The following is a 535,562-nucleotide window of genomic DNA, read 5'->3' as shown; positions in this document are numbered from 1 at the left end:
ATGTTTGGTGTGTGCTGCGTCATTGTAGCAAATGAGGTGAATCCTGTGACTCAGTGTTTGTGTGACGATTTGATGTGATCTCTCCCGGTAGCCATGCAGCAGGGCTCCGCTCTTTCATATTGGCATGCTGCTCTGTATTCTTTCAAGCAAACATCTTTGGCATCTTGTTTTTATTCCTGTTCTTTGCCTTCGCTTCTATTCTTTGACTGAGTAGGCAAAGACATGTGGGCTAAGGTATTTAATTCCTTGTTGAAACAAAATGCTAACTAAACTCCAGATGCTACGTTTTAAATCTCCCAACTTTGAATCTTGAATAAACTCAGTTATGTAGTAAGCATTTCCTTAGCATCTACTAGATTCCAGGATTTGTCCTCTACTTGGTGATATAGAGAAAGAAAGGAATATCCCCAATTCACAAGCTGATGGGAGTTAGAGACAAGAAAATAGGTCAGCATATGGTGAAGTCCAATCCAAGGCCCTGCCAAAGTCCAGCAGAGAGGCCCATTGATCATGCAAAGCTGGGTTTACTGGACTTGCTAAACTAGGGAGAGCACTACCTTGATTGACTCTCAATGATGTCTAAGAAGAGGATGTTGAGAAACATTCTTACTGAGATGGGGGTGGTGGGACGGAGGGTATGAAGGCTTGGATTTGTCATAAGGTGGTTTTAAGGCAGAAAGTGAGATCTGGTAGAGATTGTTCAAAGTTTTCAAACTAGGTGAGTTGCTGGACCACTGGTCTTAAATTTTAGAAATCACATGATACAGGTGATCAGTCAGCATCTTGCTAGGCTGATGGCTTTCACAGCTTGTGTGTTTGTGAAGCTCTTGATTTTCAAAGCTCACACAGAACTGAGGAGAGGAGTAAGGAGCTACTGTTTGCTCTTCTTACTGAGATTCAGCCATTTTTCTTGAAAAAAAGTTCCTTGGAGCTTTTGCAGGTCTTGGGTTAATTTACAGAGCTCTAAAGAAGTTGCCTTTGATCATTTTTGCTGTATTCTTGTTGTTTTTATGGAGGAACCAATTTTTAGAGTGGAATTCCATTTTGATAATGTTTCTTTCAGACTTTTAATCAGTTTATCTGGGATCTTCTTACATAAAATATGAATCTGAATGAGCGGTTGTTAAAGCGTTTGCAGCCTTGTTTGTTTTGAAATTTTGTTTTGGTACAGATCATCTGTTCTGTGAGTCATAGTACATTTTGAAAGTTGTGATCTGTTTCCTTTCTGAGTGACCAGGTGAACTGCTCTGGATGGAGAGGTAATGAACTGAGGCTGGGTTTGGAAGGAGGTGAATGTGAAAAGGTCAGAAAAGGCATCCTGAAGGAAGTGATATTGAAGAAGTGGAAGAATGAGCCTACAGAAGTGTTAGTGATGTACTGGGGATGTGGCGCAATCACCCGGTACATATTGAGCTGCTGCTGATGTGCTAGGCTCTGGTATAGGCCCTGAAGATACAGCAGTGAATAAAAAAATCCCTGGTTTCGGGGAGTTTATACTCTGATGCTGGAAGGCAGGTGGGGGACAGAAAACAAATAGATATGATAGTTGGTTAAAGGTGCTATGAAGAAAATAATCTGGCAGGTGATGGAGACTGATTGGGGTGCCATTTTTCACAGAAAAATCAGGAAATTCCTTTCTGATAAGAAGACAGTAGAGCAGACCCGAATGAAGTGAGGAAGTACTGTGACTTTCTCGGGGCAGAGTGTTTTGAACATAAGCACTGGTGAGTGCAAAGGCCTGGGGTGGGATCAAAGGAGTGAATGACCCTGTGTTTAGAGAAGTAGACAAATTGGGGTGTCAGGATTTGGGGGAGAGGAGAAAATCTTGAGGAAAAAAGCTGAGGCTGTCAAGTCATGGAGGAGAGAGGAGATGAGCATGGTCAGAGTAGCAGGGGCTCGGAGTTAAGTAGAGTTTCTTAGAGGGGCTGGTAATGCTGTATTTAGGATGGACTCAGAAAGACAAGAGTGAGAAACAGTGGCATCAATTGTTGCAAGATTTCTGGCTCTGAGGTTGTTAGACAGGTGGGTGACACCTGAAGGAAGGACTGGAGGTCTGAACACTGTAGTTAGTTGTTGCCATTGGCTTTGTAACTGCTGCTGTAAAAACCTTGCTCTGCCTTCCTGAAACAGATACACATCAAAGGATCAGACTGACCAGAATGGCCATCACTGAATACTACACAAATGATAAATGATAAATGTTGAAGGGGATGTATAGAAAAGGGAACTCTCCTACACTACCTCTGAGTGTTCACAGCAGCACTATTTACTAACAGTCAAGACATGGAAGCAACCTAAATGTCCATCAACAGATGACTGGATAAAGAAGTTGTGGTATATTTATACAATGGAATACTACTTAGCTATAAAAAAAGAATAAAATAATGCCATTTGCAGCAACATAGGAGGACCTGGAGATTATCATACTACGTGAAGTAAGCCAGAAAGAGAAAGAAAAATACCATGATATCACTTATATGTGGAATTTTAAAAAATGATACAAATGAACTTATTTACAAAACAGAAAGAGACTGACAGATACAGAAAACAAACTTACGGTTACCAGCAGGGAAAGGAGTTGGGGTGGAGGAATAAATTGGGAATATAGGATTTGCAGATACAAACCATGATATAAAATAGATAAACAACAAGGTCCTACTGTATAGCACAGGAAACTATCTATATTCAATACCTTGCATTAGCCTATAATGAAAAAGAATATGAAAGGAATTTATTTATATATGTATATATAACTGAATCACTATGCTGTACACCAGAAATCAGCACAATGTTGTAAACCAGCTATACTTCAATTAAAAAAAGGATCAGACTGTCTGGTCCTATTTAGATTTCCTAATCCTAAAAAAGCCCCCCTGCTTGGTTTAAGAGCATTCTACTGCCCCAGGAAAGAGACCCCTGGTGATGCTTGTGCCTCAATAAACTGTACTCTGAACAGGTAATCAAAACAGCTACATGGATATATTGTCATTCTGGCGTCTTTTCCAGTGAGACAATGTCTAAGCTTTTGCACATTTTCTTAGCAAGACCCACCATTCTTGGAACTGTAAATAAACAATATGCATTGCCAGCTTCTTATTTGAACTAATTTGAGTCATTGTGATGTTTTACTAGAAATCTATCATTTGTTGTTTATTCCCTGCTGTACCCTCATTGTTTGAATAATAGGGACTCAAATAGAATTTGTTGAATTAATTAAAAAGTCTGTTAGAAGTGACTTAAAAAATCTCTTCCTTTCTAAAGGCTCCTTGGGTTCAGCCTATGTGTATGCTTGTATCTGTCCGTCCTCAAAACAAAATGTCTTCCTGCAATTCTGACTCCCTCTGGCTACTCCGTATCTCTGTTCCTCATTCCTTTGTATTATTCACTCCTGAAGCCACTGCAGTCTTACTTCCACATCTGTAATCCCAGATTCCATTAGACTATGTTTCATTACCGAAACTATCTGATGACTCTGGAGCCACGTTTCACCTAGTATATACAACTCTTTTCCTTTACATATTTATCTCTACTATAGAAAAATAGATAAACAACAAGGTCCTACTGTACAGCACAGGGAACTATAGTCAATATCTTGTAATAACTTATAATGAAAAAGAATCTGAAAAGAAATATATATATATATATATATATAACTGAAACACTATGCTGTATACCAGAAGTTAACACATTGTAAACCAACTATTTCAATTAAAAAGTTAAACAAACTATCTTCTTAACTTTCATGATGCATTTCTCTTCTAGTTTGTCTATCTCTCTCTGAACAACTCTCTTCCTCTGCTCACTGCTTCACTTTTGGTCTTCCTCAGAGTTTTTGTTTGTTTTGGTATTTTGAGGAGGGTGGGAGGTAATTAAGTTTATTTATTATTTATTTATGGAGATTCTGGGGATCAAACCCAGGACCTCCTGCATGCTAAGCATGCACTCTACCACTTGAGCTATACCCTCTCCCTTCCTCAGAGGTTTGTCCTCACCCATTCTTCTCTTCTCCTTCTCCATTCCTACAGAAAGATGCTTGGTCTAAGGCAGCACCTGACCTGAACTCGAAACACAGACTCAAACAGCCTCAAATTTAACCGTCCACAAACTTGAATTTATTATCTTTGCTCATTCCTCTCCTGGAAATATCGTTGCTGTTCTCTTCTCTTTTTTTCTTTTCTGTCTCCTCCTCCATAATTTTTAAGACCCTTCTTCCTGTACTATCACATCCAGTCTGTCCCTAGGAGCTGCCAGTTCTGCCTGCTGCACGTGTCTCGAATCCACCTCCTCTTTATTCCCTCTCTGTCTACCCTGATTCAGGATTTCGTTGGCTCTAGTCTGTGTTACCTAGTTAATCTCCTCTCTTCTGTTCTCTTTGTGTCTCTTCCAATAAGATGTGAGAGGGTTATGTGGGAAAGATCAGGTTGACATCTATTATATTATTTAAAAAAAATCACTTTCCTACTGATCCATTACAGACTGTTAAGAGGCAGCAATCCTCCTTATTATACTGAATTTGTGAAGCATATCCTTCTTAGATAAGTAGCAAATTTGAGCAGTATCCAATTTTATAATAATGGATCATTGATCTAGCTAATTCTTTTAAAATAATGCATTATTATGATGATTTGGAGACCTTTCCTGTGTAGCAATTTTGGTTCCCTCTCAAAAGCCATTCCTTCACTTCTTTGCTAATAGCACCCATTTTCACACAGCGCTGTTATGTCAGGGGAATCTGGCCATGTCTCCAGGGCCAAGGCATGAGTCCGTAATTGAACTAGGTCAACCCTGGTGGTCCTTTTTGACTTTCATTTGATTGGTGTGGACAAAGGCATAGGTAAAAATTCTGAGACTTGAGTGGACATCTGCTGGGAATTGTACTTTTCTTGCTGGTACAAGACATACAAAATAAGGAAAACATAGATCCTTTTTTTTTTCCTGCTGCACATTGTCCTGAGGATGTGGTTTCTAGAGCTGTGGCCGCCATCTGGTCAGCATGAGGAGAGCTGGATGGAGGACAGGCCCATGCACTGAAGGTGACAGGGTGGCAGAATGTAAAGAACTTGGGTCTTGGAGAACAGTTTTTAGTGTCACAACCTCTGAAAATCTTCCAGTGAGAGAGTAAACGTTTCCTTATTAATACATTGCATTGAGGATTTCTGTTTCTTGAGGTCAAACTCATCCTAACCAGTATCCCAAGACACTGCTGTGGTGGCATCTGCTTGGTGACTGACTGAAGGTCTCACTTCTCAGTGTAGGAGTCTCGTCTCAGGAATGTTTTTTTCTCATTTAATTTATTTTTTTCCAGATGAGAATCATGTAAGGGCTAAAAGTAAATTTAGAAATCTTCCAGTACAACTTCTATCAACCTCAGTTCCTTTTCTGGAGCTTGTGAGGCATGAAACATAACTACATCAATACTAATAGTTTAACTTCTTTATCTTTACACGTTAAAAAATTGGAGCCCAAAGAGTGTAATGAGTTGCTAACGATCTCACCACACTAACAAACCTGGAATGAAAATCTGGGTTTCTTCTTCATTCTCTGCTGTTGTGTCCACTTGGTTTCGTCCATACTTTTGTATGCTGAGTCATCCTGTGATTAATCCTGTTTTCACTCAGGAAGGGTCCACTTGTGCAGTGACCCAATTCTGCACTGTCTTACATGCCTGCAGATGGCCACTGTCAGTCTCCATGTATCCTCAATACATGTGTAAATGTATTTGACCCCACACAAAGCCTTTTGGATTTTTGAAAAGTGACAGCTGAATCACTTTGAGTGAAGGTCAAGTGCTGAAACCTCAGAGTTCAAGAAGATTGCTGGATCTACTTTTGGTTAGTGTATACTGACTGGTAAGTGACTAGGAAATACAGGCAATTATCCAAATAATTTAAGCCAAGAAAATGCACTTGGCTTTCATGTTTTTGATACTAGAGACCTGGGATTTTGTTTGTTTTTGTCTCCAGTATCGTGTGTTACTGTAGTTCGGGATCTAGTGGTATGCTCAAATCTGCCTGGAGGACACCTTATTCGGGTCCTTCAAAAATGAATAGAACGAAAGTAGTCTGGTGACATGAACCAAGGGTGGGCTGAGTAAATGGCAAAGGAAGCAGGGTCCAACAGTGAGATCCCTAAACTCCAGACATAACTTCTGACTTGGAGCTTTTCAGTTTCACTCTGATACTCCACTGGTTCAGGTTTCACGGAGGTTCCAGCCAGTCCTTAAACAAGCAGCTGTTGCTGCATTCAGAAAGCAAAGAGCTCTTGCTTCTGAACTCCTCTGATCTTTCCCTCTGATGTGCTGACTCAATGCTCCAACTACAAACCCACATAGCATTCCATCATTACCTCATTTGCCTAGGGCTTTTTTTTTTTTTTTTTTATTCTCTTTCCTTTTGAGAAGGGAGTGGAGTGACAAAAAGTTATGGGAACAATGCTGGTGTGAGCAATTGAGTTGTACACATATTTCACATTGAGATCCTGGAGCAATCTAATTTAAGCTTTCATTTGTTCAAGTGGCTAAGATGTTCATTAAGTTTCAAGAGGTACTTTGCATTTCACTGGAGGTTCAATTTCCTTATCTAGAAATGTCTACATTGAACACCAACTGGCCAACTATTGTGACAGCTTGATGACCAAAACTAACGTGTGGAGGGCTTGAGCAGGAGTTGGGGTACAACATAGTGGTTCTGTCCTCTGAGATGTTGCCACTCGTAAAGTATTTATAGCCAAGGATAGCAAGTTTCTTCCACAAAATAATCATTTAATAGTTTGTAATTGAACATATTATCATGTTATTGGCTTGAAGCAGAGCTTAATAATTTGAGTTTGTTTCTGTGTGAGGTAAAAAAATGTTCTTTGATTTTTATTGTTAATCGTTTTTCCCTTTCTTTCCTAGTCTCATGGCAAGGACATAGGTAGGCAAGAAGATGTCGTGTGTTAATATTTCTTTCCTTTTCCCTAAAATAAACGTTGCTATTATTTTATTTGTAGCTATAAATGGCAGATTGGTTTGTCTTCAAGAATTAAATCTTCAGATTTTTTTCTTTCTTGCTTTCCTGTGCACAACCATTGCTGGTCTCTACAGTTATGCAAATACTGATTTAGAGAAATATAAGATACAAATCTAAGAGTTTTTGCTCTCTTTTTAGTTTTAATAGGTTTTACTCTGCAGATTCTGATACCAAGGGATATGGTGGTGGAGAGTGTTCAGCCTGTATCAAGTCTAAATCTTGTCCTGTTCTGATTAAACACTGTCTTTAAGGAAGATGAGGGGAAATGATTGCGAGTTGGGAGGAAAAAATAAGAACTATATGGGTGTCATATTCATGAGTGGGGTCTGAGGAGAGAGGGAGGATTAAGATGCCTGCTGAATACTGTTACATAGGAGAAGCCCTATCCCTGAGATGTAACCAGGCATGTCAGAACATTCTAGCACCTTACATACGCCAGGCCAGTTTCAACCAAAAAGTTTCTTATTGTCTTCTCATCATGTGCCTGATCATTTCTTCTCCAAGGAGAAAACTCATGCCCTATCTCCTTAGGTGAGCATCATTTTGGGTGCAGCTGTCCTCCCTGTGCCCACTGTTCCTATACTTAGGAGCCATCAGTTCTTTTAGGGAACTAGACACCATCTGATGCATTACTACAAATGGGTTTGTTGTTTCCTTTCTTCCTCCTTTCCTTCTCTTCCTTCCCGCCCTCCTTCTCATTCATTCATTGATTGACTCATTCATTCATAATGAGTATTTCCTATTTGCAAGACATTGGGCAAAGTGCCACCAGGGATAATAAAGATATTAAGGGTAAATAAGACACTAAAGAAGCCCACAGTCTGCCAAGGAAGGTAACATTTGTAATCATATAATTAGAATGCAAGGTGGAAAGTGATACAGGCCATGGGAGGGGTGTGAGGGCCAGCAGGAATTGAGAGGATGGAGAGGCCTTTTCCAGTGGAAAAATTCAGGAAAGTCTTTGTATCTTTGCTTAGAAGTCTAAAAGTTGTGTGGTATAGAAGAAAGAAAATTGATTTGAATGAGAAACACATCAGAGGCTGGAATTTGGTATCCTAATAGCCTGAGATAATTTGTCCTCCTCCTCCTATTTGAATTCATAAAGGGATTTTTTTTTTACTTTTTGTTCTGTTATTCAGACCAAACCATTCTTACTAAAGTTAATCTTCCTAAATAAAGATTTGCTTTACTACCCTCTTCTTTACCATAGATACTTGCGTGGTATTTGTGCAGTCAGTTCTAGGAATTCTAGTAGAGAAACACATTTTAAGAATTTTCTTAGAAGCTTTGGACTTTCTCCTAACTAGGTCAAAGAATCTTAGAGCCACAGGGATCTTCAGAGATTATCGGTTTGGTTAACTAACTGTCCCCACTTCATAGACGAAGAGAGGCACAGTGACCTGCATCTCTTATAAATGACCAAGGTAGAAGTGGAACGTAGATTAAAACCAAGTTTCCCTGCTTGCCCTTCACATGTGACCACGTTTGCTCTCTTTTTATAGGTGTTTGGAATTTGGATCAAGTCAGCATGAATAACATATATGAAAAGAACTGGGGGAAAAGGTCGCTGCGGGAAGATGATTTAGAATTTCTTTCGCAGCAGAATGGGTAGACAGCTTTTGTGGACGTAGCTTCCTTTTTTATCTCTTCTTTTGCTTGTGCACATCCTTCCACACTGCTGCCACAGCTTGTGAAATGAAGGCTTCTCCTATCATCTCAATGATACCCAACTAGACAAACTTGCTTCTGGTATCCTAGGGTGTTCCCTACGCTCCTCCTTCTCATTGTACCCAAGGTCTAAATGTGGATTTGGTTTACCTTTTTATTCCATCTTCAGTGCTCTTCCTTTCTTTATGTGGGTCCCAGTTTCTAAACTGTACCATTTTCCTTCTCTCTAAAGAACTGCTTTTAACATTCCTTGCAAGGCAGGTTTACTGGCAACAGATGCTCTCGATTTTCATTTGTGCAAGAAAGTGTATATTTCTCCTTCACTTTTGACAGATAATTTCACAGGGTACAGAATTCTAGGGTAGTTTCTTTCTTTCAACAATTTAATTATTTCACTTCAGTCTCTTCACCCTTGCTGAAAAGTCAGATGTAATTCTTACCTTTGTTCCTCTGTGGATAAGATGTTTTCCCTCTGGTTTCTTTCAGGAATTTTTCTTTGTCTTTGATTTTCTGTGGTTTGAAAATGATATCCCTTGGTGTCTTTTTTTTTTGGAAATTTATCCTGCTGGATATTCTCTGAGCTTCCTGGATCTTTGGTTTGCTTTTTCACATTCATTTGGGAAAATTCTCAGTTACTATTGTTTCAGACATTTCTTCTGTTTCCTTTTCCCTTTCTTCTCTTGCTGGTGTTCCCATTATGCCTATGTTACTCCTTCTGCAGTTGTTCCACAATCCTTGGGTATTATGTTCTGCTTTTTTTTTTTCAGTCTTTGATCTTTTTGCTTTTCAGTGTTTGAGGATTCTTTTGCCATATCCTCTAGCTCAGGGATTCTTTCCTCTGTTGTATTCAGTCTACTGATAAGCCCATCAAGGGCACTCTTCATTTCTGTTACTGTGTGTTTGATCTCTAGCAATTCTTTTTAACTCTTTCTTGAGTTCCATCTCTGATTACACTATGCATCTTTTTTCTTAAATGCTGTCTGCTTTATCCATTAGAGTACTTGCACTGTTGTTTTAAAATTCCTGATCTGATAATTCCAACATCCCTGTCATGTTTGGTTCTGATGCTAGCATTGTCTTTTCAGATTGTGTTTTTTGCCTTTTGGGATGCCTTGCCATTGTTTTTTTGTTGTTGCTGTTGTTGATAGCCAGACATTAGGTAACAGGTTAAAGAAATGCTATAAATAGGCTTTTAGTAATGTGGTGGTAAGATGTCAGGGATGGGGAAACATTCTAAAGTCCTAATATTGTCTCAGTCTTTTAGTGAGCCTGTACCTCTGGACTGTGAACTTCACAAATGTTTCTTAGGTTTTTTCCTCTTTCCTTAGGTGGGACAGAGTGGCTAAAGGGGGCTGCAGTTGGATAATTCCCTTCCCCAGGTCAGTTAGACTCTCATAGTACCCTAGCAGGTTAGGCTCCGGTTAACTAGCTTTCTCTGAGGTCAAGCCTTGTTGAGAACAGAGTGCTCCGGCATGTTTCATAATGATTCCTTTTCTCCTCGCCCTGCCAGAAGCCTGAGGAGATTTTTCCTTGATATTTACTGTAAGAACCTGGTTGAGCTGCTGGAGGTGAATCTTACAATATTGTGGGCCTCCCCACTTCCATGACAAGGTCCCCCAAAGTTTTAAATTCTCAGTTATCCTCCCTGAGCCTCCAACAATTCATCAGTTACAGTTCAGGTTTTCCTACCCTGGAACTGGTTCCCATCGTAGTCTCTGCTCATGAGTCTGTGCTCTGATAAGCCGTGATGCTCTCTCCATTTGCCTGTCTGTGTCTCCCCTCTTGGGGGCAGTGATTTGTCCCATGTCCTCTCCTCTCTTAAGTATTTAAGAAGAGTTGTTGATTGTCCAGTCTGTTCAGTTTTTTACTTATTGTTAGGGCAGAGTGGCAACCTCCCAGCTCCTGACACTCAGAACGAGGAACCCGAAGTTTGATTTTAGTATGGATTTTAGAAGTTTCTTCTTTATGGTTTATTTCATTAGACTCAAAGGAGTTAGATCCAGAAGAGGCACAATCTGTCCTCCCTGCCCATATATAAATAAATGTGTATGTGTATGTCTATAATGTGTATGTGTTTTTAATTAGAAATTCCGAGAGCATACTCACTTTATTCCACCCCAAAGTTAATGATCAATACCGTTACTCAGAAGTGTATTTGCATTCACCAGCACACACTGAATTAAGTGTCATGCTATAGCTAGGTGATGCAGCTGTGAAACATCTAGGCAGAGCAAGGAATGGGGGTGAAGTAGGCATAAAGCTTGGAATATGTATTCTTATGTGAGAAATAATTCTTGTTTCTGCTGATCTGAAAAGTCTCTGACACTGCTTTGAGAATGCTTCGAGTAATTTGGTCCACTCTCATGATACTTAAAGAAGGCCTGGCCTGGGGGAAGTATTTAGCATTTAGCTCAAAAGATTTAGTAAAATGTGGTAGAGTCATTCTGGGACTGAAACCACACCGACTAAGCATAATGACTGCACGGCACTGTTTGTAAGCACTGTGGTCATTTTGCTAACTACAGAGAAATAAATGCTTCCTCAAGAATACAGATGTCTGTATCTAGTGGAGAAAAGAATATCAAACCAAGCTCTGACTTTTGGAAAACGTTAGCAAGCTGCAGTGGTACCCAGCTCTTAGTAAGTTCTTGGCTTGCCACTAATTGATAAAAATCTACTCTTCACTGGACTGTTGGACCTTTTATTGCTTGTAGTCAGCAATCCGGGCTTCAGCCCAGATTGTCCACTCCAATCAGTGATTTCTGAAGACTCTCAGATCCTGAGCCTTTTCTTTTGTCTGTAGTCTGTGGTGACTGCTTGGGGCTAAGGTTTTCCATCTATTGAGGGTTGTTTTTACCCCTGCTAGTCACCAGCTTACCTTGTATGCTATTTCTGGCCTAACCTGTTAACCCCTGTCTTAATTTACTCAACACACAGCTCTTCCAGACATCCCTCCTGTGCCCCTGCCTGAGAACTCCATCATGTCTCGCTGACCAAGCCCTATCTCTTCTGTCATTTGTGAGTTTCTTTAGAGCCTACTTCCTCCACAAAGTTCGCTTTTTTTCCCACACATGTCTTCCTCTATTTGTTCCTGAGCACATGATACGTGCCTATAAAATAAACTGAAAGCACTATTTAGTTTTTGTCTTTATAGCTGATTGTTACTATAGCTCTTCCTCTATATTTTTATGTATTTCTTATGGTAAAATGGGTAGGGACAAGATTTAATATTTTGAAAGTTGCATCTACGTGGAGAGGTGGAGGAGAGTAAATCATTTGCAAAGCAGTTGGCCTGAATCAGGATACACAGGAAAGACCTCTGTCTAGTATAAAATGCCTTAAGTAATAAGGCCTGGATCAAACCCCATTTCAGAAGGGTACATGTAATTCTAAGGACAAAATTCATTCTCGTAGTAATTAGTGACCCCATTTGTAGCCAAACTCTCAACTAAATGAGCAAACATAATACTTATTTTAGTGTATTCTGGATTAAAACATTTTCTCACTACAATTTATAAATAACTTGACCAGTGCAGCAATACATATAAGGTGTTAAAATTTCTTCCATGTTGTAACTGTTTTTCACAATCTTGGAATTTTAAAAGGCAGAACCCGTAATTCAAAATTTTGATCAATTTTACTGACATGAAGTTTAACTTGGTATGTAGTTTCCCAGTAGAGTATTGCATGAAGGCAAAATCCTACCAGAGTTACCAAAATTAGAATTCTCATTGGGCTGTTCCCTTTTATACTCAGGCTTAGATCACCATTCTTAAAAGTGCTTACAGTAAAAAGTTATACGCTCCCATTCAAGGGAATGTTTCGCACATGGGGCTTTCCTTATTCTTGAACCATAGTGAGCACCAGGAACGCCATATGCCTGTTATTAGAGGTGGGAAACAGACAGGGATAAAAGGTAGCCTCGCTTTCCAGGTGTCCTTGGATCCTATTTTTGCTTCTGGTTTTCAGGATGTCCTGAAACCCCATATCCTCAGAGTACTCTAATTCTGGTTTGATTTTCTGTAAGATTTTTTAAGATTTATTACCTCAAATGTAAATTCTTTTCCCATGATAGCTTTTTGATTTCCTTCAGTCTTTTCTATTTTTCATTCTTTTCTCAATATTTATCTTTTCCCCTTTCTTTCCTTCCTTGCCTCCTTTTTACTTCCTTCTTTCTTGTTTTTCTTCCTTGGTTACAGAAGGTTGAGTCAATCAGCTCTCAGATCATTACTCATCACCTTCATTGGTCCATGAAAATCCTTCTGTATTCATTCTCCACTCTCATTTGTCCCTTGTACCTTATAGGCATCACCTTTCTGTGTTTTGTGCATATCTTTTATTTGTATAAATGATTATAAAATAAATACTGTTATTTTGTGTGCATGTATGAGTGCTTATAGCTCTCAAACTGCTTTACTTTTTTCATGTCATTGTGACTGTTTATGATCCATCCATTTTACTATATGTCCATCTACTTTGTCACTTCTAATTGCTGAATAGTACTTCTGCAGAATGCCTTTGCATAGTTTATTTATCCACTTCCCTGAGATGCATACCCGTATTTTGTCCAACTACTTAGGAGAAAGTGATGGGAATAGGCCAAGTTAAAATGCCCCTAACATTGCCATTCTTACTGAGGTTTTGCAGGGTTTTTTAAAAAAATAAATTGCTTCTCAGATTATTATAAGCCTTCAGTTAACTTCCACAGTTCCCAAAAAGTTGATTTTGTCAAATTTGCATGTATTTTTATTGATTTTATGGAAAAGCAGATTTATGGAGGTCCTTGTTCCATCATTCCAGAAGTTCCAGCTCTTGCATTTTTTAAAATCTTAACTACAAATCACTTCTTAGGACTTCTATGGCTTCATCAAGTCCATGTTTCCAACATGTCAGTAATTATGGATCCGAATCAGGGATCAGGTGGGTGACACATATGAGAGTGAGCTTGTGTGAGGATCTAGGGAGAGATAGTGGGTCCCCTAAGCCCATCTTAGGGAGCGACTGTTTCTCAGGTCCAATCCATTGTTCTGCAGTTGGGAATAGGGACCAAATATTACCAAATTTAGTAAACTGGTAAAATTTCCCAGTTTACCAAAAGAAGCAAGAAACCCATATTTTAAAAAAAGAAAGATCTTTATTTTACATATATTACATAGAGTATTTCATGAAGCCAAATAGCACACTCCTGTGGACCAGATTTTACCAGCAGGTCCCAGACTTGTGTCCCTTGTTAAAGATTAGTGATGGTATGATCTAGGCATTGTCCTCGTGTATTTTTTTCCTTAGAGATAATAATAGTAGGCCAAGTGCTTTTCTTCATGGTAATTGTCCTCTTTTGTTATGTGGGGGAACTTTTTATGAGCCCCATATTAGAAGTTTTGTTTCTAGTTCATTTTGCATAACGGGAGGCCTGTCCTTCTGGGGTTTTCTGACAGGAGGCATGGGTTGCTTTTTTTTAAAAATATATTTTTATTGAACTATAGTCAGTTTACAATGTTGTGTCAATTTCTGGTGTACAGCACAAAACTTCAGCCATATAGGAACATACATATATTCATTTTCATATTCTTTTTCACCGTAAGTTACTACAAGATACTGACTGTAGTTCCCTGTGCTATATAGTATGAACTTGTTGTCTATCTATTTCATATATAGTAGTTAGCATCTTCAAATCTTTCTTTCTACACCCCTACCTACAGGTCTGTCAGTATGGTCTGTATAGACCTGGGCAAGATTTTGTGTGCCTTCATCAACAAAATAGTTACATGATGTCAGTCTGGACAGGGTCAGCAAATGAAAGATTATGATTTGATTCTTATAGGATCTTGCTTGTGAGTTTTTTTGGTAGTTCTTTGCCATACCAGCCAAAGCTCTCCCCTCTTGAAATACTCAAGTGTTCAACTACAAAGAAAAGTATAATTGGCAGGGAGGGTCAGCTTTCTTTGTCTTCAAGCAGGAAGTCATTTAAACTATCTCAGACCTGACAGAGATGTTTTCTGAGCTTTACTCACTTATCCTAGGGAATGATAAACATTGTGCTTTGGATACCTAACTCTGAAATATGGCAGTTTGCCCTGAAACCTTGTAGAGTATTTAGTAAAGAAAAGCAGTTAATTTTCATGCTAGGCAAACTAACATGAGGTAATCTTCCCTCCTACCTTGCCCGGGCTAGGGAATCCCTGAGTTAATCTTTCTTTATTGATTGTGTTGTTCCTTCCTGTGGTCTTTGCCATTGCTCTTTGTCAAACCTTCTCTAATACTCTGATGAGGCTTGGTGAAATAAGGATTATTCTCAGTTCTCTTCTTTATCAGAGACATATACTCTTCTCTCTGAAACCTATAGCTTTAAAGCTAAAGTGATACTTCTTTGTGGCTGTCCCAGTAATAAACCCTAAGTATGTATCTTGCCATAAAGTCAAATATAGCTGGACAGCTTGAGGTGACCTACCCCTTCTGAAAGAATAGACAGAAATTCCCTTTCCAAAAGAGTTCTTCCCTCCCAGTTCTCACTGGCAAAAATCAATTTACTGCTGATCTTTGGCAAAGGTAGTTTGGATGTTAAAACCCATCAATTTTGAAATGGGTAGGAAAGGAGAACATAAAATAGTTGAACAAATAAAAAGTTTGAGGAGTAAAAGTCTAATAAAACTGCTTTGTGAACAGGATACCTATACGTTGGATAATGGTGCTGCTTTTCTGAATGTGGAGGAGTCAGAAAATATTATTTCTGTGATTATAAGTTGTGTATCTGCAGCATAACTTGGAGACAGACTGCCAAAAAATATCCTGTTCTCCCAAGTAACTGCCTTTTTCTATGAGAAGTGAAACTCAGTGTGTCAAGAGATTAAGAAGGCAAACTGTAGATTAGGAGAAAATATTTGCAGAAGACATATCTGTTGAGACTGTTACCCAAAATAAACAAAGAATGCTTAAAACTCAACAGTAAGAAAATGAATCCAATTAAAAACATGGGCAAAAGTCCTGAAGAGAGACATCACCAAGAAGATACATAATTGACAGATTAGCATGTGAAAATGTAATTAGGGAATTGCAAATTATTAACAAGATACACCTACATAACTATTTGGAATGGCCTAAATTCAAAAATACTGACAACACCAAATAGTGGTGAGGGTGTGGAGCAACAGGAACTCTCATAGATTGCTGGTGGGAATGCAAAATGGTATAGCCACTTTAGAAGATAGTTTGGCTATTTCTTTAAAAATTAAACATACTCTTACTATAGGATCTAGCAGTCACACTCCTTGATATTTACCCAATGGAGTTGAAAACTTACATCCACACAAAAACATGCAAATGGATGTTTATAACAGCTTTATTCATAATTGCCAGAAGTTGGAAGCATCCTGGATGTCCTTCAGTTAGTGAACAGATAAATAAACTGTTGTACATCTAGATGATAGAATATTATTCAGTGCTAAAAAGAAATGAGCTGTCAAGCTATGAAAAGACATGGAGGAACCTTAAATGATCTTAGCAAGTGAAAGAAGTCAATCTGAAAAGGCTACATACCATATGATTCCAACTATATGACATTCTAGAAAAGGCAAAACTATGGAGACAGTAAAAAAGATCAGTGGTTATGAGAGGGTGGGGGAGGGGAGAGATGAATAAGTGGAATACAGGGTTTTTAAGGCAGTGAAACTGCTCTGTATGGTATTATTGTGGATACATGTCATTTTACATTTGTCTAAACCCAAAGAATATGCAATACAAAGAGTGAACTCTAATGTAAACAGTGGGCAATGGGTGATAGTGATGTGTCAATGTAGAGTCATCAGTTATAACAAATAAACTACTCTGATGTGGTATGTTGATAAAGGGGGATGTTGTGCATATTTAAGGACAGGGGTTATATGGGAGCTCTCTGTACTTGCTACGCAATTTTGCTATGAACCTAAAATTGATTAAAAAATAAAGTCTATTACAGTAGCCAAGACATGGAAACAACCTGAATGTCCATCGACAGATGATTGGGTAAAGAGTATGTGTCATTCATATATATATATGTGTATGTGTATATATGTACACACACATACATACATAAACACACACACACACACACACACACACACGATGGTGTTCTACTCAGCCATAAAAAAGGATAAAATAATGCAATTTGACTTGGAGATTGTCATTCTAAGTGAAGTAAACCAGAAAGGGAAAGAAAAATATCATATGATATCGTTTATATGTGGAATATTAAAAAAATGACACGAACTCATTTACAAAACAGAAACAGACTCACAGACATAGAAAACAAACTTATGGTTGCCAGGGAGAAAGGGGATGGGAAGGGATAAATTGGGAATTCGAGATTTTCAGATATTAACTACTATGTATAGAATAGATAAACAGCAGGTTTCTTCTGTATAGCACAGGTAACTATATTCAGTATATTGTAGCAACCTATAATGGAAAAGAATATGAAAAGGAATGTGTGTGTGTGTGTGTGTGTGTGTGTGTGTATATATATATATATATATATATATCTCTGAAACATTATGCTGTACACCAGAAATTGATACAATGTTATAAACTGACTATACTTCAATTTAAAAAAAATTTTTTAAGTCAAAAAAATAACATAAAATGGAAAAAAAAAACCCAAAATGTAGCATGGGGTTATATTGTTATGTTTGATTCAGAAAATGGAAAAAGGCAATTATTGGGGTTGCAACAAATCATCCAAAAGCTTATTTGCATCTTTATCCCGGGTAGCTTTGTGTTAAGATTCAATGAAAGCTAAAATAGTAAACATAGTTGAGCAAATGGGCAGCAAACACGGTGAGCACCTTCTGAGGGGGAAATTCTAAGTTCTTCTCCCATGTGGTATTTGAAAAGGTTTCTCTTTTCTCCTTTCCATCTTTAAATGTGAGTACATTCATCACTCTCATTTATTTATTCACATTTTTCCACCCATGTATTTTTTATAAAGGTGGTAATGCCAAGAACAAAAGCATTAACCTATTGGTAGCCTGATGTGGGACAATTAATTAAAGCTTTTAAGTTAGAATCAGTTTTTCAAAACTCCACACTCAGTGATGGGCTCTTTATTTCCCTAGTGTTTCCAAGGCTGGAATCTGCCCATTTAAAAAGGAAGAAAACATATCCCTCTTCTGGCTATAAGTTGCTGCTGTGACATGGAGGAATAACAGTTCTCAGTGATTACATGCAAAACTACTTTGTGAATGCCCCATTTTCCTCTTTTGGTTGATCAGAAGTCTGCTGGTAAATTTTTTTTTTTTTTATAACTCAGAGGCAGCAGTATTGTATGAAGTTCTTAAGACCCCCTGAACTGATGATAACTGAAGTTAGCATCTTCCCAGAGTGGTCTCTGCTATCCCCCAAATGAAATGCACTTGCTGCTCCTCTCAGACCATGTCTTCTGGCCACTCTAGTTAGACTGAAGCGCATTCCTGGTACATTCAGAGTTAGCTAGACTGTCAAAAAAGATTGGACCCACTCCAGCATTGAGATACCCAGGACAGGACTTAAATTCCTTGATGTATTTTTTTTCTCCAGCATAAAGGAGATACAGCAGTCTTGGGCAAGGTCTGGCCACTAGAGCTTTACAACAGATTATCAACAAATTGGGAAGGGAACATCCGTTTCTTGATGGCTCTAGACTGGACCATTCTTGGATGATTCAAAATGAGATATTTAAAGACAACTTCATAAAATTTAAGCTCTGGCTAGAGATTTGCTTTGTAATTTGGTCAGCCTTTTGGTTCAATCATAGTTGAGGTCTTGGTTTTACTTGTCTCTCCCGTAGGCATTTTTTCTCCACTTCCCAGTCAAGAGTTAAGAGCACAAGTCGTCAATGGTCACCATTCAGATACTGCTGCTCTCCCTAAGAGTTTTGTGCTCTAATTCCTGAAACAGCACACAATTTTACAATTAGTAAATTTATGGCCAAAGTCTGCTTATCAAAATAACTCTACAGAAATTCTTGAGCCTATGGCATGTTGAGCGTCTCTGTACATTTATGACTTGATATATACAGTTTCTGATGATCACCAGTGGAATGAATGAGCACTTAGAAAAACATATGGATGCATTTATATAGTTCACAAAAAGAAAATGTGGCTAGATATTTACTAGGTATAAAGTACATTAAGCTTCACATTTTCCTGGCAACTCAATCTTGCACTGTTATTTAAAAGACTTGTAAAATAATAAAAATTATCAATAATTTAGTAAAGTATTTTAAAAATTTAAATATAGTATTATCCAGTGACCAGACAGGGGGTTGTATGGGGTTATATGGGGAGGAAGACACATTCCTATCTTTTTCAGTATTTTATCTCTAGAACTTGTAAAACTGATACAAATAATTCTTCTTTTGTAAATATATATTTTTATTGAAGTATATTCAGTTCGCAATCTTGTCAGTTTCTGCTGTACAGCATAATGCTTCAGTCATATATGAACATACATATATTCATTTTCATATTTTTTCACCATGTTATTACAAGATATTGAATATAGTTCCCTGTGCTATACAGTATGAACTTGTTTATCTAGTTTATATATATATTAGTTAGTATCTGCAAATCTCGAATGCCCAATTTATCCCTTCCCACTCCCTTCCCCCACCACCCTGGGTAACCATAAATTTGTTTTCTATGTCTGCGAGTCTGTTTCTGTTTTGTAAATAAGTTCATTTGTGTCTTTTATTTATTTATTTTTTTAGATTCCACATGTGAGTGATATCACATGGTATTTTTCTTTCTCTTTCTGGCTTACTTCACACTTAGAGTGACACTCTTTTAATTTCTTCACCAAATCATCCTACATTTTGAATTCTACACTTGAGTACCTTGAAGAACAGTGATGTAGACACACAGCCCTCTCTCCTTCCCCAACCCTCAGTATTTTCCCCCGATTGCTGGTAGGATTCTTGGGCACTGTGACTGAAATCCAGGGCAGAATCCATGCCGTTCTGCCCAAAAGTATTTGCCATTGGAAGTCTTAGATATGGTTGAGTCCACCCAAGGCAAATCCTCCCCTTTCTTCTTCTTGATGATATATGAGCTGTTGAACAAAAGAAATGTAAGATTATGTGTTAGGATTGGAACCATATTTTAAAAATATTCTTGAGTGGAAAAGCATAAGGAAAATGTGAAAAACTTTTATTTTTTTAGTTTTTGAGCTGTGGACAGGCTTGATGCTCTAAAAATGTTTCATTTGGATGATGCTAGGGAAAAATTATATTGTACATTTCAAGTAGTACTCTTGTTCTCTCCCTCCTTGCTTTCACACAATATTTCTGTAAGCACAATAGATTTCTTTATTCTCAGCCAACTTTTAAGAATAGAGGTCATTTGCATAATACTGAAGTGTGGTTACAGTTTCTTCTCAGCAGAGGCACAAAGTTCTCATCTGGCGAACTTCTGCTTTCCCTTTCTCTCCTGCCAGCTGCCCAGTCATTCCCAGAGAGGACAATCTTTATACTGTAAATCTGGGGGATCTTCATGGTGTAGCTCCCTAAGAGAGTGTCTGGGGCTCGCTCTTTATATTGAAGAAAATCACTTTCTCATGAAGGGATGGTACCTCCCTGCCACATTTACCCCATCTCTACCTGACAGCCCTCTTCAAGGACCCTCCAGTGCTCTGGCCTGGATCTACGAGATACTCACCATTCCTTCCTATTCAGGTAGAAGTATATTAAAATTGAAAAAGTTGGTCCAGCTCAACTGTCATCTCTTCAGGAAAGCATTTTCCGAGCCTGGGCCCACCTAGACCCTGGAATATATCTGTGCCTTAGACACTCACCATTGTATTGAAATGGTCTCATGGTGCATCTGTTATCTTATGTATCTCTGTACCCTCAGTTCCTAGGATACTGTACACTTTGGGCACTTCCCAACTCCAGGGTAACCATTCGTATTTACAGTCATCTTAGATCTGTATATTTCTTATGACAGCGTTAGGTAGACGGCAGTAAAGCATCTTGAGAAAAAGGTGGCACTCTGTAGTTCTTAAAATGGTGGCACTGCACTGGTGACAGGGCTGGATTTTTCATTGCTTTATCCTTACTGTACGGAACTGGGCACAGTACTATGGAATTTGAACAAAACATTTGTAAGCAACAGGTGAATGAATGTATTATGCACTCAGTAAGCACTTTGCAAACCAAATTAAGGTATCTAGTTTTTTTTAATTAAAATACAATGTTATGCAACATTGTACACTGTAAAGCATAATGTTTCAGTCATACATACATATACATATATTCATTTTCATTATAGGTTACTGCAATATATTGAATATAATTCTGTGCACTGTATGGTAAAAACTTGTTTATCTATTTTATATATAGTAGTTAGTATCTGAAGATCTCAAACTCCCAGTTTATCCCTTCCTATCCCCTTCCCTCCCCTGGTAACCATAGTTTGTTTTCTATGTATGTGAGTCTGTTTCTGTTTTCTAAATAAGTTCATTTGTGTCTTTTTATTTTAAATTCCACATTCAAGTGATATCATATGGTATTTGTCTTTCTTTTGCTGACTTACTTCACTTAGAATGACAGTCTCCAGGTCCATCCATGTTGCAGCGAATGGCATTGTTCTATTTTTTATGGCTGCGTAGTATTCCATTATGTATGTGTGTGTGTGTGTGTGTGTGTATGTATGTATGTATGTATGTGTATGTGTACACCCCCCCCACAACTTCTTTATCCAGTTATCTGTCAGTGGACATGTAGGTTGCTTCCATGTCTTGGTTGTCGTAAATAGTGCTGCTATAGGTATCCAGTTTTTTGTTGCCTTCCAAATCTATGTTCTCTTTCTAAATATTTTTTTTCTAAGTGGCTGTCTGTTTACATTTAGAGTTATAATTTCCTGCACTTCTGAGTGTGAGTAAGTGGAGTGATACCTTTTCAAACATTGGCTCTTTTTCATGATGTTCATTTATTATATTCTCATACCAATCACTCATCCACAAAGAAAAGCCCTAAACTGAACTGGCTTCCGGCATTGTTAAAAACTGATCCAGTTTGGACTAGAGTTTCCCTTTTAAAATGCTGGTTTGTTAGGAGAACATGAATTAAGGTCCCTTTAGACCCATTAAAGCTACTGATGTTTTAATAGGTTCAGTCAACAGGATTGATCAGAAGTCAATGAGAGCAGCTTGGTGAGGTCGCAGTACATTTTGCTGTCTTTCCAGACTGTGTTGTGAACCTAGTATAAAACTGCATTTGTTTGAAGGTTTTGTCACCCTTTATGATAAACCTATAAATCGTGGCATTTAATAAAATCAACCCATGTATAAAAGGAACAGAGTAAATATTAAATAGGCATGCATATATGATTACCAGAAAATAAACTTTCCTAATTACATAAAATTATTTTTTAATAGCAAATAAAAAAAAGTAAAAGGTAAACCCTAAAAATAACTAGGCTATTTCTTTCTACTGGAAAAAAATTATTTTTAATGTCAGTTTTTTAATTTAAAAATATATGGTTATTATGACAACTAAAATAATATAAAATGTATGAAGAATTAAATAATTTTTTCTCCTTTGTCTTCACTAAGGTAACTTAGTGTGTACCTTTACTGTTATTTTTACTCATTCAAAACAAATCCAGGTATAAAGTTGTTTATAAAAATGACAGCCTATTGTACATGTTTTTCTACTGTTTGCAGTTTTCATTTATCCATGTATGATAGAGAGCCTTCAGGAGAGTAGATAGAGATCTAAGTTGTTTTTCTCCATGTCTGCATTATTTGTTATAGAATGGATGTAACACAATTTCTGCAACCATTTTCTTAGTATTGGATATTCAGATTTCCCACTCTGGACAATGATTCAATAAATATCCTTAGTCTTTACATATGGCACTTGTTTTTTTTTTTTTTTGCCTCTAAGATCTTCTAAAGTGGAATGTCTGGGTCAAAAAAATATATATTTAAAAATTTTTAAACATTCTTCTGACATAATTATAAAATTATAAAAATTTAAATGACCTGTTCAAAGACCAGAATAGCCGGCAGTTTTCAGACTAAGCCCTTTCTTAAATTCCTAAGATAAGTCTAGATTACTTGAAGAGATTACCACTTTAAAAAGTTGTTTTTCAAAGAAATACAAAGAAACACAAAATATAAACCTAACTTCCATGATATTGTTTCCTACAAATCTATATTTACTGTTGTTTTTCAAAATAAGGAACTGACCTATCTAGAAATGTTGAAATTTAAGTTCTATAATCATGAGTTAGAATATTAAGCTTTACCTGGAAATTTGCAAAAAAAATAAGGTTCAGGATTCATCAAATTCAGCAAATCAATACAAATTAGTAAACGCTGCACCTGATTCCAAAACATTATTATACATCACATTCATATATACTATTAGCAGGTAGACGGCATCATGCTAAGGAATGCACTGGACATACTTCTGAGGGTTAAATTCTCTCTGGAAGGGAACTCTGTCACCTCACAGGGATGGGTCTGCTCCATGACATCGAGGGGAGAACGCATTGGTGGACTGCATAAGGAGCAAGTTAATTACATTAAATTGGCGTTTCTGAAAGTGTGGTACATTCACCTCTGCTAGTATGCAAAATCAATTTCGTTGTAAGAATAGATTCTTAACTTTAATTGTACTAGAATTTTATTTATTTAAATATAAATTAGAAGAAACGTAACCAAAATAGCAAACCCATGATTTCATACATATGTTTATATATAAACATCTATTTTTACACTTATTCTCACATATATGTATATGTATATATAAACATAATATATATTTTGCTCAATAAAATATTAAAATAGGTATTTATGTTCAAAAAGTGAACCTACTGAAATAAAAATGTTAAGTACAGGTGATATGTATATATTCTTTTTTTTTTTTTTTCATTTAACAAAAAAACTATCGAGTACTTGCCATGAGTGAGATGTTCCAAGTGCTGAGGATAAAAATGGTTACTTCTATCCAGCAAAAATGGTGCAGCTGGTATAAAAAAGATTAAAGTTTGGGAAAATCTTTGAAAATACACATAGCCATAATCTCATTTTTAACTGGAATGATTTTTTTTAACATTTTTTATTGATTTATAATCATTTTACAATGTTGTGTCAAATTCCAGTAACTGGAATGATTAAATCCAGTTTGTATAAACTTGTTTAAACATCAACTCTCTGTGGGTAGCAGTCTATCTAATTTTACTTTCACTTACTAGTTAGAATATGGTAACTGATCTGATAGTCCACAAAATGTCCATTGTCCAAACACAGTGGAAGTTTATTTGTCTCTGTTGTAATAGGAATGAGCAGGTGAGTAAGTTGGCAGGCCACCTTCCTCCATGCAGTCTTCCAGGGTGGTAGCTTGTTGAGGGTCTGCCATTTTCCATCTGTAGCTTCAAGCCAGCCCTGGGAGTTGTCTTTATTCCTGGCAGGTGGCAGAGGGAAAGAGCATGGTAGGTTTTTGACATCCAAGCCTGATTCTGACACTTAACTCTTACCTGCATACTCCTTTGGCAAGAACTCACTCAGGAGGCCCAGCTAACTTCAAAAAAGACTGCCATGAGTAAGGTGGCTATGGTCATGAGAAAAAAAAGAGAGCAGCCAGCCATCTCTGCCTCTGTGGGTACCTAAATGTTAAGACAGTCATCACATCCTGTCTCTCATTTCCCAATCCTGGAATAATTGTAAAGGTACCCTCTGGGTTATGTATATAAGAAATAATATAATACACATGTATTATTATTCTGTGGCGAGGATCTGTGGAAATATTTATAAGTACAAAATCTAATTCCAAGATGACTTGGGACCAGTCTCTTCTCTCCACAGCCAGCTATGTCAGATGACTAAGTTCTTCGGTGCCTCTCCCTCCTCTTCCTCTGTACTCCCCATTTAACCTTTACAAACTGTTTTCTATTTTCTGCTTGGCTGTAGCTTGACTCTCAAAGTTCATGTGGATTTTTCTCACCATCAAATCCATTGAATTCCTCTCATCACTCATTCTTCTTTTTTCTTTTTATATTATTGACTGCTCATCCTCTAATTAGTTATGTAGGAAATTATAATACCAATGTTCCTGTAATACCAACAGCATCAAAGACAATATAAAGCACTTACCATTTGCCAAGAAGTATTCTATGTAGTGTACAATTATTAACTTTCTCAATCTTCATAAAAACTTTATGGGGTGAATCTGTTATTGATCCCCTTTGTAAATGAAGACTGAGGCATAGAGATGTGACTAGTTCAAGGTCACACAACTAATAGGGGGATAGGACTGAGATTTGCAATCATTCAGCCGGTCTTCAGATTCTGTGCTCTCATCCTCCATGTTACATTGATTCTTTGTTTCATTTCTGTTTGACCCAAATTCTGCCAAATCATGGAAACTTAATCAAAGCTAAGTTATGATAAATTCATTTAATTCACATTCTCTCGGTCAAATCAGAGCTCTTCCCCATCTCCTTCTCCTCTAGATTTCAGGTTTCATGAAGTCCTACATAAAGTCAGGGCACAAGGAAGTGATGAGCACTTGGTTGTCATTATCTATGAGTTGACACTGGTGTTGGATATCAACCTTGATGTTCGTGGTCACAGTTATCCATTCACACTGCTATCTGCACTGCATCCTGGCTCCCTGGACTTGGCGCTTCTCAGTATTTTGTCAAAGGAATACATTCTACTGAGGCTCAGAGATCTCTATGCTTTTCTTTCAGGTCCATCTCTCTGGATCCACTTCTATTTGCAGACCTTGAAACCCTACAGGACCACCTACCTTCCAGACCCCTAAAAGGAACTGCCATACAACTTCCCTCCATTCTGGAATTTTTGAACATAACTGGTAGCATGTTGATTTTCCCATGGCTCAGAACATGGCAGAAGAGGCGAACATTGCCTCTCAGAGACCCCATGGCATCTAACTCTTGGTTGTTTTCCCCTTTTGTTTTTATCTGCCTTTTGGAAAACTCCTCCTCTGACCTTTGAAAGCTGTTCCTCTTTTGCCTTCTTTGCCAGCTTGTCCTCCCTACCCTGGTCTTCTGTGTTGCTGGTAGATTCCTTCTGTTCTCCTTGATTCCTTTTACTCTTCCTCTCTCTAAATTACAGACCTTCTCTGATGTTTAGTTCTCAGTTCTATTTTATTTTTCTGTGTCACAAATCCTTCATCTTCTCTCTTATTATTTCAACTTTCATTTCTTTGTGGCTCCAATATCTGAATTTCCATTCTTTATCTTTCTCCAGTCTCTTAAGTATATAAGACATCTTCACCTGGATACTATGGTTCATCCTAAATTAAACTAGAATTATCTCAAAACAAACTGACCATCCTGTTTCAAAACTTGAGAAGCAAGTTCTAGTTTGTTCTTGTTCACTGGTGCTCTTCCAGGATTAGTAGAGCCTTCTAGTAACATGCACTCAATATTTGTTAAATGAATGGATGAGTGCTTCCTGAGGGTCTCATGCCTTCTGTCTTTCCACTACATTCACATCCTCATGGTTACCTCCTTATCATCCACTTCTCCTTCACCCCTGAAATTCAACATTATAAAATAATAAAATAATAAATCAGTCTATTTTTGTTTGACAGATTTGCTGATACTATTTCTATTTTACTGATTTTTTATTGCTCATTTAGCCTGTTAGCTGAATTAGTTTTTGTTTATTTGTTGGAGATTGTATCACTTGTTTTCAGATGCTTTTCCTCTGGTTTCTTTTTTCTGTGGGATTAGAGGTCCAGGTGCTTCAGAGCTCTGTGGTTTCCCCTGACCCAGGGCTCAGGACCATATCCTCCTCTGGATGGTGATTCTGACAGATGTCCAGAAACTGTGTGAGTGTATTAGTGTTCACCAGAGAAACAGAACTAATAGGTTTTGTGTGTGTGTGTGTGTGTGTGTGTGTGCGCGTGCACATGCACGTGTAAAGAGATTTATTATAAGGAAGTGACTCGCGTGCTTGTGGAGGCTTAGAAGTCCCAAGATCTGCAGTTGGCAACGTGGAGACCCAGGAGAGCCAATGGTTAAGTTCCAGTCTAAGTCTGAAGGCCTGAGAATCCAGACAGCCAATGGTGTAAATTCTGAGTTAGAATTTGAAGACAGGAGAAGACCTATGTACCAGCTAGAAGACAGGCCAAAGTAGAGAACAGATTCTCCCACAGATTGGGTGAGCCCCACCTATTTTGGGGAGGGTAATCTGCTTTACTCAGCCTACCAATTCATATTGTTAACCGTATCCAGAAACTCACTCACAGACATACCCAGAATTACATTCAATCCAGTGTCTGGGCACCTCATGGCTCAGTCAGATGGATACATAAAATTAACCATCACAATAAGTAAACCCATGAATGTGTGGTAATGTTAGGAAATAGTCCCAAATGCCATCAGTTTGTTTTAATGTGGTAGGCTGCATTTGGTTCATACTTATTTTTACATTTTTCCCGTGTAATGAATGTACTTCAGTTTATTTCTTCATTCTACTATCAATGTACATCTGGTTAGTTCCATAATTTTTTCAATTGAAATATAGTCAGTTTACAATGTTGTATTAGTTTCTGATGTCCAGCAAATTGAGTCAGTTATATATACACACAGTTTTATATATAGTAGTTAGTAGTTAGTATCTGTAAATCCCAAACTCTCATTTTATCCCTCCCCACCCACTTTCCCCACTGGTAACTGTAAGTTTGTTTTCCACGTCTGTGAGTCTGTTTCTGATTTGTAAATAAGTTCATTTAGTCATTTTTTAAAGATTCTATATATATGTTAAATCATATGGTATTTTTCTTTCTCTTTCTGGCTTCACTTAGAATGACAACCTTCAGTTCTGTCCATGTTGCTGCAAATGGCATTATTTTATTCTTTTTATGGCAGAGTAGTATTCCATTGTATATATAGACCACAACTTCTTTATCCAGTCATCTGGTAATAGACATTTAGGTTGCTTCAATGTCTTGGCTATTGTATATAGTTCTGCTGTGAACATTGGGGTGTATGTATCTTTTCAAAATAGAATTCCCTCCAGATATATGCCCATGAGTGGGATTGCTGGATTATGTGGTAAGTCTATTCATTATTTTTCACAACTGTGAACAGTGCTGCCACGTACCTCGCTAATACTAACACTATCCTCTAGTTAATACTTTATTTCTTCCTGTTTGAACTTCCCAAAGCATCACAATTTGAATAGTTATGTCCACAGCACATGGTAAGCAGAGCTGCTAAGCTTCATACTCCCCTATAAAGATTTTTTTATGTGGAGAGGCCCTGCCATGTGCCCTTAAATAGAAGTGTGCACTCTTCTGTCCTGGCAGAGTAGAGCCTGAGGAAAGAGAACTTCTTTAAAAAGTAAGCACAGCAAAGTACAGTGTCCAATGGGAACATAATGCTGCTTGCAAATCTAGTCCAGAAAAAAAGAGTGAGTTGGTAGTGTCATGAAAAGAACCAGATTTAACTGAACATGGGCTCTGCTGCTTAACAGTTCAGTAAACAGGAAAATTTTCTTTCCTTCTCTGAATGTGTCTCCTCATCTGTAAAGTGGGACAATATTGATTGCCTACCAGGATTGTTCGAGGAATTAGAATAATAATTTTGTATTATTATGTATAAGAATATTCACCAAAATAGTCCATTTTCCTTGCTCTTGAGCCTGTTTCCAGAAAAAGGTAAATTATGTTAAAACAATTTAGATGATGGCAGAAATGTTCTCTATATGTATGGTCATATATTAATAAAAATAAGTTTTGAGCAAAATTATAGCCAGGCACTTAGTATCTCTTTAAGCACTTTCCTGGAGATGCCTCTCTCTTTTTTTTTGTTTTTTTTTTTGCCAGAATTCATAACCAGAGAGTTTCCAGAGTGTTCACCATTATGTCAGGGCCAGTGAGTGAATGCATGGCTTTTCAAAGAGATGAATTATCAAAAGTTGAGGAAGTTATCAATAACTCTTCTTTAAAAACTGTCACTGTCAAAATGGTTCCAGAATAGGGGAGCCAGGGCCACATTAAGCACCTAGAAAGAGACTGTCAGAGTTAAATAAGCCACTGGCACTCAATCCTGTGTCTTTCTGTGACTGACCTCACTCTGATGGTGGGCATCATATTTAATGGCTTAAATAAGATTGTTTTTCCTTCCAGTCTGACTGGAAAAGAGAAAAGCATGGAGTTAATACTATGTTATGCCAAAGGGGAACATGAATCAGGAAAATGGACCCTTTGAACTTTAAAACTGTGATTTTCATAGGTGAACAAGATTATACTGTATAGCACAGGGAAAAATATACAAGATCTTGTGGTAGCTCGTAGCGAACAAAAATGTGACAGTGAATACATACATGTTCATGTATGACTGAAAAATTGTGCTCTACACTAGAATTTGACACAACATTGTAAAATAACTATTACTCAATAAAAACAAACAAACAAAAAAACTGATTTTCAAGCTTTTCATATCATTTGGTGAATGTGATTCCCCAGCCTAGAATTTTGGCAATAATTTGCTCACTCAGAGGTCAAGATGTTATGTCAAAACTGAAAAAGTATTGGAATTGTGTTTTCTCAGGGTGGTTCCCCCGAAATCGGTAAAATTCTATTGCTAATTTATGATGGTGGTGATTTATTTTCAGTGTTGTTATATCCTTTGACCTCTTTTGAGAATAAAGGTAGCATTCCTGTAAGATCTTGAATGCCTAGTAGTATTTTAACAGCAGGATCATGATTTGGGTCATAGAATACTGGCCTGAATCTTAAGGACCAAGGATGAAAGCATACTCACTAAATACTTATCATGTGCCAGCCCGTGTGCTGGAGGCGAGAGGCTTGATGGTTAAGTGAGATATCCTTGCCCTGTCAGTTGTCAAAACTGGAAAGGTAACAATATAAAGGAAATAATCATATGAATCAAAAATTATAGTCTGTAATAAAAGCAATAAAGGAAAAACACATATAAATACACACACATACATACATACAAACAAACAAAATGTTGTACAATGTGGTGGAAGTGACAAACTATTTAACATTAGTTAATTCAAATCTGAACTCTCTTATTGGCTAAATCACCTTGGATGCATCAAGATGTGTGATTAACTAGTGATTATTTTCTGTTACAATGAGAGTTGTGAAAAATTTTAAATCCAATGGTACGTAAAGTGCTTGGTACTATACATGGCATAAATAAGCACTTGATAAATTGAAATTAATGATACTTTGAAATTACTAAGGAAGTACTCAGTCATATTAACTATTTACAAAGTTGTCACTCACTTCATGTAACAGAGAAAGGCCTGAAATTTTGGACTAAAGCAAGTTCTTTCCCTGTGCATGGGTGTGTGTAAACTGGGTATCATTTTCTTATTGATTGAGACTGTCATTGTAGAGATTTTTTATCTTTTTTAATTTATTGAATAATATTTGGCTTTTCTCTAATGCACCCTAATTTTTGCCCTCTCCTGTTCCATATGGTGCTAACTTATCTACTGCACAGAGATACTTCAGTGATGTTAGGATGTTTTCTTTTAGAGTGTAGAATATTGATATACTGCAAACCAACACCTATATCCGCACAACTACTTAAAGCAGGACACACCATCGTGTTTCGCAAAGTAATGTTTCACTTACTCTGGCTTGTGCTTAAAGCTATGACATCAAACATGAGTATATTTAATGTATTTCTTGCAGTTTTTCTCAGCATGGTATCATTCACATAAGCAACATAAAGTTTTGCTTTTTTCTCTTAAGATGTGATTTTTCCTTGAAAGATTTTACAAGTTACTATTAAAATCTGGAGTAGGGAGTACACCTGGAAGTAGTTAAGTGCATTTTTTTTTTCTGAGTAAAGTTCAGTAATCAAATTATCTGATCGCTCCCCATGTGCAATGTCAAGAAGACAGGTTTCCAGATATCAGAAAAAAAAAAAACATTAAAAAGTTGGGGGAAATATATATACAGGTTAGAAAACAGTTTTATCTAAAATGTTCTTTATTTTTTGTTCTACACGGAAAATAACATGTGACTGAACTGGCTGCTTAGGGAATACAGATTTTTGGTTAATGTAGTTTTATTAGCACAGTAATCATTTGTTTTATTAATAACAAGAAATCCTCTATGTTTATCTTTTTAGGAAAATCTTTTTTTTAATATGCATAATCCATCTTCTGGTCATAGGGGATGGTCAAAGCAGCTAAATTCTTAGGTGTGAGATTTCTAGTTTAAAGGCTAGGAGTAGCTTTATAATTTTTTATAGTGTAGCATCTGTACAATTGTAATAAGATCTAGAAGCAAAATGTTAAATCTCTCTTGGCCTTGGACCTTTTTCTGCAGAAGTAAGATGCTGGGAATGAAAGCATTGTATCTCTATCATAGGATGTTGGGGAATAAAATAATTGGTGTCAAAGACTTTGTGAAGCATAACTCAGATTCTGTGCAGTTAGCTTTGCCATTCCTTGGACCTCCGTGACCTTTGTATGAATCTTTATAACAGCACGTGTGTCACCGCTATAGATGAGTGGTCATTATTTGTGAAGTGATCTGCCTATTGGATTCTGCACTCTTGAAATGCTTTTCTCTTTCTCTTTATTTGTCTTTCTCAATCTTTATCCACTGCCTAACCCATAAATGTTTGGATGAATAGTGAATAATGTTCAAGTCTGGGATAGAGGATTTTAGCACATCGTTCTTGTTTCTGTCAGTGTTCATTTATCCGTTCATTGTTTTATATTTTCCAATCTCCTAAAGGAATTGTGTGAGTGAAGATGGGCTGGTATTTTGACCCTAGTGACAGGAAACAAGTTTCTAATTGGAGGATTATGGGATTTGTTTAGAAAATTAATTAATGTAAACAGAGTGAGAAGGAAGAAAATTTTCCTTCTGAGAAATATTCGTACCTCTCTCCTTGTCCAGGATAATGTAACAGCTGGGTATTTATTTCCCAGTGACTTTAGAGCATCCACATTTGGCGCTCTGTGATGAGTGTATCATTGACTCCATAAACTCAAAGATGCCTGGAAGGAATCATGAAAGCTGTTTAGTACACACTAGTAAAGATGAGGAAATGGAGGCCTGGTGACCTCATGTCTCACATTAAGTTAATAGTAGAACTTAGCTTAATTACTTACCTGCCAGTTCCAGTGCTCCAACTGTTCCATCTCATTTGACCTGATAGGTTCTGGATAATTGCTTCTGTCTGTTAAGCTAGAATGATCAGCTTTGAGAGCCAGTATGTACCTAATTTTTCATAGTCTTGGAAATTGATACCTTCTTGGATGTACACACACCCTTTCATCTTTCCCAGGGATAGGAAATAGGAAGAGGAGAAAAGATGGTAGCTCTTGCCAAGAAGTTCCTCCCTATTGGACAGTCCCCCACTTGAGGGACTAAATAAGAATCATACATCAGGTGGGCAAAAGGAGACTATATCAGCCCAGCTCCTTATGCTGGGATGGAGAGTACAGGGGCCTGACGGATTGTTGCTGGTCTCTGGTACATTTCAGTGAAGGGAACATGAAATTTTCCCCAGTTATCTATGGAACATGGTTCATGCAGCTGAAGAGAAGTCCATCAATTCCGTCCAATTCTGGTTTGTTTTTTTTGTTTGTTTGTTTTGTTTTGTTTTGTTTTGTTTTTTCATGGATAAGTGTTGTTTTGTTTTGTTTTGTTTTGTTTTGTTTTGTTTTGTTTTTGGTACCTCGGGCTGGGCTTGGGGAGAGCACTTCTGCCTCTGATTCTGTTGCTTGTCAGGAAGGCTAAGGGGGAAATGGTGCCATGTAACAGGCCTCAGGAGAAAAGCTGGGCTTGCACACAGTTCAGGGGCTTCTCAGTCCTGCTCACAGAGCTAGAGACAAGGCTCTAAGAGAGAACATCACACATCTACCACTGTCACTGTTACCTTTTGAGCTTAAAGGCTTTGTAAAAATCAGATAGCTTCAGTTTGTGATAAGGTTCCTCGTAGTTCTAGGAAAGACACTGGATTATAATACGACAAGTGCCAAGTGACAAGCTTGCAGTCTACGAGGTCTCATTCAGGGACCTCGCAAATGTGGTGGTAATGACTGCAGTTATAAGGAACTGTAGTAGATCGCATCCTCCCTGTGTTTATGTTCTTTGCCATGTGACTTTGCAGCTCCTTCCAGAAAAGGTGGGATATATTTTTCTGCCCCTTAACATGGAATTCCTATGTGGTTTGCTTTAGTCAGTGGCATGTTATTGGGTATAACATGATCAAAAGCTTGGGAAGTATTATGAATTTGGTTTTGCCCTCTGCCATCACCATGAGAAGATGCCCATGTTAGCCACTGAGTCTGAGAAGGAGGATGAGTCATCCCAGCTAAAATGAGCAAACTACTAACCTACACACAAACTAGAGAGCTGAACAGAAACTTAACTATTGTACAGTGTTGACATTTTGTGATTATGTTAAACAGTATCATTGTGGCTATAGCTAACTGATACAAACAAGTTATTTAAGTAGAATAACCATATAAACTTCTGTCCAAACTGAGATTTTTTTTTTTAATGAAATAGACAGTAGTTACATGGACCAGTATACGTAAACTGGGACTATCCTCGGTAAACCTGGATGTCTGACTACCCTAAACCTAAAGGTCTCTAAGCTTTCATTAATCCTAGAAGAATTCTTGATATAGCAGAATTGAGTAAGTTAAAATAAATCAAGATACTCTATTTTCATTCATTTTACTTATTTTGTTAAAATTTATTCAGTGCTTTCTAGGAACCAAACTGATCTCAAATGGTTTACACTTGATTAGGGAAGATAAGAAATGGAAACATAATTATGATCATGTATGCAATTGTCATTTGGGGATTTTTATAACCAGTGTTTTGACTTGTTCAGGCAACAGTCCACAGCATGTAGAAATGTGAAATTCTGCAGGGGCATGGTTTAGAGTTGCTTAGACCTTTAGGTGGGTGTGCACAGACATTAACACTTAGTAAGTGGGTCTAGTCAGCCATCTTCTATCTCCTGCTCAACTCAGCCTACATGATCTTTTCTTTTTGAATCTCTCGTAACTTCCATGAGTTAAGAAAAATGTTTCCTTGTGGAAAACTCTGACCACCAAGTGACAAAAACTGTAACAAAAAAGCTGAAAATATAGCCAAGTTGTGGTGTGGGTGTAGACAGAGGAAACAAAATTCACAAAAGAAATAGAATTGGGGGAATTGGGGAGAAAGCCACCAACTATAGAAATATTTATTTACAATTGTAGGAGTTAGTCTCTCAGGAACAATAAAGATCTACTGCTCTAACAAGGGGAGATACACACACACACACACCCACACACACCCTGTGTATGTTTCTGTTTTCATCATGGTAATCAAAGAGCACTACATGCAAATGGAAAGCTTAAAGCTGGGACCTAAAGGCAGGTTAGTTTTCTTAAACTTTTTCATTGAGGTAAAAATACATACAGAAAAAAACACAAATGAATGGATCCTTGCTCTAAAAAAGGATCCAGATCAGGGAGTAACAGTAGCTTCATCACAGAGACTTCAGATACTCAGGTGCAGTTTCTGATGCCCCAAATCACCACACAGTTGCATTTTGATCACAAGCAAGTTTGACAAAGACTGACTGATGGATCATATCAGCACAGGAAAGCAACCAAGCCTGGGACATTTACCTTAAATGCGTTGCCAGCCAAGTCTCCCCATTCTTTTGTCCTTACAAGTCATACAGTGAACAGTCCTGACAGCCACGCACAACAGGGTAAAGAACGTTCACGTATCAGACTCAGCATATGGCAGGCCCTGAGAACCTTCTTCTAAGTTTCAGGATTGATGCTATAAAAAACAGAATATTATCAGTCCTCAGAAGCCTTCCTTGTTCTTCTTATTAATACACAGCTCCTCCTGGTAATCACTATCATGACTTCTACTCCCACAGATTATTTTTGAAGTTTAGCTGAAAAGAATAATTCGCTGCTTACAGTATTGTGTCTGGCATCTCCTGCTCATCAAGTTTTTGAGATTCATCAGCTTTATTAGATGTGGCTGTATTTTTTTATTTTGATAGCATCTCATTGTAAGGATATACTAGAATTTATCAAGCCTACTCTTAATTGACATTGGATTGTTTCTAGTTTATCACGAGAAGAAATAACGCTGCTATGCATTTTCTTGCAAAAGTCTTTTGGCTACACGTATGCATGCGTTTCTGTTGAATGTATGCTGAAGGACAGAATTGCTTGGTCCTAGGGCAACACTATGTTTAAGCAGAAACTGACAAAATGTTTTTTCCAAAGGGATTGTACCAATTTATATTTCTATTGATCCTAGGAAGTAGCACTGATCTATATATTCTGTAACATTTGATATTATCAATAATTTTTATTTCCAGTCTTCTGTGTATAGGTGTAATATTATTGCATTTTAAACTGTCAGTTCCATGTTAAATTATAAGGTTTAGGACTTTTTAAAGTATGTATTGTCCATTTGAATATCCTCTTTTGTGAAGTACCTTTTCATGTCTTCTTTATTTTTCTACTGGAATGTCAGTCTTTTTTTTTTTTTATTGGTAGGAAGTCTTTATAAATTCTGAAAATGAACCCTTTGCTGGTTATAGGTACAGGAAATACTATCTCCCCATTCTGTGGCTTGCCTTTTCGCCATCTTAATGATATCTTTTAATAAACAGAATTTGATCATTTTAATGTAGTTCAGTTTAGCAGTCTTTTCCTTTATAGATAGTACTTTCATTGTTCTGTTTATGAATTTTTTATAATTCAAATTATGAGATTGTTCTTCAGTATAATCTTCTATGTGTTCCATTGTTTCATTACTTTCAAAATTAAAACTTGATAGGATAAAAAAACTTGATAGGATAATCTCTTCTTATTCTTCTTCAGGAATGTCTTGAATATTCTTGGCCTTTTTAATCTTCATGTAAGCTTTAGAATTAGCTTCTCAATTCCCTCAAGCAATGCCTGGTTAAATTTTTTTTTTTTAAGATTGTTTTTAGTGTGTAGGTCATTCTGAAGAGAAATGAGTGGCAATGACCCTCAGGGTAATGGGTTATCCATTTCAAAAACATGATTATCTCTCCACTTAAGTAAGTCCTTTAAAAATCATTCTCAATAATAATGTTTTTTGTTTGTTTTTTTATAATTAGAGTTCTTACATATTTTTTATAGATTTATTTTAGGTCTTTGATATGCTTGATACTATTTTTAATGACACATATATTAAAATTCTATTTTCTGATTATTTATTGCTGAGGTAGAAATACAGTTAATTTTTAGATATTGGCCTTCTCAGCATTTGTATATATGTAATTGTGTCATTTAAAAATAAGAGTATTATTTCCTCCATTCTAATTCTTTTACCTTTTTTTCTGCTTTTTTTGCTTTATAACACTGAGCAGGACATCCAGTGCAATGTTTAATACAATGGTGATTTTAATCAGCAGTACTGTATAATTTCTGATGTCATAAAGAAACATTTTTAACATTTTAACTTAAGAAATTTGTCCCTGGCTTGCTAATAGTTATATTTTGAATGAATATGAATGGATGTTGAATTTTATCAAATGCTTTTTCTGTATCATTTAGATAGAATGTTTTTCCTCCTTTATTCTGTTAATGAGGTGAATTACATTGTTTCCAAATGTAGAATTATCTCTTCATTTCCAGAATAAGCCCAACTTCCTAATGATATATTATCCTTGTTACACGTTGCTGCATTTGACAATTTTTAAAAGTATTTTTCTCCTATTGTTTTTAAATCCTATACTTTTTCTTCATTTTAATATGATGACAGGTTTTGGCATCATGATTATGCCAATGTCATTAAAAGATCTGGAAAATTTTCCTCTTTTCTATTGTCTGGAAAAGGTTAAGTATGATTGGTGATAATTTTTCCTTCAGTGTTCAGTGAATTCATTGGTAAAGCCATCTTGGTTTGGATTTTCCTTTATGGATATGTTTTTAATTATACAATCAATTCCCTAGTAGTTTACAGGGTAGTCATTTTTTCTGTTATCTTCTCATGTCAGTTTAGGTAAAATATTTTTTCCAGGAATTTTTATTTCATCTGTATTTTAACGTGTACTGGCATAAAAATCTTCGTAATATCCTCTTACTATCTTTTCAGTGTCTGTAGTATTTGACCTTTAGCCTCTTTTTTTTCCTTCTCTAAATTGCTTGTTTTTCCTTTTTCTCATATTTCTTAAATCACTTTCACCAGGATTTTATCAGTTAAATTAATCTTTTCAAAAAACATCTTTTGACTGATTCTCTTCCTTGTAATTTTGGCTCCTTTCTTTCTGTCTTTCTGCTCTTTATTATGTCCTGCCTGCTATTATTCTTAAATTTGATTAGCATTTCGTTTGTCTAATTTCTTAAGATAGATAACTGTAGTGTTGATTTTTCAGTGTTTTTCATTTCTAGTAAGGACTTTTAATAGATGAAAACAATGTAAGGCTATAAATGATCAGCTGTAATTCCCTTCCTTAGATACCTTTACCTGCATCTTATAAATTTTGCTCTTTTTAATCATTCATTTCAAATATGTTTTATTTCCATTGTGATTTCTCCTTTGACTCATGGTTTGTTTAGCAGTATTTTGATTAACCTCCAAAGGTGTGGCAATTTTTAGTTACATTATAAAAAACCATAATTGTAGGTTAATTCCACTGTGGTCAGAGGGCATGCTCTGTATGATTTCACTCCTTTGACAATTTTGGAGACTCTTTTTGTGGGTAGTATAAGATCAATTTCTGTAAGTGTTTTGTGTATCCTTGCCAATAATACATGTTTTTTAGTAGTTTCCTAGACACTCAGTTGTGTCTGGCTTGCTATTGTGTTGGTCAAATCTTTTATAGTCTTGCTGTATTTGTTTTTTCCATTGGTCTGCTTGATCTCAGCAACAACTGAGAGCAGTGTGTCAAAAATCTGTAATTATAATTATAAAATTGTCTTTTCTTTCTTTTAATTATGCCAACTTTTATATCTTTCAATGTTCTGTTAATAAAAGGAGACATGTTTATTATTATTAAAACTTCCTTGTGACGTGATTTTGCTTTACCATTATAAAATGTTCCTCTTTAACTCTATTAATGCTTTCTCCGTATGGTGCCGATGGATGCAACCGGTGTTCCAGGTTCTTGTCCTGTCCCAGAAAGAATTCAGAGACGAGACTTAGAGGTTAAAAAAGGTAAAGTGAGCATTTATTAAAGGATGGATAGTACACTCTCAGGGGAGAGCGGGCAGGCTCAGGTGAGCGGCTGCCCTGAGTTTCTTTGGCAAGTTAGCTACATAGGGTGTAAAAATGAATGGGCGGAATATTCACTGGGGAGGGAAGGGTTTGGGGTCGTATTCCCTGATTATCATCCCAACTCCACCTTCCCGAAGGGAGGAGGGATTTTTGTCCTTATTTAGTCTGGATCGGAAGTGTCATGGCGTCGGTGCATGATGGGTACTTCTGATCTGCAAGGCTAATTTTATTGAAATGAGGGCATAATGAGCAAAAGGTCACATTCGACACTAGAAATTCCTGCCTTTTCACCTTTCTTTGTTCTTCTCCAGGCCACTTGTCATCCCAAAAAGCATGATCCCTTATCAGCCCCAAGGTTCCTGCTTTTCTTTCTCTGCCCAAGGATCCCTGCTGCTTACATGATGTGTGGTTTCCTGCATTTGGCCTGTGCCCCTCCTTTCTGCCCAATTCCTGCCATTTGGTCTGTGTCCCCCTTCCTCTGCTCATATCTAGCTGTCTGCCTGCTCTAACACATACAGTGCACTTTCTTCGGTTAATACAGCTACAGTAGCCATTTTTGGTTCAGTATTCTTTATGGTATCCTTTTTCATCCCTTTAATTTAAAATGTTCTGTATTCTTGTATTTTTGAGTTATCTCTTGAAGTAGCATATAATTGGGTTTAATATTTTTAAATATTTTGATGATTTGTAATAATGCAGATATTTAGTGTATTTAAATTTAACATAATTACTGATAAGTATGATTTTAAATCTACTTTGTCATTCTTTATAGTTAATGATTTTTTTCTCTTAACTTATGGATTAATTTTTGTATTATACCCTTTTATCCTCTATTAACTTGTCATTTGTACAGTTTTTAAATTTTTCTTTTAATAGTTTTCCTAGTGATCAGAATACCTAGTGATCAGAATATGTGTCCTTGACTTCTCAATGTTTATTATAAATTTGTACTTTTTTCCGTTTCCTGAGAATGTGAGAATCTTAACATTCTTTAATTCTCTTTATCCCCTTTCTTACTTAAACACTATTGTTTTGGAATGTATATTAATTAAGTATATATGTTTAAACCCCACAATACATTATTGTTAATATTTTCTGCCATCAGTGTTTATTTAAATTTCCCATGCATTAATTCTTTAGATTATTTTCATTTATTGTATCTATGAGCTTCTCTCCTTCTGTCTAAGGAAATCCTCATAGTATTCCTTTGAGAACAAAATTTGTCTTTATTTTTTAGGAAAAATAGTTTCTTCAACATTTACTTTTGAGAGAAAAAATTTGCTGGCTGTAGACTATTAGGTTGGCAGTTATCATTTCTTTGCTTCTGTCGAAATTAGCTGTCAATTCCTTTTTTGCTCCTTTGATGGTAACATCTTTTATTCCTCCAGATTAAAAAAAAAATCTTTTTTTTAAAAAAAAGTTTTACAGCTTTCTGTAATGTATGTTTGGGTTTCTAAAAAAGAATTTGTATTCATCAAGACTGGGGTTCATTAATATGTGACTTGATGTGTTTTCTCAGTTTTGAAGAATTCTCAGCCATTATATTTTAAAATACGGCTTCTGTTCCACTTTCCATTAACTCTTTATCTGGGACTCTAATTACATGTGTATTAGATATTTCCACTATATTCTGAAACAGTTTCAATTCCTAGTCCACCTCTGTGGATCAGATGTCACTCTCCATCTCTTCCTTTGTATGTCCTGAACTCTAATCTGTGTTACTCTTTTTTTTCTGTGATTGTCAAAAGCTCTGCTTAGCTTTTCAGTGTAGAAATGCAGAACTGCCAGATAAGGTGGGCGAGACCTGCCGCAAATATTTACTTTGATATTGACTTGTAATTCTTCACTTTTTAAAATTTATTTATTTCATTTTTAGCTCTGTGAGAGCTTCAAATGGATGTAAAAAATTTTTTTTCCAGCTGTAGTTTCAGTCAGAGGGTTGGTCTAATTTCCTTGTCTATCATTAATGGAAACAACTCCATGTTTAATAGGACTTTGACTATGAGAAAGGTTCATGGCCTGAACATGGCATGGAGGGAGTCAAGTTTGACGGTATCAGCAGAATTTGGCTGAATAACTTGTCTAAAAGAGAATCTTGTTTAGGGAGAACAGGGAGAACCAGTGTCCATTGGGACCAGATGGGTAGGTTTCATGTGCACAGACAGAAGTTAGGACTTTTCTCTGTTGGAGACTGTTAAGACAGTCAGGATTTTGGAGTGGAGGAAAGAAAAAATGTTAAGTGGCATTTTATAAGACTGAATTTAACTGCATTGAGTCCTGCATGCACTGATATCACAAAATATTGAATCTGATGCCAAGAAAAGACCTTAGTCTCACAGAAAGTACTCTATATTTTGAATCCCCTCATCAGTTTTTGTGTCAGTTCTTGCCCAAATCATACTTTCTATAGGGCATCTCTCACTTTAGACTTGGGAATCAGAAGTAATTCTGACAGGCTACTCCCAGTACTTAGATGATGTTAAAAGTCAAATAGCCACTGGGCAAAGAGGGTATTTACTCCTTTACACAGTGGAAATCTCAAGAGTCCTGAAAATTGATTTATGTTTAAGCTCTAGATCTGATTCTTGGACTCCTGCAGACATCCACAAAGGGTTTACTTTAATATCCTTTTAAACATTGAATCTTTACAACGCTTAGTGCTCCCCTCTCAAAGCAGATTTACATTGCACATATCCCTTCCTTCATCAGGGAAACTCCAGCGTTTTGGAATGAGGATTTGAGAATTTCAGAGCCATAAGGAACTTTAGAAATCATCTTAGTTCAACCTCCTTAATTTACAGGTCTGAAACTGAAGCCCAGATTGTTTGTGGAACTTATCCAAAGCCATACAGCTGGTTAATGACAGAGCTGGGAATATAACCAATATAATTTGGATGGTAGCCTTCTAGAGCATTTTTTAAATTCCAAATAAGATATTAAGAGACCTAACAGGTTAAATGCAACTATGAATATATAAATCAGAGGGTTAAAGAGCAGGTGATTAGTTTACAGACAGGAAGATATTAGTTCTTTAAAAATTCTATACAAAATTATTAAATTTTATTTTCTATATAAAATTATTAAAATTATTGTGTATACCAGAAATGGGCTTCAGGGTACCCCTAAAATAACATAAATAATACTGTATTATATGCATTTGTCTCTGGTAATTGCAAATAATACATTTTTTTCCAGTTTTCAAAGTAGTTCATGAATCCAAAAGATGAAGAACCACAACTATAACTTCTTAGATGGTTGGAGTTACAAGGTAGCATTCATTCACTCAGCAGTGTTAGTTTACAGCCTACTCAGTACCAGATACTTTGTTAGAGGCTGGGAATACTGAGATAAATGATGCCATTTCCTCCGTCAAGGGCCTCACATTCTGGTGGGGGAGATAGATATGATGTGACAAGAAAGTCATACAAACTACTGGTTTGGTGATCTGATTCTCAGTTCACTTCTTTATCTACCAGATCAAGATCACATTGTTAGAGCCTGAATGAAAAACTGGAGCAACTACAGAATTAACCTCATTCAGGTACATTTCACCAGAACTCTACAGAGACACGTGTCTGGATTCCTGCATAAGAGAACATGTCTTACCCATTTTTCAGTTTCACATTCAATACAATATCAAGCACATAGAAACTTCCTAATAAATGGTTGTTAACTTTTGCCCATATTTTCTAAAATCAGTGACCCATGAATTATGTCTTACTGCCTTACTGGAAGTTAGCAAATCAGTTGATTTTTCCTTAGAGATAGTTGAAAAAAATATTTTTCTCTAGATGGACTTTGTTAGCAATAAAAAAAGCTAATGACATGAATAGTTAATCACATCAGAATGGTCATTCAGCAAAATTAACATGCTTGGGTAATTTTTAACTACACCAAGTACATTTCTTAAATCTATAATGCCAGTAGCTGTGGCCTCATTTGGTCGCCAAAGTATCCTAGATTGCTTGTTTTATGACGGTAACAAAAATAACATTAAAACCCAAACAATTCTAAAGCTTTTCACTGTTGCTAAAGACTATGATGATGGAAGATATAGTAAATGTGGATTTAATAATCAGAGTCCGTGAAATTGCAAAGCATTTTCTCTGAAAAACAGTGACATTTTTCTTTACCCTTAAAGGTAAAAAGTACATAGCATAAAAAGTAGACTCTCCACTGCTGATTTTATAGAAAATAGTTTCTCCAAGAAGGGCATTGGACTCATGGTAGCATTCATTTACTTTGAATAGAATTGTCAGGAAACCTACTGGAGAACATGCACAATCTTATGGAGAGAAAACTTATCTTTGAACTACCAAACCCCATGGCATTTTGGAAAACTAAAAACCATTGCCCTAGTTCCCCATTTTTATACATGGTATGACATGAGGGTCAGTTTTACTTTTTAACATATGGATATCCAATTGTTTAGTCCCTCTTGTTGAAAAATTATCCTTTCCTTGTTTAATTATCCTAATTATTAATTATGCACATACATACGACATACATACATATATTACATACATTATCTCTGAGTATTTATAAACTTATTTGTAACTTTATGGACTCCGTTCTGTTTCTCTGGTTTATATGTTATGTCATTATGCCAATATCACACTGATTACAAATAAACCTTGTAATCAGGTAGTTTGATTCCTCAACTCTTTTCTTCTTTTTCAGTGTTGTTTTTGCTATATTAGGTCATTTGTATTTTCATTTACATTTTTTTAATCAGCTTGTCAATTTTTACAGAAATGTTTGCTGGGGATTTAGTGGGATAGCATTGGATCTATAGATCAATTCAAGGAGAAGTAATGCCTTAAAACAATATTGAGTACTTCAGTGTATGAACTAGTGTACTTGAAAAATTAGAGAACCAGAAAGCTTGGATGTCCTGGGCAGTCATAGAGTCAGCTGATGATGGTAGAAATGGAAGATGTTAAGCATGCTAGACAACTAGTACATTGCTGACTCATTCAAGACAGCATCCTTAAATTTGTGTATACCATACATGCCTTCAGCTGGCTTGCATCTGATTTGAATGTTTTGTCATCTCATAACTTTCAGAGCATTTCTTCTCACTACTTTGGTCCACATCTGAAACATCATTTCAATTATTAAAGTATTTTCTCTTTATGTAGTTGCCTGTGCTGTCTGATATCGTTAAGGAAGGAAAACCGTTACCAAATGAAAGGTTTCAAGAAATATGGGTATCAGAATGTCTCTTGTATGATCTTATGCCGATTCAAAAATGGATGGACTGGAGAAAGTTGTTGAAACAAACAGTAATGGTTCTATGCATTAGTGAAGAGTTTTGTTGTCTACATACGATTTTCAGGCATTGCTTCATTTGTTCCTACTTTTAAAAATATTTTTATTGGAGTGTGGTCAGTTTACAATGTTGTATCAATTTCTGGTGTACAGCACAGTACTTCAGTCATATAAGAACATACATACATTCATTTTCATATTCTTTTTCACCATAAGTTACTACAAGATATTGAATATAGTTTCCTGTGCTATACATATGAACTTGTTTATGTATTTTACATATGGTAGTTAGTATCTGCAAATCTCATACTCCCAATTTATCCTTTCCCATCCATTTCCCCCTGTGGTAACCATAAGTTTGTTTTCTGTGTCTGTGAGTTTGTTTCTGTTTTGTAAGTTTGTCTTTTTTTTTTTAGATTCCACATATAACTGATACCATATGGTATTTTTCTTTTTCTTTCTGGCTTACTTCACTTAGACTGACAATGTCCAGGTCCATCCATGTTTCTGCAAATGGCATTATTTTATTCTCTTTTATGGCCGAATAGTATTCCATTGTATAAATATACCACAGCTTCTTCATCCAGTCGTCTGTCGATGGACATTTAGGTTGTTTCCACGTCTTGGCTATTGTATATAGTGCTGCTATGAATATTAGGGTGCACGTGTCTTTTTGAATCAAGATTTCCTTTGGAAATACACCCATGAGTGAAATTGTTGAATCATACGGTAAGGCTTTTGAGCCGTCTAGCGCCCCGTCCTGCGGTCGCAGCTCCAGTCGCAGTCTCGGCGCCTGCGCTGTCGCCTCAGCTGCTGGGTTGGTGGGTCGGTCTTTCCTGCGCACGTGCACACGAGCTACAGCCTCGGGCAGCAGCCCTGCCGCCATCTTCCCCAGCCCTTCAGGCTCCCCTGGACTCCTAGCCCAGCCCGACCCAGCCGGTAAAGATGGTGGACCGCCAGCAACTGGTGCAGAAAGCCCGGCTGGCGGAGCAGGCGGAGCGCTACGCAGACACAGCCGCGGCCATGAGGGACGTGAGTTTCTCCTCCCCGGCCCCCGCCTCGCCTCAGCCCCTTTGCAGACGCGGGTCTTCGCAGGGTTGGCCATGCAAGTGGAACTAGTCGCCTATTGCGACTGCAGATTGGCCACCCTGAGGGGCTGGGGAGGGTCCCGATAGCGCTGAGGACCCTGGTGTGACGCGGCTTCTCCCCGTGCGTCTCCCAGGGCCGGCGGCGCTGCCACTTCGGTCCTCCCCGTGCTCAGCCTGGGGCAGGTTCTGCAGGGCTGGTCTCCAGAGCTGGGTCTCCGGTTGCCGCACCTCCAGGTCTGCCAGGGACCTGAGCGGGGGGTCCGTGCGCATCCTTAGTGCCCCACTTCCCCTCCTCCCACCCTGGGCGTGTGGGAGTGGGGGACTGCATGGGGGCGGGGGACTGCGTGGATGCGGTTCCTGATTCTCCCTGGTGTCTGGGCGGCGCCTTTCCCATTCACTCAACAGGTCTCCTGGGTTTCTAATATCTACTGCCCTCCACAAATCACCCCACTGCCTCTCTAGACAGATGCTTTAGAACCTCCCCAGAAAAAATGTAGGTTCTCCTGAAAATCTGGGCTCAGTGGTGCAAAATCGAAATGTCCTTGCTCACGTTTCTCTTAACCTAGGTCTCCTCTTTTTTCATTCCCCAAAGTAAGCCCTCTTGCTTTTAGGAAGGGGGAACGTTTGTCTTGCTAGCGTTTTCTTTGATTGTTCTCATTATGTCATCTCCATTTTTTTTATAATGTTTTTGTATTGAAAAGGGTAGGTAGTGTCTTGAAAATAAAGGTTGTGAATTTAAAAAGAAAAAGTATATTTTTAGTTTTTTGAGGAATCTCCATGCTGTTTTCCGGAAGGGCTGCACCAAACTACATTCCCACCAATGGTGTAGGAGGGTTCCCTTTTCTCCACACCCTCTCCAGCATTTGTCATTGGTGGACTTTTGAACTATAGCCATTCTGACTGGTGTGAGGTGATACCTCATTGTAGTTTTGATTTGCATTTCTCTGATAATTAGTGATACTGAGCATTTTTCATTTGCCAATTGGCATTTGTATGTCTTCATTGGAGAATTGCTTCTTTAGGTCTTCTGCCCAGTTTTGGATTGGGTTGTTTGGTTTTTTTTTGTTATTAAGTTGTATGAGCTGTGTGTATATATTCTGGAGAGTGAGCCTTTGTCAGTCTCATCTTTTGCAAATATTTTCTCCCATTCCATAGGTTGTCATTTTGTTTTGCTTATGGTTTCGTTTGCTGTGCAAAAGCTTATAAGTTTAATTAGGTCCCATTTGTTTATTTTTGCTTTTTATTTCTCTTGCCTGGGTAGACTGCCCTAGGAGAACATTGCTGAGATTTATGTTGATTAATATTTTGCCTGTTTTCTTCTAAGAGGTTTATAGTGTCTTGTGCCATGTTTAAGTCTTTAAGCCATTTTGAGTTTATTTTTGTGTGTGGTGTGAGGGAGTATTCTAACTTCATTGATTTACATGTGGCTGTCTAGTGTTCCCAACACCACTTGCTGAAGAGACTGTCTTTTCTCCATTGTATATTCTTGTTTCCTTTGTTGAAGATTAATTGACCATATGTCTGGGGGTTTATTTCTGAGCTTTCTGTTCTGTTAATACATATTTCTGTTTTTGTGCCAATACCATGGTGTTTTGATTACTGTAGTTCTGTAGTATTGTCTGAAGTCTGGGAGGGTTATTCCTCCAGCTTCATTACTTTTCTTCAGTGTTGCTTTGGCAGTTCTGGGTCTTTTGTGATTTCATATAAATTTTAGGATTATTTGTTCTAGTTCAGTGAAAAATGACCTGGGTAATTTGATAGGGATGGCTTTAAATCTGTATATTGCTTTGGGTAGTATGGCCATTTTAACAATATTAATTCTTCCAATCCAAGAACATGGGATATCTTTCCATTTTTTTAAGTTATCTTTAATTTCCTTAGTCAGTGTTTTGTAGTTCTCTGCATGTGTCTTTCACTTCCTTGGTCAGATTTATTCATAAGTTTGTTTTTTTTTTTTTGAATGCAATTTTAAAAGGGATTGTTTCTTTACTTTCCTTTTTTGATATTTCATTGTTAGTATAAAGAAGTGCCGTTGATTTCTGTATGTTAATCTTGTATCCTGCTACCTTGCCAAATTCTTTTACTAGCTCTAGTAGTTTTTGTTTGGAGCTTTTAGGGTTTTCTACTTATAGTATCATGTCATCTGCATATAATAAGTATTTTTCCTCTCCTCTTCCAATTTGGATCCCTTTTCTTTCTTTTTCTTGTCTAATTTCTATGGCTAGGACTTGCAATACTATATTGAATATAAGTAGTAAGAATGGGCATCCTTGTCTTGTTCCAGATTTTAGTGGGAAGGCTTTCAGCTTTTCACTGTTGAGTATACTGGCTGTAGGTTTGTCAAAAACAGCTTTTTATTATGTTGAGATATGTTCCCTCTATACCCACTTTGGTAAGAGTTTTTATCATAAATGGCTGTTGAATTTTGTCAAATGCCTTTTCTGCATCTATTGAGATGATCATGTGACTGTTGTCCTTTCTTTTGTTGATGTGGTGTATGGTGTTGATTGATTTGCATATGTTGAACCATCCTTGCATCCCTGAGATGAATCCATCTTCATCATGGTATATGACCTATTTTATGTGTTACTGGATTCTGTTTGCTAATATTTTGTAGAAGATTTTTGCATCTGTGTTCATCAGTGATTTTGGCCTACAGCTTTCTTTTTTTGTAGTGTCTTTGTTTGGCTTTGGTATCAGGGTGATGGTGGTTTTGTAGAATGAGTTTGGGAGTACTCCCTCCTCTTCAATTTTTTGGAAGAGTTTGAGAAGAATTGGTATGGACTCTTCTTTGTATGTTTGATAGACTTCTCCAGTGAAGCCATCTGGTCCTGGACTTTTGTTTGCAGGGAGGTTTTTTTTTTTTTTTTTTTTTTTATTGCTGAGTCTGTTTCCCTTCTAATGATTGGTCTGTTCAAATGATCTGTTTCTTCTTGATTGAGTTTTGGTGGACTGTATGTTTCTAAAAACTTGTCCATTTCTTCTAAGTTGTCCAATTTATTGCCATGTAGTTGTTCATAGTATTCTCTTAGGATTTTTTGTATTTCTGTGATGTTGGTTGTAATCTCTCCATTTTCATTTCTTATTTTGTTTATTTGTGTGCTCTATCTTTTCTTCTTGGTGAGCCTGGCCAGAGGTTTGTCAATTTTGTTTACTGTTTCAAAAATCCAGCTCTTTGTTTGATTTTTTTTCTATTGTTTTTGTAATCTCTATTTTATTTATTTCCTCCTGGATATTTATTATTTCTTTCTTTCTGCTGACTTTGGGTCTTGTTTGTTTTTCTTTTTCTAATTCTCTTTTTTTTTTTCTTTTTACATTTTTATTTGCAGAGGAGAGGTAACTAGGTCTACTTATTGATTATTTTTTTTTAATGGAGGTACTGGGGATTGAAGCTAGGACCTCATGCATGGTAAGCATGCGCTCTACCACTTCAGCTATATCCTCCGCCCCTCTTTTTCTAGTTCTTTTAGGTGTTAGGGTAGGTTGTTTGTTTGAGACTGTTCTTGTTTTTTGAGGAAGGCCTGTATCACTATGAACTTACCTCTTAGGACTGCTTTTGCTGCATCCTATAGATTTTGTGTGGTTGTGTTTTCATTGTCGTTTGTCTCGAGGTATTTTTAATTTCGTCTTTGATTTCATTGTTGACCCTTTGGTTTTTTAGTAACATGTTGTTTAGTGTCCATGCTGTCATTTTTTTCTCATTTGTTTTTCTGTGATTGATTTCTAGTTTCATGCTATTGTGGTCAGAGAAGATGCTGGGAATAATTCTATCCTCTTAAATCTGTTGAGGCTTCTTCTTTTGTGCCAAGTATGTGGTTCTAGCCTAAAAACTGTTCCATGAGCACTTGAAAAGAATGTATATTCTGTTTTGGGGGGATGTAATGTCCTAAAAATATCAACTGAGTCCAGCTGTCCTATTGTGTCCCTTAGTATCTCCATTGCCTTACTGATTATCTGTCTGGAAGACCTGTCCAATGATGATAGTGGAGTGTTAAAGTCTCGTACTATTATTATATTCCCATCAGTTTCTCCCTTTATATCTGTAGTATTTGTATTATAAATTTAGGTGCTCCTGTATTGGGTGCATATATACTAATGAGTGTAATATCTTTATATTGTATTGCTCCTTTGATCATTATGTAGTGTCCTTCATTATCTCTCTTTACGGCCTTTGTTTTAAAGTCTATTTTGTCCTATGTGAGTATTGCTACTCCTGCTTTCTTGTCATTTTCTTTTGCATGAAATATCTTTTTTCCATTCTGTCACTTTCAATTTATGTATGTCCTTCATTCTAAAGTGAATCTCTTGTAGGCAGCATATTGTAGGCTTTTGTTTTATTATCCAATCTGCCACTTTGTCTTTTGATTGATTTTGCTCCTACTTTAGATTGAGGAGTAGAGATGCAGGGGGATGATGAAACCTGGTTTACAAATCCCATTATATGGAAGAGCAACCTTCTTCATGGTTGAAAATTTTGATTTTCACTCAAAGATGTTTTTTCTTTAATTCACCTTACTTGTAATTTGTTTCTTAGCATCCTGAATGATCCTAGCCCTTCCATTTTATCTTCAGGCAGCCCTTACTCAGCATATGATTTTTTTTTTTAAATTTCTCCTCTGACTTTGGAAGAAGCTCAGCAAATCAAGTGGCTTCTCTGGACCACTGTTTTAATATCAAATAAGATGATTCTTAAGATTTTTTAAATGTAATACTAAAATTTATTCAATTAACCAAAAAGAAGGTATGAAAGGAGGAATAAAATTTAGATACAACAAACAGAGAAAACCCTGGGAAGGTATAGACGTACAGTCAACCACATCAGTGATTACATTAAACATCAATGGACCAGCCATTTCAATTAAAGGCAGAGATTATTAGCTTTAAAAATTAAAAAAAACAATTATTTGCTGTTTGTACAAGATTCACTTTAAATGAGTAAATAGAGAAGGTGAAAGGGAAAATATGGAAAAAGATACCCACACAAAGACTAATCGTAAGAAAGCTAGGGTAGCTCTTATGACTTCAAAGAAGACTTCAAGAGAAGTAGAATTGCTAGTGATGATTAGGGTCATTTCTTAATGATAAAAGGTCAGGTGCTCAAGAAGACCAAGTAAATCTGCCTTTGATGGTATCTGCATCACCTTCTACCTCTTTCCGACTTCATTCTTAAATTTGAACATGGAAGGTAAAGTAAATATTCTACCAAATGGTCCTGAGGCTTGATGCAGTTGCTCTGTGTAACACAGCACTGTGGCATATACCGGACAACAAATATGATTCCTTAGGCTTGGAGGATTCACAGAGATGTAAACAAGGAGGCCTTCTTCAGGGGAGTGGTGAAACAGAAAATTAAACAACTCCACATGCAGCAGAATTTCCTAAAAATTTTGTTGAGCCGTGCTGTTTACCAGGTCCCACACAACCCAGGAGCATCTATTCTTTCCCCTCTTGTCTTTTCACCTGTTCACTTCTGAATATTTTCTTCTCCATGTTCCTCCAGTTATTCTTTTAGAACCATTTGCCCCCTTCTCTGGGCTTGTTTCTTCATTTCTGCTTCATTCCATTTCCCTTGGAGGTAAACCAACACACCTATACCCAGACTCCTCCTTAGAAGGTGAGGGAAGGAGAACGATTGGGAATACTTATATTTTATTGCTAATGTCTCCACCACAAATGTCACATGGACTTAATGTTTTATCTGTGAGACTTCCATGATGTAAGGACCCAGCTATACACGGTGAAGAAGGTCAGGTAGAAAAAGGAATGGTGGTCCTTCTGCTTCTGAGGCTCTGAAAGTGTGGGAACGTGTGAAAAACCTGGTCTCAGCATTAGAAGATCAGGACTAAGGTGTTGCCCAACACAGGATCTGGGCCATTGAATACACTTAACCAGCTTGAGACCTGGTTTTGCCACCTGTAAAATGGTGATCATTGATGCAACACACCTTCCCACAGTCCAGCATTCTGCTACTCAGTGTGTATATAGAAAATTCTAAGATTGACTTCTTCTGAGGAAGCTGACAGTATGGTTGAGAAGAAGGGCATAGACATAATTGTATGCTAATTATAATAGTTACATCATTGCTCTTGTAGAGGAATGAGGAGAGTGGGAGGGAGCCCAGCAAATGCAGCAGCCCACCTTCCTGGGCACGCCGTGCTGTTTTAAATTGGTAGTGCTGCTTATTCGAGATCCTGAATCGTGGGGATTTAATTACGAGGAAGGAAATGCAGTTCCTGATCAAGAGGCATAAATTCCAATGCCTTCAAGGACCAAGCAAGTGATATAAATACACAAAGTGGATTGGGAGTAGGCAGGGATACCAAAGGAGCCCGTGGCAGACTCAAGAATGTTTGCTTCTTTGAAAGTTATTGAAGCTCAAAATAATTTTCTAAAAGCTCTACTGACCAAACTAACAAAAATCTGTGGGCAAATCGTGGTAATTCCATGCATAATGTGTGTGAAGAACACACTGTAGGATGCTTGGAGATTGGGGGGCAGGGGCAGCTACCAGTCAGAGAAAGTGCAAGGAACAAAGGGCATTGGGAAGTAGGTTCAGAGAGCCTAAGGAGTTTGGATTTTGTCTTGTAGATGGCAGGGAACCAATTGTATTCTTCCATTAGGAGGAATGATATAATAAGGTTGGTTTAGTAGGGTCGTTTACCGCCCCGGCTACCCCCTACCTACACAGAAGATGCTGACGTCTCAGAGACACACTGGACAAACCCGTGGGAATAGTGATGAGGTCTGGACCAAGGCGGTAACAATGAGAATGGCAAGAGGCTTAGTGAAAGGAGAGATTTCTGATGTAGAAGAAAGCCAGTCTTCTCTGAGTTCTTTCAAAAGGGTAACATGAGTGAAAGCAGTTTGTAACCAGCACAGTGTGGAGGGAATGGGAGGTGACGTAACCTCTTACATGGAATGTGGCTGAGGTCAGGGTTGGAGAGCCTGGCGTTCCCTTCATCCACTGTCATGGCCTCAAGGCTGACTTCTTTTCTGCAGAAAACAGGCCCCACCTTCGAGCACAACTTGGTCACTTCTCTTGGGCCCTGGTGCCCAGGATTTCCTGCTGCCCCGCAATGGGTGGCTGCTTCTGTGAGCCTTCAGTTTTCTTCACTAAGGGCAAAAGCTAAAGAGAGCAGACACTTAGATCTGCAGAAATGTTACTCCATATAAAAAAATAACAACACGGATACATCTTACAACTTCCAGCCAGAATCTGTTAGGCTGCTGCTATAGCAACCCCAACAGATAGGATTCAACAAACCCCCACCCGATCCCCTCCCGAATCCATATACCTGACAGTCACCCTCCTAGTGGGGCTGTCTCTCTTACATTACACCCACTAAGTGAAGATCCAAAGCAAAGAGACAGAAAATAACATCTTCCAACAATCTGCTTGTCATTTAGAAAAAGCTCCCTGTATAAATGTCATGGAAACAAGCTGTTCTTGCAGAAAGAAAAGAAGAAAGCCCTGCCTCACTTGCTTCCCTTTCAGTTTTAATCTTCCTAATAAAAGGGTAACACAAAGCAAATGTTAAGTGTTTGAAAGCCAGTATCCCTGGAGCCTGGCCGTGGCGGGATTTAGCCACGTTCAGCTTGCTGGCGGGCTCCAAGCAGCAGGATCCAGATCAAGCTCTAGGTGAAGATCAGATACTCTGAGAACACTAAGAACTCAGAACATGCTGATCAGAAACATTGAGTTGTTTTTTTTTCCCCCATAATCAAGACCGAGGAGCCTTGCTAAGATGCTGACTGTGAGGCCAACACGTTTCTGTTCAATTAACAAACAATTCAGGGGCACAGAGCACATACATTTCACTGCGCTTTGACTCTTTGAGGGATGCCTAGATAAACCCCTGTCTGCTCTCTGTTCATGGGTGACAGGTCTTGTAGGTCTCAGCTGCGGCAGGGAGAAGGGTGGGTTAAGCACACAAGGAGAATGTGGAACCTGTCTGAGTGCCTGGAGGAAGGAGCGTTTATTTTCAGCTGGGATGAGGAGGGAGAGTAACAGGGTAAGTAGCATTTGAACTGAGGCCCAGAGCAGAGGCAGGATTCTAATAATCTTTGTGCATTTATGTATGAATGCAGAGACACGTATGGTTTTGTGTGTTACGTAAGTGGGGTAATAATTAATTTATTTTCCAAGTTTAAAAAGAAAACTCTAATACTAGACTTTGGAGAACTTTCCATGCCTGTATATAGACCTATCCCATTGTCTTTATTTTCTGTAACTAATTCTTACATCTGCTACCTAACGATGGTCCTTTACTTTGGGGTAACAATTTACTTTTGATGTAATTTCAAACTTAAAGAAAAGTTGTAGGAATAATACATAGAGCTTTGATGCACACTTTAACTAAATTCACTAATTGCTAACTTTTTTTCATAGTGCTTTTAGTCTCCCTCCAACCCCCTCCCGTTTTCTGACTCATGACAGGGGACATTTTTCTCAACCATTTGGGAGTAAGTTGAAGACATTATGCTCTTTTATGTTAAATTCTTAAATGTGTATTATTTCTAAGAACAAAGACTTGTCTTTTATAACCACAATATAGTTAGCAAGAAAAGAAAATTTATGATTGATACAAAACTATTACCTTATCCACAGTCCGTGTTCCAGTTGTGCCATTTGTCCCAGTTGTCCTTGTAAATGTCCTTCATAATTTGTTTTTTCCTCCTGGTCCAGGGTCTAATTCAGAAAGATGACTTGGATTTAGTTCTGTCTATTCAGTCTCTCTTAATCTGGAATATTTCCTCAAGCTTTCATTGTCTTTTCTAAAATTGACATTTTCGAAGCATATAGGCTAGTTTTTAAAAAAAAAAAATCAGTTTGCATTTTTGGGGAGTCTGTGTCGTTAGACTGTCCGCTGGTTCCTCAGTACTAGATTAGGGCTACGTGCTTTTGGCAGGAATAAGACACAGCTGGTGTGTCCATACTGTGTCCTGTCAGGGAACGTGTGAGATTGGTCTGCGGGGGTGTTGACGATGTCACTTTATTTCCTTGGCTAAGGAAGTGGTCACTAGGCTTTTCTTTGCTTTTTTTTTTCAGCAGTAGAATTACCCTTAACCCTTTGTAGGATAACGTTTTGGGGGATATTTTGATACTGTGTACATATGCTTCCTGTTCTCCACAAACTTTCCACCGTTATAAGGAAGAGTTTTGCTTTTTTATTTATTAAGCATGGAGTCATGCTTTTTTTTAATTCAGTGAGTTATAAACTATCAATATCAGCATTTTTTTGATGCTCAAATTATCCCACATTTATGATTTCATGATGCATGCACGTTCAAACTGGCTTTTGTGCCCTTCATTTCCTCATGATCTCATGTAAATCTTACTCTGAGGCATAAGCTGTTCAGGCTTAACTGAAACATCCCTGCCCTACTCTTGGAATCTGCATTTCTACAAGGAGGATGGTATTCAGTGTTTAGTGGAGACTTATTTTAAGAATATAAGATTGAGGAGAGGGTGTAGCACAGTGGTAGAGTGTGTACTTAGCATGCACGAGGTGCTGGGTTCAATCCCCTGTACCTCCATTAAAAATAAATAAACCAAATTACCTGTCCCCCCAAAAGAAATAAAAAAAAAAATTAAATTGAAGCACTAGGTTTGGGTTTTTTGTTATTTGTTTTGTTTTGTTTTTGCTTCTAGCTGTTTTAGTAAACAGAATTAGGAAATAAAGACACAAATATATGTTTAAACATGTATCTGTATACATGAGTTCATATGGATGCCTCTAATTCCATTCCAGTACCGGGGTTGTTCCCACCCTATTCTGGATTGCTAATTCCCTTCTCCAACAATGAGAAACCTGGTCCTACTGTTCTCAATATATTGATTCACTTTTTTGCAACCTGCCAGGGTACAGAAAGTAGTTTCAGAAATGCTGACCCACACTGCTGTGAAAATCAAGCTTGAAACATTTATTTAGACTGAGGTTATTAAAGTAAGATCTGTAAATTAGTTCATATTGCACCAATGTTAATTTGTTTTTATAATTACACTGTGGTTATTTAAGATGTTAACATTAGGGGAAGTAAAGTAAAGAATATATGGAAACCCCAGTACTGTTTTCTGCAAATTTTTTTAAGTCCATGATTAGTGCAGAATAAAAAGTTATAAAATATTACTAGGGCTTTTTCCTCCACCAACACATGTATTTTGAAATGGTAATATTTTTCGTTTAAAGTGCATTGAGGTTTATTTTGTTTGTATTCTGTTTTAGGGTTTTTTTTCCCCTGTATTGGCATTGATAGAATTTTTGGATTCTCTTTTATTTTGGTTAAATTTTATTTTATTTAATCGACTTTTTAAACTTTTTTATTGAAGTATAATTGGTTTACAATGTGTTAATTTTTGGTATAGTCACAAGTTTTTGGTGTAATCACAGCATAGGGATTAAGTTTTATATATCTGTGTATATATATATATATATATATATATTCCTTTTCATATTCTTTTTCATTATAGGCTATTACAAGGTATTGAATATAATTCCCTGTGCTATACAGCAGGACCTTGTTGTTTATCTGTTTTATATAGTCGTTAGTATTTGCAAATCCTGAACTCCCAGTTTATCTCTCTACCCCCACAACCTCCACCCCTTTTCCCCTGGTAATCATAGGTTTGTTTTCTATGTAGGTTTCTTTCTGTCTTGTAAGTACATTCATTTGTGTCTTTTTTTCTCTCTTTTTTTTTTTTTTTTTTTTTTTAGATTCCACATATAAGTGATAGCATATGGTATTTTTCTTTATGTATCTGGCTCACTTTACCTAATATCATAATCTCCAGGTCTTCCCATGTTGCTGCAAATAGCATTATTTTAGTCTTTTTTATGGTTGAATAGTATTCCATTATTTAAATATACTACAGCATCTTTATCCAGTCATGTGTAGATGGACATTTAGGTTGTTCCCATGTCTTGGGAATTGCATATAGTACTGCTATGAACATTGGGGTGCAGGTGTCTTTTCAAATTAGAGTTCTCTCTGGATATATGCCTAGGAATGGGATTGCTGGATCATATGTAAGTCTATTTTTAGTTTTTTGATGAGTTTCCATACTGTTTTCCATAATGGCTGCACCGAACTACGTTCCCACCAAGAGTGGAGGAAGGTTCCCTTTCTCTACACCCTCTCCAGCATTTATCGTTTGTGAACATTTTAATAATGGCCATTCTGACTGGTGTGAGGTGACACATCATTGTAGTTTTGATTAGCGTTTCTCTGATAATTGATATTGAACACTTTTTCATTGGCCTACTGGTCATTTTTATGTCTTCATTGGAGAAATGTTTGTTTTGGTCTTCTGCCCATTTTTTTGTTTGGGTTTTGTTGTTGTTACTGGTTTGTGTAAGCTGTGTGTATTCTGGAAATTAAGCCCGTGTCAGTTGCATCGTTTGCAAATATTTTCTTCCATTCTGTAGGTTGTCTTTTCTTTTTGTTTAAAGTTTCTTTTGCTGTGCAAAGGTTTGTAAGTTTAATTAGGTCCTGTTTGTTTATTTTTGCTCTTACTTCTATTGCCTAGGTAGATTGCCCAAGGAGAACATTGTAAGATTTATGTCAGAAGATAATCTTACCTATGTTTTCTTCGAGGAGGTTTGTAGTGTCTTGTCTTATGTTTAAGTCATTAAGCCATTTTAAGTTTATTTTTGTATATGGTGTGAGAAATTGTTCTAACTTCATTGATTTACATGCTGCTATCCAGTTTTCCCAACACCACTTGCTTTGAAAAGACCATATTTTCTCCATTGTATATTCTTGCCTCCTTTTTCAAAGATTAATTGACCATAAGTCCGTGGGTTTATTTTTGGGCTCCCTACTGTTCCATTGATCCATATGTCTGTTTTTCTGCCAATATCATGCTGTTTTGATTACTATTGCTCTGTAGTCTTGTAGTTGCAAGCAGAGGTGAGTTCATGGTCCTACAACACCGCCATCTTGACTGGAAATCTGTTGCTTTGTAGGATTGTCTGAAGTCTGGAAGGGTTATTCCTTCAGCTTCGTTCTTTTTCTTCTGTATTGCTGTGGCAATTCTGGGTCTTTCGTGATTCTGTATAAATTTTAAGATTATTTTTTTCTAGTTCTGTGAAAAATATTTTGGGTCATTTGATAGGGATGGCATTAGATCTGTAGATTGCTTTGGGTAGTATGGCCATTTTAGCAATATTAATTTTTCAATCCAAGAGTGTGGGATATCCTTTTATTTCTTTAAATCATCTTTAATTTCCTTATCCAGTGTTTTATAGTTCTCTGCATATAAGTCTTTCACCTTCTTGGTCAGGTTTATTATTGAGGGTTTTTTTTGATGCAATTTTAAAGGTATCTTTTTTCTTTTCTTTTATGATATTTCATTGTTATACAGAACTTTTGAGCATAAAAATAACATAACTCAAGAAGTAAAAATTGTTATTAATCATATGTGCAGACAAACGTCAGCTACTCCTTCCTATCCCTTCCACCCTATTCCCACCTGTGTCCTGTAGGTATACAGTTTTATCAATGAATCCTGGAAATCATTCCCTATATGATTGCAAAGATCAGCCTCATTCTTTTATTCAGCTGCATAGTATTCCATTTGGAACAAAATTTTACAATGTCAGTGTTTACGCTATATTGGATGCTTTGCAGTTCCAAGCAATGCTGTAATTAATGCTCTTGTTTGTATATACTTTCATAATGTTGAAGTTACATTTTAGAGATAAAAACCTAAAAGAAATATTTCTGGGTCAAAAAGAAATCCATTGTAGGTTTCGTAGATATTGCCAAATTTCCTTCCACTGGATTGTACCCTTTTACCTTCCCATCTGCAAAGTATTGAAGTACTTATGTACCCACTTCACAAAAAACTAGTCTGTCAAACTTCCAGTGTTTTCCAATTTAATAGGTGAGGAGTTGTGTATCAGTGTTGTTTTAATTTGCATTTCTGTTATTATGAATGAAATGAACATCTCTGGATCTGTGTAAGAATTATTATATATCCTTTTTTGGGGGGAAAATCATCTGTCTTTTGCCCATTTTTCTACTTCCTATCAGGGTTTTAGAACTTCTCTCAATTCTTTAAGAATTCTTTCTCTATGCTAGAGATATTGGTCCTTTGTCTGTGATAAATGTTGCAAATGTTTCTTCCAGTTTATCAGTTTCTTTTAACTTTTTGCCATCTTTTCTTATGTGGCTATGCAATAGTTCTCTTACTTTTAGTAAGTCAAATTTATGAGTCTTTTATTGCCTCTGGATTCTAGAAGACCTTTCATTATACCTAGGTTTTAGAGAAATTCACCCACATTGTGTTCTAATACTTGTGTAATTTCGTTTTCACATTGAGCTTTTGTATGGAGTAAAATCTCTTTTTTTTAAATTGAAGTGTAGTTGATGTACAATGTTAGTTTCAGGGGTATAGCACAGTGATTCAGTTATACATATACATACATATGTATTTTTTTCTTTCTAGATTCTTTCCCATTATATGTTATTGCAAGAAATAGAATATAGTTCGCTGTGCTATACAAGTAGGTCCTTGTTGTTTGTCTATTTTATATACAGTAACATGTGTCTTTTAATCCCCAACCCCTAATTTATTCCCTCCCTGCCCTTTCTCCTTTGGTAACTGTAGTTTGTTTTCTGTGTCTGTGAGTCTGTTTTTGGTTTGGATCTAATACTATCTTTTGAAAAATGCCTGTCTTCTTCCTCCAGGTCATTTATTAAAAGGCACATCTTTCATGCGTCTATTAATTCTGGGGCCAGTTCTGATAATGTTTATTTTTCTTGATAAAGCATGACTCTTTTTGGTTTGTTGAATCTCTCCAGGCTGAAAGAGGTCTTAAAATCTCCCACAATGATTGTTTTTTCTTTTCTTTCTGGTAGCTGTGCTTAAATGCTTTGCTGTTTCAGTGCATATAGTTCATGTCAGCTGTCTCTTCAGTGATCAGTGTCACATGGCCATCCTTTTACCACTTCATACAGGTTCTCTTAAGTTCCATTAGTCTGAAGTGAATGTTGCCAACGTTGTTTTCATTTGTTTGCACTAGTTAAATTATCCCCTGGAATTTGGGTTTTAACTTTTTTTTCTATAATTTTGTGTCTTTTGTAAAAAGCACATGGATGCATTTTGTGTTTAACTCAATCTTATGGTCTATTCTTAAAGAGTGTAAATTAAACCATTCTACTTACTGTCAGGGTGTTATGTTTCATTTTACTTTGGATCCCTTGCTTTTTGCTTTCTCATTTTTACACTTTCTTGTTGGGGTTTTTTTCTTTTTCCAAAATCATTTTGATTTATGGTTTGTTTTCTAATTAGCAAAGTCAGGAATGAAAACACATGTTATTACCTTTACTTCTCTCCTTTTTATAAAGAAGTTTTCATTAAATACCTTTGCAAAAGGTTTTTCCTCTAAACATTTAATCTTTTAATTTAAAAGAAATGTTTTTTAAAAGCAGTATTTGGCTTTTTACTAGGTTTTCAGATCCTCTCTATTACTGATACAGAAAACATAGCCTCTTAATGTGACTTTCTAGAAAACAGAGGGGACAGGAATCTCATGAAGTACAAAGGATTCCACACTGGGGCTATTTCCCAATCACTAGAAAAATTTTATCTTTTTTTTTTTCCCACTGCAGCCTGATTTAAGAGCAAAAACACCTTTGTCAGTGCTCTCTGTTAAGTGAATTATAATCCTGTGTCTCTAAACATGTTTAGAACATTTAAGTAGTATAAAAATGAGGTTTCAAAGAAGGAAAGTAAAAAGTACCCCATTGCAGTCATATTTAAGGGATACCAATATTTCCTCCTAGTATGTATTTTTCTCTTACTAACTCAAAAATTAAAAAGTGGCTCACTTAAAGCCTTTTATCTATTCACTGTCACTTTTCTCTCTGAGGCACTGTAATTGTATCCAACAGAAAGGCTAATTTTGGACTTACATTCCCAAAGTCCACAAAAATAAAAATGTTTGACCTAACAGTTTCATTTAGAGGCAGTAGAACAAGTGAAGCTGGGGATCACTGACATGGAGGGACAGTGGGTCTGTGCGACTCAGAGCAACACATGATCACAGTAGATGCCTTAAAACTGAAGACAGTCTGCATCTCCTCTAGTTCCCCCTGAAGGGGTGGTAGGTGGCACAGTGAAAATTCTGGTCTTTGAGACAGAGTAATGTAGATTTAGAATGTTATGACCAGAAGGCGTTTGATTTTTGTTGTACGTTGTACCAAATGTCTTCTTGTTAAAGTGATTTTGAGCCTCCCTTTACAGCGTAGACACAGATATCTTTATTTTAGTGTCACATGCCACCGCTCGTCTACATCTGAGGCGGGCGGTGGCCACAGTGTCTGCAAGCGTGTGCGGTGCTGGCCTGCATGACTGAGGGCTCGTTACCTGCTGGCCTTCAGTGGAGGTGACAGGTGGCACTTCCTCTGCGTGTGGGTGGGAACACAGTTTGTTCTGTGACCTGTACAAGTCCCTTGTCAGACACATGTGTATTTTGCCTTTGAGTTAAACTCATTTAGGGTCCTCAGGTATTTTTATTCCTTTACCTTAGCTGAGGGCACTAGGTTTCACTGCCCCCAAATATGTTTTTTAAGTGACAGAATTGACTAACAAGAAATATCTTGTTCACAGCTTTTAATTTTTATTTTTGGCCAGAGTGGAAGACCTCAGGGACATTGATAACTAAATAGTAGGGCTATGTAGAGACAAGAGTTGTTTTTCTAAGCAGGAGTAGAGAAGAGGCTAGTTATTAAGCAAGTAGAAAGGCTGGAGAGAAAGTGTCCCTCTGTCCGGCTTTCTGCTTGGTCACAGTTTGTGGACCCCTGCCTCCCTCACACTCCACTTTTAGATCTGAACTTTCATAAATTTTTTTTTGTCTTTTATTATTAAAGTACAGTCAGTCACAATGTGTCAGTCTCTGGTGTACAACACAGTGTCCCAGTCATGCATGTACATGCATATATTTGTTTTCATATTCTTTTTCATCAAAGGCTATTACAAGATAATTGAATGTAGTTCCCTGTGCTATGTAGAAGAAATACGGTTTTTTAAATCTATTTATATATATATATATATATATATATATAAAAAAAAAATAGTTAATATTTGCAAATCTCAGAGATCTGAACTGTTAGATCCAACTTTTGGATCTGAACTTGAGCGAGCACCAATCCAGTGGTGCTAACACTGCCCCGGTGAGCAGTCCCGGTATCTTCTAATTACTCTTGTAGCTGCTCCCTCCCCTCCTCCCTGCACCAATGGAGGACTGAGAACACTGGGTCAGAGGAAAACCCATAACTAGAGAAAAGGGCATGACTGGAGAAAAAAATTCCAAGTATTTATAAAAATTTGAAATATGAAATAACTGTCACGTTATCTGTATTTTCTGTTTCTGGGTTCACTGACTTGTGACATATTTGACAGAAGTTTTAGAACGCATCATTGGCAGGGCTCTATTTTTGTTTGTTCCCTGGCCTAAGAAACTGAAAAAGAGCATGCCCATCAGGGCCTCTCACAACAGTGACAGTGAGATGGAGAGAAGTGCCTCATGTCATAGCCCTCCCTGCAGGGGCTGCAGGCACCACATCTTCTACGATTCTGTCAAACAACCAGTTTGATAATTTTTTCTGGATAGATGGACTTGATGGTTCGGCTGGAACTCACAAACTGTTAGGGAGGGTTCCATAGACTGGGAGAAGTCTGTGAAGGCTCATGGACTACAGGGGTGGATTTGGACAAGGAAGTGAGCCCTTTGGTCCAAGTGCTGGGTGACTGTATCAGCACGCCCCTCACCACATATCCCAAGTCCTAAGCGTACGGCATAAACGCCTTCATGTTTCTGGATCATGGTTATGAACAGAGTTTGTGGGATGGCACGGAGAGGAAGGAGGATGACAGAAGCACAAGGAACGTATATACGAGCTGATATTCTGGGATCACATTAAGCAAGAGCGGTGATAGGAGCAGGAGATGAATAAATCAATCCCGAGTCCTGTAACTTGCGTTAAGAGCTAGACAGGTGAAGGGGGAGGGCTTGCGGCCTCTGCCGCCACGTGTTGGAAGTTGTAATGAGACAGGCAGATAGCGGGGGTGTTTAATATTTGTTGCCTTTTACTGGAAATAGTATTAAAAATACCCACCATCATTTCGTTAAGTAGGTGCTAGGCTTTACAGAGCCTCACTGTTAGCTGTGCCTTTTTATACTCATTTTGTGGATGAGAAAAAGGAGGCTCAGGATTGTGGCTGTTCAGTACACAGAGCCTGCGAGTGGCGGAACTCAGTTCCGAACCCAATTCTGAATTTTAATCTCCTTTTCTTTCTACTTTGTCATTCTCCAGACTGGGCTAAGTTGAAAAACAGTAGGGCTGTGAAATTTTAATCCGTATCTAAAGATTTATATGAAACCTAACCAACAGGTTTTTCTCCCACTTCCCACCCTGTCCTCGAACATAATTATTTGATTATTGCAGATGCTTTGGTGGAGAGTCTGTTGGAAAACAGTTGCCAAGGGAGGTGAAATTAGGGAGAAAGCATATGAAATTTCCTAGATCTACTCCATGTTAAGACTTTGGTTCATCCTTTTTTATTTGAATAGCATGGACTCTTCTTTATAGTGGCCAATCCATGACACTGTGTGTCAGTAGGGGAAATGAAAATATTGAGGAAGGCGTCGTCATTGTAATTCAGAATGATTTGTGGTGGTCATACGTCCTTGTGCAGGCTGGAGAGAGAGAGGCTAGGATGTGGTAGGTTGAAATGTAAGAACAGACTCAGTTATCAAATTAGAAATTTTGGAAAACACAGTGTAAATTAGAGGAAGGCGTAGAGTTCACGAAAGAGCAGCTCTCCAAGGAGCCCTCAAAAGACGTTGCTTCATGTTCAAAGCCATGTTGGGGGAGGCTTGGAAATGTCAGGAAAAGTTGGTTTCATTCTGCAAATCGTTGACCACAATGTCTATGCGATAGATGGGTCCTTGACTCCTCTTCCAAATTGTGGTTATTTGATGTTGTTTAAAATATCAAAACAAAAGATCATACTGTCTTGTTGACTCATTACCAGGCCTCGTATACTTTGCATAAAGAAATAGGAAAAGGAAGATCAGTTTTTGGAGTAGAGAATTACACCCTACATGAGCTGCAGTTAACTGGGGATCGGAACAGGAGAGTGACGCAAGGCAGTGAAATCTACATAAAACTCACGTTCTCATCTCTTCCTCAGCAAGAGGAGCAATATATTATTCTAGCCCCAGTCTTCTAGTATTCTGGAGTGGTGGTGCTAATTGATCAGTAAGATGAAAATTAAACTTAATTATGCAAGAAGTAACTGCAACAATTGTAGGAACACATTAATCATCTTTTCAGTTTCTCACTCCTTACATCCATTGTTTAAACACCAGATACTTGATATGTTCTTGTGACCCAGAACGCATAAAAGAAAATTTTATCTACGAAGCCAAAATCTTGATGAAGTAGGATTCTAAAGTTTGTTTACCTCGCAGTGTGTTCCAGTAAGCAGTGCTCTAATCATTTTTCTTTCACTTATTTCCAGGCCTTGCCCTCGTCCTGTACAGACATATGTAAGATGTGTGAATCAGCTTTGTCTGAAGCCACTTCAGATGGGCCATAGTAAGTGGCAAGTGATTCTCATGCAGCCTAAAGGAGTCATATACTTACGTGTTTGATCTTGAATGCCAATGTTAGATTTTTGCATCAGTTATGGAGAATAGTTATGAAAGTGATTTTTATTCATTGAACTCTGTAAGGTGATGAAATATATAGCTCTAGTTTTGTGTTAAAGAAGAAAACTACTTGGTGTGCTAGCAACTTGCAGTGTCGTAAGGTAGACACCAAAGGGTGTGGTGCAGAATAAAGGGTTAGAGGGTCAAAGCAGACTTCTCTGAAAATGAAGGAGTCGTTTTTAGATCTAGGCCCAACCCAATAGGACTGGTTTAAGAGGTGTCCGAATGGAGCCTTATTTTTATGGCATTTGACCCTACCACTGTAGACCAGCTCTTACTGTAGACTCTAGAGACGACCACCATGTAAGGGAAGTGAAGTCCACAGTGCTGTTACCTCAGAACGGTTCTGCTAAACCCACTGGGTTCCTAGAGTAAATATGGGAAGAGATGTGTTAACAGCAGTAACTAGCCAGTTCCATTTCACAAAAGCTGACCTTAACTGCCCATGAAACAAGCACAATAAAACTTGTGAAATATACTGGATGCCGCTGACTTCCATGTACCACGTTTGGAAGTACAGACCACTTGCTTGGTGGCGTGTGTCATGGCCAGAGTGCTGCTCCTTTGTGTTGATCATGCTCTTCGGAGCTATGCAGCCACATGCACCTGTGAACATGCGTGTATGAGCCACACAGAGGGTGCGTCAGGGGCCCCTTAGAATAAATAAATGTATGAGAAGTGATGACATAGGTAGTTTAAATCTAAAATTCTGCAACATCAGTTCATAGACAGTGGTGTAACCCTGATACTTTCTTCAAGTAAATCTGCTGGTAAACTGGGAAAACAACAATTCTTGAAAACAACTGTGCCCCTACTTTATACACAAGCTTTGATGTTAAAGCCTCACTTCCCATATAATTTGGACACAAACAGAATTAGAAATGAGACATTGTGAAGTCACGGAGAACAGTCAGCTGGCTAGGTCAAATGGCTGTGTCTGTAATGTTTCATCACGAGATAAAGTCTCAGTGTATAGGGTATGGGTGGGGTAGTTGAAAGTCTTCTTCCAACTGCCCAAACTTTCAGAAATAAAAATGATTAGCATGCATTGGATGATGATCAATCATTTTACCCTGAAAAGCATGTGCGAAGTGAACCTTTAGAAATGTCAAATGACAGAACAAGTATGTGCAGAAATTAACTTTTTTATTACATATCATATAATGTAGCAGTAAAGTCTGCTTGAAGTGCGCAGATAAAAAGGTAGTGAAATCACAGGAGGAACAATCTATATAGCAATCATAGGTGCATTCCCTGTGCATCTGAAAGGAAAAAAAAAAAGAGTTTTCACTCATTTTGGCCTAAAACTTAGTGTTCAGGTTCCCAGGATTCTGACATCAGAACCCGGATAACGCTGATTAGAACCATAGGGGCTTTACAATAAAAGCTAAAATATTGACCATATGATGGCAAAAAGTCTTATTTTGTGGTTAACTGATTCTCTTCTAGCTACTCTCTGATGAAGTTGGTGGCGCCGTGGAGGAGGACCTCCGCCTCCTGGACGAGGACCGGGACCGCTCAGCGTCATAGGGGACGTGCTTGTCGTAGTTCTCCATCTGAGCCTCGAGGAAATCTCTCTGCTGCTGCCTGATGGTCTGGCTTATGAGCCCAGGCAGGGCGTGGATGCTGCCAATCAGCGTCTCTAATTTTGTTTCCAGGGTAACAATCCTCTTCTCAAAGTCTTCACTCCTTTCATTTAAGTCGGAAATCATGTCATACATGATGTTCTGGGTCTGGAAAACAGGCGTGAGAGGAAGAGAGAGACAAAGAGCGAAGGTTTAATTACACTTGCCCTGGAAGCAAACTGTCCACTCTCAGAGCAGCTTGAGGGCTGGTCTCATTTGGGTGATACACAGTGTGGTGGGGTGGGGTCAGCTAACTGAACACTCAGCCTGGCCAAGCAAATTCAGCGTCTGTTCAATGCCAGGATTTAGAAATACAAGAGCCCAGGCATTACTCTGATCCAGCTGCAGAAAGTGGTGTGCAGGTGCTGCTGGTGGTGCGGCCAGGGACGCTGGGTGGTGTACAGATGAACAGGTTTTGATTTCATATTTATGTATATATTTTAATGGCTGTTGGAAAAGTTAGCAGATCAACTTCATTTTGCCACATGTATATTAATTAGGACAAGGCTGCTTTTGAAAAACAAGCCGACTTAAAGAACAACGCGTAATAGTACAGATGGTATTGGGATGTAGCAGAAACTTTGAAGGTGGAATATGAATGAGGCTTAGGACAAACTGATTTGTTCAAGTCACTGAGTCACTTAAGCAATTTAAAAATTCCCAAGTTTCTTCACTGTCCTCTGTTCCAAATTATAGGCTCTCCGTTGGGTCAAATAACATTTTTACAGAAAATCATTGAGAGAATAAAGTTGGGGAGATACTCAAGTTAACGAATCCATTTTATGGGCTGCAGCTTAATCAGAACTAAGTGGTTTGAGATAGGAAAAGGCTTTTGGGATCCTGGCGAATTTGGTAATTGATTTTCTTGATCAGAGGGTATTCATAACTCTGACCCCCCAGTTACAGTTCTGGAAATAGCCAAGAGAGAAGGAAAGAGGACCTCAGGGCTGATCAGCTCAGAGCCAGAGAGGGAAGATGGTGGTCAAGAAGGGAAGGATGGAGACATGAACCCCTGTCCAGGGCAGCCTTTCCCAAGTCTCAGACTCCTTTGGTTAAACCTTCCCTCTTTCTATCTAATTTGCCTCTATAATATGTGCTCTTATCTTGCTTAACAACCTCTTAATGATGATAAATGAACTGATTAAATAAGGGAGTTATTATTCAGAACACAGTCACCTAGTTTGAGTTTGGCCATGAAGACAGAATACATTGACTTTTATTTTTACTACACAGTCTTGAGACTATGTAAGCAACATCCGTTCATTCAGAAAATACTGAACCCTGATGGCATAGCCAGTCCTAATAATAAGCATAGCACTGAAGAAATAATAGAAACAGCATCTTGCATCATAAATATATAATTTTACTTCAAGAGTGTATCTATTATATATAGTATGTATAACAGTAATATATACGATGTTACACATAGTAAAATGATGTATCTTACATATTATTTTCAAGCACTGCAAGTATGTTTTCTTTTTCATAATAACACCCAATGTCTTTTATCATTTGATCTAGGAGTGATGAAAGAATGCGCCCCATGTTTGTTCCTCATGTGTCCCTGTGGGAGCCATGTGTGAAAATACTGAGCACATCTTTGGTCCTCACATCCGTGTGCTGCCCAGCGTGAATGAATGATGCCCGCTCTCCCAGAGGTAAGTCGTTACATATTTCACTTGTGGTCTTCTACTTACAGGATATCAAATATTCATTTTCAACGTATTTATATAGCATGTCTTGTTGATATACATTAACATGAATATAATTAATTGTGCTATTTCATGGGGCTCAGACAAACAGGTGTAATTTTTATAGATTATACTGGAGGCTTTAAAAAGGACACAGCTGATACATCCGACAAGCAGTAGGACGTCCGGGTCCAACTGAGAGCTGCCTCTGGAAAAGCATTTGTGTTGAAAGGCTCAGAACGCTATTCTAATGCTTCCTTTGGAAGTAACGCAGGAAAAGGCAATGTTGTCACATTTTGAAAGTGGAGTTTACTTGAGAAGAACCATGTAAAAAATGGCATGGTTTTTGTATCATACAGAAACCACCATAAATTATAAAAAGTGATGACCCTTTTTTGAAAGACAGCTGTAAGCTCTAATTTCTTGTATGTCAAAAAAAAGTCTATGTTGGTTTAAAATACAGAAAATAATTCTCTTGAGCTCTGTGTAGCCCTGAGCCACATAGTGAAACCCAGGATGTGCATCTGCTTTCACAGGGATGAGACTGAGCTACGCAGAAAAACCGCAAAGGTGCTGCCTTGTAGTGCACTGGATTCTTACTGAGCTTGCAAAGCACTGGCAGTGGGAAAGCTTTTAGGGTGTTTAGGACGGGGCTGAACAACGCATGTAACGAAAGCACATATTAAGAGTTTTAGAAAAATTCTTACAGTTTAGGCCATCCTCTCAGCATGGTTCTTATAATTTAATTTGTTAAATAAGTTTGGGGTGGCCTCCCCTTGCAGCATTATTGGGTTTTGTGCAGTGGTTAGTTCCCAGAGATGTAATCACGAGGGCTGAGACCCATGCTTACCTTTGCCAGGTCCACCAACGTGTTTGCTTGGTCATTCAGTTTCCTCTGCTCCATTTTTACACTCCTTAATCTAAAAGACAAAATCTGAAGTCAGAAGGGCTCCTTTTTTGCTACGGCTATCATACGCCTTCCAAAGAGCATGCACAGAATTGACAAGAGCAAATAACTGCATGGATAATGCCTTGAATATTTGGGGTAAAGTCCAAACTGGTTATGTATCGGTACAATGAGAAGCATGCTTCCCCAACACCGCAAAAAAGGAAAATAGAGACTAAGAGATGAGGTGTCCTTAGGACAGCTATTTACCGGGTAGTTAAAGTTGAATTGGGAAAGGCTCATAAGGATTTAACCATATGAGAAAAGCCAAAACATTCCTTAAAGCCCCAGTATCGTGACAAATAGACATAGGAAGAAGTATGCAAAGCAGCTGGAATTTCATCAGTGTGGGAGCAGCGAGCACCTTCCTATGCCTACGTGACTGGATACGGGCGTCGGCCCTGTTTAGTCTGAGATGGGTTGGGTTAGGCATTTGAACCTGATGAAATACAGTGATAAGTGAGATTCTTCTTTGCAAAAAGAAAACTTTTATTCAACCAGCAGCAAGATAACTCAAAACACATAGTTCTCTTATTCTTCATTGTATTTCACTTGACTTTTATCTTAAACTGCCATTGAATTTGAAAGGAAGCCAGAGCATTTCTTGGTGAGAAGTTTTCTTAATTTTTATTGGAGATAAAAGTCACAGGACAATTAAAGTGTCCAACAGATGGGATCTGTCCTTGTATATAGTTACTTTTAGAAACTTTAAAAATATCATTGCATATATCTGATTGACAGTCAGAAAGCCACTGTTCTTTTAAGAAAATATTCTTTCTGACTGAGTACTTATCATTCCTTATTTACATAATATTTCAAGAAATATTTCCTCAGTGCTTGCTACGGTACCAAGAAACTAAGATTTTTCTAACAAGAGAGAGAAAAGTGGTTTGTTCTTTAAGCCAACCACTGGGAGCCATGCTCCAAAAGAGAAGCAGGTCTCTCTGAGCTACTTGGTGAGAGAATCCACGCTAATCTTGTTACTTCAATGGTGGGTCACTTTACAAAGTATAGTATTAATGTTGGAGAGAGCACTCTCTATTATTTCCCAATTTAAATGAAAGGTAATTAGCTAGAAGGGATAAAAAAAATTCACAGGGCAAGATTTTACTGCCAGGGAGATTTCTGTAACACATGTTCACGATGCTCAGTGATTTTGTTCTGAAATGTGGGTATCCAATATGTCACGAAATCTGCTCCACAGCGAAGAGACAGTTCCTTCTGCCAGTAAGAGTTTAACTGACACCTGCTTAAAACACGATCTTTAACCATCGAAAACAGCTTAAGGTTAGAACTTGTGATCCTAACTATGTGTTTCTCTATTAGAAGACTTGGAGCTCAGTTAAGTAGCTCCTTTTTAAGCTACTATAGAGACAGAATGTGTTTGAATCTAAAAGAAATTGACAAGCATATTTAAATCTAATATGTTGTCGAGATGTATTTCTCCAAGTACGTGCAAGGGTTACAATTCTGGATGTGTGCCTTTTAAGAACAAGCCCCCCCCCAGAAAAAAACCCCCAACTTTGAAAATGTGTGGGTCATTATAGAGAAATGTACTACAGAGCGTAACACTGTGACACGTGGATTCTTTCCTCCCTGGCCCCAACTTGACCTTAAGTTTCTGCATGTATGAAAAGAAGAGGGTTAGATTAGGACAGTGTTTCTGCAGTCCTGGATTTATACCAACAGAGGTGTTCTAGATGACTAAGTGGTACTCCAACAAGACACTAAACAAGGCTGAAACAGATGGAGAGACAGTTATTCCCTTTAATTCTCTCCCAATTCTTGATTATTATAAGAAAAATGTCTCAGGCTGGTCCTATCCTGTTTTTTATCTCCTAACACCTGCCAGGGCCTCCTTTTTAAAAAAAGAGGGAGCAGGATTGCAGCTCAGAGCTCTCTCCAGGCAATAGCCTATGGTTAGAATTCAGTAGCTGTGTTTCAATTATCAACTGATGTTATCTTCACCTCTCGTTGCTGGGAGTGATATATATTTTTATCCATTTAGAATAGGGATTTGTATCACGCTTTCTGTTCAGATTTAAGTAGGTCATAGTATAGTTGGCACACATGCCTGAAGTCTGGGGACACCAGATCAGAAGCCTCCAGCAACTTGTGAGGGCAGGAGAGCCCTGAGTTCTGCAAGCCCAGCGGAAGGGCCGGTGCTGGTCCCTTGCCTGAGGTGGGTCCTTCACAACAAGGGAGCCCCATTTACTCGTCTGGGATTTCTGCATTACGTTCATGACAGTAGAATTTTGCCCATTTTGTTTTCCGCTAATCTGGAAAGCTGGCGTAGATTAGCCCTATTTGATTGGAATACCTGTAGCTCCTTGAACTTAAATTATGTTGCCTCGTTGCTGTTTAGACTGCCTGGAACGTCGGAGAATGGGGAGAAGAAGCCTACTTAAGCTGCAGCTGCCAGAATAAAAGATAACATGCAGCTGTGTATTGTGCTTTTATCCCCCCCCCCCCAAAAAAAAGAAGAATAAGAAACATATGTTGATTTCTTCCTTGTGAACTTCACTTATCACAGGAAAATATCATGATTTTGGATCACATTTCCATAGCAGCAGTCAGACTACTAAAATTCACAAATCAGGGACCCGCTTGGGTGCATGCAGCCAGTAGAAAATTCTGCGAATGTCGAAGGGAGCGGCTCACACAACTTACTTCCGAGCTCTATTTTCATTTTGTTGAAATAAAGAGACAAAACAAAAGAAAAGAAACTGTAAAATATTCTGGAGCACAGTGATACAGTGTGGTGTTCAGTGGTGCACAGGGGGCTCGATTCGTTAACTGGAAGATCCTGTTAAGATTCTGCAGGGTTTGGCGTACTGATAAGAGAGAAGCACTATCCGATTATTGTCATCCTTAAAGTGCGTGGCTTCCTCCAGAACTGGAGTTCAGAAGGAAGAACTTGTATCAAGTCATCTTGGTCTCCTTGATACATGATGCTCACGTAAACAATAGGAAACATTTTGCCTAGTATGATAGGATATGGTTAAAAGGAGAATATTCTAAGTAATTCAGTTTTTGTTTTTTTTGTTTTTTTTGTTTTTTTTTTTTGCTAGATTACATCTTTTCCAACTCAGGGCTGTTGAGAAGCCTGGTTTTCTGAAAGGTGGGTAATCTCACACTCTCTGTTATAGAAATTAAGTTGATGGGATTTCTTGACTCAGAGACAAGTTCATGGATGGGTCTCTACTTGAGACAGAAGAATGAGAAACTTTGAAGGTAATACTGATAGTAGAAAAAGAGTTAAAAGTAACAGAAACAGAATGCTTCCTGGCACTAAGTGACGGTCCCCAAAGATAGATACAGTACTGAAAAGAGGACACCAGCCTGGAGGGTGAGGTGTCCGTCAGAGACTAGAGGTCATGTGTCTGGGAGGGAGGCTCTGAAGCTTGGAGAAGAAAAGGAAAGAGGAGGCTGGCAGAAGGAGGGAGAGCTACTGAAAAAGCTCTCAGGACAAATCAGAGAATAGGAGAGGCCAAGAGAGCTCTATGCAACGAATTTGTCAGTATTTCCTTAACCAACAAGGTCCAATTTCCCCTGGTGCAGACTGACAAGGTTGATGGTCTCACTGTGTCTGAACAGGGGGGTAGGGAAGTCCTGGCCCTTAGGAATCGAGCCCTGTGTGCTTTACTTTGACTTCACTCACTAAGATAAAATGAAAGATAAATATGAAAAATGAGAATAATCTAGCCACACCCAGCCCATATACTTCTCACAATGTAGAAGTACGTACCCTCCCCCCTCAAAGGACACCCAGTAGCCCCAAGACTAATTTACAAAACAATTCAGAGCACTTTTCACTTGCTTGCAGGTCATCTACTTTAGAAGGACACATTGCTACAGAAGAAACAGAAGGAGAAATGTCTGAAAGCAGCAGAAGAATCACAAGTGGTTTCCTCCATCACTTTATCTGAAAGCAGCATGTGCAGAGACCCAGGTAATCTGCGCCGTGGAGCCCTCAGCTCAGGTCTGTGCGCCTTGTGGCCATGTGCCCATCTGCCTAGGGACAGTTTTCAAACTTCATTTCCCCACAGAGTGTTTTTTCCTAACATTTTAGTCTTAAAATTATCTCACCTGCAGGAAAATTAGAAAAAATTTACCGAGCGGTCCCCCAAGATTTTCAGTGTGGATGTAGTCCTAACTTGAGTTCTATGACAATTTATATAAATACCCACCACTTACACATGGCTATAGAATTATATTACAAAAACTGTCAAAGCATTTTTTTTGTGGCTATATGAAACTATACCAATGACATCAACGGTAAGTCGTATTTCATTCCATATGGGCACAAGAAATCTTTCCACTGCTTTGTGTCATTTTGGTTTTCAGAATCTTGGTTAGGTATATTTCTGGGTATTTTGTTATTTTTGATGTAATGGAAATGTTTATTTTGAGGTGGAAAAAAAAAAGGTGAATGAAGGGCCACAAATGGCCATATACCCTTCTTTCTTAGGGGTGAGTTGTATTCCATCACAGACACAGATGCTACATCACTCTTGATGTACTGTTGGGTGCTTCCATGTCTTGGCAATTGTAAATAATGTTGCTGTTAATATTAGGATATATGTGTATCTTTTTGAATTAATTCTTATTTTATAGTTGGCTTTATTCCTTTGATAACTATGTAAGTTTAAAAAAGTAAGTAGAGTTCCAAATGGTCTTAGAAACAATGAATAGTACATATATGTAAATTAAAAAATATGTGCAAAAAAAAAAACACAAAGAAATGAGCTATCAAGGCATGGAAGACATTTAAAAGCTGTATTACTAAATGGAATAAGTCAGTCTGAAAAGGCTACAAACTGTACGATTCGAACCAAATGACATTGTGGAAAAGACACAGCTACAGAAACAATGAGAAACAATGGAAAGATGAATGACTAGATGGAGCACAAGGGATTTTTTAGGGCAATGAAATTATTCTGTATGATACCACAGTGGTGGCTACATGTCATCATGACTGAGGGAGTATATATTGTGTGGGTGCGGAGGGCTATGTGCAAAGTCTCTATCTTCTGCTGAAAGTGCTCTTAAAAAAATAAAAATTGGCGAAGCTCTGAGTACCTGCCTCTCTGAGGCAAGTGAGACAAGCTGGTGAATGAATACCTGGACACCCAAGCTTCAGCTCAACCATAAGCCGTTATCTTCAAGGTGGAGCTTCAGCCTATCAATCTTAGACCGACCACAAGAGGGCGCTGATATTTAAGAAGGACTTTGCAATAAAACGTTGAAATCCTGGCTGGGCAGTACGAGGGTCCTCCCTCCCCATACACAAACAAAACATCTTGAACTATATATAAAACTAAATGTGGAAATATAATACAGTTTTTAATCCAATTCTTGCTTCTATCTAAAAACACAAACTAAGGAGACAATGTATGTTACATGGCAACTCTCCCAATAGTGATGATTTACAATCATTAAATGAACTGACAGTTTAAGGATATCATATTTGGAATTATGAAAATGCCAACAACTGTCTTCTTGGAACAAACATGACACTGTTTTGTTTTTTCCATCCCTTATGAAAGAAGAGTTACCAAGTTTAAAACATTGAAACCCAGAGTCACTAGTGCGGGCTGAAAGTGAAGGCTGGTACTTACTGATGAATAGCTTGCAAAAATTTTCGTTGATGTTTTCTTACTTTTGCATGATCTATCTTTTTTACTAGCTTTGTATTTTTGTAAATTAGCCACGTTTCCCTGAGTACATTGGCAGCTGCATTTTTCACCTGTTAAGAAAACAAACACAGCAGTTGATAAGTTCCAGAGCAGAACCGTCTGAAACCTGGAGGTCAGTCATGTCCTTCTTCCCAAAGATCATGGTAAGCTCTAGCTTTATTTAGCAGCTATTTCTCAAAAACTGGTTTTCTTGACTCTGTGCCTTTTTAAAAGTACCTGTAGCTGTTTGGGAACACTTACCTTGAATGATTAGGGAGGGGCTGATCTCGTTTTTTAAAAAGAACCCAGTGATGCTGCTGTCTCCCTCTGCTGGTGCAGTGCTTCTCTCCCTGGTCTCTGTTTCCCCAGGGAGAGGCAAAACGCCAGGGCGCCAAGGTTAAGTGTGGCCTCTGCAAGCTTGGTGGCCGTGTTTCCATCACTGAATGTACAAGGAGACCTAGTCATCCGGCCTCCCGGAGTGACTCAGCACACTGCTTGCTTATTTAGCCCCCTTTATTTAATCAACTGACAGAAAAGTCTCTGTTGTTATGACTTTGTTGGTAATTTAAATATGCTTCGTTTCACATGGATGGCACCCAGGCCTTATATTACAAAATTTGTATTCATTCAGTAAATATTCACTGTACAACTACAGGCTGAAAATAAAAATTGACTCCTCATCTGAAAATGAAATCCCTACAGTTGCTTTTAAAAACAGAGAGATATATGCATTTATGGTGAAACATCCTCTTTTGAATTCCCGTTCAAACACAGGAGTGCATCTCCTAAAGCATCATATTTAAGTGCTATTTTTCAATACAACCACCACCACACAGTAGATCCAACAATAGAAAAACTTACCCTCTACTCATAATAGTAGGTTTTTCTTGTCCCTTGTAAGGTTGAAGGGAACAGAAGACGGTGGAAAACATACAGTGTTCTCCAGGTTTGAAGGATGGGGATTGTTACAGGGAAGTGACATGCAAACCCACAGGGAGTAGGTCTGTCGATGCATTTGGGACCACTGAAAGCTCCAGAAAGTAAATCCTATAGAATTTCTGTTCCCTTATTAAGAGATGAGTAGGACACAAATTACATAACTGCGCACTACTGTTCTGATTCTGGATCTTATTGAGAATTCTTAACAGGACTGAAAACATCCACAGTGGACATTAATATGTATCATTACCCTTCGTGGTACATCCGTGACTTTAAACATTACGTCTGGGTGCTTGCTGGCAAGTTTCTTTCTAAACTGAAAGTATCCACAGGACCAAACTCCAAGATTTCCTCTGGATTCAGACAGACCTGAATGAATAGTAATAATATATTTCCCAAAGCTATATAGCATGGTCAACACACTGCCACTGTACGGTGAAGAAGTGCCACAGGCCCACTACTCAGCGGGTGCTGTCTGACGAACCTACTGCCAAGTTACTGCTTTCATGCTTTCATTTTCAAACCGTTAGATTATTCTGCAAACATGGGTCTATTGGCCATTTTTGGATTGCAGACTGTCATGTGCATTTTACAATTATATAGGGCAAGCCTCCCTTAATGCCAGTACACAGTCCTACATAGAAGTGATTTCCAGATAAAACTGTTCCTCAAAATTTGTACCTGATGAGTAACTTTTTCAATAGAAATTGTTCACTTCAGTTAAAATACACAATGGAAGGCTCGGAAGGTGACACTTCCTCTAGGGAGCATCATCTGACATTCAGAATCATGTTCAGATTTCAGGTCTACCATCGTTACCCTTGGTGTGAACATCAGAAAACTTCCCTGTAGTGTTTAGGGGAGACTTACAATTTTTCTCTAGCTATAAGTAGCACCCTTGAAGTTACATTTTTAATCTCTCATCTCAATAACTATTAGGTCCTTGTTTACTCTTGGTTATTCCCTAGAATAATTCATAAATGATCATTATTTTAGATTTTAAAAAATTTTTAATTTTTAATTAAAAAAATTAAAATTATAAATGGGTCCACTTAAAAATTCCATAAATAACCAAATGGAATCAATTCCAACTGAATGACACCTAGTAATTGATGGCTTTGTATAAAATAATGCAGTGGGGACCACAAGAGGGCTACTATTTTCATATGTTGGATTGAGTATAATAATGGAATGGGTATGCTAAACCAGAAATTTCTGCTTGATTTCAATGCCATTTTAACATTTGTTCTTGTACTTAGTGACATTTTGCCTACAAAAACCGATCAATTGGCAAGCCTGCTTGAGTGTCTTTCTCAGACCTATGAGAGACATGATGCTCACAAGAAATACTGCAAAGTAGCTGCACTCTGAAGAAAGAAATGAGATAATAGAATTAATAAAGCATTATAAAAGCACAATGGAGCACGGGAATCCTGCAGCTAGAGCAGTTCTTACTGAAAAAGCTTTCTACCAACAGTCTGACTCATGCTTCAATATTATCCGCAGGGAGTTTGTCAACTGTATACAAAAACTCAAAGCAGAACAGCAGTAACATCAGAAAACTCGGTCAGTTTTGGGAAATGAGTTCTGTTCCTAAAAACCAAAAGAAAGTCGTCTAGATGCTGAATCCACAGTCCCTTCAAGGGGGCAGGAGCAACAGGAGCAAAAATGCACTTTTCTGCCAAGCAGGAAAAAACAGAACTTTCATCTGATTTGCTGAAGGAACACCACCATAAAAGCTTAAAATTCTCTCAGTCCTAGAATACATTTCAGCTCTTTCTCCTCAGCAGTTAACTCTCCCACTATATAGTATATTTTTGTTAAACAAACTTGATATCCTCAGGAAGGAGGAGATGACACTAAATGCAGTCTACTCAGAGAGGATCTGTTAAGAGGAACTGTCCCAGTCTCCTGATCTCTGGGGAAGAACGAGGTAAAGCAGGGGTTCTCACTGCGTGTGACTTTGTCCCTTTAGGAGAACACACAGCGATGTCTGGAGGCAGTTTTGGTTGTCACACATTGGGGGACGTGCTACTAGCATCTAAGGATACTGCTGAACATCCCACGAGGCACCAGAGTCCCGCATGACAAATATCCAGCCCAGAAGCTCAGTAGTGACGAGGTGGGTAGACCCTCAACCAGAGCGACTAAACTATAAAATCAACCTGGAGTATCTCCTGAATGAGACTGAGAGATCTCTGTAAATCTCACATAAAGCCTCGTCAAGGGCAGTATGTGGCCATATTACACTGTAGATTTTTAAGTGAAAGTTCTTGTATTTTCTAGCTCCTAAAATGTTTCAGTAATGATATAGAATATCAATATCCCAAAGTACATTTAAAGCAATTACGTATTTCCTTCTTGAAAAGCAATTACGTATTTCCTTCTTGAAATAAAACTAAATAGTTGCTTATAACAATAAGAACCAAATTTGGAGTATACGAGGGACTTTGTGGCAGGGTTCTTTGGGATTTTGTACAACTTCTGATTCTTAAACACAAACTGTATAGTATAGAATGCATCCAAACAAGCACATGAGATACCCAAAGCACATGCTACAGTTTTGGATACAATGTGGACTAATAACCTCCTGTGTCTGTGTTTTCCTCTCCTAGTCTACCCTTGACAGTGACCAGAACTGTGCCCCCCCCCCTCAGCTCACTTACCCCCTCCCTCCCCGCGTGGGAGGGCTTGTGTGTGTTCTTCTCTAACATTGAGAAATGTTCATCAGTTTGGAGAATGATTTCAGGAATTGAAGAAAATGAGAGAAAACTGTGAGCAGCAGAAGACATTCCACAGCGATAAATCCAGGCCGACAGGACAGTGGCAACCAAAATCAAGAGTGAGTGAAAAACACTACAATTAGAACTCTGCTTGGAATTTCCATTGATTCTCTCATGGGTTAAGTTACCAAATGACAGTGTATTTTGTTATGTCAGTGAGACCCTTACCGGACTCCACCCTGGGGAGTGGTCATACAGCAAGATGACTCGAACATAATCTTTAAGTATTTTTGACCTTGTTATTTTGGTGTCTCACATGACTAGGAAGAGAGGCTAACAATTTAGTTTAAAAAAAAATTTTTTTTTTCTTTTTACATAGTTTTGACCTGTGATACGATGACTTTGACCAAGTTCCCTAACCTCTGTGTCTTGGCTTACACAGTTGTAAACTGGGTATAATAATAGCATTTCCCTCAAAAACTTGTAAAGATGAAAATGGTGTGGCATCTGGATGGAAGAAAACTAATCACAGAGCATGCCACCAGTGTACACTTGTTTCAACATCTCTCTGCCCCTTCCCTGGGGTCCTTCAAGGCAGTGGCTAGTTTCTTATTGGTCTTTGCAACCCCAGTCTTTAGCATAGTGACTGTCTCCCAGAAGCTCAGGAAAATATTAAATGTTAAATGAAGTATGCCTATTTTAGATTTATGTGGTCTATTTTTATCCTTGAGTAAATAACCAGCTTGTCCAATTATTTCCTAACTGACCTAAAGTTAGAAAGACTCTATTCTCAAAATGCAAAAAAGTGGAATTGATTCTCCAAGGATGTCAAATTTAAACAATGTCCTTTCCGCTTCAGAGGCCCAAGAAAAAAAACCCTAATGCTATCCCCTTTGCAGACAGAGGGCTGGTGACTTACTCTCTTCGTCAGCTGAGTATCCATCATGAAGTTGTGCACGTGCTTCTCCGCTTTGGTAAGTTCTAGCTTCCTCGCCACCACAGCTACCACCAGGGCTGTGCAGCCTGCACCCTGAAACCAGGAGACAAGAGCACCACGCAGAGTTGGTGTTTTTGGTCTCAACCTCATTAATGTTTTGCACCAAGGACACAAGCATCACAGATAAAAAGCACTGTAGTGCCCGGTGTCTTCAATAAACATTACAGAAAACACATGGTGATGAACACAAGTAACATGCCTTTAGATTGTAGTTTAAAAACAAAAGTATGATATTTGTATCAAATACATTTTATTTATAAGAAATAAATGGTAAAAAAGCAGCTTGCTGGATTTTTGAATCCTTTTAACCCAATTTTAAATAGCATCCCCTTTATGTTAGCCGAGATGGTGGCGTGCTTACCAGACAGCCACCTAAGAGTCTGATTCCCACAAGGTAACCTGGTTTTACCTCGTTACCAAGTAGGTCTAAAAATCACTGGTTATGATAGCAACTCTGCACCTTAAAATGTGGTCTACATCTTAACTATATCCACAGTATATTGAATTTTTTTCTGTAATATTTAAGGACGATATACTTAAATAAGCAAGTTAGTTAGTAGCCTATATATGTAATTTGCCCCAATTTCATTTTTTAAAAAGTATTTGGAAAGGAAAGAAAGAAACCCAAGTGTGAAATGAACTTCTCTCTCAACGGATGGAATACTAGTAACTTACTTTGTTCTTTGTGCTTCCTTGCAATGAATACGTATTACTTACACAAACATATGCTTACACGTTTAAAAAGTGACAACAGTTTATAGTTAAAAGAAAACACCTAACCTAACCTTTCCATATCCTTATTAACCTTAAAAAAAATCCAACCTGGAAAAATGATCTTTCTTCATGAACATACTTTACTTGTTTTATAATTAATTATATAAAATCATCTTTATTTGAATTAATAAATGTAATTTAGCCATTCAAGTACTAACCAAAGAAGGAATTTCTGGTCTTCCTGAGTTGTTGCAACACATCTGGCAGGAGGGACAAGATTGTGAAGACAGGAGAAAATACATACGGACATGCATACTTGCCCTGTCTTGCCATGCCCTGATCGTTACAGTCATAGAGATGTGCCCTTATTAATGAGCCACTACTGTTTAAATATAGTATTTCCAGAGGGTTTAAATATCTCCTACCCAGCTCTATGAAGAAATCAGGATCCTCAGAAATGAAGTGATACTAATAATATGATCAGAGGAAGAAGCAAGAAGGCATGAGACTTACCTGGTTTAAACTTCTGGTTTTAGAAACAAGGCAACTAAGGCAGAGTAAGTGATTATTCACTTAGGAACTCTGACTAGCTCTGATCTATTTCCCACCCTTTACCTCATCTCATAATACTTTCATCTCTATTTAGGACCACCCATATGCTTATTCATGGTCCTTTCCACATCCGCAATACAATATGGAACACTGTATGTCAAAGCAAAACAAATTCAAATTCAGCTTATTTTATATGATTAACTCTTGAAGTATGAATGTTTAAAAATTGAGCAGTATGGTTAGTTACCAAAAGAAGGAAAGACATTATTCTTATTTTATTACTGGGGCAACTTTTAAATCAGTTGTTCTTAAACATGACTGTGACTAGAATCTTTTAAAGCTCTCCGTGTGATTCTAACAGAGCTAACTGCTTAAGTGAAGGAGGATATGACAGGAAAACGGCAAACTGCATCAACTACTTTCTGTTTTAAACACGAGATAAAACAAAGGTTCTTAGCAGAGTCATTTCACTTACGAATGAAGACATCCAGGAGACGATAAACAAGGAAAGCAAAGGCAGGCGACAGGGTCTGAAATGTCTGGACTGAGTGATCGCTATCCTGATATTTTGTTCTTTGTGCAGACAACGGAAGCAAGGTGATTTTGGAGCTGAGTACCAAAGAGAAGAGTGGCCTTTGAAGCATCTATACTTCTGTTGACTTTCAACCATCTACCACCAAATCTGAGTAAGCTGCAGTATTGTGATGAGAGACCAGCCTGAATCAGCACCTGCCCGCTGGACGGTAGCATCTGCTCGACAAGTTCGGCATCACCTGTTGCAGGTGTGCTCCCAGGCGCTCCTCAGTCGGGGAGCGTCAGGAGCAGCGATGGCTTTTTAATCAGCAGCAGGTACAAAACCTGAGGGGCTTCTACCACTGGAGAGTTATCTCTGAGTGGCAGTTGGCACTGGAAGCTGAATATTGCTCTCCCCTGGCTGGAGGCCGCTGCTGAGATTCTTCTGGAAAGAAATCAAAATCCCAACCGGAATGGAAAATCACTGGTATCAAAAGCTTATGGAATCTGATTTTTATTTGTGTTTATTCTTGAGCTCTATTTTTCCTTCCTGCTCCTGGCCCATTTCTTGCTGAGCGTCCTCTCACTCAGCCCAAAGTCTCATGCATTAAAATGAGTACTCCTGTTGCAACTGAGAAAAGCAAGTGAATCTGACAAATAATGATTGAAAATATTACCTGTGTCCCTCACTCCCTTATCTGAACTGTACCATTTAAATTGTACCCCAAGAGCCATTTAGAAACCTCTTTTTGTTCACCTGCAAAGTTTTTACTTGTTATTTGTAAGCCTGATTCCTCCCTAGGTTCCTAATAAATCATAAGAGGTTTTGATATGTACAGAATCAGGTTTTTAAAAATAACTTTTAGAGTTATGCACAATGAAGTTGGCTCACCTCTAAAAGCTTTCTAGGTTCAAGGTAAATTTCTGCCAACACATTAATGGTTACAGTAATTAAAGTAAGGACACGATGTCCCTTTTGTGTCTATTTCCTGGACCACTGTGTCTCATAAACTGAATAAGAATGAAAGTAAATATGCTTTTACAACATTGTCTCCAAATCCTGTCATGATCACAATGGATATAGAAACAGTGGGGACTAACATATGTTACTCTCTGAAATTAAGATTCCAGTATGCCTTTAACAAGATGAGTCAGAGTCTTTTCCCCAAAGTCAGAAAATGCTTCCTGGTTACTTTTCTATTTCATTTATGTTATTAAGAAAAAAGCCAAGCAAATAACTAACCTGCTACTTCAGGATGCTCAGACAACTAAAAACTAAATTGGAAAGAAACCCCACTGTTGATGAAGCCAATATATTAAAATCAAAGGTTTAAGTTCTCCTTGGCTAATTTGTCAGCTTTCCTTCTAACAAATGAGATGTTGCAAGAAAGGAAAAGCAGGGAGAGATGCCTTGTCGTAGCAAACGCAAGTATCAATGCGCACGACACCAGATTAAAGCGAACATACAAATGACAGAAAGTGTAAGCCATCCCAGCACCTGGAGAGTCTTAGATGCCGAATTAAAATACAGAACTTTTCTCCACTGTTTCCTTTTCTAATACAGCACACACACTGAAAGCCATGTTGGTCCCTGGAATGTAAAAGAAGTTCAGGTAGCTCATTTTCCCCAAGATCACTGATCACATGCTGATTGAAAAGTTCAAAGAAGTGACATTTTTACTTTAGATCACCTGGTGATGCTGATCCTACAAGTACTTATGAAAAACCTCTTTGGGCTCAAGCTTTAATAGCTTAACAGACAAGCCTATGGAAAAGGGGAATTCCTTTAACAGTATACTGAGAAAGGTTTTGATTTTTCCTTATTAAAAAGGCATCTGCCGAAGGGTCAAGATAGATAATAATAATGAAATTTATAAATTTGGGAGAAATTCCAGGTTACTTACCACCACGGAGAATGACGCTGCTAACCTGTGCTAATGTTCAAATTATTCCCCTGTTTAAGTATCCTCCTGAGTCTCACAATAGCTCCTAAAAGGTCAAAGTTCATTTTGAAAGCAGACAAAGACTACCATTAGTGAAAACTTCCTAAAGTACAGTTATTTTGAAAAACTCATGCTTTCTACCTCAAGTACAACCAAGTTAATAAAACAGCTAAAAGATTAATTTTCATCTAAAAATATTAACTTGTCCTCCAAAAGGAAGGTGAAGTGAGTACTTGAAAACACTGCCCCTTTTTCTGTCCCTGTGGTTGACTGACTCAGTGTCCTAGAATAATAAATATATTTTTAGTGCACTTGCCTGACGCAATTATTCTTTCATAAGAATACGTACAACAAGCATCTCTGGCAAAGAAAAGTCTATGAAACATTTAGCTTTAGTCTTATATCCCACTGGAGTTTTCCAAGATCTCTGTCATGAAAATAAACAAGATTCAAGATAATTTTGAAGACAGATTCCCTTTATCAAAATTCCCTGCCTCTGAGCATCTTCAGATCGAGTTGTCCCTTGAACAACGAGGGGGTCAGGGGGAGTCAGCCCTCCGGGCCCACGAATGCAGCCCACCACGGCCCTGCAGGACTGAGGCGTTTACTACTAAAACATCTGTGTGCAAGTGCAGCCACGCAGGTCAAAGCTGTGTTGTTCAAGGGTCAGCTACGTGGCTGACGGGAGGGTGCAGGTCAAGGTAAATGTCCTCGCCTTAAGGAAGGGGGCAGAAGGTATGTGTGTGGTCTTTTGAATTCAGTGACACAACGTGAGCTTAGGAGCCTCAAAGCTCCTTTAGGGTAATTTACTTGTTCAGCTCATTCTTGTGCTTTGGTGGCTGGAAAGAAGGAAGTGCTACATGAACCCGGCCATAGGCAGTGACTCATCCCTGGGTTTAAGTCTCCTTCTTAGCACCAGTGCCGGGGCGGGGGGGGGGGGGGGGGGGATAGGGGGGGAGGCGCAGATCCCAGACACGGGGACGGCAGCCCTGCCAGCTCAGAGTGCTGACAGCTCAGAAACCTGAGGTGGAATTGTAGAGTCAGTAGTCGAAGGCTAGAAGGTCACAGTAACGTCCAGCTACTTACTTGCCTGTACCTGAAGAAAGCAGCTATCATATTTCTTGAGAAATTTTTGTGGGGAGCAGTGAAGGTTCGCTTAGAGCATCAGTGGGGTACAATTTAGCCTTGGGGCCCATCATCCCCTCCGGCTGCTCTGCACAAAACAGAAACTCTTGTAAGAATTTAAAGATAAGCTCTCTTCACTGGGCTGTATTTGATGAGATAAAATAGTCACACCAGAAAGAACTGAAAATAAAAGTAACATAAAAACCTCTTAAAAATTATTATTTGATATTAAACACTTCATATCAAATGGTATAAGACACATAAAAGGATCCTGGGATTTTTTTTTTTTTTTTTTTTTTTTGGCTAATTCACACATGTACTACCAAGAAATGCCTTTAGTTTTTCAGGATCCCTATGTCTACTGGTAGGGGAAAAATTATCCTTAAATGCAAAGACAGAAAGTAGCAGAAATATAATCAGACTTTAGGTTGGGCCTTCTTTAATACCAGTCACTCTCTTTCTCTAAGCTCTGGCTAGTTTATGGCTGTGTTTTGGAATACCCTCTGATTATGTTAACAGTATAGTGTTAACTGCCCTTGAGGATAAAAACTATTGAACCCTTGACAGCTGACCGAGTCACCGTGTGACCTTAAGACTTCTTAACACCTGGTAAATTTGATGACAGAATTATTATGAAATGCTCTCATCCTGAGGTGGTTTAAAGAAATTTTTTTTTTTTGCTCCCTGAATAAAATTTTTAAAATTAACTGGTGTAATTTTTAAACTGTTATGAAGTAGAAAACCTTTATACATTGCTTTTTATACAGAATTATTGATGGGATGGAAGAAACCTAAATCACTCATATCTGGAGTAATCTCACTTTTGTCGAAGAATCCATGGGGGACTTTGTCAAAATCTAGGGGTTCATACATCACTATTAGTAGAGGATCACTTTTCAGATAGTAACCAGTGTCCCTAGGAATCGGCACATAATTGCTCCATATTTAAAAGTAATTATGCCCAAAATGCAGCCATTCATACTCTAAATAGTTAAAGAGTGGCCATAATTTTATAGAGAGAGAAATAAAAATGATAAATGAATGACTTTCATTTTAATATTAGACAAGATACGCTTGCCAATCAGGCTGTATTGTACTCTTGAAACAATCACATGTACTCAGAGGTGAGGAAAATGGTAGCCTTCAGCTTGTGTTGTATCTTTATGTAGAGACATAAACAGTGGTGGATAGGATAACCTTCTCTATTCTAAAGTTGGAGATACTGAGAAACAAGCTGGTACTGACAAATAGTGAAGACACCATGATATAACAGTATTATTTGCCTACCACCTTCAACCAAAAGAATAAAGCCATTTAGATTTCATCCCAGTAGTTATGAAATCCACAATAGTAAGTCCCTAGGTCCTTAGTATCTCTTCAAAAAGAGGAAGGATAGAATACGGAAAAAAGTAAGTAATTTCAACCTTAATGGTTTTCTCTTGAAGGCTAATGAATGACTTTGTCTATTAGGCAATCCTATGATCTTACGTTTTAAAAATAATATCCAGGGAGAGAAAGATTTTGTCTCTTAAGCTCTGTTACCAGTTAGGTCTGGTTAACCCCACAAAATCTGGCCTCCCATCCCAGCCTCACGTCACTTTCCCACTTTGTACACCCCTGGCCCACTGGGTGAGCCAGGCTCTTCCTTGCCTCCCTGTTTTCAGATAAACCACTTCCTCTTCCTGGGGGTTGCCCTTCTCTCCTTCCACTTTGCCTAGCTGCGTGCTTCCCACCTCAGTTTCAAAGTCAACTTTCCAGGGATTTATCTCTTTGGGTAGATCCCATTTCTCTCCCTCAGTCCCCAAATATGATCAGAAGCCTTACTTCCTCATGTACTTGTCACAAATGTATTTAACAATCATTAGTTAATCATTTTAAAAAGTGGGTATTCCCCTGTAAGATCCATGAAAACAGGACAGGGACAATTTCTTTTTTTTTTTTTTTTTTTCTGCTGTGTCCCCAGTCCCTAGGCCAGCGCTACAACAGGGACTCAACAAATATTTGTTAAAATGACAAATATTATCTAATTATGTAATTGAAAAAATGTAATTCTTCAACTGTTCAATACACTTCAATTTCTGTGTACAAAATCCACTTATTCTAGTATTTTCATAATCATCTATGTATAACATTGTAAACACAACCTGAAACATTTAAAAAGCTTTGCTTGATATGTTTTGGATTTATAATTTACATTTCAGGGGAGGAGAGGTTATTTTTTGATACGACCATTTGTTTCTCTCTTAGAAAATATTCTGGAAAACTCTCTCCTCACGGTCTGACAATATAGCTCTGCCCAGAGCATGGCAGATTAATTTTAATGTCCTTGGCTCCCAAAAATGTAACTTGTGACATAAATTAAGCTATTTAAAAAACTTAAATTACAGTTTGAGTTTTTACCAATGAAATGTGAATATTTGAGATGATTTCATGAAATAAGTCCTTGGTTTCGTTAGCTTTATGAAGCAAACACACAGTGCTTGCTTCTTCATGTCTACTTTTTGAAAATGGGAAAGCTTTGTAGCTGTTAACATTCAGATCAACTGTCTTTTACTTCAAAGTAGGAAAAAAACCAGAAAGGTATAAATTCTATCAAAATTTCATAACCACAAGAACAAGAAAATTCAAATATAAAAGAGCACAAAGAATCACAGTACTTCAGAGATAATACACAAGATGATTCAGGGATGACCCCGTGTTCTCCCAGAAGGGTTGTGAATTATATTTCTTTTCCACAATTTATGAAAGGCCAGAGAGATGACTCTTGAGAAATCTAACAATGTGCATTTTAGCTAAACGTGCATTTCAAAAGTCCGAGGGAGAATAGGCAGAAAGAAAGAACAAAAAAAAAGCCTTTAATAAAAACAAGTCTTATCGGGCTTGGATGATCCTGAAGTGACAAACTGGTAAACTTCTTGCGATCAAAGGCAAAACAATTTGTCTGACAAAATAGAAACATAGTGTATCTAAATAAAACTAACCTTTTAGATGGACTATGAAAAAAACCTTAACCTTTTAGAACACTATATCGTCAGCCACTCTCTGTACTAGCTTCCTGGTAGTATCAATACATAGGCTCTTGATCCCCAGGAAATTTACCTGGGACATAACCAGTTCCCAGAAGCCCGCCCTCAGAAGACTGCCCTGTGGCCTGACTCCGTGAGAACTTGCTGGGCCTAGGGACAGAGCCAATGCAACTCTACACAGTATTTCAACCAGGCTTACAAAGATCACTGAATTTCTCTATACGCAACTGAACAATTTTTGATTGGGTTAATTAAGAAATGCCTGTCCTTAAGAGGGAGATGGAGTGGAGCTCCTCGGCCTAAGAACAGAAGGACTGTTTCACCATGAGCTTAGAGGGCAGCAGTGACGTCACTGTAAATTTCACTGTGTTTAACATTTTTGTGTCCATACACACTAAAAGTGTCCTATATTAAAAAACAACAAAGTAAGATCACTAGTGAAACCTAAACAACAAAGTAGTTCAAGCAACTAAATAAAAGATTTCTGCTGTCAGGTGAGACTTTGAGAGAACTGTTCTTGAGCCATGAGGGACAAAGAAAAAAATAAAGGAGAGAGAAAAGTACAAGATCCAGGCAAGGTTAACCTCAAGCTTGGCTCCGAACCATGGCAAATGAAGCGGTTTGCACAAACCCTGAGTCATACCTGATTCAAGAATAAAAGGGGGAGTATCTTGCCAAAAAGCAACACCAAGGAAATTGTTTCTAAGAAGCAGAAGGGGAAAGATTCTACAATTACCAGTTCTGTTTTTCTAAACAGCATCATTCATGTCCCTTGTGGGCCTTTATGGGTCCTCCCACAATACATCCATGCAAATTCCATTTCCCAGAGTATCATACTATATAATGCCATCTTTTGAGGAAAAAGGAGGAAATGATCCCATAGTAAAACATACTGGACCATACCAATCGTAATGAAAAAAAATCTCTAAAATTCACAAAACTGTATGTTTCTCTTACTAGCAAACAATGTTGTGACCCCAAATTATCTCTTCCACATACAGTCATCCTGATGACCCTGAAAATGGCCCCCAGATTTTATTTTCACATCCCGCTGCCTTATCCCAGTTCAGTACTTCTCAGTGAGGAGAAGACTCCCCCTCTGTGTATGTCATGGGCACCGTGTCCTTCCAGCTAGTCCTGACTCTTGGAACAGTCTTCCCAGGCAGCTGCTCTGAAGACTCAGGCTGCGCTGGCCACCATTCAGAGGCCCTCGCAAGGAGAGCCTGCTTCTCTCCTGCCCACGTGGGGGTGGACACAGCGGAGGCGCCGGGCAGGGATGCCTCACTTCAGACACTCGGGGAATTTCCTGCCTAAGGAGCTTCCAGTCCTAGTTCACATCCTCACGTAGGCAGAAACCAAACACGCATGAGGATAATGCTCTTTGCTGTACCCAAACTATAAAAAGCAGATAAAGATAAAGTGAACCTAGGTCCCTGAAAGTGGGGCATCCATTTGCCGCTACCTCTGGCTTAGACATTTACAGATTCACACCACATTATAATAAGTTTTAGACAGCTTGCTAGCCTTCCATTTTCACACAACTAAGAGAAATACCACTCCTGGCCAAATTATAGTCTATAAGGGGCAAGGAACTTGTCAGTCTGCTAGGCGTCCCAGAGGAGCGGCCCAGCCCCACGGGCAGCAAACCTCTCTCAAGAGTGCTGTGAGATCTGGCCTCCCACCCCCGGCCGCACGCCACTTCCCCACTCTGTACGCCCCTGCCCAGGGGCCCTGCACTAGTGTACCAAGCTCCTCCTTGTCTATCTTCAAATAAACCATTTCCTCTCCCTGGAATGCCCTTCCCTCCTTCCACCTGACCTGACCACACCTTTCCCACCTCAGTTTCAGAGTCAGCTTTCCAGGGATTTATCTCTCTAGGTAGGTCCCATCCCTCCCCCTCAGTCCCCAAATACGATCAGAAGCCTTACTTCCTCATCACAAATGTATTTAACAATCACTTGTTAATCATTTTAAAAAGCAGGTTTTTCCCTGTAAGATCCACAAAGACAGGACAGGGACCGTTTCTGTGGCTTTTCTGCCGTGTGCCCAGTCCCTAGGCCAGCGCTGTAAGTGGCACTCCACAAGCATTTCTTAAAATGACAAATATTATCTAATTAGATAATTGAAAAAAATGGAATTCTTCAACCATTCAGCACACTCCAAAACAGTTACTACGGTCCACACTTTACAGATGAGGCAAGCACGTTTCTGAGAAGAGAGTTTTACTCAAGTTCACAAGTTCCTTTCCTCAAGTAGGAAGTGGCAGAGCCCAGACTTAGACAAAGAACTTTCTGACCTTGAAGCTAAAGCTCTGAGGTCAGATCTACTTATCAAACTAGCACACAGCCCCAGAGAACAACCCAGCAGCACTGTGTGCTCAGAGCTTTGTGACGAGGAGAGTTCACATGAAAACGGCTGGGGTTCTCTGCCAGCTGATTTACTCATGCTGCCTTCCTGCTGCTGGGAAGTTGAGTAGCTTATCATGACTTATGCACGTGTACGGAATGGTCTGAGTACCTTCTTGAGTGTTCATAAGAGTCGGAAAGTAAAAAGACACTTACCATGATTCCAGTGAGCAAGCAGACTCCTTTCCCACAGTATGTGTTAGGTACCATGTCACCGTAGCCAATGGAGAGAAAAGTTATTGATATCAACCACATCGCGCCCAGGAAGTTGCTAGTGACATCCTGTTGATCGTGGTACCTGAAAAATAGCAAACAAAGCCAGTCCTTTATAATTAAATATAGAGTAGAGCTGCCAAAGGCAGTTCAATTCAATCCCCCAAATTTACTAAGTAGCTTCTATAACCTGCTCTATTTACAACTCACTATTGTAAATAAAACTGAGGTTCCACCTAAGCAATCTGAAAGACATCAGTAATTGCTTCGACTTTGAAAAGAATCTGAAAGAGAAACGGTAAAATATGAAAACTGCTTTTCTCACTTGGTGTGAGCTGATTAATGCACATTTATCTTTGAATCCTGCTCCGGCAGTGCTCACATCACATCCTGCCCTGATGCCCAATCATGTACCCAGCTTGTGGGACAACATGCAGTCCCCCGATCTCCCTCCTCACCCTTGCACTGGGAGGAGCCGTACTGTTCCCTCTGCTACTTCTACTTCCTTAATGCGCCAACTCCTAGTCATCCTTCAAAGTCAATTCAAGCGGGAGCCTCGTCTGTCTACTCTTCTCCCAGCCCCTCCCTGGGGCTCCCCAGTATCCTGTGTACTTCTCCATCACAGGACTACACCGTATCTGTCTACCTGGAGGTCCTGCTCTAGCCATCGTCCTTGAAGATGGAAAACGAATCTTTGATTACACACTCCACACCCAGAACTGGAGCTTAACAGAATTTACTGCCTCACCAGTTACACACAGAGTTTCTGAGTCAAAAAGAGGGACAGGGATGTAGTTTATCCTGATCATTCTTTGAGGTATCAAGTTTTTCTAATGAGGAGGATTTTTATACCAGAAGCAGATATCCTATAATGTTTTGCTCAAGTTAGCACTGTTAAGCAGTAACTCTGGCCCAGGTGGGGCACGGCGATCCCCCAAGCAAACTATCGTGAGTCCACGCAAGTTGTCACCCTAGAGAAATTTGCCCTGGACGCACGCTCTGTGCAGTCATGGGAGACAGTGGCCCTCCTCTGGGGTCCAAAGCATCACACCCCAACTCTCTCTGGTCACTAGAGGCATTCCTTACTCTGCTATTAAGGACCACCATTTCTTCCTAGCTCTCAGATACCACTGGGGATGGTTCTCCTTCCCTTCTTTCTTGTTTTGCAAAGCATTCTCCTAATCCCCCGCCTTTCAACTTGGCTACCTGTCCGTGTAGCCAGAGCCGTGGAAGCGGGGAGGCTGCCCAGCGACCTGAGCCCCAGGATTGCTCCCATATACAACCTACAAGGGGCCACTGCATCTCCTGAACCTTTTTTTTTTTTCTTTTCGTTCTTTATCTCATGCCAAGTTTATCAAGTATAAGCTTTCCTCTGCAGTATCGTTCTTCGGACAGCGAAGATAGTGGACCCTACCTCTGTCTTTGGATACATGAAGTCTCATGCTTACCACTTTTATACCTTTTTTTTTTTCTTCCAAAGAAGAGAGAAGCTAAGAAATGGTATTCCCTGCTACTTTGGTCTAGGGAAAGAGAAACCTCTGGCTGGAACGAGTGGAACCCCAGAGCAAGGAATCAGGGCGTCATCATATCTTCTGAAAGGAAAGGGAAGGGCAGTTGCAGGGGCACCAGTCCTGGCTGAGAAGCATCCTGCCAGGCTCTGGTGCTGGGAGGGCAGAAACTCTGCCATTCTGCCCCAGGGAACTGCCACCAGGACCTAGACGTGGAGTCCACTCTTCCCAGGATGGCCTGGTGGGAGGTTGTCACTGCCAAAGGGAGTTGAAGATGTACTCCTAGCTTTTCAGGAAGACAGGGGCGTGCAATTCCCCTGGGAAACTCTTGTTAAATCACATGGACACAGGAGTAGGGTGATGCCCTCCAGGGTACACTTCCAGCTCTGGATTGACTTGGGGAGACTGCTAAGCCTGTGTGATGAGGCTTCTGTGGGAGAACGTGGCTTTTATTTTAAACCAGACCCTTAGAAGTACGCTTTGGATTATATCGTATTCATGATATTGGGGCTCTCTACAAACAGTCCTCATCAAGCAGTTACCTGAAACAGAATACATTACCCTGGCGTGAGTGTGGGCTGCACAAAAGAGGGGAGGCAGAAGCCTCAGGTCCTTTCAATTTTCAATTGTGAGATAACGTTCTTTCTTAACAAAGTATGATTTGCACAGAGATCTGATACATTTAAGAGCTGATAGCCCTAATTTGCTGATGCACATGAAATATCTGTTAAGCCCACGATGTGTTCAGCACTTCACTTGCATTTTCTCATGTGATGTTATGTTTTAAGCCACAGATATTTTGGGCTGAATCAGCTAGTATCTTTCACCCTCTCTATATCAACAGTGTCCTCAGTCACTATCCACTTGAAAAGTGTGATCATGTCTGAGTGATCCTTCAAGTCACTGCTGCATTATGAGTGACCAGAACACATCCGCTAGGCACATGCTGCTCCTTTGGTAGAGCAACTACAAAGACGAGTCTGAGATTTCATACCACAAACAAAGGTCTTTAAGGCACACTTTCATCACTGGTGCCCACAAGGCAATCTCCTCAGCTGTGGCAAGAGTGTCAAAGTCTTTCTAATCTGTTCTTCCTGAAAGCACTCTAGATTTGGTTTTCAATGTTTGGAGCAGTAAATGACGTTGAAAGTTACAATGGAAAGCATCTATTGGAACATGGAGGCAGGCTAACTCTTCTTTAATTGTTTACCATTAATAAACACACAAGTTTTAAATATAAAAATTTCTCCCATCCTCATTTGATTCTCTGCCAAATACTCTCAAGTATTACACCGTTATATCATCCAGGCAGTGCTTGTTATATGCTATGTCCAGTATATTCTGTCAGACGCGGTACTCCCGTACTGAAGGGCCTAATTAGGAGTAAGTATTTTTCCATGAGTTGGTATTTCAGGGCTTGGGCTTCGATGGTAAATTACACCTTTTTCACTTATTAAATAATGAACCTGCCTGGAAAATAGCTCAGAATGAAAACATAGCATTTTATACTACTGCTTATGTTACACTCCGACATACTTAGTTGTAAACAGTCAAGAAGAGGCAGGAAATTAGAGGCATATTAGCTACTATGAGAATAATCAAATTTCTTTCTCAGCAACTCAGAAATAAACATTAGACTTATCAACAGGATGATATTATCACTTAGAACACTTCCAGGTTTTGAATTATGCCAGGTTCACACCACTGTGAATGATAAATACATACATTTAAGTAGTTTAAAAATTTCAAAACATTCCCTACAGTCTATGCTCATTTCACAAACTTCCTCAGACAATTCCATCCTTCTTCTCCACAAGGACAACTATTCTGGGAAAGACATGAAGAAGTGACTCATGTGGCAAACTTCAAATGCTAATCAATATGAATCTTGTTTAATTAAAAACCTATTAAATAAGATTAAAATGAGCGCAAGCAATGCCTGATGATGTCAAGCTTTTAAAATAAAGACCTGAGGGTATGGAGAGAGGACTTACTGAACTGTTTTACAGCACTGCATGCTTCAGAGGCTTAAAGGTTATGAGATCAGCTTTAACATTTTAAAAGAAGTAAAATGTCCCTTTTCTTAGTTTCCTTTCATTTCTTCATTCATTCCTGACTGGGGTCCACCAATGTTTCTTAAATCACAAATATGACAGCTTTCCATAATATTTGTTTCAATTCAGCAGGGCTGTCTTTCCAAGTGAACTATTTAGTTCTGCTCTCTGAAAGAGGCAGCCTCTGCCCACCATGCCTCCCTCCCTCTCAGCACCTTCCATAAGCACCAGGAGCTCCGGCCATAGTGCCAGCTGGCAGTTACGCCATCATCCCTTTTCCCAGCTCTTTCGCTGCAGGTCCGTTTCTCTTCTGCCTAAAAATACCCTCCCACACTTTCCCAGCCCTGATGTGTACGTTAAGAATCTGCTCAGAGCCCTCCTTTGTCCAGACTACACAAAGACCTCGTCAGCGTGGCACTCCAGGCGGCACTGACCACAGGTCCTTCCTCTGTATCCCAGAGCCTCTCGCGGACACGTGGCTCATGCCATCAGCCAATGCTGGCGTGGGTCATAAGACGTATAATGTATACTTTGCTCATCAAACTTGCCCCTTACTCATGGTTTTATCTTCTCTTAGAAGAATGCAGCAGGGAATCGGTGTTTATTGTATTAATCAGTATGACAGTGTGAAATATTTTTCCTCTAACTGACTTGCTCTTGGCCACATGCTAGGCCCTCAGGATCACAAATATAAAGACAGAGAAAGGGGATAGAAATGAGTCTTGCCCATCGATCAGCATGAATCAGATTTGTCACATTAAGTTCCAAGATCTGCAACTTGTACAAGTTATTTTTACACTTGTAAATAGTAATTCAAAAATGTAGATTAAGAGCTGACAAGCTATGTTCATTAATCCTTTTCTATTAAACATACTGTTAATATTATGAATGGCAAAACTATCTCAGCTCTCAACTCTGATCTCAAATGTCAGCCTTAGTTATATAGTGAAAAGTATTATGGAGATTTAAATGCATGTGATCAGTCTACCATCAATTCTCTTTCCTGGATCCATCAGTCTCTTCTAAAATACCACTAAAATTATAGTAAGGCAATAAAAAAAAAGCGTATAAACCCACAAGAACAAAAAGAAAGGAAAAGAGAAATCAGAGAATGGAAAATAACATATTTTTATACAAACAAAAGTGCACGGGGAATTCTGCTTCAAGCCAAGATGGAACAACAAAGAACTGGATTTACGCTCCTTCCTGAAACAACTACAAAACCAGACAAAATATTTGAAATGGTAGTTAACGATATACAGATCACCTAGTAACAAAGAACAGTGATTCCTGAGAAATGGTAAACAGCCAAAGTGAGTCATACAGTTGCCCCAGTTTAATGCCTGAACAGAGTCTCTAGAATGTAGCTAAGGGATGGAAATCAGCAGAGCCCAGAGGTCTCCCCAAGTTGAAGACAGAGCTGGGAATACAGACAGGCCAGAGTCTACAGGGCCAAAAACAGAGAGGAGAGACTGCACAGAGAGAGATTCAGACATCTGGATAAAGAGGTCTCCTTGAATATTCAGCTGAGTACGAATTAGTGCAAGTAAAACTTTAAGGCTGGAGAAGTGAAAATGCCACACGTGAAGTAGCACAGCGTCGCCTGAAGGCAGACCTGACACAATGCCAGGTGAAGAGAAGACTGATGATTTAGTTACAGTACAGCTAAGTGTACAGTGCTGTAAACCCTCAAAAAACCCACTAAAACAATAATACATCAAAGAGTAATAACTGATAACCCAATAAAGGATGTAAGATAGAATAAAAAAAGATAAGCAATCCAAAATGAGGCAGAGATGGAAAAAAGGAACAAAGAACAGATGGGACAAATAGAAAACTGCCAGAGGACACATCCTACCCCCGATTCTGATATGACCAGCTAATACACTTATTATGAAAAAACTTTCTTCCCCTGACTCTAGCCTTATGTATATGACATGTCTCACTACCTATTTCAACAGCAAGCATTCCTCCCCAGACATAAGAAATATGTCTGACAAAAGAGTTACTTTGATAGAGTAAATAATAGAGGTTTAAACCCTCTTATTTCTAGAACTGCAGGAATTGAACCTACCCCTAAGAATTCAAAATTCTTCGTGCTACCACACTACACCATATTCTATAGTAAGGTCAGCTAAATAAGCTATCAGGACAGATTTACTCAAGCATATCTGTAACCACATTAAATACAAATGGTGTAAGTGCCCCCAGTTACAAGATCCAGATTATCAGAGAACCCATGGGAGGGTCGCTGCTTGGAGAAACCAGGCGTCATGCGCTGAGTGGGTAAGGTCCCAAGTCGAAAACAGGAGAAATGATGATGTCAAAGTGTGTGGAGTAACAGATGCCCTGCCTGGTGCTGCCGGAGACAGGAGACAGAGGTCTGTTCTCTGAGGAAAGGCTAGAGGATCGGATGCAGGGCCCAGCTAAGGTCCGGAAAGATGTTTGAGGCTGAAAACATGAGGATTAAATTCAAGTTTCCAAGCTGAACAACAACGTTCCTAGTTTCCTTTCTTCACTCTCTCTTTCTGACCCTATTTTAGAACTCACTAATACAGAGAAAGAATATTTCTCTCTGGAGAAACAGAAGAGTTTCAGTGAAAAGACATTCATGCACTAACAGCAAGGATTTTCTAATGAAAAATGCAGCTTTCCACTTACCCCCCCTATAGTGAACTCCAGCAGACAGTAAGCTCCTGTCCCCACACAGAGCCTCCAATTCCCACTCTTGAACGTGAAAGAATAGCAAATGATCAGCACACATTTGAAGTATGCTTTCTATAAAAAAGATACAGACAAAAAAAAAAATGACAGGAAAAGAAAGAAAAGAAGGGAGGGAAGGGAGTTGGGAGGGAACAAAAAAATCTCAACAAAATGTAGAGTAATGTGTAGGACTCCTGAACTTTCTAAGTTATACCATGCAAGAGCTAAAGTAAACATGACATCCATGAAAAGGAACAGGATGCTACCAAGAAGTGCAACTAAAGGATAAAAAAGAGGAACTTTAAAACAACTTAAGACTATGAGAACACTCACAATATGATTAGAATATAAATTGGCAGAAATCTCCCAGAAAGTAGAACAGAAAAACAGAAAGGGAACAAAAAAGATACATTCGCAGAGAACACAGAGGGTCTAACAACTATCCCAAAGAAGAACACAGAAGTGGAAAGAAAGAAAAGAGAACATTCTTCTATGTTTTTGGTTTTCCAGGAAGCCTGGAAGGCCGGCATTGCTAAAGGAAAATTCTACTGAGCATTTGCATACAGAAAAACAAAAGACCTGTGCCAAGGGGGACCACTGGAAATTTTTATACTAGGAGTAAAGAGAAGATCTTTAAAAGTTTCAGAGAGGGAAAGTAGATCACAGCTAAACAATAAATGGTTGTTGCCTCTAACATTTATTCTCACTTCTGTGTCCTTATGAGGTGGGGGGAGGGGAGGCAGTCTATTTCTCCCAGATTTGTGGAGGGGAGGGATGGAGAATCTGGGAGGAGGAACAGAACAGGAGTAGTTCCGGCCCCTTCTCTGCTCTGCCTGCCCACGAGAAGGCCTTCTTCGGTTCTCTAGGTGGTAAGCTGACCTGGGCAGGGTTGATCCCCCCAGGGTATGAAGGTACACCTATGATTCCATCTACTTCAGTGGTCAGTCATCAGAACACCAGGTCAGTGGTGGTGTGCCGCTCTGCTATATGCCGGTGATGAAGCTGGCATGTTGCCATCTGCCAGCTGATGACCCAGAGGAGCGAGAGGAATATGATAAATTACCTCCCTCCAAACCCAGATATGTGCATGTAGTTCTGACTTCAAGTAAAAGCAAATAAAAATAACTGATTCAGTTAACTAAAACATATACACATACAAAGAAGTCCAATGAAGGCACCTATTTAAGTCCAAAGGAGAAAAGTGCTGAGTGCTAGATGGGTCACAAAGGAGGGGTGACATGTATCTCTTATTTGTCACTGATCCACATCGGAGGTGCCCACCTGTAGCTGCATATTAGAATCGCCTAGGAAGCCTGAAAAATACCCATGCAAAAGTCCCATCCACAACCGAAGAAGCTCCCCACGTGGTTTTAATGTCAAGGCTGAGAGCTATCTGTTAGCTTCATTTCAGAAGCTTCTCATTCAATACCATGGTGAGAATCTATATTTATAAAGAAACTTCCGGAGGCACTGGGAACATGTAGATGAATAAAAAAGTAGTAAGCATTCATGAGAAGCTTACAATGTAGTAAGGGAGAAAATTGATTGCAAGGAATAATAAGGTAACAGGCAAGTCAGAGTAAATGTGAATATGAGAGGTAAAGACAGATCAAGAAAAAAATGTATATAACAGATTAGAAGTAATGACATGAGTGTCTAATAATATAACACTGACACCTAAAATTACAGTGTTAAATTCAAACAAAATGTAACATCTAGTAGGCCCAAGCCCTTTAGTAAAAACCTCTCTGAGTAAGGGTGCTCTAAAGTGAGAGCAGTGTAATGCTATGTGTGAAACTTCCCTTAAATAATTTAAAGACAGTCCCTCCTGGCCAGGTAATTTGAAATGCCCCCAAATCCATGGGACTTTCCTCATCTCCTCCTGATACTCCTATTTTTCCCCATCACTGAGTCATGAAAACACAGACATGGCTTTAGGACTTTGGGGATCCCAGTACAGACTTCCTTTACTACCGGCAAGGATCGGGAGAAAAGCAGCAGACAGGCAGGGTGGTGCTGCCTGGAAAGCCCAACTTTTCTTTAGGCATGAGCCAGATTCAGTTTTTATTCAGTGCATACGTCTTAACTAACTCTAGACACCAGAGTGAGCTTTCTACTTTGGTTTTTATTTTACTCCTTTAACCTTGCACTTTGGAATTTTCCCCTCTTCTGTTTATTTAGAAAAGTAAAACAAAATCTAAACACTTCTCTCTCTCCCCTTCCTTCTCCTCTTTTCTTCATTTTCCTTCCTCCATGCCGTGTGTGTGTGTGTGTGTGTGTGTGTGTGTGTGTGTGTGTGTGTGTGTGTCTATGTGTGTTTCTGTGAAATGTCCAATTTCTTTTGCTTACTGTGGCTGATGAGAATTTCACTGACATATGGACACAGAAGATTGGCCTTTGGGCAGAGACCATAGTTGGGTATGTTCTGTCTAAGAGCATAAGCTTTTAAGAAATAAAGCTCAGTGTCCCTGAAGAAAAAGAAACGGGTAACAGAACACAGAGGGATTTTCAAACTTGAAGAATTATATTCATCATGTTTCCCTGAAAAGATGACAAAAACGTTTTGTTGTCTGACTCTATTATTCGTTTACACATTTTCATTTATGTTAGAATAAGTAAGTTCAGAGATGACTTATCTGTCAATAGGTTAACAGTCTTAGGCTTCCCACCTCGATAAATAATTGTCAAATAATTACATATCTTACAAACTTATAGGAACATAGTGGTATCATGTGAACATGCCCTAAACAGACCTGAAAAGGCTTACCAGCATTCAGGTCTCTTTGATAAAGGGGCTTGCTGAAATACACAAGCTCTAAGAAAGAACTTTGAGGCCAGAGAGTCATAGCAGTAAGTCTGGTTTCTATAAGCGAAGACGGAGAAAGACCCCGGGATATAAGGCCCACCATGAGAGATTTCCCTGAACGGAGAATTCCATTTAAGCAGCGGTTCTCCATTCCAATGGACCTAATGCTCTTTTTTAAGATCTTGAATTATAATCCAGGTAATACAAGTTATCTATACACATGATTCATAAAGTAAAAAGCAATATAATATCCTAACTGTAATACAAAGATGTAAGACAGAAGTAGTTTACAATAAGTCACATATTTCAATATCTAAATACTCAGGCAAGGCTAACCTAGAAGACTTAAGAAGCGGTCAGTTGCTTGCACCTATCTGGAAAAGCACTTGAATGCAGTTCAGTCTGATGAACACATATGGTTTTGGCAATTCAAATGCCACAGGGGCACAGTCATGGCTAATGTGATCTTCTGAAATGTGAAAAACCTTTGGTCAAATTCCAGATAAAACCAATGACAACTTTCCCTCAATTCACAAACTAATGACATTATTTTAAAATTAAGTGCATGCTACAACTGAGTTATAATATTGACTGTTTATGTTTAAAATGAAGACATCTCTAAACTAAGAAAACTATAAATAGGTTTTAGGAACACAAAATGTTCAGCAGGTCAGCCCAAGGTCAAGTGGGATCAGTTCACTGTTGGGTGGGTATGTTCCATGCAAACAGAATACAGAGCATCCCTGGCTCCACCCAGTGACAGTGAGCAAACAAACAAGCAAGCAAACAAACCAAACCAGTCTTCTCCAAAATGGCCCCAGGGACACCGCCACCCTCAGTGAGAACCACTGGTCCAGAGTTTCAGGGCACCTGGGACTCTGCAACAGCTACCGGAAAATCTGGGGCTGCCTTCATTCCAACACATCCAGAGAGCAATGAAACTAGCAAACCATGGAATCCGGCACAAATTACATTCGCAGTGCCCGGCTACTCCCCAGGCAATCAAAGAAATGCCAAGTTCCAGAACAATATTACAACCATTGCTTGCATTTCTGACAAAGTCTCCCTTCCCTCGTTTCTTTGTTAACTTCCCAGCCAGGAGTTATTTTCATTTTTCTGGGGGCAGTCCCCAGTCCTTCAGCCCCTGCAATGTGCCAAGCACACGGTACACACTGTGAGCACCTCTAAGGGGAAGGTGGACACCTTGGAGACTGAGAAGGAGCCACGCTTGGTCAGGCCCAAGATTTCCTTACCAAAAAGGCAACTTTCAAACATTCCTCTATCGAAAAAACCTTAATACAGTCATGTCTGACACATGCCAGGCTCTGCTGATGGCAAACAGAGCATGTCTATGCTGGCCTGGCAGGCTGTGGTTCTAGAAGGCCCCCACCGTGATCTCCCACTGGAGTGACAGCCCGCACCCAGAATCACTTCCCTTCTGGGAGGCTGGGAAGAGCAGCAGGGCGGACAGTCACTAGGTGGCAGTGCCACACCAGTTTATCCCCACGGCTGCCTGGCTGAGTTTGGGCCAACCAGTGCCAGAGTCAGGGTTATGAGGCGACTTTGCTGGGAAATGCCTTCAAGTGAAAGCCCCTCTCCCAGGCATCCTGGTGGCATGGGTTGTTCAATTAAAAACAAAAACAAAAACAAAAACGGTGGTCACAAGTGATATACACACGGCCTGGCCACTCCTACATCTGGGAGCCCTCAGTTATTACCAAGTATCTTAGGGGCATCACTTGTGGTGAGAGAGTGTGTATGTGTGTGTCTGGACATGGATTCCATCCTAGATCCAATCTAATGAGCTCTGAAGTAGCAGCATATCTTCACATTTCACCCTTCTGAGATTGTCTACATCAAACACCAGACTATACCTCTTAAATGTGCAAGAAGAAAAAAAAAAATCCCTGTGAATTTTCCTAACCAGGCCATGTTGGAACTGAACAAGCATCTGAGGATACAGACGTCAAGGTCTGGTTTACTCACTCTGAGATCAAGTCCAGGAAGGGCTGCTCTGTATTCAGAGGTACTGACCACCACACCCCCGCTTGGCTGCCTTAACCAAAGTAGCTGAGTCTTAACAAGTCTGAGCCTCCCTTTCCTCCAGCATGAGACCCACACCACGCACCTCCCGGGTGGCTGTGAGCACTAAGATCATGAAGTACTTACCAAATGCTCCTTGATCAGTACATCAAGACTGACTCTGTGTTCTACTTGACCAAATCCTCTATTTGTGGAAAAGCAGACACAAAGAAAAGTCACTGCTTTTGCAAGTGTACCTTCTTGCACGCAGGTGAGGTGGCAAACACTGGGGCTTTCCCCAGCACAGGCAGCTTTTGGTTTTCCCCCCTTCCAGTCTCACCCACGTTCTGTTGTCACTGTCAGTGAGCACAGTGACTAGTACCACTGAGATGGCAAAGAAGAGGAATGGAGAAAGGAGGAAGGGGAGGAAGCGGTAAGTCAGGAGGTGAGGGGAGGTTAGTCCATAAAACAAGGAGAATAAGGCAGAGGGATGTTCAGCAACAAGCAGTCTGAATGAGAAAAAAGAAAAAAAAAACTCTGAACCTTTCTATGTCGTCCTGTTCTCCTACTCCTCAGGTGCCCGTCCTCCCACCTACACTAATAATTCCATCCTCTGGGGGGAAAGGGGGAGGAGGAAGGTACATTTTTGTGTCTAGTATCTGTCATGTGTCCCTGAGGGATTTTTGACTTCTGTGTAGGCTCTCCGTCAACTGAAAAAGAATCTACCCTAGTGACCCCAATCAACCCAGCTCTGAGAGGCCACGTCAACAGTACGCAATTATCAAGTGACTCTAAAGCTTAAGTTTTCAAAATATAGCAAGTGAAAATTCCTACTTAGAACACAGGACAATAAGAAGTTCTAGCCTCCAGCACTTCACCGTCCCAGGCTATGCTTCTAGGGAAGAAGAACATTCCCAAATGTGGTTTTATTCCACAGAGAAAGAGGAGAAGCAGAGAGTCAGAAAACTGAGCCACCAAACCAAGACAAGAGCAGAGGGAGCTCTCAGGGACACTGAGCTGAAGTGACTCCAGTGAAGCTGAGGAGAAGGACAGTATATTTTCTAAGAAGGGCATCTGCAAGGTTTTCCAGTTAAAATTTCCCACTTCAATTCTAAAAATTTGTCTTTGAGTGCCTGCTAACTGCATGCACCTTGCTTGACTGCGCATGATCAGCTAAAATATAGACCTTAACCCCCAAAGCATCACAAACTGAATTAAAACTCAGGTCTAGGTTCATAAAGGAGGAACACATGTGGGAAACAGACCTTCTTCAAACCCAATCCACTGTCACCAAAGACCTATCAATCCTCCACTAAGTGAAGCCCTCAGAGGTCTGCAATGAAAACGGTATGTCTTGTTAAGCCTAGAGAAAATGTTTTTATACAAGCATAAATTAAAAGAGGAAAGAGATGAAGGGGAGAGAAAAAGAGGGGTAAAGCAAAAGAGGCTGAAAGTGAGAAAAGAAATGGTGGAAGTTATTTTGAGTACAGTGCTGGGGAAATGTACATAAATGACTGGAGAAAAAAGACTACATAAACCATGAAAACTCACAAACATTAGACTCAAGTCAGTCTACGACTCACTTACACAAGTTAAGAATCAGCCTCATTTTCTAACATTACACATAAACAGATCTCAGTCTTCACTATTTTCTACTATTGTTTCCAATTACTCCAGAAAAAGAAAAATTAGAAAAAACTCAAAAGTTGTTCATTTTCCTTCAATTTTTAGTACTTTCAGAATTTAAAATGGTAGTCAAAAACATTCCTAGCTGAATGTGTATCGCCTGCAGAAGCAAACATGGGGAGAGTGTGCACTTAGGAAAGCAAGCTACACCAACTACACTGGAGGTGATCGTTGATGCCACATGTGACAGACTTCCCCCCAGGGAATCACAATTCAGCCTGCAAAATCAGTGAGATTTTTTCACAGAGAATTCGGGAATCAATAAAAAGAAATACTGCAAATGGAAACCTGGGTGGAAAATGACCTCTGCACTTGGGCTGTTTGCAAGTAACCAGAAGCCATCGAGGATCAGGATCACGACACTCCAACCAAACCAGGAGCTTAAGCCTAGTTGTGCAACGCTTGTCAGTCATTTCTTCATCTCTTCAGTACAACGACCATCGCAATGATGTGATCTTCTTAAAATCTACTCCTGTTAAACTGTACTAACGAAATGTGAACCCACCGAGCCAGAAACATTCCCTTTTGTGAAAATGACAAAACTGGGTTTAGAGCAGCCAATGCAACAGCTAGATCTAAAAACACACAGTCCTCCGTGTGATGAACTGAGATGATGAAGGGCTAGCTATGCAGGCAGAAGTCAATCCGTGCACACTGGCCTTCTCCTTCACCTTACCAAACCAGTTTAAGACTTACTATGTGGATAGCTTGGTAAACCACAAAGTGCCCCAGCGGATAAAGTATCTGCATGGGTTCAGCACAGGCTGTAAGGCAGCTTACAGGAAAGATCTAATCTGAAAACAGACAAATTAGAATGGGAACTATGAACTACATTACTGCCCTGTTTAAAAAAAAACTTTCCATAAATTTATGAAAACATTCAATATCTATGCTGTCCAATTCAGTGGCCACTACTGAGCACCTGAAAGGTGGCTACTACAAACGAGGAATTGAGTATTTAATCTTACTTCATTTTAAACAATTTAAAATTAAAATAAAATGTACATGTGGGATGACTGGCCACTATACTGGAAAATGAGGACAAAAGGGCCACGCTGTGGCATGGGAGCCACAGAACACACATAATCACACCTTAATAACATAGCTATTTTAATTCAGGCATAATATTCACACTGAACTTTCTATCCACCGAAATGAAATGGGACAAAGACATACAATACACTCCTGGACTTCCAGGACAGGAAATTACATATACATTTACATGATATTCCATGCTCCACTGTTACTTGTTAACTTATTCTGTTGTTATGCTTCTTGGGTAAAGAAAAGAAGTATTTTAAAGAAAGAAAGTGAATTCTGATTACCTTGTGTGTATTCACTCATGCAGGCACGCAGTGCTCCCCTAGTTCATGGAGCCTGCACCAGGTACTGGGGCCAGCAGGGAGGCAAAGTACCCTAATCCGAAATCCACACTGAATGAACGATTACCTTAGTCTGCACAGTCAGGCAAAGCCCCCACTGTTCTTCCTATTGGGTCTCCTTTAGTCAGTTTCCACAATCCTGCCCATACATACTATGGGACATAGCTGGTGCCCAAGGAGGAATTCACAGAAACCTGATAGCCAGGTAGGTGCCTTTTAGGTTGACTCATTTCCAAATCAAACAACCTGAACACCCGAGTGTTTCTCTCATTGTCAGTATTCAAACTCTGCTCACTTGGCATCCTACTAAAAAAGTCACAGAAGCAGCCTCCCTTCATATATTTACAAGATTATTTTGACTACTGTTCTGTGGTATGTATACTGATAGCAACCTATAGAAAAAAAAAAGTCATGGGAATGGGTGCGTAGATGATCTCTTTTTACTCTGCATCTTTTGGTATCTGTCAAAGTTGTTTCAAAACAGATGTTTCTCTAGTGGGAACATTTCATTTAGACAGCTACTTAGCTTCCACAGAAACAGTTCTGAACCAGTGTGAAGAATAATGCAGCCCACAATGGCTTTCTTCGGCTCCATTTGACTTAATAAATATTTATTTCTTAACATGTATATTTTCCTTAAGAATAACCTTTTCAAACAGGGTAACCACAAATCAAAAGCATACAATAGAGTCACAAAAACCAAAAAGAAACCAAGATAATACAAAAGAAAATTATCAAACCAAAAAAAGGAAAAAGAAAGAGGAACTACCAAATCAACTGGAAAACTAAGTTCAAAATGGCAATAAATACACATCTATCAATAATTATGATAAATGTCAACAGACTAAATGCTCCAATCAAAGGACATAGAGTGGCAGATTGGATAATAAAACAAGAACCTACAATATGCTGCATACAAGAGACCCACTTTAGGATAAAGGACACGTACAGATTGAAAGTGAGAGGATGGAAAAAGATATTTCATGCAAATGGAAATGACAAGAAAGGAGATGTAGCAATACTGATTTCAGACAAAACAGACATTCAAACAAAGGCCATAAAGAAAGATATAGAAGGACACTATATAATGATTAAAGCAGCAATACAAGATGAAGATTTTACACTCATTAACATATATATACTCAATATAGGAGCACCTATAAATACTAACAGATACTAACAAATATGAAACAAATATTAGCAGACGTAAAGAGAGAAATTCATGAGAACACAATCATAGTAGGGGACTTTAACACCCCATTAACATCATTGGACAGATCTTCCAGACAGAAAATCAATAATGGAGATATTAAATGATACAACAGAACAGTTGGACTCAGTTGATATTTTTAGGACATGACATCCCCCCAAAACAGAATATACATTCTTTTCAAGTGCACATGGAACATTCTCTGGGATAGATCATATACTCTAGTCACAAAAGAAGCCTCAACAAATTTAAGAGGACAGAAATTACTTCAAGCATCTTTTCTGACCACAATGCCGTGAAACTAGAAATCAGCCACAGAAAACCAATGGAGAAAAAAACAACAGTATGGAGATTAAACAAAATGATACTAAAAAACCAGCAGGTCAACAATAAAATCAAAGAAATTAAAAAATACTTTGAAACAAATGAGTGAAAACACAACCACACAAAATCTATGAGCTGCAGCAAAATCAGTCCTAAGAGAGACATTCATAGCAATATAGGCCTTCCCAAAAACCAAGAACAATCTCAAGTAAATAACCTAACCTATTACCTAAAAGAATTAAGAAAAAAAGAGCAAACAAAACTTAAAATCAGCAGAAGGAAGGAAATAACAAAGATCAGGGAGGAAATAACTAAAACAGAGATTTTTAAAAAACGAAAGAAAAGCAATCAAATCAAGAGGTGGTTTTTTGAACGAGTAAACAAAATTGACAAACCTCTGGGCAGCCTTACCAAGAAGAAAAGAGAGAAAACACAAACAAAGTAAGAAAGGAAAACTGAGAAATTATAACCAATATCACAAAAATACAAAAAACCATAAGAGAATACTATGAACAACTATATGGAAACAAACTGGACAACCTAGAAGAAATGGACAAGTTTCTGGAAACATACAGTCCACCAAGATTGAACCAAGAAGAAATAGACCACCTGAACAGACCAATCACTAGAAATGAAACTAGAATCAGCAATTAAAAAAAAAAAAAAAAAAACTCCCTACAAACCAAAGTCCAGGACGAGATTGCTTCTCTGGAGAATTCTACCAGCATACAAAGAAGAACACATACCGATCCTTCTCAAACTCTTCCAAAAGACTGAAAAGGAAGGAGTACTCCCAAACTAATTTTATGAAGCCATCATCACCCTGATACCAAAACTACACAAAGAAACTACCAGAAAAGAAACCTACAGGCCAATATTGCTAATGAACATAGATACAAAAATCCTCAACAAAATATTAGCAAACAGAGTCCAACAGCACATAAAAAAGATCATACACCATAATCAAGTTGGAGTCATCCCAGGGACACAAGGATGGTTCAACATACACAAATCAATAAATGTGACACACCACGTCAAGAAAAGAAAGGAGAAAAACCACATGATCATCTCCAATAGATACAGAAAAAGCACTTGATAAAATTCAACACCCATTTATGATTAAAAAAACTCTTACCAAAGTGGGTATAGAGGGAACATACCTCAACATAATAAAAGCTATTCATGACAAACCCACAGCCAGCATTAATACTGAATGGTGAAAAACCAAAAGCCTTCCCACTAAAATCTGGAACAAGACAAGGATGTCCACTCTCACCATTTCTATTCAACATAGTCTTGGAAGCCCTAGCCACAGCAATCAGGAAAGAAAAAGAAATAAAAGGGATCCAAATTGGAAGAGAAGAGGTAAAATTGTCACCATATGAGGATGACATGATATTATATATAGAAAACTCTAAAAGCTCCACACAAAAATTACTACAGCTAATAAAATAATTCAGCAAGGTAACAGGATATAAGGCTAACAAACAAAAATCAGTTACATTTCTTTACACTAACAGTGAATTAGCAGAAGTAAAGAAACAATCGCTTTTAAAATCACATCCAAAACAATAAAATACTTGGGAATAAACCTGACCAAGGAGGTGAAAGACTCATACATGGAGAACTACAAAACACTGATTAAGGAAATTAAAGATGACTTGAAGAAATGGAAAGATATCCTATACTCTTGGGTTGGAAAAGTCAAAATCGTTAAAATGGCCAAACTGCCCAAGGCAATCTATAGATTTAATGCCATCCCTATCAAATTACATTTTCAAAGAACTAGAACAAACAATCCTAAAATTTATATAGAATCACAAAAGATCCAGAATTGTGAAAGCAACACTGAAGTAAAAGAACAAAGAAGCAAAAGGAGGAATAACCCTCCCAGACTTTAGACAACACTACAGAGCTACAGTCATCAAAAGAGCATGGTATTAGCATAAAAACAGACATATGGATCAATGGAACAGAATAGACAGCCCAGAAATAAACCCACAGACCTACGGTCAATTAATGTTCGACAAAGGAGGAAAGAATTATATGATGGAGAAAAGTGGCATTGGGAAAACTGGAACAGCTGCATGTAAATCAATGAAGTTACACCATACACAAAAATAAACTCAAAATGGCTTAAAGACTTAGATAATTAAGACAAGACATGATAAAGAAGAAAACAAAGGCAAAACATTATCTGACATAAATCTTAGCAACGTTCTCCTAGGGCAGTCTACCCAAGGCAATAAAAATAAAAGCAAAAATAAACAAATGGGACCTAATTAAACTTACAAGCTTTGGCACAGCAAACGAAACCATAAGCAAAACAAAATGACAACCTGTGGACTGGGAGAAAATATTTGCAAATGATGTGACCAAAAAACGTTTAATTTCCAGAATATATAAACAGCTCATACAACTTAATAACAAAAAACCAAATAACCCAATCCAAAAATGGGCAGAAGACCTAAACAAGCAATTTTCCAATGAAGACATACAAATAGCCAATAAACACATGAAAAAAATGCTCAATATCACTAATTATCAGAGAAAGGCAAATCAAAACTATAATGAGGTATCACCTCACACCAGTCAGAATGGCCATCATTCAAAAGTCCATGAACGATCAATGCTGGAGAGGGTGTGGAGAAAAGGGAACCCTCCTACACTGTTGGTGGGAATGTAGTTTGGTGCAGCCATTATGGAAAACAATATGGAGATTCCGCAAAAGACTAAAAATAGACTTGCCTATGATCCAGCAATTCCACTGCTGGGCGTATATCCAGAGGGAACCTTAATTCGAAAAGATACATGCACCCCAGTGTCCATAGCAGCACTGTTTACAATAGGCAAGACATGGAAACAACCTAAATGTCCATCGACAGATGACTGGATGAAGAAGTTGTGGTATATTTATACAATAGAATACTACTCAGCCATAAAAAAGAATAAAGTAATGCCACTTGCAGCAACATGGATGGACCTAGAGATCGTTATTCTAAGTGAGGTAAGCCAGAAAGAGAAGTAAAAATACCATGTGAGATCGCTCATTTATGGAATCTAAAGAAACAAAAAAAGGACACTAAAGAACTCATCTACAAAACAGAAAGACTTGCAGACTTAGTAAACAATCTTATGGTTACTGGGGGAAAGGGTGTGGGAAGGGATAAATTTGGAATTTTGAGATTTGCAAACGTTGGCCACTATATATAATAATAGATTAAAAAAACAAACTTCTTCTGTATACCACAGGGAAGTATATTCAATACCTGTAATGAAAAAGAATATGAAAACGAATATATGTATGTATATGCATGCCTGGGACATTGTGCTGTACAACAGAGACTGACACATTATAAGCAATTATAATTCAATTTAAAAAAAAAAAATAACCTTTTCACAAAGTCTCTCCTGATGGAAAGTTGGCTGAACATTTTACACAAGGGTTGCCTTCTAAAATTAAAGAGGAAAATCAGTAATAACTGTCACACCTTTATTTTTCCCCCAGTCACGAAATGGAGATAAGGTATATGTGGGACATTTTTGTTTCTCTACTAAGGATTTAATGATTTTCAGTTTATACACACACACAAGTGCATTACAAATATAAGGGGTGCTTATCCTGCAATCACTTGGCAGGTGTCACTTCATGTATTTTCCAGGGCATATCTTTCAAACCCACAAACCCATTTCTATACATAGAAGCTATGTTGCTACTGCATCGAGAATTGTGATCTCCATCATATATAACTCAGGGGCCATCTGAACTTTGAATTGGAGAATGGCTGGCTTGGACACATGGCGGCCTCAGAACAGAACAGATGATAAAGCCACATACTGTGCTTGGTGCAGTGTGGGGTGCAAGGAGCAAAAGGATCTTAGGGGCTATTTTGGGGCTGGTGGAGAGAAGCAGCAGGCGTCCTGCAGGTCTGTGTCCTAACCCCTGGCTCCAGGGAGAGACAAGAAGTTCAGTGTTCAGCACGACAGGTGGGGTGCACCCTGGCCTCTGGGGACACTCAGGCCAGTCAGCAGTGAGACATATAAATAGCACGGCTTCCAATCTGTGCCATCTCTGCAGCAAACTGCTGTCCCTCCTCCATAGCCCTCTCCTCCATCAAGTAGTCTCCAGACACCATACTGCCTGCCCCAAATCAGGCAAGGGGTACAGGGGGTTATTTCACTAAGTCTCATCCCTACAATCAAGGAGCCGAAACGGAGCCATTTCTTCTCGGCCTGGCCTCTGCTGGCCTCTCCAGTCTTGCTAGTCTCACACTTGGATTTGAAGCTCCAGCTGAAGAATCCATTCACAGGGTATACAATGTTCTCACCCTTCCACACATGCTGTCCTTTCCTCTTATACCTTAATCCCCCTTCTAGCCTGGCATCTAGTCCTTCGCATCCCATCTCCAAAGTCACTCTTACGCCCCTCTTCCTCCTAAGAGTGGGTCAGGCAGCCCCTTCAGTACAGTCTCCTGCACTGCTCTCTCTTACCACCACTGTCCTGACAGGTGCACACTGTTTCTGGTTTAAAGACACAGGCCAAGCGGTACTTAGGACCACGGTAGATTCCAAACCATAGATTTTTAGTGAATGAACAAGTGAAAAGAATCCTCATTTAAACCAACATATTGTAGGGCCGAGATGATGGAGGATTCGTCAATTACAACAGACACTGTCCCAGCCCCCTTGTCTCCTGACTATCTCCCCACATCCTCCTCCTCTCTGGTCCCTTAGTTATGTTTCTAAAACATAAATCTAACTATGCTACTTTGTCTCATAACCTTGGATGGCTCCCCTCTGTTCAAAAAGGAAAGTCCCACCTTCTTAGCATAGTATCCAAGGCCATTTACAACTTGGTCCAACCCACCATCCTTGCCATTTCTTCCCATCACCAGCCACAAGCCAAACTCTGCTGCTCTTGGTCCCTGGCTCCTAATTGTCCTTAACACACTTCTCCATCTTCAACACCTATCCTATCTGAGAAGTGTTCCCTACTTCCTTGAGGCACAAGTCCTCAAGGATGGCACAGCATTGGTGTTAAAACTGTAATTTTACTTTGTAATTTGTCTCTTCCACTGGTCATTAAGAACCCGAAGGGGGAATGTCTCTTACATCCTATTGACTAGCTCAATATTTGGTTTCTGATAGAAGTTCATTAAATTTCTGTATGCTGAATTGTAAGAAGTTTAAATCCTACATGTTTAATCACTAAATAAATTGCAATTTTGGAAGTTATTTGCTTAAATAGAACCACAAAGTCAGGATAAATCAAACTTAATACAGTCGTGTTTTTGTCGTGTAGCCAAACAGTAAGATAAATATATTACCTAGACTATGAATGCCCACACTCTTATAGTTTTCATTGTTTTGTGTTGTTATATGTTGCAATTTGCTGACTGCGTGTGTCTCAACTTTAACAAATTGACAAAATTTAGTGAATGTATAGAAAACCTGGAGTTTTATTAGTGTTGGTTCAATAATTCTAAACCTATCAAGTTAATTAAAATTATTATTAACCCCTTTTCCCAAGATTAAAGATGAATTCCTCAATGTGTAGGATACCATGTATTTCAGGCATTTGTTAATTTTGATTCTTTTGTTTTTGTCCTTTTTAAAAAACTCTTCAGTTTGATTCTGACTCTAGAAGAAAAACAGTCCTTATGTATCCCAATGAAGCAGAACCTAATGATTCTAAAATTCTTTCCGTATGTGAACAGTGAAGATTAAGTGACAAAGTGCTGGAAACAGCCTACAAGATTATACACTGCAACAGAAACAACTGCAAAACAACTGTTATTACTGTATTAAAAACCCCAGTTATTACCATGTACATGTGTCACACATAAATAGAAATATACCTTAGTTCCAAAGGGTCTAATGATTACAAAATCCCCAGGACAAAAGGTAACAGAGGTCTTGGCAGAAAGCGAAGAAGTTGATAAGGCTGGGAAATAACCCAGTCACCTGATTTTAAATGGCAATCAACATACACCGAAACTAACAACACTGCAAATCAACAATACTTCAGTTAAAAAGTTATTTTTAAAAAGGCAATCAACAAAACAACTTACAAATAAAACAGGATGTACCCCTAAGATGGAGGAAAAACTTGAGGCCTAAAATTAATCCCGTTTCTGTCATTCAGTTTAGAGGAAGAAAGTGAGAATGAACTAATGACTAAAACTTAAATTTCTTCTCTCTGTAGTTTTTTCTCTGCCTATTTATTATCTTCCTTTCCTACACTCATGAACTGATAAATCTTAGAAGCCATCCAGTTCAACCTCATTAAATAGCTAAAGAAACAGGCGTAGAAATGGGAACTGACTGTCCCAAGTGGGACCACAAGTCCTCAGCAGACACGGGTCAGAACCCCGGTCTTCTGACTTCTAACCACTCACTCAAGCTTTCCCTCCTTAGCAAAGCCGAGGTTTGCTAACTGGCGTAGAGGCTTCAATACTTGCTACCCACGGACCTATTTCATGGGCCTTCACAGACTATTTTTACTATAAAAATTTTAAAAGCTTCTATAATCAGTATCCTTCATTAAACTGCTTTCCCGAGAGCCCTGGAGGGCAGAAAAATAATTTTAGTAAAATCCACTTATTCATAAGAAATTAAATATTTTATGCAATGGATAATTTGAGATCCTTGTGTTCTTGTTCTTTTTTAACTCTTCAATCCGATTTAGGCTCGGGAAGCAAGACATCCCTTACATAATCCCAACGAAGCAGCTCCTAATGATTCTAAAGTTCTTTCTACACGAGAACAATGAACAGTATGTGACCAAATGCTGAAAATAACCTATGAGACTTCCACTGAAGCAGAAAGAAATTTAAATCAACTGTTAGTACTGTATTAAAGACCCCCATGTCTTCAGGCATTTAAATAATCAGTCATTCTCTTAAAGAAAACACTTGAAAAATCTCTCAGGCTGGCATTCAGGGCTCCCTAAATGAGACTTCCATCTGCCCTCCTAACCTTAGCTTGACACACTCTGTTCTCAAACAGAACAACGAACTTGTGTGTTCTCTCTCCCATCTGTCCCACCTCTCTCCCTCGATTCACAACTGTTGCATATTCTTAGGGTCTGGTACAAGTGACACTTCCTTCATACAGCATTCTCTCTCCCTCTCCTGGGCACGTAACCCTTTCCAACTTGCACCCCTGTTGCTGGTGCACATCTTCTCACTTTCCTCCTGGGCTGTGAACCCTGGAGGCAGGTCCATGGTCCCAGGCTTCTATAATTGCGTCCGTCAGCCATGACAGCACCTGTTAGAGCAGGCACTCAAAGAGGATGTGCTGAATGAGGGCAGGAAGGAGGCACATCTGCCCCAGTTCAGAAGCACAGAAGCAGCACGTGAATCCCAGGAAGCAGAACTGCAGGTTGGCGAGGGGTTGTGCCAAGGTTTACCCATATAAGTGAATTTCTTATCACTGAACCTCAAACATCTGCCTAACTTTCTGCATCCAACCATTTTCACTTCTCATATATTCTTCCTAAAATTCAGTACTTAAATGTTCCTGCCCTCCTGGCTTCACTACACAGAACAGACGTTTCTTTATTCTTCATAACAAGAACTCTCTCTCTCTCTCTCTCTCTAGTTGACTTGAGGCATTTGTTCTGCTGTGACTGGGGAAGGACGTTTGTCCCCAGGTGAAAAGGCACTAGACTGTGGTGTCTAATGTAGTAGCTTTCTTACCATTTTGTTTGTCCTAGTCCCTTGCAGACAGGTTGTCACTAACTGTTGTTATCCCCACGTCAGCAATGTCCTGTTTCTAATGTGTGGCTGTTGGAGAAATGGGATTCTGAGCTACACTAAGATAGTGTCTAATGAAAGGCAGAAAGCGCTCGTTGAGACTGCCAATTATTTTTTCTGTGAACAAAGCCCACTGCAGCTTTAAAACCTATATTTTTGGCGACTCATTGACAGTCTTCATTCTTTCGCAGTTGAATTCTGGAAGGACAGGCTGCAGAGACCAGATCATGGGAGCAAAGAGTCTACCCAAGGTCATGTGCCTCTTTTACGAAGCTCTCGTTTGAGATAGAAAGTTGTATCAGTCAGCTGTAACAGAAGAACATCTGCAGGTACTACCACGTAGCCGGCTGAGTTAAAAGACACACAGGATGACGTAATCATAAGAATTATCCATTAAAAATGTCTATATTGATGTACAGTCTGGAAGGATACAAATTTATTATTACCATGGAGTTTTTGCGAGGGAAATAGCAGTTATTGCTAAGGAGCAGGAAGGCAAAAGGGGGATGTTTTTATTTTAAATTTAGTTACTTTTGGGGTTTTGATTTCTAACTTCTCTGAATTATTGTCCAAGAACACAGACTGTACATTGATGCTAATTCTATAAAAATCTACTAAGACATATATTTCATGGATCACATATGGTCAATTACTGAAAATGTCTATGAAAACTAGAAAGAACATACATTCACTAACTGCTGGCTATAGAATTCAATATATGTTATGATCAAGGTTACTGTTATTCAAATCATCTTTAAGTCATTTATATTCTTACTAACTTTTGGTCTGCATGACCTATTAAATGCTGAGCTGTACTAATCTTCCTCTATGATGGTGCGTGTGTAAATTTCCCCTTATAATTTGCTCATTGTCTTATTTTATTTATTTTTGAAGCTACATAATTAGACATACACAGACAAGTTTAGAATTATTAAATCTTCCTGATGAATGGTACCTTTACATTATGTAATGATCTTTTTCACTCTTAATAAAGTTTTTACTTTAAAGACTATTTTTCTTTGATATTAACAAAGCTATTTTGGGGATTTGGTCAAGATGGTGGAGTAGCAGGACCATGAGTTTGCCTGTCTTCGCGGCTACAACAAAACCACAAATGAGTACTAAACAACCATCGAAAAAAAAGACTGGAGACTAGCAAAAAAGATCTTCAACTGGAAACATGAAGTGGGAACCACAGTGGGACGAGGTGAGCAGCAATGACAAAGTGATATCGCACCCCCCATCTCTGGACGTCCATGAGGGATGAAGCGCAACGCTCAACTGCAGCTACAAAGTGACTAACTTTCAAAGCCTGCACTGGTATAAGCAGCAAGAGAAAGCTCTCAGATTTCTGTTTGAGCTGATTTCAACTGGGATTGAGAAATCAGGAAGATTAAGAGGCACATTAGGTAAGAAAGAACTTCTCGGGACTCGGCACATCACAGCCACCGAGCCCAAAGACTCAGCCACCTACTTTTGTGTGGTGGAGGCACCGTCACCTGTACCCAATGCTGCAGCTGAGGCTCCTGCAACTGACAGATGGGTTACTTGGTAAATTGGGCATGCTCTCAAAAACAAGCTGTAAGAAAAAGCAACTATCGGTCAAGATCTCCGTGCCCATGTTGACAATTATTTATGTGGCTTACTGAGTCCCAGCTCACACTGAGTCACATCACTGCATTCACTGCCTTCTCTGCGCTTTTCTATGGGAGTCAGCATTGCTAGTATTTTTAGAGGATCACTCATGTAAAACCAACTCCATTACCACACCACTATGCCCTGTGATAGAAAGAAAGCCCTTTTCCCAAGACTGCACCCGCAACTAGCATGTGTACCACCATCACGGACTCTACCTGACAGCACAGATGGATGAAAAGTTTGGTTTATTTTTGCTTTTCTATTTCCACCTAAAATAAGACACATTTATAGGTAGGGTTTTTGTCTGCAACTTTTTTTTTTTTTTTTTTTTTTGCTGGGCCTATTAGCAAAGAACAAAAAGTGGGAAGCAGAAAGCACCACTGCTTGACTCAAACAGAAGTTTTTCTTCCCCACTTGCAGGAGTCTTACTCCCTTGATTTGGGGGCTGTTGCTTATACTAGGTGCTTCATGAAAGTGATGTAGCAGACTTTTTCTCAAGATGTTTCACATTAGTTTGAACGCTTAGTACCTTAAGCAGTCTCCCAAAAGAAAGGGGTTAGCCAAACTAAGTTATGCAAAACTAACAAAAACTTAGTTACATTATGGTATATTCTTTTGATGAAATGTTATATAATCATCTATACTGTATTTACAAAGAGTTTGCAATGGAAACAGATGTTTATTGAGAGTAAATGCTGCGTGCCTTGTTAAAAAAAAAAAGACTTTTTCTTTAATATTAACAAAGCTACCCCAATCTTTTTTGATTCATTTACTCCTGATACATCTTTTCCCCATCTTTTATTTTCAACCTGTTTGTGCACTTATATGTATACAAAGATATATCTCTTGTAAACTTTAAGTAGAATCTGAAAGAAAATTAATGATCTCATTTACTGTGATTTCTAGTATCTGTGGGTTTTTTTCTATCCTGCTATTTTGAATTTCTAGTTGCCCAGTTGTTCTGTGCTTCTCCCATACCACACATTTTACGGTCCTCTATTTGCATGGGTGTTATGCATTCTCATTTTATTTTACTGGTTATCATTACAACTTTCAACAAGACCCTTAAAGTTCAATAACCCTCTTCCGCTGAGTGGTACACGGCCCGGAGAACTTTAATCTTTCTGAAGGACATCCTTTAGAAGTCACTTTAGGGAGGATCTGTCAGCAGTAAATACCCTTACTTTTTGATTATCCAATATCTTTATTTTGATCTTGTTTTTAAATAAAATTTAGGTAGGTGTGGAATTCTAGATTGACAGTTATTTTTTTTGCAGCACTTTGAATATATGTCCCTGTATTCCAGCTTGGTTTTTGGTTTTGTAGTTTTTTTGAAGTTTGTCTACCTAAATAGGAATAGCAATCACTTGTGACAAGTGTCTTTTCCTTTTCTGATCCCTTTAAAGAACTATTACTTGATGTTCTGTAATTTGCTAAGACATGTCTGCATATTTCTTTTTCTTTACCCTGCTTCTGATTTATTTGGCTTCCTGAATCTGAGGATTCACACGTCTTCAACTGAAAAAAATTCCAAGTCCCATCCCCATTTCCGTGATTTTCTTTTCCTGGAAGAATTTGAGGCACTTAAGCCTTCTCATTGTACCCACGTGTCTCCATTTCTTTTGTATTTTCCATCTACTTCTAGAGCTGAGGAGTGTGCACTATTCTGAGACGTATCTCTTCTGCTCTGTCTTCTGGTAATTCTCTGTGAGATAGCTGTGTCTAATCTGATACTTACCCACCGAGATTCCTGTTTGCTACTTTCAAAGTTTCCCTCGGGCTTTTTGACAGCATACTTCTGGCTTTACGCCTTTCATTTATCTTTCTTCAATCAGTTTAGGCACATTTCTTTCTTATTCTGCATATCTGAAGTTCTGAGGGGCCGGTGTTCCATCTTTTTGTTTGTTATTTGTGCTTTTTCTCTTAGTGGCTTGTATCCTCATGCATTTTGCAGCCTTGGATGGCTGAGGATGGGGTGGGAGGAGCTGTATGTCTTATGTCAGGAAAGAACTCCTGCTGGACCTGGCTTGAGGTGTGTCCCTCTGGAGAGATTTGCATCTGCTTCTGCCAGGTGACTCAGGGTCTTACCTACCAGGGATTTCCATGCTGATCTCTCAACACGTAGTAGTGTAAATTCAAAAGCACACGTGATGAGGCCTGTGGTTACATATTCTTCTGGGGAGCCCACTTCTCACCCCAACCCCAAGCATACACACCACCCAGGCTGGGAGACAGGTATGTTTTCTGTTTGGTTTCTTTCTGTGGTGGGAGATTCTTATATTTAGTCTCCTCTTTCATTAAAGGTACTTTCCCTTAGAGCAAGGTTTTTCAAACTGCTGTCAAGTCCCATTAGTAGAAAGTGAAATCAATTCAGTGCAGTGGTTCTCCACCTTGGCTCTGCATTAGAATCACCCAGGGAGTTTTTACAACCCTGATTCCCAGGCCACAACCCAAGGCCAATTAAATCAGAATCACAGAGGGTGGGAGCCAGCAACATATATTTTTATAGCTCCCAGGTGACCTGAATGAACAGCCAAGAGTGAGAACCACCATCATCACTAGCCTTTTATAATAAAACAGAATCAAATACAATAGAACCAAGAGTACATTAGCATTGATCCTCAGTGAGAACTCTGCACACTGCTACAGGATCTCCTGCTCAGTGGCGTGTGTGTGACTATGTATCGTGCTCTAATATAAGTTCTATTTTTTACTGCAGTTTTCCCTTTAAAAAAAAGAACCTTAAAAGGTTAAGCCTCTTGGGTACCAAGATTAGAAGCTATCTGCAGAGTAGCTGAAGAATGAGAGCCAGTTTCTTTCTTTTTCTTGGACCAATTCTGTCTTCTTCATTTTTTCTTTAAATTTAAGTATAATTGGTTTACAATATTGTGTTAATTTCGGATGTACAGCATAATGATTCAGTTATACATATATATTCCTTTTCACATTCTTTTTCATTATAGGCTAATACAAGGTATTGAATATAGTTCCCTGTGCTATACAGTAGGACCTTGTTGTTTATCTATTTTATATACAGTAGTTAGTATCTGCAAATCCCGAACTCCCAATTTATCCTTCACCTCCCCACTTTCCCCCTGGTAACCATAGTTTGTTTTCTATCTCTGTGAGTCTGTTTCTGTTTTGTAAATAAGTTATTTTGTGTCATTTTGTTAGATTCCACATATAAGTGCTATCATATGTTATTTTTCTTTCTGTTTCTGGTTTACTTCACTAAGTATGATGATCTCCAGGTCCATCCATGTTGCTGCAGATGACATTGTTTTATTCCTTTTTATTGCTGAGTAGTATTCCTGTGTGTGTGTGTGTGTGTGTGTGTGTGTGTGTGTGTGTGTGTGTGTGTGTGTACACCACATCTTTTTTATGAAAGTCAGTTTCTGACCTGCATTCCTACTGCCATTTTTCCCCTGGCACATGGACATTCTCCTAACTTTCTTGCTTTCTTGGCCATTCCACCATATGTTTCTATCTCACCCAGCCCCTCTGGGTGTTTTGTGAAGGGTTATCGGGATTATCAGATCTACCCTATTGCTGAAGACGGAATTCCAGATTTTTTTATACACTTCTGCTCTCTTTGAAGTTTATTCAAAAACACACACTATCATGTCTAAGTTAATTTTACACCTAAAATGTGCTGTAATTATGCTCTATTGATACTAATGTATTCTACAAAGACATCACAGCAAGTGATGAAGGGTGCCTTTCTAACACACCCACTGCAGCACCAAGCCTGTCACAGATACATCTGCAGAAAGAGATTCTTTCAGATCAGGGCTCTGAAGTTCTTGCTGCCCACTTCTCAAGAGCTACAGGAGTTTTCAAATGGGGAAATAAGAGAAAACAGCCAGAAATCAAAAGGAACAACCAGGGCTGAATTTCTTGTTGACCAAGTGCTAAGGTACGATGATCACCAGTGGGCAGAGACCACATGCTACAGGCACGTCTGAAGCATGGAAATGTTACCGCTTCTCCCAGTAAACAAGGACAGGAGGAGGCACCACAGTGACCGTGTTTGTTGCTGCTGCCACTGTTGGCATGGCTAAGCTGGCCACTGGGAACATTCGGGCACCTTCCCAAAGCTCTTTGGACAACTTTTTTTTTTTTAAGTGAAGTGTGAGATTAGGAATTCAAACTGTTAAGCCCTTTGACTATCCTGTCCCCAACACATCAAAAGATGCAACACAAAATATTTTTCTAATACTGCCATGTCCCATCTCTGGAATTCAACACTTTCTCCTATCTTAATCCTTCCAAATGCCACTGGCCTGGCCACAATTCCATCTAGCCACACGGAGTGATAGGAATTAGTTTATAGTACAGTTTGTCCAAACCCAGATAAGCATCTCATTATCTAAAACTTTCACCCTCCCTATATGTTACGATTGTGGCACTCCTACATGTTAAAGTGTAAGTACACTAAGTATGTTCTCCTATAATCATTATGTACACAACTGTCACACCCAGACCACAGCACTGAAATCTGGCAGATTGCAGGCAATCTGTTTTCTCTCTCCAAGGAAGTAAACAGCTGCACAGTTGCTTTAGAAACACTAAGAAGGAGATAAAGGTGAAATGAAATATATTAACAGATTGACTGAGGTAAGATGGAGCTTTGTGTTTTATTTTGGTTTCACTGGTCAAAACATTTAAAAATGTTACTAGGCCCATAAAATTTGGGATAGATAAAAAGCAAGACAAATGTAACTAGAGAAAAAGGAATGTTTAAGAAAAAAAAGAGAGAAAGCAAGCCTCAGAGAGAAAAAAAAAATTACTGCCCACCCCAAGTCTCACTCCTTATGTTCCACTCCTCTCCCCCAGAATCACAATTTGCTACCTTCCCACAAAGGTGGAGATTCCCTTACACCGGACAGTCTAACAAGAATCTTGGTTCTTTAATTTCAGAATATATTATAGGACCACAAAGAGTTGGAAAAACCCAAATGCATCATAAAGGATTTGAATTATGTAACACTTTCAGTAGTGTCCAAATCAGTAAATTAAACACTTTTTATTTTCTACTTTTAGTTCTTGCCATCTAAAATCTCAAAGAAAGTTAACTGCTATGAAGGAATAAGCAGATTTTGCAGCACATTGTTTATTTACCTTGAACTCATAAATCTTCACTATAGAAAGCAGATTAAATTAGGGTTTTCCCCTCCTACCGTATTAAAGAGCCAGCACAGTAATAATACCTCGCCTAGTAATTCTAAAATTTCAACAAGTCTTACATTCATCCACACCCCCCCTCCCCCCACCCCACCAGCCCACCCTCTTTCCCCTTTTTCTAGCAGACACTTTTCAATTCCTAGACTGCTCTTCCATTGTTCTGGGAATAAGTCCATTTAATCTGTGTACCAAACTTACTATGCTTTAAATTATCTCTTGGACAATTCTTTCAGATTCTATATATAAACAATTTTACAGTTTTTGTGCCAGGTTTTCTTGCAGATAGCTTTCTCTGGATGAAAGGCTCGTCCTTAAACTTTTCTTATAATACATGCGTGCGCGCACGCGCACACACACTCAATTTTGTAGATATTAAAAAAACAAAACAAAACACAACAACAAAGTCCAAATCTGTCCTGCCCAATATGGTAGCCACCAGACAAAAGTGCCTACTTAAATTTAATTAAGATTAATAAAGATTTAAAATCTGTACCTTAATAATCTTAACTGCATTTCAGAGGCAATAGCTAGTGCCCTTGAATAGTGCATAAGAACAGTGACATCACGGCAGAAAGCACTGTTTAAAAATACCTACAGAATTTGAAACTAACACTGGAAAGCTGAAATATATGATTCATTGATTTTTTTCCTTTCATGTTCTTATATTCCTTCGACTTAATGAAAAATCCAGAGATGCCTTTCGTTAAATGCCAATGTTAGATACAGACCAAAAGACAGAGAAATAAAGGATTGTAAAAAATAAATAACCCCCAGGTATGTGTGTCCTGGTGTAGTCTAAGAATAAACATCAAAGCCAAACCTCAGGACTTTCAATGCTGACTCCACGGGGGTTGATTTTCTAAGGCCTTATCCACCTAACCACACGCATACAAGTAAGACCAAGACTGTTCATTTTAAGGGATTCTCTGCCTTTCTAGTTTTACAATACTCAATGGTTCCGTAAGGGGAAAGAAGAGAATCACTATACATTCAAGGTTGATAAAAAAAAAAAAAATTCTAACTCTATTACACCAATGAAACATTTAAAACCTGAAAAATACTACAAAAAACAATATAAAGTGTTGGGCTGCACCCCACAGGCCTGCAAGCCTTGTAGTTGCCCAGCTTCGAGACTGAAGACAGGGCCTGGAAACAGAGGCATTAATGGTTTGTTGGAAGGGGGATCTTACACATAGGGTCCTGGAGTGACAGCCCCCCGTGCACAATAGACGTCAGGCAGGACACTGCAGGGTCTTCACTCCTCAGGGGAGAAGGAGGCTACCGTGTATAGAGGGGACTGACAGTCAGGCGGGCTCATGGTTACCAGGAACGAATTAAGCCCTAAAATTAAGGGGACTGGACAGTCATGTGAGTGAAGCAGGGAACGTACAGCGGGCAAGAGAACAGCCATCCTGAGTGGCCTGACCACACACAAGTGCCATCACCACTTTGCTGTTCATACACTACAGCCAGCAGAGCCTTCTCTTAAGGGTGATCCCTTATTTTTAAGTTGGAGAAGGGTGAGCTGCAGAGTCTCATTTCATATTTCACCTATGACAACATGACCTTGACTACTGCCTGAGGGCAGGAACAGTGAAAAGCAGCTTTTCAGAGAACATGCAAGCAGATTAAAACAAGCTGCTCGACTGCTACTCAGCCCCACGCTTTCAGCGATAAGGACCCCCACCTGGGGACCAGCAGAATCTAAGGCAATCCTTCCTAAGAAGCTTAATAACTATGAGTAAAACGAAAGTTCAACTGCTCATTAATTTATCTAGTTAATGAACTATGCCCTTTGGAAGACAGACCAAAATAGTTTCCTTACAGAAGGAATGACTAAATTTTGCTATTATATTCATGTAAAAATTTAAAATTAAAAGACTCCAAAATGATTACTATCTATACTTCATATTTAGCCCTAAAGGTGTGGAAGGGAAGGCTTAGTGAGAAGAATTTAAAAAGACTAACTGAATAAAATTACAAGCATGTAAAATAAAATGGATTCCCGGGATAAAAAAGCAAAAAATACTGTGATGTTTATACTTAGGTCTTTGACAAAATTAAAAGATCTTTGCTTCTGTCAAAAGAAAATTTTGTCAAGAGTTAAACATATATCCACATGATGAAACACTATTTAGTCATTAAAAATAATGTTTTTAGAGTTTGAGGTTCTGGTCTGACATCTAAGAAGCTCAGAAGTTGTCACTTCCACTCACACAAGAAAAAGGCTGAAAATTTTTTCAAGGTTTAAAGACTGAAATTCAACAACTCCTCTTAGATCCAGGAGAGATTTGAGGTCACAGGACAAAAAAACCACCATGAAAAAACTACAGACACAAGCAGACACAGAAAACCAAAGCTTACCTGGCAAAGAAACTTCTCAGGAAGCCTGTCTGAAGCCAGGATCTGGGAGGAATACTTCAAGGGTAACTGACTAACCGCTGGAGACTGAGCGTGAACTAGCTTGAGCGGTAACTCCTGGAGGCCTGAGTGTGGGGTGGGAGCGGCGTAACACTTCTGCGAGTTTCATCTCCAGAAGCCCCAGGATCTTAAGGGTAAAGATCTTAGAAAAATTCCACTGTGCTTCCAGAAAAGAGAGGGTGGAAACCACCATCTTATAATAAGCCCAGAGCAACTTATTTCCTTAAAAAAACCTGATCTCAAAACTATTTTACCAGGGTCTAATCAAGCAGGAAAAGGGAAATACCAGCTCTCCCCCGAAGTCTGACACCCAACTCCAGCCCCTTCTAGCCTTCCCGGCCTACCTAGAGGCGGGAAATAAGCCTGAGAAGCACTTGTGAAGATTCAAGCCCAGGGGCCTGGGCTCAGGAAAAGGCTGAGACCTAATCATAGTACACAGAATGCTTCCACTCCCCACACATTAGCGCCACATCAAGAGGAGAGCTTCTGGGTAATAGGGGATTACAACGGACCAGTTTATCTCAGTTCCTTTTAACCAATATTTCATGTCTGGCTTTCAAAAAAAAAAAAAAAAAAAGGCATGTAAAAAGTGAAGAAAAAAATCTTTCTGAGGAGATGAAGCAAGTATCAACTAGGGTTAGATATGGTAGAGATCTTGGAGTTCTCAGACCAGTATTTAAAATAATTATGATTAATATACTAAGGGATCTGGTGGAAAAAATATGCAACATGCAAAACAAGGGACTAGTATAAGGAGAGAGAGAAGTTGTAATAAAGAAGCAAACAGAAATGCCAGAGATTAAAAACAAAACACTATAAGACTGGACAAGGCTGAAGCATGAAGATATGTCAATAGACACTTCCAAGACATTAGAGGGAAGAGAAAAAACACACACACAAAAGCCAAGATATTCAAGAACTATGGGACAACTTGAATGGTGTAACATACATGTAATTGGAATACCAGAAGGAGAAGAGGGAAAGGAAGAGAAGAAATATCTGAAGCAATAATGGCTGAGAACTTCCCCTAAATTAATGTCAGACACTGATCAACAGATCCAGAAAGCTCAGAGAACATTCAGTGGGATTAGTGCCACAAAATTTACACCTTGAGATACCACATCAAACTATGAAAGTCAAAGAAAAGAAAAGAAAAGAAAAAGCCTGAAAAAAGGTAGAGAAAAAAATTACCTATAGAGAGTCAAGAAAAAGAAGTAAATCAGATCTCTCAAAAATCATGTAAGCAAGAAGAGAGAATTGAAATATTTCAAGTCTTGAGAGATAACCCCCCCCACCAACCGAGAATTCTGTATCCAAAGACACCATCTTTCAAGAGTGAAGGAGAAATACTTTCCCAGGCCAAGAAAAACTGTAGGAATTTGTTATCAGCACATCTTGCAAGAAATGTTAAAAGTTCTTCAGAGAAAAGGAAAATGATACAGGTTCAAATGCACGTAAAGAAAATAAAAAGCATTAGAGAAGGAATAATGAAGGTAAAATTTTTAAAATAGATTTTTTTCCCCTTAAACTTAATTGATCTAACAGATAACAGTTTGGATAAATAATAACAGCAACAATGTACTTGGTGATTATGGATAAAAGAAATGGATGACAGCAATGATATGAGAGATGGGAGGAGAGAATTAAAAATACTTTGTTATAAGATACTTGCACTAACCAGGGAAGCAAATACAGACACATACCCAAGAGGTATGGTGGGTTCAGTTCCAGATCACTGCCATAAAGAGAATATGGAAAAAAGTCAAGTCAACTGAACTTTTTGGTTTCCCAGTGCATATAAGCATTATGTTTACACTACACTATATTCTACTAAGTGTGCGATAGCATTATGTTTATAAAACCATGTACATGCCTTAACTTAAAGATACTTTATTGCTAAAAAATGCTAACCATCAGCTGAGACTTTAGTTGGTCATTACAGAACATCAAAGATCACCGAGCACAGATCACCATAACAAATGCAATAATAATGAAAAAGTATGAAATATTGTGAGAATTATCATAATGTGAGACACAAACATAAAATAAGCAAATGCTGGAAAAAGGGAGCCGATATACTTGCTCTACAAAGAGTTGCCACAAATCTTCAATTTGCAAAAAATACAGTATCTGTAAAGTACACTCAGGTGAAGCACAATTAAACAAGGTATGCATGTAGTGTTATTTGAAAGTGGACTAGGATTATCTGTAAATGTCTACTGGAAACTCTAGGACAACCACTGGGGAAAAAGTATAACTGATATGCTAAGAAAGGAAAGAAAGTGAAATCATATAAAAGGCTCAGTTAAAACCACAGAAGTCAAAAAGAGTGAAAAAAAAAAGAAGAAATAAGAGCAATGAATAAAAACAACACATGTTAGCTATTAATCCAACTATGTTAATAATCATTTTAAATGTCAATAGTCTAAACACACCAATTAAAAGAGACTGTCAGAATGGATCAAAAACCAAGACCAAACAATATGCTGTCCACAAGAAACCCACTTTAAAAATAAAGACACATGAATTAAAAGTAAGAAAATGGAGAAAGATGTATCATGGTGACACTAATCAAAAGAAAGCTGGAGTATCTCTATTAATTTCAGAGTTCAGCAAGGAAAATTTATCAGGGATAATAAGGGGGTTATTACATGACAATAAAAGAGTCAATTTTCAAAGAAAACATAAAAATCCTTAATGTGTATTGGTCTAAGAATGGAGCATCAAGCCCTGTGAATCAAAACCTAGTAAAAATGCAAGGAGAAATAGATAAACCCACTATTATAGCTGGAGACTTCAACATTTAGCTATTAGTAACTGAAAGATCCAACAGGAAGAAATTACTAAGGACACAGTTGAACTGAACAGCATGATCAATCAACTGTATTTAATCCACATTTATAGAATGCACAGTAACAGCCAAATACACATTCTTCTCAAGATCTACATAGAATGTTCACTAAGACTACATCCTGGGCCATTAAACATACCTTAAAAATATAGAAGAATAAAAAGTACATGATATGCTTTCACAGCACAGTGTAATTAAACTAGAAATCAATAATAGAAAGAGACATTAAAAATACTTTGAACTAAATGCAAATGAAAACACAACTTACCAAAATTCATAGGATGAAGTGTTTAGAGGGAAATTTATAGCACTGAATGTTTGTATTTAAAAAGAAGACCCCACCCCAGGGAATTAGAAAAAGAAGGGCAAATTAAGTTCAAAGTAAGCAGAAAGAAAGAAATAATAAAAATGATAGAAATTAATAAACTGAAAATAGGAACTCAACAGACAAAAACCAACAAAACCAAAAGCCTATTCTTTGAAGAGATTTATGAAATTGATAAATTTTAAGCCAGGCCAATGAAAAAGAGAGAGAAGACAAAAGTTACTAATATCAGAAGTGAAAGAGCGGTCACCACTACTGATCCCATGAGCATTAAAAAGATGATACAGGAAATGACAAACAACGCTATGCCCAGAAATTTGATAACCTAGATGAATTCGTTAAAAGATATAATCTGCCAAAACTCACACAAGGGAAAAAAAAAAGCTAATACAAAAAGGCTTATTATCTATCTAATTAAATGGAATAAATAAGCAATAACTTTCAAAATAGAGAACACCAGGTCCAGATGGGTTTGCTGGTGAATTCTACCAAACATTTAAGGAAGAAATTAATCCCATTTTCTACAATCTTATCTAGAGATAGAAGCAGAGGAAAGAATTTCTAACTCATTCTGTGAAGCCAGAACTACCCTAATACCAAAACCAAAGACATTCTCAAGAAAGTAAAACTACAGACCAATATCTCTCAAGAATGTGGATGCAGAAATTCTCAACAAAATGTTAGCATACCAAATTCAACAGTGTATAAAAAGAAGAACAGACCACAACTGAATGAGATTAATTTCAGGTGTGCAAGGCTGGGTCAACATTTGAAAATCAATTAAAGTAATCCCTCATATCAACAAGCTAAAGAAGAAAAATTAAATGATATTATAAATAGAAGAAAAAACACTTGTAAAAATCCCAAACTCATTCATGATTAAAAAAAACTCTTAGGAAACTAGGAAAAGAGGGGAATTTCTTCAATTTAATAAAGAAAACCTACTACAGCCCTATAGCTGACATCACACACTGGTGAGAAATTAGGCACTTTCCTACTAAGATCAGGAACCGGGCAAGGATGTCTCTTCTTACCACTCCTATTCGGTACTGCACTAGAAATTTTAGCTCATGTAATAACATAAGAAAAAGAAACAAATGGTGTGCAGATTGAGAAGGAAGACATAAAACCATCTTTGTTCATAGATGACATGATTTTGTATGTAGGAAACCTCAAAGAACAAAGAAAACTCATGACACCAGTAAGTGATTACAGCAAGATTGCAGGATACAGGGTTAACATCCACTCCTGGATGTTGACAGTGGGGAAGGCTGTGTGTGGGGAGGGAGCTGGGGGGGGGGGTACTTAGGAATTCTCTCTATTTTCTTCTCGATTTTGCTGTGAATCTAAAAATACTCTAAAAGTAAAGTCTATTAAATGTTTTTAAGTGCTTCTCTATCACAACTGTAATATTATAATGTTAAAAAGGTATAATACTATATGTAGTATGATCTCAGTTGAATGAAAGGCTTTATGTTAAGCAGTAAGAAAGAGTGACAAACAGAACAGATTACAGTCCCTACAGCCAAAGAGCGCATAGCCTGGTGGGAAAGACAATCATCAAAATAAAGGGTCATGCAAATAAATATATAAGTGCAAACAGTAACAAACATTTTCAAGAAATTTCCCAGGAGCCCACCATGGGGCCTAATTTAGGTAGGAAACGGGAGTAGTGTGGTGCCAAAGGCCAGGCAATTGGACTTTGAGGAAGTGACATTAAGACTGGGGGCTAAATAAGGAGTAGGGATTAACCTTGTGAAGAGATAGATAAAAAGAACATGTTCAAGGATGTTTATTCCCAGCATGGGAAGGGGCCCGTCACTGGGGGAAGGATGAGTATGGTAAACACATGCAATGGAGTACTACACAGCACTAAAATGAGTAAGGTGGGATTGCAAAGAGCGACATAGATGGACCTCAGAACAGGGCTGGGAAGGAAAAAAAAAATGAGTGAGATTTATTACACAGTACCATCAATGAAACTTAAAAACACATGCACTCACAGAAAACACAATTTATCAAAACAGACATATCTCTAAACACATAATTAATAAAATGGAATGGTTACTTTTGGGAAAGGGTAAGGGGAGAGTAGGCATGGGATCTGAAGATAAAAAATTATTAAATAAAATGAATAAAGATGGACTGAACTAGAGAGGATGACAAACTCAATTCTGCCACTGAAGTACAAAAAAAGAAAAGACGACATTAGAAGGGGAATATGCTGGTGGAGGAAACATCATACTCCAAGGCATTGAGACAAGGAAAGTCTTGACTTTCTGAGGCGCCCAAACAGAAGACTTGCATGGTATCTGGTGCAGTGAGATGGGGAAGGGAGGGGAGAGTGGCTAACGACGAAGCTAACGACGAAGCTGAGAGGGTAGCACAGGTCAGACTAGAGTGTCTGCAAGACTTTACCGGAGGCTTTGGATTCCATCCTGGTTACAGAGTCTTGAGAAGTAAATAGCCAACAAAGAGAAAGAAATTTTAAAAACTATTAGCAAAGATAGAACTATTAACATTGATTATATCTGGATGAAATTATATTAGGTGATCTTATAAAAATTCTACCTGTGTTTTAAAAACACTTTTTTAAAATAAATAGGTACTACTTTTATAGATAGAAAAGTAGGTTATATTAAAAATGTGTCTTTCTAAAGTGTTCAAAACTAATATTTTTGTAGGTAAGAAGAAGAGAATTAGAATTATACTTTAGGAAATGTTAACTATTCCATGGTATATTAATATATTGCAAATATGTCTGAAAGAAATAATATTTCCCTTTAAGGGTGTAGTGGATTCATTGAATGCTTGCCCCTTTAAAGCATTTATTACTTTTTATATTTGTTATTCAAACATTCTTTCATTAGTCTAACGAGAAAATCCCCATAAAACAGAGAGTGAAATGAAAAACCACAGCCTAACAAAATTACTTTGTAAAATTGAGAATGAACAGATAAAAGAGCTATCATCTTTTCACTGAATAAATACGAAAGCTATCAACGAAACAGAAGAAGAGGGAATAATCATCGAGCAGCGCTTACACGCACTGAAATAAATAAGGTATATTGCTATCTTGTGACAGAATTAGGTGTTTGGCATTACATTTGTGCTTCCGTATCTTTTCATGCATATATGGCCTTTTCATCATAGCAAATGCCCATTAAGATGCCTTCCAATTCCACAAGAGACAAAGGCACATGAAATTAAGTCTGAAATAGCTCTTTTAAATTAATGCTACAAATTTATTTATACATGTCTATGACAGATTCGCTCTGTTTTGATGCAACGCTAAGTAGGGCAAAAGGTATCATTTAAAAATTGAAGCAAATAAAACACTTTAAGCATCCAAATGCCTATAGATCATTTGGTTTATTCCCCACCTTACTAATAAGGCTAGCCATCAGCATCCAAGCCAATCTGCAAAACTTCTTCAAGAAAGAGACTTTCTTCACCTGGGAAAGACCTATTTACTGAAAACTGTGAGAAAACATTCCACGAGAAATCAGCACACAAGAGGAATATTCTATAGATACAGTGCATTTATCACCAGTTGGAGTAAAACAGCTTCAGAGCGTAGTATCTATACACCCTGAGAATAAGATTAACATTATTCAGGTTTTAAGAAACAAGAGTGGTATGAGTTTGATGGGAATGTGTAAGCCAGAAAAATACCCGCATAGCCTCTCGAGCTGCCGCCGTGCTCGGTAACCCACCGCCCGCACCTATTGGACACCTCTCACGCTGGCTAATCCCACGCCTCCTCCACCTGGGCCCTATTTAACGGTGCTTCCTTTTCTTCCTCTCCTGCAGCCTGAGCGCTCCCATCACTCCCACATGTCAGAATTTTTCAGTATTGTTAACTGGAAGATTTCCAAGAAATGGCAAGATTTCTCAAGTACCTGGTGGGCAGAAAGGAGAGAAGTTGGTGAGCAAGAAGTCAGAGAAGTTCCAGAACAAGTTTGCTCTGGGGAAAGAAAGAGGGTGAGAAGGGAACAAGCGAGGAAAACAGGTGTGTGCAGCGGCAGGGCAGAGATGACTTTAGGATCTTTAAGGTGACAGGCAGCAGGTATGTTCCCAATTGGTTTATTTAGAAGGAACCATTAAACTGTTTCTTGTAGTCTGTGAGATGTGAATCTGCCCTTTTCTTTAAGAGTCTTCATGGAAAGATTCAGAACTTAATTTTTATGTACTTCCATTAGAAAATTGGCCTAAAAACTGAGGCAAAAGATTAGAAAGGTAAAACTATCACCTTAAAAGGCACCTACCAGGCATGATGTGAAATGAACAGTCCAGGTGATTTTCCTCCCTTCCTGATAAGAAACCATTCAATACACAAGACTAAAAAAATTCTCATTTGGGTGCTATTCTTCATCCCACAGCAGCAAATAAAGAGTGCTATCATGTTTTAGAAACCTACTTCAAATAACCACTGACATTGTAGATATTCACAATTTGGCAGAAATCTTAAGAATAAGCAAGGTGGGGACAGAAAGTCAGAGGAGAGGCCAAAAAAATAAATAAATAAAACAAAAACCCCAATAAATTCTTTCCAATATTTGAAGAATTAATACCAGTTCTCATAAACACTCTCCCCCCACAAAAAAAGAGGGAGAGAGAGACAAAGACAGAGAAGAGAACATTTTACAACTCATTCTATTTACCTAGTATTTACCTGATACTAAAACCAAAGACATCACAAGGAAAAAACTATAGAACAATATCTCTTATGAATAGAGATGCAAAAATTCCAAAAACAGTACTGGCAAACCAAATCTAGCAATATATACAAAGAATTACACAACATGACCAAGTGGGATTTATCTCAGGAAGACAAGATTGGTTTAACATCCAAAAATCAATTAATGTACCATACTGACAGAATAAAAAACAAAATTATCTGAGCATCTCAATAGACACAGAGAAAGTATTTGACAAAATCCAACACCTTTTCATGATAAAAACACTCACCAAACTAAGAATGTCATGGAACTTTCTCAATCTGAAAAAAGCCATCTGTGAAAAACCTACAGCTAACATCACTCTTACTAGTAAAACACTGGGATACCTTCCCTCTAAGATCAGGAACAAGAAGAGGATGTCCACTCTCACCACTTCTATTCAACACTGTACTAGACATTCTAGCACAGCAGTTAGTCGAAAAATTAAATAAAAGGCATTCATACTGGAAAGGAAGAAGTGAATCTCTCTCTATTCATAGTTGCCATGATTCTGTATATTGACAGTCCTAAGGAACCCACAAGAAATACTAGGACTAATAAACAAAATCACCAAGGTGACAGTATGCAAATGAACATACACAAATCAGTGGTATAGTTGTAATGAGCAATCCGAAAATGAAATTAAGAACATAATTCCATTTAAAATAGCATCAGAAAATAAACTATTTAGGAATAAATTTAAGAAAAGTGTGAAACATATACTCTAAAAAGTATGAAACACTGCTGAAAGAAATTAAAAATTTAAACAAATAGAAAGACATATAATGTTTGTGGGACAGAAGACTTCATCTTCTTAAGACAGGAAACACTCCCTAAAGTGATGCACCAATTCAATGCAATTGCTATTGGAACTCCAGCTGGCTTCTCTGTAGACACTGACAAACTGAGCCTACAATTCATATGGGAGTTCAAGGGGCTCAAAATAGCCAAAACACTCTTGAAAATGAGGAAAAAGCTGTGCAAAGTAGTTGCAGTCAAGACTAAAAGTTGAAAAAATAAATTGTAAAAGAAGCAGGTAAGGAAAGGACATAAAAGTGAGACTTGGGGGTGAGAATCAATTCTATCCAAGGAAGGTGGCCTCAGAGTCTGCTCTTTTCAAAACAACTAGAACAAAAGGGCTAGTATGTCCCCCTCCAGCTTGGGGAGACCTACTGATCAGAGGAGCGGCATCTCTTGTGTCCTGTGTGTGACCTCAGGGAACAACAGGTGGGTCAGTACTTCAGATGTCTGAGACTCAGTACTTCAGACTGCCTGGGAGGGAGGGACTCTCCCGAAAGCAGACTAAATGTTTGAATACTGACTACGCTTAAAATTGAACAAAACTAATGCCATTTATCAACCCTTATCTATTAGTTATTTTTAAAGTTAAGTTTAGGAAGAATTCATTTTTACCAGAGTTGTGATTTTATGCTATGAGATGTTAAATCATTTGATTAAGTTTATAAAACAGTGTTGGAATGTTTAGGTGAATCTGATTTGCTGTAAGCTTTAATTTATTAGGTTAATAAGAATAAGGGTTTGAGAAGTTTGGCTTGTTCGTTTTGGAAATGTTTCTTGTCAGGCATTTGAAATGCTTACAAAGAAAAATGAATACATTAAATTGTGACAGAACTTAAGACAGGGAAGGCAATTTACTTAATCAAGTCTGTAAATGAGAACAACTGTTTAAGAATTTAGTCTTATCAACTTGAATTAATCAACCCTTAATAAAAGAAACAGTAAAGCTGCCTGTTTTTTTATTTTACTATATTTATCAATAGTATAGTAAGATTTGTAAGTTGAGCTAAAATTCTTCAGGGAAACTAGGTTTGAAGTACATAATGTTAAGCAGCTTTATTAAAAATTTACAACCTAAAGAACATACTCTTCTTATGTAAAAAAGGCCCCAGACTTTTGTGAAAATACTAATATTTACATAAATTTCTTTAGCTAACCAAACAATGCTTTTAAACACAGAGAATGAAACCAGTAGAACTCATTCATTCAGTAAATGCTCTGAAGTGCCTACTACATGCTAAGCAGGGTGCTAAGTGCTGGGGATACTACAGAAACTAGAAATCAAGTCCTGGCCCTCACTGAGCTTACACTCCAGTGGAAGAGATAAGTAATAACAAATACATGTTTATGTATTAGATAATATTTCTAAAACTGTATATTACACGTAAGAGTGGAGGCAGAATGACTCAGAACATGGATTCTGAAGTCAGCCAGCCAAACTCAAACACAGGCTCCATTAGGTAATAGCTGTATGACCTCATAAGTGACTTAACCCCTTGGTGCCTCAGTTTCCTCATTTCTAAATGGGGGGGGGGGGTAATAATAGAGCTACCCCACAGGGTTATCAAGAAGTTCAACGGATTAGTATTTGTAAAGCACTTAGAACATCAGTGAGTACACAGCAAGTACTATGGGGAACTATTTTGTTACAGAAAATGTCAGGCAATAAATGCTATGAAGTAAAATAAAGCAGAGTAAGGGGACAGACAGTGATGTGTTTGGGGAGAGATCATTTTAAATTGTGTTGTGAGAAAGAGACTGTGCAAAACTGCGGAGGGCGTTCAGGGCAGAGGGACATGCAAAGGCCCTGATGAGGGCCCAGGTTTGAGGAGTGTGAGGAAGAGGAGGAGGAGGAGGTCAAGAGGAGAAGTGGCCAAAAGGAAAGGCCTTTGGATTTGTTCAAAGTGTCATGGAAAGTCCCAGGAGGGTTTTAAGAAAGTTAGATGATCTTGTTTGCATTTTAAAGGATCTCTGGCTGCTGGGGGGGGATGTGACATAGGGGCAGGGGGACCACAGGGACCAGGTAGAAGGCAATTATGGGAGTCTTTCTTCACAACCTATTTTCCCTTAAGGATGAGAAATAGAGGTGACTTGGACTAGAGTGGCAGCGGGGAGGGGCTGGAAAGAGGACAGACTTGGGAAAACAGCAGCGTCAACAGGATTTGCAGGTGAGATGCTTTTGACAGTTGAGAGCCTTCTGACTCAAACTGTGGTCTGTGGACCAGCAGCACCAGTATCACCCGGGTGCCTGTAAGAGATGTAGAATCTCAGGCCCCAGGCCAGTCCTACAGAACCTAACTTGCATTTTAACAAGATCCCCAAGCAACTTCTCTGCCCAGAGAAGCACTAGTCTAAGGCAGGGCCATAGGGGTGTGTAGATGAGGCAGCACAGAGGACAAGGACAGGAAGCTCAAGGACCTGGGAGTCCTGGGGCATGGATGTGCTGTCCAGGCGGGTACTGAAAGCATTGAGAATGACTGCCGTGTGGTGGTCAGAGCATCTTCAGCCTGCACGATGGTGTAGCCAGGAGGAAAGGAGAGAGAATGGCAACCAGGAAGAGCGTTTAAAGCAGATGTTGCCAAAGTGCTGGGGTCTTTTAAGGAGTAAGGAGAGAGGAACACTGGTCTGGGAGAAGGACCCCAGCAGCTCCTTCAGGGAGAAGGTAACTGACGTATGTGAGTGAAAACAGCCACCATCTGAGAAAGCGTCCAGAAAAGCAGGGTCCTCAGAGGCAGCCTGTTTAGGTTACCAAATGTAACCCTAACACACCATCTGACCCACAGCTGTCAAGTCACCAAAAGCATCAAAGTGGGGCCGGTTTTGTTTCTTTGGGTTCTCCTGACAATTCAAACATACCATGCAAATATCTGCATCTCTAAACATGAAATGCTTTAAAAGTGTGTGTAAATAATTTGCTTGTGGATATGAGTCAGTGATATAGGCACACAACTTCAAAAGCACTGATAAGAGTCTTTTCACATTTCTTAAATGAAGAGACAAAGTGTTTTAAAGATTTTGTTTTAATAAACCCTTATAGAATATTTGAAAACATTAACTGATTGAATCCTCCTAACACCTGTATGAAGTGGGTACCATTTAACCCCCACTTTACAGATGAGTAAGCTGAGGTCTAGAGACATTCAGGTAAGTTCCACAAGATCCCACAGCTGCAGACCACAGAGCTGGGATTCAGAGCCAGGCCATGCAGCTCCGGGGTCTGTGCCACAACCGCTGTGCTGCTTCTCCTCAACTCAACACGTAAAAGTTTCTTAGGAAAAAAAAAAAACAGAAACTCACTGGACATAAGAAACCTTCAGCAAACTGTGTTCATATTATCAAGGTAGTCTTATTCCAACTTAATTCCAGACGGATAAGAAATCTATTCTATATTTAGGGAGCCTTTGAGAGGCCATGCCAGCACTTCCCTTGAAAACTGATTCCAGTGTCGAATGCCTCTGAGTGCCTGGGCATCGGAATCTTCCTCCACTTCACCTCAAACACTGCTGTTGCTATATAAGCAGATTCCCCCTTTGCAGTTCTCTGAAGACTCGCCTGCTAGGCTTGGAAATTTTAAATCCATTTCATATCAGGGCCACCTCCCTCTTGCCCTTTTTCTCCTTTCACATGCTAGAAGTTTCCCGTGCTGAAGCGTGACATTCATTAGACTAAGTCCAAAATGCATTAACTGTGATTCCCTTGCTAATCGGCTCTTAACTTGGAGCTTTGAAGCCAGGAACATCAAAGGTGTTGTGACCGAGCGTCCTTATGTGACTTGAGTGGAAATCACCTCCGTAGGGAGACTTTGAGGACAAGCACGTGTCACCAAAGAGAGGTGCTGCTCTTGGGTCTCACTCTCAGTAAACACAACCCAGGGCTCTGGCCAAACAGACAGGGAGGACAAAACTGCAGTGCTGTTCTTACAAATCACCTCCACCTGCGTCATGAACAAGCGACTTCCAGAGTAGCGGTTATCACAAGAATTCAGCGAGAATTCAGTGGCTCCTATATTCCGTTGCATTAAGTGCCTCCGGTGCTGAGAACTAATGAACGACCAGAAAAAAACAAATGTGTGCAATGATGTGGATTTGACCTATGCCAATGACACAGACGGAAAGCCTGTACTTAAATTTACAATGCCGTATCTTTTAGAATCCCAGAAATGCCTTTTGAAAATCCACCCTGGCTATCAGAGAAAACAAGGAAAGTGAATTCAGCACTTGCACCATTGCACCACACTCATGTGCACACGGCAACGACCTGCTTACAAACACTGGGAACATCCCCTCCCTGCTTCCCCTGTGTCTGCAACAACACTTGGCTGAACTTTATGAACATAACAGAATGACCCAGAGTCCCAAAAGCCTGCACTGCTGACCTCTCCCAGCCAGCTAGCAAGTTCTCAAGGCACACTGGTTTTCGAGATCAGTCAGGTGGGTTCCAGGGCCAGCTGAGTCACTTGCCTGCCCGGTAACCAAAGTCAGAACACCTTAACTTTCTGAGTGACAGACTATTCCGCTAAAACTTTAGGATAATCTGCATTTCTCAGCCTTTTTTTCATACCCCCTCCCAATAGACCAAGAAGCCTTTTTTAACCTAAACATGTGCATGATACTGTAATACCACAGGCTACTATAGATCTGATTTTGTGCTTTATGTGTATTTAAATTTTATATATAAAGAGAAAAATTTGTTCAACCCCCAACAACCAACATTCGCCCCCACGAAGGTGCCATCACCCCTACTGAGGGTATGCGGGGTAACGACGGCTCTTTTCCAAGGTAGCTCAGCAGAGTTAGTGAGTGTGACCGGATGGCAGGCAGTCAAGCTGCTTCCCCTATGGAGCTGGGACCTTGGTGGTTTAGCTGTGCACACTCCCGCCCCTCTGATAACACAGCAACTGCTATTCTTTCTCGTAGTGCACCCCTGTCCTACACGCTCCTGGACTGGGCTAAACAATGTCAACAGAACAACAAAACTTGATCACTGCACTGAAGCCCCATCTCTAGAGCACCTACTGACAGCCTCCACACCATCACAGCACGAAGCACAGAGTCGGAGCTGGGGGTACTGAACTGGTTAGCCCAGCTCCTCCACTTTGCCAATGAGTAAATCAGATCTATTTTCCATGTGTATTTTTTTTTTCTCCAACCTCAGTTCTAAGGAAGGAGGCCCTCAATGGAGGTACAAATATATTTACGTATTGAGAGGCAGCAAGTCCAGCTAAAGTCCCTATACAAGTATTTACATCCTTTTGAATTTGTAAAACTGTAATAAAGGAAAGTTAAAACATATCATCCAACTATGCCTTAACATAATTCAAGATTAATTTTTTAAAATCTCCTTTGTGTTAATTATTTAATGCAAAAGAGACTGCTATACATTAAGAAGTGTCTACAAAACAAGCTTTATTCATTTTTCCATGTCTTCCACTATCTGACCCTTTCAATGAAGTTATGGCATCAAATCACAGAACCTCTTTTGAAGAGACTACAGTTTACACAGAATCATATATAATCACTTCCTGGCATAATTGAAGGGATGTTACCCTCAATTTCTTTCCCCTATATATCAAAGTTCAGGGTTGGTTCTTCTTGACTGAGTATAGTAAGAAAGTCCTTGTTTTCTAGTTATTTTTAGGAAAAAAAACATTATTTGCCAATTTTTACAGAGGCTGAATGAGTAGACTGAAGACTCATTCTCAGAGCTTCACAAGTCCCTTCCTGCCTGTGTGAAATGAAGCAAAGCTACAGGCCAAGGAGCTGAGAGACGGAACCACTGCTACGAGGACAATGAAGAGTGAAGGGGTGTGGGGAGGAAAGGGACTCTGTGACAGGGCTGAAGCGGCTGCTGCTGTTAGAAGACCATCTAACCCTGGAATTTGTCTCTCTGAGCTGCCAGCGGTGCGCAAGCAGCAGGGGTAGAAAGGGACTGACGAGCCTTCCGGGACTGTGACAGGTGGCCCAGTGGCACTCGTGGACCAGCTTCCCCCAGAGCTCTCAAGGAGACTGTGCACCCTGCACTTAGCCACACTTGGTGCCCCTGGTTCAGCCGTCTCTTCAAACTTTTTAAAAAAGAAGCCTGTTTACCAATTTTTCTTCTCTGTAGCCTCAGCCGTGCTGCAAGTCGAGGGGACCTCAAGCAGAAATCATGTGCTCATCAGGCAGAAAAGAGGTAGAACTTGAGAGGGCTGCCAACTTGTGGAGAGGATGGAGGGCAGTGGAGACCAGCATCTGCTCCTTAACCCTCCTTCCTTCCCCATCTCCTCATCTCCGTAGCACTCAAATGTCCCCGAGGCTAGGTCCCGGGCACAACTTTTTGCTTTTCAAGGCATGCCAAACTTGACAGTCTGTGAGGTTTGAGATATGAGCTAGGGCTGTGGCATCACCTCCCCCTTCTTCCCCAGAAGAGCTTATCATCCTCCAACCCGCTCTCTGACACAGTCCACTGATTTGCCACCTATTTATGGAGCAGTTACAATGCGCCCAGCATTGGGTGATGCCCACTGACTCATCCACAAAGGAGACAGTAGAATGTTAAGTCACCTGTCACCGTTCTCAACCTGGCCCAACACAGGCAGTTGCATGTGGTGGACGGGTGGATAACTGAAGCAATGCACGGAAGAGAAATGACTGCTTACAGACCCTGTGGTTTGGCAGGTCCAACATGAGTAGCCATAGTAGTGTAACCCCAGGTAGAAAACGAGGAGATGCTTAAGAAGGTTAGTGATGAGAGAGTTTTAGAAGCTTTGAAAAGAAAAACGCAATAATACCTGTATTCAAATGGCATTTCACTATAAATATTTAATTAAAATACTCCAAACATCAGCAAATAGAAGCAACCCCGTATTGTTATCAAGTAAACTCTGCTGCCATTAACCAAGGTGTCAGCATGAGTCTTACTTCTTGTTCTAGTGAGATCCAGCAGGACAGGGATGGGGGGGAAGTTGAGACCAAGAAACTCAGGATTAGCCAGTCAGCAAAGGCACTACAACTGTATCAAATTTGGGAGTATCTAAAAATAAAGTAAGTTGGTCCAAGGAGGTTTTTTCAGGAGTTGGAAAGGACATCCTTTGAGGTTCCAAGTATGGCTTGGATGACATTTTGTTTGGTTGACAGGATTCAAGAATGAAGTTAATAGTTGGCAAGATAACCCTGAAAGTCCCTCCCATCTCTGAACTTCCAAAACCCCATGACTCTGACATATAGATGTGTGCATTTTAGGATCGTTGGTATAGGTCACACAGAAGCAGAAAGTGGGACCTTTCAGACACATGCAGGAAGCAGACCACATTAGTTCCTAGATGAATTTCCTAAGTGGCTGTCATCTGAATCTCAAGTTGCAGAATTTTAAGAGTTACGCAGAGTCTGTAACGTTTAAAAGCATGACAGTTAAGTTCCTTATTCGTACTAAGGTCCTGGGTAGAACAGAGTGTAGTATCATTCATTTACTGAATTTAGATTATTGTCATTTCTTCACTGAACTTGCTTTCCATAAATAGCTGTAACTTCCATTTCACAGAGACCAAAGGTCACCTAATGAGAATTCCCTTAATTTCCCTTTCTTTGAGCCTTAACCTCCTTTCCCCTCCTCCTTGCTTCCCATATCTTTAGATGAAGACCAGGCTGGTCTTAACCACCGTATTCTCTCCTTTCAACATCTTTTTGGCATCTCCGTAATAAACCTATTCACTGCCCCCTCTTCAACTCTCTCCTCCTGTGTTTAGTGTATCTTTAAATCCCCAGTCACCACTTCACACACATTAGAATCTAAGATCACTCTCCAAAGCCTTCTCCCTGATTTCCGTACATCACTGGGTACCACTCTCTCAGGAACCGACACATGGAAGGTACACTCTGCTAGTCCTGCCCTCCCCTCTGGCCTAGATCCTGGGAGAACCTCTCAGCTGGTTTTCCTGCTCCCAGCTGCCCTTTGCAACAAGGCTGCCATGGTCTTCCTTCTAAAGGATGGGCAGCATTTATATTACTCACATACCTAAACCCTGTCAGGCCCTTTCCAGTGTCTCCAATGGAGTTTCTGAAAGTGTAGGGTGTAGGCAGTGACACAGGCCAAAGTTTTAGGAGGCATGTGAGAAGAATTTCACTAGCACCGAGACTCGGGATTTAAAAAAGTATCATTTTAATCATTTATTTTCACCTTCTTTTGATCCTTACAGTATGTGTTAAAAACAAAAGCATCAGTTAGTGTCAACGGGTCAGGATCGGGCCTTAGACGCCTGCTGATCTCTTTTTAAGAAGCCTACAGCCGTAGTAAAGGAAAAGTGTCAAATGAGAATTTACTATGAGTGTTGGGTTTTCTGGATTTATTTAAAGCAAGTATTATAGGTTTACTATTTACTGTAGTGATTGTAAGTTTCCTTTTAAAGTAAAGGTAGTCAAGAAAAATAATGTCAATTTAATAATAGTTCTTATAAAAAATAATACAGGCGACACAAACGTCCCAAAGGAGGTGTAAGAGGAAGGAACAGAGCTACAGACTCAAATTCAGACTCCTTATTCTCCCAGGCATCAGCCCCAGCTGAGCATAACCTCCCACCACAGCCCTTCTTCATCAATTCTTTGCTGTGGCCGCAGAGGACTCCACCCCGTGACCTTGCCCTGCTCTGTCCTCTTATACACGCTGCTCTCTCTGTCTGCACTAGCCTTCTTCACTTTTTGGCCTTTCAAATTCTACCATTTTCAAGTCCCAAATCAAATGTTCTCTTCTCTGGGAAGTCTTCCCCTCAGTGTTTAAAGTCTGATTGAATGATCTGTGGGCTTGTCCCTGGACGATGGTGCTTATTTTATTCTCTCTCAAATTAGAGTTTGTTCACACACTTACCCGGCTCTACTGTAAATTCCGGGAGGGCAAAGATGATGCCGTTTTTACATTTATCCTCCCAATATAGGTATCGAGAGTGCCAATATATGTATCTGTACATGAGATATGTATTTGTACGTGGGACTTTTCCATCTCATCTCATTGTCTCGCCAGGACCCATTTACGTTGTATTTTTTTCCTCTTAATAAATAAGTACCTTTAGAAATAGGTCTTAATAGAAAGAAGAGCAGCTCTAGCTTACGGAGTGGAAAACAGCTTATGAAACACCTTCCCTTGAGAGGGTAGATTTTTATTAGTCTCCTCATTTAAACTTGTATGATTCTGGTTTTTTGCCTGTGTGTGAGAGTGTGTGTGTGTGTGTGTAGTTTTCTATTTTGCTTGTTTATTTATTTGTAGGGATGAGTAGGTGGGGGAGCTGTGGTCCAAATTAAGTCTGAGGATTTGAGAAAAGCTCCTTAAAAATTCGAATTACCCACTGATTATTTTACCCAACAACTATTTATTGATGGCTGGCTTGGTCTCGGGTTTTATGTGTGGTGCCAGGCACACAGAAAATCAAAGCCACCCTTCTGCACTGAGGAGCCAAGCTAGGAATCAGCTACACAGCCTTCCATGAAAATGGGGACATCAGCCTTGCTGCTCTGCTTCAGGTGATGCTCAGCTGAGAGTTAATGAACTTATGGGACATCAGCTTCGTGCCAGGTCCTGTGCTGGGTCCTGGGAATACGTGCACTTCTCTGTTTTAACTGAATTTGCCACAGTGTATGATGTGTGACTTTCACCTCCTAAGACAGTATCTGGCCAGTCAATAATCATGAGCTCCATTATTACTAAATTAATGGACTCGTAGAACTATGGCCTCTAACGTTTAGAAAAGTGCTAATCATTTGCCTGGCAAGATGCCAACTGGCCTTGGTAGAACTTGCTTTCTGAACCACTCCAGTCACCTATGAGTCTCTGACGATGGTCTGTCCCACGAGGCCCATGATGGCTCAGAGAGAACATCCTATACCTGTGCCCAAAGCAAACTCCAGGGACCACATAGTCAGACATACCGACTTGGCTTCATCACCACAGGGGCCATGATGACAAGAGGGACTGACCACACAACTGACCCAAGGAGTACTGAGAAGACATATAATTGTACATCTTATAGATGTGTTATACATGTGTATGTATTATAAATTATTATAAATATGTATAATTTTATATATTATTAGTATTATTTTCAGAATGCCCAGCCATTTTCTAGTCTTTAAGAGACTTGCACACACACAGCCTGTTTCTCTGTCTTATGGAAGACAAGACTCAACTAAACAAACACCTTAATATGGAGATGCCACCAGCAGCAGTAGCATCTTTCCTTGTGATTGAGTCATGCTTCTCCTTAATGCATAGTGATTTCAGAAAAGGCTAATTAGCAGAATGGAAGGGTTTTAGTTGAATACCAGTGACTAAATACTGATGATGAAAAACTGGGAAACATAAGTGGCTCAAATGCTGCACTTCCTTTTAAAACATACCAAGAAAATTAATTTCAATTTGATTAAAAGTGGGTAAATTACAGATACATTCTTTTAAAATGTAATCTACTTTAACAAGGTTTAACATACATGTTAGCTTCTCTTCTTCTCGTTTTTTTTTTTTTTCTTTTCTTACAATTTCACCTAAATTTGCTGGTTCACTACTAACCATAACTCAGGATTTCTTCCTTTCCAACAAAGACAATCTATAAAAAGGGAATGTAATATATGCTTAAATCAAGAACATCCAAGGCTATGTGCAAAATAGATTGGAAAGTGCTGAAGGCTGTATTGCAAAGGTACAAAAATCTGCAGCATTCAAAAAATAAACTTGTTTTGAGAAAGAAGTGTGTTGCAATTTTTAGTCACATCCCACCTACCTGTCTTAAGCACGAAAAACGTGTCCATCAAAAACAATGGATAAGGAAGAGGAACATTATTATCTAGCTTGAAAACTGCTATGAAACAGTAGTCCCCTGGGGCCAGAGCAGGTGCAGCCAAGATGAGACAGAACTATAGCCACTCTGCAGGGTCACATGGAATGAGGTGGGGAGGGGGGAAGCTGTGATGTGCTACTAACATGAAATTCTCACCAGTCTAAAACATCATTAAAGCTCTGGATCTCCTATACAATATGTTCTGTGAATGCTTTAATTTTTTTTATTGAAGTGTAGTAGATTTATCTTGTACTAGTCTTGGGTGTATAGCAAAGTAATTCAATTATACATTAATATATATATTTTTTCAATTCTTTTCTGTTACAGGTTATTATAAGATACTGAATGTAGTTCCCAGTAAGTCCTTGTTGTTTATCTATTTTATATATAATAGTGTGTATATGTTAATCCCATACTCCTAATTTATCTCTCCCTCAACCTCTTTCCCTTTTGGTAACCACAGTTTGTTTTCTATGTCCGTGAGTCTATTTCTGGTTTGTAAAGAAGTTCATTTGTGTCATTTTTTAAAGAGTCCACATATAAGAGAGATCATATGATATTTGCTTTCTTAATTTAATAGAAAATGTTAGCACAACCATGATATTGTCCCAGGTATCTGGTATCTTGGCCAAATTATAGCTTCTTCCTTTATATTCTTCTGAGGAATGCACATTATGTTTATGGAGAAGGCAGTTACACTTAAGAGAAATAGCAAGCAAACCTCATGAGAGGGCTCAGGAGAGACTCGTATAAGAAAGTCAAACGGGAAGACATAGGCTAAGTAACATGAAGCTGACTTGATAGAAACAGCCCTGCACTCGGAAGCAGAGACCACAGGACAAAGGCAACCACAGGACCTCACGTAGTTGCTCCATTACATGACAGCAGTAAAGACTGTTTTACCCTTAAAAATGCCAACGTGGAGCCAGGGCTTGACTCACAGCTCAGTTTACACACTGTGGAGAAAAGTATTACAAGAAGACTTTATCCTCCTGGGCAAAGGAAAGTCATTCCTGCCAATGTTCAATGACCACATTTTGAGGTTTCTAAATGCATCTCAAGATCTGTTCCTCCACAACTTCCAGATGAGATGTCTTAATGAGTCAGTGTTTCTACTGATGTAACGCAAGGTCAGTGACGTCAAAGCCCAGGAGACTAGACCCCCCCGACAGATCAGAGAACTTCCTTCAGGTCATACTGCGTTACCTTAAGGTAGACAGAGGAGGTAGTTTTTTTCTTTTAATCTATATCAAAAATGACCTGCATCAGCATTTCGTTGCTACTAGTCAGTCACAGCTCAGACTGCCTGACATCGGACACTTGTGCCCATCACTTAAGCTAGTGCCAATGTTTGATCCTTGGTCACCAAAAGTAGTTTATATTTAGTTGTGAATATATTATAAAGATTAAGTTGTGAAATATAGAAATTCATTGTCTGAAACTCAAAGTAAAATTAGAAAAAAGCCTTTGTAATTTATAATATCATACTGTGCTGGAAACAAACTTGACATAAATGATGTTACTTTAAGATTGGGAGTCAGTCGACCTGTTCCATAAAATGCTAGACAGTAAATATTTTAGGCTTTGTAGACCACATATGGTCTCTGTCACATAGTCCTCTCCTCCCCTAAATGATTTTAAAAGGTAAAAACTGTTCTCAGCTTTTGGTCTGTCCGAAAACAAGTGGTAGGTTAAATCTGACTCACAGGCCACTGTTTACAAAGCACTGCTTTAGCTAGCTCAGCACCCTGGAAAGATTTTCATTTCCTCAATTCATCCTGATTATTTGTCTCTACAAAAACTGATCAATGAGAAGCAACAATTAAGACAAAGACTAAACCAGACAGGATCTCTAATAAAAAGTAAAACTGGATAAAGGGCTATGAAAAAAAATCTCATGTTACCTTTCAAAGAGCCCACTTGCACTCCTTCGGTGCTGTGCTTACTTAAAGAAATGATTGTATGAGGAAGGGAATCCTGGCGGTTTACTGCTCATGAGGCTTTCTTCCCAGATGGCTGAGGTCGGGATTCTAGAAAGTTCTGCAGCCCACGGGGAGCAGCACCTGCCGTGTGTGTGTGTGTGTGTGTGTGTGTGTGTCAAAGCGCTAGGTTGTCTATTACAGTTAATGAGGCTCTCAGAAGTACCTGTGACATTAAACACACTGCAGGACCCACGCTGAGTGGCAGAGGGGAGTGATCTTAGAACAAGGGAAGGCCTGTGAAAGGAAGGATGGAATGCTGATTCCGGGGCATGTGCTCCGCCCCTCTGTCTCTCCGCCCCGCCGAGCTCTCTCTGTGTCACCTTGGGGTGGGGTTCTCTCTGCCTTCTCTTTGCAAACCCCAGTCAGTGACGGGGCCACACAGAAGCTGAGAGCCCAGAAAGCAACACTCAAGATAAGAGACCCAGAATCTCTGTCAGAAGTCTGTGTGCTCCAGCAGAGTCAATAAAAATACTTCCAGACTGAACACTGAGAAGGGTTTCCAGCAGGGTGTACCATGCCTGTCACGTTTCCATGAGGCCTTCTGCCTGTGGGTCCAACACAGAAGGAAGGTTTCAGATTTCCAAGACCAATGTGCCTGCAGTCTTCAAATGTTCAGTGAGCGCTATTTTTGCCCTTGCTTCAAAGAAATTTTAAATGAACACAGAGCTCCTCATTAACCTTTGTTAACTTACTAAATCGTAAAACTCTAATTACGAACCAGTTTCTGGAAGATGATAAAATAAAGACATGAGGGTTTTTTCCCCACATATAATTATTCCTATTAGTAGAATTCTTCAGAATGACTCCTGTAGGGTTCAATTCCAATATATGAAGTCACTCCTGAAGTGTGACTAATCAGCCTTCTATTGTTCTGACTGATGGGTGCACATTTGTATGGAAACATTTATGTTGTAAATTCTCGTGGTGCGGTGGTATCACTCTTGACCTGACAGAATTCGGTGACTTGTAAGGCCTCATCTGACCCAGACATTAAAGGGCTCTGGGCTGTGGGCCTAAATTGGCACTAGATATGGTCTCTACCCTTGAATTTAGTTCAGATGGGGCTCCTGAACAAATGAGCACAGACTGCCACCAGCACTCAAATAATACCTTTAAACTGCAGCGAGCACTTAACCCCTAATCTAACCAGGATCAGGTAAAAGTCTGGAGCATATTATGCCAGCAACAAATGACTAGAGTAGCCTTCCTGGTTCTTCCTCAAGACCACATCAAACCTGCCTACCACGGCGCCTTCATCCCCTTACCATCAACTACTCATCATCACAGCCCTCCCCCAAACGCCTGCCCCCTCGTGATAAACGTCAGCGATCTTAGTAGGGCAGAAAAAACAGGGATCCAGATGATGCAGTAGGGGTACGGTGAATGAGAAGAGGAACAAAAGCTCTGAGTATTTCAGAAATGGAGACTCTTCACACAGGAATACATCGCCCAACAGAGTGGCTGGCCTCTCACTGCACACTGACACCCCTGAGTGTCTTAGAACCTGTTAAAGAATAAAACGGCTTAGTAACCACTAGAAAGCGTGGTGGGCAGACTACCATAACGAGTAGTAAACCTGAGAATCCTCATCCCTTTCCAGACATAGCGCAAACCAGGAATTCCAAAGGCTGGCCGCTAAACCAGGTCAAAGTTACTGCCCAAAGCTGATCTTTCTGTCCTGGATGCTTCATTGGGTAACCTGTGCCTTTGGGGACAAAAGCATAAAATGACCTCAAAATAATAAGTGGAGATTCAGCATGATTCCCCAGAAATACCTAGCCTAGCCCCAGTTTTGTCCAAAAACAGAGAGCTGAAGATCACTAATATGCCTAATCCCATAAAATATTGGGAACCATTTCTTTAAATCAAGGAAGGTACTAAATTTAAGTTTCTACTATGATTATTGGCAAAAGTTATCTTCTGCCAATCCAACTCAGTCCAAATCCATTGTGGCTTTCATATTTACAGGCTATCATTCTTATATGAAGTTGCATAAGAGGTTCTAAAGCCACAGCATTAGATATCAAATTCTGCAAAAACTCATTTTTAAATTGCATCTTCTTCTGTTACACTATTTAATGCCATGCAATAAACTAAAGGAGTATATTTTATGTAACAGAAAGCTTTTAGAACACTAAATCTATGAGAAGAAACCTGAACACAAAGATATTAGGCACTAGTCACTCAAAAATCTTTTGCCCCTGAGCCACCGTGGAAACCTGAGTGTCGAATATCAATCGCCATGTCCCTGTGATGTTTACTCTGATATCCTGTCACTGTGATATAAAGCACGCTATGAAGAATAGTCAAGCCAGGGTCATCTGGTCAGGCAGCTCCTGGCGAGAGCATCACTCTTCCAAAGTCCTAACTGTGAACTGTCCTAAAGTCTGGTGAGGCCACACCAAGAAGAAGGGGAGCCTGATTTTTAACAATCTTTAACTGCATCCCTAAAACAGGGTCACACATGTCACAGGTGTTTGCCCTTGGTCATGAAGAAAGCTGTACATCAATTAAAAAAATATATATTGCCTTAACTAGAGGGGAAAAGAATCTTAAGTATCTTCATGGGAGGCAAGTCAGAAACATCTTTACCCTAAGTATAAAAATGACATATTCTCTGGACTTCATTTTTCAGAGCTACAACAATCATCAAAGCAATGCTCAAGAATTAGAAAGGTGTTTTTTAAGTTGAGCTGAAAAAAAATAATCTCCCTTGCTCCTTCCTTTCTTTCTTGTTACTAGAAAACAGTGGTTACTAGAAAAGCAGGACTTCAGGGCAGAAAAAGGGCAGGAAGGAGAAGCATTATGAAGCAGCAAACTTAACAAGAAAGTCAAATCTCTTCAAAGAGTTCACATCCCCTCGGGTGTGTGTAGGTGGCTTTCTTCTTCTGTGGCTTTAGGACATCAGGCAAGAGTGATTTAGAGCTCCAGGCAAGAATGCACGCCTTCAGTGTATTCAAAAACACAAGAAGGAAAATGAAAAGACAAGCCACAGAAAATATTTGCAAATCATGCATTTGATAAAGAACTGGTAACCAGAATATATTAAGAACTCTTGCAATTTACTTAGACTAATAACCCAATTTAAATATGGGCAAATGATTTAAACAGACATTTTGCCAACAAAGAGATACAAATGGTGAATGACCACATGAAAAGATGTTCATCATTATTAGTCATTAGAAAACAGCAAATTACAACTACACTAAACCCACTTTCTACTCACTGGAATGCTTATATGATTATATACTTAAGAATATATATATGTGACTGATGACATGATGTATCTATGACTGACAATGTTGCCAAGGATGTGAGGAAACCAGGACCCTCAAGTATTGCTGATTGCTGGTAAAAATGTACAATGGTGTCTGCCTAAGAAAAATCATTCTTAGGTGTCTACCTAAGAAAAACCAAAACATATGTTCATACAGAGACTTCTGTGCAAAAGATCACAGTAATCTTACTCATAACAGCCCCAAACAGGGAATCTTCTAAATGTGTATCAATTGGTGACGTATGAACAAAATGTGGCTTCTCCTTAGAGCAGAATACTACTCATCAGTAAAAAGGCACAAACTATAACATGGCTGAATGTCAAAATCTTTAAGCTAAGTAAAAGAAGCCAGATGCAAAAAAAAAAACAAAAACAAAAAACCCCACAAAACAACTATGTATTACCTGATTCCATTTCTATGTAGCACTCAGAAAAGCATATCTATGGAGACAGCCAGCATACTAGTGGTCTCCTGGGACTGGAGGGAGCAGGGACTTACTGTAAATGGGAACCAGGGATTTTGTGTGGGTGGGGGAGGGGAATGAGAGAACTGTTTCCAAACTCCATAGTGGTGATAGTTGCAAAACTCTAAACGGACTAAAAACTACTGAATTGTACAATTAAAATATGTATATAAATTCTACTTCAATAAGTTGTTAAAAAAGAAACCCACAAAAATGTCAAGAATCTTTTCTTTTTACACTTTAGCCAAAAATTATGGAACTCTCTGTGAAGTTTTTTTTTTTAAATTCCTTAATTTATTCACCAAACCTTTATTGAATAATGACCCTGTACTCAAAATGGCTTTGACTTTGCCACCATGCTACGTTTTAGTATCTGATGACTGGGCCTTTTCCAATATGCCCAGGAATTTGGCGGTGATCATACTATTTATGGATCCGTAAGATTCTGAATCAGGGACAAAACAGGGCTGGAACTGGCAGAGAGGGAGAGTTCAAGGGTTGACACACCCTCCATGGAGTTGCAGTAAGCATCAATAGGCCAGATTCTGCTCGACCAGGTTGCCAAGCTGGGTGGCCATAGATCATCCAGTCCCTCTCAAGGAAGTCAAGCCAAACAGCCCTCCTATATATAGGAGGTGCTCTGGGCCACAACACCAGCTCTGGGATACGATTCTAAAGCCCATCTTATTCCCTAAGTGAATTCTCACCAGAGGAAGCATGCCCATTAATATGTACTAAAGGTTACAAAAGTTTAACACTGTAATAGAGGGAAATTTGTCCAAACTCTGTAACTGTTCAAAAGTTGTACATTTTATTGAATATAAAGGCACTTCTAAAATCTTGAATTTCTTGTGTTATTTTAGTGCTATTCTGCAATACAGTAATGTTAAAAATAACAGATCTAAACTTGAAAAAGAAATAGAACGTAGAAAATTCTGCAGGCAAGTAGGGAATGCTTCAGTTTTGTCCCATCAAGCCCCACAGATGGCTAAGAAATATACTAATTTTCTTAAAGACAAAATAGCTGGAATGTCAGGACATCTACATTGCGACTCTGTGTTCTTTCTATCTGTCACGGAGGTTCTAAAGCTGGAGAGAAGGACGCTGCCCAGGGATGCACATACACACTGCATAATGGATGAAGCAAGGGGTTTTCCAAAGTGGGAAGACACTCAGAACCCATTCTGCATAAAATCTCGACATCGGAGGGATGTCAGGATGGGAGGACTGTGATGAACTGACTAGGAGATCATGAGGTTGGATTTCTCAGCTATCCAGCTTCTCCTTTTTTCTGCTTGAACATAATCATTCCTGGTATATTTGAACTGCACTCATCAGACCAGGATCTCAAAGCGCCCTGCCAACAAATACCAATGCTTATTGTTGTCTCAGGAGGTAGACCAAAAACCAAATCCTACCTACGCAGGAATGAAGAGAAAATCAAGCTTGAGAGAGCACTGGCTTTCTTTCTGTAAAATTTTCATGACCAATTTATTTGGCAAACATCATCCTGAGCCGTGATGCTCTGCAAGGCACAGATGCCTGATGAATGCTTTCAAACTGCCAGCTCTTATAACTTGAAAGGGCCCATTTTAAAATTGTGACTCATTTATGAGCCTGAAAATGCTATATCTGTAGGTATGAATCAGACCTGGAAGTATAAGTTTACAAAGTATTACATTACCATCAACCACAAATTACACACCCATTGATGAAATGCCTACAATTTACTTAGCAACAGCTGAAACCCAAAGTGGTGAGAAATAATCTAATTACTGGGGACACAGTAATAAATCAAGGATGCAGCAGGAGGTCTCCCCTGCCCTGCCATGGACATTTTATGACGACTTTTACAACTATTGAAGACACCTGATCACAAGTAACATGTTTCTAATTTAAGTAAATCAACAGGAAATAAGGCATCTCTGGGGGTCAGGGCTTGAATGAGGGCAGGTCTCTGAGTGAGCCTCCTGAAAATGTAAAATAAAATCATAGACAGCGGATCAAGAAAACAAGTTCATGTTCTAAAATGCAGCTTCTCATTTCACATTTGGCTCCATTTGATCCTATATAAGTAATACAAAATAAATAAACAGAACAAATAAGATTTTCAGATCCCATCCATCTCTCCTTGAAAAACTGGCTTATATAAGAGAAAACTAAAGCCAACAAAAACTTTCTTGAAAGAAAAAACTTGAAAATTAGAATCCAGGTCATTTACGCATTCTAAATAGTTTATCACATGTTGAAACTTAAAGTTCAGTTTTATGTAAAACTTCCTCTATATAGAGGAAGTCATAAATGTTCATTACCTTACAGTAACAGGTTCACACCTAGTTACAAAAAGGTAACCACCACAATGCTGAATTAATTTCCTAGGTGTAAACAACTACCATTCTATATTTGGTTTTACTGGTTCTCAAGAATAAGTGTATTCTTTTTACCTTAGTATGTACAAAATGGAGTTGAAATTCTGGGCCCATATTCAATAGAAAGTAGAAGCCCAAATCAGATGTCTTCTATGAATTGGTGTTAAAAGAATGAAAACCTGTTTGGTTTAGTTACAAAAGAAGATATTCTCATCCTACAAAGACTTTCCTGAGCAACTCCATAATACTGATGTCTGAAGACAGAGTCAATCCTTGTGCCAAAAAACAGCTATTTTATATGAAATGTATGTTATATAAAGTTTTATTATGGGGTATGATTTGGCTGTAATATTCCACAGTATAATAAAGTAACTTTCAACTACAGTTCAGAAAACATCTTTCAGGCAATTAAAAAAAAATGCAATGTGGCTATTAGGGACAGAGTTAAAAAAAAGTTTTTTTTGATTAATGAAAGAAATGAAACATACTTTTCAGACACTGAATGGTAGATTCAAAACCTTAATTAAATTCCATCCCTCAGGTTGTCTTGGATAATTTAAAAAATAAATACCAAACAGATTTTCATCTGTTTTTAGTGATGGAAAGAATTTATTCATAATCCATCTAAAATGCAGTTTAGATTATTAGGAACTATTCAAAATAAGTTTCATTGTTTGCTTCTCCAATTTTCCCACTTCGAAAAAAAAAGCAAACCATTCTCAAGTCATTTCTAAAAACCTGTCTCTAACTAATGCTTATGAGTTACTGCATACTTAAATGCTCTTAGATAAAATGAGATGAATAAAAACAGTAAGTTTAATTGGCTACTAATGTCTTAACTAAATGAATCTTTTCCAGTGACAGAAACAGTGCCCAGCATCTCTGGCTTATTACAGATTTCTTCAGTGTCTGCTTTTCTACTTGCAACATTGCCACCAAAGTTCCCAGCTCGCCTTTCCTTTCTCCTTCTTCCTCTCCATCCCAAAGTGGGCCCACTCCCACATTATAAAACTTGTAGTAGACAGAAAAATAATGTACTGAACAAAGAAACATTTTTAAAAATTCCCAAACTGTGCCAAAACTTACAATCCCTTCCCACCTCCTTCTGAAATATCAGTATTAAGATATGCCAATCGTTCTGGCTGAAGAAAATGTTCCTTTCCTGTCTTGGATATTCTCAATGCACATTCACAAAGCAAAATGGTTTTTTCTGTGTAACACAGTACTGGCCCACGGTATCCACTCGTACCCTTACAAAACAGCTACTGACTTTCCTCAGAAATCGCACAACACACTTCAGGTTGAACACTCACCTATGCTACTTTCACAAGGCCAGTGAAGGCTCAAAAGATGTAAGTCGGGATAGGATAGTTCCCAATTTTCAGCACTCCAAGCTCTTGGAGTCACAGTCCCAAGATACAAATGTTCCTGAAGCTTCCCCTGATACATTTGATTAAATGCCTTGGCCAAGGTCCCCGTGAACAGCAGCAGGCCATACTTCCCAGGCTGCTTCAGAAGAGAGTGTTCTTTCCAGGCCTGATGTCACCAAAACACGAGGTCAGACCAGAACCAAAGATAGAAAGGATGCTGTGATCTGGTCTGGGGTAGCCTCCTCCTGACAAATGTAGGCCCCAGAAATAATGCCGATCTGCCTCCTCTTATTCTCAAAGACAGTAAAAGGAAAGAAAGAAAAAAGGAATGAAGGAACGAATAGAAAAGAAGAGTCCTTCTTACTTATAGGTGAATCAGAGGTACCTGATCTGCCAGGGAAAGTAATCCATCAGGAACAGATGCCTCCTATAGGACACCCTCCTCATTAATGGAGAACATTTTCCAGAAACCTCTAGATGTGTTGTGCTCGGAGAAAGGAGATGGATAGGTTTGTAAAATTGCTCCAGAAAGCCGTCTGCCTCTCTCTCTCTCAAAAACTCTCTCCTTTAAAAAACATTCTTAGAGTTACTCTCGTTTACTAAGAGGATAACTTAGTTATCGGGTGTGAATCCTCCTTTATATGGAAGGAATGTTTGGATGAACCAAGGATGGGCCTAGTGGAGCTCATTCAAATCCAAATTCCAAACCAAAAAACAGGAGAGTTGTGTGTTATATTGAAGTATTACAAATTTCACAAAAGAAAGGAAGGAAGGAAAGCAGGAAAGACGGATGGAAGAACAGCCAGAAAGTAAACATCTAAGGAAGTGTAAGATGCAGGCTATATCATATTCAAAATGAACTCTGTAAAAAACAAACCAAAAAAATTTTTTTATATCTTTGTATCTTACAAATCATAGTCTAGGGATTTTGTGCAGCAAAACGGGAAGTTTAATGAAGAATGAAATGTGGAAAATCTTCCACTGTCACCATGCTGGTTAATGATTTTTCTCTTCTTCGACACATGTGTACAATTATAAAATGTTACCTTTGGAAGAGAAAAGCTGATCGATCCACGGAGTTTGTAAGGAAGAAACCAAGGCAAAAAGAAGCGAGCTGGTTGGCCTGAGCTGACTCAGCCCCTAAATTACACAACAGGGACTAAATCCTCGTTTTCCAGCCCTGGTCTGGGCTCCCTCCCTTCCTCAGACCATGGATGTGTTCCTTTTAGGTAACTGCTGGCTACAGACTCATTCTTGATGTGAAACAGATAACTGTCCCTTTTTCACACCTCTTTATATGAAAACAGGGAGGGTCCTTCATCTGACAATCTCAGCATGTTAAAAAACACACTAACTTTTAGGCTTCGAAGAAGATCTGGCATCGCTTGCCTCAGGCTTTCTGTATTTAAGTGACAATGGGTTCAAACAGCTAGGATGAGCCATTTTGAAAAGACAATGAATGGCTTGCACATTTTTGTTATTTAATTGGCCCTTGGGAAGCAGATGCAATAGGGACCACCCACATGGATGCAGGTATTGTTCAACTCTGCTTTTATCCCCTGGTTATGTTGTTATGCACAACTTTCAACCAAGAGTCATTTTCATAAACTAAATAGGTTTATCAACTAAGGTTTTCCATATTTATTCTTCAAACTTCATAGGTACATCTGCTCCAGAAAATATCATAAGCCTCTAAATACCATGACAGCTAGGAAATAAAGCATTACCATGAGGAGTCTATCTTTTTTTAAAAGGAAAAACTTTAATCCCTCAAATGCTGTATTTATGTAGAGACACTCTAAAAAAAAGATTCAGATCCATAGTATTAAAAACTTGTCACTATAGAATTTCTCATAAAAACAGGTGGATTCCACAAACATGCTGGCCTCAGCTCCCTTCCCAGACCCCCTTAAAATGACTATAAAACAAACCAAAAAAAGCATCAACCCATAAGGACAAGAAGAAAGAGGTTTGAAAGCCAACTGACAAGTGAAAACTCACTTACCTGACTGGGGAAAGGAGAATTCTAGCCCAGCAGTGGCGAAAAATCAGGAAGCAACCCTATTTGCACTGAAAACCAGCAACCTCGCCCTCCCTCCACACACACAACCAAAGACTCAGGGATCCTGGGCACCAGTACTTCTGAGAGAGAAGATAATGGCAGAGCTTTAAGTGTGAGGACAGGTTCAGATACTGCATACAAGCACTTCGACACCTAGGCTCCCTCTTCCACCCTGTGTGACTGGTAACGCCTCTGCCAACCCGGAAAGGTAAAAGGCAAGGTCTCTGGGCTGACTGACTGCAGGGTATCTCCTCTGCAACTAGGAGGGTAAGTCGATGTTCACATAGTGACTGTTGAGACCTCTTCTTTGCCCCGTCTTTCAATTCCCAGTATGCTGTTATCCAGGCATCTACCTTCATGGCAGGACAAAGACTTCCCATGAGCCAGTAGGACTGTTCAGAGAGAAATAAAAATATGTACAGATACTGAAATCAGTGTTTCATGCCCCCATCCAAATCACCCTGTAGTGAAGCCCACAGCCGACACTTTCCAGGTTTGTACAGAAAGCTTCTAATCAGGTCTTTAGCCTCAGTCTTAAGTACGAGTGGACAGCCAAGGTTACCAAACACTTAAGGAAACCTTATAAAACAGACAGAAGCCAAAAGGAAACAAAACAAAGAGAACTAAATCATAATCATCTTTGGGGAAACCAAAAAAATATATGTACAAATAGAAAAAATTCCAAAAATTACCATTAACTTCTCTAGAGAAATAAAACAGTACATCTATGGGGGAAAAAGCATGACACTATCTTCAAAAAATGGGCATTCGGGGATCAAATACGAGACACTGTGAATTAATACATAATAAAGAAACAAAATTCCAAAAGAAAGAATCTGAAAGCTAAATTGAGGTTCTCTTCCATACAAAAAGCAAAAACAGAGATGGAAAAGAATACAGAAAGAAAATGAGAAAATTAAGAACATAGGAGGGCCAATATCCACACAACAAAAGAATAGGAACAAAAATCATTAATTTAAGAAAATTTCCAGGAACTGAAGATTAATTTCAAGACTGAACAGGCCCACTGGATTAAAACAGAATCACATCAAGATATACCCTCCTTGTGCCATTTTAGATCCATGATCCTCAAAAGCTTCTAGGAAAAAAAAAGGGAGGGGGGTAAAAAATGAGAACAGCATCAGACTGCTGGACCCTGAAAGCTGGAGGAAAATGAAGTTGTCGACTGAAATAAATGCACTGCCTATAAGCTGAGAGTTATGTTTTGTTTGGTGGACATTTCTAAGGACTCCGAGCCTGGGATGACAGCCTCTCAGATCTCTCTGAGGGGCTGCTCCAAAGAGGCAGGGGAGGATCCAGGATATATAGGAGTCTTACAACAAAAACGAGGTAGTTGGAGCATTAAAGATTACTGTTAAAGAAAACTGGACATCTCAAGTTAAAGAATTTAGTGCTTTTCTATGTATGGGAGGGAGCAAACGTTTGGGCTCAATGAAATCATTTCTTTGACAAGCAACTAGCTATCTAGGGCCAGTACCCTGCCCTTTCTTATTCTGAGTCCCCTCAGGTGCACTATCGTGGGTGGCTGCAGAGGCCAGGCTGTCTTCACTGCGGGGGCGGCAGTGGCGGCTGATGACTTGACTTCAGCATTCCTTGTTTATTGATGTGGCTTGTGGTATTTTTCATTCACAAAGTCTTCAATATTCTGAGAAAATAATTTTCAATCCAGAGTTTTCTATTCTGCCCAGTTATCAATTAAGCAGAAGACAAGAATGAAGACTGCTATACCTGTCAGGTCTCAAAAACTCTCTCTCACCCACTACCTTTTCTGAGAAGCTACTGGAAAACAAATTCAGCCAAAATGAGGGAACCAACGAAGAAAGAGGGAGAAACAAGGTTCAAGAAAAAGTGAAAGAAAACTAAAACCTCAACTTCCATAAAAATCTAGACAGAAAATCTAGATGTAGCAACATAAGCAATACCACTTAGAAATATGGAAAGTAATTACCACAGAAAGGGCTAAATGAATTTAAAGTGACTGCTTCTGGAAAACAGAAATGGGGGAGGGGTGCCCTGGCTTTGCTAATTTTGCAAAAATTCTCATACAGACATTTTTCGTTGTTAAACTATTTGTGTGTGTGTACGATTTTGATTTTCAAAGCTAAATTTGAAAATACCTAGCTACCACAAACACCAATCTCCTAATATTTAAGTTCTATAAACATTTAAATCATTTCTAAATGTCTATAGCTGATTTCAACTGGAATTTTCTTCACTGAGGTCACAAGATGTTTCCCATCTCATTATGATAGTGTTCCTCCTATTTACGTAACAAATCTATTTCTGTTTGTCTGTTAAATGGCAAGGTTATCATCACTGATGCTCTAACTGATTAACTCAGACTCACTGAGCAGCTCCCGAGTTCTGACTGTCTAGCACCACACCACCAGAGCTCTTCAGACAAGAAAACAAATGTAAACGGCCCCTTTTCACTAACTGTTGAGAGTTCAATAAAACCAAATACATTACAAGGAATATACAGTAATCACGTGACCACTAGTATAAATAGGCACTACAATCAACAGACCACTTTGAGATGTTCCCTAAAGTTCAGACAACTTGCATCACCACTTTTCGCCTGGATTTCTATCTCAACAACAATCAACACTGTAACCAAAGAGGCACCAAAATGATTCAGTATTACCATTAAACAAACATTTCTGATCGAAGTCTCCCATACGATTTGGAGGTCTCCAAGTTTTAGACATGGGTTAAAAAGGCAGCCCTCGGCTGAAAACTGATCAAATTTGAAAAAACAAAAAACAGAAAACAAAAAAACACCTAACCATCAAGATACTCCTGTAGGCAAACATCTTAAGAAAAGTTGTGTCGCACCCATTTAAAAGAAGCCCAGTCGAGAACCTCAAATTTTCAAGAGTGCATAAACTACACGCCTCTAGTCAAAACTGTTTTCTTTCTCCAACTTTCAAGAACACCGTACAGCAAATTACGTTCTCAGGAAAAGAAACAAACTTACCTTTCACAAGCTCGGACAGTCCACGCGGCAATTATCCATAATGAGATACTAAAAACCAAGAGCACAGTTCCTGGGCATATAGTCATTAAAGTCTTCATAACAAAACGCGTATTGAAGTTTATCTTATTAAGTGCTCCAATGCTTCTAGAGGAGGCATCAGTGAAAAGTTTGCTATGTAAAAGCATGACTCTGGCAATCAGATAGAGTCTTAAGAACATTGGTATAGATAAAATAATATCCACATCAGCGGTGGTGGTGGATGGGGCATAGGAGAAGGCAAGCCGGGCCGTCCATGTGAACGTATAATTCCCAGGTATGGGATGGATAGCACACACCAGTATTTCCAAGCAGATGAAGAAAATACGCTCATAAGTCATGGCTATTCTCCAGTCATCTGCTCCATTGTCCACCATGAACAACTGAAAAAATAAAGTAGAAAATCAGCTTCAGTATGGCATGAATGGTCCACAAGTGTTAGCGCAGATTTTTAAAATACATCACAGGTGACTTTTAGCAATTGTGGCAAGCTAGAGGTCATAACTTCTAAATGCTAGCCAGGTACACTATTTTTCGAAAATGGCAGAAAAGGAGAATTCTGTTTTACACAAATTAAAATTCAAAACGTTCTCTACGGGAGCTGAAAGTATTTCGGAGTCTGTGCTTCTGGACAATCATGTAAGAAACATCATTTTAAAATAAGGGGCTCAGGTCTCCCAGGAATATACCTCTCCCTAGGTGAAGCCACATGGATGTGCCTTCTAACAAGTGGCTCTCGTCTTTGAGGGTCTGCAGCTAAAGCTAGCACAGCTTGAGCCCTCTTCTCAGTGAAATCTATTCACGGTGTCTCTGCAATCATTCATACTCTATAATGCAACAATACACGAGTATTCTTACAGGAAATCTTATTCTTGGCTTCAGAGGGAAAAATCACAAGGGACCAGGACAAATGTGACAAAATCATTTCTTCCAGCTTCTTCACTACTGCTCTATTTTTTAAATCTCTTTTCTTTTGCTCTCCCTTAGCCTTGCCTTGGATTATTAATTTGTTTTTGACCTTCCTTTTTTTTTTTAATAGAGGTTCCTTTTTCTTATTTCCATCATTCCTCACTCCACAATGAAAGAAAACAAAAAGAAAATAAAGGAGAGAGAGAGATAGAAAGACAGACAGACAGACAGACAGACAGACACAGTAAGAGGAACAGAGAAGAATGTTTCCTGTCTTCCCTGACTGTTCAGTAAACAAGTCCACCAGGCTCCAGTCCATAAACAACCAGAGCATCTGGAAATGTGTGATGACACTTCTGACTGCCACAGTGACTTGTGAAGGCTACTGGCATTTACAGCCAGGAAGCCAGGGGTGCCAAGCATGCTGCAATTCTGAGAGTCCCACGCACAGAAAGGACCTGTCTGCCCAGAATGCCAACAGTGCTCCCCCACTGAGAAAGATGACATATCCTTTGCCTCATGGTAAGTAGCCAACTTAGGTAGAAAAGTGTGGAATGAAAGCAACCCATGTGAGAACAGTGTGTCCTCAGGTGAGCTGCAAAGGAAATTGGCTGAGCAGATCTCCACCATGACTCCGCTCCTCTGGAGTCAGGAAAGTCAATTTCCCACCACTTAGATGGTTACAAATCCCCATTCTACGTTAATTATCCTGTGGGTCACAGCTACTTCTTACGCTATTATTCAAACCCTGCTATGAGTGCTGCTTTGCAAAGACAGGAATTTGAGGACAAAAAGTATTACTTCTTTCTGGTACCTCAAAAAGTGGGAGAACCAGCAGAATCTCTCATAAACACAACAAAATTGTAACAAATTAAGCTCTGGCTATATAATGGCTTTAGGTATGCCTTTATCGTAACTTTTCATCCAGGGACCTCAAAGGATTTGATAAATGCTACTAGACAGTTAAAAAAAAAACTCCAGTTCCCAATAAACAGATCATAAATAAAGCAGCCAAGTTGGCTACAGAAATATTTCTGTTCACTTCCCCACTTTCAATACCACGGTGGCAACAAGGATTTCAATAATAAAGATATACAAAAGATTGTATAGATGTCCTGGTAGAAGCCTTCTAAACTTTCTAGCAATGAGTACTTCCTGGGTACTGTATAACCATAAAGGAATGTGACCCTAAAATCTATTAAGCCATTTATACCCGAAAGAATGTATCCTTCCAACTAGTTACTCTGAGAGGCTCTGTACTCCCGGAGATGATGGAACTGCTCTCTTTGGAAATTGCTATCAGGGCCTATTACAGGTCATGTAAGAAAAACAGCATTGTTATTTAAATCTACATTTCCATTTCTACTGAAAATGGGATTCCCCAGTTTGTCTACTTTCTTCACTGAACATGGCTCTGAATGACTTGGCAAAAAATCAAATCCAGCCCTAAAAGGAGTAAGAAGCATCAAGCCTCCGGAGAGTCAAAAGCCGTGCTGCAGATCCCGAGCACAGTCGCAAGACAGGCGCTCCCCACACCACTCCTGCAACAGCAGCAGAAAGGCAGAGTAAGTATCTTCCCAGGCAACTGGTAAAGAAATGCCAATTTTGATGTATAGCGATGCTACCTCCAGTGTTCAATCTTTCCCGGCCTGGCCCTCCTCTCATCACTCACTTGTTCCTCTGATCTCATTCTATACTCTTTCCAGGCCCCTTGTGATGGCTCCCTCTGCTCACTTCCCTGACAAGGCTGGTTCTCTGTTATTCCCATAACTTTAACACTGTGCCACTGGTGTTCTCAGAAGCCTTCCCCTTTACCTTCCGATGGACCTGCCCAAGTAGGTCCTTGACCATTCTGTCCTATGGACTGGAAAGTCTTTCCACCTAGCAAATTCTTACTCAAGACCAAACTCCACGGTCACCTCCTTTAGAACACTGTCCATGCCCTAGACAAATCTGAAAACTCCCTCCTTTGTTCTACCACGATCCCTGTATGTGCATCTTACTGATGCAGCCACAGAGGACGATAAGGATGTCTTTGTAGGACTGCCACCCCTACTTGTCCGTGAGGCTCCGTAAGGACAGGCTCCACATCCACCTAGTAGAGAATAATCAATGCTTGTAAATGAACTACCTTGCTATTCCTCAGTTACTGTTGACCATCCTAATCACTGGACCGGTCCTAATGCTAATTAAGTATGCTCACAGGATATGAGAAGCCTGAAGCAAAAAACAAGTAAAATAAATCTATGACATTTTCCAAATCTGTAGAGAACTCATCCCATTAAATGCTAAGTCATTGCAGCAGCAGCATTTTGCAATTCCAGAGCAAGTCCAGTAACGTCCCCAGAGAAATCTTCTATCTCGTAGTTGCTTTTTACTATCAAGATTTAACCAACACCTAAAATGACTTTATTCTTGGTTTTGTTTGATCACAGTACATATTACAATGCTAAAATTAAGAAAGAAATATTTTCTTCTATTCTTCACATAATCCCACCCTTAATTGCTGCTTATTCCTTTCTTTATTCATTTACTTATAAGATATCCAGGGTACTGAATACTCACTATGTGTCAGGCACTATGCTACATACTAGCCACCCCAGAGGGTTTATAGCAGACCGAGGGTCTGCCCCACAAAACTAACTTTCATCAGGAAAGACAGACCTATAGCAATTTGATAAATATGTCTGTGGACACTGCCATTAAGGAAACAAAGAGATGAGATAGAGAACAATATATTGGAGGTGACAGCAGATGTGGTCATCAGGAAAGACATCTCAAGAAGAACCATTTAGGGCTACACCTGGACAAAGAGAAGAGCCAGTCACATAAACAGCCAGGAGAAGAACATTCTAGGCAAAGGTAACAGCACACGTAAAAGCCATGGGCTATAAAAAGCTTAGCATGCTTAAGGAAATGAAAGAACCCCAGAGTGGTTGAAACTTAATGATCAAGGGGCAGAGTGAAAGGAGATGAGTTTGAAGAGACAAAGAGGCACCAGACATGTAGAACCTTGCTGATCATGGTGTTGAGACAGGAGGGAAGGGGGCAGGGCCTAACTATTAAAAGAAAGACACAGCAATTAGCACCAAGATGGTGGAAGATTCAACTCCCAGTAGACCTTGAGCTTCATTATATGCTCATTGTAATACAACAGCGTGCTAAATGGTACTCCCACAGGCGCCACGACAGTTTCAAGCCTAACCATGAAAGGTCAAAAAGTAGGTTAGGACCCAATTCCTGGGAATCCCAGCCCCTTTCCCAAAGTAGTTGGAATAATCCTTGCACTTGTTAGCATATGAAGTTACTGGCCTATAAAAACTCACAACCCTGCACCTCGTGCGTGGCCTTTCTCCTGCCTTTTGAGATGGCCTGCATTCTGTCTATGGAGTCTGTATCTATTTTAATGTAAACTGAATACCCACCCACATGCCTCGTAGCCTCTCTGGCCTTCTGAGACGGCCTACATTAGGTCTATGGAGTGTGCACCTCTCTGAATAAATCTACCTTTGTTCAAGTATGGTTCACTCTTGAATTCTTTCCTGAATGAAGCCAAGGACCCTCACTTGGTGGGGCACGTCCCAGTGACTCGCCTGGGTCCTGGGACATGGCCATCCTCTCGTGCCCCATTTTTCCTGCATGAGTGTCAAGACTGGATTTCATTCCAAGCGCAGTGGGAACCCACTAAAAGGTATTAGGCAGAGGAATGACATGATGTGATTTACAGATTAAAGGGCTCATCCTACTGCTGTGGGAAAACCAGCGTATACAAGGGAAGACACAAGTTAGGAAGCACTACTGCATCTGACTGGCTGTTGTTAGTATCCCCCTGACCTGGACCATGGTGAGTCGGGGTTGGCGTGGGAATGAAGATAGTGGGTGCACTAGAAATACAGTTTGGAGATCTTGCTAGAACTTGCTGATTGGCTCAATGTGGGAGTGATTTAAAAAAAAAAAAAAAAAGAGTCACAGACGGCTGAGTTTCTACTCTGACACAGTGGATGGCTGTGCCACTTCCTGAGTACAATAGGGCTGGACGCAGGGAGGGAAGAGGTTTCACTTTGGCCATTGTCATCTAAGTATAGATGCCAAGTACACAGAGGAAATGCAAGTCACTCAGAGGAGAAGTCTGCACTATTGAAATAAATTTGGAAGACGTCAGTATTTAGGTAGTTTTATGAGATCAAAGGGAAAAATAGAGAAAATAAAAAGGACAGGACACAGGCCAAGTCCTGAGGAACCCACACGCGGAGGGCAGCTGAAAGGTCAAGCCCGTCTATGAAGCAGGAAGAAAAGAAAGTGTTATTTTTGGAGCCAGGGGTGAGGGCTGTCAATTACAAACTGTAAAGTGACATTTACTTTAGAAGTATGTTAATGTACTCAATATTCTATAGAGTGAAAACATTCTAAATGTCACATTTTTCAATAACTGATTCCATGTCAAGAATTAAGTTCAACTGTAAAAATAATTCCATTACATTCCATATGATCCATATAATATATATAATCTGTTTCAAGTTAACCTGTGTGGGGTGTGGGGACATTAGTTATCAAAATGACAGATAGTAACACACTGCTATATTCACTTTTCATTTTGACGTTGATAAGAGAAGATTTTTAGGGCAAAAGCAGGACAATTTCATCTACTTTAACTCTAGAGCTGTGGTTAATGGTCTTCACCAGAGTAAAGTAACTTGCAGGTATAACACGGGATATGTCCTTCGAGTACATCCCATCACAAGCTTGAACTTTCCAGTGTAACTGCTTTATATTTGCTTAGATACTCCAAATATAATATACTTCAAGCTCACTGCCCACAATGAACTGGGAGTGAGAGTCATCAGCAGGAAGAGGGTGGGAGAGGCCTGCCCCATCATCAGGTCACGTGGTCGTGTGGGGACCTCTCCTCAGCCCTCAGCCTCCTTGACATGTGCTTTTCCTCCTCAATGAGACTGAAAGCTCTGTGGTCTGATCTGGGACAGTGCCTTATACACCCTGGGTTTCCTTCCTAGTAGAGAATTCAGGGCAGTGCTCAGCATAAAAGTGAGCTCTTAAAAAATACAGACTAAATAAAATCATTTTAGGTATGTATTTGTTAAGAACATTAAGTACAGGTAGAATAGCCAGGAAAACGCTGAAAAGGAAAAGTAATAAGGGAGACGCAGCCTTGATAGATTTAAACACATTAATAACTAAAACCATGTGGTAGTGGCACATAAAATATCTGGGAGGTCAACAGGACAGAAGAGAAAGTCCAAAATTGACCCAACACTCTCGGAATTTCAGAATATTATAAAGGCAGACAATCAAATCAGTGGGAAAAACACAGTTTACTGAAAATTGATTTGGGGACAACTAAATAGCCATCCGGAGAAACATAAAGCTTAACTGTTGGCTCATGCCAAATATATCAAGAAAAATTCCAGGCAGATGAAAGATTTGGATGTACAAAAATGAAACTACCACCATATTAGAAGAAATCATGTATTTTTGTAAGCTCACCAAAAGGAAGGTCTTTTAAATCTGACAAAAACACCAGAGCCTTAAAAGAAAATATTGATATACTTTTTGACTTGGTTACGTGAAGCTTTTGTTTTCTAAGCCTGGCAAAACTACAAAAAAGAGAGTACAAAAGTCAAACACCAAAACCAGAGGAAACGTTTTACAATTGTTATCACAAAAAACTAATTTCCCTAGTTGTATAAAAATTCCTATAAATCCTTAAAAAGAGACGGGAGCAGCCTCACAGAAAAATGAACAAAGGAAACAAACATCAGGTCATGAAAAAGGAAATAAAAATGGCTCTTAAACCTATTATAAAAAAGATGCTCAACTTCACTCGTAAGAGGAAAATGTGATACCATGTTTTTGATCTGTCATATTGAAAAAGATCTAAAAGTTTTATAACATACCATACTAGTGAAGGTGTGGGGAAACAGGAATCATAGATTGCAGGTGCAAGTGTAAACCAGCACAACCTCTGAGAGGGCAATTTATCAGGTCATAAATGCACATATTCTTTGACCACAAAATTCTATTTCCTTAGATGAAACCTGTCCTATCAACATATTTACACGGGTCAGAGTGAACACATATGATCATTTGTTACAGCACTGACTGTATTAGCAAAAGACTAGAAATAATCTAAATATCCACTAATAGGGAAAGGGGTTAAACAAACAGATGTCTGCAAAATGGAATAAACAGTATTTAGAATAAGTAAATAAATAGTATGGAATTAATAAAATGAGAAAATTGTTACATACTATTGAAGAAAGTGGTCTTAGAAGTAACTCAGTTTTTAAAAAAAGCAAACAATATGCTACTACTTGTCTAGTTCTCCTAAGAGGAGAACATATATTTGTATTTGTATGTGCATAAAATTTCTTTGAAAAAATATTATAGAACTTCATGATAAGTGTTGCTTAGAGGAGGTGAACTGGCTGGGGATCAGAAACGGAGGGGAGACTTTTAATTATATAATTTTAATACTTTTGGAAACAAGTGAACAAATAAATGTAAGTTAATAACAAAAATAAAGGAAAATGATTATAAAAAAAAAGAGAAGAAGGAAAAATGAGAATGACTGAGGTCATAAGACATTCAAATGCATCCCAACAAAGAATCTGCATGTGCAAAATGGCTCAACTAGAAAAAAGTAACTGACATTCAAAATAACAATCTACAGTACCAAACACACTGAATTACCATTTATATCTAAAATATTCTGCCTACTAAGGCAAAACCTTGAACCATTACATTACATAACTTGTTTTCAACAGCATGAACAAAAATAAGTAAGATTTTTTTGGTTAACCTTTAAACCAAATAGTCAATAAAACCAAGCTCTTTTTTTTCAGTTAGTTATTGAACGCTGCTATTTGTAAAGTTCTGTTGATACAAAGATGAAAAGGCCTCTTGGTGTTTGATGAGGAAGCAAAATATAAATGAATGACCACAGTGCTGGTAGAAGTTGCCCTAACAGAGGCACTGAAAACGCTGAGGAAACCCAGAGGGGAGTCCGAGGAGGCTGTATCGGAGACTAGCATGGGGTACGCACCCCTCCCTTCCACAGTCGTCACCTCGACTCTTATCATTCAGGACTATGAACTTCCAAATTCATTTCTAGGATATTTGAAAGATATTGGTCCCAAAGAAAATGCACAAAATGTGTTCATCCAAAAAAGAGTTCCCTTCCTCAGAAACCAGCTTTTGGATGAAATAGAATGAAAAGCCACTACTGAGGCAAGACAAATAATGAGATTTTTTCCTTCATGAAGGCATTGCCAAGAGTCAGTCAACAAAGAATTTAGACCACAATTGCCCATCAGAGACCAGGTCACAGGACAAATAGGGGCAGAGAGATGTCAATGTTCTGACTGATTTTTCCTCCAAGACCCTCAGCCCAGAACTGCAGAAGGGAAAAACAGAAAAGCCAGGCTCAGAATTCGTATTCAGTGTCCATTCCCGTGCAAAACAAGCACAGCTGACGTGTGTCATTCCCTCACCACCCACCCTGCAGCCTTCCCTCCCTTTAGGAGTCTGTTGCCCATTCCAGCAGCCCTGTGCACCCATGCTGCCCTGAGTATTTTCTGCAACCAAAGAGAAGGATTTCAAATCTAATGCAGTAAAATATTAATCACTGAACTACTAACTCCTTCTTCGCAAAGAGTGTAAAAAATGCAGGAAACCAAGTTTCAGATTCTGGATAGTCTAAATTGTTACATAACCTTGGGAAGTCATTTAAACTTCTTGGACTTATGTCCATCATCTGTAAAATGGACATAATGTTATTTGCTGTCTCTGAAAGTAGCTGTAATGATGAAATGAACACATATACGTTGTGGCCAACCCTGTTCACTGGCTAACTCCTTGCCACCGCCTCCCTCTTCTCTCTTGTCCACCTCCATCATAGAAATATCCTCCTGACTCTTTTGCAGATATGTGTAGCCATGTGATGCAGTTGTGACCAGAGGTCATAAACAAAAGATTGCTGGAGGATTTAATAGAATGTTTTCTTTTTTGGATAAAAATGACATCTGGCTGGCATAGTGCTCTTTGTTCCCTTCCTCCAGCCCTGAAAAGAGGTGATGCTTGGGTCTGCAGCAGCTGTCTTGTGACCATGAGGAAAAGGCCAAAAAAAAAAAAAAAAAAAAATCACAGTAATACCAGCCCTGATATCTTAAGCCACTAAACCAGCAACCACTTACTCTATTTGTTTAAGCCACTGTGAGGTTTTCTGTTATTTGAGCAGCTAAAAGAATGCCTACATTTAATTTAATATACATTAAAGTGCTGTATTAAGGTCTATAAAAATGGAGAATAATTAGTAACTTAAAACACTTCATGGAGAGAGCAGACAATAATTCCAAAAAGATGCATCTCAAATATTGGAATTTAAAGCACAATAACTATTGAGTGGTAGAGTTATTTATGGGTGGGAGGCTTTTGTTCATGCCTTTTAAATATCAACCAACTGCTCAGAATATCACATTGTGTGACTCATAGGAAATCTACACATATTTGGGAACCAGAGAAGCTTGGATTTAATCTCTGGCTTGACCACTTACGAGGTAAGTGATTTTGGGCAAGATACTTAATCTCACTAAACCTTAGCTGGCTCACTGACCAAAACAAATAAATACACACATACACACACACATACACACACACACACACACACACACACAAATAACGTCAACCTTGGATGATTATTATGAAGTAATCATTCCCTCTGCTGACCCTAGTAAACATGACCCCATAAATAAGTAATAATATTCCATAGGCCCTCAAGAGGGGCAAGTACATGAATTAAATGTTAACTTGTGATATGAAAACTGGAAAGTTAGTTATGGAAGAGGAGGAAGGGAAGTTGGTAAGGAAAAACAGATTAGAGCAATGTCATTATTGAGAGGAAGTTTAGAAACTTCCACTGTACCTATTTTGAAAGAATTCTTATCAAACTATGAGTTTCTGAAAACTCTCCTCTTCTGACTCAGACAAGGGCTTTGTCTACAGACCAAAATCCTAGAATTGTCCAGTGGGGTCCAGTGATACAAGGTTATCATAAATCCATGCCCTGCTGCTCTTGAAACTTATTTAAAAGCTTAACCCCCTTTCACATGGCTTCTCACAGCCGGGCCCACAGCTTCTGGGGGTCCCCTCAGGTATTTCACACATGTTCATGTATTATTGGGTAACTGCGATCAGTGTCTTGGAATTCATACCAGTTGTGTCTAAAAATTACTTGTGAACTTCCATAAAGTTAGAAGAATTACTTTTCCCCTTTTGGTTCTCTTAACAGAAGTGATCTGACAGAAAGCACGAATGCATATAGCCTAGGACCCTGTGCTTTAGAATCTACTCAGGCAGATCTAGGTTTCACTCTGACTTTCCACCGCTGATGACCTCTCCACCTAAACTTTCTAAGCCTCAGTTTCATCATCTGTTAAGGGGGTCTAATTAGAGTCTCTCTCAACACAGGACTGAAGGACACTTGAATGAGACAGTCCTCAGCAAATGTTGGTTTCTTTTAGAATAACTGATTTCAGACCTGGGTCAACAGGTGGCCTTCAATGAACATACTCTTACCCAACTACAGTAAGAAGAGATGGACGCAGACACTCACACCACTGATTACAGTACTGGAAAGGATGAAAATCAAGACAAGAGCAAACGAAAAACTGGAATAAAATTCCTTCATGGTCAATTTCTTACTAATGTTCCACTGACGTGCTTATGTTACCTGTCTATACATTTTCATAAGCATCCTCAAATAATTTTGGCAGTTGAGAGGGGAGAAGTCACAAGAAAATAAATGTGGTTAGTCCTAAAGCCATGAAATAACTGAATATGAGTGATTCTGTTGATTCTAAAAGTTTAATCTGAAATAAAAACTGGACATTTTCATTTGAAGCATTATACCAATGATTGCTACATGGCTAAAATGTATTATCATCACCTTCGTTACCTCAAGCACTTAAAAAGCTAGCTAAAAGCCAGTTCACATATATTAGTTCATTTGCCCTTATGACAGCCTAATCAAAGTGCGAGCAGTTGAAAGAGTTTGGTCATGGTCAAATGGTGAGTTGCTGAAAAGCCTGGAGTTACAGTTCAGGTCCTCTAGCATTCCCATCGTTTGATGGGGGCATCAGGCTGCACTGCAAAGTTAGATGCAAATCAAACACTTATAAAGCAAATAAACGCTTACCCCACAAATTTCCATTACGATTTCTAAAATGTCACATCTTTACTCCCTGAAGACCTTAGATGACAGAAGCTCCTCAGACCTCCTGCCTCACTGGAGAGAGGAAATACTTAAACAAATCTGCACATTCCATTCTATGCTCTGCAGTAACAGAAATACGCCACTTCCTCATTCAGTCTTTCTCTAAGTTTTTCTTCATCCTGAATACTTTTTTGAAACATTGGTTGTATAGAAGTCAAATTGCACACAGTACTTAAGATGAAACTTTAAAGTTGTTTTAAAGTATATTTAACTCACCACGTGTTAATAGGGCCTAGCCCTGCCCTAACCTGTATGTGTATTAATTCATATTAAACACATAAGCAGAGGGGAGGGTATAGCTCACTGGCAGAGTCCATGCTTATCATGCATGAGGTCCTGGGTTCAATCCCCAGGATCTCTGTTAATAAGTAAATAAATAAACAAATAAATAAATAAACCTAATCACACCCCCCAATCTATTAAAAGAAAAAAAAACACACACAACCACCCAAGAGGGTAGATGCAACTTTCATCTGTATCTGAGTAGGGGAACCGAGGGGTTAGGGAACGAGCCAGGTTCTATGGTGCTGAGCTAGGGTCTGGATATGAACCCAAGCACTCCAGCTTCAGAAACTGGGTCCTTAATAGGTCTACTGCTGGCTGCTCATCGCATACTGAGCCTGTTATAAAACGATTTTAGGAAGAAAACAGAGACGATGCTAGTGACAGTATCAAATGAACCCATATATTACTGACAGGTTTGGTTATCTAGGGCCCCCGCATTCAGCCAAGGAGAAACAAGGAAAACACAATAAGGAAGGAAACAGCAGACTGAAGGAAGACAACTATAACATTGAGTACATCAGCTGTAGCACAAAGTCCTGGGAAGAGAGGAAAGATACACATAACACACACACATACACACAAGTTAGACACAGGGTCTCAAAAGACCCCACAATCTTAATTCATTTAATGAAAGAACAAACAATCCTGTACAGCTCAATCACCCAGAGGACACCACTGCGTTGCAACACAACACCACTCTCCTGTTCCAGATAACAGTGCTGCCTTGAACAAAGGCTCTCTGAGATTTCACAGATCTTCTCTTGGAAGGCAGGGGAGTAGAGACTCATCATACCTCTGTCTAAATTTTAGAAATATTTCTATCTAGACTGTTAAAATTTAATATGGAATAATTGATTATCATCTCTTCCAAAGTTCTAAAAGAAAATAAGGGTCAGCCTGTACACCCCTACACACAGGTAAAATCTCTTTTGGGGGAAAAAATATGAAAGACATTTCAGACACAAAGATGAAGAGCAGAGTGGTTGCTAAAGGAGGTACCACAAGCTCAGCTCGAAGGAAAGAGGACCAGAAAGAAGGAGCTGGAGGAGCCAAGGAACAAGTAGGCACGCTAGGGAACCTAAATTTAAAAATGGCTGTAAATAATTAGTCATCAACATCATCATAATGACTAATTTGGAAGAGATTGGAAAAGCAGGATATAAAAAAAAATTAGATACCAATAACATAGACGGAGCGAGAAAGGGAGATTAGATGAAGGCCTCCAAGAGCTGTTATACTGTATAAAAGGAATGAAATTCTGATTAACTCCAGACACCATGATATATACATATTTGCTAAGAATTTGAGGAAAAAACTGGAGAAAAAAATAAATTTTTAAAAATCCTCACTTCACCCAGTAGAAGGAAAGAAAAGGAGAAATAAGTCATGAAAAAACATTATGAACTCAAAGCAATTGTCAGAAATTGGTACAAAAATAAGAGCTGCAACAATTAATGTAAATGAACTAGACTCTACATCCAAAATATAACAGTGTGTGAAAAAAAGCTAGCTCTAAAATGATAGACCCCGCAGAGCACAAAAACCCTCTACTGCTGACAGGCAAAGGGCTAGAGAGCCTCTGGGAAGGAACCCTTCTGAAATGCCCGGGAATCTCAGCTCAGAGTCTCCCTTGTGGGGCTGAGCTGTGCGACCTGTCTTCTTTCCTTTCTCATGTGCAACAAAAAGGCTCTGTTGGAGCAGAAGCCAGTGGAGAAGCTGTGAAAGAAGAAAGTCACCAGCATGACTTCAAGCTCGACTGCTCAGAGTCTCGGCAACTGGGAACACATCCCAGACGCGTTTGATACAAGAGCCCGAAGTCTGAGTACAAACAAGGAAGAATTTTTTTTAGTTGTTTATTTTTATTTTTCCAAGTTCAGCCCTCAAAGTCAGCTAGAACGGAGCTATAGAAACACGTTAAACCCAGTCAGATGAGGATCAAGGTTAAGCAAAACTGCACTAAGTTGTAGCTTAGTGTGTAATTCCCAAAACTTCCTTTTTTAAAACATCCTCCTTTGCTCTTTCATGACTGTTGTGTGTTGTTAATTAATAGTGACGTTCCTGATTTGAAAACAACGTGACAAGGCAGATGCGAAGTGGCAAGTCTATCACAACTAGCCATGCCTGTAATTAAGTCAGAATCATGGGGACTAGCTCTGAAGACCCACATGTTACAACCAGTCAGTCAGGGCTGGTACTGGTGATTTTTAATAAAGATGATCAATTTGTATTCTTTGGATTCAAATCAACAAATATTCTTTTTTTTTTTTAATTCTTATTTTTTATTGAAGTGTAGTTGGTTTACAATGTTAGTTTCAGGTGTATAGCAAAGTGATTCACTTATACATATAAATATTTATTTTATATCTATCTATCTATCTATCTCAGGCAAATATTCTTGCTCAATGATCCAATAAAGAGGAAATAATCAGAGGGGCCATAATGAAGTTGGTTTCCTCCAAAGCCCCCGTTAGGTCCATTTTTCACTCTAATGCTCTGGGGAACGACACGTACTCAGAAGTATTCCATGACTGCCAAGTGACCTAACATAAAAATACTGCACCCTAAATGTAGGCTGTAGAAACTAACATAGAAAGTAAAAATTGACCTACTTCTTAAGGAAGATTCTCTATCGAAAAGAAGAACCACTGACCTTGTGAATAAACCGGCGATGGTGAGAAGACACTGGAAACTATCCCTGGCAAAATAAATTTGAGAGACAGAAAGAGAATAGTAGCTGTTATCTCAGTCAACTAGTTCTTTGCCTCATATGCAGCACCAGCTGCCTCTCCTGATATTCCTTAGGTGTTTACATTAGTGACACAGAAATTTAGAATGAGAGAAAAAAAAAATCTCACCCCATCATTCACATGGTAGGAATTTTCAAGTGCCATAACTCTTCTGAACATACTAAGTTCAAAACTAAGGCCACAGCCAAGAAGTCATATTGAGGCTACCTGATTTTTAAATTCATAGAGAATACACAAAAATCTGAGGAAAAATAAAGAAAACCAGTTAACTAGATGTTTCTACATTCTAAAATTTGCAGAGGTAAAAGACGGGATAGTCTATTACAAATGAGACTCCAATCAAATTGAGTGGAACAAACATCTTGAGCCTACAGAACATGCCAATCTCTAATGGAGACCCAGAAATCAGTGAAACAGTCCACAACGTCAAGGAACTCATGATGCCGGGGAGGAAAGTCAGGGTAAATCAACAATCAAAATTTTATCGAAAAGTCTCCACCACACTCAAGCATTGTGATCTTGGGCAAGTCTCGTTAGTTCTCTATGCTTCACTCTCCTCAATGAAACAGTAATACCTATCTCACTAAGGTATCATACAACTGTAAGATAAGCTAAGTATGGCCCTTATCTGGGTCCCTGGCACACAGAAAGGGCTGAACACATACTACCCATGTGCCTCACTGTCATGGTTTATGATCATATTATGTTAGTACAGGGGTTAGAACGAGATGCTAATACAGGAGAAGGACAACTAGGTCAGCCCACAGGCTCAGGAACAGCCCGTCACAGGAGGGGAGCCTGAGATGGGTCCAAAGGCAGAGAGAGGAAAATACTATATTCCAGGCAAAAGGTGCAGCACATAACACACAGAGGCACAGAAAGCTAACAGAATAGCACAGCTTTGGCCCTCCACACAGTTTGGGATGATTGTGTGTGTGTGTGCGCGTGTGTGTGTACGTACATACGTACGTACAGAGCTGGAGGTGAGGAGTGCTGTGAATAATAGGGTTGAAAGGGTGAGAAAGATCAGATCACGAAGAACCTTACAGGCCACGAGAAGGAATTTGGTTTTCCTTGCACAGTATGTGCTACATGCTTTGAAGGTGATTCTCACGGTTGATATCAGTTATGTGAATCAAGATGAATATGCACTTGTAAATTTCAAAAGTGAAACAGGACAAGAAAAAATAAAGTTTTAATGAACAGGGTTTAACTGCTGTTCAAAGTTGGAAAGAGAGGGAGCAAGGGAGGAAGAAGGTTGAACGAAAGGGAGGGAAGGAAATAAGAAAAAAGACGACGAAGGAGGGAAGTGAAGGAAGGAAGCCAACACAGGCAGGCAGGCAGGAGAGGAGACCAACGGCGTGACAGTGTACTAAATCTTCAGACTTAGATTTCCACAATAACCAATGGGGCAACATATCTGCATACCTTGAATGTTATGAGGTAGAGCATTTCACCCACACCAAATTCACTCCACATTTATGAAAATACACTTCCTAAGACAGCAACAAATCTGTGCATGTAGAAAAAGCATAACTAAGACAGTTTCCCTAATGATGATTTTTTAAACTGAACAACTTCTTTACTCAGAGATTCATAAGTTCTTTGTACAGAGAAGTGAACCTAAATGACATTTGCAATAGTAAAGAAGGGATGGCATGTGTGTGTTACACAGGCTAACACTTACCTCCCCTCCCACGCTCATGGTAGACATGATAAATCAACCCAGATTCTTGCCCATACAGCCCTTTCCTGTCTGATGGTTTCGTGAATCATTCTCAGTGCTGTGCTACAGTGACAAGCAATTGATGGGAGTTGGTGTGAAGCCTGCTGGCTGTACGCAACTAGAATAATACATGTCCTCTTCCCAAGAAATCCTTCCCTGGACTACCATGTCATTTGGTTTGGTTGTGTATATGGCGACACTAGGTAAATATGTCAAAGAAAAAGCTGTGAGACTTTTAAGATGGGAATCCCAGAATGGAGCCCAGATATGGCACAGCCTCAGATACCATCCAGATTTTATTAGTCATCAGTGATCTCTCCCATCCTCTACTTCACTTTCATGGTTAATTGAACATTGGCTTCCATCCCAACACTGTGGCTCTTTCTGAACAACCCCTAGAGACAAATGAAAGACACTAAATTTGCCATATTTTATAGAACAATTAATTATGGATAAAGATTGTTCTACCACCAATTCCTTGTATCAACTGGTGAAGTGAAAGTAACACCATGTAAAATCCAGAGGAAGTATCTCCCTCATCTATATTAAACTAAATGTTTGAATATCATACGTTTTTAATAAGCAGTTACTTTATTTTATGCTTATAGCTGAAACAGTTTTTCTCATATATTCCAGATGAAATCACACATTAACACTAAGGTCCATGCTGAAAAAAGGAAAGAACTTTTGAAGTCTTAGATCTGAATTTCATTCTCAGCTTTGCTACTCACTAGCTGAATAAGAATTATAAGCTAGATAAAATGAGACAATGTGTGTAAAGGTACCTAACACAGTGCTTGTTCACAGTAGGTGCATGACACAGATCGGTTATTTTGATACCTATTAGTTATTTCACTTCCCCAAAGAATAGCCATTAGCATGTAGCTAACAAACCCTAACATCTATTTTATGTAGCTCAATTAGTCACGTAGTGGGCTCCTGTTCCTACCCATACCCAGTCGTAAGTATTTGGTGCTTATTAAGTCTTCCAGTATCTCTCCTTTGCCTCGTCTTCCCTTCTAAGACCATATTCATCCTCAGGTAGTCAATCGTTTTGCATATTCCTTAAGGAATATCACTTTCATCTCATCATTACCTTTGTCATCACATCTAATTTTTTATATCATCACCAAATACTACATGCGTGGGAAAGCAATAAGAAAATACAGGGTCAGAATATACAGATCTCATTGTACCCTGGTGGCTCAAATTCACAAACAGGAGACTTGGACTAAGAAAAACCTACCTAAACCCTTCCACAAAATATCACAGATTGGTTATTCTGGCTTACCACCTGGACAATTTGGAAAACACTTCCAAGATACTCATTTGTTCTTATTAACCTCAATGGCTACACTCAAGAAGGTTCACACATTTCATAAAAAGTTCACTCAAAACATTTTTAAGCCAGGGAACATGATATTAAACCCAGAGAGATATTTAAAGCCCAGAGAGAAGTTCTGAACACATAGACTTCAAATCACATGGGTTTTACAGAAGCAAGCTGCTAATCGAGGGAGTGGCCGATTTCCAGAGATGGACTTATGACCAGCACTGTGACAGCAGATGCCATCCATCCATTAGTGTTATGGCAGAAAGCTGCACAAACAGGCAAAGAGAATACAAGTCTCTTGTTAGACAAGAGAACTGCTGACTCCTGAGAGGGAGAGCAATTCTCTCCGAGGGGGCTTTTCTGTTAGCCTTCTCTTTCTGTCTCTAACATCCAGACAAAGATGCACCTATATCAAGCACCTCAAAGCAGAGTTCTTGAGTCCCCTAATGTAATTACATGGACACGGGAGAACATAATGCCAATAGGTGAATTAGATATAAGACTAGAGATTTATGATTTTCCCCAGAGGTAGCAATAATCATGTGCAGATATCTATACATCAAACAATTGTAACTCAAGTTCAGGCTGGTGAATATCCACTAAAGACAACAATTTACTGAATTTACTAAAGCTCCCAAATGGCTGTATATCATAGAGGGTTTGGAAGTGACAGCCAGGGGAAGGTACAGCTCAGTGGTAGAGCACATGCTTAGCGTGCACAAGGTCCTGTGCTCAATCCCCACTACCTAAATTAAAAAAAAAAAAAAAAAAAAAAAAGACAGCCGACTTGGAGATATTCTGGATGCTCGAGACGGTCACCTATTAAGACTAACTGAAGAGCTAGAAAGCCCTTTTTAACCAGCTGTGTAACTGCCCTTGAGAAGGTGAAGCATATCCGCAGAAAACAACGCCAGGAGGCCGAAATACTTGATTATATAGAATGGCAATACATACAGACACTGCTCAGAAAAGGAAAAAAGTAAAGTGTCTAAAATAAACAGACCAGGCTTCACAGAGAAGGTGATGTTTGAAATGAACTGAAAAAGCCAGAGGGGATTTTGTAAGGAGCAAGAAGTAAAAAAGGGGAAACATCAGAGGGGGAACACCACGAGCACCCTGTAGGGAATGGAAGGAGGCCCAAAGAGGAGGGCTCTGCCATCAAACTGAAGTACTGGAAGGGGACTTCAGGGCCTCTTGATTTATAACCGCCACCTCCTAAAAAGATCAGCGCCTTCCTAATCTAGCTCTGTCGTACCTGGATGGGTTCATTTTCACATTTCTTTCAGCCAAGTCTACAAACTCTGTCTCTTTTCATAGAGTTATGAGGACTAGAAAGAGAAGCACTGCTATGACTTCACCCAATGAGATCAAACTACACCTGTGCTCATTTTAACATCTAGTTTTAATAATTTTAAGTCAAACTGAATTACAAATAGTGAAAGCTAAATTTCTTGAGTGATACAGAAGTTATGGTAGGAAAATACAACAGAGGAGAAAGCCCTGATGCTAAGATAAGGTGCACTAATTAAACTACTATTGGGGTGAGATGCCCATGCCAGCTCCTCTAAGACAGGTCGCTTTACACACATGGTCAGCGATCCTTCAGTGAACTGAGAAGCAGGAGTAGCGATGGCTGTCCCCATTTCACAGATGACAGTACAGAGACGGCTACTCCAGCCCACTATCGTAGGCATCACAGTAAGATATATGGATTCCCGATGCATCCATTCCAGGTCTTGTGCACTGGCCTGCTCGGCCCTGGGAAGCAGAATCAGTCCATGCCACCTGCCCTCAGGGAGCCTTATTCTCCCCATTTTACACATGAGACTGAAGTGCAGAGCTGTTAATAGGCCGTCAAAAGTCACGGATATGAAGTTAGGAAAACTCGGGTTTGAATCAAATTCCATGTCTTATCAGGCCTCTCCACCACTGTGTTTGTTAACTGTTTTAGGGCAGCCCCCAAATATGGAGGGCGGCTAAGTCACGGCGAGTGAGGGGCCTAGGCAGGGAAGGCTTCCTAGCAGAGATGATTCTTGAGTTTGATTTTCATGCACCAGCAGAATCTGGGCAAATAAAGGGGAAAGGCATTCCAAGCACAGAGGTACGGAACAGTGTGCTGTGCTTCAGGAACTGCAAGTGATGCAGTGTTGCTGGAGTGGAAGTGACATATTCGGGGGTTGCGAACAGGGCTGAGCGGAGCTGACAGACAGGGGCCTGATCTAGAGAACTGTGTTGTAAAGCCTCTGCATTAAAGAATGTCACCCTGAGAAAACAGAGAGCCATGGAAGAGTTTTAAACTATTGTGATGGGATCGGGTTTATGTCTGGGACGGACATCCATGCAGTGGCGGGAAGGACGGACCATCAGAAAGAAGCAGGGAATGGGGGCGAGGAGAGGTGTCAAACTGGAAACTGAGACTACACTCACACACATTTAAAACAATACGGCAACAACAAGGCAGACATTCCCAAAAGGAGCTTGACGTGTTCCTCTGAGATGATTCTGGGCTGTGTGTTGTTTATTTATAGTTTTAACTCACTGTGTATTAGAAAACATATGCAATTATACTACGATTGTAATTTCATGGATATGGTTACTTAAGATGAGGTTACAAGAAGAGAGAAAGAAAAAAATTTTTAATATAGGAATAGGATATAAATATATAGTATATATACTTATATACAGTAAATAAGTATATAGTATATAATATAAATATTAAAATATAAATGATATAATGTATAATATACTATATACTATTTAAACATTTTATATAAATTAAACTGTATATTTTATAAATTATATATTTTTATATATTGTATAATATAGTTATTGAACTATATTTACATATATTTATAGTATATATTATATTGTGTTATTCTATTATATATACAACGTATTTTATATTTTATCATAATACACAAGTATATATTATGTATCAATATATAATATATATGCATTACATTATGTAATATGCAATATGTCATATATAATGACATGTACACATATAATTACATATATAACATAATATATTGCATATTGTATAATGTAATGCATAATATATACTATAAATAATATAAATATTAAAAATTAATTAAATGGAAACACAGTAGAGATTGTAGGAGGATCTGGGAAAAGTTGAAGTTCAGGAAACACAAAACCATGGCCCTTGAGAACGTGACCAGAAAGCAGAGGTAACGCAAAAGACACCGAGGAGGAAATATCTGTAGGACCTGGTGACTCTACTTGCAAGTAGGGGAGAGGAGAGGAGCGGAAGAAGGATCAAAGGTCCCAGGTGGACAGCGGTGCCCTTCCTGCAGACAGCAAGCGTGAGAGGGCAAGGAGGAGACCCAGGGAACAGTAAGGGCCGGCGGGGCTTCCAAGGGGAACTGTCCAGCAGGCAGCTGAGAATGGAGAAGATCATCTTTATGAACTATAACCTGAATCACTAGGGTACAGAAATACGCAAATTAATAAAGTATACATGCAGCCAGAATTCCAGACATAAAGAAGTGAGCCAACACTCTGTATTGCTTCCCAACTTAAACTGTGATTTTTGTGATAAAACGTGGAGTTAAAGAACAGTTAACTATAAAACACTTATTTCAAAATATGAAACAAATGAGCCTCTCTTCCTGACTGAGGCCAGAAACACCAACAGACTCATGAGAATGGAAACCACCCTCAGCCTAACTTTCCTGAGACTAACTTTCAGAATACCCAGTGTCAGACAGGCCCAGCTTCTCATCACTGGCCTCCACAATAAAGAACTCTGAGCTGAAACTCCAGCTCAGACTTCATATAAAAGCAGCTTCTACGACAGCCATTCTACTCAGCTGTGATGACATAACTAATTCCCAGATGCCCTTCACCTCAATCCCAGAATGCAGATTATTACAGGGAGACTGAGAGGTTGGATCACAGCACAAGACGTCACCCTTACAGAAATCTGCATTTCCCAGGTGTGAGCAGGGCTACCTGAACCTCTCCTCACCATGTACCTTAAAAAGCCTAGTGGGTAGGAAGGGATAAATTGAGAGCTTGGTATTTGCAGATACTAACTACTATACGTAAAATAGATAAACAACAAGGTCCTCCTGTATAGCACAAGGAACTAGATTCAATACCTTGTAATGGCCTATAATGAAAAAGAATATGAAAAATAATATATATATATAAATGAATCAAAATGCTATACACCATAAATAGATACAACATTGTAAATTGACTATACTTACATTAAAAAAAAAGAAGCTCAAAATCATAGCAAGGAATAAAGTAATGCAAAGGCAGAAGGAATATTTTATGCATGTTTCTCGCTGCCTTGTTGACCATCCTGGTCTCTAACGCAAGGGTCAGCAAACTTTTTCTGTAAAGCAACTATTTTGCGCTTTGCAGCCGTACATCTCTGTTATAACTATTTAACTCTGCCCACAGTGCCAGCTGTAGTGCCGAAGCAGCTGTATACAGTACGTAGACAAAGGTGTGCCAACACAACTTTCTTTATAAAAATAGGCTAGATTTACTCAGGAGGCCAGATTTGGCCTGTGGGCTATAGTTTGCCAACTCCCTGCCCTAACTAACCAAGTACTTGCCTTCCTTGCCCAACTTCCCTTTTACCAGAACTTGGTTCAACTACCCTGAAATACAGTACATTATTACCCAGCCCCCTTTCCACTTTGAAATCCCTGCTAGGCTCTGCTACCATATTTATTTCAAAATAGTAATGACGGAAAAGGAACCATAGAAAGAGTTAACATTTACTGACTGTGCCACTTACAGCATGCCAAGTACCACACTATAAACACTGTCTCACTGGATCCTCCAAACTATCTAGTGAGATGGGAATAACTATGATCTCCACCGTCCAATTAAAGAAAATGAGGCTGAGAGTGGTAAAGTTTTCTTCTCGTGGTCACCAGAGTGAAGCTGAGTTATTCTAACCCCAATCTGTTTGGATCCAGAGCCAGAGTTAAACGCCACCTTGGGCTCCTTCCCAGAAGCACAGGTGGTAGAAGCACACATGGCCGTACAAGGTGTCTGTATGAACTCTCCTCCTACACTGTCATCTGAGGGGCCATACTTTGTGTTGCCACCCACACCCTGGTGGACAGTGACAGGTCCTGCCAGATGGTATGTATCAGCTCTTCTGCTTTCCACAAAGTTTTAACGCTCAACATAAACACAAGTGTCAGATATGAGGCCTCATTACTGGAAAATGTTATATTTATGCCTATTTGTCCTTCCTCCAACCACGGTGATGCACCCAAGCATATTAGAGATCAGCGCGTATCCTGAACTCCCAGAGGTTCAGAGTCAGCTAGGGAATCCTGACACAGCTGGAAATCTAAAAACACAGCATGTGTTCCCCCAGAATATTCCCCAGTGAAAACAAAGCTAGAGGAGCTGAGAGGGATGGGTTACGTAAACACACCCAGCAGGGACCTCGGAGATTGCAGGGTAGGGAGGGCTGCTCCTTAGAAGGATCCAAAAGGCAAATTTACAACAAAGTCAACGAGATAATTATAAAATCCTGCTCTTCTTCTTGGTAAAAGGGATTGGATTTGTAGTATTTCATTGTAATCTTCCCCCACTGTGTTTAAGAAAAAAAGTAAGTCATTGACTTTTTTGACCTCACTGTAAATGTACAGGTCATCACTATACCAAGAGAGGAGAAAGGAAGTGAGAGCAAATTAATAAAAAGTTGCATTCTGTCTGGGAAGGCAGCTAGGGCACGTATCTGAGTTCATCACCCAACCCCGCCAGCCTCCGAATTCTCAGTCTCATCCTATTCCCTTGTGCTTGCTGAATTTGGTTCCCACAGGGCAACATGTCACAATTCAGGTCTGGAAGATGAGCCTTTATCCCACCCTCCATCACAATGATCATCTTGCTGTGGTGATGTGTGCTCCTGCACAATAATGCAGAGAAGAGCTCTTGTTTCTGGGTAAATGATACAGAAAAAATGCTCGCCACTGATTATGCTGTGTGATCTCTGGGCAGGACGTTTTGACACGGGCTTGAGGAACTAAGCCCTAAACGTACGTTCACTTTCTCTCTGAGGCCAGTTGTGTAAAACCACAATGAGACACACTGGATGGATAATGGATACATTATTTCAAAATAGCTGTCACGGAAGCAATCTGTGTATACAGTATCAGACTAAGTGAGAATGAACATGACAGTGAGTGAGCTGGATTTTCATCCTCCAATGTAAAGAACACCCAAGGGACACATTCTGAGAGGTGCAGCAGAACATGGCCAAAAGGTAACAACTGAAAAGTAGGTACAGTTGTCAAAAAGGGTAAGACCGTAAAGAAGATATACTGAAAGAAAAAAAAAAGGAATGCGTAAGATAAGCCTTTTTAAATGATATTTTAAAAACCTACAAGAGCCAGTGAATTCCAAATCAAGGAAATTTTGAAAAACAGTTTTCAGCACTAACACAGTATTGTTGCTTTTCCCCCCAAAACACTCATATGAGACTTCTCTTTGTATCTCTACCACTTAATTTTTGAAAGCCATTAAGTATCCTTTTTGACAATGACAAATAACAAAGTGAGGTTCTTAACTAAAAAACTAATGGGAAAGAAGTAAAACTCTATTCAAAATAATTCTCAACAGTAGCGTTAAAATGTATATTACACACAGTTTTAAGCAGTAAGCTAAAGCTTTAAACTAATAACATATTTAACTAAATAAATATATCTTAAGCTATTTTCCCTTCAAAGGATAGATAGCAATTCATACTCTTTAATTATAAAAACTTTTTTCCAAGTATGGGAGGATTTACCAATATGAAAAATGACTTAAGGCAAGTGTCTAAAAGCTAAGACTTTTCATTTCAAAATTTCACAGCTACATCCATATAAATGAAATTAATGTTCAGTCAATAGATTTGCTTGGATATATGCCTAAAAGTACTAGATATACCTGTGAAAAAGCAGGGGGTGACTATTATAAATCCCACAGCCATCACTTTTAATGATTATTTTTCAGTATTTTAAATAATCTGTGACCTTAAAATTAAATTCAACATTAGGATATAATTTCCCTTAGCCACCCAGCAAAAAAATTAAGCAATTTAAGGATTAGTACCATGTATTTATTTAACCCTCTTGACAGCAGACACTATTGTCAGGAAAGCACTACTCAAGACCATGATAACCAAACTAGAGTGTTTAATGCCTCCTCCCCCAAATCAGTATCTTTGTGTGAAAACTAATACACAAATATTGCATACAATCTCCTTGGAAGATCAAAACTTTGTGATAGAAAGAAGACTACTTCATTGAACAAAACCAATTAAGGGTTTATATCCAAATTTTAATAGTCAGATTACTTGGAAACAACCCCATCTTAGTATCTTCTGGATAACCATTATAGATAAATACATACTCGGTAAAAATGCTCAGATACTCAAGAAGGCACATGACCAATTATCGACAGAGAACACTGCCTGTTAAAATTTATCATGGTTCAGTTCAAAGCTTATAATGTCTGAATCCCAATGTGTTTCACAAATTCCAAAAGCAAAGAAGAAAACTCACCCAACAATAACACATTGTTCACAAACAGAGACCAGCCTAATTCAGATTCAACTAAAGATCATTTGAAATGAAACAGAAGACACGAGCTATACGGTAAAAAGTAAACCCACTTAACGAACCAAGCATATTTTGAGATGTTGCCTGTCATACTGACACACATACAAACTTATCAATTCTTTCCAACCACTGGACTCCAAGCTCTATGGCTGGGGGTGGTGGCACATCAAACAAAATTCTTGTCAGAGATAAATCCAATACAGAAAAAAATTTTTTTAGAAAGCTTTTTGTTTAAATACCCTGTAGACCTACAGTGAGTACAGTCAGAAATGCCATCAGTTACAGTCCTTCATACAAACGCCATTGGCTGTTTATTACCTCTTTTCCATTCAGCAGGGGGTTAATACCAGAATTTTCCATTATCCAATTTATTCCCTTTGCTTACTTTTCAGAGTGTTGCACTTAACTCTTTTAAGTCACCAGGGTCCTAATTAGTAGAAGATGCCATCAGCTGTGATCTGTATGCCTGAAGGAGTTAACGTGCCTCACAGAGAGCCTTGCTTTCAGCCAGAAGCCACGCCTGTGGTAGGTTTTTAGGGGAAATGGCTATTTTGGTAAAAACTATGAACCAAAGCATTATAGTAGTTTAACACTAGTTTACTGACTTGACAACCAGTATGAACACTATCTGGTCCCCCAGACAGCTAACTTGCCCACAGAGAGAATGTGAACTAACTCAGTTAAAACAATATTGGCTATCCTTAATAGAGATTAAAGCTTTTTTAAAAAAACAAAAAACATACATACATATTCTCAAATTAAATGTTAATAAACTAATGAACACTTTGAATGCACACCTTTTTTTTTTTTTAATGTTCCCTCTCAGAAGACTTGTAAAAGAAGAAAAAAATACCATCACTGTTTCCCAAAGCCCAGAGAGGCTGGGCTCCAATTCCTCCCCTTCCACCCCAACAAACCTCAAAATAGCTAACAATAACCAGCAGCTGACACCTAAATAGCCCTCACCACATGCCAGGCAGCATTCTAAGTGAGTGAGTGAGTGTGTGTGTATGTATGTATGTGTATATATATATATACATATATCAATCCCCATAACAACCCGATCAGAGAGGGACTCTACAGTCCCCATTTCACATACAAGGGAACTGAAGTACAGAGAGATTAAGTAACTTGTCCAAGGTCACACAGCTAATCAGTAGCAGGGCCGGGTATGAGTCCAGACAGGCTGGCTCCAGAAGCTACGAGGCTGCGCTGCAAAAAACAGCAAACAACTCAAAGGAGAGTCTGATTGCTTTGCTCAGCAGGAAAGTTTATAGAGTAAATTTCAGAAATTATGGTTTTTACAGCTTCGTATAATAAAAAAAGATTGGGAACATTTGGGGGCAAAGTTGTCTTCCAATACTGCTTTCACACTCTTTCTATATAAACTTTAATTATTAAACAGGAATACCCTTTTATAAACCTAGTTACCCAATATTACAAACCCAAATTATGAAGAAATAGGAAGCTACAGAGGATTACAGGAAAGCAAATTCCTAGATTCACAGGGTAGTACAGTGTTCAAATACTAACCAGTAAATTGAACCAAGATGCTCCAGAAAATAACCAAGTTAACAAAGTAATTTCTGCCTTGGCAATTTACCATTAGACAATCATCAGAGAAACTTACAAAAGTTCACCTGCAAAAGCATTTATTATAAAAATATTTTAAATATGTTCTTTCTAATTTTTCTTAAGTGTCTAAAACTAAAGGAAAGGATTAAATTGATGATAGCTGTATGATGCAAAAAAAAATCAGAGCTATTTAGAATGCTTAATAACATGGAGAAATTAATAGAAAATTACATGATAAGAACACCAAATTTCTTTTTAGCAATATATAGCAAATATCAGGTCCATCTACTTAATGTAAACACATTGTATCACAATAATTATCATCTCCGGGTGGTGAGAGTAAACTAACATATTCTTTTTCACATCTTCTATGTTTTACAAACTTTCTAACATAAATATTTATTAATTTTATAATTTGAAGAGGAAAACAAAAATTTTAAGAGAAAAGGCATTTGGTCATGAAGCCTACATTTTAATACCTACGTTGGTAAGCACATCAGTCTTGTTCCCTTCTAGGGCATCACTAATAGACTGGCAGATCATGAGACTGCACAGAATATATGGATTTCAGCAAGGGATCTAACAGTCCTTGTGACATTCTTGTAGAGAAAGGTGGGTTGGTTGATAGTCAAGAGTTCATAGCGTTGGTATTACTTGACAGGCTGTACCCAATATCATGGATGAGCAGACGGCTCACTACAAAGAAGGTCTTACTGCTCAGTTCTGACTGTGGCTCACTCATGCCTTGGGCATAGGTTCCCAAGGTACACTTTTCATAGTCACAGCTAGCAAGCAGCTAGGAAGAGCTGAATGTGCACAAATCGGGTGACAGCCACCAATATTGGCCATGCTTCTGGAACAGAATCTAGCACTGATTTCGGTCTAGCCAATTCCATCGTCAGTCCCTACACAGCATTTTCCGAACCTAAATAAGTATTTATCAAATAAATATCACAATGATGATTCAAACTATTCTGATAGGCTGAACACTCGTCTGAAACCAAGATGCCATTTAACAGAGCCACTAAATGCAAAGCCATACATTCAGTCCAACACCATTTTTACAGGTGTTACTTGGCAACAGTTCAAGTGAGGGAATGATCATTTTATACTAAACAGTCAGTATAATGGAGCATTTTTGATGAAGGGAGGCAGCAAGTTCACTGGCAGATCTTATCTGAAAGTACTGACTACATTTCTGACCTGATTCGAAGAAGGAATTCAATAAAACAATCAGCCCAAAAGAATATGATCAGGGACATTCTAAGTCTGATCAGGAATATTCAAAGAACTGGGAACTATTTAATTAGGAGGGCATTTAAAGGGACCTACCTAATGTTTAAATGTTTGCTCTGTAGTTCTGTGAAGGGAGAAATCAGTTTATTCTGTTTTACTGGAAATTACAGGCTGCCTTCTACCATCCCAATGAAACTGCTCACCAAGGTCAGCAGTGACCTTCAACTTGCCGAACCCAACAGGCACCTCTCCCCCCGACAGTAACAGACTTCACAGCAACCGACACACAGCACTGTGCCCTCCTGAAAACACTCCCATCTCCACCTCAAGCACAAGTCATTCTTATCTCTTTTCTCTAGATCCTCCTTCACACAACCTCTAGATGTCAGACCTTCTTTTCTCTCTTTTTTTCTCTCGGTGATTTTATCAATTCCTGCGCTTTAAAACAGTCCCTATGCTGATCACTCCCCAATTTAAATTTCCACTACAGACCTTTCTTCTTTACTCAAGATTCTCTTGTACCACCAGAAACATACCAATCAGAAGCCTTCCTGACTACACATCCTACCCCTCAATGTGATCCTCCCTCCTCAGCACCACATACTCAAATGCTCCAACCAGAGCCCATCTCTGCATCATTCCCTGCCCTCACCAGTCATATCCGATCACTAGGACCTCCATCCTACCTCCAACCTGGGTCTTAAATCAGACCACTTCTGATTTCCACCATTGCTGTCCAAGTATCACCTCTACAATGTAACTTGCCAAGAGTCTCCTAATGTTCTCCAGACCAATCTTCTCAGAGCTTCAACAAAAGGTCTGCTTCAACAGTAGACTGGATCATGATTCTTCTATGCTAAAATGACGGCCCCAGGCACTTGGAAGAAAATGCCACAAAATTCTTACCATGTCCTCAAGACCCTTTGGTATCAGAACTGTACACTCCCTTCTGCCCCATCCAGGCCCACTGTGCTTGGGCCACACTGCTTTCCTCTCAATTGTACACGTGCAGGAAGCTCCTCTCAGTCACGAGGCCTTGGCATAGGTTGTTCCTCCGGACTCTGACAGTAGCAGATGACTTCCTTCCCGTTATGTCTCAGTTTAAAAGTCACTTCCTTAGAGAGTACTCCCCGATCACCCTGAGGTGTGCAACCCTCTGCCCCTCATTTTTTTCTGTTGCAGCCTCTTATGGCCCCTTTATGACATTTCCTATGACTTCCAAGGATTTCCCCTCCCCCCTACTTAAGTCTTCTCTCTCTCCTTAACCCCACCTGCTTGGTTCCAAGAGGGAGGAAACCTTACCATTTAATTCCCCCACTGTATTAGCAGAGCTCAAAAAATTTTTAAATGTTCAATATGGGGAGGAATAAAACCAGATTTCACCCCAACGTAAGGAAAATCTTCCTAAAATTTAAGCTGTCTGGCAATGGAATGGACAGCTTTGTACAGACAATCACGGGAAGAGGGTTCAAGTAGGAATTGGGTGACCATTTTTATCTGTGATGACATAAAGGGAGTTTCCATGCTGGGTGGGATCCTGGGCCCAGTAACAGTTCAGATCCTCTCTATACAGTTTCCAGTTTTCTAAAGAGAATTCTAAAGAAGTTTGAGGTTAAAAATATACTTCCAAAGTAGCAAACATCGTATGATTTCCTAATGAGCAGAAATTCTAAAACGGCCCCCGCAAAACCACTTTCTACCCTGACCAAAAGGAACTTTGTGAAGTGCAATCAGTGCCAGCTCCCTCTGTCCGCTCTGCCAGATGTGCTCTGGGATGATGACAGCCTACAGTGCCTTTCTTTCCGAGCTGTACATAACGTGGCCCATAAATGAGCTGGCAGATCAAGGGAACCCATCTGCAGGAAACCTAAAGTTCCACTCTTCATTCATTTGTGATGCTGCTCTGTAAACACACCAGGATCACTTTATTTGGTGTCACCCCCCATTAATAATGCAGAGATCTTTACACAGGCAGGGGGAGAAAATGAGTCCTGAGTGATTTCGTTACTACTGCATATACACCAAGTCAAAGGGACTGAGAGTCTGGTTACAACTGATGGAGAAGTTGCTGGCAATACAGCTATCGGTGGTGGAGCTGACCACCACACAGCATCGCAATTCAGGCAAGATTCCCACCTCGCTGCCTTTTGGAGTCTTGTAGCCAAAGAGTTAACTCTCCTCTACCTCATAGACACAGCAGAGGCCTAAAGATCAATCTAAGACCGTTTTTTCTATTCTTTCAGCTTCCTTCATCTCTCATTTTTAAGTAAAACAATAATAATTGGGCATCTTTACAATGGCTGGTCAGTTTGTCAGCAGGTTAGATAATGCACCCCTAGACATTGCAAAATGTTCCAAATAGCCTTCTGAGGCCATGAGCTTTGTCCTTAAAGAATTTTTCTCCAAAAAATTTTTTTCAGGAAGATAGTCAACTTTAAAAAGCCCAAAATATCTTAAATTCCTTTTTATAGTAGTCAGTGTTAACAATGCTGTGGGGGGAATATGTCTCAGGAAACAGGGAATGTAAACTCTGACAATCTTTCTGAAGGGCTGGTGGGCAATAAGTACCTTTTCATTTAATTTATTAAATGATCACTTTGATTCAGCTAATCTGACTGCTGGATATTTACCATATGTGTATAGTCTAATTAGTAAAGTACATATACAAGACTGTTCATGTTTAGAATGGCTTATTTAGCAAAAGCCCAGAAAACTTCAAGTGCCTACCAGTAGACCACAGTACATCCATAAAATGGGATAATAAACAGTTGCTAAAAAAGAATGAGATGGGTCTCTGTGTGCTGATGAGGAAAAATCTTCAAGATATATTTAGCAACAAAAGCAATGTGTGTGTGTTTCTAAACACAATTAAACATTTATTTTTGAAAGTTCTGGAGAAATCTATGAAAAATTTAAAAGTGGTTGAAGTGGTTGTTTCTGAGGAATAAGACAGGCTGTGACTATCACATTTATTTTAAACTCTTCTGTACTGAGTTATTTTTATTCTGTGTATTTATTTTTTATTACTTTATGAATGAGAATAATAACCAAATGCAGTATTCTTTGCATGATCTGGAAGCCTCTACTTGCTCTCTGTAGGAGGGAGAAAGCGAGCATTCTTTCCTACCCTCCCCGAGGTGAGCCAGAGTCTATGAAGTGGGCACTTAACTATCCCTCCCCAACCAGACCAAGAGCCTTTGGGGGCCGCTGAGGCCCCTGACCTCACTCACTCCTTCCTTTGTGTGGCCTAGATGCACAAGTAAAGAGAAATTTTAATTTGTGTTCTCCCAGTTTTAGATCTATATCACGCATCTCTGAAAAGCTAACTTGAAGGAGAATGCATAGAGTTATTCTACTGCAAAAGATACCAATGAAAAATCAGTGTTTCCTCTAATGTTGTTTGGTATATGACTATATTATCACCAAAACTAAATCAAGGAAGCAAAAATGTTTTCAACTTTAAAGTACAGTACCTGCCACTCTGCCAAATCCCATGAGAACCAGAAAGATTGTGGTCCGAGAGGCTTTCTTTCCCAACTTAGAATTTTGTATTTTCCTGTATCAAAATACTAAGCAACTCTTTCTTTCAACAAAATTGCTTCCTCAAGAGAAATTTGGGAACACTAAAGTTGAAAAGATGAAGTGAAATCTACATTCAACTTATCTGATGATGAAGATCTTAAAGAGTACTTGAACTCTGTCTTATTCTTGTTCCATTAAAGAAATACTTTAAATCTCACAGAAGAGGGAGTTAAAAAGCAAAGCCACAGGAAATCATGCCTCTCTTGTTCCCATTATTTGACCTTGGATTTGAGGTGGGTAGGCTACTTATTTAGCATCAAGTGACCTTTCCAAATTGTATAAAACAATCCCTGTAGTACTCATCTTTTGTCAGAAGGTTTTGATAACAAAGGCCATTGCTAAAATTCATTTTATTTATTCATTATTCATTTTTTTTAACTTTACTGATGGATATAGAAAGGCCAAATGTCTAGTTGAAAAAGTCTAATATCCTCTTAACTGAAAAACTGCTCTCACTAAATGATTTTATATAAGCATTCTGAACTCCCCTCCCCCCAAAAAAGTGATTTCATTTTTGGTTGGGGGGTATAAAAGTAATTAGTGAAATGAACAAACTAGAGCCTGGTGCACTGAGCTGTCTGTGGTACTGAAAAATGACACCAAAGCTGTAATGTACTGAGCTAAGTTCTTACAAAGCCTTCCCATCACACTATTTAAATTCAGGCACTTCCATCCATGACTCACCTGAACCATCTTATTTTGATAGTGTGTGTATAAACATTTTATAAAAGGTCACATTGATGTGCTTACCAAGGTTCTCTATGGAAATGTCAGGGCCTCCCCAGGCTTCATTAAAACAATTCCGGTGAAGAGAGAGCCAGAATGTTGGCTATAACACTTTTTCTGAATGCAGTGAGAAATCCTACCATGTACCAGAAACCCACACTAGCTAGCTGTCACTGTCCAATCATCCTACAGTTACACTAAAAAGAAAGAGAGTAAGTGTCACATTAGACTATATGCTACATCCAAGGGTACACCTGGAATGGCAGCATAAGCCCTACATACAGGGCCTCAACTCAAAGCTAATTGATATGCTTGGAATTCTTAACAGTAAACCTACAAGTGCCTATTTGCTTGAAATTTATGAAAGAAGCACACCTATAAGTAAAAAAAAAGGCACAATTCATCATTTTCCACACATCTATACATTAGCTTGCGAACTTGCTTTTACTGTGTTTTAGAGTAACTATTTCAACAGCATCTGACTTTATTCTCCGGATGAAGTAGAACGTATTTTTCTGGCTCCTGACTTTTAGCTCAGGGTCTCCATATTTACTTGATCCTTTCCCATTTTATATATATATATATATTTTAAAAGCATCTCAGATAAGAATTTGGAGCTTCAGCTTGAGGGGAAAAAAATGCCTCTGGACTAAACACTGAATGTAAAAGCTACATCCAAAAAAAAAAAAATTAAATGCTATGTCCCATGCATCTATTTTGAAATTATCTTAAGTCTGTTTTAATAGAAACCATGTTACGTCAGATAAACCCAATCATAAAAATCTGACTTTTTGTGAGGTTTACATTGCCCTAGCAATAAAGAGGTTCACTGTGCTTACAAGCCTTAAGAAAAAGAATCCATGTCCTCATTTTTATCACCCATGCTATACATATCTAATCAATATATCTATGCATTTGTAAAACAGAAATATTCCTCAAAACTAGCCAGGGGTGGGATTCTTTCAAGTGCGAAATAATCTATAAAAATAGGACTTCCTGAATTTGTTTCTCTAAGTGTTAAGAATTCTAATATGGTATCAAAAAAAAAAATTTTTTTTAGAACACATTGACATTTCGCCATTCTTAAACTCATATAAGTTATTTAAAAAAAAAATCTCCCCATAATTCCTAAAAAGTCAGTGTTTTCAGGAAGACACTCTGTTCCTGATGTGAATACTATCAAATGTCCTCCTGCCATGAATGCTTGTTTAGCTGTGTGTTTTTCAGAAGGAACAGGAATAATATGAAAGCTGACGTTGAATTGAAAAAACAAAACAAAACAAAACAAAACAAAACCCAACACCCCTCCCCCCCCCAAAAAAACAGCAAGGTCTCTTTCCAGGGTGAGTTAAGTAAAACTACTCTGGTCTCTAAGAAATGAGCAAACAAGAAAATTAGGTTATTTGATTTTTAAAAATACCTAAGGAGATTTCAGAGTCACCTTTTAAATTTAACCCTAATGATATACCCAACTTTTAGATTTAGAGAGGAACCACAAAGATAAACCCATGTTTCAGGGTTGCTGGCAAGCAGTAGCAGAGCCCAGCAGGAAACATCCTGGGCTTGACCCTAGAATAGGGCTGGTCATGCTCTGTACTGTCTAGCCATGGGAACTGGCCAGCTGGTCATCTCTTCTGACTTCAACTTCCTCATCTGTAAAATGAGTCAAAGGTTCCTTACACCTATTTCGTCCCCCAGCTTTTAGTGTTCTACTCTTCAAGTCAAAATGAGGCAATACCCTCATAATATTTAAGTTACACTTTAGCATAACTTTAAAATGTTTGAAAGAATCTCAAAAGCCCACAATCACTAGTATTAAATTAAAGATGCACCTCTGTAAATTGTTAAAATTTTAAAAGAGTTCAAACGTGTTTGCCTTGTCTGGCCAGCGCAGTTTTATTACTTCTAAACATTTCTCATTCTTTCTAATTATCATTTTCTGTTCTCATTCCTTCAAAATCACACTTTTCAAAGTTTTTGCAAATTTGAAAGCATGACGAAGTGATTTCTCCCCCCTCATTCGGATCTATGTGTATTTTTATTTTGTTTGGGCAATAGTTAAAATTGGTTTCTTCCATATTTAGTATGTTTTTTCCAAATTACTAACTTAAAATTAATTTAATTTATAATTTACACTAAGCTATTTAAATTTAATGGCAACTCCTAAAGGAAAGCAGGCTAAAGTTGAAGATTTAGTAGTTCGGACAAATGCCTAACAACTGCTCGAAAAAAAAAAATCAAAAAATGCATATTAGTGTAAGTTCTAAACTGGAAAATCTTAACTCTAAATTTTTGAAAACTCTATAGTTATTTTAATTCACAAACCTTAATATTCCTTTGACTGAAAGCTATAGCAAAGTAAACAACTCAAAAAATGACCTATGAATTTTAGATGAAGTATTCTGAAATTGTCAGCAACAGTGAAACCTAACAATAGAGTTCCTGGCTGCATTTAAAACAAACATTTCCCTAACAAGTCCATTTACAAGGGCAGCGGCCTTTGCTCTTAAATAACATTTTAAACAATGTAATAATTGTACCTAAGAATCTACCAAACTATCAGATATACAGAATCTGAATCCTAAATTTACAATAGATCTTTTCTTTAATGTTGAAAGATATAGAAAAGGTTAGAATTTTCCTCTTGTCTTATGTATATACATTAGCAAGGAGTATCGTGGGCCCATTTTCTTCTCCAGTGACAGTGATATAGATGGGCACAATTGTCCATAATGACCCACCCACTAGGAAGACGTGTATCAAACAAGAGTACACATTTACCCGACATATTAAGGCTAGTGCATAACTGGTCTTGAGAAAAACAAACGCAGTGACTGATATGGAGAAGTGGATCTATTAAAGAAGAGAGAGGGAAATCTGACAGGTTTAACAAATACATCCCAGAAACGACTGCATGTTTACATGCTGCACTGTTTGTTTTGTTTTTAACTTCCTGAAAGAACAGGTCAGGTGCTAAGAATACAGCATGTGTCTTCTGTAACCTCAAGCAAGGACACGAGGGCTGGGGGAAAGTGTCTACTGCCTTACACTTCTCCAGGCTGGCGGCAAGGCTTTAGTCATTCATAAACAGCAGAACCTAAGTTACCTGTATTTCCCTGGCGTGGTATACGATGATCAGACCAAGCAGGATGATCGTGGAGAGACTGATAAGGCATTTCAGAGCTAGGGAATACAGCGACGCCTGCAACACAGACAGAAGCGCTTTTTAAAAAGAAGCACATTTAATCATCTTTCAGGGCTCGGGGGTCGGTCAGCCCCCAAGAAGTGGTCCTCAACTTCCAAGAGGAGGAGAGGGGTAGGGGCACCTATCGTGGCTCTGAGATCTATCACAGCACTTGGCCTCAATGGGAAGTGAGAGGAGATGAGAGCCGGGAAGGCCAAGCAGTGAGGTCCGCGGCAACGCAGACCTACAGGCAGCTTCTGGCTCTCGAAATCCAAGAGGAAGTTATTCCCGAGTTTAAGCGTTTGGGTTTCAACGGGGTCTCCTACATCGCAAGCACCAGGAGAGGAATACAGTATGCTTTCCCCCACCAACTCCTGAAACCACTACTACTGAACGTGCCCAAACGCGCTGTGCATTGACTGCCTACAGAACTTTGGCCGCGCGCGGATAGGCTTCCTCTCCAGAGTTGCCTTGCGGTTAGGGGTGCGCGTTTGAGCGGTGCTCGCTGTCCCGGCGGGCGCCTCCAATCGTGGGAAGGCTCGGGACTGGCAGGCAGAGAGTTCCCGCCAGTGCCTATTCCAACCACTCGGTGTCCGGCTCCGCGGCCCGGGAAAGAAAGGCAGGGGTTCGACTACGTACCTTGTCGTAGGCGCCCCACGACAGCTCGGTCTCAATGACCATGACCACGATACCGAACATGCCGAAGATGAGCGCGTAGTCGCTGAGCCGTTTGCGCTTCTCGAACAGGGCGCGCCGGTGGCCCAGCTTGTAGCCGATGTTCTGGTTCTTCTTTTTGCTGGACTTGGTGCCACTGCTGCTGCCATGCCCGCTGCCGCCGCCACCACCTCCTCCAGTGCTGCCTCCGCCACCGGCTCCGTAGAGCGCCAGGTTATTGGAGTTGTTGTGCTCCGGCTTAGACACCACGATCTCCGGGGCTGAGGATGAAGCGGCGGCGGCGGCCGCAGACGGGGAGGACGCGCCACCACCTCCTCCGACAGACGCCGGGGGCTGTAGGGGCTGCGCCTCGGAATCCATCTCGTGCAGGTTCCGGCGGGACGCACTCAAGTTGCTGAGCGGCCGCATGACGCCCCCGTTGTACCTGCAGCTGCTCATGGCTATTTCGGTGAAGGGGTTGCTCTCGCGGCGCGCCTGGGGTTGGTGGTGCTGGTGGTGCGCCGGGTGCGGGTGGTGGTGGTGGTGGTGCGAGAGCGGGGGCCCAGAACCCAGGCTGCCGAGGCTGCCCGTGGGGCTGGCGGCGGGCTGCAAGCTGTGGCACTGATGGTACTGGGAGGTGGACGCCGGCTGCTGCGCGTACTGCTGCCGGAGCGCACTGGCATGGCTGGACGGCGTCAGCTCGCTCACATTGAGCTGGCTGCCCCGGCGCGACGAGCAGCAGCAGCAGCACGACGAGCCCGACAGCGGCGAGGAGGTGCGGGTCCGGAAGGCGCCGCCGGGCGAGGAGGTGCGGAGCAGCAGGGACAGGTTATCCCCCGCCCCCGCCCCCGCCACTGGGGCACCGGAGGAGGCGCAGCTGTTGCACCGGAGGCATGGGCTGCTGCCGCCGCTGCCCGGCTGCTGGTGCGCGAGGTGCGAGTGGTGGTGAGGGTGCGGGAGGGGCGCGAAGGGCGGGCACGGCTTGTCCTGGCTCTGTTGCTGCTGCTGGCAATGCAGGTGTGAGGAGCGCGGCGGCGGCGGCTGCTCTGAGAAGAAGCCGCGCTGGAACTGCAATGGGGTTTCCATGTCAGGGCTGTTAAAGCTGCAGGGAGACCAGGCGGTGGTGCACCCTGCGCAATGCGTTATGGTCGGGAGCGGGGACTCCTGCTGCTGGTGCGAGGAAGGGCCCATGCCGGCTCCGGTAGAATCCAGGCGGCGAGTCCGATTGGTTGGGCGCACCAAAACAATGGGCATGACATCACCTGCGGGGACCAAGACTGAGTTTGCGGCGCGCGCGGTTTAGGGGACCGTGTGTGAGAAAGAGATGGGGAGGAGGGAATCTGCAGGATGAAAATCCTAGGGTGCGCAGGCCGGGCCAGGGTGAGGGCGGTGTTTTCACCTGCTGATTGGGAGCGCCTGTGAGCACCACCTGGGATGAGGAGCCCCCAGGCAGTGCAGCGGGTCTGTAGGGGGAGGATAAAGGAAAGGGGCGTCCCTCCTTCTCGTGCCGCCGCCCCCCCTAACTAGTGTCGGACACGCAGTGTAGATCACCTGCGTGGGGCACTGCAGCACTTTGGGCCACCTCAGCCAGGGGTCAAGCAAGGGAATAGTGCTGAACCCGGGCCACTCCTCCGCCCACCTGCACGCCTCTCAGAGCTGCAGAACAACCACCCCCTCGCCCCACGCCCACTTCTTCCCAATGGTACCGTGGAGAGTGGGCTGCCGGCTGCCCGCCAAATAACTGCGGGGGCACCCGCTTTGGAGAGAAAAACTTGGGCGACTAGCTAAGTCAGTACATTAAGGCTTGTGAGAACCCCAGGGCCTGAGCCTCGGTTTGGCCGATCCGAGCGGGCCCGGCTACCGGATCTTTCCCCACTGCTGGGCGCTAGCGCCTGATAGTCTGGATTGGCTGTGCCGCGCTGCGCTCTTGCCTGAGTGCACTGCGGCGCGGGTAGGGTTAACTGCCTCGGCGCCCGGGCCGGGGGAGGATGGGGGCGGGGCCGGAGGAGGGGATCCCCTCCGTCCGCGGGAGGAGCCCGCGCGGGCTTCCCGGGTCCCCCTGGCGGGGGCGGAGGGCTTTCCCAGCTACTGCCGCTCACATTTTTGCCTTCTGCGGAACATGAGGGGCTGGCGCCCCCGGCCGCTGGGTCCTGGGCTGCGGCGCTCTGGCCCTCTGGCCACCCCAGCTGGTAGGTCCGCGAGCTTTTCCTGCCGAGGAGAGGAGGCTTGCTTGAGGGTCTAGGAGCTGCTCAGCGACCCGGCCACCAGCTCCTCTTCTGTTCCTCTTCCTCCTCCCCACCTGCAGCAAAGACACAAAGCAAAGGCGGATCACTGATGCGCAAACACCGAGCATCTTCTCTGCCAAGCCCTGACTGCGGCGGCACGGATGGAGACGGGCCTTGCGCGGGCTGATTCACCCCGGTAGTCACAGCCTGGCTAGGAAATTATTAATAATGATAACCTGGGCTGAATAATAGCTGCCTGGAGACAATGCTGGAGTTTTGCTAGAGTTAGGTATATTTATTTGCTAATAAACGAATAAAAAATTGTATTTTGTGCCTCACAAATTTCCTGTGTTATGTTCTTTTAGGTGATATACCAACACAAAGCAGTAGGGGACCCTTTCGAGAGTTCTTTGTTACTGCCCCATCTTAAGTCTTTATCCTTCTTATTTCTTTAGGTAAATTGAGATTACTGTCTCCCGAAAAGGGGAGCGAAAGAAATCGGCCAGTTGGAATTTTTTTTTATTTTAAATTGTGATTTTAAAGCATGATTTTTATGATAGCACTTACAACGAAACAGAAAGACCAAGAAGTTAACGTGAAAGCGGATCACTCTCATTAGGTAATTGGAATTCTCACCTGGATCCAATTTCTTGATATTCTACTCGGCAGCTGCCCTAAAGCTGCTTACCAGGTACCTGCTCTTAAGAGAGTGTGTTTTCAATGCCATGGGGTGAATAATTCATTTTAGGATATCCTTTGGACCTGGGTTAAACAATTTTTTTTGTACATGCAAGTAAACAGATCCAAAAGAAAAAGGGGAGAGGATTGCTTTTAGTCCCACAGAACTTGTATTTCTCAGTAGTCTTGGTCAAGAATATAATTTGAATGGCTAAAAATTGGAAATAGCATTTTATTTTTAATTCTGATTTTTTGGCAATTCAATAAAGCTTGTTTAGAATTTTGAAGCTGGTAGAATCTGTAAGACAGTTGAGTGGATCTGCATGAATTGTGTGGTGAGCATGACTATTAAAAACAATTCTAATGAGTAATCTGAAGTAACAATGAAAGCTTCCAAAATAAAAGTATTTCACCTTCTGGTGTGAAACAAAATTCAACTCAAGCACAAAATCCATAATAACATTTATTTTCACTTTATAACAACTATATATCCTTCTAGTTGCTACATGTAACTGATTAAGTGAAAAAGTTTGATTTATCTTTCCAAATCTAAACACATCAAAGAAGTATTATCACAGTAAATTAATACTTTCATTAGTGTTTCGTAAATTTAGAGGAAAGATTACATCAATCCTCCCCCAAATATCACAGTAATTGTTAACAGCGTGAAAGTAGATAAGATTCTAGAGTTATTAAAATGTCATTTTAAAAAAGTAATGTCTGCATCTTCTTTTGTCAAACTGACTCTCAAACAGCAAATTTAAGGCTCCAAAGAGGTTCCATAAACAAAATGAAAGGGAAAAAATACTGTATCTTTTGCCATGTGTATCCTATGCCTTAAGTAGGGGATTAAGTGCAGTGCCATTCATCATGTAGAAACATGATGTATGCTGAGATTTATGGCAATGATGGAGTTCCCACTACTCACAAAGGGGGTTCACGTGGAGGATAGGATGTAAAAGGTAAGAAAGAAATGAGGATTTCATCCATGGCATGTAAAACTGTCAGAATACCAAAACTCAGATTACCGTAGGTGCTTCCACCTAGCCAATATTCTGAAAAACTTCATGAAATAATATAGTAATTTGAAACCCACTGTGGTTGGAGAGAGAGGAGAGCAAATCAGTCAGATATTTATCATTTTTTATCTCTTTATCACAGGAATTATTCGTCCTTGCTATCTCTGTTCCTTGTTTTAAGGAATCATTTAGTTGTCACACACTCAAAAAATCATCTTGCTAATAAATGTCTGTATTTGGAGAGTGTTATAATCCTGTATTTGTATGACGATGAAAAATCACAAGATGTCCTAACAACTTTATGTTTTGAGTCTGAATCCTAATAACATTATTGGGGCATTTTACACTATCTAGTTAAGACGGACACATCTAAGAAGTTATTTTCATCAAGCCTCTTTGTAAAGTTAACAGAGTTCAAGTATTCTATGTAAACTTTTAATATAGTATACTATAATTTAGCCTTTCTTCCCTATAGGGGATTGTTAATGTAACATGTAAAATTAAGCAGTTAGAACAACAAAGACAGTATCTTCCCTGTGGATAGTACTTTCCACATAGTAAATATTCATTTATATTTGTGAGAGTGAGGAGGGAAGGAGGGAGGGAATAAGAAAGGCTGAAAGAAAGGTCAATACAAAAGCCTGCAACCTCCAATGATTAGCTTTTGGAAAATTGTATTTGCTTCTCTTTCTGCCCTTAAGATGTATGTGCTGGAATTTCCCTAGTTTAACACCAGAGGTCATACTCATCCACAAAATGCATTTCAAATCCAATCAATTAAATGCCTTTATTTCTATTATCTTTTTTGTAAAAATTACCTGTTTTTTTGGTTTTTTCTTTATGAACTAGGAAGATTTCTTTCCCATATGGGTTGTATTTCAAGCCTGTAAACATGCACATATACATAACACTCCCCCACCCAAGTACCCCACAAAGAATAACAGTGTTAAAATTGTTTGCCCAGACCACAGGGGCTTGGGGAAAAGCTTCAGGCCCTTTGCACGTTGATCCCTTACTTTATTCAGATTTATATTATCCCAATTTTTGTATAATTCTCTCCTTCACAAGGATTATTTGTCTGTGCTCTCTCTCTTCCTTGTTCATTAAAAAAGCAAGACTGTTGAATTTGGATGTTTCTGGTGTATTTCAAAGGCAGTCAGAGCAGTTGATGCAGGGGTCCAGGGCATCTGTTTCCCACAGCAAATGCTCTGATAGATATTCTGACCTACCAAGTAAATGTTTTTTGGAATTCTTTTTTCTTTGCCCAGGTAAGTAAGTTATTTGGTGATGCAAATCACAGAGATTGTAACAAGACATAGCCTCTCTGAACTTACTTTGCTTAGCAGTAAATGTAAATGGGGATATCAGAGTTGTTTTCTTAGCCCAAGGGTAATTCCTTGTTTCCTGACACATCACATTAAAACACTGTTATTCTTAAACCACACATTGTCTTAACTTCATAAGAAATATACAGTTGGAGAAAACATTAGAATGTAATTGTTGTATGTATTCTTTATTACTTCTGCATTATGATTAGAAAGTATCATGACCTGAATGAGCTCATTGATGATAGGCTTGTTAATTTTTAGTAATACCACTATTATTCAGGGATTAATTATCATGTTAGGGCCTATTCATTAACATCATTACTTTCCAAAATTTTTTTTACTTTTATCCTTTTCTCCTACCATTTCTCAGCTAATTAGCATATCTATAAAAGTCTCAGCAGTGCCAGCAAAAAGAGAAAAAAAGATAGAACTTACACCAGTTTTGCTAGTAGAATTGAACTATTACATAGGTGAACAGGTTCAAATTATTGGCTATGATAAGTCTTTTGATAACAGTTGTTGACTGAAGTAAATGCATAGCTTAAAAGTTGAGAGTTATGTTTTATTCGGCAGACATTTCTGAGGACTTGAGCTTGGATGACAGCCTCTCAGATCGCTCTGAGGGGCTGCTCCAAAGAGGTAGGGGAGGAGTCAGGATAGATAGGAGCTTTACAACAAAGACCAGGTAGTTGGAACATTAAAAGATTATTTGTTAACTGAAAAAAGCCAGACATCTCAAGTTAAAGAATTTAGTGCTTTTCTATATATGGGAGGGAGCAAACATTTGGGTTCACTGAAATCATTCCTTTGACAAGCATCTAGCTATCTACAGCCAGTATCCTGTCCTTTCTTATTCTGAGTCCCCTCAGGGTGCAGAGGCTTATCTTCACTGGGGGGGGGGGGGGGGTGGGGGGGTGGCGGCCTTGTCTGATGACTTGATGGCTTCAGTATTCTTTGTTTACTGATATCACTTGCAGTATTTTTTGTTCACACAGTCTATGGATTCCATAAACAAATACCCCTTGGCAGCTAGAAACACACATCCAAATTGAGAAAGTCATAAAAAAAAGACTTAGCGGATAGCACATTCTCATTTATAAAGCAGTTTCGCATGTGCTATTTTATTTGCAGCTCTCAAAAACCTTTATGGAAGATAGGGGAGGTTTGTGATCATCTCCTTCTTATAGGTGAGGATAATGCCTGAGATGCAGTGCCTGGGCTACCCTGGGTCACACAGCTAGTGAGTAGCAAGGAAAAGCCAGACTTCAAATACAGTCTTTTGAGTCTGTCGGGTGAGTCGGTTTAACACTCTTCTAGCCTTTCCTCCATAGCAGAAGAATAACCTAACTCATACAGGCTTGTACTCCACCAGCAGTCAAGGAACACACAGCAGTAGCTTATCATTACCATTCACTACCTTTGAAGGACATTATGGACATTTCCTCTTTGGCTTGACTGGGATTCTGAGATCCTTAAATACTGAGATTGTTAACTTAATTGATCAACAGAATAATTCATGAGGATCTAATACAAGTGTGGATGAAACAGCAGTGCTGTATGCATGCAGGTGCGAGGTGCCTATTAAATATTTTTTAAAAGTACAGATTCCAGTCTATTTAGACGGCCTTCTGCCTACTTTGCTGGCAGCCTGGACACTTCTCATTTTTGGCAACAGTAACCACAGAAGCTGAAGGCCACTGAAGAGTATGGATAGTGGCACTAACAGAGTGCATTTTGGCTTTTTCTGTAATAAGGGAGAAAAGGCTCAAGCTCCTTGCCCTATGGCTTAGAAGAACTTGTATGCAGTCCTGCAGGGATCCAGCCTAGCTCCTCTGTGTGCTGCAGAGTGTCTTCACATTGCAGCTCCCTTCATGCCAAACAGCAGCGGAATGAGAGAAAGGAGGCAGGGCTCTGTGCCATGCACAAGGAGAGATAAACTAGTGTGTCTTAGAGCAGGAGTAGAGCTGGCAAAAAAGTGGGATCAAAGAAATGCAAAAACATTCCTAAGTATGGAGGTCAAAGCTTCCACTTGGTGATCCCCAGAGTTTCGTCCCAGCTCAGTGCTCAAAGTCTGAACTTTGAGTAATGAGTCTTCAAAAGTTCTTAAAGTTGGGGGAGGGTACAGCTCAAGTGGTAGAGCATGTGCTTAGCATGCACAAGGGCCTAGGTTCAATCCCCAGTACCTTCGTTAAAAAAAAAAAAAAACCTGATAATAAATAGACCTAATGATCTTCCCTTTACCCCCCCAAAATAAAATAATACATAAACTTTTTTTAAAAATCCCAAAGACTTAAAAAGGAGATCCTTTTAAAAAAAAATTCTTGAAATTTACTTTCCCTCTGAAATGCAACGTATTTTTCCCATCATCATTTTCCCCTCTCTTACAGGATTAGGACACACAATGCATTAGTTATTTTTTCTCTTTTCCTGTTAACTTCACTCCCATGTGTTATTCATCAACACACTGTGTTTTCCTTTTCCATCTCTTGCCAAACAGGCGCAGGAAATTTATCAATCATCCTTCGTCTATCTTTATATCATTAGCCCCCTTTCTGGAACTATTTATAAATACCTACCCCTAAATAATTGTCTTAGGGCAAGGAGAGAGATGGTGCCCACTCATATAAAGAGAAAAACATGCTTGTCTAAGTAGAATTAAACATAACAATGTTCTCAGCAGCAAAACACTCTAAATGCTGATAAATCTTCCTCAAGGTTTGCATATTCATCCTCATCTAATAAACCAGTTTTTTCTTAAAAATGACTTTTATTCTGTATTGTTGCTGTTTTATCTGTAAATTTAGTAGCACTTTTTTCTACTGTTTGTATCTAGATGATACAAAATTATGCAAATGATATAATATATCAGAAAAAACACAACAGATATATACTAGACAAAGAAAATAGCAAAACTCACTTTTACAGTTTTGCCCTTGCTACTTAGATTGAGTCCTTCTCAAAAATGTTTTAATTAGTTAAAACTATTGGATACTTTTGTTCACAAGTTCTCTTAACAAGGAGCATTTCTTGGCCCACTTAACTGAAAATATCATAATTAGGGAAGACCTCACTGCTGTTTGTTTTGAAGGTTAAGACATCATCAAGGTTCCAGCTACTTTCTTCAGATATTTCCTTGTCACTGTCCTCCATATATATTGGCTTAATTGTCATATTAATTTACCTTCTAGTAGGAAAAATGGCTGTAGCAGTTCTAGGATTCATATTCACAACCATGTTATTCAGGGGGAAGCAGAACATCCCTGTTCCAACATTTTGAAAAACTTGCGTGGCATATCTAGCACGCCAGCTTAGTTCACAAGCCCAGCACTGAACCATATTAAAGAATGACTCATCAAACAGAGAATACCAATAAAGAGATAGAAATTGTTAAAAAGAACAAAATGGAAATTCTGGAGTTGAAAAGGACAATAACCAAAATGAAGAATTCACTAGACAGGCTCAACAGTGGATTTGAGTTGACAGGAAAAAAAAAAAAAAATCACTGAACTTGAAGATATGACAAGAAAAGAAGTCTAGAGATTGATATCATTTATACCATTCATGAATATAGATGCAAAATTCTTAACAAAATATAATCAAATTGAATATAGCAACATATAAAAATTATATACTATGACTAAATAGGGCTTATCACAGGAATGCAAAGTTGGCTTAACATCTAAAAATCAATTAGTATAATAAAACATATCAACAGGATAAAGCACAAAAACTATATAATCATCTTAATAGACACAGCAAAAACATCTGACAGAACTCAAAAACCTTTTATAACAAACACAATCAACAAACTAGAAATAGGAGGATACCTTCTCAACCCAATAAAAGGCATCTATGAAAAATTCACTGCTAATATCATACTTACTGGTAAAAGGCTAAATGCTTCCCTCCTAAGATCAGAAACAAGACAATATCTTTTCTTTCTTCTATTAAATATTATACTTAAAGTTCTAGCCAATTCTAACAGGCAAGAAAAAGAAAAATTTGCATCCACATGGAAAAGAGTAAAACTATCTCTATTCACAGATTACATGATTTTATATACACAAAATCCTAAAGAATCCACTAAAATATATTAGAATAGGTAAATTCAACATATTTCTGGATACAAGATTAATATTTAAAAAGTCAACTGTATTTCTCTACAATAGCAATGAGTAATTTTAAAATGAAATTTAAAAAATGATTTCATGTGAGATACAATTTAAAAATTCATAATATATTAACAAAAATATGAAACTTGTACACAACTAAAAATATTGTTGAAAGAAATTAAAGAAGACCTCAGCAGATGGAGAGGTCAATACTCCCCAAACTGATCTAAAGATTCTGTCAAATTCTTTTCAAAATCCTAGATGATTTTTTGGAGAAGCTGACAAACTGATCCTAAAATTCATATGGAAATGCAGGTAGCCCAGAATACTCAAAACAATTCTGAAAAAGCAGAACATAATTTAAGGACTCAAACTTGCTGAATAAAAACTTGTAATAATGCTATAGTAGTCAAGATAATGTATTATGGATTAAGGATAGATATATAGATTAATGGAACAGAATTCAGAGTCCAGAAATAAACCTTTACATTTATAGTCAATTGATTTTTGATAAGGGTGCCAAGATAATTCAATGGGAACAGAGATAGTCTTTTCAACAAAGGACACTAGAAAAACTAGATATCCACATGTAAAAAGCAAATTTAGACTTTTTTATACACCATACAGAATAACTAACTCAAAGTGGATCAAAGACCTAAATGTAAGAACAAAAACTATAAAACTCTTAGAAGAAAGCATATGGGTGAGTGACCTTGGATTAGGCAACAGTCTCTTAGACATGACACTAAAAGCAATAAGCTACAGAAGAAAAAAAATATATATATATATATACACGATTTCATCAAAATTTTGTGTTTCATAGGACACTAGCAGGAGAGTAAAAAGACAATTTACAGAGTGGATGAAAATTTTTGCAAATCACAGATGTGAAAAGGGATTTGTATCCAGACTATATAAAGAACTCTCTTAACTCCATAATAAAAAGAATAAATAACCCAAAGGCAAAGTCTCTGAATAGACATTTCTCCAAAGAAGATATAAAAATGATCAATAAGCCCACAAAAACAAATACAGAACATCATTAGCCACTAGGAAAATGGAAATCAAAACTACAACTAGATAACCACTTCATACCCACTAAGATGCCTATGATAAAAAAGACAGATAATAACAAGTGTTGGAGAGGACACGATGAAATTCTAACGCTCATACATTGCTGGTGGGAATGTGAACTGGTATATGGCAGCTTTGGAAAGCAGTTTGGCAGTTCCTTAAAATATTCAATGTGAAGTTACCATATTACCCAGCAATTCTATTCCTAAGTCCATAGTCAAGAGAAATGAAAATATACTTCTACACAAAACTTGTACATGACTATTAAAGCAGCATTATTTATAACAGCCAAAAAGTGGAAACAGTTCAGCTGGTGAATGTCTTAATAAAATGTGGTATATTCTTACAATGGAGTATTATTCATCAGTAAAAAGAAATGAAATTCTGATACATGCTACAACATGGAGGAAACCTGAAAATATATGAAGGAAAGCCAGTCACAAAAGCCTACATATTGTATGATTCCATCAATTGGAAATGTCCAGAATAGTCAAAGCTATAAACAAAAGTTACATTAGTGGTTGTCTTACACTGGGGGTGAGGAGGAGGTAGTCAATGGGGATTCACTGTTAATGAGTACAGTACTTCTTACTGGTGTGATAAAAATATTTTAAAATTAGATTGTGGTAGCAGTCATATAAATTTGAATATACCCCAAGTCATTAATTTGTAGACTTAAAACAGGCAAATTGTATAGTATGTGAATTATACCTCAAAAAGTTGTTAAAAACAATGAAAGAAATCGCCAAACAAAACTGAATGCTCAAATTAAAGTATCAATTTAAAACAAATAATGCTAGAGGGTGGGTACAGCTCAGTGGTAGAGTACGTGCATAGCATGCATGAGGTCCTGGGTTCAATCCCCAGTACCTCCATTAAACACACACACACAATGAATATTGCTTAAGCAACATGAGATAAAATTATAGAGAAGCAGGAATGAGTTTTCTTAAGTGACCATTATCTATTCATTTTGAGGCATTTGTGAATTCAAGACTTTTCCCCCAACTCTAGGTGGCTTATCCTAGAAATATCATGATTCAGTAAATACCCAGAAGAATTTTAATTGAAAAATAAGCTGTGGTATTTTTATTTTAATTGTGGAACATAGATACCTCTTATTCACATGTAAATAATAGATCAGGTATATTTTGTACTCAACTCTCCAGTTAACAATCATTGTCATCATATGATTCTAACAGACAGTGCACAGGACCTAAGACCACAGCATTCTCTGAAGATGACTTGCAATGGTTCCTTGTGGCCATTAATGAATTTCTCTGCAGTATGTTAGCTCTATTACCCTTCAGTAGTTCAGACCAATACTTCCAGCATGGTGAGACTAAAGCCTTTATTAACAGGTCGTCTGTAGCAACTTGGGAAGTATACGCTCTCAGTCCTGAGGGTTGGCAGCAGAAGTGCACTCTGCACCCAGCCCACAGCATGTGGCCTGGATGTTAGAAGCCAACATCTTAAGGACTCAGCAGTCAAGAAGACATGGCACAAGGCAGGCACTGTGCAGGTGGCAGGGGTCTCATTTGATAGTGACTAGTGACTGTAGCACCAGGATCAGACTTACTTCAATGCTCACTTCAAAAGAGAGACCAAGGGAGTCAGAGGCCCTCTAATGAAAGCTAAGCCAATGCTCAAAGCTGTCTCATGAATGGTTGTCTAGGGGAGCTTGGAGTTGGGAATTAAATCAGAGGAATGCAAAATTCCTCACATTTCCCATTCTTACTTGAAGAACTAATTTATTCATGGATTTTTTTTATTTGTTTATATATTTAGCCAAGATACAGGTCATGTTTTTTGTTTAAATGTACTAACTACTTTTCTAAGAACAAAAGTTTCTTTTTTTTTTACTTTTTTTAGTGATCCCATGGACACTGGGGGGAAAAGAAAAGATATAGGAAACAGAACACTTTGTTCTTGAAGATAAATTATATGACGTGTACTAAGCCATTGAAATAAGATTAATCAAAAAGATTTTCTAGGTTATTAAGCAGAGTTCCAAGATAAAGAACTCTTATATTTCCTGTTCTAAATTTTAGCATTTTGCTTATCCCGAAATCAGGACTTTGGAGAACAACAGAGAGAAGGCAGTTTTAAAATGGGGCTTTACCTACAAGTAGTAAATTCTGACATAACTGATGGGGTGCCACTTTCTTCCTTAGCCTGCCTGAGTGTTGATCTTGTTTATTAGAGCTCTGCTCAGAGGGAGGGGTAGGAGTTAGTTTTGCTTGGATTTACTAAGATGGGGCAGTTCACTTTTAACCCTTTAACAAGTAGCAAAGAAGGTATTCTCTGTTTGTATGTCTTAGAAGTATATAGTCCTCACGGGGCCCTTATGATCTCTCTTCTTTTTTCTCTTCTCCTTATTTTTTTTTTTCCTGAGAGGACTGTCTGGATTTTCGTTGGAAGCAGCTTTCATTCTCCCAGGTTTAAGGAGGATCATGGCTTCACAGCCTTCAAGAGAGGTCAGAAAAAGTGAGAAGGAGGAAGTCTTTCAGATAACTAACTAGAGAGACCTCAATTCCCAGCAGATCGGAAGAGGAAATGGGCAAGAGAAAAATTCATCCACATTTGAAGGTACCAATGAATACGACACAGATTATGTCCTCAAAAAGTTCAAAGTACAAGGCACTCTGTTCTTTCTTGTTCAATTTCTAAAAACAAGGAAAACTGTCTCAACCAAATGTTTAGAAAAGTCTTCTAAACCTTCTTTATGTAGCTGACCTAACTACTCCTTAAAAACACAACTCACTAGATGTAAGGGGCAAAACTAAAGAAGTATAGAAGAAAATAAAGCAGATAGGATTTTATGATCTTAAGATAGAGAAGCTTTTCCTAAACAAGTGACTAAATCCAACAGCCATAAAGAAAAAGACCACTGATTTGATCTTACAGTATTACAAGACATCCATAGGGACCAAAAGCAAAAAGACAAGTGCCGTATTTAACAGACAAGGGATTAATATCAATAAACATATTTTTAAAAGGTCTAAGAATTTGATGAGATAAAGAAAAATAATCAAACTGGGCAAAGAAATAATTGAAGAATATAAATGAGCACTTCAAAGAAGATGAAATTCGAATAGTCAAAGAAAGCAAAAAAAGATTTTTGAATAATCAAGGAAATATAAATGGAAACAATTTTTAGTTCTACTAGATTGAAAAATATTGTATTACACATTGATACTGATGAGGATGCAAGAAACCAGCTTTCTCATACACCGTAGATAGGACTGTACATTGGTAAAGCCAGTTTAAAACCAATTTGACAAGACCCATCAAAATGTTAAGTATACAACATCTTTTCACTTAACAAGTCCACTAATAGGAATCTATTCTTTAAAAGTATTTATATGCGTGCACAAAGATATATTTACAGTGGTGTTCACTGTAGGAAACATTATAGGAAAAAAAACAGAATAAAATAAATGTCCATCAAAGAGCATCCTATAATAGTTTTTTAAAGAGTCAGTAAGACCTATATGTAGAGAAATAGAATTATCATTACATAAAACCAAGTGAACGAATAATTCACACAGTATGATCCCACAAATAAAAAATTACATGCTCCTTTCTGTATATAGGAAGGAGACCATCTGGATGGTAGTGGCAAGTGCCGACAAGTGGATGTGGCTGTGGCATGAAGGGCAGCATTTAGGTGTTGCTTGCTGGGTGAATCTTATGCAATAAATACATTTTTGAAAATACAATAAAAAGAAAGGAAAATAAACCCATAAAGCTCAGGTATGTGAACGTCTTCTGGGCCCTTTCCCGATCTCTCACATGCCGACCTCTGCACTTCCCAGTATTGTAACCAATGATTCCTCATCCCAGTCAGCCCCAGATTCATGGGATGTGGCCAGTAAGTGTCTGCTAAATTAGTGTTTAATTCAAATTAAATTCATAAATTTAAAGTTGTTGCTTTAGGAATAAAAAAACAAAACAAAACAAAAAAAATACCTAGAGGCTACACAAATATCCAAGAATCAAAGTCTCATTTCTTTCTTACTAATGTATTAAAATGAATTACTGATCTTAGAGATGTGAACTTAATTTTTTGCTTTGTTTTGTTTTACTTTATGGAAATGAAACTTTACTGTGGTCTTTAATCAAGGTTGCTAAATTCTCTGCGTAGGTTGTCCCTGAACTCCAGATGCTAACTGCCATCCCAGAATTAATTAGGCCTCCACTGAAGTTTTTTCTTTTTTTCCCAAAATGGAAATGCTTGTCATCATTTGGGCAAGAACTGTGCCAGAATCAGATTGTGGCTATCAGATTTTTACATGGGTCAGAGCAAACTTAAAAATGAACTGCAGATTGGGGCCAGTTTTACCAATAATGTAGCTGCACAGTTACCTTTTGGAAATATATGATCTTTTTGGCCTTTACGCAAACTAAAATAACAGCTTCCTAAACTTTGCTATAAAGTTAATTCCACTTAACTCTCTGGAACTATTTCATCTATCGCTGGTTGAAGGGGGTGTGGGGAGGTGAAGGTGGTCACAGTCATGTGACAACAAAGGTTCTCTATAAAGTCTTCTGCATTTATTTTATGGGAACAGCAAGCATATAAAATATTTTTTTCTATGATCCATGCTAAAGGAGAACTATGGGCAAAAATATCACACCCCATTAGCTTTTGGGGAAATAAAGATACAGAAATTGAATCAAGAGATTTTTAAAGAAAATCAAATGTAAAGGGTAAAACTGATAGTTCAGGGAGCTGAAAATAATAAGGCCACATGCAGTACCTCCTGCAACAAATAATAAAAAATAGCTTTTTCAAAACTATAACCACTGCAAATATAATGTTTCCAAATAATATGTATGAGGAATTTTGTAATCCTTAATTAAATGTATTTTAGGCTCTTTTTTTCCCCTCTTCTAACTTTATTTGGTCACCAACATCTTCCTACAGAATAGGACTTTGATTTGGAGAAGTTTAAAATGCACTCATAATGCAATTTCTATTCATATTTTCATCACCCCTCCAATAAATTTGTACTTTTGTGTGTATATCATATATAAGTATGATTCACTGTTTATCACAATGTCTTCTAGTCCTCTTCACTCCCTATCTCAACTATGTTGTTCTGATTTAATTTTCCCTTAGTGGGGCATACTCTCAAAATCCTTCCATGCCTGGGATGTCCTTTTATTTTCAGATGAATATTATATTCAGTATATTCTATCTCAGTCTATCCTCAGTATATTCAGTATATAATATAACTCAGTATATTCTAGGTGTCGGGTTCTTGGAATGGAGTCTTTTCTTCTGAGTAGCTGACCTACGTTATTTCACTATATTCCAGCTTCCAGCATTGCTATTGAAAACTCAGATGCTAGTTTGATTTCCTTTCTAATGAAAATAACCTTTGGTCCCCTAATCAGAAGCTTGCAAGATTTTCTTTATATTCTTGGAGTTCAGGAAATTTTGTTAGGGTATATTTAGATGTATGTGTGTTTTCCCCCATTAATTCTTCTACACACTTGATGAGTCTGTCTAAAGGCTCTAGTCATTCTCTAGTTCACAGTATTTTCTATTTATTTTTTATTATTTATATTTCAAGTCTTATTTTTCCTTTTTCTAGAATATTAATTGTTTTATGTATTTTGTGTCCTAGATATATCTCCCAAATCATTTATTTTTCACTCAGGATTTCAACTTCTTTGTATTTTTTGCCTGTGTTTTGAGATGCAACTTCCGTTAACCTAGGATGCTAATGTGTTGTTCATCATACACATTTTTATTTTAAGACACTTTATTAAATTATTAAATTTTGAAAATCAGGCTTTAACAACAGCACAGAGAGTTCTGTTTACTCTTCACTCGGCTCTCCTTAATGTTAACATCTCATATGACAAGCTTGCTTATTAAAGCCAGGAAATAGACATGGATGCAATTCTATTAGCTAAGCTACAGCTCATATTCAAACTTCATCAATTTTTCCAGTATTACCATTTTTTATGGTCCAAGAACCAATCCAGAAACTCACATTGATTTTTAACTGTACCTGAGATTTCCTCCAAATCCTACCTATCCTATTTATTTGAGTCACAGTTCAAAAAAGATGTATTTAGGCCGTCAGCTTCCTTTTGTTCATTTCTACTTATGTACATTCATGCATTAATATTTTTAGGATTAGGGAAATAGTAATTATTATATCTTAATAACCAGGTACACATAACAAGTCAGTTATACAGCAATCTCTTACCAAGTAGCCCATCTTTCCAGAATTTGGCCAAAGACTAAGAACAAACAACAGCCTTTAGGAGCCAAAATGAATGTCAAAAGCCTATACACTAGTTATTCCTAAGCAAGCTTTCAGGTTTTCAGTAATCCTGATTGTCTGATTTCCACATAAACAAAACCTTAAGCTAAGACTAAGAAAAAAGATAAACCGAGTCTGATAAAGTGAAAATAGCAAGATACGGAGAGGTGACAACCAACTGCTTGAAAACCTGATACTGAATTTATAAACAAAACTTAACACACATCCAGATGCAGACAACGTAAGAACTCAAAAAACACACTACGGGGCAAGTGATTTTGCATACCTGAATAATCCCTATTGTCATCCTTGAATTCAAAACAAGTCTAATATGTGTTTTTTTTAAATCAAGGTATGGTTTGTTTAGAACACTGTGTTAGTTTCAGGTGTACAGCAAAGTGATTCGGTTACATATAAATTTTTTCAGATTATTTTCCATTATAGGTTATTACAAGATACTGAATACAGTTCCCTGTGCTATACAGAAAATTCTTGTTGTTTATCTATTTTTTTATATACTAGTTTGTATCCGTTAATCCCATACCCTTAATTTATCCCTCCTCCCACCTATTCCCCTTTGGTAACCATAAATTTGTTTTCTATATCTAAGTCTGTTTCTGTTTTGTATATATATTCATATGTATTATTTTTCAGATTCCATATATAAGTGATACACATTTGTGTTTATCTGACTTACTTCACTAAGTATAATATTCTCTAGATTCATCCATGTTTCTGCAAATGGCAATATTTCACTCCTTTCTAATGGCTGATTAATATTCCATTTTGTACATATGCCACATCTTATTAAGCCAGTCATCTGTTGATGGGCACTTGGATTGATTCCATGTCTTGGCTATTATAAATAGTGCTGCTGTGAATATCAGGATGGATGTATCTTTTTGAATTAAAATTTCATCTTTTCCAGATTTACGCCCAGGAATGGGATTGCTGGATCATATGATAGCTTTATTTTTAGTTTTTTAAGGAAACACCATACTATTTTCCATAGTGATTGTACCAATTTACATTCCCACCAACAATGTAGGAGGGTTCCCCTTTCTCCATACCTTCTCCAGTATTTAGTATTTGTAAACTTTTTTGGTGACAGCCATTCTAACTGGTGTGAAGCGATACCTCACTGTCGTTTTGGTTTACATTTCTCTAATAATTAGCAACACTGAGCATCTTTTCATGTGTCTGTTGGCATCTATCTATATGTCTCCTTTAGAGAAATATCCATTTAGGTCTTCTGCCCATTTTTTGACTGGGTTGTTTTTTCACTATTTAGTTGTATCAGCTCTTTGTATATTTTGGAATACTAACCCCTTGTTGGTCACATCATTTGCAAACGTTTTCTGCCATCCCTAGTTGTCTTTTCATTTTGTTGATGGTTTCTTTTGTTGTGGAAAAATGTTTAAGTTTGATTAGGTCCTGTTTGTTTCTTTTTGCTTTTATTTCTTTATTCTTTCCTTAGGAGACTGATCTAAAAAATTATTGCTACAATTTATGTCTGAGAATGTCTTGCCTATGTTCTCCTTCAGTTTTATGGTGTCAAGTCTTATATTTATGTCTTTAAACCATTTTGAGTTTATTTTTGTATACGGTGTGAGAGAGTGTTTTAATTTTACTGATTTACATATGGCTGTCCAGCTTTCTCAGTACTACCTGTTGAAGAGACTGTCCTTTATCCATTGTATATTCTAGTCTCTTTCGTCATAGATTAATTGACCATAGGTGTGTGATGTGTGGATTTATTTCTGGGCTCTCTATACTGTTCCACTGATCTATATGTCTATTTTTGTGCCAGTTCCATGCTGTTGTGATTACTACATCTTTGTAGTATTGTTTGAAGTCTAGAAGAGTTATGCCTCCAGCTTTGTTCTTTTTCCTCAGGATCGATTTGACAATTTAGGGTCTTTTGTGGTTCCATATGAATTTTAGGATTATGTGTTCTAGTTCTATGCAAAATGTCATGGGTATTTTGATAGACATTACATTAAATATGTAGATTGCTTTGGGTTGTATGGCCATTTTAATAATACAAATTCTTCCAACCCAAGTGTGTGGGATATTTTCCATTTCTTTGAATCATCTTCAATATCCTTTAACAATATTTTATAGTTTTCAGTGTACAGGTCTTTCACCTCCTTGGTTAAGTTTATTCTTAGGTAGTTTTGTTTGGGGGTGTGTGTGTGTGTGAGAGAGAGAGAGAGTGATTTTAAGTGGGATTGGGTTTTTTTAATTTTCTCTTTTTGATATTTCATTATTAGTGTGAAGAAATGCCACAGATTTCTGTACATTAATCTTGTATCCTGCTACCTTGCTGAGTTCATTTATTACTTCAAACAGTTTTTATAAAGTGGAGATTTCATTGCTTCTAGATTGGTTTTTTTAATCTCAACATTGAGTTGTATTGTTTTAATTGGTTCCTCTTTACAGCTTCTAGTTCCTTGGTACAGTGATCTGCATTTCTACCCAGTCTTTAGTTCATTTAGCATTTTTATTACCTCCTTTTTAAACTAGGAGTCTAGTAGACTGTTGAGGTCTATCATTATTTGTTCTTTCAGGGGATTTATTTTGTTTTTTTTTAATTGGGTATAGTTCCTCTCCTTTTTCATTTTACTTACATTTCTCTATGAATTTAGGAGAAACAGTTATCTACTATGGTCTTCAAGGGCTGTTTCTATATGGGAATGTCCCTGTGTAGATTCTGTGTCAAATGCTTTTGGTGTGAAGGTTGGTTTTGTTATGGATGCTGACACATCTTTCCTTAGTGTGTGCTGGCTGTTATCCTTTTGCTAGGATTTTGGCCATAAAACCAAGACTAAGAAAAGAAAAGTCTATAAACTTCCGTCAATAGTATTTTATGAGTAAAATCTCTTTAATGATATATTTTATAGAAATTTATATTATAATATTATTTATATGATACTCTGGCTAATGATCATTTTAATGAAAGACATCTGCTTGGGAAAGCAATATCAACCACGGAAAAGGTATGTGTGTGTCTTTGTGTGAGTGTGTGTGAGATTCTGAAGGAGAAATAATAGAATGGCCACACTTAGGCTAACAAATTCTTGGCTGTATGCTTACTGCTTGCTTTTAGAATGATCAGCAAATCTGACTGACTGGACACCGCTCTCAGCCCCAGGCCCTTCGTTAAAGCTAAGGTTGTTGACTTTGCTGTTTTCACTTTGCTCTGACAACTAAAATTTATAGTCATGTTTTCTGAGTCGTTTTTCAGGAAGAGAGTCATGGAATGATCAATTCAGGAAAAGGACCAGACCCTTCAGAGTTCCTCTGTGACACAGGATGGGTCTAACCAGATAAAGCAGCTCCGGGCTGATGACCTTCCAGATCACCAGATGGTCCCATGATGCCAAAACTGACTCACCAAGATTTAGAAGAAATTTTCACCCAGGACCCTTATTGACTGTTATCACCTTCATGTTAGCACACGTTTGTCTATATAATCACTAAGCCCCAACCCCAAGGGAGTTCACAGTTTTAAAGGCACCAGGCTGCTGTGAGTCCCCTTTGCACGGCAAAGCAATAAAGCTGCCTCTTTTCTTCTAAGCTCTAAGACCCTGTCTCTGAGTTATTTGGCTCGTCAGGAACACGGGCCGATCTTTCGGTAACAACATCACACACGTACACAGCAATCTTCAGAGCATAATCATTTGGCACATAATCAATTAGATGCAAATAATGAAAATATTTTTGTACCCCATTGTATTTTGGTTGGCAAATGAGAGGCTGGGACAGCTTAAAAAGAACACAAGCATCGACAGTCTGCTCAATCTTTTTGGCAAGTGATCATTTCAGTTTCTCTTCTCATAGAGGAAGTTAAATATTTGCAGATAGAATTAATAAAATCTCCTTTTTGGGACAAATGTTTACTTCTACTTTATTTCATAATGCTTTTTCTTCATTGTATAATGGAAAATACTTGGATGTTGGAGGCAGAAAGTCTTGAATTCAAATCCTAAATTGAATCATGTATCCATAATACAAATGTTTCACCTTTTCTAAACAAAGTTTCTTCTGTTGTATGTGGTGGAGGATGAGTGAAAAATTGATAGTTTTTTTTTTCCCCTTCTTCTCTTATTCTTCTTAAGAAGAAGCTAGGATTTTGTGTCTCAAACTGGGACTCTCTTTACGCAGCACGGGGAAAGCTAATAAACTGAGCTTTGTGGCTTGAAGCTCTAGATATACTTCACAAACTCAAATACCTACAGGGGCCTGGCCTGAAACAAGCAAGTAGAGCCCTGAAGGCGTAACACAGTTGGGAGTGGTAGGGACCGTGGTAACTGAGAAGTGTCTGCCCCATCTAAAGGAAGCTGACCCAATTCAGCTAGATCTAGCTGTTGTCATCGAGGTCTGAGGGCCCAATATTGCCAGAGTTCTTGTGTTTTTAAGAGAAAATATAATATCCAACGTTTTACATTAATTCTAATTCTTAAATATTTGTAGCTTTAAACCTTTTTTCTACACACAAGGCAGTGGACGGGGCATGTTTTCTGCTCAGAGCAAGTCTAATAGCACCCATTTGCAATTTGGGACTCGGACCATAACGGAGTGAAGCTGTATGACCTGACAAGGCATAGAGGCTGGGACAAATCAAAAACCATGGCCTGAAGAGGGGATCTGGATTACAGGTTTTCTGAATGGCCAAGACCTAAGCCTTCTCAAATACGCTGCTCAGGGCAGCAAGATCCCAGCAAGAGCTGGCTGTCTAGGTGACCACGAGAAACCACACCATGTACTGTTGCTTGGAGAACCTTTGTGATGATTCTCCTTACCTGGGATTGGCAGGAAAAGAGACGGCCACCAGTGGAGTTGCCCTCTGAATAGACCAAGGGGCTTAGACACAAAGAACGGCAGACACTGCCATCAAAGACTGACCCATAAATTCCAGGGTTCTTGAATGGCCCAAGGCCAAGGAAACCATTTTTATTTCCTGGAACTCATGTTTTCCTCTTTCTGGGTTTCCTCCTTTACAGCAATCTGCCTGCTACCTCATTAGTCAGCCCTCTACTTGCTCTACCTTCAGCTCCAGTGGAGCTGCTGTTCCAGGCTCACAACTAGGGACAGAGAAAATTCCAGCCCCTACTCCCACAAGGAAATGCCAAACTCAGAAATAATGCTAGCTTTTCCAAAGTGGTAACTGTACCACTATTGTTCATTCCCTCATGGATTATATCCAGTACCACAGGCTGATTCTGGTATCTAGTCTCCCTATATAGTGATACAGAATAGCCCAAAAAGCTATCGAGGAAGAAAGACTAGATTGAAATCCTGCTCCACTCATTTTCTTGTCAGATTACTTAATCTTTGCAAATTTCAGTGTTTTAACTGTAAAGTGAGGACAGCACTAACCTTTCTGGATTCTCATGAGAATGACTCATATTCCATACTTGCTAAAGGTACCAAAAGGCCCTTTAGAACACAAGTTAGACATGACTTGAAATATTCAAAGTCTTACAAATACACAAAGTCATGTACAACAGGAGTATTCTGTTTCCTTGTCCCTGGATATGTATGCATATTTAGAAGAGATCAGTGGCAGCTTAAACCTACTTTATCATCACCTCCCTGTGCTTATCACTAATTCATGGAAGTCCTTTTAGCTCCAACCTGATTTTGGCATTAGAAATTCAGATGGAAACAGCACTTGAATAATTTGCATTCACCTACCAAATTGTGCATGAAAAATAAGAAGGAAAGCAAAACTTAAAATACAGATGTAAAAGTACAATGTTGGCTTAACGGACCTTAAAAAAAAACTACTCATAAAAAGTACTGCAAAAGGTACTCAAAGTGCCTAGATGGTTGATTTTGTTCAAGGAAATGACTTGAAAGACTTGAGAAAAATGAAAACATAGCCAGCTTCTCTAGCTGGTATAAATTCAGTATGTCTAATCTTTTATTCCCAGTGACTGCCTTTATTAAAAGTGGAATTCAGACTTGGAGCCTCAGTTAATTTTTCTAAAACTGAAGGAAAGCCAAATGTGAAATAAAACTTCTAATGCATGAGCTTATTTGCCCCTGAAAAACACAAATCTAGTTGGATTGAAGTTACAAATTCATGCTGGGCACTGCCTGTTAAAATTCAATATAAGCCAAGAGTGGTTTTTTTTTTTTTTTTTTTTCCTAGATGAAAACACTTGACTATGGTCATTCACCAAGAGCAACTTGAAATCCTCACAAACCAGCTAGCCTTGTCCTGGCAATAGGAGTAGTAAGGACAGCTCTGGCTACATTCTTAAACTGTGTATATTCATTAAAAGGAGCCACTAGCTAAGCTGCCATAGGAAACGTAAGATAAGAAACGGTTTACTCGTGTACTCTTGGTACTTACATAGGTTTTCTCCAGTTTTTCAGATGTTAACATGTTATTCTATAAATAACTGCAAGATGCTTCATTACTGTACACAGATGTTCCTGTCTCTAACTCCTAGGACACCTTTCTTCTAGTCTGATACCATGACTACAATGTCTTCCAGGCACTTCAACCTCAGTAAGTTCAAATACTAACCCAGTAATTCATTCCACACTCCTCTTAGACCTTGTCTGCCTCTCAGTTTCCTATGTCTGTCTACGGCACCAAGTTGCCTATGGTATAAATCTTTTTTCCTCAACTCTCTCTTTCATTATATCCAATATTTCAGCATGTCCTGTCAATGCTGTCTCCCAAATCTAACTCAAACCTCTCCCTCTATGCTCTGGTGGCCATCCTCTCACTCTGATCATTGGAACAGCTCCTTAACTAGTCTTCTAGCTTCCACTTGTACCCTTCTCAAGTCTCTTCTTGGACAGAAGGCAAGGTGGTTTTACATATCGCTCTTAGAGATCTTTCTGAAGTAGCCTGTCCCCACTTTCCTTTCAAGTGTTCTGACTTCAGTCCCTTACTTAGTTTCTTCGTAACAACTAACAGATTATAATTATTTTATTTGTGTGTTTGTTTACTTTTTCAATCTGTCTCCCTCACTAGTATGTAAGGAGTGTTGGTATAATATCTTGTTCAATGATTCATCCCCAGTACCTTAGACAGTGGAAAATTTTGAAATGAATGAATGAATATCTGGAGCTGGTGACAAGTTAACTAATGTTATTTGTGTCCCCTTTATGTTCTAGGAATTTTGGTTGGCATTTCAGATACATTATTCAATTCCTTTACAAATAAGAATGAATAATAAGGCTTTAAAAAGAATCTAGATAGCATTTCATTTTTCTGCCCTCCTGAACTGAACATACACACATATACACACATACATTCTTAATGATTTTCTAGGCTCTTCTTGAAGACATCTAAGGCCAGAGATTCCACAGTTTTCAAGCTGTTCTTCTCTGTGTTTAATGACTGTTTCTTTTATGTGAGTGCCTTAAATATATTTGCTTTCATTGAACACTTTGCAAAACATGGTAAACTACTAGTCATTCTTTCTCATATGCTTAAAGGCAACTATGAAAACTCTTCAGCCTTGAACAATATCAGTTACTTGAGAATGTCTTCAAGGGGTCAACTTTCAACCATTTTCAACATTTAGTTTTTGAGAGAGGAACTTGGCAATACTATCGGGAACATGACTTAAATCAAGACCAGTTTTCAACTCGGTTCCTTCCAGTCAATTTTGAAGACTTTTTCTCATTCCCAATCTCACATGACTTTTAGTTCTTTCAGCCTCCAGTTCTTGAAGTTCTTTCCACTTTAGGTTTTCATGTGATCTTGGACCTTCTCCCATATTTCTTTTGCCCTCTCCTTCTCTTAACTCTTAAACTTCAGCAACACTAAACGCTCTACCATTTGCTCTGCTCAATTCCACATACACTCACTTCTTCCATTTTTTCCATATGTGTCAATTATATATTAAGATATAATTGGCATATAACATTGTATAAGTTTAAGGTATACAATGTAACAAGTCGATAGACAGCTCTGTGTGTGTGTGTGAATTACAAAATGATTAACACAATACATTTGGTTAATATCCATTACCTCACATAATTAAAAACTGTTTTTCCCTTGTAATGAGAACTTTGAAGATCTACTCTCTTAGCAACTTTCAAACATACAATACAGCATTGTGAACTACAGTCACCATGCTGTACTTGACACCCTCAGGACTTATTTATCTTAAAATTGGAATGTTATACCTTTTGACCATCTTCACCCAAGTGCCCCACTCCAGGCAACCATGAATCTGAACTCTTTTTTTATGAGTTCAGTTTTTTAGACTGTACATATGTGAGACTATTCAGTATTTGTCTTTCTCTATCTGACTTATTTCACTTAGCAGAATGCCTTCAAGGTCTATCTATGTTGTTGCAAATGGCAGGATTTTTTCCTTTTTATGTCTATAGTATTCCACTGTATACATATATCACATTTTCTTGATCCATTCATCAACCAACGAACACTTAGATTATTTCTATGTCTTCGCTATGATAAATAATGCTGCAGTGAGCATGGGGGTACAGACAGCTCTTTAGAACAGTGATTTTGTTTCCTTCAGATATAAATCCCAAAGTAGAATTGCTGGACCACATGAAAGCTCTATTTTCACTTTTTTGAGGAACCTCCATACTGTTCTCCATAGTGACTGCACCAATTTACATTCTCACCAACAGAGTTCCCACCAACTCATTTTTGTGGATACAGGATTCTTCCATATTTTATGATCACCCCAAACCTCTCTCTAGATCTGTGAGTAGCGTGAGTATATTTAGGTGACTGTTGAGTCAGATGATGGCAGTGAGCGACACACAACTCAATGGATGATATTAAAATATTTAAGAGTGGAGCCCAACCCAACAGAAAAGATGTAAAAGAATAAGAATAGAGAACAGAAGGTATTTACGAGGTTTGCGAGGCAGTGAACTGTCACTGTGTAAGGAGCACAGGGCTCCTTCTACAAAGGAGAAATATTAAATGGCCTTTAAGTAAGTGACCTGAAAGCTAAAGACAGGCAGAATCCAACCTAGTAGTGAAGGAGGTTTTCCGCAACCTTTGTAGGGGTGCAGATGCATTGGAGAGGAATTTGAATCTAGGAGAAACCAGACTTCACTGAAGGGGAAGGAGTCTGAGTCCCCCCTAGTTACATCAACCACAGGAAGGACACAATGTGCCCATCTATGACAAAAGTGGAATCACTGAAAACACTAGACTTTTGAGACCTTGGTCTTATTCAAACATCACTGGTTAATGATCAACTTTGCATCACTCACGTGGGTCAAATTATTCTCTTAATGAGTAGGTAGTTTTTACTCATGGGAAAGTTTAGAATAAATGCAGACATGAAATAAATTAAATGCAAAGTATTTGTACTTTAGTGTGAAGATCAAGATAATTTCTGTATTTGATTTTTCTTGATGCTTGTGAATGGTTAAGAAAGGTTATAAGCAGTGTTAGAAAATCTGACAGATTAGCTGTGAAATCCAGTTTCAAATGTAAAACTGATTTCAGGCTTTTGATTTTAAGTTGAAAGTTAATATTTATTCATTCTATTAAAACTACTGATATCTATAAAAGTTTGAAATTATATATATACTTAAAAATATATAGATTTTACTAGATGTATAGGAAATTACACATTTATATTTGAAAAGATTTGCGTATTAGAATTCTAAACTCACCAAAATCAGACATGTGAAGTGTTTATAAATTTATTTATATTAAATTTATACATGCAATTTAATGTTTCTGGGGATTTAATTAAGCTAGTAAATAAGGCAAATTGTTTAATGAGGTTCACACTTAGATTTGGTAAATTTGAATTTATCAAAAATTATTCAAAGGATTCCTTAAAAATAATCATTCTTAGTTTATATGATCTAGATTTGACTACAAATATTTGTAAGTTTAATTTAAGGGGTTAAGGAAAACCACATTTTACAATTTTTAATTTAATAAATTCCATGTTAATTTCAAATTCAAGTAACTGTAGCTTTTTTTTCTTTCCTGTACACAGAAATTTCCCATGGACATAAAAACATTGTGACCAGCTTAACTTCAGTCTCCGACTCATAAGTGCACTAACCCCAGCTGATGTGGAGCCTATCATTTTTCTCCTCATGCTGACTCCCCTTCCCAGTTTCTTTAAATGATCCTAATTTTATCCCAGTCATGTAAAGTGGGTAACTTGGATTCCTAAATGATACCACCCTTCTTAATCTCATGTATGAGCTATCAATGAACGAAGTCAATTTTTCTTTAAATGTTTCATATATTCAATCCTCTTTCCATTCTCAAAGCTATTGTCATAGTTAAACTCTTAGTACCTCATACCTTAAATAGGAAATAATCTGCAAATTCTGGTCCAGTCTTCTCACCAACACATGACAGGTTAAATATCATTTCCCTTTTTGAAAGAATGAAAATGGTTCGCCTCCTGGAGAGTTTCCCAGGCATGGTATGGAATGTACTCCATGCCCCTGACATGCTATTACATACTGTCTGCTAGTATTTTCATTATTTCTCAGTCTGGTTTCCACTAACAGTGCAGACAAGGTTCACCTTCAGGGTTCTTTTTGTTGTTTTTTAAAATCTCTCACAGCTCCTAGCATGGTGCTGGGCCATTTAGTCGGTGCATGTTTTATAGATTTTGATTAACAAAACATTTACTATAATTGCAATACTTACCAGTGTAAATGCACAGAGGTGTGACTTATGAATAGTCATTGTTCAGTGTTTATAGTTTCACAGTTTATGCACAGAGTTACATAGTTTACCTAGACCCTGACTTTCTTTTCCTTTTGTACTGGCCTCCCCTTGTTTTTTGTGTCAGGATACTATCCTAAGATACTTATGTTTTGTCATTTCTTACTGCAGAAATGCAGGAGAGATGTTTCATTGTCTAAGAAGCTTCATGTTCTGAATCTAGGTTCCAACATCTAAGGTAGTCACTATGGATTCAGTTACAGAGCCAAAAATAGAAGCTGCAAAACACCCAGGGCATTCCCTCTTACAGACTGGAGAACACAGGAAAATGTGCAGGAAAGGATCAGCAGGCAAAACTGCTCCCACATTTGTAGAAGTGATTCTGCTTCCCTAAACCTTAGGGAGCAACAGTGCTGGATGGGTACATTATACAAATGCAGTCCACCCTCTGCATCCACAGATGCAAACCCACAAAAACCAAGAGCCGAGGGTATTCATTGTACCATGCCATTTTATAAAAAGAACTTGAGCATCTGTGATGGTCCTGGAACCAAACCCCCGCTGACACCAAGGGATGACTGGAGAAATCGTCATCTCACTTGCATATCTGCAACTGAGATAAAGTGATGCAACCTAATGTTTGTGACACTCCAATGAGACAGGCACATTTACAATCACATGACTCTTCGGAGGCTAGGCACAAGAATGAGAAATGTAAGCTTCTTAGATTAGGAAAGAGAAAAATAACATTATTTTTACTGCAGAAAGAATAAAACACAACTGAGTAGCTTAAAAGAATAAAACACAACTGAGTAGCTTAGTAAGTTATTCTGCCAGTTTTTGCCTCTAACTTAACTAGCTCCATATCTTATTCTTCCTAAGACTTGGTAAATAACAAACAAGCTCATAAAATTAAAATGTCACAAGAAATGCCCTAGACTCCATGCTTCCATGTTTCGGGACAGTGTAGTAAGGAAGGCCTTTGCCTTTGTTTGTATCTACATTACACAGTACTTGGTGCTCACTGAAGGATGATAGCAGTAAAATACCTAATATCCTGCTTTATGTTTCCAGAAATACTAAGCAAACAAAGCCAAAAAACTATACTACATCTGTAAAATGGAAGTGTTTGGAAGGCAACCAGAATCTCCCCAAATGTTTTCTTTACCAAAATATATCAGTAACTCCAATAAATGCCATCTACAAAAATATAGAACTACACCAGGTGGATGGGAGAAGTGGAGGACACTCCCCCTTGTCTGACACAGCCTTGCTGCTGAGAAGACTGGCACACTTAGCTCAGGCAGTAGTAGGTCATCCATTCCTTGTTCTAATTATCAGTCCGTCTCTGTCACGTGCTCTCAGTCTCTTCCGCTCAACCCTGCTCTAGCCTGTAAACTCCTTGAGGGTAGAGGGTTTCTTATACTTTAAACACTTGTGGCTCCTGAAACTCAAAATCCTAGAATTAAAAGAACAAACAAATGAATGAATAGAATCTTTGTCTCCTCTAAACTCCCAAAGAGCTCAAGCCTATCTCTCCCTTGTGGAACTTTCAGGTTTTCAGCTTTTGTGTTGTAGACACTTTTGCACACATTAGAACTCCCAACTAAACTCTCAGCCACTTGCAAATAGATTTGAGCTTGGTTCTTCTGCAGCCCTCAGCTGGTAAGCACACATTCTGGAATTGAGCAGGGATTCGATATGTATTAAAACAATGAATAGGCTAAAGCTATGAATGGGTATTGTTTGAGTAGCGGATTATTCGGCATTGGGGAAAAGTCTGAATACCTCTCAAGAAATGCAGTCCTGTTACTTACAGACACATCTGCTGTGGGACATGACAGCAGTGGGCCGGTGATGCGCGTGGGTAAAAGAATGTACCAGACATCGAGGAAAGTTTAGGAAAGCTTAATAGGTACCCTGCTCTAGGCAACAGCGGGCCACACAGGCAAGAGCTGCCTGCGTGAGCGCTGAGCGTGGGCTTGCAGGGTCTTTTATTGGGGGGACGGGGCTGTGTACACAAGGAATGGCGGCTGCATGATCAATTCATGCACAGGTACCTAACTGGTTGTAAGATCTGTCAGGGGATACTCTGAATAATATGATTTATGACTCTGATAAAGGCAGGAAGTGAGGCCTGTTCACCTAGGGGACTGTGAGACTATTTGTGAGATGTATTGTGGGGTTATTTCCTGGGCAGTTAGTTTTGTTCAAGGGAAGATTTTTATCTTGCAGAAATGTAGGTATGCAGCAGTCTTGCAGTGGGGAGGTGTGGGGGGATAGTTAAGGTGTCAATGGCTTGAGGCACACAGAGAACCCAGGAGTGGGGAGTTTTGTGACTCCAGAGAGTGCCAGACGGCTCCACAACACTTATAATTTAAAATCTGTTAACCAACTGCAGTCTGACAGATGTTTATAGAGAAAATACTTGGTCACTTGTCGAAGAAGAAAATTAATCACTGTTTATATGTAATCAGTGCTTCTAAAGTACTTGAGGGTACTGGAAAACAGTTGATTTTCTTAAGTAGATTAATTATTTATACTAGAATTTGCATAGTAAATTCTGCATACAGCATAAAGCTACGTTTTATCACATTCCCATTAAATTCCACAAATCTGATCTGAGCAGAATTCAGATCAATGAGATTCTCTGTTTCCTGATGTTTTGTTAATATTAATACCATACTAACACATCTCCTTGGCCTTCAGATAGCTGATGCTTTGCTGAATGAGGCTTACCCCATGCCACACTGCCTGCTGCAGACAGGGAGGGCAGAACAGAACCTTCATAGAGCAGCTCAGCTTCCATCACTCAGCACCCCCTGCCCTGTGGTCCCCAACTCCTCCGCTTTCAGCTCTTCAACTCCTCCCTTTCTGTGTCTCCAAACTGTGAGCTCCTCCAGCTCTTTTCCCTCCTAAACATTCCTTTATTCATTTTTCATTTCCATCTTTTTCCCTCAAAGCCATCATTTAGTTTTTTCTCCAAGCTTTGGAATTTTGTTATCTTTATTACCTGCTTATACTGGGAAACTGGACTCCCCCTTCAGCTGTTGTAGCAAAGCCATCAAGTCACCTGTTGGCTCTGCAGCACTTCAGCCAGTGATAGAGAACAAACCATCCACTAGAGAAGCAGAAAAGTTGGTGGGGCTTTAATTCTGATGATAAGGTAGGTCTGCATTGTAAATAGCGACGTGTGTATAATCACTAGTGTTGTTTGTTTCCCACTTGACCATTATTTAATTAACACTGAGCATCTGCTATTTTTTTTTTCCTGCACTCAATTGGGATGTAAAATTGAGCAAGTCAAGGTCATCCTGTCCAGGAGGGAAGTGTGGTTTATTGTGAAAGATTCTGCTCAAGGGTAATTACCACACAAGTATCAAGTTCTCCAGTATAAATACGTGCCCACAGGGGGCCAGAGGAGGAAACTACAGCCATCAAGGAAAGCTTCACAAAGAAGTGACTTCTGAACTGCACCTCAATGACTGAGTGGGTATTTGTCAAATAGACAGATTGAGGGCAGTTTGCTCTAAGAAAGGACACATTCTTTGTGAAGCTTAGAGGCATGAGAACCATGTATGTTGAGAAAGGAAAACATTAGACTGTTATCTAGAGGTTGGGGTGCTTAAAAGTGGCAGGAAATGAGGCCAAAAAGAATTTTGTGCAGGAAGACAGGGTCCACTGTAAGAGCCCAGTCATGTTGTATATATTCGGAAGTCTTAAGAATTCAGCAAGGTAGCAAGATACAAGATTAACATACAGAAGTCAGTGGCATTCCTTTACACTAACAATGAAATATTAGAAAAGGAAAGTAAAGAAACCCCCTTTTAAAACTGCATCCAAAACAATAAAATACTTAGGACTAAATCTGACCAAGGAAGTGAAAGACTTAACCACGGAGAACTACAAAACATTCACTAAGGAAATTAAAGAAGACTTAAAAAAATGGAAAAATATCCCATGCTCCTGGATTGGAAGAATTGTTAAAATGGTCATATATCCAAAGCAAACTACAGATTTAATGCGATACCTATCAAATTACCAAGGACATTTTTCACGGAACTAGAACAAACAATCCTAAAATGTATATGGAATCATGAAAGACCCAGAATTGCCAAAGCACTACTGAAGAAAAAGAATGAAGCTGGAGGAATAATCCTCCCAGACCTCAGACAATACTACAGAGCTACAGTAATCAAAACAGCATGGGATTGGTACAAAACCCAACATATGGATCGATGGAACAGAGTAGAGAGCCCAGAAATAAACCCACAAACTTTTGGTCAATTAATCTTTGACAAAGGAGACAAGATCATACAATGGAGCAAAGACAAGTCTCTTCAGCAAATGGCGCTAAGAAAACTGGACAGCTGCATGTAAATCAATGAAGTGAGAACACTCCCTCAGACTGTACACAAAAATAAACTCAAAATGGTTTAAAGACTTGAACACAACACAAGACACCATAAACCTCTTAGAAGAAAACATAAGCAAACATTATCTGACATAAATCTCAGCAATGTTCTCCTAGGGCAGTCTACCCAGGCAATAGAAATAAGAGCAAAAATAAACAAACGGGACCTAATTAAACTTAGAAGCCTTTGCACAGCAAAGGAAATCATAAGCAAAACAAAAAGACAACCTATGGAATAGGAGAAAATATTTGCAAAAGATGAGACTGACAAGGGCTTAATTTCCAGAATATATAACCAGCTTATACAACTTAATAAGAAAAAAAACAAACAACCCAATCCAAAAATGGGCAGAAGACCTAAACAATTCTCCAATGAAGACATACAAATGGCCAATAGGCACGTGAAAAAATGCCAATATCACTAATTATCAGAGAAACACAAATCAAAACTACAATAAGATATCACCTCACACCAGTCTGAATGGCCGTCATTCAGAAGTCCACAAACGATAAATGCTAGAGAGGGTGTGGAGAAAAGGGAATGCTCCTTCACTGCTAGTGGGAATGTACTTTGGTGCAGCCGTTATGGAAAACAGCATGGAAACCCTTCAAAAGACTAAAAATAGACTTACCATATGATCCAGCAGTCCCACTCGTGAGCATATATCCAGAGGGAACCTTAATTCAAAGAGATACCTGCACTCCAGTGTTCACTGCAACACTGTTTACAATAGCCAAGACATGGAAACAACCTAAATATCCATCGACAGACGACTGGATAAAGAAGCTGTGGTTTATTTATACAGTGGAATAATAAAATAATGCCATTTGCAGTAACATGGATGGACCTAGAGACTGTCGTTCTAAGTGAAATAAGCCAGAAAGAGAAAGAAAATACCATATGAGATCACTCATATGTGGAATCTAAAAAAAAGACAAACTTATTTGCAAAACAGAAACAGACTCTTAGACATAGAGAACAAACTTGTGGTTATCAGGGAGGGAGGAGAGTAGGAGGGGATAAATTGAGAGTTAGAGATTTGTAGATACTAACTGATACATACAGAATAGATAAACAATAAGTTCAAGCTGTATACAGTGCAGGGTACTATATTCAATATCTTGTAGTAACTTATGGTGAAAAAGAATATGAAAATGAATACATGTATGTTCCTATATGACTGAAGCATTGTGTTGTACACCAGAAATTGACACATTGTAAACTGACTATACTTCAATTAAAAATACACATATTAACAAAAAAGTAATCAAAAGTCTTTAACATATGAAGGTCTCACAGTTCAACTTCTTAAAATGTTATGAATACCTAAGCTGAGTCTGAGCCTTGCTGGGAGTTCAAACATGGTCTGGGGGTATAAATGGAAAATGTGTGGAGGACTCCATTAGGAGAGAGAGAGAGAAAGAGAGAGAGAGAGAGAGTGTGTGAGTGTGTGAGTGTGACCGGGGTGGTGACTGGGTGAAGAGTGTTGATAAGGAGTTTAAGTTGTTTCCATGTCTTGGCCTAGGGACAGAACGTACCCAAGAAGGGCCTGCACTGGGCACAATAACCCTGATACATGGCCACTGCTTAATTGAGAAGATGGAGGAATCTGAGTACAGCATCAGCTTTGTAGTTCATACTAAAATCTACTTTACGCAAATGATTCATTTACATAATTACATAATGCTATTATGTAGCATTTATTTCCCTTGTAGGCAACAAGATAGAGGTCAAGTTCCTAACAAGAGAATGAGGTGTACAAAGTACCTGAATGTGCTGTTTCAAGATACTCCATAACAGAAGGAAGCCTTGGACTTCATCTAAGAGAGCAGGGTCCACTGGGGAGAGTCAGTTCTCCCTTCTCTGTTGCAAATGTCCACATTGGGTGGCTCTCACAAGAGGGTACAGGGTTGCTGCCTGCAGAGAAAGACTACGCTCCTGAGAGTAGCAAGAGCAATGATGGCGCCCTAAGGAGTAGGACAGAGCAGCATCGGGGCCCAGGGAAGCAGCAGCAGGCAGGGGTTGAGGGGGTAGAAGATATCTGGAGAGATTCTGGGGATTCCAGACTCTTCAGGGAGTTAGACTTGGCAGTGGGCTGGGCATTCTGCATCAGTAGAGGGGTGTAATGTTCCAAGGTTGTTCAGGGATGGATGGACGCTATTAGGATCCAAAGGGAAGAAAATCAGAAGGGCTATTTTAGGCTACAGAAAGAACGTTTAGCTGGTAATACAGGAAAGGAAATATAGGCACAAAGATTGACTGTGAGACTACTGGAACAATCCTAAGTAAGGAGTGAAGAAGGCAGGCATGCATTGAGGATAGGGCTGCAGGAATATAGTTAAGGAATTTATGAGATAGAAATACACTCTTTTTTTGGCCAGCTGAAGGGACTGTTGTTGAATGCCTTGTGACATTTGCTATTCTAGGGCAGGCAGTGTGAGAGCAATGATCAGAAATGTCTGAAAGTGACCCCTGGTGTCCATTCGGCACTGCGTACAATGACCTAGCTAAGATGAGTTGGGGGTTGGGGAGGGGGAAGATCCCTGATCTTCCTATAGGCAGGGCTGCTCCAAAGCTCAGTTTCCCACAGGAACAGACACTTCTTTCCTGAAGAAGGGGGCAGCAAGGTGGGCCCCACGGTGACCAGGTATTGGGTAGCTGGTCCCTAGACCACACCTATAAACAGCTTTCTCGCAAATGTAGCATCAAGATCTCCATTTATCCCCCAATAACAAAGGTGCACTTATACTTGAACCATAATAACAGAGGATGAAGGTGAGGGAGAACAGGAATATAAAACTGTCCTAGCAAAGCATCCTGGGATGGTGAGAAGGTGGCAGGGGTGGTGGGGGTGGTGTACCTTCCCTTCTCTTGCTACTTTTATCAGTTTCTCCTGCCCTCCGTAAAGTCTATTTCTTAACCCATGGTGTTGTGCTGCTGTAGAACTGGTCTCAGATCCTGGTCTGAAACAGGTCCATTAAAGGAGCCACTTAGCATGACCCAGGAGAGTCTTACAAACGACAACCACAGGTGGTACATCCCGGACTTACACATTTTAGTAGGAGAATATAACATTATATTATATGTGGTTAGACTGGAGACTCATCAAAAAAAATAAAAACTAAAAGCCAACCACAAATTGACCGATCCACTGACAGTGATGGAGAATAAAAGGTTCTAAGAGTTCTCACAGCCATCAGGATGAGTCTCAATGAAATACGTGATATTCATTGACATGGCCAAAGCCTTCAGGAGCTACATCCTTATAGAAGGCCATTTGCCTCTTCAATAAGTAACATCCATAGGTTTTCTGGTGAAAGTAGAGTCAGATGTCAAGTAAACTAACTGGCTGATTCAGGTCACAGTATTTCCAGAAGGGAATTAAAATTAGAAGAGTCCTAACTGTTTGCCATGCCCTTATTATATTTTCATAGACCACTTTGATTTATCAAATTGAACCAGCTGGACTCTCCTTTTGGAAGTGAATAACAAAGACATCTCTGTCCAAGTTCTGCCTCACCTTTGGTCCAAAAGAAGTCAAGGCACAAAAAGAAAGCATGGATGGGGACACTTCAAATGATAATAATGACCAACTCACTGCCAACATCAGAAAACTACCCCTTTGATTCTACAAATTTAATTTGATCTAGATTTTAATAATTTACCCACTTCCAGGGTACATCTGTGCCCTACACAGTTTTGTTCATTTGTTTGGGCCAGTTATTCCTCAGGTCTTAAAATACAGTTGAAATCAACTTAAAGAGAATTAGTTTTTTTCAGGCTAGATGTGTGGCTTTTGCCTGTGCTTTGAAGTGATGTAATTGTGGTAGCTGTGTTAATAGATCAAAAAGTACTGCACTAAAAATATTTACTCAAATCCCATTGTGAAATGAAGGACATCCAGAAGGATAGCTTGGTTCTCGGAGCTGTGGGATTCTGCTCCCACATATGACAATTTCAAATAAGACCAACTTTCAAACATCTATTTCAAGAGAGGCAGATGAGAAAATTAAAATCAATCTAAATAAAGGATACAAATGAACTCATTTACAAAACAGAAACAGATTCACAGACATAGAAAACAAATTTATGGTTACCAAAGGGGAAAAGGGGAGAGGTAAATTAGAAGTATGGGATTAACAGATACACACTACTATATATAAAATAGATAAACAAAAAGGACCTACTGTATACCACAGGGAGCTAAATTCAATTTCTTGTAATAACCTGTAATGGAAAAGAATCTGAAAAAGTATCTATCTGTCTGTCTGTCTCTGTCTATCTGAATCACTTAAATTCAATTTCTTGTAATAACCTGTAATGGAAAAGAATCTGAAAAAGTATCTATCTGTCTGTCTGTCTCTGTCTATCTGAATCACTTTGCTATACATCTGAAACTAATACAACTTTGCCAATCAACTATACTTCAATTAAAAAAAAAAAACAGTGATGCTTTAATAGCGTGCAAGACTTTGTTTCAAATGACCGTTCACTATGCATCTTGTAGGGTAAATGCTGGGATCATGTGTCCGCTTCTCCCAGTGTCAAAATCAAGAACTGTTTTCATTTGAGCTCATGGAAAACGTGACATTTTATTGACAGCCAAACACACTGTTTAAATTTCTTTCCTGCTTTCATTCCACCTCACCTCTCATTTTTATTTGTTTGTTTGTGTGTGTGTGTGTGTGTGTAATTTGCTCTTGCCCTCATTAATCTGTTTTTTTGACAATGTTTGGCGGGAGGAATGAGGTAGAGGAGAGAGAGCACTTCACTTCTGCAGTGTGCTTCTTCATCTAACAGGTAAACAGCATCTTCTCTTTGTTCCAAGTCAGAGTCCACTGTTGCTAATAGAACAGAATTTAGTGTGGCCCTGGAAGAAACCGCTAACTACAGCCAAGAGGAAACTTGCCAAATGGAAAGGCAAGAACAGGACTAAGGACTTGAAATACACAATAGATTGAAAAAAATGTGATTTATTTTAAAATGAAAACTCATCCTTAAAAATTCTTTACTGGGTTGCCTAGTGTGGCCAGAGGCTATGAAGGCAACCAGATGGCGGGAGAGAGCTGCCCTGGACAAGAGGACATCGACGGAATTCTAGCGCAGTGCAGCAGTTTGGTCTCTCATCGGCTTTCAGAGAAACTGAGATGCACCCTTTTCTAGATGCACCCACCCTTTACTACAGGGCCACAGGGAGAACTGGACATGGTGCTCCCTTTCTGGAGGCTTCAGATGGCTCATGCTGTACAGAATAAAGCCCACACTCTTTGGCCTTCCCAGTTTGCTGGGAGCCCCGTCTCTTACCATTCCCTGCTGAGCACTCATGGTCCAGTCACATCCTTCTCACTGCCCTCAGATTGTACCTCTCACTTCCAGTCTTTGGCCACTTTGTCTATGTTGCTTCTTTTACCTAGAGTGTTCCCTCACCCCTTTTTACAAACTCCACCCACCATTTTGGGTCCTGTTCTGACTCTCCTAGGCAGAATTAATGCTTCCTTCCAAAACATTCCCTTTGATTACTCAGTCTGCCTCAATCTCTCTCTGCTTTCTCTTTCTTTCTCTCCCACTTTCCCCCTTTCTTTCTACACACACACACTCTCACTCTCTCTCTCTCTCATACTCTCTCTCTCCAATTCCAAAATCTTCCAAATTCTGAAAGCGTTTTTGCTTCAGGGTGCATTTGATGGCAAAACTGAGATTGAATTTACTTACAATCTTGATTTACTCCATTGTTAGGCAAATTCATGCATTTTCTATACCCTACCCCCCACAAAAATGTTTGACCACAGGCTGCTATTCCAGACTTCACTGAAAGTCTTAGATAATATTTGGTGTAGGTAGTATTGCCCTAAGACTCATGTAGATTTCAAGAACCAGAAGTGCCCCTGGAAATTCTTACTCACTCTCCTTGGATACAAAGAACGAGCAAGGGAGGCAACTCCAGTGGGGAAAGGCCCCGGCCCAGACCCAGACCCCCATGGGCCCTTCTCATTTCTCTCCTTTGGGGCACTGTCAGGTAGCCCAAGGATGCCTATGGATGTCACAGTGCTTCACTCCACAGTGAAGCTCGTCTGCAGTTCTTTCCTACATAATCCCACCTTTGTTCTTGGCTTTTGCTGAGATGGCTGGGGTTGGTGCCCTTAGCTTCCTAGATGCTCCTGGTCTGACTGAGGGCATCTCTTAACCTCAGTCTTTTCTGAGATATTAGCAAAGGTTGTACAGCAACACTCTTGGCTTTTTCTTTAGTGAATGACAGTGAATCTCTTAATTTTAGTACCTTCTGAAAACTGTAGAGGCTGCAAACTCCCCAAATAAGCACACACTGTTTCTTTTTCTCTCCACAATTTATCTCTCTTCTTGCATTTTACTCTAAGCAGTGAGAAAACCACCAAGCTGCACCTTCACCATTTTAGTTGGAAATCTCTTTGGTAAATAGCCAACTCCATCATTTACAAAATCTGCTTTCTACGTACCTACTGGACACAGTCCCGCTAAAGTTTCTGCCACCATATATCAAGGATCCCCTACTCTTTGGTTTCTAATAAAAGTTCCTCATTTCCTTCTGAGCTCTCACCAATAGTGTCTTTCCTGTCCATATTTCTCTAACAGTAGGCTTACAATGACTTCGTATTCTTTAAGGCAATTTATGTTTCCTCTATCACGTTCCTCACTTCTGACTCCTCACTAGCTGAGTCACCAACATCCAAGTTCCCACTAATGGCCTATTGCAAACAATCGAGGCTTTTTCTCTCATGCATCTCAAAATTCTCCCAGCCTCTGCCCACTGCCCAATTCCAGAGCCACCTCCATATTTTAGGTATTTCAGCAGCATCCCATTTGTAGGTACCAACATCTGTATTTGTTTCTACTATAACAAGTTATCACATGCCTAGTGGCTTAAAACAAATTGGTTAGCTTCCTGTACAGTTCTGTAGGCGAGAAGTCTGACAATGGTTTTTGTGGGCTGCATTCCTTTCTGGAAGCTTTAGGGAAGAATCTATTTCTTCCCTTTTCTAGCTCTTAGAGGTCACCATATCCCTTGGCTTTGGCCCTCTTTCTCCATTTTCAAAGCCAGCAATACTGCATCTTTCTGACCCTTCTTCCATACCCACATCTGCATCTGACTCTGACCACAGCCAAGAAAGATGTTCCACTTGTAAGGACTCAAGTGATTAGATCAGGCCTACCTCATAATCTAGGAAAACCTGCATATCTCAAACTGCTTAACCTTAATCACATTTGCAAAGCCCTCCTTTTTTTTTTTTTCCAAAGGAATTAGGACATGAACATCTTCAGGGGACCATTATTTTGCCTATTACTTCAGTACATAGGACTTGGTACAGCACATCAAGAATACATTATAATAAAAGTTATTCTTAAATGGAGTTGACAAAAAGATGATCAAACTGGCAATCATCTTCACGCACTTTGCATTTTAGCTCAGACTTAGTGAACACTTGTTAATTAATCTGTTAATCTGGATTCTAGCCAGATTCGGTTTATAATGATAGTTACTGTTTATATTTTATAGGGCTTTATAGAACACAACGTGCTTTCAGATTTCACTGATTAACTGATTAGACCTGTTGACATGTTTATATCATGATACTTAATTGTCTGTTTATCCAGACAGGAAAAGCAAATCAGAAAATATCATACAGTGAACGTGAAGTTAATGTGTACTAAGTTAATGCAACTTACACTGTAAATGATAAAATAAATATTTTGCTGACCAAGTTAACTTCCCGTTTTATTATTTTTAATGATTTAAGCTTAAGTGGTTGAACTAAATATCAATTCAAGGCAGATGCAGTATTTGGTGCTTATAATGGTACCAAAATGAGATGAATACTCCTATTAATTCCAATTGGTAGATAAAACTATAGCACACAGACTTAAAGCAACTCTGCTACAATTTTACAGCTGGTTAGTTTAAACCTAGGAAGTGTGACTCCAGAGTTTATGCTCTTAACCACTATGCTTTGCAGCGTCCTAACTGAGGAGATTTACTGTGGATGGTAGCTTCATATTAGGTAACCCTAAAGTAAGCCAGGCTCCTCAATGTCCAGCCTGAGCACAGACTCACTTCAAAGAAGAGTCATTTTATTTTGTTTATTGTGTTTAAACACATCACCATCAAAATATCAAGTCTACTCACTCTCTGAAAGAAGTAACAAAGGAGGGACTGTACAAGATCACAGAGGTTCTCCTCAAGCCAGTCTCCCTCATTCTCAAACTCTCCCACATGTTTAGCTGGAGCTTCAAGCATCTATAAAAATATTCTGCTACTCTGCTGCCCTGGAACCAAATTTGTTTGTTTAAGCATACATGCACAAGGGGACGGACGAACGGACAGATGGATGGACGGACACACACACACACAATCCCAAGTTCAATGAAGAGAAAGCTGGGAATTGACTTATCTGATTTATAGCCCATGAACTGTGACTAATATCTTCACTTGTAAAATAAATGGACGTGACTACATGAGATTTAAGTCTCCAGGAAGTTCTGAAAATTCAGCCTCCAAGTGGAACTTAAGAGATGACGTTAAGAAAAATCCTGGGTTTTAGTTGAAAGATGATTTTAAAAATTTCAAGACTTAAAAAACATTTTTAGCCTACTAATATCTTATTTATCTTTAGTTAAGCTACTTAACATTGTTTTTTTCACTTATGTTACCTGCTAAGTGGAATGACTGAACTCAGAAAATTTCAAAGTCCCTTCAAGCAACAACTTCCTGTCATTCTCTAGTTAAGTAACTATTAGTACAGTGAGTTCTACAAATAAACTAATTTTGAAATAGAACCAAGAAATGGGAAAAATCAAACTGTTAAATCTTCATGTTACTTGCCGGTTAATTCTGGGTTTTATTGTAACAGGATATGGAACAGGACTTCCAATTGTCTTAAAATTTCATTTAAAGTTTCTAAGCTGACGAAACGGGGCAAGACATTCTACCCTATTTTGAAGAGAGGAGCTAGATACGTCTCTGCAAACCTCTTTAAAATGTCCAGTGAAAAGCTGACAGAAGAGAAGGCAAGAGGTCTATTCTAGACAGGAAACTTCATGAAGGATACTTCATGGTTGAGAACATTGTGGCATTCTCCCTTCCTTCCCTGTGCTTTTAATTCTCTGCCACCAAATCACATGAGGGGAGGCCAGGAAGTTGAAATGAACTCTCTCATACATAGCAATTTAGAATACAGCCCAAAGCTCAGAGAGATAAAGAGGAATCTTTTTGGACCCATAAATATATTTAAAGTTGAGAAGAGTTGCTGGTAGAAAAAGTCATTGTTTCATATGAAAATATCTACTCTTTGCCACAGTTATTATATTACTTGTTCATTGTAAATAAATCTTTATACATTTAGGAAAAAGTCTGATTTAAGTTGCTTCCAGGTTAAACAAAATGTGGTATAACACAATTATTGCTTGCTCCTAAACCAAACCCTATAATGTTTCATAAAGTCTTCCTCAGTGTTCCATTATCATACCAAAATGCTATCATTTTTTCTCTTTTTTTTTTTAAAGAAATTCAAACCAAAGACACTTTGCACCACCCCATGCTCTGGCTCATTCTTCTCATGTTTCTATGTGATAAGTGTGATACATATAATCTGCTTACAGAAACTCTCCATCTTCCTCTTGGGAATTAGTCAAAGGAAGGAATTCAGTGTTTCTTTGGACATGGAGCTCAGAGAGAGACCTCCCATTCCCAACCAGCCTGTTTCCCTCCTTGAAGTTCACAGGAATTATGGAGAAGATGTTCAAGAATGATACTCCATTGCTGTCTTCTTAAATGGAAGCTTTAACACAAACACAGAAATAGATCCCCATTTCCCCCACACCCCAAACATGAATGAGTAATCATACAAGAGGAAAAGATTCAAAGATAATCGTGTAACTGACGTATTGAATGGGTGAACTTCATGGGGTGAAATCATGTAAGCGCTTTATTTTCTTTTCACTTCTTTTAAATAATCCCCGTCCTTCCTTAAATCTGGATATCTCAGGTAGATCCCACATCATTTCTAAGTACTATAGAATATTAGGGTTAAAAAAATGAGGCAAATTTAAATAGAAAGTTATAAAGAATTCACCTAACTCCAAGCTTCTCCCTCCCACCAGATCTGGCCCCCCACAGCCAGGACTGGAAGTGAGGGGCATGGTCTGTTCTTCTCTATCCTTGCTGTGTCTCCTTCCCCACTCTTTTAAGAGAAGCAGAAAGTTAGAGATAGTGAAAGTAAGGGAGCAGAATGCTGTTGTTTGTTTGTTGAGCTGATGCTGCCTCTCTCAGTTCTCTTAGCTGTCAAATACCCTGTCATGGCAAGCACTGCACGCAATTCTTTCACGAGCTTCCCCCTTCATAGGGTCCCCCAAGTTGCACAAGTCCCTGATAGGGTGAGAGAGTCTCCAGATGAACCCTGAGGGATCCCCCAGCTCCTGTCCCAGTTGGTGTGTCTATACTTCCCTGCATCTTTTCAGGGAGCAGTCCTTTCATTGCACCTTGAGCCTAGCCACCTTCTTTAGTGTTGAGCTGACTGCTGGGAAACTCTTGCTTTTCCAAATCAGAGAAGAACAGTTTGCCCCAATTGTCCTCTCTCCTAATTTTATACTGAGAGTTTTTTCAAACATGTTCCCACCTTCATCTTCTCCAGGTGAGGAGTCTTGTGTTACCTATTCTAGGCAAGTCAACTATGGGAGGGAGAAGGGATTGTTGAATGTATCCCCAAAGTCTGAATATGGCAGGGTACGTAAGAATGAAGACTAGATCGATAAAAATGTAGGATGGCATGACTGATGTCTCGCTTAACAACTTTTGAGCCTTAGCTTTCTCACAGTTAAATCCTGGTCTCCATGGTCTCTTCCGGCACGAACGCTTAAACTGTTCAATGAGAATGGTTAAGAAGAACACAGCCAAAACATTGAAACAGCACAGGCTTATGCTGGAAATATGGAAGGAGCCCACTGAAGGGAGCATGGAAGAGGGTTTATGAAGGAAGAGAATTTAAAACTGTAAGTATGATTTCACCCATAGTGCATAAATTTAGCTAGTGAACCCTGAGTAAAATTAGATTACATAAATAATGTAATTCTAGTGCCTGTCAATGAGTGAACAATACTATGGTATAACAACTTACATATAATAATTTATATATAAGAATTGTCATATATAATTATATATTCTCACATAATCTAGCATTACAGTACCTTGCAATTGTTATTTTAAGTATATGATTACATGTACGGTGTGATACTATATAGTAAACTATAGCTACAATTTATGTATTCTTTGATGTCTCAGCTCTTTCATACCTGGGGTTATAAATATATCCATTCAACAAAATACACATTTCACAGATAATCACATAAGTGGCCATGCTTTAGATTTTACTAGGAAAGGAAATACGTTACATGAGCACGGTAAACAAAGAGTGATGACAAGAATCTCGCAATGGACTTCAAATATTCCAAAGTGAATTCTAGGAACTATCCACAGATAGGGCACTTAGAGAACCTGTCTTTAAACTACACTGCCTTTTCCTCAAAACACAGCTTTATCTTGCCTAGGCGGAAAGGAAATGAAGCTAGTAAGCATTTCCAGAGAGTAGAAATGAAGTCAGTGCAGTTGAAGAGCAGGCAGGTAATGAGCAGGACACTGTCAGGTGTGGAGAAGCAGCCAGTGTAGGGCCGCCTGGCTGCCTGATGCAGCAGTGCAGATGTGCAGCTAACAGCGGAGGGGTACATGCTGATCTTCAGTTCTGATACACTGCGGCAAATACCCAGGGATCCTGAAGATCTGCTATTGTGGTCTGCCCATCAGCTCTGGCCCCTCTTGGTCCCTCTTCTCTTTTCCTCAGTGCCTTATAATCCATTTCATGGTCACACTCATGCTGCTGTGAGGATCAGCAGGCACACTGCCCACGGTGGGCAGCTCCTTGGTAACACATCCTGTCCACTTTGCTTGATATGTGATTACTGTGGAACTGAGTATGATAGCTAATGTGGAAGTCACTTTCATCTCTCTTGATACTTCTCCTTTTTGCTCTGAATCATCACCCCAGTTCTCTGACCTTGGGTCTGCTTCTTGCTGCTTCATTACTTCAACTCCATACGACTGATACCACCAACAGCCTCCTTACTCTGTAAGTACTCTTATCTCCTTGAACCTCTACTTTCCATTTTAAAAAATGGCATTAGCAATTAGATAATCTCCAAATTCCTGCTCCCTTGAAGACTTCCTATATAGCACATACCTCACAGAAGGGCAGGACTCTTCAGAGTGGTCAAGACCACCAGAAGAATGCTAAAGCCAAAACCGGGAGGAGGTGGGTGGGTATCAGATATAGAAGTAAAACCCCAAGAAGAATCAAAGTCAGAAACAGGTTAATCTCAAGTCAACACACGTTTGAGTCCAATAGACAGTCTAAGGGAGAAGAAATGATTTTTGCTATTGTTGTAAGCTTTCAACAATGATTAATAAAACTGGTATGAGCCATTTGGGAAGCTTTTGATTAAGGGGATAGGGTTTCTATGCCCTTGGATAGGGGATTGCTTAACCGAAAGTGAAGAGATATGAGGCTCCAACAGGAGCCTGAAGGCCAGGTGATATATGCTTCCCTTTAAGCTGGAGTTGAAACAATATACAGCTGGCCTGCTGGAAAAAAAAAATGAGATCAATATTCCAAATTTCTGCAGTCCAGACAAGCCTCTATTTTCTTTTTATTTCAACAAGCTCTCAAGGGGCTCTGTCTCAAAAGCAGAAAGTTATAGTAGCAGCAAAGAGTTGACAGGGATTCAGAGATGACAGAATGAAGCAAGTTAAAAAAAACAAAACAGCAACAACAATAACAAAAAATGGTCTGGGAAGAAGTTGCGAGGAGGCCACTCTTCTGAAAAGCCCCTTTTGGAAGGCATCTGCTGGTCTCAAAGGGCTTTCACTTGAGCCCAGGATCTGGAATTTATTCTATAAACATTTACTAAGTGAATGCAGTGATTCAGAGAGTGCCCTGTACTGCTCTTCCCCTGCCTTCTTTTTGTGCATGTGTGTGTATGTGATCACACAGGTATAGTAGTTGTGGTAACAGGTGTGATTACTATACTTGTGTGTGAATATAAACATATTTATAAATTATATATACAAGCCTTCATGTTATAATAATTTCATCATAGTGTATCTTAAGTGGTTGAGCTAGAGAGTAATATGTAGTAAATACTTATGCACACATGTTTTTTAACACGACTGGTCGTGGTATGTTTTCTATATGGATTTATCCCTGGGCCCAGGTTAACAGTTTACCATACACCAGCATTCCTGAGAATCCTGGCCTTCTGAACCCAGAATAACATGGGATCAAAATGAAACTACTATCAGCAATTCCTACTGGGGGGAAAGTGCTCAACTGTGTATCAGGAGATTGTCTTCCCTCCAGATGGGCAATCTTCAACAGGATACCTAACCTCTCTGAGCCTAGATCTGGGTATCTGTAAGTGAAGGGGGATAAACCAATCTCATGGTTTCCAAATCTTGTTCTATGAAGTCTTAAGTTCCCTCAGAGTTATCTTCAGTGCTGCCTCGAGGGCCAGGAGGAGGTTCAGGTGACCTCTGATCTTCTTTTAACCCATCAACAACGTTTTATTTTCAAACCATTGGAATTTCACCTATGTAACTGTGCTACGTTTAATTGTGCTTGTTATTTAAAGTATATATTCACGTTTATCTTAATTTTTAATTTATTTTTTAATATTATTTTTAATTTTATTTTTTATTGAAGTGTAAGTGTTTTACAGTGCTAGTTTCAGGTGAACAGCCAAGCAACTCAGTTATACATATACAAATAAATATGTGTATTTTTTTCAGATTCTTTTTCATTACAGCTCATTACAAGAAACTGAATATAGTTCCCTGTGCTATACAGTAGGGCCCTGTTGTTTATATTTTATATATAGTAATGTGTATCAGTTAATCCCAAACTCCTAATTTATCCGCACCTTGCTCCTTTGGTAGCCATCTCTTGTTTTCTATGTCCATGAGTCTATTTCTGGTTTGTAAATAAAATTTGTGTAATTTTTTTTAGATTCGACATAAAAGTGGTATCATATGATATTTATTTTTCTCCATCTGAATTCACTTAATGTAATAATCTCTAGGTCCACAGTCCATGCTGTTGCAAATGGCATTGTTTCATTCTTGTTTATGGCTGAGTAATATTCCATTCTTTCTGTGTGTGTGTGTGTGTGTGTGTGTGTGTGTGTGTTTGTGTGTGTGTGTGTGTGTGTGTGTGTACGCGCGCGCACAAATGCAGGCATATGCCAAATCGGCTGTCACGGGGAAATAAAGTTATCACTAAAAAGGAATTTATAATAATCCAGACCTGTAAATTCTCTTAAGGTACCACATCACACCTCCCATAAGTCAGAAGAGCTCATGGCCACTTCCATTTGGGGGGCCCCTGATAAAGAAAGGCTAACATAGGTTCTAAAAATGACTGAGCTATATAACGTATGTGATGAACATATTTCAGGGCTGTCACTGCTTCTCACTCCTGCATGTATCAAGTTAATTAGATCCTCTCCATTTGAGGTCCTTGGTAAATATAAGGCCTAGGGCAAATGATTTTCCTGTCTCCCTCCAGGTCCCACCCTCAGAATAATATTTAGTTCCTGCCAACTTCCCTTTTCTATGCATCTGTGAGTCTTAGACAACCCTCGTTTCTCAGATTGGAATGTTCCCATAAAATTACTCACCAGAAAAGCTCCTCTATCAAGGACCCAGACAACTCCTCTGTCTGTTTTTATTATATCTTTCTACATGTCACCTTATTAAGTATCTTAACTGGGTTACTTTATTTCAAGAAACACATTTCAACAATCAAAATATTTGATTAGACTAAATCCAATAAAATAAAGACATTTGAATGGATCTCTGAGTTTGCAGGAATGGGAGCTGTCCACTATTGGAGTGTATGTTATATCAATGTTGCTTATTTCACGAAAGGTGAAAATCTAGTAAAATATTTCTTTTTTAAACCATTCTAAACCCTGAAAGAAACAAAAAAATGTGAGAATGAATCATAAATAATGAAAAAAAAGCCCCATTCTTTTAGACATAGAAGGAGAGAGATATAAAAAAGTTTCTGCTTTCCATAGGAAGCATTGTACACAGCTGTTTATTTTAGTTGTGTTCTGGAATGCATTAATCTTGCCTTTTGATAGCTCTGTAAAATAAATGCTGGCACTGCATTCAACCAGAGCCCTAAAGAATTTGAACTATGAGGGACTTGCAACTGGTGAGAGAATTGCTTGAACTAACTGGATTCACCAGGAACAGTCATTTATAAGAAACATAACCTACCATGTAACATACAAGGAAACAGAATGGTAGGCATTTATGTCTTCTTGTGGCAAAGAGAGTTTACAGCAATGATGCCTTGCAGAGAGGAGTTTGATTCCTATTCGTTCCCATTCTAAAAGGTCTAGGTTGGGGTCACTGATAGCTTTTAATTCCATTGATTCAGCAGCGGAAGACTCAAGCTTAGCTGCAGGTGTGCAGGTCCACAGTCAAATCTGTGTGGATCTTGCTGGAGAAATCAGCCTCGGTCACACGCTCCAGCCTGCTGGTTTCAGTTTATCTTTGGCACTTGTGGATTTAACCCTCAAGGTTTTAAGGGCTCTCAAGAGCACCTGAAGGTTCACATCACACAGCAATTTATTTATTTAGGAGTAAAATTTATTTATTTACTCCTATATAAATATAAGTACTCTTATGCTTCAAAGCTAAATATGCAAGAAGGAGTCACTTAACATGTGAGTCGGCCTAGGTGGTCTCTAATACCGTTGTCTCAGGCTGGCCATTGTTCTGCACTTTTGATACCTTGGTAATAAGTTTGGTGGTAAAATTCATACTGTTCTCGAGAAGAAAATCTTCTGCTAGTTCAGTCATGAAAATGAAGGGAATATAATACAAGCCCAAGGCATGGTTCTTTGCCAGAAAATAAAAGAATTTTGAAGAGTGAACAGTTGTAGCAGAAAAGGCAACACTATAGAGATGGTTAAAAAAAAAAAAAAATCAGTGGTTTCCAGGAGTTGCTGGGGGAAGGGGGAAGGGGGGGGAAGGGACAGACAGGTGGAGTACAGGACATTTTTAGAGCAGTGAAGACATTCTCTATGATACTGTCATGTTGGATATATGACACTGCACATTTGTCAAAAGCCAAAGGACTGTACTACACAGAAAGTAAACCCTAAAGTAAACTATGGATTTCAGCTAATAGTAATGTGTTGTATCAATACAATACATTACTCATCAGTTATAATAAATGTACTCCATCTATCTAAGATGTTTATAGGAAGACGTCGTGCAGGGGAGGGGAGGTACATAGGAACACTCCACTTTCTGCTCAGTTTTTCTATAAACATAACACTACCCTAAAAATAAAGTGTATTAATTAAAAAATTGTATCAGAAAGTAGCTCAGATTTATAAAACAGGAAATACATAAACACTGAGAAACAGAAAACGTGAACCATGAAACCATTTTAGCAGGGCTCCACCTTGCGCAAATGAGAAATAAAATGTTCATAGTTATGGAATTAAGTTGCTATCAAGCTATGATTTTAAAAAAAATCCTTTTAACTGAACAGTGATATTAGGAGAAGCCAAAAGCCTGTACAAATATTTCTACGAAGCAACCAGTAGGACTACTAGGCTGATCTTTCCCACAAGTACATTTTAGGATGTATTTTTGGAAGTGTTCCATGTTGTGAAATTAACAGGAGAGGGCCACTTAGCTGCAAAAAAAATGTCTTCAGAACTGAAGAGAGGAAATGGACATATATCAGAGGAAGCTGCCTTTTGCAAATGTGCATGTCCAAGAAGGAAGATGTCGTTTTGGAATCAAAAGTGTCTGAGGGCAGATCGTCTCCTCTGATATCTAGCTAACACACCCCAGGAAGGAGTCAACTTCCTGAGCTGCTGTAATTTACTCCACCCTTCTGTGTAATACATTTAATCTTCACCCTGATCCACATGTCTGCACATTTTACCATCACTGTAGCAGTTTTGCTGATTTAGGTTACTAGCAAACAATTACAATGTAATATGGGGTTGGGCTTATTTTAATGACGGTCTTTAACAGCTATATACGTATAAATGACTTAAACTCATATATCTAGACTTGTTAAGGGACTGGAGAGTTCAGGTAAAAATTTTCAGTCATAGTTAACTATGGAGAGGGGGAATGAAATGTTCCTTGAAACTCATCAACTGAGGATTCCATGAAAGCCTTGGGAAGGTTCCCTTGTGAATGAAAAGGTCTACTTTAATTTGAAGGAACTGACAACATTCAGTGTCCTGGCAGAAGGAAAGTGAAAATTCCATTGCATTTCGGAACAAATGTGTGCATAATGACGCTCACTGTATGGGAACAATGTAAATGGAAGCCAAATGAATTAAACAAAGGAAACATATAAAAACAACTCAGGCTAATATCTTCTTTTCTACAGAGATCAAAACAAGATTCCAGAGAGACAGAGTGGCTTATAAATATAATAGCAGTCAGCTATTATAGTGAATCAGAAAAAAACATGTTTTTAGCTCAAAATATAATTCACTAGGCACTTTGCAACTACTGACAACTTGTATTTTCCAGTCTCATGATAGTTCGTCTTTGAGCTACACATGTTACTGAGAAAATCAGCTATGTTATACAGCAATAACATTAAAGGCATGACTTTGAAAAGCACCACATATAAAGTAAACATTGTCTTGAAAACTGGGAGGTTGCTAGGAAATTATGTCAAGTGCAATCCTCTCCAGTTATATCTGATTTTTCCATTTTATATCTTCCTCAATCATTAGGGCTTAACCCCTACAGGAATTTACACGAGGATAGCTTACATACCTCTGCAAATATAAATTTTCCAGGGGTTCAACTCGATCCTTAGAAGGCTTTATGCATCAGTGCGAAGAACTGTGGGCAGGGTCAGCTGTTCTGGAAAAGGGCAACACTTGGGTTCTTGACCATATGGGGGTTTGTACAGAACAGAAGGGGGAACGAGGCTGGATCTGTGTGAACATTTACATTTCCCCCTTCTGTTTCTACAGCATGAACCAAGGGGGAACCAAGCGGCAAGCCAAATCAAATGATTTGAGTTATTTTAAGAAGAAGCAAATCATTGCACTGGTTGCCAAACTTAAAATGCCTGGAGAGCCTGTTCAAAGAGCCAGCAGCAGGAAGAGGAGAGATTGTGCCAGAAACTCAGGCCAAGAGCAGGGAGAGGGCTGGGGCAGCCCCTCTTGTGAATTAGCATTTCAATGGTCCCACTCCCCAGGGGTCTGAGAAAGCCAGGGACGCTATTTCCACAGTGGGTTGGTTCCTAAGATCTTTCTTTCCATTCATTCCAGGAGAACTCTCACCCCTTAGAAATGGGTCCCTGATTTACTGATACAAATAGGAGTAGATAAGACAGGGAAGTAATTTGTTGCGAGGTCTGGATTTCTCTTCCTCTCAACGCTAATAGCTATTATGTGTACTGCACTTCAGACTCCTAAGTGCTACTGCCACTGCATTCATCAGCTCACTCAACACCATGTGAAACAGTATGACTTTTTCCCCTTAGAACTGAGGGACTGAGGTTCAGGGAAATTGTAACTGACTGGCTCAACCTATCAATATAATAAGTGACAGAGCAAGAACTTGGAAATCCAAGTCAAGTGGATTTCATTGAAAATGAAACCAAAGGCCCGTTCCTAATCCACACAGAAAGACCTTACTAGTTAGTTACAACAGCAATAGTCTAGATAGTAAATACCTGGCCCTGGGCTAGGTGTTGTGCATGCTTGACTCCTTGAATCTTCATAAAACAAAGCAAAGAGAAAAACATCATCACATCAATGTAAGGCACCAAGTGGAGAGAGATGACCTGAGAGTGATTTTCCAAGAGAGAGAGAGCCTGCCAAAAAACAGTGAAAATAAACTTTTTAAAAGGAAAATTTTAATTTTCATTCAACTCTAAGTGAAGACTCTGCCAAGGGGTGCTAGCCAAAATCATCCTCTTCCTGGAAAGGTTCCACATTCAAGGTCATGGCTATTAAACTGCAGAAATTCTTATTTTATAAATCATTTGTCACTAATAGAGCCACTTTGATTTCTGGGATCTAAAGAGTATCTTCATCAACCACAAATGAGATGATAAATGAAAGGCCATTTTATTTATATTTTTACCTCTTGCCTCATTTCTAGTCAGTGCCATTATCATTTTTAGGAGGAAATTTACCGATGCCTAACTGAAAAAAATGCTAATATGAGATTCTTTCAGCTGGTCATTGCCTAGAAAAGCAGATTCTCCAGCCAGAAAGTTTCCCTGTTCCCAGGCTTGTGTGAGGCAGGGAACTGTCAAGCGGCTGCAAAGAAAGACAGACTTTGATTGATAAGCAACTCAAATATTACGATATATTGGATCTCAGATAGTGCTGCACCTCATTTCCTGGCACACGTTTGCCTTTGGGGAAAGGGAAATGAGTTTTGCTTTAAAGACAGCATTTAACTAGATGTCGGTTGCACTTGATGAACAGAGACTCTGGTTTCACAGATGCCACTAAGCCCTCCACTTCCAACTGCATTTATGAAACAGGTGACTGCAGTTTGATCTGCCCATTTTTGGACATAATGTCAACCCTTTAAGAACTTACAATTTATGAAATATCCATGTCTAATACAGTCATGGTTGCTATGTCCTAGCTCTCTGTTCATAATTTTCCAGTTTTCTCTGAATCCATTTAGTAAATGGTCATTCAAAAAAAAATTTAACCTTGGGAATACTTCACCGTGGATCCTGTTTCATTCCCCTGGAAATGGAGACTCTAGGAAAATGCCCTGTTCTACAAATACTGAGCTGTCCTCTGTTGAGTAGTTTTTAGGTTTAAATGTTAGTAAAGTTAATACTTTTCGTTTTCATCTGGTCCTCACTTTAATGTGTGTTTTTTTTAAACTGAAGTATTAAAGCACACTGTAGTTCTGAAAGTTCTGAAGTTTTGCTTTTCTCATATTACCATTATTGAAAATCAGAGGGAGGAGCAAGAAGAATTAAATCACAAGATCATGAAACAAGTAATATTTGAGCCTGTGAAATAAGCAAAAAAGTACAGCAAGAAGGCTGGAGTTTCCATATTATATGTGCTGTAGTTTCTAGGCACAAGAAGTGAAGGGTGAAATTGACATTTTCAGTTCCTGAGATCTAATGAATTTAAAATAGAGCTCCTATTTTCCCCAGTATATTTAGCAATCCAATACAATGTGTTTTAAAACGTTTTTCTAATTGAGAAAAGAAAATTAACCTTATCACTTCTGCCTGGCTGAACTGCTCTTCCACAGAGACCGTTGTGAAAGGCAGCTTTGTGTGCAGGGTCTTCCATTTATCACGCGGAATGCTGTCGCCGGAGCACTGTGGTCTCCGTGTATTATAGTAGTTCGTCTCTCTCACCCTGTCTCCTTTGTCTCTTGTGTTAGTATATAAGCACAGGAGGGCACGCTGCCAAAGGACAGAAAGGGGGACCTGATTGCTGAGAAAATCTTATTCGGTGGATAGAATAAGAATTTGCAAAATAAGACCAGAACGAAATCTGCTAGCTGTATTCCTCACTGCCTTTCTCATCCACGCATTGATTTACTGCAAACTGACTCTGTCTGGAGTCCTATCCTGGATACTGGTGCTCCAGGAAAGAGTCAGACATGAATCCAGCTTTCAGGCTGTCCCCTCTTTGGTGAAGGGACTATGGCAGGCATGCAGCAATAATCTAAAACAGCACACAACAAATGCTAGAGGAGAGACATAAAAAGCATGAAGAGGAGGTGGTTTGCAACTTGAAGGAGTAGGGAAAGAAAGGCTTCACGACAGCAGTTGGGCTTTGAGCCTTAAAGAAGAGGAGAGTTGTTCTCTCAACCTAGGGTGCTATCCCACCTCTATTTGCACCTTTCAAAATCCAAGCTACCCCTCCAAGGTTCAGTCCAGGCTCCAGCCTATTTGCAAAGTCATTCCTGGTGCCACAGGAGAAACTCTTCATATTCTCTTTGCATCTTTGAAGCAGGAGTCACTCTGCACTTCTCTTAGAGCATCTATCACATTCTTTCTTGGACTACACTTGGCTGGGTCTGCAGTGGTTGGCTCTACTGGTCAGCTAGTTCTTCCCAGCTTTCCTTGTCCCTTTTAGCACCTAGCCTGATTTGTATCATATGTCCCCAAGTGGGTCTCTGAGACAAACACATGAATAACTTCGTTTACCTTTCTCTTCATTATGTCCACTGGCCTGCGGTGTCCCTTGCCTGCTCCTTCTACAAAGAAGCAATCCAAGCAATTGTTTCTCCATCTTTCCTAATACTGGGGTAAAATATACATTAAGAAGCTTCAACTTATATGAAAGCTGGACTCACAGCATGAGGTTGTACTCTGCATGCAGGTTTCTTACAAGATTACATGTAACTCAGGAGGGAAAGCTGGTCTAAAAACCCTGGTCTTGTATTATTATACAGCTTCCCCTGAACGATCAAGCTGAAAGCTGGACTTGCCTTTAATGACTGAATCAAGTTATGTGATGTTTTGGATCCTGATTTTAACTTTGAATTGCTATTTTCCTGTGAAACACACTGCCCCAATTTTGTCTGCCTTGGGGAAAACTGTTGGCCCATATAAAGCATTTTAAAGGTACTATGCAGCTTTTTACATGGACACAAGTGAATGAGTATAACTCCTGACGTGCCCTAAATTAAATATATTTGCAACTAGTTTACTAATGGTAAGAAAATAAATCAGTCAGCTCCTTCAGGCCTAAACCAAGTGTTGGAATAAACATTCTCATTTCTTTAATCTTGAGTCCCCAGAATAAAGATAGCTGTATAAAAACTGTGTCTTTTGACAAAGAGTTGTTAGAACATGAAAAACATTTTTAAAATACTACAATTATTAGCAAGATTTCATTTTTTCTTTCAGAAAGGGAATAACTTAACATTCGGTTTTGGATGTGTATATCAAGACATAAAGCAGAGAAAGAGAGATTTGTTTATTTTCCATTTAGTCCGTCCATTACCCACATATTCTGGTGTGAGCCACTGCTGCACTCTCCGTTAGTGATCTGAATAGCTACTGTGCATCATTTCACATCCTTTCAGCCCCAATGTTTACTAGAGCCATTATCATTACCACCACCTGTTTCATGTTGACTTTGACCAACCTCACTCATGCTATGACAACGTGTCAACTTGAACAGTGTGCTCTCACTTCCTATTCTGGGAGTCCTCTGACACTGGCAGGTAGGACGTGAATGGGAATATACTTGATACTCCTACATATGTAACCTAGAGTTTCAGGGGAGTTAATGATCAGGAGGCTGTTCTTGACCAATACAAGCTCAAGCATCAGTCATCTCTATGTGGCCAACTTGACAGTATGATATTGTGTACTTTCTCTCCTTCTCTGCTGCTCTTCCCAAGTCTCTAACTCTAGGATCCCTTCCCAAATAAACTACTTGCATAGAAGTCTTCATCTTAAGCTGCAGTTTCAGGGGGACCAAGGATAAAATGGTTGGTACCAGGATTGGCTAGAGAAAAACATTATGATGGGATTCTGGAGCTGGACCTTTCACCAGCCAAATAGCCATAAAGACCCCATTGGTAGTGGTTAGCAGGGTCGTGGTAATGTCTAGTGTGCAGTGACATCAGCATTATTCTCAAATGCAATATATTAGGATGGGGTAGGAGAAAGCCTCAGTAAAGCCTGATAGGGGAAATACAGTTCCTTTTCTGGGGGGAAATACTCACACATGAAGGAAGGAATGAGCAGGGGGAACTTACACAGGAAGAACGAGCAAAGTATATGTGGGGATGGAGCATGAGGACTTTGGACTGTGGTGGGGGGAGGAGTAAAGCTGAACAGCGGATTTGAGGAGTAAGACTGACATCAACGTCCTTTCGGGCACTCATGATCCCCTGCTAATGTGCTCCTGGGACAGCTCCTTAAAGACTGGCCTCAATGATGCCCTTTGGAAAGTGAGGTAGAGAGGCTGAAACCATCTTGGCAGAGTATTGAGGTAAGATGCTTGAGGACATAGGAATTTAGAATGGATTTATTATAGCTAATCAGAGAACTCATTCCCTGGACTATTTTTCCAGAAGGGCCCAGAGAATAGTCCCTTCATTAAGGTAATAAAAATGCACCAGTGAGGAAACACTGACATCTTTGAAAACCACAGTGGTGACTATCCCGTACGGGTCAGAGTTACAACAAGACTCTGCCATGGGACTGGGTCGCGTAATACCAATAAGGATGACAGGATTCTAGAACAGCACAGGGAAGGTCGGTGGCATTTAAACACTGGAGGCAAGGTTGATGTAACTGCCATAATGGGCTCAAGGCCCATTATTAACAACAATATGAACATAAATAGTAGCTTATGTTACTTCCTTTTTTAAAAATTAGGACCTGGCATGCAGAAATCTGATGTCAACTGCCGCAATGGAATGAACTGAGATTCCTTATCCAGTCTCCAGATCTAAGTCAGTTCATAGACCCACAAGACAATGACTGATGAGATAATCCTGCAATGTCACCAGAAACATGTACAATAAATACACTCATTATCCTTCTCCAAAGGTATCTACAGCCATTTACCAGCAGCTCTGCAATGGAGAAAAGACAGTACTCAGACTTCACGAGGATCACCCGACAAGGTCTACCAGTGACACCAGGGGAACCAAAACATCATCACAGCCCCTTTATTACAGTGGGGCTGACAGAAGGCAGGTGATAAGTGTACTTCTGCCCCGACCACATCTTCACCAGGTTCTCAGACCAGTCCTGCGGTTATTTTCCTGGACCCTCAGTGTATAACTTTGCACTACTGATGCTTAGTAGCTAGCAGAACCCCCATTGTGGTTCTCTAACCAGTGAAATATAACTCGTTTTCATAGAAACAGTCAAGTATAAGCCTCAAAAACTACCCCCCTTAAAACAGTAAATCAGAAACAATACCATATTCCAGGAGGAATTGCAGAGAACAGTACAACTATCAAAGTCCCAAAGGATCAAAATGCCCTGCATATATTCCTATCCCCTTATCTGCTTGTCCCCTGCAAAAGCAGGTAGAATATAATGCATGAGACTGGGTACCACACAAGTCAACCAAGCTGTAGCCATGATCGCAGCTGCTGTGCTGAAGAGTTGTCCTCCTGGAGAGGTCAGCACAGACTGGCCCTTGGCACACAGCCACGGATTTCACAGGTAAGGGCTGCATTAAGAATGCATCCTTCTTAATCCCATCAGTGAGGGCATCAGAAGCAGTTTGCTTTTATGAAGTAAAGATGCCAGTTTACATTCACCATCTAGCTCCAGGGCTGTGACAACTCTGACATAATACAATCTATGGAGGCCTCGTTCACCCTGACAACCTACAGAAGATTCACTCTACTTATGACATTGTGTTATTAGATCTGCTGATCAGGAAACAACAATTATCCTAATAGAAACATCCACATCACAGCGTGGGGAATTCATCCCTCTGGAAGCTACAAATGTATTGCCTCAGCTCCAAATTCATCCTTTATAAATGACTCCTGTGGGAATATTTGGGAACTTGGGAACATTTAAGCATCCCTCCCTTTGCAGTTGAGTATACTATCAATCTTTGTCAATAGAGGGCACTGAAGAGACACTGCAGAAGAAAGGGGGCGTCTCTTCTTGGTTCAGGTGTGCTGTGGTTTCGATGCTTAGTCTTACTCTGCAGCTAGCAGAAGCGCATGCATGGGGACATCTACAGATGCTCTGCTACAGCTGTAAGCTCAGAGCACACAATCCCTTGGGGAGTTTGCAGCACCAGCCCTGGCCCAATGACCACTTCGTACATGCCCTCTGGATGAGGACACAAGTACCCTCTGCTTATGCCTTATGATATCCTGCTGGTGAATAAGTTCCTGATACCTGACTCCCTCTGTCAGCCCACCCACCAGCCGTGAAATGCCTGCATCCTGGAGAGAGTTCCTGTTTGCCCACCGCAAACCAGTCAATTCTCTGCCATCCAGTGGGCTGCAAACACATGTATTCTCAGAATTTGAATCCCAGCCTTGGGGAGGGGACCCCCTGGTAAGTTAGTTCCTTCCTTGCACATTCTCTCTCATTTCTAGGGTACTCTTTTGTTTTCTTTAAACCTTTATAGCTCTTCTCCTGTTATAGTTAATTCTTGATATTAAACCCTGTTTTTCTTCTATCTTATGATTATATACCCTGACAGATACAACAAAAATTCAGGATCTGCTATTTTGGTTAATACTTTAGGAGTCCAGCAGTTTGTGGCATGCTGGCATATCCTATCTAAAGTAAAAGATTTTGCCTTGTACTGAAAAACAGGCACACCACCTGGTCAGTCTCACTGGATTTTTAAGGTACCATGGACAGCTTCTGGCATGTTCTTCTCTAGTTGAGATGAAGTATTTGATTATGAGCCACCAAGTGACTGTGTGACGGAAGTTTCCATTGTAAGCAGGCATTATAAAATTTACCAAAATCCTAAGTGTGGGCAGACTCAGTAGCAGTCTACAGGATGGTAAAAATGATATATTCAAGGTGAGATCCAGTGGGTCCAAAAGGCCGAAAAACACCGCATAACAAGAAGGCCCAGACTCCCAAGGCACCTGCCTCTGTTGCACCAACTTTTCTCCACCAAACTCACACCGATGGTCCCATGACAGATTTTAAGAGAAGTGGAATGGCAAGTCAGTAGAAATCAGGGATTTATAGTAGGGCAGTAGGAAAAGAGAAGAGATTGTGACAAAAGTATTGCTACTGAGTAAAGTTTGGAAGGCATTACAAAGAGCAGACTCAGGAGGATGATGTCTTGTATTTTTGACATTAAGAAGTCGAGGTATCAATTGTATACATAAGCAGAGAAGTCCTTCTGGTCGATGGACATTTGTGACCTGCCCTTGGAAAAAGTTCTGGCTGAGATGTGATTTAGGAGTCTTTTACATTAAAAAGAAAGTAGTAAGAAACAGTGCTAAGAATTGTTATGTATTTTATTTTGAATAAAATTACTTAGGAAGGGAAGTACAGTTAGAAGATAGAGTCGGGCTGAGGACTAAGCCTCTAAGTACACTCCATCGATGAAGAGGATCCCTAGAGGGTTAGAGTTGTTGGTTAGTGAACGGAGAGAAACAGTGGAGAACACTGATTTTCAGAGGATAGTGGCAAAAAAGGAGGAAGGGGTCTATCAATAAAATCAATATACCAGAGAGCTCAAGGAAGCTTAGACTGAACACCATTTATTATTCCAACAAATGAAGAAGTCACTGGTAGCATTTAAAAAAAATATGATATGAATGATGGCCAAGAAAGCTATACAATCAGAGGTTAGAGAGCAGGATGATTAGCTGTGAGGAAGGAGGGTCAAACAAAGTACACACAGCTTTCAAGGTGAAAAATAAGAGAGAGCAGGAATCTAGGGTCAAAGAAGAGTCTTATGTAGAGAAGGGACCTGAGAATGTAGTCTATAAGTCAGAATTATGTGGAAAGGAGCAATTGAAGATAAAAGACAGAGAAGGAATGCCTGGCAGAGCAAGTTCCTGAGGGGTATGGAAGGTAACAGGTTGGACAGTACAAACGGGAAAGTTGATCTTAGACATGAGACAAAACTCTGCCATTTGAGAAAATAAAAATTGAACAATGGTTGCAATATTAAGAAAGTTTTTGAGATGGAAAATAAGGACGCCTACGGTCTTGGGCAGTTTGATCATAAACAGAGCCAAGGACAAAGGATGTGTGCAGATATATTATTTGGAATGTAGTGCCAAGAATAAAGATTGAGGGAAGGCAAGATAGGAAGGAAAGGAAGTAAATACAAAGATGCAAAATCAAGTTGGCCACCACTGCCCAATCTTGCTGGACACTCTGAGGAATTTTGTGTAGTGATCATAGAAATACCCTCACTGGTCAATAGTTGGTCTCGTGGGTATTAGCTCCTCCACACTCTCATTTGTATATGTGTGAGTATTCATTGGGTTTCTGCTTGTTAGCATCAAGAGACGTCCAGAGCAGGACATAAAATGGTACAGGTAAGGTGAGGCACTGGCAACGAACACCTGCGTATTTAACTGGTCTGACACTGTACTCACTGATTATAAAATTTTCTTAAAACAGAAACAAGCTACTGTCACTCTCTTTCTTCCAATGAATCCACGGTTTCCATTTCTCAGGTTCAAGCTCCTTGGTTGAGTATTTGAGCTCTGGCCTCTGCCTATAATCCTAGTTCCACCCATTTCCCTTCTGAAACTCTGCTTCAATACAAATTTGGGCTGTGTGTTGAAACAGAAACTACAGAGTGTTAAAACTAAGAAAATCTGTGTTCAATAGTAGCTCTTCAACTAAGTGACTGGGAGATCTTGAACTGAACTTTTACCCTCTATATTCTATGAACTATGATGTTCAGTTTTTCTAAACCTGAGAAATTGGTATAATTAATGCATACCATAAAGCCTTGCTGAAAAGGTGAAATAAGATGATATACACAGGAGGAAAGGTATAGATCAGTGGTAGAGTGCATGCCTAGCATGCACAAGGTCCTGGGTTCAATCCCCAATACCGCCATTAAAAATAAATAAATAGTACCTCCCCAAAAAATGTAAAAAAAAAAAAAAAGATGATATATACAAAGCACTGAGCACAGTATCTAACACCTAGTATGAGAACAATAAACACTATTTCGGTCATCACTTTTCCCTGCTTATATATGTTCCAAGATTTCCAGAAGCAAACCAATTTGCCAAAAGTCAACTTGTCGAATGGCCCATTTGCCAAATTGAATCGACTTTTTGGCAAACTGATTTCAGTACACTGACATATACCCAAGTGTACTGCCTCTCTGTTTGGCTAAGATTGTTCCATCTGTCTGTATGTCACTGTCTATGTGGCCTCTTCTAGTCCTTTCCATCCACAAGTCTTCTCTCTTACATTTGAACTTCCACAGTGGCTTGTCTGAATTACCATGCACCTTCTGAGTCTAAGTAATACAGTCCCTGAAATGCAGTGACACATGCTTCAACAACTCATCTGGTAACTCCTAGCTTCTTATGGCAGTCATATTACTGCACTGCCTCAGACAAACCTTGCTCCAAACACAGGCTTGGTTGTAAACTGTCTGCAATGACCTCATACCAGAATGCACCAAACCCTCTAGAATGCTCTGCTTCAATCTAATTGCCTCAGAATTCTCACATGCTAAGTGGAATCACAAGGCTAAAAAAATCCTCTTCTTACTGTCTTTTCTCTCAGAGGAATGTGATAACAAATAAAATGAAATAAAATTTGATTTACACCCCGCCATTTGTTTTGTTTTTCTTCCTTTTGCCAACCATCCATTCTCATTTTTCTAATTGTTTCCGAAAGTTAACATCTATCACCATCTTCTATTTCTTCCATTATGACTACGATTTTAATTGTTTTAGTTCCTCTACTACTAGATGAAGAATTTCCTCATGATTAGCAAACTTGTTTTTATATTTTTGTCTATAGTAGCATCTATCTAATATGGTACTTTGAATGAAGTAGGTTCTAAGTAAGTATTTTTGGAATGGACAGATGTTCACTGTCTATATATAGAAACATAGAAATAGACTGTCTATATTTCTTTACACATCTAATATGGTGCTTTTAATAGGTTTTAAATAAATATTTTTGGAAAGAAAAAATGTTCACTGTCTATACATATAAAGAACTATAGGCAAGATCTCAATCCACCAGGAATTTACCTTTCATTGGGAGATAGAAGCTGCTTACAAATGAATTGTTAATAACTCTGCAAAGTCAAGCATGATTACAAGTTCAATAGTACAAAAAGGAGTGACTGGGAGAGACATCAGCTCCCAGGTATGAGCACATTCAATCAGCAGCCTGCCCTCTACCTAAAGTAGATCCAATGAACACTCTCGAATTCTTAGGAAGGTGGAAAGCTTTGAAACTTGGCAGATGTGGATTGTAATTTTTAGGGATAGGTTGCTAGTTAATGCTGAATATCAGTATTCTCAAATCTATAATACAACACGTGCATCAGAAAGATTTTTTCAAGGAAGGGTTTGAGATAATATATGTACCTTTACTACTTTCATAGCAAACCTTCTGTGTTAAATTGCTTTGGTCAAATAAGCAAATTTGCTTTTACCCCAGCATAAAAAGTTTCTTACCATGTGGCTATAGAGGACTTAGAGTCCTGTCAGGTTGAGGCGTGCTAACCTCTGCCAATGTCACGTTGGGTCATTTTGGCTCTTGCACCAGCCTTCCCCTTGGAGCTCAATGCAGATGTCTCAGGAGGCGATTCTATCTCTCAGGAAGGGGGACCCCAAGGAATACCAGGAGAAGGGCAAGCCCATGTGTACTAAAAGGGTCTTCCATGGCACTGGCACTAGAGTAGAAAGAGGTTACGAGAGAGCTTTTTGTAAATGGAGAAAAGGCCCAAGAAATATGCCCTCAGCAGACAATATGGAAATTTCACTTCCGTTATCGAGTAATTCTAATCCTAATTAAAGTAGCTACCAGGTTTTACGTAATTTTTTCATTTAATCCTTATGCGAAACACATAAGGTTTATCATTCCCATATTATAGAAGAGGAAACAGAGAAAGGTTAAAAAATGTCCACCGTTAAAGCTACAATTTGAACTCTAGGAATCAATAAGACTAGTTCCAGGCAGAAAATACTCAGTAGAGTGGACAACTTATTTACATAATAATGTAAGAACTCTCAAAAACAGTCCATATAGCCTAATTGGAAAACAAAGTGAAGGAATAAAAATAAGTAAGATTTAAGAGACTAAAATTTAACTTTTTATAAAAGTTTTTCATTATGAATCATCACTAAATTCAGAAAATTTACCTTTCAGTATTTTTAAACATTATCATCTAAAGGAAAAAAATCTCTTGTGTGATAGGAAAATCAAAATGTGTTGGTATTGCTAACAGAGCTCACTAAAATGGAGTTGAAAGGCCACTGAGGAAGTGTGACTTATGTACCTCTCAGGCCACAAGAATGCAAAATGTTGACCACTTACTGTCTTAATGCAGGCATCCAGAATATCTGCCCAATATTCTAGAAACTCAAAGAACTTACCAGATCCTGACTCTAAAACGACTTGTGACAGTCATCCCTTAAGGACAAAGGTTTCTTTTCTTGTGTCAGAAGACAGCCTCATGGTTTTTGCCTTTACAAGCCCCTCTTTCTCTTCCTTGGAACACTTTTTTTGGTTTTACCCGAATCTGTGTCTCCAGAAGCACAATTCTTAAGACCCCAAGTAAACCCTTTCCTTATTAGCACTCTCCTGCATTTTTCTGGTGGACCCCTGGGGCCTCCATTTTGAGAGGCAGTGGTGCAGTTCAATGCAACCAGGCCAACAGTACTGGATAACAAAAGGAGGCAGGAAATATGAGGGTTACCTGAACTTAGGACAGCAAATATGTGCTTTATGCTTTCCAATGGTGATGAGAATTAAGTGCTGCCATAGAGTGATTGTGTTCATTCAAAATTCATATGTTGAAAACTAAGTCTCATTGTGATGACATCTGGAGGTGGAGGAGGGTGGGTCTTTAGGGTGATTAGATTATGAGAGCCAAGAGGCAAGCCCTCATGATTGGGATTAGTGCCCTTATGTAAGAGATCCCAGAGAGCTCCCTCACCATTTCTCCCATGTGAGGACACAATGAGAAGACAGCTATCTATGACCTAGGAAACAACCCCTCACCAGAAACCAAATATGCTGGCACCTTGTCCTTGGACACGTAACTTTCAGAACTGTGAGTAGTAAATTTCTGTCATTTAAGAGTTAGCCAGTGTACTATATTTTGTTATGGCAGCTCAAATAGACTAAAACAAGCATTCGCTTGAGGGAAATATTTGTAATCAACAATGATACTGACAAATAATGTGGATCAATTCCTGCCTGAGCTTTGCTAAAAGAGAAGCACACCACAGAGAACATCACACTATATAATCCATCACAGCAAAAGCAGGCCCCCAGAAGAATTTCATTTCCCTTTTCCTCGTATCAAACTTCTACTCATTCTTTAAGAATTAGCTCAAGTCCCACTCCTTTTGTGAATAATACCTGATTTCCTTTGCTAGAACTTAATTTCCCTTTTCTTTGAACCCCTAAAGTGTTTAATGTCTGCATGATTCTTGGCATTTATTATGACAGTAAGACAGTGTTTTAAAATATTCTTCAAAGTAATTGCTTTGCACCCTAAAGCCCTTCTGCAACTAAAACTAGACTCAGAGACTGAAATCTACTGCTCCAGGGAAGAAAAGACAGAAAAGAACTCAACGAGAACAAAAAGCTGATTTCTAGGTTTCTGAATTTCAAATGAGACTTTTAAAAACCTATGATAGAAACAATGGTCCTGAAAGTCACTTTTAAATGCAAGAGTCTGGGCTAGAGAGTGAAAAATTTAGGGAATTTTCAAACTGTACTTGGAAACCAAGAGCCAAAGACAATGAAGAGCTCATAAGTTTATCCAAATATAAAATATTAGAAAGAGAACCAATGGCAATGTAAGAAGGAGAAGAAATGTTGACTATGAAGAGAGTAGGAGGGCTGAACAATGCAAATGGGGTGGACAACAAAATCCTACGTTTGAATGATTCACCACGAGGCTTTCCAGTGTATAACCCAGGAAATGGAAACCCTCACAGCAGGGGTTACTTTCCAACATGGCGCTGTGTATATGGAAATGGCTGAAGGGTGGTAGATGACTGAGTAGGTCTGAAGACAGCAGCACAAAGTCTGCATTTAACCTTTTCATCTTAAAAAAAATTTTTTTTAAACATTTGAAAGTGAGGGCTTATTAAATAAGCAAATTTTGACTGCATTCTACAATCAAGATAATTCTATCTCCTTTGGCTCAGTATTGTTTCAGGAATGAGCATGAAAGTCAGGACTAAGCCAATGAGTATATGGCATTCTCCAAGCCCAAGTAACTGGTTGAGGAATGACCATGTAACCTAATTTGGTCCAATCAGGTCACTTCCGTATGTGTGAATGAGGAGGGCTGTAGCCTTGGATGTTGCTGACAAATACAAAGGAAGTAGCCTTAGCATACAACCATCCTCATGGAAGCAGAGATAGAAAGAAAAAGGAAAAGAAAAAAAGATAAAAAAGAATGAGTAGGAGGGAGGGACTTCTTGGTGACATTTTTAACTCATTACATTAAACTTTACCCTCTGGATTAGTTACTAATTCCCCCTGTTACTGAGGTTTGATGACATGTTTCTAGTACTTTAAATTGAAAGACTCTAGTTTATACTAATACTGATCAAATATGGATTGGCTACATTACACCAGCCTATTACAGAAATTCCGCATGAAAAACACCATACAGCTGAAGAGAGTCCAGAAAATTGAGGTAGAACACATGATACAAGAAACCTTTACCACTGTCATTCAGTTTACTTTACATATGGTATCTTCAAATTATAACATTCTGGAAAACAGAAAATTTGAAAGAGAACAAAATAAGTCAGCCATGATCTTACTACCTAAGACCAACCTCTGGATACATTTTGGTTTCTTTAATCTGATTCTTAGTTTCTATTCAGGATTATTTCTTATAACATATTCATGATGGTATTTTTTATTATAATTTTTCATCTTGGTTTATTCACTTAATATGTAAATGCAGAAATAAGCTTCACAGCTGTAAAGCCTGAGCCTTCTAGAGGGAAGTCACACCTGAAAAACTAGATCAAATTCAACTTTTGATCTTCTAGTGATCACTTAGGAGTGTACTGGGATTGTGACCATGATTTGTGGTTGTGAGCAGGTGGGTACTGGCCTTTGTGGAGGTGGAAGGCAAGGGAAGCTTGACCCTCTGACTGGGAGTACTTCTGTGTCTATTATCCAGCAGAGCCACCTTTGTGCAGTAAGTGGGATCTTTTGCCACATTAAAGAACGTTTATCTTTGCTGGTATCTGTGGCTTCTTCCCCTGAATCTACTTTGATAAACCAGCAGTAATGATGATAATAACAGCAGATAGCATCTGTGGAGCACTTACTCTGTGCTGGGTGCTGTTTAAACAATGGACATATATACTACCTCCTAATATTCATGGTCATTGTACAAAGGAGTTGCTGTCATTTTACATTCCTGTCATCTCCATTTTACATGTAAGAAAACTTGAGATACGGGGAGGTTAAGCAACTTGCCCAAATACATAGCTAAGGGATTATGCGCTGACCATTGTGCAAACACACTTTCCTTTTTATATGCTGCACAGTTACTTGAGCATTTCCCATGTTATTACAAACACTTAATATATATTATTTTTAATGGCCAATAAATATTACATCCCTTATATCCCAACCTCTATTACATAATATTTGGATTGTCTTAGTTTTTAATTTCATAAATAATACTATGGTGAATATATTTGCACTGAAAGATATTTCTGTACTCATGATTTTTTTTCAGGATAAATTCTTAGACTTAGAACGACAAAGTCTAATAGTGTGCCTATTTTAAGGTTCTTGACATAAATTGCAACTTACTCCCCAAAGTGTTACATCAACTTACTTCCCCAACACCAAAGTAGGAGGGAGTCCTCTCACCAAACTCTCATTAGATCTTACAGTATTCTTTTGTCAATCTATTATGAATGGTAAAGAATAATATTCAATCCTTTTTCTGATTTGTTTTTTATAACCGAATGATACTTTTGTAGTAATTAAGAAATGTACATAAAAGAAATGACCTAATAAAGTTAACACCTTAAAATTCAATCTTATATTTAAAATATTATTTTGTATTACTTAAATAATGAATTAGTTATGTTTTTAAAAATACAAACATTGCATTACTAGACTAATAGTAATTGCTTCATCAATATATCACCAAGGAAGTAGCTAAGGATAAATATTCACAGAGAGTCACTGAAATAAAATGACCTGCCAAGGCCACATGTGAATAGAATAATGTTTAAAATGCTTACTTTATATCTCTCAATTAAAAGAAATAACAAAGACTATATATATATATACAGGAGAGCGGAGAAAGAAATATTTATCACCACGTTTTATGTTAAAGTATGAAAATTTTTCTTAAAAATTAAAAAAAAAAAGACAAAACTCACTAATTCTTTGTATTGCATCTCCTGATGCTTACTTTAACTTTCAAATGCCCCTTTCCAGTTGATGACTTAAACTAGAGCCTTGAGAAACTATAAATAGTACCATCTATTCTGCACCATGCTCCCCTCTCCACTCCTTTAGTGCTTCATGGCCTCCCTTAGGAATGGGCTTGGGCCAGATGGCTTTCAGCCCAATTTCCTGTAAATATTCATTTTTAATGATAATAATTAAAAACACTAATCTGCTCTTACCCAAGGCTATTTCTACACAGACCTCTTGGTGCTGCACAAATACTAATTAAGCCTCAGAAATGAGACTTTCTTTTCTAGTCTTACTAAATACCTAAGGGTTTGTCCCCAAAGCTGTTTTCTAAGTGTAAGCAATAATATCAGCAGCAGAGGCAAGAGTTTTAGCCTCTTCCTTCCATCAGGACACTGGGATTTGATTCCAGTTTGGAACCCAGATGTCACTGGAAGGGAAAAGTAAGTCTTTTCTCTAGGCTGGAGATGACTTGTTGTAGGGGCTACGTGGGACTGCTCATTCTCCTTCCTCTAACCCCAGAAAAAACATGTGCCCAATGGCTTAGAGCAGTGTTTTTTAAATTGAAGACTAATGTGTTAAATAAGGGTTCTTAACCTAAGGTCCTTAGGCCTCCAGAGGGTCTGAGGATAGAATTTTGTGTGTTTATGAGCTTCAGTGGGAAAAAAATTCGCATGTTTATTTTCACTAACCTTTAACTGAAATGTATGATTTCCTTTAATTACTAATACAACTAATACTAAGTACCTATGACTTTGCCATTAACAGGAATGACAGATATTTTTATATCACATTAGATTATGCAAGTGTCTAAAGATATTGTTAATATGCATTACTACTAAGAAAAGAGAAGTGAGATGTACAAAATTAAAATCAGAAATGAAAATGGGGACATTACTACTGACTTTACAGAAATAAAAAGGATTATGATATTATAAATAATTATACACAAATCAGTTAGATAACCCAGAGAAATAAAAATTTCTAAAAATATACAGATTATCAAAACTGATTTAAGAAACAGAAAATCTAAACACACCTATAACAAAACGTTTAATCAGTAATCAACCTCCCAACAAAGGAAAGTTCAGGACTGAGCTTCACTGGTAATTTATATCAAACATATAAAGAAGTATTAACATCAAATCTTTCTCAAAACAACTGAGCAGGAGGGAACACTTGCTAACTCATTCTATGAGAACTGTTTTACCCTGATACCAAAGCCAGACAAAAATATCACAAGATAAGAAAACTTAAGGTCAACATCCCTTACGAATAATACACAAATTCAACAAGTTGCAGGGTGCAAGATCAACACAACTTATCAGTTGTGCTTTATATACCAGCAATGAATAATCCAAAAAGGAGATTAAGAAAATAATTCTATTTACAGTATCATCCAAAAGAATAAAATACCTAGGAGTAAATTTAACCAAAGGAGTAAAATATTTGTACACTGAAAAATATAGGATAGTTGAAGGAAATTTTTCAGAAATAAGTAAAGAAAAAGACAGCTTATATTCATGAATCTGAAGACTTAATGTTAAGATGGCAGTATTACCCAAAGTGATCTACAAAGCAATTTGTAGCAATCCTATTAAAATTCCATCAGCATTTTCACAAAAATAGAGATGCTAATTCTTAAATTCTTATGGGATTTCAAGCCAATCTTGGAAAAGAAGAACAAATTTGGAGGACTCATTCTTGATTTCAAAACTTATTACAAAGCTACAGTAATCAGAACAGTGTGGTACTGCCATAAGAAGAGACATATAGACCAATGAAACAGAATTGAGAGTCTAGAAATAAAATCATAATTCCATGGCCAAATGATTTTCAGCAAGGGTACCAAGATCATTTAATGGGAACAGGGAGTCTTTTCAATAAATGGGAATAGGGCAGCTATATATCTACATGCAAAAGAAAGAAGTTGAACCCCTACCTCACAGTACATATGAAAATTAACTAAAAAATGACCTAAATTAAGAATGAAAATCATACAACTCTTAGAAAAAAATACAGGATCAAGTCTTCACGACATTGGATTAGCAATGGATACTTAGACTGACACCAAAAGCACATGCAACAAGAGAAAAAAATGGGTAAATTAGACTACATCAATTTAATTTTTTGTGCAGCAAAGGAAGAAAGCAAAAAGAAAATCAACAGACTGGATAAAAATATTTGCAAATCACTTATCTGATAAGGGTTTAGTCTTCAGAACACAAAGAACATGTACAATTCAATAACAAAAAGAAAAACAAGCCAATAAAAATGAATAAAGATTTGAACAGAAATTTCTCTAAGATATACAAATCACTCACCGACAAGATGAAAAGATACTCAATGCTATCAGCCATAAGGGAAATGCAAATCAAAACCACAATGAGGTACTACTTGATACCTACAAGGGTGGCTATCAAACAAACAGATATAAGAAATGTTGGCAAGGATGTGAAGAAATTAGAAAACCTATTACTGATGGGAATGTAAAATGGTTCACTCACTGTGGAAAACAGCTGGTGAATCCCTAAAAAGTTAAACATAGACTTATTACATGAGCCAATAATTCTCCTAGGCATATACCCCCAAATAGCTGAAAACAGGTGTTCAAACAAATAATATATACATATTCATAGTAGCACTATTTGTAATAGTTAAAAGGTGGAAACAACGCATATGTCCATCAAGGGTGAACAGATGAATAGGTTGTGGTATAGACACAGAATAGAATATTACTCAGCCATAAAAAGGAAATACTGATACATAGTACAACTTGGATGAACTTCAAAAATGTTATGCTAAGTAAAAGAAGCCAGACTTGAAAGGTCACATATTGTATAATATCATTTGTGGAAAATATCCAGAATATGTAAATCCATAGAGACAGAAAACAACTTGGTGCTTGCCAAGAAGTGAGGGGAGAGAGGAATAAAGAGCAGATGCTTTTAGGTTGGCTCTCACCCTCTATTCTCTTGGTCCTTGGTATTTTCTAGGATCCTGTCTGTGGACATCTTCTAAATACGCTTACAATTGTAGTCCCCACTCTTAGAGCTTAAAACACCACAGACTGGCTGATGATTCTGAGCTCACCTTCTGTAGGAGCTCCAGTTACCATGTAACACTAGACAAGTGACACAACATTTTGGAACTTTCTTCTTTTACATTGGAAAATAAAGGCAAAGATAATCTCTAGCTCAAAATCAGCAATTATTGGATATATTTCCAACTGTTAACAGACATTTCTATCATGATATTCTGGAAGTACTACAAATTAACCATTTTTTCCCTTAAATCTGTTCATCTGTCTGACTTCCCATGTTAGTGAATGACAATTTCATCTACTCAACTTGCCCAAATACTACAAACTCATTATCATCCTTATTTCACTCTTTTCTTTCATCCTTCCATTGTCGAACTGTTCTTCTAGTTTTATTGGTCAACTAAAATCTCTGAAACAACATCACTCCTCTCAGCAACCATCACCACTGCTCTTGTTAGGACTTTATTACCTAGACCAATGAACTAAAATGTCACTGTTCTTTCACTGAGCCTCTGCCTACACTAAAATGTTAGTGTTCCTCAGCATTTTATACTTGTTCTTTATCAGTCTTCCTATCTCCTCTGGATGATCTAATTCTTTTTCTTAGTTTTAATTTCTACTTATTCTCTGAAGACTCCTAAATTAGTACACTTATTCTTGAAATTCAAATTTCAGAAAATCCAGACTGTCATATCAAGCATCCTTTCAAATGTTTCTAACTGCTTCTCTGATGTCTACATGGGATGTCCAAAACTAAACCCATTGACTGTCTTCTTCCCTAACCGTGCCCTTGCCCTTGCCCTATGAATGTTAGCTGCGTTACCGGCACATGATCAACCCTGACATTCAAGCATAAAACTGGCCAGTGGAGGTAAATTTATCATGGAGCTAAATTGAGTGGGGTAAAAAAAATTATTTTATAATTTTGTAATATTTCCCATAAAGAGGACCCTCCCAAATTGCATATGCTTCAGGCCCTTGAAAATCAGGATCCATCTCTGCCTGCAAAGAACCCTTTAGATCTATCTTTCTCTTAAATTTCCCCTCTGGGAGAACATTGAGCTGGTATTTTAGCTACACAAAAGTATTTAGATCCATTTCATCTCTTTCTTTACTTCCAATATGGTAGTTTAAGTCTTAATCATTTGTTACCTAAAAGACTGGAACAGCTTCCTAATGATATCCTAACCCTCAATTTATGTCCACAAAAAATTCATCATTCAAACAAACTACAACTGTTGACTAAAGATGATAATTTAAAAAAAAACCATAAATGTCATCTTGCGAATTCACTATTTAATTCTGATCTACGACAGAATTTGATTTAGGATAAAACCTAGGTTCCTTAGTGTGGAATTTAAGGACGTCTACAAAATGGCCTAGTTCATTTATCATTATTTTTCACTCTTCCTCATTCATCACAGTCCTGTTTCAATGTTCTAGCCATACTAATCCACTTGCACATACCCTCACAAACCACCCTTATTCTTTCTTCTATGCATTAGTTCAGATTTTCTCTCCTAATTGGAATTATCCATAACATCTACCCAACTATGTGAGTCCACTCAAGCTGCCATAACAACAACAACAAGAACAAGAACCAAACAATAGAACCTGGGAGGCTTGAGCAACAGAAATTTATTTCCTCACAGTTCTGGAGGCTAGAAGTCCAGATTAAAGTGCTGGCCAGTTCAGTTCCTGGTGAGGGCTCTCTGCCTAGCTTGTAGACAACTGCCTTCTTACTATGTCCTCACATAGGCTTTTCTCGGTGCACATGCATGTAGATAAGGAGAGAGTGAGCTCATTCTCTGATGTCTCTTATAAAGATACCCATCCTATTGGATTAGAGCCCCTACCATTAGGACCTCATTTAACCTGAATTTACATCCTTATATAATTTCTAGCATTTCCATTTGATTACTTATTATAATTTCCATCTCTGGTGAAATTGCTCCTCTGATTACTGACGTTGTCTACCTTTTCAGCTAGAGCTTTTAACACATTACTGTGCTTATAACTGAATAAGTCATTTAAAGTTTACCAGACTTCAACATTCTTACCATCAGAAAATGAGGATAGCCCTACTTGCTACAAATTATACCTTTTGTTTTAGACGCCAAAATGAAATCATTTCTGTTGAACAGCAAAATTTCCAAGTGCCAATTATCTAATTGATTAAATGTAACACTTTATTAACAAAAACCAACAACAAAGAAATTCGAAAAGAATATTTTAGAATATAATAATTTGACATAAAAATGTAAATTAAAACCAGAAATTTTTCTGTTATCTAGAAAGATCTAGAATTGTGATACTCAGGTTACTCTAATAGTCTGAGGAAGTTAAAATATTTTGTTCTATTTTAGACATTGATTGAGAAAAGCTATTTTAAATACATGTTTTAAAAGCTTACATGGGGACATGATAATAGCTAACATTTATTGAGCATTTATTACTTAAATGCCATGTACTGCTCTAATTGTTTTACATATATTAACTCATTTACTTCTCATAATACTCAGATAGGTAGGTACTATTATTATCACCACTTAAGAGATTAGGAAAATGAAATATAGTGATAATAAATTACTTGACCCAGATTATACAATGAATAAATCACAACTCAGGTAATGAGGCTTCATTGCCCACATTCTTAACAGTCTTAAAAGGCCTGTGGAAACCGTAAGTTTGAGAGTGATGTAGAGGGAAATACCAACCCATCTCTTGTAATGCCAGTTGGTGCTGACCATGGGAAATGTCCACCTCTTCGCCACTGCTGGTTTAACTGCCCAACACGTGGAGGTGAGGTTCATCCATAAATCCAAGTAGTGAATACACTCTCTCATGATGGGGCAGACCTACCTGTCTATTTTCATTAAGTACACCCAGGAATATTTCAAACCACAGTGATGAAGTCCAACAGCCAATGGAGACTTCATCAGTTACTAATACTCAACTGTCTAGATCTGCTTTCAATATGAGTAGCCAATGAAAAATCTTCAGACATTATGAAAATTCACAGTTTAAAAGGAGAATAATGAGTTGCAACCAGAAGAAATAGCTCGTACTGAAACAGACTGGTACCAGAAATGAGTTTTTAAAAGAAATCCAATTGCTATACACATACATACACACACATAAGCCTAAAAATAGGCTTCCATTTGCAACAACGGCAGACTAGGGAATTTGTAACCTTTGTTGAAGACCACAAAAACACTTAGTGAAAAAGCCAGAAAGGATCTTAATTAACATAAAGATCCAACAAGATATTAGGCAATCTCTTCTTGAGAAGATACAGCAAAAAGAGATCCACTAGAGCACTTGTTTTCAGGGATATTTGCCCATACAGGTGAAGCACCTGAGAAGTGGAGTTCCTTAAACTGAGATGGGGGCAAGGTTTAGGGTGCTGAAGACACCAGGAGTCAATACCCTGAAGAATACTTCCTCTTTCCTGGGTGTCACTTTTACAACAATTTGCCTATTTGGGGGGTAAGGGCTTAAAGGCAAGCAGATTTTTCATGTAAATTTCAGCTCTGATTTCAGGAAGGACGGGTCTGAATTTAGTGCCCACCAAGGTAGAAACCTAACGTAGCACACACTGTACTTGTGGTAGGACATTAAGGGGCTGTACTCTTCAGTTAGGACACTGTGGTAGGTCAACTAGGTAGCTCAGAAAATCCTCAAGCCTTGGTCCTAGGCTGCTTTCACTTTTAGGTACCTGTTATTAAAAAATCAAATTCTCTGGTAGAAGATATATTCTAAGTCTCAAATTATTTCTCTAAAATAACTTTTCAAATAAAAATTTCAGCAAATAATAAAAGACCATATGACATATAAAAAAAACAATAGTCAAAATCAACACAAACCATAGATAACAGAAAAAAATCCTTATTATGAATTACCAGGTGTAGAAAGTAATACAGTTATGGTTACTATGATCACTGAGATAAAAGCTGAATTTAAGTACTATAATAAGCCACTAGAAAAAGTAAAATGTGACACTAAGAATTTGAAAACTGACTGGAAATTGTAGAAACTGAATAATACAGTAATAAAATTAAGAATTCAATAGATGGGTTTAACATCACTAAAGAGAAAATTAATAAACTAGAAAATAGTTTAGAAGAAACTAGATGGGATGATGTGTAGAGAGACAAAAATATGAGATACATTGGACAGGATGAGAGACATTAAAAGATAGTCTAGCATACGCATACATTAATTTGAGCTCCAGAAAAAGAGGAAAGAAGCAGTGTTTAAAGCAAACTGACGTCTGAATTCAGATTGATGAAAGAAAACAGACCAACTGAAAACAGAGTAAGTCTATTCAATAGACCTAAAAAAACAAGAGGATGAGTAAAAGCAAATCCATAGCTAGATATAGCAGAGTGAAGCTGCAAAAAATAAAGACAACAAGAAAATATTAAATGTTAACTGAGCCCCTATTGTCATTGATGATCATCTGATTGATATCTGTAATGGTGTTTGTAACTGCTTAACTATATCATGGTTCAAAAGATTTTTCTCATGCTTTTGCTGACCAGATTTAGGCTGGACAGGAGGGAGCTCGGGTGGTCCACCGAACCCCTTCTAGTGCTGCTGCTGCCTGCAGGGATCATGCTCAGTGATGTGCTTTTGCCTCCCATGCCCTGCTCCTAACCCCAGTGCCCTCCTCTTGACCCCTTGTAGTTTCCTCATATACTGTTGTTCTTCTTACCATCAAAAGAAATAAACAGTTGCATTAACAAATAAAACCAAGTGATAGAGAATGATACAATATACAAACTCAGGGATATCTACCAAAGGACCAAAATGTAGGTAAATAATGAAAAACATACACGTATAAATTTAGAAACGAGAAAAGTGTCATAAACGCATGTACACAAAGGTTTTAAAGTATGAGAATATTATATAAAAATTATACCACCTGAACTAGATAATCCATATTGAGTGAATTTCCAGAAAAAAGATTTGAATTTAGTTATTTATGAAGGAATATAAAATCTTAATGGATCTTAGAAAAACACAGAAGACTGTCAAAATTACAGCCCTAACCATTGACACCAGATACAGATATTTTAAATTTCACTCAAGCCTTCAAGGAAATAATTTATGCTCTTACTTTAATTTCAACTGTTTCAGATCATAAGTGTAAGCTTAACCTTTCCACTTAATTTTAAAGCTAGAAGGACCCTTATCCCCATAAGAACAAGAGAGTGGGGTTCCCAGGCCTAGGTTCAACAGAGCAATATTCTACAAGCTCATAATAGCGGTATCTTGGGGAAAAAGTTTCTCATGTTCAAATGATTATGTGAAACAGGATACTCTTAAACGAGTTTAAACAGAATTGCCAGACTTCTCAGTCTTTAAAATGTTAATGTAAATGTGATTTTCCATGAAGGGCATTTGGGAAGTGTTGTAACCATTAATTTATTCATCCTAGAAGTAGCATGCATTGAATACCTACTATGCCCTAGGCTCTGTCATCATGGAAGATAAGCAACAAGCAAAATAAAGACAGGCTTTCAGAGAGCTTATATCCTTACAGTAGAAACAACAATAAACAAATAAATAAGTTACTAGATAATATAATGCCAAGTATTTTTAACTGTTAGGAAGACAATGAAAACCTGAATAAAAGGACAGACAGCAATGAATGAGGTGCTGTGCGGATAAGGTGGTCAGAAAATACTTCTCTAAGAAGGTATTAGAGGATGGATCTGTATAAAATGAAGAAGGAGGTAAAGGAATATCTGGCTACAGAATATGCCACAAAGAGGGAAATATCAAGTAGAAGGGACTGAAGGGAGAAGGCGGGTTGGTGTGGTGACGAACAACAGGAAAGCCAGGTTAGCATGACTGAGAGCAGAATAATGACAGATATGAGATTTAGGAAATGAGGCTGGAGAGGTTGTCAGGGGTCAGATCATGTGCAACCTTGCAGAAACTTGGAATTTATTCTAAAGATGATTACAATGCCTGGAAAGTTTAATCCATGGCATTGAGAAGCTCAGCTTTACATTTTAAAAGGATCACTCTGTTCAGGGACAATAGATGGTAAAGAAGAAAAGGTGGGTATAAACAGACCCCTTACCAGGCCACCGCAGTGCCAGGCAGAAAAATCATGGCGGCTCGATCTAGGGAGTAGCAGCAGAGATACTGCCAAGTAACTGGACTGTATATTTTGAGTTGTTGGAGCATATATATTTCCAATTGGATTTGCTGATAGATTGAATGTGAATTATGAAAGAGAAAAACTAAGAATGACTCTAAGGTTTTAGCAAACAAACTTAGCATTTAAATAAATGCAGCACTCCTAGTGAAGTCAAGAGTATAATGAGGAAGATACCATTTATAATTATTCAGCATATAATAGAAGTTTTGTCCAATGCAATAAGAAAAATAAAAAGTATAAGTATTAGAAAAGATGAGACATAATTATATTTTTTACACTTGATATAATAGCTACCTAGAAAATCCAAGGTTAATAAAACTAAGAAAACAAAGAGGAAAATCCAGTAAGGGAAATGGATATAAGACAAAAATACCAGCATCAACAGTTTTACTTCATGGCAGCTACAAAATTTTTAAATACATGTGAATTTTTAAATTATAGGGAAAAAATGTACAAAACCTTTCTGAAAAGAATATTTACTAATATTGACATGGAAAGGTTTCTGGCATTGATCAAGTGAAAAATTCAAGAATTTACAGAACAGAACATTTACTATGATCTCTTTCAAAATTATCTATACAAAGTATATGGATTTGCATATATATGTATGTATATATAATTATAATTACAACCATAGCAAAAATTTAACATTGTAAACTGTTGATGGTAGATAAAAGATGGAAGGAAGCTACTATTTAGGAGACAGCATTTCCTTTTCCTAATTTGCACATGTAAATATTGTTTATAATAAGCATTAAAAATTTGTGATCAGAAAAGACAAAAGCTTTTATTCAAAAGCACCACCAACATTCCCAGTAATAGCTGGTATAATGGTTACCAGTTTTTAAATACCAGATACTGCACTAAGAACTTGACATGCATTTCTTCACGCACTCCCTATTAGGATGATTGTTCCTCTTTATGACACTGTTATGATGACTGTCCCCATTTTATAGGAGGTAAAGTTGAGACAAAGGAGAGATGCAACTTACTCAAGTTCACATGGCGTGAATACGGCAAGGCTAATTCTGGAACAAGAGGTGACTCAGAAGTCCAAACTCCTATCCAATATACTATACTGACTTTAAATAAAAATAGTCTGTGCTGTATATAGTAGTTTGTATCTGCTATCCTACTGTATAGCACAGGGAGCTATATTCAAGGGCTTGTAATAACTCATAATGAAAAAGAATCTGAAAAAGAGTATGTGTGTACATGTATATAACTGAATCACTATGCTGTACACCAGAAACTGCACACAACATTGTATATCAACCATACTTCAATTAAAAAAGTATTTGTCTAACTCCCCCGAAATAGTCTTATGCATCATATATACATGACAAAAGCAGTCCATAGTTATTAAAAAAGCAGGAATTAAAAAGGAAAATTACGTTGAAATAAAAGAAGAACGCATAAGCCAACATGATTGATGACTGAAGATTAAAAGTTCCTGCTATCATGACAGAGGTTAAAATTCCCCATAGAGAGTGATCACTCTCATTATACATAGACCCTGGGGATAGGATTATTGGTACTTTAAATGTTCTCCTTTGTGTTTTTCTGTATTTTTAAGTTTTATGCTATATATGCAATTGATTTAATAGTAAAACTGTTACCGTGTTCTTAGTACAGACTGATAAGGACTATCAAATATAAATTGTCAACTTTCAAACACTGGGAGTAAAATATGACACATGACAATAAAACATTTGTGGATGTAACTTGACCTTAACGATTCCCTTAACACATCAACTGGTTTTGTATGAGTGGTTTCAAATGCATTAAGTCAAGAGAATCCTGATAAGATGCCAGATAAATCAGTCTTTATAATATGTTATCACATTCTTGTCTCAAAGACTAAAATTTGATAGAAAATAGAAGGATTATTATCCATATTTTCAATGTTATAGAACTAAAGTCAAGTGCTTTGCTCAGGCTGATCTGCTTGAAGTTATGAGACAATAAAAGCACCTTACAATTTGAATCAGGGCTCGTATGATTGGTTATTATGACCCTTCACAGATTCAAAAATTACTATAAATTTTTTTTTCCGTCTCAATGGAAATAAAAAGTGGTGGGATAAAACTGTCTGGATCAGACGCTCTTAGAAATAGCAGAAACCCTCAAAACATGAAGAACAAGGAAGCTCCATTTAATTCTTTGTAGATTAATGTTTCTGATGAACAGCCCATCATTAGCCAGAGGGGGAAGTGAATCAAAATTAACAGAAAAATAACTTTTGCATATGCTATTATGGAAAAGTCTAAGAGTGACCCTCAATTTTACTCTTTTTTGTGGGGGTTAAATTAATATGTGGACATACCTCTGAATTCTGAATCCAAACTGATTAAATTATAAGAATTATTACTTTCACTGCTACTAAAATAAGACCCAAAGCAATCAAATGATTTCCCACTATGACATCTGTGTCTTCACATTTTACCATGTGATGGGCAGATTTTCATTTCACCAGGAGGTAAGACTTTCTTACCGTGACCTGATCTGACCCTTGGTGTTCATGGAGGGACTTGGGGTTCATGGATAGAGACCACAGAGTCATAATAACCTGCAAGTGTGAATCTGTCTGCACGTACAATTATATGAGGAGAGGATCTACAGCATTCAGCAGATCTGGAGTGGGTCAGTGACCCCAGTGAAAAAAAGAGTTAAGAATCACTGGGAGAAAACCTCTGACTTTATCAATCAGCTAGGAAGTGGAAGAGTCTGAGCTAAGAACTTGCAAGAAACTTACCAATCAGGGTTCTTGGTCTCCTTAATCAATAGAAATTAACACGTCAGGTGAGAAATCCAAGCAAGGCATTATTGGGACTTATGCTGCAGCAAGGGGGGGGGGGGGGTGTGTGTGAAAAAACGAGTAATAGGTTTCCTTGCTCGCTCCCTGAAGGAGGGGCAAGCTCGTCCCTTAAATGGGGTGAGGGTAGGGGGCGGGTCCAGGGGTCAGAGTGCAAGAGTGGCTTAGGTGGTCCTCCCACCCCTTGATGGTACTGAGAGTAGGGATCATGTGCAGTACCCTGCTTCTGCTCCTGGTACTCTGCTTTTGTTCCCAACACCTTGAAAGTGGCAGTCAGGTTTTTGGTCTTTTTGTATCTTGTTCATAACTTATCCCAACTGCACATGCACTCAGTTATTTTTAGTCTCTTACAGCTTTTGTATTTTGTTGCTTGAGGGGATGTTTGTCCTGGTGCAAGCATTGCAACCCAGGGTGCCAGGTCCCAGCCTGTGCAAGCACTGCAACAAGGGTCCTAGGTCCCAGGTCCCAGCCTGTCTTAAAACCTCTAACCTGTGTTCCCTTCAGCACAATCCATGTGTGAGGTGACAGTGAAGAGTGGGTTTGGAGGTTAGGAAAGGAAACTGGAAAATTAATTGAAACTTACATCCTGCCAAATGCTTGTAGAGAAGTTTATGTGGTTAAGTGTAGGCCCTTGCTTTAGGTCATATAATCAGAGATGATTCAAAATAATCAGAATAAATGAGCAGGAAACTGAGCATTTGAGATTCAGTGTGTGTAGCATGTAGAATATGGTTTCCAATTCCTTGGAGAAACATGAAAGACAAGAATAGACATCTTAAGGAGAAGAGGGTGCTCTGTATGTATAGTTATAGCTGATAAAAATAGCTTGTAGGACAAGCCTATTAAGTTTTCAAGACTTTGTGGATGGGCTTATGACTTGAGGGCAAACTTTGTCAACGGGAGGGTCCTGTGTGCCTCCTCTCTCTGGGTAGCTGCAAAGAACCCCACAGATGGCTGGGAGACTGAGAGAAAGACTGGTTTCTCCTTCCTGTTCTGCATCTGCTACCCTGCCAGTGGGAATAGCCCTTCTGTGCTGCATCCACATTCCTGAATGAAATTCCACACCTTGAACTCTAACACAGTCAAAATAAAATAAGCCACTGTTGTCTAGCTTGGCAGCAACCATCACCAGCCAAGTGCTGTTTCACAGGGACTAGATTAACTGATTCTAGCTGCAGAGAAATGACTTCTGAGACCTGGACTCAGAGCATCAGGCTGGATTTGGGTGAGTGATCCTGGCCTTAAGGTCCACAGCTCCCCAGGAGGCACCTTTAAACATGACCCACTGCCTCTGCTCTTCTGGTTCAAGTATCACCTACACAAGCCCTGACCCACCCTGAGAAAAGTAAAAGGAGTCAGGTTGGTCTTTGCAAAAAGGTGGTTTCATATTAACCCATATTAACCCATCAAACTGCAGAAATCAAAGGCTGGTGAGGCAGAAGGGGAGAGACGCTATCACAATTACATCTGCAGCTGCACAGCCCATTTTCCTTGTTTTTGTATAAGATGTTGGACAAACTTAGGAACGGAGAGCAGAAATCTAATTCTAGAAATTCAACGTAGGAAGGATAATAACCATAAAGATGTATGTGAATAATAAAAACTGGTGACAGAAATCAGGAATATAAAGGTGGAAAGGCAAGCAAATGCATGACAGATGAGTTGGTGCACTGGACTGGACACTTTTCTCCATTCATCAGCCTTTTGTGTTTTGCCCTAATTTGGCTTAGATAGTTTGCCAAGACACACGCGCTTTGGTAAGTGTTAATGCACACGGTGTGCATTTTAGGGCGTAAACGAGGTGATTGACGTGATTTCAGCCGCATCAAATACGAAGTGCTGAGTGTGGGATCAGAAGGAAGTGGCATTTCAGGTATTCTGCCGCAGCGTGGGAGGGAGCTCCCTGCAAAGGACCTGACATTCTTCCACAAAGAAACAACAGTCATAAAAGCTTCTCAAGAGAGAAAAAGGAACACTGGTTTCCCACATCAAAAAAAAAAAATAATTTAACTATCAAGTTATAGTTTTATTTTTTTAATTTAACTCTAAGTTGACTCAACACTTTGCATCTAGAGCCAAATGCCTGACTCAGCTACAAATGACATAACTAGGTTTGACTTTAATGTGAATATTAACAGGATATGAAATTCTTTTTTCTCCTCAAGGGGAAAACAGTTTAATCACTATTCAGGGAATATTGTTTTCTCAGGGAAAATAAAATAACTTTTGTCTAAGAGGACCAAGGGAATTTAAAAAAAAACCAAACTTATTGTCTGCTTTATTAATCAGTACAATGTTCTAAGCAAATCACCATGATAGAACAATGAGCACTGGGTTCTAAATCTATTCTACCTCAAAATTCACAGTCAGCCACTATCTTTTTTAGGGCCCTTGAGAGGTGAGATGATTTTTCCTTGATACATAGTATCAGTGACATTGTCCACCCTCAAAGTGGTACACACAAAAAAAGGCCATCGCCAAGGGCAGTTTCATGAACTGGAGAAGACAGACTGTGAAGAATGGGGGTGGTTGGGCAAACAGACCCAGAGATGCCTTTCTGAGAAAGTCTGCCTGGGAAAGCCTCATTAAGAAAGAGGGAAGAGGGCTCACGCAGCATCTTTATATCAATAACCCAAATGGGACAAGGAGAGAAGCTGACCAGAAACAGAATTCTCACGTTACCTTAGAGGTATGTTGTGGGGATGAATAAGTATCCTCAGGGGAATCGACAGAACTTTATTTAAAAGGGGGCTGCTGGTGGGACATGTAAGTGAGAGGAATGCATATTATGTACATTTGATGGGAATCAGCAAAATCCTATGATTCCGGAGTATTCTCACTCTTGGTTGTTTCTCAGTATAAGAAACTTGTGGAAAGCGTGATTTGGCTCATTCTTTTATATGCCAATATCCACTCTCCCAGGAGTTCCTCATGTGGCAATAGTAAGTGTGACTGGGGAGAGAAGGGACGTGAGTAATGTAGAACAAAAAGTAGTATCTAGGAGTAGGTTTAGCCCAAGAATCAGCCTATTCTGGTACAGAAAAAAAATAGATCACCTTGTAACAACATAGTTTGACAGACTGGTTAGATCTTGAGTAACTGCCAATGATCCAGGTCTGAGATTCCCAGGCAGCTTGTCCTGAGAAGCATCACTTAGACCTCAGTTCTGTTACAGTCAATCCTCCAAACAGGTGCTCTGTCCCTCCAGACTCTCAGTTACTTGGTTCTCAGACAATAACACAGTAAGTGAAGACAGAGCACTCACAGCAGACGTGGTGGCTACACTGCCAATTCAACAGCCACTCGTCATATGTGGCTACAGAGCACCTGAATGGCAGTTGTTCTGAATTGGCATGGGCTGTAGCTGCAAAATACACACTGTTCAAAGACTGAACTTTTTTTAAAAAAGAGTGTAAAATACCTCATAAATAATTTTCATGTTGATTACATGTTATAATGATAGTATTTTGGAATACTGGGTAAAATAAAATATATTATTACAATTTGCCTTTTTAAAATGTGGCTGCTAGAAAATCCAAAATTACATGCATGCTTCGTGTTAGTGGCTCTCGCTCTAATTCTAATGGACAGCACTGCTCTAGAGGCCCAAAGAACATTTCCTTCTGATGGTAAGATCAGCCCTGTCTTCTCCAATCCCTCTAGGGCAGATACGGTATGCTTCACTTTGCTTCAGTCTTTTCCAGTGTCTGGCAGGGAGCTGAGCACAGGGTCAGCAGGCAACAAACCCCAGTGCTGACTGCCAGAGGACCACAAACCACATGTGTGATGGTGAACGTTATATGTCAACTTGACTGGGCCATAGAGTGTCCAGATATTTGGTCAAATATTACTCTGGGTGTCTCTGAGAGTACTTGTGGATGAAATTCACAATGGAATTGACAGAGTAAAGCAAATGGCCCTCCCTAATGTGGGTGGGCCTCATCCAATCAGGTGAAAGTCTGCAGGCAGCAAAAAAGGCTGAGTAAGATGGAACTCCTCCTGCCTGACTGCCTGGAGCTGGGACTCTGGTCTTCTCTGGTTTTCATATTCAGACTGAAACACTGGCTCTTTGTGGGTCTCAAGCCTACTGGCTTTTGGAGTAGAGCATTCACCATCAGCTCTCCTGGTTCTCAGGTCTTTAGACACAAACAGGAACCACATGTCCACACTCCTGGGTCTCCAGCCTGCCATGCCACCTGCAGGTCTTGGGGTTTAGCCTTTGTAATTGTATGAGTCAACAGCTTACAATAAATCCCTCTCTACACATACATGCACACACACACGTATGTAATATGTATATGTACATGCATACACATACACCCTATTGGTTCTGTTTCTGCAGAAAGCCCTGAGTAATACAACATGTGTATCACTGGTTCATTTTATAAGAGAATCTTCCACAGTATCACAATTTTAAAAGTTAGTGAATGAGATGTTTGTTTTCAGAGTATATTTTCCAAATGGCTCAATGACTGACTAGTTTGGGAACACAGAAAAGTGACTTACTCTGAATCTCAATGTGCTCATTATAAAAACAGAACCTCCCTCACAGGGATAATGTGAGAGTAAAGGAAAGGACGTCTTAGCAAGTGCTTGGTTCCTCAAAAGTTCTCTACAAGCCCTAGTTAAAAATCGCTTAGTCCCACCTTCTTTCTGTACAATGAAACTAAAAATCAAATGGTGGATACAGTAAGATAAATTCTCATTAAAGAACTCACAGGTTGAGTTAGGTTTTCAAGCAATACGTAGAATTCATCTGACATACTTATGTCCCTGAAGGTACCTGTCCTTTTCATCATTAGCAGGGCAGCATGCTTCCTGGGACTAGAAGCCCAGGGGATATGATCTACAGAGCAAGCAGGCAGATGGGGTCCCCTGCGTGGAATGCTGCTATTTATGGGGCCATTGGTGCAGGACTCATGAATGGTGATGCTACCAGCAACATGTCAGCTTAGCTCCCAACTCCAGGCCAACAGTGCCCTTTACACTTTCCTATGAGGCCAACTCTTTGTAGCTTATAGCTCTTAAAATCTTTACTGTTCAAAATAATCATCTAGAGTATTTTTTCTAGGTTTGTCAGGAGGACTGCGACCATGGTGGGCACCAATACACTGACACCAGGAGAGGAGCTTTCCCTGTGCTGCCAACAGGAAAGAAATGATCCCTATTTTCTTTCAACCACAACATCTTTTCTTGGGGAAAGGATGAATTGTCTCCAACTATAAAGGCAGAGTCAATCATTAAGGCATATTTAGGTGCGAGCTTAAAATAATCACCTAATTGGATGTTTTCTAGTTCACAAGTCAGGTTCATTAAAAAGTAACAAAAATTATTGCTGTCATTCAACAGTTCATAGTTTCTGACCAAAGCACCACAACTTTTAAATTTGTTGCATGAGATTTTGCTTTATATAAAGAGATCAGTTGATTTCTACAATTTACCTCATGCATTATACGTGTACAAACCAAGTGCTATGGAAAGAGAAGCTCAGAAGTACTGGGATTACAGATCATGAAAGGTGATAATAAAAAGCACATATTACTACACAGAAGAAATCACAGAATGAGTCCTGTTAATGATGTCTCAAGTGAGAAGAAAATGTAGAGTTACAGAAAGGACGAAAAGAATGGGAAACTTCAAGCTCTGGGGGGAAAGATGAACTGTTTCCAAGTACAAAGGTAGAGTTGGTCATTAGGCATATTGAGCTGGGAGCTTAAACTAATCACCTAATTGGAAGAATGTTTTCTGTCTGTAACTCAGGTTCATAGACAATGTCTCATTAAACTACACTTCACAGCTATGGGGTAGGCAAGGTTTTCATCACGTGCCTGAGAGAGTAGACGCTCAGAGAGCCTTGCTTGGCTTTGGGTCAAGCTCAGGATGAATGAGAGGATTTAATGAAGCTTCCTGCACGGAGCTCATGCACCGAGTGCACCATTTACACAACAGCCCTTTTGCTAAGAAGACTCTCCCTAACGTTCTCAACTCCTCTGCAAGAGGGAGGGATAAATGCACAGTCTGTAAAGTGCTGTTCAAGCTGGCCATTTTATTATTTGATGACTTAATACTTTAGCAAATAGAATCACTTTTCAGAAAAGAGAGGGTTTCCCATGTGAGATAAAACTTAAAAGCTGAATATTTTGTATTTTATACACAAAGATTTTTTTTTTAATTTTGTTCAATTTAAACTAAAAACATAATAAAAACAGTTCACCCATCTCTCCCACTTGCCTCCACCTCCTACAACCATCAATCTGTTCTGTATCTATGAGCTTTGTTTGTTTGTTGTTAGATTCTACATATAAGAGAGATCACACAGTATTTATCTTTCTGTCTGACTTAGCATAATGCCCTCAAGGTCCATCCATGGTTTCACAAATGGCAAGGTTTCATTCTTTTTTATAGCTGAATAATATTCCAGTATGTGTATACCACAATTCCTTTATACACCCATCAATGTAGACTTATGTTGTTTCCATATCTTGGTTATTGTAAATAATGTTGCAATCAACAGGGAGGTGCAGGTATCTTTTCAAATCACTGTTTTCTTCTTCTTTGGATAAATACCTAGAAGAGGAATTGCTGGATTGTACGGTGGTTTTACTTTTAATTTTTTGAGGAAACTCCATACTGTTTTCTATAATGGTTGCACAAAACTAACATTCCCACTGACAATATACAGGGGTTTCCTTTTCTCCACATCCTTGCCAACACTTGCTATTTCTTGTCTTTTTGACAATAGTCATTCTAACACACGTGAGGTATTATCTTGTGGTTTTGATTTACATTTGCCTGATGATCAATGAAGTCGAACATCTTTTTATGTACCTGTTGGCTAACTGTATGTCTTCTTTGGAAAAAAGTCTCTTTAGATCTACTGCCCATGTTTTAATTGGATTGTAAGAACCAGAAATAGTTAGAATTGTCTTCTCAGGACAGGGAGAGGCCTGGTTTTAGACTGCACTGGCCGCCAAGGCACAGCTAGGTTGGAAAGGGGTCAAAAGGAGAACTCATTTGAAAAGGGCAACCCAATGCATAGGTTTACCACAGGGTAAAGGAGAGAGAGTTCTTTGTCATATGTGAATACGTCTAGTTGTCTAGTACAAGTTACGTGTTTTTAAATAAGCAAGAAAATAAGTAACAGCCTTCTTAGTCCCAATTCCATGAGGTGTAGAAGTTGGTCTCTTTTTCGATAAGACCACTGGCCTGACTTCAGGTACTTTCTTTGGACATTGATTTTCTCTCAGGCAAGATGTGGGCCTGCACATAACCTCTCCTACACTCATGTCAAACCCACCTGCACACTGTTTATCCTCAATCCAAGCTTTTTTTTCTTTTTCGTCTTTCTAACAACATGCTTGCCCAAAGCCAGCCTAGATTAAAAAGAAAAATGAAAAGCGAGGGGTGGGATGAGTTAGAAAGGACAGGCTAGTGGCCACGCCTGGACCCAATGTCAAAAGAAATTTGAACACCATCTTCTCTTTCCATTTATACTTTTATTATTTTTATTATGTCTTTTTAAGACTCTTTTTGAAAGCATTTTCTTTAAACTCCAGGATGGAGAATAAATTTATAGAATCACAACATTTTAGTATTATTGGGAGACTTGGAGGGTAGGTAGGCCAATCTCTATAAAGGAGAGGTCTGAGCCCAGAAAGGTCAAATTATTTTTTTCAAGGTCAAGAGCTGGTGGGTATAGATATGCTGCAAATAGGGTCCACTCATTCTTTCCATTACAATCAGCTTCCTGCCTATCAAAGTTTTCATTAAGGATGACCTTGATGCTATATACATATATGTATTTTTAAAAATACACGTTTCAGTCAGTACTTTAAGCACTTCTCCAGCTTTACCAAATTTAATTTTACACCAGCCCTATGAAGAAGTCACTACTATTTCTGCAATTATACAGGTAAGGACGCTGCAGCACAGTGAACTACATTTCCCAAGATCTTTCAGCTAGCCACTATCAGAGCCGGGGTTCACACTGAGGCAGTCTGGCTCAGAAGCCCATGTTCTTACCCACTCTGCTAAATTGACTCTCTTAAAAAAATTGTTGGGAGGGCTTATATAAACTCGGGAGGTCATAGAACATTTTGGTATTTTAACTGCAACTTGCTTTAATGAACTGAAACATTAATTTGCTAAGTGGCTGGTCTTTAGATATAATCCTCCCTTTCTACAGCATGAGGCTACTGAAAATGTGTACTTTTGCAGGATCAACTATGAAGAAAACCAGTTGAACCATTAACAGAAGGAGGCTGCTCTCTTGAACAGACAAGTTTAAGAAATGGTGCAATGAGAAAAGGCTGGTTCAGGAAAACTGAATGAGCAGAGAAACAAAGTCAAATTGGAAAGGAGTGATGGGCATTAGCAAGTTGCTGACATCAGAAAATTATAAATTGAGACACGAATCTCCTTAAGGTTGGGAAACACTGCAGAAGCCCGACACTGAGATTTCCTGCAGCCATATCACTGCGAGGACTTAAATGTACAGCAAAGTGGTAGAGAGCGCTGTGCCTGTTTTGAACCAGCCTCCCCTAGTTTTCCCAGGCAAGGTGTCCACATGTGCAGCTCACAGTGACCAAGCAGAGCAATGAGCATCATGTGCCCAGTTCCCGCGGGCCCTCTCTGGACTGGCGGCTGCCCAGCTCAGCCATGCCTGTGGACCACGGGTCGCTGGGTGATGTGAGAGAGCTGGGCACAACCTCTGAAGTAACCTACGTCAATCTGCCGTTCACCAGGGTGGGCCTCCTTAATAAACGTAGACAGCTGCTGAGAATGCACGGATGGACTTATCTGCCTGCTCCCCCCACAACCTCATGAGGAGTAATAAATAGCAGTGGAAATAATCCTCAGAGAAAACCCCACCGCAAGTGTAAACATTTCTTAGGAAGCAGGTGCAAACACGTTACACACGCTGCTCCGATAAGCTCAGCGAGGTCGGTTCTCTGCCTTTTGGGCACTCTGATTAGTACTCTCTATCAGAAAGCTTCACTGTGATGTCAGCACGTAATATTGTGATTGTGAAATCAGCCTGCCTGGTCCCTGAATCATGTGTCCAGAGCCCGCATTAAGGGACAGTGGACGGCAGGACCAGGACAAACTGAGGGCTACGCCTGGCATGCTGTTGGGCTGCCGGGCTTGCTGGGTGCACTGCTCATGGAAGAGCAGGTATTTCAGGTCCTTGCTCTCATCATCAAAGGTCAGAGATGCCTGTATCTTTAGGTGGCATCTTTCTAGCAACCTGAATGTCTTCAACACTACTCACTTCACCAATGAAAAAGTATTTCAATTATGTCTGCTGCTAATCAGTGTATCTTCAGATGTAGAGTTTTAAATCATGACATTGGGATCATTTTTTTAGAGATCTCTGGAGAATGGATCCCTGAATGGGGCACTTCAAATGTTCACGAAACACCTGAGATTGTGTAGTCATTAATTTACAAACTGCATTTCTCACACGTCTGTACTAAACTATTTACAAATAAATCACAAAGAGCATGACCACACCAGGAAAACCACCCGTGCAGGGGACTGTGGTCACTGTAGACTTAAGCCACATGACCTTGAAGGAAAACAATCTCCCTCTCTTTCCCCCTCCTTCTGCTCTCCAATCTCATCTGTAAGGTTTACAGCAGATTTGTGGCTTGCCTTACTCCATGCAAACAGTATAAACACAGCAAGGTGGGAGGACTGCCAGTTTTCCATCTGCAAACAAAAGCCACCTGCACCTCCTGGAACACTCAGCTAGAAGAGGAGACTTCAGGATGGAAGAGAAAGGCAAAATGAGACAAAGAAGGGAAAGGGATTCCCCTAAACTCCTCTCAGGAAAAGGAGAGCAAATGGCACCAAGAGAGACCTCTTTTCTCGCATTTATTTATTCATTCTCCAAATATTTATCCACATTCTACTATGTTCCAGGCACTGTGTTGAGCACTAGATAAGATACTCAAGATTCTTGCTTTTAAAGGTCTTACACTACAATGAAGAAACATATTCCACACCTGCACTTATAAATTTATACACACACAAATAATTATACTTAGGAGTAGCATGATTTCATTTAAGACCTGATTGACAAGAAGGGGTGAAACATGAAAAGATCTGGAAGAAGAACAATACAGACAAAGGAAGGGAGTAAAGCCAATGAGGCTGACTTGTAGGGTAATTTCAGTATCAGGGCAGAGTGTAGTTGATTTATTTATACTTTAATCTTTAAAAAAAGGAAAAGAAAAAAATAGCTGAGTGAGATATTTAAGCAATAAGCAGGTACTTTTCGCTCTACATCAGGTCTTTCAAGACGCAATTCAAAAGTCACTTCCTTTTGCAGCAAATGGATGGACCTAGAGATTATCCTACTAAGTGAAGTCAGACAGACTAAGACAAATGTTATATGTTACTAATAATGTGGAATCTAAAAAAATGACACAAATGAACTTATTTACAAATCACAGACTCACAGACATAGAAAACAAACATGATTATCGGGGGAAATTGGGTGGGAAGGGATAAATTGGGAGTTCGAGATTTGCCAATACTAACTACTATGTAAAAAATAAACAACAAGGTCTTACTATATAGCACAGGGAACTACATTCAGTATCTTATAAAAAATCTTTAACAGAAAAAAATCTGAAAAAGAAAATATTTATGTATAACTGAATCACTTTGCTGTATACCTGAAATGAACACAACGTATTAAATCAACTATACTTCAATTAAAAAATTTTCAAGAAAATAAAAGATTAGGTCAGAGTCATAAGCAAAGACTGCATTTTGGATCAGGGAAAGGCTTTAGGATTTAATGCCAAACATGAAGTGAAGTTGTTAGCAGGGGACTGATTTGTTCTGATTTACTTTTCAGAAGGTCACTACAGCTGCTGTGTGGAGAATGGATTGTTGAGGGACTAGAATGGAAAAAGGGAGATCACTAGGAGCTCCTGCAGTTTAGACAAAAGGGGTGGTATCTCGGAGCAGGAGGATGGGAGTAGGGAGAGAGTAAAGGGAGGGGTTTAGGATAACTTTTGAGGCAGAACTGGAAAGACTTGCTGAAGAACTGGGTGTGGGTGAAGGGGAAAGAGGAAACAAGGATGTTAAGTCTAGATTCTTTCTTTTTCTTCTAAAACTTGTAACAACGTTTGAATCACAGAGTTGGAGGCCAACCTAAATACCAGTTTTACTACCTGCTCCATCTCTTCTATGCATCCCCATGGCCTCTGAATGCTTCGATTTATACCTCCATCATCCTTGATCTGACTGTTAATAGAACTCCAAACCACCTCTGAGCCCAGCTTTCTGCAACAAGTCTCCTCCCACTGCAGCCATCTTTCCAGAATGAAAATCTGATCATTGCACAATGGCTCCTCTCTGCTGCAAGATAAAATCCAAATTCCTTCTGGAAGCATTAAAAGACCTCTCCTGATCTAGTGCTTACTGGCTCCTCCCTACCTCTCACTCTCTCATCTCTCATCTGTTTCTCTCTGATCTCCGCATGCTCTTTACAATTCTCAGAACACACATGCCCTCTTTATATCGCTGTCTTACTTAAGAAAGCCTTCTTGGACACCTAATCCAGCAGGAAAATGCCTCATTTTCTTTCAACAGTTTCCCTAAACCCCATCTCTTTCAGTGAAACTTGAGTTGGCATCGCACTTTGTGTATAGATCTAATACCACATCGCATTGTACTTGTGAGGTCTTTTTCACATCTTCCTCCTCTCTGGACTGTAAACTCCTGGAGGACAGGCAAGGGCAGGCACTGATGTTTCCCTCTTTGTATAACCACATGCCTTTCACAGTGACTGATAAATACCAAATGATCAATACATAGTAATTGAACAATTAAATGAAAATCCTGTATATTATTTCCATCCATTATAGCCTCTGCATAATCTTTACTGACTGTGAACTCAATATACTCATTCCATTCCTAGGGCCTCCTCACTTTTTAAAAATTTTTTTTCACATATTTATTAAATGCCAGTGTTGAGTCAACAAACTAGACAGGCTCTTCACTTTCATGATATCATATTCTAATGTGGAGGGGGTACAGAGTGACAACAAAGAAGCAAGGAAATTAAGTGTCATCAGTCCTACAAAAATCACACACATTGCATTGATAAAGACAACAGAAGTACTTAAATTGAGTGATCAGGAGTGCCACTTTGAGGAAGTGACATTAAAATTGACATTTCATGTCTATGTGAGTCTGTTTCTGTTTTGTAAATAGGTTCATTTATGTCTAAACTGGGGGTTCAAGATTTGCAGATACTACTGTATATAAAATAGATAAACAACAAGTTCATACTGTATAGCACAGGGAACTATATTCAGTATCTTATAGTAACTTATAATAAAAATGAAAAAGGATATGAAAAGGAATATACATATGTATCAGTATGACTGAAACATTATGTTGTACACCAGAAATTCACACATTATAAACTTGACTGTAGTTCAACTAAAAAACTAAGTAACTCTTAAGTTAAAACAAAACCTTGACATTTGAATAATTTTTTTTAAAAAAGGACCCATTCTGGAGAAAATTGGGGCGGGAGGATTCCAGACAGAAGGGGCAGCTACATGAAGGGCTCTCAGGTAGGAATGTGCTACCAGCTCATCCAGGAACAGTGTGCTTTGTGGTTAGAGAACCGTAAGCCATTGAGAGTGGCAGAGGCGGGGTCAGAAGAATGGGCAGGAGCCGGATCTGGGAAAGTGCTAAAGGCAGAGGATGGAGTTGGGACTCTACCTAACCACAATGGAATGCAACTGGAAAACCAAAAGTAATCAGGGTAGTGGAATGACCTGAATTACACTTAAAAAGGGTACTTTGGCTATTGAAAAGAGACTGGATTATGGGGAAAGTTAAAAGTAATAGCAAAGCAGGTAGAAGTGAATGTCGTTATCTTTTGGAGGTTGGGCCAATATTAACAGAGATGGGGAAGCCTTTCATGTACTTGAGTCAGTTTATTGCCAAGACAAATATCCAGCTCTTATTTGTGCGTACACTGTGATTGCCTCCTGGCCCCGACTGCCTTCCTGAACTGACATTCCTAAACCAGACACAATTCAGGGAGTGTCGAAGTTAACACGGACTGCTCCCTCCCTTGGCCTAGACAAAGTTCTGTTCTGCAACTACAGCCACAGGAGCCTTTCTGGAAGCCACAGGACCCTATGAAGATCTACTGAACTCTCAGTCAACGCAGAGGCCATCCTGTACTTATGTCCTGGATTTACCGAAGCTACGAGCAAGACTTCACTTTTAGTGTAATGAATTCTTCTTACTAAATTCACCCCATCCTTCAGGAGCCCTCTCTGCTTCCTCAACTTGTCTTTACTTCCCTGTGCAGCCACCCCAGAGCTTCTGTGTTTAAATTAACCACTGAATTCATTAAACAGCAGTAGGCCCAGAAGGGTCTGCAGTAGTTCAATCTAGGACTAGATATTCTTTAGAAAGAAAGAGACTACTTAGGTTTTAAATTTTAAAACAGAATTTACTTTGATCATGCCATTGGTGATTGGTGAATTAAAGCACTTTTGTATTTTACAAGCCATCTGAACATCAAAGGCCCCTCTTTCAGTGGGGGAGTTAAACTGAGGAAACAATGGGTGTGCTACTGTGAGACATAATTAGTCTGGGGAGCTAGAGTTGGGGGGGAGGGAGAGGTTGGAATTTGCTAAAAATACTTCCCAATTCTGACCATTTAGCTTTGGTTTTTAATGAATGCAGATATCCAGGGAAATGATTCTCATAATTCTAACATAGGTCTAGGACGGATGTCAGAGAGAAATGTATCAGACCTTCTAATCACTGTTGGGGACCTTTAGCAGTCCCCCTATTACCTGGGTTTTCTGTCTCCTTTCTAGAAGCTGTCTATAGAGGATGGAGATCTTTAAACACCACACTCTGTGGGGCTTCTCTAGTTGTCGTTCCAGCCCCTTCCTTTCCACTCTGCAGCACCTTCCAACACCACTGCCCCCAACCAAATAAAAAGGACAAGGCACACTTGAAGCAAATGGTTTCTCTATTTTACAGCTCTTATTTGGCAAGCTATGCTCTGGAAACAAACTGCTTTTTAAAATGTGGAACACATCAATGAATTCTTACTGATTTGCCAGAATGAGTAAATCCAATTTCATAAATTCATCAGATTATTTAAGATGTACTTTCAGTAAAGTCAAGCCTATAGATAATCTCTGGGTAGTAAAATCAGAACATACGGCATAAATTATGCACAGATTTTCTAGAGTGAACTGAAAACACTGTCAATCATTTTTTTTTTCTCCCAAGTAAATAAACATTTCATTTAAACAGTTTTTTCTTTGTCTTTTGTTTTTAAGTTACAGGTTCAGGAGATTAAGGGACATGGGGATGAACACTGGCAGTAGAGGGCAGAGAACGACTTTTTAAGGCATGGATATGAAAAAGCAAAGGCTTAATCAAAGTGCTATATTAAAATTCAGATAAACACACTAGACCCTCAAAGAACCTAATACCTACTATGATTGCTTATTTTTTTTCTGAAGTATAAACTATGATAACTTCTTTGTAAGCCCCACCCTACAGATAGTCGGGTCTGCTTCAGCTTAGCCACGTTGGTTTATCAAAGAGATTTTTGAGGAAGATCTTTCTGTAGAAATCAGATGTGGGGTGCATTTGAGATGTCTGCCTAAATATCAGTTTTAAAGAAATGAAAACTATTTGTCATTTCAGAGATGCTGATCTCTCCTCTCCACGATCTCAGGATCAGTAAAATAAATGTTTCTAATCTACACATATACAGGATTCAGGCACTGTATTTTGGAAGATTCTTTTCCCTTCATGTAGAAACATTTAAAAATCTTTTATACTACATTTGTTTCTTTCAAAAACAAATACAAACGCTGGGTATATTTTTTATATTTCCTATCCTTTCGTACTGCTTTTCAGTGAGACAGTTTCTTCTAAATAGTCCATAGCAAAACACTGCAGGATATTTTCAGGGCTTCATTTTTTCCAGAAATACTTTCATTAGATAAAAATGGGTTTTTATCAATGAATCTCAGGATTAAAGTCTACAGGCTTTACAATTAAGTAAAAACTCGGCATGCTGTCTAGTTTCTCTTACTGAGCCTGCCTCAGAGACCACGTCGATGAAGTACATGCCCGTGCCTCTGTTAACGAAGTAAAGGTCCCTAATGCAGAGTTCCAAGACTAACAGATTAATTGCATAATAAGGACACAATAAAGATTTAATAGGCATCCAACAATCTAATAAAACCATGAAAGCCTTTCTGAAAAATCATTATAAAAGATTCATAACCTGTTAAAAAAAAAAAAAAGCTCATGGTGCAAAGAGCGTAGAGATGAAAGAGCTCTGATGAAAAGAGACGAGTAAAAATAAAGATCTCGTCTTTCTCTTAAAATATCATGGATAAATTCTTTCCCACAACTAAGAAAAACTGCATGGTCAGGGCTTATTTCTGTGAGCTGTATGTGAGCAGTCTAGATCAAAGATCTTCCATTTACCTGTGGCACGTCTTTGCTTCTGCCCCACCCAGGTAGGAAGCTAGTTCCAATCTCACTGAGAGCTTCTCCAGGTGCTCTGCTCCTCCCACCGGACACACGTTCCCATAAGGCAGCCTCGTATCACTTCTGATTATGAATTCCAGACATTCCTTCTTTGGGAGTGAATGCACTAGGAAGAATAGGTCCGCTGCCCAGCATCCCAGATGGAATGGAAGGTAGTCACTGGGGTTTGGCTAAGGAAGTAAATAAAATGAAAAAAACCTCTGCCTTACTCTTATGAGAAAAATTGAAAAGACCGTATTGCCCACTGGAGATACACAGAAAGGCTATTCAAGAAGTGCTACTCCTCAAAGAGAAGCAGAGCTCTTTGGGATGAAAGTAGTTTTTAACAAGCCAGGGGAAAGAGTCTGCTTATCAAAGAGATGCACGTGACAGACAGCAAAGCTGCTTGTTGAAGTGGTGAGGTGGGTAGGGGAGTGTCAGCAAGACAGACAGCCCTGACTGCTCACTTTTTGCTCAGTCCTAGGCTCCTCTTTGTGGCCATGCACACAGGTCATCACATCATCCCATCAGTAATTCACTATTTCTCTTTATCTCCCCACCCTATCCCTCCCTCCCTTCATCCTTCATTCTCTGTCTCTCTCTTTCAAACACACACACACACACACACACACACACACAATGAAATAACACCAAACTTTTACAAAATGAGCTTGATCTGGCAATCAAGCCTAATAAAAATAGAGAATAATAATTTAGGAGGCATTTCCTAGGATACTTAACTTCCATAAAAGACTAATTCTTATTTTTTAGTTCTGTTCTTCTGTTGGTTACACAGGAAATAAATCCTCAAATGGGATAAAACAAAAGTCCTCATTGCCATTGTGGGGTCCATTGTAGATAGTAACACTGATTATTTTTAAAGAAAACCAGAAAGGTATATATCCATGCAAATATGGAGCCCCCATTCCAGTATCTGGAACCTGGTAGGGACTCCCTCTCCCGATGAAGGTCCCTCACTGCTGTGAGAAGATGCAGGAATAAAGGTTCCTTCATCCCAAGGTTCCGGCTCATCTGAGGGGGTCCCTGTATATAGATTTCCCTCCATTCTATTACTATATTTTTCTTGTCTTGATTTTCATTGCATTTGTGTTATAACCCAATTCAGCGTATAAAGAAATAAATGTTAATAGAAAATATATTTAGAGTATGATAAGAAACAGAAAAATTGTTTAAAGTACAAATAAGTATTTTATTATATTAATCTATTTCTCCTGATAAATTTAAGAAAACAAATGCAGAGTCAAGAAGAAGTAAAGGAATCTATTTTCCTAGGAAAAACCCCCAAATAACCAATAAATGCAATATAATTTTTTGTGAGAAGATGCAAAATATCACAGCATCAGGTAGAATGCACACGGTCCCCTCTCTAGTGCACAATTTTTAATTAAGCATTTTTTGAATGTTATCAAGCCCTAATGAAGTAATTTGTTCTATTAAACAGCAGCATAGAAACAAATAAGAACAAGAAGAACAATAATAATAACTATGTTTTATTTACTATTGCTTTGTGCCAGGCACTGCACTATATCTATATATTTTAATTATCTTAAATTTATTTTTACCATATATTTTCTTGAATCCTGAAAACGACTTTGCAAGGTAGGCATTAACAGTCTCATTTTACAAATATGTAAACTGAGACTCAGAAGTTAAGCAATTTGTTCAAACTGATACATCTAATAAATGTCATCGAAAGATTCAAGTCAAGATCGCTCTGTGTTTGTAAGGCTTTGAGCCTTCCATTAAGCCCTGGTGACTCCCCATGAGGCTAGATCAGGGTTACAAAGTCAAGTGTTTAGGAAGGCAAAGCAGGCAACAAACATGGGAGAAGCAGGCTGGATGTAACGACAACCAGCACCACTGTTCAGCACTGAAGACAGGCCTCCAGGGCTCTTGTCCCATGTTTACAAAGAGTCAGCTGATGGTGACGAGGATGCAGTGCAGAACTGGCACTATAGGAACTTTCAATTATTCAGAGAATTTAGAACTCTATGTATTTTTGTGTGAAATCACTCTATTTTTAAATATCAGTGCTAACGTGGCTTGCTGATCAAATCACATCAGCATTCTAAGCACCATTCTAGCCACCACTGGCCCAGATAGGTCCTTAAAGCCAGAGTTAGCCTGCTCATTTCTTGTGGTCAGGGAATCATAATCTACTCAGCACTGTGGATGGGCAATGAACGGTCTCCGGACAGCTGGAGAGAAGTATTCAGCCTTTCTGTTAGTACCAGGTTAAGATCAGGCGGCAGCAGCAACTCGGTCACACCAGCATGTCTGTAAGTGTGGCCCCCAACAGACCCATGGCCTGGCTCACTCTGCATTCTGCTTGTGCATTTCACAGACTTTTGCCTGCTTTCCTTCAGGGAACATAGACTTCATTATATCATTCATAGGCTCCAATTACCAGCCGTCTCCTGGATGCCATTTCCATCAGACTTACTAAGATACGCCCTGTGCACTCTACTTTTTCATATTATCAGCTGACATTTCCATCTAAGTCCTGGAAATGTCTCTAATTTTGTTCTGACACATCAAAGCAGATATAGCTGGCTTTCATTTCCAAACCTCTGGGTCTCAGAGAACCTTTGAAAATGAGCTCAACACTAAGTGAACTCTCTCTTTGCTCCTCAATACAAGAGACACTTCCAATTCCCCAGAGACCCTATATGGGTGGGCTTAGACACCCAGCAAGACTCCAGTAAGGATGAAGTAGCTCTGGCAAGTTCTCCAATTCTAAATCTAAGATAACAGAGAACCATACTGACTTTCGGAGAGGCATCAGTTAAAACAACAGTGGAACCTGTTTATAGTATCATCTTCCTTTGATTGAAGGTCCACTCCAAATGCTCACACTAGACTTAGTTATTTCCAGTCTCTTTACAAGACTAAAGAAAAAAAATGAAGATACTGATTTAAAGTGCCCTTAAAAGATTTCTCCCAATTTTCCTAGACTGTCATCAGGCTCATCCTAGAAATGTATACCCTTAACTTTCTTTATACAGCACAATGAAAGCCACAAGGAAGCAGGGAATCCAGACAAGTCTACTTGAGTGCTAAGAAAAGCTCACATAAGGAGAACACTGCGTATATCCTAAGTCACCAAGATACGGAGCCACTTCTCTGACCCTGAACGTCAGGTAGTGAATTTTAGCATTCTTATCTACAATTTTCTCTTCGGAGTCAGATTCATTACATTTTTGCAGAGAACCACCTCTGCATATTTTTGGCTGAAAAAGAAAATGCCCCCTATTCATTTTTGGAGGGAAAGCTAGGAAATGTTTTAAAAATCCTGAACTGTTTAGGTTTTTATTCATTAATTCTAACTCCAACTTATATCTATTTTAATAGCTGGATTTACTTCCGTAAATTTGAATCCATTATAATATTGTCAGAGAAATCTCTTTCGGAAATCCAAAGAGAACTTTAAGGATATCATGTTTGTGCCCTCCGTGAATGTGGTCCATAGCACTTCAAGCTCCAGACTTAAAATAAAAAATCTAGGTTTCACTGTCTAGGAATCATCGGCAGGAATTACATAATTCCTTGCTCTTTTGATTGTCTACACTTTCCTCGTGCTTTATTTTATGCAACGACTTTGTCTCTATTGCCTTTTACTCCTAACAATTTCCACCCAACTTAGGTCTGAAAGGGATAAAATGGAAACTCTCTCTGGGGGTGACCAGGATCGTCCAGGTTTTTACCTGCTTTCCTGGCATAATTATCAGCAGCACTCCTTTCACTGAAATGCTCCAGTTCGAATGACTCATTTAAATGGTCACTACATGCTGGGACTCTTTTCAGAGTACTCTCTGTATCTTATGGGTTCATGAGAGCAACTTAAGTGTATTTGTTAATAATATATTCATTATCATGGAAGTGAGCCAGTAAAATTATTTGGATATGTTTTCTTTAGGTACAGTTTATCTCGCCATGATCAGAAATCAACATGGTAAACAGTTGCTTGAGTTTCATTTCAAGGATGATGTTTTCTTCTCTGTAAATTAATTTGGTCTCATTCTCTATTTGGTAAATGAGGCTACAAAACCTTGTACATTTTTTTTTTTTTTTTTTGGTTTAGCTGCTAGGAAATAAAGCCTAACTTATTCCATAAGCAATGCAATTTTTAGTAAGGGGCCTAAAAACGTCTATCCCCTCTGCTCCTTTCAGACAGACTCTGAGCTCTTTGATCCCTAAGTGCCTCACCTTTTATTATCATTCACTTCACATATTCTTTTGGAAATCAGTCGAGTATCCATTTTACTTTAAGTGCAATATTCCAAAAATAACTAAGCCTCACATTAGCCTTGCTAGTTTTAAGCAAATTAAATTAAGAGGTACAGAAATATCATTTCATGGTGGAATTACCGTTGGTCAACATTCTACTAAGGATGGTGAGGAGTTTTCTTAATATCATTATGAGGATAACACCCACTCTCAAGCTGAAATCATGTGTATCTGAACTACCTTTATCTTCTAATATTCATTTTCCCTTTCCTGTCCATGTAAGAATCTGGACAAAACAAGGAACATTACTATACAATTAGGTCTAGGACCAAGCTGAACAATAAACAAAGCATGGTGAACCCTCCAAAGTAGTAACCCAACTGGTGAAGAGCCTAGAGTCCTACCCTAAACCAAGATGGAAGGCCAAAAGGAAGGAAAAGTCTAGAGTCTCAAATGGAAAACATAAAGACAATTAATACCGAATTCTAAAAATAAGCATCCTGAGAGAGGCACACGGAAGATATCCAGCTAAACTTAGAAGAGCTAAATATTATCAAACCCAGTGACTCACCTGAAACATAATCCTTCCCCTGAGAAATTCCAACTGAATCAACTCTGGCCACCCTTCTGAGTGCTTGTTATGTGTCAGACATTGCTGTTAGCAATTCCATGGATTAAATCACTTACGTATTTCACTAAATCTAAGCTACTGTTGATTATAAAAGGCATCATCATGCTGTGTACCACAAAGAAAGAAAAAAACAATGCCACAGATTATGACACACCATTGATTGGACAGTGTACTCTGATTTCAGAGATGGTAAAATACTTTTTAAACATGCTTTTTAAATTTTTAAATTAGATATATGATCATTCTTACAACAATATTATGGACAGAGATGTTATTTACTGTGACTTAGACATGAGGAAACGGAATCACTGTCACCTGCCCAAGGTTAAGTATCTGGTGAGTGGAAAAGTTAGTATTAAAACCTAGGTAGTCTGGCTCCAGACATTATGCTCTTAACTATCATGCTACGGATCCATCTGCATTTCAGTTTCCAAGACAGTGGTATCAACACCTTCAAAACCAGCCCATCATATTTTTGGATAATTCTTAGGGTTGGAATATTTTTTACTGAGCTGAATAATAACAATAGCAGCATCAATAGCTACCACTTATACACCAGGTGGGATGCCAAGCGCCTTACACAATTCTAGAAGTAGTCCCTAAATGCTGGCCAAGCCACCCACACTGAGCCAAAGACAGTGGAGTTTCACCCATCCCCTGTTAAAAATAGTCTGCAGGGCCCTTACCATGAGCTTCGGATTCTGCAGGTCTACCGTGAGGGCAGGGAGTGCTAGAGGTCAGATATTTTTCAAGGGACTTATAAAAAAAAATTATATCATTTCAACACTCTACAAAGTAGGTATCATTGCACCAACTCTATGGGCACATCTCCCCACCGGATCAGTCTCCTGACTCAACTGGATTTATAAACCACTGGTCATGTTTTATAAAACATGCAAATTAGCACTGTATAGCCAGTAGATAACTTACAGTTGCTTCAAACCTAATTGAGAAAAAGGTCACTCTTTAAGGCTCTGGACCTGATCCTTTTACTGCCTTGGGGGTAGGGGTGAGGGTGGGGATGGGGGAGGAGAGGGTGGTCCTTTGGCAGCCCCGCAGCTGTGTTCACAGTAATGGTGAACTGCCCCACGATGGAGTTGGATCTGAAGAAGTTGAGAACATGCCCCCTCAGAACATGCCCCTCTGGCATATTGCTCATTCTGAGCACTTGAGAAAAAGCAGATGCAGAAAGAACTCTCTAACCTCCCTCTTTCTACCGCAAAGCAAGTCATGAAATTTCCCATAAGAAAGGTACCTTCCCTGTACCAGGAAGAAAAGCATTTCTTGTCACCAGAGACTGGAAGATGCACCTGTACAAACAAATCTACTAAAATGAGCCTTATCTTCTATTAGTTTCCCCCAGATGTGTCCTAATTACTGTCCCACAATTTATTGCCCCAGTCCAAGTTCCTCTGTCTTGTCACATCTCCACAATTTATCATTCTTTGTATATAAATGTATTTAAGTTTATTGGCCTAACAGCTTCCTCAGGTCTTCATTTGCCTCTGAAGATACCCGTGTACAAGTACAAATCTGAAATAAAATTTGCATGTTTTTCTCCTGTTAATTTGTCTTGTATCAGTTTGATTCTTAGGGCCAACTGCAGAACCTAAGAGGGTAGAAGGAAGTTTTTCCTCCTCTTCAGGATCAAAGCTTAGCCTGGGAGTTAGACAGAAAGGAGGGTGAGGTGGTGGCAATACTAAAGTACGTTGCCACAGAGAATTTGCCTGAGTGCATGTTTGTGTTGGAATTTTCCACTCCTCAGATGAGTAACTGCCGCTAGGTAATAATGCAATCTCTCCATTCCAAGCCTTCCTGGGAATGGCGCGCCCAAAAACTCTGAAGAAAGCCACGCTGGCTTCTGGCACCAGCATCTTGTTCTCTTTTGAATCCTGGCATATTGAACCTTACACAGGAGTCTCCTGCTTAACTCATCCATCACCATCCCAGAAGATGCAGTTGGCCTCATCTATCTACCTCTCCTTGACTCTCCCAGCCCCTGCTGCCTTAGGAGGAAGGGACAGAGCCCTGCACACTACTTCTGGCCGCCTTAGCATAACACAGCAGCAATCCAAACTAGCCAGTGCCTGTTCTTGGTCGAGGGGAAGAACTCATCTGGGATAGAAGCTTATAAAGGTATGCACTGGTACAGAAGGTTTAAGGAATGCAGTTTGGAGCCACGGAAAGTTTCCTAGAGCTGTACAAGCTCTCTTTTAGGTGGTTAAGTGGTAAGTGAGGTAACACAGACAAAGAGAAGCACCTGCCTCCCCCTTCTGCCCCTCAGACAATGGCAAACATTCTACTCAATCTTCCTGGTCCAGTTCATAAGGCTAAAGTGCCATTATGATGAGTGTCCATGGTAACAGACACTGAAGCAACTGTTGCACACGGAGCCTGTAAGATTTTACAGAAAGCTGTCAATATCTGTCAATGTCACAGATAATCAGTACTTCAGAGGCAAACTGTTGAGTGAAAGGCACTTCTTTTTTGCTTAATCTTTACCCCTCTGGGCAGTTAATGATTAGAAATATGGCTCTCTAGAGGCAGCTGAGAGGCAATTTCTCAAAACAGTTTTCCAGAAAGTGCCCTACACACCCTTGCTACTTTTCTAGGTTTGACTGTTTATTTATGGCTTGGATAGCCACTTGACACTCAACAGGTAACTAAAATTGCTCTTTGGCAGTTGAAAAATCGCATTTAGGAGTCAAAAGACACTTAGAGGCTATCCAAAGACACCCTCTGAAATGCCTCAGGCGTATTCTTTTAAGACCAGACTTTCTGTATGATTCTTAAGCACTTTCAAAGGAAGAAATCAGGAATCATATTCCTCAGGTCACACCAACAGGTGTGGAAAATTGGGTCACAATGCAGGAAACTAGTTTTCTCTGGCTCTAACCCCAGCTGTCATTGCAGGATCTTTCTTTTAGATCCGCCCTCACAAGAGACCTCCACACATTTATTTTAGGATGTTGCCAAGGATCATCTCACCTGGGCTTACAAACATTACCCTCTCCAGTGATGCTTAAGGTCTGCAATTTTCTTCACTGTCTCTCTTTTCCTTTGGCAATGTCTATGCTGGGACAACCTCCAGCTGATCTTTACCAAGAAAGATGCCCTTCCCAGCTTCTTCTGCAGGACAGATATAGACTAATTTGTCTACCTCTCAAGCAGTCATTTCTCTATGGGGCTCCAATGAATCCCAGTAGGCTCCCTACCACAAGTGTCATTCTTTGCTACACCAGATCATTCTCAATTCCAATGTGTTTTATGACCATTACAGTGTAATGCAAGCAGTCTTTGCTTTGCATGGTTCAGATATGCATGAATTTCAGTCACTGTGGTTTAGTGAAATAACACCAGCCTCCTCAACAACATGGCTGAAATTTCAATTACCACCCTATATTAATGGGGAGAAATAAAGTGCACAAAGTAAAAACTCTGATGCTAGCTCTTCAGTCCACAGAGTTCTTTTTCCCAAGCTGTCCTTGACTGGTTACTGTCCATCTGTTATTCAGTTCACACACAGACAGCAAAGCACATAGCTGCACTACCTATTTGTCCCCCAGTGACAAACCCCCATGACATTTTACAAAAATGGTAATCTGCAGAGGGAAACAAATGATCAACAAATATGAAATCACAGCAAACAAAAAGCGACAACTCTGGAAGCGACTTTGGAATAGAAAACAAATAGGGTTATAGAAGAAATCGCAGATCATGCGAATGGCAGCAGTGCGAACATTTAAGAGACTGATACGCAGTCAGAGAAACTTGGTGATGATTTTATAGAAGAAAAAATGAAGATGTTTTAAAAGAAGTGATGTGAGCAAAAAACTTCACATTAAAGGAAGTCTTGGAATGATTCCGTGACACTTAAAATACTGGAAGATAATCAATGATGAGAAAGAAGTGTGACAGTTCACCAAGGCAAAGAAAAGATGCCCACTTCATATGGTAAGGTGCACGGTGAGAACAAGGTGACAAACATGGTGCAAACTATTCTTAATACGTTTTTTACAAAGAAGTAAGTATTTTTAATTCTCAATGTTTCTAATGTTTTAAATTTCAGTGTACTAATTGAATACGGTTTTGGTATTTTTTTCATTTCTCTATGTCTTTGTATCCAACAGTAATATTTTTCTAATGTTTTGATAAAATTTTTAAATTTAATTTTATTTTCTAGTTGAATTGTAGTCAGTTTACAATGTTGTGTCAATTTCTCGTGTACAGTATGTTTCAGTCATACATATACATACATATATTCTTTTTCATTATAGATTACCACAAGATAATGAATATAGTTCCCTGTTCTATACTTATTGCTAAACTTACTGTTTATCTATTTTACATATAATAATTAGTATTTGCAAATCTCAAACGTTTGTGGACTTCTTAACGATGGCCATTCTGACTGGTGTGAGGTGATACCTCATTGCAGTTTTGATTCGCATTTCTCTGATAACTAGCCATATTTAGCATTTTTCACATGCCTATTGGCCATTTGTGTGTCTTCATTGGAGAACTGCTTGTTTCGGTCTTCTGCCCATTTTTGGATTGGGCTGTTTTTTGTGTCTGTGTTATTAAGCTGTATGAGCTGTTTATACATTCTGGAAATTAAGCCCTTATCAGTTGCATTATTTTCAAATATTCTCTCCCATTCCATAGGTTGTCTTTTTGTTTTCTTTATGGTTTCTTTTGTTGTGCAAAAGCTTATAAGTTTAATTAAATCCCATTTGTTTATTTTTGCTTTTATTTCTATGGCCTGGGTAAACTGCCCTAGGAGAACATTGCTGAGATTTATGTCAGAGAATGTTTTGCCTATGTTCTCTTCTGGGAGATTTATGGTGTCCTGTCTTATGTTTAAGTCTTTTAGCCATTTTGAGTTTATTTTTGTGTATGGTGTGAGTTTATTTTTGTGCATGGTTTTCTAACTTCATTGATTTACATGCATGGTATTGGCACAAGAACAGACATATGGATCAATGGAACAGAACAGAGAGCCTAGAAATAAACCCACACACTTACAGTCAATTAATCTATGACAAAGGAGGCAAGAATGTACAATGGAGTAAAGACAGTCTCTTCAGCAAGTGGTGCTGGGAAATGTGGACAGCTGCATGTAAATCAATGAAGTTAGAACACCACACACAAAAATAAACTCACACAATACACAAAAATCTCAAAATGGCTTAAAGATTTAAACATAAGACAGGACATCATAAATCTATAGAGATGATCATATGGATATTTGTCCTTTCTTTTGTTGATGGGGTGTATCATATTAATTGATTTGTATGTTGAACTATCCTCATGTCCCTGGGATGAGTCCAACTTGATCACAGTGTATGATCTTTTTATGTGTTGTTGGATTCTGTTTGCTAACATTTTGTTGAGGATTTTTATATCTATGGTCTTCAATATTGGCCTGTAATTTTCTTCTTTGGTAGTGTGTTTTGACAAAAATTTTTAAAGGTCACAGAACAATCCCAATTTTCCCCATTGATTATTAAGATCATTTTCTTCATTTCCAGCTTGCACAGTCATTATTACGGTCCTGCACTACTATGCACAGTGATTACCGTTTGCAGAGTTTGCTGTTATAATTTGGAGGTTCTTTTTTCTTAAATTAGAGGTTATCTATATAACAGAAACTATACTGGCCCTCTTTATTTTTCTTTCTCTTTTTGCCCCTCTTTTCTAAACCTGAGACACTGTGTTTTTATTAAGCTTATGTTACCAGGCCCTTATGAAAACTGGAGTGGGCACAGCTCACAAGTAAGCTGAGAGGTTCCACAGCTACTCTCAAGCCCATCTAGTCACCCTCCTTCCTACACACCCACACCAGATCTGGAGGCATTGCTTCAGACACTCTTGCTGGAGTACAGTGGAGAAGAATTACATCTATACTCCTGCAAGAACTCAAGACAGTGTCCAAATCCCATCATGGAAAGGTGTGTGTTAGCATGTTCTGAGCAAGTTCAGTCTACTGAAAAAAAGAGCAGATGAGTTAATGACTTCTTGCAGTTGATCTAAATATGCAATAGATCACTTGGAAGAGAAACCTAAATCTGTTTTCCAGTCTTCAGAAGTTATCCAAGAAGACAGTTTGAGTCTCACTTTTAGCACTTTGCTAGCTTTCTGGTGCTTGCCAATAAGTGAGCCAGAGTTTAAATCTAAACAAACTTTATACTGCCTTGTAGACACCTTTTCATCTAAATGGACCTTTGGGAAGGCTTATGGACAGACACTGACCGATATTCATCCCTCAATAGACTCACAAGAGGATCAGGCACAGGCAGGGCTGGCACAGGCTCTTTCTTACTCCTTTAGTTCTCCTCACTGATCCCACTCATTAGCCAGTGATGGAATCTTACTATTTCCAGGTAATTTTTTTGTTTGATTTTTGTCCTTGGAATGATGAGGCAGATCAGAGAAAGTATATTCCCACAAAAGTGCTACTTTCTTCTTTGCCAATTAAAAGCATACCAATAATTCATCAATTTAATTTTAGAAATTCTTATTAAATTATGTTAGATGATAAAGGCAGATTTATTGAGACTTACAAATGAAGTAAAAGTAACATTGTGTTATTCATTTGAAAGTTAAAATACAACTGGGCTTTGGAAATATCCTTGGGATTATGATGATCACAAATGCTCTATTTAATCAGCCTCAAAATAAACGTACAATAAGACTCAGTCGTATGACATAAAATATTAGATTTTTTGGTTTTATACAATGATAATGTTGATTTAACTTGGCATCATTATTGATCATTGTATAGCCTTCCTGGGTTCTCAATGATTTATTCTACCCTATAAACAATTCAGTTCAGAGGCCAAAATACATCATTACAATAGGTAGACATTTACAGACATGAAAAATGACCCTGACCTTATGTTTCTTTTCTAAAATATCAAAAACACAATTTATCTCTACCTTAAACTTTAGACGGCTCCTGCTGCCTAGAGCAATCACAGATAATTTCATCAAAAAGGATATATAATCACCCCAAATTACATTCAGTAGGTGCTTTTTATGACCATAAATTTTTAAAAGACAGTATATCTTGGCCTCTGGAGTATGAGATACATTTTTATGTCAAAGACCTTGAGTATTTACTGAAGCAATTTTAGAGAGAGGTTACTGGCATTCATGAAGGCAGTAAGTCGCATCAGGGACAATTCAACCAACAGATCAGAGGAAACCAGGAATCAAAAACCACAATGCTGTGTGGAAGTCTGAAGACCATCCTGATGCCCCAAGAAGTAATCTCTAATTTAGGGAATCTGTTTGTATGTCTTAATAGTCCTGAGGGATTTGAGGCTATAATAACTCACTTGACTTTTGGAGTGAATTCCCTCTGAGTTTTAGTGGAGGTGGCATGAGCTAGTGGGGCGAGGAGCAAAGTGAAGGCAACCCAAGAGAAAAGGAAGATGTGTAAAGCATGGTGGTCCAGCCCCAACTCCTAGGCTCTTTTCCAGCTTGCTCAGTGGCCTTGGCATAGTGGTTTAGCCATCCTGGGTCCTGCTTTCCTCCTCTGTAAAATGAACTAGAGCATCTCAGGCAGCCCTGTGGTGTTTGATTTCTTCTTCTTCCTTTTTTTTTTTTTTTAATATTGAAAGTTGTCAAGAAAATTGCTTATATTGTTACTTTCAAGTCATATAAATTGTTCTTGAGCAAACAAGCAAGCAGCCCATCAGAGCTGCTTTAAACAAAAAGACAGCCATACAGTCCAGAGAGCATGCTGTGCGAGAAATTAGAAACTCGACTGTTGATGGAGTTTCTCTGTAAAGTTGGGTAATTCATCTTCCTTCTCTGAACTTCTCGTTATTAACAAGAGTCTTGAGAAGATTAAGTGAAATAATCTATGTGAAAGCATATGAAGTATAAAATGCTAAACAAATGCAAGGCGTTTTATTACGTGCCTAGAGAGATATCACATCCATCAATATTCCTGTTAACATTCAGGCCATTCTACGTCTGACCAGACACCCCAATTCCTCTCCACCTCCCTCACCTGCACCCCAAATGCACCTACATTACAGGAGAATCAGAGCTTTTGATTAAGGAAGAAAACTAACCTGCTTTTACCACGGGATAATTATTTTCATCAACTTTGACACCTTAATCTTCCTTTATTATTTTAAGCATTTACATATTTTATCAGTACCTGCTTTTGTCTGATGAATATATTTGCAACTAGCTGAGCACTTTAATTGACAATTCTTTTAAAACAGCTAATGCATTGTAAACCCATTATTTCTTGCCTTTTATGCTGAGTAATTTGACAGCCATTAACAGTCTTTGCTTTATTTTACTTAAGGGTTTCACCTGTATGGTTATTATTGAGTTACAGAATAATCCAGAAGTTCTAGGAGCTCCAGAATGAAAGCTCCCTTTCAAGTGATAAGCAATCTCACTAAGAAAATGAATTTGAATTTATGACTTTAGAGACCCATAACTTGTGATATTAGACTCAATGAGCAAAGCTGTAGATAACACAGTTAATTGAAGACATAAATATAAACCAAGAAGCTGTAGCTGTCATCCCAGACTTCACCAAAGAAATACATCTAGACTAGTGTCTGGACAAGTCCAGACATTTCCTTTTCTCTTTCTCTCTCTCTCTCTCTTTCTTTTTTAAAGAAACAAATAAAATATTGTTTAGCTCTTAGGCCCAATTATTCTACTGGTGCTACTGTCTGTAATCTGTTTACTACCTGCTTCAACATAAAAATGGTGCAGTCACTTTAACTTCCCAAAAGATTTTCAGGAAATTCTCGAATTTGGGGACAGATTTACATAGATACGAATGAACCTTCTTTAGAAGTTACATTTTAGTTCTGGATTTGCAGGACTGCATCACTATGGAGCATTCCCACGTGTGTTTGTATAGCAGTGGACTGAGGTTAGGTCTGACAGGTGTCACTGAAGTTCGATATTAACCATGTTCATCATGTAGTTATTTTTGGTGAATCCTTCCTTTTGGGATCCTATCCTACAATCTGTAGTGGTTGAAGACAGGGATTTAAGAGTGTTTTTATAACAATAAAGGACTCTGGATGGAAGCCTGCTCATCCCCTCTTTACTCCTGCCCACAGTGAAACCTCCTTCGTCGTCTGTAACATAAGTCAGCATATTTGTGAACTGTTGTTATGTGGTTGACACCAAATGTAATTGTAGGTTTTTGTTGCTTTTTCTTTCCACTCAATTGTGAGAATTTACAATGTCTTTCTTCTAAGCCACAATCCAAACAAATTAGATTTAGGTGTTGTGTTTCTTTGTTGATTTTTCTTTTTTCATTATAAAATACACTATGTACCAAGAATTTTTTATGTGTGTTCACGATGCATCTCAATTCCTGTCACTATAAACATTACTTATGCAAATATCCCTGTAAATAAGCATTTATGGAGAACTAGGTTTCTATCTGTCAGACGAATCATGAAAATGGAATTTCTGGGTCAATACATATATTAACATATATATACACATATAACATACAAATTCATTTTCTATTACATGTGGTGTAAATATTTTTAAGAAGTTTTTTATTTTACTAGAACTTTGTTTATGCTGTTGTTGGGAGACAACCTTCCATGGGTCTCTTTGACTTTCTATCTGCCTCTGAGCAGAGGCACTTCCTGCCTGTGTCCTGCACTCTTCTTACAGCAATGTTTGTACAAAGAACAGCCATAGCAGACAGAGAAAGTGCTTCCCTCTGGAGGAGAGGGTAGGCATGCTTATTGTCCACTATAGAAAATTCGGGGTCCCTAAGCTCAGGGTACTCCTGCTGTAACCCATGATGCTTGCAAGTGTCATGTGACACTCCATTTTTCCATGTGGCAATTGGGGCTCTGGAAACAGGCACAAGAAAATGCCAATACTCTGGCTACTGCTGTTCCTGTAACTAATAAAGTCCTTTGTTTCTGAACCAAGAAACATATCTTCTGCCAGCATCCATAACATGATGACAGCCCATGTAGCTTGCAAGTTGGTAAAATCTCAGACACTTCATGGTTTTAGATAACCATTCATGGTTCAAGAAACTGATAGTGCAATATATATATCTTTAAGTCTTCTATGTATCATGTATAATTTTGATAGTCTCTTACATGCCCAAATTACATAAATCTTCTTCTAATATTCTGATGATTTGAAGAGTCAACATAGATAAAAATTTTTGTATATTGTGAAAGATAGAGGGCTCAGCTTTTTCTCTTCCACATGATAGGAATCTTTATTAAATAAACAATCCTTTACCCACTGAATTAAAAGTTTACCCTTATTATATGCTAACTCCCCACACGTACTTGAATCAATTTGGGAATATTTTAGGTGTCAGGAGTCCACTTATGTAGATTCTTGTGAAAATATAATAATCTTTTGATTACATTAGTTCTGTATATGTTTTAATTTTTGTGAAGGCATGACACTATTTGCTATTTTATTTAAAATGTTTTAGTACTCAACCATTTATCCAGCTATATGAATTATTTAAATAATAATTTTTACCTATTACAAAATAAGTCTTGTGAAATACTGAGTGGAATTGTATTAATTTATGTAATATGTTTGGAATGACTGCTATTTTTGTGAAATTAGATCTTTTTACCTAGATATTTACTATTTTATTTGGGTCTTATGAAAGACTTTTACGATACATTATGTTCTCTTCATATAATCAAGCATCTTCCTATTTATAGATGTTTTATGGTTTGGGGATTTCTTTGAACCAGGATACATAGCAATACATACACAAATTTTTCTCCCCCAAAATAATCTTTACTAACCAGATACTGCTAGTTTGCATAAAAGCTATGCATAGCTTTTATGCAAACTAGCAGTATATATATTTTTATTCAGCATTTTACCAATTTCCCTATTCAGACTAACAGTTCTTAATAAAGCCTCTTGAGATTTTAGGTATAATTATATTATCAGTAAGTGATTTGTTCTTTTCAAATATTTGCATTGTTTTTTAAGAATTTATTTTTAAAAACTGCTTGATTACATTAGGTATAATTGTCAAAACCCTACTGAATAATTTTGGTAAGTACTTGTCTATTATCCATGATTTTATTGAAAATGGTTTGTGTTTCCTTTTTAAAATATATATTTAACAGTAGGTATTTATATGAATAATTTTACCATGACCAAGTAATTCTTTCTATTCTACTTTATAAGTTTTTATGAGGAATAACTGATGAATTTTATCAGGTCCTATAAAATTTATATATAACATATAAATATAATATTCATATATAACATATAAATATAAATATAATATTTATCAGTGGCATCTTACAATATTGCTTATAATTTTTAAAATTATAACACATTTTGTATTTGGTTTACTAATGTTGAACTATTCTTGCATTCCTATTCTTGCATTAGTTTGACTTACTCATAGATTATTATTCTCTTAATATACGGCTGAACTTGACAGACTATCATTTTATATATATTTTTTTCACATCAATATTCATAAGAAATGATCTTTAGTTCTTACGGAGTACTATCTCGATAAAGTTTTGGTGTTAAAGTTATGCTGATTTCTTAAAATAAATTAAGAAGCTTCCAAATTTTTACTTCGATTATTTAAATAATTACAGGAATTAGGAATTATATTTTAAAATGTTTAGTTACAGTTCAGCTATAAAACTATCTCAGTCTAATGTTTCAAAAAGTTTAGATTTCTAATTATCTTTCTAAATCTCCTATGGCTATTGTTTGGTGTTTACAGCTGATGATTTAAAGGGTTTCACAGCTGGGACATTACATGAATATCTCAGCAGACTTCCTCAAGAAAATTGGTAAAATACATGGTTGGGAAGAGCAAAATCCTACCACAAAAACACTGGAGACTTGCCTCATTAACTCACCCTTCAAAGAACCACCTTTCCTACCTGGATTTGAGTAACCACTAGAAGCAGCAGGACAAACAACCAAATGATTCAAATTGCTCTAATCCAAAAAGATATATGCACCCCAATGTTCACAGCAGCACTATTTACAATAGCCAAGACATGGAAACAATCTAAATGTCCATCAACAGATGAATGGGTAAAGAAAACAGAATATTATGCAGCCATAAAAGGAATGAAATAATGTCATCTGCAGAGACATGGATGGACCTAGCGATTATCATACTAAGTGCAGTAAGTCTGACAGAGAAAGACAAACATCATATGATAACAGTTAAAATGTAGAATCAAAAAAAAAAAAAAAAAGACACAAATGAACTTACAAAACAGAAAGAAACTCACAGACATAGAAAACAAACTTTTGGTTACCAAAGAGGAAAGAAGGGGAAAGGATAAATTGGGAGTTTCAGATTGGCTAATACAAACTACTATGTACAGAATAGATAAACAACAAGGTCCTGCTGCATAGCACAGGGAACTATATTCAATGGCTTGTAGCAACATACAATGAAAAAGAATATATATATATATGTGTATATATATACGTATATGTGTATATATATCTGAATCACTATGCTATATACCAGAAATTAGTACACTTTAAATCAAAAAGTAAAAATTAAAAAAATTAAATAAAAATTAAAAATTAAATTAAATTAAGCAAAAAGACAAATGGCTGAACCCAAACAAGAAGCTTTATTTGCTCCTTTGTCAAGTGTGCCTCCAACTGAGACACAGGAAGAATGACATGGTCCCACCCCATTTCCTTTGTCCCCAAATCTGCTTTCCCCTAGTTAGGCTCCATTTTAAAACAAGATCAGGAAACAAAATGGTCATTTCCTTTGCAGAACTGATTTTTTTTTAAGCTCCTAAAGATATTTCTCTAAATATTTCAGTAAGTATCTCCTCTACGGCTCCTATTCCTGACATGAGTTCACTTTTTCTCTCTTCCTTTTCATAGTCTTCAGTGGCTTTTTTTTTTTTCATCAGGCAGCTGAAGCATGTCCCCTAATGTCAGTCATTTCCTGCAGCATTCTGTTTATAATTTTACCTTTGCTTCACCAGCTGAACTGTTTTCCCAGTCCTCCTTGCAGCTACACCCCCACACCAGGCACAGGCTTCTTTCCATTTTGCTCTTATTGTTGCTTTGAGTCACCACAATCACCCCCCAAAGAGCACGCCAACTCAGCAGTGGCCCCTTCCCAAAACGATTTAATTGTTTCTGATGCAATTTTTGGACATCTCCTGATCATTAGCAACGTCAAAGTTAAATCAGTTGTTTCAGAAAGTGAACCATATCGAGCATGCTGTGCCACTGGGCAAGGAGAGGCAGAACTCAGATGATAAAGGCAGTATCGTCAAACTCAAAAGTACAATTAAGACACATCAAGATGGTGGAAAGACTGTACTGTGTTAGCTTTCATCTCAGCACACATAGGAAAAAACAGGCACACACTTCAGGAGAAAAGGGTCTTTGCATTTTGATCTGCATAGAAGGAAACAGATTGCTTGAGCTGAGAAGCCATGGGATAGTGGAATTACATTCTAAAATAACATGAATTGATACATCTACTCCTCATGGTAGAACTTGAGGAACTGTTTTCTAAAAAACTGAAGTTTAGTATGAGAGAGACCCAATAACCCCATTTTTATATCTTATCCTTCAACCCTAAAAGCAAGAAAATTATGGGTCCTCATAGAAACATTGTGTATTTCCCAGAAAACAAAAGACCACACTGAAAATCTTCTGGAAAGAATAACTTCTTTGAGGATAACAAAGTACCTTTCCAAGAAAATCTCTGCTATTTAACTGTATCTCACCTTGACTCTGATCACTCTGCCATTTTTGCCTCTGAATTAGGCTTCCTGCACTTGGTACATGTGCTAGAGTTACTGTGCACCAAATATTCAAATATTCAATGTGCTCTCCCACATGTTCCTGCCTGCTCTGGGGTGAAGTTGGGGCCATGTGACTTGGTTCAGCCAAAGGGCTGTGAACTTATGTGGTGTCACTTCCAAGCTGAGTAGTTAAAGGTGGATGTGCTTCCTCCATTCTTCTCCTATGCTGCTACAACCTAAGAGGTGAGTGCACAGCCTCACAAAATTGAGAGAGCTGTGTCCCTGAGTTACCTGATGGAGGAGAGCTTCTGCCAACCCATAGCAGCTATGTATGAGTTCAACATAAACCTGTGTTGGTTAAGCCACTGAGATTTGGGGCTTCATCAGTTGTAGCAGCTAGCATTAACTGCCCAAAATAATACAGTGTATAGTCACAGGACATTAGGGCAGAAAGGGACTGAAGAGATCATCTATTCCAGCAAGTTTCAAACATTTGATTTGGCTTATCAATAGAAAAACTTTATCCTATGAAATATAAAAACCTTGGAGATCAAAGGGAAACTGCTTTGTTAGATCTCCTTGAGTCCCAGCATTGTCTCTTCTTCCCTTCCCCTATCTCCACCTTCAGCTACCAAATAATCTCCAACATTCACACCTTCATCGATAAACAGAGCAAGGTCATCACAGGACACAGTTTGAAAGATACTAATCTAGTCCAACTCCCTCAGTTTGCAGAAGTTCTAGGAGCTTATCTGTCTTGCCCAGGTTCTTTCACACATATAGAGAGCAGAACCAGGGCTATTTCTCTCTCTCACTCTCTCTCTCTCTGTCTCTGTCTCTCTCTCTCTCTTTCTGTCTCTTTCTCTCTCGCTCTCTCTTTCTGTCTCTCTCTCGCTCGCTCTCTCTTTGTCTCTGTCTCTCGCTCTCTCTCTCGCTCTCTCTCTCTCTGAATTTTTTCCACCCACATCATAAAATGGAGGTTTAATTCTACCAGATGATGAAATTTCTGAGAAGAGTGGTTGTGATCATGGTTTATAAGTTTGCCTCTAGGATGAAGCCCAGTCCACCAAACACCTGTTGATGCTTAATAAATATTCACTAGTAGGATATTTATCAAAAGATGCATCAGTGTTTGTATATATCCAAGGCACCAATAAAGATGCATCAGTGTTTGTATATATCCAAGGCACCAATAAATAATTTAAAATGTAATGAAAAGTGCTGCAGGGATAGTGGAAGTAAGTCTGACATTATATCCTAGAGATGAACCATATAGCTCCTGTGACCCAAGAATTCCAATCTTATGAATATATTCCCAAGAAAAACGCATGCACATGTAAGACAGAATTTCCATTCAAGAGTATTTTTAGTAGCACTGTACACTATAGAAAGAAACTACCGTGAACAGCAATCTTCCATTGGAGAGTTGATGACTATGATGTGGTACATTACAAAGAAGTTAAAATGAACAAACTATAATGACATACAAAATATGAATGAATCTTGGCAATGTAGTATTAAAAAATTAATCCCCCAAATCAGTGATGCTTCAGGTAAGTTACAAGGTGATAATACAGATGCAAGTACCTTACAAAATAGCTAAGCCTCCTTCCTCTCCCATTCTCTATTTATCCAGAAACAGAAAAAGAAAAATGTACATACATTTGTAATCTATACATACAGTTTAGTGGCTTTCCATTAAATCATCAGTGTTCATTTACAGACTATTGAGTTTCAGAGTAATTATTTTGTTCTATTTGGTGCTGTTATAATGAAAGTAAAGAATTGCATCTTTATTTTTGTGCTAGAGTTCCATTAAAACATTTACTAAAATTAGGGAATTTCTAAACCATGGAAACTTAATTGCATTAATTATCCTTTCTTACCCTCAAATGTTTTATAATGAAACTAAATAATGGATGCAATAATGAAGCAACGGACAAGTTGGATTTGCATATTTTATAAACATGCTCCAGAGAGTAACTGTGCTATTTTGTCTGGAATGGTAATTCAGTTAATCATGTGTTGATGAACGAGAAAGCCCAACTTCCTTTGGGGGACGGATGGGTGAAAAAGGGTGACTTTGAAATGATGTCCTGGATGTCCTCCTTTGCTCTCCTAGGGGAGAACACGAGAAACTAAAGCTCTAAAAAAATACTTGTGTTTACACAGAAGTTAATTATGAAGCTTGAAGCTGTTTTTCCATTGCCCCCCATGTGGGACATAAATATGTTTCATTTATTGAGTGCCAATCTAGATAGATGGAGAAAATCCTCTCAAAGCTTTGGTTCATGAAATATTCTGAACTTGCTTCATGATATAAAAACTATTTTAAAAAGGAGTGGAAGAAGCAGATGCACTTGACCATCTCAGCTCCTTAGTCAGTTCCAAGAAGGCCCACTACTCACTAGTTGGCAGCCATCCTGTTCCAATCCCTAGATACCACCCTTTCAGGGTAAGTAGAATGCTTCCGTGGCCACTCTCCCTCCCTCCCTTCTCCTCGGCCAACAACAACCCCTCCACACACACATACAACACAGCCTGCAGAATCCCTGACAACCGTTAAGTGTATTTTTGGATCAGTGTTCCTCCAAACAATATCGTGCTGGGTGAGCAATCCATGAATAAAGAAACACCTAATTCTTCTCGGAGTTGTTTTGTTTGATATACCACAGCAGTTCAGTGTCACAGAGGTAACAAGCCCTCGGGAAAGAAAGCACAGGGATACCTGGGCAGAACAGAGTACACTACATGACATTCTGCAAGAATCTTAGACTTTAAAAGTTGACACTACTTTGTCTGCCCCTCAGCCCAATTTGTTTATCTGAAATGGAAAACTTTCCATCATATGTGTGGACAAAGGGCAAAACCAAGGTCAGTCTTCTCTCTCTGTTCATTGAAAATGCTGATCTTATACTATCTGAGGATGAGAGCAAAAAAAAAAGTAACATGTGACCTATGGAAAATATTGTCAAATAAGGTAAAAATTCAGAAGATAAATGACACCTCCGAAAATAATTCAGAATAGGAATCAGAAGAAAACTTCCAAGAACTGTTAGACATTTTCAATAAAGTTCATGAGACATGGATGCTATCAAATAAAAGAAGATTGTTATAAATAACTTTTTAAGAGAAAAATCAAATGAATGAGATATGGATGAACTGGTAAGGAATAACGCTATAGCCAAGTTAAGAGCTGTGTTGGAGACTGCAGAAGTAAGTGTCAGTTCTAAGAAGATGTGTATCAAGTAAGTGTATAAAAAACTCAAGAGTCTTCTCAGAACTGAGAAGAATGGGACAAAATTAAGTGCAAAAGGAGATGACTGATGTAGACGATGGAAAACAGAAGGAAGGATGCAAACAAGTAGTTTTCTTAAAGTTGAGAACAGAACAATCAGAACAAAAGCAATCAGAGAAAAGAACAATCAATATTTTCTGAGCAAATTGAGAAGTCTCATTGTGTTCTAAGTGTGACTGATTAAAATACACGTATTGATAAATTTTTGAACTATAAGAAAAAAGGAAATTCTGGTATTTTTAAGTTATTAAGAATGAAGAAAGAAATTCTTCATGTATTAGTTCAGAAAAAAAAGGACTCAAACCAGGTTGGCTCCAAATATTTGTGCCATCTTATAAAATACGAGTCAAGGAGGAAACATGCAAATAATGAGAAGATTGTGGTCCAATCAAAAAAAATTTCTATGAAAGCTGTTTTTCATGAAATAAGGCAGAAATATGTTCTCAGACATGTGAGTGATGAGAACACTCAGATCAGATCAAATCATCTGTATGAACATTAAGGTACATGAAGAGGTACTCCAACTGACCCAGAAAGAGCACACAGTCAATAATGCAAAATTGTCTATCACCTTCAAGAAGCACTACTTCAAATAAGAAAATCATATTCTTTTTCATATTTTTCATAGTAATATGTATATATGTATAACTAAATCACTATGCTTACACCAGAAACTAATTCAATGTTGTAAATAAAAAAAAAAAGAAAAAAATTACAAAATAATAAAATAGTAAAGTCAGTTTTAAAAGGCAAGAAACTAAATTATTTTTGTATTTGGTAAAAATAAAAAACAGAATATAAAAACATCTCTGAAAATCAGTAATAAACATTTTCTCTTTCAAAAGTATCCTCCTGTTTCCATTAGCATAACTGCTAATCAATCACCTGCCAAGGTCTTCTGAAGACTCAGAATCCTTCTCAACACAACGTTCTAAGCCTTCATTATCAATTTATTAGAGTTAGCCTTTAAGATAAAAAGCCTGTGACATCACAGGGTTAAAGATCAGGACTTTTTAAGCTAGAGAAGATAATTCAATGGGAATTCTTTATTATTAAAAACTTCAACAAAACAAGATCATCTAAAGATAATAAAGAAGATGTGAAAAAACTTTTAGTTAAGCCTGATTCATTGTCACATATTCCTTACTGTGAACAGAGTTAGGCATCCTCATGAATAGGTAAAAAGGCCCACTGTAAACAGGATGTTACAAGGCGGGAGTCCATGGGGACAGACTGAAAGGCAATGTGCAAATGTGGAAAGATTATTGATGGTTTCCAGCGACTACTTAGCTTTTCTTTTTTTAATGAAATTTTTAATAATGTATAGAGAAGGAAATACTGCATGATTTAAGATGGACCATTAATTTTAAACATTTTTATAACACTAATTTAGAACTAAATTTAATGTAATAACTTGCAAAGTAAACAGGATTGATGATGTGTGTTTGATCCTATTTGCAATTTAGACAAGACCATCAATTCTCTATTCCATGGAGCCTCTCACCTTAAAAATTTACTTCTATGGGCCATGTTCTATTTCAACTCAAAACAATGAAATGTGGCCAAATCACAGATTCTCGGTGGAATATAAAGTTATGGGGACTCTCACAATTTTTGCAAGATTACTTATCTTTGGGATATCAGTATAAATCTTAAAAGTTAAAAAAAAAAGTGAAATCAGTGGACTAGAATTGTGGTTTTTAACTGAATTCAACACTTTCAATTCAATTCATTTAAACATATTTTTGCAAATTCAGATGCTAATAGTCTTGAATCCAGTTATCCTACGCATCTGTGTCCCTGAAATAGCCTAATGCCAAGTAGACAGTTTTAACAGAAAAACAAAGAATTTCATGGGAAGGTAGAAACTGGAGAAGAGGGTAAGTGATTAAGTCATGTAGTGAAGAGCAGGGCTCTGGAAACTCACCTTTCCTATTTACACAGAATTCAGCCAACCAACTCAACCTAAATTTTCTCTTAATTGGCTGTCATAGTTTTTACGCTATAACTGGCAATTTTAATTTATACTTGAGTTAGAAAAATACTAGAAGTAGAAGGTTAATAAAGGTGACCATGGGGGTCACCATCAGAATTGATCATAATGTCATCTATCATTACGAAAAGAGACTGAAAATCAGAGAATAAATCAGTTTCCCCAGGTAACTAAAAATAAGGCCACCACTACTCCTTGGGACATAACTGTCAATGTCTCTCAGAAATGAAGACTCCTACTTTAGTGTTTAATTCACCTTCCATAATTCTATTTCATAAATACATTTAAGGGCAAATTAATTGCCAATCTATCTAAAAAGAAATGCAGTCTCTTAGTTTAAGTCAAACTCTTGAACTTTTATTTTGTTTGAGACATTTTTCCCTGTTAAGCTTGTTCATTATAACTGGTGTATCTATCTAAAATAGCTGGCATTCAATGCCAGAAAAAGAGAAAAAAAAATTGTGAAGTATGCTCCACTTGTGAAGTATGTTCTCCAATTGTGAAGTATGTTCAAGTTCATTCCTGGGACTCAGTCCTCTTTCAGCCTTTACCCTCAGAAGCTTTGTTTCTGGCTTTAAAATGAGGGCTTATTTCTCTTCGTCCCATTTTCAGATTTTCAAATGTTTTCTAAGATCCCAATTGCTTCCATCTTTCTTAGTAGCACCACAATAGTACTACGATATCTTTTGAATAAATAAACCTAAACAAAACAAGGTTATCTTTGCTTTGTTTTTTAAAAACACTGTATGGGTGTGTGTATGGAGACATTTAACTGTTGTTCCCATTTCCTCATCTGCTACATCAAATAATCACAAATAGAATTTGTAAGGAAAAGCCTTTTATAAATTTATAACATTTGAAAAAATTTCAGGAATTTAGATGTGAAACGCATGCCTACACAAGGTAATTAACATAAAGATAAAAAACAAGGGCATTTTAAGAAAGAGGAGTTGACTATGCCAGCAGAGAATGTAATTGCTGTGTTTGAATACTAAGTTCAATTGAGAGCTCCCAGACCACAAAAGCAAAAAAGGACATGCAAAAGGTGATTGCAGAAACCTTAGTAGATGGTAAAAGGAAATAAGCTCATAGTTCACACTGTTTAGGAACCAAAATTCTAAAAAGAAATCATCATTATCATATGAATCCCTGTGAAGATGAACACTAAGTAATATAATGGAAAATACCTTCATCTGGAGTTCTGAAGAGGAATCAATTTGTCTCTATTTCTAGGAAACCATATATTTCTGAAGCTTTACCTTTTCTATTGTTTTAATTAATCTAATCTAATTTAATTTAATTATCTAATCATTACAATAATTTAAATAGCTTAGGAAATTTAATTTCTCTTTGCAGTGTTTTCTTTTGTTGTTATATTCAGAAACAATCTATTCTATTTTTTTTAATATTGGGGCATTAGGCAGTGTACTATAAAATATTTATTATGATATAAATTATTATGACTTATTGCTATTTTTGTCTTTTATTTTTGAAAGTAAAAAATCATAACACTTGTAAAGAGAAAATATAAATGACAGACTTTACATGTAAAAAAAAAGAAAGTTTAAATTATATAAACCCCAAAATCACTTTTTTTCTTGTAGATGACTGACAACATTCTAAAACTGAGCCCTTAATAAAATAACGAAGAGGTCACAGTGTAAAAATCATGAATATACACTTTTAAAGAAAGAAGTTGAATAAGAAAGCTCATTTTACATACCAGAAATGGAGCAACATAAATTACCAAAATGTAAATTTCAGACATTACACTGCTACTTGGTCTGTGTTTTGTTAAAAGAAAATATAGCACCTATTTTCAATTACTGACAATTACTGAATTTTCTCCCAGAAGCAGAATACAACATCATGATTTTATTTCAAAGCTTTAGGTAGATGGTTAAAGGTTATACGTTTTGAGCTGACTGCTTTTTAAATGTGTTTGGTTGGCAACATTTTCAAAATGTGAAATGCAGTCACTAAATTTAGCTTTACTGTATCACTGCGGTAAATGCAATATTCAAGATTTTCTCTTGGACTCCACATGCTAATAACTTTTACCTAAATATATTTTGTTTATTTCACCTAACGGGACCTCAAAAGTAATTCCTATGTTCTTCAGTTTATTTTGAGACTTATACTGAGAGGAGACTCTATGTTCAATAGTTTTTTAATGAAATAGAATTTGATTTCAAATAAATTAAAAAGATATCTCAAGACTGAAATTCTTTTGTTCCCACATGGTGTGTACCTGAGATTCAAAGCTCTTAATCACTTAAATGAAAATGTATTTCCTTGTTTTTTCATCCTTCCCTAAATTACACATATCTATCAATACAAATTCTAAGACTTGAGACTTTTTCTTTTTATCATAATCATCATGTCTGACACACAGCAAGCACTCAATGCTGATGGAATGAATGAATGAATGAATCACCTAACACACATCTACTGTGTTCCAAGAACTAAGTTTCATCTATACCTTCACATGTACCTCACATGCACATGTTTTATATTTGCTCATCACTGTAATACTGCAAGTGAGGGATTATAATCCTTATTCACAAAAAGGAAAGACGTATGTAGAGGTTAATTCAAAACCCGTATCAGACAGCTAAGCATGAAAGAACAGGGTTTCATTTTAAAAAACTAGGTTTTTTTTTTTTTTCCTGGTTCCAAATTTGAGTATTTTTCTACTAAGTCTGCTATTAAAGTATTAGGGTACTTATGGTAATTCTTTAATTAAATTAAAAATTCTGTCAAGTGCGCAGTACAATGATCAGAGTTCTGGAGGATAGATGTATGCACTTGAGCTCCGCCTTCATGAATTTAGGATCTACTGAGAAGACAGCTGTGTGGACGACTAATGATGTTGTTATTGTGGAAATCAGAATGGGGAAAGTGTGAGTCCCATAGGACAGAACACTGTAGAGGCATGAATATGGAGAAAGTCACTTTTGAGGGGAAGATCCAATAATGCTTCATGAATTCAGAAGAGTTGGAACTAGGTTGTGAAGAGTAAGTACCATCTGCCAGGTAGCAGTATTTTCAGCAGAGGGAATAGCAGGAGCAAAAGCAAGGAAGCAGGGGGAAAAAAAGCAAGGAAGAAGGAAGACATTGTACACGCAACATTCACAACTGCATTCATCCATTCATTCAATAACTGATTGACTGCCATAAATGCTGGACATACAACAAGCTAGACAAAGTACTCACCTAAAAGGGCTTACATTCTAGAGGTAAACAGAGTAAAATATCAGGAAAAAAAAAACAAATGAAGAAAAATTCTCAGAGAGTATTAAGATTTTAAAGAGAATTAAAACAGTATTTTGTATTGAGTAGTCAGGAAAAGGAAAACGTTGAAATCAAAGAAATCCAAAAGGGTCTACTAAAATTAGATGCTCACATTTGACCTTGCAATCTTTGCCTACACAAGAATAGCTGTTGAAGAAGATTTGTTATGAACGATAGCACCAAGAACAAAACAGGCATCATCTTAATAAGTACCAGCTGCTATGAAACATTATGCAGCTATTTACAAGAATGAGTTAGAGCTCTCTTTTTATTGATCTCAAGGGACAGCCATGATACATGGCTCTAATAAAGACCAAGTTACAAAACACAATCAGATTAAGGGGAAAGCTACATGATTATATTAAGCACTGGGAAGATTACAGGAAATAGGCACGTTAAAATGCTGCTGACACAGTATAAATTGGTCAACTTTACTGTAGAGAATTTGACAGTATTTATCATATTAAGAATGTTCATATAACTTGATTCAATATTTTTTAAAATGAAACACTAAAAGATTCTTATATGCTCTGTGTTTTAAGAATATTTAATTGATGGCTTCCCTTATGTTAAAACATATTTTTCGAAAATTTAAATAAATGCATTGGTATATTTTTCTACTGAAGAAAACAGGAATGTTTTTTCTTTCTCCTATCCAATAATCAGCACTGAATCTTCCTCCAACCCCCTGACTATTCCTTCTGGTGAAATCTTCGGGGATTTTAGTCCCAGATTTTTTTTTTTTTTCAGTGAAGGATAATTACATAGACTTTACTACAAGCTTTCCCAGTTCATTTGCTCCCCAGTCTATGTCCCTCTTTAATTCATTTTTGTTTTGCCAGAGTACAAGCTTAAATACATTGCAGAGGGCCTGAAGTTAGTATATTTCTGAGACTTAGCATACTTCTTAATGTCCTATTTTATATTCACATTCCAGTGTTAATGTGGTTGGCTATAAGATTTCAGGTTCAAAATCAATTTCCCTCCAAACTTGAAATTTTGCCCCACTTAGGATTTTTCATCATTATGTCAAATGCAAACCTAATTCTTTTTTTTTTTTTTCTTTGTAGACATTTGGGATTTTTTTTTTCTTGAATCTTGGTGCTCTCAAAATTTACCATTTGACGTTTAGATTCATTCATTCATTTGATAACTATTTATTGAGCACCTACTACATGCCAAGCACTTGTTTTAACTGCTAGGAATATGATATAGAACACCACAGACAAAAGTATGTGTCTCTTATTATATAATCTACTGGCAGCTTGGGGGGCCCTTTTAATTAGTACTGTACTACACAGTAAAAATGCTTTATAAATAATCTCTTTGATTATTTCTTCCATTGCACTCTCTTTCTTCTATGTACTTGGAATGCATAGAAGACCCAATTTCAATGTAACATAAATTTTTTGTCATTTTCATCTATTTCTTATTCTCTATCCTGAAGAAAATCTTGACTTGTTACCTTTTCCTTTAGCTTTGTCTATTCTGCCTTTAAGCTAACTAATGAGATCTTTCATTTCTACCAAGATATTTACATTGGTATAAATACTGTTGTTGATTCATGTTATTCTGTGTGAATTAAATTCATCTGCTTTCTTTTTTCCCCACCTTTCTTCTGTCCTGAATTATTATTCTATAAAACTGATTATTTTCACTATTTTATCAACCACAGAAAAACAAAGGAGAAAAAAATGACAGCATGAAGATTAAACAATATGCTACTAAAAAAGCAATGGGTCTATGATGAAATCAAAGAAATTTTAAAAAATACTTTGATACAAAAGACAATGAAAACACAACCACACAAAATCTATGGGATATGGCAAAGGCAGTCCTAAGAGAGAATTCATAGTGATACAGGCTTTCCTCAAAAAACAGTAACAATCTCAAGTAAACAACGTAACCTAACACCTCAAAGAATTATAAAAAGAATAGCAAACAAAACCTAAAGTCAGCAGAAGGAAGGAAATAATAAAGATCAGGGAGGAAATAAATAAAATAGAGATAAAAAAGAAATAGAAAAAAATCAATCAAACCAAGAGCTGGTTTTTCAAAAGAGTAAACAAACTTAACAAACCTCTGGCAAGCCCACCAAGAATAAAAGAGAACATTAATAAATAGAATAAGAAAGGCAAATGGAGAAATTACAACCAAAATCACAGAAATACAAAAAAAAAAAAAAAAAAAGAGAGAGAGAGAGAGAGAGAAATACTATTAACAACTATATGGAAACAAACTGGACAACCTAGAAGAAATGGGTAATTTTCTGGAAATAAGCAGTCCACCAAGACTGAATCAAAAAGAAACAGGCCACTTGAACAGATCAATCACTAGAAATGAAATAGAATCAGCAATAAAAAAACCTCTCTACAAACAAAAGTCCAGGACAAGATTATTTTAAAATTACCACTTATTTATAATTACCATGAGATTTATTTTTCTTCCCATAATGACTCTTTAAAAACAGATGTTGTATCATCTTCCCAATATCAACTATAGTTTCTTAACTTTTTGGGGGTTGTTTACTCAAATAACTAAATTCTCAGGTGTAAAGTCACCTATTTGATGAATTTGGTGACTCTCTTTCATGGTAACAGACTTCCTCATGCAATGCTTGGCTGTCTGGTCAGCTGTGTATTCCAGAGCCACTATTTGACCTGGTCCTTTCTTGGACAGTTACCTCAGATGTTTGTGGGGCAAGAGCAGTGCACGTATTACAGGCAAGTTTGCAGCCAGTCTTCTACTCTCTGGCTCCAAGGCCCTGCTGGGGGGTCACTAGCCATGCAAGGGACTTTCTCTCTGGCCCCACAGCCTACACTCATCACTTGACCTTGACAGCAAACTGCTACTGTCCACTCCTCAGCACCTTTAGAGATAAAAGGAGGGACTGACTGGTTTTCCTCCTCAGAAAGAAATTACCCTATTACTGATCCTAATGTTCCAGAAGCTTTGCCAGCTTCTCATATTCATTGATTTTTAGGTTGCAGCTCCCTGGAAACCACTCCCACATCTGCAGTGGCATTCTCTTGCTTTCTTTTGTGCTGTGCCTCTTCTATTCTGTTGTTCGGCATGAATCAAACTCATCAGCTTTCTTTTCTCCCCATCTGGTTTCTTTCTGTCATGAATGACTATTATTTTATAACATGATTAAGATTATTTTAAAAAAATATATCTTGAGCTAGTTGAAGAAATTTGGGAAAGCACACATCTATCCTGAGAGCACCATCTTTACCCAAAGAACTTCTTTTCAGTCTCCATTAAATTAATTCAGCAAGGAGAAAACCTGTTCTCTGAGATAATAGGTTATTTTATCTAAAATGTGAAAGCCCGAAGTATTAAATATGTTTTTCATGAAATAACCATACAGATGGCAAGCAAGAAAAGTCAGCTTTATTTTTCATTTTCTCCTGTGCTCATTATTACACTATCATCTCTCAGCTTCACATCCACACTTCTATTCTTTATGTGTTGGGATTCTGGGGCTGGGATGCTGCAAACCAGTTCTCTTTGGCTAGCTGGACAACAGGGGGCACTAGAGAGAGAGTAGACAAGAGGAAGGAGAAGAGACACTGCCCTTATCAGTTATTTCCTGTTCCTGTTTTGATTCCTGTTACTCTCAGCATCATCCAACAAAGACACACCTGATGGTGGCTGGTTATTCCAGGAGTGCAGCTGATTCCAGCTGCATTTTTCTCCAACACTGGTGCAACAACATCACTATAGCTTCTCACTGGCCCAGCTGCAGCTAACTGGTACCCCCTCTTCAACAGTCTGGTTCCTGGTCCCATGTACACCACTGTGGAGTTCCTGAGGCATTCACACAGCTCGGCCACGCACTCTCCTCAGAAGTCTCAGCCCAAGTGCTGTGAGTCCCTCAGCCAAGTTCTCATTCTTAATAACGTTAATCCCTACCCTTAATTTTCTCAGCTCTACAGATGGTCTGTGACATAGTGTTCCCTTTTTCAGATGTCCAATTCCTGGATGATCATTAACTTAAATTCTCCTGATAAAATTATTATGACTTCTGTCACCTAAGTGGACTCTGAATAATCTACTTCCCTACCTATGATAGCTTTTTCAAGTGTTCAGTGAGACTTCAATCCTATTGTCAAAATAACCATTAATTTTATTACACATGAAAAATGTTATGGACTATATGCTATACTGAAACATCTAAAAATATGATTAAAGGAAAATGGACACAGTCTCTTTCTCCCCTAATTTCAAATAAATGAGTTTGAAAGGGTAAATTAAAGGATTCCCATAACATTTTTCTCTAAACAAGTTTTTCTGTAGCCTCAAAGCACCAAAATCCTCTGTATATCTTTGGAAATCTTTTCATTCCAGTAAATATGGGTAATTTTTCTATCCAAGCCTGGGAAAGCATTAATGTCAAACGATGGATGCTACCCACTGAAGTATAACTGTCCAGGGATTTGTATTTCTTTAAGTCTTGATCTAAATTATACATCTTTTTTTTTTAAAGTAGCAAAAGAGAGGAAAAATTGATTAGATATTTATTAAGTTCATGTTTTATTTCTGTAGAAAATCACTGGACGCTAACTAGATGTTAGTAGTCGAAAAGATGGAAGGCATGAAAACAGAAGAGACTTCAATGTGGATAAATAAGCCTAGACTTTTATCCTGATGCCTTAAGTGGTTATTAAATATTTGAGTCCAAACATACACTCTCTGTGGCAGCTCAGTCTCAGCAAGTAGCCACATCACCAGTCTTAAGAATCAAAAACTCCATAGGAAACAACACCACCACATATACAAGACCTGTACTTTTCCAGAGCTGACTTACCAAGAAGTACCAAGTAAAACATACTTTGCGAATAGAACCACCTGCTTCACAAAAAGTCTGGCTTTTCATATTGATGTTTCACAAAGCCTTGGCAGCCATGAGAGTATGAACAAAAGCCATGCCTTTCTCAGGTAATCAGAAAATTAAGTAAGGGACCTTAACAATTAGTGCTGGTACCTTAAATGTGCCCAACTACTAACTGCCAATCTGGGTAATGAGCAACAGTGTAAGGAAATCATCATTACTCCGCCAAGACGATGATTTTACCACCAGGATGGAGCTGCCAGCCCATCTTTGAGATTGCCCTAAATAAATGCTAGGACAGCAAGACAGCCTGGACACAGAAATTGCCTCTGGACTGAAGGTGAGAAGCATCCGTCTGCACGTTTCATATAAAAATAACTGGGTGACAGATCCTGAAACAATTACTCATTAAGAATTTTGTCTTTAAAAACACGTGTCTCCTTTCCAAAGAAGAAAAAGGTTTTTGTTGTTGTCCCCCAAAATAAGTACCTTTTTTAACCTGACATTAATTTTTCAGGACCAAAAAAGAACTCCCAGAAAACTCTTATCTCCCACAATTATTCTTTGAAGCTTGTCATAAGATTTTAAAAATGTAGACTTTATAAGATGTTTTTAATTACAACTTCATTTTTATCACTCTCTTCTGATAAAAACGAAGGCTATGAATCTCTGTGCTGATAACTAATCCTACCAAAATGCTGGAAACCAGTCTTAAAATTTAAATAAGAATATATTTATTCACTCAATAAAATTTTTTAGCGCCTTTTACATGACAGGCACTTTTGTAATCACAGAATGAGCCTACCCAAGGGTTACAAAGACAAATAAACAATTACTGTCTGTTCTTTTCCCCTCCTATTATTGAAATATCAACCGTCTTACCTCTTCTTAGGGCAGTGGTAGTCAGCTAGTAGGAAAATGGCCAGTGAATGGTTGAAAAAGAGCAAGTCACTATATTGAAAATAACTGAAACCATAGGCAGAGAGGAGGGTTCAAATGAAGTAATTCTGACCTAAGTTTAACCATCTTTTTTCAGTAAAATCACTCTGCTTTACATTGGAAGTAAATGCACATATTTTACTCACCGTTACTGCTTATACCCCACTCCATTCCTTAGATTCACTTTTTCTCTTGCTGGAGTCCATCCTTTTGTAGTTCTCAGCAAGAATCTGTAAGAGGTAAAATGTGTTAGATTTTGTCTAAAACTTTATTTCATCCTTACTCCTGAATGATAATGTAGTGCTTACAGTCCTCAGGCTGTGAATCCCCTCTCCTTAGCATTTAAAGAGTTTATTCTGTTGCCTTCTAGGATGTTATTATCACACACATATGGGAAAAAATTACAGTCAGCATAATTCTCGTTATTTTGCAGGAAATCAGGAAAACATATTTTAATTAGATTCTTCTGTTTTTCACCTACAGCCATATCATGGACGGTTCTGTAATTCCTGCCCTATACAAAAGAATATGGTTAAGGGAACAAGTGGAGACTATAAACTAGGTCATAAGCTACTCACTCAAGTCATGAAATTAAAGGACAGTATCTGCCAGAAAGTACTGTTTTCTGTTTCAAGTAGAAGTGTCGATATAGGGTGGTGGTGTTACTATATTGTACATAAGACTGAATTTATTTCTCATATTTACCACTTAAATCACTATCTGAAGATCTACGTCTTTGTTCAATTCAGAAGACACACTCTCATTTCTTCAAATCTAGTCTCTTTCCCATTGCTATATCTCTTATTTTTGGAAAATGTATTAGGTACATATTAGAACTTCTCAAACTATTTTCTGATCTAGATCTTAAATTTTATTTTCACCTTATTTTTTCAAACTTTCAGTGTTTCGTTCTGGGTCTTCCAATTTATTATCTCTTTAATTGTGCTCACCTGTTAATTAAAACAAGATAGTAATTTTCATTTTCAGAATCTCTAATTGGTTATTTTTTGTTTTCCCTGTTTTTGAGTCACATCTGTCTCTCATGATTCCTTTTTCTTATATTTCAAAAATACTTATTCTTTAAAAATCTGTTTTGGGAGACTGACTTAGTATTTGTATTTCTCTGAATGATAATTCACCAGCTAACTGACTTTATCAGCCATCTTTCATGAGGTTTTGTTTCCTCTTCTTGAGTAAGACCGCTCTCTCCTTTTGCTCACTGTCATAGTGGTGTAGCACCTAGATACTTTAAACACATATTTTAAAATATTTTGTCTAGCATTGCTCTGTTGGAGGTGATGAGAGAGGTGGACAATGCATCAACTAACAATGCCACTTAAAACAGAAAATATATTTCTAATGTCTTACTTGTTAAACCAGAAGGTACTAAAAAATATTTTATTTATTTCCAAAGTTAGCATTCAGAACTTTTTTCTAAAAGACCAATGTTACTAACTACACAGTTCAGAAATCAGCAAACTATGACCTAATCCAAACTGCCACCTGATTTTTAAGGCCCATCAGCTGAAAACTGTTTTCACATTTTTAAGGAATTGTCAAAAAACAAAGAATCATGTGCAATAAAGACCATACTTGGCCTTTTACAGAAAAAGTCTGCTAGCCCCTGATATAGTTTACCTATGGATGCCATCTCAACGATTTTGTTCTCTGATTTTTTAGAACAAATTTTATTTTTTTAGAGCAGTTTTAGGTTCACAGCAAAATTCAGTGGAAGGTACAAAGATTTTCTATAAACTCCTGCCCCTACACATGGCAAGGCCTCCCCCATTACAACATCCTTCATTGGAGCGTTATTGGTTGCATTTGACCAACCTACACTGACCTATCATTATTACCTAATGCACATAGTTTACGTCAGGATTCATTCTTGGTGTTGTACACTCTATGGGTTTGGACAGATGCATGATATTTATCTACTGCCACAGAATCATACAGAATAGTTTTACTGCCCCCCAAATCTTCTGTGCTCCACCTGTTCATCCCTCCCTTCCCACTAGCCTTTTCCAGAATGTCATATAGCTGGAATCCTATATGTTACGTAGCCTTTTCAGATTTGCTTATGTCTTTTAGTAATATGCCTTTATAGTTCCTCCATTTCTTTTCACAGCTTGAGGGCTCATTTTTCTTAGTACTAAATAATATTCCATTGTATGTACCACTGTTTGTTTATCCATTTATCTTGGAAGAACATCTAGGTCCCTTCAAAGTTTTGGCAATTACAAAGAAAGCTGCTATGAACACCTGTGTACAGGTTTTTGTGTGGATATGTTTTCAACTCCTTTTGGGTAAATACAAAGGAGAATGATTGCTGAATCTTATGTTAAGAGTATGTTTAGTTTTCTGTAAGAAACCACCAAACTGTCTTCCAGAATGGCTGTACTATTTTGCATTCCCACCAGCAATGCCTGAGAATTCCTGTTGTTCTATATCCTCTCCAGCTTATGGTGTTGTCAGTGTTCGGATTTGCCCATTTTAACAGGTGTGTAATGATTTCTCATTGTTTTAATTTGTATTCTCTGATGACATATGGTGTTGAACATCTTTTCACGTGCTTATTTGTCACCTGGGTATCTTCTTTGATGAGATATCTATTAAAGTCTTTGGTGAATTTTAAAATCAGGTTGGTTGTTTTATTTTTGTGTTTTAAGAATTCTTTGTGTATTTTGGCTAACAATTGTTTATCATACATGTCTTTTGCAAATGTTTCCTCCCATTCTGTGGCTTATCTTTTCATTCTCTTCACTGTCTTTCATACAGCACAAAATGGTTATTTTCAATGAACTCCAGTTTATCACTTCTTTCTTTATAGATTGTGCCTTTGGCGTTATATCTAAAACTCATGGTTATCTAGATTTTCTCCTATGTTATTTCCAGGATTCTTATAACTTTGCATTTTATATTTAGGTCTGTGATCCATTTTGAGTTATTTTTGTGAGGAGTGTAAGGTCTGTGTCTAGATTCATTTTTTTGCATGTGGATGTCCAATTGTTCCAGCACCATTTGTTGAAAAGACCATCTTTTCTCCATTATATTGCCTTTGCTCTTTTGTCAAAGATCAGTTGACTATATTTATGTGGGGGCTATTTCTGGGCTATTATATTCCACTGATTTGTTTGACCATTTTTTTGCCAATACCATACTGTCCTAATCACTATAGCTTTCCAGGAATTTTTGAAGCCAGGTAGTGTCAGTCTTCTAAATCTGTTCTTCTTCTTTAATATTGTGTTAGGTACTTGGGGTTTTGCCTCTCCATATAAATTTTAGAGTCATTTTGTCAATGTCCACAAAATAATCTGCTGGGATTTTGATTAGGATTGTACTGAATCCACAGATCAAGCTGGGAAGAACTGACATCTTGAGTTTCCTATCCATAAACACTGACTATCTCTCCATTTATTCTTTGATTTCTTTCATCAGAGTTTTGTAGTTTTCCTTATATTGTACATATCTTGTTAGATTTATTCCTAAGTATTTAATTTTGGGGGGTGCTCATATATAAGGTGTTCTGTTTTTAATTTGAAATTCACCTGTTCATTGCTGTTATATAGGAAAGCAATTTACTTTTGTATATTAATCTTGTATCCTACAACTTCCCTATAATTGCTTATTAGTTCCAGGAAATTTTTGGCAATTTTTTTTGGATTTTCAGCATAGACAGTCATGCCACCTGTGAACAGTTTTATTTCTTCCTTACCAATTTGAATACCTTTTATTTCCTTTTCTTTTCTTATTGCATTATTTTGGACTTCCAGTAAGTTGTTGAAAAGCAGTAGTGACAGGAAACATCTTTGCCTTGTTCTGGATCTTAGTGTGAAAGCTTTAAATTTCTCACCATTAGATATGCTGTTAGTGGTATATTTTTGTAGGTGATCTTTATCAAGTTGAGGAAGTTTCCCTCTTCCTAGTTTAATGAGAAAACAATTTGAGTGGGTGTTGGATTTTATCAAATGCTTTTTTGCATCTATTGATACCATATCAATGGTTTTATTTTAAAAAAATACCTGGAGTGAAACTCAGGAATTTCCCTTTTACCTTACAACATCAGATCGTTCTGATTCCTTTGAGATACCCTGTCCTAGGAAGTCCATACATCCAACGGGCTTTTGGGACACTTTGAAAACCACCAAATGAAGTTTTCCCAAAATATTTATAACTGAGTCAAAACAATTGAGCATCATTCCCTGTCAATGACTACAGACCTGTGTGTTAACAATTATCTCCTATGTTAGTCCATCCCAAATACCATATGTAAGTGCAGTCTCCTTTCTCAGACCAAAACTGGAGAAACAAGTTATTTCCTGTTTTTCACTTTTTTCTCACATTGCTGAAATTTCACACTATTTTCTTTTCTTGGTATAGTAATTATAGACTGAAGAGACAAAGTAAAGTTATTGGCTGGAAAAAAAAAAAAGGTCATTAAATCAAGAAGATTTGAAAACCACAGCCAGAGGAGAATCCCAGTGGAAGTAAATTCATCAGACCAAACATAACATTCTTTTCAATGAAATAACTGAGTTCTGCATCAGAATTAAAAAGAACCAAATGCTTTGTTTCTGAGTATAGTTTGGATAGCAGGCCAGTTTTAAAAAATACTTTCAATTCTAGACATTGGAGCCCTAAAACATGTTCATTTCTTAGTCTTATTCTAGATATTAAAAACCACTCAAAAGTTTTATCCCACACAAAAATGTTCCAGGGTAAATTTACATCAACTTTGTAACATAAAGGTGCAAGAAGAGCTTCTAAAATTGCTTGCAGGGCTAGTTTTCAAACATGTGAAGGCCATGGGTGACTTTCAGTTGGTGATGAGAGAACAGTCCATCCTTGCCATGTTTCTTTTCTCAGGCAGGAGGTCCAGGAACTAATTGGTGCAGAAACACAGGTAGAAATTTCGATGGGCAGAGAGAGTAGCTCAAGGAGGGAATGGAAACGGAGGTCTGACTTGTAACACAGTTTTGCGTCTTGGGTTCTAATCCGATTTACTGATTTAAATATAGTGACTACATTTGACTATTTTTCAAAGCCTAGAGACAGCATGATCCCTTCCTGCCTTAGAGTCTTAGTCCATAATCATGCTGAAAGTCTTTTATGTTACAGAGCATCAGGAGTATGTTTCACAGTGAAGAAAGAAAAGTAAGTCTCCTTTGCTTTTCTTTATACAGCTACCAGCTTCTTTCTCCAAGCTGAATATAAAGTACATTTTCCACTTTAAAATCACCCTTTAGGAACTGTGTTCTTATACACTGTGGCAGAGAAGATAAAAAGTGATTATAGTTTCTACCCTAAGCCTCGGATCCTGGTTATAGCTGACAAGTCTATGCTGTAGTAGGAATAAAATCTTAAATGATTGCTATCTTGCTGGCTTCCTATACAATACAAAGACAAACCTTGAAGCAAGTACTTTTGAAAAACTGAAATGTTTCATTAAGTCTATTTGAGTTATGCTCGTGGCAAAGCAAAATCACTGTCACCAAACTAGTACATTTCTCCTCCTTCTTCAATTCTTGATTTATGTGGAAGTGATAAGTAACCCTTTCCTCTGATCTTGGTTCCAAAGGGTAAATATGAGAGATAACATCTGGTAGTATTCATTTGGAACTGATGATACCATCTGTTTCTTGTTACTGAAACCATGTGGCCATAGCCTAAAAGTTAATCATTGATGACTTTACTGAATTACTCCTTTCGATTAACATTGAGGTTGCTGTTAATTTTTCCTGATAAAATAGTTCTTGTGTTTGTTTGTTTTTAAGCTGTTAGAAGACTGACAGGCACTCCAGTTGCAGCTTCCTCTTGTCCAAATGGCAAATGCTGATTTTGGTGGCCATTAGTCCATTTTCATTATTCATTCTTTGAAAGCAAGCATCTGGCCCACATGGGGAGACCCAGCCTCACCAAAGGAGCACAGTGAGGAGCCCAGGAAGAACCTGCACAAGCAGCAGGCAGCCCTCCATCTCATTCGTCCTCAAGCACTGCCACTGCCTGTGCCAATGTCCTCTCCTGCTGAGTCAGGTTCTCATGCCTGACTATCTCATGTGAGGTTTGAAATGCCCAAGCGTTCACTGACTCTCTGCCTCAGAACAAGAGTGTAACAATCTTTCCGGCTGAAGCAGAATTCAGCTTAATTACTAGGTGTTCATTATTTCTACTTTTTTAAATTATCTGAGGCAAGGATAGATAAACTACGGCCAAGAGGCCAAATTAAGCCCACCATCTATTTTTGCAGTTTTATTGGAATACAACTACGCTCATTCTTTACACATTTTCCTATGGCTGTTTTCTTGCCATGATGGTAGAGTTGAGTAATTGCAGAAGACCATGTGGCACATGAAGCTTAAAATATTTACTAACCATCCCTTTAATCATTCCATTATGAACAATGTTTATGGACCCCTGGTCTAGGGTTCTGACACTATTTATTTAGGATTTTCTCTTACTTTCTGTGTGACCTTTTTACAGCTCAGTTTTCTCATCTGTAAACTGAGGATAGAAACAGACCTCACTGACGGGGTTCCTGTGAGGATGAAACTAGATATTGCATGTGAAGCACACAGCACAGGGTCTGCAGAAGCACTCAATACATGTGAGTATTGTTGGGGCCTGAGGTCCTATTTAAAGCTATCAATCTGAACTATTTCTTGTGAGGCAGCTCATACAGAGAAAAAGAGCTTCAAATCTGGGTTCAATCCATATAGTACAGATTATTAGGTATACTACCTTAAGCAAGTTTTTGTACCTTTATTATACCTATATAAGGAAATAATAAAGCTGCCATGGATGGTGGTTTTACCAGTGAGCTACCCAGTAAACATGGCAGTTTAAATGCATGTTCCCCTCCAATGTTTCCCAATGTCCAACTGAAAAGAGAATAAAAGATTGAAAAGCACAAGCTCTACAAAATCAAAGAGTGCTGGTGAAAAGATGAAGCAGATGAGAAATGCCAACAAATAGTTGCAAGCCAGAAAGCAGACCATTAAGAGGGAACTGGTAAGAGAAAGCCACAAGCTAAATGTGGACAACAGAAGATAAAATGCCAGCCAAGGCACACACTGGAGAAAATGAAAGGGCAGAAAAGGGAGGAACAAAGAATCTCAGAAGGTGGGTGAGTTAAGAAGAGATTAGACACAAATGAATTTATTTACAAAACAGAAACAGACTCACAGACACAGAAAACAAACTTATGGTTACCAAAGGGGAAAAGGGGTGTGGAGGGGATAAATCAGGTGTTTGAGATTAGCAGATACAAACTGCTATATATAAAAAAGATAAACAACAAGGTCCTACTGTATAACACAGGGAACTATATTCAATAGCTTGTAATAAACCATAATAAAAAAGTATATACATATATAACTAAATCACTATGCTGTACACCAGAAATACCGCATTGTAAATCAACTGTACTTCAATTAGAAACACAGAGAGAGAGAGAGAGAGAGAGAGAGAGAGAGAGAGAGAGAGAGAGAGAGAGAGAGAGAGAGAGAGAGAAAAGAAAAAAAAAGAAGCAATTAGGCACTAATCCACTTTTCCTGTCCTGAGACTGGAAGTCTGAAAAGATTGAACCAGAGGGACTAAACAGTGATGCTCACAAGTAGAGGTTGTCGTGCTAAAAATAGATTCCCACCATCTATTCCTGCTTGGCTCCTAGAAGGCTGGCAGTCTTGGCTCCCAAGGAGGAGAGCAAAGGGTTTCTCTGGAGAGAAACTTAACTGCCTCCTGAAACGACACTTCTGTACCAAGACCATGGAGGGTGTGAGTGCCCACCCTCACGTTGCTGTGCAGCTCGGCGAGCAAGCAAGCTTCCAGTGAGCCTCTTAGTCCCTGGTGTTTAAGAATAAACACGAAAGCCCCAAAGGCAATGAAGTAAAGCATCTAATACAAACGACACCAAGACAGACAAACAAAAACTTCTCCTGAGCTCTTTCTTGGCGATTTATTGAAGATGTGCCACATAAGAAAAAAAGAAGTAACCAAAAAAAGGGAGATATGGTTTCCAGAACACACTGGGAAGAAGGTGAGGGTTGGAGTGTGAATTTTAAATCTTCCTGAATTACCCCTACAGACAAAGCAAATAGGATACATTAAATAAAAACTAACAGGACAGACACCATCTACAATAAACCTTGGTGACGACGCATTTGCCAACATCATGAGTGGGTAGTAGTAAGACCTGAATTTCCTCAACAGTAGTTTCCGTGAAATGCATTTAGAAAGTGGAGGGGAGGAGGGAGAGACAAAAGAATTTCTAATGGCCTTGAGAGCCAGAGGACCCAAACACTCATACATTTTCTATTGGTTTCCTCGTTTAAAATTAGTTAATAACCTCCTCCACTCCCTGAGCATCTAATTTAAAGGAATGTCCTTTTACTCTCAGCAACACTTCAAAGGCAATTATTAGGCTTATGCTACTTTTCTGTAAACTTACCCACTTCTCTCCCCCATTAATAAATTGTTTTGTAACTGCATTCTGAGCACATACAGCCTTTACCCATACTACTGCGCTCACATAACTCTAGAACATGCATACTATTTACAAAGTGAGAAAAGTTTTGAGGGTGAAGGGGGTCACTACTAATTAGGCCAAGACAAGAGGTATACACTGGACTGTATCAGTGGACTGGATAGACGATCACCCTATGCGTAACAACCATTTGGTCTCACTACCACAGATAAATACGTATGCAATACTTATTACCTATCCTTACACTGGTATCTCTCTAGTCATTTTGATCTTCTGAAGGCCACTGTCTAGTAAATTCTGCAGGAAGAGTTCATGATAGCAATATACCTTAAGTCTTTGCATGTCTATAAGAGTTCTATTCAGCCTTGACACTTAAAAGTTTAGGTAGACTGAAGATAAAATGTGATTCATATTTTCTTCTGTGAGTATATTTCCATAACAGCTTTACTGAGATGTAATTCATATAGAGTACATTTTACCCACTTAAAGTTCACAATTCAATGGTTTTTAGTATAAATCACCAGGTTGTTCAACCAGCACCACAATCAATTTTAGAACATTTTCATTCAATTAAGTTTTGAATTTTTATTTAAAAAAGGATTAAAATATTTTATATTAAGGTCTTAAAGTAATTCCTACTACAATATTAAATATATATTAAATTTACACATCACTTCGTCTCCAGTCTGAATTCTTATCTTTCAGGCATGACAAGAACTGGGATCTTTTCCCTTCTCCTTTTGGAGTAACACTGCCAACAGAATGTGAATTATTCTCATTTTTGTTTTAATCTCTGAGCCCATGATGTGATGCTGGTAATGCTGTTCTATCCAGACTCACTAAGCAGCATAAAAAGGCTTAGAATCCAGTGCTAATCCCAGTCTCATGCCTAAATTCCCATTGTGGAATTTAGTTCCAACATGCATTGCCTCCTCTAAGCTTTATACATATTTAAATCACTTATGATTGAGATGGAGCTTTTAGTTTAACAACTGAATTTGTTATCACTTTGATTCTCTGTGATAAGACATCCCTATTCTGTTCTAGCATGCCTCTCAGCATGTAAATAGCAGGGCTGGGTCACTTTGGTGTATTGGGTATCACTGGAGAGATGAGTATCGTTTAAGAAAAGAGTCTACTGTGTTCTTTCCTAAAACTGTCCTCAAGAGGCAAACATAAGCAGTCTGAAAGTCATCCTGAGACACACAGTGTATTAGGAATTTTCCTCTTTGCCTTTCTTCGAGGACAAGGAGAAACTCCTACAATGATTTTTACAAGTGTAAGGGGGTGGGGAGGACAATGATGGTCCCAAATAAGATCTAAATTCAAAGGCTTAAGATGCTGAAAACCAAGCAACACATACGTACTGAGAATTTACAGGTCTTTCTGCAAAGATGATGCAATACAATAGGAATGGGTATAGAAAGTTGGCCAACAATTCACGGCCACAGAAAACATGTGTCAATGACCAGAATCATGGAATTACATCAGTGATACACTACTTTCAACTCTTCCTTTCACACATGAGGAGACTGAGTCCTAGGAAGGGAAGACTTTGTCTATGGCAGTTTATTCATCAACAAAAAATGCACTGGGTAACAATTTTATCTGTTGATACCACGAGGTAGTGAGAGAGTGGACAACGTGTGGTTCTCTGTAAGTTCAGACAGCAGTTATTATAAGAGGGCTCCTCACAGTCCAGGGTTCTTTCTGTTACAATACAAAGCAGGAAGCAGTCATAAGAGACCAACGCACAAAGACACTTCCCTCAGCTCCCATCAGAATGGCTTTGGAGATAGGATCCATTGTAGATGCTCACTAAATATGTCTTGGGTAAAGGGAAAAGTCTACAAACTGGATCTGGGTGGGCACAGGTGTGAAATTCTAAATGGAAAATACGGACGAAAAGACTCAAAATCAGAAAGAGGAACTATGATTTTGCTGGCTAGTCAACATACTGGCTTGGCCAGAGTTGAGAGACTTTTGGTTAAGAAATGATACAGCGTGAGAGGGGAAACCAGAATGGGGCCAGACCGACAGAAATCCTTGAGTCTGAGGCTGTGATCTGTGACCTTTTTACTCTACTCCATGGGTAAGAGAGACGCACCAGCGTGTTACACAGATGAAAACCAGGATGAAAGGAGGACTCAAGGAGGGCTGCTCTGGTCATATGGGGGACTGACTGGAGTCAGGAGAGGGAGGCAAGACACTGGTAAAGGAGCCACTAAGCCAGTGCTGCTGAGATGGGGAGGGTCTAGAAGGACCAAGGAGGGTGACGGTGAGAAGAGAAAGAAGAAGCTACTTGAGAGAATTTCAAAAGGAAGAAAAATGATCTGGATTTGGTGCTGAAAAAAAAATATGGAGTGGGAAGGAAGTAAAGGAAATAATGGTAGAAAGGTGATTTTGAGAATCCAGGCCTGGGGCAGTGAAAGAAGATGGTGTCATTGACAGAAATTATGGGTTTAAGAGCTACTGCCGAAGGAAAAAAATTGAAGTTAGTTTTAGACACATTGAATTCAGCTGGAACTTAAAATCCAAATGGAAATACTCAGAGAGGGGCTGGGGATTAAAATTAATCCTAAAAGAAAGGGGAAAGTCTTCAGAGCTTTAGATGTGGGAGTTCATGTACTGGGAGCTGAGAGCCGGAATCACGGAAGTATCTTGGTTAGGCCAGTTAGCAAATATACTAAGTTTACTCTTGTTTTAGATTGAATTTAGGTAGTCTCTCAGAGTTGTCTACTTTGTAAAAAAATAAAAACAAAACAAAATAAATAAACAAAAAAATAAAAAATACAATCAAAAGAGGAGGAAACAAACTCAACTAACTAGCCATTTTTATGAACTTCAGGCTTGAGGTCTTTCCTTGAATGGAACTTAAGAACACTCACAGTGGGAAATTACTATTTAGTACTATTTAGCACATTAACAATCCTACTTTTAAAAAATAACAGGATGTCTGCCTTTTTCATGCCCTCCCCTATCTAATTATAGTAGGAAGCAGAAGCCTTTGAAAAGGAACTTATGTAATTTTGTTAAAAGGCCTGTAAGCATCATTACTTATGGTTTCCAACAGACTGCTGAGAGCAGTTAGGATCTGGACATTTTAAATTAGGAGTAAAATACTGAGAACCAATATTTTTCTTGTAAAATAGAGACCATCCTTAAGTGAGTTATATTTATTCTTCATTTGATTAAGATTTAAATAAGTCACCATTAGTTTATTTTGAGGGGTTTCTTTCCAAACAAATGTTTGAAGGATCTCTTTAGTCTAGTGGTTTGTTCTGCTTAACATTCCACCTACATCTGTGATGAGTCCACTGTTATTGCCCTCCTATGCCACCTGCAGTGACCAAGGATCATTCCTTTCGATTCACACTTCTACTCATTTTTTATAGATTACTTAATACTGCATAACAAGGCAATTAGGCCACAACCTAGCGCACTCTAAGCAGCATGAGAATGATCCAAAAAATACAAAATGAAGTGAATGTAACATAAAAATGACTGTGCAGCATATAAAGAAATCAGATTACTGGTAAATACTTTAGTGTCGCAAGGATCCACTGCAAAGTCATTCTGCAAACTTAATACCCTCAGTGTCTCCCACAGCGTGTGATTTTAACTTGACTCTTCTCAAATACATTTAAAAATATTTTTAAGAAAGCTAGAACCTCAAGTTTAAGGGCATGCCCCATTAGCTCTTCGTGTTATACAACAACTAAAATTTAGTTAATTTTACCTATACTCAAGGATGGACAATGTTTTACCAAAACACAGCTGTGCCCGTTGAATTAGAAGGAAAAAATCTGAAGAATCCTCCCATGCTTGTGCCTTCATTTAGGCTTGTTTCTTCCTGCTATTGCTCAGCTCACTGACCAGATGCTGTGTCCTTCTTAGTTCTCTCATTATCAAAGAACTCAGCATATTGTTTTCAAAGGGAGTCTGAGTCTTTTTTTTTTTTTAATTTTATTAGTTGTCAATTTACAATGTTAAGTGTACAGCAGAGTGATTCAGTTACACTAATATACATATATATTCCTTTCCATATTCTTTTTTATTATAGGCCACTACAAGATGCTGGCCTTGTATTCTATATTCAATAGAATATAGTCCCCTGTGTTATAGAGCGGGACCTTATTGTTTATCTATTCAAAGTGAGTCTTTCATGCAACAGTGGCTTGAAGTGATCTCCTCCTAAGTTTTGGAACTTATAAGGATATAGCAGGTTATGCTATGGTCACAAATTGACCCCCAAATCTCTGAAGATAAACACAACAAAATATATTCTTTCTCATTCTACGTGCCTAAAATTGGTAAGTCCAGAGTCTGCTCCACAAAGTCACTCAGGTTTTTGGAGGTTCCACTATAAGGTGACATCGTCATTTCAGGGGAAAAAAAAAAAGTGACTACGGGGTATGCTGTGGCAAGGAAGGAAGAGAGAACACAAACTCTTAGGCTCATTTTTACTTCTACTCACTCTGCACATCTGCCGAGGAGAATGAGGAAGTAGAAAAGAGTTCTGGACACTAAGAACTGTCTTTATATCCTGAGAAGCTGCCCCTTCAACAGGCAGGACTGTGAGCTCAAAAGATCACTAGACTTACAGGCAAGAACCCTGTCTAATTTTGGACAAGACACTTGGCTTTTCTGAGCCTTAACCTGCAAAATGAGAACTTTAGATGAGATTTTGGGAAGAGGAACATTAGAATGTTAGATATTTATCCTGCCACACAAGGCTCAAGGCTGTAGATGGTGAGTTTCACCAGGTTGTAAGAAGTTTCTTACAATAATAAACAGAAGAGGTTTAGTACTAAAATAGAATTAGACATTAAAACCAGAAAGGCCAAAAAACTTAAAACGCCCCTCCCTCCTTCCTTCACTGCTCAGGAGCATTCTTCCACTCAGCAAAATAGCCAAGAATGGTGGGGCACACATAGAATGGTTTTCCTTTTCTGTTAAGTCAGAATACCTCTGTTAAACAAGGGTGCTTCCAGAGTTTGGGTCCAGCTGAAGTCCTCGAGAAATTTTTAAAAAATAAAAAATAATGTCTCTTCTTCATTTGATACACAATATATGATATTTATGATTTTTAATGTTAAATAAGATAGCTAATAAAACCAGGAGTCTTCAATGTTTGGGGGGTGAAAACTGGGAATCATAAAAACCAGGAACTCATAATGACAAGATGATTTTCTAGAACTCTCAGAATAAAAAGGAAAGGGCTTGCCTATGCTATTTCCTCTGGTAAGGTTTCTGCTCTCCAACACCATGCCTGCTGCCATTATATGGAGATGGGTAAAGAGCTGTATTAGAAAATGATTGGAATTGACAGGAAAGACCTAGAAAATTGTTTTAATTTGGAGGTTTATAAAATTTTTGAGAAAGCATCTTTCTCTGAGGCATAATTAGCCAGGTTTTTGCTTGACTCTCATCATATGGGGAAAGCCCTGTGTCCAGTGAAATCAATTCTGTCATGCAAACAACTCCTGCCTTAACTGAAACTGTACCAGGACCACAGGGACCGTGGTTATTAGGGGGAATGATAACTGGTAAGCTATTACAATTATCAAGTGGGATACTATGTCTGGGTTGGAGTGAAACCTTAGCTCCAGTCCTAAGTTCAGGTAAGAATCAGAGACCAACATTAGGGTCTGGCTTGAAATTTAATGCCATGTAACAAGATGCTGCACAAGGAAACCAAAGGATGTGATGATTTGCCTGAACAAAGTTCTAAGACTCTGTCCCCACAGAGCTGCACTGACTGTGGTACATCAATGTTTTATAGGAACCAGAACAGACTCAATGTTATGTTATGTGACTTTTATCAGATTCAAACTCAACATAAATCTCATTGACACAATGTAACTGACTATACTTCAATAAACAAATAAACAACCTTAATGAAGCCATATGTCTTCATGAATTAGCTAAGAAATGGCAGATACAGATCCCATAGGGAAGAAACTATTTATTGAATAAACCTTCTACAATTTCACTTCATGTTATTAATGCTAAAGTGATCTCCTTATAAAAATAATTAATCAAAACAAACCAAAGGTGGGGGAGGAAATATAATGAAGCAAAAAAATCACTGCATTTCAAATCTTTAAAAAGGGGGCAGGGTGCAGACTTTTGGAATGAAGGAGTAAAGAGCTGGGCAGACTCCCAAGAAAAACAATTTAAATTGCTTTAAATGCATATAACAAAAGGAGAAACATTAATTCAAGAAAATCTAATGAACCTCAAAGAGAAGAGTGAGAGTCTGTGGCATCTGAGCCAAGACCCGGTCTGTCACACCCATCCCCCAGCTTCTGGGAAACTCTACCCAAGGCTTGTGCAGCCAGGAAGACAGGAGCTTCCCCTCCCTCCAGCTCCCAGTTGGAAACCACAGTTTCACCACAGGAGAAGCAGGCTTTTGCATTTCTCATCCACCTCTCCTGCAAGCCCCATGTTGCAGAAGCTCTACTTCAGGAAGGTGAGATCAAAAGGACTGGGCCTGTATCCCCAACCCAGCTCCAACTTGCAGTGCAGAAGCTCTATCCCAGGTGCTGCAGCCTGAGGATACTGGGGCCCTGATCACCTCTGCCCCTTCTCACTCTCAGGATGGAAGTTCCACATTGAGAGAGACAGGCAAAAAGAAGCAAAAGTCTCAGAATTATAGGGAAAAACAGACACGTCAACAATGACAGTCAGAGACTTTAACACCCCAATAATGGGGAGAACAACCTGGCAGAAGATCAACAGGAAATAGACTTGAATAATTCTATAAACCAACCAGAACTAACAAATCTGTCTAAAAAACTCCACAAAACAACAGAGTACACATTCTTCTTGAGCATAAAGATAACATTCTCCAGAGTAGACAAAATGCTAAGCCACAAAGCAAACCTCAATAAATCTAAAACAAATGAAATAACAGAACGTATGTTTTCAGACTACAAAGGAATTAAATTAGAAATAAACAACTGAAGGATATTTGGGAAATTGACAAATACCTGGAAGCTAAACATACTAATAGCCAATTGGTCAAAGAAGAAATCATAATGGATATTAGAAAATATGAATGAATAAATGAAAATGAAATACAACACAACTTATGGGATGCAACTAAATCAGTGCTCAGAGTGCAACTTAGAGATCTAAATGTCTGTATTAACAAAGAAGAAAGATCTCAGTGAATAACTTCATGTTCCATACTGAGAAACCAGAAAAATTACAGCTCACTAAACACAAAGCATGCAGAAGGAAGGAAATAATAATGATTAGAGCAGAAATACATGAAATAGAGAATAAAAATACAGTAAAAGGTATCAATAAAACCAAAAATTGGTTCTTTGAAAAGATCAACAAAATTGACAAATCTTCAGCTAGAATGATAAACCAAGAAAAGAGAGTGGATGCAAATTACCAAAATCAGGAGCAAAACCAGTGTATCACTACTAATCTTAGAGTAATAGGAAGGATTATAAGACAATACTATGTCAACTGTATGTCAACAAATTAGATACCCTAGATGAAATGAACAAATTCATAGAAAGGCAAAAATTATCAAAACTGAGTCAAGAATAAACAGAAAATCTTAGTAGGCAAATCATGAATAAAAAGAATTAGTCATTTACAAACTTCCCACAAAGAAAAGCCCAGACCCAGCTGATCCACTGGTGAATTCCACCCAGTATTCAAAAAAAGAGTACCAATCCTTTACAACCACCACCCCCAAAAATAGAATAGGGAAATTGTCCCAACTTATTTTATGATACCAGTATTGCTCTGCTACAAAAGACATCACAAGAAATGAAAACTCAAAAGAATATATCCCTTATGAATATAGAAACAAAAATCCTAAACAAAATACAAAGTGAATCCCATAACATATAAAAAATGGTATACCGAGGCCAACTGGGAATTATATCAGGAATGCAAGATTGGTCTAACATCTGAAAATCAATTAATGTAATTACTATATTCATAGAATAAAGGGCAAAGTCATTTAATTATCACAATAGAGAAAAAAAAAAAGAGTATTTGACAAAATCTAATTCTCACTCATGATAAAAATATTCAGCCATACAGGAGTAGAAGGAAACTTAGCCTGATATGAGGCAATTACAAAAACTGCAGCTAACATCATATTTAATGGTGAAAAAAATGAGTACTTGCTTTCCTTTAAGATCAGGAACAAGATAAGGATGTTTGTTCTCCTCATTTCCATTCTGCATTGTACTAGAGGGTCTAATCATAGCAATCAGCCAGCCAAAGAAATGAAAGACATCTAGACTGAAAAGGAACAAATGAAACAATCTCTATTTAGAGATGACATGATCTGTACATAGAAAATCTTCAGGGATCAACTAAAACATTATTGGAACTAATAAACACATTCAGCAAAGTTCTAGGGTAAATGATAAATTACAAAAATGGATTGACTTTTTTTACACACTAGCAATAAAAAATCTAAAAATGAAATTAAGAAAATAATTTCATACATAATGGCATTAAAGAGAATAAAATACTGAGGTATGCATTCTACAAAAGAAGTGGAAAACATATCTTAAAAACTATAAAACATTGTTAAAAGAATTTGAAGAAGATTTAAATAAATGCAAAGACAGCTCATGTTCATGGATCAGGGAAAAAAACACTGTTAAATTGTCAATACTTCTCAAACTGATCTAAAGGTTCAATGCAATATTAAAATTCCAGCTGGCTTTTTTTGCAGAAATTGATGCACTGATCTTAAAATTCATATGTAAATACAAGAAAACCAAAAGAGATAAAATAATCTTGAAAAATAAGAATTCCCTTTGAAAGACTCACACTTTTTTATTTCAAAACTTAACTCCAGCCAGGCGCAGTGGCACGTGCCTGTACACCCAACTAACTACTCAGGAGGCTGAGGCAGGAGGATCACTTGAGCCCAGGAATTCTGGGCTGTAGTGCGCTATGCCAATCGGGTGTCTGCACTGTTTGGCATCAATATGGTGACCTCCCAGGAGCGGGGGATGACCAGGTTGCCTAAGGAGGGGTGAGCCGGCCCAGATCGGAAACGGAGCAGTTCAAGACTTACTCCAAAGCTCTAGTATTAATCGAATGTGTCACTGCCAGAAGACACATTGTATTAATGAAACAGACACATAGATCCATGAAACAGAAGTGAGAATCCAAAAATAAACCCTTACTTTATGGTCAACTGATTTTGCACAAGGATGCCGAGATAACCGCATGAGGAAAGAATAGTCTTAATAAGTGGTGCTGGGAGAACTGGATAGGTATATGCAAAGGAATGAAATCAGGCTCTTTCCTCACATCATACAAAAAATTACCTAAAAACTGATCACAGACCTACACATAAGAGCTAAAATTGAAAACTCTTAGATGAAAACCAGAAGTTACCACTTTGGGTTAGGTAATGGATTCTTAGATGTGATACCAAAAACAAACGTGACAAAAAAAAATCAATAAATTAAACTACATCGAAATTTAAAACTTTTAGGCTGAAAGAAAGAAGAAAGTGCAATGAGAACCCACTGAATAGGAGAAAACATTCACAAGAGATATATCTGGTAAAGGATTTATATTGAGTATATTAAAAAAAAAAACTCAGTAATAAAAAGACAATTTAAAAATCAGAAAAGGCTCTGAACAGATATTTTACCAAAAAAGACAAACAAATAGCCAATGAACACATGAAACAATGCTCAATATCATTTGCCATCAGGGAAATGTACATCAAAGCCACAATGAGATACTACTTCACTTTCCTAGAATGGTTGTAATAAAAAAGAAAGACAACATTATGTGTTGGTAAAAATCTGAAGAAACTGGCATCCTCAGATGCTGGTAGGCATGTAGAATGATGGACTGACTTTGGTAAAACTTTAGCAGTTCTTCAAGTGGTTAAACACAGAGTTACCATTCCACTCCCAGGTATTGACCGACCCAAAAGAAATGAAGATGTATGATCATACAAACACTTGTACACGAGTATTCATAATAGTATCATTCATACAAACCAAAAATGCCCATCAAGAGATGAATAGATAAATAAAATGAGCTACAGTCATACAATGGAATATTATTCAGCTATAAAAAAGGACTAAAATACTGACACATGTTACAACACAGATGAAACCTGAAAACATGTTAGTGAAAGCAGCCAGTTACAAAAGGCCTCCTATTGTATGATTCCATTTATATGAAATATCCAGAAGACACAAATCTATAGTGACTGAAACTAAATGAGTGATTGCCTAGAGCAGGGGAAGTGGGAAAAGGGCAGGAATGGGGAGGGACTGCTAATGGATATGGGTTTCTTTCAGTGGGGGATGAAAATGTTCTAAAATCATATTGTGTTGATGGACAAAGGACCTTACGGACATACTAAAAAACACTGAATTTTATATTTTAAATGAGTGGCATAGCAGGTGAATTATATCTCAACAAAGTTGTTTAAAATTGTTTAAAGTATAAAACTATACACATTTACATGCTGAACTCATCCGCTTACACTGAAAACAAAAGTATCTTTTCTCATTTCTGTGTTTCTAGAGCTTGAAACAGTCTTGGAGCAGAGAGACTCGTTGCTAAAGAGAATATTACGTTTTCAGAATTTAAGGACTGATTCACAAAACTTCAAAGAAATCAGTGTATCTTCCTTCAGTACAGACAAAACAAACAACACTCCCACCCCCACCCCCCAAAAAAACACCACTACATATTTCTGAAGAAATGTCCTTGGTTACAGCTTTAGTTTGGAATAATCTCTGTCTATTTTATATAGTTCTTTTTAATCAGCCAAGGGGATGTTACTAAGGGAGGAATCTGAACAGCACTCATTCAAAGGATTTCCCTATTGTGCTGGACCACGATTATCTGATGAAGGCTTGGGTTCTCACTCTGAGGATACACTGTATGTAAAACAGTTAAACAACAAGAACCTACTGTATAGCACAGGGAACTAGATCAGTATCTTATAACTTGTAATGAAAATGAATCTGAAAATATATATATATAAATGTATAACCGAATCACTATGCTGTACATCAGAAACGAACACAACATTATAAATCAACTGTATTTCAATTCTTTTTTTAAGTGGGGGAAAAAAAAGGAACTTCTTCTGCCTGACTGCATCAGTTTTACCCTGCACTGAGACTGGAACTCACACCATCAGTTCTCCAATTTCTCAGGCCTTTGGATGCCGAATGGAACCACCCCACTGCATCTCATAGGTTTCCAGCATGCCAACTCATTATAATGAACCTCTTCTCCTTCTCTCTCTCTCTCTCTCTTTCTCAGATCCTGACTAAGTTTACATTACTTCTTGATTTCTCCTAAAGCAAATTTTCTTTCTTCTTCAAAATTTTCCACATTTCTTTAGATCTTCACGTTTTCATATGACTTTTGGAATCAGCTTTTCAAATGCCTCAAAAATTCCCTGAGGATTTGAATTAAGAACAGTGAGTTCACAGATTTGAGAGAATTGACCTTTCATAATTCTGAGTCTGACCTCCATGAACAGGTTATACCCCACCCCTTCTTTTTTGTCTTCTTTAATTTTTTTCAATTAAATATTCTAATATTTGACATGATGAACTTACATAGTTTTCATAAAGTTAGCTGCTAGTCACTAGCTTTTTTACTGTGATGAGTAAAATTTTATTTTACCAATTCATTTTCAATCTGTTACTGCATAGGGATTCTGTCAAGTTTTCTATATGGCTCTTGCATTCGACAAGCTTGATGTATTTTTTCATTAGCATTAATAGTATATTTGTATGGTACCCTGAACGTTGAATGAACACATTGTTTAGACTGCAGCTGATACCAGGATTGTCTTTTATTCCATCCGTAATACATTTTTTATTATTCTTATCTTTTGTATTGTTTAAGACTTACAATAAAACTTCTATATTGACTTATAATCAAGGTCCTAGCCTTGTGAGACACAGAGATGTGTTTGATATAAAGATGATGGCTGCCGTCCCTCTCTGTAGAAATATGCTAGAAGAAGCAAGTCCGTGGCCATTCGTCTAGTTAACTGCTCTGACCTAAAAGAATCAAGAGGGCCAAATGGTTACAGGTTGGACTAAGTCCCTAGGTTATGGTCCTAAGGTGCCAGGAAGACTGGAGCCCTACTTCCCTGGGTATCTGCATTTCAAATGATTTAAATGCCAGCCAGACCTTGAGCACATCTCTAGGTCCTAAAAGCCAGAGACATCAGCCATTTATCAAGCCCTTAGAAAGATACATTTACATATCAAAGGCTAGACTGAGAATCTATGATCCTTCCCATCCTCCCTCAAATAAGTAAAAATATACCCTTCCCTTTCACGAGGCAAGTAGGTGGCTGCCTCTCTCCTGTATATAAAAGGAATAAATTCATTGTTCTCCAACCCTCACCTATGCGGTGTCAGTCTACTCATGTAAGAGGTTTGTTTGTTCATCTGGTTTCACTGGATTAAAACAAGGATAAGGTCTAGAGTGGAAAGGGTAGGAGAGGTCATGTGCTTGTTATTGACTAAAGAAAATTAGTAATAAATCTGTCTCTCATTCAGAACACCTCATAGGCCACTGAGTATAAAATTAGCAAACATGAATATTAAAACTCACCACATTAGATGTCTAATGTTAAGTCATTTCTGCCTTCCTGAGACAAACCCTAATTGATGATAATATATCTAATTTTAAACATTTTTAATGATGGAAGTAGTAACATTACATTTTGAATTTTTGCATCAATATTCACGTGGAGACTGCCTTGTGACTTTATTATCTTTTTCTATCAAGTTTGGTATCAGAGTTATATGAGCTTTATAACCATTTGGGCAGTTTTAGCTTCTTTCTCTGTGATAGCTTACACAAAATAAAACTCACGCCTCCCTTGAAGGATTACTTACTATATTCTGTAATACCATCTGAGCCTGATGTCTTGACAGGGAAGGGGAAAGGACAACCGATTCAAAATCTTTAGTGCTTTATAGCTTTTCTTCTCAAGTCAAATTTTACTATTTGTGATTTCCAAATGAATTGTCCATTTCATTTGTGCTTTCAAAATTAAGTTTTATAGTAGGTCTTAAAACAAATATTGATTATTCTTTGGAGACTTTCAACTTCAGTACACAGGCACCTTTCTGGCTTTGCATTAATTTTTGTATCTGGGATCTTCCCTTTTTTGCTTTTGAGCTCAGACTCATTGATTGATTATATTTTATCCAGAAGGATATTTCTTCTATCAGCTCACTCTTTCATACTGATCAGAAAACTGCCCTACATTTTTCTCTCAGTGACTGTTTTTACCCTTTCCTCAGCTCCTTACTCCAACTTCTGATGACTTAATGTGAAAGCATAGTTTTGTAAGTACTATCAAATACAACATAGCACTTTTTCACCTGGATTTTTGAGGGTTGCCATACTGTAGCCAAATTACCAAGACCATCAGATGACATCAAATTGTTAGGCATGAAAACATATATAAACATGTACTTAGTACAACTGATCACAGAACTAAAGTATAATTTTCCACTAACAGATGGCATTTAAGATTGCAGATATTCCACAATTCCTTAATCAAAGGAAAGAGGGAAGAAACTGATATTTATGTTTGCTAGAAATTAAATAATTAATTAGCAACATGAAAAATACAGAGAAATGAACAATACAAATCAGGATACACTCATTCTGCTCTAAAAATCTGGGCCTCAGCTACAGAGTTCAACTGAACTATCATTACAAAGCAAAATTTTCAACCATCTCCTTAATACAGTCATCACTGTATTTCAGCCTGTTCCCAACACAATGGTCTTCAACCAAAGGAAACCAGATGTTTTACCCAAACCAGATGATGAGCACCTGTTAGCATGGTCCTTTTGCTTTTGCCCCTCCTTGCCATAAGTCAAATTCCTTCAATTTTGAGCATTCATCCAAATTCTGTTGATGGATAAAATGCAAGTCTCATTTCCCTACTGAACCAATTACTATCTTATTTTTCAAGACTATTATATGGCCTATAATAATATTCACAATTAAGGATGAATAGAATCAGAGATCTGAAAAAAAAATCTTAGATCTATTATTCTTAACAATTTTTTGGAAGAGGAATTTTCAGCCAAGAAAGGTTAAATGATTTGTACTAGGACACACACATGTAGATAATGATAGAGCAGGCCTAGAACTTAATTCTACTTACTCCTAGTCCTGTGCTTTTTCCACTGCTTCATGTTTTTCCCTCTTTCCTTTTTCCCTTTTTTAACTTCAGCATCTTGAATCACCTAGAAGATAGTACAAGATGCTCATGAGAATTAAGAGCCATACTTATTTGTCAACAACCACCAATCGTTTAAAATCTGAAATAAAGGCTTATACTGTAGCATTTAAACACTGAAAATGGCCTTGCTGGACTCTAGTAGATGTACGGTTTTTTATAATTAAAATTTTGTTGTAAGCAAGCAAATTAAAATGACTGCTGCTAAATAATGCACAGAGATATTACAAAAAAAAACTTATACTCAGTAAATAGTATTAAAAAATCAATTCCAAAAAAAGAGTCATTTTAGGAATAATCTGAATCCTCAGAAATGATGGTTAATATGGTAAGGAGAAAGGGGGCAATTTACTAACATTATTTGAGCACCTATGTTGTGCCAGGGAAGTGATAAGCATATTCCATCATTTATCTCAGTTAATCTTTAAATATAAGGGACTTGCTAGAACATCATAGCTAGTTATTCTGAGTTAATTTTTAAAGTATCAACATATAGTCTTAAATAGAAGCAGTCTTAATATTGCAGGCAAGGCAAATTTGTGAAAAAATGTCACACATAAAGGGCCATGTTATAATAATATTCTAAAGAATAACTCATACTGAGCATTACAAAATTTTCTCAATAATTCTGAAAAAAAATCTGGCATATAGTCTGTTCATGATTGTAGAATTTGCAACCAAGACATCTTGCAGTTCCAAATACTTTTCTTTCTCTCTATGTATTTTTATGTTTTGATCTGGCTCAGTTGCTTTACTTGCCCGGCAGCATAAGGAGTTCAACGACATTGTTACCAATCTAGTAACATTTTGGGGTTTCACCAGTTATGTCATCACTTCCAAATTCCTCACCAATAAAAGCATTTCCAAAGACTCCAGGGCAGTCGTGATCATTTATAGCACTTATTTACCAGCTAGGCCTTGTTTTTAGAGGACAACGATATTCTGAGTCTTTTGTAGTAAAGATGAGCTCTTCACCTTTCATAACCCTTAGGAACAAACTGAAACATCTAAGTAACTTATAATGCTACAGTTGCAAGGATGGCGAAGTGAGCAATGTGATCCAGTGGAAGGAACAACAGACTGAAGTTCTACGTGGAGAAGATCATGAGGTCAAAGTGAGACTCCAATGGTAAAGAATGTCCACATGGATTTGGGAGGTGGGAACAGCAGCACAGTGTGATGGATTTGTTAACTCAAATCATCTTTCCATTTCTTACTCAACATTAAACTTATATTCCACTTTGTTTCATTATATTTGCCCACAGACTATACCCTTCCTGACACTTTAGGCAAAAGACATAAGGACAATATGTTTTGACCTACATAAGTCACCTTCAGTTTTCTTAAAAATATTTAACAGTTTGAAGGAAAGTGGGGAACCCTGGATTAATAAAGTAGACAAACATGAATGGTTGTAACTATGTTTTGTGTTTTATCGCTTTAAATATTTTGAGCTCTTTTAAGTTAAAAACTCATATTTCTATTTCATTGCATAGTCTCTTACCACAGTGTGAGTATGTGGTATTTGACTTTTTAAAAGTGTTTAATAGAATGAAAAAATTTAAACTACTATACGATTGAGCCTTATATGACCATTTTAAAAGCTCTACTAAGTGGAAATGGGTGGCTACTGTTGCTGTAAGAGTGGTGATAGTGCCTGGAGAGGTGAAAATGAACCAAGGAAAGCTTTAGGGGAAAATGTGAGACACCATCTGAGAAGTTTCAGCATGGCCTTAAAGTAGGCGGTGCAGACTCCCAAGGTAAAGAAAGTACAGTATAGTGAAAAGAGCACGGGCTCTTTACTGACTTACTGGCTTTGTGACTTAAGGCTAGTTATTAGTCCTCCTCTTGTCTCTATTTCCTAAATGGGGATCATATTCTCTGCTTGAAAACATCATGGGGAGGAAGGGAGGAGTCAATTTCAGTAAAGCATGCAGTAGACATCCAATAAATGAGAGTTAAATTATTTTTGGTGCAAGCCACAGAGTCCTTGTGTAGTCCCTGCCTGCACTGCACAAGAGATGGTCCAGGTGACCAGTATCACATGGCAGATGTGATGGTCTGTCACTTCCCATAGGTTATAAAGACTGTGGCTTCTGTCTTGGGCATTGTCTTTTTCTCTCATCCCTCTCCTCCCTCTCTCCCTCACTCTGGGAAAAGCAAGTTTCCAAGTCGTGATCAGCCCTGCAGAGAATCACACTTGAAACCAAAGCCTCTGGCCAACAGCCAGCAAGGAACCAAGGAATGCCAACATCCACTGTAGTGAGTTTGCACACACACTCACCAGCTCCTGTTGAGTGATGAGAACTGTAGCCTCAGCCAAAAGATTCTCTAAAACCTTCTGAGAGAACCCAAGCCAAAACCGCCTGGTTCAGCCATGGGTTTTCTGACCCTTAGAAACTGAGACAATAAAAATTTATTGTTTTAAACTGCTGAATTTGGGGGGCAATTTGTTACACAGCAATGGATAACTAAAACAGTTCCTTGAGTCTATATTCTTGCAGATGATTTCTGTCTTGAAGGAATCTCAAGAAACCTACAGATGCTAAAGTCTTTGCATTTAATCTCCAAGGGCTGAAACACTTCCATACTCCCTCTTTAACTATTACCAGAATTCGAAAAGATGGAAGGTCATAGAAAAAAGTAGAAAAGATAATTCACTTGCCAAGGACTTCTGGTCCTAACTCAGAAAATATATCCACCCAGAACATCAAAGTACAACCTAAATTTAATACAGCCACATGATGTGACCTTCTTAACAAAATGACAAATGAAACCCTAGCTCTGTGACTAACCTAAATTTTAGAGTCAGATCAAGTGCAATGGGAAATTAACTGCTGTATTCTTGGAATTGTTAAAAGGAAGCACTTAAAAATTTCAGAAGAATAGCGTTCTATACAACCAAGAGGAGCCTCCTCAAACAATAAATGAATTGAAGTGGAAAGGTTTGACATTTAAGAGGCTCTTATTGTATGGAAATGGAGAGGGAAGAGATTTTTAACTGGAACTTTGTATTTACAGTTTCTAACAGTCTTCTAAAAGCTTTGAAAATTACTTCCTTAGTAACCAACTATCTTTAACATGCAACACGCTTGACCACATATGGTTTCTCCTGAAATATAACATGATTACATAGCTGCGCTGTGTGTGAATTCATTTATCTTCCGATGGACACATTCTACCGCCAGACAAAGCAAATCAGACCAAAGCAGTAGGCAACTGCCAGACAGCAAATAGCTTATGAAACTGTCATTTGGCCTCCTTATACCTATTTATCATAATTTTTCAGTTACGGAAAAATCTGAGCCTCTGTAGAAGTCATAAGACACAAGCATCAAGAAGTCTGTGTATTTCTTATTTAAATGCTGACAAAAATATAAAGAACATTTTCCTGATTCATTTTAACATGGTTATTGTATTCATCTTCTTCCTTTGTGGAGAGGAATGGGTAGTGAATAGGAAAGATGCAAAACTGTATGAGGAGAAACTGTATTTAATGTTAGGCTTATTACCTTTAGGACTGAATGAGAAACAATGTCACGCATTAAAACTGCCAAGGCAGTGTAAGTTTAAGACAGGCTTATCTAAAATGGGCAGGATTCTACAGAAGGGTCATAACATGCTGTTTTATAAAGACCTCAAATCTATTTTTTAAAGGCCTTTATTTTGCAGGAAAAAGAAAGAAAATGGAGAAGAAGAGATTGCACATGGGGGAGATGGTCTGGGCATGGAGAAATTTACTTTAAAAAAGGGTAAATATCTCTGTCTATGAAAAGGAGATACTTCAAACACTATTAAGAATACTGATTAAAGGTCCACAACTTAGAGGAGTTCTATATTAACTTGTAGACTTTTGTAGAGATGTAAATCATTTGTTTGATGAAAAATAAACCCCCAAAGTTATCATTACCCTCAGAAAATATTAACCAGTTCTGTGTCTAAGATTTGTGTACGAAATTTTCCATGAATACCTGCTTTTCAAATGCTCCTTGAACCAGTTTATCTTACTGGTTCCCATATTAATTAACATGTTGAAAAAAAGAAATGTTTGATGTATATGTATATTTAAATAAAAGTCTTGACTAATGACTAACAGCTTCTAGTAATAATAGTAGCATTACCTTACAATAAATGCAATTCCATTCTTCTCAAGCATTTGTGCAAAGTTTTCTTCATGAAATTTAGAATGTAAAGTATTTGAAGAACTCTGGCAATGAGTAAAATGTTTTATAACCTAAACTTACATGCTCAATCCTGATGAAATTTTTTGAGCTCTGGGAAAAGCAGGCTCAATGTCAACTTCAGAATTTTCTTTGACTTGAATAAATGACAAATTATTTCCAAATAAATAAGGAATTAAGGCATTTAATAAAAAATTAGAGTTACACATGGTATATTGCTTTGTCTGCTGCAGTTCTCAGTGAGGAGCAACTGGACACCCCCCAGGGGACATTTGGCATCATCTGATGACATGCTTGGTTACCATAACTAGGGGGAAGGTGCTACTGATATCTTGTGGTTACAGGCCAGGGATACTGCTAAGATCCTATACTGCACAAGCCAGGCCCAACAACACAGAATTATCCAGCTCAAAATGTTAACAGTGCTAAGGTTAAGAAACACGGATCTATGGTAGAAAAATAAGTTGAGAAATTATCAGGTAAAAAACAAAGGGGAAGACAATTACAGATGAAATGTAATTCTCCCCGATAAAAAAAAATGTACAAGACTATATCAACCTAAAAAATAATAGTGTAGCAATTACCTTTGAAACTCATTCTGTTTTCAGGCAATATAACTTGTGATTCATTGCAGAATGGGTGTAGACCATTAAGAATAACAAATTCTTTTCATTTTTCACAGTAACTTTGGTAAAATAGAAAATTATACAGTAATTCAACTAAAGTAAAACTGCCATGAGTTTTATGGGCTATGTTAACTCTCCAAAGACATGAAATAGTTCATAGATTTCATCTCATTTTGGGTCATTTACCACATGAATTTTTGGACAAAGTATCTATTTTTCCCCTGGAAAATGTGTGTCCTTGAGTATACCTATACATAGTCTCCTTTCAACATTCACTGTTGGAATTGAGTAATTATTTCATCTACAGAACTATTATTTTTTTTTAACCAGGGTTCCCATAGTAAAAAGAACCCTACTGAGCCTTTCCCCTTGAGCACACCAACAAAACCCTCAGCCTTTCAAAAGCTATGCAGATCCTACCACACCCAACTGTAAATCTTATTCTCCTTTGATATATACATCTGAGTTCATAGGATCTGTTCAGACATTCATGAGCACACTATTTTTAAGAAAGGAAACAAAAATGTCCTATGTCTAGGACAACTTAATGTTGCAGAGACTCAAAATTAGTAGAAGTACATATTTAGAGGCAGAAAAAGACTCTCAGTCCTCAGGGAGAAACTTCATGATCTATAGAAGTGAGAAGATGGAACATTTTCCTTATGTGTCAGAAGAATATTAAAGTAAGAATTCCCCATAATCCTAGCCTAAAAAGAAAGCAGTTGTTAACATGACAATATTAGTAATCCTAGCCTTTTTAGAAATATACTTCTAAAACCACAGCTTATAAACTACCTCTCCCCAAACATGCTCGAATTGATATCACATGCTGAGAAAAAAAGGGAATGTCCCCAGCAATAAACAGTACTAGACGTTAAAAGTAAAACAGTGTTAGAGGAAGCTGAGGATTTTAATTATTTCCTGAAGTGAGGATACAGCAAGCTTCACACAGCCAATTGAGGAGGCTTTGATTTCATATACCAAGGGCTAAAATGATAACTTCCCATTCCCTGCCTTGGACAGAAAATCCAGTCCATTTAATTGATGTATGGTGGTTTTTACGGCATCCAAAATTATCCCACGGATGGACCATTGTAAATTAATCCATGACCAGAGGAAGTAGGCCTTTTGGAACTAATCAGGAATTAAATTTCATGAAATGCTGTTTCACTGTGAAGGGAAAGAGACAAATTCATCTGCAAGGGCATGCCAGCCACAGAGGTTTTCCACTGCGTCAGAGCAAACACAGCATGTCAGACTGTAGCTGAAATCTTTGAAAAATACATCAAAGCACATGCAACTCAGAATACATTTTTCTAGACTTGTGGGATTGAGGATCTTCCATTTTAGGTAAAAGTCAGTTCAGAAGTATGCAACACTAGAAAACTTAACCTTTACAAAGTTAAAAGGAGATAATGAACAGGTCAACTCCTATAATTTACTCTAAGTGTTCCTGTCTAGACTGTTCTAAACTCCATAGGGTAGCCATTACACGTCTTTGGTTGGTCTGTTTGTGTCTTATTACAGGACACAATTCTTCAGAGACACTCTGCATGTTGTTTTTTAAAGCAGCACAAAATTTCCCATAGAGTTCACGTAACTTGTAAAGCCAAGACAACCATGAATAGGTTACACTGGGGCATAAAATCTGCCAGCTGCCCTTGGGTTTTCTCAACTCATTTTCTATTCAATACTTTTATTTCAGCTGTCTTTAATTTTAAGCCACTCGAAGAGATTAAGAATCATACTGGCATTGTAAGAAACATTTCACTAAAAAGGCAATTTTGGGAAAATGTACCCATTTAGAACTTACCTGTGAAAACTAGATATAAAGGCTCTTTCCTTATGATACTCTTGTCATGGAAACACTTCAGAAAAGTTTTTAAAAAGGCATTATTTCACAACCACATTCTTACTGAATTCACCATCTTCCTGCCAGTAACACTGATGATTTTCTTTGATATTTTTTTGATTTGGTACTTTTAGGCATGATCACTGATGGAAAATGAAAAATAACTTAATAACAATATTCTATAACATTTTGAGCACTCATCAGTTCATTCGAGGTGAAGTGTCAGTATCTGAAGGTAATGCAAAGAAAATAAATTGAAAATCTCTCTTCTGGGAAGGAGACACTGTTTCCACTGGAATTCTTCTAAGTCCCTCTTTTGAATTTGTGGCACGTTAAACACCAACCCCTGAAAATCAATGTGCTACAATTTCAGAGAACAGTTAGGGCAAAATGTGAAGAACTTCATACAGAATAGTATGTATAGGTAGGAGTTCAATCTTCTGGTTCTACTTACAGGTCCTAGAGTTGCTCCTGCTCATGCTCACTAAGACAGTGTATAAGCAATTAATGGCAGTAGCGTTTGCAGTAGGAAAAACTGGAAATGATTTAAATGATAATAAGACAATGTTTAAATAGATATCACAAGCTGGAATAGTGAAACAGCCATGTAAAGGAATGAGTTAAAGTTCCACGGACTCACACAGAAATATCTTAATATATCCTAAAGTGAGATAACTAAGTGGAATTTTTTTCACTCACACACACCCCATATATAACATGTGATGTATATATGGACTATGTATGAGCTGCCCCTCTATATTCTTCCCAGGTGAAAGTCCCCATGATGAAGTATAACTTTCCCGCTCACTATATTTCTCCTAATCTTCAGAAGGCCAGGGTCATTGCCTAACTGTTAAAAACCTGTGAATATTCCAGTGATGGATAAAAAAGAGGTGAAAGAATACAAGCCTACTCTTTCTGTTCTATTAAAATCTCTTCCACTTACAGATTTTGATGCACAGATACTGGTTATTTGGAGAATTTAGAATTAAAATACATTGGTGGGTGATAAGAAGGTTGAAATGACTGAAGACTTTGGCTTAACCAGTAACAAGTCTTAGAATTTTTTCTTTTAACAAAGATAAGCCACCTGGAAACAGAACACCTTTTCTACCTATTTGTTAATATTTACTAAATGCTTTGTATGATGCCTTGTCTTGAATAGGCATTAGTTAAACACTGGTTGAATTAATTAATGTTGCCAGTAGTTCACTTTAAGGTGTGAAATGTTATACTGGGATGAAAGAGAGAGTTGTGCAGAACTGAGAACCAACCAGAGAAGCCACCATGGTCGTCTCCAAGGGCTTATCCACAAGTCTTTGTAAAGAGGTTCCCTTTTTTAGGTCAGACTTTGTATGGGAAGGCATAAGATACATAAAATTGCTTAAGTTCCCAAGACCCACACCAGATTCCAGGTTGTCTTTTCTCCATTCCTACAACTAAAGGGCTCAACACTATAAACCTTGTAAACTGGGATGATTATACTGATAAGTTTCTTCCCCTCCACAGTTTCAGGCTACATGAATTCAAAGTCACAGAGACATAGTCAAATAGCAATACACTGACCTTTACAGGTTAGAGTGCATTTATTATTAGTATGCAAAATCATTAGTGAGTGGTCCCCAAGGTATTGATTCATAATTAGAGTTAGGCATCTGGGGGAAAATATGAAGCTAGAGAGAACATGACTCCTAAAAGAAGCATGAAAGAAGAACAAGGCTCTTAAATTCTGGAATCTAGAGTGGGAAGTCTAAAGAGACAATGATGTATCTCTATAGATGTAATGAGGAAAGTAATAAAGACCTACATGTGGGTTGTGCTATGCCCCCAAGGAGCAGGAGAGGTGAAGAGGAAACTGTATGGTGCTATTAAAAAAAAAAAATGTATTCATTGAATAATGTGTAAATCTCATTGAACTCCTCCATGGAATTTCCAATGAACAGATGAACAAAAATTGATAGTTTGCAAGGCCATGAGTAACAAATTAAAGTGCCAGTTATTTGAGTTTTTCTGCTCCTATGCAGAGGGCATTTCTCTGAGGGGTGTATGCTACAGATGAGAGAACCATGAAGGGGTTTTTTGTTGTTGGCTGATGTTATGTTTTAATATCTGATGTGATGTGGCCTCTCAGCTGAAGACCATGCTACTGGAATGCCAACTTTCTTCCCAAAAATGTTTTTTGCTTTGGTACTTACAGATGTGGTCATTGATACATATAATAGAACAGTAAAGGGAAAAAATGAAAAATTAGGGACGAGTAGAATATCAGAATGAAAAAGTAAAATTAGGATTAATACTTGTAAGCCAGATCCTAATGTCTTTTTCAGTTGTTAAAACTGAGTAACAAATATGACTTTGAGATTCCTAGTAGACCAAAGCAAAAAGTGAAATACATTCACAGTACCCTGTGATGAAAAAAAATTAATTCTCAGCAGAAGCATGGTCAGAGAGATCTGTGTTTGTGTTGATTTTCATACTTGATGTAATCCAAGTAAGCTGGTTTCTAAAGGTCTGACTGAATTTAAGAGTACAATTTAGGACATGAAAAGAAATGTATATAACTAGGATTTTGGGAAAAAATGGGAGACAGATTTTGAGTTTGTATTCTCTGATATGACTCTAGGTACAAATATTTTATACTATTAATTGAGAGAAGAGTCTTAAGTTTCAACTTTCAGCACAAGGAAAGTTGACTATGACTGGCATCTTCTTATGAAAATGTGTCCAGACAGGGGCAGGAAAACGTAGCTACCTCAATTTCATGAGGAAGTGTATCACACAGGTATCAATAGATAGAGCTAAGTTTGTGCTTTGAAAAAGTTCTGGTCTACTCCAGTATAAAAATGATGGAGGCTCAGAACTCCTCCCCAGAGAACATAGTCAAAATGATTTGACCATGGAAAAAATTCAGTATGGTCTTTAACGTTATCCCACTATTGCCTTAATAAATTTTCAGTAAAGCCCACACAAGATCTCATTTTATGCCAAGTAGTTTCTTGGGGAATCCTTCAAGATCAATTAGTTATAAAATGTATTGCCAGGTAACTGAATGACTTGACCCGCTCTGTCAGAGTGCTGCATAGAAATTAATTAAGTGATGAAGAAGAACTGCCAAAAAAATAATGCTTTTGGGGTTAGGATGGTTGACCTCAAGCCAGTTTTTGACAATTATTAAATGTCATCATCAATTTTCTATTTAGGTTGCTCCTAGTAAGTGACAATGTAACATACTAAGCAGGGAAGAAGAATCATCATTCTATCCACAACAGCATGAATGCGTGCATATAACTAGTCTAGAAATAATTCACGTTATTAAGGTGCAGGTTAGTATGAAGGGAGCCTAAACTATATTCCAGGTTCACATCAATCAAAATTATTATCCTACCTGAAACAATTTCATCAGTCCTTATCCTCTTTGACATACTAAGTAGTGGGTTCTGTTAGAACATCAGTAACCTGGGATCCATATTAAGCTTCTATAACTTGGCCCAGTGTCCCCAGAAGAGAGGAAAGGAGCACATCCACATCCTTGTTCAATCTCTTTCCATCTCACCTCTCACCAGGAAGGGCAAACATGAAACCAACTGGTCAGATTCTAAGTCCCTTATTGGGCCGTACGGCAAACAGGAGAGGTCAGAGAGCACTAGCAGATGAAGCGCGTGACAGTAGCTCTCTGGTGTCTCCCTGTCTTTTCTCAAGCTGCCCATTAGAGATCCAGTATCAAATCTTCAGAGTATGCCCACTCATTCCTCACATCTGTGTCTGCCTTCATCCCTCGTAGTCAGAATGTCTTGTCCCATATGAGGAATGCAGCATTCTTTTTCATATATTCTGTACTACTTTCTTACTCTGGCTCTTACCTTTCCTTGTGAGCTTAGATTTTGCCTGAGAGAGGTCAAAAGTCCCCCCACCAAGCCTCTGGATTATCTTGTCATCCAACCCAAGCGACCTGGGTTCCAATGAGAAAGCTCCCATTTGACATCATTCCTTGTATGTATGCACGTGTGTCAGTGTGTGTGTTTTTGTGTACACTTCCTAATTCTATTCCATTCCCACCTCAGGCTACCCAAACTAAGTTTAGTTTCCATTGGCCCTGACTATCTGTATCAGCATCTACATGGAAAGGATGTAGTCAGTTTGGTTTATCGATAATTTCTTGATGGGAATGACTATAGTGTTAATGTTAAAATGGAAAGATAAATCTAAACTGTTTATGACTTAGGTAAAAATACATTCTTAATCCAGTTAAAGGATGCATTAGTTCTTCATGTCTCATGGTACGCATACTTCTTATCTTAATTTCTGGTTCATCCTGGTCCTAATGACACTCATTAAAAACAGATTTCCTGACTAGTGCTGATTCTTCAGACACTAATTTGTTCTAAATATCCTATTTACAAATTAGATTGATTATTCTCTGTCTCTTAGGAGAGTAATGCCAGGGTATTCTTCTGAATATTTTTGTAACCTTTCCTATAAGACACAGTACAATTCACTGGGAATTAGCAATTCACTCAACCTGAGAATGGGGAAATCACCAAAGAAATACTTTCAAGAATAGTGTGAAATACAGATAAAATAAATTACTTTTAAGTGCTCGTTTTACTGTTACTGTTTCCAAATATTTTTCATCATATTAACATTTTTTGAATCCTAAAACGTCACTTAAAAGTAGGTGACACTTCCTCTACAGCAATTTGAATCTAAATCAATATAGCAAAAACAAAATGGTAGTTAGAACTATCACAGAAACATTTTCATTCCTATTCCAAAGCATTTATTCTCATCCATAACTTCTGAGCTTTGACTTTCTGGTTTTAACATCTTTTTTACATTTAAGAAGAAATGCATCAACTGAAAAAGGGGTTAGCTCCACATGAGTAAAAACAATTTATCTGTCACTATCTTATCGCTTTGAGAACAGGAAAAGTTTAATTTCCTCACTTTTATCTATGAGGATGCAGTGTTAACACCACATGAACGCAAACATTAGTATTTTCATTTCCTATTACAATTTAGAAATGTGATAGAGAGAAAGTATATTACCTGTAGTACCAAGCAGAGATTTTACCTTTCTAGACAGCCCCACTAACTCTAATGCTAAACACCTGGGTAAGACATTGAAAATGCATCTTTCCGACCTTACTTCAAACTCTATGATCTGTGTCAGCACCAGATGAGAAATTTAAAAATTCCATTGAGCATTTTATCTACGGGAGAGGGTATCCATATATTTGTCATCAAACGCTCAATGTGACTGGACTGTTCATTGAACTGACCTTTTCTTTGTTCTCCGACATCTCTCTCTTTTGTATGTTCTTTGTCGCAACTGAAACTACCATGGGAAGCAAGAGCAGATAAGCAACTTCAAACCTTCAGCTGATTTTCCTGACACTTCTCATGATAACCCTGTTACAATCCCACACAGCGGGAGGAAGGGGAACTAGAGACGCAGAATGGGGTAACAAAACCACACTGGACCAAAGCAGGGGAGTGGGTAGTACCTGAGTTTTGTCCCTTCCCTTCTGCTGTTTAATCTTTAATTCATTTTCCAAAATTTAAAAAACCAAAATAATGGGCAGGATTAATTCTAAGGACCCTTAAGCTTTGGTGTTTCTACTGCCAGAAAGAGAGCCAAAAAATAATCAGTTTTTTCTCAACTCAAGATTAACTTACATCTATTTTACACCTGAAAGTTTCTCAGTGATATTTTGGTTTTAAAAAATAATGAGTGCTGTATAGCACACGGAACTATATTCTATACCTTGTAGTAACTTATGGTGAAAAAGAATATGGAAACGGACATATGTATGTTCATGTATGACAGAAGCATTATGCTGTACACCAGAAATTGACAGAACACTGTAAACTGACTATACTTCAATAAAAATATGTATGTATAAAAAATAATGAGGATGACAGTAACTTTTTGCAACAGATTAATATGTAGGAATCAATAAGAAACATTTTTGGTTTTATTTCTTAATAGCCATTGATAAATACATACACAAAAACTAAACAAATTCTAATTCTAAAGTGCTCATAAGCCAACATTAGTTTATAGAATTTGAGTTATGTATGTAATTCTGTTCTTGAGTCAATTTGCCTGTTATCAAATTAGAAAGTTACATTGGTTCTCAAAGTAGGAATTTCCATCTAAAATTTAGATGGTAAAATGCTAAGTGCTGCTATACAGATTGTGACAAGCAGTGACAAATACTTGAATCTCAGAGCACCTTTTAGGGGTTATTCATTCCATGTCTGGACACTACTTTTGTAATGAAGTCTTTCTGAGGCAAACAACTCAGCACATGTGGGTATAGGGTGTGAAAGAATGTTCCAGAGTATTTATTATATTACTGCTCTAGTATCTATTTAACCTCCACAAGCTCTGGAGGTGTGTGGTTCCCAAAAATGACACGTGAATTGTGGGTATGTTTTATTTTCTTGTAGTGTGTGTTTGTTTTCCAAATTGAAAAAGGGTGGGAACTGGCGAAGAGGTCAGGCAAGTTTCAATCTTCTGTGCAACAGAATGTCAGAAGACAATGGAAAGTTTAGAGTCCTCAGTGAAAACAACACAAAATTTTCAGATAAGCAAAGGACACAGAAGAAACACCACACATGTCCTCTTGAAAAGAACGTTAAGATATATTCCAGCCAGGTAAGAGAAAATTCAAAGTTAGGAAGTGAAAAATAAGAAGGCTGCCATGTAAAAGAGTTAGTTATTAAATACGCTGTGTTTACCACAGGATGTTGTGCCTTTCAAGTAATAGAACAGCAGCCCAATTACTTGAGTTAAGCATATAAGATAGATACTGGGGCAGGCAGAACCTGTGATGTTGAGTTTATTTATTTCCTTTGCTTTGCGAACTCTCCTTAGCCTTAGTGAAACTGTCATAAAGAGTATCCAGAAGTCAAATAAAAACCCTTCCAACCAATGAAAGTTCACAGAGGAAAATGGAGAAACAAAACTGAAAACTGTTAGCTTGTGACCTGTAGTTTCTCCTCTGACGTCTGCTTTGGCCTCGTCTCCTCCCCTCTCTCTTCCTTTCTGTCCGTTGCAGATGCCTGGCTCCCATGTCCAGAGAACCCGTTCACCAGTAATTGAGTGGAACCCAGTCATTGTACTTCTTAAAGTTTCTGATTCGGCTTTGAGAGAACCACTGCTCTACATGGAGGTAGAGTGGATGAACAGATCAAGTAAATAATAGCGTTATTGGCTATCCATCTAAAAATATATATCCCAACTTCCAACTCCAAAGAGAAACAGAAATTTGGATTCTACATTTGGTTACTAAACCTATGATCTCGACCCAGTTAAAAAAGAAGCATATACAACCTTAAGGAAAAACTCTGACTCTGGATAAAAATGTTCAGATGGAATGTCAATTACAGAATCATATAACTCATTCATTAACTCAAAAATATTTACAGAACACCTCTAGGTACCAAGAACTGTGCCAGATATTGGAGATTTAATGGCAAATAAAACAGACGTGTGTCCTGTCCTCCTATATCTCAGATTCTTTGCTGCCATTTGTCATAGATAAGATAACTGACTAAAGACAACAAATATGCTTACAGAATATTCTTTTGAGATACAGAGTACATTAACAACCTTTCTTTAAACAAAAACCCAGCAGAATATGCAAGGGATTCACTGTCAATATGTTTTCTTACAAGCTGCAGTATTTAAATAGTCAGTCTGAAAATTTTTCCACCTGTCTGAAAAATATTAACTATTTTGAAATAAATTTAACTAAATATTAACATAGTAAAAAAGTTAAACTAAACTGGAAGGATTATTGCAAATTTTGACCATTTTTGGTAAACATCCAAGACAGAAGCAATGCTAGTTTATTTTCCTAGAATTCTGTTCTTTGGAAGATTATATTTTACTTAGTTCCACTTAAAATATTCTTTAATGTTTCCTCATACTCTTTATAGCAATTGATTTTAAACAACTGATTTGAAAACAGTAAACTTAAAACGTACTGTCATTTTAATTACTCATCCTATTGTTTCCTCCCAGTTTTGCTTCTGATGGTCTGTTTCCAGATAAGCAATATTATTTCATTACTATTTGTCTAAGTTTTTCTTTTTGAATTATTTTAATCTTTTCTCATAAATCATTCTGCCAGCACCTTATCATTCTCATTGTTCTTCTCTGATAACTTCTGGATTTCCAGAGTTAATGAGGTGATGAGATCTTAACAGTACTCAGCATTCTACGTTTCTCCAAGACTTGGTTGGATGAGAATTATTACCATCCTGTCCAACACTGTATTATTTCTGTGTATAAAACAAACTACCATATTTAGACTTCATGATGCTATACAAAGTATTTACTATTTAATCTATTCTTAAGTCCTTTTTGGTAACTTTCTTATCCTGGATAACACCTATGTGATTGGCTTACTTGAAGTCACCACAAGTTAAAATTATGGATGCAGTGTCCACTCTATGCTCCCCTCTGTGGTGTGTGCATGAAGGACTCCCATGTCCCCAGGGAAGGAGCAGGGGGAACAAAGGAACGAACATTATGGAATGCTTACTGGAGAAGAATTGTCATCGAATTTTTAAAAGATAATTTTGACATATGTTAACAAGCTTGGACTGCTGTTTATTTAAAAAAAATTTTTCATATTCTTTTTCATTATAGGTTACTACAATATATTAAATATGGTTCCCTGTGCTGTACAGTAGAAACTTGTTGTTTATCTATTATGGTATACTGAACTATTATGCTGTACACTAGAAATTGACACAGCACTGTAAACTGACTATACTTCAGTTAAAAAAAGAGTATATTACAGTATATTTTGAAGCTATTTGAATCTCTATTATATAAATTAAAATGGGTAAACATCACAGTCTAGTAACATTAATTCAAATACTGATTGTCTGTTGAGTCTGGTACTGTTTGGAATAAAGATAAAGAAGTAGTTTCATTTCTAGGAAAAGCAGGAAAGATAAAGCAGAATGGTGACAAAATGTGGCCTCAGAGCTCATAGTCTCTCAGTCAAATGTGGCTTTTATGTTTTTTAGCTGTGTGATTGAACATGTTACTCAATCTTGGTAACCCTGAGTTTCCTCCACAGAGGCTTTGTAGATTTTTCTAAGCTAAGTTGAATGTTTGCCATTTACTAAAGCTTACTTAAAGCTAGTACTGACTATAATTAAGTGCTTTACAAAAATTATCTCATTTAGTTTTGACTTTCCTTGTGAAGAATGGGAGGCTCAGAGAGGTTAAGTTACATGTGAAAAAACTGATTTGGGATTGGAAAGTAGTTTTATTTCTAACCCCACCCTGTATCTTTCTGTTTCTAATTAAGTTTGTTTTAATCAATGACAGACAGACACAGAGCTTTAAGCATTAAAATGTTCTAAAGGGCTTATTATGAAAACTATTAGTCTTTTTAGGTCTACCTTCTCTCATTTCCAACTCCCCACAGTTAGCTGCCTGTAGGTCTTTGAGCTGTTTGTTTTGATATTCATCACCCCACATCACTAAACACTCCTGTTTACACTGTACCACTTGACTGGGGGGAGGACGAGGGTCCGGTGAGAGGGACAGAGATTAATGGTTGACTTTCCATACTGAAAGATAAGAATCAAGCACTCTTTCACTATTTCTATCTGCCCACCACCTCCATACCACCATCCCCTGCCATCCCCTCCAAACTGTAGTATCCTGTATACAGTGTTGACATGAGTATGCCTATTTAGTATCTGTAGCTAAGTAGTAATCTGATTTCTTTCCTTGTATGACTTATTTTCTTCAGATTTAATAATGGTTCTAGTTTCTCAAGTGCTGAATGTTAATGTGTTTCCAAACTGCTCTCCAATTCTATAAATCTTAAAATGCATCTAAATATCCCAGGTGTTTTTTGTTTGTTTGTTTGTTTTTAATGTTTTCTTTACTGGAGACTTTTCTCCCAGAGCTCTCTCTGGGGTGGTTGCCCTCTCTGCTGGCCAGGAGTCCTCATGCCATGTATTCTTCTCATGATCAATATTGAATATTTTCTTCATCTCTTCCTTAGTTGGATTCCTTATTCCCCAAATCCCACTAATTCTTCTTTCTTCATGTATTCCTTTACTTTAATGAAGCAACTCCTCTTGTGGCTTCCTCAAAAAGAGTTCTTAGGAGTTATGTTTTTCGAGGTTTTGCATGTCTGAAGATATTTTAGTCTTCCTTCACACTTAATTGATAGTTTTGCTGAGTATGCAGTTTTAGGTTAGATATTAGAAAATTTTGAAGACAATACTCCACTGTTTTCCTACTTTCAGTGTTACTGTGAGGAACCCTGCAGATGTGTTTATTTCTGATCCTTTGTATGTTATAGTTACCATCCTATCCTTCTTGAGACTTTTAGGACCTCCTGTTTGTCTCTAGAGTTCTGTGTCATGATGCTGTATCTTGGTTTAAGTCTGTTATCACCTATTAATCCGGGAACTCTATTGGCTCTTTCAATCCGCAAACTCAATTCAATTCTGGAAATTTTTCTTAAATTCATTCGCTAATGTTTTCTTTCCTTCCATTCTCTCTTTCTGGGTTTTATTATTCAGATATTGTACCTTCACTATTGAATTTCTAAACTTACTTTTTAATTTTCCATATGTAAACATTGATTTCCAAGAGTTTTTCTCTGAATAGTCCTTTAAAAACGCATCTTCAGAGATCCAATTTTTTCCTTATGCCTGAGAATATTAATGATCAATTTTTAAAGCTTTAATTTTCATGAGAAGTCTCTGTTTCTTGTAAATTTTGCTTGCTTTAGTCTCTGTCTTTTACGTTACACACTTTATCAAATATCTGTTAATTGTTGCCTATTTGCTCATATCTAAAACCCTGACTGGAAATTCTGTGAGCTGATTCGACCATGGCCTTTCCAAGGGGAATCTGGTTAGTCTTTTTCATTTAAGAAACCCTGTTATTGGTATCTTTATATGTTTGCTCTAGGCTTGTCAGAAACCCAAGAAAACAGTTTTCCAATCACTTGAGTTTGGGGACCTCAGTGGGAAAACAGGATAGGGGCAAAGAGGTCTTAATATTCAGGTGTAACCTTTCATTTAAAATCCCTGCTTCAGCTTGATTCTCTTTTCTCATATGTGCCCAGTTCAGCAACATCTGGCTTATTACCTGGTGAGAAAAATATGCTTTATTACCAACAGAGCAAAGTCTTCAGTTTACTGTTGGGTTGGAGCAGAGGCAGTGTTGAAGGAAAGGGGGAAACTGCTTCTTTAAGGGGCTTTCAGCCAATCCTCATGACTTAGCCCCACCTTTACCTTCATTTTCTGAGGCATCTGGGGCTGCAGATTCTTGAGCAGATTCGGGGTTTGCTGTGCAAATCAGGGGACTTTCTGTGTTCCTCTATGATTGGCTTAAGATTTGACTCTTTCAGATCTACTAGGTCTTTTCATAATTTCCAAAATATCTCTTAACGTTGGCTCTTCTCCATCTCTAATGCCTTAAAAAAAAAATCCTTCTACATGTATTTTGCTGAAACAGGAGATTCTGAAGTTCATAAGTCAGCATCAAGAAATGGATTTTTCCAAGGCCAAATTCAACTAGCCCCTGTGTGGGCCTCCCTGAACTCCTGGGGCTGAGCCCCCAGCTCCCTATCTTCCTTTCCCACCTTTCCCTGGGACTTGTGGCTTCAGGGCATCATGAGAAGGGCCTGGGCCTCAGGGTTCTTGTCTTACCCCTCTAGCCTGCTGTTACCCATTAAAGCTATTTATCCCCGTACCCCCCAAAAATTGGATTTAGAAAATAACTTGGGATATATATAAACATGTGTTAGATAAACATGTACAGGGCCTATCTTTAACCAGAAATCCTCAAATTCCATGCTTTTCTCACTATTCCAGTGTAGAGAAACACTGGATAGTGTAATTTACTTTTTCACAGTTTCTTGTTTTGAGCAAGAGACACTCGTTGCTTTGAGGAAGATGAGGATTACAGTGGCTGGAATGCAAAGAACAAGTATTGTAAATTGGCTCTTGAAGGCCACTCCAGAAAAAAGGGCTGATAATTCAAGCTTTCATTTACTTAAGAGAGGAAAAAAAAAAAAAAGGTTTCTAGATTCAAATACTTCCCAATAAATATCAAAGACCAAAGCTAAGAGGACTGAGCATATGGTTTTACTATAAACCCATAGGGAATGAAGTTCCTGCTGTATAAGATGGTGATTTAAAAGTCCATCCCAGCATAGGGTTATCTAGCCTGGAGAAAGGGCAGAAGAGAGAAAGCCTCAACCCTGAGCCTCTCTCAGTCCTGGGTGGGAAGAGAGGCTGGTAAAAGAGTATCTCAAGAAGAAGTTAGCCACCTGTGAGCAGGATACATGTAGCTCTCTTGCCATATAGAAATCTGAGCAAAGACCTCCTTATGGATTACATCCGGCCAATATGGTGCAAGGGCCATCAAGTCATACAATTAGGCAGATACGACCCTCAAATGGAGTCAAAATGAACAAATTAGAGAAACTGCTTCTGTATAACAATCTGGTTACCTCCTATGAATTTTTTTTAAAGGAATCAATATGCATTTTTAACCATCAGTAAAATACCAACAGGCTCCTCACCCCTAGGGTGAAAAACACACATAACGAGAGTAGGCATTGATAACCTGAAGAAATATGGTACTCATGCTAAACATTTGTTTTTTCTGTAACTGTCAAGATCTTTGCTTATTCATAATCTGATTCCCCATATAAAGATCTGAGTTTCTTTTAATTAACCCCTGTGGCAGATTTGACAGATCACAAAGTGACACCAGAGAGGTCACCAAGAAGATGAAGCTTTTACTGACCCCTGCGGAAGGTGTGGGACTTGCATCTCAACATGCAAGGCTCACAGAGAAGTGAGCAGGGTAGCACTTGTTTTCCTGGATTTCTCTGTGGTGTAGTGGGTGTTAACAGGCCAGACAACACATGGAGTCAAGTTCCCCCAACCTTGTATTCCACAAACAAATAATTACAAGGAACATCCATAATTCCAACTAGAACAGCAAATCAAATCTAGTCAGTGCCTGTGCAAAGTAAAATTCCTATTACTATTATGATTATAATTTTCAAGGAGGTATTTGAAAAGTAAAATGGCAGATAAATTAGCCGGTACCAAAAACTCATAAAAATAAAATACCTTGGGCTGTATTAGTCTATTTTCTAGGTTATGTTTTGCTCTAGCGACTCTAAAATAGAGGATCTACTTCAGAAATAAAAAATAAGCATCATGGAACTCAAACAATTACAGAAATTTATCGTAAATTTACACAAAGGCAGTAAAGTTACAATTACTCATTTATTGAGTTTTTCTGATTTTGAAATAATCCTAATCAGTACAGGGCACCAAGGGAATATGAGTAAACGGGTCTCGCTTCCTAGATCTGGGTGTGTAAATGCCCCTTTCAATGGATGACCAGCGTTCATAAGTCCTTTAGAATAGTCTGATCATAAGAGAAGTATGACTTCCTACAATTATGGTCAATTCTTACACTTTTTTTGTGATGCAAAATATGCCAACTAGAGTGAATTTTTTTAGCAAGCCATTTCTTCTGCCTAATGCATTATAAATTAAGATATTAAACAAGACCTTGCCTAAGACTATTTTTTTATGGCACTGAATTTGATGCCTTGCTATTTATTATTCTACTTTATTTATGGTCCTTCAGTCATTTCTACCTATGTTGCCAGGCTCCATCCAGACAATGTGAAATAATAATGAACCATTAGAATCTATGCTTCTCTAAAAACCAAGATATTAGATGTTTAAGAATTATGGAGACGTATTCTCACCCACACCTAGTTCCTTAATTTTATATAGAGGAAAGTAAAGTATATTTGACAGAATTTGAGTATCTCATTTTAAGAATACTGCTTGGGAAACCATATAGATTTTTCCACTTATTTCTGGACATTCACAGTTTTACTTTTGACCCAGAGAAATGAAGGTCACTCATTTGCCACAGTTTGAAGCTTGTCCCGGACTGAGGCCAAACTCTCTGACCTACTCACAGCAACTAGAGTAGTCACATCAAACACTGAGCTTTTCTGAATGACTGCTGTACATGGACTTCCAGGAAAACATACACCTCTATAGATGTACTTTTTGTCTTGCATGTATGGAATTTAGGTTCTCTGCATTTATAGTTGGTTATAACTGTGTAACCAAGTATGCACTGATTAATATACCTGCATGGATTGTGTTATTTCTGGGCTATGAAAGACAAATGCTGCAAAGTATACAGCTTCTTTATACGGTGGGGAGAGATGAGGAGAGGCACAGCTACAGAACGGGATCCAGGGGGACCACGGGCACACACACAGACCACATCGACATCCAAATCTGCAAGTCAGAGGTGGCAATAAGTCTACAAAGCTGAGATTGCAAAATAGAGTGGCATATAGTCAAGAAATTAGAAGGACAAGATGTTAATCCACCGGAACTAAGCAGTGGACCCAAATTTCAATAGATAAGAAAGTGACTGGATCCTGTTTGAGTAGCTCCAACAGGAAGATCTAAAGTTTCTATTTCTTCTCATGGTCCAATTTCCTGGATGAATGAAATAAGTGCATGAGCTCACATTTTCTCCTCCCACTCAAGTTCTACTAGCACCTAAGTAACCAGGAAAGAAAGCTAAGGAAAATATACCACTCTTTTCTCAGAGAGACTATAGATTTGAATAAACTTATACTCAATGAACGATAAATAAACAGAAAAAAAAATCAGAGCTATTCACATAACTGTAAAAGAAAAGAAAATATATATACAACATGCAAAACAAATTTAAAGAGCGTATTTATTAAACCTTATGCCAGAAAAATAACAAAATTGTAAATAGCCAAAACCTTGCATCATAAAATGATGGCAGGAGCTGGTATACCAGACAGCAAGGCCAGGGGGATGTCCCACAGGCCAAGGGATATGTCTTAAATCAACAGCTAGTATTTAGTGTTGTCTCATCCACTGCTAGAATGAACAGGGCTGGGAACAAGAGGGGAGGTAAGAGTGACTCCTCCCATAATTACATCTAATAAGCTTCTTGAAGAACTTTGCATTTGATGTGTTTGGAGGTCCTAGGGTTCACAGAAGCAGTGATTTTACCAGGAGACTGAGTTACGTGAAATAAAACGAAAACAGAATGCCTCCAGATCATTTCGGGGCCCTCATGCCCCCAAGCCAACAGTCTGAGAAGCAGGTCTTCGTACTGGCCACAATTATTGGGTTGCTGCCATACAATACAGGATAACATGTGAAACCCAGGGATTCACTGGGTCATCTCTGAGTTTCTCTTTGTCCAATACTAGTGGTCAGTAGGAAAATGCAGGGATCTAACATACATAAGACCACCAAAAACTCAGACCCTACAGGAATAAAGAACTGGGTCACCAACTAGGTAAAGACCATCACCCAGCTGAGGCTGCAGCAGAGTTAAGAGGAAGACGGAATGGCTGGCAGAAGAAGACAGCCATGACTGGGGAGGAAGAAGTTCGTGGAACTAGCTCCCCAATCAGGGATGTTAGGAGCTATATTTTAGGTCACTAAATTGCTTCTCTAACCTTCTTTTCCATTTTCTTCTTGCTATCTTACATGAAGGGCAACAGTGGCAGCTAATGTTTTAGATGGGAGTATGACCATATTGGCATCATCCTTCATTAGGTAGCTGAGGGGATTTCTTGCATTTCTTGTGTTGGGTTTCAACCAAAGGAGGGAAAAAGCGTGGACATTGAGAGGCAAAAGGGTCTAGCGGTGTTGGACATCCTCAAATGCACTCCTGTTTGCTCTCCATCTTTCTCCAACCTCTGTGCTGAGCTGACACATATGAACCAGCTCAAAGGGGTCTCTTTTAACCCTAGATTCCAGGTGGACTTGGCTAATGGGGAGCCACAGCAAAGGATAGGAAAGAACAGGGAAAGTAAAGTTAGAGTGTTTGTTTTCCTTGCTCCCTCCTGTGTCCCACAATCAAAGGGAATTGCTACTCTTCACAGTAACTGCTCCCTCATGTCCTCCCTTCAGATCTACGGCTGATAACTGCTCTGCCTGTTAGTGCAAGACACCAAACCCACGCCTTTGTACACTGTCCTCTGTTAGATCCTCTTTTTATCTTACTCTGAATGTGCCTGATGTTTTCAGCTAGGACCCTGCCTAATACAAGTAGCACAGCACACTCTTTAACTAGAAAATTACATAGTATTACTTTACCTAGGGAGGGAAATTAAGTATTACTCTGCATCTGTAGTAGGCTTAGGGGAATGAATCAACACAAGAAAGCTCAAATAAGATTTAGATTTACTAGATTTGCCTTTGGGATTTTTTTTTTCATTTGATTTTGTTTTTAAGGATTAGGCAGAAAATAACCTTAGTAAGGAATCCAGATTGATTTAGTGTTAAGTATCCCTTTGAGGGAAAGCAGGTAAACTCTAAACAAAGCACCGAGGCCTAAACTTGACATGAGTTCCACAGAGAACATGAATCAAGAACATTACTGTTACAGGTTAACTGTGTCTCAAAAAGGTATGTTGAAATGTAACCCCAGTGCCTCAGGATGGGACCTTATTTGGAAATAGGGTCTTTATACAAATTTAAGTAATTACAGTGGGCCATAATCCAGTATGACTGATGTCCTTATGACATCTGGGGGATTCTGTACACAAGGACTGACACACACAGAAGGAGGACGATGTGGGGAGACCCAGAGGGAAAAGCCCTATGAAAGCAGAGGGCCAGGAGTCATGCAGGTAAAAGCCAATGAAGGCCGGGGGCCACCAGAGGCTGGGAGAAAGGATCTTGCCACACGCTTCAGAGGGAGAACAGGTTTCAGGTTGCAGGTTTCAGAGAACTTCTGTCTCCAAAACAGTGAGACAACAAACTTGTTTTAAGCCACCCAGCCCGTGGCACTTTGTTATAGTAGCTCTAAGAAACTAATGCAAGCATTTTTCATTTTTTATTGTGGGAGCCCCAGGGAAAAACTGTCCTGGATTTTAATTAATCAACCACCAAACACTATCTGGACTACATTTCTAACTGGGTTTAAACACAGTTGAATGGTTAGTTTAGCTCACCTCTCTCAAATCCCGCACTGACAGACATGGCCTTGACGTTCTGGGAAGTTACAACTCTCTCCTCACATCCAAAGGCAAAGACAGATTCAGAGGCAGGATTTGAACCAGATACCCCAGCTCATAATATGATACATTTTCCACTGCAGTTTGGCATCTGCCCTGGCTCTGTTTGATGGCCCTTTGACTTGAACCAGTGACTGAAACTCTCTGAACCTCAGAATGTGGTTTGAAGAGTGGGGTGACAATAGTTTGCAACTCACGGGATTCATGTAATGATTTATTCGTCATTCCACATAAAATGCTTAAAGCCATATCCACCACACAGTAATTTGTTCAACAAAGGCAAACTGCTATTATAATGAGCCCATGCTGGCTCCAGGTTGACTTAAAGACTGCAGCTGACCGCACTGCAGATCTGCCCTGCAGAGAAGCAAAGAAATCAAACAACTGAGTCCTTCCCTGTCCAGGAAGCTACAGAGTAGAAGAAACAGGTAACAGAATTGAACACCTTTCCTATTTATTTCAAAATACATTTTGAAAGCAACAGTCCCTACAATTTCATTTTCCTGCTTTATTCAGTTTAACACTGGTAATGTTCATTAAAATACATTAATCCTAATGTAACACGATTTAAAAATGGAAATTTCCACCTCAATTTCAGCTGAGATCCCGAGACAACATAGAGGAAAGTGGTTCAATGCCAGATCACTTCGCATGACTTTTTTTTTTTAACTGAAGTATAGATGATTTACAATGTTGTTAGTTTTTGATGTGCAGCATAGGGATTCACTTACACATTTATATTCTTTTAAATTATAGATTAGTACAGGATATTGAATATAGTTCCCTGTGCTGTACAGTAGGACCTTGCTATTTATCTAATTTATATATAGTAGTTTGCATCTGCCAATCCCAAACTCCTAATTTATTCTTCTCCCACCCATTTTCCCTTTGGTAACCATAAGTTAGTTTTCTATGCCTATGAGTCTGTTTCTGTTTTGTAAATAAGTTCATTTGTACCTTTTTTTTAGGTTCTATATGTAAGTGTGAATATGATATTTGTCATTCTGTCTGACTTACTTCACTTAGTACAACAATCTCTACATCCATCCATGTTTCTGCAAATGGCATTATTTTATTCTTTTTTGTGGCTGAGTAGTATTCCACTGTATATACATATACCACATCTTCTTTATCCAGTCATCTGCTGATGGACATTTAGGCAGCTTCCATGTCTTGGCTATTATAAATAGTCACTTAGCATGACTTTTAAAGTGGAAGCTGAAAGCTGTTTTTTTGTTTGTTCATATTTAACTTTCAGCCTAATATCAATGATGTGGGTATAGAAAGTTGATTTGAGTTTTTTTTTTTTTAAATAACAAATCCCTGAGCTTAATGTATTCTGTTAAAACAATCTCTCTCCAGTATAAACATATTAGAGGAAAATTCTAGGTAATCAATTACCTCTTTTAGTTGAGGTCTCATTTATTCATTCAACAAATATCTACTGAGGGCCCATTAGGTCTCAGGCACTATTGTAGTGCTGGGGATACAGCAGTGACCAGAAGAGAAAAATATCCCCATCCTCTGAAGCTTACAGCTGGTGAAAAGGAAAGATAAATAACAAAATAGATGAATAAAATATTTATGATAAGAGATGTGATAATGCTGAGGATAAAAATAAAGCAGAGAAACAAATAAAAAGTGTATGTGGGACTGGTCAACATGGTGGAGTAGAAGGACACCTAGCTCAGCCTCTCCCATGAATACAGCAAAATCCACATGTACATATGGAACAAATCATACACAACACCTACTGAACTCTGGGAGAATATCTCTTACATGGGTAATATAAGGAAATCCTCAGAAACCAGTAGGGGAAAAAAGAAAGAAAAAGGAAATTGATGTGCAACCTGTTCCCCAGGGAGGGATCCACAGAGGGGGAAAAGTGCCCTCACTCTGGGAAGTATGCAGATGACATGAGACTATATATAGGAAATCCTAAAAGCTCTGACATACTTCACTAAGAATAGTACTCTTCAGGTCCATCTATGTTGTCATGAATGGAAAACTACTACGGCTGATAAAAGAATTTGGCAAGGTAGTAGGATGCAAGATTAACATACAGAAATCAGTTGCAGTTGTTTACACTAACAATGAATTATTAGGCAAAAAGGAAAGTAAAGAAACAATCCCTTTTAAAATTGCATCCAAAAATACCTAGGAATAAATCTGACCAAGGAAGTGAAACTCTTATACAGCGAGAACTACAATACATTGATTAAGGAAATTAAAGCAAATGGAAAGATATCTCATACTCCTGGATTGGAAGAATTAATACTGTTAAAATGATCATCTTACACAAAGCAATCTACAGATTTAATGGGATTCCTACCAAATTACCCAGGACATTTTTCATGGAACTAGAACAAATAATCCTAAAATGTATATGGAATCACAGAAGACCCAGAATTGCCAAAGCAATACTAAAGAAAAAGAATGAAGCTGGAAGAATAACCCTCCCAGACTTCAGACAATACTACAGAGCTACAGTAATCAAAACACCATGGTACTGGCACAAAAACAGACATATGGATCAATGGAACAGAACAGAGAGCCCAGAAATAAACCCACACACTTACAGTCAATTAATCTTTGACAAAGGAGGCAAGAATATACAATGGAGAAAAGACAGTCTCTTCAGCAAGTGGTGTTGGGAAAACTGGACAGCCACATGTAAATCAATGAAGTTAGAATACTCCCTCATCTCATACACAAAAATAAACTCAAAATGGCTTAAAGATTTAAACATAAGACAAGACATTATAAACCTCCTGGAAGAAAACACAGGCGAAACATTTTCTGATATAAATATCTGCAATGTTTTAGGGCAGTCTACCCAAGCAACAAAATAAAAACAAAATAAACATATTGGACCTAATTAAACTTACAAGCATTTGCACAGCAAAAGAAACCATAAGCAAAACAAAAAACCTACAGGATGGGAGAAAATATCTGCAAATGATGCAACTGACAAGGGCTTAATTTCCAGAATATATAAACAGCACATATAACTTAATTAAAAAAAAAAATCCAAAAATGGGCAGTGGAAACAAAAATGGGCAGAAGACCTAAACAAGCAATTCTCCAATGAAGTCATACAAATGGCCAATAGGCACATGAAAAATGCTCAATATTGCTAATTATCAGAGAAACACAAATCAAAACTACAATAAGGTATCAGCTCACACCAGTCAGAATGGTCAACATTAAAAAGTCCACAAGCAATAAATGTTAGAGAGGGTATGGAGAAAGGGAACCCTCCTACACTATTGGTAGAAATGCAGTTTGGTGCAGCCATTATGGAAAACAGTATGAAGATTCCTCAAAAAACTAAAAATAGACTCACCATATAATCCAGCAATCCCACTCCTGGGCATGTATCCGGAGGGAACTCTAATGATACATGCACCCCAATGTTCATAGCAGCACTATTTACAAATAGCCAAGATACGGAAACAACCTAAATGTCCACCGACAGATGACTGGATAAAGAAGCTGTGGCATTTTTATACAATGGAATACTATTCAGCCATAAAAAAGAATAAAATAATGCCATAAGTGAGATAAATCAGACAGAGAATGACAGATATCATATGATACCACTTATATGTGGAATCTAAAAAAAGACAAATGAACTTATTTACAAAACAGAAATGGACTCAAAGACATAGAAAACAAACTTTCTTCACTAAGAATAATACCTTCCAGGTCCATCCATGTTGTTACAAATGGAAAATTTTTATGACTTTTTATGGATGAGTAGTATCGTGTGTGTGTGTGTGCACACGCGCGTGAATCTGTGTCTCACTTCTTTATCTATTCATCTGTTGATGGACACTTACGTTGCATCTGTATTCTGGCTCTTGTAAACAATGCTGTGATAAATATTGGGGGTGTGTATATCTTTTTAAATTAATGTTTTCATTTGCTTCAGATATAAACCTAGGATTGGAACTGTTGGGATTATATGGTAGTTCTATTTTTAATTTTTTGGGAACCTCCATACTGTTTTCCATAGTGGTTGCACCTATTTACATTCCCACCAAGAGTGTACTAAGGTTCCCTTTTCTCCATATTCTTGACAACATCTATTATTTGTTGGCTTTTTGATGACAGCCATTCTAACAGGTGTGAGGTGGTATCTCATTGCAGTTTTGATGTGCATTTCCCTGATAATTAATGATGTTCTGCATCTTTTCATGTGCCTGTTGTCCATCTGTATATCTTCACTGGAAAAATATCTATTCAGGTTTTCTGTCCATTTTCCAATTGAGTTGTTTTTCGCTTTGATACTGAGTTGTATGAACTCCTTATATATTTTGGATTATTAACTACTTATACATATCATTTGCAAATTTCTACTCCCATTCAGTAGGTTAGCTTTTCATTTTGCTGACGGTTTCCTTTGCTCTGCAAAAGGTTTTAAGTTTAATTAGCTCTCATTTGCTTATTTTTGCTTTTGTGATCCTTGCCTGAGGGTACAGATCTAAAAAGTATTTCTAAGACTTATGTCTAAGAGTATACTGCGTATATTTACTTCAAGGAGTTTTATAGTTTCTGTTCTTACATTAAGGTCTTTAATCCATGTTGAGTTTATTTTGTTTGTTGTGTGTATTTTGTGTATGGTGACTTAGTAGGGAGCAGAGATGGAACAAAGGAGCTGGAGCAGGAGCCCAGTGCAGGCTGGGGCACAATGAGGTGGTCTCAGCAGGCTGGCCAAAGCCCCAGGCATTTTTCAATCTGCTGCCTCCATGCTTGATTGGAAGTAAGCAAGTCCATGTGCGACCTCTTTAAGAGCAGAGTCTAGGTTTCTTACAACCCTCGTCTGGTAAGCCCCATTCATTTTCAAACCAGCTAAGGGGGCTTGTCTTCCCAGTGGTCAACCCTAGGTCTGGGTGCCTAATGTGTGGCTCCAATCCCTCACTCCCTAAAGATCCTGCACCTGTGATACCCCCTCCTTTTTCTGCATCCCCTGCTAGGAGTGTGAGTGCCACCAGATAGCCTCTCCTTTCTTCCTACCAAACTCCATAGATCTTTCTTGTAGCCTTGGTTATAAGAGCCAGCCTGCTAGTCCCTGGTTGACTTCAGAGAGTCAATCTAACTGTAGCCATAGTTTTGATGTGCTCCTGAAGGGAGAGGAGCCCAGCATCCTCTTACTCTACCATCTGGATCTCCCTCCCAAGTTCCTAAATGATCATGTTTGTGAAATTCCAGTTTCTATTGGTAATAATTTAGATTCTCCAAAAGTACACAGTGTCCGTTACTTCACTGCCCACACTGAATTCCAGTTTTTCAAATATCCATATAGTTTGTTCTGAGATTTTTCTTTTCTGGGTCTCTAAAGAAAAGTTAGCAGCAACCAAAAATTATTTGTGATCTTGGGGAAAAACTTGTTTTATGAAGTCATTTGCAGGTCATTATCTTTTTCTTTTATTTGAATGTCCCATAACTTTTTGAAGTTATCCTTTGGGTAATTACAATCTACTTAATCACTTTGCCTCAATATTGTCTTTTTATAATGGCAAGCAACTTAGCTGATCAAACTAACAGAAAATGATGGAATTCAAAGAAATATATACCCACAGTATGTATTCTGTAAATTACACATGCATAAGGAATTTATGATTACCAAGATATAGGCTTTTCAATATAAGAGAACATTTCTATTGCAAAAATTTGGGAAGTAAAGAATGCAGTTAACGATCAGACAATTTGAATAAGCAGCTGTGTGACTGACAAGACCTGGTGTAGCTAAAAATTCTCATTAATAAGAACAAATGAAATATATCAAGAAACCAGGGTTAGCTGCACAGGGAATCCCTGAGGGAGCCACATTTTACAGATATTTATTAAAAAATGGAAGTAGGAGCATATGGACTAGGAGAAAACACAGCCAAATGACATGAATCTTTGAACATGTCCAGAAGTCAAAACCAAAAAAAGAAAAAGGCCTAAAGTAACATGGGGGTACTTTAAATTTGACCTGATGGAGAGCATTAAGACAATGTACGAACTCCTCTCAGTACCGATGAGGCTATGCTAAGAATGAACCTGCTTGCTTTGAATATATGCAGACCTGCAAGCCTAGAGAAACAAGGAACAAGGTAACAGCAGCTTGCCAATGTCATTAAGAATCTGTCAATAATTATTTGGACAATTACAGTGAATTCCAGATATAACAGATCGCTGGACAAAAGAAAACATGGCCTCAATTAATAAGAGTGCTGCCTGGTTCACTAACAATCTGAATTTATCTCTGTGTTGCATTGGCCGTTTTAAGCCATCCTTTGGCCATGTCTTTCACACTGTTGTCTGTCACATAAGCGTGCTCTATAGTGGATGGACATGTCCTCCTCAAAAGTTCTTACTAAGCAGCTGCAGAAAATGCTAATTCTATCCCCAGATATACATTTATTTTAAAATACAGAGACTTCATCTTCCCTTTAAAAGAGTTACTTCCACTCCAACATTCTTAGGTAAATATCTGTTACCAGAAACTTCTCACCCAGGGGGGCAATTTCTCTTTCTACGTCTGCAGCCCAGCAGGCTTCCCTCCCATGTACCTCCACTCCTCTTCGTTTTTTCTCTCTTCAAGAAGTAGGGCGCTTCATATGTCTCTCCTTTTTATTAGGAAGAGTAAATTCCAGTGTTGAATCTAAGCTCAACATAAATCCTCCAGGGGGCAGTGCAGAGAGCTTATTCCCTCTGTATCACCAGTAAACACCCCTCCCAACAGGGCCGTCCCTAGGATGTGAGGGGCCCTTGGCAAATAATTTTTGTGGTACCCTTGTCTAATACTACAGATTTCATTTTAAAAATGTAAAACAGAATTCATGGGCTCATCTAACGTATAGTGATTTTTCAATGAAAACACAGACTAATGGGTAGAGTAGAGACACGTTAGTTTCTTTTCCAATCAGTTCACGAGAAGTTTCTTAGTGTTTAGGTGCCAACTTTTCCTGCTCAGGTCCAGAAACCATCAATTCAAGTTTTTTACTGCCATATGCATCATTTCTGGCTAATTTCGTATCACCCACTGTGAGAAAAAAGTAGCAGAGCTATTATTACTCACAATGCCATGACTACTCACAACCTGTTTTTACTGAAAAAAATGTAGTTCTTCTTGCCTCTGCAGCTCCCTATTTCCATTTATTTAATGCTGGTTACATCATTACTCCTGACACTACATCATCCATTGTGCTGCCCATGAATTCTAGCTTCCAATGACTCTCACAAGTTTTCATTGGGCTTCACTCACCATGCCCACAAATGCAAGTCTTACAAAAAAGATGCAGGGAAATGCAAGTGATAATTTGTTTTCTAGTCAAGCTAAATTTACTACACAGAATTACATTGTATAAATATAGAACAACACTTTCTACACCCATATTTCTCCTCTGAACTCTTTAATATATAACCACGGCATTCCTAGAATGTGACTGATTCTCCGTGTTGGCCTCACCCTTGTCTTCCATACACTGCCACAAGTGGCGAGGATAAAAGGAACATTTGCATTAGGGCAAGGAAGGTCTTTCCCTTGTCCAGCGACCTGGGGAAGCATGATGTCACCATACTGATCAGAGGCAAGAGAGGATATCAGATGGAAGAGATCACTGGCACTGCAGAGAGCAATGGTCTCCAAATACCTGAAGGGATACAGGTACAGCTACCCCCACGGGGCAGCCCAGCATGTGATGTGGAGCCTCTGGAGGGCATGTGGCAACTTCCCTGGGCGCCAACAGCAAGGGGTCATATAAAGAATGTCTGCCTCCACACCTACTGTCCTCAGGGGTTGGAGGCTGGAAGTGATCCTTCAGCCATGACATGGACAGCAAGAGTCAATACACAGGTCCATATACATGGCTCAAGGCCAAGAGATACTGGTGGACCAGAGGTACCCTCAGGGCCCTAAACTTGTCCTATATTCCAACATGTGTGGAAGCTGCACGAAATGATTATGTGAGCTCCATTCAGACAGTCCCATCTTGTGTGAGCTCACCAAAAAAATACCGCACTGGCCAGAAGGAATAACCAGCTTTCCAGGCTACCCTTCTGGAGGCAAGGTCCAGCCATATGAGCCAGCCACGGAGTCCTGATATGACCCCGTAGTATAAGTTACACAGTGCTTCGGATATCTGGTCGGCTCATTATATGATGTGGAGAGCTGCAGACACCCCATATGGGAGAAATTGAGACTGGGACTCACTCATGTCCCAATCCAGGCTCAGGGACCATGATCAGATAGCACTAAAAGCCCTCAGGACAGTTCCAGGCATCAGCAGGGGATCTAGAAATTCTAAGGGAAGGTACAGTCAAGGCACAAGGCACCTGAGGTTTGGAGCCCCACTTTCCCAAATCTAAGGGTAGTACTGCTCCCAGACACAGCAACTCATACTTTCAACTACACGAGGAAATAAATAAATATATACATACATAACCAAATAAATAAGCCAGCCAGCCCCGTCCAGATTTATGCAGCGTACACAGACGTACAACCTGTATCTCTCAGTTTATTTTAAACTAAATTTAGTATTTCAGTATTTCTTGACACTCCACAAAATCGGAAGGTGTCTCACAATCGGAATATGGAAAATAATTACCACTCACCCTAATTTACTATTTACTTTATGATTGATGGGATCAAAGCCAAACAAGGTATCATTCACTTGTCATGTCACCACCACCTCTGCACCTACAGCCCACTTCCTACCGCTCACCAGGGCGCCACACTACAAAGTGGCCTCCCTCACACTGCATCCAATGCAGTGACCTTGATTTCCTGGGCACCGTGTAAGGTATTGTTCACCACCAGGTCTCAGTCAATACTTTCCAAATAAACAACCCAAATTCCCATAACCCGGAAGACTCTGAGAGTTCACTTGGCTCAGTTCAACATTCCATGGGGGTGATGATACAGCAGAAGTTGATGGCATTATGAACATGACAAGCTAGGTCCTGAAACCAAGAGAATCCTGGAGAACCTCAGCACTGACCTCAGTGAGGGGGTAAACAGACAGGCAGCGGTGATCACTCCAACATAATCCTATTAATCACAACAGCCCCAGAATAAAACAGGAGGCGGCCAAGATTACTGCAGCAGCACTAAATTAACTTCCTCCACTACTGTCACACAGGAGGAAATGATTCATCACACTGAAGCCTCGAGCTCATTTTCCACATGAAAAATGAACGTAAGTATAATTTAATGAAACCTCAGAAAACAGGTACATTTCCATAATGTTTGGGGATGTATTTTAAAAATCTAGAACTTCCTGGCTAAATGATGATCAAAGACTGCTGTACTGCCCTAAATGAAGTTCATTTTAAAAGAGCTACTTTTGGCCTTTCCTGACATGGATTCCCTATGCACTCTTCACTGAATAAACAAACAATTTTGCCTCTGTGTGTGCGTGTCTGTCTTTTTGCTCTTGGTGACTTTCCGTGTTTTAATGGCATATGATAATTATCTCCAGCAGTTCAACTGTCCTCAGACCCTCCCTATACCAGACACCAAGACACAGTAAACCTGCCTCGGTTTCTCCATTAGCTTGGCCACCTAAATACAGTGTTCAGGCTACAGTCATTTTGCTCCATGTTGAAGGCTTTTTGGCGCTCTACAGATTTCACAGACAATTTCTGCTATTCTCAAATACTGGAGCAAATGAACCATATGCTATTCAAAGAGGCTGGAAAGGACAAGGGAGATACCAGTGCAGACTAGGGGTCCGCACTGGGAGCTTTTTAGAACATGCTGATCTTACGTTGAGTTTTGAAGAAAAGAGAGGATGCGACCAGATGGAGAGAAGGAAGAAATGTGTTCCAAGAGGGAGGATTAGAACGCCCAAGGCTTAGGGGCAGAAAACAGAGGGGGCCTGAGAGATGGGAAGCCAGATGTTCCTGAATGTGGGAAAGTGAGAAGGATGCCATCAGCCATGGCCTGGAAAACGTGGCTTGGGTTTTGCTTGACAGACCAAGGTTATACAGTAGGTATGTATGGATGACTTTGATTCACGTTATCAGTGTTTCTAGCATAATGTGTGTGTGTCTGTAAATTTGACTGTTACTGGTGATGTATTGATGTGCTGTGATTGTTCGGGGAAGGTGATGGGGAATGAATTCCAAGTAACTCACAACAGCACCAGGGCTCGTGGAACGCAAGAGTCACAGATTTGCCTTTTTACCAGGCTGGAGAAACTCTATAGAGGAAGTCCTTTTTACAGCTCTCCAGTGCCACAGCTGTACTGCTGTCCCAGCTAAAGGCTCTGCGTGCAGAGTAGCTCCGTAAGACACAAGGCAGGACCAGCCTCTCATCTTTTCTGCAGGTATGTCTGTCTGACGTACTCCAGCCTCTACCACGTACTACTTTGTAACTGTGGGCAAGCCAATTCACCTTCCTGGGCTTCTTTCCTCAGCGCTAAAGTCAGAAGGATAACAGTACATACCTGTGGAGATGAGATGATGGAATACATGGCAAACACATGGCAAACACGCAGCACAGTGCCTTACACAACATGAGGGCTCAGTGACTATTAATAGCATTGTTATCCCAGTTTGGGATCACCTGGTTCTTCCTACCCAGAAAGCTTCCCTTCCTCTTGTCAGTGAGTTCTCTCAATGTTCCCACTCCCTTCAGGACAGGTTAAGTCCAATTTCCTCCAAGACCCCGGGTTTGTCACTTTTCTGGGTACCTGAGCCCACACACACTCACAGACAGTCCAGTCCCATGGGCTTATATGCTTCCCTGTTGTCCAGTCATCTCATAGGCAGCTTGTTGTCCCCAAGAGCATGTTGCCAACATGGAAGAAAGAGTATCCCAGGCACTAGTGCTGGTCACTCCCAGGTGTTAGGGACGAAGCTGTGACACTTGCAATGTTTACTAATAAAGAAGGCTGAGGCATTCAGATGGTTGCCAGAGCATTTGGAGTGGGTAAGGTGGGAGAACAGGTAAGAATCAGGATGCCTGCTTAAGCCTTGTTCATATGGCTCCTGCGGTTCTCAGAGTAGTCACACCCAGTGCTGGTATAAAAGTGACCAGGCTGACCAAGGTAGAAAGTCTCCCGTCAGGCCCTAGGTGTGCAGCGCTATGGCTACATTTCAGCAGGCTTTCCCAACATGCTTAGTCACGTCCTGATCTCGCCTATACAAATAAAGCCAGAAATTAAATTCCCCTTTTGGCTCTATGTGCACATGCTTTCTACTCTCACTGTTTCTACAGCTGAATGTCTACCATCGTGAAGGTCACCAAGCCCTCCTCACCTTTTCACAAGCAGGGAAGGCAATGGAAGACCATTATCAAACAAGAGCCATCTGCCACTCTCCTTGTGTGACTTCTCATACTCATGGAAGCAGATGGCAATTTTATGATGAATCAAACAAAGTGATGAGTAATTGTCCAGGAAAGCAAAAGATGAGGACATGTCCTCATCTCTAAAATCCAAGAATTCTTTCAACAGCATAAATAAATTGACAGTTGTTCAAAACCAAAGTCTCTTACTAAAACCAACCAGAACCCTGTAGGGTCCTCCTGGATACCGAAGTCCCTCCAGGTCTCCTGTTTCTTGTGGGTAGGAAAGAAAAAAAAAAGAAAAAGAGGCTTTATCCCCTAGGCCTCCCAAGTTCCAAAGAGCAGACTCAAGCAGTTAATAATCAGGACAACAGAGTCTCAGGACTCCTGGCTCCTCCTGAAGGGATGTAGATAACAATCTGATATGTATCCTTGAGTTGTTCTGCTTCTGCTTCTGCAGAACAACTGCATTTGTTTCTACTGACACCCCCACCCCTATCCAGGTGGAAGATGGTCACTACATGCTGACCACAAACACTAGACCTCAGACTGGCTGGAACCAGCAAGTTGAGATTCCAGAAATATAACACACCCTATTATCCCCTCCTCTAACACTGTCTTTAAAATCCCACACCTGAAAGTCACCGGGAAGTTTGGGTCTTTCGAGCACAAGACACCCATTTCCCTTGCTTGGCCCTTGATTTAAACCTTTCTCTGCTCCAAACTCCAATGTTTCAGTTTGCTTGCCCTCACTGTACACCAGGCATATGAACTCAGGGAAGGTTTCAATACCCCCTTTTCTTTGATATTCCTCAATCCAGAGGGGAACAGATGCAGGATAAGAAAGGAAAGAATGTTTTAATTTAATCACAAACCCAGCAGAGGAACTCTGTTTTAGGGGGACTTCGTTTCAGTACAATTTGCCAGCAAGTAAAAAAATGGATGCAGTCCAAGTAGTAATTTACCAAACTTGAATAACTGGGGGGATGCCACCTATAAGTGTGAATTACTAAGTACTACCGTAAGTTTCAAAGTGGGCCAGAAAAATGCATTTATAATCGTTAGCTATGTGTGCATGAAGGAATAGATATTGCTAAACTAAGTCTTATAGCATTTGCTCAAGTGGGTAAACAGCAACTCTCCGACTCCATTTCTTAGTGAATACTTCCTTCAAGCACTGTATGAATCAAATTTCAACCCAACCCTGGTCAAATGATCACAAAATTAATACTAATGTAGATAACGAAAATAATCCTTTATATTTAAAAAATTCTTTATAAAAATCCAAATTTTATAATGACTCCTCTTGTAATTTGTGGGTCACTTTCTTCAGATAACCAGAAAACTTCCAATTGTTGAAAAATTCTCCCTTTGTCTCTCTGACTACAGAAAAAAACAACCGTTTTGTTTTCCCAGTATTCATTCTCTGTTCCTCTGACAATGGCCCCTTGGGTTTCCTGACTTGGGGGAAGACTGACCTCCTATCTGGGCTCCTGGTGATCAGTTCACAGCCACTTCACCCACAAGGAAATGGAACCAGTCAGATTGTCCCTCGTCTCTTATCTCCTCTATTCTCTGCCTTCTGCCCCATTCCTCTCCATCTCCACAGATCTGCATTCTCCATTCCTTTATTTACATGGCAGAATATAGTGCCTCACAGCTCCTAAGTTTTGTTGTTACAGCCCCATGCTCACACAGACACCTACCAGGTGTCTTTATATCATAGTTCCAAAAGACCAAGAAAGAGAGTTCAGCAAGCACAATATGCCACTGGATCAAGCAGCCATTGCCATGAGTGTAGGTGCTTAGTACACAGTTGGGTGGCCATTCCTCAGAAACATGGATCGAACACCAAAAGAGAGGGTAGACTCTCCAGTTGCATGACACCTGAAAGGTCGTCTACTATAATCTCCCTCTTCCCTATTAATCACACCTTTTTTTCCCTCCTCAGTGTATCATTTCCCAAAACGCGCCAGAATGCTCATTTCTCAAGTGATAGTGTACCATGTTTCAAACAACGTGGCAAAATTTTGGAAATCTGGTTTCCAATATGTTATCAAGAATCTAACGTTTCCATAGCAACATCAGCATAGGTATCATCTTCCATAAAGGATGATGAAAATTATCCAAGTGATGAGGTATGTTTTTCACAAGGGCTCTACCATCAGCCTTATATATTCAGATGCTTTCATGCAAGGTTCCCAGTAGCTAACCCACAGCAAGGAATGTTTATTTGTTGTCTTTATAAGTTGCCCAATGCTAGTGGAGGAATAGTAAAAGCATTTCACAGGTGACAAATGGTTGGTTTGTTTAAAAGGCAAGTTAACAAAGAAAAAGATTATCAGCAAAAATGAGAAAAGTCTGAAGTTTCCTGGAACATCTAAATTACTGTCCACATTTTGCCACTTGGAAGTATGCATTTAATAAACTTGACCATATGGAATAATCACTAGGTTTAGTGAATTTAATGAAAGCCTGACGTATTAATAAATTGATTCAGCACAAAGAGATTCCCATAATAAAGGAGAATTAGAACTTCACACCATGTGAACACAGAGATTCTATTGTTGATAGGAATGCAAGCAGACATCAAATTATTTTTACATTATGTATATTCCACCAACTAACACTGTGAAGGGGGGAAAAAAAAACCACTTTGTGACATAATTTAGTATATACCTCCTCAGAATCCTAGCCACTCATTCAGTTGTTGATCCTGTGTTGCCTTGCAAAATCTTCTGATTGCCTCAGGTTGTCACATAATGATCTGTGTTGCGGCTTCCTCTTCTTGGCCAGATTACAAACTCCCTAAGAGCCCAGTGCCTAGCATGAGAGGACACTCAGGGAATCCTGTTTGAGCAATAACCAACAACAGTGATGTGCTAACTGAAAACAACTAGATTAGCAAGGAATAATCCAGTTTATGATTTTCAGATTCACCCATACAATCATTCCATTTTATTCATGGTCCATGAGGGAAGGCATGTTTCAATTGTTTTCCCTTCTCAGCTGTATCTCTAGAACCTTTAACAGTGTCTGGTACAGACTAGGGACTGGATAAGCATCTGTTAAATGAGCAAATGAATTCCGCCAATGTAGTCCAGAACAACAGGAAGGGTCTGCATCACTTTAACTTCTCATACACAGAACCATCCTTCTGCATATCTACTTCTAATCCAAATAATTTGTAGAAAAGCCAGAAAATAAAACATACATATTAAAGACTTGGAAAGGGGACTTCTGGAATTGGCTGGCTGGAATTATTTCTCCCTGTGGGTCGTCAGTAACTGGTTGCCTACGTATCTTTTGTTTTTTCTCCTCCACGTTAAGTGTGTAATTGCACACTACTCCTTTAACTGATTTTTAACTCAGATGATGGAGGGTAAGAACTGACTTCATTAATCTCCTTACTTATATGAAGAATCATTCAATTAAAGATTCTAGGCAGCTGCTTGTTATTCTGAATAAGAAGAAACATCTTCAAGGACAGCAAGAAAGAGCTGGGCTAGACATGAGAAAGAACTTCAAACTGATTAGACATTGAGAATTTCCCAAACAAGGGTAATAAAACAGTTCTATTTAAGAGATCTTTAAAGCAGAGAAAGCAAAACTGTTTTCAACTTTTAAGTGCAATACCCCCCTCAAAAGACTGTCTTCAATGGGTTCATAAGGTTTCTGTCTGCTGGCTGAGGCCTCAATGATTCGAGTCTCTCTCCATCCTTAAGAAAAGCATCCCTGTCTCTGTATTTGAAGTCAAACCATAAAGCAACTCAGACATTGGCTAACTGATTAAATCCATTTCTGCCTTTCAAGTTTTCAGGTATAAAAAATTATACAATGAGAGGAATTATTTTCTCTGAACTAAGGATGGAGAGAGATGGAGAGCAATGCCATTATCATGTACAGACATGCACACTGTGAAGTAACATGCCCTCACTCCTCTGTGCAAAAGTGGCAATATTTATCTTTTCAGAAATTATTTTCATTCAGTCTGTGGGAAAAAAAACAATGTAATATAGATACTTCCTGTTTTTCCACCCACATACTTACTTGCATTTTCAGCTTTTAATTAGGTTTGTAATATAAAAAATGCTTTTTAAATGTACAATCCTTTGAGATTAGCTGCTTTGTGCAGTTTGTATACAGAGAAATGTTCCAGGCCCAAAGTCACCATAAATAATTGGTGGGGAAAAAAATCAAATTAGATCAATGTGTTTTTGCCAAAGCTCATGTGACCCAGAAGCTTCTTTTCAACTGTACATGGCACCTAGTCCCTTTATTTCCCTTTGTTATTTCTCTGTACTTCTCATTCCATGCCCTTCTCTGGCTGATACCATCCATGCCCAGGAATTTCCAAGTATTATCAGGATTTCACTGATAATTCAAGTATTTGCTCTGGGTTCAAGACCCCCCTAGCAACTGCCCACCTGACATTTCTTTTTGGACGTTTCAAATGCCTCTTGAAACTCACAAATCTAAATCTTAACTCATAAACTGCTCCTAAATTCTCCTCCCCTAAAAATCATGGACCTCTTCCAGGGATGTCTGTCTCAGGGACTGGAAGTACCATCCATCCAGGTGCACAAGCCAGAGAGCCTTCCGTCTCAGGGAGGCCTGCTGATTTACACCTCCTAATGCATCTTTCACATTAATTTCCAATAGCTCCATTCTAGTCCAGGCTACATCATCTTTTACTGCAATATCCATCCTAGTGATCTCCCTGAACTCACTTTTGCCCCCCTTCAATCCGTCTTGACTATATAGGCAAGGTGATCTTTTAAAACTAAAATATACCTCTTCCATCCTGATGTTTTAGGAAAAACAATAAAATCCTTAACCTGTCATAAAACAATCTTTATGGCCAAGCCCATTCCTCTACTATGACCCATGACTAGGACGTCATGTGTTTTCTGTGCCCTAACTTTACTATATGGGGTGAATCAATGCTAAGTCTGACACCTCACTAGACTAAACAACCTTGAAGGCAGGAATAATGTGCATTTTTCTCACAATTTTATTCCAGCACAAACACAGTTAATAGCACCAATAGGTGCTCAACAAAAAGCTGTTCTGTGAGTGACAGATGACCTTTCACTGAAGGGTACATAGCCATCTGTAGGTATGATTTCAGAAAGAGATTCAGGGTACCGCTTTCTTGTGGGACTCTTCTACCTCTCTCCAAATATTTGAAATTCCAAGACTAAGGTACAAGGCCTTTTATTCCACTATTTGAAAGAATGCTCAAAATACAAATGCCCTTGGGAGCTGGAGGGAAATACATGTAAGCCCTGGAGATGGTGTGTCAAACAGAGAGAGAAAAAAAGGAAGTTGAAAGGGAGGCTGCTTGTGTTACAAGCTCCCTGAGGCCTTGGAGGCATCACCTGATGGCAGATCCCACAAGGCTTTCTGTTTCTGGGGCTCTCTCTCCGCGTAGCTGCAGGTTTAATTCCATTCTAATATCTAGACTCAATCCTGTCCAAGGGCAAGAGAAATTGATGGAGTTAGGAATTGTAAGTGCTCCAGAATTCAACTGAGCTTGTCTCGACCTTGTAACTTAGGCATGAGTTCTGTGTTTCTTATCCCAAGCCCTCTACTGAGACTTTTGCCTCAGATCTAAGAATCTGTGCACAGTGGTGATTTCTAAGGCCCATGTCTTTATTTTGATATCCTGTCCAGTCCTGGCTCCTTTCTCGTGTTCCTGCAAGTTCAGGACCTGGAGCACTGCTACTAATCCCACGCCTTGACAGGATGTGCTGGCTGCCGACAAACCCCCAGATGGTGAGCCTCTGCCTCATCTGCCTGGGTTCACTATCCCTGGGCTCTGGCAGGGCAGTGAGGAGACCCATTTTTTGACCCCTTCTAGGACTGTAAATGGACAGTTATCATCTGGTTGTCTACTATTCAAACTCTTCTTCCTAAGAGTCTTTGTTCCACATGAATGGACAAGTCTAATTACAAACCCTAATTCCTCCCTAGCTATTCCACCCCACTGCATTCATTTGGTCATATTCAGCCATACTATTACTCTCTATGGTGTTATGTTGAAGAAAATAAAAGATGTGCTTCTCTGGAAAAGAGCTGTGATCATCTCTGAAGCTAGTTGTGGTAGACAGACTCTAAAATGGCCCCAGTTATCTCTACCTCTTGATATCCCATATCCTGTGTAATCTCCTCACCCTGAGTGTTAGCAGGACCTGTGATTTACTTCTAAGCAGAAGAAAAAGACAACGTTGATGAGAAGTCATTTCCTTGATTATGTTACATAAGACTGTAACTTCCTTCCTGCTAGAAGACTTTTTCCATTGATTCAATCTGTTGCCAGCTTTGAGTAAATAAACTGCTGTATGGTGTAGCCTATATGGCCAAGAACTCAGGGAAGCCTTCAGCTAATAGGCAGCATGAGCTAATATTCTTCAAGAGGTGAACGGATAAACAAGCTGTGATATATCCATGAGATAGAATACTATTCAGTGATAAAAAAAAGAATGAGGTTTCAACTCATTCAAAGACATGGGTGATTCTTAGCTGCATTTTGATAAGTGAAAGAAGGCAGTCTTAAAAGGCTACATACTGTATAATTCCATTTGTGTCACATTATCACCATAATAAAACTGAGACAGTGGACAGATCAGTGGTGAGTGGAAATCTGGAGTGAATGGGTGTGTAAATGAAGCATAAGGGATTTTTTTAGTAACAAAACTATTCTATATTATACAATAATGGTGTGCACATGAAAGTATACATTTGTCAAAACCCATAGAACTTTAGAGGAGAAGGAGTGAATTTTAATGTACACGAGTTTTTAAAAAATCACTTAGGAGTTCAGGGAATACCAGAACAGAATGCAGATTGTGACAAAAGAATCTGTTTTAAAAAGCATTAAAAAAAAATGGTGGGAGTTATGGCAAGACAGTACAGACCTAGGAAATATTGGAAATAAGTAGAATTTGTAAGAATAAAGACAAAAGTAACCACACATAAGCACTGTCCCCTACTCTAGGGGTACAGGTGAACAATTCTTTAATCACTATTCGTGTCTACTGGAATCAAATACTTAATTAAGTGGATAACTGATGATGGGACCCAGGGTTCTCACTGGTTAAGTGGGAGATTACAGAAAACCAAGAAAAGCCTAGAATGAGGTGGTACTGAATCAGGGTTGGATGCATAAGTAGGAAGTTAACACAGATTCAGCTGAATATCCAGATCTAGAGGTATGTATATTTATGGGTCCATACATATATTGCATTGCTGTGTCAGCTAACAGGACCGAAAAGCAATGACACCCCAAGAGCAGTAGCATGACTAACACCAGCTATAGGTTTCTAATTACATTCTCAAATCTAAGAAACCAGGGCTCCATGGAGAAATAGATTCAAGGAGTGGAGGTGGACAGATACAAAGTGAGCCAAGAGCATCTTGTGGTACCAGAAAGTAAGGAATTGCTAAAAACAAATAAACAAACAAACAACAATAACAAAGAAAAACCACATGTTGGGAGTACATTAAGGGGACACAGGAGGTAACTCAAGGAGTGCCAAATGTCTAAAGCTGGAATAATTTGAGTAAAACATACATAAAGTAGTACTGGATTATAATGCAAAGTATGACATAAATACAGAGGAGGCTATACTGATGTAATTGAATGAATGAATGAATGAATGACGATCAACAAACCACCTGTGCAGAGAATTTACCCTTAAGGAGATAGAGCATAACTTTACACTCCTTGAACTGTGGACTGCACCCAGTAACTTTCTTCCAATGAATATGTTACGCAAAAGAGGATAGAGAATGACTTTACAGTGGAGAATCCTGACAAAGAGCACCCTAAACTAGGTGATTAAGACTAGCATCCACAATAAGTCATGTTAATAGTATGTACTTTTGATATGAGGTGTTAAGAAGGGTGACCACTTTACCTCTGTGGTTACCCTCCCAAAAGCCCATAACCATGGTCTAAATCATAAAAAAAAAAAATTCCGATAGAGGGACAGATTACAAAATATTGGGCCAAGACTCCTCGAAACTGTCAAAGGCATGAAAAACAAGCAAAAGTTTGAGAAACAGTCACAGCCAAGAGAAAACTAAGAATATACAGCAACTAAATGTAACAGGATATCCTGGATGGGATCTGGAACAGAAAAATGACATTAGGTAACAACTAAGGAGACAGGAGTAATGTACGGACTCCAGCTAATGATAGTGTATCAGTACTGGTTCATTAATTATGACAAATGTACCACACTAATGTACGAATTTCATAATAGGGGAAATTGAGCGTGGGGTATATGGAAACTGTACTAACTTTGCAACTTCTCTATAAATCTAAATCTATTTTCAAATAAAAACATTTCAAAACAAGGCAAGTAAGAAACTGGGAGAAAATATTTACAGTATGTATGCATATGTATGTATGTGTGTGTGTGTGTGTGTATAAATATAAATAAAATACATATATGTCAAACAAATCTAACATATATATATGACAAAAAGCTGATCCAGAATGTATTAAGAACTTCTACAAGTCAATAGTGAAATGAAAAACAACTCAATTTTTAAAATGCGCAAAAACCTTGAACAGACACTACAAAAAAGAAAATATGAAAGTGGCCAATAAGCCCAGGAAGCACAGGAAATGGAGCTCACCAGTACTATTAAGAGGAAAATGCAAATTAAAACTCTATGGAGATATCACTTTACAACCCTGGAAGAGTCCAAAGTGAAAACCCACAGCACCAAATACTGGGAGAACGTGAAGCAGTTGCTACTCCCATCCACTGCTGATGAGTGTGCAAGATAAATAAACCACTCTGGAAAACTCCTTGACTGACTATTTCTTACAACTTTAAATGTACACTTACCTTGAGATCCAGGAGTTACACTCCCATTTACCCAAGAGAATGAACACAAATGTCCACAAAATATTTTAAAAGATTTATAAGACATTTAGAAGATTGCTCATTGCAGCCTTAACTACTAAAGCCTCAAATTGAAAATAACCCAACTATCAATTGATGGAACTGATAAATAAATTTTGGTCTATGCATTCAATGCCATATTGTTCAACAACAACAACAAAAAAGTAAACTATTGATATTGCAACAAGATGGATGAATCTCATAAAAATTATGTTGAGACAAAGAAACCAGATTACCCCTCCAGAAATTTAATTATTCTTTTCATGTCAAGCTCAAAAAAAGGAAAAATTAACCCATTACTTTAACCTGTTAAAGAAGTAAGAAATGTGTTAGAGAGTAATTGGAAGAGGGCACAAGGAAAATTTTTGGCGTAATGAAAATACTCTAAATCTTGATAATATTGTTGAATACCTAAACAAAACTTGCCAAATTATAAACTACAGTTCACTGTCCACATATTTTGCCTAAATGAAAAAAGACAAGAGACAGTGTGAACAATTTTATGGTGATGAATTAAATATAGATGAAATTAATAATTTCTTCCATCCAGAAAAGAACTCTTAGCAAACTACAAATAGATGCAAACCACAAACTTAACAAAGTGTTACTGACAAATAAACAGAAAATCTGCAGAAAACATCTTACTGGTGGAATATAAAAACCTCTCCCTTTGAGTTTTCCCCTACTATGGTATTCACAACAAGAAGGTCTGATAAAACCAGGTCTATTCAACACTGCCCTGGAGAATCTACCTAGAAAAAGAAATAAAGATTGGAAACCAAGATAGAAAACTCTCATTATTTGTAGATGATGTGATAAGATACAAATTAACCTTGGGTAAGGCTACTAGATGGTTTATATACCAATTAGAAAATAAAATTTTAAAACAGTATCATGTCTAATAGCTTTAAATATCATTAATTACTTTGTAACAAATCTAATGAAAGAAATGGAACCAATAATACTGCAAAACATCACCGAGAGAAATTAAAGACCTAGATAAATGGAGCTTTTGATTGTGTTATACTCAAGGATTGGAAGACTCAATATTATAAAGTTTTCAAATGACCCCAAAATGACGTATATGTTCGATGCAATCCTATTCAAAATGCAGCAGTTTTATTTTGGGTGGAAACTGGCAAGCCCATTCTAAAAGACAACTAACACAAAAGATGAACACTAGGAAAGGAGATCTGAAAGAAGAACAAAAGTGAAAGACTCACATTAAGAGAGATCAATTTTATTATAAAGATATAATAACAAAAACACTCTGTTGTTGGCATAAGAATAGACAAAAAGGCCATTAAAACAAAACAAGAGTTCCGAAACTTGCCTACATGTGTATGGTTACCTACTTTATAAAAAAAAAGATGCCACTGCTGAGGGAAATAATGGTTTCCCAATTAGATTATTTTGATACTTACATGAGAGGAGAAAATACCTTGGGCCTTAGACTTCATACATAAAAATCAATTCTGGATGGACTGAAGACTTAAATGTGAAAAGTTTAAAGCTTGTAAAAGATTTCCCAGAAGAGTATCTTCATGACCTTGCAGTTGCCAAAGACTTCTTAAACAAAACAGGAATAGCATCAAGCATAAACAAAAAGGTTGATAAACTGGACTTCATTAAAACGTAAAACTTCTGTTCATCAAAAGTTACCATTAAAAGAATAGAAAAGTTACTATTAAGAGATGTCACCAAGTAGAAGATGTTTTCAATACATATATCTGAATGAAGACTCACAGAATCTATAAAGATGTTTTATAAATAAGCAAGAGAAAGCAAGAAAGCTATCTTTTTAATGAGTAAAAATATGGAACAGGAATTTCACCCAAAAAGATATTCAAATAACCAATAAACAAATATAAAGATATATAATTTCATTAGTCATCAAGGAAATTTAAAGTAAAGTAAGATGTGTTATGCATCTGCCAAAACAGCTTAAAATAAAACAAACACAACATACTGAGTGTTTGTGAAGATGTACAGCACCAACAACAACTCTCATACATTGCTGCTATGATTTTAAACTAATGCAACAACTTGGAAATTAATATAACCACTGTGGAAAACACAGTATGGACTAAAGCTGTAAATCCTATGAGCCAGCAATTCCACTCCCAGATAGGTCTACATCAGTAAATGTACATGTACAACAAAATACTTGTACAATACTTTCCAATAAAGAAAGAAACCAAAAACAACCCAAATGTTCACAAACTATAGAATGGGTAAATTGCAAAACTCAAATAATGGAATATTACATGGCAATGAAAGAGAACAAAATATTTCACGTTGCAACATGAAACAACAGGTATAAATCTCACGGATACAACCGTGAGATGGCCAAATATAATGGAGTCCATTTTCTATCATTCCCTTTATATTAACTTCAAAAACAAAGTTCCCCAGGCTACTAGAAGTTCTCAGAATAAAATAATAAAAGATTCCTTTTATGAGGGTTGTTGACTGGAGGGAACACAGAGGAGTTCCCTGGAGAGATGTTAATATTCCCTTTCTTGATATGAGTGGTGATTTCACTGACTCTACACATATAAAAACCCATCTTTTGTGCATTACTATATTATACTTCAATTAAAACACATACCAGAACAAAAGTATAAATCATCCCAGAGGTCAGATACCTATGACTGATGGCACTGTAAAATGCCTAGAATCTTGGCAGAATCAATCCTCCCTCCATGTGCAAACCAACATACGAATCTCAGTATTTTCCAGAACAGTTGGAGAAAAGAATTGTCATTAAAGCAGTTTCCACTGTCACCACCTTATCTCGGGAGTTTGTGGCAAGTTACTCAACAAACAGAATGATTCAATACCAAAATGGCACAAACAGAAGGTTACTCCTGTAAATTGACAATTGTGCTATTAAGCTTAGAAAATGATTAAATTAATTTTCACAAAAAATGTGGCTGATTCAACTGTTCTACTTTTTTTTCTTTAAACTACTGGCTTTTTAGTGTTGACTTAAGTAGCTCCAATTTTGAATCTTTACCATCAGACCACTATTATTTAAATACCATGATTTTAAAGATTCATTACGTTGAAAGCTAATTTAAATACTTATCTTCAACTCAAACTTTTGAAATGCTTATTTGATAAAAGACAGTCTCAACATTGGCCATGTGGTCCTAGGAAATGATTCTCTTTCTGATTTTTATATTGACACTCCACATCTATGTCTAAATACATACACAGAACAGTAATTTAATTTTATTCTACTTTGTTTCCTCTACCTGCCCACATCTTCCAGGTTGTATTTTCTCTACAAATTTGCCCTTGTAAGGCTAGCCATATAAATGTGATTCTTTCTAGAACACTGTGGTTTGAATTCTGGCAAGTATGGACTACCAGTTGTACAGGGATTCTTTAGGACAAGAATACAGAAAAGAATTAGCCAGGCCTTACCAAGTGAGGATGTCAGAGAGTAACATTCTCTTCAAATCTTTTTTTCTTAATAAAATTGCTATTATTTATTCATATAAAAGCATCATCAGTCTTTGACTAAGCCCTACTTACATTAGGTGTTAATAATGTTTAGACCAAGATGTCAAGAAATTGCAACCTCTAAATACATAAAAAATATAGTTTTTAATAAAATCATGGTCCTTGCACCAAAGCATTTACGACGCTTTTTATGAGTTCAAAAGCCTGGGCTCCTCCCAGTGCCATGGAGATAGGCCCTGGGACCCTAAAACTCAACAATTCCTCAGGTGATTCTTATTCTCATTGTTATTAAAGTTTGAGAATCACTGGGTTGGGTCTTATGAAAGGTTTGTAATCACATACCAGAGAAAGAAGGTCCAAACCATAATCTGTTAATCAAGGTCCCCAGCTGGTGGTTTAGGGCCTTTATGGAGGCTGAATTCTTCAAGTATGGTCTCCAGACCCCCAATATCAACATCACTGGAGAACTTGTAAGGCCCCACCCACAGCTACTGAATCAGAACCTTTGGGGATGAGGCCCAGAAGTCTGTTTTAACAAGCTTTCTAGGTATTTTGATATATAAATAAGGTTTACTGACCACTGCCCTAAAAAAAAAATGGTCACACCTCCTTTCTCCCCCACCTACTATTGAGCCATATTGCCACTATATTCATGTTTCCCTTGCCAGAGAACATAACTTAATTTTAAAAGGAAGAGCATAGGTATAAATAGCAAACTAATTCAGAAATCATCCTTGAGATCAAAAACTTTAAGGTACTGCTCCTAGACATTTGTACATTTTGCCCCAACACTGTAGAGACTAAGAAACAAACTGTGCCTTGACCTTTAACCACCTGCTCATAATTTATTATAAAGTTAAAACACTTGCTTTCCCAAGACTATTTTTCTCTGTTCTAAGAGAACTCTTCATTTGCTTCAAGAAAAAATTACTTTTTTCATTCTGAAGATTAAGTCTATATTTCACCTTCAGAGTTCTAAACTGCCAGTCCCTGAGTATTGATTCCTATATTTCTAGGAGATAGAGAGAAAAACAAAAGGAATGAAATGATTCCTTGACACTGTAAACCTCCCTAACAGTTTTCTTTCATTCTGAGAATCATTTTTTGGCAGTCATACTTCTAAATCTCCTGGACCCACAAGAGTTGATATTATCACTGCATGGATACAGAGGTATACACTTACGAATCTAGATGCTTCTGCTAGCCACTACCCCAATTCATTACGCTTTTTCCCCTCTGGCTTTAACAATAACATAGCTAAAATTTAAAATAAAATTTCCTAAAATTATTAAAATACAGAAAAGTATAAAGAAAGCACTATGACTCATGATCATTAACAATCATTATCCTGTTATGAAGAGAACTTGTTTACTTTTTATAAAATAGAAATTAATGCATAGCGAGAAAGCTAAAACAGTACCATGAAGTATAAAATTAAAAGGAAAGACCCTTGCTAGCCCCTACTCTCATTCTACAGTTAGCCACTATCAACAGATTCACGGATTCATATGTATAATTTCATAAAAAATAACGTATGTCCTTTTTGTTTATACAAAGGAAATCATACTATGTATAACCTTAGGAGGTTATTTAAAACATATCACAAGTCCCCTTGTAAATATATTCTTTACCTAGTACTGAAGCATAAAGAACTTCAATTATATAAGTATTACAAATTAAAAATGAAAATGAAACAGAATCACTAATACAGATTTAATAACAAATCTTTTTAGAAAATTTTCTATGCAACTCAATGTGAAATGGAAAAATTCTCAGAATCGTAAAGCTCACCAAAACTGAATCAAGAAGAAATGGAAAATTCAAATAGACCATTACTAGTAGAGATCGAATCAGTAATCAAAAACCTTCTGACAAAGGAAAGTCCAGGACCAGGTGGCTTCACTGGTGAATTTTACCAAACATTTAAGGAAGAATTAACACCAGTCCTTCACAAACTCTTCCAAAACAATCAAAGAAGAAGGAATGCTCCCAAACACATTTTATGAGGCCAGCATTATCCTGATACCAAAACCAAAAAAGGACACTGCTAGAAAGGAAAACTACAGGCCAATATCCCTCTTGAACATATATACAAAAATTCTCAATAAAATACTAGCAAATTAAATTTAGCAGCACACTAAAAGAATCATTTGCCATGATCAAGTGGGATTTATCCCTGAAATGCAAGTGTGGTTCAACATGTAGAAATGAATCAATGTGATAAATCACATTAATAGAATGAAAGAAAAGAATCATATGATCACCTCAATAGACAAAAAGCATCTGACACAATTAAACATCCATTCATGATAAAAATGGCTTAGCAAGAATGTATATCAACATAGTAAAGACCACCTATGACAAACCCACACAGCTAAAGTCAGTGGTGAAAGCTGTCTCTATTTGCAGATGACTTGATTTTATATATATAAAAATTTAAAGATTCAACAGCAACAAAAACCTGTTAGATCTAATCAATGAATTCAGTAGAGTTGCAGGACAGAAAATTAACACATAAAATCAGTAGACTTTCTATATCTGAAAATAAATTTTTTGAAAAATGAAGAAATCAAACCAATTTACAATAACATCAAAAACAATAAAATACTTAAGAATAAATTTAACTAAGAAGGTCAAAGATCTCTACTCAGAAAACTACAGGGCAATCAATGATGAAACAGATCAAAGAAGAAAATAAATGGAAAAGTATCTCATGTTCATGGATTAGAAGAACTAATATTGTTAAAATGGCAATACTACCAAAGCTATCTATATATTCAATGTAGTCCCTATCCAGATTTCTATGTCCTTTTTTTACAGAAGTAGAAAAACACTTAAAATTTATATGAAAACAATGAAAAATTAAAAATAAAAAATAAAACGTAGCCAATGAAAAATTAAAGTGAAATTGGTGAATTTGTGGGAAAATAAATTAAGTTGAATTAAAAAGAATTAACCTGGAAGTTTACCTGGACAGGTTCAAGTCTTTAAGGAAAAGACAGTTCTTATGTTATGTCATGCAAATTTCCAGGTCACAGAAAAAGACGAATTATAAAGCAAGCATAACCTGTGTATGAGAATTTGGCAAACTCAGTATAACAAACATAAATTAAAAGTTACTGGCAAATCTTATTTGTAAATTAAAAATGCAAAGATTCTCGATAAAATATTAGAAAATCTAACTCATCTACATATTGAAAGAACAAAAGAACTAAAATCAAGTAGGTTTTATTCAACTAATTACAGGATGTTTTAATAGTAGGACATCAATTATCTCAACTTATCATATAAACTCCACTAGACTCCATTCCCCAAGAAGGCAGGATGCAGGACCTTTGGAGTTTTTTACCCCTATATTATATTCAATGCCAAGCACAATGCCTGGGACAAAACATAATTTTAATAAATATGTCACAAAGTAATGAATAAATCAACCAATTAAGTCAATCAGAAAAATCAAAAGAGAAAAGTAATGGTTATCGGTAAGCATTCAAAGTTACTTGAAGAAAGTCAACATCCATCCCTGATGAAGAAATCGTGTTATACTACGAATAACAAAACTTCATTAATATGAAAAAGAAAATCTAAGCCAAATCATCACCAATATTACACTGAACAATAAATTATCAGACACATTCTTCTTATTCATCAGAGTAAGTCAGTAATAGCCATTAATTTTAAATCATTTCTTGAATTAAGCCAAGAAAGAAGAGGTGTAATATTCATGAGTAGGAGAAAAATTATTTGTGTAATACTTGTTTATCTAGAAAATCCAAGAAAATTGTTTCAAAAATTAACTGAAAAAGGATAAGCAGGTACAATAAACTGTTAACAGTAGAAACTAGATATTGGGTATATGAATATTGACTAAAAAATGCTTTCAACTTTTCAGTATGTTTGAAATTTTTCACAGTAAAATGTTTGGGGAAAAAAGATTAAAACTAATAATATACTTCAGCAGCATGGTCAGTTCAAAAGACAAACACAAATTGAATAACTAAACTAAAACCACAGTAACAACTTAGGAAAAATAACAGATGAATGACCATATTTGGCTGACAAAAATAATATAAAATATCTTAGAATAACCATAACAAAAAATGGTAACATGGTTAAAAGAGGAATTTGAAATTTTACCTAACTCAGACAAAGGAACTAAATATATATCGCCAAGCAAAACCAGCTGAGGACTGAGGACTTACTTATTCATGAACTTCCTTCAGGATTAACTTTAATTCCTGAAAATTTCATGAACCTAATAAAAAAAGAAAGCAAATATGATAACCTATTAGCAACAAATTACCTTAGTATTTTTGACAGCAAAAATAATGTGAAGTATATTTGATGTTTTAAAATAAAATTACAAGATAATATGATTAGCTGAAAGTATTACCAGAACACTCATAAATGGGAATATAATTTATTTTGATTTTTTTTAGGACTCTCAAGGTTGACTCATGACATTTCATCAATGCAATTTTGTTTGACTTATAGATGATTGGTATTAACTACTAAACAGGAAGCATCTCAGAACAGAAGCAAACAAGACTAGCAAACAGAATCCTGCCAGAGGAGTTGGTATGCCTTTGCTCTTAGCTTCTTTGTCGTGCTTTTAGCTTTTGCATGTGCAGATGTCTCATATCTAGATGAAATGTCTTTCTGTAATAACTATATTTCACTGAAATATATATTCAATCGAAATATATTTCAATTACCATCCCATATTGATGGAGACCTTATCAATCAAAACACATCTGAAGATGAACTGTGAGCAGACAATAATGGACTCTGTGGCTGTGCCAAGATGAGCGGGACATAGCTGCCCTCGGAAACTGACAAGCTCCAGTCTAGGGTGACGAATGGGCCGAGATCACAACGTAGTATAGCCAGTGACAGAACATTTCCGACAGTCTATAATTGCACTTAAAATGAATAAACGTGCTGTAACTTAACGTGTTCATTAACGAATACAGAAGATAGGGTAGGTGACCCCAGATAAGCCACTTAGCCTCTTGCAGCCTCCAGTTTTTCTGAGCGTTTGTTTCTGCAACAGGACTATTCCTACTCCCTAAGCACCACTCTCTCTTCATCTCCAAGAGCTTGCAGTTAAATCAGCCTGAACATTCTTTCTCCATCTGTCTCACCTTCCTTCATTTTCCTCAGCCTGTCTTTTTCATTCAGACCTCAACAGAGATGAAACATCTTCCCAGGAACCACCCCTCACCCCCCTAGTTCTGAGGTAGATGCCTTTCCTGTGAGCTCTCACAGAAACCTGGTCATGTTGTTTTTATCACTTGTGTATTTGCCTATTCTTGTGTGTATTTTCTTCTCTAGGCTGAGAAGTTTCAGAGGTCTGGGACTGTTTCATCTTTTTTACTATTTTATCTCCAGGAAGCAGGGTGTTGCAGTTGGTGCTTTCCAAACCATAGGTGATACCATTCTGTAAACCATCATGTGAATGGTGACTCCTAGAGATGTATGTACAGAATACAATCTGCACTGGGTCTACTGTAAATCTGTCATGTCAAAGTCTTTATATGTTTGCGGGATGAATAATATTAAACCAAATATTCCCTAAAATTCCTCCAATTCTAAAATTCCACGACTATTTCTAACACTTACAAAATAGATTCCAGTATAAATTACAAAAACTGCCAAATTACATCCACAAAACTCATACACACATCAAATAATATTAACTTAGAATTTACAGGCACACTCAGTTTTACTATGCAATCAAATGAATTACAAATTATAGTAATAATAGTAAAAGATATTTATTAAAGCACTTAATATAAGTAGATTAATATACCTGCAAACCTGTAAGTACAATAATAAAGATATTGTACATTTGAAAAAAGACCTACAAGGTTGATATATTTATAATTATGTATTAATATAGGATTCTGCCATCACTATGGACATAGATTATTTTTCACTAAGTGTTTAATACTTTATTATTGTCACTATTCTTCTAACATTCAAATTGTCCAAATTTGGTTACTAGAAGTCCTCTCCTGAACCTTTTGACATCTCCTATCAGTCTGGGGGCACTTCTTACTTTAAACTTAATTTATACCAGAATCTGTAATTTCTGCAAGGAGCTTTAATTTCTTGCATTTAGGAACCAAGGATGGGGCTCTAAGTATCTTAGTGCCACTGAAGACTCATCACTTCTAGACCCTTTAGGCATATAGAACACATATAAACACACACATGTAATATGCATACTTATTACATATATTCATACTGAAACACTCAAGGAGAAACTTCACCTTCTTCTTTTCTCATTCCATATTTTTATTTTCCCTCCTGCACAGAATATTGTTTTCTAAGAATAATACATTAACTTCTTCGATTAATTCTTTAATATACAAAATTCAGCAACACTACACCCATACCACTTCACAAACTTACCAAGTTAATATTTCTTTGGAATTCATTTTGCTCTTAGAATATCTCCTAATAAATGGATAAAATCAGAGAACTATATATAAAAGTTATTGGACTAATTTTTTCTTGTGGTTATAAAGTTGATAAATATTTAAAGTCAATTAACTTTAGGGTTTTTTTTTCCTATTCTTTAAAATTCATTTTTCCTTTTGGAATATGTAACACATTAACATGGTTCAAAGGTCAAATCTACATTAAAATTACACTCAATGTCTCATTCCTTTCTACTCTATTTTTGTACACCGACTATAAATGACTAATTTCATTTACTTTTGGTCTATGAGACTGAGATACATTGGGATGTTTAAATTAGGAATAAAGATAAAGCAATGGATTGTAATTTATGAAGTAATACATGGAGCATCTCATATTCCTATGGAGTTAATATCAAAGGGGCACATTTCATTGATGGCATTTTATATTTTAAAGATAAATATATTTAGTGACTTAGCTGAACATTGTTTTAATGTTTTATAAATCAAATTTTACTATGTTAAGATAAATTTTTTTTGTGTGAGGACATCTTTAACAACAATAGAAAACAATGATTAGTCATTCTATAGACAGTCTTGACTAAGTATCTTTTTAGTTTTTAAAAGTAGGCGCTAATACGTTGCAAAAAAATTAATCTTGTCAAAAATACTTTTTTTCCAAAGAAACTTAAATAGCTCAACTGTCAATGAACTCTAAATGTGAAGCCTCAAGATGTGACTTGTAGTCTTAACTCTGCCTCGAAGTAAGTAGCTGTTGGGGCTTGGGCAAGAAATTTCACTCTTCTAAGCCTCTGTTTTCTTATCTGCAAAATTAATACGAAGGTGGGAAAAGGGCACGGGATAACTTTTTTTAGTCCAGCAATTTCTGACTTTTATAAGCTGTAATCACTAATTATGTCTATACTATAGCGATTCTCAAACTTTATTGTTCAAACTATTCACTTCATTGGCCATTCATTATAAGCCACTTACCAGCCCTTATAACACAGGTCTGGGCTGGGTCCCAGAAATGTCCACTCTTAACAAGTGTCCCAGGTGATATGATTACAGATGACCCATGGACCACACTCTGAGAATCTCTGGCCTATATATTCATGTATATGACTGGTCCCAAGTTGAATAAGCCTTAATATTGAAGGAAGAACTTGGCTGCCTGTGTTGTAAGGTTTTATTAGTAAATGTTTCTTTGTCTAAAGAAAGTTTTTGTCACAGCAAATGCAATGAACTATTTATTTTTAAAATAAAGTCAATCCTTTGGAGAGAAGCCAAGCAAAACTGCTTCAAGTCATTTATATTTTAATATAAATAAATATGTCAAGTTATGTAATCCTATAGCTGAGAGAGATATTAGTGAATTAATTCAAAACCTCAATTACACGATACTGTCTGAGAAGCAAAGGCTTTGTTCAGTCTGATAATGAGCATCATGTCAGATTCAAGACTGGAGTCAAAACCCTGCTCCAAGTTTCATGTCCTGTTCATGAGCACAGAACCCTTCTTTTCTCTGAGAAGCCTTCTGTAAGAGGTATGGTAAACTGAACGATGGCCTCCAAAGCTGCATGGACACGTCCTCATCTGGGGAACGTATGAATGTTATTTTACGTGGTAAAAAGGGCCCTGACGTTGTTATGAAGTTAAGGACCTTGAGATAGGGAAATTATCCTGGTGGGTCTAATGTAATCTTAAGGGTCCTTAAAAGGGGGAGACAGCAAAGTCAGACACAGAAGGCCAAGTAATGCCGCAGAGGGAGAAAAGGTGATGAGTCAAGGAACAAAGACAGCTTCCAGAAGCTGGGAAAGGCCAGAAAGTGGATTCTCCCTCAGATCATCCAGAAGAAACCAGCCCTGCCATTAGCTTGCTTTTATCTCTTTGAAACTCACTGTGGGCTTCTGAATCCCAGAACAGTAAGATAATAAACTTGTGTTGTTTTAAGGCACTAGGTTTATGGTACTTTTTTATAGCAGCAAAAAGAAACTAATACAGGAAGTCAGAGCCCTGGAGACCAAATAGCATAAACGTGGGAGGAGGAACCACAGAGGAAGTAGACCAGGCCCTTGACAAGGTGACCCACTTGATGAATCTGGGTGGAGCCAGTGGCCAGTCTCAGAGCTTCGGGCATAACAGAGGTTCTAATTAAAGACTGTGTATTCCAGTACTTGAAATGGGAATTTCATCTGCTTTATCCATTAAGCTCGGATAAATGTTAAACACACACAAGAGACACTTGTGACTCACCAGCTAGAGGGCACAGTTTCCAGCAGTGCTAATGAATTTTCACAGATACTGCAACACTCTTTGTTTTTATTCTCCTTTTAAATGCAGGAACTCACTGGCAGGTCAGATAGTTTGTAACCAAAACAGACTGAAATTGAGTGGACTCTGTAGGAATCACCTCTCCAAACAAAGCTACTTCCCACCATTTTCACCAATATTTAACCTGCAATATCGGGGGGGGGGGGCTTCTTAAAAAGTTATTTCTAAAAGAATTTCTTATCGAGTCTAACCATAGATTAGGTCTACCCTTCAGACTTAATACATTCAGGATCCCGTTACAGCAAACGGTAAGTGCCAGAACACAGTCAGATAGACCCGAGTTCAAATCTTTAGTCTTCCACTTACTAGCTGGGTAACCATGGGCCACTTGCTTGGTCTCTCTGAGTCAGCTCTGTAATCTATAAATAGAAGTAACACCAGAACCTGCTTCATGAGGGTCATGGAAAGATTAAACGAAACTCAGTACAGAAAGTATTCTTGGTTCAGTTGCTATTATTTTGAGCTGCCCTCTAAAGGATTAAAAACAAGTGTTCTGTCTTTGAGCTTTTTTTCTTTTCTATCTGCTTGGTGGATCCCTTGAGTTTCCGTGGCAGAGTCTCAGGGACTTTCTGCTGAGGAAGAGTGAAACTAGTGGGGCTCTGGCTCTTCCACACCACGTTCCACTAGGGCTGCCACCTATTAGTCCAGTGGAGGGGTAAATGACACTTCTGTGTGTGCACTAAGTTTGGGGGAACTTCCCTCCCTGCCATTTCCACCTTTCCTTCCCCATCAAGCACATTGCACATCATCTCTCCATTCCTAGCAGAGGTTTGTACAGAGTCTCAAACAAAAAGTCTGCGAGGGCTTTCTGGCATTTGTGACAGAAGCCTTAGCTCTCAGAACTGGGAGTGGATGGGGACGTGCAAGGAGGGAGAGATCAAGGTCTGTGGGAAGACGCAGGGCTTGGCAGTTCCGGGGAAGAGAGGGACTGTCCGGAGGCTTCAGTGATACAGTTCACACTTGGGGGAGATGAGAAAGGTCTCAAGGTGTAGGTCTGAATTCTGACCAATAGCCCCTGACAGAGAGATAGGAGGGGAATGATACCCTGTGGAATGACCATGTAAGGTATGGGCTGTCATTACATAACTCGGTTACAAGTCTCTTTACCAATCCTTACTTTGATTATATTAAGTAACACAACTTATAATTCCAGACTGTGTTACCCAATCAGCCCAGGACCCAGTGCACCACGGTCAAAGTTGGTACATCTTTCTCTGTTTTATGTCTTTTAACCTCCAAACTGTGGACTCCCAGATGAGAATAGGTTGCTGACTTGACAGTATGTGCTAAGTACTTTAAATGCCTGATCTCATAGAACTGTGACAACGAGCCTTACAAAAAGGTATTCTTGTTGGGTGATGGTTGAGATTCATGACCAAGGTCCTGGAACCTAGGGCGTGACAGAGTCATGTCTGTTTGACTGCTGAGCCTGGCTCTCTGCCAGTAAATCATGCTGCCCCAAGGCAGTGGTCTCAACCTGTGGACTCCAGACCCAGGGGACCATCAAGTTACAGTGAGGGGTCTGCAAATCCATATGCACATTTTCCATAGACCAGATACGTACTAACATAGGCCATTTTTAACTATATGAAGTGCAACGTGCTTAATAAAAGACCAACTCACTCACAGATTTAATGAGCTATTTTAGGCACCACGTGAAAAGGACACAGAAGGTGCATACATGGCGCCCAATCAGAAAGCCAGGTAGCAATTACTGGGTACAGAGGGAGATCTGAGTACAAGTGAACAGAACATGTGAAGAAAAGAATTCCACCCCGGGGAAGAGAGAGCTAGGAGGAGTGAGGCAAACCAAGCCCTAGAAGAAGCCTGCTGTACTACACAGAAAAACAAAGATGTAGATAAGGAATTAAGACCACGTGGATGGTGGTTAAGAGCATGGCCTCTGGAAAAATCAGAATTGTATCTCAGTTCTGCGGCTTGCTTTGTGACCCTGGGAAATAGAACTTGTTAAATAGAATCTTTTAGGATAGAATTTGTAATCGCATCATGTTGCCAAATCTGCCCCAGGATCCAGTGTGCTTAGGTCAACATTTGTGCCCAGTTCTACCTCCAAGTTATCTTCCTCCTGCGAGGTCTGCGGAGATGTTTTGAGCACTAAGGGAGACAATATATGTAAAACATTTAGTACACTGCCTGGCAAATGTTGCTCTAAGCCTTGCAGTGAGGTTTACATGAGATAAGGCACGATGCTGGAAACCTCACAAGCGGTCAGCAAAATGCCAGTTATTACGCAGGTCTTCGGCCAAGTTCTGCTTCTTCTCTCTCCGTGGGACCCAGTGATGCTCTGTGTTCAAGCCTGCCAGGAACAATTGAGGTAAATGGAAGAGTTCTCTACATGTTAAGAGAGAAAAAGTTGCCACAAATCCTTCACCTTCTACTCTGTAAGAGAGGGCCAGAGGCATGTGTCACACAGACTATGTTTAAAATAAGACAGGTGATTTAAAATGACAGCAAAGAACATACTAACAGCCATAAAAAGGAACAGGTAGTAGAGAAAATCAGCAATGAAAAATATACAGGAAAACATATTAAAAAGTGGGATGGAATTATCAAAAAGCACAGAATACTCCACTATGTGGTCATCCAGAAACAACAGTGAGACCTCCTAAGTCTCTAAGGAAATAGTCTACATTAGGAGAGCTCTGATTCAAAAAGCAAAGCAGGAGTGTGTGCAATTGATTTTAGAAAGATTTCAATCCCATAATGTTCAAAATAAGTTTTCATAAAGTTTTTGGTGTTTAAAGTGTTCCTTTAAAATCCACTTACGGAGCTGTTGTTTCTCTAGCAAAGCTGAATTGGGAGGTGTTACTGTATCTAACCTTTACAGAATCACATTACTTGTTTCTTTTCTTTTCTTATTGTTCACGAAATGAAGAAGGATTTTTTCTCAATTCTAAGCCCACTGTGCTGACATTCGGGCTCACAGGATGGCAGGGGACTGCCCTGGGACAGGCAGGCCAGCCAACACATTTTGAAACAAATGAGGACACTTTCTTTTACCTTCATCTGTCCAGGTGACTCTCCAAGAGTGGAGACCCGTTGTAAGATAAAATGGTCAGCTTGGATCCATCCTAAGCACCTTCAGAATCAGATTTCAAATGGCTCAGGCCTGGTGGGTGTAGATCAATAGGTCATCTATTCTGGGAAGACCTGGAGCATGGACACCTGGTCCTGAGGGGTCAGGACAGGCAAACAAAGTCACAGCAGAGCCAGGGAGCTACCAGACATCACCTCTCTGCTAGGGTGTGAGCAGAAGAGCTTATCCAGTCAGATCAGCAAACTTTCTTATGGGAACAACAATGGCAACCACACACACAGACAAAACAAAACAACAAAACAACCTTCAAAACTACCACAAGATGCTTATTACTAAGCAGCAAGGTAATTGGCAGACAGAATGGTTAGTTGAAGTGAGAATAAACTTTATTTAAGCCTACTCTACTATATATGGTTATAGATTCATTACTGAATCTCACGGAACCTTCATTTTTCATGTGGGAAATGAGGCAGAAGTATCCGTAACAGGGAAAACTCCTTAGGCTGCAAGTCAAAAAAAATCCACTATTATGAACTGACCATTTGTATCCCCCAAATTCTTATGCTGAAACCCGACTCCCCAGTGTGATAAGCCTTTGGATTTAGATAAGGTCATGAGGGTGAAGCCCTCAGGTATGACACTAGCGCCCTTGTAAGAGTCACCAGAACGTGCTTCTCTCTCTGCTGTGTGAGGGTGCCGGAGAAGTCAACAGTCTACAGCCAGAAGAGGGCTGCCACCGGAACTCGACCATGTGGACACCCTGATTTCCCTTTTCCAGCCTCTCGACCTCTCAGAAATAGATTTCTGTTGTTTATAAGCCACCCAATCTATGGTGCTTTGTTATAGCAGCCCAAACAAACTAAGAGAAGCCATCTTAAACTACCTTAAGGAAAAAGGAATTTATTAACTCACAAAATGTAGTCAAATTGCTGGATCCAGGAATTCAACCCATTGAGTGATCCTTATCTGTTTACTTCATCTGTGCTCATCTTGCCATAGTAACCCCATTTTCTCCTACTCTAGTCAGTGTAGATTTTTAAAGCATCTCCAAATTCCTATCCATCTAGTAACATGAGTCCAAAAGCAAGAAGACATTTTCTCTACATCCATTTCAGCAGGAAAGTGCCCGGGAGAGCTCATGTAAGGCCCTTTGGAATCACATCACAATCTCTTAACCAGCCACTATGAATAGGAAGGTGAAAGTGGTTATTTCAACTGACCTGACTCCATAGCCAGAGGACAGCAGGGGGACTGTGATTAACAGCCTTATACTAACAACCATGATAGTAGAGGAGGGATTTCCCTGAGGAAGCTGAAAGATGGCTACTGGTATCAGAAAAAAGGGAACTGGCAAAAGTCCTGAGCAGAGAGAACTGTTAAGGATCATAGACTGCCTTTCTCAGGATGGTAATATGAGGATTAAAATAATGTTAAAACTGCTTTACAAACCATCAAGCTCTATTCAAATGTCCTTATTCAATTTATATTTGTATCCTCCCCTCAAATTTCATAACTGTAAAGACCTACTGCATGTAGTATGAAAAGAAAGTCTATCATAAGACAATTTAGATTTCTGTCACGTTCCTGACTATGGCGATGGGCTACTGGTTCTCAATACGTCTTCAGATTTGAGGTCTAAAGTATGACAATACTTCTTCAGGTCTGACTAAGGGAAGAATTCCTTCTGAGAGAAGGATGAAAAAGAAAATGGTAAGTTATAGACTTTCCTCACTGAAGAAATTGAGTAAGAGGAGGCAAAGTCTACAGGAATGGTTATACAGGCAGTCTCTCCTGTAGGACACATAAAGCTGTGAAGACTGTATTCAGCCTTCCAATTTTAGATAATTATCCATGCCTCTTCTCTGCAAAGCAATAAAACCAGTTCTCCTACTCAGATTATAAATGTACTGATGCACTTTTTCCTGGAAATTTTAGCTCATCGTTGTGCTATCTGGGTATGTCACAGGAGACAACTTAAGAGTCAGAGTATCCAGATTTTATTTCTCACTCTTAAAGCTTCTTGACCACTGTTGACTGCACAGGTTTTCCTATGTCTTTACCCATCGACTTATATAGCACAATAAGACACACCACCTCTCAGACTTTAGATCACTAAAAATCTATGAAACTGCCTTTGCTCTAAATACACAAAAAGATACCTGGAATGACAGCACAATATAATTCACATTCCCAAATTTAGCTTTTCCATTTAATTAAGGGATATCTACTGACTCAAACCCCTCAGTTTTTTCCTGAGACCCAAACCTGAAAACAAAAACATCCATTCAACCTCTAACCTCACAAGGAAAATGTTGTAAAACAATAAAGGTATTAAGAAACATTTAAAGAAACATATTCAGATCCCTCATTTGTATTTAAAGTACATAGAAGGAGGACTGAAAAATTCTGGAAGTTTTCGTAAACTTAAATTCTTCAACTACCTATTATCTAAGACAATGGTTTAATGCACATTATGTCCCAGTAAGCACAAGTTAGTTAACAATAATTATTTTTAGAGGTTTCAATAATCTTTTCAGCAATGGGTGGAATAAAAGATAAAATTCAGCAAGATAAAACTTAAAAAAACACTAACAACTGAGTTAATGACATTTATAGAACAATTTACTCAAGAAATTCAAAATAAAATTATTGTCAAGTGCACTTGGAACATTTATCAAATTTGATCATATGCTGGGCTATAAAACATGTCTCAATAAATTTAAAAGGACTGAAATTTTGCAGAATGTGTTCTCTTACACAACAGAATTGAACCAGAAATCATTTTTTTGAAATCTATAGTAAAAGTGAGGCTAAAAGGTTAATATACAAAAGTCAATTGCTTTTCTATATGCCAACAATAAACAACTGCAATTTGAAATTAAAAACATAACATCATTAATAATAGCATCACCCAAAATGAAATACGTAAGTCTAATAAAATATGTACATGATCTCTATGGAGAAAACTACAGAATGCCAATGAAAAGCAATTAAAGAGGATCTAAATAAATGGAGAGAGATTTCATATGCATAGATTAGAAAATTCATTATCGTTAAGATGTCAGTTCTTCCTAACTTGACCTATAGATTCAACACAATCCCAATCAAAATCTCAGCAATCTACTTTGTGGAAATCAACAAACTGCTTCTACAGTTTTTAAGAAAAGGCAAAAGACTCAGAATAGCCAACACAATATTGAAGAAAAAAAAAAGTTGCAGAACAGACAAAACTGACTTCAGGAGGTAATAAAATGCTGCAGTAATCTAGACAGCACAGCACTGGGAAAAAAAATCGACACATGTAATCCGTGAAACAGAACAGAGAACCCAGAAATACATCCACACAAAGTTAACTGCTTGTTGACAAAGGAAAAAGGCAAATCCAAAGAGAAAGCACAGTCTTTTCAACAAATGGTGCTAGAATAATTGGGTATCAACATGCAACAAAAATTCATCTAGACATAGACTTTACACCTTTTACAAAAATTAACTCAAAATGGATCACAGACTTAAATGTAAAACACAAAATTAGAAAATTTCTAAAACATGCGAGAAAACCTGGGAGAACTTGGATTTGGTATTTTATAGAGAAAAACCTAAAGCAGGATGCATAACAGAAAAAATTTCTTAAGTAGGACCTAATTAAAGTTAAGATTTTCTGCTCTGTGTATGACACTGCTAAGAGAATATAAAGATAAGCCAAAGACTCAGAAAATATTTGCAAAACACGTATATCATAAAGGACCTGTACCTACAATATACAAAGACTCTCAAAACTCAACGATAAGAAAAACAATTAAAATGGGCAAAAAATCTAAACAAACACCTTATCAAAGGCATGCAGATGACAAATAAGCATAAGAAAAGAAGCTCCACATCACATGTCATTAGGAAGTTGCAATTTAAAGCAATGAGATACTACTATAGATCTCTGAGAAACGCTAAAATTTTAAAAACTGACAATATCATATGCTAACGAGGATGTGGAGCAAGAATTCTCATTCATCACTGGTGAGAAAACAAAATGATACAGCCATGTTAGAAGATAGTTTGGTGTATGTTTTTTCCAAAACTAAGCATCATCTCATTATATTATCCAGCAGTCACAAACCTAGATATTTACCCAAGTGATTTGAAAATACAGCCACACAAAACCCTTCATGTGAAATGTTCACAGCAGCTTTACTCATACTTGCCAAAAACAGGAAGCAGCTAAGATATTTTTCAAAAGGTGAAAGGAGATGTAGACTGGTAGCCACACAGTGGAATATTATTCAGCAATAAAAGGAAATGAGCTGTCAAGCCATGAAAAAACGAGGAGCAACTTAAAATACATACTACTAAGTGAAAGAAGCCAGTCTGAAAAAGCTACATACTGTTTGATTCCAACATTCTGAAAAAAGTAAAACTATGGAGACAAGAAAAAGGTTAATGGTTGCCTAGGAAGAGAGTGATGAATTGGGGGAGCAGAAGGGATTTTTAGGGCAGTGGAACTATTCTATATGATACTGTAATGGTGGATTCAGGACATCATGTATTTGTCAAAACCCAACTAACTGTTCAAAATAAGGAATGAACCCAAATGTAAACTATGGACTTTAATCAGTAATAATGTACCCATGTTGGTTCATCAACTGAAACAAACCTACCACACTAATACAAGATGTTAATAATAGAGGAAACCTTGAGCAAGGGAGAGAGGGGAATCTGGAGACTTCATGTATTTTCTGCTCAATTTTCTGTAAACCTAAAATTATTCTAAAAATAGTCTATTAATTTTTATAAACCCACCTCCAAAAATGGGTCAACAAGTAAATATGGGAAATTAGAAAACATTCTGAACTGAATGAAAACAAAAACACAAATTTCAATACTTGTAAGATTCAGGTAAAGCATTGCTTAGAGGGAAATTTACAGCTTTAAATCCTAATTCAAGATTTTTTTTTTTAATGTCTAAAATCAATTCTGTAAGCTTCTATCTTATAAAGCCAAAAGGGCTAATTCAAGTTTAAGTAGAAAGGAGATATACTAATGATGCAAGTAAAATACCAAATAAATTTTTTAATGATTTTAAAAAATCAACGAAATAAAAAATTGTTTTCCAAAAAATAAACTTGTGTATAGACTAATCAAACATAAAGACATCACTATGTCTCCAATAGAATCATAAAGACAATAAGGGACTACCTTACAAGTAGCTTTATATCAATACACTTGTCAAAACAGATAAAATGAACAAATTCCATAGAAGATTCAAAATTTTTTCAAAACAAACTTACAATCTAGTCCCACATCTAAAGAAATTGACTGTATAAATAAAACCCTTCTCGCACAGATATCCACAGTCCCAGAAGACTTCGCTAGTACATTCTATCAAACACATATAGAAGGTCTTATAGCAATTCTTTCAGAAAACAAATGATAAGGAAAAAATTCCCAACTCTTTTTATATGGCTAGAATTCCCCTGAAAGCAGAATCAGAACATAAATGTGCAATTAGTCCTGCCTGTGCTATTTCTACTCCGTCATGTTGCTTAATTAAGAAAGAGCTTACCTTGATTCTGACTGTATTCTGACCTCATACTACTGGAGTAACTGATTTGTATTTGACCATGGCTAATAGTGCTATATTATATTCACTGCATGCCTATTGTATTTTTAAATGACTGATTTTGGATTTAAAGTTTTTATTAGAATACATTTAAAATTCTGCTAGGTGGAAGTGCAAAAATTCTTAAAATACTTTTTCCCCTAATCATGAAGCAGAAATAAACTACACTTAATACAGAGCATTCTTGACCTTACCCAGAAGCTTGGTGAGCAGATGCTGCTGCAAAGGTCTGTACACAAGCTGTTAGGGGTTTGGGTATACTTGGAGTTGGCGGTAATACGAAAGTATGAGTATACTCAGGCCATTAAAATCAAGTCTTAATCCAAAGAGCCACAAGGCAAAGGGAACTTCCAAGTGAATTTATGATGTCAGATAATAAGGTTGACAGATACATACAAAATAATGACGTACTTTTTGATGGCTTAAGTGCATTTTATTGGTTTTCTTTGACATAGTATTTCTTGCTACTAAGCCTCCCAACACTCCTGTAGAAAAGATTATCCATCTTCACCTTTTAGCAGCCAGTAAGGCTCAACTACCTTCTCTTCCATAAAATGCCATCCCCATGGAAAATGAATCTCTCTTTCCACGTAGTTTTCAGAGAATGTTGCAAAACTGTCTGGTGTCCTGCTCTTCATTTGTCCCTATCAGGGAGCAGGGTGTGGGGATGGAGCCTGGATTATGTCCTTTTCTTAAAGACTCATACTCTCTTACTGCCCCCAGCCTCAAATATACCCAAAGCCCTAACAGCCTGTGTCCTCTCTTCCTAGTGCCTAGCTCAAAGACCCAAGACAGGCACTGGATAGAGAGCAAATACATGAAATGTATGGAAAACAAATCCAGCCAAGAAACAAAGCTCCCTCCCACCAGGACAGGGATCAGTCAGCTCCCTTTCTCTACTCACCACCAAGGATGTAGCTTTATAGGCCCAAGGGTTCTGGATTCTAACTTACCTTAAATCACTGATGTCAAAAGACCCAAAATTGCCAAAAAACTGAAAAAAGAATGAAGCTGGAGGAATAACCCTCCCGGACTTCAGACAATACTACAGAGCTACAGTAATCAAAAAAAAACCATGGCATTGGTACAAAAACAGACATACAGATCAATGGAACAGAATAGACAGCCCAGAAATAAACCCACAAATTTACAGTCAATTAATCTTTGACAAAGGAGGCAAGAACATACCGTGGAGTAAAGACAGTCTCTTCAGCAAATGGTGTTAGGAAAACTGGACAGCTACATGTGAATCAATGAAGTTAGAACATTCCCTCACACCATACACAAAAATAAACTCAAAATGGCTTAAAGACTTAAAGACAAGACAAGACACAATAAACCTCTTAGAAGAAAACATAGGCAAAACATTATCCGACACAAATCTCAGCAATGTTCTCCTAGGGCAATTTACCCAGGCAAGAGAAATAAAAGCAAAAATAAACAAATGGGACTTCATTAAACTTACAAGCTTTTGCACAGCAAAGGAAACCATAAGCAAAACAAAAAGACAACCTATGGAATGGGAGAAGATATTTGCAAAAGATGAGACAGACAAGGGCTTAATTTCCAGAATATATAAACAGCTCATATAACTTAATAATAAGAAAACAAACAACCCCATCCAAAAATGGGCAGAAGACCTAAACAAGCAGTTCTCCAATGAAGACATACAAACGGCCAATTGGCACATGAAAAAAATGCTCAATATCACTAATTATCAGAGAAATGCAAATCAAAACTACAATGAGGTATCACCTCACACCAGTCAGAATGGCCAACATTAAAAAGTCCACAAACTATAAATGCTGGAGAGACTGTGGAGAAAAGGGAGCCCTCCTACACTGCTGGTGGGAATGTAGTCTGGTGCAGCTGTTATATTAAACAATATGAAGATTCCTCAAAAGACTAAAAATAGACTTACCATATGATCCAGCAATCCCACTCCTGGGCATATATCCAGAGGGAACCTTAATTGTAAGAGATAAATGTACCCCAATGTTCACAGCAGCACTGTTTACAATAGCCAGGACATGGAAACAACCAAAATGTCCATCAAGAGATGACTGGATAAAGAAGTTGTGGTATGTTTATATAATGCAATACTACTCAGCCATAAAAAAGAAAATAATGCCATTTGCAGATACATGGATGGAACTGGAGATTGTCATTCTAAGTGAAGTAAGCCAGAAAGAAAGAAAAATACCATACAATATCACTTCTATACGGAATCTAAGAAAAAGAGACAAACGAACTTATTTACAAAACAGAAAAAGACTCACAGACATAGAAAACAAACGTACGGTTACCAGGCGCAAGGGGGAAGGGGGTGGGGAGGGATAAACTGGGAGCTCAAGATTTGCAGATACTACTATATATAAAATAAATAAACAACAAGTTCATACTGAATATAGTTCCCTGTCCTATACAATCTCTTGTAGTGACGTATGGTGAAAAAGAGTATGAAAACAAATACATGTATATTCATGTATGACTGAAGTATTATGCTGTATACCAGAAACTGACACACATTGAAAACTGACTATACTTCAATAAAAATACATATTAAGTCACTGATGTGGTGATTTAGATTTCCAATTTAAAGTGAGATCCTTAAGGTATTTTCCATTCGTTTTTAAAATCCCTTTTAATCATTTTTTAATACCCATCAGAAGCTTGAAACAGAAATGTTGTGACTGGACTGCCCTGCTTTTCCTGGGCTACCTTTCAACAAGAAATGGTCTCCTCAGATCTGTACTGTAACTGGACATTTTCCTCAAGAAACATTTATTTCCCTTATTGGAAGCAGCATTCTTACACCAATGACAGAGATAAAAGAATATACCCAGAAAGGAAAGCTTGGGAATATTTTTTAAATATATCTAAGACAAATACATTTGTTTCAGTGAATAACTCCTCTCCCTATGGATCTGTTTCTGATGCAACAGGGTGGCTGGTGAAGAGAGAAGCAGGCCTCTGCCAGGCTCTCCTCCGATCTCCCACCACAGGGAGGCCTCCCACTAGTGGGAGCAGAGACTCTCAGACTCCCATTTTCACACACTTGCTTTGTGCTTGGTAGCGCTCTTTTGATGATGCCTTAAAATGATCGCCCCAACTGCCCCAGTGCTGGGTGGGCCTAAGGCCCACCAGAGAACACAGCTCTGGACTCCTCCCTCAGTGCCTTCAGTGCCCTCTTCAAGGTTTCTCCCGCTGTGCAAATGGAAGCCAATTACAATGATACTAGAAAAAGGAAAAGGGGCTTCCAAAGGGCCATCTGTCACCTGACAAGGATGTGCAGAACCAGAGAGAAGAGCTGTAGGCACTCGGGATCCAGGGCAGGGCCCTCTCTACCTTTTGACTCTGGGCTATGACACCCCCCCTTTTTTTTTTCTTAGTGTCCTGCCTCCTACATGCCCTGCTGCCCATACAGGATGGTAGCACAATATAGGTTCGAGTCTGGCAACTGTGGTTGTCCACACTCCAGACCTCTCTGCTACACTGAGCCTCACCCCTACATGAAGTCTCAGTAATTTGGGAGTGTTTCTGAGGTCCCCCAGACAGACAAAATGTGCTCCAATGTGGAATCGGTGTCTGAGATAAGGCTGACCCCACGGGTAGTGGTGTAAGTTTCCACGGAGCGCACCCCTCCACCTGCACGTGACCCAGCGTGGCTGCGGGAAGCTGCTCAGGTCTCCAAACATTGCTGGGCCGGCTTGAGCTGTAGCTCCATCTCCAAAGCACGTCTCAACTTCTCAAGTGAAACAGCCATTTAAACAGAAGGACACAAATTTAAAAGGGAAAATGGGCATTTTTCTCTCATTGCAATCAAATTACTCCTTAGGGATAATTCATCATACACCAGACTTTTTACTGATCACTATTAGTAAGTTTTCCCCAAACCTACACTTCTCTTTTGACAAATCTTAAATGATACAAGAAAAGCAAAACTAAAGAAAATGAAATGGAAAGAATCCCTAAATTTGGAGTGAGAAATCTTCTGTTTTGATCCCCTATCTGGTACTCATATATCATAGCACCTTGGCACAGTGACAAAGCCCTCTGTGCAAGGATCCTCTTGTGTAAAATGAGAAGTTGGAATAATCTCAAAGGCCCCTCCAGCTCTCAAAATCACATCTCTTCTGATTTTGTCCGAATCATCCCTCTCACTCTGTCCTAATTATGATAAAGCAGAGGTGCCCAACTTGAGTTCGAGCACACATTCCAGTGGGGGCATCTCTGGTAGATGCCAGGAGAGCTGCCAGCTTCAGCACCATCAGCAGCAGAACTGCCCCTTTGGGCACTGACCACAACCAAGGACATCAGCACCACCAGGACCCTGAGCCAGAGGAGGGACAGACGTGAGGCGCGAGGGCCAAGCATACGATACCTCAGAGAACATTAGCGCTATCTTCTGGGGACCTGAGGACTACTGAGAGGGGTTAAGAAAGGGCGGAATCCCTGCACAGCTGCACCAGGGTGTATGAGTTATCTACTGCTGAATAACAAACCATTCCAAACTTAGTGGCTTAAAACAAGGATATATTTAGCTCACAATTTAGGCTGAGCACAGCGGGGATGTTTCTTCTGCTTTTCTCCCATGGGCTCATCCACGCACCCATGGTGAGTTTGAGTGGCGCTGCTTCTGGCTGTCAGCAGTGCTGTGTCCTGTCATCACCCACTAGGGCAGTCTAGGCTCCTTCACATGTGTCCCCAGACCAGCAAAACACAAGCCCAACATGCAGGCATTTTTCAAGACTTTGCTTGAGGCATAAGTGTTAATACCCCAGGGGTTAAAGTAAGTCAAATGGCCAACTCAGATTGAAAGGGTAAGGACATGGACTCTACCCCTTAATAAGAGGATTTATAATGTCACATGCCATGCATATGAATGGAAGTAGGGAAAGACTCGGTGGCCATTCACACCACCTACCACGAAAGAAATACAGATCTATGCCTGTCAGTATGACCTGATTTTTATTCCCAAGTTCATATTGCCAAGTAAATAAGTAAAATTATTCTTGCATTTTACTTAGCAGCAAATTTTACAGTAAAATCGCAAGGAGAAATGAAATTTGTGATCCTGCAGAGCAAAGAAGAACTGGAGAATTTTTTGCAAACCGTCAGCCTTCCTTAACCTTTGGAACTCCCTCCAAAGTTATACACGGAAATGTAAATATAAGGAATTCCTCCTGGATGGTTTGCTTCTGTACCTCATTTTATTCTTGTCCTTCCAAAATCCAAGGCTGGGAGCTCCTGCCTTCAGGCAAGTCACTCAATGACACTTTTTAAGAAATGCATGAATAATCGCAGCCAGTTAGAATTTTTAAATCTCTGAAGAGCAAGGCTATGTAAAATAGACCACTTTCTCCAATCTCCAACCTGTGTTTGGCAATTAAACTGAGCATTATACCAGTTTCATTTGACAATAACTCATTTAAGTTACATTTCTTCCAATTAACTATGTACTAAGCACTATGCTAAGCATGTAGATATAATAGAGACAGGAAGGAAGGAAGGGGCCTTCCTGTATCCTGTTGTTCAGTGGGATGCTAACCAGTAACTTTTGCAAGGAGTATAGTTCAAGAACTTCCATTGATTTCAAAATTAAGGTGAACTTCGCAGTTTCAATAACTTCTAATGGGTTACTTTAAATTTTCAAAGTCTGGCTCCTCTGAAGGTTTCAAAGTGACTGACTTTCTTCTTTTCATTGTTAAATCATCACCAAGTTCTTTTTAATTCTGATGGTGTCCTCAAGCTCCTTCTGAGGACATTCATTTCTTTGCGCAGTTAAAAAAGCCTCTGAGTCAATTACCTCTTAGAGAAGACCAGCCTCTCCCCTCAGTAATACTTCAAAGGAAGCTTGCTTGACTACACAGGACTAGAGCAGCGTGAAGAGGGGCTGAAGACATGGGCCAGTGTAATTGCTCCCAATATTTTTCTTTAAAAATCTGCAAAGGCTGGTTCTTAGCACACTTAAAAGGAGCAAAGTTCACTCTGGTCTCTGTCTACCCTTTCAAATGTTCTTGATGTTCTCCTCTTTATCTGAACTGCATAAACTGTGGAGATTGTGTGTTGCTATTTTTAATAACAATTTAGAGTATTTGTCTCCTTGTGAAAGTTTTCATTTTAACAGACTACTTTAAAGATGCTCCCTTACCCCTCCCTCTCGCATATACCACAGCCTTTAAATTTCACAAGAGATTAACTCTGTTGACGAAAGTTTAGATAATATGGTAAGAGATATTTTGGTAGAGTATGCCTGGTCTCAAGACAGGTCCCATCAACTCAGAAGCCCAGAAGACATAAATTGTACCTAATTTTGTTAATCAGTTTAAAGTTCCTACATTTTCCAAGAAAGACATAAAGATGGCCAACAGGCACATGTAAGTATGCTCGATACTAGTCATCATCAGGGAAAGGCAGATCAAAACCATCAAGAAGATAGCAAATAACAAGTGTTAGTGAGGATGTGGAGAAGAGAGAACCCTGTGCAATGTTGGTGGGAATGTAAGTTGGTGCAACCTCTATGGAAAACAGAATGGCGCTTCCCCTCAGAAGTTAAAAATAGAACTGCCATATGACACAACAAATCCACTTCTGAGAATTTATCCAAAGGGAACAAAAACACTAACTCAAAAATATATGGGCATCCCCTTGCTCAGTGCAGCGTTATTTACAATAGCACAGATATGAAAACAATCTAAGTGTACATTGATGGATGAATGAATAAAGAAAACATACAGTGGAATAGTACTCAGTCATTAAAAAGAAAATTCTGCCATTTGTGACAATATGATGGACCTTCAGAGTATTATGCTGAGTGAAGTACGACAAAAACTATACCATATGATCTCACTCATATATGTAATCTAAAAATAAAATCAAAAACAAACAAAAAAATCACATTCATAGAATAGATCACATTACAAGAATAGATTGGTGGCTTACAGAGGTAGGGGATAGGGTGGGTGAAATGGATGAAGAGGGTCAAAGGTACAAACTTCCAGTTAAAAAACAAGTAAGTCATAGGATATAATGTACAGCATGGAGACTATGGTTAATAACACTATATTGTATATTTAGAAGTTGCTATGAGAGTAAAAGTTCTCATTGCAGGAAATAAAATTGTCACCATGTTAATAGATGTTATCTCTAGACCTACTGTGGTGATCATTTCACAACATGTATAAATGTCAAATCATTATGTTGTACATCTGAAACCAACATGTTATATGTCAATTATAGCTTAATAAAAATTCCTTTCTTAGATCTTCACAGAAAAGAAAAATCAATGAGAAAACTTTTAAAAATTGGTAATTTTTTATTTTTTATTCAAAGGTTAAAATATGGGCAGTGAGTAGAAGCCCTAATAAAACTCAGACAAAATTCTGAAAGGTGTTGATATTATCCTTAGAATCCCATCCTGAGAAACCTGAAAGACAAGCAATTTCCCCTTACCACCAGGACCCTACATTATAGTGTACAAAGTGAAGGAACTATATTTTGTCCAATTTTGTCATTGCTTAAGCCAGTGTTAACCGTAGCTTATTTTCCATCACTGAAATGAATACTCAACAGTGCTTTCTTTTTATCCTCAAATAGCTTTATCTGTATGTACCACTCAAGTTACTAGTTATCAATAATTATTGAACATCTCCTGTGAGTCAGACACTGTGACAGAAAATAAGGAACACAATGCTGAATAGACCTTAGGACCAGCTCTCAAAGGATCTCAAAGACAAACATAAGCAGTGAAGAGTCTTAAATGTCATGTTCCAGAGATGCACATATTTTCTAGGGAGGAGACGGTGGAGATGAAGAGTGGGGAGGTAAGGGTTAGGCAGAAACTTTAGACATGGGGTGTTATTCAGGTTTGTGGGACTATAAATGGTAACGCTCTTTTGAATCCACACTGAACCAGGTTCTAAAAAGGTTCTTCTAATAGTAAGTTATAACAGCAGCCATGCTCATACGGAGCCATCCATGAAGCCTGTGCTAACTGAACGATCAGGATAAAGTCTGGAATGCAGATTTACAGGGAGAGACTGACTACATCAACAGACTAAACCTTTGAGAAGTTACTCAAAGGTAAAGAAAATGAAAGATGGGCCAGGCAGTCAACCCAGGAAAAGACATCCCACATGCCTACCCTTCGGTGTGCAGCAGAGAGAATGTTGCACTCCTCAGACCAAACTCCTGGGGCACAACTGATGGGAATATTCCAGTAAGATGGGTGCCACCCAGGACACAAAAGAACCGAAAGAAGACACTGGCTAAGGGAATAGAGAAGTTATTCCAGCAGCCTTGGATTTCACATTTTAAAAATGGTATACTGGAGAGCCAATTTATATAAACTGTAACAAAAGCTGCCTCCTATTCATGTGTGGCTGGAGAAAAACCACTGTGACTAAACAAATGGCCACTGTGCATCATCTGTATATAAGGTGGCAGGCAAGGGATAAAAACTATTACAATTATCTGAAAATAGACATTATTAGCAGCATGTAATTAATTTAACCAACATTTATATAGCTCTTATTTTTAAGCACTGTTTTAAACACTTGGAAAATATTAACTTAGCAAACTTTGCTGCTGCTACTGTACAAGATTTGAACTATTACCTCCATGAGACATGAGGAAACTGAGGCACAGAAAAGTTAATGAAATTTTCCAAGTTCAAAGAGCCAGCCAATGGTAGATCCCGGATTGGAACCCAAGCAGTTTGGTTCCAAAGTCCATGTTCTTCACCACAACGCCATTCTACCTCACATGGCATCACTTATGAGTGTCAATGTAAGAATTGGATAGTGCCCTCCTGGCACTGTCCAGAGAAGATGTAGTAACTCAGAGAGAAGAGCATCAATAACATCAACCTCTCAACGTACTGAAAGCGTCACAGACCCAGCACACCACGTAAAAATTCATTTTCTTTCTGAGTGCAAAGCATATACTCTATATATATGAAGATTTCCAGCAATTACCAACGAACTTTTTTTTCTAATGTGTGTGGCAGAGACTGTATTTTGACTTAACCCCTAATTCCAGTACCATGGTAGTTGCCTTTCTCTACCCTAGGAGTCAGAAAAAACTCAAGCAGCATTCCCTGGAATCCTCTGCAGCACCGGTGCAAGCACGTGACCTAAGTTTTTTCAGACACACTTTCACCAAATGTCACTGTGGGAATGATCAGTATGATCTGCTCAGCCCAGAATGGGAGTTCAGACGTCCTGACAAGGCTGAGGGTGGTGAAGGTCGTTCGGGGGCAGCTGTAGGGGAGCAGTGGTGTTTCCGCAAAACCAGGCTTGGAGGCTGAGGGTATGTCTCTTGGCTGTGTGCTTCTTAGCTGCCAGTATTCCTGAATTTCTGTTCCCAGGGCTGCCTCTCTGGGCCTTCCAGATATTCTGGGAGCTATCTAACATCCTTTAATCAAAATTCTTACTGGTTAGCTTAGTTAGAGTGGACTCTGTTCTTTGCAACCAATTATCTTTACATATATGATACGTATAATACATATATTATATGTATACAGCTAGTGCATCAACCCTTATGATTTCCAAAAAATCATTATTCTGCCTAAAATTAATGTTTAAAAAAAAGTAGTCAATTTAAGAAAACTATTTAGGACAGGTGGTGAAGCACATGGACTCTGGAGCCAAACTGCTTGAGTTCCAATCCTAGATCTACCCTTGACTGATTCTTTGAACTTGGAAAATCTAACTTCTACATGAATGACTGGAATTTAGAAAAAGTCATTAATTCCTCATGCTTCTGAGTAATAAAAAGTATCATTTCTACAGTTCTACATATAAATATACTGAATTTAGAGAGATTTGATACCTGTCCAATGTCACACGCTAGTTGACCATGAATCCTGGTCTATCCTACTCAGGGATGTGTATGTGTAGCATCACAGTCCTCCATGATTATAACTGACAAATAAAACTGACAAATTATCATTAGGGCTTAAAGCTTTGTCTCCATGAGTTTGATTAGTTTGCACCAGTTCTGACGATACTGATCATTGTTGAGGATACTGGCAAAATATGAGTTTCTTGACCTGTAGAAACTAGGGCTAGTTCCTCGTCTGTGGGAATTTAACCAAGTTAACTCTCAGAAGTCCTGCCTGACAGCTCACTGGCCTCTTTAAGAGGCAGACTAGAAAAATTTCCCAGAGGAGATGCTAAGACCCGCTCTTGAAGGAATAGTTGGCATTATTGAATAGAGGAAGACCAGAAAGACAAGGAACTGCACAGGTAAAGGCACAGCTCACTGGATAAATATGAAGTAATAAAGTGTAGCTGGAACATGACAAACATGCTAGTTGAACAATGAAAGAGACGGCTAGAGAGGTGCCAGATTGGACCACGAGAGTCTTATGTCCCATGCTGGGTAAGGACAGTCAAGACAGAAGCCAAGGGGAACATGAGAAAGGCTGAAACAGAAGAGTCTCATGATCAGATTCCATTTCAAAAGAGGTTGTGATGGCAATATGCCCCAGTGGGCTGTACTCTCAGGGAAGCAAGAGTGAGGCAGGAGTGGAAGAACACATGAGAGGAGGGAGTGTGTAACCCAGCTGGCAAGAGCTCTGTGGATGAAGCTGGCCACGCAGCCTTCCACGCCATCTCGGAGAAGGGAGTATGAACACCTGCATCTTGGACTACTCTGCAGGGAGGAGAAGAAAGGCCAGCAATTTAGCCACAAGCTCCTCCTCGCCTATCTTTCTTTGGTCAAAGTCCATTTCATTGTGCATCAAGTACCACTCCTCCCCCCCAAACTGACTGTCCCCTGGCCCCTCCAGCAGCACGGGGGAAGGCAGAGCCTCTGAAGTCTCTCCCTGTCAGTTTGCGCTGTATAGGGGGGACCTGGAACGTGTGACAGCAGAAGTGACAGCAGCCTGGGCTTTCACCCATGCAAACTGTGTGAATAAACACTTCGTGAGCTCTGGCTGCAAATATGAGGCCCATGGTGCAGGCCAGGCTAAGCTGACCTGGGACAGTGAATTAGTAAAGTCTGCCAGGACTGCATATAGGCATACAATTTTTATGGGATCATACATTTTCTGTTAAATGCCTATTTCTTCTGTATCTTACAAGCTCGAAGCTGAGTTTCTGCCCAAGTCTGTCTTTTAAAGGGCACAAAATCTCTCATGTCATATTCAGAGATACATTTAATAGTTATCTTCCAAGGATGACTGATCCTGAGGCAAAGTAATTTGTTACAGAAAATATGCTTAATAGAATATTTCATGTAAGTTAATTTTTTAACTTAAACTTACAAACAAGTTCAGTAACAGGAGGTTAAATGTACCTAACAATCTTGTGACACAAGACCTTGGTGACTTTGTTATAATATTCCCTTATTAAGAACGTATGTAAAAATTTCCCTCCTGGAAAAAGTTAGCTTTTGTTTGTAAAATATTGTGATTCTATCTGCTTAATTTTAAAGTAACACATAATATCTCCTTCCACACTTATAAAAACAACATGCACTATACATGATTAATGATCTGTGGGAATAAAATTCTGTCTATAAAATTATAAAATAGACGAGTGGAAATTTTGAGAATAGCCATTAATATCATCTAAGTGAAGACTAACAATATGGGAAGGTGCTCACAAATTAAATTGTAGTAAATAAAGCAGGAATCAAATATTATGTACAATATACTCAGATCCCTGTATGGAAGGAACAGGATATGGAAACATACACACACAAAGAAAGACAAGAATGGTAATTAAATTACAGATGACTTTACCAAACTCATTATAAATTTCCATTCTTTCCCTACTTCCTACATTATTACTTTCTAATCAGAATTTTATCATCAAAATGAATCTAAAAATACCTTACGTTGAGAGCTGTGATGGGTCATCAAAACCAAAATGTTTAATAATTTATTAAGCAGAAATCTGATCATTTATATCCTTTCAGAATGAAGACTGTGTGAACAGAGGGTTTGATCAGCTTAGAGAAGAAACTCATACTGCAGAGACAAAACCAGAGGACTTTGTTGAAATGTAGATTTTTTTCAATTCCAACTCAGCAGGTCTGAGTGAGGCCAGAAATCTGCACTTTATCAAGCTCCCTGGTGATTCTAATGTAGCTAGTTGAGGACACACTGAAAAATACTGGCCAAAAGAGAAGTCCAAAACATCAATACTTCATAGAGACTCTCGGTATACCATCCAGGAACCATGCTGCTCTGCCTGAGAACCCCAGGCCTCTAGTTCCCAGGGCAGATCCTACTAAGGACCACTGTATTATCTCCTCTTGTCCTGATGCATCCTCATTTAGCAGGTTTCTTAGGATTGGCTTTCCTTGTGATTTTATTAAGAGGGGAAAATAGGCTGTTCTATCAACATTGGCATCTGAGGTCATTTGAATGTCCTCATCGTGAGTGAATAAATCAGTCAAGGGTTTATACATCAGTCTCTCTGGGCTCAGTTAATGTGAGTCTAGCCCTGAAACTTGGATCCATTTTCAGATAACTGACAAAACTACGCATATGATTCTCAAGGCTAAAGTCTCTCAGCTAGGAGGTAGTGGGTCTCTTTTCCCAAAGAAGCAGACATTTATCGTTTTTGCCAGACTGGCACCCTTTCTCATTTTTCTAGTACAACAGCTTAAATTTCCCTTGGGGAATCACCACTCTTCTGTTCTCAGAGTCCTCCCAAGTCTGAACATGGCTTGCCTTCTAAACTCACTCTCAGAATTTTTGTTAAAACAAAATTAAGCTTTAGAGGTAAAGCTTAAATCTGTCAGCGTGGGTCCTGGAGCCACAAGAGAAAATCGTGTCTGAGACCACCACCATCTTGGACAAAATAAGAACCAAGAATTAGAGATAACATTGTGGGGAGAGCAGAGGGAAAGGAGGAGAGTTTATAACTTCATTGCTTGAATCCTGGATACAGCTGGTCCTACCCTCACTCTTTGTTTCACAAAAGCCGAGAATTTCCTTTTTTATTTGAGACAGTGTGATTCGGACTTCTTTCATTTACTAAAGAGTCTTAAATAAAACACCTCTATTTCTCCGTATACAGCATATACCGTCCATTCAAGAGCAACCATTAGGTCCAAAGATCTATCACTTGATCAGGGGAACATTTAGAAAATTCACCCTAGTAGGAAGCAGAGACTAGCTAGACACGGATTGCATGCCACAACTCCATTTGAGAATAAGGTGAACCTAATAATCATCACTGGAAAACAATGATACCACAGGCTCAGCCTCTGCAACATCGGGAGGCAAAAAAGACATGAGGTGTTTTGCAATCCTCATCTCTTTCTCTGGGGCATAAGAATCTTCCCATGCTTACTACTTGGGTATATTTCTATAAAAATGAGAGGAAGCCTAACTCTCTTTGCCCCAAGGAGCGAAGAAAAACTAATGACTGGGTATCATCACAGTCAATCAATCACCTCAGTGGGAGGTTATCTGTCCACAGGAAAAGCAATGGGCAGATTAATTTCACAGCTTTAACTATAGACAAAATTATTTTTGCCTGCCCTTTTGAAGTTAGGTGATCTTCACTACTTATACACATGTGATAATTAAAAGAAAAAAAATCCCATAAGCAAAGATGAGAAACTAGTGAAGACAAATCCTTCCTCGCCCCCAAATCATACACAGAACAATAAACCCTTCAATTTGTTAAACAGACTTGATTCTCCAACATAATGGCTCCTAGTGTCAGGGTGGGATTGGGTTGCAAAATATAATGCTAAGAGTCATCTAAAACCATTGATGTTTAGGAACTGCCTAACCTCATGACATAACTAAACATGACATAATGTTTTTGTTCATAATCTCCTTCCCCACTGCAAAAAAAAAAGGCCTGACTAGGAAAAGAGTTAATAGCACGTAAAAAAAGGATGGGTGTTCGGAAGTGACAGCTCAATGGTGTCACAAGGCTATAAAGCATGCAAACTCCATTTTATATGAGAAAAGAGACCTGGCTCTGCCAAACAGTAAAAGAAAAACCAAATCCTTGGAGTTGACTTTTGCAAATGTCCAGGAAGACTGTTGTGTCTGGTAAGATTATTGGAAGGGAAAAGACCAGTCAAGGCTAATACCGCATTTATCTTGGAACTGATACTGAGCATATGGTTAAAAGCAGGATGGCAATCTATACCAATGGATAATCTCAGCCTCAGAATGTAGTTTGCAAAAATAGTATCAAAGTAAGAGACCTCATAGTATGCATTTTGGTAAAAAACCAATAAACAAACAGACAAACAAAAGCACCATGGACCTTCTCAGATTCCCTCAACCTCTTCCTCCTCCCGGTGTTACTGAGCTCCTCAACTACACCCAGGTGTGGCACCCTCCACTTTTGGACGTGGAAGAATAATGTACTGTGTAGGATGGTACCTAGATTCCTCAGCATCCACTGAGAGGCAGGAGTGTGTAGACTTAGCTTCCCATGTGGTGAAACTTTAACAGGGAAAAATTAAATTAGAGGGAGCCGGGAAGCTAAATTCCTCTTTCTTTTTCTCGTGCGTGAACTACACCAAGGTACCATTCCTTTTTGCAACCGTTCCAGAGAAGCCCCAGATGCCAAGTAAGATAGTATAGTGACCACAGCTCGTTATTACACAGTAGCGAGTGTGGCAATACACGGCACTACACTGCATCACATCACATTCTTTCTCTCTTGCCTGTTACCCTCGCTTTCCTAGGTTGCATAGCCCAAATAAACTGATACAGCACTATGAGCATTGTTTTGGGCTCTGCCTTCTACAGGACCCAAGAGAAAGCACTGCTGAATCTACTATGTTGACAAGTGAAATCTCTTGGTCATTATCACTAATAACTGTATTCATATAATTAAGAATTTCCCCTTCAAATATTCAGCACTATGGTTTGAATTTGCTTTGAACTTTGATCTGGATGACGAATAAATCATTCCTCACTTACACAGGGCTTTTCGAAATGCCCCCTTTGCGTTATTGTTACCAGGCCCACACTTACGATTCAGGTATATAAAACAAACCACCCAAAGTGAAATGACCCAAGGCAAATATGAGGGGGGACTTGCCTGCATGGTTCTGAGCGCGGTGGCACCAGCTGGGGTCACACTTGGCCAAAGTCAGCTGTTAGCTGGAGTGTGCTAGAAGGCCCCAGAAAATGTCCCCACAAACTTGCTCCTTGGGGCCGCGGCTCGCCCTCCCCGCGGCGCGCGGCGCGCGGCGCGTCCTCACAGCAGCGTGGGTTCGGGATGGGCAGACAGACGGCTCACATGGGGGCCGGCTTCCCGCGGGGAAGAAGCAAAGCCTACCGGGCCACAAGCCCCAGAACTCACCGCCACCAAATTTTACTGTTCAAAGCAAGAGTCAAAGGCAGCGTGACTCAACGGACAGGAAATAGACGCTTCTTGTGAAAACGGCGTGTGCGCGGCAAGCGGGAGCTATTGAAGGCCGCCATCTTCGGAGACGCCCCGCCGCAGCGCCGCCCAGGCTCGGCTGCCAATCAGAATCACCTGGGGAACTCTGGCAACGGTTAAGAACCCGGCTCACAGCCTAAACCAATAAATTCAAAATGGCAGGTAGCAGGCAGGCATCCCTTTGTTTCGTTTTTCTTTTTAAAAGCTCCACAGGTGATTCCAATGTGCAGACAAGTTTGGGAATTCCCCAACCTACCAGAACTTACGAGAAAAGAGATTTAGAAAAGCTGAAGATTCTAACTGGCAGCCCTCTGTTACACGTGATTCCGTGTCATTCCACAGCACGCTCAGTGGCTTTTCTTGAGCTTAAAATTTAAGCCAAACACCCGTCACTTTAAAGCACAATAAAGCTGCCGTGTTAAGCCAGCCCAGACTGTCTCGTATGATGACCAACTTTCCAGTTTGCCTGGGGCTGAGGAGTTTCCTGGGACACGAGACTTTCAGTGCTAAAACCAGGACGATGTGGGTCCCACTGAACAGTTGGGCAGCATAACATTGCCTTCCCCACCTCTGCAGGACTAGTCATGTTCTGGTGAATTTGGTTTCTGAAATTCATTCCCACTGTTAACACCTGAGTCTCCTCCAAATTCATGACCTAGGCCAGTGCTGCTTGAAGGGTGTTCCGTGGACCTGCAGCATCAGCTTCACCTGAGAGCTTGTTAGAAATGGACCTTTGGGGAAATTCTAACAGAGTCAAAATATCTGAGACTAGGGTCTGGAAATCTGTGTTTGGAAAGACAAGAATTTGAGAAACAGTGGTCTGGCCCGGCCTGCCATGCTATCCTCTGCATCTGTCTCTACCATTCCACATGAGGCCAAACCGGGATTCTGTTTTGCAGTAAAAGTATAATAAGCATAGCAGGAAGATTCAATCAATGCTAATTGGCTAGAGATGCCCTGACCACAAGCAGCCAGCATCTTCAGACACATACATGACCATCATTGTTTCTGGTGTAGTTTTTGGCAGCCTTTTATCTGAGGGGCTGTGTAAAAATTTTTTATATCAACAACAGAGGCTGGAGTCTGGAAGGAGTGCGCTGAGCACAGCTGTCTGCAGCTAACAAGCCCCAAGTCTTCCAGAAGACAGCAAAGCCGTCTACACACGTCAGGTTGTAAATTTTTCTCCAACCTGAAAGGAAAAAAATCTCTCCCTTCAAGTTAAGCAGAAACTCAAGTTTCATCTGGGAGTGAAGTCTTGGTTTTCAATGTGAATTTACAGCAAAACATCATTCAGTTTTCAGTAATTTATAAATTATGTCCTTGTTAAATAGCTTAGGCTGAAGTTTACCTAGGTACAAGGAAGAGTTATGTTGAGCAAATTAGTACCGTAAAATTTTAACCACTTTAAAACAAAACCAGATTTGTTTCGCACTTACCTATTTATAGTCAACTGATACTAATAATTGCATATGAATTTTAGCCATACATAGAAGAAACTCTCATCGAAAACACTGTGTTAGTACTATTACTGCATGAACTGAAAGTAAAACAAAGCTATTTCTTAAAACCCTCACAGACAGTGTAATTCAGACATTTTAGGAATTCAGACCAGTCTCCCTTCATACAGAAGAAAAATGGTAGTAGTATTTCTTTACCAGTCAATTAACATGTAACTTGATCCCTATTACACTGAAGTAAATGGAATTTTAAAAAACTCTTTTGAGAACTCACCTTTGATAAATAATGGCTCTTATTTTTCACATGTTTCACAAACTAAATTCAAAGAATATGACCAGTTAACCAACTGACCCCTTGCTGAAGCTAATATAATCAAAGTTATTGTGGTATGGTTAAAGAGCTGGGGAAGGAAGTTCTCCTTCGGTATTTGTGAAACTGCGGTATTGCTGCACTGCAGGCCTGGCAGGAGGTGTCTGAGCTGCCCCACCCAGACATTCTGTGGGCAGCACAAACACCTACTAATATCCTCTACAAATATAATAAATACAATAGATTTGAAAAATGCATTTGCTCAGCAACAAACTCACTCTCCCATGTTATAATCACATGACAAGTTCGTGAGGTTTACTTTCCCTAATTTAAATATATATATATATTCTTTATGTAAAAACCCTAAGCAGATTTTATTCAATGATGTATTCTGAATCGGAAGACTTCCAAGTGCTTCGTAAATGACCAACTACAGTTAAAATATCTCTGAAAAATTACAAATAAGTCATTCCATTTTTAAGGAGGTTGAAATGACTCCTATATTCTTTGCGTAGAAACAGCCAGCAATACAACTGACTGAACAAGCATTGTGAAACTGGGGAATGAAAAGTTCTGTCAATTCCTCCACTTCCCAGTTGCACAAGCATGGTTAATCCACCAAGCTTCTAGCGCTGATTCCTTTTCTCAGGGGAACCGTCCTGATCCTCACCTGGGCTTTGCCTCGTGGCCAGTACCAAGAGTGAGTCCCAGAGATTGGAAGGTTTGGACAAAGCTGATCAAATGGGATGAGTTGTCAGTTTAAGTCTACAGAGAGCAAAGGTCCCAACAGGGAAGCTATACTTGGCCATCAAATCCAAGGGTGTAAAACTCAGAATCAAAACTAAACCCTAGCTCACAAGAGTGGTGAGCTAGACAGACCCCTGCATGGGGACAGCGGAAGAGGCTGGAAGGACAGATCATGGCATAAGACAGTGTGCCTTATGTAAATGCATCTGCTCAATGGAGTCTTGGATTTCATTCATAAAACAGGAGTAGTAATCTACCTACGCGACATGAAGGTGTTATGAAAATCAAATGAAATAATTAAAAGTGAACTGGTTTGTAGTTTGTAAATATACGTGCAAATCCAAGGGACCATCACTATTACTGAGATAGCCTGGGACCTGGGACCCTTTACTGGAGTGCTTGCACCTGGACAAAGTCTCCTCCAGTAACAGAATACAAAGAAACTATAAGGGACTGAAAATAACTGCACCCATGCACACCTGCGGTTGGGGTGATTATAAACAATAAGATACAAAAAGGCCACAAACTGCCACTTCCAAGGTGCTGGGAGAAAAGGCAGGGCACTGCACATGATTCCTGCACACAGCACCACCAAGGAGGGAGGCAGACCACCTAAGCCACCCCTCTGGCCAGACCCACTGATCCACCCCTACCCTCACCCCTTTTAAGAAACCAGCCAGCCCTCAAAGAATGGAGAGCAAGCAAGGAAACTCATTAACTTGTTTTCACTCCCTCCTGCTACAGCACCAGTTCCAATAAAGCCTCGCCTGAATTTCTCATCTGGCATCTTACCAATTTTTATTGATCAACGAGTCCAAAGACCCAAGTTAGTAACTATTATGTTCACACCATTCTTCCCAGCACTGGGCAGAGGGTCTTATGGCTGGGGTCCTGGACCAGAAGTAATCCTATGAATGTACATTGTAAATGTCTGCTTATCTGTCAGCCTCCCTAACTAGACTGTGATTTCCTTGAAAGCAGGGACTGTGTCTTAGTCATCACTGCATCTCCATTTACATAGTAAGACATTCAATCACTGTTTATGGAATGTTGAATGAATACATTCTGAATCCTCACGGTTATTCAGACTCCTGGCTGGCCGTGAATTATGTGCAGTGGAATACTACGTGGCGTAATGTGAGAAACGAGACAGCAAATGCCCATGTGCCCAGGAATAGTTTCCCATCTGCCAAAAATGGCTACTACCTCCCTGCCAGAGCACAGGCGCCTCTGGATGAGGAGCCTAAATTCTCAGAAGCATTCCTTGAAGTCAGTCAATGAAGGAGGCACTGACAATTAAATGAAATGCCTTAGAAAATAAGAACAACTAAACTTTTACTGTGTCCCTGTTATGTGCCAGACACTGTGCTAAGAAGCTTCACATCATTATGTTACTTAAAATTCACAATGACAGCATGAGGAAGGTTTTGTTATTCTCCACATTTGACAGATGAAGAAACTGAGTCCGTAGAAGAGGTTCAGTGACCTCATCAAGCTGTATGTGGTAGGCCTGAACTGAATTCCAGGGCTATTTTAGTCCAAAGCTTACATTTTTAAGCAATACTGTACCCAGCTGTCTGAGGAAAGAGAGGTCCTTGTGCACTTATCATTAGTGAGAATGGGATGCTCTCATCCTGACCATCTTAAAAGCCAAGAAAAAAGGGGAATTCTTCTTCCTCCCCCCTTCCTATCCTTTGAGAGCTCCTGCATACATCCCATAAGCCAGTCACTGTGCTGGCACTAGAGATACACCAATGAACAGGGCCAAGGGGCACCACTGGAAGAAAGGAGACAGATCAGTAAAGAGATGGGAACTGCAATGGGAGGGTGGTGGCTGGGGAACTAGATGTCAGCAGAGCGATGAAATTTGATGACGTAAGAGAACCTCGTCGGCCCAAAGGTAGTCGGGCAGGGCCAACCCCTGAGGTCTGGCCCCAGAGGGTATTATGAAGCTCAGTACTGCATGTGACAATGGCACCAACATTAGACTTGCTTCAGCCTCAGGGGGAATTGACAAGGACACAGCCTTAACTTTTAGCCCCTGGCAGGGTCGTATCACCCAGGACACTTCTTCCCTGAACCTTCTATTTCTCCACGTCTATATGCAACCAATATTTACTGATCACCTATACTACTTTACCCTCCTTTGCAGATTAAAAAAAAAAAAGACAACATCTCTCTGCCCCAAAGGAATTCACAATCTGAAAACAACTTAAGCAGAGGACTTTGAACTATACCATCTACAGGCTTATAGTTTCCACAGTTAAATCTCTAGCCTTAAATTCTCCTTCAAGCTTCAGATTCAAACCAGCTCCCTATTTACACTTGACCATTTAATAGCATTTCAAAATTAATATATCTAAAATATGATTTTCTCCCCTTCCCTGCTCTTCCTTTTCTCTGTAAACACCATCAACATCCCCAGAGGCAAATTAAAAAATCCAGGTGTTACCTTTGACTCCTCTCTTTCCCTGACCAGCCCCCATATCTAGTCCATCAACAAGTCTTGTCCATTCTACCTCCAAAATGTGTTCGGAATCCATCTAACTTCTCTTCAAATCCATTCTCACGGCCCGGATCACCAGTGGGCTGCTGCTGGTCCTGAGCCCTTTATGCAAGTTTGAAAAAGGTGCCCCTCCTCCAGGCCTTCACAACCCTGTGATAGGATGTTTGCTGGCAAGAGGAGTATAGGCTGGATTTGACCTCCAGGCTGGTGCCCTCTGCAGTAAATAACCTGCAGAAACACAGTCCCACTCCTGCCACCATCTTCTCTCCTCTCCTACTGCAGTGGCCTCCGAAGGGCCCCTCCCGTCGTCTAGTCTGTTCTCCACACAGCACCAGAGAGGCCTTTTTAACCTTAAATCCATTTATTTCACTCCTGCTTAAAACCCTTCAATCTATTCCTTGACCTACAAGGCCCTGCATGATCCCAGCCTGCCTGTCTGATCTGCTGCCCATCCTTACTCTGGCCACCTTCCTCTTCCTGAAAAACCTCAAGCTACCATTCCCTGACTGAGATATCTGCCTTCTGCTCCTTCCTACCTACCTTCCACTTACACAAGGCTTGAGGAAGGAATGATTCCTAAACCACTTCAGACCACAGTACACAGAACAGGATTAGTCTTAATATTTGGTTCATCATATACTCTCATCATTAGTCCACACATGGCCTGTCATATTGCATTCTTTACTAGTTATTTTTAGCAATGTAATAAGCACATCTGGCCCTACCAGCCAAAACTCAACTGAGACCTTGCCACTGACTCACCTCCAACCATATGGTCATCCTGCTTCTCCCCATCCAAGGTAACCACGTGTTCAAATCTCAGGTTCACATATCTTGCTTTCCTACTTATTATTATAATGTTATTGCAACTATGTATATTCCTAAGTAGTAGGGTTTTTTCATTTTAGTAATTTTATTATTATAAGATTATCATGCTATATATAATCTTTCAACCAATTTTCACATATTATATTGCTTACATCCAATCATATCGCTATGTGTCACTTAGTCTATTCATTTTTACTGCTGTATAATATTCCTCTGTGTAACAATATTATACTGTTCATCTATTCCTTGATGATGGAGTTCTTTTATTTTTTTCATTTTTGGGAACCAGACTGTTATGAATATTCATGGACATGTCTCCTGTTGAACATGCACAACAGTTTTTAAGAGATATAAATCTAAAAATGAGTTGGACTTTGGATCACAGGTGTATAAATATTCATATTGGGCTATAATGCCCACTGTTTCCCAAAGTCATTGTGCCCGTTTATAGACTCCTACCCACAACGCTGTAAGGTCCTGTGGATCTACATCTTCTTCAATCACTTGATATTGTCAATCTTTTTAATTTGGGGCCAACCAAATGAATGTACAGGGGACACCCAGTGTGACTTAAATTTGCACTTCTGTAATTACTGAAGGTAATAATTATCATATGTTCACTAGCTATTTGCATTTCCTCTCCTCAATGCTTTAAGGTCTCAGCATGAATGTTCCCACTACAAAGAGAACTTCCCTGCTGGCTCTCCATGTGAAGGTCATTGCTCTCTAGTATAATACTCTGTTCTCTTTCCTTTGTGGCATCTACCACTACCTGAAGTTATCTAGTCTGTTTGCTGATATATTGTCTGTCTCTCTCAATTAAAATATAAGATCCAAGGATCTTGGTTGCCTTGTTCACTACTGTATCTCAGGGTGGATGGATGAATATGTGATGACAGAGATATGTAGTGGGTTAAGAGTTGTGGTCGGTCCAGAGTCAGACTTCTGAGTTTCAATCTCAGCTTCCCCAATTAATGGCTGTGTGATTATGAACAAATTACTTAAATCATCTGTTCCTGAGTTGCCCCACATGTTAAAAAAGAAAAAGAAAAAGGAAAGAGATAAATAGGAATCCTTCACGGAGTTCTAATTGTTCATGAGAAAAATCCCACAAATATAGTGCTTGATAAATGATTATTGTGATTAATGTGTGATTATAGTTATTACTACTTCATGGCATGAGAGCACAGGGGCACCAGACCAGCCTGGATCTAAGGAGCTTTCTCCTCTCCCACATGTTCTACACCCGCCTGGTCTTGCAGACACCTATTCCTGCAGCCTAGAGGAAAGGAGAGAGGCTCTGGGAGGAAAATTGGGGGGAGGGGCAGCTTATTTTCAAGAAAATGCTCTGGTCATCCCACACATGAAGAAGTTTAATAACAGCACAGAGTGCTCAACAAGGCTTGAGAAAGAAATGATTCCTAAACCATCACCCCCTACACCCTAGAGCCCGAGCATTACATCACACACAGGGTCACCACATTCTCCACTCTCTCCCTTCATTTTGGTTCATAATTCCAAAGAGGGAGAATGGAAGTTAGAAACAGAGATGGCAAAGAAATTAAAGTAGGCTGCATTAAGAAAAGGGGCAGCAGGGAACTCGGGCAAGGGAGAAAGGAGAGTAGGCGCAAGAGATGGAGGGGAGATGGGAAATTTCAAGTCGTACTGTGGCATCTGCGTGTAGTGCAGAATAAGAAAATGCTGAAAATAAGGACATGAGGGAGTCCCTCCACCCCCTACCCACCCAGGGTAATTTTTCTTTATAAGGTATGTGTGGGGGCAGGGAAAAGGTGAAACAGAAAGAGGCCTGGGGAAGGGGATGGGGAGGGGAAGCCCAAGGCAAACTTCATTTCATCACCTTGCCTAGGGGGAGGATGGTCCCCATTAAATCTGGTGTCCACAGTCAATGTCACCTTAGTCTCCAGCTTACCTTGTTCTGCAACCAGGAGCCCCTCTCCATTTGGAACCTTCCCGGTCTCAAAGTGGTAAATGCGGCCTTGCTTAAATGCGCCAGGAGGCAAAGCCGAAGTGAGATTCCACTGAGAATTCCGGCAGGTTCACTGGGAGAAACTGTTTCCATTTGAGAAGGATCAGGAGTCCTGGCCAGGGACCAGCTGCCACTTGGGGTGTCAAATTCCGTGACAGTTCGCTGCCCGGGAGAATGACGCGCCCCTCCCTGCTCCTCCTCTCCGGGGCTCTGAGCACCCACCGGGGGAGCCCGGGCTCGCGGGGGGCCTGGCCGGGTTCGCGCCGCCCACTGGTGGCTGCTCGGGGTCCACCTTCTGGGAGCCCAGCTCCCACTAGCTGGTCCCTGCTTCAGCACCGACCTTGCTGAACACTGAACCTGATCGCAGGATGCCCTGCCAGGACTGGGGACTCCCTCCTCCAGTCCTTGGCTGGCAGGAACAAGCCCAGACGGCGGGGGGCCCGGAATGCTCAGGGTATTGCCGACCTTGAGGCTACCGAGGGGGTGTGCATGCGCCAAAAATAACACACGCGCGCGCGCAGACACACACACACACAGCTCTTGATCGTTCCCTCCCAAGGAAAGTAACTGTCCAGTAAGCAGCACGCGCGGAGATAACCCTACACTGAAATATGACAGCCAACACCATTCCCAAGACCAAATTTGGGGTGATTTTAATCTAAAGGCATGGATTTCAGCCGCTCGGTTTTTTTTTTTTCTTTTCTTTCTTTCTTCTTTTTAAAGTCATGGAACAAATTCCCTCTCTCGTGTATTTTCAGGCCGAATTACAAGTGTTAACCAGAGCTTGAGGGGAAAGAGAGGGAGGGAGAGGAATCCCAGACTGTGGTTTTCCCAGTACAAGATCAGAAGCGTTATCTGCATTTCCCTTTGCAGCGTATTCGCCATCACACCCTACCCGCTGCAGCCCGGAGCTGCCCGGCATCGCGGCGGTTAACGCCGCCCGCCCGCCCCGCAGGCTTCCCCGGCCATGAGCGCGCAGCTGCGGCGCCGGAGGGGTGGGGAGCGGAGGGAGCGGAGAGCCCGGGATCTCCCGCCCGCTCCCCCTCCGGAGGGCGCTTCGCGCCCCGCTCTATTTATAGCTCCACTCCAGCTGCTGCAGGGAACTCACCAGCCGCGCTGAGCGTTGAGAGCTGGGAGAGCCTTCCAGAGACAGGGGGTTTTCATGCATTCTGTGAATGGCAGAAATATCTCTAGCCTTCGGGATTTTGATTGCTTCTATGCAGTCTGTCTTTCATTTATTACATTTCCAAGTTAAAAAAAAAGAGAGAGAGAGAGAAAGAGAGTCAAGAGGATTTGAGACGGGTGAACTGCAGACAGGCGGTGTGTCATGCTGGGTACCTTTTGTTATCAGGTGCCTAGTTTAAAAAAATCCTCCATGGATTCACTGTCTTCAGGCTCATTTCATATTTTCTGCAACACTCAACCTGTTTGGGTTTTTGTCTATCAGTCTCACACACGGTCAAAACAGGTTGAAGGGACTCTAAGAGCAATGAAGGATCACATCCTCTGTCATCCAATTGCGGGCTTACTGGGGGTCTCAGGGCTGTCTGTCAGCATGATACACACATCTAGATAGTCTCTGTATCAAATCCCACACTGACCCTTCACAAAAAAAAAAAAAAAACAGGGTAGTTATAGTGTCACATACGGGTTCCTGGCCCCAGTGGATACTGGTCATACGGGAGAAACCATGTGTGCTCCTATTCTTACCCTCATCATACAGAAGGCTCCCAAGCTCCTTCATTCAAATACTCCTTCCTGAAACAGTTCTTGAGCCCCTGTGCTGTGTAAAGCCCCTGAGGACCCCTAGGTGCTTCAGAGGCACACGGAACAGCATCTGACCTCAGAACTCAGCCCTGAAGGAGGGCTCTGTTTATGAGACGTGGAAGGATGCCTGGACCTCATCAAAGGGCACTCATGCAGGTCAGAAGTGGGGGTGCTAAGCCCACCAGCCCTACCCCTCTTCTTCCCTGTCGTCCACCTTCCAGTCTCTGTGTTTTCTTTTTATAACTGATCCTAATACAGTAAGAGGTTATTATTTACTTAACTGTACTCAATCAGAATGATCCTGGAATAGGGCTTCTTATTAATTTAACTTTCCAGTCATCTGTGGACTAAGTGGAAACCCCTTTTGGTTCAAATTCCCTGCTGTTGAAACATTTTTTCCTGTGTTCACTTTCCTGCCCTAGAACAGAGAGGGTCCTGAATATATTATTTCTGGGATGAGTCAGGATCCAGGAGTGAATCAGGGAGATACAAGAGAAGGCCTTGGAGCACCATGTGCTGAGTTCGTCCTGGCTGTTTATACGATCTTATGGAATTTATTTTACCTGTTTGTGCTTCAACTCCTTATCTGTAAAATATGAGTAAGAGTATTAGTAAACATTTCATAGGGTTCTTGTGAGATTCAATGTGATCACCTACTGAAGTTGCATAGGTGAGTGCCTGGCCAGTGGTAAAGCTCAACAGACACGAAATATTATTATTACTGCACAAATATGAGCTAGAGTTGATTTGGTTGAATTTGTACAAAGAAGCATTTAAATAAAACCTATTTTATCTATGTAAGTCCACAATGTAAGTAGGGTTTCCTTTTCATTGTACTAAAGCAGATCCCTGAGGGCGTTCCATGTATACAGGAGGCTCCTGGTCACTAACCCTACATTGTCTTCTTCCAGGGAAAAAAGATATCCCCTCAAAAGACCTTTAAAAAGTCCTGCTGCTAATCTATATAAGATACACTTTGACACCTGGGATAAAGAATCGTCGGCTTAGAGTGGTTCATTGCTGTCCTGAGGATCGTACTTAGAGATATGAAAGTTTTTTAAACATAAAAACACTCTGTGAAGTTTTCCAAGGGAGTACTAAGGGAAAGTATTTCTATTTAGCTAAAAACTCAAAGCTCAACACAAGTTTGTACAGTTTCTTGTTCCCCCTCCTAAAAAATTAGGCTCTAGAAGGTAGTAACTGGGTTCTGTAAAGTGTATGCCTCTGACAGAAAGGATTAGTTATCCACCCCAATTTCATTCTCCCTTTCAAAAGAAGAGGACCCCTGATTTTTAGACATACAGCCAGATGCGCTCTGCATGTTCTGGCCAATGAGCTGTAAAATAAAGAGGCAGATGGAAGCTTCCAAGAAACCTCCCCCAAGATACCTGGCGGTGGTGGTTTCGTACTGTGTTTTCTCTATGGTCCAGGGCCAGGATGAGGCACAAGAGAAATCCACACAAGGTTTGGAAGGCAGAAGTGAAGCGGCAGCCATGTTTACCCTGGGAAGGTCAGTGTAAAGTCAGGTGTCTTTGCAGCCTGTGCAGCTCCTCACAGATCTGCTGGCTCATCTTGTCAGCATGACATAGCAGCTGGGTCTGCCACAGCTCCTGCTGGATCCTACTGCTTCTCCAGCTCCTGGACAAAGCGTGCTAGCTTCATAACAAAGGGTGCCAGCTTTTCCTCCACGTCACCAGCCTCGTCAGAGTTGGAGGTTTGGAGGTGGTTAGAGATGAGGGCAAGTTCCACTTCATCTTTCATCCTCATGGGTTCCAGGGCATCCTTGTTCTCTCTCACCTCAGGTCTGTGTCAGTCAGGGTTCTGCCAGACAAACAGAACCAGCAGATGATATAAATTAAGAGAAATATTGCAAGGAATGGGTTTACACCAAGACTTGGCTATACAAGTTCAAAGTCTGTAAGGTGGATCATCAGGAAGGGCAGGCTGGACCTCTCAAGTAGTCCAAAAGTGAAATTTCTTCTTCTGGGAAGCCTCAGTTCTACCTTTGAACTGATAGAATCAGGCCAACTTAGATTATCAAGGATAATTTTTCTGACTTAAAGTAAACTGATTACAGAGTTTAGTCACATTTATAAAATATCTTCACAGCAGTTGACTGGATGACTGGGGGATGATAGCCTAGCCAAGTTGACATATGAAACTGACTGAAAATGTCCATCTTTCTTTCTAAATGGCCTGTCCTGCTATCTTCAGGTCCAGCACCACACACAGAACCGACACAGAACATAAACAGTTGAACCCATGCCCACAGTTTGGAAGATCTAGTCCCTAAAATAAATCCCTTATTCTTTTTTTCTCCCATCTCATTGTGGTTCCTTCTTTATAGTTATGGAAGATCTTTTCTGGTATGTTCCAGTCTTTTTTATCGAAGGCTTTTCTGCAGTGAGTTGTGATTTTGGTGTGCTCCTGAGAGGAGGTAAGCTCTCGCTCCTTCTACTCCACTATCTTGGCCAGCAGCCTCCCCTACTTCACTCTTCCTGGACTTGCTTTTCTGACCACACATGGCTGATATTGACATAGTAGGACTCACACTTCACTGCTTTCTTCCCTTTTCCACTATCCTGTCATCTAGAATACAGAGATGACATCCAAGACAAGCCACCTTGGACATGAGGACATGGGCCACACTCCAGGGATGGTGGAATGATGAGCTGCAAGGACGGAATCATGAAATGGCAGAGCTACCTCACCACCCCTGAGCAGCCTGTCTCTGCATTTCTTTTCCAAGAGAGAGAAATCAATTTCTGTTTTACTGAAGCCACTGCTGTGTTGCTATCTACTGTTGCTTTCACCAAACCCACTCCTGACTGATGTAATCCTCTGTCTCCTACATAGAAATACACTGTAAGTAAGCATCAATTGGAAGACTCAAGAGTTGGAGCATCATGTATTGGGGTATCTGGGGGCAGGGGGGGATCTCTAAACTATTTTATTTTCTTTTCACCTAATTTTCAAGGTAAATCTGTTAAGGTAATCTTACATCTGACAAAGGCAGTCACTCGCTCTGAAGACTTAAGCCAAGTTCCTTTCATTTTCTGGGCCTCAACTGTCACATCTATAAAATGAGAAGTTTGGACCAGATTAGTCTACAGTATCTTTAGAGATCTCAAGTGTATGATATCAACTGAGAACATAGGGAGTACAAGGGAGAAGGGGCACTTACCAGGACAGGAATAAATTTTGTCAGAAAGGCAGGGTGAACTACTGCAAAATTTTATCCATCAGGTAGGAAATTTTGTTTCCAGAAAACACATGCAAAGTGTTTTACATGAATTATCCACACCTCCATGCCCTCCTTATAATGTACAATACAGGTTGTACAAGGATGGGACTCTGCCTGTTTTGATCACTGATACATCCTAGAACAGCACCCCAGCACAACATAGGCTCTCAGTGAATGCGTGCTGAATGAATGAATGAATGCATGAATGAATGAATGAATGCATGAATGAATGGCACAGGTGTTATATCCATGTTTGGTATGAAAGACAACTTCAGATTTACTGAGGAAACCAGAGCACAGTTTAGTGAATCAAGTCCTGCCAACACCTAGCTGCATAAACTCTTGTCTCATTAAACATCATTTTACTTTGACCTCAGAGAAACTGACTCATGAACTGGGGTTTCCCCATCTGCGTGGTACCCCAGAAAGATGTTAAAGAAAACGCCAAGAAAATGTCACTTTTGGGGGGCGTTCCTGACTCACTGACTCCTGATGTTGCCATAGGTGTACACAGTGCCTGACACTGGAGACACTGAACCATTTAGCAGATGACTGTTACAATCCATGAGAGTGGGCATATTTAGTACTATACCCACTAACTTCTTTTTATTTCCCTCTGAGCTCATGGAGGAAAGCCACCATGCTCCATCCTCCATTATTTATCTTCCTGCCATTTTGTTCTTGATCCCTACCTTTATGCCCACACTGAACCTAGAGAGAAGTAATATTTATAGCTTATGCTTATTTAAAGTTATTACACGCCAAGTGCAGGTCTAAGTGCTTTACGTGTATCAGATCATTAAATCCTCATAATATCCCAATTGGATAATTACTATAACTATCCCCATTTTATATGTAAGTAAACTGAGTTACAGAGAAGTTGCCCACGGGGCCATGATTAGTAAATAGCAGAGCCAATGCACTGGACTACGGTGTTACACTCATGTCATTCAGAGAAACCAGCTGTAGCAGCCCAGCATCTTGAACTGGTTCCAGTGCTCGCCACTGGCTGCAGCTCAGGCAACCTGCCTGTCTTGAAGACTAGAATAGAAGAAGAAAGCTGCTTGTCTCCTCGTCTTCCTGGCACTCCACCGCTGAGGAGCCAATGTGGAAAAATATCCAAATGAGTTCTTATACTCTTGTCATGGTCTTAACAACCATCTTTTTGTTGTCAACTCCCAAATTTATCCACAGCCCATACTTGTTTCCTGAAATCCAGGCTTGTATATCTGATCAACAACTAGGCAATATCTCTGCAGTTTCAGGCACAACAGATCTAAAATTTACCTTATATTCTTGACTCTTCATGCTTGCTGTTCTCACTGTGAATGAAAAATAGTGCCTGCCCTATTAGTAAACAAAGGATGCTGTGGCCATCAAGTCATCAGCCACTCCCACCACCCTGACAGTGAGCCGGAGGGAACTCAGGATGAAGACCAGCAGGCAGCCGGGCCTCTGCTGCCACCTGCAAGGTGCCCCCTGAGGGGACTCAGGATGTGGAAGAACAGGACACCGGTCCTAGTTAGCGTAAGTGCCTATCAAAGGAACGATTTCAACGAGCCCAAAGTTTTGCACCTCCTCATACAAAGAAGAGAACTAAATTCCTTAACTTGAGATACCTAGTTTTCTTTTTAATTAACAGTAATCTTTTCTTGTTCTGACTATGTGGCCTTCGTTACAAAAACTCCTGTATATCCTGGCTCCACTCCTACCTCTTCAGAGCAGTCCCTCAGAGCGATCTCAGAGGCTGTATCCAGGCTCAAGTCCTCAGAAATGTCTGCCAAATAAAACTAACTCTCAACTGTTAGGCTGTGCATTTTTTTAGCCGACATTGCCCACCACATGCAAACACACAGCACTAAGTGTTACTTATTTTACCTCCTTGATAGCTCTTGAATCCATCTGCTCTTTTCCCCACTGTAATTAGTTGGGTCCAAGCCACCATCCAATTTTTTCTTAGACAACAGCAATAACTTTCTCACTGGTCTCCCTGCTCCCACTCTTGCCTCAGGAATAAACCATTCTCCATTTAGCAGCCAAATTTTTTTCTTGTCACTCTCTTCCATTTTTACTAAGAAAAAAAAAAAAATCCTTCATACAGCCTACAGCCCCTGCCTGGTCTGGCTGTGTTCTAAATCTCTAGTTTCAACTCACACCAACTGCTTCTTCACCTTCAAAAGTATTGAGCCTTCTTTAGCTCCTTCTAAAAAGATTTTTGTTTATTTGTTTGTTTGTTGCCCTTTGGTCTCTAAGCATTTCTCCCCCAATTTTTCCTCTGAAATGCTTTCTTTTCAACATCTGCAACAGCTTGACCTTGAAAAATCCTGCAGATGTTAGCGTCAATCACTTCCTCCAGAAAGCCTTCCCTGATTCCTTCAGATTAGAATAAGGCTTGACAACTACAGATTGTCTGACACCCTTCCACTCTTACACTTAATACAGCCTTTCAGCTACAAGGCATATTTCTGGCAATATAAATCAGCTCATATGTCACTGGTAAACAGGGAATAACCGTGTACTATTGAAATCACATTGGTTCATATATGATTTTTTTCTTTCCAGCATATTAAAGTTTTACACCAATAATAGCAGTTGAAAACCAGATTCACTAATACAGCAAAACACAGCAAGCCACAGAGGAATACGACCCTGAACATGAAACCTATTCAATCACATTCTTCTTGGGTTGAGTTTAGCGAAGTGTTCTATCTTGGAAGGACTTACTGCATGATTCCCCCAAACTATGTACATTTTTCTCTTGGCTCCGTGATTCAAGAGCCTCAACTCTTCCTTATGCCAACTCCATCAAGCCGACTTACCTTTTAACTTTTTAAAGCAAAGATCTATATGTATTAGAGAGTTTTTATGCCTTTTAACTGTGCAAGAATTTGTATTAAGATTGTGATTGGCTTTTGTTGGTGCCCTAGTTACAGAGTTGCCTAGGTTTTGAGTGATTGAGAGGAAGTGATGACTTTTAATGTCTAATCTTATGTTCTTAATGTAGAAACTACTTGAGGATACCAACACCCAGATCTTCTCTAATTCTGAGTACAAAACAAGATCACACTTCTCTACCTCCTTGACAATGGGAAGCTTGCCAACTCTCACCCTGAAGCCATGTATGGGGTCTCCCTCAGCCTGAGTCCCTGAGCAACAAGGACAAACAGAGCTGCCAGCAGACTCACTGTAGATGAGTAACTGGAAGTGAGGCATAAATATTTGCTGCTCTGTGCCCCTGAGACTGTTCACAGGCTAACATGATTAATTCATAATTTGGTATGAGGTGCAGGATGCTGCCAAAACAAAATCTTAAAATATGTGGGGTTGGCTTAAGTAGTCATTCTGTGGGTAATGGTGAATGATCATGGAAGTTTAAAAATAGTGTCCATGTTACACAAGGTGAAAAAAAAACACTGTTGCCTGCAGAAACATGGGGTTAGATTATGCACCTATGAACAAGCAGCAATGAAAGACTGGTGACGAGGAAATCTGGAGAAGAGTTATGTGAATAAATCTCTGAAGGGGAAAAAAATGTGAAGATATTTGTATCCTGTATGAATGTTCACCAAAGGGTGATTTCAGCAGAGGTAGACTTTAATAATTAAATGGAAAAATGACCTGTTCTGCAGATACTAATGAGCCTTTTTTTCCCAGTCACCCCTGTGATCATGAACAGAGTGGCCATGGTAGCAAGGACAGAGGTTGTGGGCTCAGCAACACAGACTTCCACCCACCAAGGCTGACCAGGCTATGGTCGCCACTGGTGCCCGATCTGCCAGTAGCAAAGAACAATGCTGAGTCTCCAGGATGGCACCACCGCCCACAGTGATCAGCCAATTATCTGGTGGCAGGTTGATTACACTGGATCACCTCCATCATGGATGGGACAACATTTTGTTCTTACCAGAAGAGACACTTACTCCTGGATATGGATTTGTCTCCCCCACATGCAATGCTTCTGCCAAAAGTACCATCCATGGACTTAAAGAATGCCTTATCCACTGTCATGGTATTCCACACACCTCTGCTTCTGGTCAGGGAACTCACTTTACAGCAAATGAAATGAGGCAGTGGACTTGTAGAATTCACAGCTATGACCACGTTCCCAACCATCCTGAAGCAGCAGGCTTGATAGAAAGGGGGAATGGCCTTTTGAAGACTTACTGATGGTGCCAAGCTAAGTGGTAAGGAACTTGGCCAAATGGTGTTCTCTGTTTTGTGGAAAGTGGATGTTAAAAATGATGAACTAAAAACAGTTAGCTAAGAAGATTTCTAAGCCAAGTGTTGAAGGTGCAGGCTGGCTTGTCCTAACTGTTGATAGTAAAATGTGAGAGGAGAGAGAGGAATTGAAGTAATTTCTAAGCAAAAAGCAACCAAAACTTGAAGATTTGGAAAATTCTCAGCCAAAGGGACATATTGCCAAAAATGAGAGAGTGAGTTCCAGGGCGAAAGTGAGTTCAAGGGCATGGTTGGAAAATCATTTGATAAAGAGATCATGGGTGTGACTCATGGGTGTAATCAGGCATCACAGCAGGAGCCAAGAACAGAGATGAGATTATACCAGCAGGGACACTATCAGCAGGAAGTAAAGGGGATGGAGGTAGGATGAAATGAAGGAAGACAGAATTCTGGGATTCTACAGGATGGGACAATAGAGCAATCTGGCTACCGACATGCATTATTGTTCAAGAAAAGAAAAGAACGATCAAGGATGATTCAGAAATCAACAGGGATGCCCCTGCCATCACAGACGGGGGGGGGGGGGGGGGGGGGGGGGGGGACGGACAGGGCCACTTTCACCTTGGCTCCATAGGCAAGGCTGTCTCCTCATTTCCTCCTCATTTCCTTCCAGGCTGCAACCATTGGATGCCTCAGGTGCCAGGCTCTCACTCAGAGCCTTCGAGGACTGTGCTGCCACCCAGAGTCATGCCCCAGTGGACCTAGAGAGCAGTGAGGATGCAGTCAAAGAGGATTATTTTTGAGCTTTAAGATCTAATGGAAGAGGGGAGGGTACAGCTCAGCGGTAGAGCACATGCCTAGCATGCGTGAGGTCCTGGGTTCAATCCCTAGTAATTCCATTAAAAATAAACACATAAACAAACCTAATTACTCCCCAACAAAAAATTAAATTAATTAACAGAACTGGACTGCTTATTTACACTAAAACCAGTGTATTAAAAAAAAAAAAAAAAAGATCTAATGGGAAAAAAAAATCTAATGTAATTTCCTTTCCCAGGTTTTGGACGTGCTTGGGGCCCATCACCCCTTTTTGTCTCTTCAGTTTCTCCCTTTTGAAGTGGGGCTATCTGAACTAGGCCTGTCCCACCAGTCTATTTTAGAAGCACATAACTTGTCTGGCTTCACATGTTCACAGCTGGAGAGGAATTTTGCCTCAGAATGAACTGTAACTCGAATCTCGCCTATACCTGATTTGGATGAAATTTAGATGAGACTTTGGACTTAAGAGCTTATATTAGAATAAATTAAGAATTTGGGGGCTGTTGGATGATACGAGTGTTCTTGCATGTGAAAAGGACATGAATTTGGGGGGCCAAAAAGTAGAACAGACTTAAACATGCCCCATACCCCCCACCAATTCCATGCAGAAGCCTTAATACCCAGTGTGACTATATTTTGACATAGGGCTTTTAAAGAGGTAATCAAGTTAAAAAGTGGTTATAAGAGTGAGGTTGTAATCCAATATTACTAGTGTCCTTGTAAGAAGGAGACACCAGGGACCAAAGCAGAGAGGGAAGGCCCTGGGAAGACATAGCCAAAAGTCAGCTGTCTGCAAGCCAAGGAGAGAGGTCTCAGGAGAAGTCAGTCCTGCCAGCACCTTATCTTGGACTTCCAGCCTCCAGAACTGTGAGAAAATTAATTTCTGTTATTTAAGCCATCCATTCTGTGGTATTTTGTTATGGCAGCCCCAGGCTGTATTTGACAAAGTAAAATAAAAAAGAGTTGAGCTCATAAAAGAATTGGCTGGTTTTCAAGTAAAAGTGGAACAGAGAACACAAAATGTTCAGGGTCTTGCAGAGTTAAATGGTAACTTTTTCTTGACTTTGAAGAATAAAAGGTAAGCTTGAGTATGCCTCTAAGAGACAAATAACCATAATTTTGAAAATCAACTTTAATTACAATGAAATTCATATATTTTAAGTTATACAGTTTGATGAGTTTGGCAACTATACACAGCCAATCAAAATATAGAGTATTTTCATCTCCCCAAAGGGTTTCCTTAATGTCCTTCCCAGTCTCGCTCTACTCCTGGCCTCAATCAGCAACTGATCTGGCTTTTATCACTATAGATTAGATGCATCTTCCTTAAAATATCATATAACAAAATTACACATTACATACTACTTTGTGTCTGGCTTCTTACATCCAGCATATTTTAAAAATGTGTCCATGTTGTTATGTGTATCAGACAGTTATATCGTTTTTTGCTAAGTATTATGCTACTGTATGGACTACTGACATTTGTGTATCCATTCATATAAGGATGAAAATTTGGATTGTACGCAGTTTTTGTCTATAATAAATAAAGCTTCTTTGAGCAATCATATACAAGTCTTTGTGTACACATATGTTTATCCCCCTTGAGTAACTATCTAGACATAGAATCTCTGGGTCATATGATATGTACATGTTTATCCTGATAAGAAAACGCCAAACATTTTTTCAATGTGGTTGTATTATTATGCCTTCCCACCAGCAACATATGACAATTTCAATTGTTTCACATCCTCACCAACATTTGGGGTTGTCAGTCTTAATTTTAGCTATTCAAGCAAATGTGTAGTGGTATTTCATTGTGAATTTAATTTGCATTTCTCTGATGACTAATGATGTTGAGCATTGTTTTATGTGCTTACTGACTATGTATATATATTCTTCTGTGAAGGGTCTGTTCAAATCTTTGGTTCTTATTATATTGGGCTGTTTCTCTTCTTATTATGAGTTGTAAGAGTTCTTTACGCATTTAGAATATATAAATAACTTACATGTATTTTATGCATTTGGACATTTTTATTCAATCTGTAGTCTCTATATTCAGTTTCTTAATGATGTCTTTCAAAGAGTGGCTGTTTTCATAATGATAAACTCCAATATATCAATGATTTTTATGGTTGGTGCTTTTGGTATTTATTTTTTTAAAAATTTGCTTATCCCAAGGTCATAAAGATTTTTACCTATTCATTTTTCTAGAAGATTTATAGCTTTAGCATTTATGTTTAGTTGAGCTATCAATTTCAAGTTAATTTTTGTGTATGGTATGAGGTAAACATCAAAATTCATTTTTTTCCTTATAGATATAATAAAGCCAGCACAGTTTGTTTCAAAGACTGCATTTTCTCTACTGATTTTATTGGCTACTGGCTGATTTTTCTCCTAATTATGGTTCTCACTTTCTTGATTTTTTATACCTAATTTTTTTTTTTTTTTTTTTGGTATTCTGGATATCATGAAGTTTATATTGTTGAGAGTCTTGATTTTTGTTGTCTTCTTGTCAGGAATTTGGGCTTGTCCTGATGGACAATTAAGTTACTTGCTGTTTAGTTTGATCCTTTTAAGTTTTCTTTTTAAGCTTTGTTAGGGTCATGAACAGATTGTTATTCAGCTAATGAAGCTAAGGAACTCATAGTTAGATTTCTAGAGCCTTTTTCTGTGACATTTTTTCCTCTCTGGAACTCTTTTCCACAATTTCTAATCACCTCAGACTCCCTGAACATTTACCTCTGCCTTCTCAACTTGTGGAGACAACTGCAGTTCTGTTTGGCATCCTCTTCCTGCTTCGCTGGTCCAAATGTGCCTCTCGGAAGAAAACCTGGCCAGCTCAGAACACTATACACTTGCTTCCTGTTTCTCAGTCCTGTGCTACCTTATATCTAATGTGTGCAAACAGATGTTTCATATATTTTCCCAGCTTTTTAGCTGTAGAAAGTAAGAAATTAAACTGACTCCATGTTTCTCTAACACAGCCAGAAGTGGGAGTCATGACACAGTAACTTTTCAACTAGAAAAAAATGACTCAAAAAGTTGTGGTCTTGCACTAAAGCCAACAGACTCAAGGTGCCTTCCTTAGTCAAAAAGTAGAACGAGAGATAATGGTTGATCAAGTTTGCCCATGTAGCAGTCTTGGAAACCTTGCCAAGAATGAGGGCTGTGGCTACTGGCAGACTGAGACTGCTAGAATCCAACAGTGGTTCTCATTTACTGCCGAATCTCCCAAGTACCTAATGCAGATAAAGCAGGTTCTCAATATAATTTAAAAAATAATTATGAGCTTGAACAAAACAAATCAATGCTATTATACTCCATTTCATAATCTTAGAATAATATCTTGATTCTGTTCCCACAGTCATATAAGCAATAATTAAATATTATTGCTACTTTTGTACCTCAAAATCATCCGTATCTTAAAAAAAAAACAAAACACTTATCACAGCATTATTTTTCATTTTAGATACTGGGCCAATCCTGAAAATAAATACTAAACTTGCCACACACACAAAATTTAATTCTTCTCCTTAAAAATAGACAGTGAAATAAAACAAATTTTTTTCATCCTTACCAAAAGAGGCAAATACTCTGTCCTAACAAATGTGAAAAATATAGTATAGAGTAAATGACATTTTGCAGAATATCAAATACTAACACATATTTAAAAATGTACTTTCTAGAAAGCAGTGATTTATTTTGAAATGTAGTAGGGTTATAGTAAGCCTAATAAAGCCTATATCAACACAGGAAATGTTACTAATTTATAATTCAAGGAACGCTTTATCTAAAATGTAGTCTTTGCTAATTGATTAGAGTAGTGAGATAGTGGTATTTAATCTATACTTAGAGAAATTGCTTTGACAAAGTTAAGTTTTATTAGCTTGTTGGTCAACTTGTATTTTGATAATTGAATTCAAGTGTTGGAGCCTTTCCTAGATGTATTATGCCACAGTATCATATTAAATCAAGCAGGCTTTGAATCCACATTTTACACGATATAAAAATTTACATGAAAATTTAAGAACATTTGCTATATATTTTCTTTGATTTTGATAGAACATTTCTTCTAGCTTTTCTTTTTTATACACTTTGAATAAATAAATAAAGAACATAAGAATTTAAAATAAAGATGAATAAAAAACCTTTCTCTAACATATGTAATGAGTACCTATATTATAGAAAAACAGTAATATAATTTCTTAAAAACATCTGAAGCTAAAATTTGCCAGTTCTATTTCTTTAAATAACAATATCCTTTGAATTTTGTTTGTTAACAGTGAGTTCAAATTTGTGGGCTCCTACAATTATCTCCTTACAATGAGATAAAACTCAGAGACACATGGGGTCTTTTTCAATTTCCTGGGACTTCACCCAAGGTCAACAGTAATTATTTTAATCAGCTACATCTGGGTTACAACTCTTGCTCTAAGGCAGGGCAAGTTACTCTCTGCCCAGAGAAGTCAACACTAAGAGTTGATTTCTCAACAACAGCAATGCAAGAACTAAGACAGAGTAGTAATAGCTTTAAACTGAATAAAGCAGTCATCAAACTAGAATTGAATACTAATTAATATTATCTTTAAACAATGAGCATGAATAAAGACATTTTCATTATTGGCAGCCTCTCCCTAGAGAAACCTATAAAAGAAGCCCCATGACAAAGGAATAATGATCACAGGAGGAAGGTCAGAGATGTAGAAGAGACAGAATGCACAAAACGGTAAACACACAGGCAGTGTGCCCACAAGGGAGTTACTTTGCAGCATTTCCAAGGAGATATGCATGATTTTCTCAATTTCAAATCCCAAGAAAATCAGTTGAGAAATTGAGAAAATTTGGAAAAGTACAATTCTTCTCCGAGGCTTAGAGTTTAATCAACACAGAGATGTTACTGGCTCAAAGGAATCCACCAATGTCATGTACAAAGCAAAAAGCAAGGTCCGGAAACACTAGCAGGTGCCTGTGTTATGGAAGAGAAAAGTCACCACTATCTAATCCATCTTGCTTATAATGCTACCAGGTTCTTTTCTTATTTACTCTGTAGGTGTATTTTTTTTTAACTGAAGTATAGTCAATTTACAATGTTGTGTTAATTTCTGACATACAGAATAGCGATTCAGTTGTACAAACATAGACACACACACACATATATATTCCTTTTCATATTCTTTTTCATTACAGGCTATTACAAGGTACTGAATATAGTTCCCTGGCTATACAGTAGGTAATGCTACCATGTTCTAAGATCGCCTTTGTGGACCTCTCTGCTGCCAACAATGAGTAATTCTTGCAAATAAAATTAAGATTAAGACATTTATATATATAACATACTCTATGCAATTCCTTTAAGTGGCAGTCTAAAAAAATAGTAAGTTTTGGTAGCAGAGTAAGTCCTTAAATTGGCAACATTGACACATGATTCTGTGAAGTACTGTTGGTCTTGCTAGGAGATTGGAATGTTACTTTTTTTTTTTAATACTACCCAATAATGGCTGCTGGTTTTTCCACTGATAGATTATTCACTATAGGCTGCCGCTAAAGGAAATGAGAAGCAAAGACGATGTGAATGCTCAATGTTATGGAATATCCTTTTATAAATTCAGAAACTGATCTAAAATACAAAGTAGTAAAACATTGTATCAGTTTCAACACCAAAACTAAAACCAGGACAAGCAGATAAAATATTTTATCACTATCAAATTATTACAGAAGGACATGAGTTTATATGAAGGACCTATACCCTAATACACAATTTAAGCAGGCTTTTGGATTCACTCTTAGAGATACGACTAATGTCAACCAAAAAATTAAGAAATTTTCTATGACTGATGACATATTTTTACACTTTGTGGCTGAACCGTAAAGAATTTCTGGTACATGTGTGTGCAGATATTCATACGTATGTGTGTGTGTCTGAACGGTCCAGGGGAGAGAGGGAGAAAGTGTAAACACAGCACAATGTTAAAAACAATACTACGGACTGTAGCGGAAGCTTCAGCTAAGGTGATGTTCCGAGAGAAAATCATACTTGTAATTGCTTATATTAGGAGAAAAATAAATGGCAGAAGAAGTTAGAGAAAGAAAAACAGAAAAAAAAATTCCAATGAAGTAGAAGGAATGAAATAATAAAATATGATCAGAAATAAATTAAATAAATTACATACACATATAACAAAAAGGATCACGGTGCTCTGAAACAAAACCAAACAAAATCAAAGTTGGTGCTTGGAAAGGCCTAAGTTAAAAAAATCTTTGTCAAGATTAATCAAGGAAAAAAGGAAGTACAAATAAACAGTATTAGTAACGAAAACGGAGAGAGAACTCTAGATAGAACATAGATTAAAAGGACAAAACTCATTTTATGAGACAAGTATAAGTTTGATATCAAAATGTGACAGACACTATAAAAATTAAAATGTTGGCTATTTTTAATAATAAAATATATACAAATATTCTAAACAAAGTATTAATGAACCAAAGAAGCAATATAAAAAATATACATTATGATGAAGTTATGCTATCCCAGAAATGGAAAGGTATTTAATCATTAGATAATCTATTAGTTTATTTTTAGTCCCTCCTTTCTAGGTAATACAAGTGTTTCAAGGACAAACTCTGTGCATGGCTTGAGTTATGTTTTACTGGTCTTGGTTAAAAGTTTTTTTTTTTCTCATTTTTGAAAAGTTGTAGATAATATTTGATTTCAGTTTTGATTTCCTCTGTGATACAGATATTTTTTATAGTGAATTCTTACTTTTCACACAGTTCTGATAATTGACATTACTATATATAAAATAAACAACAAGGACCTACTGTATAGCACAGGGAACTATGTTCAATTTCTTGTAATAACATATAATGGAAAAGAATCTGAAAAAAATACATATATATACAAGTATGTATATGTATAGCTGAATCACTTTGCTATATACTTGTAACTACTATTGTCATTAATCAATGACACTTCAGTAAAAAATCAACTACACTTCAGTAAAAAACAAGATTTTAAAAAATTTTGATAGTTGGTTTTACTGGATTATGGTTACAGAATATGGCCTATCAATTTCTAAATTTTAGAATTTATTAAGCTTTATTTATCCAAGTACACAATTGGTTTTTTTTTTTTAAAAAGTTGCATAAGCATGAAAAAGCAAAGAAAATTTTATTGTGCCATACAAAATTTTGCATGTATCCTATGTTCTCCTGTCTCCAAATAACTATAAAAATACAGATACATGTTTATATTGGTTGTATTATTTAAATCCTCTATCTCCTTGATTCATTAAGGGACATATAATAAGAAGTATCATTTTGTTTTCATATTCATCTCTCTGGAGTTTGAGGAATTTCTGCTTTATACACTTAGCAGTTCTTACTTGATGACTGAACTTTGCGGTCATTTTTTCTTCTTGATGGATTGTAACTTTTATTACTACATAACATGCCTCTTTGTCTCATGAAATGCTTTTGGCTTTGAAGGTCTTTTTATCACATCAGGTATGTTTCTGTTTTCTTTTAGTTTGAATTTGCCTTATATATCTTTTGCACAATCTTTTATTTTTGACATTTCTCTATCATTCTGTTTTTAATACATTACATATAACACAGTACAGGATTTTTAACCCAGTCCAACTGTCTCTGTCTTTCTATGGGAGAATCCAACATTTCCTGTTTATTGCAACAACCAGTGTACATGGCTTTCTTTTTTCCAAGTTATTTCATTTTCACCATTTAATATACTTATTGGTTCTTTTCTTTTCTCCTTTCCCTACTTTACTGCATCAGTGAATTGTCTCTTCATTCTACCTCCACTCCTCAACGTGTCATGCTTGACTTCTCCCTCTGCTCTCTGGTGCCTGTCCTCACTGACCAGGTAAAACTTTTAGGAAGAGATGCTGGTACTTTACCACCAGTCCCCTTCATGTCCTGGGTTATAGTGAGATAATTTAGAATTTCAAGTACCAGGCTAACTCATTACCATCTACATTAACCTTCATCACCTATAATGAAAGGCTGGTGCTCATTTCCATTGGCTCTCTGCTCTCCTCTATGTTGAGATCTCTGTTTTGGTTCACTGAGAGTACTTTCCTTGCTGTTTCTTTCAATATACAGTATGGAGTAGAATGCTTTCTGAAAACATATGTTTCCAAATATCTTTGTATTAATTTTCTATTGCTGCATAACAAATGAACATGAACCTTACAATTTATAAAACCACAATGGGCTATCACCTCACGCCTGTTAGAATGGCCATCATCCAAAACACAAGAGGTAACAAATGCTAGCAAGCACATGGAGAAAAGGGAATGAAACTGTGCACTGTTGTTGGGAATGCACATTGGTGTAGCCACTATGGAAAACAGTATGGAAGATCTTCAAGAAACTAAAAATAGAACTACCACATGATCCAGCAAATAATTCCACTTCTCGGAATATATCCAAAGGAAATGAAAACACTTAACTTGAAAAGATACCTGCACCCCCATGTTCATAGAAGGATTATTTACAATAGTCAACACGTGGAAACAACCCTAAGTGTCTATGGGTGGATGAATGGATAAAGAAATTTTGATATACATATATAATGGAATATTACTCAGCCACAAAAAATGAGGAAATCCTACATTTGTGACAACATAGATCAACTTAAAGGCATTATGCTAAACAAAATAAGTCAGACACAGAAAGATAAATACTGTATGATCTCACTTAAATGTGGAAACTGGAAAAAAAAAAAAACCTCACAGAGAAAGAGATCAGACTTGTGATTACCAGAGGCAGAGGGCAGGCAAAGAGAGAACTGGAGGAAGATGGTCAAAATGTACAAACTTCTAGTTATAAGATAAAAGTACAAGGGATGTAATGTACAACATGATGACTACAGTTAGCACTGCTGTATGATATGTAGGAAAGTTGTTAAGGGAGTTAATTTTGAGAGTTTTTATCTCAAGGAGAAAAAAATTTTTTTTTTCTTTTTGTTGTATCTATATGAGATGATGGATGTTAGCTGAATCAACTGTGGTAATCATTTCACAATAAATGTAAATCAAACCATCATACTATACACCTTAAATTTAGACAACGATTTATGTCAACTACTTAATAAAACTGGGGAAAACCCTTACAATTTAAAAGACGCTTATTATCTCAAAATTGTATAGGTCAGAAATTCAGGCAAACTTGGCTGAAATCTTTGCTTGAGGTTTCACAAGGCTGAAATCAAGGTTGGCCAAGATGTGTTCTTATCTGGAAATTCTGGGTAAGAATTCACTTCTATACTCATGCAGATGGGTAACCAAATTCAGGTGGCCTTGTGATTATAGAGTTGGAGATCCTCATTTTTTTGCTGACTATCAGCCAGGGACCACTCTCAGCTCTCAAAGGCTGCTCACATCTCTTAGCATGTGGCCCCCTCCATCTTCTAAGCCAGCAATGGTGTCAATCTCTGACTTCATCTCCTATTACCAATCAGAGAAATTTGTCTTTCTAAATGACTCATGTGACTGGGTCAGACCCATCTCCGTATCTTAAGCCAACTAATCTGGGTTTTTAATCATATCTGCAAAATTCATTCACATCAGTATCCATCAGATTAGTGTCTGACTAAAAAGGGAGGAATGTTGGGATCCCATCTTTACAATTCTGCCTCCCATACTGTCTTCAAAGATGAATGATGAATGATGTATCAACTGGAAACTGAGTTTTTGGACTACAGTTCTTCACTCTCCATGACTCACTAATTTATTTCACTGTCTTCTACTTTCTAAGGGTGCCAATGAGACATCCTATGCTATTTGGATATTTTTTCATATATAAATAGCGTCTTCCCCCACTACTGAAATCTGTTAAGAACTTTTCTTGGTTTTTAGAATTCAGGATACCCAGCATCAGTCTCCTGGATCCACTCTCCAGACCTGTTACCATCTCCTACAGGCTATCTACCTTTGCATTTTAACTTTCTGTTGTGAGATATTACTTTCTAAGTACTAATTCTGTGCTCAGGAGAAATCATTCTCTTTTTAAGTTCATTGATTCAATTTTCAAATGCAGAAAGACTGGTATCTTGCCCCTTAAGTACTTTCAATGCTCTAGTTTTATCTCTTTGAGAGTTCCCATAGGTTTTTATTCAAATTCCCTTCCATTAATTCTAGTTCACTGGGAGCCATCTGTTCTGATGAGCTAGGTCCTGCTCTTCCATGTTACAGAGTCCCCTTGAACAGGTCATAGATTTTCTTCATCTGCTCATGGTCCTGCCTTCATTCCATACTTGTGCTGTTATGCTGTTGGGATCTCACCACCGTGGCAACCCTGTGGTCATAGTCTTTTCCACACTTGTAAGTGGAAACCTCTTACCTTTCTTTTGAGGTAAGAGGTACTGGGGAGGTACTGGGGAGCTGTCTCCTCTCTCCACGTCTAATGTACAGCAGTTCTCTCCAAACCAGAGCAAAGGGGAGCAATTTTGCCCAGTAAGGTATCCTGCCCGAGTCCCACTGGGATCAGAAAAATCAGGAGATCCTTTCCAGGACCTCACTGATGTACCCTCTCTTAGTGAGAAGCACCAGGATTTCTCTGCCTATGATTCCTTGGGACACTGTTAACTGTACCATCTTTGCCTCAAGTTGGGTCAAGACTGAAAGCAGAGTTTCAAGAAGAAGCCATATCAGGATCTGCAGAAGGTTTGGTGTCTTGGCTTAAATGAGAGCAATCAGGTGAAAACATCTTAATACATTACTGATTTTTTTTTAACCTCCTTGATAATAAACAGAGAAAACAGTCTATCAAGATCCTGAGCAAGGCTTCTGGGAAGATGGCTGCCTGGATACCTGATCCTGAAGCTTTCCCACTGCTGACCTTCTGCTGTGCATTTAGGAAAGAGAATTTGGGTGGGGTTGTATTCCTCTTGGCTCTGGGAAGAAGCAAAGATCAGCGGTAGATGTAAAAGTTGGCCTCTGATAATTTTGAGGTGTAAATCACAAGTTTTAAGAATCCCTGAGGGAAAAACAGCAGACAGAGGATGACAGACAACTATGGAAAGAGCAGCATCTAAAAATAATCTTTAAGGAGAGGCAAACTTTCTTTCTCCCTAGTCTCTGATTCCTTGTTCTGGTTCAGGGTGACAGAGGGCTGAGCCTTCACACCCAACCTATACTTCAAAATAGCATACATATGTGCACATATGTGTGTATACCCAGACATACACATACCAACACAGAGAAAGACAGAGAGCAAAATTTTTCATATATAGTGATTATCTTTCAGTGTTGGAGTTATAGGTCATGACTTTCATTTAAATTTTTATATTATCTAAAACTCATTTCATGAGCATGCATTCCTTTTAGAATAAAAAGCCATATTTTATAAAATATTATGGCTGCTACTGATCTGATTTTTCCTAAAATATCTAGGATAATCTGAGGCCCCTAAGAGCACTTGCTTTTTTATGGAATCCCTATTCTATGCTATGAGAATTTCACAAAGCTGACTGTTTTGATTGCAAAACCAAAACATTAAGGTTCTTGGAAATACTAAAGATCAAAGTGGAAATATATAGATAGCTTATTTATTATTGTCGTTATTGTTGTTGTTAAAATATTTAGTGTTTGATGAATATAGCCTTTCTTGATTTACATCTATTACTTGGATTCAAAATACTTAACTCATTGGGAAATTGACTAGTTTCCTATTATACATAAAGAGAAAACAAACAAAAGAATATAGCTTGCTATATCAAATTTTTTGTCCTCCTTTACTCACCTATTTACCAAATTAGGTGCACAGCCACTGGCAGATTCACTCACCCATCCATCCATCCACCCGTTTATCCATCATCCATCTTTCCACTCATGTATCTCTTAAAGATATGGAATGCAAGGCACTGTGATATGCACAATAAGGGAAGTGTCCAGATAATGCCTTGACTCTCAAAAATTTTACAATGTCGTTGGGGAAACAAATGGTGTAAAATTCAAACCTCAAGAGAAAACAAGTCTCTAACAGGTTGATTCTCAGTCGTGGTAGATTAATAATAAGAGTGATAAAGCATGAAATATTAATTGGAAGAAGGAAATCATGTGGAATCTCTCATTTAAACAGTCTTTATAGAAAATGAACTTCAGCTGCACTGCTAAACACACACAAATACACAACACCAATGTTTTAGAGGGAGAGAGCAAAATAACTTGAGAAAACAGAAAACAAGCCAAACATTGCAGCCAGGGTGTCTACCCTCCACAGGTGACACCTGATGACAACACCATTTGCACCTGCCCTGCAGATCACCAGGGCATGGAGTCTGCTCAGAGTGAGAGCCTTTATATGTGGTCTCAGATTCAAGACTATGGCACCTTACTGAGTAGAAAATTAACGAGGAGATAGTTTCCAGTTGATTTACTCTTTGAGGTGCTACCAGATCCATCTCTTCTAGTCACTGTTCATTATGTATTCATGAGCCAGGCTGGCTATCTTTCATCCTTTATTGTATTCAAGGAAGAAAAAAAGCCACATAAAACCATTTTCCTGGCTGAATGGGTGAAATAATTTAAAAGCCAATATGTTAGGCTGGCAGCTTGTCTAACAACCATGAGACTCTCTTCAGAACAATAATTAAAGTAGCTCTTTCTTTATAATATAAATTATTCATTCACTTTTTAACACCAGGTGAATGTTTATGTTTATACGGAATGAGTACTGACGACAGTTTTGCCATTGCAAAAGTCACCTCCCATTAGCTTGTCGCACTTTCATCTTGAAATGAAGTTACGGCACAGCTGCTTCCCTGAAATGAATACCTTCAACTTACATCAGTATAAGACTATAAGTAAGAGTAACGCCATGTTTGCAGAGACTCGCTGACATTGTAAAAGCATGCATCTACTCAACAGGAACAGAAGTACCCTCAAGGGCAAGAAAATATTTTGTGGGTATCTCCTTCTGTACATCCTGAAAACACTGGCAAATACACTAACCCCTGCGATGCAATTCATGGAGACAAGATGAGGAGATGGAGATTTCTTAATGCTAAGTACAAGCAATGTTTTAAGACTCCAAAAATCCTTCGGGCACAAGTGATCCGACTCCTGATCTTTACACCGTCTGTCACCTCCTCCTGTACTCACTTCCCTCTTCACTTGCTTAGACTCCATGCTGTTGCTACAGTCACTTCTTGGTCCACATCCTGAATTCCCTTGGATCTACCCCTCTGTAATACTCAGCTGACTGAACTCCACCAGGTTAAGTTCAACTTCCTGCTAACATTTATTATTGTCGGTCTTTTAACTTTTGGCCATCATTATTTGAGTGTAGTGGTATTTCCCTGTGATTTTAATTTGTACTTTGCTGCTGAACAATGATATTGAGCACTTTCCCATTTGTGTTTACCTATTGAGATATTATTTTATGACAAGCACCAGTTCAAGTATTCTGTCCGTTTTTCCATTTGGGTCATTTGTCTTCTTCTTATTTATTTGTAGTTCTTTATATATTTATATATATTTACATATATATATATGTATATATTCTGGATGTGTATCTTTTAATGTTTATATATATTCTAAATGTCTTCTCCCAGTCTAAACTGTATCTTTTCAATCACTTATTGGTGTCTTTGGATGAGAAGATTTATTTAATTTTAATGATGTTCAAGTTACCACTTTTTCCTTTATAGCTAGTGTTTTTATGTCTTGTTTAAGAATCCATTGCTAATGAACTTACATTTATTAATTCACTGATAAAAACAAAAGCAACCAATAAACAGCTTCTATACCTTGTCTAACAACAAATCCATCAACCTACCTGCACTTCTACTCGTTTACTCTGCCCTGGATCCTGCTACGATGAATGAATTTTCCCTGCTCCTTACTAAGGCCAAACCTCCCACTGCTTCCCATCTGCTCTCAACTCATTTAAGATCTTCTCTTGCATCTTTTTTCTCTTCTTCATCATCAATGTGTCCTTCTCTACTCGATCATTCCCACCAGTAAACAAACATGCTGTATTATCACCCATTGCAGGAAACCAGCAGGAAATTGATAGTTCCAAATTAGAATAATGTGAAAAGGTTTTATAAAATGGCCATTTACAAAGACAAGGGCAGGATGGAAAGAAAACATGAAAGATAGAAAGTGCCACAGGGTTTGTACAGTGGCAATGCAGCCAAGCCTAGGTCCCTATTGAAGAAAGAGATTACTGGCACTCAAAAAGAGTCATTCATGCAGAATGACTTCCGAGAGAAGTAGTAAAGGGAACCAGCTAGCTCCTTCCTGCAGGGATAGGGCTGGGGAATAAATATCATGAACTTACTTTCCCCTCTTCCTCCAATCTCCAACTGGGATTCTCCACTAGCCAAACTCAATTGGAAGCTAAAGATTAAGCAATTCTTTGTTTATGTAATCCATATGGGTCAGCTTTCTAGGGCATAGAGAAGGGTGGAGAATGATGGAGATAGCTCTGAAATGGCAAATGACAAGTAGACAGCAGGGTCCATCCTTTACTTCTCTTATTATCAGCAACTGGGTGAGAAGTTTATGTCCCCAAAGAAGGGATACACCTTTCCTTCAGCTCCCATACTAATACAAACTGATGCTAATTAGTCATATGTTCATCTGAAATCTAGAATATTAGTATTACCAGTGTTCTCCATATAAGATAAGAGTGGAGGGAAGGGAAAATAAGGAATTAAAGTCCCTACTTCTGCAGCCAAGCCAATACCTAAATTGATTAATACGGCTGCCTTTTTGTAGATCACTCATGCCATGTTTCATTCAGTACCTTGTCTGGAGCAGCTCCTTATGGAAGTAAGTGATCAAAAACTCCATTCCTGTAAAATCAGGATACTTAATGATTGTACCATTACTGCAGTGCTAAAGTTGTCCATGGGCCTATACCACTGGGCTAAGGAATATTGAGAGGCACTCCAGTAATTGTCTCAGGTTCCAAACACAATCTTCTTTGTCCCTACTCTGTTGCATCAGCTTCTGGTTTTAGAAGGTTAGCCATTCAGCACAGTAGTAGCCAGATAAGCGTAGGTCAAAAAAAAAAAAAAAAAAAAAGATTGTGATAGCCTTAATTGCAGGTGCCATGACCACATGGCACATGGATCTATTAAGTAGGTTCCAAGATGACTGGTAAAAGAGTCTGATATCTAGAAAATGAGTTCTTTTGTCCACCTGATTGTTGAAGGTCTACTCCAAAGTGGCTGCCCTCTGGTAATCATTTACCGGACATAAATATCTTCATACTCTGTGCCACTCTGAGAGGGACATCTGCATCTCTCTTCCCCAGAACTTTCTCACTAATTTTCCAGTTTGTTCCTAACCCATGAGTAGCAGGTCAATGAAGTAGCTCCTGTCCATGAGTCAACGTACATTTGCACCTAAGACCATCTCCCTTTTAATGCCAAGTGGGCAATAGATGTACCACCCTAAACTCTGCCCACGGGGAGAATTTCCCTCCACCACTTCCCCCTCCCTCGAGCTCACCTGGTGAGAATGTAGTATAGTAGCTGTTCTTCCCCAGCACATGGGGCAGATACACCTGTAAGCAGGCCCATGCTTTTCCCTCTTCCTTTAACCAGCCAGAGGGAACCAGTCATGAAGACACAAGTGTGGGCGGAGGCGGACGCAATGAAGTGGGAGGAGCAGGTACCGTGGGAGTCTGAGCCCCTTGATCATGCCATCTACGTTTGCCTTTTGGACCTGCTTGGACCTGGTCCCTACATTCAACTTCCATTTCATAATAGAGTTTGCCTTGCATGTCCAATTTTGTGGTTCAATGGGTTAGATAACGCCAGTACATGATTGGCAGTTGAGGTCCCATACTCCCTTGGTGACCCACAGCCATTCATGCAGTCACCATAAGGACTCAGTATAAAACCAGGAGCTAGGTTTTAAGCAGAGAATAGTTACTGGCAAAAGACAACAAGGTATTATTCAAAAATCTATTGTCCTTCTGTGGTTTGTGATATATGTATGTGTGTGTGTGTGTGTACATATATATATACATACACTTACTTGTTTAAGCTTAAATATTTTATAGTAAATTAATATTTTGAGATTATACCCATATCTTAGTATGCATCTCTAAAATGAAAAATATTTTCATACTTACCCAAAATAATCTGTACTTAACAAAATTAAAATTCCTTAATTTTATTTAATACTCAGTCTATATTTAAATTTATTTAATTGTGGGAAATGCCCCTTTCACTTAAATGACTACACTTGCAACTTTTCTCCTGGCTTGACACTTTCAAAAGTAAAATTGTGGGGAAAAAATTGCAAAGTCAGACAAAATTAAATTAAGCTGCCTAAAATTGCATATATAAGAAGCAAATCTTCAAAGAAAAGCAAGTAAATTTAGGACTGTGGTTAAACTCTGAGGAAAGGGCTATGATTGCAATCAGTTAGGTGCAAACATGGAGCCTTGGGATACTGGCAGTGTATTTCTTGATCTGGGTAATGGTTGCATAAGAAATTCCATTATGAGTAGTCATTAAATTATAACTATGTTTATGCATTTGAAAACAAAGGTGTGATATAATGTATGAATAATACATTAAAATACTTTTGGAAAGTAAACTGATAAACAGTTATTCAGTTTTCTTGTATTAAATAAAAAGAAAAGAATAGAGCTTTCACAGCGATCTTTTGATTTATAGTGGCCACATTTAAATAAAGGTGGCTTTTGCAACGCGAATTGTTTAAATTCAACCTATCAAAAGACATTACTGAGGATCTATTTTTGAGGATAACATTGTAATAATGACATATTATTTTTACATAAGGCTGTTAGCTTATATCACAGCTTATGACCATTAATTCTAAACCTTGTTCCATCCGGCATTCTAAATAATTCCCAAGCACTGTAATATTATTTCCACAGTTTGCTTTGACAAATGTTCTAACAAACAGTATCTGAAAAGTTTACAGGAAGACTCAAGAAGGAAGTTTTACAGTTATAAAATTTTATGTTTAAAAACTAAAGATGTCCTTTTATTTGTCGAAGACTAATGCCACGTAGTTAATCTCTTGGCGAAGAGAACGTCCTCCAGTTCTACCAGGGAGAACAGTTAGAGAGCAGCTTGGCTGGCTGCAAATCATAGATCATTCCAACATTCCCATTTCCTGCGTCTTCAGACTCACACCTTTTCAACTTTTTAAAATTTAGGTCATCACTGAGTTCATGCTTAGACTTGTTAACCCTGCAGATGATCAATTTCTCAGGGTCCCACTTCTTGAACCAGCACACCAAATCTTGACTCTTTGGTGGTACACCCATAGCAGTGCATCTGGCCATTTGAGCTTTGTATCTCATCCCTCTGATTCGAACACCTTTAAATTCACTCCCACATGCTCCCCAGGCTCCTGGTGATCTAGACTGCTGAGGTCTCATACGTTTTTGGTCTAGGGCTATCTCTGCCATGAGCAGCCCTCCTATTTAAACCTCCTAGCTCTGCTGATTTCTAAATCTTGTACCTGCCCTGGAGGCAGTAAGAGGTGGTAGGGATAGGTGCTGAAAAGAACTAGCATCAGTTTGGGAGGCTAGTACCTCATCTGTAGTCACTGAAAGACTTCTATGGTAGTCTCTCAATAGGAAAGGTAATTCATGGGACATTCAAGACTTGCCTAAGTCAGCCCGAATGTCTCTACCCTGTTTCTCAGAGTCCCACTTCTTTCCCACTTCTTATCTTAGTCTTCAACTCTACAACCTTATAATCTGTCCTGGGATTGATCCTTAGTCTTGTCGACCCTGAAACATTGGGAGACAAAGCATTCCTTCAAAGCTTTCATAGAGATCTTCTAGTTCCTCATATGTGTGCTTTACTGGCTGCCCAGGGCCTTTAATTTTCCCTGTGTATGCTCTGCAGAAACATACTGAGAAGCCTGATGATTCTAACCATCTTTATAATCACTTTGTTGCTATAGTGACAAAATTTTATTCCCACTTCATTCTATCCTACAGTGATAACCTGAGTAGCTATGATTCCACTGCTTGTTATGGGTTACCTTGATCCTTGCTCCTCCACTCCCCTACCCCAGGAGATTATAATCCTTGGACATATGAGAAATGTCATCCAGAAATACTACTTTGAAGACCTGTTCCTTAAAGCCACTTCATTTAAATCCTCTTTGAATTACTATAAAATTGTGTTGCTGTGAGCCACTAAGTACCAGTAAGTTTGTGGTACTTAATTACAGCAAGAATAGAAAACTAATATATCCTAATATGTCAACTAACAACTGTTATTTCAGGACAGCCACCTTCTTTCATTTCACTGAACGGCTAGAGTTTAGTTATCTCACAGGGCAGTGTAAATTTTTTTTATTTTTGTTTTTATTTGGTGGAAATAGAGCTCACCAAATTCTAAAGGAGATCAAAGGAGTATTTATCATCATTCAGTTGTTCATGCTTTTTACTGAATGTTTATTATGCATTCAATTCCCTCTCTCTCTCTCTCTCTCAAAAGTACACACACACACATTTTAATTATAATCCTGGAAATTATTACCCTGGAAAATTTTAGGGCTATTATTTTTCATTTAAAACTATCCAAAGTCTTAGAGTAGTTAAGATACTTGCTTAAAGTCACGGAGTTAATATGTGCCAGAGCCAGAAGTCAACTCTCAGAACTGTAGGAATTCAAAGTCCATGTCAATTTTATGAAACGATGTGGCTTCCATAAAAGCCAGCAACAGTTCACTCTAAGCATCTTAGCTACATCATGCTCGTCCTTCTTCTAGTATAGCCAGGAAGAAATATGCATGAAATAATTAATTACTACTGAGTAGAATCTGAGAGGAGAGGGTGTCAGTGAGCATAGTTCCCCATTCTTATCCCAGCCTTTAGTTTCAGCTTACCTCAGCTTGCCCCCATAAAGAGAAACTTATAAAAGAACAAGAGAGTTGCTGTAAGCACAGAGTCTAATCTCTCAATCACACCCCTGGACCATATTAAATCAGGTTGTATTCAATAACGGAGCTTCCAGCCATGCTTTATGAACTTCAGAAGATCAGACAATAGATGTAAAGAATTTAAAAAGGATTAATCCCTTGACAGGGAGCTCAAAATATCACTTTCTATCTATTGACCATGGAACTAGGTATGTACATATACTCCAGGAAATCTGGTATACATATTTATCAAAAGAATACTCCTACCTCTGAGCCCTGATGGACATCAACTTGGTATTAACATTGACATCATCTATGAAAATCCGTTTTATTAACATCAAATTTTATGGGCTCCCCCCACACACACACACATGTATAAGCTAAAATTTAAAAGGATGAACTATAATGCTACACACTATAGGATCCTGTCGTTGAGATTCTGGGAGAATGTGTTTCCTTTTCTCAATACATTCATTTCTCAGTAGTGTGCTCTACATTTTGTTTCTGTAATTGGTCTTACACAAGTAAGAAAACTGAGTTCACAATCATTTTTTACCCCTTTGAAATTGTATAGTTCTTTGCTATAAATAACTAGCTTTTCGATTCTATCAACAGGAGTCTACAAGTGATTGACTCTGAATGGTCACTCGCATAGAAGGCTGTCAGAGTGATTTCTCCAAGATGAGAAATGAGCTGGGCAACCCAGCTTGCCCAGGTGAGTGAGGCACAAAGGCTCACATCCATCACATCAGCCCACTGTTATTATTTTCCCTTCATGCCATTAACCCACATAGCGGGATCCAGACTACCAACCTCAAGTTGCTAAAGTGACATCAAACAAGAAAGCTGGTTAAGACGCAACCACTCACAACTGGAACTAGAATCCATGAATCAGGGCTAGGACAAAGAATAAGTGTTCCTTTGTCAGTAAAAACATTTTTTTTTCAATAGCAAAAAGAGCAAGAGTGACACTTGGTGGCCAGTACAGGGCATCACAAAGGACTGTCCCATAGCAAACATTCTCCTCACCAACCTTGCTCTGGGACTCTTGTTTCTAAGTGTCACCACAATACTGCTTTGGGGAATACATTAGGAGTCAGTGTGTCCAAAGATGGACATTCCAAGAAAAAAGAAATAGTCATTAGAACACTAATTCAGGTAACCATTATGTGTCTGGACAGAACCTTATGTAATAAATAAAAAAACTTTAAATAAAGCAATTATCAACCACTGCACAGAATTTCATCAGTCAGTTCTACACTTTGAACTTCACATTCATCCAGGGTAAATGCTCTAACCTTTGTTAAAATCAAAACCCCTACTATTAAGGTTTCTTAGGATAACCAAATTAATTTCCAGTCACTTGTAACTACCTTCTTATCTTTTATCAGTTAAAGCCCAGACCAAGAAAGAGCACGTTTCAAAGTATTTAGCAAATAAATGCATGTATAAATGAATGAAAAAGATCAAGCAAATGGGAACAGAATGGTTTATGAAAATATCACCCCAAGTTAGGTAGAACAGAGATAAACAACTTTTAAAACATAGCTTTCCAGGAACAACAGGGAACAAGAGTTTCCAAGAGATGCTAAAAAAGGGCTACAGTCCATCCTTATACTCTGGAAACAGAGATGCTGGAAAATGTGTTCTAGTGCGTTTGTGGGTGTTTATGCCTAAAGTAATCACTGGGCGTGCAGTCCCTGGCGGTGGTTCTGAACCTTGGCTATACTTTAGATTCACCAGAACAGGTTTTTAAAATCTTTTCATCCAGGCTACAACCCAGACTAATCAATCAGAATTTCTGAGTGTGGAACTCAAGCATGAGAAGTGTTTAAAGGTCCTCAGCAGATTCTAATGTGCAGCCATGGTTGAGAACCACTCTGCTAAGAGAGAGAATGAGAATGGTGTTCTCAAATATTTTGGTCTCAAGATCTCTTCACATTCATAAAAATTATGGAGAACTCCAAAGAGCTTTTCTTTAGGTGAGTCCTATTTTTTGGTATTTACTATGTTAGACATTAAAACTGAGATTAAAAAAAAAAAGATGAATGGAACGTCATAGCAAGTTCCATGGAAGTAGGGGGACTGAGTCCTCTTGCTTCTAAGTCACACTGGTTAGGTGATGTGTGAATGGGGAATATGACTCTGTAACAGAGAAGAACAAACCCAACTCCCTGTTGAATCTATTCCTGTAGCTCTAACCTCTGTGCTCTGTTGCCTGTGCTTAGTCATGCTGGCTCTGCATTTTTGTTTTGTCAAAAGGTAGAAGAATGTTGCCTAGAGCCTGAAATATACATAATTGCCCTTTCTCAAGGTTCTGCCTCCCAGACTTGACCTTTAAAGGCATAACATTTTTCATTCATGTAGAGATAACATGTTGTAGAATAGAAAATAACATTTGTCTTGTTGAAGGTTTATAGGAAGTGACCAGACTTACGTGGACAGTTGCAAGAACAAAGGATTATCACATCCTCTCTGGGGTCTGCCTGGCAACAGAGATCTGCAACAACCAGCCACACCTCTTCCTATTTTAGTACAAAAGAAGCCTGAATTCTAATGCTGGTAAGATGGTTCTTTGAGACACGAGGCTGTCATCTTCTGGTTCTGCTGGCTTTTTGAATTAAGGAATAAAGCCCCTATTCCTTTCCCCAACATCTTGTCTCTAGATTTATTGGCCTGTTGTGGGGTGAAGAGTATGAGCTTGGACTTGGTAACAAGTCGAGATGTGCATGTGAGTTTATGTCACAAAATAAAGTGATCTCCCACTGGCAATGTGACATTGCTTATCTTAAGGCACAGAAGAAAGAGCATGGGGACATACGTACAAGGGCATTAACTAAGTCCAAGACGTGCCACTCCTTCACCATATGAAACTAGTGTTACGGAAGCGACAGGCCAGCCAAGAAACAAGCACCACTCGGAGGGTTGGAGTACTCAGATGTATTACGCCGGCGGGCTCAGAGGGGCTTCTGCTCCGAAGCTCTGAGCACCTCCAAGACGTGCACATGAGGTTTTACAGGGTAAAGTACAAGCTTGGGGTATTAGGCCAATAGGCATGGAACAGCTTTAGCAGCATTATCATCACAAAAGTGGAGGCGGGGAGGCAGCAAACCAACATTCCAAAGCCAGATATGTATCTTTGAAAACCCAGCTGGCTAGCAAAAACACAAGAACAGCAAACCAACACTAATTAACCTAGATTTACAAATTAGTCTAGCAGAACTCAGATCAGTATTCCAATACTTAGACTTGTGAGTTATCTTGTTACCCCAGCCCAGCCTCTCCTTCACATTCCTAGACTTAAGAGTTACCTTGTTAGACCAGCCCGGCTTTTCCTTCACACTAGAACAAATGATTTCATTTCTCTGGGCTTCAATTTCCTCATTTGTGAAATGGGCAGTTGTTTGTAGACTGGATCAGTATTCTTCAAACTGGCATATGAGTATCCCCTCAGGGTTTTCAAAAAATTTCCAAGTGAGTGGGCATTGAAAGTTTTAGGAAAATAAATATCAGAATCCTCAACTTGATGTATTTTGGTGTAGCCTGGGAGCAGGAGACACAATACCTGGGTGGAAACAGAAGGGACTGCCAGCTAGCCCAACAGCAGTCACGAACCAGGCCTAGTTTATTTTTGTATCCACGTTATTGAGTACACACACTGGGGCAGAGTCGGGGTTTCATCAGCTATGTTTATTTCTAACATAGCTCTGAATGTCACAGGCAAAGTGTGCCATTCCAGATCCTGAAAACTTGATAGGTCAAACTCTTAAATAATTGTTTGTGGGCCTTTAAAAACTGCCTGGGAAATGTGTATAGGGTAAAATTTAACATTTTAACTCTAATCAGTAACCAGCCTTTGAGATTTCCTCAGAGAGCGATGATAATTTGTCTTAAATCTTTAATTCGGCAGGAGAAAACAAACGTAAACATCAGTTATAAATGGAAATGAGCTACCTAGTAATGAGTGGAATCTCCGACTCAAATGATAGTTAATAACGGAACAACAATGAAACTCCCTGGTTTGGAGTAAATAGGAATCCTGCCCATGGTTGGTAACAATAGCTACCAATTACTGTGCACTTGCTACTAGTCCAGCACTGTGCTATATCTGCATAATAGTTCTATCAGTGTTCTTTTCCCTTTAATTGGGGGAAGAAACAAGGTTAGAGGCTAAATGATCTGCTTGTGGTCAGAGAACTGCTAATGGGCAGAGCCAGGATTTAAACCCAGATGGCAACCTAGATGGGTTCCAGGAGAATCTCCAGCTGTGAGATTCAGTGGTGGTGTGCTGATCTCCCGGGAGCCACAAGAACGGCTTGCCCATAAATGGACTGTGTGGCAATGAAGACAGCTGGAGTAAGCTGTGTGGGTGTCAGCCGTGCACAGCTGAGCCCCGCAGTTCTGTGCGCGGTTTTACCAAGATGTGAAGCTCCAGCATCTTTTCACATGGGGATCGCTATATGATCAAGCATATTAATAGGCTCCCCACTGTTGAGCAATTCACTAAAAGCAAGTATAATATAGATGAACCATGCTTGGTTAAGTCCATCTATAATTTAAGAGCAGTCCAATTTGACCTGAAAGTTTTTCAACTAGTCAGTTGCTAGTTTAAAAAATAACTTTTTGGGCAAGATTGAGAGTAATGCAAAGCATTTTCTGCATGAAGAAATGCATGTGGCAGTTGGAATTCCAATTCGATTTTGTAAACTACTTTTCAAAGAAATTCACAGTTAATATATCAATACACACTTGATTTCTCAAAGTCTAAGAATGTCATTGCATAGTTTTCTATGCCTCTGTCTATTCTTTTAACATAAAAGAAACCAATGGGATTCAGCTCCCCAAAATCATTTGTTATTGCCACCATGGTCATAGTTATACCCCGTGACCCAAAATTCATCATTTAAAGATACACAAATACTTTCTTAAAATCATAGGATAGCAGGGCATACCAAAACTATCAGGTTAGCCAGCGTTATTTAAATGTAGATGGAAACACCAGGCCAGATTCTCAGGTAGGAAAAGACCAATTAGCAAATGACTGAATTGGAAGAATGCACATTTGGTTTTCAAATAACTTGGCCATCACAGTCTTGTTTTTCACCCCACGGCAAGCCAGATCTAGCTGGCAGTCACTGAATAAACTGAAAATATGAATACAGCCAGGGCCCTTGTAGAAACAACTAAGAGAAAGAACACATTTTTCTCAAAAAGCATGCGATGTACAAACCTGCAGTTGTCATCTGTTCCTTATTCCTGATGGCAGAGGTCAGGGTCATATACGAGTTTGTCTAGTTCCGTGCATGAAATTTATCCCAGGAAACTGGCCTTAGCTTTAGCAGCTGTGGCACAAGACTCCAGAGCACTGTTGTAAAAGCATTGCCATTTCCCATCTGTGTGACTACGGAAAAGTCACTTATTTAAAAGTATTTATATTACTGCAGGTAGTTGCCAAGAGAATTAAGTAGAACAATATACATGAAATACTTAACACCATGACTGGTACCCAGTAAATGCTCAGTAATGTATAATATTACTATATGTGATCAGACTTTGTAGAAAACTAATATGAATCTGTAAATTCACAAGAGTGGTCACCGGAGTCAAAGAGATTGGCATTCACACCTCAACTCTACTACTTACTGGTGGTTTGACTTTGAGAATGGTACTTAATCTCTCTGAATCCTGCTTTTTAAATTTCAACTGTTCTTTGTGAGGAATTGAGTCCTTTTTTAAAAACAACATATTCGGAATTATCCTATAGAAGAAAGGTATGCTTAAATGATGCAACTCCTCAAAACTATGCCTTTTCCATGACCAAAGGTATACAAAGGGGAGGAGGGGGGATGTGAGAACATCATTTAGGTACAGGCATTAAGGATTGTATGGCCTTTAGAGAATTTTAAAATGATAATGATAATACAACTAACTCAAAGCTTGTCTGCTTTTTATGGTTAGATGTGGTTAGATGTGGGGTATAAAGGAACCACCAGATTTTGGCCTCTTAAGGATTTGATCACTCCAAGGCTTACGTTTGCCCTTATGGGAAATGTGGGGTCTATTATATAATATATTAATATATTTCCTTCTCTCTCGTATTTAAAATCATTCCATGTAATGTGTAGTATGCGAAGGTAGTTTTTAAGCTGATGGCTGAAATATTATTATTTCTTCATGTAAAGACATTTGTTTGTATGGACTTTACATGATCATTGTATACTAGAATGAAGACATTAGAGACATGATGTGTCACAGCTTAACAAGATTGTCACGAAGAATCAGTCTAAGCCAGTCTGCACTCCCAGACAACCAGTCAAGCAGTTAATGACTGAGAAAATCTCCTAGTTAATTTGTCAGTTGAAAACTCGGTGGTGAGGCACTTCATATAGTACACAGCCTGCATCCTATCAACAAACTGTCATCTAGAAGTCCCGGAAACGGCTGATGGGTAGAAATCCTTTCCCTCCCCTTTAGAACTGCTACTTCTGGTGAAAAAGAGTATTCCTGTCAACATCTATCCATGCCCCAGTGACAAGGCTCAGAAAGACCAATCACCTGTAGCCTGCTTATGTCCCCGGATAGCCCAGTATTGTGATTACCGCCCCCTGGCCAGGAACCTGTGCCAATGTAAATGAAATAACATGTAAATGGAAACATGTCCCAGGCAGAACTGACTTTCTTGACTATGCTTACTGAACTCAAAATGCCAGAGTCAGAAACACAGTGTAGGCATAAAATCACTTCTAGGAAGTTAGCATGTATGATCTTAAATATTTCCAAGGGATCAAATTAGTCCGGAGAACATTAAGCAATCTCCCTGAGATCTTCTGAGGGTAACACATGCCTAATGCAAGGGAAGCAGAAGTTGTCTGCGACCACCAGAAATAGGAATGTCTCCCCACTGCGCAGAAGTCCTCAAGCCCTGTAGTCTGGGCTCCTGCCTACAAATACTGAAACTGCTACACCTTCAACGTATAAAGGGAAGAGGAAAGTATGGGCAAATGATGGAGGCACAGAGAGCAGTCTTGTTTAATATAAAACACTCTTCATATATCCAACTTGAAAAAAGAGGAAAATGGGCATGGGAATGTCAAAATGCTAAAATTCATCTATTTAGTCGTAGAATCTGAATTCTATACACTTTATCTAAAGCTAGTTTCTTAATGTGTCAGTTTTCTGGGAAGCTCTCCGAGCACTCTCATCAGATAGTTACATCTCCCTCCTAGCCTCTCAGCAAAGTAGATCTGAAAGGGACTTGGAGAGCTTCTTGCCCAGTAGCTTTGACTTCAGAAAACAAAACCAGAGGAGGAAGATGCTTTCCCCAAGGTTACAAGTTAAATTAGAGGTAGAGCTGAAACTAGATGCAGGTCCTGACTCCTCGCATGATGACATTTTCTCTCAGCTGTGTATGTGACAAGGGACAGTGAAATACCCTGCTCTCAAGTCTCAAAACCAGGGCTACACTGAAGTTTCCCTACGGAGGGTTCCTTAGGACAAAATTGGGCAATAGCATTTTATTCTTACCTGTTTAGAGGTTTGTTATAAAGACCTTCCCTACAGCCCTGATGATTCAGGGGTTTTCATGCTAACTTCCTATCCTGAGTTTCCCTCTTGGGCAACTCCCCATGATCCCTAAGCCTGCTCACAATCACTCTCTCCTGTGCTAAAACTTACCTTTCCTGTCCCCTATTCACTCAGTCTCAGCAAACATTTGGCTGACAAATTGATTAAACCTATCCTATCTACACCAGGAGCTTTCTTAACATGTCTCCATTTAGCTGACTCTCCAGATTAAGCGGCACTGGTTTAGTGATCTTACAAAACGCATTAACATAAATTAAAACAGACAATTTTCGTATATTCTTCCTTGCCCTTCACACTTTGCAATAGTTACTAAAAGCTAAGATGTTAGAGACTTAAAATTTGATCACTTTATGTTCGAATCTGTAAGGTCAGAAGGTTAAGAAATTATAAGTGAGAGGAAACAAGTAGGAGAAATGGGGTCTTGCTGACCATTCATTTTCTTAACTAAGCATATTCCCCATTTGGAGCTATTTTTCAATCATGCACCATGGTTTTTATATCTGCCTGTTTTTTGGACATTCTTTGTTTTTATATTTGCTTTCATCAGTTTTGTTACAGATGTTTATAATGTGTTGAACTCCAAACATTTTAGTATGTTGAATTGCTCCCAGTACTTAATTTTTTATTAGAGTGATGAAAAAGTTTTATTTCTGCCTTTCTTTTCAATTCCCTGGATTTTATAAAATACCAAAGCTCTCTTACTTCTTGGGGAAATATTTCCTTCCAAGTCAAGAGAACTTAGGCTATTATTTTGAGGAAAGTCAAGTTTTATTTCAGTAATCACCACATCGATCATGTTTCTAATTCTGTCTACCTGAGCACAAAGCAAATTAATCCTGCTCTTGGGATTATTGACAGATTGGAAGAAAATACAGAAACAGTCTCCTGCGAAGATGTAACTTATTAAAGTGCTGTCTTAAGATCATTTGATAAATTCAGAACCAACTACTTGTCTTTGGCAAACCAACAGAATCAAACAGAGATCTGCCTGAACACCATACGGCCTAGATTTTAAGAAATGCTCTCCTTCTCTATACAAATACATTTTTAAGTAAACACTTCTAGAGTAGTTGTAGATTTACAGAAGAATTATAAGTATTTACAGAAGAATTATAAGTATTTACAGAGAGTTCCTGTATACCCCACACTCAGTTTCCCCTGATGCCAACATCTAACGTTAGTATGATGGTACACTTGTCACAACCACCAAACAAGCCACCACTGACATGCCATTTTTAACTAAAGTCTATACTTCAGATTTTCTTGGTTTTTACCTAATATCACACTTCTGTTCTAGGACCCTATCTAGACTACAGTTGAAATCAGCGATCTAGTCAGTAACAAAACTAGGACAACCATCTACATATGCCATACTGCAGTTTAGTCCTGTTTCAACCACACAATGCAACTTCCTCCTTTTTCAAAGTTTACCCTCAATACACAAGATACCCACCAGATTTAATCAAATTTGGTAAAACACTGAGTCGATCCAGTGAATCAAAATTAGCTATACTGGTTGTTCGCCTGAATAGACAAAATGACTGACTGAAATTGTTGCTCCGATAACAGCTGACAGAAGCGGCTAGAAAATCAGAAATGGCAAGCGAGGGCTTTCATTGGCTGAACAGAAAGTACAGTACCTCAGGGACAGGAGATGCTCATAGGTTGTCCCTTGGGACCCTTGACTTCCCTCTGAGCATCTCATGTCCTGTTCTCTAACTCCAGGTTGGTCCAAGCCCAATATAGATAAGGTAGGTAAAATTAATCTTTTATTCTTTTACCTCCTTTTATTTTATATTGGATACTGCTGATTGAAGGTAAAGTCTCCTTTGAGCAAATATGCATTCCTTTAGTTTTTCCCATTACATCAGCTGAGACACCCCCACAGTCCATGTGGGAACAGGGATACAAGTATGTGCCATCTTTTCCTCTGTGTGCTCCCCCAGCAAGAAAGTCACAGGGATCATCCAGGTTCCTGCTACAGCTGGTAAATTATTCTGATCTATCTGTCCATTTGAACTTGGGTGAACCAAAATGTGAACAGCAAAAAGAGGAAACTTTACAAGTGGCTATTCAAAGGGCTTACCATGTTTTACCAAAATTTATTACTGAACTGCCTTGAAATCTTAAAATTGGATACTAAAATCAATGGGATGAGAATCTGTAGAATGTAAACAAAGTCCCATGAGCAGTTTCAAACTTTAAAACTCTTTTCATTTTTATAGTTACCAGCTTATTGCTAATGCAGTTTCTAGTTAAGTTTTGCAGACTATGCAAACCTTTCATTCTAGTCTAAGAAATTATGCAACCTTTATTGATTATGCTCAGAATGTGTGACTGGTCACCGTAAGACCCTGTGCTTGGGAGCAAGACTCCCAAACCAGGTTTCCCCAGGTTTCTGCTTGGCCAGTCTTGAAGTAGTATGCAAATACCCAGGCTTACAACTGGATACATGGATTTCCTGGACCAGCGTTTCTCAACATGTGGTCCACAGACTGACAATGTCAGAATCTCCAGATATTTAAAATGAAGACTCCTGGGCTTTATGCAAATTATGGTATTGGAATCTCTCCTGAAGGTGGAGGAAGGCAGAAACCTGCACCTTTAACAAGGGCTATAAGCCACTGTGATAACTGGCAGTTTTATATGAGATTTTATATATATATATAATCATGAACAGGGTGTTTTGATTGTGGGATTGGACTTTGGAAGTGTATTTTCATGATGGATTTCAGGCTTGGACCACGCTGACCTGAAGAGGAAGGAGCTCTTGTATTCATTTGTTTTATCTAAGAACCAATTGATCGGGTTTTTTCATTCTACTACTTTAGTTTGACACTAGTACATCTTCTGACAGTAAAGCCATACATTGTTAAGAGGGATTACTAAATATATTTACCATGTTAGAGCCATAAAAAAAGAAAATTTACTCTTAACATGAAAATTTACAAAATAACTCTTGACTATTGACAATAGATTAAATTTTGTTTTGAAAGCATGCATGGACTGAAGCATTGTGCTATACATTAGAAACTGACACAACACTGGAAACTGACTATACTTCAGTTAAAAAAAATACACACACACACACACACACACACACACACACAAAGCATGCATGCCCTCAAACACCTGGAACGTGACTTACAAATGAGAAGTCCTTGTTCAGAGTAAGCACCCATGCATTATATGCCAAAGTTAAAATAAGCAATTGCAAATTACAAAGACAGAATAAAGATATTCTGTCATTTTGGTACATGTAGTGGGGAACGCATGAAAGAAAAAGAGCTCATATATCAACAGTATCACTGTTGTATAGTTACTGAACCTTCATAAGCACGAGTCCCCGAGTGATTACTCAGTGTTGAAGGTCTGGACTTATTACATAAAGTATCCATCAAAGCCAAGATGATGAAAGATAAGCAGCTTCCATGTGATTAATAGGTACAAGAGTACAAAACAAAGGAGATTAAAAAAGCCAATGGGTTTTATTGATAGAGTCAACCTTAACTCTCAACAAGGCAAAATACTGATTCAGTCAGCAACCCATTGAGCAGCTTAGAAAAATACTTCTCTGCCCTAGATGACACACTAACGTGAGTTTGTAGATGGAAGCACATTTAGCAAATTCATTCATGAAGTTCAAGGAGAAATATGTGTTTTATTAAAAATCATGATTTCTTAAAAGAGATCAAATCAACATAGTCTTACAACAAAGGCATAGGATTTTATTTCATCTAGAAAACCCCTTGAGTTCAGTTGAAAAATTTTACTGAAGCTGCTATAGATTCAATTAAGGAGGAGCTGACTAAACAGCGCTAATCCAAGAATCCGCTTGTAATTCCTTCCATTCACTGATTCTTTCTCTCTGTGTGTCTGTGTGTCTGTCTGTCTCTTATAGGGTAATCAGATTTAGCAAGTAAAAATACAGAGAACTCAGTTAAATTTGAATTCCAGATAAACAAGAAATATGTTTAAAATTATTCTGTATTTTGTCTGGCAATCTAGCATGCCTATGTATGCATATCTGTGTATTCAGTTTTCTTGTTATAGCTACTGTTCTTAGCACAAGAACAGTTACTATTTACATGGATAATATCCTTAGAATTAGAGAATTTAGAGCAGGAAGAGACAGGCATAATGTACTTAAATAATTGTATTCCAAAGTTAAGTAAACTGAGACGTAACCAGATTAAAAGACTTGTCAAAATCCCACAGCTAGTTAGCATCCCGAGAAGGAAGTAGAGGATACTTATTCCAGTTCCCAGTTGTTTCTTTTTCCAGTACTACACAGTTTCTCTTTTAAATCTGAACTACTAGTTGGTTTTTCAGTGACAAGTTTAGGCCAGACTGATCACTTCACTTAGACAGACATACCTATTTAGAAATCATTTTCATTTCTGCATATGGGATGAAATATACACACACATATACATAAGCCAGAAGGAGAGTTTCAAGGCAACACATTATACAGAGAGAACATTTGTTGTTTGGGGTTGCCCAGAATCCATCCCTCCTTTAAGTATTAGTACCCACAACTTATTTTAAAGAAGAACCTTTTCCTCCACGGAATATAATCTGAGGGCTGTTGATTAGGACACCTTTCCAAGCAACTGAGTGAGCACATGACCCACTCAACAAGCTAAACCAGTTGATCGTTTTCATTTCCCAGCTCCCTGCTAGACTTCAGTTCTAATTTTGATGCAAGCATGAAAAAGAATATTTCTCCACTCCTACCCTACTCCAGATAGCAAGAAGGTTTAGAGTCATTCATTGTAGCAGAAATGACTGAGCAAGAAATGGAACAGTTCATACTTCCAAGACCATTTAGAGCTAATTATTTCCTTCTGTTTAAAGCCTAGTTCTTCAGCTCCTTTCATAGTCTTCTAATAAATTACCTGTTTAGCTTATAGAAACAAAATTGGCTTCTGTTGCTTGCAACCAAGGAACTGTGATTGACACATACTATTTATATATTTCAAAAAGAAACTGAATTGTAATGCTATCATGGAAAGAACTTCTAATGTCAGAGGCAATCCATGAATTGAGTGATGCAAAGCAAAGAATACTGAGTCACTGAGAATTTAAAATATACACTTTTTACTTGTGTCAGTATAAAATTGGTCCAAAAAAATTGTTCAAATGCAGAAAATGAAAATTCAAAATGTTATATAGATTATTGTTAATAAACTTACAAATACCTAAATATAAAAACTGAAAATATAAAGCTTGTGGAAGAAACATAAGAGAAAACTTTTTCTACCTTGGGTTAGGTAAAAGATTTCTTGAAAAGTCAAGAAAAGCCTGAACCATATGAAGAAAATGTTGATAAAATGGACCTCAGCAAAACTGCAAACTTTTGCTTTTTGAAAGATGCTGTTCAGGAAATGGAAAGACAAATTATAAACCTCAGAATGAGAGTAAAACTTTACAAAAATATATCTGATTAAAAATTTACAGCTAGAATATTTAACCAAAAAACTTCAAAACTCAGTAATTTAAAAAAACAGTAAAAATAAGCAAAAGATTTGAACAGATACTTCACCAAAGAAGATACACAGATGTCAAATCAAAAAATGAGAAAACGTTCAAAATACCTAGTTATTAGAGAAATGCAAATTAAAAATATAATGAAAAAATCTCACAACCAAAATGAACCTAAGGATTCATGACAACTTAATGTAATTTGTTATTCCAAATAGCATCCTAGAATCTGGGAAAACCTAAGGAAATCTAAATAAAGTACTGAATTTAATTAGTGATAATGTATTAATATTAACTCATTATTGTAATAAATATGCTTTACTAATATAAGATGTTACATACAAGGGAAACTGAGTATAGGATATACGGAAACTTTCTGTATTTCAGTAAATCAAAATCTTTCAGTAAATCAAAAACTGTTCGAAAAAATAAAATCTATTAAACACACACACAAATCCCTATTAGAATGACTATACCAAGTGTTGATGAGGATGTGGAGATACTAGCACTCTCATATACGGCTGACAGGGATGTAAAATAGTACCACTGTGCAAAACAGTTTGACAAAACAAAATCTAATTAAAAAAATAAACTTGTATCCAGAATATATTTTTTAAAACTCTTATAATGCAATAGCAAGAAGACAACCCCGAAAAAATGGACAGAAGATGTGAACACATACTTTATCAAAGAAGGTATATAGATGCCAATAAGCACGTGAAAAGATATGGAACATCGTTATTCATTAGGAAAACACAAATTAATAACTACCAACAAAATATAACTATAGTGCTAAAAGGGCTAAATTTTAAAAGACTTATGATACCAATTACTGGTGAGGGTGCAGAACAACTTAGAAGTCTCATATACTGTTGGCGAAAGTGCAAAATAGTATACTAGTATAGCCCATTTGTAAAACAGCTTGCTTGTTTCACATGAAGATGAATATACATTTACCATACAGCTCAGCAATTCCTCTTCTGGGTATTTATCCTAGAGAAATGAAAACATACGTCCATACAAAGACTTGTATGTAAATGTTTACAGCAGCTTTGTTCTATTAGCCAAAACCTGGAAAGAACCCAAATGTGTATCAACAAATGAATGGACTGCATAGATAAACAAACTATAGTACATCATATGACAGAATTTTACTCAGAAATAAAGGAATGAACTATTGATACATGCAAAGATATCAGTGACTCTCAAAACCATTACGCTAAGTTAAAGAAGCTGGACAATAAAAGCAATATACTATATATTTCATCTATACGGCATTCTGGAAAAAGCAAGACCATAGGGGTGGGAATCATCCCAATGGTTATCAAAGGCTAAAGGATGGCAGAAGAGATTGACTGACTGTAAAGGGGCATGAGTCACTTTTTATGCTGATGAAAATATTACATATCTTCTTTTTGAAGCAAAATCAATTACAATGTGTCAATTTTTGGTGTACAGCATAATGTCCCAGTCATGCATATACATACATATATTCGTCTTCACATTTTTCTAAAGATTATTACATAATATTGAACATAGTTCCCTGTGCTATACAGAAGAAACTTTTTATATATCATGATTATAGTGGTGGTTACATATTTAACAAAACTCACTGAATTACACACATGAGAAGAATAAATTTTATTTTATGTAAAGAATGCCACCAAATACCTTTTTAAAAATGAGGCAAACATTAGAAAGAAAAAAAAAAACACAGTTGCAGGAGAGAGATAATAGGAATTTGAAATACGTTAGTGAAAACATTAAGGCTTTCCCAAGGCACTAAATCTGAAGGACTCTGAAAGATTAATAGAGGCCGGTGATGAGGACTTCTCCCACTCCTGTCACGTTTCCCAACCATGAGATGACTCCACATCCAATACCATCTGAGGCTGCCTGGCTGCCTGCCTACTTGCGGCAGCAGGGGCCTTGCGCTCCACGCCCCGTGAGCCAGCCTGCTGTCCTCTGCCCACAGGCATGCTGCCCCACAAGACCAAGAAAGGCCAGGCCGCTCTGGTCTGCCTCAAAGTGTTTGATGGGATCCCGCCACCTTATGACAAGGTCTCTAAACCTCTCTCCTTCCCTAACAGAAAAAGTGGATGGTGGTTCCCGCCGCCCTAAAGGTCGTGTGTCTGAAGACTACCAGGGGAGTTTGCCTACCTAAGGTGCCTGGCTCATGAGGTTGGCTGGAAGTGCCAAGCAGTAACAATCACCCTGGAAGAGAAGAGAGGAAGGAAAAGGCCATGATCCATTACCGGAAGAAGCAGCTCATGAGGCTACAGAAGTAGGCTGAAAAGAATATACAGAACAAAATCGACAAATCCACAGAGGTCCTCAAGACCCATGGACTCCTAGTCTGAGCCCAGGAAAACTGACTGTTTATTCTTTAAATAAATAATAAAAGATTGATAGAAATGTATGTGGTAAAGGAGAGAAGTGATGGGTGTGTGCAGAGAGTGTTCCACGTAGGGAGTGTGGTCTGCACAGAGGATTGATGGTAGCAAGAAATAAGGCGCATCCCGACCTGGGGAAATGACAGTAAACCACAGTGGCTGGGCACTGACAGCAGTGCTAGACATAGATAGGACCTAATTTCACAGTATCAAGTACAAAAGGTGGGGTACAGTTTTCCAGTTTACTGAGCTGAATGAACAATGGTATACCTCCTCATGCAGGTACAGCAGCTTTGCAAGAGAAGATCACGAGTCTGTTCTTGTACATGTCAAGTAAAAGTTTCCTGGAGGTGCTACAAATATGACAAATAAGGCAACTGGACAGTTGAGGTTAAGTCATATAAAATTTCTAATAGTCAGCCACCTTGACCTACAAAAGGCAACTCATATGTTTGGATCTAGTAAGTTCCCAGAGCTCCTATTCAACCAAGAGTGATATTAGTACCTTTATTTTAAAAAGAGAAAATGCTGAGTATTCGTCAAATAAAATTATTATAGCAATCACACTTCATAATATAGAGCCATTTATGAAGAATATATAAGATTCAAAGTTGCATATGATGTGAAATATACTTTATGCATCATGTATTTTTGGCAGTAGCTATTAATCAATTCCTTTCGAAACAAATTAAAGTAATTATGATCCATCATAGATGTTGATATAAATAACTAAGGGAATTTGGAAAAGAAGTAATTCACCACTGGAGATTTGCCAATAAATAAATTCTTCAAGTATGACTCATGGTTGCTCCTCTGAGATCAGTTAACTACTTCTGTAAGTCAAACTCCAGCTTCCATAAACTCAAATAACCTGTCAATTTTTTTTCTGTTGTAATATTATTTCATGCAAAATGATACTAATTATTATTTAACTGTAGGTAGGCACAATCTTCACCAACTTCATAACAGAAATAGGTTTTAAGAGATAACTCATAGGCTCCAGATCAAGAAAATAACGTGGGAAGATCCTGAGCTCACATTCTGCCATGGACACAACAAAACTACAACTACCTATTTCCACAACTGTCTCTGTAAACGACCTGGAGACTACCAGAACTGTTCTACAACTCAGGATACAAAGAAAAGGTCATACTGAAATAAAAAGGAGGGGGCAGAGACACAGTCTAATCTGAACCCACACCCCCAGTGTGGTGACCCCCAGATGGTAGGGGAAATCACAACCTTGAAGGTCCCCATTGAGGAGTAAGGGGTCTGAGCCCTGCATCAGGCTCACAGCCCTGGGTACCTGCACCAGCAAGACAAATCCCCAAAATATCTGACTGAATCCCAGCAGAGCTTACATTCAGGAGAGCCAGAGGGCTATGGTAAACGAAGACTCTGCACTTGAAGGGCTCCCACAGAAACTCACTTCCCCCAGTCCAAGCACAGAGGCAGTCTGGGTCATAGGAGAAGGATATTCACTGCCCAATCTTAGGGCATGTGACAGAGGGGCAGGGATCTGGTGGAACTTTCTCCAGGGACAGAAACGCTGGCAGGAAACTTTTTTTTTAAACGCTCCGTTCACCTAGCTAGCAGGTACCATTTTTCTTACTCTCATCATCTCCATCATTCTAAGCTAATACCTTATGCCCCACTCTGGTGTTTCCCTGAGTACGCACCCTGCCCAACCTATCCATCTGGGCTAACCCCTCCAAAGCAATTCCCACCCTGCCCCACCCAGCAGGCCATCTCGGCCAGCACCAATGTCCCTCCAAATCCTGCTCTGCCTCACCCAGCAGGTAGCCCCACAAACACCAGCATTCCTCCAAAGTGGCTCCCACTCCTGGGATCTATCCCTGCACACCAGCTTACCAGTGACAGCTGAGGCCAGGCCTTATAGACACTTGCATTGGGGGTCAGCCCCATGTATCAGTGCACCTGTAGTAGCCTTGGACAGGCCTCACAGATGGCCAGTCTGAGGACAAGTCCTGCCCACCATGACGTTCACAGCAGTTGCATCTGAGCCTCGCAGCCAGCTAACCTCAGGGTCAATCCTGCCTACCGGCACATCCACGGCAATCATGGCCCAGCCACAAGAGGAATGTGGAAATATTGCTGGAAACTCAGCTGTGCTCCAGACTAGAACCTCTTTACCTATGCTATGGATTTTTAATTTATTTTCTCTTATTTCATGTACACTGCTTTTTTTTGGTTACCGTGTATGATGGATATGTATGGAAAAAATGTATTTGGGATAACAATTACAGTTGGTTAATTTGAAAAAAAAACACAGGGGCCCCCACATAGGGGATACCCCTGAAGACTTGGCTCTAGTGACCAAGGGAGACAGCACCACTGGGCCCTACCAGATACCGTCTACATAAGGCTACTCTTTTAAGACCTGGGAATGTAGCTGATGTACATGATACATAGAAACAAAACCAGGGAATTAGGCAAACTGAAGAAACAACAGAATATCATACAATAGAAGAATAAGATGAAACCTCAGAAAAAGAACTAAATGGAACAGAGATAAGCAATTTACCAGATAAAGAGTTCAAAGTAATAGTCATAATGATGCTCACCAAACTTAGGAAAACAATGGATGAACTCAGTGAGAACTTCAACAAAGAGACAGAAAACATAAAAGAGAACCAACCAGAACTAAGGAATACGACTACTGAAATGAAAAATACACTAGAGGGCACCCACAGCCGATTAGAGGATTCACAGGAAAGGATCAGTGATCTGGAAGACAGGATAGTGGAAACTATCCAACTGGAAGATCAAAAAGAAAAAAGAATTTCAAAAAATAAGGGTAGTTTAAGGGACATCTGGGACAACATAATATTCACATTATAAAGATCCTAGAAGGAGAAGAGAGAGAAAGAGGAACAGAAGAATTATTTGAAAAAGTAATGCTGAAAATTTCCTGGTAAAGGAAACATACATCCAGGTCCAGGTAGCAAAGAGAGTTCCAAACAAAGGGAATCCAAACGGACCTACACCAAAACACATTATAATTAAAATCTCAAAAGTTGAAGATAAAACAGAATCTTAAAAGCAGCAAGAGAAATATGACTAGTTACATACGAGGGGTCCCTGATAAAACTATCAACTGATTTTTCAACAGAAACTTTACAGGCTAGACAGGACTGGCACAATATATTCAAAGAGCTGAAAGAAAAAAACCTGAAACCAAGAATACTTTACCTATCAAGGTTATCATTCAAAATTGAAGGAAAGAGTTTCTCAGACAAGCAAAAACTAAAGGAGTTCATCATCAATAAACCAGCCTTATAAGAAATGTTAAAGGGATTTCTTTAAGTGAAAAGAAAAGGCAACAACTAGAAATAAGGAAATTATGAAAGAAAAAATATCACTGGTAAAGGCAAATATACAGTGATGGTAGTGGATCAACAACATATAAACCTAGCGTGAAGGTTAAGAGAAAAAAATAACAAAATCATCTATATCTAAAATAATTAGTTCAGTAGTACACAAAATTAAAAGATGTAAAATATGACATACAAAACATAAAACATGGCGGGGGCTAGTAAAATGGTAGTCCTTTTACAACAAGCTCAAACTTAAGTGATCATCAACTTATAATAGATTGCTATATACACACATTGTTATATATGAACCTTATGTAATCACAAACCAAAGACCTATAAATGGATACACAAAAAATAAAGGGGAATACAAACATAATGCTAAAGAAATTCATCAAATCACAAGGGAAGAGAATAAGAGAAGAAAGAAATGAACTACATAAAAAACCAGAAAACAGGCAAGAACACACAATGGAATAAAGACAATCTCTTCAGCAAATGTTGGACAGCAGCATGTAAATTAGTGAAGCTAGAATACTCCCTCACATAATACACAAAAATAAACTCAAAATGGCTTAAAGACTTAAACATAAGACAAGACACAATAAAACTCCTAGAAGAAAACACAGGCAAAACATTATCTCACATACATCTTAGCAATGTTCTCCTAGGGCAGTCCACCCAAGAAATAGAAATAAAAGCAAAAATAAACAAATGGGACCCAATTAAACTTACAAGCTTTTGCACAGCAAAGGAAACCACACACAAAACAAAACAACAACCTACGAAATGGGAGAAGATATTTGCAAAAGATAAAACTGACAAAGGCTTGATCTTCAGAAAATATAAACAGCTCATACGACTTAAGAAAAAAACAAACAACCCAATCCAAAAATGGGCAGAAGACCTAAACAAGCAATTCTCCAAGGAAGACATACAAACGACCAATAGGCACATGAAAGAATACTCAGTATCACTAATTATCAGAGAAATGCAAATCAAAACTACAATTAGGTATCACCTCACACCAGTCAGAATGGCCATCATTCAAAAGTCTACCAATGACAAATGCTGGACAGGGTGTGGAGAAAAAGGAACCCTCCTACACTGTTGGTGGGAATGCATTTGGTGTAGCCATTGTGGAAAACAGTATGGAGATTCCTCAAAAGACTAAAAACAGACTTATCATATGACCCAGCAATCCCACTTCTGGGCATATATCCAGAAGGAACCCTAATTCAAAAAGACACCTGCACCCCAGTGTTCATAGCAGCACTATTTACAATAGCCAAGACATGGAAACAACCTAAACGTCCACCAACAGATGACTGGATAAAGAAGATGTGGTATATTTATACAATGGAATACTATTCAGCCATAAAAAGATGACATAATGCCATTTACAGCAACATGGATGTTCCTGGAGAGTATCATTCTAAGTGACGTAAGCCAGAAAGAGAAAGAAAAATATCATATGATATCATTTATATGTGGAATCTAAAAAAAAGAAAAAGAAGACAAATGAACCTAAATATGAAACAGAAACAGCTCACAGACATAGAATACAAACTTAATGTTGCCAGCGGGGAGGGGAATGGGAAGGGACAGACTGGGATTTCGAGATTTGTAGATACTGACAGGTATATATAGAATAGATAAACAAGTTTATATTGTATAGTACACGGAAATATATGCAAGATCCTGTAGTAGCTCACGATGAAAAAGAATATGAAAATGAATATATGCATATTCATGTATGACTGAATTGTGCTGTACACCAGAAATTGACACAACATTGTAAACTGACTATAACTCAATTCAAAAAAATTTTAATAAAAAACAATAAAAACATTCAGGACTTCAGATTTACCCTGAAAAAAAGAAAAAACCCAGAAAACAATTAACAAAATGGCAACAAGTACATACATATCAATAATTATTTTAAATGTGAATGGACTAAATGCTCCAATCAAAAGACAAAGGAAGGATGAATGGATTAAAAAAATAAGCCCCATATATATGCTGCTTACAGAAGACTCAATCCAGATCTAAAGTCACACACAGGCCAAAGTGAAAAAATGGAAAGATATTCCATGCAAATGGAAATGAAAATAAAACTGGTGTAGCAATACTTATATTAGACAAAGCAGACTTCAAAACAAAGACTAAAACAAGAGACAAAGAAAGTCATTGAATAATGCCAAAGGGATTAATCCAAGAAGAGGACGTAAACTTGTAAACATCTATGCATCCAACTAAGAGCACCTAAATACACAAAGGTAATATTAGCAGATATAAAGAGAGAAATTAACAGTAATACAATAATAGGAGGAGTCTTTAATACCTCCACCACATCAATGGACAGATCATCCAGACAGAAACTCAGTAAAGAAACACTGGCCTGAAGTAACACATTAGACCCAATGGACTAAATAGATGTACAGTTGACCCTAGAAAAATATGAATGTGAACTGCACAGGTCTCCTTATCTGTGGATTTATTTCATTAAATACATACTACAGCACTACACAATCCGTAGTTGGATGTGGAACTGCAGATATAAAGGGTGGATTATAAAGTTATACACAGATTTTGGACTGTGAGAGAGCTGGCACCTCTAACCCTTGCATTGTTCAAAGGTCAACTGCACACAGAACATTATACCCTAAAACAGCAGAATAAACATTCTTTTCAAGTACACATGGGACATTCCCCAGGACAGATCACATGCTAGGTCACAAAACAAGATGCAATAAATTTTAGGAGATTAAAATCGTATCAATCACCTTTTCTGACCAGAATAAAACCAGAAATCAATTACAAAAAGAAAACTGGAAAAACACAAATACTTGGAGGCTAAACAACATACATGTAAAGAACAGACGGGTCAATGAAGAAATTAAAGAGGAAGTCAAAAAAATACCTTGAAGCAAAAGAAAATGGAAACACAATGTTTCAAAATATATGGGACACAGCAAAAGCAAATCTAAGAGGAAATTTACAGTGATATAGGCCTAACTAAAGAAAGAAGAAAAATCTCAAATAAACAATCTAAGTTTACACTTAAAGGAACCAGAAAAAGAAAAACAAAGTCCAAAGAGAGTAGAAAGAAGAAAATAATAAAGATGAGCAGAAATAAATAAAATGAGACAAAAATAGAAAAAGTTAATAAAACTAAGAGCTAGTTCTTTGAAAAGATAAACAAAATTGATATACCTTTAGCCAAACTCATCATGAAAAAAAGAGAAAAGGCCCAAGTAAATACAAGCAGAAATGAAAGAGGAGAAATTAGAACCAACTCCACAGAAATACAAAGGATCATAAAAGATACTACAAACAGTTACATGTCAACAAATTGGACAACCTAGAAAAAGTGGGTAAATTCCTAGGAACAGACAATCTTCCAAAACTAAATCAGAAGATAGAGAAAATCTTTAGACCAATCACTAGTAATAAAACTGAATCAGTAATTAAAAAAAAAAATCTCAACAACAAACGTTCAGGACCAAACATCGTCACAGGTGAATTCTACTAAATGTTTAAACAATTAATACATATCCTTCTCAAACTAGTCCAAAAAATTGAAGGGAAAGGAATGCTTCCAAACTCATTCTATGAAGCCAGCATTATCCTGCTGTTCAAACAAGACAAAGATGCTACAAAAAGTAAGTTTACAGTATAATATCACTGATGAACATAGATGTAAAAGATCCTCAACACAATATTAGCAATCAAATTCAACATTATATTAAAAGAATCATACATCATGAGCAAGTGGGATTTATCCCAGGGATTCAAGGATGGTTAATACCTGCAAATCAATCAACATGATATACTACATAAACAAACTGAGGAGGATAAAAATCATTTGATCATCTTAATAGATGAAGAAAAAGCACTTGACAAAATTCAACATCCACTTATGATAAAAACACTTACCAACGTGGGTATAGAGGAACATACCTCAATATAATAAAGGACATATATCACAAACCCACAGCTAACATCATACTCAAAGGTGCTGAAAGCTTTTCGTCGAAGATCAGAAACAAGACAAGGATGACCACTTTCATCACTTTTACTCATCATAGTATTGGAAGTCCCAGCCACAGCAGTCAGAAAAGGAAAAGATGTAACAAGCATCCGAACTGGAAAGAAAGAAGTGAAACTGTCATTATTAGCAGAAGACATGATACTATATATAGAAAACCTTAAAGACTCCACCAAAAAAAAAAAAAAAAAAAAAAAAAAAAAACCATTAGAAATAATAAATGAATTCAGTAAAATTGCAGAGTACAAAATCAATATAGAAAAATATGTTGCTTTTCTATACACTAATAACAAACTACTAGAAAGAGAAATTAAGAAAATGGTCCCATTTACAACTGCATCAAAAAGAATAAAATACCTAGAAATAAATCTAAGGAAGTAAAAGACCTGTACTCAAAAACCTGTAAGACACTGAAGAAGGAAAGTGAAGATGACACAAACAGATGGAAAGATACACTGAGTTCATGGATTAGAAGAATCAATATTGTTAAAATGACCATACTTCCCAAGGCAATCAACAGATTCAATGTAATCCCTATTAAAAGAGCAATGGCATTTTTCACAGAAAAACAAATAACCCTAAAATTTGTATGGAAACTCAAAAGACCCCAAATGACCAAAGCAACGTGAAGAAAGAAGGAGAAAGCTGGAGGTATCATGCTCCCTGATTTCAAACTACACTACAAAGCAATAGTAATCAAAATTACTGGCACAAAAGCAAACACATAGATCAATGGAACAGAAGAGAGAGCCCAGAAAAAAATGCATGCTTATATGGTCAATTAATTTGTGACAACAGAGCCAAGAATATACAGTGGAGAAAAGACAGTCTCTTCATAAACAATGTTAGGAAAACTGGACAGCCACATGAAAAAGAATGAAACTGGACTACTTTCTTATACTCTTTACAAAAATAAACTCAAAATGGATTAAAGACTTAAACATGAACATAAAGACATTAAACCATAAAATGCCTAGAAGAAAACAGACAGTATCAGTCTTAGCAATATTTTTTTGGATCTGTCTCCTCAGGTGAGGGAAACAAAAGCAAAAATAAACAAATGTAACTATATTAAACTAAAAAAGCTTTGTACAGTGAAGGAAACCATCAACAAAAATAAAAAGGCAACCTGCTGAATGGGAGAAGACATTTGCGAATGATATATCCAATAAGGGGTTAATATCCAAAATATATGAAGAACTCATGCAACTCAATGTAAAAAAAATCTAATTAAAAAAGGAGCAGATGACCAGAACAGACATTTTTCCAAGGAAGACATACATGAAAATATGCTCAACATCACTAACCATCAGGGAAATGCAAATCAAAACCACAATGAGATATCACCTCACACCTGCCAAAATGGCTATTATCAAAAAGACAACAAATAACAAGTGCTAGCAAGGATGTGGAGAAAAGGGAACACTTGTGCATTATTGGTGGGAATATAAATTGGTGCAGCCACTATGGAAAATATTATGGAGTATCCACAACAAGTTAAAAATTAAACTAACATAGATAGAGCAATTCCACTTCTGAGTACTTATTCAAAGAAAACAATAACACTCATTAGAAAAGATATATGCACCCCCAAGTTCATTGCAGTATTATTTACAATAGTTGAGACACAGAAGCAACCTAAATACCCGTGGGTGGATGGATGGATGAAGAAAATATGGCTAAATATACAATGGAATATTATTCAGTCATAAAAACAATGAAATCTTCCCATTTGTGACAACTTTGGTGGATGTAGAAGGTATTATGCTAAGAGAAATATGTCTGACAGTGAAAGACAAATACCATATGATTAAACCTATATTTGAAAACTAAAAAACAAAACAAACAAACAAAACAGAATAGACTCACAGAAAACTGGAGATTGCCAGAGGGGAGGCAAGGTGGGTAAAAGAGGTGAAGGAGATTAAGAGGTACAAACTTCCAGTTGTAAAATAACAGTTTTGGGGATATAATATGCAGTAAGGGAATACAGTCAGTCATACGGTAATAACTTTGTATGGTAACAGATGGTTACTAGACTTACCGTGGTGCTCATCTGTAATGTATATATATGTTGAATCGTCGTACAACTGAAACTAATGCAGTATCATATGTTAACCATAGTTCAATAAAAAAGCAAAAAATAAAGACTGTTATGAAGGGGAAAACAAATGCATGACCTATTAAATCAGAAGCACACCATTTGATCTATAAATATGCCATTTTCATTACGTTGGCAAAGATGGGAAAAACATTACAAGTCACATTTGAAAAATCAGATCCATTTCAAGTTATAGTATTTTCTCTCTCTGTCTTGCCTATCTTGCTTTAGATCATTACAAATTCATGGTTAAAACTGTCCAAGGGTACCAACCTATAAAACCAAATATATTCTTCCTGGTGTAACCAGCAACTTCCAGTTGAGTCTTACTTGAGATCATTTATCTTATACATCGATAGAAACCATTTTCATACTACATCAGGAAAGACTTGAATTGCTTTGAGAAATAAGTTTTCTATCTGCCATTCTATGGTAACAAGTAGAATTATCAAACCAAAGTGAAAGTCAAAACATAATTTATGTGTAACTCTTTTGCCATTATGTTTAGCAGTTATACATTTAACAGAACAAGACTGGAAATCTGGTTATTTGAGTTCTGTCTGTGCCCAGACTGGCTTTATGTACTGACATCTTTTACACCCTCAATAAACTAGTTAATTAAAAGTTAGCTAACATCTAAATTTCTTTCTTTTTAAAAAATTCTATGGCATTCTGAAAGTCTGCAAAAATAGGAAAATATAAACTTGAGATGATTATATTAGTACTGCTCTTCTGTAACTTTTCCACCAAAGTTACTCCAATGGAAAAGATGAAGGTATATGTTCTTCCTATGAAACCACCCTATGGGCTGGTCAGGGGCAAAGCCTGAGGCAGCTTTTTTTCTTTTAATTTCTAGCTTTATCTTTAAATCCATTTCCCATTGCATTCCATAATGTATCTATATCGCATTTAATATAAAAATAATGTATTTTATAAAACTTAAAGCACAATTAACACTCTAGCAAGGTATATTATGTTTATTGAATGAAATTAGTTATACCCCAAGGACCACCTTAAGATCCATAGCCCATTTTGAGAAATATACACAAGCAGCAGAGAAAGGGCATTTATGCCAGGGTTGACACCTCAAGTGTTATGAGGCTGGGCAGGAAACAGAAACAAGTGGCACAGTCATGCAGAAACAGTCATGCAGTAGGCTGTGGTTGGGACCACGACAATCTTTGGATGACCTAAAGGAGCAGTTGCTACTCAGCTCCAACACGTTTTGTCCAGTGTGGCCAAATATTCTGATTCTTCAAGGGAGGTGAAAAGATGAATTTTACGTGAAATTCCTCCTCTTTGTAAAACATAATGCAGACAAAATAATACAGTTTAGGTGGCCAGACTCAGCGCAAACTCCACCTGGTTTTGAGTCCTTGGTGCCTGCTTCAGGAAATGAGTTCAATTACACAGCAGAGAGAGCATCTCCATGGAGAATGGGGTAGAAAAACATTTTCAAAGGGTCAAACTGAAGGCTATGGACTTCTGAGGGCAACAGAGGAATTTTCTTCCTTTCAGTCAGATCATTAAAAGCAGAAAGACAGCAATTTTTTACAATCATCATAGGTAGCTTAGCCTGCAGGCAGAAGACTGGATCAGACAGACTCTGGAGACTGACTTCCAGGTTGATGGGAAAGTCATGCATTTTATGTTTGCATTTAACCTTGGTATAATGACAACATATTTGAAAGCCAGGTCAAAAGCTATGGCATATAAATGAAATATATTTAAAAGCCACATGAGTATTACATACACCAATCTACGGTCCATATAGCACACTGTGGTATGAGTGTTTCAACTTTGCAGTCATGGCAGAAAGAAAACAAGGGAGTGACCACAGACATTCAGAAGGTGCTCTGGCACCCACAGCTAGTCCATATGATTCTTTTACTGAACATTAACAATCTCACAGTGAACCAACCTCAGACAAGATTACTCAGAGACCATGGACTAAATGAGACAAAACTAGGCCACTACATAATTTTCTTCTAAGCAGGGACGAAAATCAAGGTCACTGTGGCACCCACAAAATGCCAAACACCCACCTCTCCTGGCTAAGATGAGTGATGGCTAGCTCTTTACCAGTTACAGCCCTGTGCTCATTCTATTCCCCACCTCTCTACAGGCAAAATTTAGATAGCCAATCATAGAACTGCCTTTGCTTTCTGACAGCCAGTTTAGAGAAAAGCCCAGCTTCCTCAGATCCTCTCTTTTTAACATCCTCTTATGAAGACACCAGTATTTCTCCATGGTGTGTGTTCTCCATCGTAATGGCTAATGAATTCAACTTGTTTTACTGCACGTGTGTTCATGCTGGTCTTTGTCTGAAGGGCACTGACCCAAGTGCACGATCAACATGATTTACCACACAATCAATCCATTCAGGTCAAAAGGTGATAACTTTGAAGGTGGCTGATAAGATTCTGCCCAGCCATAATGCACCTTCCCTGCCACGTACGGTCATGTCCAACTTCATTCTATTTCTGCTCCTTTCCTGTGCTTGATTAGGCAATTTTTCCGACTCTGATTAATGCAGAGGGTTTTGCAGGCCTTCCTGAGATTCATTATTCAGACAGCAGATAACCAGTGTCTACACGTTTACTCTTTACATGACCTTACTCAAAAACCCAATGAAGTATAAACATTCCTCTTAAAAAGATCAAATTGAAAGTAAAAATAGCACTGTGGGGGAAACAGACTTCAAGGAAGGCAATGCATGATGTGCTGTTTTCCACCTTCTCTTTTAGCTGCATAAAACACAAGTAATAAAATTCCAAAATGCTATTAAGCATGGCATTTAACAGGAAAATGTATTCTGCTTTGTGTGGCTTCAGAAGACAACAAATGGAGTCATGTCTAGAACAGGATGTAATCTGGCAAATTTGTAGACACAAGGGAATAATTATATTCAGTTTGAGTAAATGAGTGTTAAGACTGTGAAATGTAAAACCAGGACAACCAACATTATTAGAAGCCTGCAGCTTTTCTTCGACATAAACTCTGATAGCAATACAGAGACAGGTGTGTAGACAGTTGCTTCCAATTTGAAATAACATGAGAATTGTTAAACATGTATTATGGATTTTAAAACAGAAATGTGAAGATAAAGCCAGAACAGTGACCCATAATCCTGCTGATCTATGAAATGTAACTAATATACACACCTAAGAAATCCAAACAAAATAGAAAGCTACAAATAAAATGTCTACTCTTCTCTCTTGTTTCTAAACTGTTTCCCTTAATATAACCATTATGATTTTTATGTATCCTTTGAAAATGAGATACTTCAGTGAGATACCACAACACTTATTAAAAGAGCTTAAAAAATGTAGTATAATTCCAAATGCTGGTGACTGCAGAGAAACTGAAACTCTCACCCATTGCTGGTTAGAATGTAAAATGGTACAGCCATTCTGGAAAACTGTTCGGCAGTTTCTCATAAAATTAAATATGTACTTACTATATGACCCAGAAATCACACTCTTGGGCATTTAACCAAAAGAAATGAAAACGTGTATTAATACACACACAAAAATACCTGTGTGAAAATATTTATGGAAGCTTTCTTTATAATAGCAAAAATTGGAAACCTAGATGTCTTTGGGTGAATGGTCAAACAAATTCTGTACATCCATATAATGGAACATACTCAGCAATAAAAAAGAACAAACTATTTGTACGTGCAACAACTTGAACGGTTCTCCAGGGCATTATGCTTAGTAAAAAAAAAAAAAAATCAGCCTCAAAAAGTTGCATACCATATAATTCCATTTATATAACACCTTCAGAATGATAAAACTCTAGGCTAAGAACATATTCGTGGTTGTTAGGGTGGGTGGATACAGAAGGGTGGCAGGAAGGAGGTTCTTTGAACTAATGGAATAATTCTGTATGTTCATTGTGGTGGCAGCTACACAACTCTGTATATGGGATAAAGTTGCATGGAATCACACACACACACACACACACACACACACACACACACACACACACACAGGAATGTATGTAAAAACAGTGAAAACTGAGTAAGATCTGCAGCACTGCACCAATGCTAATTTTGTGGTTTTGATATTGTACTACAGTTATACAAGATGGTACCTTTGGGGGATGCTAGATGAAAGGTATTCAGGTCCTTCTACTCTATCTTTGCAACCTCCTGTAAGTCTATAATGATTTCAACATAATTTTTTAAAGTTACATATATACCAACTGTAAAATTAGGATACTTTTGACTATTACTAGTATAAAATTCTAATTCAGCTGGCTTAAAAAATAGAAATATCTTATTATCTCATCGAACAAGAAGAATGCAGATAGGTTAGCTCTGGGACCAATTAAGTAAGTGCTCATCAACATCATCAAGGACCCAGGATTTTTTAATATTTCTGCTCTGTCATTGTCGGCACATAAGCTCGGTCTTTGGGCTAGCCTGTATCATGGATCCAAGATGGCTATCCAAGTTAGAGTTACCACATCTGGTGACACAGGGACCATTTCCTACTAGTACCTCTTTTCGTCATAGAGGCCAAAATTTATCAGAAGCCCTCCTGCTAACTCTGTCATGTCTCATTGGCAGGGTCACATATCAACTCCTAAAGCAAATGCTGGGGCTAGGGGAGTTGGAAGGATTGTCAAGGCCAGGTAAAGGTAAGCAGCAATGGAACCACCATGACTGACCAGTCATGATCCACTCCAGGGGTTTCAAAAGAAGATTAATGTCTACAAATAAGAGTTAAATAAGTTAATGCGCATGCACACAACAGAATTTTTCAAAGGGACAGCAAATAATATTTGTGTTAATGGGCTGAATATTTGAGTCCCCTCAAATGCATGTTGAAATTCTAAGCCCCAAGGTGATGGTATTAGATGGTGGGGATTTGGGGAGAAAATTAAGTCATGAGGGTGGAGCCCAACTATCTATAAGCCAGAAAGCAAGGCCTCACTAGACACTGGATCTCCCAGCACCTTCATCTTGGACTTTTCAAAGTCCAGAATTTTGAGAAAGAAGTGTTTGTTATATAAGCCTCCAGTCTATGGTGTCTTTATTAAAACAGTGCAAACTGACCAAAACAGTTGGTACTTTCTAATTCCTTGCTTTTCATCCTTTCCTTTAGAAACTCTATTTTATTCAGGAAAATACATAATTTATTTGATTAATAGGCAACTTTCCATACTTTTGATGCAAATCAAAACTACAATGAAGTATCACCTCACACCAGTTAGAATGGCCATAAATAAAAAGCTCACAAATGATAAATGCTGGAGAGGGTGTTCAGAAAAGGGAACACTCCTGTATTTTTGGTGAGGAATGTAGTTTGGTGCAGCCATTATGGAAAACAATATGGAGATTCCTTAAAAAACTGAAAATACACTTACCATATAATCCAGCAATTCTACTCCTGGGCATATATCTGGAGGGAACTCTAATTTGAAAAGATGCATGAATTCTAATGTTCATAGCAGCACTATTTACAATAACCAGGATATGGAAACAGCGTAATTGTCCATTGACAGATGACTGGATAAAGAAGTGGGGAGATACACACACACACACACACACACACACACACACACACACACACACACACACACAAACAATGAAATACTACTCAGCCATAAAAAAGAAGAAAATGATGCCATTTGCAGCAACATGGATGGACCTGGAGATCATCATTCTAAGCAAAGTAAATTAGAAAGAGAAAGAAAAATACCGTATATTATGTGGAATCTTTTATAAAAAAAAAAGGACACAAATGAACTTATTTACAAAACAGAGACAGACTCAAAGACATGGAAAACAAACTTATGGTTACCAGGGGGAAAAGGGATTGGGAAGGGATAAATTGGGAATCTGAGATTTGCAGATACTAACTACATATAAAATAGATAAACAACAAGTTCATACTGTGTAACACAGAGAACTATATACAATATCTTGTAACCTATAATGAAAATGAAAAAGAATATGAAAAGGCATATATGTATGTATATGTATGAATGAAATATTACACTGTACACCAGAAATTGACACAATATTGGGAGCTATCCTTCAACTAAAAGATAAATAACCCTGAAATTTTTTTAAAATTGAAAAAAAAAAAAGAGCTTATTAAGCTGAGGAACAACAAGAGCAAAGGCTTGGAGACAGGACTACATTTTGCTCCCTGGAGGTCAGAAAAGATATCCAGTAGAGTCAGAGCCTAGTGAACTAGAGAAGAGTTAGATAAAATGAGATTAGAGGACCCAGTGGATACATCATATCTCTTCTGGATCGTCAAACTGAAGCTTAAACAAGCTAAGTAAGTAGACCAAGTTCACAAATGGCTGGAAGTGGCAGAATCAGGACTCCAGTTACTCCAAAGTCCCTATTCTCAATCACTGCACTGCCTGTCCTATGGTGTCCTTCTGATTCCAGTCTGCTTGTCTATTGCTTAAATAACTCTACCTGATATGACCTTTACTTTTCCCTCCAGTCTCATTTCTTTCCTCCAATATTCTATCATCTCAAATTATTGATCTGTCCTCAGAGAAGCCATCCCAGGTATATTCTAAAGGCTCCTTATGCCTGCAATGCCCTCTCTTGCCATTTATGACCAATAAATGTTTACTCACCTCAGCTGCCATATAACAGACTGAACTTCTGACCTTCCTCAGTCTTTGCCTGTCCTATAGCTCCTCAAGGTACATAGATCCCTTCCTTTACAGCCCCCTGTAGCCTGTGCACAGTGCCATGGACTATTTATGACATTTGATGGCACATTTTAGTAGAAGTTTGTCACTTTCAGCTAAATCTCAAGATTCTTATGCCATAGATCATGTATTACTCATCTTAGCACATTGCCTGACACATGCATTTTTTTGAATGAATGACTACACTAATGAGTTAATTTCCACAGAAGGACACACTTGCCATTCTGTTCCCTGTTTTGAACCATGACAAGCACACCACAGTGCTCAGCTGATAATGCTGATAATGGGGCTATTTGTCCTGAACTGTGAGCTGGTTGGTGTTTCAGCCATACTGCTGACTTCCTAATATATTAAAATCATGCTTTCAAGCTCTTCATATTGTCGAATTAAGTCCTATCTAATAAGGAGCCTGTCATTTTTATCTCTCCCTAGAGTTCTCAGTTAATAATTATTCAATTCTTTACTCATCACATTCTGGAAAGCCTAGTCTTTTATTGTCAAAACCCACACAGACTTGATGCTTTGTATTCATGCTGTGTTAAACAAAGATTTTATAATGACCAACATGATTTTCAAGCCATCACTTCAGTATCTATCAAAAATTACTGCCCCACTTAAAGAGGGTCTTAAATAGCTTTGTCTTGAATGAATCAGTGGCTGGTATGACCCAGGTTTCATTTTCTATGTCATGATTTAGGTTATCTTAACATTTGTTGAGCAAGCTGAGTAAATATAAATTGATTTTTTTCAGGAATGATGCTTTGATCATTTAGCTCTATATGTGGCTTGTATCTATAGCTATTGTGGGGAGAAATCAAGAAACAGAATTGAAGCAATGTTATCCTTATTGGAGAATCACTGATTATCTAATATGTGTGTACAAAGTGACCTTGTCAAATAAGCAAAGAATCATCAACTGCTGTGGAATTTTAAAGTGATTCAATCAAGTATCAGAGCCAAGGTCTACCTTAGTTAGACCAGATGACTTTAAAGTTTATTGTCAGTTCCTGGGTCCCTCCTTTCAATGCCCAGTCTACTTGTAAGAGTACAGTAAAATTTCTGATAATGTCATCTGGTTGGAAAGTGTGATAATATGTTCTAATTAAAGCACTTCAACTTGGGAGGGCCAACAACTGGCATGTGGAGGAAGGTCACAGAAGATGCCAAAGGGTGTAACTGTGCCTTGGGTTGGATAATTCATATAACTGGCATATTTTGCCAAGAATATAAGACTCAACTTTTGCTTCCAGAGTAGCCAAGTAGTACATCCTGGAACTTATCTTTGCAAATAACAACTATAAACTTGGGACAAAATACAAAAACAAAGCAAGGTAAGTAAGAAATGTTCTACCTACGGCAGAATGAATAAAAGAAGGCTGAATCTGGAGGAGAGACACTTGAAAGAAGGAAATAGCCATGTGTCTTGCTCATTTTTAAAGTTTTTGGCTGGAGAGCAGTCCATAGTCAGAATCATGTCTTTCTCCACTCACATATTTCTCTTGCTCAAAATATACAGTGGTTCTCTATGTTCTATACAATAAACTCAAAACTTTAAAAAAATATCATCAAAGTCCTTCATAATAAGGCCTGACTTTACATCATTTCACTCACTGCATCTTCTAAGTTTCTGGACTCCTATCAAGCCAACTCCTGCTCTTGCACACTGGGTCCCATTTTCATTTGTTAGCTCAAGAACACAGTTCCTCCAGGTGTCTCCTTTCTTGCCTGCCTCATCCTTTTTCTCCTCCAATCCTTGTATCCCTTCAGCTACCGCTCCAGCTCTTGGATTCTCTTTATAACAAAAGTCCTCGAGAGAGTTGTTTATAGTCTTTCCATTAAGTCTGTCTCGAACCTATTCCAATAATGCTTTATTCTTTCAATCTCCCACTGAAACTGCTCTTGTTAACAACTTTTGTTGTTACATCTAGTAGTTGATTCATGGTCTCCATCCTACCCCATCCTACGTGAACTACCAATAGTCACATCTAATTACAGTCTCCTCCTTAAAACACCTTACTCTCTTGCCCTTTGGGATGCCACACTCTCCTTTTGCTCAAGAGCTCTTTTTTCTCTGTCTCCTTTACTGGATTCCCCAAACCTCTGGATTTCTAAAAAGTGGAGTCCCTGAGAGTAATTCCTCAGAACAATTCTCTTTCTACATCCTCTTCCTAGGTGATCTCATCTAATCCTAAAGTTTCAAATATCAACAATACAATTAGTAATCATGAATTTATATATCCAGCCTTGACCACTGAACCTCAATGTGATAATTGCCAAATGAGCATCTCCAACTTGGTTGTCCAACCCCGTCCCCACCTTGCTGCCCAACTTGTTTTTCCTGTGATTTTCCCCATCTCAGTAAATAACAACCCTGTTCCTCCTGTTGGAGTCAAGTCTTACATCTTAGCATCATCTTTCATTCCATTCTTTCTCTTACACTTTAATAGCCAACTAATAAGCAAAACCTATTGACTCTACCTTCAAAGTACATTCCAAATCTGACCACATCTCACCAGCATCCATCTGAAATTTATTAGCCATAAACACCAGAGCCAAATAAGCCACAGTTCAATAAACACCTTCCCCAAACAGGAAACATCCTCTACACTGTGGATGGTGCACAGGAAATGTCGATGATACCACCACAATGGAGGGAGCACAGCACTAGGAATCCAGAGACTGAGGGCTCCACTCTGACAAATGCATGTGACTCTGGGACAACCCACCTCACTTCATCTGTTTCATATCTCCAGCATTGTACTTATTCACTTACCACATTGCGTTCTGTTTATACATGGGTCTCTGGTAAACAAATGGTCTTTTAAGGGCATGGACCACTCTGATGGGACTGAAGTTGGTGCCTAGTAAGTGTTTGTTGGACTAGAAGTTGTTTTTGAAGGTTTTAGTTGGATTGGGTCAGAAGCCTATTGAATTAGGACTAGATAATAAGAAACTGAAACAAAGATCAGTTAAAGGAATATTTCGGTAATCCAGATCAAGATGACAGGGAACCAATGCATATGGAGGTTGGAGCTCATATAAAAGAACTAATTGTGTACATAAGTTTCTGTTAGAGGTGACAAGAACTGGATGAATAATTCACGTATAAGGCTAGCTTGGGAAAATATGTGGAAGGGATTGCCATTAGCTAAGATAATGAAGATAGAAGGATGAGGCTTAGGGATAGAGACTGGAAAATTAAGATCAATTTTAGGTGTGTTTTATTAAAATGCTTTTAAGCATTGAGTTGAAAATGCTCAATAGTAAGTTGACAAAAAAAAGTGTGAAGCTGGGAGTTTGGGATATGGTGATTGGTGGTATCAATGGTAACTAACACCAAGGTTGATGAAACTGGCTAGAGAGTGTGTAAAGAAAGAATAAACGGTAGTCCTAAACTCTAAATTATACAGAACACAACTCAAGGGGCAAGTGGGGGAGGTGATACAGCAGAGAAAGAAAAGGTATGCGCAGTTGGCAAGAAGGAAGCTAACACAGTATCAGAGACCAATGGGGACAAACCTTTAAGATGGATGGATTAGTTATTACCACCAAAACCCACAGAGATGAAATAAGATGAGGACCAAGGGAAGACAACTGATAAGTTTGCATTAGCCATTTCAGTTCTGTAGCCAAGAGAGAACTCAGATGGCAAAGCACCAAATGGAGGAGTGAGGTTAAAACAGATGCACCCTTCCAGAAGTTTCATGATGTAGGAAGGTCAGAGAAGACATTAAACATAGAGGCAGGCTCAGGAAGCCTTTTTTTTTTTGAGATGAGAACAACTTGAGCACATTTTTAGAATCCAAAGAAAAGGGAATCACAATAGTTAAATATTGAACAGGGGCAAAAACAGTATGCAAAATTCCAAAGGAGACAATCTCTGAAGTACAGACTGAAAAGACAGAGAAATGAGAAGGGACACATCATTCATTCACTCATCCATTCATACCTTCAAAAAACATTTACTGATGACAAATGCTGGAGAGGCTGTGGAGAAAAGGGAACCCTCCTTTACTGTTGGTGGGAATGCAGTTTGGTGCAGCCACTGTGGAAAACAGTATGGAGATTCCTCAAAAGACTAGGAATAGACTTACCATATGACCCAGGAATCCCACTTTTGGGCATCTATCCAGAAGGAACCCTACTTCAAAATGACACCTGCACACCAATGTTCATAGCAGCACTATTTACAATAGCCAAGCCATGGAAACAGCCTAAATGTCCATCAACAGATGACTGGATGAAGAAGATGTGGTGTATTTATACAATGGAATACTATTCAGCCATAAAAACTGACAACATAACACCATTTGTAGCAACATAGATGTTCCTGGAGAATGTCATTCTAAGTGATGTAAGCCAGAAAGAAAAAGAAAAATACCATATGAGGTCGTTCATATGAGGAATCCAAAAAAAAAAAAAATAAATAACATAAATACAAAACAGAAACAGACTCATAGACATAGAATACAAACTTGTGGTTGCCAAGGGGGTGGGGGATGGGAAGGGACAGACTGGGATTTCAAAATGTAGAATAGATAAACAAGATTATACTGTATAGCACAGGGAAATATATACAGTATCTTGTGGTAGCTCACAGCAAAAAATGTGACAATGAATATATGTATGTTCATGTATAACTGAAAAATTGTACTCTACACTGGAATTTGACACAACATTGTAAAATGACTATAACTCAATAAAAAATGTTTATATATAAAAAAAATTTACTGAACATCTACTACATGCCAGGCACTGTTCAAGATGCTTGAGATATATCCATGAGGAAAACAGACAAAGAAGCTGCTCTTGTGAAGCTTACATCCTAGGAGATTGATAGGAAGGGGAACACAACATAACAAATAACACAGTAAGTATATAAGTTCAGGTTTGTTAGAAGGTAACAAGTGTCAAAGAGTAAAAATAGAGCATTTTTGTGGGGAGGTAAGGGAGTCTCAAAAAGTCAAGATGGGAGACTGGGTTGTAATTTTTCATAGGATTGTCCAATTAGAGATTATTGAAAAAGTAAGACTCGAAGGAAATGAGGGGATTAGCTGTGTGTTATACGGACAAAAGGAAAGGATGGACATATACATAGATATATATGCAGAAAGAGAGAGAAAATTTGTGTTTTTAGTATCAGAAAAACAAGGAAAAATTAGCTGCCAAAGGAAAAAATATTGGTGCAATTTAGCTATATGTTTATTGGTAGGAGGAGCCAGGAAAAGGAATTACAGTCAGATTTTTGTATCCATGGGTTCAACTTGGATTCAACCAAGTGCAGATCAAAAAAAATTTCTTTTTTAATTCCAGAAAGTTCCAAGAAGCAAAACTTGAATTTGTCCCATGCTTGGAACTATTTATACAGCATTTACATTGTATTAGGTATTACAAGTAATCTAGAGAAGATTTAAAGTATATGGAAGGATTATGTAGCTTATAAGCAAATACTGCATAATTTTGTATAAGGAACATGAGCATCTGCAGATTTTGGCATCTGTAGTGGTTCTGGAATCAATCCCTTGTGGATACTGAGAGATGACTGCAGTCCCTTTCTGGTCCTCTGGGCAGCTGTGCTGGTATCTGTGGTCTTATACAGCTGTTAGCACCGGGGTCCATGAAAGGTCACAGGGGCCCCACAATTAATCAATAGGATCTGCTTTCATCAGTCACATGTAGCTCGATCTCATTATTACAAAATAGCCAAGCAAAGAACTTCTGTTATTACTCACAGCTTTCTTTACTGACCCATTTGGTCAGCACAGCAATAATTTACCATTAAACTTAATTTACTCAAACTGTTCTGGCACATAGTAAATAAGACCTCTAGACTCATCTATGAAGCAAATTTAATTAAAATTACACACCACCTCTGGAATTCTTTCAACTAAAGACAGCAACACCATGAAAGAAAAGTCTGTCTAGATGGGTAGGATATTTCTGAGATTTCCCCACACCAAAAAGGATGACTGCATACTTTATGACCAACTTGCTCACATGTGCTGTATTTTCAAGGGCCAGTGCATCGTTCTAGCCACAGTGATGCACACTCAAAACTTCCCACAATGAAGCCCTTAAAAGATGAAAATTCAGATTGCCACAAAAACCACTGCAGAAGCTGAGAGCAATTTCCACTATGAAAAGTGATGGAGAAAGACTGAGAAAAACTCACTTGATTTACCACCTGTCTGAAAGAAGGTAAAAAGATATTGTGTGCCTCCTCTACCAACTGACTCCTCACCCAGAGACTCTAACTTAGAAAATGATTTTTCAACAGGGTCTGTCAGTTCTTAACTGGTATTGCTCAAGTAAGCAGATCATGGCCCCTTTGTTGTTCCTCTATATCCATTCAGAGGCACTAAATTGCCACACCCAGCACTGGGGAGTGAGGGCAGGCATGCACTGACAGTGGCACAGTATAATCTAGGATGTGCAGACCCTACTGAGAGGTGCTCTAGTTGGGCATGGAAATTCCCTGGCAGAAAAAGCCCTGGCAGTGGTTAGCCCTGTAATTATAGCTTCTCATGGACTGCATCTGTTCAGAGTGTCAGACAGCCAAGAATGGGGAGCAAGGGAAGTTCCCACCTCAGAACAGCCAAGTTGCATTAGACAAATGTCTGCTTAACATTAGGAATTTGGCTGGATGCTGTCCATGTCAATCTCTCCTCTAAAGAGTAGACTTGACAAGGAGATTTGACTGGTACCCAAGTTGAAGATGAATAAAGCCAAGGGAATTCCACACCTCTAGTCTTTTGACAAAGATAGAGTCTAGATATTTTCTGCCTCGTTTGCATAAGAGCAAGAAAAACACTTTGGACTTATGAGAATATGTACAGAATAAGGGGAAATGAACATTATCCTAAAGATTCAGAGGAATAGTGGGTGAATGAAATTATTTGTTGAAGAGAAATTGCTATTTTTGGAAAGCATGTGTCCCTAAAGGACCTGAGAAGCTATTGTCCATATAAAGAAAATCACAAGAAGTAAAAGGCAAGGTGAAAATACAACAGGATGAGTTGTAAAGATATATTAAATTAAGCTAAAAAGGAGCTCAAGCATTGCAGAAGAGTATAAAGAAAGAAAAATTTCACTAGCTGAAGTAAAATCCTCACTAAAAGAAGGAAAAGCAGAAGTACTGTTCCAGAATTTGAAATCATAAATGTGGGGGGGAAAAATCTTGGGGAAATGAGTTGAAGTTCAGGAATGGAATTACCCCTCCAGTGGCAGAGAGAGCACTGAAATAGGAAATTTAATGGAAATTAGAAGAGAGAGCAAAATCCAGGTCATATATCTAAACTCTACACTTCCCCATGTGCTCTTATTTATACCCATAGCTTCCAGCACCAGAAATGTAAAAGGGAAGAGACACCTTACTCTCAGAGTATGATCTGGAGGGAAAGGGCAAACACTCAAATTAGGTATGATGAATGCTAAGAAGAATTAACTCACATCATGCTACAGTATAGGAAGATCTGGACAGAACCACTCAAACCTAAGCAAGAGGGAAAGCAGTGACACGGCATGTCTGACAATCTTCTGTGCTGGGTAGCTTCCATTTGCCTTCTCTACCTTTCCCCTGCCTTCTCTATGCTCTGGAAGACTGACGTTTATCACGTTTGCCTTTGGCTTCCTACTGGAAGGCACTTGCAAATGATTAAAGGAAAGGAAAAGATTAAGCTTGGTATATTTATTCCCTGTCTCTCATCTGACCTCTTACGACCATGGAGACGCTTGACTCTCTAAGAAGTCCACAGTTTCCATCAGGCAGCCTTTTCTGCAGCTCTCTTCTCTGAGCTCTGGGCTTCTCTGTGCTCCCATCTCTTTGCCCCTTCTGGCCTGGGAGTGGTCATGGCTCCCTGCTGTTCCTGGCCAAGGGATGCTACACTAGCTTTTGTTGTTTGGGCATCCTGAAATCCTGTTTATCTTTGTAAACAGTTTCTTTATGAGACATTCTTCAGTTTTCCCAGTCTGCACGCACTATCCATTTCCTGCCAGGGTCCTGAATGAAACACATACTGTATCAAATAAAATAAAGAGAAACAAAATGCAAACGCGAGAGAAATAGCTTAGAACTGAAGAAAATATAACCCACGTAACAGAAGATTCCTTGTATATTTTCACAACGGATTGTGGAAGTCTTTAGTTCAATGAATAAGATCTCAAAAACAAGACTATCGCATATAGAATGAAATTTACAAGGAGATTGCAGAAAGAAGGCAACAAATTGATAACAATACAATGAACGGCTGTCATTCATTAGTGACGTAATAATTAATTTTAAATAGCAAAAAGTAGAATGAATAGAGGTGAGAATCAAATTAATGACATTGAGAGTCGCAATAAATACAAGAGGAAGAATACAGACTAAGGCAGTTAGATAAGAAACAAGGTATGTAGAGACAAATACAATATAAAGATAATTAAGGTCTCTGAAGTAAAAGACCCCAAGTGATGCTGAATATATTCTTAAATATTTAGGAAGAACTGAACCAGTAAATATAAAAAATGGCATGTTTTTTGAATTAAATGGATCAATATCAAGATTTCTGGGAAATGAACTTTAATGATAAAAAAGAATTTTTTAGGCATCCAAACAAAGAGAGCAGAGTCTGGACAAGGGTGAGATATCACGCCAGCCTCAGTTTTCCCCACAGCAATAATCAGTGTCAGAAAATCAGAAGACAGGTCCAATGACTAAGGAGGAGTGACTGGAATGAACAACATCCTCCTCAGACAAGTTATAATTCAATTATGAAGGCAAGAGGAAGACACACTCAAATGGGAAAACATCCAAGGACGGTAACGCCTACAAGAACTTTTTGAAAAATTGTCCTGTAGTGAAATGCAGCCAAACAAGAAAAAAAAAAAGAAAGAAACAAAATACAGAGCAAGCAAGAAGTTGTGACAGAAGATCTGGTGGAAAGCACTGAATCCATTTAAACAAACAACAAAGCCTGAAGGAATTGTGATTGAAAAAAAAAACTGCAAATGTTACAAATGCTAAATAAATAAAATTAAACAACAGAAAACAGAGATGACAGGAGGAGAGGAAAAGCAATTATAAGAATGCTAATCGATTCGTAGTTTATAGCTGGGAGCAGATAAACACTAAAATGGAGATATGTCTATTATGTTTTCAATTTTTTATGTTAAATTCATAAATTCTTTTTAATTAATAATTTTAATTGAAGTGCAGTTCCATGTGATGATTTTACAAAGAGTAGAGGAGCCTGCAATGAAGGAAGCAAGGGGATTTTTTCCTTCATGCACTGAAAAAACAGTGAAAATTTATGCTATGAATTTGGCTCTACCAGCCCTAAAATCGTATGTAGTAGACACAATCTAGCATTAAACTAGCATATTCCAGATTTCCCCAGAAATGGTCAAAACCAATGACTAACAAACTCCCTTTACAAATAAAATTTATTTTCTGTAAGAAGAGATCTTTTTATTACTGTATCAATAACATCTTTCATGATATTGGCACTGCTTATATTTATTCTATTTAATTTTCAAAATGGCCCCATGAATTAGGTTAACCTGCATTTTACACAAGGATAAACTGATGCTTGGGAGGTTAAATTATGTATCTAATAACATACAACTAATAGATGGCCAGGTGGAATCTTCAATCTTACTCTTCTGGCAGTCTCAGGCTTTTTCCACTATTTGCACCGTGCTCCACTGCACACCAGGCTTTATTACTAAGCTATCTGCTTGCAAAATGGGGCCATTATCTCAGGCACTAGGTCCCCAGGGGGAACTCAGTTCATTGTGGGGAGACTTCAATCTTCTACTTCTACTACAAGCAGCTGCAGGGACTTCTCCTGGTCAAGAGAGTAACTGTGAGTCTGCTGGTTCTCCCAGGATTCTGGATGGTGTGCTTTTTTTTCATGCGGATAAGAGATATTGGCAAGTGAGCAGGAACTGTATCACTAAAAGGGGAAGACAGGTAAGAGTCATCCGAAAAGCTGACTATATGTAATTCAGCCTCAACACAGGGAGAGATAATTTCCTTAAAGCTTGTGGGGCTCAATTATGAGGTGTTTCCACAAAGAAAAACTACACTCTACTTTCAACACAAATCGTTTTACTTAGAATCAGACAAAACTCAAGTCATTTCCAGGGATTTGAGAGTCATAGGAGTACACCACCACCACCCAAGGGTACCTGTGGGTTTTCTAACCGACTTCTTTAACACTTTAAGACTCTACCAGCCTCTCTGGAGTCTATATTCAAAAAAGAAGGCAGTAACATAACACAGTAGTTGTTTTGGTGCTCAGCCTTCCCATATGAACCAACAAACAGCATTTTACGGCAAACACCTGTGACTCTCAGACTAAAGGCTTTCTCTAGAAGGGGGAGTATGCTCAGACTATAGATGGGGCCAACTGGAAGCATGAGAGCAGATGCCAGGGACTCTCCTTCATCAAATGACAGATTGGTTTGGTAGATAAATACCAAGCTTCTTTGTCTCTAGAGCAGAGCAGTTCTGATGTATGCTCTATCCTGTCTCTCACAGATCCTCACATTGTAGGAATCCAAGTTACAGAGCTGTGCTACTCCCAGGTTAAGTGTGGCCAACGCTTCCTAAAGCTCAATGGAGGAAAGCAAAGCCTCACTCTAGGTATCACTAAACAACAATTCATAAGCAGAGAAAGTTGGCAATAGACAGAGACATTGCTGGCCCAGGAAGTCACAAGGGAACAAAGACAGCAGGGATATACAGAAAAAGCTAGCAGCTCCTAGAAGAAGAACCAGATCAGAGCAGACTCAGGCCAGAGGTTCTCAGGTCTGGGAACTGAGCTCTGAATCTGAGTTCTCTATTCTCTTCTCTCGGTCTATTTGTCTCTTTTATCAACACCGTAATATTTTATTGCTATAACTTTGTAGTAATAATATCTTGTAGGCCTAGTTCCTCCTAATAGTTTTCTTCTTTTTAATAACTAAAAGTAATTTGCATATGAATTTTAGAGTAAGTTTATCAAATTCCTCAATAGCTCCAGCTGAAATTTAAATTGATAGCTTTGAATTTATAGAGTAATTGAGAGGAACCTGACATTTATATTCATTTGTCTTATCAAAGAATACAGAGTACATCTTCATACTTTAGCTTCTTCGTTAGAGTTTTTAAAACTTTTGCAGAGATGTCTTTTTTAGTTAATTTCAATAAACTTATAATTTTGATGCTATTATGAATGGAGTAACTTTAATATATTTTCTCATGGGTATTTTGGCAATATTTCTTTAATTTTTATAGGAAGATCCTACATTCAGCAACCTTACCAAACTCTCTTCTTATTTTATGTTGATCTTTTAGATGTTCTCAGTACATAATAATATCATTTGTGAATAATAAAAGTTTAAATTTATTCTTCAAATTTTCTTCAAATTTCTTTATATTTCACTTATGAATAACATGAATATCATACATAAAATACTAGCTAATTAATAGAATCCTACTGTTAATTAAAAATAGTAATATACTATGATCAGGTTGGGTTTATTTCAGGAATGTAAAAAAAGAGTTGAACTTCAGCAAGTCTTTTAATGTAATTCACCACTTTGGAAGATAAGAAGAGAAAATCCTATGATTACTTACATTTAGAAACCATAGCAGATAAAATTTATTCAGTCCTTAATAATGATAAAAAAAATCTCAGCAAAGTAAGGTTAGAAGAGAACACTTTTTAAATGGTAAAAAGGTATATCCAAAAAGCATACAATCAAAATTATACTTAATGGAGAAGTTTTAGATGCATTCCCTTAAGATCCAGAACACTACAAGGCAGACCATAATCATAACTCCAGTCTAGCATAATAGCAGAGGTCCTTGCAAATTAGATAAGGAAAGAAAGAAATGAGACGTATATTCGATTTTTATTAGAAACTGCCAAATTGTATTTCAAAGTAGTTGCACAACTTTTTTACTCCAACCAATTGAACGAGAATTCCTGTTGCTTCACAGCCTCATCTAACTTAGCAATATCAACCTTTTCAACTTCAGTCATTCTACTGAGTATGAAGTAGTACCTTGTGATTTTAATTTGCATTTCCAATTTGATTAATTATCTTGGGCACCTTCCCATGAGCTTATTTTCTTTTGTGAAATTTCTGTTGAGAGTCTCTTTCCCATTTTTAAATTAAGTTTTTCATATTTTTAATTATTGATTTAGATTTTAACTTATTGATTTAATTATTGATTTAGATTTCGTATTTTAATTATTGATTTAATTATCAATTTTAATTATTGATTTATATATTCTGGATATAAGTCCTTTGTCATATGTGTACAGTGAATATTTACTCCCAGTCTGACTCACTTTCTGATTTTCTTAACAGTGTTTTTTTTTTTTTGATAAGCACAAGTATAATTTTTATTAAGTCCAATTTACAATTTATTGTATTGTCAGTGTTTTTTGTGTCCTATGTAAGAAAAACCTTCCTATACCAAGGGCATGAAGATGTTACCAAATTTTTTTCTTTTAAAAATGTGGTAGACTTGGCTTTTATGTTTAGGTCTATGATCAATCTCAAATTAAGTTTTTGCAAATTGTATATGGTCTTTTCCAATACTCAATGTTTAATTAGTTGTTAGTTGTTCTGTCACCATTTGTTGAAAAGACTATTCCTTCTCCATTGAAATAATTTACTGCCTCTGTCAAAAAATAATTGTCCAAAAAATAATAATAATTGTCCATGCATGTGGTTGTAGCATTCTTTCTCTTTGTCATACAGTATTCTATTTTCCTTTTAAGTATAATGGACATTTGGTTGGTTTCCAGTTTATGGCTACCATAAATAGTGCTGCTGTGCACTTTCTAATATGTATCTTTTGGTGAACATATGTACACATTTCTGTTGATAACCAATAGAACAAATACATCATAGGGAATGCATATGTTCCATGTTAGTGCAAACTGAAAAATTTTCAAAGTATTTGTATCATATCTTTGTGTATTGGTTATCTTGTCATTTCAGCAATATAGCTGGGTGTATGTTTAAACATAAAATTCCAGATTTATTTCTGTTTAGGTATGTTATACATATATCATATTGAGCATTGGTAAAGCTGAAAATACAAATGCACATAACATGGTAGATTTTTACTGCAATGATTAATGAATGGTGGTGAAAGGGATAATGAATGCATGGTGAATGTAATTTGTAAACACACAAAACTTGTATCTTTTGATCTATTAGTCAAGTCTGAAAGTACTGAGCGTCTGTCGATGCCCATACAGAACAATGACAGTAATATGCTAGACAATATCCCCATCTGGTCTCATCCCTTCCCAAACCTCATTCCTTGACACATGTGTACTCAACACAATAAACCAAAAAGAATGCAGTAAATACATTGTTTCTTGGCATACAAAATTTCACATTTTGAATGGAAAGACATTTTTCCAGAAAAGAGGCAGCTTTTACTATAAGAGAAAGCAAAACAAACAAGAGGAACAAAAATATCTTTCCCTTGTGATATGGGATATTAATCTATGAAGATCTGTCTTTATCATCCAGGGCTACTCCAGAGTAGAGTGCACAGTTAATCCTTATTCTGGGATGACAAGAAGCATTGCCGATAAGACTAGCTTCTCAGGCATTCAGTGCATAATCAGAGCAAGTATTTACTTGCTTTTTAAGGTGCCATGAATCCAACACTTAAACTAAGATTCTAATTATAAATCTAGTTCTCACAAACTGCAATCACTATTTCATAATTCAGAAAATGTATTACAGCACAATAAGGCAACTCTATGGATTCATCAAAGGTATAAATAGGCTTGTTTCTGTTTTAGTTTTCATTTAATTCTTGAGTCCTTGGCCTTCTTCTCTTCTCTGTCTACTCTCTTGAAGCAATTTTGTCTCTTACCATGGCTTTAATTAGTATCTATACTATCTATATGAAGATAATACCAGGTTCCTATCCTGCCCAAACTTTACACATCTGCTCTATGCCTACCCATGAAAATGCCTATTCCATATTTCTACTTCCAAACTCACTGCATGAAAAACCAAACTTACCATTTTTCCCTTCAAATATGCTCCCTTTTCAGTGTTTCCTATTTATTAAATGGCACCACCATCCACCTACTTTTTTCTGCTAATATTATGGGTGTCATTCTTGACACTTTCAATCCTGTTAGGACTGTCCTAAGCATCTCTTAATTAATCTCATCTCTCCATATTCTCAGTCATTGCCAAACTTCAAGGCACCATCATTTTTTCATTTAGAATATCACAATATACCCCTGACAGGTCTACCTGCTCTTACCAGATACTTCCTCAACATTTTGGCTAGAACAATCTCTTAAAAACAGAACTGATGGTATCTTTTGTCTCTTCAAATTTCTTAGCTGCATCCCATTGTTCTTGGGAGGAAGTATAGTTTTGGATCAGAAAACTGGCTCTACCACTCCACAGACATGTAACTTTGAACAAGTCAGTTAACTTTTCTGACGCAAGGTTCCTTCTCTGTAAAACGTGAAAAAAATAGTAGCCTCTGTCTCATGAGAGTGTGGTAAGAAATAAATGTTAATGTTCATCAAGTGCTCAGAACAATGGCTAGCTCCAAAAAGTTAAAGAAAGGGAAAGAGAGAGATTTGTAGGGAAAAAAGACTGAACAACAAATTATCCAAATTTTAATACCATTAAATCCTGATGTATAATGTATGGGATAATGGTAGACTTCTCGTTTCACGTCTCTAACTCTACCCTAAGACACGTGGTCCTAAGCTTTGCTGTTCACACAATCACAGGGCCTGTAGGTATGAGTGCAGCAACATCATTGTCTGTTCCATGCATTTTGTCATAACCTGGGTTTCAAATAAGTCTCCTAAGGACTTAGCTGACTGATTTTACTGGACAGAAACAACCAGGAAGCCATTCTGACTTGTTATGTCTCTGCTCTTTATCACAGAACCCCTGTTCCGAAGTCAAGATAAAAGTTGGCCTGCTCAGCTGCCCGTGGAAACTGTGCACGTGATCATCAGCAAGGTACCACTCTGTTCCTCACAGCAGTGAGTCATCACGGCCAACTTCTCCCAGCCAACTTGCACCTTAGGAGGGTTCATCCTTTTCTGAAAGTTGCTACTTTCTAGATGTTATGTAGAAACAAAGAAGTCTTAGTTTGGTTCATTATGCCCTGTACCATCTACCTGCTGCTTTCCTCTCTGGCTTCAATCCTCACCTTCCCCTTGCACTAGTCTCCTTTGCATCCATAGCTATGCTCTTCTTTATTTAGTTCTTCAAAAATAGCAAGCTTTCTGTAGCTTGAGGGCCTTCCTCAAAGTTTTCCCTCCATCTGAACTGCTCTCAAGACCAACCACCACTGCCCTAACTCATACTTAAAGTATCTATCCTTCAGCGAAATCTTCTAAACCCACTCACCTCCTCCGCACTAGGTTAGGTCCCCCTATTATACGCTCTGGCTAATGGAATTCATTAATCTGCCACGATCTGCTGTATTTTATTATACTCATGTAATAAAATGTTGTCTCCCTGCTGAAAGACCTAAAAATAACCTGAAATCTGTTATCCTTATAAATGAATACATGAAAATAATACAAATCATGTCAAAATAAAAGGAGAGGTCTGGAGGACAGAGAATATATTCCTCCATCTCAGCAATTTGTATGGGGACTGAAATTTCCTTATAGGTTTGAGATTCAAAGGAGCCCAGCCTTCTATATACTAAACTGCAGTTCAGTAGCAATGATCCTAGCTCACACTGGGTGCCCAGGAGACTTTTCCTGGGATAGAGGAAGGTCGTAAGATTAAAAAGTTCTGCAGCTCTGCCTGAGGTGGCTGGCTTATTTGGAACAGAAGGGGACAAACTCCACATCTAAGGCCATTGTCAAAAGCAATAGAGATATTAGTAAAGAGAATTTATCTATGACACAAACAAAATGGCACAGTAGCCAGTTCAATTTTGAGAACCATGGAAGAGACAGCCAAGAAGAGGCCCTCTGGGGGTAATTCTGGGTGATGGAAAGGCTGTGCACATGTGCTAGGCTGCACCCACTCATGAGTGGTCATGGCAGGATGGAGACAGAGTTGAAAGCAACCCAAGCCACACACAGACCCATCAATAGAGGGCAGAATACACTGGCACAAGGGGCGCAAGCACAGCCTCTAACCAAACACCATGTGAACAATGAGCTGCTCCAAGCCAGGGGTGACTCCTAGGCTTACATATTATTTATAAACATGGTCATTCCCTTCCTGGCAGACAGAAGACAATACGCATGCCCATGCCGCACCCTCAGGAGCCTTCAGAGGAGAAACCTCCAAGCTACTGGTTCCAACTCAAATGTGGGGCAAAACAGACAAAAACAACAGCACAAATTCCTTGAATTAGATAGCAGCAAGTCACATACACCAGTAAAGACTAAAAATCGAACTGGCTATGGTGACTCAAACATGACCTTGACTAATAGTGGCTTATGCTGAACCCTGGGCAGCCAAGCTAAAAGATAAAACAAAGGGGCAAATCTAAGCAGAGCCATCAGAGGCTGTGCACTGTGTGGGAAATAGACTTCAGTTGAGTCGTAGACAAATAAATAAATGACCAGGCAAACGACAACACTGGGGGCAGAGCAGATCAGTATCCAGAGCCATTACAAGGTCATCTACAATGTCTATTATAGGAAGATTGTTAACAGTAGTTGGGGGAATGGATTGGAAGTAATGCAAGAATGAAGGCAAGGAGATTGACTATTTTTATTTCTGATTAAGAAATGTTGATGACTCAGTAAAGGCAATGGCAGCGAGTAGGGAGAAGAGAAAGTACTATAAAAACTTTAAAAAATAATACTGATCAACTGGATAATGGGAGTGGAGGGACTGGTTGAGAGAAAAGAAAGAAATGAGAATGAATCCCAGACACCTAACAAGTGGACCCACTTGTCTGGGATTTGGGGGGATAGGGAGATATTTATTGCATTTGGGGACATATTCAGTCTAATATACTTCTGGGACATTTCAGTGAAAATGTACAGATGAAATATGTATATACACAAGAGTCTAAAAATCACAGGTTTAAGACTATTTGTGAGTTATCTGGATATAGGTGTTAACGGAAGATGAGTGGGTCATATAAGAAGAACATTTAGATGAAAAGGGAAAAAAAAATCAGATTCTATCTTGAGCAAATGAGATCCGGAAATACTGGGGGAGGGACAAGGGTTTGGGCAAAAATCCTGAGCTCTATCTTGTCCTAGTTGAGTCTGAAAACATTGTGGGACGTGGAAGAGGAGCTATCCAGTAGGCAGTTAGACTGGTCCAAAGGTGCACTGTGATCAAGCAAGAACTGAGGAGGCAGATGGGGTCTAGGGAACAAATTGGTGGCTTTTATTACCTACCTGTCACTTCCCAGCTCTACCCCAGAGATGTCAGTAGGGATCTCCGAACCTCCTTTCTTCACATGACAAAAGAAGGTGCTGAACCTATGATCTTTACATTTCTGTTCAGCTTAAAATTCTAATCCTCACACTTAGCCTACCATTCATGGCCCTTGTGCCTCCAAGTTATGGCCCATCTTATCTTGATTTATTATGATGTTTCTTGAGCCTGAACTATGCTTCCCTGAAATACCCCACCTCCCTCATCTTGTATCATTTACAATACTCTTGGTGCCAAGAACAGAAATGCTAATTTCAACCAGCCTAGATAGCTAAGTGAATTTTTTGGTTTATGTAATGAACCACTGAAGGATTTTCAAGTTTCATTTTTAGGTTAAATGAGTACTGAGGTTCCATTTTTCTGTCTTTCTCTCTGCTCTGTGACCCTGTGTCTGAATCAATCTTAGGCTTGCTTCCTTCATGATGGAGTCTACAATAGTCCCTGTTTCATACCAGTACACTACAGTAGCTAGCCAGTGGAACGAAATACAACATAAATGTCATGGAATTCACAGAAAAATGGCTAAGATGCATGCAAATTCAACTGATGTCTGTGGTCTAGCAAAATGCATTAAGTCTGGATTACCTGAATGAGTTACAATGGAAAGGAAGCATGTTCCCTAACTGGGTTGGACCAATCAAAGTGTATCTAGGGAGCAGAGATAGGATCCATCTCATTGAAACTACATTGCTGTCACCAAATAGATGTGCTGGATGGATGCTGAGGAGAAAATCATAATGACTTCTAAATAGAATGACGTATCTCTAGTTGTCAAAATCTTCCTCATCCTTCAGAGGCTACCTCCTTTCATGGAGTTTTTCCTCATTTAAAAAGCAAGGTATAACGTTTCCCACCTGTGTTCCACACTCTCCAGGCTGCATATATTTTTAGAATCTATTTTATCTTTCGGATCATAAGCTTCAGGACAGGAACTATGTCCTATTTATCTCTGCACTTTCCAACTCGCCAGCACAATCTACCTTTACAGTTGCTTAATAAATGTTTACAAAACTAAATACAAGTAAAATATTCCAGATAGCTGAAAATGTAGCCTCTTTTTTCTCCTATTAATTCTTGGGATGTAGAACTCACCCCTTGGTGAGGAATACCAGAAGTCCAAAAGGAGTAAAGTGGGTCGTTGAGCAGTAATTCTTAAGATATAACATATTTTAACCACCTAACAGTTCTTGGCTTTTATGACTCCTTGAGGTAGTGAGTGACAAGATTTTTAATTTCAATCACTTTACTATGGATAGTTAATTTTCACCCCAACCCCTTTTATTGGGTAGGAGACCTGAACTCATGGAGAAGGAGCTTAAAAGATAAATAAATCACCCACACTCTGCTTTTGCAATGATTGAAGAATATGTCCTTTCTGCCTTCAAGAAAGGAGAAAGAGGAATTCATTTTTGGTTACTAACAATCTCAGCTCCAGTTTTAATGGACTGTGAAGGTCTGCTCTAAGGGACAAAAGCTTTTGAGGGAAAAAATAAAGAGGGTTTCAGGGGAAGGTAGTTGTGTTGGAGGATCCTGGGAAGACTGAGGGGAAGAAGCCCAAGGAAAGGTTTTGTCAGGTCTTGTACTATACCAGCCCTTCCCTGCCTGGTACTGAAGAAAAGGGTGGGGCACCTCCTGGGAAGTCCCGGTGAGCATCAAAAGCCAAGTTGGATCCAGCCCTGGACAGCCAACCACTGAGCTGTCACCCTGAGCACCTTCTAACAACCATACAGGCCCCCGGATGACTGGCCATCCACTCTGCACTTCCGTCCACCTGCACCAGTGCAGCAGCAGTTTACTTCCTGCAGGGAGAAATGTCTCATTATCCCATAAGCCCTACGTCTGTCCTGAACCTAGTAAATGTCATGGGCACATTCCTAAATGCCCCCAAACAGCTCTCAGCCTGGAGAGCATCCTAGAGCAGCCCCATATCTGTTCTTGAGGGGCCAAAGCAAGCAAGTTCAAGACCCAGAACGGAAGTTGTGGGTAGTGATACCCACAAATGCTATTTTTAAAACATGAATGTTATCATATTTCTTTAGAGAATCTGAAAGATGAGTTACATCCCCTCAGAAAACTAGAGACTCCCTGAGATATGTAAAACTCACGACTGCGGGTTCCCCAATGTCAACCCAGAAATGAGGGAAGTAGATTCTCCCGTAAATACAAGGCCTTACTTTAGGATCAGTAGACACTAGGTAGGTCAAGGTAACCCTTTCAGACTTCTGGTTTCTGGTTCCACATGTAAGGAGCTTGGAAGTCACCACTCCATCTTAAGAACAAGTAAAAAGCTAAACAAACTGAAAAATCAACAACTCTTCCTAGATCTGTAAAAGAAATGAGGTCACAGGGCAAGCAACTTCTTCCCAAACTGGGGCAACAGACAGGCAAATAAATAGAAAGAATAACAACTTACCAGAGCAGAAACCTCCATGGGAACCAGTGCTGGAGCAGGAAAACCTGAACTGTAATTAACTAGTTGCCGGAGGCTCAGTGTGGACAAGTCTGAGATTAAAAACTACAGGAAGACCCACTCAGAGGGAGGCCTCCACACTTCTGTGGGTTTTACCTCTAGGAGCTCAACGTGGTTCTCACAATGAATCTTGGAGAAAAATCCCCTCATGCTTCTGAAAGGAGGAGTGGAAATGGAACCATTTTAAAATGCACTAGAGCATTCTGTTCTTAATAAAGCCTGTCCTCAGGAGAAACTAGTTAACCAGAGCCTAACCTGCTGGGGTATTATCAGAGCCTAACTAATCCAGGGGCAGTGCAATACTCAATACCAGTGCCCTTTAGCCATTCTGTCCCAACTAAGGGGGGAGGGAAAAAACCTGAGAAACACCTGTGAAATTTACAGTCCAGGAACACGAACTCGCTGAAAGACCAAAACCTACTCATAGGGCTACAGAACACTTCCCCTCCCTCCACACCTCACCACCACATCACTAAGGGCCTATTTACAGCAGTTCCTTTCACCTAGTCTACCTTGTCTGGCCATGAAGAAAAAAATTACAAAGCATACCAAAAAATGAAAAGCACAGTTTGGAGAGACAGAACAAGTGTCAGAGCCAGACAGGGTAGGGATGTTGGAATGATCAGACTGGGAATTTAGAACTACTATGATGAATAGATGAGGGTGCGAATGGATAAAGGAGACAATATGCAAAGGAAAACTTCCAGAATATTCTGGAAGGTTTGAAATTGTTCACCTTGAGATTTGTCTTTTGTTCTGCACTTAAGGACTGAGGGGTACCAGCTACCAGACTCAATGCAATGGGGACAGCGAATTGAATACCAGAGCAGGACTAATCCTCAAAGCGTTGGCGAAGTTCTGACCTCCCAAGGCTGCTCAGAGACTTGGAGGCAATGCAGGAGCAGACCCAGGTTTCCTGACTCTGGCCCACTCATCCTTCCTCCGCACTGACTCTCTTTCAGCAGCGTAAAACCCGTCTTCTGCCCACCTTCTACTACTGCCTATTTTTTTAAGCTCTCATTTTTTTTTAATTTGAGGTATAATTGACATATAGCATCATATTAGTTTCAGGTGTTCAACACAATCATTTGATATTTGTATATATTGCAAAATGATCACCACAGTAAGTCGTTAACATCTGTCACCACACAGCTACAAGATTTTTTCGTTGGGATAACAACTTTTAAGATTTACAATCTCTTAGCAACTTTCAAATATGCAATACAGCACTTTTTGTTTGAGTTGCCATAGACTTTTTTTTTTTTTTTTTACCCTTTCCCCTCATTTTTTTTCTTATTTTGGTGCCTATTTTGGTCCCTACCCACTGCTCCAAGCCCTTCTCCACTATAAAGCGCACAGCCACTTCCACTTCAAAGAAAAGCATCTCAGGAACTCATTTCTTTGAAGGGTAATTAGCAGCTTCAAGTGACACAGCTCCCCAAGGTGTCTGCATTATAAAAGAGGAGCTTTGAGGCAATAACCTATCTCTAAAGGTTGATTTTAGAATCTATGATTCCAGGTTAAGGGATTTTTTGGGAGGGGAGGGGGCTGGATCTCTTCCTAAATCTCCCAAATTGGACAGGGCAGCTTAACCATTCATTCTAAAGCTCTAAACACTTTTGTTTTTGGAAAAAGAGGCCTTGCATCTTCATTTTGCCCTGGTGCAAAGTGGAAACAGACCCCACAGATGACATAGGTAGGCCCGGACTCAAGATGGTTCTCCACTAAAGCTCAAAAACATGGACAAAGGCAGACTATACTCTAATGAAACTGATGGTGGCTCCCACACTGATAGAGACAGTGGTAACAGTATGTTGTCATACGTTCCCACACCTCACCCATGTGACACATCTACTGCTAACATCATTAATTACTGATATAGGACAATTCATTTTATGGCTTACTTGAGTGATTAAATATTAAAGGATGTATACATAACAGATATTCTTCAGAGAAGACAGTAAAACGTGACAATCTTTCTGTGGTCGTTTATTCCTGAGTTTCCTTGACTATTTTCTTATGTAATTTTGAAAAGTACCTTCCTGGAAATAAGGAAAAAAGTTTGCCAAGCTGACAAATGTACACATTTATATAAGCTTTCTAACCATAATTACTTTATATTATCCTAAAGCCAGTCCAACACTATTCAAAGTTCCTGGTAATTGGGGTCTAAGTTAAAATAACCATGGGATGCGTGGCATCTGCTGTCATGTCACTGATGGTACAGCTCCTCTGTTTCACTTCAGGCTCTTTTCTGCCTCCTAAGCCTCCTAAACCATTATAGCGAGTTTCCTTCCTGGTCCCAAGATCACTTATACAGAAGCCAAGTTTTTAGTCCCCACCCCCGGTAAAAGAAGAAAACTTTGTAAGAAAAGTTTGTTTTAAATCCAGTTACATTTTGGTTTTTTATTAGTATTGTATCTAGCACCTGGATCCCACTCTATAAATTTGGGTTACATCCTGATTGAATGAATCAATCAATAAATGAACAAAGGAATAAATGAACGAGTGAGATAAGAAGTTAAAGGAAGTCTCTAACAGCAATCCTTTCTAAAAGCTGAGTAAGGGACAATCTTACAGAATATAGGAAGTTGTGGGGAAATCTCAGGAGGTCTCCACTCCTCTGCTCCCAGTAAGGTCTGCAATTCCCCTGATACCAGCAACCTAACACATTTCCCCTCCTTTTTTTTCTTTGTGTTTTTTTTTAGCTTTTAAAGTGAAGTACAGTCAATTTATAATGTTGTGTTAGTTTCTGGTTTACAGCATAGTGATTCAGTTATACATATATATATTCATTTTCATATTCTTTTTCATTATAGGTTATTATAAAGTATTGAATATAGTTCCCTGTGCTACACAGTATAAACTTGTTGTTTATCTATTTTATATATAGTAGATAGTGTCCATAAATCCCAAACTCCCAATTTATCCCTCCTCACTCCCTTTCCTCTCTGGTAACCGTAAGTTTGTTTTCTATGTCTGTGAATCTTTCTGTTTTGTAAATACATTCATTTTTTTGTGTTTTTTTTTTTTTAGATTCCACATATAAGTGGTATCATATGGTATTTTTCTTTCTCTTTCTGAATTACTTTACTTAGTATGACAATCTCCAGGTCCATCCATGTTGCTGCAAATAGCATTATTCTTTTTTTGGCTGAGTAGTATTCCATTGTGTGTATGTGTATATGTGTGTGTGTATACCATATACACACACACACACACACACACACACCCCCCACAACTTCTTTATTCAGTCATCTGTCAATGGACATTTAAGTTGCTTCCATGTCTTGGCTATTATTAATAGTGCTTCTATGGAGATTGGGGTGCATGTATCTTTCTAAATTAGAGTTTCTTCCAGATATATGCCTGGAGTGGGATTGCTGTTTCATATGCTAAGTCTATTTTCAGTTTTTTAAGGAATCTCTGTACTGTTTTCTATAGTGGCTGCACCAAACTACATTCCCACCAACAGTGTAGGAGGGTTCCCTTTTCTCCACATCCTTTCCAGCTTTTATCATTTGTAGACTTTTTAATGACGGACATTCTGACTGGTGTGAGGTGATACCTCACTGTAGTTCTGCTTTGCATTTCTCTGATAATTGGCAATATCAAGCATTTTTTCATGTGCTTATTGGCCATCTGTATGTCTTCATTGGCATACTCCCTTTTTATTGTGGTAGAAAATGTTATCAGCTTTTATAAATGGTTCTAAAAGAGATATGGCAAAGATAGTAACAATCTTCTGAATAATTCTCTCTGTACATTTTTATTAAGGAAGGAAATGACATATACAAACGCCAAGCCTTTAAGGATCCTGCTGCCTTGTCTTTTAATCTCATTTCTTTATTTAAAGTGAAAGGTATCTCCCTGGTTTGGACTGTGCCCAGCAAGGTCTAGTGCATTAAAACCTAAGGAAGCTTGGGGTAGATTTCATGATTCAGCTACAAATGTTGCCCCCTCGACACTAAGCTTATAAAAAGTAATCAAGACAGCTTGTTGAGAAGAGCCAATAAGATCTTCTCTCATGTCCTTGTTGTCCCTCTGCCAACACAGATGCAGGACACTTGGAATGAGAGATGGTGCCCACTTTCGAATGGCGGCTGAGGGCAGGGCAGGTGATATCTAAAGGCTGTTTGCACACTGCATGTCACAGGAAGCAAAACAGCTTGTAAAACTCTCAGTTTCCATCTCTCGATGTCCAGAAATAACTGTCTCTTTGAAGTTAGAAGAATAAATAAATAAGATCTGTCTCAGAAATAAGAGTTACCACTGATCTGGAGCATAACCCAAAATCCTAGTCACTTCTCCACGTGAAGGGGTTTTAGAGTGAAGCTGATGATATGCAGAAACAGGCAATTCTGAACACCAATCATAATCAGAGAGAGGTGAAAAGTCTAACCCTAATACCAAATAATGAAGTAAATGGTGAATCAAGGAGGGACACCCTGAAACGAAGTTATGATGAACTTGGGAGCGAAATGGGTAGCACAAGCTTGCATAAAAAAGTATGGCTTTACAAGTCTCACCTACACAGCAGGTAAACCTTAACAGACCAAGAACCCACTCCAAAAAATGTTAGTTCAGGTATAAATGACCACGGAGGACACAACCAGGTCCTCTGCTCCATGGAGCATTAATCCAGAAAGTGCACCTTCAGCTCTGGTACGGTGGGTGGCTTCTTTTAAGGGCAAGTATAAGATAACTAGCTAATGTTAGTCACAGAAGTAGATATACAAACAGTGAAGCAATTAACCACATCCGTGGTGTTGATGTTTTAAAACAGTTGTTAAAATTGTGTTTAATCATACCTTCTGTAATTATTGACAGAATTATATGTTTTAAAGGTGAATAAAACATTTAAGAAAAATTTCCTTCTTGGACTTCTGTAATTTTATTGAAATGTTCAACAAATTTTTGATGAATTTTGTGATTGGCATTCAAGGTTTAAGGAAATAAGACATACAAGTTTTCTGCATTTAATGTATTAGAGTTTACTTATTTATTTTTAGAGTTTAAATAATGATCAAATATGAGGAAAAATGTCTTTAATCCGTTCAGCAATAGCAACTATTCTGGCCTGGGTATAAAATTCTGTCAGATGTCTAATATCCCAATGACATATAAAGAAGAATTCAGAACCAAGTAACTTCTATGTTATTATATTAACAAAAAATTGAATTTGCAATTTTTGTAAGATAGATCCAATACAATTCACATTAATTTCATTCAACTCACTTTTAAAATATTTGACTGTTGGGTACCAGGCTACAAAATGCTGGGGGAATACGAGAATGCCCACTGCCCTGAGAGGACTTAAATCTCCTGGGGAAGAGACTTGGAAAACAAACAGGGCCTGTCTGTTCAACTGAGAGGAAAAAAGCCAAAAAGTGTAAAGCCACCGATCATTATTCCTGCCTGGGGATGGCAGCTGAGGAAGCAGAGAATCTGTAAAGTTGACTTTGGTAGATAACCTAGTCCTAAATTCCTCTGTACCAATCAAATCACCACATGAAAAAACACTTCCCCAAAAAATACAACTCTTAGGAAATCAAAGTTTTCATATACTCAGTATGCTTAATTGTGTTTTTACTCTCCTTATGCATTACTTTTCCCAAATGAGTATGTGAAGAATTTGCATAACTACGAAAAGCTACTAATTTTAAATATCAGCCAAATGGCATGAGGCATTCCATCACATTCTAATAGAAAATGCTTTCTCTCTCTGTTTTTATACCCTTTGAATCATTCTAGTTTTACCCTATAAACTTTCTCCTCTCACTTACCTGTATTGAAAAAAGACTCCTATACTTCCTTTGTGGAAAAAAGTGAACTCAGTATCCAAGCATGCTCTCTTTAGAATGGCCCCCTTCCTAGGTTGGCCCTTGGCTGCCATCAGGGAACTTGGCTTTTGGGTCATTCCCAGTGGGTCAATCCTGGTCATCCTTGACTCCTTTTGACGCATTATTTCTCACACGTAATCTGTCCCACCATGTCGTCTGCCTCCATCTCCACAATTAAATTCCTAGTTCAGGATAGGGTAGTCCAGAGTGAAATATACATCACCTGGAGCTGTCTCTTTCAACACCACAGACCTTCAGATTCTCATGTTTCTGGCCACCGCACTACCTTGACTCATCACTTCAAAGGCCATCCTACCAACTTCTGTAACATCAAAATCTAATTGTTTTTTTTTTTCCTTTAAAATGCTCCCTAATTCCTCCCAACCATTCTCCTCACTCATAAGCTTCTCCCACATGACTGAACATTTCTATTAACATGCCAAGCATCTCCCAACTACAACGCTCTTGTGATTTTTTCCTTGAACCACCCACTGCATGCCAATTACACACATATTGCAAATACCTTGCATTTTAGCTGAATTAATTTTTCTACCTATGTTATCATGTCTTTCTTGTATAGTATCAGGTGTATTACTTATTTTTCTGTGTGAATAGACTTATTTTTTTAAAAAAGCAAATGAAAAGTAACTAAAAAAAGCCAACACACTTTTATTTGACCACTTCTATATAGCACTAAATATATTACTATGTACAAATGGATTATTTCCTAAAGTGAATTAAATTTTAAAATTATAAAGTGTAAGACTAGCAAGGTACTTAGAGATAATCAAGCTCAGGTTTTTTTCCTTAAGTAATTTTGATAGACGTCTATTCCCAGGAGTACTTAAAGGTTGCTATTAAAGAAAAAAGCCAAACAGAAGGTTCTTTTGTGGTCAGATAATTTTTGGCAATGCTAGATCAAACAATATTTGGCAGATTTCTTTAATGCAGCAATTCTCAGTGCTAATGCGCTTTGTGAATCTCTAAGAAAGGGCTGTTGCTTGCTGAGTTATCCATGGAATCATTTTTTGAAGAAGCTTTTCCCAAGACTTGTGTTCCACGGAATGTGCACTGGAAGATAATAATCTATTCTGGTCATCCTCCACAAATACACACCCCCCCCTACCGTAAATGATTTTCCTTGTCACATAGCTGAAGGAAAAACCATGGACCAGAGCCCACTTCTCTTGACTTTCAGGCAGGGCTCCTTATTTTACATCACATCAAGTCAGTAAGAGATGAGTCTGTACAAATACAGCTCACTAAAATGACCCTGAACTTCCATTAGTTTGCCCTATATATTTACTTTCCTACAATTTACCACTCTTAGAAGTTCAAACTCCTTTTCCTCTTTCTTATTACTTCTCCATAAATTTGTTTGTTAAAATGGTGTACAAGCCCCAGAAACTAAGCACTTCTTTGGGAGGTCTTCATTTCCTACCAAGAAGGCCTCCATGAACATAAACATTAAAACATCAACACACACAAAAAAAAAATCAGTATGCCTTTTCTTTTGTTAACCAGTCTTTTGTCAGTTTAATTAGCAGGCTTCATTTACTGAACATAAGAGAGCAGAGGAAGATTTTTTTTTCCTTCCCTGCATCCTCCAACCACACCTGGTTTTAAAAAACCACCTCTACCACCTCTATGTGTGCTCAGATCATTAAATTAGATCAACGTGTCAGATATGAGGAGAGAAAGAGCAACACCAAAAAAAAAAAAAGTGCCAAATTAAAAGGGAACACTATGTATTATCTATAGATACAAGATTTTAAGTTAAAGCATCATAAGACACGAGCTTCCACTTTTCAACAGATGTATTAATCACGGTACAATTTTATTGACAATATTCATCAGCATACCACAAACTGTCTTACAAATTCATAGTTTAGCTAAATCTATGCAGAGGTCTTAATTACACAGAAAGCATCTTCACCTTCTGTGGCTTTACCAGGATGTCTTTAGGAAGTTCCAGACTCAGAATCCTTTTACCAATGGTAATTGTGCACTTGATTTGCCACACATTTTCTTCCCTCAATAACTCGATCAATCAATAAGCAGAGATGTGTGTGTCTAATGAGGTTCAGGCACTTTTTCATTTTGGAACATAGCCAGTTTGATTTTTCCGAAGTAAAAAATCCTTTTACCTTTAAAACTTCTTACCTAGCTTACCCTTCCATGGATCAAAATCCAAAAGGCCCAGAAAGTCTGATCAACTTATCAGACCTGCTGGGAGAAGGAAAAACCCTTTAGATGCAGCCTATCTACACACCTGCTTCAACCTGGATCAGCGGCTTAGACTTCAGAAATCCACTGGGTTTTCAGGCTTTAGCTAGAGATGACTACACATGAGCAAACCCCAGCTCTGTAAATCACCTTCTTCTTTGTTTTCGGTTCCACTCCTCCTAATAGCTTTACCAGCATGTGTCAACTAATAGTTACTCCGTATATGTTAAAACAATTACTCTGCAAGCATCCTTGCAATTTGACTTCTACGTTGAAGTTAGCCACTGCTATGACAACAGCCACTGTTATATTTTTACCTACAACACCTCCCAGAAAAAGATCATGCCCTAAGTTGTTGAGGGAAGGAACACAGCAAGGCTAATGAGTGAAGATTCCTCACGACTAAAGATCTCTTGACCTAGTTTCTGCAGGACAAGGTGAGAGAATATCAAGGCTGCCAGTTCCTAATGCACTTTTCAGTTCAGTTCAGTTTAACAAGCTTTTTTTCTAACATATTAAATGTACAGAGATTAAAAAAGACCCAAGGACTTGCCCCCAAGGACTTGGAGTTAAGTGAGAACAAGAGAAATAGGAAAAGGCATTTTGAAGGCAGTGTGGGGAGTACTATCCAGAGGCAAATTTACTGTGATGCTAATGAAACCTAAGCTCTTGTATCCACCGGCCCTGCTGAGAAAGAAGGTTCTTGGCAATATATTCCTTTGATCATAAGCTTCTGTCGATTACAAAATTAAGATATTTGTGTACACTTTTCCTTCAAATGGAACTCCCAACTGGACAAACTCCAGGGCTTATACTATTAGAGGTCTGTCCTGATGCCACCACTCTTATTGTATTTATAGGGTTCAATGGGTTTTGACTGGTAAGGACTTGGAAATTCACCTTCAAGCCTCATCCAAACTAACCACATCATAGAGACCTTGTAACACAAATAATGAGACCACACCATTACGATGCTGCTGCTGTCAGCAAAGACCTCAACCACAAAAGGAAATTTTTTTCAGTGTTAATTCAAGACAATTCAATAAGATAAACAATCAAAGCTCAATCACTCATCATTAAACCTGTTGTAAGGATTGGATGTCTTCTGAAAGCTCTGAACGTCACTAGTAAAGCAGCTCTGGTACAGAGAAGTGCATAAAATGCTAGCTTGCTGAAGTGGAAATTTTCATGTAAAGATGAGGCAAAGCAATTCATAGCACTAACTTGGATGTGATGGAATTTGGAATCAGCAAACCTTGGGAACTCCCCAAATCTACCTGAAGTATATTGACAGGATAGCTAGATGTATAGAGAGAGTTTAGATCTATTGACATACACCCTGATGCACAGAGGTGTGAGTTTAATTATGTCAACCTAAATTCAAAGTATATAGATGACTCTATCTCAAACAACTTGCTCTCTTCCCACATCTCACAGAACTTACAGTAGAGAGCGAAAGACTCAAAATGTCATTCCCTCTTTACCACCATACTTAAATTCCTTACTTTGAAATATAGAGGCCCAGGAACAAAATTAGACATACTTCAGGTGTTATGTGATGGTTCAATGAAAAGAAAAGTAGCAATGGCTATTGTAGGTCAGTTGTTAACATCTTCAGTTTCCAGTTTCCAAATATCGTGGCCTTTTCTCCAAGGCTACGGTCACGTCTCTTGTCTTGCTTTAGGGGAGATTAACGCTGCCACCTACTGCTCAAAGGAAATTGGCCATTCTGAGTGTATTCCCTTCAGAAAGCAGAACTGTTTTCTGTCATCTCTGTTGCTTCTAAAACTGAGACCAATAGCTGTTATCTCTGTTACCATCCCCACCATTCTATGTCCTTTTCTGTCACTTTTTCCTATTTTCTTTTCCTTCCCCCTCTGTCTTCTTCAGAATTTCTCATATTTTTTCCAGTTTTAGGAAAACTCACTTGTAAAGCATCTGGCATTTTTTGATTCACCCAGAAAAATGCTAAGTAAGAATTTTAGACTGGTTTTCAAAGCTTTTGCCTTTTTGTTTTAGTCATCCAAAAAGTTTTGTGAATTCATTTTTTTGCTAGATGCCAGTGAGAGAGAGGGAAGACCTTTTTTTCGACTCTCATTGTGTGGCCGCACCCAGCCTCCCGTGGGGTCCTGTCTGTGCAGTGACACGACTGTTGTGTGCTTGTCTAATACTAATGGTGCAGGCTGCAAGCTCTTCTAAAGCAAAGCTGCTGTCTGACAATCCTCCAAAGTCCTTCACGTGCAGAGAGCTCATTACATCAACGTGTGCTCAGAAATTATTTGGGAAAGAGGGGCTAATTTCTGAGTTTCTTCTAGTAAAGAGTATTCAACGGGACTATTCCCTTCCTTTTAGAAGACAATTACAGTCTCTCAGTTGTAATGTTCCAGTTTTGAAAAGAAATCACCTGGCTGGAAAATCAATTCTGGGCTCTGTTACTAACTAGCTATATGAATTTAGGCAACTTCATGGAAGATGCTTCCTCATGTGCAAAATGGAGATAGTGTTTCTACTTCATGGAAATACTGAAAAAAATGTAAGATGATTTATACAAAACATGGTCTCTTTCACCTAGTAAGTATTCAAACAATGCTGCTATCACTATTATGATAAAAACGCAAAACAAGGTGTCTGGTACAAAGTAGGTTTCCTCACTGATGGTATTTAGCATGGTACTAGCTGTATCTACTGCCAGGCATGTACAGGCCTCTGAGGAATGATGCATGATGAAGTCTGCTTTAAAGGTTTAGCTCTTTTCTATCATGGTGCTTTTACACAGTTTCCAGAAGATGGGCTTTATTAAAAATTTGCAGGTTTAAAGAACATTTCCAGGAGGTGGAACATTCTATAGAAAGGAAATATTGCACGTAATTTAGACCTGATTTTTCTCTCTTTTCCAATGAAGATTCAATAGAGGATTCTACAGTAAAGTTAAGTGAGTATTGACAGAGGAGCAAAACGAATTAAGAGTGTTATTAGGCCATTAAGTGAGAGTATCACTCACTCCAGCCTTTTAGAGTGGTGGCATGAAGCAGGTACTGAGACCAAGGTCCAGGTCCTAATTCTATCATTCTTCAGTTCTGTGACCCAGCACAACTTACATGAACCACTCCAAGTCAATTTTTCACATCTCTTAAATAGGGATAGTGATTGTACACATGTACACATACACACCCTAAAGTGTTTTGTGATGATTAGATAAAACAATGTATGTAAAACACAGGTGCTCAGTAAATATCAAGATTCCCTTTGGTCAGGGCAGCAGAGCACAGAGATTTATGACTGAACAGATGTTTTGGTCAAGAATAGACTGCATACCCATTCATGTTTCCAATATTTAATCAAATCCTACAAAGACAGACATTATGAACAAATGTAGCCAAGAAATTTTGAAATGAGATATAAAGCAGTAAAGATTTTTCCAACCCATTATTACAGAATTATACAAATAGTAAAAGAAAAAATTCCTGTCTTAGTTCTTAATTTTTCCATTCTCACACTATCTAAATTTGGAAATTACATTAATTTTCCTTGCATTGACTGTCTCACTAATGAGTTTACCAACTGATGTACTATGTTGACTGTAAATATTTCATCTTATTCATTAACTAGGTTTATTACCTGAATTTGTCATGTGTTTATTTACTGATTTCATTTATTCACTGCCAATTATGTATCTGGAAAAGAGACTAAGATATAAATAAATCAGACTTCAAGTCTCATGAGGGCAAAAACAAATATGATAAAGTTGACAGAATATGGACACATACGAGGCAAAGAAAAAACTCTTTTCTAATCAGCTGGTTTGAATAAATCATATATTGAATGTGTACCCTTCCCAATATTGCAACATACACAGAGGAACTGAATTATGCCATAAACTGTTATCTATATGCTGTAAATTTCTCTTATTCCTGGGAAACAATTCTTTGCAAAGATAGTCTGATTATTCATAAAAAGATTATAAGTCATTTTTATTTAGTTTGTGTGTGTTTCAATGTTTGATAAGGGAACACAGAAAATATCCTTGACCTCAGATGGCTTTAGCATGTGATTAATTAACTTGCCAGTGAATGAACTAGAGGAAAAACATATATTCACCTTTTCTGCCATGTTTCCACTTTCTGAGGCTAAAGTGAAGCAAATAGCTTGAATATCCTAGGGTTATTTTGGGGTTTCTATCCTAGACTCACAGACTGGCTTCTGAAATTTAAAAAAAAATGTAAAGTTACCTTTTAGTTTCTCAGAAAATAAAAATTATGAGGAAAGAGAAACAAATACAAACGAAGTCAGAGATACGTTTCAGTATGCACAGACCAGAAAACATTGTAAGGTTAAATATAAAAGAAGAGAAACCTGAACTAATAAAGAAGAAATAAAATAAGAAATAAAATATTTGACATGAATTTTCTTATGTTTTGTTAGTTCCAATAATTATAGGTTGGCGGAAAGAGAAAATCTTCTATGTGATGGTGGGAGTCACCATGGGGGGATGAGAAGGACCATGGAGTAAGGGTCAGAGGCCTGGGTGCAAGTCCCAGCTGTGTCCTGGTGGCTGTGTGAGCTTTCACAAGACCTCCATGGGGCTCAGATTCCTATTCTATAAAATTTGGGACAAAGAATGTGAAACTAAGCAGGACCCTGTGGGGCCCTCTCCCAGATACAAAAGCCACCCTGTGTCCCCTGTCTCCTGTTTGTAGGAAAGCTCTAGTCTCTCAGGCCTCCCATGAGTCACAAAAGAGTGGGTTTAAGCAGTTAGTGATGAGGACAACAGAGTCACAAAATCTTCAGTTCCTCCCTGAAGGACATAGGTAACAGTGTCTGATGCACATTCCCCAGTTGTTTTGCAGATACAAAAACTAACACCAGAGGGAGAAAGCTAACTGCATGATGAGGAGACTGTAGCCATGACATAAGCTGCTACATCTTGCATAATTTCAAGAATTGGCCTCAAGGAAATTGAAACAAACTGACCCTGGAATGGAAGATTAACTGTACTTAAAACAATCAATATGACACTGACCAGGCTGCACACGAACAGTTTCAAGAGGACTTGTCGGCACTGACTATGCTGTTCTGCACTAGTCCCCGCCTACACACCTCTGAAACTTCCAAAATTTCCCCTATAAAACACTTTTTTCTCTGCTAACAGGGAGATGATTTGGGGAAATGCTAGTCTACCATCTCCACAGGTCACCGGCCTCCTGAAAAAAAAATCTTTCCTTTCCCACCAACCCTTGTCCCTCAAACATCGACTTTTGAGCAATAAGCAGCCAAACCTGAGTTCAGTTTCAACTCTTGCTGGTAACAAATGCTTAAATAATCTTAGGGATGACTTCTGATTTTTTTTTTCTGTAAGTATATGTATGTGCCTGCATCTATAAATCCATATTTTATGCTCCAGCTGGGAGATGGAACCAAGCTAAAAGGCATTTAGAACAGACGGACCTGGGTGGGGCTGCCCAGGGCTGGTGTGTGTGTGGGCAGGGGGCTGGGGGTGCAGACTGGTGCCCAGGGACGTCTCTGCATATAATAAGGTGGTGGCACAACGTAGAAGAGTATGCAGCCCACAGCTATTGCTGTAATACAAAAGTGAAAAGTCCCAAAAAGACAGTCAAAGGCCACAGAAAATGCAGACATACAGACATGGGAGTTAAGGTGGGGAAAGAGAGAAGAGTTCAAAGGTGAGGATGATGCAGCCAAAGGAAGTCAATACTGAGGGTAGTTAGGTGAGGGACAAATACAGTACGGAGACCCAGGAAGGACTCTGCCTAGTCCAGTGGTTTAACCATAAATATCTACTTTAGAAAGAGAAAATATTATGCAAACAAAAAGCAGCAGAAGCATCAATGTCATCAATCCATTTTCTCAGTCCTTTCCACCCTCTTTGGTGGCTCTCAGAAACAAGAGGGAAGATTAGCGACATCAGCAGGCTGTCGGCATTGCCACAATTGCAATGCACGTGTTCCCCATCTCCCCATCTAAGAACCAGTTCTTACAAAACTAGACAGCAGAGAAGTAGAGAAAGCAAAGCCAGCATCACCCGAAGACCCAGGCAAGAGGGACCCATGTTCTGGCCAAGCTCATCTCCTCACGGCTAAGAGGCCATGGACCAAGAGGGGTGCCCCAGGCCCTGAGACTTGCTTCAAGACTTTGTTCCTAGATCCAGAAATCTTTCTCCCTAAGCCTGCTGCCAGGGACTGTACAGACGTCTTCCTCAGATCTGTCCATCTAAGGAGCAACCATGCCTCCAAAATGCCTATCCCTATGCACAAGCATCAACCCAAGAGTACCCCTGTCAGGGTTTTCAGGATAGAGCTTAGATATACAGGATGTCCATCCATGTGTATGAGAAGACCTCCAAAGTGAGAGCTGGGGATGAGACAACATGGCACATGCGTGACGGGCTGGGCAGTGGAGTAGGGCCTCATGATGCCACATTCTGGCATGGAACTCCTAAGAATGTGAGAATTCCAACACCGAACTTGGCTGCCAGGATCTTTCAGTTGCAGGTGAAGGAAAATCCAAATCAAATTGGCTTGGAAAAAATAAGAGAGAGAGAGAGAGAGAGAGTGTGTGTGTGTGTGTGTGTGTGTATGTGTGTCTGCGCATGAGAGCACTGGAAAACAAGGAAGGTACTTTCTTGCCTCCTGTAACTAAAACATGCAGGAGCCAGTGGCTCCAGGCACAGCTTGCTCTATTACCAGGACCTGGTGCCCCCTACTCCTTGGCTCAGCTCTCCTCCATGGAGGACTCACTGCCAGCCTCTAACTTGGGGCAGGATGCTGCTAGCAGCTTCAACCCTATATCCCCCCAGCTTCAAGTCCACGGTCAAAAGGAAATTTCTCTATTAACACTGAAAGCAAGCATCCTGAACCTATCCTTGAGCCAATCAATGAGGCCAGAGAGATATAACATGCTAATCAGCCATGTCTGACCCTGTGTTCACCCCCAGAGCCAGGGAGAATGAAAGTCAACTCCACGCAAACCACCTGGGTTGAGCGTTGGAGAAAGATGGGTCCCCAAAGGGAACTTCAGGTGCTTTTTACCAAAAACCGAAAGAACTATCCCAAATAGACTATGATTGCTAAGGTTACTTCTGGTTCCAAATTTGTTTGACTCCATAAAAGATTCTTTAAAAAACAGTTATAAAGAAAAGTTAAATATTTTATTCAGTTCTCCCAATCTTGTTGAAATTAATTTGGATTCTTAATAATGGGAAAATATTTCAAAATGATGTCTTATGAATGAGGAGTAGAGATAAGGTATGAAGTAATGGGTACCAACAGTCTAACCCCAGGGCAAACTTCATAACAAATGTATTTATGCCTCTAGGATAAATAAATCAGACAAAATTCTTAGACAGACAGCACTAGTATGATACTAGCATGATACATAACAAAGATATAAGGGAACATCCCCACTTACAATTGTGGAAACAACTGCAGCAAAGCAAAAATGACATGAAACTCTCCAGCAGAAAAACTGCCAAAGGCAATCAGGTACTGACTATTTACTGAGAAGACAAATAGGATAATTAAAAGGATTCAGTCTGTTAAGAGAGAGACCGATAATTTAAAAACATTTAGAACCCAAAAGTGGTCCATGGGATTTATTTGTTTGTTGTTTTTTTTGTGTGTGTTTGGATGCTATACAAATATCAAAAAAGGTTTGCTCCAAGAGAATCTGATGAAATAATAATTTACCATCTGCAGCCTGTATCTCTGCTGGACACTGATCCACAGGGACTCCAAGGCTCAGGGACACCAAAGGGCTACAGACCAGGTCTTGGGGTGTGGTCAATGTCCTTTCCAGAAGGCACAGCTATATATGTAGTCAGAGAAATGCTGGGACTCTGGCTTCTCTGACAGACAATGACTGTCCATTTTGATTATGGTCCACAGTGATCATGCAGCCTCCTTTCACTGATGATGGCCAGATACCATTTTCTCAAATGACTCATTAAGCTGTTGACAGATACCGCGTCAGCCACCACAAGTGCAAGAAAGCGGGGAAGAGTGGAAGGCTGAAACAAACAGGCAGCACTTTTAAATGAACCAGTATCATTCTCTCCATAGGTCTGTCTCCAGGAATATCTGAACAGGTCCCGATATTACACATGTCTTGCAGACAATGCCCTTGGTCACGTATGCACACTGTGCTGTAACAGAGCGCTGGCTTGAGAGGACAAGGCCAGGAACCAGAGGCCTGGAGTCCTGTGTTAGGCTCTGCCACCAACTCCTAGAAACACCCAGAAGAAGTAACCTCCAGGACCTGGCTCCCCATTTTATCTAGAGACGGTGGACATTAAGCCACAGTGAACTTAAGATTTTATCTTTTAAAAAATGAGTTGAAGCTTGTTTGGGTCCCACAACGCTTTGTTCACTTATTATTCAGAATGGAAAGGCAAAAACCCACACGAGTTATCACTCAGGTTGAAGTGGGCTGACAGCAGAGAACCCACCCCATCCGCCTCCCCACTCACTCACGCCTCAGCAGCTCCTGAGGGGGCTTTGAAGAGGTGAAGATTTAGAACCGTTTGGAAACCACTCTTTTACAGATGAGAGCCCTGAAGCTGAGAAGGAGTAATTAACTGGCTTGCAGCTAGTTAATGGAAAGCTGTGATGAAAACCTGGGGCTCTTGACCTCTGGTCTAATGTTCATTGTTAGACAGACACTAGGTGATGCCTTTAATGAAGACTGGCGGAGTCCAGAAGGCACAATGCGGCTCTTTAAAATGAGCCTGGGAATTTAGTCCCCACAATACGTTTTCTAGCTCTCCTCAAAACCCTCCCGCTATAGTTTGAATTGCCAGGTAGAATCTAATAAATATTGTTTTAAATGCAAAGTTGAGCTCATAAGAAAAAGTGAGTGTATTCTTTTACTAGGGCTCCCACAACAAGGTGCGACAGCCTGAGTGGCTTAAGCAAGTTCTTTTCTTTCATGGAAATTCACCTTCTCAGGATTCTGACAGCAAAAAGCCCAAGATCAAGGAGTCTGTAGGGTTGGTTTCCTCTGAGGCCTCTCTCCTTGGCTTAAATATGGCCGCCTGTTCACCATGTCCTCACATGCTCTTTTCTTTGTGTCTGTGTCCAAATTTCCTCTTCTTAAAAGGACACTAGCTCGATTGGATTAGGGCCAAGACTAATGACCTTATTTTACCTTAATTACCTCATTAAAGGCCCCATCTCCAAAGACAATCACATTCTGAAGATTAGAGGACTAGGATTTCAACACATGACTTTGGGATGTGAGGGTGGGAGGTGGGGTAAAGCAGGAGACAAAATTCAACCCATAACAGTGATTTTCTAGTTTCTCAAACTAAAGAGAGAGATTGAAACTGTAATCGTTAGTGTGTTTGAGCCATCGGGGAGGATGCCCTCAGTGGGCTGGAGGGGTGACTGTCTCAGCAACAAAGCACTTTGGCCCTCGTTGGAGGCAAGAGATGAGGTCTTGAGCCTGAGCAAGGACAAGTGTTAGAACCAAGGTTCTCAAAGTCCTGCACCCTTAGTGAGAACATGGGCTTGAAATAGTCTACTCACTATGACATGATAATGACCAGAAAGTCTACCTCAACCTGGATTTTACTGGGATGAGGTAAGAGAAGGCTCCAGAAGAACCTGTAGCCTCAGACCAGCTCGGAGCTAAATTTGATGATGTCAGTATGACCCAAGAAGCTTTGAGCTTAGAAATTATTAATAATAATAATAATAATAATAATAATAATAATAATAATAATAATAATAATAATAATAATAATAATTTTTTAAAGACTGTTCAAATAATGATATTCTTAATTTGTCAACTTCTACTCTAGAACACATTACATAAGACTGTTCCTTAAATTTTGGTATTTCTTGCTTAGAAAAGTATCTGGTCCTAGCAGATATGTGTGTGTGTGTTGGGTAAATTTTTAACTACAGTTTCAATTTCATTAATGGTTATATATGCAGTAGATGTCCTATTCATTCTTGAGTCAAAATTAATACTTTCAATAATTTTTATTTTCTAAATAAAACATCCATTTAGTCTGAATTTTCAGATTTGATTGGAATACCAGTGTTTATATTCGATTGCAATTTTTATCCCTGAATTGTAGCATTCATTTTTATGTCCCCCTTTCCATTCTTAATGTTCATATTTCCCCTCATTCTTGTGGTTAGTCTTCTAGAAGTTTTTTTAATCAACATTTCTCAAGAATTAGCTCTTGGCTCTTCTGGTGTTCCCTATTTTCTCTTTTTTATTTTGTCAATTTTGGCTTTCAATTTTACTATTTCCTTCCTTCCACTTATTTTTGATTTACTGTGCTTTTTTTTTTTTTTTTTTTTTTTTTACATACAGGCTATTCAATCTCTGATGCAACTCTGTGCTGTAGCACAAAGGCAGCTGTAGACAATACACAGACAAATAGGCAAAATTGTATTTCAACAAAATTGCACTTACAAAACAGGCAATGAAGCAAATTCAGCAAGCAGGCCATAGGTTGCCAACTCCTATTCTAGATGATAGAAAAAGAGAAAAATCTCTGCCACTCACTTAATAAGGCTATTATTGCCTTAATACCAAAATCAGACAAGGATAAGAAAGAAAAAGAAAGGTCAGTGTTACCTGTGAATACAGAAGTAAAAATGCTACATAAAACATTAGTAAACTGAATACAGCAACATAGAAAAGTAAAAATACAATGTGGTGAACCTAGGCTTGACCGAGGAGGTTAAAGGTCATCTAACATTAGAAAATGTATTAATGTTTTCAGTACGATTTCAATCAAAATTTCAAAAGACTTTCTTAAGAAACTTGATATATTGATACTCGAATTCACTCAGTGGACCAAGAATGACCAAAACTGTTTTTTAAGGAAAAAAAAATAATAAATGAGGGTTCTTTCTATAGATACCAACTTGCTTTGAGACCATCATAATTTAAGCAATGGTCAACAATTGGCTCACCAAGCCCACATACATATGGGAGCTGACACATGACTGAGCAGACAGCATAAATCAGATGGTGAAAAAAATACATTATTCAATAAACGATGCTGAAAATTTTTGTAATCCATATAGAAAAAAACAAAAGCAGATACCCAACTTGTGCATTAAAAAAATTAATGCCTTAAATGGAAGAAGCAAATCTCTAAAATTTTGGAGAATACTTTTATGACTTCAGGATAAAAATTAATTTCCTAAGCAGGACACAAAAGGCCGAAACTATAAGGGAACTTATTAATTTGATCACTTCAAAATTAAAAACTATTACAAAAGGCACAACAAACAAAGTTAAAAGGCAAGTCACAGACTGCAGGAAGAATTTAATAATGTATACACTGAATAAAATTTTATGAAAATAGACAAACAATCCAAGAGAAAGATGTATAATTGATAAGAACTGAGAAATCACAGAAGACAACATCCAAATGGCCAATGAATGTATAAAGCAACGATTAACCTCACTAATAATGAGAGAAAATTTATTCATTGAAAATTCCACACAGCTATTAAAATGAATGAAAGTAGCAAAACGAAATACAACTTATATCCTTCAGAGTAGTAAAATATTAAAATGTCTAACAAACCTAGTGATTGATATGTAAGAAAGTAGGACAGTTTTTAAGAGGCATAACTTCATAAGGTCATGCCTAGAGTGTTTTGGACACTTCAAAAAGTGGAGATGCCAAGAAAATGGGAATTCTCCAAAGAGTAGCCATTGGCAGACACATTTGGCCTATTACACCATTGTATCTGGTTTGGTCCAAACTACTTATCAGATCCATAACAGTGATTCTTTTATGCTGTGGGTGGAGTGTACATTGGTTAAACTGCTGTGAAAAGGAATTGGATAATATCTAGTAAAGCTGAAGATGTCTAGATCGACAGATGATAGACACAGATTCTGATCCACGACGAGTAGAAATCTACTCCTATTGTCTATCACAGAAAAATGTTCACAAATATTCACAAAGAAACAAGCTCTTTATATTCACTGTAATACTGTTCATAAAAGAAAAACTGGAAAAAATCTAAAGAGAACAAACTCAAGTTACCCAATGAAATTCTATATAGCTCTTGAGATTAAAAGGAGAGCTGCATGAGTCATTAAGAATAGACCTCAAAAACATAGTATAAGTTGCAGAAAGCAAGTAGCAAAAGGATAGTATTCATAAATACATAAATGTACAATAAAAGTGTAAAAACATGCTTGGGAAAAATAAAGACACACTCTGGAGTAAGAGGAAGACGGGAAGTAGGGGGGTAAGTTTTTGGCCCATTTATAATGCTTTATTTCCTACAAAGTGAAAAACAAAAGAGAAGGAGAAACTTGAAGTAAACATATCAACAGTTTGATACCAGTTTAATCTTAGTGCTGGATATATGGTACGCACATTATTTCTCTTGACTCTTTCAGCTTGTTTGAAATATTCCATAATGGAAATTAATTTTTAAAGGAGCCTGGGACCAATATATGAAGTTTTAGTTTCAAAGTCTCTTACTGAAGTTCTTAATTATTTTCTTTGGAATAAACAAATTTTCCAAAGAAAATTAGCAAAAGAGCAAAAATAAAATACAGAGGAAAGGTTTTTTTATCAAAGTTGATTTATTCATCCTTCCTACATCTATACTTACCTGGCAAGCAACAGCAATAACAATAGAGGCAAGGCAAGGAAAAGAAGACAGCAAAGCCCAGTTTGAGTGGATCTTAGATGGAAAGATGGAATCTCACAAATGATGAGAGTCCCTCACGCCCAGAGGAACACAGCAGAGGAGCACATGTGCTGATCACAGAACTCCAAGATGAGCACCTCTCCTTAGATGGCTTGTTTTCATCCCCTCCATGGAGTGCATTTTGACTATGAAGTAATGATTAGAAATCTACCAGTTCCAGCTTTCACAGTGCCTCCCGGGATGGAGTTCCTTACATTTTCCTTGTCCCTTTTTCATCTTCTCTGCACTCTAGCCTGCCTCTCTTGCCAGACAGGTTTTACTTAGTTTTTTGGATCATTTATCCCTAGTATTCGATCTAAAGTTTTTGTAAACTATCCTAAATGATTTTCAAGAGTGAATTTACATAGCAGTATGTATATATGTATGTATGGATGGGTGGGTGGATAGAAAGTTGATAGGTTAATAGATTAATATAGAAGAAATAAATGTAATGGAAAGATGTTAGGTACCACAACTGAGATCTAAGTCCCCCTGTTTCTGGCTTCTATGAGGTAGGCCTAATTAATCTGGGAAGGACTATTGCATCTTCTGTCTCTGCAGGTGAACAGTCTGTACCCCTTTCTAAGGCAAGCTCCTCCAGCTGTGTACTATGTCCCTTCTTCTCTCACCTACTTGAGGGAAAAGCACCCAAGATTGCCCCTCTTCCTCTTGCATCATCAACTTTTCCCTGTCTACTGGGTCAATCCCAGCAGATAAACATGCTGTGGTATTTCCCATCTTTAATAATGACAAAAAATGCTTTGATCTGGGTGATGAGACTTTTAAAAGAAATGTTTATTTTTGCTTTCTCGCCCTTGAATTGTTTAAATCAATCCTTAAAAAAAAAAACCTGAAAAAAAAAAAAAAACGTTATCTCTGGAGATGTTCTACTGGATGATTTCCCCTTTGTTTCCTCCATTCATTCACCAGCCTGCCAAGAGCCTGACTCTCAGACCCTCTTGCTGCAGTCTCTCCACCCAGTATCCACAAAGAAATGGAAAAGAGATACAGAGTAGCCACATCCCTTCTGATAGCTAGTATTCCTGATCCACAGTGTAAAGCAGGTGACATTCATCACCAACTGCTCCTGTTTCTCAAACACTCTCTTCACCAGGTTGTCGCCTTCTTCCATCCCTCCTCCATCAAAACCATACATATGACTTTATATGTAAGTGATTTCAAGTAATTTACATCTCATCAATTTCAACACATTCTATTTAATTCCATCCAAATCAATGAATTATCACTCTTCGGGTTTACAACCTAACACTGATATATCTAGTTCTTGAAACAAAACAAAACAACAACAGCAACAATAACAAAAAAAACTTTTCATTTTCCAGGTTTAATTTTAAAACTCTACAGAGAAAGTGTTTTCTAAACAGAAACAAATTGGTTCCTTCACATATCCATTTCAGTAACAGATTTAATTCATGAAAGCACATCTTTAGGGAGAAATTTTAAACTGTCTGCCAGTCCTGAAATCAAGCTTTTCTGCTCCATTTTGACAGGGATTGAAGCTTCTGTCGTTTTCCTAAACGTTTTACTGTAGGCTGAGCATGGCCCAAGGTACAGCAGATTGACTGGTTACTGGAGAAATTCTGAAAAACGTCGGCCTGTCACCCGCCCCAACTTGTTATTCAGCTAGAAGTCTATCTGCTGTCAGTCTTCGCGGGTATAGAATAGCTTTAGTATAAAACAATTCAGACAATACCCTGCTGCCCTGAAGGGCCCTGCTGTCACAAGTGACTCTGGGCCACACCAAATGGCACCTCTAAGAAAACAAATAAGAATCTGGAGAGCAGAGGTGGCAGCTGCCTCTATTTCAGTGACATTCTTTTTCAGAAGATTATTGGCTAAAACTTCAGGTTAAAAAAAAAAAAGCCAGTATTTTTTTTTAACTACCTGTATTTAATTCGCTTTAATGTAAACTTAGAAAAAGAGTTTAATCAGAACCATGGAATCTAATCCAGTATACTTTTGGGGGCAAGAGACTGTATCTTTCCCACATGCTTCAGTTTGTGTCCAGCACAGATGATGACTCTAAATGCAGGGCAGACACATTCTCATGTAAAACACTAGAGGAAAATGCCCGCAGGTCCCCAGGTCCCTTATTAGAGAGAGTTCATCAATTTCCATTCAGTCAATCACCAGGTATGAACTGAACACCTGCCATGTGCCTAACATGAGGATTTGGAAGAAACAAAGCTTTGACTTGGATTTGAATCAGAAACAGCCAGGGGCATCTTTATTCCAATACCAGCAGCTGCAGAGGAGCAGAGCCAGCAGACTGATTTCTCTCTCCCCAGAGTTTTATGGAATATAGTTATATATTAGGAGAATAAAGAAAGGAAAAGGGGAGAAGCTAAAAGTAGGTCATTGATAGCTTACATGTAATACGGCATCTGTATTATACTATTTCTTACAATAAATGCATATTATTATTCCAAGTAAACACAATATGTCCTACAAACTTTTGGATTTCAAGCAAGCCTTGGGGTGAAGAGCTAGATTCTCCAGTTAAGACAGGCCCTGTTGCTGTAATAAAACAATTTGACCTTAAAAGACCGTACTTCTTTGCCTTGAATGTCAGGAAAATGCCACAGAGTAAGTTTCTAACTTGTAATAAGAGACAAATTTAATCTTATCGAAGTCTTCTCCAGCCTAATTAATCAATTACTAGGATTGCGGGTTTAGCTCACTAAGCCACACTCTCCAACCTTCACCATGCTTATCAATGCATCGAAAGGTAATTTAAAGCACAGTACCTGAATACACAAAGTGATTTAGCCCGAGGCGATTTGCTGCCTTTGCAAATCTCAATGCCCATGACTGGCTTCTAGTCAGGGCTAAATAAGAAGAGACTTAGATGCAATTTCATTTCACAGTTCTCTTCTCAAACAAAAGATAGTCCACTACTTTCTGATTCCACAGATTCTGAATCTGTATCCTGAACAGCATAAAAGTCAGGACTTGTTCCCTCACCTTAAGAAGCTCTGAAAAAAACTAACCTATTTAAGACAATGAGAAGTCAATCAGAATAAAGGGATTCCAGCGTGGCTAGAAGGGGTGGAAAGAGGGGATTTGAGCTGAGTCTTGTCCCGGTTGCTGCATTTGGTTTCCTGGCTTCCTTCCATATATCTAGGAGAGCTTGTTCACTGACCTATTCCCTTCTTAGCAACATCTTCCCTACAGAAGAGAGGCATCATTCTCCTAAATACTGTTTATGAGCCTGCAAGGTGGACCAAAGTGATCCTTTGTTTTCTTTAGGACTTATCTCTTTGATGGAGGCTCCCTTCCTTCTGCTGTTGCCTCTGAATCCCTATTCGTTTGAACAAAACAACTTTAGATTGCATAAGGCATTATATAAAGAGTTGCAAGTACCTGTCTCCCTGCCAGAGTCCCCCATGGCCTCCCAGAACTGTGACCTGCAGCCGCCCTTAAGGGATTGGGATATTCCCCAGCCTGGGCACTGACAGCTAGTGGGCAGGAGACTCCAGCAGGAGCTGGTGACCCTCAGGATGTCTGCTGACAGAATTTCTGCCTTCTCTGAATCAGATATTTCCAAATGGGTGGGGACCACCCAGGGAGCACTGTCCCTGCAGTTCCCAGGTGGCTTCCATCATAGCACATCCTCCATGAAGCTCCTGAGCCCTGGAACACCACCATGTGGACACCAGGGTCACATTGGCCCAGACATCTCGGAGGATAAGTGGGCCGCCCTGTGTGACGTCAGGACCACACTGCTCTCCATGTACAGCCTGCCAGAACCCAACACTGGCAGCCCTCTGAACACAAACGCTAAGTTCTAGAGACACCCACAACATTTAAGAAGTACGTGCAAGGAAGTTTAAGAGCAGGTCTTCCCTCAAGAGTCCTGACCCTGGCTGTCCAAGCTTCTCTCACTGTATTCTTTGCATTCTTAGGCCTGTCCTTTCCTTGATTTCTGTATAGGACTCTTTATCTTAAGCTATGGTGTCATTTTTGTTTTTCTGTTTTTTAAATTAAATCTCTGGTCAAGCCCTGTGAAGAACATATCAAGTAAAGACATTTGATTTTCTTTTTTATTTTTTTAAGAAATTCTGTAAAGAAGTAGACGTATTAAAAAGTTAGCAATGCCTACTTGTAAGCCAACAGAGGGGAAAGGGGGAGGGACTTTATAATACTTGATTAACTCAGCCCAAAAGTAGAAAAAAAATTGGAGCAAACAAAAAGAAAGATTGAACAAAAGAGGCTAAATTATCACTCACACACAATATGACTGCTACACAGAAAATTTAAGACTGAATACAAGAATATTATGCATTCTATTAGAACTAATCTATTAGAACTAAGAACAGGGTTCAGCAAAGGTGCTGAATTCAAGATCAACCAAATTTAGACAATAGCATTCTTATATACCAGCCTATCAAAAAGAAAAGACATGAGGAAAATATATGATTCACAAAAGAATTGAAAGTCTTTGGAACTTAAATATAAACCTAACAACACATGTGCAAACCTTTATGGAGAAATTTACAAAAGTGTCTTGAAGGATATAAAAGAAGATGAATACAAGAAATACACTGTGAGCTAGCAGCCCCTTAGCGCTCTTCTTCATAGGCAACCAATAACCCTCTCTTTCCAAAGCTATTCTCTGCAGATGTAAGTCTAGAAGACTAGATGTTTAACTATTTCTTGAAAATCTGCCTCATTGTTCGCACCAGGCATATAGAATTCTGTAACATACCACCATTTGTTTAATCAGTTCCTCTTAATGGGCATTTAGATTATTCCTAGATTTTTCCCACTACAAGTATTCTGCCATAAATGTCCTTGTGCATTCAGCCATTACTGTAGCTTGTTTCTTTCACAGATCAAATTCCTAGAAGTCAAACTGCTAGGTCCAAAAAGGCAGGTAGGAAGTGAGGTGGGGACAGGGGGGTCACATTAGAGACCACATTGGAAATATTTCCCTGAGATGTTTTCACCTAGTATTCTCACCTAACAAGATAATCAGGGATTGTGTGTAGAAGAGAGATAAATGGGAAACACTGCTGAGGAATTTAGGTAAAAAAGATAATATAAAAAGAAAATAGGTTAAAGGGACAGAGATCTTTCAGAGGCTCTTCTAATAAGGAAACACAAGAAGACAGAAAAACAGATTCAAGCCTTGATCCTCTAAATTTAGCTGGAAACCAGGGGTAATATTTATTTATACTTTGTGACATGTGTGGTAACCGATGACTTCTCCACTGTTTGTCCTTCTAGCTAACCCTGTCTGCTTCTTTGTAGTTACCAACAGCAAAATTTCTTTAAAACGTCATGTGGTGACTTGAGAGACAGAGGGGAAGTAGGTAGGAGAACTGGGGAACACGCATCTTACATCAGCCAGGACAGCCTGGTGAGCTAGGAACCCAGAGGCTGGAGGCGAGGTGGATGTGAGTTGGGGGGTGGAGGTTGAGCCCCAGGCCTGCAGAATGAACACTGGGCAGGTGGGGAGCTGCTCAGAGCTACAGAGGCCAATCATTCAATTCCTTCAACCAACATTTACTGAGAACCTTCTGTGTGCCCAACACCTTTCTAGGTGTAGAGGATGGAGCAGTGAACACAGCAGACAAAAACCTCCCTTTTAGGGAGGGCATGTTGTGTATTGGAGTGCAGAACGGTGAAAAAAGAGACTAATGAGCACATTTTATAATCTGTTAAATAATCACAAGAACTTGGGAGAAAAATAATGGGAGAGAGGAAGGCAACTTTCAATGGGGTGGCCTCAGTGAGAAAGCATCATTTGAGTAAAGATCAGAAAGAAGCAAGTGGGTGGGCCATGTGATTCACTGGGCAAACAGCATCAAGGCAGAGAAAATAAGAAGTGCAAAGGCCCTGAGGTGGAGCATGGCCGGGACACTGAGAATTGACAAAGAAGCAGGTGGCTGGGGCAGGTTACGAAAGGAGAGAACAGCGGGTGGAGTCTGTCTGATTCCAACTCACTTGCCTGGATGCAAAACTGTTTTGCACTCAAATATATGCTGCAGAGAATTCTGCTGCTAGTTCTGTTTCAGGTCTGCTGGCCTAGCAGCATGATTACTCGTAGTGACAGGAGAACAAATGCACTGTGGAGTTCACTACAAGGAGACCTTACCTCTGTCAAGGCCCAACTTTTTAAAATAGGAGAGTTTTGATATCTCTTCACTGTTTGCGGCCAACCTAACAAATCACGGAGTCCTTAAAACCTGGCACTCCCTCCTCTATTTCTCCTCACCCAACCCCAGTGGCTGTTATAGAGGAGGAAAAAATTCTTTTTCCTTCTGCCCTCCTAGGTCCT

The 535,562-nt window shown here is 38.5% G+C and overlaps 1 protein-coding gene, 3 long non-coding RNA genes and 1 other non-coding gene across 10 annotated transcripts; 2 read left to right on the top strand and 3 right to left on the bottom strand.

Annotated features, from left to right (window-relative positions):
* Positions 1-64,097: 64,097 nt before the first annotated feature.
* Positions 64,098-428,658, bottom strand: KCNN2 (potassium calcium-activated channel subfamily N member 2). 3 transcript variants are annotated; one of them, XM_032476518.1, is made up of 12 exons: positions 428,022-428,658; positions 391,638-391,690; positions 339,900-339,981; positions 317,376-317,459; positions 192,753-192,952; positions 190,639-191,915; positions 189,922-190,017; positions 154,769-155,187; positions 88,002-88,143; positions 72,852-72,979; positions 67,135-67,204; positions 64,098-64,701 (listed from the first exon to the last, which is right to left on the bottom strand). In XM_032476518.1, exons 5-12 carry the CDS (start codon positions 192,772-192,774, stop codon positions 64,414-64,416), a joined length of 2,442 nt encoding a protein of 813 aa, XP_032332409.1. In that variant the 5' UTR covers positions 192,775-192,952; positions 317,376-317,459; positions 339,900-339,981; positions 391,638-391,690; positions 428,022-428,658; the 3' UTR covers positions 64,098-64,413. The 3 variants fall into 3 exon arrangements, with proteins under 3 accessions (XP_032332409.1, XP_032332407.1, XP_032332408.1); XM_032476516.1 differs by lacking the exon at positions 339,900-339,981 and adding an exon at positions 77,490-77,600 and having other exon boundaries at positions 428,022-428,584; XM_032476517.1 differs by lacking the exons at positions 339,900-339,981; positions 391,638-391,690 and adding an exon at positions 77,490-77,600 and having other exon boundaries at positions 428,022-428,584.
* On the top strand, positions 66,050-81,598 carry LOC106730080. 4 transcript variants are annotated; one of them, XR_004318651.1, is made up of 8 exons: positions 66,050-66,251; positions 70,302-70,351; positions 71,057-71,182; positions 72,941-73,072; positions 75,823-75,969; positions 76,597-76,689; positions 77,470-77,544; positions 79,417-81,598. It is a non-coding gene; the product is annotated as an uncharacterized LOC106730080 (long non-coding RNA). The 4 variants fall into 4 exon arrangements; XR_004318650.1 differs by having other exon boundaries at positions 76,579-76,689; XR_001366514.2 differs by having other exon boundaries at positions 76,463-76,689.
* On the bottom strand, positions 99,863-104,181 carry LOC116662670. The gene is made up of 3 exons (XR_004318652.1): positions 103,877-104,181; positions 101,150-101,154; positions 99,863-99,873 (listed from the first exon to the last, which is right to left on the bottom strand). It is a non-coding gene; the product is annotated as an uncharacterized LOC116662670 (long non-coding RNA).
* A 43,202-nt stretch (positions 428,659-471,860) lies between the features above and the next one.
* Positions 471,861-471,944, top strand: LOC116662843. Its single transcript, XR_004318933.1, has one exon. It is a non-coding gene; the product is annotated as a small nucleolar RNA Z195/SNORD33/SNORD32 family (small nucleolar RNA).
* A 73-nt stretch (positions 471,945-472,017) lies between these two features.
* On the bottom strand, positions 472,018-477,328 carry LOC116662669. The gene is made up of 3 exons (XR_004318648.1): positions 477,317-477,328; positions 476,955-476,957; positions 472,018-472,396 (listed from the first exon to the last, which is right to left on the bottom strand). It is a non-coding gene; the product is annotated as an uncharacterized LOC116662669 (long non-coding RNA).
* Positions 477,329-535,562: the final 58,234 nt, after the last annotated feature.

This window comes from Camelus ferus, chromosome 3, assembly GCF_009834535.1.
Source record: "Camelus ferus isolate YT-003-E chromosome 3, BCGSAC_Cfer_1.0, whole genome shotgun sequence".
In the NCBI taxonomy this organism is placed as follows: Eukaryota; Metazoa; Chordata; class Mammalia; order Artiodactyla; family Camelidae; genus Camelus; species Camelus ferus.
Note: the sequence above shows the minus strand (reverse complement) of the source record. Positions and strands in the feature narration are given on the sequence as shown.

Excerpts from the sequence above, each read along its gene's own strand:
- KCNN2 (XM_032476516.1), bottom strand. The coding sequence starts at position 192,774 with ATGTTCCGCAGAAGGCAAAAAT. Across the intron at positions 190,018-190,638 it reads CGTGGGGCGCCTACGACAAG|GCGTCGCTGTATTCCCTAGC; the intron begins GTACGTAGTCGA and ends TCTGTGTTGCAG. Across the intron at positions 155,188-189,921 it reads ACCACGCCAGGGAAATACAG|TTGTTCATGGTGGACAATGG; the intron begins GTAACTTAGGTT and ends TTATTTTTTCAG.